The 576,716-nt window shown below is 45.7% G+C and overlaps 9 protein-coding genes and 6 long non-coding RNA genes across 48 annotated transcripts in view; 4 read left to right on the top strand and 11 right to left on the bottom strand.

The window, feature by feature from the left end:
* Positions 1–15,498, bottom strand: part of SLC6A14 (solute carrier family 6 member 14) — a 16,385-nt gene extending 887 nt beyond the window's left edge. Inside the window, exons 1-17 of the mRNA XM_064426382.1 lie at positions 15,485–15,498; positions 14,506–14,599; positions 13,923–14,322; positions 13,422–13,486; positions 13,186–13,339; positions 11,288–11,419; positions 9,729–9,890; positions 8,256–8,391; positions 7,337–7,469; positions 5,406–5,546; positions 4,221–4,449; positions 4,011–4,136; positions 3,802–3,920; positions 2,526–2,625; positions 2,016–2,125; positions 851–1,018; positions 1–251 (exon numbers count right to left, since the gene is read on the bottom strand). The exon at positions 1–251 is cut by the window's left edge and continues 887 nt beyond it. Coding sequence (XP_064282452.1) covers positions 102–251; positions 851–1,018; positions 2,016–2,125; positions 2,526–2,625; positions 3,802–3,920; positions 4,011–4,136; positions 4,221–4,449; positions 5,406–5,546; positions 7,337–7,469; positions 8,256–8,391; positions 9,729–9,890; positions 11,288–11,419; positions 13,186–13,339; positions 13,422–13,486; positions 13,923–14,322; positions 14,506–14,599; positions 15,485–15,498 — 2,433 coding nt within the window. The 3' untranslated portion in view covers positions 1–101. The remainder of the gene's footprint in view (positions 252–850; positions 1,019–2,015; positions 2,126–2,525; positions 2,626–3,801; positions 3,921–4,010; positions 4,137–4,220; positions 4,450–5,405; positions 5,547–7,336; positions 7,470–8,255; positions 8,392–9,728; positions 9,891–11,287; positions 11,420–13,185; positions 13,340–13,421; positions 13,487–13,922; positions 14,323–14,505; positions 14,600–15,484) is intronic.
* A 7,375-nt stretch (positions 15,499–22,873) lies between these two features.
* On the bottom strand, positions 22,874–28,032 carry LOC135304372 (uncharacterized). The gene is made up of 2 exons (XR_010365784.1): positions 27,688–28,032; positions 22,874–23,107 (listed from the first exon to the last, which is right to left on the bottom strand). It is a non-coding gene; the product is annotated as an uncharacterized LOC135304372 (long non-coding RNA).
* LOC135304370 (uncharacterized) lies at positions 27,211–35,783 on the top strand. Of its 7 annotated transcripts, none has more exons than XR_010365776.1 (5): positions 27,280–27,453; positions 27,537–27,670; positions 28,188–28,437; positions 28,798–29,001; positions 35,526–35,783. It is a non-coding gene; the product is annotated as an uncharacterized LOC135304370 (long non-coding RNA). The 7 variants fall into 7 exon arrangements; XR_010365777.1 differs by having other exon boundaries at positions 27,282–27,453; positions 27,578–27,670; XR_010365780.1 differs by lacking the exon at positions 28,188–28,437 and having other exon boundaries at positions 27,301–27,453; positions 27,578–27,670.
* Positions 35,784–47,063: 11,280 nt separating this feature from the next.
* Positions 47,064–51,364, bottom strand: AGTR2 (angiotensin II receptor type 2). The gene is made up of 2 exons (XM_064426687.1): positions 50,341–51,364; positions 47,064–48,737 (listed from the first exon to the last, which is right to left on the bottom strand). The coding sequence occupies exon 2, from the start codon at positions 48,662–48,664 to the stop codon at positions 47,546–47,548; it is 1,119 nt and encodes a 372-aa protein (XP_064282757.1). The 5' UTR covers positions 48,665–48,737; positions 50,341–51,364; the 3' UTR covers positions 47,064–47,545.
* Positions 51,365–51,393: 29 nt separating this feature from the next.
* On the top strand, positions 51,394–62,276 carry LOC135304366 (nyctalopin-like). Its single transcript, XM_064426686.1, has 2 exons — positions 51,394–54,301; positions 56,646–62,276. Exon 2 carries the CDS (start codon positions 58,436–58,438, stop codon positions 59,720–59,722), a length of 1,287 nt encoding a protein of 428 aa, XP_064282756.1. The 5' UTR covers positions 51,394–54,301; positions 56,646–58,435; the 3' UTR covers positions 59,723–62,276.
* A 254-nt stretch (positions 62,277–62,530) lies between these two features.
* Positions 62,531–111,896, bottom strand: PLS3 (plastin 3). Of its 6 annotated transcripts, XM_064426680.1 has the most exons (18): positions 111,774–111,807; positions 108,935–108,994; positions 82,906–82,992; positions 76,199–76,362; positions 73,749–73,878; positions 73,183–73,315; positions 71,799–71,880; positions 70,982–71,147; positions 69,764–69,906; positions 68,538–68,564; positions 68,330–68,425; positions 67,621–67,816; positions 66,905–66,983; positions 66,628–66,742; positions 66,375–66,508; positions 65,402–65,525; positions 64,707–64,831; positions 62,531–63,837 (listed from the first exon to the last, which is right to left on the bottom strand). In XM_064426680.1, the coding sequence occupies exons 3-18, from the start codon at positions 82,970–82,972 to the stop codon at positions 63,705–63,707; spliced, it is 1,914 nt and encodes a 637-aa protein (XP_064282750.1). In that variant the 5' UTR covers positions 82,973–82,992; positions 108,935–108,994; positions 111,774–111,807; the 3' UTR covers positions 62,531–63,704. The 6 variants fall into 6 exon arrangements, with proteins under 6 accessions (XP_064282750.1, XP_064282749.1, XP_064282753.1 ...); XM_064426679.1 differs by lacking the exon at positions 108,935–108,994 and having other exon boundaries at positions 111,774–111,896; XM_064426683.1 differs by lacking the exons at positions 108,935–108,994; positions 111,774–111,807 and adding an exon at positions 111,038–111,125.
* A 61,444-nt stretch (positions 111,897–173,340) lies between these two features.
* On the top strand, positions 173,341–203,166 carry STK26 (serine/threonine kinase 26). The gene is made up of 12 exons (XM_064426678.1): positions 173,341–173,601; positions 173,707–173,828; positions 187,779–188,009; positions 194,009–194,065; positions 195,690–195,798; positions 195,889–196,046; positions 198,396–198,581; positions 199,217–199,365; positions 200,021–200,114; positions 200,564–200,626; positions 200,715–200,851; positions 201,235–203,166. The coding sequence occupies exons 2-12, from the start codon at positions 173,787–173,789 to the stop codon at positions 201,257–201,259; spliced, it is 1,251 nt and encodes a 416-aa protein (XP_064282748.1). The 5' UTR covers positions 173,341–173,601; positions 173,707–173,786; the 3' UTR covers positions 201,260–203,166.
* On the top strand, positions 179,055–187,760 carry LOC135304363 (uncharacterized). The gene is made up of 3 exons (XR_010365774.1): positions 179,055–180,857; positions 182,214–184,759; positions 185,014–187,760. It is a non-coding gene; the product is annotated as an uncharacterized LOC135304363 (long non-coding RNA).
* A 2,659-nt stretch (positions 203,167–205,825) lies between the features above and the next one.
* Positions 205,826–217,748, bottom strand: FRMD7 (FERM domain containing 7). 2 transcript variants are annotated; one of them, XM_064426676.1, is made up of 12 exons: positions 217,318–217,748; positions 213,306–213,410; positions 212,936–212,978; positions 211,620–211,698; positions 210,890–210,987; positions 210,667–210,781; positions 210,295–210,442; positions 209,120–209,215; positions 208,685–208,848; positions 208,410–208,478; positions 208,239–208,314; positions 205,826–208,116 (listed from the first exon to the last, which is right to left on the bottom strand). In XM_064426676.1, exons 1-12 carry the CDS (start codon positions 217,372–217,374, stop codon positions 207,094–207,096), a joined length of 2,073 nt encoding a protein of 690 aa, XP_064282746.1. In that variant the 5' UTR covers positions 217,375–217,748; the 3' UTR covers positions 205,826–207,093. The 2 variants fall into 2 exon arrangements, with proteins under 2 accessions (XP_064282746.1, XP_064282747.1); XM_064426677.1 differs by having other exon boundaries at positions 211,620–211,653.
* A 9,156-nt stretch (positions 217,749–226,904) lies between these two features.
* On the bottom strand, positions 226,905–236,671 carry RAP2C (RAP2C, member of RAS oncogene family). The gene is made up of 3 exons (XM_064426675.1): positions 236,124–236,671; positions 234,093–234,412; positions 226,905–229,385 (listed from the first exon to the last, which is right to left on the bottom strand). Exons 1-2 carry the CDS (start codon positions 236,394–236,396, stop codon positions 234,134–234,136), a joined length of 552 nt encoding a protein of 183 aa, XP_064282745.1. The 5' UTR covers positions 236,397–236,671; the 3' UTR covers positions 226,905–229,385; positions 234,093–234,133.
* Positions 236,672–240,726: 4,055 nt separating this feature from the next.
* Positions 240,727–249,237, bottom strand: LOC135304359 (uncharacterized). 4 transcript variants are annotated; one of them, XR_010365772.1, is made up of 3 exons: positions 247,020–249,237; positions 246,449–246,577; positions 240,727–244,868 (listed from the first exon to the last, which is right to left on the bottom strand). It is a non-coding gene; the product is annotated as an uncharacterized LOC135304359 (long non-coding RNA). The 4 variants fall into 4 exon arrangements; XR_010365773.1 differs by having other exon boundaries at positions 240,727–246,577; positions 247,020–247,826; positions 249,065–249,237; XR_010365771.1 differs by having other exon boundaries at positions 240,727–246,577; positions 247,003–249,237.
* Positions 249,238–250,296: 1,059 nt separating this feature from the next.
* Positions 250,297–343,278, bottom strand: MBNL3 (muscleblind like splicing regulator 3). 13 transcript variants are annotated; one of them, XM_064426667.1, is made up of 10 exons: positions 343,181–343,278; positions 308,563–309,575; positions 282,653–282,817; positions 274,597–274,797; positions 272,927–273,163; positions 265,279–265,429; positions 263,003–263,038; positions 260,826–260,920; positions 259,341–259,414; positions 250,297–257,493 (listed from the first exon to the last, which is right to left on the bottom strand). In XM_064426667.1, exons 2-9 carry the CDS (start codon positions 308,734–308,736, stop codon positions 259,358–259,360), a joined length of 1,116 nt encoding a protein of 371 aa, XP_064282737.1. In that variant the 5' UTR covers positions 308,737–309,575; positions 343,181–343,278; the 3' UTR covers positions 250,297–257,493; positions 259,341–259,357. The 13 variants fall into 13 exon arrangements, 11 of the variants coding, with proteins under 11 accessions (XP_064282737.1, XP_064282734.1, XP_064282733.1 ...); XM_064426664.1 differs by lacking the exon at positions 343,181–343,278 and adding an exon at positions 341,666–341,805; XM_064426663.1 differs by lacking the exon at positions 343,181–343,278 and adding an exon at positions 341,649–341,778.
* Positions 343,279–349,249: 5,971 nt separating this feature from the next.
* Positions 349,250–360,052, bottom strand: LOC135304090 (uncharacterized). The gene is made up of 3 exons (XR_010365527.1): positions 359,661–360,052; positions 350,448–350,596; positions 349,250–350,010 (listed from the first exon to the last, which is right to left on the bottom strand). It is a non-coding gene; the product is annotated as an uncharacterized LOC135304090 (long non-coding RNA).
* A 1,733-nt stretch (positions 360,053–361,785) lies between these two features.
* On the bottom strand, positions 361,786–488,704 carry HS6ST2 (heparan sulfate 6-O-sulfotransferase 2). The gene is made up of 2 exons (XM_064426662.1): positions 488,055–488,704; positions 361,786–364,624 (listed from the first exon to the last, which is right to left on the bottom strand). Exons 1-2 carry the CDS (start codon positions 488,564–488,566, stop codon positions 363,922–363,924), a joined length of 1,215 nt encoding a protein of 404 aa, XP_064282732.1. The 5' UTR covers positions 488,567–488,704; the 3' UTR covers positions 361,786–363,921.
* A 3,375-nt stretch (positions 488,705–492,079) lies between these two features.
* On the bottom strand, positions 492,080–563,566 carry LOC135304355 (uncharacterized). Of its 7 annotated transcripts, XR_010365761.1 has the most exons (26): positions 563,415–563,566; positions 562,661–562,709; positions 557,795–557,922; positions 556,138–556,206; positions 553,053–553,173; positions 544,374–544,488; positions 541,998–544,117; positions 541,675–541,782; positions 538,736–538,864; positions 538,530–538,631; positions 538,186–538,335; positions 537,359–537,422; positions 536,231–536,314; positions 535,543–535,792; positions 535,120–535,379; positions 534,939–535,004; positions 533,412–533,491; positions 530,490–530,565; positions 528,203–528,284; positions 526,221–527,205; positions 522,100–524,447; positions 520,786–520,988; positions 515,134–515,259; positions 513,835–513,913; positions 512,045–512,238; positions 492,080–506,117 (listed from the first exon to the last, which is right to left on the bottom strand). It is a non-coding gene; the product is annotated as an uncharacterized LOC135304355 (long non-coding RNA). The 7 variants fall into 7 exon arrangements; XR_010365762.1 differs by lacking the exons at positions 492,080–506,117; positions 512,045–512,238; positions 513,835–513,913; ... (4 more) ...; positions 528,203–528,284; positions 530,490–530,565 and adding exons at positions 530,795–530,865; positions 531,593–531,670 and having other exon boundaries at positions 538,186–538,864; XR_010365763.1 differs by lacking the exons at positions 492,080–506,117; positions 512,045–512,238; positions 513,835–513,913; ... (13 more) ...; positions 538,530–538,631; positions 538,736–538,864 and adding an exon at positions 539,229–541,557.
* Positions 563,567–576,716: the final 13,150 nt, after the last annotated feature.

Genomic DNA, 576,716 nt, shown 5'->3' with positions numbered 1-576,716 from the left:
GGCTGTTGATTTGACTTTTTTTTTTTCGCCTTGTACCTTTCCAATATAAAAAACCAAAACCCGCGTATATGTACTAAAAAACAGTCATCCAAACAGCCATCTCAATATTGCTTGTATATGATGGCAGACACAGTGGGGATCTCATGCCCCTTGGCTGTCCTGGGATCCACGATGTGGCTGTACCGCTCTCCCCGGTGACGCTCCAGGTAGGGGCCCCAGTTTGCTGCAGGCCGGCAGCAGCTGACAATGCGCTGCAAAGCAAAACCAAGAGGCATTGAATGTCTTACTTCAGTTCAGGCTACTTTGAAAATTCAGTAAAGTTATAGCTCTAGGCATGCACTGCAACTCAACAAACGGCAAATGACCAAAGTTGTTTAGAATTGTTCCAAGTATCTTTGGGGTCGGTGGGTTCTGGACGCTGAAGTCAAAGAACAAGAAAAGCTGTGACCAACACAACTGTTTGGGAAAACTCAGCAAGAGCAGAATAGCTCACATCTGTCACTTGCTTCTGGGAGGAATGGGAGGCAAAACTCCACAAATTATATGGGGATAGAAAGCAATAGAAATTCTTCAGAGAATTTAAAGGAGCTGGAATAGCAGCAGACCTGATGAAAAATCTCTCTCGCATGGTGTGTATGCACTTCCAGAGAATTAGACTTTGTCTGCTTATCAGAACATGGTAGAGTAGATGCACCTTTGATGCACTACCAGAGACAATGCTTGGTCTAAAAATCCATTTGAAAAACATGTCAAAGTAGTAGATGTGTTGGAGAAGAAAGCACAAGTGGTCCTGATAATACCAAAGAAATTCAGATTTGAGGCTATGACAGTGGGGTTTTTTTGCCCTTACCTCAACAATGTTTCCATCAGCATTAAGTATTTTTACAATAGCAACAATGGGAATCCAGATGACGCAGAAGATGATCATGCACCAGCCAACAATGCTTCCCCAGGCTGGGTATAACACTGAGCCATAAGTGGGGTTTGGAAATGTCATCAAAGACCAGACCAAAACAGCCTAGAAAAAATGGGAAAAAAACAATAAGAGAAAAGCAGGTTTCCAGCAACATTGAATTTGCACTGCTTCCAAGTTGGTTTAATAAAAAGAAGGACTGTCTACAAGTTCTGCATGGTTCCATTGTGTTTTCTGAGGGTGAAAACAGTTGTGCAGGATTTGGTGTTCAGTCATCACCAAGCAGCAAGACTGAAGGCCAGGATTGAAAAATGGCACCAGTGCTGAGATGCACTAACTATATTTGTGGTTACATGTAACTTTATCTCTGGGTTCTCTTTAAATCTTATGTTGGATAATATACTTGTTGCTGGCTGAGCCCAGTACCCTTCTCTACTTGTTTTATGTGTTCCTGTGTTCCATTATTTACAGGAATACAGGAAAGAATCTAAGATTAGAAATTGGCAAGTATTGCTTCAGAAATTGGATAGTTGTAAGCAGCATTCTCTAAACTAGAGTCTGGACAGATTACAGGTAATGTGCTGGCCAGAGTGACTGGCCACTGTTCCTGGACTGGGGATGTTAATAAATTCGGTCATAGTAACATAATCCAACCACCTACACTAACAACTGGAAGTACAGGAGTAACAAAATCCAGACATGCAACTGGACATTAAAAGGTCTCAGTTAGACAGAAGAACAGCAGAACATATGACCCAAAAATGAGATTTCCCTCAAAAGATTTTCAAACCAATCTCAGTCTAAAATTAAGATAATCCAGCTGCCAAGGCAGAGGATCTAGCTGCCCTGTGTTAGTCCTTGGGAGGGTAGACCCAGCTCTTAGTAACTGATCCCAAGCTCCAGCCTCTCCTGGAGAGGATCAAAGGAGGAGGGAGTGTATCAGAAAGCAGAGACAGCCCACAGTCCACTTCACTGGCACAGCTATGCCCCATCTTTATACACAGAGCCTGGGCACTCAGCCCTGACTCTTCACAAAGAAACCTCTTCAATATTAAGGTACTAAGTTCTGTCACACTAACACAATCGAGTCATGTGCACGCACCATTAACAGCACAGGAGTGATGAAAAACCAGCACATTTTCCACCACAGCCAGAATGAACTGCTCTTCTTTCCAATCATCATTTCAATGTCTTCAATGAATCTTTGTCCTCCTGTTGGAAGAAAATCATGGGACTCACTGTAAAGTAGGTACCTCCCCTTGCAGGTGGGGTTACTCAAAAGTGATCAAAGAAAAGCCGTCATCAAGGACAGTTCCTCCAGTTCTGCATTAAAGTTTGGTTTTTTTTAAATTGTAATACTATTTAGATGGTTAACTTATAAATTCTTTATTGCAATAATTAGGATTTTATATCCTTGGCAGTGCTCAAGGCCAGGCTGGATGGGGCTTTGAGAAACCTGGTCTGTTGGAAGGTGTCCCTGCCCATCAAAGGGGTTTGGAACAGGATGATCTTTCAAGTCCCTTCCACCCCAAAAGCATACTGTGACTCTGTGATATACGCTGTTCCTGGGATTGCTTAGTTTCATTATGTATTTTCAAAGCAAATAATTTACCGTAAATGTGGGCAATGCCTACTATCTCCAGGACAGCTGAAATAAGGATTCCCCATCCAGCACAGAAGTGATCTATTAGGTTAACCCAGTAAATTCCTGCCTGCAGAACAAACATTAGAGGTTAAAATTTGAGTAGTAACATACAAATAAGATGCATTTGTTCAAGACAATTTAACTAATCATGACTCTGAGTTTTTAAGTTCACAGCTCTCCAGGTCAAGTACAAATTTGTGAATATTATATTCTTTAAATCCTCTATGGAAAGTTGAAAAGCACATCTAACAAAATACTATAGATGCTAAAACCAAGATCTATGTATATGCAGAGCATATATAAACAGCTGAGAGCAAGATTTAAATTTGGAGCTTACAGGAATAAAGCTGGGACTGAAGTTTTTATACTGAACTACAGCAACATCTATACAGTTATCAGTTCTGGGAGGCTTCTATCCTCCTACATGCATGACTCCATGGGGTTAACCACAGCTTTAAACACCAGTATGCAATAGCAGGATCCCAGAGCAAGAAACAATCTCTGAGCCATTCCCCACTCTTGTGTACTAAGTCCTTTGCCATCTTCCCCACCACCCTGTTTCATGACTTACATACTTTGCTTGACCATACAAATGTCTACTCGCCACAATTACCTCCTTCACATTCTCAGTCTGATTACACACATAAATCTGCATTTCTAGATGGAGTAATTGCAGTGAATCTTTATGCCCTTCAAAGCAATTCTCTCAAGAAATTTTACACAGTATACTTAAAATTCCTTTTCTGTATATCTATTTATATAAATATACACATGCAGGAGAAGTAACCATGCAATCTACAAATGCTCATGAGCTAACGGGTTTTTATTAGATGGATAGGCCATTCCTCAATTCCTGTCCTGTTTGGTAGTGAGTTCTGAACAAAAAGATCCCATCAGCATTTATTAGCAGCACCCATTGTGCTGTGGACATGTTGTATGCGCGTACTTGTGATTACACAAATACATTCCTGAACTGAGGAACAATAAATCAGGCTGATCATTCACAGGCTCTGTAAACCCTTCTATTTCAAGGCATGTCTCAGTTCAATAATCACAGAAAACCTTAGGTTCTTCAAGCTTTCCCTGGGAGTTGCTTGCTTGTGTGTTCAGACACACTGTCAAAATTCAAGGGTCTCTAAGATTTATCCTCAAAGACAGGAACAGTTGGAAAGGGTATTTTGATTTGAGTTCATCACTTGCAGCATAACTAAACTCACTACCAAAAAAACCCTCAATTTCTTACCTGAGTAACACAGATAAGCCCAAGAAAAAAGAATGCTGCACATAAACCCAGGGTTATAGGTACTCTTAATTCTTTCATCACTCCGGGATTTATATCTTGAATGGTGGTTGTAATTGTTTCTGCAAAGGAAGAAGTAGGGAGTTTGAGCAGCAAAATTAAGGAAGGTAATGGTCATTTGAAAAGCCATGAGTCACTTAAACCCCACTTACCCACGATGGCAAACTGGGAGTCAAGGCCCAAAAGCACAAGCATGAAGAAAAACAAGCAAGACCACAGAGGAGAAACTGGTAACTGGGAGAGAGCCTCTGGGTAGGCTACAAAGGCCAGTTCAAACCCTGGAAGGTAGTGGAGAGAAGGGTGTTATTGTCATACCTTGACCAATTCAAGTGCCAGTACCAACAATGTGACCATCAGCCTACCTGAGTCCACCACCTCTGAGACAGGCCTCTGAGACACAAATGCCATATGTCCCAGGATGGAGAATATTGCAAACCCAGCAAACACGCTGGTGGCACAGTTGGTCACACAAACTAGAATGGCATCTGAGTAGCAGTTGTTGTGGAACTTGTTGTATGAAGACAAAGCAACAAGCCCACCCCATCCCACGGCCAGGGAGAAAAATATCTGGGTGGCTGCATCTTTCCAAACCTACCAAAAAAAAGAACATGAGAAGTACTGTATTACTTATAGTATTTATCATAAACATTTAAGTCTGTCCTCCATTGAAGATTAAGGGGATATTTTTTTTTCATTCAGCCTGTATATCTAATTCTATTTCATATGAATTTTAGGGAGGATAGAAGAGATAGCATGCTGGTGACCTTGCAGTCTCAACCACAAATAGTATCTCTATGATGTCTAAAGGTCACATCCCAAGCATGTTGCCAAATACTTAAATCTTATTGGGCTAACCCTGAAGAAAATATGAGATTTGTTCACATAGGTGAATTGCCGAGATATGAATTTTGGCACAGATACAACAAATAAGGACAACCAGGACTGGCTGCAGGAGTGAGAACTTCCATGTACCCTCCCACTTGTGTGACCCAAACAAACCACTCCTGCCTCTGATGTAGCCCCTCAGCTAGTGCCAAGCACTCATAGAAGTACCACAAATAAATATCACACTTCATGATTGCCTTTGATAAAACTGCAATAATATTGGCCTAAGCCAGAACAAAGAAAGTTCTGGCTTTCTTTGCATGAGGTGCCCTTCCTGGTCCACCTACTTACTCAAGGTACTTTCCCAGGCAAGGCATGGCCTGAATTTAAAAATCAGGAATCCTTCAGCCTTATTATAAAGTCCCTTAAAATTATCAGCAGAAACTTTCTCAGCAGATCTTGCTAAGATTAAACTCCAGCAGGATCCCCAAGAACTGTTTAGAAGCAACAGCACAGTTCTCATCACTGGTGTGGCAGGGAGGGGGAAGGAGGTGACTGTCTTTCAATGTGAGAGTAGCTGGAATAGGGGCTTGGACTTTTTACACAACCAGCTGCTGATACAAAATACAGGGCAGGACCTGAAGCACCTGACTGGGTCAAAAAGAAGAAAGCCACATAACCAGGAAAGGATGTCACTCTTCTGGGGCTGAACTTCCTCTCACCTCTGCCTCCATCAGCTTGGTGATGTTGGACTCTCTCCCAATGTAGAACTCAATGCCATCCAAAGCACCTTCCAGGGTGACCCCTCGCACCAACAGGATGAGCAGGATGACATATGGGAAGAGTGCAGTAAAGTAGACAACCTGCAGAAAGATGGGCAGGGACATGAAGTGTGAGGGGATCCACAGACCTCCATGCAGCAAGACTGGACAGGCTTTAGGCTAAGGTCTGCTGGGACAAAAGAAAAACAGGCAACCAGAGAAATGAACACATGACAAGCACCAAACCATCTGGCTTAGCCGGTTCTGGAGCTGCATTCCAACAGAAGCAGAAGGCCCAACCACATTTCAGATAGCACTTGACCACTTTCAGAAATGGGGTTTTCTTGCATGATTTACTGCTGTAGCAAGGCCTGAACTCAACTACCCCAGACATCTCTTGCTAGGTAGTGCTTCTAGCAAGTGCAAACTGAAAGCCAGGAAAAACTAGGTGACCAGGGTGGAATGATCTCCTCATGAGCTCCCTGCTACTCCCCCCTACCACCCCTCAAAAAAAAAAAAAGCCAGAACAAAATTTTTTTTTAAAGTCACAGTTCTGGAAGCTTTCTTTACAGGAGTATGGACTTTTAGGTTCTCTCAGACACAGTTCTATACTGTTGTACTAGCACAATGGGACCAAGGCCAGCAGTACAGTTATTGTTACACAGGCTATGTTAAACAATACTCTGGTTTCTTGAGTCTTAGTTTCAGTGTTATTCAGACAGGTAATTGACCCAGGACTGCTGGCTCCACCAAGCCAGAGCATTGCACCATTGTGTGGTGAGGCTGACATTTCCGAAAACCTCCTTCATGCTTGCCTAGAATGGACAATTCTCTCTGCCTTTCATCTGTCTTCTTCCTGCCCAGCTAGATTCTTCCAAGTCTCACCTTACTCTGCGAAGACAATTGCCTTTGCGCCAGAAAAAAACTGACAATGGGAAGAACCAACTGCCAGGAACCCAAAGAACATGAGATTCAGAGGAGCCATGCAGCCAAATAACTGAGGCTGGCAAGGCACAGATACTCCAAAGCACTGAAACAAGGGCAGAAAGCTCCAGATCGAAAGCAAACCAGGAGGAGACATCACACTGAGCAGGGGAAAGGAGGCAGCAAGGAGCCAAAGAAAGGCACAGTGACAGAAGGAAAAGGGGGGGAAATGAACTGTGCACAGAAAGTGAACAAAAGAACAAAGACAACTGAGGCTGAAGATGTAAATGATGGCGATGCAACATGAAGGTGAGAAAACAGAAGGAAGCCACAAAACCAAAAAAAGGGTCTCAGGTGACGAAGGATGAAATTCAGCCTGCCTTAAGTCAGCCTAGCCCAAGAAAAACTCCAGAAAACCACGCTGAAGATTGTGGAAAAGGCAGCTCAGCAGAGACAGATTGTGAAAACAAGCATCTAAGTACCTTGGCCCTACAAATAACTTCAACTCTTGGGAACAAACAACATTTCACAATCTGGAAGGAGCCTGCACACACACACACACACCTGTTCACAGCACCTGACCTGTATGCTCCAACCATCTCAACCAGACTGGAAGTACAAAATAATCAGCGGGTGTTCCTAGGGCGTGTGCCCGTGTGTGCCATCACATGCACGCTTCCATCACACAGCCCAGGCAATGGCTAAAACTCTGCTGGAATCACTGGCATGACAGCAAGATCCCAAAGCACAGGGCAGCCTGGTGGAGTTGAGGCCCAGGTGTTAAGTAATGGCTGTGTAATCAGCACCTTACTCATACTTTATGTAACAGTTATGAAGCCGAGGAGCAGGAGGGAAGCCAAATGCTGAGCCCAGCAGAGGGGGTGTGTTAGGACTGCATTGTGCTGAACTTCTCTAGGTCCAGCTGACATTGGGAGGGCAGAATCATCTCCTTGCTCTTATTAACAGACCTTTCCAGAAGACTTGATTCCTTTAAACAGGGCAGCTCCAACAATCATCCAAGACAGGAGGAGGCAGAGAGCCAGGTACCAGACGATCCTGCCGGTCTCGTCCAGCCCACTCGAGCGCTGCAGAGTCACTTTGCTGAAAGCACACGATGCTCCCGTGAGGAAGGGATGGTAGCAGCACACACACCTCCTCTTCAGTTACTTCTCCTGTCTACCCCATAGATCCTGCCCTATAGATCCCCTGTGCCCCATAGATCCTGAAATCCTGCCTCATAGATTCCTTCTGCCCCATAGATCCCACCCTGTAGATCCCCCATGTCCCCAGGAAAAAGTGAGCTGCTGTGTGAAGCTATATTGAACTGCATTTTTCCCCTCTTTTTGAAGCCTACCAGCTCTCATCTCTCCACACATCTCCTGGAAGGCCCACCTAAGATATTCAGTGTTAATCATGAAATTCTGACAGGAAGAGAAGAGCCCAAAAGAATCCGTGTCCAGGAACCCAGAGAACATGAGGCAAATTGAGACTGCGGGGCAATAAAGAAATGGCAATTTTACAACAGGCCCAGATTCAGAATAAGGTGACTATATTTTACACAGCAGCTCCTGAGAAAAATAAAAGTATATGCTGCTGTAAAGATGCCAAGTAGCGCCTCGCCTACCAGAGAAGGGAACTTCTTTAAATTGGAGTATTTTTCAATTGGTTAAAGGTTGACTCACTTGCTTCTCTTTCTATACATAATTTCTCGTAAAAAGACCAAACTTATCAATTAAATTTTAAGTCCCCTCTCTAGTGATTTGCCTGCCCATGTCCCTTGACTAGATTTTTTTCTGAACTGCAAGATAAGACAAAAAGAAAAGGTACATCCAAAACCACAATGCATAAAAACGTATTTTTAGTAATGTCTATAAAGTATTTACTTACTTCCAGTATTGCTCACTGGGAAATTGCACTGGTTTGTAGCTTATGGTGCCATTTATACACGTGAGATTGTTGCCCGCGACAAATGAGTAGTTCGCACGAATGATTTCCCCATGCAAGGTTGCGTTGCAGTCACTTACTGAAATCAAGAAAAAGGAATCATTAACACTGGAATGACTATTGTTATTAAAAAAAAAAATCAGACTGATAGAGCAAATGTGTTTCCTAAGCAATTAGAGCTTCAGTTTGCTTGCTAACAATATTTAGAAACAAACCTGAAATGTCACTTGCAGCTGTGACTTCGCTACTTGACTGTAAATCAAAAGAATCTGGTGTGCTCACCACATTTTACTTATCCTCAAGAATACTTATAAAAATCAAAACTGAGCATAGTTAAAATTGAAGCCTAGGTTACTCTATGAAAACCTTTGTCCCAAACCAAGGTGATACATGGATCTTCTGTGTCTGATATTCATCTTAGTGTGGCAGAGGGCTTATTAGAGCACTTTAAATATTCCCTTTGGAGCAGAGTTGGACAAATGGAAACTGGGATAGGGAAATTTTTGCCAGAATATACAATAAAAACAATAAAAACCACTTTATCATCATATGTATCAGCATTTACTGGAAATTCTTGTTGAAGCCTATTTCAGGACAGCTTCTTCCATTCAGTTTTGTGTTCCCCCAAAACTTACAAATTAGATGCTGAAATCTGTTTTGCTTTGCCAATAAATGATCACCAACTTTTTGATACATAAGACCTCTTAGAAGATATTTTCAGATATATGGTTGAGATGTATTTACATTAATTCTGTAAACAATGCAATGCATCCTCATCTTGTCCTTGTTATTTTTATAATCACTGGTTACCAGGCAAGACATTTCCAGCTGCTAACTGGTAATTACCTTACCACCTTCACCTTTTGCCTTAAACTGGGCTGATACAGAAACTGGCAATAGAGACAAGTGTTTGGGCCTTACATCTGCTTTGAAACACAAGAACAATGGTGTGGAGATATGTCCTAAAGAGTTAATGAAGCGTGAAACCAGCGCCTCAGTGGTGCTCAGGATTACCATTGCCACAGGGGAGGCAAGGGGTAATGAAAAGACCTGGATAAAAACTACTGCAGTAGTTTGTCTCATGGAAGGTACTGTTTTTGCCACAAAGCCTGATGAAATGGGAATGCAGTATTTCCAGGGATTGGAAATGTATAGACTAGAAAAAAAGCTGAGGTTTAAAAAAAAAAAAAAAAAAAGGGATCCAACAAGGTGATTTGTGCCCAGTTCTCTGTAGATTTCCCAAGCACCCAGAACTGGTGGCAAAGTGGATAAGCATCACTCCTCTGTGGTCAGATGCAAAACTCCAGGAAGGACTTTTGAAGCCATGGGTAGCTGTCTTGTTCCCATACTTCCACCCAGAAAACAGTCCAATGACCAAAACCAATAATATTAAAATCTATCTGGTAAGTATGGTACCTATCCGTGTCTTGCTGCATAATTCATCTGCCCAGGAGAAGCAATCTGACCATGGCAGCACTTTTTGAAATGAGGCAAAAAAGTAGTAAATTGCATAAGCAATGATAACGTTGTAGTAGATAGACACAAATGTTGAGATGACGACCATTGTGATGCCCACTCCTAGGAAAGAGAAACACACAATATCATAACCACCCCAAACTTGGGTTACAAACACCATACCACCACCCCCAAAAAACAAATAGCCTTCACGTGAACTTTAAAAGGCTACTTGGGAAGAAGTTTACGTTGGTTTTTGTTTGGTTTTAAAATATTTTTTAACAGCAAACAAACAGTGAAATTTTAAACCCATTAAATGATGGATATGATCCAAACTGACCATTCAAACATGGTTTTGAAACAGAGTTTGAATCAGGCCCATAGAGAAATTGGACTATTTACAAAGCCTAAAGGAGAAATTCAGTATTTTCTTCTCTCCCAGTCAGAGGGAAACTTAGTAAAATAAACTGTACTAGGACTACCCAAGCCATTTTAAAGATTCCACTGTAATGAATGCTTTAAACGACAGCAAATATTGTCCGTATTACTGTTCTTCCCGTGTTAAGATGAGTTTTGTTTTCTGAGTTTGGGAAAGCCTGACAAACTGCGCCAATCATCTTAAACATGTATAAAGTTTCTGTTTTTGCAGACACATGAAAGATGTGCTGTGTTTAAAACCTTTTGCTTTACGATAAACACACTGCTTTCATGAAAGTTTCTTGTGCTGCAGAACAGAGACTGGCAAAAAGAGTAAATGTTGGGGCAACCAGTTTGTGTAGGTGACAAGCAAATTCTTGTTGCATCAGAAGGAAACTTCCTCCTTCCTACGTTAACTCCTCTGGTAGATTAAGACAAACACAACCATTGCATAGTCCCTTTAGAGAGTTTGAAATACAAACCCTCACCGAGACAAACTACCACTACAGCACACAATGATTTCTGTGATCTCAAGAGGCATCCCACTTTACAAAGCCAGAGTCCAGGCTATTTTATCACACCTGCAGATGAATCCCAAGGCAGCTGCTGGCTGATTGTGCACAATATTGCACAGAGCACCCAGACCTGTGTGCCTGTGCCCACACTGGCAGCCAAATACACAATTAATCCATCCAACACATAATTGCCTTGCAAGCTACACTGGACGTGAAGCATAAAGAAACAGTGATAAATAAAGTCAGCTTCTAAAATTTATTTTCAATCAAATCAAATCAGATTTTCAAATCAAGGGATATTTCCTTCTGCCTGGACATCTAGAGTGAGGGTGATGTGCTGCTGAGCACTGAAAGAATCACTGATAAAACCTTTCATAACCAAGAACCTTTTTGGGGAAATCTTTACTCAACATCTGTTTATTAGCTGAATAATGAGGAAGTATATACCTGGGTACATAACACTGACCCTGTAACACTGGCAATAGTTGCAACACGGATATCGGTGTCCCAGAATTAGTAACTTCATGAAGAAATCATTAATTCACAACAGTTTATTACTGGAATAAAAGGAAAGATAAGAAAACCAACCTTGAAACAATGGTAGTATTCTCCAGATGGAAACTGGCCCTAGACTGGCAAACTGCCCAAGGGAACATTCCATGAAAAATAAGGGCAAGCCAGCTAACGCCAGCATGAGGGTGTAGGGGATTAGAAAAGCACCTGAGAGAAGGAGATAAAAAATGGGGGGGAAACACAATCACACACACAGGGAAAACAATGCATCTTTTAGCATTCACCACAGTTTTATCACATTTTATGCTCCTCCTTTCTCCCCTGCTCCCCACTGTAGGGGCTTTTTTTTGAAATAGAGAGATTTGTTTCCAAGTCCTGTTTTCTAGAAGACTAAATAGTACTTGCAATGAATGTCAGAACTGCTGATTTAAAAAGAATGGCTTCTCTTATAGAAAGTAAATTAATTTTATAAAAAACTATTGAAGATGTGCTCTAACACAAGTGGGAACACTGCTTAGCTGTAGGCACCACCAGCCTTGTCCGCTTTCTATTCAATCTTCCAACTTTTAATTTAAAGTGGAACAGAACCATTCCTGTGTGTGCTCAGCTGTGTTTTGCAACTGCCCCGTTAAGCAGCTACTGGACATCAAAGCATGAAGATTATTTTCTATGGTTGGCTGAGTCCTGTCTCAAACAACATCTCAGGATGGCTCGTGTTCAAGTCCATTTAAAAGTGCATGTTAACCTGATATCAGTGAGCACCTTGTTCTGTGAAAGGGACTGGCACTTCTTTGTGTGTGCACAGAAGACAGGGAAAGCGAGAGCACGAGTTTCATAAACACAACACGGTATATCCCTGCAGGAACCTGTCCTCATCACTCTCAGTGATGAATTTAAAGCAATCAAGGACCCAGTTCTGCAAGGAACTGCAAATACCTGATGGAATTTCAGGAAGTAAATTATCCCAGAGAATTAACTGGACTACTCCTGTGTTTCAAAACAAGGATGTAACAGTTGCCTTTTTCAATCATGACAAGAGGCACAGAAAGGATGCAAGCAACAGCACAAATATGCCTTAAATCCAAAGTCTCTGCTGCAGCAGATAAGAAAAAAGATCTACTTCAAGGGCTGATGTCACAACTTATTTGTTTTCACAATTTCCTCAACAAAACTCCAGGTAATGCAAACCAGCCCAGCTCACTCCAATAAAAATTCTGTCCTGGGAATGCCTCCTTATGTTCCATGTGCATCTGAGTGGGCTGCACTGCATTTACAGCCCAGAATTTTACTTCAATGACTTGGGCAGAGCAAATAGGTTCATATAAGTAAGTTCTCTGCAGTTACTATTTACGGACTCTTGAATTACCAGTGGTAGCCTGGCAAGTAGATAAAGCTCTGGAATACAAGCCAAGGAAACCAGTGCCTCTGCTTGGCTTTGCCACTAGTTCATTGTGCAGGCAGGTAGAGGCTGTCTGTCTCACACTTCCCAAGTGTTTGATCTGGGTAATTATTGAGCTGAGATAATTATTCCAGCTTACATTGTTTGCATGGAAAAACAGAGGTGCAGTGGGGATTCAATTGTTCTCTAGAAACACACCAGGTAGGGTATGTAACAAACTTACCAGGAGGTAAGCACTGGGGAGGGAGAGCAGCTATTTAGACAAGTAAAGGATATTGGCACATGGACAAAAAGGTACATGTTGGTTGTGAGTAATTCAGAAGATGGAATTCTCAGGTAGAAATTTGCAACCCAAACTAAATATTATTTCCCTTCTCAGCTGGTACCCAAAAAGCACATAGCTGCCTCTTACTGCTCTTTCCCATGAGCAGGCTCCATCCCAGTTCCCAGGGTGACGCTCACATCCAGCTTTGACAGAACATGCCCAACCTCAGACCAACCCTTGGAGCTTGCCCTCCTCTCTCCTGGGGAGAGTAAGGCGTGCCCACCCGACCCTGCCATTCAGCACAGGTACCTCCTCCATTCTGGTAGGTGAGGTAGGGAAAGCGCCAGACGTTGCCCAGGCCCACGGCATAGCCCACCAAGGACAGCAGGTAGTCGGCCTTGTTCGACCAGTTTTCACGCTCTGAGTTCTCTTTGCTGATGCGGGCATCTCCAAAATTGAAGTCCTTTGAAGAGAAGAGGGAAGGCTTTGATACCCACCAGGCAAGAAGGGCAATCATATCATCGTTTCTCTGTCCAGAGACGAACCTTGGTATGGCTGATCACCCAGACAGGATGGGCACGGATACTTGAGCTGCCAGTCCTCCTGACCCCTGGTAGGACAGCATAGACTGTGAGAGAGGGTCCCACCAGAGAGCCCAAACGCCTCCACAGTTTTTCCTTACTCCCGCCTTACTCCCTTGTACGATCAGCTCCAGGAGGCTCCCCTATTCTGCCCCTGCACATGCCCCCACACTTGTTCAGACGTTCACATCAGAACATATCTCTATGCCCACGTTAAAAAAACACCTGTCCTAGTGCCTTGCACATATGCCGAGATGCTCATCCCACTTTACCTTCCACTACCTGTTTGGATCTCACCTGCCCAGACAACTTCATACCTGCCCACAGCTGCCGACATACCTGCAGCCTGCTTGCCCACCTGGGCACCTCCACAGCTCACCTGCTCAGCTGCACCCACACTTGCCTACATGCTCGGGCACCCTACCCGCCCGGGAGCCTCCGGCCAGCCTCCCTCCGCCGCCTCACCTTCTTCTTCCCGCAGGACAGAAAGCCGGGCAGGCTGAGCATCCCCATCGCTGCCGCCGCAGCCGCTGCGCTCTGCCCGCGCCGCCGCCGCCCGCCGCTTTATCGGCGCGGCCGCCGCCCGCCCCTCGCTGCCCCGCCGGGAACCGCGGCCCCTGGGCTGCCCCACGGCCCGGGCGGGGCCGCCTCCCGCCCCCGGGGCAGCCCCTCGCAGCCCGTGCCCGCTTCCCCGCCGCACCCCGCCCGCTGACCCTCCTCCGGCCCCGCGCCCACTTCCTCGGGAACACCCACCTGCCCAGCGCCTCGCACGGTCACCTGCCCACTTCCCCTGCTGAGCGCCGCCTGGCCTCGCTCCTCGCCTTACCCCGACCCACTTCCCCTGCCACGAACCTGCCTGGGCTCGCTGCCCCAGTCAGGGCTCCTCAGCTCTCCTTGCACCCCTGCCTGGCCGCCTCTCTCTCACCCGCCTTCACTTCTAGCGTGTCCCCCCACTCCTTCCCCTCTCCCTCCTCTTCCAGTACCTACCTATACACTTCTTCTCTTGGTCTTCTACCTCCGGGCCGCCAGTTCCCCATCACACACTGACCTTCAGCTGAGCAGCTCCCTGTGCCTCCCCTCGGCGGCACTGCCTGTGTGCATCACCTCTGCTCCCTGCCCCGGAGACCCTGCTCCACCCCTGCCTGTGCCACAAGGGGGTTAAACACCACGGAAAGTTCAGCTTCTGAGCACACCTTTCAGGTACAGGCACAGAAAGGGCAGGTCATAAAAGTTAAGTCATCTCCAGAGGAGGAATTTCAGCAGAAGGACTTAAGGATTTTTCTAAAGAACTCCCCCAGTTCAACCACCAAGGTGTCTGTGACATTTCACCCTTGATGGGAAGGGATGTCACAGTGACCTCCCCCAGGCATTCCATAACACATGAGGACACTGCTCACAGCACACTCGGTGTGCAGACATAAGGACACACAGATTGTCTGGTTGCTTAATTGCTCTCCCCTATTTATAAATGGTCTTTTCCATGGCTCTTTCAGATCCACACCTTGACAAATACCTTTTCTGTCCAAATTAGTGGGACTTTTCATTTAGCAAAGTGCTACCCAGCATGTCTCAATCTAGCCACAACTAAGAGGTACACCAGGACTGAGGACTGTGTGGGACAGCATCTGAAAGGTGGGAAAGTAAAATAAGATTGTATTTTATCATCCTGTGCAGCAGACTTTCAAGGAGAGTTAGATAATGGAAAGATGTCAGAATACTCTTATCTTTGGAACAAAAAACAAGTACAGGTGCAGTGTCCTGACAGGACACAGGCTTTGGGAGAAAATAATAAATAAAATTTAAAGAAAACACTCCTTTACAGGCTCTCTGTAGCGAGCAGTGGAGAAATTAGTATCGCCAGAGAAGATACTGGAGATATCCTCTGACAGGAGCCTGAAGCAGGGCTGTATTTCTCCTGTTAGCTCTGCAGCTGAACAGCACAGCAGCTGCACTTGCATTCACCAGGGGCTGAGTCCATCAGGTTGATCCCTGAAGGCTGGTTCCTCACAGCTGGGATAGCCACTCACCAGCCAAGGACCATGCCAGCCAGTCACCCCTGGAATGCCTCAGCTATGAATACAGAATTATCAGCCACCAAACCAGAGCCAGTTTGACTCTACCATAGATGAGATAACCCATCTCCTGACCAGCAGCCTAACTGACGTCACCTTTCTAGTTTGGAAAGCACCCCTGGATTACTATCAGTGCCATTTACTGAATCTTCTGTTAATCCAATGGGGAGAAAAAATAATTTAGAAATAAATTAATTATAATCTTAACATGCTGAGAATACAGCAAACAGTTCTGACATTTCCTAGGAGCAGAGAGATAGCTGTGTTTTCCATTTGGTTGCACCAGCGCTATTATCAGATGTTGGGTATTGCCCTTAGCTAACACAAACAGCTCTGGTGATACAGCAGATTGTGTTTGATGTGCTTATTTAAGAATACGATGAGTAAATTCTCTTCTTAACCTATACCTTCTGCGATAGCAGTGCTTGCTAATATTGGCACCTGACACACACATCCAAAACTGATTCAGCAGACAAAGCTGGGGCTTGTTTACCTCTCCCCTTCCCAACTGGTGTGAGCTAAAGACCAAAAAACCCACTTTGCAAATCACTTTAGAATGCACTAAATCCTGGCAAGCCAACACATGCTGACCAACCAACAAACAATAACAAAAAAAACCCCATGTTGGCCTTCAGGATCTGAGGAAGAGGACCTAAATCATTTGACTGTCTATCAACAGCATGTAATTACTCTCATCCAGAACTCAACTGGCAATGTTACACTCTTTAGAGGAGAGGATCAGACAGACAGGACTGCTATAAACTGACAGGTGAAGCAAGGCAGAAAACTTAGAATGTTGGCTCCTGCAGCTGCAGGAATTATCCTCTCCTCTGCAGCTGAACAGAACCAAGCCCCACAGTTCATATTTAAATTAAGGCTTTCTGCCTAAGAATGTCTTTAAATCAAGGTTAAGTGATTAAAAGTGAGATGATTTCCTTGGTGTTGAACTGATCTACAGGCAACTTAGACCAAACCTTTACCACTAACTTAAAAAAAAAAAAAATCAATCATTGGTCTGGTAGTCCATGAAAGCAAGGCAGCATTCTCTATCTGGTGAGAAATGTCTTATTTCACTGTTGTAAGCAAGGTGGAAGTGTATCTACAAGGAGGGCATGTCAAGCAGTGGCCCTTCTGCTTAGAAGACAGAATGGAGAGGTGAAGATGGTGTTGTCAAGGACAAATTGCAAAGGCAATGGATTCTGAAATGGCCATCTCTGACTCCAGAGAGGTACCTGTGGAAGCAGACAGGGTTTGTAGCAAAACACAGTGTGGGAATTACTTGCTGAAGAGGCCTCGTGCCAATACTGGCTTGCCTGGCTCTAATAGTTCATCCAACCATTTGTGCAACAAAGGTAGGAAGAAAATTTTCCTCCCAACGCTGCCAATCCCTTCAGGGTGATGAGGTTTCGCTCATGGAAAAAGGAGTTGACGCATTGTATATCCTTCCTGGATTTATTTTTTTTCTTTATCAGTTTTTGCTTTTCTCCATAACTGGGATGTTCATTGCTGCTGCTCAACAGGCCACCAGGACACACACATCTACTCAATATGGATCTCAACCCATGAATTTGTTTTCATTAATGGAAATCCTGAAAAATTTTGATTCAGAACAACATCCAAAATTTTCAGTACTGTGTGATGTTTGTTTCACTAACATAATAGTAGTTCATTCTATTATGAATTATGTAATCATATTAAAGACCTGTATTGGCAAAATCACAATGAGCTGCTTAATCCAATTTTCCTCCAACTTCAGGACTTTTGGATTAATCTCTAAAGCCATCTCAGAGGTGAAAAATGCAGCAAGGTCACTCCTACTTTCCTCTATGGACAGTCTGCTATCACAACCCAAAAGAAGCAGCTGAAACCTCGCTCGTTATCTCCTTACAGTGGAACAGTTGCAAAAGTGCTATAAATGCAAAATGCTTAAGCCTTCGAAGTCGTGCTCATAGGATGGGTGGAGACTTGAAACTATATGGAAAGCAAATTTGCCCTCAGGCCTTTTCAGCAGGTTGCAACCTGCAAATCTTTCATATTACATGCAGTAATCAAGTTAGTGATGGAGAAGTTTTACATATGCATGTAGAAAAAAACTTATAAGGCAGAAATAAATTAAAATATACCAATAAAACTGAAAGGTTCTGCAGAACTGCTTTTCTACTACACTGAGCCTAGAAGATTTTGTTGTCCCAGCAACTCAAGAGGAAGCCACAGGTATTCATCCACAAAATTATTCAAAGTGTTTTCGTGACTCTTGGCAACATTGACAGCTCTGTATCTATGGAACATTAATTTCCACTTTAGTAAATTTTATTCAAGAGTTGGAATGTGCTCCTCAATCACTTCACCCTCTGACCAAAACTCCAGGATAACATGGTCTTTCTTGTAGCACTGCCTCTCTCCAGTTCCTGAGAGCTCATCAATCTGTCAGAGATTACTGAATTTGCCATACAGGAAAAAAAAGGTTGCTCTCAAACACAGAGCTCCATATAGAATAAGGAGAAAAGCAACCAATAAAGGACTAAATGTTGACAAAGGTCGAAGATGCTCAAATCACACAACCATCTGAAAATCTCTGCTGAAACCCAGACTTGCATTAGAGTTACCAAAGCACAGTGAACAACAGCATTTGTGGCCCAGGGCTCCTAACTCCCCCAAATCTGCTTCTGCTTTTGGCACAGAGCATCTGAGTTTTCCATGAATCATTGCAGCCTTGTGCCAAACAAACATCCAAGCTTTTCCAAGGTGCATCAGGCAGGTGTCACTCTACCTGCCCCCTCCCTGACCATCCTAGAGGCAGGTTCCAAACACGTCCAACTCGTCTTTGAGCAACTGAGGCTCTGTAAACACAAAACCTCGGGTATCGCATAAGGGAGGACATAACAACAGATCCAACGAAGGAAAGGGAAGAGATAAAGTATGGGAAAATGAAAAACTGGAAGCATGCAATTATCAAAACTTAATGATCAGGGAGCACATAGGTGTCAGAATATAATGACTTTTCTATTACGAAATATTTCAGAGGTGGGGCCAGTAGAAACTAAGGAGTCATTTTTAATTGAGCAAAGTAAAGCCTAGGAGTGAGTACAGTAGTAATTTTCAAATATGCTGTACTGAGTTCATCAATCATTAACAGTTTCATTTTTAAATTCTTCCCCAGCACCAAGTGTCAATATTTCTGGAGTTCAGCACAGCCAAGAGATGCTGGTAGGTAGTTTCTCTTCCCCAGCCCCCCAGCTTTTCACAGAAGATAACATAAATGCATATTCTTGAGAAGCTTTTGACTAACAGAAAGGCTTTGAAATACAGGTATTGGCTATCACGAAGCAAAAAGAAGACCTTTCAGCTCAGTCCTTTCCTTGAGGTAATTTTACATATTGACATGCAGTCTTGCTATGTGATAGCCAAGAGAATTATCTTTGTGATTGTCCTCCTTCACAAAAGGACAAAAGCCGGGCTGTTAGTCCTGCCTGATATCTTTGGAATGGAAATACCCCCATCAACACTTTCCTCCGTGTGATACCTGTTCCTGCAGGTTAGCAATTACTCTCAGAAAGAGCCTCATCCAAGTCCCTGGGGCTTCTCACGTGAGAAAAAACAACCTCATATCAAGTAGTAATGCCATGAAGTCACCTGCTACAATAGCATGATTCTGAGTCCAAAACGAAAAAGCAAGATTTGCAGGGACACTACAATTACTTAGCTGAGCATTTTCACAATTAAAAAAAAAAAAGGCATTTAAAAGAAGTTAAATACTAGAGGTATTAATATTATTCATTCTGCTATCTGCATCTCCTACAACTCTTTTCCTAATTAGACTTAGAAATCCTTTCTAAAAGAAACTGGTCTTTTTAGCTTGTTTCTGGGAGGGTAGCAAAGGTAGGGCTCAGGTATTTAATATAGCACAACTTCTGCAGAGAGCATGTGAACTGCAGTGGTCACAATCACTAGACCCCATAATTTCTTTAACTTCACCACAGAACCTCCTCCCCTCTAAAATCAGGCGGTGCGTTTTTATTCCCCTTAGCAAGGAAGAAAGCGGACTACCCCAAAATAATCCATAACTGACTGAGAAGAAAAGCTTTAACAAGAAACACCATAAATTATTTTACCATCCACAACACTCACCCTGGCTGCCACAAACCTGGTCACTCCCCTGACATTCCTTTCCAGGCCCTCAGGCTCTCTCCCTCTGGCTCAGGCTCTCCTGAAGAGGCATCCTCAGAGCCCAGACCATCCTTTTCTCCTGCAGGATCAGGAACGGCCATATCTGACCCCAAAAGCCCAGAGAAAGGCTGTGTGGAAGGGATGTGAAGGCAACTCCCTGTTTCCCATGGCCCTGCCATTAGCAGGGCAGCAGAGGCAACACCTGCTCCAGGGTGGATCCTCTCAGCACACTCTCACCTGACCCAACGCCAGAGAGAAGCCATTCTCTAAGGAAACACTGATTTTAAACAAGCCTCTCAGAACTCCCAGCACTGAGGATTTTCTGGACTTTGCCTGACTTCTTGTGCCGAAATTTGGGCCCACAGGTTTTAAATGTGTTAGGCAGCATCTCATCCTCATATAGGATTACAGTTTTGGATCCGTGTTCCATGGAATTGCCACTTTAATTGATTGGGGGGAAGGGCTGAAGTCTCTATCAGACTTCAAGGGGTCTCAGTATGGAAAGGTAAGGGACTGAGCACTGTCCTGATGTGAGGTCTCCATGCAGCTGTACCTCTGAAAGGTGAATTGTTAAAATCATTGGTATACCCAATGGCAGCAGCCTGTTTCCACTAGGTTACAGCTGCTCTGTAGTGCTGAGGACGCCCACTCCTACAAATGTTTTACTCCAGAGGACAAAAATAAGTACACTCCACTTTCCTAAAAAGTGAAGACTAATGTATGAAGTTTCAGTTATTTTTTTGTTCTCAAAGGACCTGCACTTTCCATGGCTGGTTTTAATGTTCAAGTGAAAAAAAAGTATTATGAAGACATGGGGTTTTTTTTCCCTTAAAGCTGGGGCAATTATATAAAGGCTGGTGTCTGGTATATCAACATTTGGCACTTGTCTGGACACCTCTGGATTGTGAAGCTTTGTAAACTTTTATACAGTCATGAGTTTCTTTGCATAATCTTGATCTGGCAATCCTGTAATCTCCTACACTCCTCATTACAAATTTCTCCTTGACTGGCAAACAAGGGAGTAAAGTTTGAACAGGAGTGCAGGAAGGCAAAGTAAGGAATTGCACTGACGTCCTTCCCATGAGATGAAGCAAGGCACAAGAAGCTGTGTTTATGCACTTGGCAGGAACACCAGGACAAGGCAGAGACACCACTAAAAACAGTGGATTGGGCAGTCCCTGGAAAGGTACAAATAAACTGTGATGGACAGCAAATACTGATCCCTAGGGGACTAGCTGTGAGAAATCCTGTGCTTTATGGTGACAGTCTGCGTGTGAGGGCTCTACAATGTTCTGTTTCTTATCCCCAAAGGCTCACCTTCTCTCTGTTGCTTTGGCTTTGGTTTTTTTATGAAGAGCAAAAGCTGAAGGAGAACCAGATTTTCTGTCCATTATGGGAAGCCTCCACAGAGGAGACTGTTCCACACAGCACAGAGCACATGCAGCTGCTTTTAGGACCATGTAAAAAAATGCCCTACAGATTTATTGCTGAGTCATGGTACCCAGTAAGAAGTTAAAAACCGTGGGAAGCCCCAGAGTTTACGCAGAACGGCTACTTCAAACCCAAGAAATGTGCACAGAGATTGTCTTTGTTTGCATATCCAGATACATGCTTTGCAGCCATACCTCCCACACCAGCACACGTAAGAGTATTTGCCTTGTTTTAGCACCCTGAGGCATGCAGTTAAAACACATCATATTTTCAGCCTTCTGAGTAGAAAGGACCCGCCTTGATTAAAGAATTTAATCAAGTAATGTGATTAGATGATTTAGTCAAAGCAGATCCTGTCCTACTGACATCATGTAACATGATAATTTTCCCAGTTGCATAGTGCAGCACCTGGAAAAAGTCCCAGGAAACTTCTCTCCGTTATTCCACCCAATCCCATGCACTTCTGAGCTGATAATTCAAGGTTTAGCACTCCAGAGCTGTTGCAGAACGGACAAAATTTGAAACAGTAATTTTTGAGTGTTAATTTTCATTTTCAAAATCAATGGCTTATGTCCAAACCACAAGATTCTATGTTTATTGATCATCGCTTTGCAGAATTTCATTAAGTAAGCACATATCACTTCCTTCTACAGATGTTTCAAGGTAGCATTTCATTTAGGACATTCTGGTCCTTTGTATTCAAATTTCATGCACTTGGGACTTACCCTGAGTGTATATACCTGAAACACTAAATAAATAGATTTTTTTTTTAAACCTCAACAAGATTACAGGAGGCTGATAGTGCTGTAAAAGAAACATTTTCCCATCAAAGACTAAAAGACTACTGGTGATAGGAGTCCAATCAGAAATCCTGGTACGTTTATCTCAACTGTTTCCTAAGGATTTCCAGGGTTCACTTGACAGTGAATGCTCTTTCTCCAAGGGCATGCATTGGCTGATGAAGTGGATGTGGATGGTGGAGAGGAAACTGAAACCTAGAGAAAAGTTCCATCTGCCATGCTAGCAAACAGATTTACTGCTATGCTGCTGGCTGTTTATATAAAGATTGAGGTCAGGTCCTTCCTATTTGCCTAAATAAAGGCCAGATAACATCTCTACTAGTTTGAATATTTCAAGCACAATATTTAATGGCATGGACACTTGTTTTAGGCCTTTCGTTTGGGAAGATAATGATTGCAAACACAAGAACACAATCACCACATGGCTGTCTGAGCAAGGTCAGGAGATTCACAGGCACACTAAGGTCACAAATGATAAAACAGACTGCAAATGGCTAACTTGCTAGCTTTGCTCCAAAATAGAAAGGATATTTGCCAACTTGGCACCTGGATCTTCTTTACCAAAAGAAGATATCAAGCATTCCTATTACAGGGTCAGGAAAAGGAAGTAAATATTTCTTTAAAAAATTGTTAGTTGTCTTCCTTAGTAGGAAGGGTCACTGTGGTGTCAGAAGGCACAAAGCAGGATTTAGGAGACAGGCAGATCTAGATTGTACAATCCAATATTCTGCGGACAGTAGCCTTATTCCATTCCTCTCAAAGTGATCAAGCCTCAATTTAACCTGTCAAGGTTTTCCACCCACTACTCCAGACAGAGCATTTCCACAACCTGACACCTCTGAAGAAAAAATGTACCTTTAACAGCTGTACTTGTGCTTAATTCACTTTGTTTTCCTCCTTTGCTTTTCCCCATTTCTCCCCTCTCCTTCTGTCTTTCCTCTTGCCCTTTTCTATTGAGACCTGTCATATCTCTTCTCACTCTGGCATTTCTAAGGTAAATAAATTCCTCTAGTCACATCTCAGTGATGTGACTCAACTCTGGTTATTCTGACATCCCTTCTCTGCACAGTCTGGATTAAGTCTTCAGTCTGGATTAAGCTCCTTTGAACATGGGTGACCACAGGCAGGGACAAAGAGCAGGGAGGCCAAGGATGCAAACTTTGAAGACAACCAAAGCATCCTGTTTACATGAAAACCCAAACAGAAGAGGAACATTCTCAGCCATTTGAAAAGCTGTTGATCCCAGCAAGGTGATAAAGTAGAACCAGCAAGTCTGAAGTCTTTATCAGCTTAATACATTTATTTATTAAGGTGTTTCTTTGGTTACCGTTTGAAGGTAGTTCCCCACTGGAAACAAAACAAACAACTATATTTGCAGAGGATTAGATCATATTAGTCTGTTTTATAAAGAGAAAAGTATTTAGGAGGAAGTCACTGGAGGTGAGATGTCTTTTTTAAATGGCAAGCTCAATAGAGCTGACTTTCCAAAGAACTAACTCATCTCAAATTCAGTAAAAAAAGCTCAGGCTTTTAAAAAAAGTTAGAGGGAAAAATACTGTAACATAGTTTTTTAACTTTTATTTGCAAAATATCTTTTACATTTTGTTGTAATTGTCTTTATCTTTTTTCTTTCATCTTAACCTGAGCATTTATATGACAACAGTCTCAGAAACTGAACAACTCAGGCAGGAATATACCTCTAGTCCAGACTCCTGCCTATCAGGTGAACAGGTTTTTGCCTTTTTTATATGAAATTAAGTAAAGAGGATGGAAATCTAGGCTGAAGCAAGGTTTTGCTTTACACTGAAACTATTTTCACCTTCAGAAGACAGGAGGAATAGCTTATCCTCATCCCAGAGTGAGCAGAGGCAATCAGAGGTGGCCTGTTTTAATATTGTCACAGCAAACATTTCTGCTAAAAGTCCTGAGATCTGTTTTACTGAACCTGTAGTAGTGGAAATGAGATTCCTGAAAGAGAGAAATTGAGAAAAAACTTCCAAAAAATCAATACCAAAGCAAAAGCCTGCTGGAGATGAGGGAAAGAAAAAAATAGTGAAACAGAACAACTAAAAGCTTCTAACACCCTAAAATCATTTAAAGCTATAGAAAAAAATAAAACAGGGCTTTGACAGTCACAGAGAAGCAATTCAGCAGGAAAAGCCAGAAAAAAGTCATTAATGTTTCTGAAGCCCAGAGAGTTTGGATATATTATGGCACTTCACAGGCTCAGCAGGCAGAAAGCAGTCCATAGGTCATTTCCTCATGGCCCATGAAACAAAAATTCTTGCCTGACTAATGCCAGGAAAAGAGAAGATACTTTTCTGAGGAAAAAAAACAAACATTGTAAAGACCTGTAGTGTTTCCACCAACCCCCTCAGCTCTTCTGCTGAGATGACATTTGAGATGACATGGGCATCCAAAGATTTGAGAGCAGGCATTAGAAGAAGGAATCACAGCTGCTATTGCTCCAGAGTCACTGTTGTGTATCCCATGCTTAAACAATATGGTATATTCATCACATACTCAAATGTTGTGATGACGCTATGAAACCTTACAATAATGAAATAATGACACTGTGATGTCATCCAAACCCTTCAGTTGTCTTTCTGCAACTCTCTCTCTCCGAGCCAATTGGCTGTATCTACCTCACTGGATTGAAATGTACTTCTAAGTCTCTTTTATCTGATCACAATACCTGATTTCTCACCTTTACTGAAACCTGCTAAGCTCTAAATTTTTGGCACTTATTTTGTGTTGTGAATGTAGAAGAATTTGCAAACGAAGTAGAAAAATTGTGGGGGAGGTGGGTGTTGACTATTTCCTTTTCTCTTTGTGAAATGCCTTTGCACTATTCTTGTTTTTTTCCAGTTTGGACCAACTGATATATAACCCAGACACAATTTAACCAACATACACAAAACCTAAGCCACATGCAATCACAACAGAAATTCCAATTTCACAGCAGGATGGTGAGAAAGAGGCAAAGTTCAAGCTTGATTGTGGAAGAAGGATAGCAAGCACAACTTGTTTGTTTACTATCACTATCTCCATTCCTCACCCCTCTGCTGAGATGCTGAGCTTAGCCTGTGTACAAGCCAAGCTGAGATGAGCCTTGGAGCCTGTGCTGGCCACGTTGGTCAAAGACACTCAGATAGATGACCTCCAAGCTCTTTCTAAAAATATCTACTTCTTCCTCTTTGAGAAGCTCCATGACAATTGTTTTCTTTAGGAGGCTCACTCATGTTTACAGTTGCTGAAGAAACCAAGATGTGTTAAGAGGAGTGAAACCCACAGGGCTGGTTTTTCTGATGACAGGACCAGTCTCTTCCTCCTTGTCCTTGGCCAAGTTTTCAAACCTCAGCAATGATCTGGGACGTCCTTGGACAGGCAGTTTGGAGCACCTTGCAATGGAGCCTGATCAAAGTGCTCTCTGCCACGGCAGCACCTCAGCACTGGGAACGATGGCTCTTGGCTCTGCTGAGCAGCAAATTCAGAGCCAAGAACTGAGAATTTATTGAGAATAAAGCTGTCTGTTCAATAGCAACATTTGAGTACTGGAACAAACCCCCATGTACATCAGTTTAGCTGTGTCTATCTGACAAAGTCAGCATCTAGATAACATGCCAGTACACCCTAAAAATTATGTGGAGCAACCCACAGCAAAACACCTTTCTATAGATTTTATTCTTCGGCTCTTTTTATGACAAAACACTTGGAAACCATCAGAGGTAGAGTTTCACTCAGTGAAGAAAACTTCCTTTTTAGATTAACTTTTCACTCTTGTTTATAGAGGTAAGATAGAAGTTGGATACCAATGGACTCATAGTTTGCTTAAGGTAGTAGTCAAAGGGTGTTTACAGCTTTTGTAAAAGAATGTGATTATTTTATACTTGTATTTACTCAAAATGAGAAATTATCATCAATTTCCTTCTATTAGCATTTTATTTTTTTCCAGTGAATTCTAGTCCATGGATTCTGTTTTGAAAAACTCAAATAATTTAATGTTTCTGTGCCTACTATATTTTCTCTGGATTAGACTATTTAGACGATGAAAGAAACATCAGACTTGTTTTAATTCTTTGTTAAACTAGACCATCGTCTGTCAGGTGGATGCCTAACAGATGTAGCAGCCATTTTCTTTTTTAATTGCAGTATATTCAGATCACAGGACTTCTGTATGAGCAAAGAGAGTAATCATATACCAGGTAGAAAACTGGATTCCAAAAGGCTACATAAAATTCCTTTTATTTCCCAAATGGGACACAGTAGGTTCCCATGGAAGTTGCCAGATTAGCTTAGGATAATTATATCTATTTTCACAAAGCCTGCTAAATGAACCCTATGAAGATATGTTAATTGTTTTAAATATTGCAGTAACCTCCTACCAAGCTATGCCAAATCTTGTAGGTTGCAATGTCTTTTCCTTGTTCTTCCAAACTCTGATTCTGACTACAAGTCCTGAACAGAGGAAAACTTAAAAGCCTCCTGTTGCAAGCCCACGTTGAGCTAAAGGAATCATAGAATTATAGAATATCTCAAGTTGGAAGGGACCCATAAAGATGGAGTCCAACTCCCTGCTCTGTATCTAAAGCTATCCCAAATGACCAAGAATGTTCTCCAGACACTCCTTGAACTCTGACAGGCTTGGTGCCATGACCACATCCCACTGTGGAGCCTGTTGCAGTGACCAACCACTCTTCCAGTGAAGAACCTTCTCCTAATGCCTAATCAGAACTTCCCCTGACACAGCTTCATCCCACTTCCTCATATTTTGCTGGTCACCAGAGAGAGACCAGCAGCCCCCCTCCACTGCCCTCCCTGAACACCCTGCAGACTGTGGCGAGGTCCCTCAGCCTTCTCTTCTCTAAGCTGAACAAACCATTTGCCCTCAGACACTCTTCCAAGTCTTGCCCTTGAGACTTTTCACCACTTTGCTTGCCCTCCTTTGAACTTGCTCTATAATTTGATGTTCTTCTGACAAAGAAGCATCAAACCTGCACATGGGACTCAGGGTGGTGCTGCACCAGCACAGAGCAGAGCAGGACAATCCAATCCCCTCCCTCAAATGGCTGCTGATGCTGGGGTTGATGTACCACAGGACATGGTTGACATTTTCAGCTTGCCATCAACCCAAGCCCCCAGCACAATTCTCACGAATTTAAATACTCAGAAAGGCCTGAGGAGCACGGATGCCTGGTTAGAATTGTCCATTTCAAGATGCCACAAGGTCTATTTTGTCCTGCTCACCATTCCATGTAACAAAAGGGACTGCCAACAGGCAGGTGTGGTCCTAAATGCAGCAAGCCCTCTTTGCTCAGAGCCCCAGAAACACACACATGAGGTGAAGGCCTGCTAGGTGTAAATTTAGAAGGCTTCAAAAGCTGTCATGGAGCTGTGCAAAGAGGCAACTCCCAGATACTGTCAATTGTCTGGCTCTGTTTCTGTTTTCTGGCCGGTTTGTTTCAAAGTTGTGAGGTTTAGTTTTTCAAACTTTCCTTAAAGTTACTTGGTCTGGCATTGAGGAAGGTAATTTATTTACATAAAAGGGGCTGGAGTTTAAACACAAAGATGACTCAAGATAACCTTCCCTTCTCTGTTTTACCCAAAAGGAATTTACTGAAAGTCTTTATCAAACCCTCTCCTCCCTCAGACTTGGGAGCAGGAAGAGGCATAAATGGATTAGGGGCCTGTTCCACCTGCAGCAGTCACCGAGTACAGGCCAAACAGTGAAAAGTTCAAGAAAGTAGGTAACACTGTCACCTCACAAAGGTCTGGGGACCAGGTCAGTTGTGAAACACACTAACAGCATGGGGCTGGTCCAGCCTTTGAAACAAAAAGCTGAAAACAAGCTTTAGTCTGACACCACAAGGAGAGGAAGCACTCAGGCTCAATCAGGAGGAACGTGTTGCACTGCAAACTGGCAGGGATTTATTGCAATTCCCACTTCCAGTAAAATCACAAGTGAGGATCAGGGGGGTTGGCTCTCTCCCCATCCTTGGCACAGGAAGCACCTCTTGGCTCTTCAGTTTTGTCTGCTTAAGCCTCTCCTGTAGCTCTGGGTGTGTTGTGGTTTAACCCCAGCCAGCAGCCAAGTACCACAGGCCACTCGAGTCACTCCCTCACCAGCAGGATCAGGGGGAGAATTGGAAGGGTAAAAGGCAGGGAAATCAGGGGGTGTAAAAAAGACTGTTTAATAGGGAAAGCAAAAGCCATGCACACAAGCAAAGCAAAACAAGAAATTTATTCACTTTTTCCCACAGGCAGGCTGGAGTTCAGCCACATCCATGAGAGCAGGGCCGCAACACACAGAACCATGACCTGGGAAGACAAATGCCATCACTCCAAACATCCTTCTTTTCCTCTTTCTTTCTTTCCCCCACTTTATATACTGAGCATGATGTCATGGGGCATTTTTCTGCAATAAAGAACAGTGTCATAACAACAACTACAACTGCAGAAGGTCATTATTTCATCTGTTCAGAGACATAACCTCACCAGGGCAAGGATAAGGTAGAAAAAAATGTGGAAGTGTATACGTCCCTCACAGCTCATTTTGTGTGTATTTGGCACTCCAGTACAAACTTGCTGCTAGCTCTCTGTAGCTCAGTTGTATTCACTGCTTGCTGAACTTTTCTTCAAAAATGGGCAAAAAGTTCATGGCTAGATTTGGGTCAAAAGAGATTACAGTGGTGAGATTTAGATTCAACTTTATGTAACTGGAAGCTCATATCAGCATTCCAAGTCTGCAAGCAAGACTCAAAATTTTAATTTTGGATTCTGCTCAGAAGAATCCAGACAGAAAACCTCGCAAATAAATAAAATTTTGACAACATTATGAGCATCATTAACAGCTTGATTATTTTTCTACAGCTGTCTCTCTGCCAGCTGCCTGAAGTTAAATGTCCAGAGTCAACAGGAACATGCTGAAAGAGCTGAAAGAAACAGCAACTTTGTTTTTTCAAACAGCATCTAATTGGTATTTTCTGAAGATTGAAGATAAGGAAATATTGAATTCCCTAACTTTCCATCAGCCTAGAAAATCCTGTGCATTTATGGAAACCACACACCTACAAGGTAAGGTTCTGTTGACTTAGGCAATGTTGGACTTCACCTGTTGCTTGGGTATATCTTTGTTGCAATTTCCTTCTCTTCAGACAGGAGGAAGCTCCTGTATTGCTTAATACAAGGATTTATGTCCTACAGCTTGCACTCCCTCCAGCAGCCTCCACTTCCACTGAGCACAGCCTTAAAGACATGCAATATTCTTCCATAAGTGCCAGCAGCTGGGTTCAACAATTTTTCACTTTGTTTTGGTCTCTCCTTCATTTACTGCCCTTGCCGTGACCTGATCTGTCCCTCGGATTTACCACAATGAAAACATATTTGTTTTTGTAAATAACAACATTAACTTTACTGATGCTAGAAAGAGGATCTGTATTAAAAATAACATGCCTAAAATCATACTGAGCACAAAGGATCTTGGAAGTCACAAGGTTTGGAATAAACACACCACAGGGCTTTTTCATTTACAGGTGCCTGGATTTGGCTGCTTTGGCAGTGAGTGCCCAGCAGCTGCTGCCTGTGGGTGCTGAGGAGTTGGCACCTGTTAGAGGAAATTCAGCATTTAACACTCTGTTATCTTGCCCATGAAGCAGTCACCCCTCTCCCTTTATTTGCATAGATAAAAAATTTCCATGCATGTGTTTCTGCATTGTCCTAAACACTGCCCTGTAAACCTGAACCATATCACAGTGGCAAACAGAACATGTGAGCAAACAGAGCATGTGAGCGTGTAACAAATGCTGCTCACACCAGGCAGAGCCCGTGGCCATGGCAGGGATCCCCAGAAGGAAAGCAACCACCAGGCCATGACTAACAGAGAAGCAAGAACTGAATGTGAATCATCATCTTCCAATGTACCAAAACCAAAACAACATTAGGTGACAGATACACACACACTGAGACAGAGAAGCTGCACTTCCCTTGCCAGAGCAACGCAAAATTCACTTATTATTCTTTCATAAGCAACCAACACGTAATTCCTGGTGAAAAGTACACACAGGACCCTCTCCTACAGCAGCTCCCTCCCTGTGGCTGCCCCATCTTGCTCTTCACGTGCTACTCCTGCCCACCATAGCACCTGTGGGCTTGTACTGTGGAGAAGTGTGGGCAGCAGGAGCAGATTGACCACAGGAGCACAGGGGCTGCAGGAATCTGCAGGAACAGGAGCACAGGGGCTGTAGGAATCTGCAGGAGATCCACCACAGGAGCACAGGGGCTGTAGGAATTTGCAGGAGATCCACCACAGGAGCACAGGGGCTGTAGGAATCTGCAGGAGATCCACCACAGGAGCACAGGGGCTGTAGGGCTGCCTGGCAGAGTTGTCAGCTCCTCTGGGAGGGGCACCCATTCTTGTACCATCTTTCATCACCATTACCTTGGCATTCAGGTCAAGGTTAGCATGCACCTCAATCTTCTCTTACTAAATGTAGCAGTATCAGTGCAGGAGTGTGCCTGGGTTTTTAAAGTTCCGTTTCTGCTTCTGATATTGATTTTGTCGGTGCTGTACATGCCTAAAAGAGAGATAACATAACATGAACTCAAATGGCAATGGCAATACAAAGATAGTTTGTTTGAAGCACTGTCAAAACCTTATGAGATCACACAAACACTCTGTTGAGAGAATGTGTAAACAAAAATAAATGTCTTGTATAAACTGCTACAGCACTCTTAATCAGGAAGTTTTCATTGCTGTCAATCTTAGTTAGTCATTACCTTCATTGTTAATTATAACCCTCCCAAATTTTATTCTATATGATTCTTAAGATCAAGGCATTCTGACTGAGACAATCTTTGAGGCCAACACCACAATATAGAAACCTCTGAGACAGAAGTGTCTGTCTATAACAAAAAGTACAGGGAGCTCAGCCCAATTAGCCAGGGAAAACTCCTTGTGCACTGTGACCAACTTAATGGGTAAAGGCTCCATCTGCTCCTAGTAACTTCAATTTTAATATTTGTCATAATACAAAGTTACTGCTTCATATTATTTGTAAAACTTATTAAATGTAAGACAGGTGAAAATTTTAAAGACTTAGTAAAACTTCAGAACGATATTTCACTTTGGCTGAAGTCACAGGAATCTAAAGCAGGAAATGGGAGTAGACATTGACACTAGACAATGAACAATTTGTTCAAGCAAGGATTTAGAATTTGTGAAAATTCTTACATATTGCAAAACACTAGTGAAAACCCCTTCATCCCATGGTGCAATATCCACACTTCTGCCTAGGTCTTACATGCATAGAGATCTTTCAGTTGCTGATTACAGTGACCTCTGCCCACACTTCAGCTCTCAGACTGAAGGGTACTTTGCCACTGAGTACTTGCTCTTCACGTAAAGATGGTGTCATGATTTGTATGTTGTGAAGACATTTTGTACTCATTATTAATACAGCAGTATTTCTGTGCCTTGAACATCATCTGAAAGACCATCTGTAGAGTTTTCAGAATTAAATAATGTGCAAAAAATAAATCCATCAATGTTCCAAAGTTTACTGAGAACAGAATTTATGATTGCTTATGCACAATGCTCCATTTTGAACTTGAGAGTATTCCGCAAATACCTGTTTTCATTAGGATGGCTGTCAGGACTTCAAAACTCTTCTTGGGACTGCATATAGAGGAAACATTGTATACTTCCTCATTCTCTAAAGAGATGAAATGTTATGGAAAGGCTAGTTTACCTGAACAACAATGAGGAAACAAGGTCAAGCTCAGAAGTGGAGGCACCAGACAAATTCAGACCAGAGCTCTGAAGTGCAACCCAGGTCTTATGACTGAATTTCAATCTGCCTTAGGTAAAATGCCGTGTTCCTCCTCAGAACTGGTCAGTTAGATTAGAAATCTGGTAGGGAATCATATTTGATGAAGAATTTTGTATTAAGCCATGTACACAGTTTTAAGCAGAAAGCAGCTTAAAACTGAATGTCACTACTGATTATTTACAGTGCTGCATTGATATTAACTGGTAGGGAGAATTTGGTTTGGCTTTTGGCAAGGAAATACTTCTAAAGGTTATCACAGACTATCACAGAGAGATTGTGAAGTTTGGGGAGTGAACAAGGAGGGGATTCTGGGAAAGGAAGAAAGAAAAGACTGGAAATAACTGCCAGGTCAGAACCACTTATTCTCTTGAGAATTGTATTTCACCACTGTAGTAATAACCTGACCTGATTCAGTGGAAATTGTTTCAAGGCCAGGGAAAGGCAAACAAAAACACACATCAGAAAGCTGCAAACAGAACTGACACTGCAGGATCAGGATTTCATCACCTCTAGGAAAAGACAGCCTGATCATTTCCCACAGGGAATACCAAAACAATCTCCCTTGCCCTACAGGCACAGGACTGGATCCAAGGCGATTGCAGAGGAGAAACCAAACATCTGCCCTTCCAGTAAGGGGCACAGACAGCCCTCAGTAATGCCATGCCCACAGCAGTTTTCAAGGATGAAGTCAGAAACTACTCAGAAAATAATTGGCAGCTGCCAAACTAAATACTCAGAATGTTCTATTTGTTTCATAACTTTATGTTTGTTTCTACCATATTGCTATAAAAAGTTGTGGCACTTCTCATTAGATGCCTCTAATTCTAAGTTCCTATAAAAATTATTTGCCACAGAGCCTTAGGAATGATGGAAAAAGCCCACCAGTCTCATTCTTTCAATTGCTGTTAGATCTAGCTGGAAATTCACCCATAGAGCAATTCTCCAAAAGAACAGTAACTTGGTAGTGTTGTGTAAGGGTTTTTGGCAGCATTACATTTGTATCTGTTCTCTACAGAAATATTTTGTTTTGACTTCAAAGAATTTGATGTTAATCTTTCTTTTACTCCAATAGAATTACAATTTTGTGTTTAACACTGCTGAAAAAGTAATGAAATGCCTCGATCTAGTAAAATAAATTATCTTTATCTTGATCATTTAGAAGTAAAATGTATCAGAAAAAATTAATTGTAGTAAATAAAAAAAGGTTAGCTTTTCATAACGATTCCAAAGAAAAGAATTCTTAGAACTTCTAGTCAGAAAAAAATTCAATTTTTTATTACACTGTAAAAGCAGGTGAGATTGATGGAATTACTGGCATCATTTCACTTTCTTATGGCTCATAGCACATTCTTACAAATTTTAAATCAGAGATCATGTAGCTTGCCAGACACAACAGGGAACTGGAAACTGCAGACATCCATCCTGAGTCTGACACAGACTCACTGCTGCTCAACTCCCATCTTCTTGCTCGCCCACAGCTCTCAGGGAGCCTGTGGGAGGCTGGGAAATGCCTGGAATGCAGACACGTGGCTCAAGAGGGCAATTTCATCTTTCTTTTTCCTCCTATATGGCAACTGGGAGAACTACTAAGCTACAAATCTTACCTAAGATTATCCTTGCACAGCATTTTGTAGCGCAGAGCAACCCAAGACCTTGCACCTGTTTGATTTATCAATGGGAGTAGTAGAGGATTAAAGATTATGAGTGATTATTCAAAAAAGCTGTGTATAGAGGTGTGTTCCTCAGCCCTGACAGCTGATGCCTCTCCAGAGGCAGAGCCCAGAGCCCTTGCTGCCACATCCCCTCCAGGAGCTGAGTGCAGTGAAGGGAGAGGCAGAGGTTCATCATATGACCAAAATCTACAACCCCTCACCCTTCCTTCTTCCCTCAGCCAGCCTGCCCTGGAATTTGGGGGCAGACACCCAATCACCTTGCTCCCTGATGGCTGCTGGAGGATCACACCAGTGCTAAAAACACCAAGAACACATGCTAGGGGAATGACTGTGGAATCCACAGCCCTGGAAGACAACAAAGCTGAGCTTCAGGCAGCCTCTCAGAAGCTGATAGCAGACACAGAGAGACTGGGGAGGAGTACCAATAACACAAGAAACTACTTAATCTTTTGTTAAATTATCATACCGCAGGGTGCAATTAAGGCTTAGGACAGTGTAGGCTCTAAGGGCTATACTTGTGTGTGGGAGAGGGGTGATTTTCTCCCTCCCAAAATTCATGTGCACATTCCTCAGCTCCACTGACCTCACTGAAAGGATGGAGAAAAGTGAGGAGGACTTCACCAAAAGACAGAGGTGTTCCTGCAGTAACAGAAAGTAAGGGCAAGACTGAGACTTGCTCCTACTTCCAGGACCATATCCCCCCATATTCACCCCCTGTTAGGATTCCCCCATGGCCCTGCACTTCAGGAAAGTTAAAACCCCACAGCCTGCCTGCACCAGACCAGAGCCCACCCACACAGGCTGCGTTTGAAGTCTTGTGCCTGTGGTGCAGTTTGGCACAGCAAGTTCCCAGAGGGCCAAGGCAGAGGCACCTCCCCACTGCAGTGAGAAGAGCACAGACAACTTTCCTCCTGTGTAGGAAAATCCTTCCCTCAAAGGCTTCTCCCCTGAGACTGACCAACTGATTAACACCCCCGAGAGCTTCTTTGACTCATTCATGGATGCAGTTAGGAAGAAATGTTCCCACTCATCCGGGGCTGGTCTGGAATCTGACCAGAATGGTGCCTGATTTCCCAACACAAGCTCTCAGTGGTGCTGCCAGCTCAGCACGATGCCACAGCCTGGCTGCAGAGGGTCACCCTCTCCAGCAGGAACAGCCCCTGGCAGGTGTTTGGTTTGTAATTCCTTGCCTTGTGGTTACTCTGTGCTCCAGCTGGACCTTCCCAAGGTAGTTCTGCTCCAGAGAAGGAACAAAACTGTTGCTCAATAGGGGGAGTTTTGTGAGCGTTATGAGATAAAGCTTCCAAGAAATCGGAAGGAAATCAGGAATGTTTTGGCTGCCAGATTAAAAACAAGCACTGAGCAGCCCCTCTCCCTCCCTCCACTCAAAGGTGGATACAACATCAGCCTTTCCCCCCACCCCTCATGTGCTCCCAGCACATTCCTGTCCCATCCAAAAAACAACAGTAAAACCTCTGACCTGCTGCCTAGTGGCAGAAAGAAGAGGAAGCAATGTCATTGACTTTGTTGATGGTGTCCCAAGGCACATAACTGAGAATTAGAGAAATACCTGTTTGGAGGATTAAGACCCACAGCAAAAAGTTTAGAGGATTATATTGAAATAATGCCTGACCAGTTCTTTAGGAAGTACTACACAGATTATTCATGTCATCATTTTTGAGGGTAGTTTTCTGAGTAGTCTGTGCAGAACTCAGAGGAATAGTCACAGTTACACCAATTCAAATAGTTGCTTTTTATGACTCACAGAAGAAGTTTAGAAGGCTATTAAAAAAAAAAATAGAGCTGACCCGTAGAAAGCTATTAGATCAAAAATCTTGGACAAACACCACTATGTTTCCTACATCAGGCAGTGATCAAGAAAAAAAACAAAACACAGAAGGACAATTAGGATGAACTAAAGAAAGATCCTCTGGGGAGGTGTCTTCTTCTCCAGTACAGAGCCTGGGACAAATTTAGAAACAGGCGTAACCACTGGATGGTTGATTTTGTGTTTCCCTTGGATTTTTCTCAGTGCAGTAAAGAAATATATTCTCTAAAAAGTAAGAAAAATCTAACTGCAAATATTTTGTTTTATAAGGCCTTTCTCTACATGTTGAAAGTTGGAGAAAGAGGGTTCAAGCTGGAGGCCAGAGGTGCCTTGGCAGCCCACCACACCCTTTCTTCTCAAAGAAGATTTACGGGCTTTGCTGGTATTACCAAGCACTCCAACTGCAAGAAACTTGATTTTCTGAAGCTGAAAGGGAAGAAGAAGCTGAAAGAAATTACGAAGCTGAAGGAAAGGAAGAAACCATAACTTCCCACTTTGTAAATCAAGTGGCAAAGTCCAGCAACTGAAGGAGGTGATGTGGTTGTTTATTTAAAGGAGTGCAAGGCAGGGCTCCTGTATTATACTCTCTAACAGGTACATGTGCCATCCCAGTGCTGCTCTCATCATCTCTGTGGTGGGGTTTGAGGGAAGGAAGAGGACAAGGTTAACAAATTTGAAAGAAACTCGCTGTAAACAACCAGCTCTCAGGTGTGACCATATGCAACTTGTGGCATTGAAAGTTAAAATCACTCAGTGAAACATGGTTTTTATCAGAAGGAAAACAAAAGTTCTACAGAAGCCAAGAAAAGGCAGGAAAAAGAAAATAACCATGCCACAGGAGACAAAAGACCAGTAAAATCAGGCAGAAAATCTAACTTCAGGTCTGAGGAATGCAGTACTAAAGCTCTGTAATTGCTGTGGACCAAGTAGGAAGATGCATGAGTAGAGATGGCCAGAGATTTGCCAAACAGAAAAGGTAAGCTTAAAAAAAGAGGAGTAGAACCAACAAGGACAAAGAGGTTCAGCTCTGAAACACTGACCTGACAGCTTTGGTAGGCTGCACAAAAGCAAAAGGAAGAAAAGGGAATGTAAAGAAGATTTGGCTACTTCTGTCTTCCATCAGGAGTGATTGCAGTGTATGATACTAATGGGCAGCATCAGATTTCTCTATATTAGCTTTAAGTTGTGTTGCAAATAGCAAAAAAAAATCTGATAGTATGGTGTTAAACAGAATCTTGCAGAAGAATGTTCCCTCTTGGCTGAAACATGCCATTTTTGTCTGTGTGTGTTCCTTCTACGTGCAATTTTTATCTGTATTATTTCTTCAGTTTTGGAAAGTTAAGACATTAGTACCAGGGAATTTTGAAGCTTATCAGAAAAGCTCTAGAGCATTCCTTCAGTTCTTGTATCTTAGGGGTTTATGAACGTTCCCTCAATTGCACAAGACAGAAAACACTGGAGGATTCTGCAGGCAGAAATTAGAGCTGCTGATAAATCTACCACATGGAATTTATTTACTCAAGTAATTACTTTGCTTCAGATAGGAAAGAGAACAGCACTTGTAAAGGTACCAGAGAGAGACATGGCAAATTTGCTTCTTGTGACCATACATACAGGAAAGAGAACACCACTGCTCAGTTGCAGCCCAGAGGGTCCCCAGAGGAGGCACTGCTCATTGCAGTGTCAAACACGTTTGTAGACTCTGACTATAGTGCATTATTCCTGGACTGTGCTTTGGAAGGGGACACGAACATAAAGTCTGCTGTTCCCTTCAAAGTTGACAAACCTCCAACAAGATCTCCTAACAGATAAAGATCATCAGCAGCAAACAGTTTGTTTGCCTGAAGTATATTGACCTCCATGTAGCGAACATTTTTCTTCCCCATGATCAACCCCAGTGGTTTGTAAATGATACTGGTATCAGTGGCCCATGGGTGGAGGCAGTGCTGTGTAGACATGGAAGGATCAGCAGTGGTGCCTATGACACCTTCTGACCTAAGAGTGTGTGAGTTTGCGTGTGCAGGTCTTGTCACATGTTCAAATCACGTTCCACCACATACGTCATGGTTTTCCAGCCTGATGGAAAACACAGCTCTGTGGTTTGGCATCTCTTGCCCATGATCCCTACAGACCAGTGGACTACAAAGAATAATTATAAAAAAAACCTGCCTTATAATACGCTCTGGGTCTTGTACTTCCATAGGATTTTTTTTTTTTAGGATTCCTATATCGAAGTAATTAGAAAAAACACAACCTGGCTGAAGTAGGACTGTGCAGGAGATAAGGGCAGTCAATTATAAACACTATAAATATCCCTCTTATCTTAAAATCTTGGAATTTCAGATATTAGACATAGTGAAACCCTTAAGCTCCCACTAGCCTATGTGAACTGTCCTCTTCAAGAGCAGAACACATTTCCAAGAGCAAACCAGGGATAGACTTGATATTATGGGCCAGATAACTGGGAGTCATTAAAACCCAGCTCCAAGGGCTTCTGTCCCTAATAATTTTTTACTAACTTTATTTTTTATTTGCGGTAATCTAACTGTTTTGCTCTGGAATTTATTACCCACATAGATGCCAGACTGAGTTAGAGCTTCTACTGAAATATGTAAAAGAGCTGGAATTGCCACATGAAACTGCCGCACTTTCCAAACATAATAAATAATTCACTTAGGAATAAAATCATATCCATGTTTGTAGATTTTGTCACAATGAGTTCTCTAAATATAGCTTTTTCTCTGAAGTTACGCAACTTTAAAAAAATATTACTATTTTTGCTATTATGTTGCTATCCCCATCTAATCTGGTACACAACAATTTATGCCTGCAGCAAAATGCCTCAAACACAGAACAAAGCTGATTTCATCAATATGTAATCTTACATGTAATCTTACCTTATCTTCTGACTTACTCTTTACTTCTATGTAAATTTTTAGTTGTGAGAAGCCTTGTACAACAGAACCCCATTCTTATATAGCTGCACAACAAATTAAACTGACCTGCTGGAATTCCATATTACCAGGCATGCACTGATGCCCTGTGCAGTCCCATCATGGGACTGTCCCCTGTGCTTGCAGAAATTACTAAAGCACTGATGTGAATAGTGAATATTTGTAGGGAAGAGGTGTTTTCATTAGAGTGTTTGCATAAGGCACAAGTGCACAGAAATACTGATTTTGGGCACCTCCATTTCTGGATGTTTCAAAGAAGATACTTAGGACCTAACCTGGAAAGTACTAAACTTACAGAAGGCTCCAGTCCTCAGTGACTGATGAGTGAAACTAAGCACCAAAATATGAAAAATTTAAAATTTAAGAACTTTGTTTCAGCCATCCTTTTGGACAGCAATGTGGCTCAGAAGAGGAAATGGAAAAGTGATTTTTCTCCTCTCAAGGAAATTGTTTCATGTTGTGTAGTGACTCATGTCAGATAAAAACAGGGGATTTACATTTTACCCTGAACTCTGTACAGTAGATTCACCTTTGAAAGCAAAGAGTGTCACTGGAACTCTGATTGAACACCAGAGCATGCCATACCAGTATTTAACAGAGATGCCTGATACATGCCTTGGGGGATTATTCATGCCATCCACCTTAGTTATTCAAGAATGATAATCACAGTCTCCTAGGAGAACATTTCCTCCTGCAGTCAATGCATGCAAAGCCAGGTATCTCCAGAAGACAACAAAGACACCTTAGGTCAAAACTTCCATCAATTTAGATCCTCCTCCAAACATATCCCCATGCTCCCAAAAAAGTCAATGCAGAAAGAGGAGCAATGGCAGCAAGTAATTCAGATTTAAAACAAACTGCAGGGGTACCTTTTTCAACACTGAATAAATATAAAGCAAGCAGAGGTCCTGCAGTGCCAGTGGTATCTCTGCAGCCCGCAGGGGTTTTCTGCGGTGCCCCAGCAGCTGCTCTGGCACCAGCAGGTAATGCTCATGAACATCTGTTTCACTGCCCTGCAGCCCTTGCTCAGCTGGGACAGTCCTGTGGGGCAGTGGGTGTTCACAAATGGGTCAGGTTAATTACCATTGGGATTGTTTTCTGAAGGCTGCATGGACTTACAGGAGCTGGAAGACTCAGTTTTTATGATAAGCAGTGGATTCACCTGTAAAACAGAAACACTGACTTTTTAAAGTTTGGCTAATTGAGATCTGATTATTAATGTCTAACAATCTTGGTTTAAAAAAAAACAACTTTCTACAAAAAGTGTTATTATTGTATCAAAGTTGTTTTCATACCATCCAAGCAGATAGTCCTCTACAGCAGTCTGTAATTCAGCACTAGGTGGCCTCTTTCTTCTTTCAGACAATGTCTGATACATCTTTATATCACCTAACGACTTTAACAAAAGTAAAAAGCATTAGGCAAATCTAAAGAACTTTGTTCAGAAGGATTTTAAGACAAATATTGCAAAATGGTCATTGTTTCCTAACTAGAATGCATTCATCAATTCAATGAATACAGAATTGATTCTCTGTAACTTGGCTTGCAGCCTAAGCCTTGAGCAATGTTTCATCCATAACTTCCCAGGAGGTACACAGAGTATTTTTATTCCTGAAAAAAAGCCCAAAACCAAAACGTGCCTTCATCCAACTCATAGATGCAAGAGCATACAGAGGGGAAGAGGTGTGTAGATAAAATAATTACACTTTTCTACTCAGCTTAGGTTTTTCCAGGTGAGATCCAAAATAGCAGTCACAGCTTCACCTCCCCTGCTCTGAACAAAGCTCTTGCACTCCAGCAGCGTGTGCTCCTCCTGCCAAGTGGTCTGCAAAAGCAGAAAACTCTGATGAATCACGGAGCATTTAAGAGACTCATGGATGGGATTGGGGTTTCTAATGCAGAGACCAGCATAATTGTTTAATTGGAGCGTTTAGCTTTCTTGAAGAGGCTAACAAGGAAATGAGCATTGCCTACAGCAAGAGAGCACTCTGGCAAAATGGCCTCAGGAAAGGGGTTCTTAATTTGCCCTTCAGAATTTCCCAACCACCAAAAGCACAATCACTTCATTGCAAAATCACTGTGCTTCTGCAGGATAAGCTTTGTGCTAAACAAATGCTTGTAGCAGTATGGGCGATTAGGTGAGATCATATGAGGAAATAAAATATGTTTTGCCATGGTGTGGCTGAGCAGTGACTTCCTCCATCAGTTGAAACAGGATAATTTGTTTACAGAGCAGGTAAACGCTTCTTGCTAGGTAAAGAATGAAGACTGGAGCCTATAGAGCTAGTAAATGTGAGCCAACAAAAGGTGATTTATGACAGGCTGCTTCTCTGGGGAGTTCTGTGGGCATCCCCATGAAAAGGAAAGTAGTGACTTCTGTTGGTCACCACATGAAGGGAAGCAGAGGCTGTCTATCCCTGCTGTGCTGCTCTGCCTCTGACTTAACTCCTCTGCTCCTTTGGAGTATTTTTCTTCTCAAACAAGTAACAGGAAGGGTTTAAGACCCCAGTGAAGTTGAAGAGATTTCCTCTACGTATTGTCATTAAATGTTTGGTCTGAGACAGAAAGGAAGCAAGGCCAAAGGAAAAGCTCTGTGTGACAGCTTTAGGTGCCAGCTGCCAGCATTGCCCTACTTTATTATGAGTTCAGCTGGTCTGAACACAACACAACAAAGATTATAGGACAGGCACAGGCGGCATCGTGAACATATCAAAGACTTATGACAGTATCCACAGTAGGAGGGAGCTCTGGGATCAACCTCTCAATTCTTCTTGTGTCTCCAACCCTGTCTAACTTGGCTCACCCGGCCTCATTACCAGTGTCACAAGTCCTCAGCACTGCCACCCAAGGAGAACCTGTGAACATTCCTCAGTAATTATTCAGAGGCTTTCAACAGACCCTCACGCTGAACCCACCCTGTTCATTCCACCTGAATCTCTGACATTTTTTAAAAGGTGGATTTTTTTTTTTTTTATGGCATGCCTTACAAGAGTCTTGCTTAACCCAAGTGCTGTCTTTGCAATCAACAAGTACATCATTTCCCACCCAGCTTGGGTATGGATAAAATCTGCTCCTGCCTTCAGCATGAAGACTGCTCTGGGTACTACTGCAGCTGAATTAACTACGGGGTAGCCAACATTAACAATTTTTTGTTTTCATTACCTGTTTGTGTTCCTCATTCATCCTAAAGTTACCTGAAAATTATCAAACATCAGAATAAAAATAGCTAGAAAAGCAGCTTGTTGTGTCATAGTTCAGGTTCATGTGTGACTCAGAGCTGAAGGAGTAAACATTCCTAGCTCCTATTGGTAATTTCTTTTTCGGGTGTTCCAGTTGGTGAAAGAAAAGTCTCTTTGCATTCCTGCAGGGGAAGAAGATCAACAGAAAATCAGATGAAAGACTGTCAGATCCCAGGCTGAGTGCCAGTGAAGTCCACAGGGCTTTACCCAGTTAATACAGCATATTTAGTGTCATACTATAAAGTCTTTTTTACTTAGACTAGTCCTTGAAAACAACTCCCTTGGGTTGTATAATTTTCATAGTAAAAGCCCATATATACTGAGCTACAGCAGTCTATTAGCACAGATTTAAAAGAAAAATGAATCCTTTTACTATTAAACATGTTGATTACATTATGAAATCTGAGTTGGTCTAAAAGTACATTCTTAGGCAGACCTTTGTCAAACACTTTACTGCACACTGAATGCACATGGAGGAATCCTCTTGCAAAGAAGCACAACCACTTTGAAGAACAAATTCTGCACACTTTCAGAATTTCTCGAGCACCCAAATGCTGAGCAGCATTACTAACATGAGACAGCTAATACAGTAAACAAGGACACAGCACTTTATGATAAAAAGGGATTCACAATCACAACAGTAGAGATATGTATAGAGAGACAAATTGCAGAGTCCTTCCCTTGGAAGAAACCCGGCTGTGGTTTGTGGGGGTGTTTGCAGGGTGAGATGGAGCACATGAGTACCATAAGATCTATTTCACTACGTGTAAATCTCCTCAAAGCACTCACCAGAGCAAGTCAAAAACCACAAAGTAATGCTGCTCAGCATCTACTGAGAAAACTTACCATGCTGCCCTGCATGGTAAATAGTTGTATGTCACATAAACATCACCTCTTGGAGTGCTCCATTTTCTCCAGAGACTGGGTGCTTGCTGCATGTGTTCCACCCTGCCATGACCCATCTGCATGCCTAGCACAAGCTGTATTCATCATGTTCACTTTCCTGCCGTTGCGAAAGAGCTCATGTTTGGATGCTGTCCTGACTGCTCCTGCAGATGGTTTTTTTTTGCTGTGCTTGTTGAAGGAGGCTGTGCTTTGGGTATGGCACTGCACCCTGGCTAGTGGGGCATCCCAGAGTGCATGGGGCTGGCATGGCTGGGGCACAAAGGGACAAGTTTAAGGCACACACAAGTTACTTCAGAGTTCAGTCCTGTGCCTCCAGCACAGCAAACATCTCTACATGCATGTGCTTCCTCCACCATGAATGAGCTGCAATATGTGTGGGCAGAGAGATTCAGAGCACAACCTCAGAGGCATCACCAGGGAATGCAGAACACACAGTAAAACCCAAGTTTAAACAGTAATAATTAAATGCTGGTTCTGTCTCCTCATGGATATGTTACATGAACGTGACATCCTTTTATTCCATTGCACACAAGCTCTCCCACACATTGTTCAAGAGCAATTGTATCTCATATATCCATTACATCTCTGTCTAAATGCATTTAATGACTTTACCATTTTCTTTCCTGTTAGCAATGCTTCTTACAGTTGTTTCAAGGAAAGTGTGATTTCTAGAGACAGCCTTGTCTCTGCTCCATTTTAGCTGTCTGTCATGTAGAATCGACAGCTGTGTCAGATAAATCACATCTGCAATGTTGCAGTTTTTGATTTTCTTATTTAAATTTACAGTACTAGAAGCTAAAAGTTACACTGGGTCCTGGTTCCCATAACTGCTTGTCTTACAGGGATGAAGCAGAGCTTTGTGATTTTATGTTTGCTTACTCCAAAGAGCTACTGGTTGTCAGAAGGGGATAGGGGGCAAGTTCAGATGTCCCTCGTGGCAAGGAAATTAATGTCATGACGCTCATCCACTTCCAGATCCCTCTGCTTTGCCCCTGTGAAGTGCTTTGAGGATTAACTGAGTTCTATCCGGAGCTTACAGTGTCAAATCCAGGCTCTGCCTCAGCTGAAGAGGAAGTGGAAAGTAAACATTTGAAAGAGGCAATGAGAGAGGTTGGCTTGCTCCCTATCCTGGGACACTCTACTCTAGGATCCCACTGATTTCAATAAACAAATCTCAATTTTTACCCATTTTTTAAAAATTTTCTGTCCCATTTTGTTTCTAATGAAAGCTGGCAAACAGGAGGGAGCATCCTCTCTCAGACAGGTGCCTCACTGGATGCTCTGCCACAACCACAGCACTGGAATGACCACTGCACCCAAACCAGAGGAAATGGGATGTTGAAGACAGCAGCCTGGGCTCCTTCTGTAGACAGGTATCTGGTAAGAAAGCCATGGGAGACCCAAACCCTCCCTGGCAGAGCCATGGGCCACAGGAACAAGCCCCTCTCTGGTGCCCCCAGCTGGGTCCTGCAGCAGGCAGATGTGAGCAAAGCACATCCCAGGACCTTGTGGAATGGAGCAGCCCTTCCCAACAACAGCAGTCATTTTCCTCCATGGGAAGGAGATTTCAGATGAGATCAGCAAGGCTGCCAGCTTGGAGCAAAAGCTTCCAGACCACCTCAATCCCCATGCCTCAGGTTTCCTGCATTCCTGCCAGGACCACTCAGAATATCCAAAAGGCCTCATTTTCCTAGGGAAACATGAGCAGTTCATTGCTCCCTGGCACCTCCTCACCCTTCAGCCAGAACAAGGGGAGGTGTGAAGGGAAGCCAAGTTGTGGCAGCGAGCTACAGAGTGGCAAGATGATATTCCTGCTCAGAATCTGGCAGGAACTGCCAGAACTCTTGTGCTGAGTGGGTGCCAGCACAAGATTCAGGCCACGTTGACTCCTCAGGGAGAACATGCTGTACCAAACATTTCTTATTGTATATCTTACATAAACAAAACATTTAGCTCACCACCCAGCACTAGCTCCTAATAAAAAAGCCAGTGGCTTTCTCTGCTGAGTTGTGTAGTCAAGTCAGCTCAGGGACACGCACAGGATGCTCAAAGTGGTCTGAGCAATCAACTAGAACTAAAAAAGGAAGCCACAGAGAGGTTTTGCTGAGCAGATACATCAGAGACAGACTGACCCATGTAGGAAACCATCCCTTCCATCTCTCTTTGGGGAAAGACCATCTAACAGGTCCAAAAGTGTCCCAGGACATTTTCCCCTCTAAACCCATCAGAATTTCCATGTGGTCCATCACAAAACACCCTTTCCACAGCAGGCTCTCCTCTCCACTGCTTCTGCACCTCAACAGAGCCAAAACCCAGTGGCTGCTCATAAATTCATCTTTCTGCACTTGCAGAGTGCACAACCCAGAGTGGGTGCTGTGGGATGGCCAGGCTGACCTGAGCAGGCCCCAGGCTGCAGGACTCCTGCCTTGGAGAGGGGTTTGCATTTTTTAGGAGACCCTAAGGCAACACAGGGCTTGCAAAGGACCTTACAAATATTGTGGTCTGACTGACAGGGGTTGCAGCCCTGCACAACTATCAGAAAAAATTTCAAATAACAGCAAAAATTTCTCTTAAAAGGAAAAAAGAAACTTCTAAATTGCAAGGAAAAACCTGCTTAAATTTCCATCCTCATTCTTTTGCTGAAAACCATGAAAAAATAAACACAATATGCGGAAACTCTGAAACCCCTCCCACACACACATTTTATTTTAAAAGTCCCTCAAAAATCTCATAAGAACTTGAGTATGATGGAAGAAATTCTTAGAGCTCAACATTAATCAGTTTGCTCTAAAAATAAAGCAAAACCCTTGATACAGAACCTCCCCTGGTTCTCCCCTCTTGAGACAGAATTTTTGGGATGTTTGTTTAACCACACTGCTCAAATTCATGACCTATTAGAGGTACAAGGCAGATCTAGCAAACAAAAATGTCACACTGGGGTCACTAAGTTTGTCACTCTTGCAGAATATGACCTTCAGTGTAGACTTCTTTTGAAACTTTTGAAAATTCTTTTGAAAGAAAGAATTTTCCTCCCCTCTCCGTTCACCTCACATTTAATATTATTTTTTTGTTCCCCTCTTTGTAGGAAAGTGACACTGGGTGCAGCTGTCTCAGCCTCTGCAGGTGGTTATCAATCCCTGCCTTCCACAGCCAACCATGAGTTTGTCCCACAGCAGTGGGAGATGCTGCATTGCTGTTCTCTCCTTGGGAAAGCTTTATTCTCATTTTCTCCAGCCTCTCACAGCTGTAAATGCAACTGGATTTCAGATTCCTGTAGTATTTCCCTGTCAGCATGTCTGCACACCAGGGAAAAGGCACGATCCTTGTTAAACACTGCTGTTTTTAGCAGGTCCAACCTGACATGCAGAGAACGTGCAGCCTGTCCTCCTCTCAGGACAGGCACAGCTGTGGCACAGAGCTCAGATGGTGCAGGTCAGCTTTTGATTTGAGACTCCAAAGACACCAATTAATGTCCCACTTGTGTTCTTTACTGACCTGCATTGCAGCAAAGGTAAAAAGCTTCCACAACCTCTTATTACCCCTCTGAGCTTGCTGCCTTGAGCACCTGGTGATTTTCTAAGTGTGCTGGTCTGTTTTGCTGTAGCACAACTGTGTTGCTGTCCTCATTGCTAAGCAATTAACAGTTTGTCCTTCCAGAAATACCCAACGCCCCAGACACTATTAGCTCCTCGGAACATTTTCAACAAAAACATTCCAGGGGAGCTGCAGGAGTAGCTCTGCCACTTTCAGGGATGAGCATCTCTCCAGCCACATGCCCCACTAGAGAACATCAGAGCAGGATAGGGAGAGTGGGTTACTTATGGTCAGGCCTTGTTCTGCCAAGTTTTGCACAAACTTTTCACCTCACATCACTCTGAGACTCACACATTTCTTGTAAAATCCAGTGAAGAAACTTACTCCTACCTACCAGAGAAATGAACCTGCACAGGCTCCCATGGTTTCCAGCCAGGTGGGACTTCCAGGGAGGCTGGCTTGACCCCCAGATCAAAACTGTGAATCCAAGCTTCAAAAGTAACTCTGATATCAGAGACAATTCCCTGAAACTCATGATCTTTAGTCACTCACCCTGGGGAAACCTGCAGGCAATTGTAAATGTGCTAACAGACCCCTCTTTTAGACTGAGCCTATCAAAGGGTCCAAGAGGACCTCTTGGACCTCTACCTCTCCAGCAAAATAAAATCTCAAATAAATATCAAAAGCAACCTCAAAATAGAATCAGTATTTCCCACATACTTTTTTTTTCATTCATTCTTTTAGTTAAAATGAGTAAACTCACATCATGGTTTTGCTTCTGGGTGACAAGATAGAGTCACTCAGGATTTCTATATGCAGTACTCCAAATTCACATTCGTAATTGACATTTAGAATGAAAAAGGTCCACACAATCAACAAGTCCTTGCCATGAAGGCTTCTGGACCGTGTGTGGGGTTCAGCATGCCCATGTAGCAGTGGGACACTGCATGTTCACTTCCTGCAGCATTTTTGTCACAAGTGACCACACTGAATCAAAGAAAGGACCCTCTGGCCCATGGACATGTTACCTGCTGTAAGAAAGGTATATAAATGTGCGCTTTATGGGTTTTACTTTCCCACAAGAATACCCTCCCACTTTCAGCAGTCTGCAGAACCATGTCTCCACAGATCCTCAGGATCCCAGGCTGAAGCAAGCTGGAAGTATATTTGATGCATTTTACATACATCTCTAGCCATTTATTTAAAAAAAAATTAAAATATACAAAATAAATGTCAAAATATTTTCTTACAGGTAGGTACAGAAGTATCTGCACTGCTTTATTTACACATTCTCTAGTGAGAATCTCTTTTAGAAAATCAGTTTAGGGTACAATACTCAGCACCTATGCAATTGTAGCTATGGTGTAATGGTCCTTCTTGTGTTACATATGACAGTTGCCTGATCTCAGCCACACAAAAAGCTGACATTCAAAATGCCATCAATACAGCTATTTGTCAGAACCTTCCATCTGTGTGAAACTTGAGTTCTCGTTGTGAAAAGGAAGGAGGAATAAATCCCCATGTACGACAAAAACAGATTCTCCTTCAAACAGCTGGTGAATAAATGGGCACAAAACAAAGGGAAGAGGAGACAGTAATGTCAGCACTGCAGGGACATCCAGCTGCACTGACATCACCCCACACCGTGCCCCAGAGGCTACAGGAAGGACTCAGGTTCCCCCTCTTTGCCCACGGGGGTTTCGGCCTCTCTGAAGCAGCTGCCCCTCCTGGCAGAGGAGCTCTCCCGGTGGCTGCTGAACTGGTGGACTCTCCTCTTGAACAGGCGGTGCAGCTTCTCCTGGAACTGGTTGCCAATGAAGCAGTACAGCAGGGGGTTGATGCAGCTGTTGGCGAAGGCCATGCAGATGCCGAAGGGCAGCGCCGTGTCGATGAGCCCCAGCACCTCACAGCTGTCGATGACGCCCATGTGAGCCAGAGCATTCAAAAATGTCAAAACGTGGAATGGCAGCCAGGAAATCAGGAAGGCCACGACGACAGCAGCCACCAGCTTCAGGACTTTGTCCCTCTTCTGCCTGCTTTTCCCAAACTGCTGTGCTCTAAGCAGGTGCCTCCTGATCCAGATGTAGCAGGTGGTGATCACTGCCAAGGGGATGAAGAAGCCGAGGGTGTTTTTCAGGAAGGCTGTTGCCACAGACCACTGTGCATAGTTCTCATAAGGAAAGGCCATAATGCAAGCATTGACCTCCAAGCTTTCAACATAGTGAGTGTCTCGGAAATAAAAAGTTGGGAGGGAGGACAAACAGGCGAGGCCCCACACAACCAGTGCTACAAAATAAGCTTGTTGTAGAGTTCTCCTCTGGGAGTGAATAGGGTGGACAATGGCGTGGTACCGGTCCACGCTCATGCACGTGATGAAAAAAATACTTGCAAACATATTCAGACACAGGACAGAACTGGAGATCTTGCACATGAGAGAGCCGAAGAGCCAGTTGTATCCCTGAGCATAGTAGGTGGCCCAGAAGGGGAGGGTGGCCAGGCACAGCAGGTCTGCCATGGCCAGGTTGAAAATGTAGATATTAGCAACTGTCTTGGGGCCAGTGTGACGACAGAGCACCACAACCACCACGCTGTTGCCAACCAAGCCAAGAACAAAAACTGCAGAGAAGAGGGCTGGAATGAGTGAAAACTGATAGTCTGAAGAGGTAAGGGGGCAGGGAGGGGATGAGTGCGACACAGCCGAAGAGTTTGTCAGTGCTGTGGACAGGACTTGGAGACTTTCCCTGGTGGTGACAACCAGGGAGTAGTTGCTCTGCATGTTGGTGCTGGTGGAGAGGGAGTTTCCTCAGGAAATTCATGGGCTGGCAGCACTTTCCTATCACGTTGCTCACCTGCAGATCAGAAACCATGTGTTAGACATGCACTCTGCAGCTGTCTTAGCGCTGAGATCACACAGACACAATAAAATAAAAACCATTTGAAGCTATATCAGTAAGCTGAGTGCTGAAATACCAGGCAGCCCTGCTGAACTCCTCACCTCCATCCCACTGACAGAGCACAATTAGCCCTAGGACCGTCACAGCGCTTTTTAATTAGCCTGGCAGAGAAGAGAGCAGCTGGGGTTTATCTGTGATTACAGAGGGTGCTTTCTGTGGCCAGCAGAGCAGAAGGATTATGGACTCAGGAGCTGGAGACACTTTGGGAGCTTCTGTGACCCAAAGGCCATACTGAAGCTCCTCATGATCCTTTTCTCAGTTTTCTCATGATATTTCCAGCACTCTGAGCAGTTAATATAAAAGAACAGGCATGAAAGCAGCCATTAAAAAGGACTATTAGGAAAGCAAGCTGTGATTTTTTTTTTCTTTTTTCCCCAGTTCACAGGGCTGGACACAAAGACACTGAAGGGTCTTTGCAAAATGTCATTCACTGTCAGTGTCCTTCTGACACATATCTGTATCTCCTTCCCTCATGACAGCTTTAATCAGAACAGTAAAAGAGATAATTTCAATGTAGACACAAGCAATAAACTCAGTCCTTGCAGGCAATGGGTTTAACAGTACTATGTGCCATTTAGAGATATCAGGATTGGATTTCAATAGGGGAAAATGTAACTATTAAACAGCTAAAATAAGACAATTAATTGACACATCTGTCTCTGTTACATTTCAACAGCTCGTGTCTGCACTCTGAGCAGGACATTTTGCAAACTTTAAGACTTTCTAAGTCAATGAAAAAGATATCATACCCAAGTATTTTATTTTACATACTAAAAAGAGGCAATTCATTTTTAATTAAGTTTTTGTGGAATCAGGCATTTAAGAATTCTCAAGGAACTCTAAAAATAACAGAAATTTTCACCAAGACAACAGATTTGGGTAATGATCTCTCATTTAACAGAAGGCAACTGATCACTTCAAACATATTTTTCTGTATCAACAGTTTAATATACAGTTGCTTATCATTTGCTTAATGCAAAATATGCAATATACTACTTTGGATATACTGACAAAAATTTAATTTTAAATGTATTGCCTCAACAATGAAAGCAGGGGAATTTCTTCAAAGTGCTGGTATTTAAAGTCACAGATAGGTGATCATAAGCCCATGTTCTGTATTCAAACAGGTCCCAAATCGAATCAAAGCTTTTTCATTTGGGAACACAAATATCCAGAGAGGGTCTGGAGTCCCATTTCACCCTTATGTCCTGAGCCCTTCATTTTAACACAAAGAATCTGAAATCTCAGAATTAATCACAAAGCATTCCCTACCTCCCTGACTCCTAGCAGAGGGACCACAGCATGATCATTTGTACTGCATTACAGAGAACAAGGTTTCATTGACAAACACACTCCCTCCCTCTGGTCCTGGACAAGTGGTGCCTTAGGATCTGCTCTGAGCTGCTCCTTCCTCCCCTTACTGCAGGCACGAGGCATTCCAGCACAAATGGAATCAAATCAATGGAAATTATGTTCTAAGAGCAGACAGAAAACCTACCTCTCAAGCCTCACATTTGTCTGGATGCAGCTCCAGAATTCCGTGCTCCTTTTTTCTGTTTTCCTTCTGGTGAGTATGGCCACCAGCAATCTGCTCTCTCATATCTTCCCTTTTCCACTGGGAGACTTTAACCTACATAACTCCAGAACTGAAATATGAATGCCTGCCAGCTTCTTTTCCTTTTGGAAACAAAACAGTTTGAGAACCCCCCTTTCCAAGGCCACGTGAGCACATGCAGTAAATCAGGAGAGAGCAACAAGACAGCCAGAAAAAAAGGGGGAAAAAAAAAAGGAAATGAAGCAAGCAAGAAAAAGGAAATTCACACAAATATCCCTGCGGTTTTCTACTGCAGCTCTCAGGCCAGGAGGACACACCCACATGCAGCCCCTTTCTGCCCTCCACGTGCACACACAACTTGTGGGAGCCTCCATGAAAGGATCCATGCATCTCTGAGGGCAGCGGGATTCCCGTGCAGTCCGTGGAGTCCTAGCACTGGCTAACACATCTGAGAGTGAAATAGGCTGTTAGTCTTGGCAGAATTGACTAGAATGTGAACACAGAGAGACAGAAAGTGGAGAAACATCACTGCATTCACAACAGCACTGCCTGGGTAAGGGGGCTGATCCTATCTCCCGGTCAGAATGGGAAAGCCACTGTCCCATTCCTTGCAAAGACAGGCACACTGCTGGGGCTGAGGAAGGCAGCAGGACAAATCAGGCCAAATTAGGACAAATCAGACAGCAAGATGTGGCTGAGAGCAGGCTTGGTTCTGAGGCTGCACTGGGGTAGGGCATGACCAAAGTGAGACCATGCCAACTCCCATTCATACAACACAGGGTTTTTACATCTGCTCCTTCCTTGCATCACATGCTGTGCCTGGCCCCAGCCCCCTCTCCCTGGAAGGAGCTCCAAGGGGGATCCTGGAGGATGAGAACAGTGGCAAAGGAAGCACCCATAGGTTTAACCATTTTGCCCTGATGCCCGAGTGTGATCTCTGCAGTGCCCATCTACTGGGGGCACCTGTGCTGTGCTCCCCAGCAAGGCTCACAGACAGAAAGCAACCACTGGAGCCCCTGGCAGTGACATGTCCCTTTGCCCCTGGCTCTCAATCACTAGCCAGCACTGGACCCAAGCTCATCCCATGCTCTGAACACCAGCACAGCCTTGGGGTGATGTGCATCCACCTGTGGGGCTTGGGGGAACCCCAGTGCCTGGCCTTGCTCCAGGAGTGTGCAGCACACCAGAGCCATCACCAGCTCTGCTGGTACCAGAGTGACCCAGAGGAGAGATGGAAAACAACCTGTTAACAGCATCTTCAGGGGAACCAAGGGCTGAGCAGGCTGTGGAGAAGAGTCTCACCAGTTTCACCACAGCCCAGCTACGTTTTTGACCAGTAAAAGCTTCAGAGAGTATTGAAAAAGCTTATCAGCAAACTCATATACACCCATCCCCTGGAGGTGAGTGCTACATCCAAGGCAGAGAGAAGAGTCCTTGGCAGCTTTTGTCTTTATCTGCCTCATAATTCAAAGTCCAGTTCTTAGCATTTTCTGTGCTAAAAGGAGACTGAGTTATTTAAAGAAAGGGAATCCCACACAGCATTTCTATTTACCACAGTTCAACGATTTACTGCTTCAAGGACATGATGACAAAGCAGTCCATGGTCAGGACTGTCAGGCTGCAAGCACACAGAGGAAAGTCAAGAGTCCTGCTGCAAAGGAGCAGAGATGCACCTTCTGCCACCAATTCCCCCTGTACAGACCCTGTCTGGGGTCTGCTGGCCCACTGGTGAGTGACCTGAGATGTCAGCACTCACTCTGAACCATATTTTTTAATTTTTTTTGGTAACAAGATGTGCCAGGACACTCTCAGCCAGGAGTCTTTGCTGCTAGTTGCACACAAACCATTGGTAAAAGGTTTTGCTGCATTCCTCAGCAAACACCCCATGAAGGAAAAATGCACAAGAACGTTTATTTTTCAAAAATAACAAACACTCGTTGTTTAGACTTAAATATAAAGTTTTCCTTGCCACACAACTTTTGATACTTACAGATGCTGACTGTGTTTATTCTGTTTTGCCTACAGAATTGAGACTTCAGCAGACAAGAAATGGCCCTGCTGCAGGCAGGCAATGGGGGTTATAGCTCAGGCTGCCCTTTGACAAATCCTGCTCCTGTTCTCTCCCCTGCCAATGCTCAGTCCATCTGATTCCTTATCTGATCCCAAGTCCTCACTGCAAAGCTTCCTCTCACTAATGTAAAAATCCCTCTCTCTTCTATTTCCCCCATCACTTCTTTCTTCCTCTCACTATTTCTGAGCATCTTCTATGGCTGTGAAACAGATGCCCAAGCTGTCCATGCACAAAACAACCTCGTGCCATGTAGAGCTGAGCTGAGCTAATGCTCCCTGAGCTTGTGGGATGTGTTTTTCACACCAGGCTGGTAAATCCAGCACATGGATCTGCTGCAGCAGAGCCCAGCACACAGCTCAGCACAGGGCAGAGCTTTTTCACTGCTCATCTGGCTGCAAAGTTACAAAAGCTGAGAGTTTTCAACACAAGAACTGTTTGATTTTAAATTAGTAGAGGCTTGAGGTATCTGGGGTTTAATTTGGGGAAGGATTTTTAGTACATCTTTTATACCAACTAAAAAAATTCACAGTTCAAGAGGAGCAAGAAGTTTGCAGGTCCACATATAGCCCTTAGGTTTGTCTTTCTATCCTCAAGCCTATGCACCTGAAGAGGTCAAATGTCACCAGAAGTGTCTAAAAAAAAAAACCAAACCCAAAAAACCCCAAACCACCACCACACTCAATTCAAATATCACCTTCTGATCAACTGTACAAATAAAAAGAAAAGGATCCATGCACTCCAAGTCCTAGATCTTGGATTTTGCAGGGAAATGCTGCCGCTGTCAGGGATGGAATATTCCAAACAAGCAGCCTGACAGTGCCAGCAGGCTGTCAGAGCCACCTCTTGAGGCTAAACCTTGCCAGCCTGCCAAAGGCTCAGGGTAATGTGAGATCCAGATGCAAACTCTATTCATGGGCTTGATTTGTTCCTTTTTGAGAAAGCAAGAGGGGAAAAAACCTTCTATAAATGTGCTCCCCAGGATGCATAACCCAACACAGATCACTGTGGCTGTGTTTGGTGTTGATTTACAGCAGGATCCCCTGACTCCCTGGTCCCAAGGCTGGCAGCAGGAGTTGGGGATCCAGCACCAAATGCCAGGGCAATGATTTTCATCATGCCAGACCCTGGGATTAGCTCAGTTGGCTGGAGCATGGTGCTAATAATGCCAAGATTTGATCCCTGCATGGGCTGGAAGAGCTGGACTTGATGATCCTTGTGGGTCCCTTCCAACCCAGAATACTCTGTGATTCTGGGGTGTGCTGTGCCAAACATTCCAGCATTCCATAAACGTTTCTAAGCATTCCTCCTTCCTGCATTTGTTTATTTAAGGGTTTCTTTAGGGATTCATTGCTCAGTCGTGCAAGACTGGGGAATCTAACTCACCCTTCCCCAGCCCCAGAGCACTCCTTCAGAGAAAGCTGATTGCTTGCATCCTTCCTGGGGACAGGGAAGGGAGCAGTTGTGAGCACTGCCCTTGAAGGCTGAAGGCTGGGGCAGTGAGTCCCATTCCCATCCAGCACCCATGGCTCTTGCTGGGTCACTTCTGGTCCTAGCACTGCCTCAGGTACCTCTGAAGCATGATCAGCTCTGGCAGTGGCTGTCTGCAAACCCAGGGTTTTGGCCAAGAGGGAGAGCTGCCAGCATTCTCAAAGGCAAGACCGTGCTCAGTGTTTCACTCTCCCTGCTGGAGCCATGATTTCACGTGGAAGAACTAAGCAGGGCTGGGGAAAGTGCTGCTTTTTCACTTCACAGGAGCACAGCAGTGACCACAAGAGCCACCCAGACAGGGCCCATCAGACACTCTGAGAGAACAGACCTTCTGTGCTGGAGGAGGTCAGTTTTGGAGCAGCTCAGTGAGTGTGACAGAGGCATTTGGGAGGGAAGAGGGATGCCCTTTCCACCTTCAGCATGCAGAAAACTTATCCAAAGCATTTATTTTATGAGAGATGTTTGTGTACAGCCAACAGCACTGCCAAGATTGAGGTTATCCTCCACGACATTGTTTGTTCAAATTATTGGCTGTAAGCATTTTACAAGCTCCTAAAAGTAGTGAAGAAAACAAGCAGATAAGTGATTTTGAAAACAAGCTGCACCCGTTGCTGTTAAAGGCAGGAAATGCACACACCCTGGCACCACTGCCTGTTCTTGGGGCATGTCTGCTCTTGCTGAAGGCAGCAGGACTTGGTCAAAACTCCATCCCTGAGAGCTGCACAGCTCCCAGCCATGCCCCCAGCACAGACAGACCACCAGACTGCAGGGCCTGCCAAAAACAGGCACAGAGCCTTCATGGCCATGGCAGAGCAGCATTTCAGCAACTGAGACCACCACAGGAAGCCACAGTCAGCTTTCATAATTTATCAGGTAATTTTCTCCTCACTTCTCTCAAAGCAGTTGCTGTGATGAGCAGCAGAAGTCAAGACACTGGTGCCCAGAGCCTGTGGGAGAGTTCCCTCCTGTCTAACTTCTGCTTTATTTGAACTAATATAGTTACACATAGCCTGGCATTCAAAGGATGTGGGAGAATGCTTCACATTTCTCCTTAGGGTCTCAAGGTGGTATTTAGGGAGAGTTAGGGCTCTGTGGAAATTTTTATATAGTTAAAGAGCACCCAAAGGGTCTCTTTCCAGAGATCTTTTAAAAATAAAGATCTTCCTCCCTTTGCTATTCTGAACTATAACCACTGCAAACAGCTTCCCACTTCTTAAGTGCTTTTACTAGAAATTCCTCTTATGTTCCAAGAATAGTGAGATACACATGAAAGAGAGTTCACCTGCTAGATAAAGCTTTGGGGGTGTCAGATTATTCCTGACATTTGCACATTCCACATTATTTAATCAATCTTTTAACCAACTAAGCTATTAAGTGATTCTACTAATTCCATCTTTCCCCAACAAAAAGTTTAAAGAATGCAAACATTGTTCTTTTAACTTATTAGACTAGCAAGACCATCCCAAAGTAGATATTTTTGACTGCTGCCTCAATCTTCTAAAGAAAATTCTTCTCCTTAAAATCTACAGTATTAGGCAAGGCTCTTGACATCAGCTACAAACAATTTCTGAAGGGGATGTGCTGGGCTATAAATCCCAGATGTCAGATAAATCAGTGACTGAAAAAAAGACAAAAACACAACCATGGTCATGTGGTGGGTGGAATACATTTTAACAGAAGACCTGCAGTGGTTCAGCTTTTCCATTAAAGCTGGGTGGATGAGCCACCTCAGCCAAACCACATGATGCACTCCAGAAACCCTCCAAGCAGATGGAGGGAGACAATCAGAATCCCTGCACGTGGAGCACAAAGAGCTGAGCCTGGAAAAGAGAGCCCAAGAGCAGGATGCTAATATTTGAACAGACCATAAAGGAAAGTTTGCTAAAAAGGTAGGTGGAGAAAAAACTCATGTGTCTGTTCTTCTCAAGGAGCACATCCTTATCTTGCCTCTGCAGCACCTGGTGTGGCAGTGACTGCAGTAGAGACGCTCAGGAAGCTGGAGCATTGCTGAGCACAGGAGCACTGGGCACTGCAGCACACACAGGACATTCCTGTGGCCAGCACTCAGCCCCCAGCAAAGGTTTAGCTCTCCACAGTGCTGAGTGTTGGCACACTACTGCACTGCTTCCACCCCAAGGGCAGCTGCAGCCTGCGCTGCCATCAGTAAGTTTGGGCAGCCACAGCCAAAATCCTCTCACCCCACCTCCATGCTTTGTGTAATCCTTACAGGGAGAAACTGGAATTGCCAAACCTGTGACAAAGTGTAAAAATCTGGTCACTTTGATACTTATGGGTTTCCTTGGCCCTATAGGCTCTAAAGCAAGGAAGCATTCTGCAGCTGCATGGTCCTGTTCCTCCACAGTGTTTGAGTCCAGTAAAGCAACATCTGGCAGCAGTGAGCTCCAAGAGCTGCATGCTTTTGGTCTGAAAATTTCCAGTGTGAAATCAAGGAGAGTTACAGAGAGAACTGGGCTTTACTAAGAGCTAGAACACGGTAACACTGCTGGAATTACTACCAGAATTACAACCAGAAATAAAGCCTGTGTACAATAAAAGGGACACCAGAGCCAGAGATCAATCTTTTTCAGCCTGAGCTACAAAATTCAGCTAAAGGCAAAAGCATTCCCAAGCACACAGTGCAGCTCCCTTGTCCTGCACAGAGACCAGCAGAAACCTGTCTCCTTCACAGGGTTGCACTGACAAAGTCATGGAGGGATGGATATTCCAAGCTGAGCTGCATCAGGAGGCAAGAGAAGCCATGGAGACCCCAGCAGCAGGACACCCCTCCAAGGTGATGTCCTCAAAGGAGCAGTCCTAGCTGAGCCAGGAATACAGAAAACAAAGGTTCACCCACCAAAACCTTTGGCCTGACCCCAGACACAATCAGCTGGATGGGGTGAGCAGTGCACGTTTCCTCTGGAGCTCCCAGGACCAGCCCTGGGCACGGTGCCAGCACTGCTGCTCGTGGTGGAAACCAGATTTTGGCCCCCAGTAACACTGCACCAAAGCCTGTCTAACTAAATAAATGATGTTGTTTACAGCTGGAAGATGGTCTCCATTACACAACATGATCATTCTGGCCAAGCTTCCAGGGAGAAGCTGTTCTTCAGGGGATTGTTGCTTGAAAAAATGAAGAAAACAGAACTAGCTGAAGCCAACACAGTGATTTAACAGCACAAGAGATATAATCTGCTTCTGCTGAGAAAACAACAGAGCTGCAAACTTGTCCAGGTCACACTTACTGTTGGGCATACTGTATATTTGGGGGTTTAGCCACTGTCTGGACAGGGGAGAGAAAGAAAACCCAACCTATAAAACATGAAAAAAAGAAAAAAGCTGAGCCAGACCAAGAAATTAAGAGCAAGGAAATGCACTGGAAGGCAGAGGGCTGACAAAAGGTGCTTCAAGCACATCAGAACACATGAGAACTCCAGCAGAGAGAAGAGAAAAAGAAAAATTTAGAGTGATGAAAAGCAAGAGCAGCAATTGTGTCACTAGTGACCCATCAGCTGCAAGCCCTGGGTTTGGTCCTCCTGCAGAACGATCAGTCTGAAGATTGCTGATCCCTGGCTGTTGAGTTCATCAATCAGGCCTCCAAATGCACTTTCCCTTTGCATTGTGGATATAGAATAAAAAACAGGTCAAGGACACAGAATTTTAAGGACCAAAGTCCAGCGGCAGTTGCTCAGTGGCATCTTCAGACCTGCTGGAGACAAGCAGTGCCCTGGGAAGGACAGAGTGCCCTTGGGCTCCATGTTTCAACGACAAGGACCATTTTTCACCCCTCAGGACTTATCCCAAGAGGCACTGCCAGGACACAGCACTCCCCCATGCTTTCCCAGAGAAAAATGTCAGAGGAATGTCTCTCATGTCAGAGAACACGAGGCTTGCACAGCTCCTGGCAGATTCCAGTTTTACTGCAGGGGAGTCACAGCCATCACCAAGGGAAATCCCTGAGCTGAGGCATCTGTCAGTGTGTGCAGCCTCTGTCAGGGTCAGAGCCCTCCCCTCACACCTGGATGGCAGAGCCACCTTCCACTGCCTTTGCTGAAGCTCTAGCTGGAGAAAATCACAAAAATTCATCCCAGAATGGGTATTTTGAGGCAGCTGCCAAGCAGACTCTGTGAATGGTGGTAACCCCTGAGCAGGAGCCTCTCCCAGACAGCTGCCAGGGAAGTCTGTCACCTGCTGCTGTTTGCAGAGGGCAGGAGGTGAGAAAAACCGCTGTCAGAGCATGATGCTGGGCTGAGAAGCCTCCCTGTCTCTCAGGGCAGCACTTAATCAGCTCTGACGTGCCTAAACACTTAATCCCCACGGGGCTGCAGCAGGAAGAACCAGCTGATTTATTTTCTCTGTGCACAGTCCAACCGACCCTGCCCTGCCCGTGGTTCACCTGCCCAAAAGGTACATGCTCTTCTTCTTGCCTCCTTCTCTACTATCCATCAGAAATTAGATGCTGTGGCTGATGTGTGGCTGGTCATGTTCTTTCTCATTATATTTATATTCACTTGTGCAGCACAGGCTGGGCTGAGTCTGAATGTCTCCAATTCATGCCCAAGCATGTGCAAATGTACACCTGAAAAGACCATCCTCTGCAACAGAGCTGGACTGAAAACCCTACCTGGAGAAATTGCACCATCCACCATCTCTCTAAACCTCTCCAACAATTATTTGCGGATTCTCAACACCAACACCTTCAGAAACCTGACTTTCCTTCACAGCCTCTGGCTAGATGGGAACAATCTGACTTTCCTGACCCCAGGAACTTTCCATGCTCTCAGCAGGCTGCAAGAGCTGCACCTCAGCAGGAACTCACGCCTCACCTACCTGCATGCAAACACTTTCAGAGGACTATTGAACCTCATCAGCCTGGATTTGTCCCACTGCAATATCTTCGAAATCCACCCACTTCTATTTTCACACTTGCCTTCTTTAGAAAGGCTTGATTTAGCCTCCAATAACATGAGGTATGTGCCACAAGCCTTTAGGAACCTCTCCAGCCTCACGAGGCTGTCCCTGGAGGGCAATCACATAGAAGCCATCGGCAGAGATTCCCTGAAGGACCTGGAAACCCTGAACGATCTGAATCTCAGGAAGAATCGGATATGGATCATCCAAAACGGAGCTTTCGCAAAGCTTCTCAGACTGGGCATGTTAAATTTAGGCCACAACTTGATCACTGATTTGCCTAATCAGCTTTTTGAAGGATTGATCCAGCTCAAGACCATGCACCTTGAAGCCAACAGAATCACTGCTGTCGACTGCACCTTCAGACAGCTGCTCAACTTGAGAAACTTGTACCTGAACAACAACCAGATCTCCTCGATCTCAGACTCTGCCTTTTTATACCTAAACAAGCTGCACTTCCTCCACCTGAGCAAAAACAACCTCAGCTCCCTGCCCGTGCGCTTGTTCTCCCAAGTGGCCAGGCTGAGGTACGTGCTCCTGTCCCACAACCCCTGGAGCTGTGACTGCAGCTTGCTCTGGCTCTGGCGCTGGACAGCCACGCGCCGGGCGGTCATCGAGGGGCTGGACTGCGCCTTCCCGGGCCCTGCCAACACAACAGCACCCCAGCAGCCCCGTGCTGGCCCCCTGGGGCACTGCCCCGTGCCGCTGGAGCTGGCCAGCGAGGACAAGTGCAGGGTGCCTGGCACCAGCGTGGCCCCCAGGCCCCCCGCCCTGCCCGGCCAGCTCATCCTGCTGGCACTTGCCTGCCACACGTGGTGCAATGACAGGGGATGGGGCACCGTGGTGGCCACGTTTTAATGGTGTTCCAGTTATAAAGCGGAGGCTGCTTATTTGTTTTATTGAGATTTGTTTACGAACAATGGTTTTCGTGACGGGTGGATTTTATACGGAAATAAAGGGGTTTTATGATACCGGAATAAATTATTTCATTTATGGGCAATAATCTGAAATGCTAACATCAAAATTCAATGCAAATGCTCACGTTGGCAAGTTCAGGGCCGGGGCTTGTGCTGGTGCTGTGGGGCTGGGAAGTTTGTTCCCCTCTGCCCTCCCCACTTCCCAACTGACCACAGCCAGGTGTGACCCCCCTGGGAGGGGCTGCCTTCCTGTGCCCAGCCCATACTGGGCATACTGTGAGTACTGCTGAAATAGGAATAAACTGCATGTGCTCCAGGACGTCTGGAGTCCTTAGACAAGGCCCAGTCCATCAGCATTGCTGTGAGCACGTGGCACCCTCCCACAGCAGGCACATGGGCATCTCTGCTGTTGGAATGTTGTGTTGGAGGTGTGGGCAAAACCACCACCATGTAAAACATTTTATCACTCAGCTGCTCCTCACAGCACTGAACCCCAGCTAATGTGTTCTGCATTTACCCCTGTAAGGAGGTCACTTGTCTCAGGGATGGTCTGTACTGCTTGTGTTTCCCTGCATGCAGTCAAAGAGGTCTGTCACAGCACAATTCCAGTGCCACATCCCCAGTCTGCCTCCCTTCAGCTGCTGGGAGACACAGGTCAGCTCCTCTGTCCTCCCAAATGGAATTTTCCATTTGGGCAGGTATATTAAAAGCCCTTAGCCAGTGTTTACTGGGTGCTCACAGAAGGAAGCAAAGGAATGTGTGCCAGACACACCACATTTGTCCCTGTCCTTAGAGGAATTATCCCAAGCTGATAAGAGGTAAGAGAGAACTAAACCCTTGCTTAGGGCTGAAAACACACAAACCTGCACAATCTGATGTGGGAAACCTCCATGGAGTGCAGAGCAGGACCAACCTTTGCTGTTACACCATGGAAGGGATGAAGTGGGGCCTCACATGCTGCATCCTCGTTATATTTGTGATTAGGTTTGTGCAAAGCATTTAAAGGTCAATACAATAAATTTTTGCTTACATTGTTTGTGCTGTTTCATCATCTTCACTTTTCTAGCTTCACATACTTTGTGAAGTGGTGGAAAAATACTCCAGCTGGTTTCTTGCTTTTGCATTACTCTCTATCAAGCTGCAATAGAAAAAGGCAGAAGCAAAAAAGCAAGCAAAGTCCAGCTCAGCAATTTCTTAAGTCCCTGAAAGATTCCATTTTTTCCATTGAATAATACAAATTAGTGAAAAATTTATATGGACGAGAACCTTACCTTCTCTGAACACTTTGAGAAAATATTCCTTCCACTTTTACACCACCACCTCATTAAACAGTAACAGGAACACAACTAAATTGCTTCCTCTGCGCTATAATAAAAAATCATAGAAATATTTAACAAGTTATACACAGTATGCTCAGGGAGAACGTGTGGCCACATTTTTAATCCACAAAAAATGAAACTTGCAAGGAATACCAGAAGGCCAGAAAACAAAGACCCTGAGGAAGCAGTCTGGGCTGGCAAAGACATTTGAAGGAGGACCTTAAAATGAAGGACAAGTGCAACGTGCACCCATAAGGGCAGCAGCAAATCCAACTGTTTAAAAAAAAATTCAATATGAACAAAGGTGACACTGCTAAAAAAAACATGGAAAGAAAAAAAGCATGTAATTGAAGAAGCAAAACAAAGTACAAATACTAACAAATACTTTAATATTAAAGAGCAAGAAGAGTTGCAGAAGAAGGAAATGTGCTTAAGTTTACATCTCCTGTTGAAAATTTTAGGTGTGTTTGACAAAACAAACTATTTGAAAACCTGCTTAAGAGTGCTTACTGGAGGGAAAGCACTGGGTTTGTCCTGATTGTCCTGCACTGGACCTTCAGTGTGACAGATCTGCTTTGCCTGCACCCCAAACTTTTCTTTCTTAAATACATCCAGCACAAGGAGAAGCTTTCCCATTCTGTAATTGTCAAAGTACCCATTTCTCCCCTTTAACCTGGTACCCGAGGCAAAAGAGGCAGGACAGAACAGATGCACATGGCCACTTCCAAAGTCCAAGAATTTTGACCTTAATTACACCACACCCCCAGCCAGTGCCATAAATCACCAGAACAGAGTTTCAGTGGGATGGCTGTGACTCTACTTAGGGTATATCGCTCCATCTTGAGTGAAAACATGCAATTTCCTGTGGGAAGCTTTGCTAACATACTTTTCTTGTAAAAAAATTGTGTACCAGTGGAAAGCTTCCAGCCAGCTCTGCACAAGGCTTCACGCAGGGAATCACTGGGGGGGTTTTCTGACACCCCACACCCAGAGCAGGGAGCAATCCCAGCCAGTGCCACCACAGCCCCTGCCCTCACCCCTGCAGATGGCAGAGCTCCTGCTCATTTCCTCCCTGGTGCCCCAGCCCCTCTTCAGCTCCCTGCCAAATTCCTCCTTTTCACCTGCCCTTTTTTCATCTCCTACACACAGGAAAATTAATCCCCTTTCACTCAATTAGCCCTCATACAAATGAAGCCCCCAAGGCACAACAACACAGAAGCTGCTGCTTCAAACTTTGCTTTTAAGGGACCTTTCCCTGCTGTGCTCCCAGCAGCACCAACCCCTCACCACGCTCTGAAGGACCAGTACCCTGTATCAGATTTACATCAGGCCACTAAAGATGAAGATTGTGTGTGGCACTGCAGCCCAGAAGCACCAGCTGCAACTCAACCAGGCTGCCACGCTGGTCAGTGCAAATAAGGAGAGAAGCGTGTATTTAAATGTTTTTATTTCAACTGATGCTTTGCCACCATATTACATCACTTTGAATAGCTTGGAATAGCAATATGATCTCAAAATATAGCAAACAGCTTGCCAAAGCAAGAGAATATGAAATCCTATGGATACAGCATCTTCCTTCTTTGGCGACAATGCTTCCTTCCATTTATCTCTAAAAATAATTTTATATTCCAGCACATTTGCTGTTCACTTTATTGAACCCTGCTGTTTATACCATTTGCCTCTTCCCTGCACAAAACCTCTCCACAATGTAGTATGGTTTTGTATCTAACAGCATTTTAAATAAAAAAGTTATAGTTTTCATGCAGATTTTTGTAAAAATTATTTTCTAGGTGCACAGAACTGAACCAAGATGCATACAAAAATGCATTCACTTCCATTCTCAGGTGTAACCGTGCCATCAGCAACATGATCATATGTTACTGCAAGAGGTCCAAGGATGGTGGTATTATCATATGTAGTATAACCTTAAAAAATAAACAAACAAAGCAAAAAAAACCCCTTTTTATAAGCAGCAAGAGAAAAAACTGCCATGCTTTATTTGTAAAGTAATCAAAATAGTTAGATGTACAAAAAAGCACCATGTACAAAGAATACCAGAGGAAGTACATCTTCCTAATTACACATTTCTCATTAGCATTGCGAGCTGGCCTGCAGGTCCCAACTTGTACTGTAGATTTATTTGCAAAATTAAGGATGTGGTCAAACCTAAAATATGCTTGGACTGTATGACAGAAATTAAAGTGGACTGCAGACAGAAATTAGATTTGTTTCCATTACAACTTATACCAACCACCTTATAGCCCTCAAGGGTATAAAACCACACGTCAAGTATCTGAGAAATAATGGAGTGAAAACAGCTCCAGAGCAATATTGCAAGATGCAGGTCTGCTATGAATGCATTTCTGTGAGCTCTTGATAAGTTAAACTTTCCTTTGGGAAAAGAGCGCGTCTGCTATAACTCCTCCCCCTGAGAATTTTAATAAATTTGTCTTGCAAAGCAAAACAAAGTCCTTTGAACTTCAACAGTTCCAAGGCCAACAGCATTTCAACGTGGTCACAGCCGATCTGCTACTCATGCACCCAGGGTGGCAGGTTGGGTTTTTGCTGCATTTTGTTTTTTTTTCTTTACGTGGCTCATCCCTTTTATACTCGCTTCATTCCTCTACCCATCAAGCAGGCAAACACGGTCATGACCATCTTTGGCTTCACCTCCACAAGATCCTCTGGAAGAGCATAAACTCTGGCACCAATTCTTCTTGCCATGGACACAGCATACCTAATCACCATGGAAAAGATAAGATGGTCAGCAATGAGACTGCTACCAGTACATGGCAAGTCAAATCCTGCCCCATGCAACACAATTTCACTTATTCTTTATTAAGATTCAAGATGTGGGACAATTTATTCACACCACATCCTTTTGTTTCACAAGTTTTTCTTATTTTTTGCTGTTTTCCTTTTACACAGTAAAGTGTTTTTAATGTGCAAATTGACCTTTGAATGTCAAGTCCACTTTACTGACAGTTAAGGAATCTTAATTAATATTTGTTAGAGCTAATAGCATATATAATGAAGGATTAATCATGTAACGCTTCCTTTTCTGTTTGCTCCTTATGAATAACAAAGTGAGACTATTATCTGCCACAAATTTTGCTGTCATTCTGCCACTGCAGAACAGCCACAGAACACACATTTCAAAGGCATGTTTTAATATGCATGCTTTAAACTTGACAATCTGTGATGATTCAACAAGACACAAGACATACAAGGGTTCAATTTCAAAACTCCGAGCCACCAGCTGAACACTTCAAATGCCTGAACAAACAGGTGAGAAATAGAGTATCACTGGTAAGAACACTTCAAATGCCTGAACAAACAGGTGAGAAATAGAGTTATCACTGGTAAGAACTGCTGGAGCTGTTCTGCATTTCTCTCAGCAAGCCAGAGTTCAGCCAACTGCTCCCTCCAGCGTCACGGGCAAGGACAGCAACTCGGCTTCACCAAGTGCTGCCTGTGTAAAAAATACTGTGCTAAAAGAGACTGCAAACCACAGCAATAAACTGGTCAAAACACCTGCAGCTTCAGGCCAGCACACTGATTGTGCACCCTTTCAATGAAGCACAGCTTTTGAGAGAGCAAACTCACTTAGCGTTGTTTTGCTTGTCATCTTCTGATAGGTGGCCAGTCTTTACTAGGTCATAGTTGATACAGCCAGGCTGGATGGCATCGATTAAATCCACAACTGCCAAGCTTGTGCTGATAGTCTTGTCCTAGAGAACACAGGGACAGAGAAGTAAAGATGAGTGTCCAATCCTTAAAGCATAATTCTCACCTCAATTCAGCTGCTCTGCAACATGCAGCCAAAGAAGTTTTGAAGGAGCCTTTTCAAAGCAGCAGTGTTAGTGACTATTCCCAGGCGGACCAGACGGAAAACCAAGCTGCTGCCTCACCTTTGGTGATAGTACAATACTAATACTCCAATTTACAGCAAGTGCTCTGGAAATCCAAAGAAGTCATCATTGTGCAGGCAGCAGCTGTGCCCTGCTGAGCACAGCCCAAGGCACAATGCTCACCTCCAAATGCACAGGAGCTCCAGCCCCTTTGTTTGCCAGCATCTCACTTCCCACCTCTGCCCCAGATCCTGCCCACCTCCCCTCCTCAGCCATTATTCCCCACTATGGGCAGCCCTAAACATTCCCCTGTCTTGTTCCACTCTGTTCCCAGAAGTCTGAATCCTGTTCTGTTTAAACTCCTTTCTAAGATGCCCAGGCTGTTCCTCCAGGTGAGGAAGAAGTTTTTGGGCACTCGTCTCCTTTTGTAGGCAAGAAGGGAACCTGTACCTTGAAGTTCTGGATGGAGGTGGACTTGCCAGCTTCTTTCAGGGTCTGGTTTACCCAGCTGACTATGATGTCATCGTTGGCTTTCTGACCATCACCCAGGTCCTCGAGGACATTCAGCGTGTACCTGAGAGCCAGCAGAGAGAACAAGATTAGGCACAGAGCCAGGACAAAGCCATGCAGCCAGGATGCAACATGAGCCATGGCAGCTTGGAAAGTCTTTACATAGTCTCAGCTCTGGGTCTTTCAAAACTCTGTTAGCAAAAAGAAAGAACCATGTATCTTATCTGAAGTGTGATTTTTGTTAAAGCATTAGTTTGTCTAGCATTTCAGGTGCTTTAATAGGAGCTCAAAAAATGGCCTGGACTCAGGACACTTGTTAAACTGTTTTATCATTGAGCATTTGCTCCACAGGGGTTACACATTACCTAAAAGGTGTGGATTACCTCAGGAGCTGGCATTCAGACCTCTAATGTCAAATTAGGAACTACCACACACCTTTTTTGCAAACACATATTTGCATAATCTTACAGTTCTTCAGAACTAGGTAACAGTAAGATAAATTTCATCTGTTATTCAGTTTCTTCTTTCCCCCATTCCAATGCGAAAGAGGTCTATAAAGCAGCCCCAGAACGTTTCCCTCTCAATTTCCAATTAAAAATCAGAACATAAAAGCTGTGTAATGTTACTGCTCAGGGTTTCTGATTGTGGACCAGACTTGAGCAGGTGAGAGAGGTGATCCTTGTCACAGGATGATCACAGGTCCACCAACAGGCTGTCCAGAGGTGTCTGCTCTGGCCTCTCACATGCAGCTCTATCACAGTTTTGTCCAGGTGTGTCTCAGCCACCCCCCAAAGGACAGAGGTTTTACAATCATTCTGGGTGACCTGTTCCAGTACTGCAATGCTCTCGTGGAAGAAACTTCCCAAATTCTGTACTCCATTCTCAAGTTTCACGTGTTTGAGAGGGGTCCTACCTTCTCATCAACTGCCAGACCAAGGCCAGTGTCAGCGTTGGGTTTCCATCATTCAGATCTTGCCCTCCAATGCCAACCAGGGAGAATTTAGCTGGATGCTTTCCCAAGTCTACAGCGTAATTACAGTTTTCCAGCTACACAGGACAAGAGTTTAAACAGCAAAATCAGTCACAAACACACACAATTGACTGGAAGTCTCAAACAGGAAGTTTTAGTGTCCATGGCTTCCTTTAAAGTCTTTTGACATGTTTACCTTTTTCATATTTGCTCCAAGTTTAGGGTAGGGAGGCTTGTTAACCTTATTCCAGTCAACAGGAACTTTGATCTTCTCATATAATTGTAGTATTACCAGTGCATCTTGGAGATCACTAGAATGGAAAACACAATTAAGTCTAATGCTTCGAGATTTGAGTGCACTCTGACTTTGTCACATCATGAATAATTACTATTCTTTACAGGTGTTTGCAATTTCAACAACAACAATAAAAAGAGAAAAAAAGATCGGGATCTCCAAAGAGCCTGAAGCTTACCCATAGAGGTGATTTACGTGGGGGTTCACACCCAGGGAGTTCATCCAGTTGCGGAAGGTCCGCTCCTCACGCGTCTCTCCTACATGATGGAAAACAGGTTCATTGCAAATTCTGCAGGTTCAAAGCTGAGCAGGGATTTCCACCCTGCAAGGCAGGGAGCTTTGAGCAGCAGAGCTCACCAGGAGGTTTTAAGCAGAGAAAGAGTATTTTTTTTTTTCTACTATCATTTCTTTCAAAGGAAGAGGGTGACCCTGCTATCTAGTTTTGGATGTCATTTTGATTTCCTCAGGCCTCAGAAGAGCCTTTTGCACTTTCTGCAAGAAAAAGGAGCAGAAAAGTCTTTCACATGGGTGTTGGCTAACTGCTGTCACAGCTGTGCCAACAATTAGCATTCCCATGGACATCTCACTGCATTTCTGAGGTTTTCTTGCCCATCACAGGAAATGGCAAAACCAAATTCTCCAGCATGGCGAGTTGATGGAGTGCTGGCAGAGTGCCTACAGGCTCAGGCTCCACAACAGGTCAGAGCAGCTGAACAAGCTGCCAGGTGCCCTTCTCATCTGCCCCAAATGAGTAAACAACCACTGCAGCACTGAAGCCTCAAATCATAGGTGTTACTTTAACAGAGACAGCTCTGCAGGGCACAGCCTCCAATGACAACTGTTTACTTTAGACAGTCCCCTCCTGCTAATTTTGTGACTGATAAGGGCCATCACCTTCCAAAAGGGTCCAGTCGATGTCCTGGTTTTCAGGCTTGGTAAGTGCTGGGTACTTGTTGAACAGGTTGGCAACGAAGGCCAGGTTCAGTTTGGGGTTGCCACTGACCACATCGGCCGGTGTGACGAACTGCCGGCAGCCGAGGCGGTCGGCCTGCTGCAGCATGTACTCTGCCCTGCGCAGGTCATCCTTCTCCTGCCGGGATGCAAAGGACAACAGCTGTCATGGAACATGCTGGGCTGCACCACAAAGCAGACGGGAAGCTCCTGACCACTCTCTGGAGCAATGTCACAAGTCCCCGCTTGGCATCGGTCACCAACGAGCGAAAGGATGAGGCACACACACCAACCCCTGCTGCTGTGCCATTGTCACGCTTGTCTTGCTGTTTTTCTTAGCATGGTGCTTTCCAAGCTCACATGCTGTCAAATTTTAATGCTTTTTGAACTTAGTGGTCCAAAAGAAGTCAGTATGCTCCCAAATGGAGCAAGCCCACAGAGGATTTCTCAATCATCTCTGTTAATTGGCGGGTAGTGACCAGGCTGGCAGCAAGCACTCATTGAGCACACACCTGAGGTGTGCACATGGTCACTGACACTGTACACGCTCTAGAAATTAAGATGCCAGGTTACCCAGATGTCATGGGGCAATGATAGGGTACAGGGAGCTCATGATTCTGCAGGGTGAGGACACGACAGCCTGAATACTTACATTGAAACCTGACATGTTAATATCAATCTGAGGCTCTCCTTCTTTCTGCCCTTTGGGTGCAATTTGATTGAGGAGGTGGAAATAGGCTCTGGAATCCTGAAATTAATGAAATAGAAAATTCAGCTCTCATGTACAGCACTGAATACACCATAACAATTCATTTCAAGCCCATTTTTAACAAGTCACCATGCATAACTGGCTTATGTACCTTTACTGAATTGCCAAAATCTGTAAGCTTAAAAGAGAGCACAATGGTAGAAATCCAGGCAGCAGGAAAGGAAACAAAGGGAAAATGTTAGAAATATTTAAGATGACAATTATGTGGTATGACTGCTTGAAAGCTGCCTTTGCTACAAGCTCTGGTGTCACAGCCACCTCTGCAGTGGCTGGAGGAGGCAATGACCCCATGCTGCTCTCACTCATGGCCCCCAGATGCCCCAAGGCAACTCTAAGCTCTAAACAAGCCATTCCTACTGCCACAGCAGTGATGAAAATGACTCAGTGAAGACAAATTCTAAGCAGAAAGCTGATTATAAGATGTCTGAATGTTTTCTTCTGTGCCTGCACATTAGCTAGAACAGCTTAGAGGAGAGAGGGTCACACACCAGGAGGAGCCAAGAGCTGTAGTGATTATTTATCAACTACATGGCCTTTTAGTGCTCAGCATTAAGGAGAACCTCAGCATATCATGGCAGCCCAGGGGATGCACCAGAGAAGCCAACAGCTGTCAGCAAAACTGTAAGTAATTTTGAAGATGGAAATAAGAGCGACCATGCACACAACAGGTCATATCTATGATCCTCACACACCTCAATCATCAATTTTTTTTTTTCTATTTCAATAATCTTTCTCCTGCTTGAAACTGCTGGCCATGTGAATAAGCTCCAGAAGACTGCTGAGACCAGTGTCCAGGTGCCCCACAGTCACCATCCTCCATTTCTCACCACTGCCCCCACTCTGAAAAGCAGCTTTAGGAGTCCCCATTCCCATTCCTACTAAACCCAGTGTGAAGAAAAAGAGCTCTTGTTTCCCTTCCTCTCTCCAGCCCATGACAATTTAGATGAAATGCCATCAGTGCCAAGAGTATGTGGAAATCTCACTCTCCAATGAAGCATTTCCCCCTGTTATCTCTGAAGTATGAACTAAGGACATTTGAAAACATAAGTAATACCAGATTCATAGCTGATTAAAACACACGACAGCAGCACTGGTGGAAACAAACAGTTCAACACTGGGCTCACCCTAATGGCAAGAGAGAACAGCACTGCAGGACCTCAAATACAACACCCAGAACCCCCCTGGTAAGACCACTCAGAGTGTTAGGGTCAAGAAAGGTCCTGCCTGAGGATGAAGGGCCTCATTGCACATGCACACACATCCCTGTCCAGCTCCCAGTCTTTTCCCAGGCACTGTAAACCAGGAGAGCTTTGGTACCTTGATATCTGAGCTGAAGTTACTGATTTTGTGCCAGCCTGCGTTTTCCAGGTGGAAGTTGGCCCATCTTAGGAGCAGCTCCTCTGGGGATAGTTTCATAAGGTCCTCCAGATTTTCACCATCACGAAGTAAGGCAGCCAGTGCTACAAGAAAAAGGATTGTGAGGGGAGAGTCAAACCTGCAGGCCAGAATTCGAGCTGCAGCAAGATTTCAGTGGGGAACAATACCAACTACTGATGAGGTCAAAATATTCTGGGTATTAGCAGAGCTTTCCTGAGTTGGTTGTTACACAGAGAGGAATATAAATGATCTAGAAATATATGTGTAAGAAAGTATTTTCCCTTTTCTTGTGTAACAAAATTCCTGGACTTTATGTGCAGTCTTTTAAGCTGATGACAGGAAGCTAAATGCAAATGTATTTCTATCTCAATGAAAAATGCTTCCAAGCACTTTCATAAGCACCATTAAAAAAACCCAAAGGAGCCAAGATAAGCACCCTTTCAGCTGGCCAGTGCTTCCTCTGCCATGAATTTTCAATCTAAACCAAACAATGTCAACACTTCATGATGAGGAAGCTTAAATAAAAGACACTGAAGCCCCTCCATCCATCTGGATGCTCTGATAGCACATGCAGGAATATCAGAGCCCTTCAGATGATTTCAAAAGTTTAAATTTTGGAGGCTGTCATGCAGGACCAAGTGAGCACAGGGAGAGATCTGCAGCATCAGTCTCTCACCAGCAAGGACAAAGCGAGAGCTCAAGCTGCTCCACTGACAGTAGCAAGGAGGATTTTAGAACCAAATAACTACCACAGAGCTGAAGCCCCCTTTTTAATTTTTTTTTTTTTTTTTTTTTTTTTTTTTTTTTTTTTTTGAGAAAGCTATGCAGTCTATAATCCTAAAAGGATCCAAGCAGCTTTTGCCACACCCCAACACCATTAGCAGCCTGCAGCTGGAGCAGCCTAGGGCATCACCAAGCAGTGTGTGCCCAGGCTCAAGCCAAGGTGAATCTTGATTTACAAGCTCTCCAAGGCTGATGCACATCACCAGGATGGCACTGCCCACCTGCACAGCTACCAACAGGCTGCAGAACATTCAGCTTGGCACATGCCCTGGTGATCCTTCTTCCAGCAGAGAGGAGGGGGGCAAGAGGCAGGGCTGGGGCTGCCAGCCATGCTGTGTTCATGCTGTGGCAGTGATCAGCCAGGATTTCGTTTACCTTCATTTCTGCTGAGCTCGATGTCGGCGAACAGGCCGATCTTAATGACCTGCCAGAGCAGCCCAAGGACCAGGTGGGGCTTCCCTTCCCTCAAGTCCTCCGCGCCGATGTTGACAACATGGCAGCCGATGGCAGACGCAGAATTCAGGGCCAGGTTCAGGTTCTCCTGCAAACAGTAGAGCCCCGTCAGACACAGGGCAGGGAGATGCTGCTTTCCCTTTCATCCAGCACCAGCAGAGTGGAGGCTCCCCCTTGTCCTTGCTCCAACTCAGCAGAAACTCCAACTCAGAGGAAACACTCCCAGCTGAAGTTCTAAGGGAGCTGTGGTAGCAGCAGGCTGAATCAATAAGAACTGAGCTAGGCACCAGGGTTTAATTTCAGCCTCTGGTATTCAGTTTCAGCCTCTGAGTTAGTTGCATCTAGTGGCACCGACAGGAATAAGGCTAGAGAAGTGCTAATTTACACACACAGGGGCATCCTCACAAAAACAACCTGCTCCAGTATGAAATGATTCATAGTTAACAGCAATATCACACTGTTTAAAAAAGACAGTGCTGTACATAATCACCACAGCAATATAATTTGGGTACAACATTTACACCACTTTACCCATTTTGTCACTAATTCAGCATTTTTTAACCATGCCCACAGAACTGTCAATTATGTATGGTACAAAACTGCATTTAATAATTAAACAGAAGCTATAAAATTTGCTCCTTTCCAACATTCCACAATAATGCCTTGAGCCACCATGCCACATTCGTTAATTCTATATTAATATGAATTTCAGAAAATAAAATACAGAAATGCCTTATACCTGAATTATGAATGGTGTGAGTTTCTTCTTATTAATTGCTCTTTCATCAATTGTGTCAGGAACAGAAAGATTGATCATTTTGCTGTTAGGAGGAAAACCAGTGATATTTGAACAACACTTAGTATTTAATCCGAACAAAACTCAATCCACTGTGACAATATTCACCACAGCACATTTGTTTTAGCCTGCTTGTTTTTGTATAATTTTTTCCCATAAAAATCAAGACTGCATAAATCAGAAGTTAATATTTACATTATCAAGAATGTATTTGTAACTAATAGCTAAGCCTGAAACTCTAAACATGTTCCCAGCCACTACTGATCTCAGCTGCTGGAGCAAAAAGAGCACATGAATTATTCACAGAGTAGTCCCTGAACTAGTGAAGACTCATTGCTCTGCTGACATCCACTGCACATTCTAGTAAGACAACAAACTTCCTCCTATTGTAAAGGTTTACTACTGCTGGCAAGAAAACCTGCCCCAAAAAAGAACAAACACTTGGAGAGCTCAGTGGGGAGTATGTGAGCACAATGAATTTTTAATCAACACCAAAAATGGCAAATTTAAACTTTATAGTATGAATTACTTCCTACTCAGTTCAGTCTTTGCCTAAAGCCATGAATTACTTGAAACTTGGGAAATAAATAAACTAAAATTATGCATCACGAGCTAAAGTTAAAAAATAACAGCAGTTAAAGAGAAGAGGTAACTCACTTAAACTTACTTTGTGTATTGATACAGAGATCCTAAAATTCCAGGTTGATCCAGTTCTCCACTATATTAATTCACTTACACTAAAACAATTGAATCTTAACCCATAAAACCAACAAAAACCTCATACACACAAGGTTGCTGGTTTTTAGCAGCCCTGGATGCCTTCTGTTCTCAGCATGTAACAGAGTAAGTCACCTAACCTACTTAGTGCAGTTATTAAAAAGAACAAGAAGACTCCCAGAAACCCCATTTTTGGGTTAATGCATAATAAGGTCACTAACATTCCCATGGAGAACACTGTCTGCCTAAACATCCAAGAGAATGGGTCATTCATCACATGTGCCTCTCCTCAAGCTCCCCAGCACCAGGCTGAGTTTGCACCAGGACAACTCCTGCTCCCACAAAGCACCTTCTGCCCCCTCAGCAAACTCCGTCTCAAGCCCAAACAAAAGCACTGGATGAAAATATCAGCTGGCACCAAAGCTGAGGCATCAGACAATGGCAGTGAAAGCCTGAGAGACTGAGCCTCTTTTTATATGTGCAGCACGTTATGCACACACACCAGTCACAAAACCAGCCTAGAACAGGATGAAAATTCCCCAAGCTACATTTTTGGAAAGTTATTTTCCTGATTTTTAACTTCTTTAATTCAGGAGCCATCGTGACTTACCATAGCACAATGCCATCTCCCACAGCTTTGAACAGGTCATCTGTATTTGGGTTCATTGGAATAACGTGCCGACAGTCAGGATCATTTTCCAGGGCTTTGTTTATCCAGTTTACAAAGGCATATTTCTCTTCCTCTAAGATAACCAATCATAAATTTAATGCAGGTTTTTCATAACAAAGGTTTTCCCAAAAGAAGCAGAGTATAATAGCCCAGGGAAATAAGAGCCTCATTTCATTACCATACATTTTAGTCATACAAAGCTCAAAGAAAGAAGACTCTCACAACTATCAGAATATTCCTGTTATTTACTTGCTACTTAACAACTTTATCATACTCAAGTGTGACACAAGGACTTCATCAGCAAGCACAGTTAATGAAGCAAATAAGAACACATTTAACTTATACACTGTTAAATGTACAGCACATAAATTCTCTCCTGCTTTCACCCTGACGTGAGATCACTCAGCTCTCAGAGAACTAGAGCACAGCAGGCAGCAGGTAGAAATGGGCTGGTTTTGGCACAGGACCTCCAAAAACCCAAGAGAAGTGTGAGACCAGAGTGGTACCTGAGTAGGAGTGCTGGGTCCCCTCGCTGGAGAGCTCCGAGGTGCCCCCGATGGCACAGATTCCCTCCTTCCTGTTAATGGCTCTTCGGAACGTTTTGGCGATATCGCTGCTTTTCACCTCTTGGAAAATCTACAATTCAAAGTGCTCTGTTAGGCAAGAAAAATCCATCTTCATAAAATAAAGAGGACCACAAGGAACTATTTCTTCTCAGCTTTAAAGCAAACTTCACAGTAAAATCAGCAAATGTGAAGGGCCCAGCAAGGGTGTAGTGGTATTAAATCTGACATGGACAGTGGGCAGACTCATCCCACTTTCTCAAACACACACTGCAAGTGCCTATTGAATCAGAAGCATTAGGCATGATGTATCTTGCATTTATTTACCTTTACAAGTAGATTTCAAGAGACCACAAGAAAAAAAAACATGAAACCTTTGCAGTCTGAGCACAGGTAACACATGCAGCAGGTCCTGCAGGGCCAAACTTGACAAAGCTGTGGTGCAATTTTAACCTTTCTGTGTAAGCCAGATGCTCATGTGACTGTGACTTTAGTTCACACAAAAGAACTCAACACAACAACAATTCTCTTTAAGCATGTAACAGTCAAATCTGTAATAAAGTGTAACAATGAGTGCTCCAAGATTCCACCTTCCTCAACAGAAACTCCACCTAACTGGTGAAACACCCTCTTGTTGGGGGGCAGAAGAGATGTTTTAGCACAGAAGGCTGCACATGCCATTTGCACAGATTGGATGTTACTGTTAGTGGCACCCAGGCCCTACAGAACTGAGCAGCTATTGGTAAAAAACACATTCATTGGCTGGAAAGCCTACTGTAACTCCCTCAAAACTAAACTAAATTAGTTTCAACCAAGCTGAAAACTCAAATGGAATGTGTAGAGGTTCTCTAAACACTACCCAGAAAAAGACAATGAAACAGCACTGTAAAGCAAGAAAACTTCTCCTGCTAAAAGGAGAGGACACCAGGCTGCAGAGGTGTCACTACAGGGCCAGGCTGCAGGTTGTCACACCTTACCTTCCCCATCCCACAGGGAAGGTGGCAAGTCAAAATGATGATACAGTGCAGTTAAATCCTCTCCTGATGGCATGCAGAGGTTGATCAGGTAAAGCTGACTGAAGATCTGAGAGCCCAAAAGTTGGGGGATTTCTGGTTGGTTGGCTTTAACCACAACGATTTTGTTTTAGATCTATTTACTTTAAAATTTCCTGGGTTAACTACTATCTTCTTGAGAATATGTGCTCTAAAGCTGAGGTACCACTAAGCCACTTGGTCCCAATGTAAAGATAGTTCATGTCATTCTTTGTACCATAAACTCCAGCAAAAATGCTCAGAACAAGAGTTCAGTTTGTAAAAATCATACAGATAAGCATTGATGCTAATGTACACCTCAGCTGCCTTAAGACATTTTGTCTTTACTCAATCACTGGTACTTTCAAAAGCAACAGAAGAGATTTATTTCTTCCTTCCTAGTGCAAAGTTAAGAGTTATGGACCAGCTCAAACCAACAGTTGAAACATGCACCCAGCATGCAAGTGTTCACAAACTGCAAACTCCAACTTACTAGTTGACTCCGAACTCAAAAAGTTCAGAGGGTCTGAAAACAATTAAGGAACAGAAAGTGAAGACAAATTAAGAAATATCAAGAAAACTGATTGGCATGAAAACAGCTCCCTCAATGTACTGCACATACTTTAATTACTCCTTCAGCATTCAGTAATCAGAGCATCAAAAGGTTGAAAAACATACATAGAAGAAGTCTTGCACTTTTGTAAAAATTAATAAATGTTTAAATTCTGGCCTATTTCTACTAAAAAAGACTGATCCTCCAATTTGTCCTATCACCTTATTCCTGTTTTTCCCTTTCAAGGCAAGAGATTTGAATTTTCCTAGATTAGCACTTAACACAAATCCAAGTGTGTCTTGAAATGCCCTTTCAACTCTTTAGCAAATACTTGTAGTCCCACTAAACTGAGAAAGGAAATTATACTGATACACAGGGAAAACAAGCATTCATCTGTGTGCCTGGAAAAACTGAATAGCTTCCAGTAAATACTGTAAGCCTGGATCATTGCAAGCCTTTCTCTCCAGTTGTCACATCATGTGGAAACAGTATTTTGGCCTCCAGTGAAGCTATCACATAGTAAAACCACACAGATTCCTTTTGGCTGGTCGGTTGGCTTTCATTCAAAAACCAACCAGTATTACTCCTCTGTCCAAATCTAAAGGCTGTCAATAACAGCACAAAAGACTGATCATATACAGATACCTGTAAAAAGAACTGATTTTTACATGGCTAGAATGATCAGTTTATGAAAAGAAAATTAGGATTAGGGCAAGTGGCTGAGAAGTCAGGTTTGATCTCTTCTACTCTTCCTTAGCTTTGTCTAAAAGGGCCCCCCAGGCTCCTGGGAGTTCAGAAATATCACTTACATAGACGAACTCTTCAAAGCTAATCTTCCCATCTTTATTCTTGTCACCATCGATCATGAGCTTCTGGATGATCTCTCTCACTTTGTAGCCAGGGAGAGGCAGGCTGGCCTCCTTGAACAGCTCGTGCAACTCGTAGTCACAGATGAACCCATTGCTGTTGAGGTCTGAGGAAGAGAAGAGGCAGCAGGAGGTTTTAGAAACGTGCCTGTACCTGACAGAACTGAGCCCCAACAATCAAAACATGACCTCCCATGTCCAAGGGTTTTATGGAGACCTGGGGACCTGCTGAATCCATGCAGGGCATGGGCACACAGCAGGATGGCCACATAAAAATATCAAGGAGTACATTGTTCAAAGGACACCCGTAGGAACCAAAGGCTCACAGCAAAAACACGCAGCACATCCTCAGAGAGTGCCCCAGCACAAGTCCTCCAGCTCTAGGCAGCAGCAGCTTTGAAACAGGGCTGACCACGATGACTCTGGGCACATGTGACCAGTCTGGTGTTAAAGTTTCACAACAGAACATCTGTATTTTTATAAACAATCTCCAGAATGTCTCTTTTTATGTCTAAATACCACAGCCTTTGCATGTTAAAAATAGATAGTCATGAAACAGCACCTCTTATGTTCTGAACTAAAAGCACCAAGTCAGCTCTGCAGTTGCATTTTTATCATGTTGTCAATGATATTCTCCATTTAACACTGACAGCAAGCTGCAGATATTTTATTGCTGCCCAAGAATGCTCTGCCAGGACATTTGCTTTCACAGTCTATCACCAAGCCACAGCAGCACCATATGTTTAGTGAGATAGTGTCACTACTAGACTGAGGAAGAAAACAAGAATCCTAGTGTGACACTGGAGCTTTGCACACAACAGATCCCAGCCTCTTTGGGGACATCATCACATCTGCTGACCACACATGGCAAATCCAGCATCCCCAGACCTTCTTCAGGCAAGTGAGGTTTTCCATCACTGTGGACAGGCAGGGGCTGGGTGCCTCCTTCCCCAGGCTAACCAGGATGAGCAGAGTGCTGCTCACAGCAGAGCTGGCACACAGATTTCAGCAGAGCAGGGTCCACAAGCAGACAGAGCATTTGAAGTGGTTGTACAGCCCAGATTCACACCTCAAGACATAAGTAGGACCCTCCAGCCCCATCTTTGGGGAGGCAGGGATTCAGGGCATGTTGTGCTGCTACTGGCTCAGTAACAGGATGCTAAAATCCCAGTGCTGTAGGCAAGTGCTACAGACAGCCCAGGGAAGTTTATTTAGTGCCTGAAGAGCTGCACCAGCTCCAGAATTTGGTTTTCTTCAAGAGGGCATCTCACCACAGCCACTGGGGTCAGTATTTATGCTGGAAGGGAGATACTTTCAAGAATAAAGAAAACAATCAGAATAGCTCTAAGGTCCAGTTTTGTTGGGTTTTTTTTTGTTTTTGTTTTTTTGTTTGTTTGTTTGTTTTTGGTTTTGTTTTTTTTTTTTTACCAAATTGTGGAGGTCAATTTACTTTTAATGAGGATTCTGTGCATTTTAGGTTTTGTTTCACAGTAGTGTCCCAGCAAGCAGCATTTTGCACCACCACTCCAACTGTCCTCATTTTCCAGATCCATATGGGAATATGGGATTTTAAAATTGTTTTTATCAGTGAGCAAGAAAGTGAAACTGCTCAGTGGCAAGTATCTGAAGTAACCAGAGTAAACCTGTACTCCCTCCTACACCCCAGTCTCTGTGTCTCAGACGAAGGAAGAGCATCAGTTCCAGTGGAATAATCAATACACTAAACTACTTCATGAAAAGTCAGTGTTTACAATAGTACTGAGGAAATAAAGTGGTTTGGGGCAATGATTAATAATAATAGGCTGCTCTCTGGCCCTCAATTTTAGAATTTCATTCTGAAATAATACAAGCTTACAAAGGAAAGATTTATTAACAGTCCAGCCTGAGATGTCATAAGCAAACTATTTCCCCTCTAGATAAATCACAGCTTCTTCTATTACAGCATTTTTATTACTGAATCTAACTGTACAATATGCATCTTTTCCCCTCCTTACAGCCAGTGAGGAAAATAAGTCAAGAAGGGATTTCCTAATCTCCAGGGCCTATGACCCTAAAATAAAACTTTGCTTTCACCCTCAGCCTGCAGCCAAGTCCCTTGCTTTTGCCTGTGCCTGACTGAACCAACCAAAATCCCTCAGCATGCTGCCAAATTAAGCAGGTAAATCCAAAAACATCTGTTCACCACTTCTTCCAATCAATCCACCACCTAAGTTTTACAGCTACCCAAATGTTAAAGTAGATGCAAGCAGCAGGAAAAGGACAGAGACAAATAAGACTTCAAAATATAAATTATATCCTTGATAGGATCCAATTTTGATTCAGATTTGGTAAAGGTTTTCTCCTTGACGTGTCTAAGTTAAGCATTCAGAAGTGTTTCTGTTTCAGCCTTTCAGGTGCCCTGTCTGAGCCTACTCAGATGCAGAAGGGATAAAACCTTACATGGTATTTAATGAGGCAGAAGCCTCTTAGGTGAGACATCAGGAACTCCAATAAGGGACACATGGATAAAAGGATGCTGAAACCTATTAAGATCTTGGTTCTACATATGAAGCCCTGCAGGGCAGGTATGAGGAATTTACTCCAAGCTGGGTCAACATCTGCCCAGTTTGGTTTCATTCACTCCTGCAATCAGCATTTCCCCAGCGTTCCAGGTGTGCTTAGCTCAAAGATTTACCTTTGCTCACAATAAATAAATAAATAGCTCTGCCACACGAAGAGCCACTGAAATGCACACTCACAAGGGAGCTCACATAGGTCAGCAGCAAGGCACAAAGCAAGATTTTGCCCATCAGGAAAGGCTGAACTGGGCTCAGACAGACAGCACAAAATCAAGTATGAAGGACACACTAACTCACTCAAAACCTTTAATTCTCAGGACTCGGGACCCTGCAACCCTTAACAATATCCCAAACACCCACTTGTACGAGCTACTCTGCCATAGTATTCTGGGAAAAAAATTAATCACTGATTTACTTCACAGAGTAAAAGGGCACCTATGTGCCAGACACTTGGGAGTGGGAAATACAAGGAAATCAGGTCTGTTAGTTTAACTGTAAGACCACACACCAAGTTTTGCACTGAAGATGCTCTCATTTCAAGTTTTAGCTTCTTGGCCACAGAAGGGCAGATCTGAGTATTAAAACTGCTGGTTTTACCATAAAGTGGTGCTGGCCTGTGGTTCTGGCTTGGTAGCAGAGTCAAGTAGTGATTGACTATGAGATGGAAAATAGACCTGTTCTTAACATGTCAACCAGCCTGACATGACAAAGAGACCTGCAACCCTTATTCCAAAGGGCAGCTGCTTCCCTTCCTACTGTCTCTGTCCCCCTTCTGGCATCAAATGTACAAAGAAGCAGCATTAAAAAAAAAAAAAAAAAAAAAAAAACACACCAAAAAACTCCACCTCTGCAGTACCAGCCAGTTCCAAAACTATTTCCAGCATCACTGCAGGCCCACCATATGGTGCCTTGCTGGATGTCCTGCAACAGGCCTTGACTTCAGACAGAACTCTAACAAAACCTGAGCTGGTATTCAGCAGCTGAAGAGGCTGTCAAAATAGAAGCTGTCCCAAATGAAATCGTTCGGCGGCCTGCCCAGGATTACTAATGGAAGAAAGCAAAATTGTTTTAACAGACAAGCTACAGCCTGGATTCATTATAGTCCGCCTGATGGAAAGGAAACTACAGCGCATCTGAAGTTTCCTATTTCTACTGAAAGATGCATGCATGCCAGCGTGCTAGGGCTGGGAAAGGTCACGGCAGCAAGGCACGGCACCTCTGCCATGCACAGGTGGCGCAGCAAAGCCGCAACGAATCCCAAAAGCTGCTTCAAGCTCCAGCTCAGCTTCCTCCCGAGGACTGTACTTAAAATAGCTTAAAATAACAGGATGCAAGAGGGGAGAAAGCAAACGTTTCCTTTTAAGGAAAATGCTCAGCAGGACACGCCAGGATCACAGATCCCTGTTTGCCCTACGCAGACGTTTCGGAGCATTGTTTTACCACCTTGCAGTGCTGAACAAAGTGTTCAGCCCAGTTATGATTTTTGAGTACTTCATGTTTCCAGAAAAGATGCGTATCTCTGCTTATCTTAGAAGGAGGGAGAATGAAGACAAATAAACAAGAGCAAGTTGGTGGATGTTTTTCTGCCACGCCTCCCCTCTGAAGTGCCCGTGTTTGGCCAAGCACACACACAGGCACCTGTTCCACAGAACAAATTCAGAGATCCAATGAGATCTGGAGCAACCTGTTCTTCTCCCACTAACCTGTGGGTCACTCAAAGCCCAGACAGTTCCAACGTTCCACTAATTACTATTTTCAAACATTACAAAGCTTTTTTCCCCCCCACTGCTCTTTACCACTGGATCAGTTCCAAGATAACTGCCTGTAGGATGGTGGGAGCTGCTTGTCTTGCTATAGCTGGCTTTAGTGATGACCTTCAACAGTGGCTTTTCACCTGTGGACTGTTTTAATAAACAGCAGGATGCCTGTGGGACTCATGCCTTTTGCTGGCTGTCAGAGAACAGCACATCAGTTGCATGGGAGAGAGGAAATACCTTCAAGTGGCATGGAAGTGGTGACAGAGCACACAGTCACACACCTCACTGCCTTCCAGCATCCCCCGATGTCTCAGTCCAGTCCAGCTGCAGACAGAACAGCTGGTCAAACACACACTTTTAAAGCCCCACCAACATACCCATCCAGAGCAGCACCTTGCCCCATGCTGGAGTTAAAGCAGGTCTCCAGGAGCCCAACCAGCTGTGCACTGCAGCAGGGCACATCTTGGTGAGCAGAAATCACCCTGTGAAACATTTCTTCCTCCCTACATCTCCTTCATGACATCCTAGAAGCCAACCAGCTGAGTTTTGCTATAACCATGGTTCTCAGCTGTGCTCCAAATTTTCCAGATAGCAGGGAGATGAAAAACAGGCTTCATTTTACACAGCAGTCCTGTTTCTGTTCACATTCACTGAAGATGCTATTAGAAGTTCACAGTGAAAGGCAGTCACCCAGCCAGTGACCAGTTCTGTATCCCAGGGCAAACATGGCTCCTTTAGGCAAGAATAAAGGGGATGACAGCATTAAAGACACTCCTGACAGGTGTGTCCCACATGCTTGTGGGCTCTACCATGCCTAAAGGACACAAAACAAGGCAGTTGAAAAGAACTAGCAGATCCTAAGATCCTATCTCATTTGTGGGTATGTCCAGGATAATTAGCACATTTGTCATTAATATTAAAGTTCTGACACTGCCATTATAATTTAAAACCAAACAGGGACCCACATCCTGAGCAGGGTGAGCTGGTTTCCTACAACAAACCAGGATTTGACTTGCATTTCTCTGTGTTTCCAAACTACTCTTGATCATTTCCCCCACACTAATGACAAAAAGCCACCACATTCCAGAGAGGTTAATAATTTTAAATGTATCCAAGGACAGAACAGGCTGCCTACATCTCAGCCTTATTGAGGCACATTAGACAGAGAGAAACACTATGCTTCCCCCCAAGGAACATCTCCCTCTGTGGCAGATCACTTCTACCTGCTGCAAAAGTCTTGAGAAGAGCAAGAGAGGAGAGGGAACTCCTTAAAATGCAAACTTGCTCCAAGTTCCAACAGGGGTTAGTGCTCCATGAGAATCAGTTGCCTCTGAAATTCACATTTCTCTCTGCAGACTGGAAATTCTGAACAAATGAAAGTTCTCACAGCCACCCTGCCCTAGAGGGTGGTACCACCCAATACAGATAAGAGGCAACTATGATTTTATATATATAACCAGTGCTCAAGTGATGCCCATGTCCAGTTAGGAAAACAAAATGCTGGCTCTCTCTGCCTGTGCAACTTGATCCTGGCCAGTGCCAGTCCCGGGTGTGGTTCCCAGCTGCACACACTGACCTCAGTCCCCCAGTCTGTGCTCCAGAGCCCATCCCACCCCTCCCTGCTGGGTCTCTGACCCTTCAGTAAGCCATATCAAGAAACTAAACCAACAGAAAACCATTTTTTCCATTATGTCAGTTTTTTGCCCATTTCAGCTTCCTGAAGCAGCCTGCCAGAGGCTCCTGTGATGCCAGCACAGGGGGAAAGCTGGGAGGCAGGAGGAGCAGCCCCTGGAGAGGCTGAGCAGCCCCTGGAGCTCAGCAGAGATGGAGCCACCAGAGGGCAATGGAGGTGTGCTCAGCACAAGGCATTGATCATCACCACAAGCTGCTCCATGAGGCCAGGTAAACAAATTATCAGTTTTGCTTACAAGCCCCAAAATGCACCTGCACTGACCATGCACACAGCTCAGCCAATCTGCCAAACCAACAGCACCACTGTGCAAGCCCTGAAGTGCTGCCAAGGCCAAAGCAATGCAAAACCTGTTTGGATATTTCTTCTGCCATCAGGAAGCAACAAAGCCCACCCTGGAGCAAGAGAGCAAGGCTGTCTGCCAGCGTTCCCTGACAGCCAGACTGAGTCCCTGCCTTTGTGCTCCTTGGCCAAAGTGACAAGCCAGAAGCAACAAAGCTGCCAAGGGACTCCTTGGCACGAAGACAATCATGAGAGCAGCAGAATGCCCACATCCTGCTGGCACTGCTGCTCATCACAGGGGTGGCATAATCCAATTCAATGTGCAGCAGACAGGAGCAAGGTGCCCTCCTTGGTGTGACTCACCAACTTTAGCAAAAGCCTCCTTGAGTTCCTCCAGCTCATCTTTGGAGATTTGCATGGTGTTGGCCATCTCATGAATTTAGGGAGTACCTAAAGAGAGAAAAAGAACACTGTATGAAACCAGGCTGCATTCAACAACACACAGTTTCCAACAGGAGCATAGCAACAATCAGTACCAGTGTCACCACAGTGCCTGGAACTACGTTTATTTTTCCATAAGAAAACAGATGTGTCAAACTCAGAGATGGGAAATACACTCTTTAACAAGTCAAAAAGCCCATTAGCCTTGTCAATAATTAGCTCTGTATATTATTTTATGACTGCACATATTAAGGTACCTGCTGTCAGTGTATTCTGTAGGTCAGAACTCACCTCTCCAGAGATTTTCCACAACTTTGAACAAAGTCAGAACCCAGTGTCAAAATATTAATGGAGAGCACACAGCTACCAAACCCAAATAAAAGATTCTGAACAGTATATGAAGAGGGTCTTTTGGCACAAAGTAGTATACCTGGTACTGTTTGCAGAAAGGAAATAGTTTGTTCTTCTGCAAGAAAGCTGTTTGAATCAACACCTACTTGTTTCCCCAGAGACAGACTCCCAGAAAACTGCAAGGAACAGGCTGTTTGCAATAGCCACTGTTTCCCTGAATGGCAGAAGCACCATGAGCAAGCACACAAGAGCAGGCATGAGGAATAGAGAAACCGCGAGTTCGCAGAAACTCCACTTGGATCAAATCTGCTTGGGGTTAAGACAGGGAGAGGATGAAGCACAGAGTTCCTCCATCCATCTGCCATCATGCTCCTTTCCAAGAGCTGAGGAGGTGCCACCCAGGCAGCCTGGACAGGAGGTATCACCACAGGGATGGGAGAAAGTCAGACACCTACGCACATCCCCATCCCAGACGTTCGTGACAGGGCACCGGATGCCCTGGTGGCACTGTGACCATGAGAGAGCAGTGACTGATGCAACAAGGAACAGAAGCACAGGCACTGATAAGCACAGTCTAACACCACTGCTAGCTCTAGCTCAGGGGCTGTAATGGGGATTTAGGCAGGCTTGGTGCGACTCCAAATGAGAGTTGCATCCCAGGATTTTCCAGCTCCCACATTGTTCACTACAATCCTGAAGCTGAGAAATAAAAGGTTCCTCCTCTGCCTATGGGAACAGACACAGCTGCCTCCTCCTTTGTAAGCAAAAGGATGAGGGGTGGATTGAGGTTTACGGACTGTCAGAAGGCAGGATCCTGAACAGGCTGGCTCTGGCTCAAGGCTCAAGCAACAAGAGGCTCAGTTTAACAAATACCTGTGCTCTGATTAGCAACCTTCTTTTGTCTGAGACTCCCAGCTGCCTTCACAAGCACTCACACAAGTTTGCCTGTAGCTGTAAATATTCATTTTCTGTAACACTTCACTCAGTCTGGAAAGAATGAAGTTGTTAGAGATGAGAGCAATGGGCAGGTGTGGCAGCCTGGGAAAGCAGCTCAGACAGGTGCTCGCAGCAGAGAAAGTCAACAAGGGTTGCATCACTGCAGAAACATGAAGAAAAGCACTTCAGACCCCACCTCCCAGCATCAGCAGGCACAACAAGATGTTGAACAGTCAGTAAAAGCCACCAACAGCAAGACAACAAACTTGACTGGGCTCAAGTTGAAAAAATGGAGCAGAGGAACAATCATGACAAAGATGCACCGGACTGACAGAGATAAAAAAATAAATCTTCATAAAAGTATTTTCTTTTCCTGTTTCACAGTAAAAAGGCTAATTGACCAAGGCAATGTCACCATGCAGGTCTCTGCAAGATGCCAGAATGCTGTGTGCAGCACTGACTGTCTTGCTTGATGTTCCACCTGGGATCTGTCTCCATTCCTGGAGCAGCCCCTTCCCTGTAGCACTGCCAGGGGTGCCTCAGCCAAGCCTCAGTGCCACCAAAACCTGGCTATTTCCAGGGGATAAAGGAGTTGCTTAGCAAGAAAATCAGCTCTGAGCAGGCTTGTTGCATGATACAAGAGATGGATTTCACAACTGGCAGAAACACCTGGAGAATGCTACCAAGAACAGAGCCAGATTTGGCTATGCAGGCAGGTGGCATGGGGTGCCAGGCAGGAGAGGCTGAGCTACAGACTGAAAATTCAGCCAAAGCACCTCCACAAGTTCTGCCCTCTTCCTAATTCTCATTTGCACCAATTCATTTTCAAACCATGAGGATTTCCCTTAAAAAGGAATTTCTTAAAGAATCATTACCTAACCACTTAATTGGAATTTAATTTGCTGCTGACTATCTCTAACATCTTTAACACCAAAGGAAGCAGCAAACACCACCATAAGCTGACTTTTTAAAAATGCTGCTCTGTTTGCTTTATCAGGTAAGAATTATGCTCTAGTATGCCCCATGGTTGTATGGGTCTTGACTTTAAAAAACCCATAGACCCCCATTTGTATGGGTCTTGACTTTAAAAAAAAAAAAAATCTTCCTTCCAGTCCCCAGACTGTTCAGCTCAGTCCATAAAACAGGTTTCACTCTCACTTTTTATAGTACCACTTCTTCCTTCTGTTTCTCTGCTTGAGAGGAGGGAGGGAGAATTCAAACCAGCAGAGAAAAAGCAGACACCTGACCTTGTCAGGGCTGTCTGTGAAGGGGAAAGGTGATATAACAAAACAGTCTATGGAAAGGTTAGTGAGCCACAGAGTTACCAGCTCCCAAAGCAATTGTACAGAGCTTTTCTGCAATGAAGAGGTATTACAGCATCACTGGGACTCTGGGCTGGGGGGCAGGGGAGCTCTTCTTTTTATTGTTATGTGGGGGTTTTTATGTTTGTTTGTTTTTAATAGCTGAGTCTAGGGCATTCAGAATCGTGTTTTTCATTCAGCTGCATTTTTAAACAAGAGGCTTTGTCTTGTGGGACATAAAAGGCCCTTTTATCACACTGGCACAGGGATCACACATCAGCTGCCTCGCTGGAAGCCCTGTGGGGACACACCACGCCGCTCACGCCTGGCCATGTCACACCCACTCCTGCTGCAAGCAGGGTATGGCAGGCAGAGACATTCAAACACCCACCCGAGAACAAGAGAAAAGTTTTAGTCTGGCGGCTGACAGCCCATGGGTCAATGCACAGAAAAACAGAGAGTACAAGGAAGCAATGACTGCTCCAGATCCCTCATCCTGCCTTCATCCCTCACCCAGAGAAGAAAAGCAAGGGCAGCTCTGTCACACATGGGTGCACAGAGGCAGCTCCTGGAAGAGCGTGGCTGGCAGACAGTGCAGCCTGTTTCTGTCCTCTGAGGACTACCTGGGATACAGATCAGAGCTGCTTAAGTACAAGGTTTTGGAATATCAACTCCTCCCCTGACACAGGCTCTATAAAGTTCCCATGCAAACAAATTTTACAGGTTCTGAACACACTGCAGTCACCGAACTGGGGTTAGTTTATTTGCAGAACTGCAATAGTGGCAGGTCAAGGAAAGCTGTCCCAGCGTGTGTTTTGACAGCTGTGAGCCACCTGGGGACAGGCCACTGCAGGGGCTGTCACTGCAGGGATGCCTCTGCTGAGGCACTCAGCACTTCCAGCACAAGTGCCAGAAGCTAACCAGGATATTTGGGTGGATTAACTGCTCAGACAGCAACTTAAAAACACTGAAGCACAGAGAAAAATGTTCTCAAGACTCTTCCCCAAGAGGGGAAGCCCTGGAAGCTGCATCCTACACAGAGGATTGGTAGAAAACTGATGAAGGGGGGATATTCAGACATTTGTACTTCTTGAAAGTTGGCAGATTAATTCAAATTTGAAAGCACATGACAACCAAATATTTCCTGACAGCCACTTGAACACTTCCAACAGAAACAGAGCTGGAATTTGCTGCTGATCCAAATGGAAGAATTGACTTTCTTAGCAGCTCTGTGTTACTCTGAAAACTGAGTGTTTCATCCCTTCCAGGCCTGTCTTACTTTAATATCTCTACAATGACTGATTAATAATATCAACTTGTTTACTCAAACAGGCCAGTGCAAGACACATTAAAGAGTCAACAAAAAGGTATTAGTATCTCCTATTTCCACCCAATCTAAAAAAAAAAGTGAGCTAGACCTAGTCTGGAGCAGTGACTCACTCCGTATGCATTCCCCATTTCTGAGGAACCTCTGGTTCTGCTCTTTTTTCATGACAAAAGCTCCTGACATCAGCAGGCAAGTCAGTTAGCATTAGCTAATTAAGAACACGGAAACCTGTGACCACTAACCCAGCACATATCTTTTGGAATAAGCAGTGGGACAGCTTATTCCAGCAATGGGACAGGCACTCGGGCCCCTCACAAGGACAGCAAGTGCCAGAGCCCTCGGGCTTGGGCACTGTCACAGCTGCCTGGCCAAGCTGGAGGAAACCTGGTGATTCAGCTGACCCAGGATCCAGCCCCAGGCTTCCTGTGGCTCACCTAACCCTCCTTTTCCTCCCTGTTCTGCAGGTAGGGCTGGTCCCTGCCAAGAAAGAGCTAGATCACAGAGTGGGGTGGCTCTGTGCACTCCCCTCTTCACCCTCCCCAGCCCCTTCTGCAAGCAGCCAGCAGCACTGTGCCATCCCAAAAGGGCTCTGCAAGCTCCAGTTGCCAGGACAGCCCAGAGCAGCCACCCTCAGGACACTGAGGGAAGAGTCAGTGGCAAGAGACACAAGCTTGAGTTTTCTTTGCATCCCTTTCCAGGTGACTGGAAGCTGCAGAGACCTCCTGACACTGCAGGAACCCTCCTCCACAGGCACAGGCTGCCTTTGGAAATGTTTGCAGGCAGGAGAGGACACAGACACACCACTCCCATCTCCACCATCAGCTCTGATGGCTGCTTTTACTGGTCCAGTCCAAGCAAAACCTTTGGGGTTTTACAGACAACAGTCCCAAAACTGATGGTGACAGGAGGACATTATGGTGCACAGAGCTGGTCCGATGAGTCCTCTGAGGTAAAGAGTCTCCAATGCTTTGGAGGGAGACAGGAAAGCTGAGGGATTGATGGACTGTAAATGAAAACCTATCATAAAATCCATCCTCTCCTGCTCATAATCAGTTTGTGTGCTCGTCAAATGCTCACCACAGTGTTTTGCTCATCAGATTCCTACAAGACAGCACCCACACCCTGGATGTGGTTATTGGCAAACACCAAGCTGATGGAAACACAAACTTTTAATTGGCAATTACCTTCCAGCCAGCCACTGGTCAGAGGCACTGGCTGGAACCAGACCTTCACCACACTTGGGTGGTAGATGTCATCCAGGTAAGAGCAGTGATCAGGAGATGCTGCCCCATCCAGAGAGGCTCCACCATGGATGATGCAGATTCTGAAATCAATTTGGTGTTGCCCTTTGCACAATTGTGGTTCTTGAGCTCACAATCACTGTGGTGCTCCTATCCACTCAGGGAGCTGTTTTCCCTGCCTCAGGAAGAAACAAAGCTTTGAGCAGGCATTGCTTTGTGGCGCCAGATTTGGCTGAGTGGCTTCATCTCTCATCTGTGGATCCCCCCTTCAGTAAAGTCTTCCCAGCCCCATACACATCAGGCTCACCAGCAGTGAATCTACAGCTCTACTGTCAGGTCTGCAATGCTTTAACTATTGAACACCACTGTACTCTAACATCTGCAAAGCCATTACCCAAATCTAGCTTTATTTCTCTTAGTTCAGCTTTTCTTGGCCATGCAAAGCACCAAAAAACTCACCTCAACAGCCAAGACCAACTGCATAAATTCAACTTTCATTCTGAATTACTTTAAGCTTGCCTGGCTATTTGAATTGACCACCTTACACCAGCTCCCTCCAGCTCCTGCCTTTACACACAGTCCACCTTTTGACTGATCCATGCTGGCTGTGTGGCCCACCAGCTGCATCACAGAGAAAGGACACAGGGCTGCAGATAGAGATTCCCACTGCACAGGCACCCTTCAGGTCACTTCATCCCAATTCCATATTTAGATTACCTCCAGCTGCTGTTTCAGAAGCGCCTCTAAAACAGCAGAAATCCCATCAGCAGGTTTTGCTTTATATTCTTTCAGACTCCTGAAACTGTCATGCTGGGAGAGGCAAGCTCCCTGCTATGCTCATGTTCACCTGGGAGTGGACTGTGAAACTTTGCTCCAGTTGTTGCACAACTCACCACTGCTGCAGGGGAAAAATCTGCCAAATCCATCAGGAGCAGACACACATGTTGGAATTAGTCACTGCTCTTAGCTTGCCAGAGGTTCTCTCCGGATTTGGAGGCATGTCTCAATGGGGTATCCACCTCTGGACAAGTATGTTCCTCCAGCAAATCCAGGTGAGAAGCTCAGTTTCTCCCAACTGGACCTGCATAGAGTGATGCCAGGTATTTTTCTGAGCAGCACTTGGGTAGATGCCCAGCAGGGATCTGGGCTGCAGAGAGGCAGAGCCACTCCAACAGTATGGGAACAAATGCAGCAAATCACCATTCCTATGCCTTCTGCAGAGATTTTAACCACCACCCCAACATCCACTGACAGCCTGGACAACCTGATCCTTCCCCTTCTGCATGCTGGTCCAAGTGTTTTCTCTCCCTTCATGACAAAACCAGATGCACTAGCTTCAATCATCTTAAATCCTTAGTAAAAGCAACTGCTGAGCCATCAGTCAATTTACATGCCTTTGACAGCCCTGCACAGCCAAGGAAGCTCTCTGGGGTGTGGTCAGGCCTGGATAATCATCAGCATGATCAGAACTGAACTGCAGCCAGCACCCAGAGAAAACCCAAAATCAGCATCAAACTTGCTCACAGCATCAAACAGGAATCAGCCCCTTGATAAAAGCCCAGGAGAGCCATATCCTCCACAGCAGCATCCAAAATACTGAAAGCTGGGGATATGAACAGAAATTCACAGGGATTCAAGTACACTAATCCCTCTGTCTTCCACATAAGAGAAAACAGAGAGCAAGCAGCTGAGGATGCTTGGTCACATGATACCAAATTGCCCAGAGGCTGGAAGGAAGCACAAGGCAGAAGAACACAAATGCTTCCACTCCAATTGCCCGTGGAAAGAAAAAAATAAAGCTTCCCCAGCCCTCAATGAAATTTCCCCCAACACATCCCTGTCCTCTGAGCCAGAGCTGCATCTGATGCACACTAAGGGGTAAGATGCAATCCTGGAGCAGAGTGGATGGATGCTTGGTTACTCTCATCTACCAGAAGAAGGCTGAACAGAAACACAAAACTGCTTTGAGACTCAAATGGAAGGGAGAAGCACTAAAAGCTTTCTGCAGGCCTTACACTCTTTGAAGGCTCCTGTCATGGAAGACCAGGGCCAAGTGGATTGGATGGATGGATGGATGGATGGATGGATGGATGGATGGATGGATGGATGGTCGGTCACAGAGGAGACCAAGTGCACTCACACACCCCCATCATGCTGCAGGCTCACACCTACAGCCCACAGATCTTGCTCAAAATGTATTACACACCTCTACAGAGTACTTATAATCTACAGGGCACAGTAGAAAACAGATAAAATACTGCTCAAGGCACCGATGAATCAATCCTTAAAAGCCTCTTCAACAAATACTCCTACTAAGTGTTGCATTTTGACACACCTCCAGTTTTAGTAGAGCAGCTACTCCAGGGTTAGAGAACATTTGAAATCATAACCCACAAGATTGGTTTAACTAACTTTTGAAATAGTTTGTTCATGTCAGTGGAAACAAAAAAGCAATATTCTCATTACCTAGCTACTACAACATGGAACAGGTGATCCTTTCAAGACGTCTCAGGAAAGGAAGAGCTGAACACTCATCTACCTGGAACTTGCAAAAGCAAACAACATTCAGAGATTATTTAAACTTAAGTGCAAGAAGGTAAAAGAGAGGGGGGCTGAGGTCAGGTGTCGCTAATGGACTGAAACTCAGAAGGCTTCATTTAAATTCCTGGCTCTGGCACAGAAAAGTCATGCAAGCCTCTCAGGAAATTCTTATGTTGATAGTAATTCTTATTCTTGCATAGTTCCCTAAAAAAAGAGCAGCATTAACACTTGCTTCTGCTTATTCTGTACCTTAACCATAAATGCCCTAAAGAAAGGACCAATCTCTTACTATCCACTGCAAAAACTCATCATCCCTCATTTTATGAGGGGACTCTCAGAGCAACAGTGTAAAAGACAGTGGGGTCCCTGTCAGCATAAGCAAGAAGGAATGAGGTTCATAAGGCCAAATCAGTGCAAATATTCTTCCCCAGAAGCAATTGGGACCTGCTTGCTGAGACCTGCAGGTTACCTTTAACATGCTTTAAGCACATGTCCCTTGATTTCCCAATATTCAGCCCCAAAGGAGCCCAGTTCCTTACAAGGTGGGCTGCAGAGCTGAGCCTGCAGCCTGGCTCAGGAGCAGCTGGATAAAGCCCTGCAAAGCCCATGCAGCCCAGAACACTCTCCATCCCCCCAGCACCTCCAGCCCTGCTCTCAGGTAGTGCTTTGGCAGGTAAAGGGACTGATACCCAGTGTGCCACGAGAAAGCAAGAAGCATTACTCAGTCTGTTAAACTTCCCCTCCCGCCCAGGTGGGGGAATCAACCAGATCCCTAAATTAAATCACAGTACAGTCACTGCTTATTCAACACCAGCAAACAAGCTCCTGCAAGCCAAACACCCGGCATGACGGTGCTGATCCCTGGCAAGCTGGACAACAGGGAGTTTCGGCTATTAATTTTGGAAGGGTGGGTTCTGTGCCACCTTTTGGAAGGTACAGCTGTGGCCAAGCAGTTTGCAAACCATTCTATCAGTGGAAGGTAAACAGAGCTGTCCGGAAAGAGCACAGCCAAGGCTGAAATTCAGGCTGCCCAGATGATAAACATCCAGAGAAATGTGTCAATTAATGTTTTCTTATATAAGAAACAAAACACTAGAAACTACAAACCGTACCCTAAGTGTTGTAATTATGTTTCAAAAGCATCTTAAACCCCAGGAATTTCAGTAACAGATCTCTAACTAGAAAAAGCTACTGATAAAAGAAAAACCATTTTCCATCCTTCCCGTGTTGCCTGTGATCTTATTTAGAAAGCACTTGGAAAAAAGGGAAAGAAGTCAAATTCATTTGTTTCAGAGAAAGAAAGCAACATCAGACTGCAATAAATCAGTGTCACTACATAGCTGTCCTATGGCTTATGAAGTAGAAAAAATCTCAGTGAATTCACCACTTATTTACTGTATAATAGATGGTGTAGATCCTATCTACTCTTCACAAAATCAGAAACATTAATCTCAAAAATTAATGTGAAATGGCCAGAAGTGAAGGAAAGCTGCTAGCTTTGCCTCCCAGGAGGCTGCAGTGACAGTGAAATCACATTTAGTCTAACTGCAGGGTGTTCCCCACACTTCTCTATAATTTAACTTAATATGGGGAGGAGCGATAGGGAGCCAAAGACAGCAGTCACCAGTTCAGGATCAGGCCAGCTCTCGTTTGTGACTCTTGGACTTTGGAGAAGCATTAATAACCTCCACCAAATGCGCTCCCATTAGCATGTTTCAAGGTTAGGTAAATGCATCCAGCATCAAGGCTAGGAAAGTGCATCAGGCACTCCTGGAGACAAGCACTAACTTCTTCTTAGGTCCCTTCAAGCTGCTTTGCCTCTTCTTCCTCCTCCTTCTCCCTTCATTTCCCAGCTCAGCCAGTGCCCAATACCCCTAGGACAGATGCTGTGGTTGAAGAGATGTATGCACTGTAAACAGCACGCAACCTCACCACTACTTTGAATTTCAGGAGGGTGTGAGAGTCCTCCAGCTGTGGAAATCATTCTTTGCAGACAGATGCTTTGCAGAATAAGCAGGGTAAAATATCTTTTCTTAGCCTTTAGGCTAAGAGATAATATAGTATCAGTTTAATAAAACATAACTTAGCAAAACCTCAGAGCAATACATTCACTACAAACAAAATCAGGATGTGAAAAAGCTATAGTAGGAGTGTTTTACAGGTTTGCAAACAAATGAAGTTTTTAGAACAAAAAATTCAGCATTTCAGTTCAATACTTAAAAGTACTGGTATGCAAGTGTCTTAAGCTAGCAGTGACTACTAAAGTGTTTAGAGAGGGTTCACATTGGTTTCCAGCATCAGGTATAGCCAGAAACCACAGCAAGCAAGATAAACTCCTCTGTTAGGAAATGAAATCCTGCCAGCCTGTAATGCCTCATGCCATGCCAGGCAGCACCCAGAGCCCAACCCCTGCAGGTGAAAGACCCCAAAAAGCCCAGCAGCCACCACAGCCAGCAGCCTACAGCCACTTCCCAAAAGCACGCAGAGCTCCTCGCTCTTTCTACAAGGCAGGGGTTTGAATATTTAACACTTTAACATGCAAGTTTAAGCAGTTCTGCTTTGTAAAAGCCTGCTGCAGACCGAGATGGAGCAAACCCAGAGCTGACACGCCCTCAGCCCTCGCCTGAAACACGAAACCCTGGCTTTGCCCAGCCGGGGCAGCCCTGGCCGCTGTCTGCAGGCGTCAGGTGCGCTGATAAATCCCAAACTCACACACACCAACACCTGAAACTCGCCCTGCCCTCAGCTGCTTTCCTCCATCTACCACAAGACTTTTAGCAGGGAAAAGCAGAGCAGAACAAGTCTGTGCGGGACAGTCTCTGCACAGCCCTCCTCGGCATTCCTTACCCTGCTCTCTCCTCCCAGACAAGAAGAATCGCTCCCCGGCCCGGCCCGAGCTCTGAAGCGTCTCCCACGCCCCCAGCCCGGAGCTGGGCAGCCAGCATTCCTTCCTTCCTCCCCGCCCAGCGATGGGAGGTCGCTTCCCAGGGATGCGGTCACGCCGCGCAGAGATGCGGCCCGAGCATCCCGGCAGCGCCCGGAGGGGATGCTCCCCAAAAAACAGCTCCCGGGCTTTTGCTGCGTGGCACTTGGGATCAGGAAACAGTAAGAGACAGAGCTTTTAGGTAAGCAAACTAATTTTTTTTTATTAATAAAAAATAAAACACAAAAACAAAACTGATCAAAAACCCCCTCTGCTCTTTACTCTTTGAAACGAATGGATTTTGATTTGCTAGTTCTCAGCGTGTCCAGTCAGACAGCAAAGCACAGCTTTTATTTGGCTTTATATACTTATTTTATGGATGTCTTTGAAGCAACCAGAAGCTCACTAAGGATCCAGACCTATTTGGCCTCAGTCTGAACTGAAGGAGGATGCTGCCTGCTATTTCACCTCATAGTTCCTCAAAAACAAAAACTAAAAAAAATAATTTTAAAATGGTCTGAATAGATTAGATTAAATGAAACACAGAGTTCAAAGCTGGCCCATACTGTAATATATTGCATTACCTCAGCAATTAATCCTTGTCTGCTCTAGATGAAACAGGAACAGACATCTGCTGCTAGCCAGGAAGACACAAGCAACAGAAACATCATGTACTGTGTGCTGCTGATGCAATGAACAGGAGCAGAATCAATCACCAGAAAGGTTAAGTTGGCTTTCCAAACTATAACCATATATTTCAGAGATTTCTGTTCCTGTTAAGTCCATAATGTTTCAGCATTTCCATAGCTAAAAGGAAAATGTTTCATTTACTAATAAACACAATATTTGAATTAGTAAAAAATCTGAAGAACTCATGACTGTTCTAAAAATTATGGTGACTATAGTCACTGGGTGGGTTTTTTTTGTTCTTTCTCTTTAAAAATTACATCAGCCAGGAAAGTGAGTCACTGCCTGGTACTATTTCTTGGGTATCACCTGAAAATTTAGCTTCCAGCTGTGAAGTTTCAAAAGAGGTATAAAACACGCCCCAAAAAAACAAAACAAAACAAAAAACCTAACCCCAAACCCACAGCCTGCCAGCTTCCTCAGGACAGTAAACATCATGGAAACCAAAATAGAGGGTTTTATGCCCAGAACTGCAGCTGCAACTTAAAAAGAAAGAAGTTAGATTGGAAAAACACTTCTGCAGTCCACGGAGACCAGGCTGAGTGCACGTCAGACAGGGTTTAGGGAAGAGCAACTTCAACTCTGCTCTGACTTGCACCAGCAGCCAGCCTCAGCATCACATCAGCCTCTGGGTGCAGGGAGCCCAGCTGGCTGCTCTGACCAAAACCAGGGACTGCATCCAGCCTCTGAAGCCTAGGGGCAATCAGGCAACAAAAATGAAAAAAACTCATGAAGTTTAGTGTCTCCACTTTCCATCCTACATGTGAGTATACTGCACAGCACAAATCCATCCTGTAAGGGTTAGTGAGGCTTTGGGGCTTGACAGCTCCAGGGGAGAGCATGCCAGAGCCCAGATCCCAAACTAGGTTGTGACTTTCTATCAGTGGCAGAGCCATTGCACAAGCAACATCTGCTTGGGGGGGGAAAGAAAAGCCTCCTCTACTTGCCTGTGTCATCTGGAACAGGAAGGCAGCACCTGCAGGTGTGCAGGAGGCAGACTGGCACCTAAAAGCCACCAGCCCATGGGTCTTCAGACCTCTGCTTACCCACTCTTCTTTTTTCAGGTAAGTGTAAAGCATCCTACAGGGCTATCAGGTATAACCACTTCCTCTGACTGAGATGGAGAGGACATCCTTACCCTGCCACCAGGTCCTCAGTGGCTCCACCACAAGGAGCTCAATTCACGCACAGCGCACGTGAAACACCCATCTCCCACATTTGCAAAGGAGCAGAGATAGCCAGTTTTTCCAGAGCTTTAAGAGCACTCTGCTCTGTGAATACTCCAAATCCAGTCCTGGCGGTCCAACCTGCAATTACAGGCAAACCTAAAATAGCAGCTCAGTGGTGCCAGCACCACTCATCCCCACGTCATGTCCCGACCCGGCACGCCAGGGTGGGGCCAGCGCAGGCAGCGAACGCACAGTTCCCGGGCACTCCCAGCAGACTTCCTCAACACGCCTGGTCTCACTCCACTCCCCACACTCTTCCAAAATAGGAATTATATCAGTGTATTTTCCTCTTCTTCCCGCTTTAACAAGAGCCTTTTAGGGAAGAAGAAGGTGCCTGAGGTGCTCAGGTGACACATCTACTCCCCGGCGTGGAACATTGTGGTGTAGGTTCATGCACAAAGAGAACTTCCAGCACTGGCAGGATTCCCCCAGCACATCATTGCGCAAGGGGACACATCTTCTCCACAGCTCCAGCTGCCAAGTTTCACTGGGAGGCCACTAATACATGTTTGCCCTCCAGAAGGTACTCAGTGATGGCTGTGGGAGTGGCAGCTGCTGCCCTCCAGGTGACAGGGGAGCAGAAAGGGTGAGTTCAGGAGTCATCTTTCACCACAAACCCTCAAAAACAGACCCTGTGGCAAAGGGGGGGGAGGGAGTTCATCCAGTGTGCAGGCCTTTGGCTACAGTGGGCTGTGCAGCCCCACTGCTCTCCCCAGTGAGTCCAGAAGAGGACAACCATCTGCTTCTGGACACCAAGTTTTCCTGCCCACTCCAGGAGTAGTGTTTTCCTCACTAACATCAAGACATACCATGCTGATGTTGGAAGCTGCTCAAGATAACTGGTGATGAAATCCACAGTGACGAACAAGTCCCTGGGCATGTTACATCTGTCCCAGTGATTTTTGGGATGGGCTTTAACTGTTGGCACTTCTAGCTCCTGCCTAAAATATCTGTTTGCTGGGATGCAGCCATCCCCACTGTCAACCAGCCATGGAAATATAGAACATGCTGGTCCACTCCAGCATCCCCATGCTAGAGAAACCTCCAGGGGCAGAAGGCTGGGCCACAGCAGCCCCAGGAGATCCCAGAGCCAAAGGAGCATCAGCAGACGTTGGCAAGCCTTCAGGAGCTGCAAAGGTGGCTCAGTCTCCTGCCTCTGCTGCAAATCCAGGGTTTTGGGAACACCCCCTCTCCTTACAAAAAAAATTAACAAGAGAGAGAGAAAGAGAGAGAGAGGGAAGGGGGAGAAGTTCAAAAGAGTACCTAACTAAAACCACTTAACTTAAATAGTCTGCTTCACCAGAGAAAAAACACCACACTCTATGAGCCAGGGCTTCAGACAGCAAAGCTAAGTGGCCACCACCAGCCCATTTTGGACTGACATCAGTGACCATTTACCATGTGCAAGATGTTCCCCTCCTCCAGTTCTGTCCACAATCTCTTATAAATGTAAGGATTTTAATGAAATTATGAACAGATAGAAAGACTCTCACCTGTGCTTTTGGGTACAAATTGAGGGTTTATGCACTTTTTGCTTTCTCCCTCAGTGCTAACCAATGGCAGTGTATATCCCATCAATGTAAACAGCTATAGAAAGATGTGACAACTGAGGAGTAAGCATTTGACCTTAACTCCTCAGTTTATCAGTCTTTCTAAAGAAAAAACAGGTCCATCTTTGCTAGATTTCCCCCTTAAAAGCTTCCTGAGCTGCTCTGTCAGCGAGCCTGTCATCTGGAAGAAAGCAAGACATTAGTCAGGCTCATGCTTATTTAATAAAAACCTTGCATATGCAGGAGGGACTGAAAGTTGGTCTTTATTTAAAAAATGCCTGCAAACTTGAGTGTGATTTTGCAGTGCAAAACAGATCTGAGGACTTGCCCGATTTACCCTGTGCTCCACCAGTGCTCAGCTTAGCAATTAACCAGCTAATTATTCACAGCTTAGATCAGGGAGCCAAGCAGTTACCAAAGAAGTCCACGAGAATGCCCAGATCACCGCGCAAAGGACGTTTTATGCCTTGCTGTTTCATAAGGAAATCGGGAGGCTTCGACTGATGTCAGCTCCAGGAAATGCACCACACGGAGACGATGCCGGAAGCAAGAGGTTTATATTTAGTACTGAGTCACCCACTTTATTAAATTCAAAAGACAAAAAAAGGTGGTTGTGGAGAGGGGATAAGTGGGGAAAAAGTGCACAAGTTATTCTCTGGAAATCACGGGCCATGGGGAGTCCAGTACTGGATGGGTTGTTTTTTTTTTTTTTTTTGTAAAGGGAGAAACAAATTAAGAGATCACCTGGAAACCCTTTCTGTACATCCACTGGAAAAGCATGAGCTGCACTTCCCAGGGCAGAAGCCAGCACTGAAACCACTGCAGGAGTCTGCAGTGCCTTTGGGATTTCTCCAGCCAGTCCTGAGCAGAGCATCACCAGCTCTGAGGCACTTTCCCATCCTGTCTGCTACATCTTTGAGCCAAAGGACAAGCCACTGGAAGGAACTTGGAGCAGAGAATATTTTTAAGCCAGTTTTGCAGCTCCGCCTAACCAATCACAAAGGGCACCTTGCAGCACTCACCCCCCAAAGAAAGCACTTAGGGTGAGCACAACAGCATCCGATGAAGCCTAATGGCTGTTACTGAAGCATGGGAAGAGGAATTGCCCTGGCACACTAAACCTGCACCCAGGCAGGGCTGACATCATCCAAAGGCCATCCTGTCCCTTTCCTTCTCCTCAGCATTTCAGTCCTGGCCAAGGGGTCCAGTGGACATCAGCACAAGGAAGATGAGGCAGTGGGCAGAGGATGCTGTTATGTCAGCACAGCATCCCAGCCAGAACCAGCTCAGGCACCCCACAGACCAGGCCACTGCAGAAAGAGTGGCACTGGGTCTGTAGGAGGGTCTTGGAGACACAGACATACTTTTTCATCTTTCATCTCAGCTGCCAGCTCTGTCCATTACCCAACCCTGTCTTTGACATGACTCAGGCAATCCTCTGCTCTCTTGGAGAACATGCTCTGATAACTATCCACCCTCAAGGAAATAGTATTTTACACTAGAGCTGCACTACTGCAGGGCACAAGTGACTGTTCACAGAATATTTCTGAACAGGAAAACCATTCTGATGGATTATGATCCATTTTTAGAAACGTTCAATCTAGACACATCTACAACTGAGACATATACAGCATCCATGTGGACTGCATCCTCATGGAATGTATTAATATGGAAGAGCTGCCATTTAATAGGAATGCAGTTCTTTGAACTAAGGTCTTTTAACATACACTAAAGAAAGCTTTAAGAAGCACCAAAAAACCAATCGTAATGTAAATGGCTGCACAATGCAAATTACAAGAGTACAGATTTGTTTAGAAGAGGTTCATATTTTCATACAAGTCTGTCATAAGTCTTTTAACTTTCTATCAGTGATAAATACTCTTCAGCCTAAGCAGAAGCAACACCTTTAAAAAGTTTTCAGCTACTTGAGCCAGATTTTGCCCCTGAGAAGATTCTAAATACTAAAACATAAATACTGCTACCAAAGCCAAGCGCTGCACCTCATTTAAACTTAAAGTCAACTGAAAACAAGAGCTCTCTCTAATGCCAAACACCACCATGGACTCGGCTATAGGAGCATCCTATTGGATTACTAATAAAATAGGAGTCATCTTCAAAATAAAACTACAACAGTTAAAAAGATGTGGCTTCAAAAATAGACCTGTGGACTGTAGCAAGGCTGGCAATCATGCAGAACCAGAGGTCAGGAAGTGCTTAATACCTTCCACCTGTATGCAAGGAGAGATTACACCTCTGCAGTCACAGCCTCCTCCAGCCACCAAAGGGACACTTGGCCAAGTGCTGACCACTGTGCAGACCAGTCTGCTGCACCCACTCCTGGCCAGGGCAGGCTGGGGGACATTGCCACTGGGTGGCTCCTCAGTCCCACACAGCCCATCAACATCTGCAGGGAGCTGCCGCTGTCAGAAAGGTTTCAGGCACTGCCCAGCCTGGCAGGAGCACACACCCAGCCCAGGCAGGGACTGGTGTCTCATCTGGACACCCTGCCAGGGGCACGTGGCTCACCATATTGTGCAAGGGGCCCTGCAAGTTCATCTGTGTTGGACTAGTCCAAAATCTCATCTCAAGGGACTTGGAAGCTTTCTCTGGTATTTAGCTCATGCACTTGTTGGCTTCACTCCAATGCTCTGTTTATCTCAGACCCCAACAGAAAGTCTCCTGTAGGATGGACCTGCTGGACAAGGTAACTCCAGGGGCTCCCACAACTACTGCACTCTTTTCAAATATGCAGAAAGGTGGGGTAGAGCTGGGTTACCACTCACACACACACTCTAAGCTGTCACCCATAGCCTTCAGGTCCCTCAAGCACAATCTCCACACAGCTCATTACACTGTTAATTAGGAAGCCATCTCACATTTTCCAGACCATAAAAAACAGCTACTAATAGCAGACTGTCTCTGTGCTGTGAAGCCAGTCTTTGCTTTGACAGCAGATTTCTTGATTCTCTAGTCTGTGGTTGTTGTTCAGTTTAATGCTTTATGAATTAGTATTAAAGAAACCCTCATGCTAGAGGTTAACAAAACAAAACCAAAAACCAAATATCTACAGATCCTACATAAAGCCAAACAAGGCATGGTATTTGATAGAAGGCATGAAGCAACTTTGGAGTTCAGGCAGAAGAGGTAGATCTATAGCTGGGAGCAATGACACCACAAGGTTCAACATGGATTACACCAAAGAGGTCCAAATGCTGAGCAAGAATATCAGCTGTGAGTGTTACACGTGAAAGGGCAATGCACTAAAGAAAGTGCAATGCCTTGCTGTGTGCCAAGGTGATATCAAACCAATGCACAGAGCTTTAATTGCTGAAGTGAATCATTGACTGGTACTGGTTGTAAAGGCTCTTGCATAACAGCAGGTTTCAAGGACTGTACAGGGCAGAATCTTACTGCATTTCATGCCTTTCAAAACTCTTTCTATACAGACCTTCAGAACACAGGGTTGCAAAGGGACCAACTAAATCAACCCTATATTACCCAGGAAAAGTATTTATACTACTTAGAGAAAGGGAAGGAAGGGGAGGGAGGAATAAAATTGTTGCCATTAGTGACGGATCTAACTAATGTAGGCTGGGCACTGCCATCACCATCTGTCCAGCACAGCTGCAGTAACTTTTGGGACCTTCTTTGCTGGGCAGAAGCAATGTCAATTTTTCAAGTTTTCAGCAAGAAGTCTGACTATGCTGCCTTTGCTTGAGCATTTGGTTTATATAATGCAGTGGCAAGAGCCCAGCTGGAAATCAGATCAACGAGAACATTACAAAGGGGTGGGCAAAAGAAGGGCAGGAGCAGGATTGCACAGGAACCTCCCATCCATGTCCCCAAGGAAAGCTTAGTCCCAGCCTCAGCCAAACAGTGCAGAAAGGAACAGGCTAAAGTTTAGCTCAGACATTAAGGTTGCTTATTCAAAGTATTTTCAGTCCTCAGAAGGCCTGGTTTCCCCTCTCTCCATATGGAAAGGTGATTTCTATCTAAGTGAGGATTCAAAAACTTGCTTGTTATTACCAGGAGCACCGAGAAATATGAATGCTTTTGTAAATATATGTCCATTTGTTCTCTACTGACCTTCAGAATGTTGCTATCTCAGAAACAGTTCTTAAAAGCAAGGGCCAACTTTCTTCCTAAATGCCTGCCCAATACCAACCACAACAAGGTAACTTTATATACACCCACAACACCCTATGTATTCCCTAAAATAAAGTCCTCACAATCCATTCTTGGAGGCAAAACATTTTGTGCAAAATTCAGGAAAAAACAGCTTAATTGCAATATTGTTTTGGAACTCACTTCCTTTATTTCTATAACCAGCTGGAAACAAGCACCTTGGTCTGTTCTGGGTCAAGGAAATGTTTAACTACAGGATTTATAGCACAATATATATGTGTATATATCACCACAGCACTGCAGCTGCTCAACAGTTATAGCAGAAGGCAAACACTGGTTCAGCCCAAGGAAAACAGGGATGGGCTGGAATATCAGCCTGCTCACTAACATCTCACTGCAGAGCTCCAAGGCAGAAGAGCATCCAAGCCAGACCCTGGGATAAGACTCAGCATCCTGGAATCTCAAAACCACAGCCCTGTTCCAAACCCAAACAACACTCCACAAAGCCTTCCTGGCTGATTAGCAGGACGGAGCACAAGACTGCGATGGCAGCACAAACAAGGAGCCAGAATTTATGATCTTTCAGACCCAGCTGGAGCAATGCTTCACAAAATATGAATGCCAATTACAGGGATGGGTAGCTTGAATTCAAGTTTCCACTTGGTTAGTGCTGCACTGGACAGACTGAGAACTTTGGTGCTTGCCCAGCAGTTTCATCTGCACCAAGATCTTCCATGAAAACAGGGACAGAGACTGTGAAAACCCATGGGACCTCCTCCAGTTCCTGACCTTCCCAGCAGGGCAGAGCCAAAGGTGACAAGTTCAGTCCTACTCTTTGTGAAAGTAGAGCAAGACACTCTGCTACCTTGTAGTGCAGAAGAGAGTGGAAGAGGCAGATCAGCAACTCCCCTTCCCTGTAATTTTGAGCAGAATCCATGGAGCAGAGGTCCTGGTAAATGGGCTTCTGCTACCAGGGCTGGGACAGTACCACATGCACCATCACTGAGGCAAATCTGGATCCATACAAACATCAAAAAACCCCAAATCTGATCAAAAAATGGACTTCGAGGGAATGAGCACATAGAACAAAAATATTTTTGTTCTATGATTTCAGGTAACACAACAGGCAAGGAAGAACATTTAAATGACACACAGGTGACTGTGCAAACTTGTTTCAGGAACAACTCACTGCAAATCACCTTCCATCTAATCCAGACAGGATACAAACTTCTTTTATCCAAGGTCTTCAATCTGAATTTCAAACATCTTCTGTGTTCAGCTCTGGAGAACCCCTAATTTAATCACTAATATATTGGCAAAAAATAAGCCACACAGATATAATGCAGAATCACATGCCTTCCTATTTGCTTTCTAGTATAGAAATACTTCTCATATGTCAACCTTCAGCGGGAAAAAAGCAAGATAAAACAAAGAAGATTTTTTCTATAGCTTCCTTTCCCACCACCTCAGAGAAAATTTCAGTAGCAATCCAAGAGGATGTCCCCAGAACTTTGCAATCAATTATTTCTGTTCTACCCTAGCAAGACAGTCTCCCCATCATTTGGGCACAAGGCAGGAGAAGCAGTTCTAGCACACAAAACTCCAGCAGAAGCACAAAACTAGCAGGACACAGGCCAGGGGCAGGATTACCCACAACATCTGAGCCACAGCCCCATTCTGCAGCTGGTATGGCAAACACTGATAGAAGCCAGCAGCATTTCTGATGTTACTCAGCCTGTCTCATCTACCAGATTATCAGATCTTCTTTATGCTTTTCCCCAAGTTGGTGTTTTGCAGGTTTTTTGTTGTCTTCACCTGACCTTGCAGTGGGCAGCAACTCACTTTGCCTTGTGTAAGTTCCTGTATTTATACAATTTTTTAAAACAGCCTAACTAGCATATTTTCAATAAAAATTTGGTTTCCTCCAGGGAAAAAAAAATTTTTGTAAAGACCTAACAGGAGTCAGTTTTTCCACTTTAAGAATTTGAGATATAAATAAATAGCCCCTTGACTCTCAAAGTAAAAAGCATTCAACTGAGCTAGACAAAGGTTGAAAGCTCATCCCTAGGCTTTGGGAGAAATAAAATCCTTCTAGTGTCCTTCTACAGACAGTTTCATGACTGTTTACAAAGATTTTATGAGACAATACAATATTTCACATTTTGAAGTTTTTTTTTTACAGCCTACTCTAGAATGGAATTACCAGAAACAGAACAGGCCAAGTCAGAGTCTACAAAAACTGAAGAGAAGGCAGCATTTTCTCTGATTACAGAGAGACCTTTGATCACCAAGGTCACGTAAACCAGGCGCACAGAGCATGCCAGTCATTAACAGCCATGGAACGGGCACTGGGCAGAGTCTCCCTGCCCTCCTCCCATCACACTCCCCTGCTCATTTATTCCCAGCCCTGCCCTAAACAACCATAAAGGCTGTGTCTGAGCTGGAGGAATTGCCAGGCAGCACTGCCTGCTTCCAGATCCTGGGTCAGCTGCATCCTGCCTTTCCTCATGGAGCCTGCCAGCAGCATTCCCTACCACCCTGGAAAAGGACTCACTGCCCCACCAAGCATGGCAAGGACAGTGGAACACAAAAGAAACAGCACAAGAAGTCAACCCTTGAGGTTCACGAGGCAGAGGACAGATGCCCAGGGCAAGGAGACACTCAGATCTTCCCTCTGCTCTCCCATGGCCAGCCACTCAGACTTGCCTAAGCTTGGATTTGAGACCTGGCTTTGCCAAGAGGCAGTGGGGGAATGAGATCACCACACCAGATACTGGTCAGCCTCTTTCCCTCAATGTTTTTTCTGTTTTATACAAAGAGGGAGGACTGTGCTGTTCAGGTCTGGACAGACAGGAGTGAGCTGGAGGCTGTGGGGGAGTCTCCTGGCCACTGGACATCCCTGCAGCACCCGGGCTGAGACATTCCTAAAGTGGCAGCCTAATGCAGAGGCTGTGGACTAGAGTTTTCAATTGTTTCAGGTCCTTCAAGAAGCACAGCTAAACTTTGATCAACATCTATAACTACAGGGCTGACAGACATCTGGCTCTACACCTTTCCAACACTGGTCACCTTAGTACTTCTGCATTAATTAGCAGCAAACAGATTTTCTGAGGTATTTTATAGCTGAAGGGCTTCCTGTGGCTGCCAATACCCCAGAAACCAAGACATAGATGTCTTGTGTACAGTTTTCAGCCTGATGAAAAGAAAGACTATTTTTAATCCAAGCCTACATAGGGTGGGGCTCCAACCAGGCCAAAAAGCCACTATAATCCACAAGACCAATGCCTGGCAATCTTTGCTTGCAGGCTGATGTGTGTTCTATTTTGGGGATGGGAGGAATTTAGAATAAAAAGATATATAAATTAAAAACAAAGGAGGCTATGAAAAGTGAATAGAGGGAAGGGCCAGACTTATCCTGTGTATTTTGGTCTAAAGAACAGAGCTCTAAAAGAACACAAATCAGAATTACTCTATTTTCCATTTCCCACAGCAGTTTATAATTTATAACACGGGCTGAGGAGAGTACAGCCCCAATATATTTTTTTACAGGAGGAAAAGCCAATCCATGGCTCCTTCCACAGCAGTGAGACCCTTGGGAGCACGAGGCAGGAAAACAGCCACCAGCTGTAGCCATACCACCAGGATCCCATACAGGGTTTCCTATCTCAGACACCAGTACAACAGCTGTTGGGACACCTCACTGTTTTGTGCAGTTGGGACTGCAAAAAAGGCAAAGCAGAGGACTGGAATCTGGCAAGTTTTGCTTATTTAACAATTCTCTTGGCAGAATGCAGGAAGGGCAGGATGAAGAGATGTACACAGGGCTAAGTGGAGGACCAGCAATGATGAACCTCAAGCACTGCTATCACTTTGGCCACACACTTCTTTAGGAAAAAAGCCAACATCTAAGAAACATGGTGAAGTTTAACCCAAACATTACAAGCATAGCAGCAAAACTGGATGTTGAACACCTCAACACATGATTATCAACAACTTCACTTCATCCTTCCTTGTTCTACACATAAGTAACCTCATCAGCTATGTCCTCTCTCATGGACAGCACTAAGGGCACTATGTGATGAGGAAACAGTGAATGAGACAGTTAAATCTATTGTCAACTTTCAAAAGAAAAAACAAAAAAGCTTACTTAAAACATTAGTAATTAGGCCTCCCGCAGAGACACTACACTTCATCTTCTCTTGAAGATCACAGTAAAAGTCTCTCTTCCAGCTATTCAGTGGGGACTCCCAGCAGCATCTGTGAGCTGTCACTCTTTTTACAGGAACAAAAAACCTACTGAAGCGGCAGGAAAAACAGCTGTAAGCATTTCAGAGAAGGAAATGAGACAAGGAGACTGGTTAGAAGCATATGGCCCATATGGATTGACATGAGCAATCTGCAGCAGTCCTAACCAGAGCTTCCTATTTCAGACAGTTATCCTGCTCCCCACATCCTCAGACACATGTCAAATCAATCATGATTTTATTTCTTCCATACTAACTCCCAAATGTTACTAGTGCACAGGCCACCACAGCCCATGGGGCCAGCCTGGATGGTGCAGGAGTCAATTTGCCCCCAGGGATGTGCACATTGCCCAGCAGCACAGGGTGCTGGAGAGTGCTGCCAGCACAGAGGACACAAGGAAGGGGACCCAAAGCAAGCAGCCCACTGGCCAAGGCCGCTGCATTTCATGGGCAGTGGTCACCCTCATGGCCCAGCTGCTGAAAGGTAGAGACAAACTAACAGGAATCAGCTGGCAAAACAAACAAAAGGGAAAGAATGACTGTGGATAGCTCCATCTCTGCTGACAGCAGCTCTCCTGAGGGCATGGAAGCCCCCTTTTCATCATCATGCCACTCACAAACCCAGTGCAAAACTAGCTTTAAATAGCCCAGGCATGAACCCACAAACCCAGACAGGAAACCCTAGCTGTTAGAGGAGCACACATGATATAATTCTTCCAAGCAGGCCAGACAGGACTTGCTTATCATCCTTGGCATTTTTAATGCATTACCAAAAAAAGCCAACAGATTTTAGATTCCCAGGAGACCAGTGGATGCCACAGTAACTGAGTGGACTGGCTGGCCACCACGCCTCAGCACCCTGCCCAAGGAAGTCCACACCCCTGATGGGAACAGCTCTGCTGGGAGAAGGCAGAGCAGCCAAGCAAACAGCCCTGATGACAGGGCAGCTGCTGGTCAGCACTGATGTCAGTCGTGGTCAGCACTGATGTCAGATGTGCCCACCTCAAGGAAAAGCTCTATCATCTCCAAATCAAACAGTGTGGCACTAGCAGGGCACAGATATGCATGTCTTCTCCTCCCACCCCACTCTCCAGGCTTATTAGGTGGGGACTTCTGTTTTCAGCTCCATCAATTTACCACATTTTCCTGTTTAGCTGGTACAGGTTGCTCCTTACATGGCTGGCAAGGAACACACCAAACACCTGAAATGCCAAACAAAGTGCCTGCTGCCCCAACTGGGCTCTGCAGCCACAAACACATCAGTCCCATATTTTGGCTATAAACAAATCATCTCTTCAATGAACAGTTGAAAGAGTGGGCCTCCATCACCCTCCCCTGGCAGCATGTCCCCAGTGTCACAGCACACCCAGCCCAGGGGTGCCAGGGGAGATGGGCTGGGCTGTGAGATGAGGAAGGAGGATTTCTGACAGCCAGGATCCCCTGTCCCCATGCTGATGGCACAGCGTGGCAATGCCACCCAGGTGAAGCAGAGGAAATCTACACCCTCAGCCCTCCATTTGGGAGGTATTTGCACAAACCAGAAGACTCTTCATGGAGCATTCTGCAGTGCTCCAAGTGGATCTCACAACACATGGAAAGGTGCTATCCAAGTCTCCCCTTCAGAGAAACTTGACCTAGAAGCAGGAAGGATATCCAAGGCAGGAAACTCTAGCAAGGACAGGACAGGCTTGACCCATCACCTACAACTTCAGCATTGAAGAGCACAAAGTAGGCAGCTGGTAAGGCTGAAGCTGAACCAATGCTCCTTCACCCACCTCATACTCCCTGCACACTGGAGATACCCATTTTTAATTCAATAAACCCAAGAGAGACAGTACACCCACAAGCACACCCAAACCCCTGTGTAGAGAGCAGGGGACACAACAGTAGCTCATTCCTGACCAGCAGTCAGTCACACAGCTGATTACAGCAGCCCAGTCACTGCCAGCTGAGCTGCTGCTGCCCAGGGGACCTCCAGGATGCCCCCTGAGCATCATTTCTGCCAGCCACAGCACCCAGGGCCCAGATGCTGGACCATCACACAGCTGCCTTCAGCTTTCACACCTCCCACCTACTCACCCACCAGCAGCAAGAGCAGCAGGTACCTCTGGGCTAGAAAAGAGTGCAAATGGTGCAAGCAGGGGCAGCTGAATCTGCACAGGAGCCCGAGCAACTCTCTGGGATGGTCACAGGGTAAACAGTCCTCTCATGCCCTCTCTCCCCTACCAGCAGTGCTGCGGGCAGAGCTCTGCCAAGACATTACCCACCACAAACACAACCACTGCTGCTTGTGCAATAATCCAATTCCCAAAGTGCCAACAGGAATGTGCGTGCAAAGATGTCAACAGATGCCTATCGAGGGGCTTGGGTGCCAGGGATAGGTGATGTGACATTTGTTACAGTAACCCAACAAATTAATTCAAGGTTTAATTCAACCTTGCATCACCCTCGTTACAAGAGCTGGTCTCGGTTTTGCAACATGTTGGAAAAAAAAGATTCAGGAATGTTTTGCTTTGCATATGCATTAAGGCTATTTGGTAAACTTTTAAAATTCAATATTCACCTTTCACACATCTGCTGTAGGGGTTTCTGGATTCATGTTTGGCTTTTTTGATATAATTAGCAACTAAAATTACGACATGAGCTCAATGTCCAAAAAGATACACAGATCACTAAATGCACAGTAGTATTTAGTCCAGAAAGTGCTGAGCATGCAAAGACCACTAGTTGGTTGATAAATATTAACATAAAATGTTGTGGCTATTCCCACTTTGACAAGAAACTTCAAAGAAAGTTAAAAATTAATATCTGTTATTGCACCAGGCAGGTTGATAGCTTGTCAGTCACATGTTTAAACAGCTGGCCTGAAGAGATGAAAATCTGGTTTTTTTATGCTCAACTACTGCTCTAATATAGGTGGAGGCAAAGCAATACTCAAATTCTGAACAAAACATCAACTTAAACCATGTTTCCTTTGCTCCTTAGTGCTACTTGGCGGTACACAGATAAAAAACAAGCAACAGCGGCATAAATTTCACCTGTCCAAGCCTCTGCAAACTGCACAGCAACACTGTAGCCGCTGGCATTTCCTTCCTTTCCCACTCTCCCAGGGATCAGAAGCACCCCCACATCCCTGCACAGGGTTGAACTGCCTCCCAGCCCGGCAGGTCAGGAGCTGCCCCTGTGAACACCATCAGGAGAGCCGGGACTGTGCTTTGCAGGGCGCTGATGGGTCTGGACAAAACCTGTGCTGGAATAATCCAAGCAGGCTTGATGCTGCTTTTCCATCACCTCCTCTGCCACGGGCAATTCACAGGCAAGAAAATCAAGCTAACAGGCCTGTATCTAAAAAGGGACAAGCGTCCTCAGAGAATTCCAATCCACATCTCTCAGTTTTATGAAGCAAAGAAATGCAAAACATTGTAACTTAAAAAAAAACAAACAAACCCGAACCACAAACAAGAAATACCTCGTACTGATATAAAGCAGAACTTACTTGGTCTTTGGCTCTGCTGAAAACACGGCTCCTTTGTGTTTCACCACCTTTTATTTAATGCTGTGTAAAATAAGATTACCAAGAACATTATCTGTGTGTTGGGAGGAGTCACCAAATAAATTAGCACTACTTAAAATATCACCACCAAGACAACCTCAGGTGCTGGTGAGCTACTGATCACATCATCTGCTTAGATAAGGAAGCACATTACAGTATCTATGATGGGCACACCCTCCCTAAATGCACCGCCAATCATGTAAAAGAAAAGTATTTATCCTCTCCCAAGGCACTCCATATGTTGCCAAAAATGCAACTGCCACACTGAAGCTCCAAGTGGAGCACTTGCAGTTTTACCACACAAAAAGTGCAGATGAAGTGGTTCACAAGGCACACAGACCACTTAGCACAGCTACTGAATTAACTGTCCCAGCATCCCTTCAATCAATCAGTGAGCAGCGCTCCCCCCTGCTTCCCTAAAGTCAGAGCTGTTGTATTTCCGATTCCCCAAAGCCACTGGAGTCACTGCACTAGAAAGCCAAGTAAACACAGGAAAGAGTTACTAGAAGATCCCGCATGAGTGGATTCAGCACAAACTCATTTAACAAGACTGCAATTCTTTCACTCACCACCTTAATCTCACAACAATCGGAACCCGGAGCAGAGGAGTCAGCAAGGGAGCCCCAGGGGAAGGGCTTCCTCTGCATTTATCCAAATACCTAATGAAGTCATCAGTCCCCAGAGCCCCTCCACTGTGATGCTCATCCAGCCAAAACTGGTAAATAGGTTTCTGGAGTTTGGGTCAGGGAGATGTTTGCGTATTTTACAGGAGGGGAAACTTCATCAGATTAACTTTGATAAGAGAACAAAGACCCTGATTAAACACCATTCTTTATATCTAGCACTGAATAACTGAGTTTAATAATCACATTATGATCTCTTAGCACAGACAAAGAATGAGTAATTCATCTTTCAAAAGCAAAAAATTCCTTCAAAGGAGCTTGGTTACAACCAAGCAACATCCTCAAATTGTTAAACCGTTGGCAAGATTAACAGGCTATGATAACAACAGCGTTTAGAAAAGGTTTCATTTAACAAACTTTTATTAGTTTCTTTTTTTAAAGAGTTATTTAAATGCAAACAAACAGATCTGGAATTTTAAGTCTCTGTGTGTGCACACACTCAAAGTAAGGCCATCAAACACCCCCAGGGCAGAATCAGCTGCAGAATATTGCACCCAGGGGACTTGCCTTGTGTCCACTAATCCCCCTGAATCACTGCTCTCCACTCACAAACTACCAGCAGCTCCTCTTTGCACATGATTTCTTTTCAAAACAGATTGAATTTCTATACATCATTATGCACAGCACTAGCACATGCTGATCTCGGTAACTATTCCCTCTTTATACCCAGGTTCCAGCTGTTGTCTTTAAAGTTACTCTGACCAAGTCCCCCAGCATTAAGGAGTTTTGCTTCTCAGGTTACCAGGCTCACGGGAGAAGTCACAAGTGCTACTGGCTGAACAATGGCTCCAAGTTGTCATGCAAAAGCAATTTACTTGAGATATCTATTATCTTTTATAAGTCGCTTCTACAGATTGACCAAAACCAGGAAGCCCAGCTCTCACATTCCACTGGAATTGTGTAACAGCAATAACAACCTCAAAGGCTGATTCAATGGCATTTTGCTCAGATCTATACCAGCAGCTCTCCTAAGAGATCAGTGAGTCCAAGTGATGCCCTGCTTGAAGGTACGGATGCTCTTACAGAGCAGGCACACGCAGCCTGTCCCAAGGAAGCTTTAACTGGAGGTCGGCTCCCATGCACATGTTTCACCACTATTTCTACTCAGAAAAACTTACAACTGGAGCACAGTCATGCCTGCAGAGCTGTTACCTCTGTGAGCACTGGGACTTGTGGTTATCCATTACAATATTTCCAGACAGCATCAGGGTGACCCAGCAAAGGAAAGTTTGAAGCTTTAAATCCTGAAAAATTCCCTGCTCTTCTTCCCTTCCCAGGCTCCCAACAAGAAGCCATTGTTAGGAAGAGTAGGGTGACACTTCCTCTCCCAGTCCAAATTAGAGATGTATAAAAATAAACCCACACAGCTGTCCCACGACTTCACTTTATTTCACCCCGCTTCAATTAGATGAGAAGTCGTTCCCATTTCCTCACACTCTCCGCTTTGGGAATACCACCCTGCACAAAAGATAAAAGCGAAATACAAACCGAGCCCCTTTCCAGCGCCGCTCTGCGGGAACCCGCAGCGGGAAGCGGCACCTCCCCTCCCCTCGGCCGGGCTCTGCTCCCACCGACCCGCACAAAGCCCCGAGCCTGCCGCACCGGGGGCTCCATCCCGGCTCCCACCGACCCGCACAAAGCCCCGAGCCCGCCGCACCGGGGGCTCCATCCCGGCTCCCACCGAGCCCGCCGCCCCCGGGGCTCCATCCCGGCGCAGCACAGCGGGCAGCGCATCCCCGGCCCGGGCCCGCCCCGGCTCAGCCCGGGGGTGAAGTTTTCCAGGGGGATGAATCAGACAAGTGCCTTTTCATCGCCGCGGGGCGCGGCGGCGGCAGCGCGCCCGGCGGACGCGTCCCGCCGGCACCGCCGCCCCGGGACCCCGCGGGGACACGCCTGGCCGGCAGCGGAGCCGAGCGGCAGCCAGGGCAGGCTAGGGCCGGGCCGGGCCCGGTGGAGCCGCCGGGGCCGGTCGGTGTTCCCCCGCTGCCGCCGCCGCCGCCGGGATGCTCCGCGCGGGATGGAGCCCGTCCGGCGGCGGGGCGAGCGCCGCAACTTCGCCCGAGTTGGAGGCGCGCCGGAGGAACCCCGGGAGCACTCACCGTCCGTGCCGCTCCGAGCCGTCCCGCCGCGCCGGCCCCGCCCGCTGCCCGCGCTCGGCGCGCCCCGGCCCCGCCGCCCCGGCCCCATTGGGCCGCCCGCCCGCACATCACGGTGCCCCGCGCTGCGAGTGGGCGGCCGCGGAGTCACTCAGGGCAGGGCAGAGCCCGGGCTGCCGCCGGGGCACGCCCCGTCCTCGTCCCCGCCGCCGCCGTCGGGCTGCTCCGCCGTGGCTTCGCGCCGCGCTGCTCCCTGCCTTCATCCCTGCATCCATCCTCGTGCCCCGAGTGTATCCCCGACCCCGAGCACGCCTCGCTCTGCCCGGCAAGGCTCCCCGATTCTTCTCCTGTGTGCGACTCTCCTCCAAGCAGGCGTTCTTTCTTCTGTACAGGCATCCCCTCCTGCCGCGCTGTCCCTCCTCCCCCGCAGGACTGTGTCCTGTCTCCCACGCACAGGCAGCCCCGGCTGCCTCAGCCCTGCCACGCAGACAGAGCAGCTCTGGGCTTCTCTCGCAAACCCCCCGTGTCCCCCCAGGAACAACCCTGCGGGCTGGTGCTGGGGATGTGCAGGGAAGGCTGAGGCTGGTGGGCAAACCGGGCAGGGAGCTTGCCCCCGAGCAGAGCCAGGAGTGCAGGTGCCTGGCCCTTGCACCCTGTTATTCTGTGCTCCTGGACAGGGACCGTTGCCATGGCCTTTCCCCACGCAGCTTCCAGCTGTCCAATTTGGGATAGGTGACCTCATAACTGTCCTAATTTCTACATTTGCTACGCAGATATTCGCACAGAAAATTGCTAGAAGGGTTCAGGAAATCAAGGGCCTTAGGGACGCTTTTGCGTAAAAGTGGTGGAGAGCAGAAGTTAATGCAAACAGGCCTTGAACAGAGAAAGAAAAAGCAAAAACCTGCTGTTTTTGAAGAGGGAGGTGAACAGAGGGAAGGAGATGGGGCCAGACCTGCACTTCAGACCTGGGCAGAAAAAGGGGAAGTTGTTTCCCCAAACTGGAAACTTCACACTCTTGGCTGATGCTGGCACATCCACCAGCAGGAGAAAATATGGGTTCAGATATTAATGACTTCTGTTTTAGGAGAAAAGCATATACGCATTCAGGCACAAAAAATCCTTTCCAGGCTGGAAAGATGAGACATTCCCATGCCTGGACATGAGAACAGCACAAAGCAATAAATTCATATAACAACCAGAAGCACTAATGGAAGCTGCTAGCTCTTGTATAATGTAAAAGCACATCTCATATTTTGCTGTTTAACTATTTCCACCAGTATCAGAAAAATTAAGCTTGCCAAAAGGTGACAGTTACCTAACAGACTATTAATAGATAAGGCACACACCAGCATTAGATCATTCTTCCTCTTCTCTTTCAAACTTAAATAAATGTAGGACATATTTAACTAGAACTACCCAGTGAAATTGATTGCAATGAGTACTTAGTTCCCTGTGTTGGCAATGTTACAGGTGCACATTTCTGGATATGAATTGCATAGTCCTATGTTATGAATTTTTATATGAATTATTTACAGAAAGGCTGTCAGTCTGATCATTATAACATAAGGCAAAACACATTTTGTTGTCAAAACTGCCAGGAAAATTCATTTTGCAGTGTTTTTTCCAAAGCTACACGGTCTCATAAAGTTGTCCCACATGATGGAAGTGACATGGCTCACAGTGGGAGTTTCCTCATCACATGAGCAGGAGCAGCTTCCTGAGAAAAATCAGACTCTCTTCCCATCATTCTTTTATTCTTTTCATACAGTTGGGTTTCTCATTGGATATCAGACACTCTTACATATTCATCAGTTTGTTAGGCTGGGTCTTGGAGATAGGAGTGGTAATTTTAGACTGATTTAAAAGATTAGTTCAATTTTACGCTCTGTGGTGGTAGTCCTGTGTTTAGATTAGACCAATGCCTCACACTGCATTACAAACACAACAGAGCTGGGAATATTTCTGATTCTGGATTTTAGCAAAAAAAATTATACACTGGTTTTCTTCTTGTCCCCTTCTGCTAGCATGCCAACAAAAAACAACAGGAGACATGAAATCATCTTTGTGAATCTTGACTATTCAGAAAATGCAGATTACACATTTCCGTGCCCTGCTTTTGTCCAAACCAGTAGTGTGAAACAGGCAACTCTTTGTTCTCTAAATGAGGGAGTAAAGTATTAAACATATTGAACATTTACCAGTTGCCTCTTTATTAGGATTTCCCCATGTCTTCTTGCACAAAGAAAGTTGAGCTATAGTAGCATCCATTCACTCAGATACCACTGCTTAGTACCCTGATATAGTCATCAAGCTTGGTTTAATATTTTCATTATGTACTCAATGTAATTTTCATATTCTGAGTAAGATGTCAAAATGTGGAGTTTCATTTACACATAATTAGTGAACACCTTTTTTGCAAAAGCACACAACTGCACAATCTTGGGTGATTATTTGTGATTAAAAACACTCTAACACAGATATTGGTTTCCCTTTCTCAGGGCTTTGTGAAAGAGTGGACTGACTTTTTTAAGATCACCTGACAGCAGGCAGCTGGATTCTTATTTCACTGCATCCACAGGTGATGTAACTGGTGAGAGGTGAAATTTTGCCAAAGGTCACAGGGGAAAATCAGTCCCCTTAAGAAATGTCCCATGGAGATTTTAAACAGAGACTGAAGCACAGGGTGGATCTGGAATATTGGTGTTGGCCAATTCCTGAAATTGTATTTGGGGCATTTTTAAAGGGCTTTAATTTTTTTTTTAATTTAACATAAAAATTTAAGGTTCAGACAATTACAAAGAGCACTGTTTGCACAGAGGGACTTTCCACACAGTGCCATGAGAACAGAGGACTTAGGGCCAGGCAGGAGACAGGTATTTCCAACCTGACTTACAATAGGACTAGTGTTATTTAGTATGACTTTTAAATGAAGCTATAGTGCAATATTCTTGAAGAAAATATGCAGACAGAGGATTCTGACTTTACCAACTACTAGCACATAGGAACTTAGGAGGAAGGAAATAGGCCATACTTTTTGAAGACTTATTTAAACAATGCTTCATTAATTCTCTTCTTCAGCAGAGTACAGTGAATTTAACAAGTGTTAGAAAACGTCCTGGCTACAGAGCCACAATGGAAGGAGACTGCCTGTTGGATTTTTTTAAATTTGTAAGATACAGATTTCTATAAATGCAATTTATAACAATCAGCAGGCAGATGGAGGGTTAGCCCTGTGTCCAGTATGACTTTGTTACTGATTGCAGTGGAAGCTGGATGGGCCCCACTGCCAGGTTAATGTTAGTGTGACTCTGTGCCTAGAGAACAGAAATGAATTTTTACTATCTCTGTTGAAATGTAAGCTTCTTATCTGGCAGCTTAGCAATGCTTCTCCTGCACTACTTTTCCATTGTATAAAAGTTAATTCGTTGCTCTTGGGTGGGTTATTGAACAATGCTGATATCCCATGGTAAGATAGTTGCCCTAAGATAAAGATCATCACAAACTGTAAGGGAGGGTGGTGGCAATCAGGAGGGAGGAAAGGAAGCCTGGCAGGGCAAGTAAAAACTTTTGTCTGTGATGCACAGTATGCCAGGGAGAGAGAGAAACTGCAAAACACACTGTAGGAGTTCATGTGGGTTCAGAAGAGGCCTTTAAGGAGTTGGTGTGAAATTCTTCCATTAGAATTAGGGCATCTGTTCTCAACTAGACTTTTGTTTTGTTTTCTACAAACACTTACCCACAACATTAACAGAATATAAGAACTAGGACATTAATGTCAAAAACACTTGTCATCAAGCAAAGAGAACAACTGAGTGGTACTGTGAATAGATTAATAATCTGGAACTATTTTTTTTCCATTGCAAGAAAGCAGATGGAAATCTGCATAATATTTTGAACTACAGAAAATTGAATTTACCTCCCGCTAGAAACATTTACTCGAATAATTCTGGGCACTTCTCTACTTAAAAACAACTTTTGTGAGATAAGTATCAGTAAGTTTATCCATTAAGTTTGTCCAGCACAGGGACCCCCTATTCAAAATCTGCAGAAGTCTCTGAGACTCCTCACATAGGTGCAGATTATCCACCAAAGTTAACAGCCTGCCAGGCTGTGGGCAGGCTGCCTTCCCTCTCTCTGTCCTGGCTGCCAGATAATATATCACCCCATGGATTCTAGACTGTGTTGTGAAACCACCAGTGCCTTGTATTTAATCTGCTCTTGCTTTGGCAAAGGAGCTGCCCAGAGTCTCATGTTGTCTCTACCCGGCAGTGCATGTTTTATTTGTTTAAAACCGTATTCTTCCTTGTCAAGGAGAGTTTTTCAGGGATTGCCCATGAAGCATTACAAGAGCTCTTCAGTTCCAACTCATCAGTGGCAAGCCAGTTACACATGTGATGCCTTTGTATAGCCCTCAATTGCAGTTTTTTATGGGCTGAGCTAGTAGAGGACTCACTGACCTTCAAAGCACATGGGAGAATGTGTGATTGAAGATTTTATTTGCAGTTCATATCAACAGGGTGAATGCCTCTCCTTCACCATTGTAGACCAAAAACCAAAAAAGCATGACAATGAAAAAGTGGTTTTGTCTCTTCTCTTTACTTGATTTATCAACCCATCAAGATCAGATCCCGAGGAGTTACTGAATCCACACTTCCTTTCTTGTAGCTAAGGTACAAGCAACTGCTTACAAAGAAAATCATGTTTCCAGAGAACATGAGATGCAGAAGGTCAGATGCAGGTAGCTTAGGGCAGAAGAACCAAGCAGAGTTAGCAGCAAACTGTGGAAAATGCAGTCTCTGCCATGTAACTGACAGCTGGTCATTTTTTATCTTGGGTGACACTCTAGTGTGCAGTAACCTGGTTATTACCAGGGCCTGATGTTCTGCATGCAGCTTCTTATTATTAAATCCTGGCAATGTGCTCAGAGCTGGAGAACTTTATCCTGGAAGGATGTTTTTAGGAGGAGCTTGAAGGGAGAAAAGCCTGGTGGTTTGGCAAGATAGGCCAGTACTGGGGGTCAATACTCCATGCAGTTGGTTTTGCATTGGGGCAAGACTGGGGGCAGGAAGCACAACAGCTGCTTATGCAGGCAATTCTGGGTTAATGCTGATGATCTTAAAAGTCTTCTACAACCTAAATTATTCTGTGATTCCAACTAATTTGGGCTTTTTAGTCCTTCTAGTCTGTAACATATCTGTGAATATTTTGTTCTCATTTTCTCTGGACTTTCTCCTTGATTTTTCTTACTTTTTGTGGCTCGAACTTTTGCCTCCTCCTTCCTTTTAGTCATGCTAGCACTAAGTTCCTTCAGTTCCTACAAAACTCAGTTATCCCACAGCTTCCAAAATCTATCGTGAAGCAGGGCTGTCTACATTCCTGCAAGCCCAGGGCCTGGGAGATGGTGTGGATGTGTGCCAGTGCTAATAAATAGGGAACTATTAGTGACTGTGTAAGGCAGGAAAATTGCAGAACAAGATAAGGCTCACAGAATTCTCTTAGGCTGATTTTGGATAAGGATATTTACCCAGGGAAAAAAAGAAAGTTTTCCTTAAAAGCAATGCTCTCTCTGCAGCCGTGTGTGTGTTTGTGCAGGAGCTGTGCCCTGGGTGACAGGAGCAGGGCCCTGTGTGAGGTGTGGCTGTGACACCCTCGCTCCCTCCCACCCTGCCCAGCACAGAAGTTCCTTTGCACTCTTTGCCCAGGCTGTGGCTGTTCCCAGCTCTGAGGCCAGGCTGCACCACACCTGCCAAACCAAACACCCCATGTAGCTCCACTTGGGCCCAGGACACATGAAACCCAATGCAGTGGCTGGGACAGACTCAGTGGAGCAGCTTCTTTAACAGGTCCAGCAACTGCAAGGCTTTGTTTGCTTCTGCTGTGCTCTGCAGAGCAGAGATCAGGCCAGGTGCCCTGATCTGAGCAGATCCAGGGAAGCTGCTTTGCCCTGAGTTGCATCTCCAGGTAGCTGAGTGCTGGGGCAGGGCTGATCCTGCTGATCAAAACCAGAAGGCTCTGGTGGGTACCAGGCTCCTCAGGATATGTGGGTGCATGGATTGGTGCTGGTGCATTATCCCACATTTATATATCTGTGCTTTGCATTCCCTAAACTTCATTGCCAAAAACACAGCAGGAAAGAGAGAACTGCTGGAAAGTAATGTGACTTTTGTGGTAATTGTGGTGGGATGGGGCAGAAAGCAAAGGAACTCCTTGTGTAGAAAAGAAGAACATAAGGAATTACAGAGACAGGGCAAACAAAAATCAGCCTAGGGTGGGTCAGGTTCATGTCTACTGCTATAGGATATGGCCAGTTACCCTCTCCAAGGCACTTCCAGCCTTATCTCTTGCTATTGCCACTCCTGTTTGTTGCAGGAAAACAAATTTTAGTGCTGGTCACACTGGGATTTCTTTCCTTTCCCATCCATCTGTGCAGGATCCCGAGCAGCAGAGAGGGTGCAGCCACAGTGCATGGAGCAGCTGCAAGCTGGGTGTACAATGGAGTGTTAACCTCATTTCCAGCCCCATAAGTGGTGCTCAGCTCCATCCCCCTGGCACAGGAGCATGGATCAGTCCTCCAGGCAGTGTGTGGAGTGTTACATCCAGCTGGCAGCAACGCTTTTGCCTTCCTGACCCCACCACTGTACTCCCTGTGCTTAGCTCTTGCTGTTCTAGTTTTTGCTGATCTAGACGTGTTAAAATTAATTTTTCTCTTGGTGCCTGACTCTAGGCAAGGTTATTAGATAGCTGGGTCACTGCAGTCTGTGACTGTCAGCTGCTGAAATCATTTGCATTGGGCTGTGGGCTGGTAACCCACTAAATACCCACCTCTGATGACTAACCAGCATCAAAACTCCTGCAAGCTTCCTTTTAAAAACAAGGAGTATTTTATTCAAAGAGAACAAGAAAATGCAATTCCATGTTGTAAAATGATTGGCCTTCATGCGTCAAGAGCCCAGCTCAATTTCCCTCTGCTCTGCATTCTGGAATCATTACCACATTTATTTCCAGTAGTGCAGAAAGCCTTTTCCATATGCCTCCACTTCAGCCAGTAGTCTGTAGCTAGTGTTTAATGTCTGCTAGGCAGGAGGAGATGAGGACAAACCAACAGCTCTACTGTGGTGAGGACTGTAGAAAACATACAACTTTTCTCCAAAAGCAGTCCCCACCTCTGAAAGCAAGCCCAGTCCTGCAGGGAGTGCTTCAGCCCCTCTGAGGAGTGTGCAGCCTTGGGACAGTCTGTAAAAGGAGCTCACAGAAACCTTCTGTGTCCCAAAAATCCTCTTTGGCCAGAGCAGCATTGTACCTCACCCTGGCTGAGGTGAGAGGGCTCAGCAATGAAGAAGATGCATAAAGTTTAAAATTCACTTGGACATAATTTTTTCTGAAGTCATAACAAAACGTGTTTTGCATGGATATTTGCTTTCACAGCATTGAAGAACATTTGTGCCAAGTGAGATGGGTGAGCACAAACTTCATCTTCTGCATTCATGTAATTTGCATCACAGAACTTTTAACTGGACACTGTCCTGGCATTTCACATTCCAGCCCAACAACAGTCCGCAGGTTTTGACCAACGTGCTCTATAAAAAAAGTAACTTACTGGAAAAGGACAGTAAACAGCTTATAAAAAGTGTTTCTCAGCATCAGCTGCAGGCAGGAATTCCTCCCAGGAGCCCCTCTTGCTCCCTTTGTTAGAGCTGATAGGGGTGTGCTGTATCAAAGGGAATTCAGAGCTGCGACATGGCTTAAAAACAGAAGAAAATAATACTCTTGTGGGGGGAAAAAAGGCTCTCTAGTGGGCTGGGCGCAGGCAGAATTAGAAAACAGGCTGTGTTGTCCTCAAGCAAGGGCATTCCCTGTCCTCCTGCTTCTGCAGCAGGTACTGACAGTCTTTTCACGAGTGGCAGATGAGAGCAGTGAGAGGCCCTTGACTCCCTTGTGGAGGATACCTGAAATGACCAGGCCCTGGCCATACTGACCCGTAGAGAAAGGACAAACTGGTTCTTAGAAGGGCACTGTGCCCCTGCTCTCAGCCACACCCAGCCAAGGACATTCCCCAAACCCTCTGCCCCAGGCATTTTATCACCTCAGTGTTTAAGGGGACCTCTTTTGGGTCCCTGCCTCAGCAGCCACCCCAGCAGAAGAGCCCAAAGCTCTATTTCTTTAGAAATGCAGCTTTTTGACAAGGGCTATGTTGTCCAAGACTTCACCATGGGCCACTCTTGCAGGAGAGGTGCAGCCCAGCTCCAACCTCAGCACCTCCTGTGCTCCACAGGGAGACAAATCAGGGTTAAGAGCTGCCAGCACCGAGTGCCCAGAGAGAGCAGGGCACTCCTTGATGGACACAGCAACATGTATCTGTCCCACAGAGATCTCATCTCATTTTCAGCTTGGCAGTGGGAAGAGTTTTGATTTCTTCCTGCTTTTTGTTGTTGTTTTAGCATTATCTGTCCTCACTTTTCATATTTTTGATGTTCCATCCAGACCAACATCAACTGCTGTGACAGCTATGAATAAAAATCTTTCTTCTAGAACTAGGACAAGCAACATTTGGCTTTAGTTTTGATTTTATCCCAAACGCTTTTACAATTGACTTAGTTTTTGTGTTCACACATGTATCTCATAAGAAATTTGAGAATGAAGCACTGCCAAAGGCATTTACACACAAAAACATTTTTCAGCCACTAAATATCCCCTCCTGATCTGTGAAAAGAGTTTTTTCCAATCATTATATGCTTATGGTCCATCAAATTGGTACTGGAAGAAAATCTGGGGTAACTTTCTCTGTCACATAGCTGCTAAGTGGCTCATATTTGTTTTATCTTTTGAAACACACCATTTCTGGTGCATCAGTACTGTCTGATGGTTTTGTCAGGTCTGCTAGCCACAAAGGCAGCTTGAAAAACCTGACCTTGTTTACAAGTGATTGTAAAGATCTGTGTTACCTGTGGATTTAATTCCTGTATTAATGCAACTACTCAAGGATTATCTTGAAAGATTTGTTCACAAAGAGGTGGAAATCACACATTGTGAGAGGTCCTGATGGACTGCAGTTCATCAAAAACTGCCTGAGACCTTCAGGAAGAGGCTGCTCCAGGTGAATGACAGAAAGTGTGGAGTCAGGTCAAACTCAGCAAATCACCCCAAATCCTGGGGAATACAAATTCTAACCACAGATTCAAGTGCAATATTTCAAAGCACCATCACTTGTTTTTGAATGTGATGTTAAATACTTAAAGAAGGCCGCAGGTGTTGAAAATCTTCAAGTTGATACAAAATGAGTTATTTATTTTCACTCCAGCTACAATTTATCCTTCTCCTGTTTTGTTTTGCCAGCCAAACCGTGATTTTCCCATCCTGTAACTGGGAAAAAGAATCTAACTTCCCCACTGGGGACCAGCCTCACCGACCTGGGAGCTGGAAGATGTGCTGTGTAGCACACAGTAAATAAAACCTTTGCCCTGCAGTTCAAACAAGCCTGTAATGGTTTTACATCCCCAGCTGAGAGGAAGGTTTTTCCACATCCATGCAGCTTTCTGGTGCATTCACGGTTCCTCAGGTTTAAATGTCAGCTTGAGACCCTGGCATCTTCTTCTCATCATGTTAGTAATCTCCAAGTCAGCAAAACAGAATTATTAATTCTTCCCTTATCAAGTCGCCCCCAGCTTCTTAGTCCTTACAACCTCTGGGTTGGATATTCTTCTTGGCACAGCCCAATATTTTTTGTTAAGACTTGCAATATTTTGCATGATTTTTAAAAATTTGAACTCTTCTTGAGCAGTGCCACCTCCTTGAATCCACCACTGTGTGTCTGCCTGCCACCTTTCACTCTTTATTCAGAGTATTTAGATAATTTGGGATAGTGATGATCATGTCCCCTGGCCATGGGCCATCTAGCAGAGTGGGTGCTGATCCACACTGAGGATTCTCAGAACCATGATTATGGAGCAGTGGTGGCATCACTGAAGGGCACAGGAGGGTCGTGGCAACATAAATCCCTGTTTTCTGCCCCTGGGTGACACCTATGCTGTGATCTGCGTGGCCTTTAATGACTTTAATGACAGCTTTTCCTTCTGGCCATGGATTTGCCAGCACCTCTGTCCCAAGCTGCCCTTTGAGATTTGCCCTTGGCATCACCTGCAGCTCTGCTTTGTCGTGTGGCCACTGCCCCCACCCCAGGACAGACCACTCAGTTCCCAAGTGAGCCCTCCTCCAGAGTGGGAACTGCTGCCAAACCCTGGAGAGAAAAACTTTGATCTTGATCAGCATGAAAATAAAGACTTCTTGGAGGCCACCCTTTCCCAGCTGCTCTGGCCATGGAGCTGCAGCCATGGCTGGCAGATCTGGGAATGCCAAGGGAATGCTGGCACGTGGTAGGGGATTAGGATGACACAGCTGCTGGGACAACAGCTGGGTGGGCTGGCCCTGGGCACAGGCAGCTGCCTGTACAGCCAGAGTGGCTTACAGAATCACCTGCTGCATGGGGGGCTGCTCCTCTCAGCCTTCTTGCACACCCACATGTATGCAAAACTGATTTTTCATTTATTATTAAAAGCATAATTTACTCATGCAAGAGTGTAGTGCTTCCTCACTTGCTGTATGAAAATCATGATTCAGCTGGGGACAGTCCATAATACTGTTTGCCTTCTCTCCCCTTTTCCTCACACAGTGGGAAGAAAACAGGCAGTGGGAGAAGTCCCACGTGGTCAGACCACAGCCTGTTTTAGCAGGATGGCTGAGACCAGAGGCTGCAGCTGTCTGTAAAGGACCACAAACACAGATCAACCCAGCTGTCAGCAGATCCTCCCCAGGATCTCCTTTACTGCTTCTTGGCCTTGACCATGAAGTAGTTGATCTGAGCTGCTCCCTGCTTCCTCCATAGCCTGCTGTGAGTGCACAAGCTGCTGGGCAAACACTCTCTGTTTACTTTTTATTGCCCGTGCTATCTCTGTCCTAGCAGCACAATTATCTGCTGAATGTGTAATACACCAGCTCTCCTGAAAAACTGCCCATGTTTATGGTTTTGTCAACAAGGACTCTTCCATGGCATTTGTGTACCCTAAGGAGGCATTGCCAGGAGGATCAGGGGTGGCAGGAGGATCAGGGGTGGCAGCACTCCCTGATGAGGGATTAAGAGAAAGAATTAGACAAGCCACCAATGTAGGGGTTGAAACTTCCACACATCAGCTGGGCTGCATCTCTGTGCTGCCACTTTTGGCTGTCCCTGATGATCTGGAGAGAGGCTTTAAGTGTGTGATAACCACCTGTCCTGGAGTGAAAAGTGTCAGGAATCCATCAAAGGGCAGGAAGTGAGCCACAAAGCAAGGAACCTTATTGTAACACGATGTATTTCCAAAATGCTTTGCTGAGCTCAGAATCCTCTGAACCCTGATGTCTTTCCAAGCTGAGGATGCTTTCAGGAGTGAGAGTTGATCTGCAATATGACAAGGGACACCCATGCAGCCACTGGTGCAGCAAGACGGCCTCCCACTCGCTGGGGATGAGCTGGAGCTGCTCCCATGCTCATCCTCCATGTGGGAGGATGGGGATGGGGTCTCCTCCTCTGCTGCCCACCCAGTCAGGCTGACAGAATAGGTTCTCTGATCTAGCAGATTTGTAGGTGATGATAAGGGAGGACTGTGACCCCATCTGCCATGCAAGTACTTACAAGAAAGGTATAAAGGGTAATGCAGGTCCTTGGCCTTGGCTCTGCCCAAGGTGCAAGAAGACCTGCTAAGGTCAAATTGGCTCTTTTACAAGGAAAAAAATCCATGAAGGGAAAGTATAAGTGTGCTCCCTTTCTCCTTAAAGAAACCTCAGTGCTGGCATTCAGGGAGACCATGGGTTTCCACAGCTCCATCAGCCTGCTCTGCCACAGCCCAGCTTGCCACAGGGCTCAGCGTGGCTGTCTCCACCATCACACTGCTGAGCATGCCTTTTCTCAGCTGGCAGGGCAGAAAATGTGCTGGAAAGCAGAGATAAAGGTCTGTAATTCAAAGAGCTCAAGGCAAATGAGAACACCGGGGGGGGGAAAAAACAAGAATCTAACTAAAGGTGCACCTACTGTACCCTCGAGCAGGCACAGAGGAGGGAGCATTTGTCAGCTCAGAGGTCAAAACAAACCAGAAAGAGAACATGTCTGGGTTAGCAAGACAGGGAGGAGAAAAATATTTAATCTTGAGCAATCAGAAGCATTTCATTCAACCTGAACATTCCTGTGTTTCCTAACTCTATATTTAACTCCCCTTATACTTAAGGTTACTTGTAATGGAAAAAATGCATTTAAAAATCTTTCATTGGAAATTCAAATAGTTACAGAGGTCCTCAGGTGAAACAAAGGGAAAACCAGAACATGTTGAATCAAACATGTTTTTCAGCAGTAGTTGTTGTCGAATCTTGAGTACTTTTTGTTCTCCCCAAATACCTTTTTGTACTCATTTTGTGAAGGGGAGATGCCAGAACTACTCATGGGCAGCAGCTCTGAGACTATCTAGGTGGGAAAAAAAAAATCATTATAGATTTTAAGAGGAAGGAGGCAGCTCAAGCCTGTACCTGTGCCTGAGTGTGCACACAATGAAACAAGTTCCTGACTGCCCTGAACTGATGGCATATTTATTATCAACATATAATCACCCACCTGCAAATAGCAGCGGGTGCCAGAGTTCATCAACCTTTGCATCTGGCAAGGGCTCATCCCCAATAAACCCCTCTGGCTTAGCTTTTGGACTATCCAGAGCTGGAGGCAGGGATGAGAAAGCAGAGCCTCTTTGCCATGGAGCAAGAGAGGCTCAGCAGCTCAGAGGCTCTTGGTACCAGGAGGAGCCAAGGATGTGCCAAGCAAGGGAGCCTGGGGTTTTGGGTTTCTATGTTTTTTAGGGTAGAATGGTGCCAGACACACCTGGAGCCTAATCTCCCTCTGAGTGTTTAGGTGGGATTTGCCCTTTAGCACTTGCAAAGAGAGGGGCAGCTCAGCCCCAGGGAGGTGGTGAGGGACAAAGGGTGTGACAGTGGCACCTTTCCTTCCCCTCTCCCTGCTAGGACATCCCCCAGCCTGCAGACTTTTGTTTTTTCATATCCATCTTTGGGAGCACTTGGAACTCATTGTATTGTACTTTGCCCCCGTTCTGAAAAAAAGATATTTTTTTCAACAGCTAAAACATGAAGCAAACAACTGAATTAAGAGGGATCTTTGGTTATGAAGAGTTTTGGAGAGCAGTTTTAGATTCATGAGTTGATTATGTAGAATATGGATGAGAAGGGCAAGCATGAGTGTGTACAGAGCTCCAGCACAGCAGATCCTGGCACAAACAGGCTTTTTCTCCTTCCCTTCCCAGGGGCATCACCCCTGGTAGTCATTCACCCTAAGGATCATGGTGCCTGGTGGGGAAAGGCGTCCCACCCTGCACTGGCAGCTTTCAGAGATAGCATCTACCCTGCAGCAAAGCTTCAGATGTGTTAGAAAAGCAGTGTCAGCATTAGGAAAAATGTGTCCCTCAGCTACTCTCAATTTGGACTTTACCTTGGACTGTATCCACTGCAGGGCAAAGGAAGTTAAAACTTAAAAACAACTTTGTAATGGCATTTGTATCAGAGGCGTTTTGATCCTGATAAGATTTTAAGTTACCTTATGCTAAATGCCAGAAGTTCTTTGAACCATTATCCTTCAGTTTCAACAACACCATTCCATGGGAGGGCAAACTCCTGCACATGGCAGTGAGGTGACAGAGAGCAGAAATCACCTCTGTCCCTCCTCCCTGTCTGACACAGCAATCCTGGAGCACAGCCCACGGGCCAGCTCCCATGCCCTGGGGAGCTCCCACACCCCTGTACTGCTGCTGGACAGCTGGCCCTCAGCATCCAGTACCTGCACAAACCTGTGACACAGCCCTAGAACAGCCACCCAGCTCCCCCCAGTGCAGCCTGAGAAGCTTTTCTGCCGTGTCCCTCCTTCACTCTTTAGAAGGCACCCTGTGATCACCATGGCTTCTCTTGTAACCAAAGCATCTGATCCCCAAGCAACATGCATCTGCAGACAAATAAGGGTGCACCCTGTGCTGTTTAAGGTGGATCTTCCTGGTAATGCAGGTTGGGTTTTGGACTAGAAATACAGGGGAGCATCACTCTCCATAGCACCAGAACAGAGGAGCTGTTTGCAGTTTTTGCTGTGTCACATCCTGATGCTGCCAGACAGTAGGTGTAGATTCCATGTTCAATTGTAGCCTGATGCCATTTTGTTCTTTGGACGTGGGCCACAGTACCAGGAACCTGCCCAGAGCCTACTCAGAGCATCACCAGCAGCCAGCATCAGTCTTACAGCACAACAGGGACCCCCCTGGGCTGGGGGTGAGAGATGGTGAGTGCTGCCTTCTCCTCTCTAACCCTGCAAAGGTCTCCCACAGCACGACAGAGAAAACTGGAGGTCCAGCAGCACTGCTTGGCCTAATACTCTGCAGAAAGGCCACACAACTTTTGTGCTACCAATGCTGAAGGTCTCACAGCAGTCATGAGGCTCTCTCCCTTTTGCTTTCTTTTCTTTACTTTGTACTTATTGTTTCCATTTAAATAATAACCTCCTCATTACTCAGCATAGCCAGAAAAATCAAACTCATGTACCTGAGAAGGAAAGGCCTGATTCATATGTAGGATTTTGGATGTCAATCACAGTAAATCAGTGGCATTCTTTAAAAATGAGCTGCAGAACAAGGACTGAGCAGCAGCCTGTTTCAGCTGTGATTCCTTTTTTATGATTCAGCTTATACAAATGTCCAAACAAACAAGTTTGCTGCCAGGAATATTCCGGTGAGAGGCAAAACATTGAAAGAAGTGAGTGAACTCTTGCTCTGAATGGAGAAATCTCTTCCCGACAATTTGATCATCGAAGGTGCCCTGGCTTGCCAAGACTCTCTGTGCCCGAGGCAGGTACCCACACCTTGTGCTTGGCACAGTCACACCAGGAATATGCAGTGTTTTCTTGGCACATCTCAAGGAAATGCATATTTTTCCACTGTGCTGTCTCTTTGAATCCCTACATAGAGAAGTATCATTAAATGCCGTTCCAATATTCTCTTTGGTTTTGCTGATCCTGGTATCTGGATTCAGATGATCTTCTAACCAGGACTTTGCCACTATAACAAGGGTTTCTTCCTTATCAGAGACTTCCACAGTCTCTTTTATTTCTTGGTGGATTCTATCTTTCTAAAAACAAACAGCTGATGTCCCCACCTACAGTGTCCAATGCATCAGCAGATCTGTTGATTTCAGTAGGTCAGTGAATATCTCATGTTGCTCTTGCTTATGTGGACAAAACCCTTCAGCGTGTGCCCCAGTGCCAGTGTGGTTTCAGTGTGGCAGCACAATGTGGCCTCTTGACACAGAGTGAAGCCACCACAGTGGTGTCTGTAAGAATTTAGTACTGTTGTCTGGGCTAGCAGCTTGCAAAATATTTGAGATGCTGAAATATATCCCAAAGACAAAGAAGACAACTGCTCTGGACAGGCTGACAAATGAGCCTGTTAGCCCCTGTCCCTTAGCAGATCTTGTGCCATCTATTAACTCCTGTCAGAAATGGCTCAGGGCTGATCCCCTGGGTTTAATGTTCTAATTTTTAGGGATTATGCATATGGGGCATGCAGGAGTCCAGGGCCTGGAGCACACACAGTCAGTCTCTGCAGACTCTGCAGCCATCTACAGCCACTGCACAGGAATGGGGGTCCATGGGGGGTGAAAAAAGAGCAGAGAGTGAACCCTCCTCCAGATTCAGAGTCATAGATTGTCTTCTTTTTCTCCCACTTAATTCATTGAGCTCTTCTGAGCTTGGGCTGTTTGTACATTTTCATTAACACAGGGTTAAGTCTATTCTTTCTCATTTTCTTCAGACAGTGCACACTATTCCGAAATAGCCCAGCATCCCTTTTCAATAGTTTATGAGCTGTCAATCCATGCTCATTGTGTCCTGTGTTTAGAAATCATCTAGAGCAGCAGGATGTATGTACCAGGCCCAAGAAGTCTGTTTTATTTCACACACGTCACTATTTAGAGCAGCTGTGCTGGTGAGATTTCCTCACATTACTGCTATTGTGAGAAGAGCAAAAGACACTAAAATACTCTATTTTAGAAGGCGGCTAAATGACAATGTTTGAAGTCTTGATTGCAGAGCAAAGCGTCTCTAATTCAGAATTATGGAACTTTCCCTGGAGCCAAGTGGATGTTTCAGGAAGTCATTCAAAGGAGCAGTTTTTGCAAAGGGAGGAGGCTCACAGGAGGATCTCTTCCTCTCAAACACATCTTGAGTTTTTCTGAAAAGAGACCAGTGTGTTATAAGAGTTGTCTGCTGACTATTTTTGTACTACTTCATAAGATATGGACACCAGGGAAGGGGTTTGCAGGAGCCCACACATGGTCCCACCCAGCAGGGAAACCCTGCGACCTTTCCTGCTGACAAATGGCACAAGCAGATAACTCACAGAAATAACGACTGTGGAAGAAGCTGGGGAAGGGGCAGGGGCAGATAAACGTGCAGAGACACTGGACACCACCATCCTTTCTCCAACAGAAGAGAAGTTTTCATTTATATGTCAGCATTGCTGACTTCAAAAGAGAAAAATGTACAATGAAAATATTATAATAGCCATCATATTCTGATGCAGAAATAATTATTCACTGCTTATGGATTTGCTGTTGAGCCAAGAAGCTCCAAGCAGCCCTGGCTGTGGAGTTCAGCTGTGCTGCTGACTGTCCTAAAGGACAGCTTCTGCTCTGGCTACAGCTCCCCAGCCATGAGTCACAGTCATGCTGCTGTGAAGGGCAAAGGAATTGTCTCTTTCAAAGTTCTTGAAACTAAAAAAAAAAAAAAAAAAAAAAAAAATAATAATAATTCTTCTTGTTTTCTGCTGGACAAATGAGGGATAAGCTGAGAATCAGACTGCTCCTGTATCCTGCCTGCTCCAGGCAGCAGGCTGTAGATGACCTGCTAAATTGGGAGCAGAGGGATGCAGGTATATATGGAAGGGAATCAGAACAGCCTCAGGAATGCTGTCACTATATGAGCTGTGTGTCACTTTGTGAGCCCAAAAGCAGCTCTGACTGCTGCATTTGGGCACCTAAATGCAGGAGGAACAGGACATTTCCATGCAGGTATCTCCAGACATCTCCCGAGGTTGTTCCCTGGCGTGTGGCTGTGGTGATGTTGTGTGCAGCCCGGAGCAGAAAGCAGCTGAGGAAGGATGCTCCCTGGGGCATTGCCTTTCACATCCCTGGGGCATGCCTTTCTGCAGCAGCCATTGTAAATAATAACCTCCAGGCAGGCAAGAACTTTTCAAGTTAGGCAGAGTTTGCCTGGAAATGCCCGCATGGTGTGATAGAAGAATGTGACAACAGCCAGACCAAGGATGCAGGCTCAGGGTCCAACTGTGGAGCCATGCTTAGGGATGGAGACATCACAGCCCTCCTGAGGGCTTGCTCTGGAAAACCTTTCATACCCTAAAAGCAAATAGGATTCGCATTTTCAGGCCTCTGTGAAAGCATGGCAGGAGATGAGCTTTCCTTCCTTACCAAATATATAAATTTAGGAGACCAAACTCTGTCCAGTCTGGGGTGGGAGCACAAGCCAAGCTGCTCATGGGGCGATGCCCTGTGTCATTCATGATGTGCTATGATTACAGGTTACTAAATTGAGCTCAGCTGACCAAACTAGGCTGGACTAACAGTTCCCCAGATGCCTTTCCTTGCCCATTCCCTGCACAGCCTTTCCCTCCACACTGCCAGAGGTGTTCCAGGTGGAGAGCAGGAGGCAGGCAGCCCCAGCAGTGCAGGCAGCCCTCACAGGCTGAGCCACCCTGCTGGATGCCATCTCATGTTTCCTCCCCACTTCTTTCTCCTCTTGTATTCTTGCAAAATCTGCAAATCAGTGTTCCCCCAGCAGAGCTGGTTTCCTCTCTGGACCCTCTTTGGGCAGGAGTAGATGGGTGCGTGTGAGACAGCAATACAGGCTGAAGTTATGGAAAGGCAGAGCTCAAACCCAGGAGGGGCAAAGGAAAATTTCTTTTGTTGTTTTTGGATTAGCTCACCCAGAGTTTCTCTTTGTTTTTCTGCCAGGGCTGCTCTTAAATGTCTGACTGTACACTTTTCAATGCTTATTGAAAGATCATTGCTACCCACAGCTCAACATTTTTTCCGTGCAGCTCACAAGCCCTCCGGTGCCATGCAGCTCCCCCAAAGAGCTCTGCCCCTCTGCAGCCTGGGGCAGTTCCCGGGGATGGGGGAACGAGGGCATCTCTGCAAAATTCATCCTGTTCAGATTTGATCAGCTACAAAGCTGTGAAGCTCAAAGGGAAAAAAATCAGGTGCTAATGGCCCTGAGCTCAGTGATAACTTTATCAGGACTGGGCGTGAGGGAGCTGCTTCCAGCTGGGAAATTGCCGTGGGGTCAATTGAAGGAAATAGCAGAGGTGGTGTCTTGGAACAGGGTGTCCTTGTAGGCAGAGCTGGCACAGAGTGGCTGTGACAGGCTTACCCTGTCCCGGGCTTACCCTGTCCCAGGTTTACCCTGTCCCAGGCGTACCCTGTCCCAGCCACCCTCACCCAGCAGCTCCACAGCCTCATCCCTCACGGAGCTCTGCCTGCTCCCCACGGACACGGCGGGGGAAGCTCTGATGAGGGGGTGCTGCCCTGGGTCTCTGGTTCCTGGGGAGAAGAGCCTCTGCACAGCAGCCTCACCCTCAGGCTTAGCTTGGGGAAGTGGCTCAGGCCAGCAGCTTCTCCTGAAATGTGAGTTTGGGACAAGTTTTCATGCTCTCAGAAGTGTTTCCTTCCTTGGGTTCTCTTGAAGGCAAAGAGACATAACTTGCAGGCCTGGAGGGAATATGTGGCTGTCCTATCACAGCTTTCTTCCACAACCCTAAATGCTGAATGCTCTCTTCTTTGCTGTCATCCTCAGAGGTCCTTTAATTTTAATGGCTACAGAGAAAGCAGAGACCAAGCAGGGAGCATGCTGGGCACGTAAATCCTGACTGAGAACAAGTGCACACTGTAATAAGGTTTGAAATCTTACTCTGGCAGATCACCTTGACCCCCATCTGTCTGCAAGGAGCACCAGCAGTGCAGAAAGGCAGCTGGGGAAATGGGATGCCAAGGGTGGAGGGAGCTGAGCAGCCCGGTCCTCTGGGCTGGGTACCATGTCCTGTACAGCAGGGTTGATGTCCCTTTCCTTGCCTCTGACTGCAATTCCGTTTCAAAGGTGGTTTTTATTTCTGATTCTCACAGGAGCAGCCTGTATCCAGTCATCAAGTGAACTTGCCTCCTTTTGTTGCTCTTAAGTGCTTTCAATCTGTGTGCCTTGCTAGGAAAAACACTGTCTCCCGTAAGAGAGAAATACATACGGTAAATTCAGAAGCATTTTAGGTGTCCCAGCAGTGCACTAAGACATTTAAGATGCATTTGAGGAAAGCTGCCCTTTGCTGAACTGTTTCATCATGCTCTGTTTAATGCAATTGCCGTCTCCTTGCCTTGAATAATGTATGTAATAGCCGGGGTTAGTTGTGGTCTCTGGTGTGTGAATAACAAACAGCAGCCATGGTCCAAGCCTGGCTCTGGTGAGGAGGAACAGTGCTTCCACTCTCATCTCCTCGGAAGAGGAAGTCAGCAAACACTGGCAGCTCTCATAAAATAAAGAATTCATGCACCCTGGTGTGCACACAGTGAATATTGGGCAGATATATTGCATCCTCAGCAGTCAATGTTAGCACCCAACTGAGGTTGCATGTGCTGCTGTGCACCAGGAGCTGCAGCCCTGGGGAGTGGGGCACTGAGAACACAGCAAAGGATTGCTGCCCTGGGGGAGGCTCCTACCACTGCCAGGTATCAGGATGAGAACTGCAGGAGATGAGGTCCTTTCCCAAGCGATATTTTGTTCTGGTGGCCCCAGGAGCAAGGATCATCTGGGAAAAGTGATCCCTATGGTTAGGTGAACCATGTGTAGGTAAAATTGAACTGTGGTGGTAGGCTACAGAATGAGACTGGAGTATGAGGGACAGAGTATTAAAGCAAGGACACAGGGCTGCAGCAGAGCAGCCAAGAGAAGAGAAAGGTACTAATAAACATTATTTTCCACTATGTTGGCAAAGCAAGCACTGAAAACAGTCTGTGAAAACTGGAGGAATTTAAAATGTTTTAATAACAACCTCTCATCTTATCAGGGGGATTTCCCCAGTGCGTCTCAAACACTTTACCAATGAGTTTAATACCCCTTATGCTCAAAAAACAGATAAGACTGAGGCTCACCTGGGCAAAACCATCCAGTTATTAGCCACAGAGAGTCCCACACCAAGTTCTGCCCTCACACACTCCCCAGTGCAGAGCTGTGTGTAGCAAAATCTTCCTTCTCAACACACAAGACCTAAAGTGTAATGGAAATGGCAACATTCCTCAGTTACATATTCCTAACGCTCCCACAGTCAAAAAAAAGTTTTCCCCAAAGTGACAGAGGAAAACTCTTTTCTTCACGGACCAGGCATGCTGTCCTGCAGATGCTCAGCCAGTTTTGCTAATATTTCATTTCCAAATGGAAGCAACATCTTGACCAGCACTGGGTCAAAAACCTGCAGCATCCCTGATGGCCAGTTCAGCTGGTGGGCAGCGTGCTGCATCCAGCTGATCATGTCACACAAAGCAGTAAGAAACCTGTTGTGATAATTCCATCCTCTTAATCACCAGCTGCTTCTAAATTTCTCTGTGGCAGGTTTGAAATTAGCTACTGTTTGCACAGTCCTGCTGCTTGACAGCTGCAGAGAGGACAGGTCTCACCAGTTGCTACTGGGCACGGCTGTCGTGTTCACTGGTCACCCTGAGCCCCCTGGCCTGGGGGAGGAATGCTGCTCAGCCCCTCACGTGGCAGGAGCCAGCCCCACTGGAGCCTTTGGGCAGCATCAGTGGAAATGTGCAAACAGAAATGATGTGTTTGTGCACACTCCAGAAGCCCAAGGAACCGTCTGACACAGTGCCCTCTCTTTTATTTCTGGAGTTTCTTGCTGGAGTGCAAAGCTCTTAGGCTTTCAAAGGGTCTGAACTTCCCTGAGTACTAATGCAAGGGAGAGAGGGAAGGCAGCAAAGTGCCCTACTTCTTGCTTTCATTTTCATCCTGGCTTGACAACACACTGCTGCCGCTAGCACATCTCCTTTGCTGCTCTCTTTTACTACCAAATGCATTTTGACTGCTGAATGATTCATGCAAATAACAGGCCACAGAAAGGCAGCTTTTCTCTTCCTGTGTTATCCTCAATTGAACAGGTACATTTTTATGGATGTGCTTGCTGCCTGTAGCTGCTCAGTGGAAAGGCTGTGAGTGCTGGAGGTGCAGAGTTGTTTGTGAGCTGCTGTGTGGCTGGACTGACCTGTCTCTGGGTAAGAGAAGGGAGCAGACAGGCATGGAGCAGTCTGACCCCATTTACACTGGAGCTGTGGAGTAACCATGGTCCCTTCTGTCTCACAAGTGCCCTGATTTGTCAGAGCAGCAGCCACTGTGAATATTATCGTAGGCAAAGCCCTGCACCCACCAATGTTTGCACAAATGGGACAAGAAAAGGTGACACAGAGTTGAACATATCAGCTCAAGTGAACATTTTGCAGCACTAGGTCAGGTCAATTGCTCATCCACCATCAATTTATGCTGCAGGAGAGATTCAGTCAAATGAAAATCCCAGATTCATTGTACAATATTCACAGTCATTCTGTGAAGGCAGAACTAACACCTTCCATGAGTTTGAACAGTCCTTACAAAATAATCTAGATTTTCTCCAAGTGTCACATTTTTCTAGCAGTTTACCCATCTAGTGTAGCATTTTTTATTTTTAAGATGAGTTTCAGTGCTGGATAGGCAAAATTTAACCATGTCATTGGGTCTGAAGGCTCTTGGTATTATAGAAGTACAAGCAATTCTGTGTTTGTCTATTGTAAAATAAAAGAACTTTGCTGGAAGCAGTGAAGCAGTACCAGTTTACACCAGGGAAACATTTCCAGTATATATCACAACATCATCCAGCTTCTTTTATGTTTCTTTTATGGACATGTCATAAGTCTTACTTGCTGGAATATGGTCTACTGTAAAGAGCATTTCCCATCAAGGAGGTTGTTGTGCTCCAGGAGATAAAGAAAATGCAGCTTGTGGTGGCTTCTAGATCCACCTGTATCACTGGAAACAACCAGGAACCATCAAGGGTTCTTCTGTGACCTGTGTCATGATGTTGAATTTAAAAAAAAAAAGGTGCATTACAAGAAGTGCTATTTGAAATACAAAACTTTCTGTCTTGGTTTAGCTTACTGTCATGAATGTGTTCCAGTTCTTCCTATTCTTACCAGATTTTTGGAATCACACAGTTTTTAACGTTGCAGACATCTTTGTACACTTTTGTCTTCACTTAGAAAAAAATTTAAGGCAGAGAGAGAAGGAGGTACAAGGTTCTAGTGCCTACACTTCAGACTTTACAACCTTCCTAATTCTGCCCTGCTGCTGGAAATTCAGCCAGACATTAAGGGGTTTTTTTTTTTTTTTCCCACAAATCCAGCTTGTGTTCAAAAATTAATTAAATTTCTGCAAGTGGGGGGAAAAATCATTGTTGTGCAGCAAGATGGATGTGAGCTTTGAATTTACAGTCTCTCACAGCTCTGCCCATCACTGCACACTCACAGTTTCCTTCCCCTACAAAGACTTTCTCTGAAGAAAAATCTCCTCATTTACTCTATGAACAGGTTTGACAAGGGTTGAAATTAGACTGCTGAATTCCTGAAGTTTCATCTCTGTAATCTCAACAGTGCAAAGGAAGAAATGCAATCATACAAAGGAAGAAATGTTATCATACTAAAACAAAAATGAAGTATCCTCAAAAATGGAGATTACTGTGAAAAGACTATAGGAAAGGAACCATACTACCATACTACTACTTACTACACTGCAAGTAATTTTCATGCATTTTTGATTAAAAGTAAAATGAAATGAGATTTAAAAGTAATGGAAGATCTGTATTAACTAATCCTGCAGATGCCAGTGCAGTCATCTTCTCAGTAATAAGATGGAAAGCTTTAAAATATGTTGTCAAGTAGCTAAGTTGTTTGTTCTGTTTTGTTTTGTTTTTTAATTGTCTAAGTGGAGCCCTATTTCTGAAAAGTTATCAACCTCTTGTCTAGTTTCACTCTTCCTCAAAAATATGGGCTGTTGGAAACACCCAGAACTGCCTGTAGTTTACCCTCTACATCTGCCTGTCCTAGGCAGCAATGCAAAAAAGTAGTACAAGGAGACTAACAAGCTACTCCATCGGCATTTCTAACTCCTGAAATTTGGGAATGCAATAACAGAGAGCATCGAGTCACCAGCCCCATGCAGCTTGGGGCAATTGCTCCCTGCTCATGGCCTTCAGGTGGGCTGAGACTGGAGCTGAGCTCCCCCCTTCCTGGCCCTCCATCACACGCATGGCTGAGAACAGATTATTAGTAAAGCAGGAAGATGACAGAGGAGCTGACAAATTATGCTCAAGGCAGGTGCCTGGGTAATTTTCACTGTTCCAAATTTATTTCTTGGATAATGTGACCTAAATAAATAAAGAAGAAGAAGAAGTAGTAGAAAACCAACCAAAACCCACTCACATTGTTGACTGCTGGTGAGTTGCTCTGGTTTGAGGGCACTGGTACTTCCCAGCCACCCTTGCAAGATGTGGTGGCCACTGTCTAGACTAATGCAAACTCAGACCTTGTGCTGGCACAGCTTGAAACCTCACTGTCAGCCTCAGGTCCTGCTTTAAAATGCTCTTCCCCTTTTTCAGTGGAAACTCCTTAGAAAACAAAATGGTTCCCTGCTAGGCATAGAACTGACAGGCAGCTTTTCTCACACAAATAATTTATGGTAACCTGAACCTGAGATCCATGCAGGACTGGTACTTCTGCATATGAAGCAGAAGTTGGCTCTACTGGCCAAGGGAGTGGAAGAGGGAAAAACAGGCAAACAAAACTCAGCACCTTCCATTCTGATGGAAGTATATTCCAGAATGCTCAATGATGTGAAGAAGCTCAAGAGAGAGCCACAAATATTGTTTGCAATATGTAGAAACATTCCTTCAGCATGAGGGCATGGGGCTGAGCACTCTGTTTATCCAGGAGGAGAAAGGAGGGTGGCTCCACCACAGCCTGCCCACAGGAGGATGCATTCTTAACAACATCACTTTTAAAATTGACCCAAAATGGTAACATTGAAATTAAGGTGCAAATAGCTAGTAATGAAGCTAAGTAATCATTAAGATAGAAAGAAGGTAAATTTTTCCATCAGAGTAACAGCAACAGGAAGAGTGGCTGTTCACCTTCTACAAAATATGCTGCAGTACAATCAGCAGTGACAGGCTGAATGCAGGAGATCCTCAATGAGAATGTAAAGCCCACGTGTCTGTGTTCCAACAGATGTCATCCCATATCTTCTATTTGTGCTTGCAATATAGCCACGTGTAGAATTCCCAGATGTGAGTGATGCCATCTATTTGGCTTTAAATAGCATCAAGTCTTGAATAATTTATTACTATTAACATTAATGAGACTTCTGTTCATATGCCTCAAAGAGCAAGGAAGATCTCCTGTGCTTGTCTGAATTCTGCAGCACTGGTGACAGATTTTTCTCTAAAGAACTTCTTAGGAGCCAGGTCATCACGGGGAGGTTGGTAGTGATAGTCTACTAGAGAGAATTTATTCCAGAAATCTTTCCAAGCTGGTTGTCAGCTGAATTTTTCTTCATATTCAGAGTTCCTAGGGCCTGGTGACCAAAACCTCTGCGATAGTGACACAGCAATTCTGTGATTAAATTATACAAGCAGGAGAAAAAGTTCATGTCTCCTTGCAAAATGATGCAACACTTCTGTCAGTGTTGCCCTGTGCTCTTGCCATGCAGTCCTGAGCTGCTTCTCCACCCCACATTTTCTGAAAAATCTCTTTATTAAAACACATTAGTTTGTGGTGACATTCTTTGCAGGACCTTCTCTGTCTTGGCAAAGAAAGAGCACATGCCAGGAATTGGTGACTATCTCAGATTTTGCTAATGTGATTCTTCATTATTGAATCCACCTTCTTAAACCTGGGTTTTCTGAAGCAGCACGTGGGATGGATGATGGTGGCCCAAAGAACAAGACAGCACTCTGCTGTCTGGCTGGCTTTGGAGCCAGTTCAGGCCTCACAGTGGCATTTGTGGGCCCAGGAGAAGGCAGCCAGGGCATGGGTCCCTCTTTAGCCCAGCACCCAGAGAAGCTTGTGGAGCATCAGGGCTGGGATGTGGCACAGGGAGCTGTGGGTGGGATTCCTTGTGGGAATTCCTCATCCCCACACAGGGATATCCACAGCAATGCTGCCAGGCCAGTGCAGGCAGGCTCAGCCCTGATCCCCCTCTAGCTGAAGGTGCTCTGGATGTGGCTCAAGGTGCATTCAGCTGTGTCTCACAGCCATGGCCATCCCTGAGAGCCACCACCCTGAGCTTCAGGCTCAGCAACACTCTCCTGTCCCTGCTCTTCCCCCACAGCACAGCTTTTCCTCCCAGACTTGCCACTGCTGATGTGGCAGTTCAGGCTCCAAACTCCAAGTGCCAGTCCAAAGGCACTGGCTTCTCTGCCAACGAGCTTCTTTCCACTGATCCCTCAGATACCTTTCCAGAGCACAGAGGGGCCAGTCCTGAAAAAATACAGAAGTATTTTAGCATTTTCAGTCTTGGAACACAGAGAGCATATTAGTGTTATGCATTACACAGACTTAAATTAACCAAGTTATAGCAGTTAACACAGAACCAGTAGGACACAGTGTCTCCACCATGAAAAAGACTGTTCAGATATAAAAATTTTTGAGTAGTTTTAAAATAGAAAAAAAAAAGTTCTTAGTTTGCAGTTTGTCACCACATGAAAAGGCTTTTTTCTGCTCTTTTTAAAAAGGAAAAAATAAAAAAGAGTCTGAGATGCAAATAACATTTCCTGATATGGAAAGCAGAAAACACTCCTAACACATTTTCCAAGGTCAGCTCAGAAAAGGAAGCTGCTTCCAGACTCTAGCTACAAAAATTAGCAAGCCAAAAGTTAGAATTCTCTTCTATAGTTAGTCTGTTCATAAAAAAAGACTGAGCACCTTGGTCCTCTCCTCACCCCAGAAACATCCTGCCTTACATCATTGGGTATTGGGTACTCCCAGAACTTGAGTAAATATCCAAATACAGACTCAGGAGCCTACATTTGAATTTGCTATGTAAAAAAAACCTCCAAAGTCTCTCATTTCAAGCAGCACGACAGCAGAATAGTAATCTATAGTTTCTATGTCTTCACCAAGTCTAAACCTATTCTCTCTCTTGTTTGATGTGCAAAGTGCTTCCCCACAAAATGAAATGACCTCCCCAGTCCGAATCTCACTTTTTTTAGAGCAGTGGGGAAGGAGTCTGCCCTGGGAGGTGGTGAGCTCAGAGCAGGGCTTGCTGACCTCGCCACAGGCTCCTGAGCAAACAAACCAAAGTGCTGATGGTGGCAGTGCAGCCAGGGAAGGGCTCAGGAGCAAGCTGAGTGTGTTCAAATCAGCAGCCAAGCAAAGCACCACCATGAGTTTTAACTTGCATTTGCTGAGGGCTGCACACAGTTACTCACTGTAACTCCACAGATCTGCAGAATCTCAAGAAGCTTCCAGATGTGTCCAAGTATTTTCATCTGGATAAATAAAGGGCATATGCCCATAAACATTTCAGCTCCCCTAACAGGAGCTCACCTCAGTCAGGATGGGTCAAACCCACTGGTTATTTTCCCTTGGTGCTTAGAGCAGCTCTAGGGGCAGGCTCCAAAGATCAGCTGCTCTTCCATCATCCTTGTCAGCAGAGATGCACCCAGCAGCTGCTCTAGAGGAAGAAGGGACAGGTATCTGTCTGTGGCTGGGCCAGGCAAAAGCATCAATCTTTTTCCAGGCAAAAGCTCTGGGAGTCTCTGTGGATCTTCCGCTCAGAGCAAGGAAGAGACACTCAGAGGAAGCACAACATACCAGGCAAGGATGTACTAAAAATAACAAAAAAAAAAAATACAAAAGTGTGACTTCTTGGTGTCTTTTTGTTCTGTGATCATCCTGAAATAGCATGTGTGATTCAGAAGCAAGCCTAAAGCCACAGCCACTGCCACCTCCCTCCAACCTGCTGACAGCAGCCACAAGACCCCAGTGCCCAGAGGCTGCTGTTCATCTGCCCTGGCTCCAAGTTTAAACAATCCTGGGCTGTACTTGCTGTAATGAGTATGATCAAGACGAAGCACATGGGACATAAATAATCCAAATGCAAGTTGCACTCACAGCCTAATCCAGTTACAGCTCTAATTTGCACATTTCCTCTTTGAAAGCAGTTCTTTCATCTTCTATATAGAGCTGAACCTCTCCCAGATGCCATTTGCAAGCCAGGAGAGGTGCTTTGCATCAGAGCCAGGGCAACACCGAGACCTGCAGGACATTTGTGACCCACCCACCGTGCTCTCCAGTGTGGGATTCACATTCTCTGAACCTGAGAGAGGCAGTGAGAGAAGCAAAGAAGAGAATTATCAAAACAATTCTTATCTCATTTGCTGCTCCTGTGCTGTGCCAAAGCAGAATGCAATATGGAGAATGCAATGTTGTTTACCCAAAGTGGTGGGGTTTTGTTTCCTTGGTCTGTCAGGGCCAAGTGCAAGTCCAGACTGTCAGTCAGGAGACAGTCATGAGATTTTGTTGAGTTCTTGTTCAGTTTCAGTTTAGATGTAATGTAATTTAGGGTAATGTAGTATAGAATAATATAGTATAATAAAGTAATTAATTAGCCTTCTGATATCATGGAGTCAGGTGCATCATTCTTCCCTTTGACGAGGGGTTGCCTGCATTTACAACACTCCATGTGAGGTGCAGGACAGAGTCCTTCAGCCAGCTCTTTCCATCAGCAGTTCCTCAGCCTCCCCAGCTTGCAGGGAGCTCTGGGTCCAGATGGGAGGAGAACCCCAGAGCTCAACAGCAGCCCTTGGCTGAGCTCCCCACTGTCCCTCATTGCAGGAGTGATGGCACAAAGAGGAGGGGCTGCAAAGAGCTGGCTGTTACTGAGGCAGTACCTGTGGCTCTCAGTTCTAGAACCTGCTCCTCATTTGCATCCCCAGACACTTCATTATAAAGCAGAACAGGCTAGCATTGACTTTCTTTTTCTAGTTCTTCCCTCAGTTCCCTGCTCCTTTCCAGGTTACGTGTTGTGCTCCTGTATTTATCCATGCTAGCCCTGCTGTGGGGCTGGGATAGCCCAGGCACTTGCTCCTCAGATTTTGCCTTTGCTTGAAGATCTTTGGCTGCACTTGTCAAACAACAAAAAGTATCCCAGAGGCTGTTAAGAGACCTTGTAAGTGAGGGGTGTAGTCAATGACAGAGGGAGAGCACAACACACAGCCAGTTTTTATGAAAATTGTTATTGTTTGCCATTCCAGCATTTCCTGCAGTTTTGAGATGTTATGGCTCAGAGGTTTCATTAACAACTCTTTGATGAGACTATTCTCTTAGAAATCTCATATGTGTAAAAATAAAAAAATCATGAGGAATGTCTGCTGGAAGCCTGGCTTGGCCTTGGAAACATCTAAACCTGGTTCCAGAGCAGAGCTGTGTTTGTATAATCTCAACCAGATAAACTCCTCTGGGAGCCCTGGGGCCAGCTGAGCTCTGTCCTTGCAGGTGCTGCCCATGCAGCAGGGTTTACCTGCTCAGAGCAGCTGTGGCTGCCCATCCCTGGAAGTGTCCAAGGCCAGGCTGGACAGAATTGGAGCAACCTGGGATAGTGGAGGGTGTCCCCACCCATGGAAGGGGCACTGCAACTAGAGGAGCTTTAAGGTCTCCTCCAACATAAACCATTTTATGATTCTATCTTTCCTGGTGGCAGAATTGGAAAATACTGTTACACACAGAAAAGACATTTTTACCAGCTAAGGAAAAGCTTGTATTTTCCTGTGCAGATAAGTGGAAGAATTTAATATTCTCAAGTGGAAAAAAAAAAAGCAAAACAAACATCCAGAAGTGACAGTTTTGTTCAAGAATAGTAAGCCGGGCTTGGTCAGAAAGTTCAGCAACAAAATTTGAATCTCAAACTCCTATACTAAGGTGACGTTTAGCAAGACTATTTTTTGAATAGTCACTTTGTCTTCCTTTATGAAAACAAATGCCAGCCAAGTCTGAGGAAAAAGATTTTGTAAGAAAAGTAACAGGAAAATTCAGTCACGGCCTCACAACAAAACACCATTTTTTTGTTTGTTCAATAGAAGCCAATAATGTTTTGGATCAATAATTGGATTTTGTCCAATCATTCACTGTTTAGCCAAGAAAGGGATAAATCCACTAAGGAATTATTATTTATCTGGAAATTGGTGGTGTATATTATAAACCAGCTTCAACTGTCCCTGATCCAGCATAACATGCAGCATCTGTGATGTTTTATTTATTATCCTGAATTCCTTAAACTCATTCAGTTCCAGAAATTGGCTTCCAAGGCCTGACCCAGTGTCCCTTTCTCCAGCAGGTGAATGCTGCTGGATGGCAGATGCAGGTCTTGGAGGGGTCAGTAGGCTTAGGGCATTAATGGTGGTAGGTCTCTTGCTATGAGACACTTTGATTTCCCTGAGGAAAATATTCTGAGCAACTCAGTTCTGATCATTAAAGTCCCTCAAAATATTATTTCAGATAATTCTCGAGGATGCTGGCATAAATCTCTGATTAGAAGTAATTGCCACAGGAAATTTACCCTTTCCTGTTTGCCTTCTGCAGCACATGGCAGCTACAATTTATTCTGTAGTTTGCAGCGGCAGAAAAATGAGAAGTGGCTCTAAACACATACATTTCATAGAGGCACACATGGCACAGCCAAAATCTTCAAGATGCTGACACAGATGGAGCTGCTTCCCTAGAGGAGCTGCTGGTCTAGAATTTAAGGTCTTTATTTGGTCCTGCCCAGAAGCCCCTGTCTCATCCCAAGTGATCGGATGCCTGGGTTTAATGGGAAGCCATCCTTAATGAGCTTGAGCCACGGACTTCAGCAGGAACACAGCGTCTGGAGCACTGCACTGAGCCTGCTTTATTCTGTGCTGATCACAAGGCAGAGCAGAAAGCCCAAATTGCTCTGCCCCCTGAAACCTCAAACACGATGATCCACGTGTTGGGAAAGCAAAGCTTTGCCTGGTGCCTTCACACACGGATAACAGCAGAGTCAGAAAGGTTACAGTTTCTCTCCCACAGGGATTTGGCTTTCCAGTCTTCCTGTTTAGAGGAAGACTTGCTGGCTTTGAACAAAGTTTCCACCCTAAGGATGCAGTTAATACAGTGCATCTCCACTCAGGCAGAGTTTCCTTGCTGTTCATGCCACGTTAGGTTCTTTCAAGGCTCTCTGCTCTGGCTGCAGCCCGTGGGCTCTGAGGGTGACTCCAGCTCCACCTGAACATCACCCTCCTGTGGCAAGGGACCCAGCCCTGCCTAGCTCTTCCCATGCCATCAGCTGTAGCTCCATGGATCCCAAATGCCTTTGGCAAGCCAGGAGAAATGCTTTGTGTGCAGGGAGCTGCAGCTTGGGCATTATTTTCTGCCCTGGATGCCACAGGGGCAAGGAAACACCTCGGGGCAGGGCTGGCTGCTGCCCAACTGCCTGCCATGGATTAGATGAAACAAATAAACCCAAGCCACTGCTCTAACAAGGTATCTGAAGGCAAACAGGGCTGCCAAGCAATTAGTGTCTGAACAATGCCTAATTAGTCCCTTGGGTGCCTCACATTACAGAGCAAGGCAGCAGATGTCTGTCTGGTGTCACACGGGGAGTGTGGGGCTCTGATGTGACTGGGGCTGGTGCCAGGCAGCAGGAGCAGGGATGCTGGGGGTCGTTCCCAGGACACACCTGGGCAGAGACCTTTTCTTGCTCTCACAGCTCTGCTGGCAGCTCTGGTGGGGAGGCAGCCTGTGCTGGCAGGGCAGTACTGAGAGCTGCGGGGTTTATTCTGAATTAGCTGCAGTAGAGCAGATATAGATATAGATATAAAGGCAGTTTTGTGTAGCCTGTTAGAGATACATTGTAGAACTTAAGACTTTGATACACGGTAAATTATACTATGTGAGTAATGTAAAACGTGTTGGTTTGGGGGGTAGCCACGAGAAATGAAGTTTCTAATTGACAACGTAAGAAATTTCTTGGCTAAAGTCAGGCATTCAAAGCTGACCAAATGTTAGCGTGAAATTTTAGATCCAAAAATAGACAGAATTTGAATGGGGACCGAAATCCTGCTCAGTAAGTGTTTGTAAATCCCAGCAAACCACACTTCTGTGTTGAAAGGAAAACACAGGCATGCATTGGTTGGCTTTGGTAGAGAAAAAACAAATTTGCTTTCCCAAATCTGCTGACATGTTTATCAGGATATTGTGAATGAATGCATTGCATTTGCCAATACAGCACACAGTGGCAGCTGAAGATAGAAAATTATTTTAAAAGTAATTACAAATTATTTGGCTGCACACAAGGGGCTTTATTTGCCCTGCCTGGACAGTGAATTGCATTTCGGAGCAAGATGAGATTGAGCAGCAAAGCTGACTGCTGACTGTGGCTCTGGGGAAAGAGGGGTAGGGGAAATCTGGGGGGAAACAGGACACCCAAGCACTGCAGCACCCAGTGAACCCCTCCTGCTGTCTCCAGTGGACCTCTGCAGAAGCTAGAAGGTCTCTGCCCTTAATGGGTATTTCTGTTTTAAAAGCCTGAACAAATATTTTCAACCCATTTGCTTTAATGCTTCTGTGGAGTTTTCACTCTGCACTGCCTGGTTAGAACAGGGAACATGCAACAAAAAGGACAGGAGCTAATGATGAAAAATACCCTTTGCTTTCAGCTTTTTGTGTTTTCTGGAAAATAACAGATTTTCTTGGCAAATATCAAGAGGATATTTGTGACTGAGCTGGCTCTAATGAACATGAGCTGTGCTGTGCCTCTAAGGCCTGTTGCACTTTCAGATGATTTCACCACTTTACAATCCAGCTCTTATGATAACATTTAACACACACTTGTTGAACCATTCAGTGCTAAGACAGCACAAAGCCCAGCAAAGGGCAGCACTGGACACAATCAGTTTCGAGGTGGAGTCCACGTTGCAGAAAAAACTCAAGTGAACAACACAAAGGCTGAGGTGTTGCAACTTTTTAGGGCAGGGAGTAGAATTCATTGGCAGTGCTAATGTGATTTAAGCAAATTGAGCAAAATAACACATGGAACTGTCTTTTTCTTTTAGTGCTCTTGTATTGTGTGGGTTTTACTTTGTCAGTTGTTTTAAAAAGCAACCAGCAATTTCTGGGAATGCTGAGTTTTAAAAAAATGGAGGGGGAGGGGGAAAGGGAACAGAAAAAACTTATCAGACATTTCTATAGCTTAGTAAAGATGATTAATCTGACTCAGCAAGACTGAACCAAAGAGCTTTCATTGACCAGTTGATGTTCAGACACATCTTTCTTTCAATATGGTTTAAAATGACAGGAAAATTAGATCTATTCCTGAAACCCTGACACATGCAAAGTCCTTGTCAGTACATCTGGGTTTATGGCCAGATCTATTTCAATGTCTTAAAAAAAAATACAAGTGCTAGTAGGCAACCAGAGAGTCATCACAGCTTTTGCAGGGCTTAAAGGAATGCAGAGCAAGAACCAGTCTGAAATTAAAGTCTCTGGCCCAAAAAATGTTCTGCAGGTGCTCTTTTACCTGCTCACCTGTGTAATGGCATAGTCCTTGGCAGACCTGCTGCTGGCAGGATGAGGGATGGACTCCCCTCAGGTGCCACTCCACCTGCCATGAGAGACAGGAGCTGAATGTGCTCCTCATCCATCAGCATCAGGTACAAGTGACCCTGAGGAGCAGCAGGACGGGGACAGGTGGCTGTGGTGCAGTAAATGTGATGTGTAACTCACTTTCTACCTTAAGTGCCCCCCAATCTTTCCCCTGCTGCAGGGGAGCCCCTCACTGCAGGGTGGCAGTGCAGCAGCTCAGCCCAAGTGCTGAGCAGTGCAGGTTTGGGGCTGGATTGTGGAAAAGGCAAGGCTCACGTGCCTGTGGGCAGAAACATCAGTCATGTTTGGGCTTCTCAAGGTTCTCACCCAAGTTTGGGCAGGATGAAATTTGTTGCTGCTGCAAAGTGATGCAGCAGCTCTGAGCAGGGCCTCTCTCAGCCCATCTGACCCTGACAAACAGGTCACATTAACTCTATAATTTGTTGACCAGTCTTTGAAAACCTTTTAAAGATTTTCTTTGTGTCTGGAGTTACAGCTTACAGTTCCCAGTAGCTGCTGGGAAGGAGAGGACAGATGGATGCAGACAATAGTAGCTCTTGGAAGAGAGACCTGTTATAATGGCACCTGCAGAGACTGATAGGATGTGGAAAGGACCCCATAAATTGTTGAATGATTCTGGGGCTTGATTTAATGTATACAAAAGAATCCACAAAAAGACTAAATATCCTCTATCTTGCCAGAACACTTCTTTGCAATAAATAACCCCTATAGAAATGTTTATTCCCTTTATTCCCAGCAGTGAGAGCTTCTTGATGGAACACATCATTTTCATTAAAACATTTCTGGTTCTCCTTAAGAACAAGGGGAAGGTTCATCTTAATAGCTGAAAATGGAATGAAATTCAGAATTCCCATTCCTGGTTCAAGCTGTCTTCTGGAAGGATTTTATTCATAGGTGATGGCTGCTATCCAGAGAACCAAATGAGGGCATTGAAGGAAAAGCAGTGTTTGTTGGTAGTTTATTGTGAGCTATCAAGTGGTGTAGTCTGGAATGAAATAAGCCCACAGCCCTTCCACCACCTGCCTCTGATGGAAACCTCTTTGGGAATCATGAATAACTTGAACAGTTTTTAGCAGCTCCAGGCTCTTTCTTGGCTCCACCTCCCTCCAGATTTCTGTGGTTGGAAATTGCCAGTGTGTGTGGCTGAGCAGAGCAGGACACCCACAGCTGAGATAACAGAAGATCTGCCCTGGCCCCCAGGTAGCCAAAATCCTCAGTAGCCCAGATGAGCAGGAAATTATCCAGCTACAAATCAGCAACCAGGCAAATACACCAGACTCCTGGTGAGATGTGCAAGGGTTTTCTGCACATGGATCCGGGATGGAGCTGGGCTCTGGTGGCTCCAGCACAGCAAACCCCTCTGTGGCAGCAGCCCCTCTGGTGGAACGTGGTCCTGGCAAGCCCAGCTGGGCAGAAGCCAAGGGCCAGTGGGCTGTGAGCTGGATTCTGCCTTGCCAGGACACTGCAAGCACTGCTGCAGCAGGGACTGGCCCTGCCCGGGAACTGGGAGCTGCTGCACAGGAGATAAAGAGGGGAAGGTGCTCACGGCAGACACAGGGAGGGATCAGGAGCAAAGGAGCAGGTGGGGAGCTCGCCAAAGGAGGTGAGCTGTGGCCAGCAGCTGTGGTCTGTGTGCACACCACAGCCTGTGCAGAGCTCACTTCTAGCACAGACCATAGCAGGACAGCTCAGAAACAGGGAAAACTCTGTCTTGGCTCTTCCTGGGCTCTGTGCAGCTGCCTGGTGAAATCCTGCCCTATTCCACCAATATATCAGTCAGACCTCAATTCATGACATTTTGAGTACTTTTTTCTGGCTGGCCCTAGAAAGGGAGCAGCTCAGCAAGGAATCAGCTTATAATTACAAATTAATATAAAAATGCACTTTTCTAAATACCATACCTAGCCTATTTTCAAGCAAAGACAACCATACATAGGAATATGTGACTGGGGGCTCTAATTAGAAGACAGAATCTTGCATTAAAGCTAGGTGCTGGGTGGAAATTGCTGCATTTTCATTCTGTTTGTGGCTGCATTCTGTTATCACCCTGTTTTCAACCTTCTGCAAAAAGTGTCTATTTTAATGAAGACTGCTGGGGCTGGTCTAAATACCAGAGCATCTTGTATGCAGTACACAGGGGTCCCTTTTCCCTTCAGAAGTGCTGTAGTGTTCATCTGCATCACAGATCCATGACCAGGCACACAAACAGGATGGATCAAAGTGCTTCTAAATGCAATGTTAGATCCTCTGTAAAATCCAGGGCATCTAAAGAAGCAGCCAGGTGTAGCTGTACCTGGGCCTGTTGGTTTCTGGATTGTTGTAGAAACACAACCCAGAACGCTCCTTTTTTCCTCCACTGGGGTTGCCTAGCAGGCCTGCAGCAAGCAGGGTCATCCAAGCACCTGGGCAGGGCTGGGGATCCCCTGCCTGAGGAGACCCTGGGAACAAGGGTGTCTTTGGTGTTTGCTGAGCCTCAGATGCACCCTTCAGCATTTCATGGCCATGGAAGGGTGCCGAGTGCCTCACCAACTTCCTTTCTGCTGCCAGGGCTTCCTAGCCTGGGAGGAGGTGATCAGGGAGCACAGATACAAAACACAGGCAAGCTTTGTGCCTTGAGCAAAAAAAAAAAAATCCCCTCTGCAGATCCAACAGGGTTTTGTCTCTTTTTCCCTTCCTCTTGCAGTCTCTCCACCTTCCCCAGCCCTTGTCAGCTGTTTGATGCCAATATCCAAGCAGGGCACATTCCCAATGATCCTTCCCCTTTTCATCACTATCAGCAAAATAAACAAATGTATGCTTTTTTCCTGTGGTGTAGAGCTGGTGAACTCTGTTTTCTTCTCTAAGAACTGAGATCCCTGAGGAATCTGCCTCCCTTGCGTCTTTCTTGTGTTGAGGTGGAATTAGTCACATTTTTTGCAAATGACAGCAGTTTCTCAGAAAAAAAAAAAAAAAAAGAGCAAGTTCTGGACAATTTATAGGCTTATGCAAAAAAGTAGTAAATCAGTCTCTAGCTGTTTGGACTGTGCTCTCTTTTCATTGCACACAGGCAACTTCCATCACCACTAATATGCAAATAAATATATTTGGCCTCAATCTTTCCCACAGGGAGAAAACCCTCAGCAATGCCACGTATCCTACAGCCAAGGCTGGTCACATGTCAGACCATATTTTCTTCCCTATCCTCAGTCCATGCAGGCTTGCAGGCTAAGAAACCCACAGGATCCCACATATCCATAGACCAGACCTCTAAAGATGCCTCAGCTCAGCTCCCCCTCAGGTGAGGTTTTTCACAAGTTATTTTTCATATCACAGAAGTGTTGTAACTACACAACTGTAGTGAAGGAAACTGAGCCTCAGCTGGTGAGAGCTGTTTAGTCTGTTGTTAATATACAGCAGGCAGCCCACAGACACTGAAAATGCAGCTTAGATCCCTGTCCTTACCCAGGCATTTTCTGCATACCAAAATCCACTGTGGTCGACAAAGAAACCTTGGATTGGTCGACACTGAAATCCTTTAAGCAAATGCACAGATGAATCATTGTGCCAGGTCTAGGGAAGGGGAAAATCTGTATTTAGGATGCACGCTCTCTGCAGACCCAGAGGACTTGTGAAATCCATGAGCTCCTGCAGATTCCCCCTTGGCAAGGCTGACTTTGGGAGGTGCAGAAGGGGCTGGTGTTAAATGTTGTGCCTTGACTGGTGGCACTATGTGGTTGTGCTCCCAGCAGAGCTGTGCTCCGTGGTGTGATCCTGAAGGGAGTAGGGAGTTGCATGAAGGTCTGAAAAATCCAAGTTAGGGCTGTTAATCTACAGCAGCAGCCTGACTCATGTCTCATGGGTAAGGCAACTTATTCAGCTACGGTGCCTTTGAGAATGGGATGTCAGGATTGGGAATTTTCCATTTGTGGTTTTGAATAAGGACTTTTAATAGGGCTTGGAGAACTGTCATGAACGAGGCTACTGCAAATGCTCAGCAAAATGCAGGCTGAGAAGGGAATTCTGACAGCAGACACTCCTGGAGGACACAGGGCAGTGGGGAGGGAAATCCATTTCAGCAGAGGAGAAGGCTGCCTGAGGGACAGGCAGAGAAGGCCACAAACTCCTTTGGGCTGGAAAACTGAACCTAAAAAGAGTCCTCAGAGCAGTGGATGCTGGGTGCCCCAGGTCCTGTGGGCTGCCAAACACCTTGGCTCTGTTAGCCCCTCATTTCTACAATGGGAGGATGAAATGTGTGCAGTTCCTGCACTGCCAGAAACACAGTAGCAGTAACACATGAACCTCCACGAGGTTTATGGACACTCCTGGCAAGAATGGCAGAAGGTCTGTTCCTGGAGCAGCTGAGGCAGACCTTACCAACTGCAAATAACTCACAGACAACACAAAGCAGCCTCACTCTCCCCTTCCCTCCCTCTCTCCTCAGCACCTGGCTTTGCTTTGGAGTCCATCATGGGTTCCCCTTGAGATTTCTGCCATTCACCACATTCCATCTTCAATCCTGCACCTCCTCAGTCCATGGCAAGATTAAGGGACACCCTCAGCCTCCAGGATGGGTAGCTGGAGAGTGACAGTGCCATTTGGTCATTTGATGGCATAAGGTGGGGAGCCTGTACCCTGACACCTTCCTCCTGGAGCCCAGCAAGAGGAGGGTTAATAATTTCAGCCTGGTGTCTTCTCCAGTCATGACCTATGGCAAGGGCAATCTCACATTGTTCAGACCTATGTGCCTCTGCAGCAAGCTGAGGATATTTCTGCAGTGCAACAAAGTGCTGCAGAAACAGGGATGTAGGGACAAAAGTCTCCAAATGCTGGCAGTGGCACTGAGATTCTTGGGTTTTTGGCATCTGACACCCAAGCTTTTAAGTTACTCTTAGGTCATGGTCTTTATGGTGTAGCCACAGCATTGCAAATTGACTTTTTAATACAGGAAATCTGAGATTTTTCACCTCCTGACCTGCCTTCAGGAGCTGGGGTTTTAAGTGCTCCATTAAACACCTTGGGACTTCCAGTGTAATCACAAGAGCTGGCACTAGACCCAACATAGCTAGGAGGGAGCTGCTTTAGAACATGGCTTAGTACTAAATCCTAAACTTCAGATCCTGAAGATTCTCCAGATCTGGTGTGTCTGTTCCTCTTGCCTCCACGTGTTAGCACCTCATGTTATGCTGCCTATAAAAGTGTCCAGAGCTGATCCAGATAAGCAGTGGGAATAATGCATCACCAAAGAAAACTGCAAAGGGAAAAAATAACTGTCTTGCACATGGAAGATCAAAGCCCATCAGCTGAGCTCTGGAAGATCCATTTTCCAGGGTACAAAGCTTCTGAATCTAGTACAGGGCACCGGTTCTTGACAAAGATAATGCAGTTTTGGAGTGGGGCTGGCCCTGAAAATGGGCCATCCTGCCCAGGGCAACACCTGAGCTGGAGGGACTGGGATTACCTGGTGCTGTCTGGGGAGTGCTGTTGGTCTGGTCTATGGAAAATGGTGGAAAATCCTTTGGGCTTGCAGCCCTTTCCTACACCCCCTTCTCACCCAGCACTATGCTGAGGTAGGCCTCTGGTTTGTTCAGAAATTGTATGAGATGCCTGGAAATTAGATAAAGTACCATTTGACCTGCCACAGCCTGTTTCCCTTCTCCTGGCTGCTTGGCTGTCTGGAGCCCAGTTTAGGCCACCTCTCATGTTTCAGTCTGGGGGTTTTCTCGTCTATCCTCAGCCTCTTGTGGCTCTTTTCTACTGGGTTGCTACCTGCAAAAGGCTCTCCTTGTAGCTCAGCCTATCCCAGCTCCAGAGGGAAGGAACTGCAGTGCCTGAGATGCTGTTTGGGTCTCAGCTTTCTGTTTAACACATGCCTGTGGTTTGTGGCTGTCTGAATGCTTCCAAGGTCCCCTAAAAATGAACAACTCCTGCTGCTGCCAGCAGGCTCCACTGACTCTTCCCCCTGCATCTTCAACACCACGAGTTCCTGCCCTGCCTGACTCTGCTTTGCAGCCAACCTGACAAACACCAGCACCAGGAACTCCCTTCAGTGTGGGACAGAATGCCAGCCCCTGGGAGGGATCCTTTGGGCCCAGCTTTGGTTCCAGGATGGAGCTGACTGATGGGTCTGCTCCAAACCATACCTGTTCTTCTTGAAGCCCCTCCTGCCACCCTGCTCCTCCAAGGGTGCAATTTTGGGACCCTGCCCTGTGCTATTCTGGCAATGCAAGTGCCCCAGAATTTTGGGGCGTAACCTGATGCACTTCTTCTACTGGTTATATGACATTAAAATCCTCCAGAATCGACAGAGAAATTTGGAGGGAGCACTGGCATTCTTTCCCATCTGTGAAGCTCATTAAAGGCGGCTTTTAGCATCCAACCCTGAAAAGCAAAGAAAATACCAAATGTCATCTTAGCTGGGGGAGCAGACCCTTGGGCACATCCTCTCACAGCCAGCCCTCCTAGGAGTCCTCTCTCCCACCAATACGTGGGCTGCAAGACTGGCTGCTGCAGAAAATGTTCCCTGGAAACTTGTTGCATGAAACCAATAGAACTGTGCCTTTCCATTTCCTACTCCAGGCAGCTATTCTGGGTTAAAAAGCAACTGGAATGTTAGGAATTGTTAGGAGAGGAACAGAAAACAAAGCAGAGCCTCCCTATAAATCTGTCTCCAATATCGTGTCTGCTCCAGCCCTGCTGTCTCAGGCAGAGCCCCAGAGGTGAGGAGAGGGCTGGATCAGCTTCCAGGCAGTGGACAAGGAGGTAAGAGAGGCTCTTCCACAGCAGAGGCCAGCAAAGGACAACACAGCACTGCAAATTGCCAGGGGCTTAAAGGAAAGAACATTCCCCAGTAATACTGCATTTTGGAGGCACAGAGAGTTCAGAAAGCAGCCACGCAGCTGGTGGGTGACAGGGGGTTCCCTGGGAGGCTGATGGCTGTGTCAGCAGCGATTTGTGTTGGCTGAGCAGAGCCTCCCTGACAGGGACAGACTGACAGGGGCACCATTCCTGGTCAGGGCTGCCTTTTGCATCAGTCCCTCCCATTGCCCTGGTGGAAGACCCAGGACAGGGAGCTGAGCTCAGCCTCCTGCTGCAGAGGAGATGCCCTCCCCAGGTGCAGGAGAGCTGTGCTGCAGGGCTTGGTGACCCACCAGACACTGCTCTGGCAAGCAGGCAAGAGACAGGGGCAGGCCCAGGGTGCTGGCTGAAGGGAACAAGACAGGGAAAAAGCAACTTAAGGGGACAGAAGCAGGAATAAAAAACAAAGGGCCATTAAACACAGTGAGACCGTATCTGGCCAAAAAGAAATAGTTTGCCAAATTCAGTGTTTGTCAAGACAGCAACATTTGCACAGCTGCACTTCTGCAGTGAAGGGACATGGTTTGCAAAGAAAATAAGTGCTGGCCCCACAGAGCCTGTGAGCTGCATTGCATTTCTGTGCATTTTCCCAGGCAGCACTTCCAGTTGCAGGGAGTGAAGCAGCCCAAGGTGCTGTTTGGGAGCTGCTTCCTGCAGGCATGCCCTGCTGCCCTCTTCAGTATAGGTAGTGGGTAAGGATATGTCAAGCTAAACATGAATAAATAAACAAACAAACAAATAAATAAAAATTATGGTCCAGTCTTTGCTTGCCAAGTGCTAGAATGTGGGCACTTAGAGTTGTTCTAGGTTGCTGTTGGGCTGGCTTACAGATATTTGAGTCATTTGTGTGTCTGTATCAAAAGGCTTCTCCCATTTCACAGTAAATTCACAACAATGTGAGCTCAGATTGACAGGTTTCCTGATTGGAGTGTTCCTGCCTTTGTAAAGAATCACATTGGTGGAAGGCTTTTCTCTTCTATATTATTTCAAATCAAATAATGGATTTGTCAGTCTTACACAGAATAAGAATGTTAGCAAGACATTGGAAAAATAAATCATTTAGTATTATGAGAAAATAATTTCCTTTTCTGGAAAAAATTAATGTGATTCTTGCATCACTATGTATATAAATATTCTTATATTAAGTTAACCTTGTAATCAATTTGCAACACTGTAATCATAAATCAAGTTTTGAAGAATGCTAAAACAGCGGTTTATTTTTGTAGCACGTAACTTTTTAATGAGGGTTTGGAAAACAACAATAAAATTGGAGATAATTCAGGAATACTGTTCAGAAAACTGCCACATTTGTTGGAGTGAGCCCTTTAAATCACCAGGTATCAGCTCAAGAGATGGAGGGATAAGGAATCAGCTGATCCCAAATGCCATACAGAAATCTGCTGGATTTTATGATCTCTGATCACCTCAGAGAACCATCTACATAAAAATTGTACAGACACCATCCTTTATATTCCTGTACACAGGATTTGTATGCACAGGTGAGTACAGGCACATATACATATGGAATAGCATTTTCCTGGTTGCTTTTATGATCTTCAGATTTGGCACAGTTTTACTGAATTGGCTCCTGTGGGGTTTTACAAAAAAAATCTTTACAAGATGTGTTCCTGAAAGATTTTAAACTATCTCCTTAAAAACAAATTCCATGTCACCTCACTATTACCATTTAGAGGAGGCATGTTAAAACTCACCACTATTTGTCCTTCACCCAGAGCATTTTCCAAGGTTCAGTGAAATCAAAAAAGTGACTGTTGGTGACTTGCCAGGGGGCTGTGGTTCAGAGACACACTTTTCAGTAGCAAGTGGATACCCCACACCAGAGACACTGATTCTCAGTGCTGTGACAGCCATGTGGCAAATTGTTCTTGCTCTTCAGTGTAAAATGACTTTTCTTTTTCATTCATGGCTTTCCCTTTTTCAAGGTCAAATGTTTAGGTGTTGTCTCTGCTCAGTAACACATTAAAAATAAAAGTTTGAAACATTTTCCTTTGAAAATAACTTTTTGAATTATGTTTAAGGCTCGAGAGATGGGAAGAGATGTATGTGTTTGACATTAAAGTAATTCTTAGGGCTTTGCTCCAAGTGTTGCTGATATTAGACTGGCTTGGTATAGAAGGTGGAAATCCTGTGGGGAGATGGGCCTCTGTGAGAGGTGGTTATTATTTTCTGCACTGATGAAAATCTATTCAATTAGCAGGTCATGTGTGCTCTGCAAGCTATAAAAAACCCCATCAAAGTGGTGAACATGATGGCACACTCAGTGGCTCTGTCCTGGAGGCATAAATAAGAGAGCCCTAAACTGATCACGCGTGTGCATGGAGTGTGGTTATTCCTGAAAATAAAGACTGGCATGACTCAGGTAGTGAGTGTGGCTGGGTATTAAGGGAGTAATAAGCAGCTGCTGGGAGGCATAATTCTACAGTAGCTGCCACTTAATAAACCAAGGGGTTGACCATGGGAGCACACCTCAGTTAGTGGGTAGGAAGTGATGTTCTGTCCCACAGAAACAAACAGGCTGGAGCCTGCAGCACCTTGTGCAAGGAGCTGCAGGAGGACAGGCACTGCTGGGGCTCCTCTGATGAGCTTCCTGCTTCAGGGCTTGGACCAGGAAAGAGTCCTCACAGGACAGAGGCAATGAGCAAAAAGAAACCTGAGCAAAGCTACAATATCAGGTTTTTTCATTCCTGGAACTGACACCTTCATCCCCAGGGATCGAGGCACACACACTGACTGCTAACAGCAGGGTAAACTAAGCCAAGTGCTGGGACTGCAGCAGGATTGCTTGGTGGAAACACCCCAGCTGCACACAAAAAAGTCCATGGAAGGGACCAGGTGTTAATAGATTTAGTGAGGGGAGGAGAGGAGAGGAGAGGAGAGGAGAGGAGAGGAGAGGAGAGGAGAGGAGAGGAGAGGAGAGGAGAGGAGAGGAGAGGAGAGGAGAGGAGAGGAGAGGAGAGGAGAGGAGAGGAGAGGAGAGGAGAGGAGAGGAGAGGAGAGGAGAGGAGAGGAGAGGAGAGGAGAGGAGAGGAGAGGAGAGGAGAGGAGAGGAGAGGAGAGGAGAGGAGAGGAGAGGAGAGGAGAGGAGAGGAGAACCCAAATGGCCCTTGCAGAGTTCTGCTGCAGAACTGCAGAAGTTACAAAAGCAGAACAGTTGGGAATGAGAATATAGGGAATGCAGAGCACACAGCACAGGGCTGAGCCCTCTTTGAAGCAATCACAAGCGGCACTGAAAACATCTGAGAGCAGAGAGGGAATCACTGCAGGGTCAGGAATCTCCTGCTGGACAAAGCCAAAGGAAATACAAAATAAATGATCTGGCTTTTCAGGATGCAGCAGTCAGCAGAGAGAAGGACAGTTCTGTGCTGTCACTTGCTTTGCTCCTGTTTGTGTCCCTGTGTGGCACCAGTGGTGAGTTCTGAGATCCCACTGCTCTCAGTGCAAAAGCAGCAGCAGACAGCAGGAGGGACAGTGACAGTCATCTCCAGCCCCCAAGAGATTCAGAGCTGCCAGCACCCCTGGCCCAAGGAGATGGTAAAATCTTTGGTAACTCTGGGGTTTTTTGGTTTTCAGCAATTCCCTGGGCAGCTCCTGGGGTTCCCCTTTTGGTGTGTGCCATCTGGGAGTGGCTACAGCCACGAGCTTCTGCAGCATGACAAAAATAGCCCTGGGTAGGTTAGGAAAGCACCTGGACAGAAAACAACATCATGCTCACAGTAAGTAACTCAGATATTACAGAAGTCATTTTATTTTAGAAGGCACAGGAAAATGTGGCCTTTGTATTTTTGTTGAAGTTTTCTTCTGTCACTTTGGGAAAAACTTTTGAAGGATTTATTTTTGTAAATGCAAGAATTACAGACAAGTGATCTGCAGAGGGAGTGTGTCTCAGTGAGGGCCTGCAGGAGCAGGTGCTGCAGCTCAGGAGCTGTGACAAAGGCAGGCTGCCAGTGCTGGGCACAGCCTTGGTCCCTGTCTCATCGTGCTCTATGTGCTCTCCCAGCTCAAAAGGAAGCCCCTTGCAATCACATCTTTCTCTGCCCTGAACAGAGCAGGGACAGAATGACCTCCAGAGGCCCCCTCTGACCACATTTTTTTCTAAGACTTTCTTCCATGGGTTTCTAATTTTGTATTTAATGAGCAGACTTCAGAACAAATACAAGCTGTTGTTTTATTTGAGCAGAAAAATGAGTTTGTCTGAAACCCTTTGCTGGCAAAACAACCTGCTGGAATGAACCTGGTAACACACAGGGTTTTGCAATTAGTTTTGTAGGGCTCCCATCCTACCAAATCACCTCATTTATTTATATTCTACTCTGGCTGGGCTGGGGATTAACCACAGGCTGGGGATTAAGCACAGAATTGCTCCTGGGGTGGGTTTCAGCTGTCACCTGCCCAGACACAGAGATGTCTCCAGGTCTGCTGGAGTGTGAAAGAGCACGTTGTGTTTGCAGTGTGCCTTTGTTCATCCATTGCCTTCTCATCCTTGGTGGTTTCCCTCCTCTATGAGCATCCATCCAGTGTGAAATGTTAAAAAAATAAAATAAAATAAAAACTTAAAGAATTAGCTCTTGGAAACAATTATTCATTTTACAGTATTTCATCTGGTGTGTCCCAGTAACTCTTTCCTTGCATGTTTTCAAGAAATTTGGGTTTCCTGCTGGCACAGTGATCTCTATGGGGTCACTTTACATTGCCCTGCTCATGTTCTGTATAAATTTCAAGGTTTATTTCTATCACCTGCCCAGATTTTAATTTACTTACTTGCCATTAAATCTGGCCTGTCCTGCAAATACTTTCCTAGCAATATATACACTGTTCAAGTCATTCACCTCTCCCAGCTACTTTTGGAAGCAAAGATACAAGCAGGGAAAGGCTGGTAAAACTGAAGGTTTGTCACCACCAGCAGGTTGCAGAAAAAATGTCTCAGCACTGACCCCTCTCAGAGTTTCTTTGGAGAACCACTGCAGCACCTGCTTTCCAGTGCTCAAGCCAACCTGGAAACCACGTCCTGACTGATGGGAAGCAACACCAAAAACAAATAATCCATTATTTTTAAACAGTTTCCTCATTTATTACATCAAATAAATGAAGACTAGTAATTCACCATCTGGCAGAATATGGAGATTATTTATTTTTATGCTTAATTCTCTAAATTACTGCAATTTTTCTATTTGCTGGGGAAGAACATGAAATTCACTTCAATTAATATAATAATAAATACAAAATTAATAAAGAAACAAAACATCTTAAATTAAATTAAACAAAGGAAAACTGTTATCAAAACTCCTATAGAGTATAAAATTAAAGAAAGAAGAAATCCCATCTTTCTGGGATGTTTCACAAAAGGAAGTTGTACCATGACAAATCTCATTGTTTCTTCAGTACTTACTGTATCAAGTTTCAGAAACTCAATTCAAGAAGTTAAATCATGATGAAAGACTGATTCAGAGATTAAAACTGTAGCCTGGGAATCAGGAGTTCCTGGTTTAGATCCCATATCAATTAAAAATTTATTGTGTTACTGTTGGGAAATGACTTGCCAGCAATCAGCTTCTTTTCTCAAAATTATTCTTCCTTAAAAAACTCTGAACTGGTCCATACAGCTAAAAATGTATTGCGAGTAACAGCAGCCTCACCAACTTCTTGGATACGGGCACTAGAGGGTGACAAAGCTGCACCAAACGCAGACTACAGCAATCTCTGGCACGTATTTATGTAGTCCAGACTGACTCAACAACCACATGGATAAAGACCATTCCTAATGTTTTTTTATTCTAATTTGATAAAATTGTCTTCAAAGGTTAGTGTATCTACTGCAAGTTCTTTGTCCATGTTACCAAAGTTAAGATGGGATTCCCATCTTGAAGCATCTTTCTAGCACATGGCTTCAATGTCAAATTCCTTTTTTAATGTGTGTATATATTGCTTATGTTTTAAACAGGCATATCACAGGCACTGGACCGAAACCCTCTCTGGACTGTCCTTAACCTGTGTCATCAGGCATGCATTCTAGGTTGGACAGCTCTGTAAAAGAAGCCAAAATTACTAAAACTGCAATCCTCAAAAACATTCACTTCCTGTAAACAGTAGCAGTGATCCCACCTTGAAATGCCATGACTCTGAAGTGAGCAAAGAGAATTTCTCACTAAATAGTAAAGACATTAGAAAAGACTCACAGACATTCAGAACATCTCACAGCACTTGTAAATTAAAAGAAAATGTTGATTTATGGCTCAGAAATTAGGTAACGTGGAAAGAATTTCCAGGGCATACACAGCTACTGTGGAAATGGGATAATGATGCTTTGCACTGACCACAGAAATCATGAATGTTGTAAAAAAAAAAAATAAATATCCTGGTCCAAGTGCCAGGTCAGTGAATAATTGTACACAGTGATTAGTGTTTACCGGTTATTTTTGAAACTCTACAATATGTTACACTTGAAATTTCAGCAGGGGCACCTTCCATAGACCAGAGTGCTCAAAGCCACATCCATTCTCTGCGATCCTGTGCCCGTGCCCGGGAGCGGAGCGGCCTCTGCTGCCCCGCGGGGCCGAACGAGGAAACGGACAAAGGGATGTCAGCAAAATCAATCCAAAACCGCCAAAGGTTTATGTCCGAAAAGGAGACAGAAGGGTCCTGCAGCTTTATTCGGATAAAGGGAAAGAGCCCACTGGGGTACACGCCTGCGAACTTTTCTCTCCAGGTTCCGGAGGGCGCATCCTCCTCTTATCCTGAACCAACGGGGCCGCTCCTGCCCCGCTCCTTTCCCCACTGGCCGAAGCACCAGGAAGGCACAGCTTTTCCGAACCGCCTACCCCGTACTCCCCCTTAAACCTGCTCAGAAACCCGAGCTCGTCCGGACCCGTGTCTGTCTCAGGAGCCAGGCTGTCTGTGCTCTGCGATAAACCTGCTGCCCAGAATCGGTAGAGACATTAAGAGCCATTTCAAAGCTGTTAACATCCATACCTTTACCCATCGGATAAAGCCATTAGCACACATCCTCCCTCTCGGGGACAAAAGGACAATGGGACAGCAGCAGCGACTCTACCGACCCGCTACCTCTTGTGCTCATCCTCCTCCTCTCCGATCCCGGTCTCTCTCGCCCTCCTGTGCCCCGCATTGTCCCCTCTCCTCCCGGAGCCGCTTTCCCCGCTCAGGGCGGCCCCCGCGGTCCCTTCCCCGCCCGGTTCTCCCCGTTCGGGCTGTGGCTCGGCCCGACCCGGCCGCTGCCGCTTCTCCTCCGCGGGTCCCCGGGCCGAGCTCCGCCGCTCGGTGCCCGCTCCCGATGGGGAAGCCCGGCCCGGACCCCGGGAAGGGGAAGGTACGGCTGGGGACTTGACCAAGTCAGCCGAAAGCGGCCGGAATGTCCGGAAGTTGCTCTGGAGCGGAGGGGAAGCGCTCGGCCCGTCCTCTGCACCTCCATCAAACCAGCCCTGCACAAGGGGAAATGTCACATTGCAGTGGCAAGGTGATTGAAGACCTGAGTGCGACCGGACAGGCCTGGGGGTGACACTGTCATCAGCCCTGAGACGAGACAGCGAGGCCAGCGTGGGGGAGCAGGGCTGGTGTCATCCGCGGGGACCTTGGTCGTGTCCTGTGCACCCTCGGGACGCTCCTATGGACGTGGGGTTGTTCGGGTTTTGAGGGGTTTTGGAAGAAGAGTGTATCTTGGGGACTTGTTTGATTTTCTGGCGTTTTTCTAAGGGGTGGGAGTGTTGATTTGGGTTTTGCTTTTGTTGAACTGATGTTTCGAAAGCTGCAGAGCCCCCGGGCAGGGGGAGCCCCGGAGAGCGGCGCTGGCTGGAGCCGACACTGGGTGGCAGGAGCCTCCTGCAAACGGCTTCTGTCAGGGCCGTGCATCCCTTCCCTGCCCATCGCCTCCAGCACAGGCTGTGCTCTGCACCCCTGGGCTCATCCAGGACCCCCTCGTGCCCGCCTGGCCACCCCTGCACAGTGTGCCCGGACCCCAAGTGCACACTTAGCCCCCCAGCCCATTCTCCCGGGCACGCTGCGGCCCCACCGTGCAGGACTGCTGGGGGATGCAGGCGTGCTCCGAGGAGTGCACGAACATTCCCGGGTCGCTCGCACCGATGCTCAGGCCCGGCTTAGCGGGTGAGCAGAGGGAGCACATCCCTCCCGCTGTGTGAATAAACCGGGGGATGTCTGCTCATGGGGGATTAACAGCTCCAAGAACTCTCAGAGCACCTTCCGTGTGAGAGCGTCCCTGAAGTGCAGCCTCCCACCAACCTCCTGCTGTTGTGTGAGAGTCCTCCTGCTCTTCCTCCTGCTCTTCCTACTTCACTGTGGATGCACAATCCGTGACCCAAACACGGAGGAGCACCCGGAGGGACCAGAAGGGGCTTTGGTCGGGGTGTAAAATGTAGCCCAGGGGTGGGAAGGGAGCAGTTTGGGCTCTAGTGATGTGAACCCACCAGGAGATGCCTGCACATCCACATCCTGAAATTCAATTTTTTTTTTTAAAGCAAATTCAGTGGGTGAGAGCTGCCCGTGGCTGTATTGCCCAATAGTTACCCAGTGTCAGCAGCAAATCTCATGTTCCCTTTTGCAGAGAGGGCACTTGCAGTCACCTTTGACCCCTACTCCCTGGGAACAGCCACTCGCTGATACTTCCACAAAATCTGATTTTTTTGCTTTAACTGACTCTGTGTTCTCTAGGAAGGAGGAGCAAGCAGCCTGTGACCTGTGACCAGCCACTCTGGGATGTTTGACCATGCAGCACACTCTGCTTTAGGGCTCCCAGCAGCACAAGATGGGTGCTGTGGTCATGCAGCAGGTGGCTGATACACATCTCTAGGGTCAGCAGGTTACCTCTGCCTTCCCATGGCATTGTGGACATCCAGTGCTGGTGCCTGGAGGACCATTTGTCAGCACAATACAAACGTGCTTTATGCTCTTGCCCAGATCAAGAGGAACAAATAAATGTTCAACGGGACAAATAAATAGGGAAGGACTCAGGGCTGCTCTGCCAGGATAGCCTGAAGTAGTAAAGCACATGAGAAGAGTCCCTCAGGGCAGAGGGCAGAGTGGAGTGCCCAGGCCCTGCTTGAAAGCCTCAGATGACCAGAGAAGGGTGACATTCTATTAGTAAACCACTAATGACCACCTCTTTGGCATTTCCTGAAAACTGCCAGAGGTTGGCTGGTTCCTGGAGGAGCACTGTGATGTCAGCAGCCAGAAATCCCGTGGAACCGGCCAGACCAGCAAATGCATGAAAGTCAGCTAATCTGCTGTTTTATCACTCCTCCTCCGCCCCCAAATCCCCATCCACTTCAGGCATCAGAGGGAAGCTAATTGACTTGAGCTTCCTTTTTGTGCTCAAACACCTTGGCCGCCTTGGTTATTTTCTCTCATTTTTGTTTCATACAAACAGATCAGCTTCCAAGGTGGTGCTGGCACAGGTGTTATGTGATACATATCTACCAAATAACTGGGGAGAAGCCTTGCCTCACCAGGTGCTCTCTGCCTCTGAGGGATCTGGCCACAGTTTTGCTGCCTCTCCCCAGACACTGGGTGAGAGTCACTGCTGGGAAAGGACATCAGTTATTGCTCACCTTCCCTCTTTTCCTTTATCCCCCAGAGCAGAGGAAAGTGGAGACTTTTGGGCAGCAAGGGCCAATATGGAGTGGCCTTCCAGGGAATGGGACCTCAGCAGGGACATGGCACCATTCCTCAGAGTGGCTTTTGTAGTGAAAAGGGCAGGTGTTCATGGAGATATGGGGGCTGACCCAGAGGCTGAGGCTCCCATCTTCACCTTAGCTGACCCAGTAAGTTTGACTCTGATCCTCGCCCTCCTCCACCCTGCAGATTGCTGGATGGGCATGCTGCCAGGCTGCATTTTCCCTTACCACGTTGGAGACACAGTATAAACTTGGAGGCAGGTGGGAGGTGCTGAGCTCTTGCTTTGGCAGCAACTGGGACAACCCACCTCCTCATCCCTGCCATTTACTGGTGTGAGAAAATAGGAGCAGGTTGAATGGAGCTCCTCACAAGGGCCCCCACTCTTAAACACCCAGGGAGTTTCAGGGATCCATGCAGGGCAGGAAGCTGTAGCCCTCCCCAGTGGCATGTGCCAGGGGCATGCACTGAGCCAAGGACAGCTGGGTGTCACCTCCGTCCCTGGCAGGGAGATGTGTGTCCAGGTCTGCACCAGACAGCCATGGAGGCAGCTCTCAAAAACCAGTCCAGAGCAAAGGGTCACCTATGTTGGACCCCAGAGAAACCACATGGGGTCCTTCTGTGCTGTGAGCTGCTCTTCAGGCCCCTCCTGTGGAAAAATTCCAGGCTGGGGCAGTAACTGGGACAAAACCAAAAGGCTGAGGAAGCTGTGCTGTAGGACACAATAGAGTGTTTATCACATAAAGAAGGGTCTGCAGACCATGCACATGAATATTTGTAAGTGTATGTGAGAGCATCATTGTTTCATTTTGATGTAGAACCACAGCAATGATATCCAGCTGGAATAAATTGCTCCAAAATCCAGGTACTTGCATGCCACAGGAGTACCAGCATGGGCAGGTGGAGAGAGGCAAGTTGCTAAACCTGAGAGCAAAAGCATGTGGTTTAAATGAGATCTATTTATACAGGCACCTCTGGAGCACAGCAAAGCACCTACAGAAACCCCTGGGGAAATCCAGGGGCAGCACTGCAGGTGAGGTTCTGCACAAACCCTGCTGCAAAGTGCCAGCACAGAATGGTCAGGGCTGTGCAGAGCCATGCTGGGAACAGGGAGGTGGGTGGGAAGCAGGATGCACTGCCAGGGCCTTACCTGCTCACAGAAACGTGCTGTGCCAGATGGGGAGGCACCAGGAGAGGCTTCAACCTATAATTAACCAAGAGGTGAGTGCAGCCATACCAACAAGGCTGCAGGAGCTCTGTGTGACCTGGATGTGAGGAGGTCCTGGTGACACTGCCTGTGCCAGGAACAGAAGGGGTGGGAGGGATACGGGCACAGGGGCCACTGGGATGTGGCATGAGGGAGTCCAGAGCTCTGGCCAGTGCAAACCCTGCAGTTCCTGCAGGACAATGTCATGGTGGGCATCTCTGCCAGGGACCATCCACTGCTGCTGGTGTGTCCCTGCTCCCTCCACAGCCATACATCAGAGCAAAGCAGGTTCCCACTGCCTTTGCCCATCACATCAGGGAGAAGTGGAAGGAAAGCACTGCAGCTCAAAGCACAGCCATGGTGGTTGTCCATCCCTGTGGCAGTATGACTTGGCAGCAGCAGGAAGTTCAAAATCTGCTCAATGGGTTGGGACAAGCCAGCCAGCAGCCAGCAATACATCCCTCTGAGCAGCCATAAATCACCAAACTGCATCGCTGGAAGACATGCCAGAGAAGATATGTAGGATAATAAACTGGTCAGGTGAGACCTACCTAATCCATAGAGGCATGAGGCCAAGTATCTGGTGGCTGGGCCTGTTTCCCAGGGCTTGGTGCTGCCTGTGAGCAGCTCATGGGCTCTGGGAATCAGCTGAAGCACAAACCTCTGCAGACTGGCACCACCTTGGGCCAGCTGGGTGTGTTACTTGGCCTTCTGACCTTACATGTGCAGATTTGTGACCCATCTTGCCTCAGGAGCTGGCAGAGGAGGAAGGGCACTGTGCAGGGTTTTCTCTCCTTGGTGGCTGGATGTGGGGCAGAGGGGACACTTGAGGCTGCTGGCTCACCCTGCCAGGCAGCACCCACTTGTCAGAAGCACAGGGGCAGGCAGCATGGGCACACAGCAGTGGCACAGCTGAGACACCACATGCTCCTTGTTCCACTCACAGGACCCTCTGCCCTAGGCTAGCACCTCCTGGCACTGCAACATTTTTCCTCTTATTTAGCCTGTTTGTGCAAAATCACTTCACTTTTTTGTTTGCTTTTGCTACACGTGCCTATATGGCCTAGCCAAACAGTTCATCCTTTTGGCTTGTGCAAGCCCTTCCAGGAGCCTGGCTTATTCCTCTTATCTGTGAGTTGATGTTTAACCAAGCCAAGCATTATTTTGTTACAATCTTTCTGCATTGCCACTGTTGCCCTTGAGCCTTCCTTCTCCGCCTGGTGTTTTTGAAAAGTCCGTCAGCATCCTCCTGAACTTTCCCTGCCATGAGCACGGGCATTTTATGGTGATGCTGTGCTTCATGTCCATCCTGTCTGACTTGCACAAACTTCCAGATCACCTCTGGTCCTTTGTCCATGTTGCAGTATGGTTTGAAAGTGAAAAGTTCTGTTAGAGAACGCTCCTGTGCATTCTCTACTTTCTACATACGATCCATAAGTTGTCACTGAAGCTGTAGAAACACAAAGTATTGCTTTTCTTTTTGTGCAAAGAGGAGAGGATGGGTGCAGGAGTGAGGAAATGGAAAGGAAGAGATGCCTTGTGCTGCACAGGAGCAATCAGACCAGCATAGTGCAAAACTACAGCGTGTCAAATTTGCTCTCTCTGAATTGCAAAAAGAACAGCTCTTTTTGCAAGAATACACAGCTTTACTGCGGTTTTTTTCCTCCCTGGGGTTACAAAATCTGCTCCCAGGCCTCCAGGCAACAGTCTCTGCTGCAAAGGCAAAGCCTTGCTCTGGTGGGGATGCTCTCACAGCAGGAGAGCTTTCAGAGTGCTGTAACCTTCCGAAGGAAGGGTGAGCCCACCTTTTCACAGCTTGGTTATGCATTTTATCCTGCCTCCTACAAATATAACTTTAGTCCATAAAATCGGTGTGTGAAATAAGGTTAGTCACAGGACTTCCTGGCAGCAGCTCATAAACAAGCTTTCCTCACTTCCCTCTTATGAAAGGTCATCTCTCCCCTGCTGCACTGACTTCTTTGTTTCTCTCTTATCCCATTTATCCCCGGACTCCCATTAGTATCTCAGTCAGCCCAGTAAACGTTTTGCCCCGTGGCAGCCTCGTCAAGCACAGCAGGAGGATCAGGCTCTGGAGCACACTCTTGGCACATCTCCTGGGGATGGATCCTTTTGCACTTTCTGGTAGGTTATTTCGCTATCGTTCCTCATTCACACATTGAGCAAGGGGAACCAATGGCCCAAGCATTCAGCAGCTCGTTAGCAGTGACAGGTAACAGGGTCTGTGAAGCTTCCTCTTCCCTTCATCCCCTTCTCACTCACATCCTCCCCCTACTTTTACCTTTGTAGTGGCAGTTTCCTGGGCTGAGTCTGCTGTTCAACGTCTGGTAGCAGAGGGTGGTATTTAACTAGGTCTCACGATTATTTATGTTTCTATGAAAAACACCCCCACTTTCCTGGGTGCAAAGGTGGCCAAGCACTAGCACACATGAAGGAGTCACCACCTATTGAGTGTTTTATAGATGCAGCCTTCTAGCACACAGGTCACACTGTCACCATCATGGCATTTACAGTCTCACCAGTAGCCTTGCTGGCCTGGATCCACATGTTTACATCTGACTTCCTCATCAGCACAAGGGATAAGTGTACGCAGCAGTTGGACCAGATAGAGGAGAGTTCCAAAAGCAGCCAGGGGAGATGTGTACTCATGAGTCATCAGCTCTTTGGTTGCTGGTTGCTCTTAGCTGGCAGAAAAGTGACTCTGTTGTGGAAATTTCCCTTCTTTGCTGCTGCCTCTGTCATTGAGCACACTGCACTTAGATCCACATATTCACCATGCTGGTGCCTTGATCTCACCCATTCACCCAGAGAAACCCTGCCCTTGCCTGGAGTTTTATTTTACCTACCAGGCTCTGCCTGTACCAGTCTGACTGCAGGTCTGGGACTAAGAACTGTCACCTTATTGTCACCCCATTTGCCCCCTGGCTAGTCGCAGCTGTGATGGCACCTGGGTTGGTTTGCAGCATTGCTTGAGGGTTCATTTCCTGGAAACAAGAATTGTGAAGCCAGGAAAATATTCAGATCACCCTATTTACATATTCAAACAGAGATGAAAACCTAGCAGGATTTTCTGCTAGCCCCGTGTTTCCTTTTCCTCTGCCATCCTTTTACACTGTCTTGCTGTAAAACTGACAAAGCTCTCAAGCCCTCATCTCAGCCTCAGACTGCCCCCCTTCTCCTTACTGTCCTTGCTGAAATCTTGAGCTTCTCCTGATTTTTTTTCACCCAAAAGCCATCATCTGTGACATCTAGCAGTTCACACAAAGCTGCGTGCTTGCTGTGAGTGAGTGACAGCCCAACTGGGACACAGATGTTGAGTCTCATTTCCCACAATCCGGTGGCTTTTGGACATTTTTCCAAGATATTTGTTCCATTCTCTCCTTGTGTTCAAGCTCCCTTTTAACAACCAACTCAACTGAGTATGTTTTTTATGCAAACAGCAATTTCCTTTTGAAGCTCTCATTGAAGGCCATGTTTGTCACTTAGTGTTCTGAGGGGAATTTGGGTAAATTGGACTAGAGACAAAAATACCTCTGTTCCCTCTCCAAGGATCGTATCAGAGTCCTGCATTTCATTGTGCATTTCTGCTCTGAGAAGCTCAGTAAAGTGGTATTATTGGACTGTCTCTTCACATTGACTCCTGGCTCAACCACACACAATTCTCTCATTAAAAAGACCTCTTGCCATCATTAGTAAGTTCCAACTGGAGGTTCAGGTGAGTCTCCATGACCCCAGCTGTGGTCTCCCCCCTGCTAAGACCATCACTAAAAGCAAAGGAAATACATGACAAATGCAGCACTTTGATGCACTGGCTGTGACTGTCACTGCCTTGTTTGGACTCAGCTCAATGTTGTGTCACGTTGCTGTCTCTGCAGGGACATGGGAACGGAAGGCAAAAAGGAGAGGATTGCATTTAATGTCCCAGTTTGTCCATGCAGAACTTGTGGGTAGAGGGAAAGGCAATGGGTCTCTGCCTATTCTGACCACTCCTCAAGGAACTGAATACAAACTGAGAACCATCAAACACATTTGTCCCTGAATGGTTTCCAGGGAAAAATGCTTTTCCAGAGCCATATTCCACTGCTTTCTTCCTCTGCCTGCCCTGGGGCAACTGGGGAGAAACTGTGGGCTGGGGTGATGAGCACAGCCTCAGCCACATGGAAGGGACCATGGTGCCATCGTTTCTTCCTAGCTGCCAGCATCACTGCAGGGGCAGTGGATTTCTGAGCTGTGTTCCTCCAAGGGAACCATGAAGTTATTTCTAGCTTTGACCAAAGTTTTCTCCTCTGAGTGTCCCCGTCTGTGCTCCCCACTGTGCTGTGACCGCTCCATCAGCCTGTTTTCAGCAGGTACTGATGGCTGTGATGTGCCAGGAGCCCTTGGAGGGCTGCCCGTGCATTTTGTGAGCCCTGTTGCCACGGTACTGAACGCAGAGCAGATGTTTATTTCAATAGAGATGGCTTTGATTCCTTTTCAACTTTTCGCTGGAGCTGCCATGGTGTGTGAATACTGCTTCCCAGGAGCCAAGCGTGCTGTCAGGGCCCAACAGGCAGGCCTTGGGGCTGCAGCCAGTGAGGAGGGAACAAGGCTGAGAGGCAAGGGGCAGAGCAGCACAAAGCAAGCTGACAGCCCTGGCCTCTCAGGAAGGAGGGCTGAAACTCCAGGGACAGGGACTGAAGACGTGTGTGTGTCTGCATTCATGTGCTTGTGTGTGTATTCGTGGTATGTGTGCTTCTGTGGCTCTGTTTTGGTGCTGGCAGCCTGGCAAGGCTGGGAAAGAGCACTCACAGCCAGTGCTCCCTAGCACTTCATTCTCCTTTTTTCCCTCTCCCAGTTGCCTCCATCAGATCATCACTGCCTTGCTGCACACGTGGACCAGCTTAGCTGGAGGCTGAGGTGAAGAGAACATCTTCTTGAGAACAACAGAAACTGGGCACCAAAAAATATTGAAGATGTGGTAGGAAAGGTAAGGAGGTCCCTTCCTTTTGTACAGTAATTCCATGTGAGAATTATCAAGACAAGATAATTACTTTTTTCTGATTTTTTTCCTTCTCCTTTACCCTTTCCTTTCCTTCCCCTTTACCCTTTCCTTTCCTTCCTTTTTTGAGTTGGTATATTTAAAAAAAAATACCTCTTTTTTTCCTCTTTCCTCTCTCTTCTTTAACCCATCTTGTTTGTCTTTCTCTCCACCCTTTTCTTTGTGCAGGCAGAGCAACATGCCCTTACAAATACCCTGCCCAGAGTTCTGCCCAGGGCTATAAGCCTCTTTGGAAGGGGTGCTTTGCTAGTGTAGGAATTCCACCAGAACCAGCTTCTTGCTGTTCCCTTATATAGAAATGTTTTTAATTCTATAAATACTGTATGCATTTTACTAAAAAAAAATTTGGCAAAAAAATGTTGGACTGGCTATGTAAAGATACTGTGCTGTTGGGGCTGGAGTTTTGTTTGCCCACTGGCAGGGCCTCTCACTTCCTTCACCCTTTCCACTGTTGTGAGCAAACTATTTTTGGTATTCCAACAGCGCAAGCTTTGCTGAAATTCTGGTTTCCTGCTTTAGAGCAGGGAAGAGTTATTTAAAATTACAAAATATATTTGCAAACAGGGGGAAGAATATATGAGAACAATAAGTTGAGAAAAATGTTCTGTGATATTAAACTACTGAATTGGATACAGTTACCTATAAATACATATATGTGTGTCTCCATGTGTGTATTTAGAGATGTGTGGATTATTTTAGAGATGGAAGTGTAAATAGAGTATATTTGTAATAAAGAGGTCAGAAACAAAACAGTAGCTCCATCTCACTTATCTTGCAATCTTGGAAGCACAGAAGATCATCTTCTTTAAACCAAATATTGTATTGAAAAAAAAAGTTAACTGGCTTAAGGATCTTTTGTGTTGAAGGTGGAAATGGTGCCCTTGAACTTGTGAACAGTCCATTCAATTTATCATAATCCTTAGGAACATAGTGACTCACCATTCACCAGACTGGTACAATACACGTGCATTATCAGCTTAGTACCCTCATAAAGACAACTCACTGTTTGTTTTTTTTTCCTGTTATGGAAAATTAAAGACTATGTCAGTGCAAAATTCCTGTGCTACAGACTCATCTAGTACCATGGGCACCGTGTCTACTGGTCCTGTTAACAAGTAGCTCTGCCTACCATTGCAGGGCAGTTCCTCCCATCTCAGCTGAGTACTTTGGCAAAACTTTAACCCTCCAGGCTGAGACTTCTGCATGGAACAGGCCAATCATGCAAGGACAAAGCCCATCCACCACAGCTCATCTCTGACTGGAGCCAGTGGCAGGGGCTGGGGAAGTGGGTGAGAATGGAGTGAGTAGGGACAGTGTTTGCACTTGCCTGATAGGATTTGCAGCTCCTAATTCCTCAATCAGAGGTGCCAGTTTTATAAACAGTATTTCCCAGTGTTAGGGCTTTTTTTTCCTTCCATGAAACTGTCCAGTCACTTTGGCCTGCAGCAAATAGTTCACCAGCTTATATAACTATACCCTGTGTGAAGAGGTGCCTTCTTTTATTTGTTTGGAACTTGGCATCTGCTTGTTTGATTTAATGATCTTCAGTCTTTACATTGAAGGGGATGGTGAACCAGAATCCTTTACCCACCTCTTCCATCCTAGGCATTTACCTCAGCATGATTATTTTCCTTAAAAGTACAGGAAGTGTCAATTAAAAAATAGTTCAGGCATTTCTAAGAGGAAGATTGCAAGAAGATGTATCATTTTGCCCTGCTAAGAAATATCATTTTGTCCCCTTTTCTTCTGAGGGAGGATGTGGAGCATCATCCTTGTGTCAAGCATGTGCCATTGTTGTCTCCTGCAGAAAATGCACGGTTTTGCTATATTACATTAAAATCTCAAGTTTTTAACATTTAGTTTGCACTGGCAGACTTTGGCAGCTGAATTATCTAAATAATCCATTTGTGCTGGAGGAGTTCCACATACCTGGTGTCCTACAGAACAGCTGAGCTGCCTCTTCTGGGGGAACCAAGAGCTACAGAGGCTACAAGGAAGGTGGGATACTGAGAATACCAGAGAATGAGGGGAGACAAGATGTGTCCTGGGCATGGGAATGAAGGTGGTGAGCAGAAGTGAATGTGCTATGATCTGGGTTCTAGTCCAGCTGCAAGGCTCTATAATTTTAAATTATTTATTGGATACAGAGATGTCAAAGTTGTAATATGGGATTGACAAGGATTACATTTGTCTCCCATGAGTTAGTGAGTATCGGCAGCTTCTAGTGCTGGAAATTCTGAAGGTCCTAAATAAGTTGCCTTGAAGACAAAGTGATTTCCCTAATGCCCATGAATCAGAGACTGATTTATGTCAAAGAATTGAAAAATTATGTTCTTACAAAAACATTTTAATTCTTCCTTTGACATCCCTGATGTTCCCATTAATAAAACAAATATGTGGTTCTTTTTTCCCCCAATTCCAGTCAACTTTTAACTTCCACAACATCTTTGGCAAGGTGTTTCAGACTTAAAACATGAAAGGCCTTTGAAGCTACTGGTTTGACATGCTGAATTCCACTTTTATGGGACAAGCCTTTAGCTGTGCTGCTTGTTTTGAGAGAAAGGTGCTAGGCAGGAGAATTGTGGGTGCCTCCAAATGCATTGCATGGGATTGTCACCACAAGCCCAGGTCAGTGCAACACCAGCCAGCTGAACTTTGCAAAGGCACTGAAGGGTTTGCAACACCCAGATCCATCCTGGTACATAGAAACTGGGCATCATATTTTTAGAGAGATGTGTGAGTTTGCATCAGCTCTGCTAGAACCAGATCAGACACCTGTTCCCTCCCTCCCCCCAGCACACCACTGTAAGAAGTTCTTGGAGTCTGTAAAATACAGTATTTTTCTGCTTAGCACTCTAACAAATTTAATTTTATTCATTTATGTTTGAAAGTTTAAGAAACATTTCTACCACTTTCTGTGGTAGGTCTAAAGCAACTAACGTGGTGCAGGCACTCTCCAAAAGCTCTGTGGTTTTGATAGCTCCCTGCAGTCTTCTGATGTAAAAATAATTATATTTTCACACCAGCAACACAAAAATAGTAGTTAAAAAACATGAAACAGTTGAAGGTCTGACTTGGGTCACATCGCTACTGTGAGGCCCTGGGAGCTGTCCTCAGTGAATTACAGACACATTTTAAGTCTTGGAAAACAGCAGCACCAGGTATTTAAAGGGCAGGCTGGGAGGGAGCAGGGAAGGTCTTTCATAGAGCAATATCAGCAACTGACCACCTGTCTTTCTTAATGCATAAACTAGAATTTGCTAATTACAGAGGGGAATACAATATTACAGCCCTTTTCTTAGATGTTATGGTGCCAGTCTACCTCACTTCACAGCCTGGCTCAGTGATTCAGTCATTGCATGAGCAGCTGATTACCTAAGATTCCCTGACAGGTTTTCCTCCCTGGCTTTGCTCACCGTGTCATTCCCGGGCTTTCTGACCTGCCTGTTCACAGGATGTATTTCTGTGTGTTTTTGTCACTGCAGTTCCTTTGGTCAACCTGCCATGCATGGGAGACAGCTACATAATTGCTGGGGAGAATACTTTATCACATGCTTCACAGCTGTCCTGCAAGAGCAGAAGTAGAACTCTCTTAAATATATCTGCTACAGTCCCTTTCATGTTATATTAAGCTGCATGCAAGTCAGAAATGCATAAAAGGGCAAAAGTCTCAGTATATGGCCCCAAAATAGAAAGAATGGATTGGAATTAGTATTCTCTGGTATAAAATAAACAGAGAGAAAATATGTATAACATCAAGACAAGGCTGAGATAAACAGTTAGCAGGAATCTGGAGAGAAAAGGTAATATATGGACAGAAAGAGAAAAGCAAAGCCTCAGAACCAGAAGAGGAGCAGCAGGTCTGCAATGCAGCAGCAGCATGAAATAAAAATCATCCTATTTCATTTGTCAGGATTTTTTCAGGGCTTGTGTTCTAAAGATTATTAAAAGGTAGCAAGAGAAGTGATTTAAGTATATTTGAGCAGAATGAATCATGCAGGATTCAGAAGTACCATGTGTGGATAGTGGATATTCATTCATTTATTTGCTGAACCACTGTACATAATTAAGAAAGATTTCTGTCAGTAGAAATCCCCATTTCTTTCCAAAGGTTTATTGATGGAAAACATTTTTGAATTTAAGTATATGGTATCAACTTTCAGAAAATACTTACCTTAAACATTCCATGCATTAAAATGAACTCCAGGTAGGCTCACAAGTATCTTAGATGTATAACTATCACACAGAAGCCTTTTTAAGACATGCTATTTTTTTAAAAAAAGGTGCAGAAGAAAGTAAATATTTTAGTAACAGTAAAGGATTAACAAACTAGCAAGTTGGAAAAAAAATATTCCACCATGATCCACAAGCCCATGTTTAACAAACATTACTGTTTGTTTTTTGGTTCAAACCACAGTGAGTTAAAGGATGGAAAGACTGCCTAACTTTGAAATTCTTGTCTTCAGCTTGTTTTACCTTAAACAGAGGTGTTTTGTGTTCCTTGCCCAGTGCAACATTCCTCTGAGTCCTAAGGGAGGGAGACTGCCTGCTGTCACATCCTTTCTGAAGGGACCCACCCTCTCAGCAGGATAGCTCTGGTATAGCCAGCAATCCAACACCTCCAGCTTACCTTACTTTTTCTTGGCTTTTAGACCTAGAAACCTATGAATTTGAGGGAAGCCCTCACATGCCTGTGAGGATATTTGTGATGGATCCATGTGATTTCTATACCCTGGCTCAGAGGGCTGCTGGGGAAAACCAGTGCCATAAAAGATGTCAGTTTGATCTCTGCTTTAGTAACTGGCAAAACTTACATGTATAGGAACATGAATCACACGCACTAATGTATGACTCATGCATGAATGGGAAAAAAGTCACTTCAAAAACACTGTTATTTTCCCCTCTCCAGGCCCTGGTAGAATGTTGGGGCAGCCCACCTCACCAGGAAAGCAGGTGGTGGTGAAGGACAGGGGTGTGTGTTGGGACAGCCCTGCAGCAGCCAATGCAGGGTGGGCAGAGCTGGCCAAGGAGGGGAGAACCCCCCTGGTGAGCCAAGAAAGAGACAACCACCCTGAACTGGGAGCTGAACCTCCAAAGACCAACTGGACCTGCCCTCACCACCTCCGCCACAGCTGTCAGGAGCACCCCTGAGACAAGAAGACATCGCCACTTTTGTCGCAAAAGCAAGTAAACCCCATCAAATATTCCCTCGGTTATTTGTACCCTGTTGCTACCCTGTGTCTCCAGGGTGCAGGAGCCAGAGGTACGGGGGTGATGGGGTGTTGGGGACAGTGGGGCCAAGGAGCAGCGCAGGAGGGACCCCATGGCAGCACCCGAGGGGTCAGCACTGCCGCTGGCGAGGCTGCACCTCGGGTGCCGTGTCCAGTTCTGGGCCCCTCAGCTCAGGAAGGACATGGAGGTGCTGGAACGAGTCCAGAGAAGGGCAACAGAACTGAAGCACCCGGAGCACTGAGGGGAGCCCTCGAGGGAGCTGGGGGTGTTTGCCCGGAGAAAAGGACGCTTAGGGAGGACCTGGCTGCTCTGTACAGCTCCCCACAGGAGGCTGCAGCCAGGCGGGGTCGGGCTCTTCTCCCGGGGAACCAAACAGGACAAGGGGATGAGATCTTAGCTGTGCCAGGGAGGTTTAGATTGGGCATTAGAAAGAATTTCTTCACAAAAGGGTGATTAGACATTGGAACAGGCAGCCCGGGGAGGTGATGGAGTCACCATCCCTGGAGGTGTTTAAGACTGAACGTGGCACTGGGTGCCATGGCCTGGCTGACAAAGTGGTGCTGGGCCATCGGTTGGACTCGATGACCTGAGATCTTTTCCAACCTGAGTGTTGGTGACTCTGTGACAGCGCGGTCAGCGCAGTCCCCAGCCCGGGGCGCGCTGACGCTGAGGGGTCCCCGCGGCCCCTCCTCCGCCGTGCCCCGGCCCCGGCCCGCCCGGGGAGGCGGGCGCCGTGACGCCAGGGCCGTGCGGCGGCTCCGCCCCGCGAGGCCGGAGCCGAGACGGAAGCAGCCGCCGCACAGCAGCCGCCGCCTGCAGCCGGAGCCCGACATGGCGCTCTGAGCCAGCCCCGGCCGCGCCGAGAGCCGCCACCCCGGGGGGCCCCGAGCAGCCGCCCCCGCGCCGGGACCGGGGAGCGGGGCATGGGCAGGGCCGCTGCGGGGAGCCCGGCGGGCAGGGGACAGCGGCGCTAGCGACCCCCGCCCGCCCTTCGCGCAGCGCAGCCCCGCGGCCGCGAGGTGAGGAGCCGGCGGCGGGCGGGGGCCGGCGGGCAGGGCGGGGAGGGAAGGAGGGAGCGCGGCCCGCGCTGAAGCCGCCGCCTCCCCGCCGCTTTGTCCTTCCAGGCCCCGCCGCCGCCGCCCAGGAGAAAGAGGCCGAGATCGGGGAGCAGCGGGCGGCGCCCGCCCGGCCGCCGCAGCCCGCCATGGCCCACTCGCCCGTGGCGGTGCAAGTGCCCGGCATGCAGGTGAGCTCCGCACCGGGCCCAAAATGGAGGCGCCGGCCCCGGCTCCGGAAGCGGCGCTTGCGGCCCGCACCGGGCGGAGCCGCCGCCGGGGCGCGGGGGGCCGCGGGTGGGCGAAGCGGAGCGGGGCCGCGGGGAGGCCGCGCTGGGGCCGGGGGGAGCCCGGGCCGGCCGCCTCGCCGGGGGAGCGAGGGAGGGAGGCAGGCGCTGCCCCGAGGTAACGGCAGGCTTCGGGGGCCGCGTGCCTGCAGCCCGGCGGAGGAGAAGGGATTCCCCTCCCTCCCTGCCTCCCTTTGTTCAGGGGTGGCCGCGCCGCATCCAGGGGCACGTAAGAGCCTCTAAAACTGATTAAAGGCGAAGTGGAGTTAATCGCAGGGTGTGTGGGTGCGCTGTAAATGACATAGCAGGCGCGCTGGCAGGCGGACCTGCTGCAGGACTTCCCCACCAGCCTGGCGCTGGGCCTGTAGTGCAGCTTCCCGGAGGACCTCGGGATTCATGGAAAGGTGGTACCACCAGGTCTGGTGGGGACAGAGCACCGGGGAGCGCAGTCTGTCAGAAACCTGCCCCTCTCCTCGCCTGGGAGTGAGGCCTAGTGTCGTTTTTGTGTGTTTGTCTTTACCTGCTTAGAAAACAAACAAGTTGTTATGTTACTGACTTTCATAGGAAAGGTGGAATAGCTCTGACTCTTCATTCTTACTCCACTGGACAATCTGATACAAATTTAGCCAGAGATCTTTATCGGTGTAAAGGAGTTGCGAATCCAGCTCATTTCAGTGCTGATTTTTGTTTGTCAGACACTGGCAGACTAGTCAGTGTTTTGAGCATTCTCTTAACTTCTGGGATAGTCATACCTGTATAACATCGGAGGTTTTTTCCCTTCAAATAATACAGAAACATTTATGATACATCTTTGTGTATGTGAGAGATACAGTAGAGTTCAGGAAGCTTCAGAACAAAAAGTTAATATATCTCTCGGTCAGGTAATTTTATGACTTCTAGAAAGTGTGGAATTGATGTATAAACAGTAGTTACATATTTATGCCAGTTACAGTGCTATGGTTTAGTTTACCTTTCTCTTTTCTAATAATTTTTAGGCTTTCTGAAATCTGTTAAATTATAGTCATTCACTGACTTTCTGTTTCTATAAGAGGACACAAGGCACATCTTCTCAGCCTACTTGTTCCATTGTGTCAGAATAACTGTTGCATTAGAACATCCTGAAGAAATTTTGTGATAAAAGATTTAAAGGCTTTAGTCTGAGCTTCTTTAATTACAGCCTCTGGGCTTTCTAGTGTGTTTGTATTTGGGAAACTTCTGTTTCAACATTCTAGTTTGTCAATTTCCTATGTTTATATCTGCTTAGTGTATTGCTGTCCTATTTTCTGTAACTGCCAACAGAAAAGAACCTTGAAATTATTTAAGGTTCTGGTTTTTTCATTGTTATACCAATAAACTTTATCCTAATAACATCCCTATTACCACTAATATTGTTATTAGTGTAACCCACAGCCCTTAACATATATCGGTATGTTAAAAACATTTTCAGACTATGAGATAAATCCAGATGCATAGAATTAAAGTTTTTTCCTTGGTGATTTTTTTTTTATGAAGATGATTGCACAAGTCCTGAAACCCTCAGAATATAAAAAAATACAATTTGGTGCAATGTTAATCTGCTCATCCTTCTTCTATAAGAGTCATAATACAGAGTATATTAATTTAAAAAATAAACTGAAACCAACACAACAACTGCATGGCAGCCTGAGGTAGAAGAGCTGTTTCCTTTGGGGTTTTTTAACCTCTCTGGACTATTCAGGCAGGATCATCTAAGTGATGGTAAAAGTGTGCCTGCTTCTGCTCAGTGTTAAAGTAAATGTGTGGTGATTGATTGAAGAAGAAATAAACAGGTTCCTCTGTGATGCAAGATGTAATAGTTATGTTAAGACTATCACTGTGGGAAAGTGTAATGTCAAACCTCTTGTTTTGTAATCTGTGGAGGAAAGATTTTATTGAATATAACAGTTGGAAACTGAATGTCACAAGCTTGAAGTTTTCAGCTTTATTGTCACCTTATGCTTTTCCTTACGTTTGATTATACGAAAAGTATCAAGAAAAATCCAGAAATAAACATGTTATGTAATTCACATACTCCAAAAACAAGGCTTAAGACAGTTTATCACCAAAGTATATCAGGAGCTTTTTTGACTCTTTTAAGATTTTTTACCTTATGAAGAGTCAGGTCCCCTTTAAAGAAAACCTCAAACATGGAAAATTACAGAAAATCACACAGAGTTATTTTGGTGGACTTGAGTCTGACTTTAGTCCCCTGGCAGCAATGGCAGACCCAGAGGTGGTATTATCTGTCGCCCTTATGAGTAGTTACAGAGCCATTTGTTTGTGTAGTGGTTACATTCTGTTTAACCTGTCTTGTGTCCCTAACAAAACCAAATTTTATACCTAACAATTCTTGCCTCTGCAACAACTTCCTAAACACATTCAGTTTCCTTGCTCCTTTGGAAAGGCTCCACTTGATGCAGTTGTGCAGTGTTGGCTTAGCCAGCTCTCTAACTTCTGAGCCCATTTAGTAAGGTCCAAGTACTCAGTGTGTGTATAACATGGGTGGTCTGAAGCTGAATATGATACCCCAAATTATGGCATTTTACACAGAATCCAAGATGAGATGGGAAATGGAAAGGATGGTGAGCACAGTTAAGGTGTCCTGGTTACGGGAATCACAGTTTGCAGTGAGCTTGATTGTCAGGTTTGAGGTTTTATTCAGTAGTGTCACAGTAACTTTGTTCCTTGGGATAAAAATATTCAAACTAGTTCTCAGTCTGGAATGCTTTGAGCTCTCACAGTGAGAAACTTGTTCACCAGCACTGGCTTCAAGGAATCCAGCTGAACTCCTACAGAACATTTCTGGATCCAGCTTGCAGGAGACACGTTGCCTGTGTCTTTGCCAGCCCAGGTGCTGAGAACAGCTGGAGTGAAGGAGGTGTTGGATCCCTTATTATTAGTCCTGAGTGTTCTTGTATTGCCTGGCAGAGTGCACAGTTCAGAGTTTGTTTGTTTCAAGTGATCGGAACATTTCAGGGATGTCATTTGAGATTGATGTGTTTCTGATGAACTTATGTTCTTAGCATCTCACACAATGCTCCAGAACCCTTTACAAATAAAAGAGGTTGGAAACTGTTCACTTGCAAGTGAGTAACAATTAAGCTTTCTAAGGTGGACAGGGAGGGTACTTTTCAATATGTCCGCATTTAAATTTTCTAAGGTAGTCTGTAAATTTGCTGGAGCATCACTCAAGTACTAAACGAATTTTTTAGCTGGTGGTGTTTTAATGTATAAACTTACCCTTTTCATATTTTAATTTGTCATGCAAAACTTTAAGTCTCAAATATTAATTTATTAACTGATTGAAATGTCGATTATTCTCATTTATATTTTTTGTTAGCATGTGTGTCTTTGGAATGTGGTTTGGGGCTTTATGTCCCGTTATCTCTGCTATCCTACTCACCTAAACACTTTCTGTTTCCTTTCTCATGGCTTTGTTGATATCTCCTGATGCTGTATGACACTTGTTTTGAGCACAGCCAGAAAGGTTGTTTAGAGCTGCTCTCCATCTGTTTTTGCTGGCATTCAGGCTATCTTGCAATAAAGAACCTAACTTCCTCTAAAAGTGTAGCAGCCAGGAGCATGTGACCTGTCAGGCAGTGTACTCTGATTCACAATTGAAGGATTGCTTGATTAAATGAAAACTTGGATGTCAAGGTGAGCTTTGCTCTCTGTGCTGCTGGTTAACAGAGTGGCCCTAGGGCAGCCTGAGCCTGGCAGCTGGAGAGTCCCTCCCTGCAGGCTGCTCAGGGGCAGATCACTTAATGCCTGGCTGGGTGAGTAGAGAAAGATGAGAGGTAGTGTTTAATTTTGTAAATGGTCTTTTTCGTAGCCCTAGAAAAAAACCCACATTTTCTATTAACTTAGTGCACATCTAGAAATGTGTGGTACCTAAAGCTAGGCTGGGAGTGTGTCAGATTTCTAGTAAACCTTATGCACTGAAGTTAAAATAATATGGCTTCTATTAAGAGTAGCCAGTCTGTTGTTATAAAATACTTAAATGTTTAGAAAGTGCATGTTAGAGAAACTTAAATCTTTGAAGAAAGATTAAGTCAAGGTTCTTTTAATTTATTCCTCTCCTAGGAACTGAGCTGTATCCAGATATTTCTACAGCAAATTTGAAAAGGCTTTAAACTTTTACTATTTAGAAACATGTCTTACTTAAGGGAAACTGGAAAGTCTAGCAGTTGTTGGACACCAGGAGACTTCCACAGTGCCTAGAAAACTGATGTCTTATGATTTAGTTGATGTGGACTGTGGTGTTTTTTCCAGTTTCAGGTCCTTGATTGGTGCTTTGAGGTCCTGCTGTGGTGCAGGTAGACTGCAGGAAGACAATATTTTAAGCCTTATGGAGAACAAGACTTTTTTCTGTTTGAAGCACAAAATATTTGTGGAATTCAACACTGCAGTTGTTTCTTTCCTGGTTGTGCAGGGCCAGCTCTATTGTATCTAATAGTAGATTCCCAAATCAGATCAGGCTGTATTAGCTGAGCTTGGTTCTTCCTTCTTAGGCCTCGTGGTAAGTCACTCTGGTGGCAAGAAAATTATGGCTCAGTCATCCTTGTAATGTCTTACTAGTGTCACAGGAGGAGAGTAGACAGAGCTCTGAAAAATATTCAGTACCTGGGAGCTGTGCAGGTATAATCACCTGGAATTTAGCAGATGCTTTTGTCAGAGTTAAAAGAAAAAGTCCAGTCCTGTAGTAGTATTTTCTGTGCGTATTTTACAGTTTTATAGACACATTGAGTGCTTTGACTTGGAATTCAGAGGCAAACCAGCTGAAACTGCAGAGAGCACATAGACCAGCTCACCTCAATCTCTGTGCTGTTCTGTACCATCATACACTGTCAGTTTTGGGCAGAGAATAACATTCCCCCAAAGGTAAAAACATTACATCTGAAAATAGAATTCTAACTTTTAAAAGGATATAATTGTTATTTTATTTTGATTTTAAGATTGAATATATTTGCAGTGGCTGTTGTTGAACTCCAGTGTCTCAGCTTTACAAGTCCTTATGAAAGTTTTGTCTTGCTTTTTTCCTTTTTCTCCAAAAGGAGAATGTATAGCAAGCAGTAGTTCAGTAATATATTGCAATTTTTTATTCAGGTACATATTTTGAGGGGAGAAATGTTTCTTTTTATACAGAAACTCCGTGGTACACCAGGAGGCATATATATGACTGAGTGTGCTTCTGCAGCAGCATTTGTCCTATGATAACTGTGAAATGTTTGGTGAAGATAGACAAGAGTAGTAGCCCCAGCTTTCAGTCATCTATAAAAGTGAAAGGCTGAGTTTTAAAACCAGTAGTAAAAGGACCACTTGTGTTCTCTTTGGGGACTGTCTTCAGATTTAGAAGTTGTGACATTTGGTAAATTATATGATACTGTTGTTTTGCCTTTCATTTATTCTTAGGGACTGAATTTAATAATTGACAGAAGCATTCAGAAATGTGTTTTGGGAAGATGAGGTTGGAGATGAATGGTAGAAAGTTGGTTTTGAAGTGCTTCTGTGATAAATATTTTTCGTCATGCTGTAGGTGTCTGCTTGTATGGTGTCTTCAAAGCAGTAGTTGGTGAGGTATCTATTGCGTCAGGAGTCACTGTTCCAAATCCTGCTATTTCTTTTTTACAATAATTGGAAAGAAAATTCCTTCCTAATACTGCCTCACCAGCATTTATTTAAATATCTGTCATTTGTTCTTGAAATTTAAACTTCTTGCAGTTCTGCTGGAACATGTCTGTTCTGCTGATTAGGTGAGGATCACTGAGCACACTCCTTGGCTCTGAAGGAGAGTTTAAATCTCCTGGGAAAGGTGCCCACCTGGTGACATTCACTGAAATCTCCTCTGCCACAGGATTGCTAACCAAATAGACTCGGCAAAAGTAACTGAATCAGAGAAATTAATACAGGTACTGACAAGGTAGCAGTAGCTTGCTGGTCTCATTCTTTATCATATTTTGTGCACATGTTTTTGCAGAGATGGGATATATTGATTAGGTCCATAGCTCAGGAGAGAGCACGGCTCCAACTTAGTTCCTTCTTCATAGGGAAAACTTTGAAGCATTGCACAAAACTGCAGTTTTTGGAAGTGTGTATCCAAGTTATGTTGCTGAAATCTGGATGGTCTTGATTGAGGCAGCTTATCTGAAGAAGCTTTCTGACAAGGTCTATCATGATTCTGCATATATTCTCTGTGCATCAGTGAAGGAAAAAAATGAATGAGAAATGTGCAGAAATCTGCAGGTTTCACACTTGAGCCTTAGAAGGGAGAATGAGAGCCCAGAGTGGCTTCACTGTTTACATGAACCAGAATTCAAGAACCATGTGTTCAGTCCTGGAGAATGGAGGTTTTTTTCCTGTTTCCTCCTGCTCCCCAATCTTTTGCAGGCTTTCCTCTCAACTGGATACTGTTATATTTTCTGAATATCTGAATAATGTTGACTGGGGGAGGATCAGAGGGTGTCTATGCTTTGCTAGATGTTGAGCTGTGTTTCAGTGGAGCCTTCTGTCTTGAGAGCTGAATGCAGAATAATAAGAACAGTGTACAACTTGAAGCGACCATGAGTGTTGTAACATGCCTAAATGTAAAACACTGAGTAAAAAGATTGGATTTGTATTGATGTAGATCAGTTAAAACCATAGAGAACACAAGCAAAATGTTCTTGCTGTTGATCTCTCACCTAGGAAGGTGTCATCTGGCAGCTGGTCATAACATGAACATTTTCACATTCCTGCACAGCTTTATTCTAGCCTAGTTGGCAAGAAGAATCTGATTCTTTTTTTTTTTTTTTTTTCTTCCAGGGTGTTTCTTTTCCTCCCCTCCCCCTTCCCCTTGCCTTTTATGTAATGAGATGCTTTGCCATGCTATGAATGAGCTGCAAAGTAATTGAAAAAGGAGTTTCCTGAAACGGGCAGGTTGGTTCTGGCAGCAGAGGTTTCTTTCTTTACAGCTCATTTTGGAGTGGTATTTCTGGTTTTTCCTTGTGTGCTTTTTGTAGCTTCAGGTCCAGTATCATTGATATGATCAAGGGCAAGTGTTCAAGAAGAAAGTACAGCTTTCAAGCTTTGGTCCTCTAGCCTTAGTGGAGAGGACAGAAGCAGTAGGATTCTAGCAGATTGGTGTTTGCCTTCCTTTCTCCAAATGGTCCCTCCCCAAATTAGAGGAGCAGTGATACCCTCTAAGTATGGGGTCCCACTTAGGGTGCACTGCAGGCAGTCTCTGTGCCTGGAGCCTTATCTGTGGTAACTAAACTTGTGGCCTGCTCTTTAACCCACCCACACTGTGGTTTGGAGCCATCCTTTTTCAGCTAGTGTGTTTGTGGCTCACTTTAATTTTGTTTGGCCTGAAAATAAGTAATGACTTCTTCAGTGGAGAGATTTAGCAAAAGAACTAATGTGTGTCATACTTGAGGTCTTTTTGCTACTTTTTAGTATATGGATTGGCAAGTAAAAAACCTGTATTTTGTTGCTATTTGTGTTCTAGCTGGCTTGTAGTATAATTCTAATCTTATTTACAGGAGGAAGGTCTGTGTATCAAGTCCTAATTTACACAGGAAATGCTAAAATGTCTTCTAGAGTGAGAAGGCCTGTCAAGTTTATGTAACAGTTGCCACTTAGCTGTATTTAAATATTAGGAAAATGGTTGAAATGCTGTGGTGACATAGGTTATTGCTGGCAGTTCTGACACGTTTACTCCTTTAAATGGGTGTGGCAAAAATAATAAAAAATTGTTTGTGTACTGATAAGCAGGCTGGTGCTGAAAGGAGAGGCACACTGCTAAAAGTAGGCTGCAGCCCATAAATGGTTATTTTTCCATATTGCTGTTAGATGTGGCCTTTGAAACCTCTCTGCAGAGTACATTTTTCAAAGCAGTTCTTTAAATGTAGAAGTTACAAGTGTTCTTAATTTTCTCCTTGAGCAAGGAGAAATTGCAGTAGTCCTTTATGTTTTGGCTTCTGATTCAGGTTAGTTTGTTGAGGTGGGTTAGTTACTCATTCAGCAGTCACTTTTCCTGCACTGTTCAACAGAGAAAATGAAACTTGTGAAAGATCAGTTTGTTGAACTCTTACTAAATGCAGAACAGAGTTAGTTGATACACTGGAACACCAGAACCTGTTGATATCTTGAACTGATTTCTCTCTCCATTTCAGGATGTCCATGCTTCTAGCTAAAAAACATTCAGCCACTCACATCTTTTTGAAATCATAGTAAAGACTCAATCATGTAATTTGTGTGTTCCCCCCACCTTAATTTCTCTGATTTTTTTAATAGGTTCTGCTCCTCAGAGATGTGAACAGACTGGAGATTATGTAGCTGTATGCAGTGGTTTGAGGACATTTTAAAAATACACTAGATAGTTAAAAGGTATTGATACATAGAATAGCAGCCAAGTGGGACTCCATTTGAACTGTAGGATGTGTAGGATATCAGTTCTGGAAAAACTCACTGTCTTGGGAAATTTCTCTTTGTTTCCTTTCCTCCTTGCAGAGTGCTCTGTATAAATAATTGGTGTACATTTTTAAAATTGCGTTGTGTGAAAGAGCTAATCTTTGCAGCATATGGTATTAGTCTTTTTCTGTGCTTATTTATGCTTTTTCTTAAGCTGCTTTATGTTGTGTGAAAAAAAAGCTAAGAATAGAGGAAGTGAGTTCAGTGGTTTCCATTTCCAGCATAACGTACAGTTGACAGCTCTCATCTGCCACAGGTCAGAGGTGGTTTGGGTATTAAGGTAGTTCTTTCCTTAAAAATCTGACAATAGGTGGATTTGAATGCTGATTTTAGAGTTGTGATAGTCATGGAAATTCTCAAGCAGCTCACTTTATGGCTGACTTGGTTAAAACAAAACCACATGCATTTTTGCTTGCTGTTCTTGCTTTTATATGAAGTTCCCTAGGTTGTCACTAAAAATGGCAATGAGTCTTGGCCCTGTCAGATAAGAGAGATGTTTCATAAAGGGTGTAACAGAGGTCAGGTCCTATTTAAGGACAGCAAAACCCAGATCTAGTTTTTATTACCCACTGAGTAGAAAAACTTGTAGATAATGTAAAAATCTGATAAAATCAAATTGTTTTGTTGTTAAAGTAATATTCTATGCATATGTATCATAGAGTTCCAGTAAATATAATCAAATCCTGATATCTTGGTCTTGAACAGGACTGCAGGGCAACATCAGAGTATATTTACATGCCAAAATAGCTGAAAAAAGTGTTTATATGTTCAAGATGAAGAAAAAGAGATGTCTACAGGTTCTACCCTTGTCCTGAATGTCAGCAGGTTCATTTTTTCTTATTTTTTTAAGTAATAATGGATCTGCACCTGTGCCTTCATTAACTTCAAACTATTTAAAATTTTATGTATACACACACACATACATGCCTATGGCACAGTTTCTGTGAGTAACTTCCTTATGCAAGTAAAATATGAAAATATATGTAATTTATGTGAATAAATATTGTTGCATGTTTTAATATGCATGGTGTATAATTAGTGTGTGTCTATATATAGATATATATATATATATAAATATCTGAAACTACATGCAGTTAGTGTATGGCAAGAGATAAAGAAGACTTATCTGTTGATTAACACATTACTCTTAAGTAGTACTGTAGCCTATCAGGTTTGTCAATCTTACTCCCTCTTAATTTTATTTTTGGGGGGTCTGAACAGAATAAAAATTTAAAAGGTACTTTATTATCTGAGAATAGGTAAATGCCTGCAAATGGAATTGCTTGAAATGACAGTCTTTTAAACACAGGTAATTCTGATGGCTTCCAAAGATACAAGGATCTGTTAGCTGCCATAGTAGTGTCTGCTTGAAAAACATGAGTAAACACTCTATGGGCTTCTCTTACAAACTTTTTATAAAATCCTTTGAACTAATTATTATATCTTTATTTAAGGCATATTTGGGTAATGTCGGTGTAAGTGTACGTGAGGTACTCTGTAGCAGTGCTACAATTCTAATTTCTGTTCCAGATAAAGCCTGGGAGATGCTTGAATGTCCTCCTAGTGTAACAGCATTTCTTGGTCAGGTTTTAGAAATACTGTTAAGACAAGAGGATGTATGTTCTCACACTGACAGACTGCTTAGGAGAAATCTCACAGGACTGTGATCTGGACACAGCCTGTTTCTTCTAATTTGGTCTGTGTCATTAGATTTCTGTATCATCTTGGAACTTACATATTCAGTATGTTTTAACTTTGTTTTAAAGGAAAAATTCAGAATTTGAAGAACAGGTACATGACAGAGGTGAAAAGGTGAGTCAGCAAGTCAGTCTTTTAGCAGAGCACAGCCAGAGCATTGCTTCAGAAACATGTGTTTATTGGAATCAAAGGCAAGAGGTTATATAAGCCAGATTGGCAGAATGCTTGACACAACTGGCAAAAATTATGTTAAAAAAATGCTGGCAAAAATGATGCTATAGTGTTTTTTATTTGGGGCTTCTGAGCAGGTGGCCAGGCTGGATAACCTCCCAAGGTCCTTCTGGAGCCAGATTGTGTGACTTTGTGTGCACATACAGATGTGTATAAACACATACAGGGATGGCACAAGGTTGAATAAGAGAGGAGAGATTTCCTGAAGGCCCCAGGCTCTGTGGCTGTGCTGGGCTGCTGGAATGGTGCACTTGGAAACAGTGCAGAGGGTGTAGAGAGGGCTTGTGTTGTCATGCTCCTGCTGCTCTTAGTCACACTGGCAGGATGGAGCTGGCATGTGGATGTGCCTGTGCTTGTCGTACTTGTTGCTGCTTTTGTCTGGAACTGGGCTTAGGGAGGGAAAGAGCAAGACATTCTCTGCCTGATTTGTCCACTTATAGGTATTCTCTTTGGAGAGGTGATGATAGAGTCCATGTACTGTCTATTGTGCTGTTGCCATCTGCTGCCCAACAGACATGGCTTCCCATGGAAACCAATATTTATTTTAAAAAAAGAATACTGGTTATTTGTGCAGGCATCTTTCAAAGCTTTTTTCCATTTCAGTGAAAAAATCTGTGAAACAACATGAGTAACAATGGGTGTTTTTGCTCAGGAGTGTTAATAGTGTTAAAAATCTTAATTTCTACCATATTAGAAGTTTAGCTGGCAGCTGTGTTGCAGAAATTTACTGGTATGTATTGAGGATGTGTACACACATATACACTTCTCTTTGTATAATATAACATATATTATATATAATAAATATATCTCCATCCTTTCTATACATTTGTTTACAGAGCAGTCTTTTAAAGTTTTGGTTTTTTTTCCTTAGTTACAGAAAAACATTCCTGTAGAACAGTAAGCTTAAAGACAAGGAAATTTAGAAAGGTAAAAGCAAATCTGTTTCCAAATGCAGTCTTTGTTCTCAGGCCATCTTTTAAGTTATGTAGTGTTACAAGTTTGAAGTCTTTCCAAAGGACATTATCTCAATATTAGCTGTAGTTGGTCAGAAATATTTGTCCTTATCCTGGAGTGTCCTACAGTCCCTTGTCAACCGCGGTGAGTAACAGAAGCTGTAAAGCTGACTTTGCTTGCTGTGAGAGGATTTTCTGAGAATAGAAAGATGTGACTGTCTCCTCAAGTAGTCCTGCACAGTTTGTTCTCCTCTGATGCCCCTCTGTTCCACCTCCTCCTCCCAGGGATACGTACATGGAGTTCTGCAGCACTGGGAAGTTCAGCCATGACTGATCTCCCTGTACTCCAGCACTCACACGTAATGGCATCAGGAGAGCTTGGAAGAAAAAATAGCCTTTAAAGTTCTGATTCACCTGAAGTAGCTTGGGGGTGGGAATTTGTAGGCCTGGTTTGTTCTGTTTATGATAGTTAAGTAGGTGTATAGGATGGAGTGATGTGCTTTTCTGCTGAGGAGCCCAGAGGAGTTTTCTGCTTAAGGTTTCTCCCCCAGCAAAATCCAAGTGTTGCCCTGTGAGGTGATCAGACATTTATGAAGGGCTGTATTAGCTGAGCATGTCTGTTATTAAATTGTTTTTCTTTTATCTGACCAGAAGTGCTTGACAGGTTTCAATAATTCCTGAAATCCCAGATTCCAATTATGTCTAAATTGAAGCTAAGTTTTGTGAAGATCAGTATTTAAGCATCAATAAAAAGTTTTGCCAGTCATCTCTCTTGTTTCTTGGAAGTGTTTGTCTTTGTTTATTGTAAATTGAGAACTATCAGTTAATTATTCCTTATTGTAACTAATGCAGTTGAGAAATTATTCCAGGCTAGAGACAGTTTGGCATCTCACAGGCATCTGCCAGGGAAAGGCTGGGTGGCAGTCACTGTTGCTTTTGCCACACCTGTCCCTACAATAATTTTTTGGAGTATACCTGAAATAAACCTGAAAAATCATATGGTTGACTCTTAGTTAAATCTGTTTCCTGATTCATTTCACCATATTGTGGAATAAATTCTGGTTCTGTTCAAAGGGAAGAAGCAGCAGTAAGGGCCCAGAGGTAAGAAAATTGGACAGTCCATTTTAGACTAGCTTAAAGTACTAATGCATTTTTTTTCCCCCAGTAAAGACTTTCTCAGGAGTTTGCAAGAACACCAATGGTAAAGTTATTTTCTGGAGTTTCATGGTTATACTTGAGTATTTGGTTGTGTAGGGTTATCCGTGCTTTAGGTTAAATGCCTGCTTTTGCCAAACCTGCCACTTCTTTTGCTGGTTCTGACTTTTGGAATGTGAGAGAGATGCAGAGCAAAGCACTTCTTCCATATTTTCCAAATTTCTTACTGAATTAGAGGGCCTTTTTCAGGCAGGGATGTTTCTTTATTCAACACTGATTTGTGCAGTCAGTTGCCCAGTTCTGGTAGCAGTAAGGTGTTCAATTCTGTTGCTCTGCAAAGCATGAGCTGTTCTGTTCTTTTGGTGTGTCTGTCTGACCTCTTGAAAAGTTTCTCTGTAAACTTTTGTACTCTGATCTCAAGTTCTGTGTTGTTAGACTGTGGAGTGTGTCATCCATGTCCTTCAAAAGCCAGTGCTCTGATGTTGGGATATGCAAGGTTCTCTCAGCAGCTACATGGCATGCTTTATCTTGAAAGGAAAATGAGAATTTGCTTCCTTTTTGTTGCCCTCCCGACCACTTGTCTACTAAGAAGTCTACTTGACTACTAAGAAATTTAAAATATTTTTATAATAACCAGTCTGGTGATTTTAAGAGTAGTTATTCAGCAGAGATTCCAAACCAGCAGTGTCCTCAGCAGTGCTCTGCTCCCCTCTCTAAGGCACATGTGGTGATTCCAGCCAGTTCCAAGCAGTGCCACAGGTCCAGCACTCCATGACAGCTTCTCATTCCTTGCTGAACACCTCTCAGTCCCTTTGGCTCATCTTTCTGTCAGCCCTTTTAACTGCCCCAAGGACACCTGGTCTCACCTGATCTCAGACTCTGGCAGTCATGCCAGCCTCTCCTGGGCACCCCTCACTGTGTTTCGTGCCAGGGAGCTGTGCCTGCTCTTGGCCAGGTGGGAAGCCCAGCCTTTTCTGCCTGGGTGATGGTGGTGGTGGTCCTGTGCCAGTCATTGCATTCCCCAGTCTTCTGAATTCCTGCACAGCCAGCATTAATGTCAGGAACAGGATTATTCTTTAAAGGGTGGTCGTGTGAGGAAGTGAAATGAGGTTTGTACCTGGCTCCCTCCCTGCTAAGGCTCACTTACCTTTGACAGAATTGCATAATGTATGTTCTGTAACTAATAGCTGAATGAGAAATTAGTGTGTAGGAAATAAATTTACCTGATGCAACCCTTGTGGTGGTGGTAAGTCTGGATGGTGTGCTTCTTGGGGAGTAATGAGGGCTAATGACTTGGAAGTAAATTAGGCAACTCATGTGTCTTTTTTCCCTTTTTTTTTTCTTTTTCTAGAACCACAGAGCAGACCCAGAAGAACTCTTCACAAAATTGGAACGCATTGGGAAAGGCTCCTTTGGGGAAGTCTTCAAAGGAATTGATAATCGGACACAGCAAGTGGTTGCCATAAAAATCATAGACCTTGAGGAAGCAGAAGATGAAATAGAAGATATACAGCAAGAGATAACTGTTTTAAGTCAGTGTGATAGTCCTTATGTAACAAAATACTATGGATCATATTTAAAGGTAATGTATAGTATTGCACAAAGATTTGCTGGAATGCTGCTAGGAAAATAATCTAAAATTAAAGAAGATTTATCATGCCAAATTGGCACTTTTAGTAGGTTTTTATTTTTCTTTGAACATAGTTTTTCACTTCATTTTTCTCTTTTTGCTGCTTGCTCTTTGGGCCTGGGGTTTGCATAAAATGGCTAAAGAATCAACAGCGTTGATAAAGGATTCTTTTTGCCATTGCTTTTGGGCCTTGGTTTTCTCTCCTCCCTCCACAATCCCTAGCACAATTTTGTGGCCCTTCTGAGCAAGAGAAATACACCTTCATAGTTCCAGAAGCAAAAGCTGTTCCTGGTGTGGAAAGAAAGCCTGCATCATGTAAAATGTGTTGGCAGTTATGCAGCTTAGTAGGCCTGAGACAAAGTAACACTGACATCAGCAGAGTTATGTAACCACTGTGTGAAGTGTTATCTAAGGCATAATTTAACAAACAAACAAAAAAGAAAACCTACAGAAAACCAAAATGTTGATGAACTTTTCACCTGAAATACTGAGTAAATGTTTTGCGCTGCTGACATATTTTAGGTGACTTTTAAAAAATCCCTGAAAATATTTAATGTAAGCTGAAGTTTCAGTGATAGTTCAAAGTATATTAAGTATCTGGGAGGAGTTATTTGCTTGTGTTTGAGTTTTTTGTTGGTTTCGGTTTGTTTGCTTCAGTTTGGAAGGTTTTATTGGTTGGTTCTGGTTTTTGGTGCTTGGTCTCCCTGTCAGCAATTCTGCTTTCTTAAGGTGTAGTGGGGTTTTGTACATTTTAGAGACAGATTTCTGATGAGTGTTCTCTGTCTCACACTTGTGCTGTATGTTTCAGTGATACATGAAAGTATTTGTAGAATTTTAGTAATATTCTTTGTAGATTTTGCTTTTTTCCATTTAAATTGCAAAAGTATTCAATTTTTATATTTTAATGCTAAATGGGCAAGTTATTTTTCCAATATTTCCAGTATGTTCAGTATACTCCACATACTAATTTCTCACTTTGTCTAATGTAAGACACGTGTAATGGCTTTGCTGTTTACTGTGAGTTCTTCACCCCTGACTAAACATACAAATTGCCATTGATAACCCATTTTTGCTTCTCTTTATTGGGCTCAATCAGTGGGATTTTTGTTTTGTTTGTGAACAAGTAATAAGTATCTGAGAAGTAGGATTTTTCTACCATCACAGCATATTAGAACAAGCAGGTTCATCTCAAGATAATTTTGAGTTCAGCTAGTAAAGTTCCCCTGGAGCAGTGCACAAATGGTGCTGCAGATCCAGACATGATCAGTCTTTTACAGTCCTTTATTTTCTGTGATGAGCTAAGTCCTGAATTCTGTTCTCCTGCATGTCCATCAATTCAGGTTTTTGCTGTAAAAGCCCAATTGTTTGCCCTGAAGTACAAACAGGTCAAAATAAGTCTTGGAAAGTGTTTTTACATGTCAGTGTTTTTGCTTGGAAAAGTGTTTTGTGAAATCTCAGAACTGAACAGTGATTTCAGCAGCTATGAATGGAGGAATTAAACTTTGATTGGGTGGGGATTTATTTTGTTTGTTCTTTGTTTTCTCAGAGGTGGGGGGTGGAAAAAGCTTTATAAGATATGGATTGGATAGGGAAAGAAAATAGTCTTATCATTATTTACAGCAATATAGGTGTGGAAAGTAAAGTCTAGGTATCCTATCAATGCTATACAGCTTTTAAATTGTGCTTAGTTTTTTTTTTATTTTAAAAAAATTATTGGCAAATGTAGGAGCATGTTAATGCAGCAGTACTCTCCTCACCACTATGTGAGTTCTTTCCATTTCTGTTCTAAATGGATACTTTCTGAAAGATTAATGCTGATCTCTTGTTTACTTTTCACACTTGGAAAGTTTTTGGGGAAGGAAGATTTCTGTGTATGAAGTTTGGGGAGGTGTTTGTGGAATTTTGGTTACTTTCTCATTCATTTAAGAAATTCCTCTTTAAAAAAAAAGGGTAAAAAAATTGTTCACAGGAGTGTTTTCCATCCCAGAGTAGCATAATAGGCAATTCTGCTGCTTGCTATTCCCCAAGTAAATGAATAAAAATGTCCACAAATAAATGAATACCTTTAATTCTGTAATGAAAAATAAATAAAGCAGCTTTTAAAGTAGTATCTTCCGACTAAATTGTTCTTAGACTAGAGTAATCCCTGGTTGCTAGTTCAAGATCTTTCAGCTTGAGACTCCTCAGGGGAGAGAGGGTATTGGCTTTGTTCAGTGTGCAAAGAATCTTTTATTCTGCCTTTTCATTTTAGTAATAGCAGGTATTTTGATAGTTGTGTCTCTACTTTTTGTTGGTTTGCTTGTTTTACTTAATCTAGCTGTGAACTTTTTATTAGCTGTTTCTTTGAGAGTGGCTGTCAACTAATTGTTAAGCTGTGTAGTAATTCATTCAGGATTTAATTTTTCTATACACTGTAAGTATGTCTTTGAAACAATGAGATGGGTACAGTTGTGTACCAAATGACTGTATAATTAAAAGTTAAAGAATACTGAGGTTAAATTCTGAAAAATAACACATCTTATTTCTTACAAAGCCAAGTCCTAGGCTGCAGAGATCAGACTCAGTTTGCCATGGATATAATGAGTGTGAAATTCACATTCATAATGGTCCCAAATGTTTATTCCTGGATACTTCAATTTATATATAAAGGTCACTGAAAAATTCCTAGAAATGTTTTTTTAAGATGATGGTTAAAAGAGCATAAGGTAAATAAAAAGTATTTCAAATTTGAAGATACTTTTTTTTTCTTTCGCATCTTTATGTACAGGCAAACAAAACAGTTGAACCAGTATGCTGTGTTTCAGATCATGCTTTATGAACTAGAATAGTTTACTAAAGTGTATTAATCATACATGTAGCTGTCTCTGAGGCTGTAGAAATACCATTAGAAGTGTTTGTAGTTTTACACTGTAAAGAGTCTTAGTATTTTCCTGACTAAATACCAGGGCAAACCCTCAGTGCAAATGCATTCAGGTTGCCTACAGCACTTACTGATATTTCTCTAGTTCAGAGATCTGTCTTTAAATTTTATAGTTTCTGCTTTGAAGAAATCCCTGCTGAGACCATGTGTTGGCTTAAAGTTTATCATGTAAGCCACAGTTCATCCAGTTGAACTGTAATGGAACATCTTCTGTTGTAGCTTACTCTTTTTTAATCAGTTTTAACTAAGGTTAGAGTAAGCAGATTGCTCTTGTCATAATTTTGTAGTTTTTGGGTTTTCCCTCTGGCAAAGTACTTGATAACTAAAAGTTGTTACAACTAAAACATGGAAGAAGAGATGTAATTGTGAGGGGGTTCTAATTGCAAACATTTCAGATGAGAGATTTTTTTTGGTACCATTTATAAGGTCTGTTCTACACGTTCTGTATCTTGACAGTTTCTTTGCACTTCAGGGTGCAGAGGCAGCCTGTGGCTGATGGAGATGGAGTGGCCCAGTCCCAGGGAGCCTGGGGCTTGCCAGCTGCATGCAGCCTCTCCCACGTGCCCCTGCTGCTGAAAGGGAGAAAGGAAGAGTGTCTTTATTTCAATTACTTGACTTACTGACTTGAGACATTCTTCAGCCTACCTGTTCATTAGCTACAGCTTGTATATCCAACCTGTAAATGTGATTTTAAACGTATGGACAGTCCTTGAATAGTTTTCCTAGCACTGCAATGTTACTTGTCTGTTGTCAGGTATTTTAGTCTTGACAAACCTTGTCATTGGTACAAGATGGCAAGGTCTGTTTCCTTGAGGTTCTTTTGATGAAGTTGATGCTAGTTACTGTGACACAAAAAGGTACAAAAGCCCCCTGTCATGGTAATGTGGGATATCTTGAGGTTCAAGTGGGAGTTTGCCATTGAATTAACCTTAAAGCTTAGATATTAGTGATTTTTTTCCTTGGGTGTCTGGCAAGATCAGTAGTGTTTTCTAAACATACTGGTAGGTGATATGCAAGCATATATACAGTCAGAGAATTCACCTTAGTAAACACATTTGTGTACAGTAATAAAATGTTTTACCTTTATATCATGACTTCACTAATGTGGGTAGAATCATATGAGCTTCAGCAGTATTGCAACTTTTGAGGCTGTAAGATAATTTAAGTCCTGATGGAGGTATTTATATTTGTAGCTATTTCATATTTGTAGAAGGTCTGTATCTAAATTTGTCTCCTTTTGCACTTGGATTGCAGTTAACTTCTCAATAAATAAACCATTGGGTGTGGAGGGTCCCCTCGATAAGTTAGGTTAGATAGCTGAAATTAGTGTTTTCTTCCAGGTTAATGGCTTGTCAAAATGCATTCCTCCCCTACCAGTTCAGGCAAGAAAAAGATTAAAAGTATTAAGAGTCACCGTAGTTCTGGCATGTTGTGGTTACACAGATTTGGAAAGTGCACTTGATGAAGTGCTTCAGCTGGACCTTCCAAGAGTCCCATAGAGATAAATCTCTTGATGACTGGAATTTCATGACTGTTTTCCTTATTTGTGCCGTTTAGACCAAGGTTTTCAGTATCCAGCCTTGTAACTGTTACAGCCACCTGAGCTTGCTCTTTTCTTTTGCAATTGAAACAAACCTGAAGTTATTCTCAGCTTTTCAGATTTGAATATGGAGAAATCCTACAGTGACATCCAAGGACTTCCATCAGAATTGTGCAGCACTTTGTGCAGCAAAGCTTTGAGACAATCTAAAGATACTGGTTGTTCTGCCCTGTCTATTTATACTTGGCTGACAGAAAATAGCCAGGAAAAAGGTTGTTCATGCCTGGCTAGAAAATACCCACACCCGATTACAGTGGATAGTAGCAATTTCTTTGAGACATTGTTTGAGAAACAGTACTTACTCATTTTCACCCTGTTCTGTTTTCAAGTAATAGTCAAATTCTCCAAACATGTCTGGTAACCACAATGTTTGCCTTGAACAGGAGTTCCTTGCAGGTCTTCTGAGCTGACAAAGTCGGGCTTTATAAAAACTGCTAAAATTAGCCAGCCCTTCCCTGCTGAGATCATAATATTGGAATAGAGTCTCATAAATGGTGTGCTTTTTAAATTTAGTATAAATCTAATAGAGCACACTTTGTTGGGATGATTGGATGTGGTGCTTTCAGAAACTGCACCTTTATTTGCTTGCTGAGTTTTCTTTAGATTTCCATCCCTGGGCAGGCCATAGGGTGGGAAAGTATACAATGGAGAATGCAAGAGCTTTAAAGAGTACTCCTGCCCTAAGCTTGTGCTCTGTAATGAGAAACTAGCACTGGTAAATATTTGCTGGAAACTTACACAGTGTGTGTGGTACTTCACCAGCTGTGGTTCAGTTGAGTATTTTTAATAACTGGGTTTTATTTTAAATAAATATATTTATTCACAGAATTTTCTCAACTAGTGCCACATAGATTCATATTTGAGTTTTGTCTTTTGAGGGCACTCTGGCATGAAGTAGTCTGTAGATTTGCTAAGTGTTTCCAGTTTTGTTTCTATGATCCAGCCACCTTTTGCAGTGACAAGCCAAGGACAAAGTCAGTAGCTAGAAATCAGTGTTAGAATAATTTGTCAGTTTTAGAGGTTGAGACATCTCCACAGATGATGTGCAGAAACTCACATATTCTCAAGGTCCATTTTAAACAATTATTTGAATTTAATTAAAACTTAAACCACTGCCTAATCATTTTTCCCTCTGAGTTCTGTTCCTTTAAGTGCAATAATTTTAGATACTATTTAGCAGAAATTGGTTAGTAGTGATGGTGTTTTTTCATTGGTTTTTTTAAATACAGAAATCAAACTTATTAATTAATATATTAGACTTCTCATGAGCTGTGTGATCATTCTACAAGAAGTAATTGCATACTAGTAGGTGATTAATGACTCTCTGTTTGTCTTTTCCGGAGAGTGTGCTGGTAGTCTATTGAAATATATGTATGCACACATTTTTTTATGGCAGCCTTGGACTTTGACAACTCATGCCTTCCTTTACAGGGCACAAAACTATGGATAATAATGGAATACTTGGGTGGAGGGTCAGCTTTGGATCTTGTAAGTATATGATTTTTTTTGCATTATAAGCATCTATGAACTTTATTTCATTGTGGTTTTATATCATTTTATAAAAATAAGTACCTGGAGGCAGCTGATATTATATCATTGCTATGTGGTAATGGTCTAAAAAGTGTGAATTTGAATGGTAGTCCTGTCACACTGAATTTGTGTTAATTTTTCTATTTTGCTCTTTGTCTGTAAGCATTAGGAAGCATCCATTTGTTTTCAGTTCTCAGGGTTTTTTTAGTTTGAGAAGTCATTTTTTTGCTGTATGTTTGATGGAGGTTTGGGGTCCTCTGTCCATTGCTTCCTACCTCCTCCAAGAAGAATTCATTGCACTCCAGTAAAAAACATTTCCTTTAGATTTGGGTCTCGGGAATGAATGAGGAGTGTGTCCACAGACAGTTAATTTTAACTGGTTAAAAGATGTTGGGTTTTCCATGTTCAGGTATTTTCAGTTAAGCATGAAAGTGCCTTTTACTTCAGATAGAGTGGCATTCATGGAGGGTGTAGCCTGGAGAGTGCACAAGCACAGTCCACTGAGTGTGAATGTGGTTTCCCCATGGTTTCAGTGCAGCTCTGCCTCAGCTGCAATGCTACAGACCCACCCTTTCCTGTAAGATTATATAGCTCAGTCTTTGTGTGATTCTGAAGGGAAAATACCATGTCTTCACTGTTACATAATGGTAATAATTATGTTTTCACTAACAGGGGTCCTGTCTGTGAGAGCTTGACTTCACAAATCTATTTAAACTTCATCAAGTTACATCACATCAACTCATCAAAAGCATAGTAATTAGGTGTAGCTTGTGGTAGTTTGTAGCTGTAGAACTTGGCCCTTTTGAGGAAGGGGCTGTGAGATACTCTAGCACTTTTGAGTGTAACTGATTGTATTCCGTGGAGTGTCAGAAACAGGGAAATAGCTATTACTAGTGCCAATTTAAATCAGTGAGCCTGTAGAGGAATAAAATTTTAGAAGAATAAAATTTCAGTTTTGCCTTGTTTGCCTTACCATAATTTCATGGTTTCAGTGTTTTGGTGCTGTGTTGTTGGTACTTTTTTGATTGCTCACTTTAATTTCTTTTGTTTTATTTGCATAGCTTTCTAATGTGCAAAGTTTACACTTAATCCATTAGCAGCTTTATAGTAGCATGTTATGTTCTTGATACAAAAGCAAACATGGAATCAAAAATACTGGGACAAGTAGGAACTGCATCATTAAATTTAAACCCCTTAGTCAACATAGTCTATTTTGAAATCATTTGGTTTTCTTAATTTACTTAATCTAAATTGCAGAATTCAGTCTGCTAGTTTGCTGCTTGTAGGGAAATACAACTTTGTGGAAAGTTACTTGTTGCTTTTCTTGTGCTTTGCATACTGAGGGCAGCACAGACAGTGTATGTTTTAGGAGTAAGAGCATTTTCAGTGTATTGGCAGTAGAGGAGATGTGAAGGTGATCATTCAAGTGGCACCTATTTCAATTAGAATACTGACATATTGCATTAATTTTGTTAGTTCTCTAATTTTGAAAAATGTTTCCGGTTTAAGATTTAATTAAATCAAAGCAAGGCAAAAATTACATACAAAACTAAAATTATTTTAATGTGTCTCTTTTCTGAAGCTGCGTGCTGGCCCATTTGATGAGTTCCAGATTGCTACTATGCTTAAGGAAATCTTGAAAGGTCTTGACTACCTACACTCAGAGAAGAAAATTCACAGGGATATAAAAGGTGTGCAACATTTCAAATGTTACTTTGTTAAAACTTTTAAAACCATAAAACAATATTCTAATTAGTTATTATGTTATTTCCCCTTGGCAGCTGCCAATGTCTTGTTATCAGAACAAGGTGATGTTAAGCTTGCTGATTTTGGAGTTGCTGGGCAGCTAACAGACACACAAATTAAGAGAAACACCTTTGTTGGAACCCCATTTTGGATGGCCCCTGAAGTTATTCAGCAGTCAGCATATGATTCAAAAGTAAGTATGAGAGTAGAATTTTTTTTTCTTTGGTTTTGTATCTGGTTATCCAACAGCATTTGTTTTAATTTTTTTCTTTTAGCTCTGTCAGTATGGGGAGAAAAAAGTAAAATGGTGATGTCATGTCTTTTTCAGAGCAACTCCCTGAATGTGGGGTGGTTGGTTGATTTGGTTTCAATTCAGTGTTTTACATTTAATTCAAACAGTAATAAAGTACTCACAAAGTAAAATGCCACCAGAACATGGCAGTTCATTTAAAGCCAAGACGGTGCCCAAAGTGTTAATTTCTTCTCACATTTCTCAGATGGTATTTCTGAGGGTCCATGTAATGCTGAAATTTTTAGCACAGGTCTTGAGAAGGTAAAAAGTAACTTGGTGGCTGTGGCTTAGTAGCATTGTGGTACCTTGTGCCTTTCTGTGTCATGAGAGCTCTTGATGGATCCCTAATTGCAAAGGAGAGTTTCCCTATGTGAACTAGCAGCAGAAAAGCAGAGCTCTTTTATGTTTTTCTGAGAGCTGAGAACTGGTGCTAGCAATGACAATAAGGAGGGAACAGTCCCCTCTTCTGTGTGTGAAACCATAAGATGTCCTAGAGTGTGTGGTTGGTGAAACAGCAGCATGTTTCAGTCTGGCACTGGACTTTCCACACTCTGTAGACAAAACCTTAAAATAGCATCAAGAGAATAAAAACCTTGGTATGTGTAAAGTAATACTTTCTTGTTGCTTTTTCTCAAATAGTAGACATGAAACTATAGTTACATGATGTGCATATAAAAAAAAACAACTGGTGGATACCTGGAGTGTCCTGAAAGCATTCACACTCAGGGAGACTTTCCCAGGATCAGTCAGACTTGAAGGAATTTGTGTACTTGTCACAAGGGTTCTTGCTGATAAAAAAGTTGGAATTCTCCTGTTCAGGGTTTCAGTGACCCCACTGTAATGTGTTCTCTAGGGCATTTTGGAAAAGCTCTCTACCCCGCTTTAAAATTGTGGGTTGGCCAGTCAGATTGGGAATAATTCTTCTTCTGCTTGCCCTGTGTGTAGATCACCTTTACCACCCCTTCATTTACATTTCCCCAGCAACCTAATCTTTTGCCTTCCATTTCTCCTCAGTGTGTTGCAAGTATAATGCCTTCCCCCTTTTTTTCCATGCCAGTAGGCTGGTGGGTGAGCACAGAAGATACAAGCTTTTGGTAGGAGAGATGAAGGATTTGGATAGGATACCCTTCAATTTCTAGACTAGTACTGATGACTGTTTTGGTATCTGAACTGAATTTTAATCTGTCTTCTTCTCTCTCTACTCCAAAAGGCCAGAAAGTCATGCATTTTAGTAGGGCCAGAGATTTGTAAGCCCCATCTTTTCTTTAAAATAATTTTGCTCCAATACACAGTTGTTGGTTATGATATTTCAGTAATAAACAGTGAGTTAGTTTAATTCTTTGCTATAAAGTACAGCTATTTTGGGTCTTGTGAACAAAAAGGAATATTGGAGAGATGCAAATCGTAATCCTTGTTTACTCTATGGGCAGTTTTGGTTTATGATTCTGTGCCAAGTGTAGTTGACTATTGCCAAACACTTTTTTAATGAGAAATACCTTTATTGGTCTAAGTAGTTATTGTAGCTCATCTGAAAAGATGCAAGTAATAATATATTTCACTTGGGAAAATAAATCAAAATCAGGAAACAGTTTTAGAATACTTGTATTTTATAGATTATATCAAAATATCATACTATGTTTTGATACAAAGGCAGAATTTGTTTATAATGATGCTTTTAGCTAAAATAAATAGTACTTCATTATTCTGCTGTGACTTACACTGTGATCTTGGTGTTTCAAGTCTAACTAATTGTCAATAATTCTCCAGCTAAATTCATCAAGCAGTCTGTTAGGAAAGAAATTAAGTGATCCCCTGCTGGATTTGATTCAGCTTTCTGCCTTGTTCATTTAGAGTGAACTGTCAAACAGGGTTGGATACCTAAACAAACTCTGAATTAGACATAGGAAATTTGTGGTAATTTGTCATTAACATATGGAAAAGAACAAAAGAAGATCAGTATCTCTGAAGCTTTTCCAAAAGTGTGTAAATATAGGTGTCCACTTAACTTGCTGTCAGTGTTAGAACACCAACTGCAACAAAAATGATGATCTATGATGTTAAGACTGATTAAGTCAACTAGGTCTTGTGAGTCAGGTGTTCCTGAAGTGTTAGAAGGGAATGTTTGCACTATCTACTTAGGCCAACATTAATTTTATTCTTTAGATGCATTATATGTGAAGATGTCAGTTATTGAATACTCAGTCATGACAGCCCATAATTTTGTACTAACAGTCCCTTTTCCCCTCTCAGGCTGACATTTGGTCACTGGGCATCACTGCAATTGAACTGGCCAAGGGGGAGCCTCCCAACTCGGATATGCATCCAATGAGAGTTCTGTTCCTCATTCCGAAAAACAATCCTCCCACTTTATTAGGAGACTTCAGTAAACCTTTTAAAGAATTCATCGATGCATGTCTGAATAAGGACCCAACATTTGTGAGTAGATAAATCTGTGTGCATGTGTCTGTAGATGTTTCAGTTTTGTTTTCTGCTCTGCTGTGCTTGTGAAGTATTTTGCTGGCATTGTGCATCTTCAGTGATTGAAATCATTTTAGGGACTATACTTTGCACTGTGAATTTTAGCATTGCTTTTTATATCTCTGTCTCTATCCTAGTTTTTGTTTAAAATACTCAAAAGGAGGAGGGAGAATGCTGAAAGAAAATGCAGTGGCAGGGGCAGATTTCTAAAATGCACTCTAAACTAGGATAATGTCAGAAGAGAAGCTTTAACAGAGGAGAGAATTATCTGAAATCCTTTTCTTCAGCACAGCTTTTGCTGTCTGAATTCAGCTTACAAGGAAATGTTGCACTGGAGAGTTTTCATTAGTCATTTTCCTGGGTGTGACCTTCTAACGTAGAAGGATAAGCTGTATAGTCTATGGGTGACTTGATCATATTTTTAGCATGCTCATAAATGTGGATTACTGGCTTTTGTGACTTCCTGTTTCACTAATTTCCTGATATTATACAAGTTAGCTCTGGAAGTCTGTTGTCTTACTAAGTCTTCCCTATTAGCATTTAAAATCATTAAATGTTAGCATAACATTAAATATTTAATGTGTTTCTTACAGCGTCCCACTGCAAAAGAACTTCTGAAGCACAAATTCATTATGAAAAATGCCAAGAAGACTTCCTATCTGACAGAACTGATTGATAGGTTTAAGAGATGGAAAGCAGAGGGACACAGTAGTGATGAAAGTGATTCTGATGGTTCAGATTCGTAAGTTTATTTTACAGTCTTTTTTGGGTGTGTTTTTTTGTTTCAATAATGTTCTTAAATGTTGTTTGCTGCACCTTTTCTGTGTAATAACACCATTTCTGTACGTATGTCTCTGGTCCTTTTTTTAAATTGTCTTCTTCCAAGAAAACCCCCTGTATGGCCCTAAAGAGTAACACATAAGTCAATCCAAGTGCTTGTTGCCTCTTTAAATGTTCTTTCTTTAAACTCAATTTCAGTTCTGTTTAAGTGCTATCTGTTTGCTAGTCTGAGACTAGTGGTTGCACTGAAACCACTGAGTCACAGTTAGAGATATTGCAGAGCAAAGTTGAGGTGCATGAAGAAGTTTGCATAGTGCCTGTGGCATAACATGCTTTCTGTAAGTGTCTTGTTTTTCTGGCTATCAGATAACTCTTAAATGGGATGCCATGGGAGAAGGTAAGCCTTGTAGGTAGATACCATCTTCTGTTTGCTTTTGATCACATTTCAATTTATTCAGCCTCCTTTCAAATTCAGTTAATGTTTCAATATGTTTTTCTTCTTATTTTAAGGAATACAGAACTAATCCTGATAGACTTGTTATGTATTTGGGTTACCTGTGCTTTCTTGGTGTTCTGTTGTGGCTAGTATTATGTACATCATGTCCTTTTTATTTCAGGGAGTCCAGCAACAAAGAGAATAATTCTCACCCTGAGTGGAGCTTCACTACAGTTCGGAAGAAGCCGGATGCAAAGAAGCTCCAGAACGGGACGGTACGTACAGACAGAGCAGGAAGACAGTGATAAAACTTAGCAACTTCACTTTTCATAAGAACTGACTGGTTTTTTGCAGTTCAAGAGATGTTAGTGATATTTCCTATGTCATGTCAGCCTCAAATGCAAAATATGCTGCAGATGTACTGTGGTATCTGTTCATAGACATGGGAATTTTAAAGTCTCTTACTAGTGAGGAAAAACTGAACTGTTTTTCTGATGCTGAATGACATTGTTTGAGATGTGTCATCAGGCATCTATTTCACCATCCCATAACACTTGTTGATGTACTGTGTCTTTGTGGGTTTTATAATGTATTTTAATCACTTTGTTGAATTTAACTCAACTTCCAAAATCACATGTACTGTGTTAAGAGGCAGTGTATATGTTGTATATATGTTGATGTATGTTGTAATATGCTGGTGTAATCCATATTTGTTAACTTCTAGGATCAGGATCTTGTTAAAACCCTGAGTTGTTTAACTATGATAATCACCCCTGTGTTTGCTGAGGTAAGTGTTGACTTAAAAATCTTCTTTGAAAGTATTAGCCAAGTCTCTGAACTTTTTTGAGTTTTAACTTTTTTTGTTTGCTCCTCAGCTCAAGCAGCAGGACACAAATAATGCTAACAGAAAGAAAGCAATTGAGGAACTTGAGAAAAGCATCAATGTGGCAGAAGCAACATGTCCAGGGATCACAGATAAGATGGTGAAGAAACTTATGGAGAAATTTCAGAAGTAAGTAGTTTAGTGGTAAGAGAGAGATCTGCTATGTTCAGTGCTTTAGCTGTGTAATTACTGGTAACACTTCTGTTTGAGACTAAAACGAATACTAACAATTACTGTATCTGTCCTTGAAGTGCTGCAGCTTTACTGTAGTTGCCATATCTTGCTTCTTTAATTTAGCCTGCAGGTTGATCTTAAGCATATTTACAGGCAATAGGGGAGACAGAGAATCTTTTTCTTATCTCTTTTAGGAATGTTTTCTGGTGGGTTTTGTACTATAAACCAGTGAGATGAAGGCATGTACTACTTTAGTGATGCAGAAATATTTATGTGCTGTTTGCCTAGATGAAACAATATCATTAACAAACTTTTTAACTTGCATTTTTTATCTGTAGATTTTCTGTTAATGACTCATCCTAAGAAACTTCACACAATTGACTGCTGTTTCGTATGGACCCAGTGAAACCCACCAAAACTACTTCAAGCTTGGCAGTGCTTAGCTCATGAGCTCCTTGTGCCTTTTGGATCTTTGCAACATATTGATGGTGATTGAGGATTTGAAAGAACCTACTCAACTATTTTGTGGCAGTGCACATGGTTTTATATTTTCAGGAAATTATTTTGTAAAGAACAACTTTTAATATTGTAGTTTCACCTGTTTAATCTGATAAATGTTGAGGTGCAGTTTTGCTTTTAGAAATAACCATTACTTTAGTTAATAGAATGTGCAAGTACAGTATGTTTTGATGCTATTTTGTTCCTGTACATGGAGTTGTACAGGTCTTTTATATTCATGAGTTAAACTTTTGTAAATCACTAACAAGCTTCAGAGAAAAATAGCTTTTTCACAAGCATATTCAAGACATGTAATGTAGTGGCAAGGGTATTGCTGTAGCACCTGCTTCAACCAGCATATAGTTATCGTGCCCTGAAAAACAAACCTGCAACAGTATCTATTTTAATTCTAAATTGGTACAGTATTTTAGGCAGCTCTATGATTAAATATATTTGAGAGCAATATGGCAATAGTTTGCAGGTGATATGTAGCAACAGGTCTATCCTGATGTACAGTCTGTGTATTACCTTTTAGAACAGGTTTTGAAGTAGTAACTCAATCTTATATCATCATGGTAGGAAAATTTAGAGCAATACAGTTGAGGGGGTGGGGCTTTCGGCAATAATGGACAGAACCTGAAGTCCAATTTAACTTAATTTAATTTTTTTTCCTCTGAGTCTACATGCCTGGGTGGAAGGGAGCCAGAGAAGCCGAGCGTCGCATGTTACGTACCTCACACGCAGGTATCGGTGTAACACCAGCGTTCTGTGTGGTGGTGTTGTTTCTCCTGTAAGATATTTATACTCATTTTTGTTCTGAAGTACATTCAATACAGTACATCGACATAATTTGTTTATAATTTTCTGAAAGTGTATTTTAAATATGTATTTACCAGTTAATATGCAAATAACTGAGTTATAGATATTCTTTCACAAAAAGGTAGTACTGTGCAGTACAGAGTGATTTTTTTTCATAAAAAGTAGGTAAGACTATAAAGTTGCTTTCAGTTATATATTTATGGTACTGCTAGATGGGTAATCTCTTCTGTTGTTTTGTTTTGATTTGGTTTTTTCCCTTTTTCAACCCAGTATGTATATTATGCTAAAGTTTTGAACTGGGATTGTTTTTCAGTACTTAGCTGTGGAACTGTTGGTGTAAATTTATTTTTGATAAAGGCTGGGTGTGTTTATTTTATGGTTCAGACCTGCACATTTTGTTTTTGCACAAAAGTCATTTTAAAGAATCTGAAATATATCTGCCAAATATTGAAAAAGTAATGGTGTGCAAGTAAATACTGCATTTTTCGTCAAATGTTGCCATTACATCGTTTTTATATAAAGGACACTTGTGAGAGATGGTGGTTAGATATGCCAAGGACAATTATTTTCAATGGTGCCTACACTGTAAAAAAAATTACTTTTAACTCCTTGTTTTAATTTTAAAAAAAATGTTTCTGTTTAAAACTTTCATCTGCTATATAACTGAAATTCAATTAGAATTTATATCTGAGAAAAAAGTCTGGAAATAGTTTTTGAAAACAATAATGTTATGGATTAAATAAATATTTTTATAAATGTAAAAGCAGCAAAAGTTGTAAATACAGTTGATCTGAAGCTTTACAAAATAACTGCATCACAGAAACAAATTGTAGTGCTCCTCTAGCTTCTGTAGTTGTTAGTCTTGTAAATCTGTTTATAGATGAAGCTTATTTCAATGTTTTGGGGGGTTTAAAATGGTTTAAAAATAAATATTTAAGTTCTGTAAACTTTCATGAGCTTGTTCTGTTGTGCATCATTTTCTCCTGAATTCCAGCAGCTGTGCAGAGGTGTGGACGTGTCAGGCACAGACTCGTGGTGTGAGAAAGGCGCTCCCTGCGTGGGTGCTTTGCAAAGCTCTGGTGCCCCACGCTGGCCTTGGGGACACCTCCCAGCTGCTGTGCCCCAGGGAATGCACGGAGCAGTCCTGGGGTTCAGTTTGCTTCCTTTCCTAGAGAGGAGGCTCTGGGATGTGTGAGCTCAGACCTGGCTGGCAGTGCAGTGGTGTCACGGCTCTGTCACAGCTCTGCCTGCCTTTGGGGCAGTGAAGGGACACCAAGTACCTGGTGTCCCCTTGACTTTCACCTCAGCAACCTCAACACAAACCTCATTTTAAGGAGCTCCGTATACATTTTTCAGAATTAAAAATATGTTTTTACTTCCATGTCACTTCCCTTAAGGTGTTCTTTTCCTGTGGCAGTCTGAGGGAAGTGCTGATGGGAATTCCTCCTGAGTTTTGTAACTGGTGGATCTACCCTGTTGACACAGGATCTTTAATCTGTGCAGCTTTACGGACAGTTCTGGGTAGGTGGGGTTAGTAAATGACATGGGGAATTGGAACCTGACATATTTGAGATAAAACTGTCATAAGCTGCTGAACTATGGTGCCTCTTCTTTTCCTGTGGAATGGGTGGGATGTATACCTACCTCGTGGGACAGCATGGGAAAAACTCCCCCATGTGTACAAAACAGACTCATTCTCTTGTACTGCAGTCCATTCAAGAAGGTTCTTTTATTTATTTTTATTGTGCTGCATATGCCTGAAGTCTCTGCATAGTAAGACTATAATTAGCTCCTAAGAAGGGACATTTGTATTGCTGATTCCAGAAATGAGCTGTCTTTTTCCCATGTTTTAGTTATTGATGAACTGTAACTTAATCAGCAGTATTCTGTTGCTGGCAGACAGCTAACGGAAAGATAGATCCAAATATTCATGCAGGTACCATCTTCTTGCTCTTTTGGTTTGCCAGGCTTCCTGCTGCAGGTTGAGAATTGTCGCTGAAGTAATCTTATCAAAGTAGTCTGAATTGCAGAATAGAGAAATGTATTTGTTCTTGGGTAGATGAGTCCTTGATCAATGTAACCACTCTTTAAGCCCTTGGTCTCTGACCCCTCTGTTATTTCTGTGCAGTGTAGTGCCATCACACCTGCTCTTGCCTTGCAGTTTCGACAGCTGACTAGGAGAGTGTGTAGGCTTTAATGTGTTTGCACAAAGTCTAGTGATTGTTAAAAGTCTGATTTTTATCACGCTGTTTTATGACTTTAACACTGGAATAAAATTATTTTCCTCTTGGCAAAGTTTTAGTGGTGTGTATGTCGGCTTATTTCACAGCTTTATCTATTTTGTCTAAACCTTTATCTGTTTTATATAAACCAGATACTTCTATCTGAATGCTCTGAGTAGCTTAATGTTTTCCCACTGTGATGCTGCAGTGCCTTCCCCCCTTCAATAATCCCTTGTGTAAGGACTATAACAGTTTACATTTTCCACGTTCTGCTGTTTGTCTTTTACCACCAGCAAACCAAATCTTTCCACGTCCTCTCTCCATCCTTGTTTTCTTCCCTAGGGAAACAAAATCACTTCAACAGTTGTCCTTATCTCGGGGGTGATTAGGGCTGAGCAGGGAGCCAGGGGAAGGACTTAGGCAAGGGTTGTTTCAATTGTTCCTTGACAAGTAAGCCACTGCTTACTGGGATTGTTCCTTAATTTTAGCCAGTCCCACTAAAGTGGTTTATGCAATGAATTTAGCTCAGAGATGTTGATTTGTGTCACTTGCTGACGAGCTGCTTTGTTCCTCTGCTATTGTTGACCATGTGTAGGATGTGCTGAGGCACAGTGCCCACACTGTGCCCCAGTGCTCCTTAGTCCATGGAAAAATCCAAAAATAGTTCCCAAGTCCTTGTTTCTCCCTCTCAACGCTGTTTTCCCAGCATAGTCTTCAAGACTATGGCAGTTCCTGAAGATTTGGGCAGGGTGTTTGTACAGTGATTTCTCATGGTGGGACATGCTCAGGGTGTGTCTCCACATGCTTGAGGAGGTAACAGCGACTGTGGAACTGTCCCAGAGCTGTGTGTGCAGCCTGTGCTTGAAACACTGCTGCTTTTTAAAAAAAAACTACCAAACTGTGCCCACAGACTGCCATTCTTAAATGCACTGAGTAGTGATTCTTGCTCTTTTCAAGGTGCAGAGCTTTGGGAATAGGGAAGAAACAACCCTCCAGCCAGAAAGATTATCCTTTTTTTCGGTAGAACACGTGCCAGAGCAGTATGAGGGATCACTGCAGCTCCCAGCTTCAGCACAGGGTAACTAGGAGCAGAAGCAAACCTTACAATGTACTCACTTGTTGGGCTAATGCATTTCTTTGGGCAACTAACCAAGAATGTGGCTGTTTTCAGCAGTGTTCAGGGATCTCCACAAGTGTCCCCAGCTGCTGGGACAGCAAGGGCACAGAGGAGGCCAGGCAGCAGAGCAGGAGAGGGAAACCAGCTCCTGGGAGCACTGAGGGAAGCTCCTGACTGGGAGGCGCAGGGCGAGGTGTGATGGGGGGTGCCTGCAGGACTGGGGGTGCAGATTTCACAGGGCAGAACAAGGAACTCAAAACTCCAGTATGAACAACTGTGTTTTATTGTCCACCTTCTAAAACAAAGGACAGCAACATGCAGAGTGAGCAGGGCCCATAAGCCCAGTTTTTTCTACATTTTAATCTATTTTTTTTTTGGTCCCAGCTTCCATGTTTCTGAAATCCTTCTAGCAGGCTGCAGTGGTTTCTCTGCTGTGGATTTTTCTGGGCTGTCTCCCTGCTTACAGTCATGTCCTACAAAGACTTACAGGGTTGTTCTTAAAGAAAATTATCAATATCCCCCCCCTAAAACTTTATGGCGATGTCATCATTCTCAAGATATCCAAGTAGATTTAATGTAGGTTTAGGGTAATAGTAAGTTTTTTAATAAAAATACTTCCAAGAAGCTGCTTGTTCCTTTCCTACCTGCTCCTGGTATCTCTTTTCCCATGCTGCTTAACTGAGGACAGATTTGGGGAAGCAAAGGACCCCAAAGAACCTCCTTACACATCTCTCTCAGACTTAAGCAGAGCACTGAAGTGCTGGGGCTGTCTTGGTGCTGCCAGGAGGTGATGGCTGATGTGCCTAAGCAAAGCATAGTTAGAGAGTATGAACCCACTTCCCAGTGCTCACCATGGGGGGCTTCTAAAAGCTTGACAAGCACTACTGAGATATTTCTGGAGAAGGATAATCCTCTAAACTGGCCAGGGAGAAGACAGCCACACAGAGAGCCTTGTGTTTGAGTGCCAGGCTCTCCCTGCAGCACCAGAGGGAGGTGAGACAAGTGGAGGAGATGGGCTCGCTGCTGGGGTTTTGTCCTGTCCACATGGCATCAGCTCAAGGAGCAGTCCCCCATGAAGATCTTGCTCCTTTCCAAAAGGGCCTGAAACACCCTTCCCTCCAGTGTGCCTCCCTGCAGCTGGGAAAAGCAGCAGCTGAAACTATTCTCTGAGAAGTCTCTTTCTTTTCTCCCTCCCCCTCAATGAAGACTCCAGCAGCTGAGCTCCAAGCATCAGCTTGGGCAGGACACAGGGGCTTAGCAGGGCTTTAGGAGATCCCTGGCCTCTGGCTGAAGTAAGACCCCCCCTCAAAGCGTGGTGGCAGAGGCAAACCAGCTTCCCAGTGTGGTGCAGGGGTTGAATCCTTCTGAACACAGCCCTGATGTCCATGAACACATCCTCTATAGCTAAGAGCACTCACACAACACGATCCCATCAATGTTTCATAAGCTGTAAGCAGACCTGCAAACGAAGAGTGTGTCACCATTCTCTGACCCTGGGTCAGCGCCGGCCACCTCTGCTCCCTCTGGCCGGTGTCAGGCACCTAGGTGAAATACTTGGAGGCCCCTCTGGAAACCCTCTCTTCAGCAGCGCTGGTGGCAAAGGACACCTCCTCATCCTCCTCGTCCAGCTGGAGGCTGCCCGAGGAGAGCCGCACGCGGGCCATGGGCGAGCGCAGCACGCGGCCGTACAGCGAGCAGTAGTCGGCGGCCAGCAGCTCCGGGTCGGAGTCGCTGGACTCGGTGCTGCTGCCCAGGTAGCGCTTGCTGGAGCGCCGCGGCCCCGGAGCCAGCCCTTGCTGGGCTGGGACGTGCCAAAAAACACCCCCTTTCCGGCTGCTGAGAGCAGGGCACGGCCCCAGGGGCCTGAACTCGGAGCCGTAGGGGAAGCGGATGGTTTTCATGTCCGACTGGCTCCAGGACCGCTTGGGAGGCTGCTCCTGAAGGCCGTAATGGAAGGAGCGAGCCAGTGACCTGCTCTCCCCCGCCATGCTCGTGCCCATGGCCTCACCGTGGAGCTGCCCAGCCTGGGTCCCGCTCGGGCTCTGCCGGGGCGGTTTTGCTGCCACGGGGCTGCTTGTGCCAGCTGCTCCTGCTGTGTCCTCGCCAGGGGCCAGTGCAGGGCATGGGGGCTGCAGCGCCCTGTCCACATAGAAGAGCACAGGGGGGGCCGGGGCCAGCACGGGCAGGGGACAGGGCACATCCGTGTACACCAGCTGCCGGGCGCTCACTTCCCGCATGTTGCCCACAGAGGTGCTTTTACTGTTCCCAGCGAACTGGTGGTGGGGCCGAAAGGACGTCAAGGGATTCCTGGCTCCGAAGAGGTCCATGGGCTCCCACGCCCTCTCCATCTCCAGCTGGGCGTAGAGCAGGGGGAAGGCAGACGAGCTTTTGGAGTGGGGCAGGAAGGTGGGGGATGCCTCTGGCTTGGAGCGCTCCAGCTCAGCGGCAAACGTCACCTCCATGGTGGAGCTGCGGCGCCGGCTGTCCAGGGTGGGCTCGGAGCCGTGCACGCCGTTGGCGTGGTAGGAGCCCCGGCTGCCGTAGGCCAGGCGCAGCTCCTCCACCTGGGCAGGGCACAGAGCGGGTGGGCAGGGAGCCCAGAGCTGAGGGGCTGGCTTGGCCTGCAGCTGGGGCAGCAATGCCAAGAGCCCGGCACAGAGCTGTCGCTGGTGCCAAGGGGACTCACCTGCTTTGACACATCCGTCAGGAGGTCCGGGGAGGAGCGGCACTGCCTCTCGTCGTAGCGGGACGTGTAGTGTTTCCTGCAGGACAGGAGCAAGGGTAGGTGTACGGCCAGGAGGGTCCTTCCCCTGTCCCCAGTCCCCTCAGGCACTGCCCCCCTCCGTGCCCCCGGTACCTCTCGAAGGGCAGGCTCTTCATCTTAGCCTTCCTCCCATGCTCCAGCAGCTGCCGCTGAGTCCTGCCACTGCAGCATGGAGGGAGAAATGTGAGCAGCACCATCAGCCCCAGCCCCGTGTGCCTGTGTGAGGGGATGCAGCTGGGGTCTCTCCAGGAGAAGTTGCTGTTATCACCCACTCAGATTCACACAGGGTTGGCATAAAAGGGAGGCTGGGAGCCATCCCCAGGCCCTTCCCAGCCCCAGAAGGTTGGGTTTTTCCCCAGGGAATTTACCTGTAGCGGAAGCTGGAGCCTTTGCTGCACAGAAGGGCTTTGGGCTTTGACTTGGGCTCCTCAGAGAGTCTGAAGAAGGCGTGGTACTCCACACACGTCTTCCAGAAGGCCTTGCAGGTGTCCCGGCTGGCCATGGTGAACTCCAGCGTGTCCTTGCACAGCTCCTGTGTGCCAGAGGCAGGACAGCCGGGGTCAGGAGCACAGCACAAGCTCTGCCATCTGCCCTCCTGATCCCCCAAGGGTCATATAGGCTGTCAGTGGCTCCAGGCAGTGCTCTGTCACCTCGCTGGGGACACAGGAGTAGCCCTCAAGAAGGAGCACTATCATGAGCAGCAGGAATGGATTTTTCTCAAAACTGGGGATTTTGTGTGGCTGTCCTTCCATCCCCAGCTGTCTGCTCCCCAGCCCAGCAGCCGCCTGTGGCGTGGTACTTACAGAGATGTTTGCATGGAGCTTGATGAGAAAATGCTTCCTCTTGAAACTCAGTTTGCGAATTTTGGACCAGTTGAAGGTGTTGATCTTTGTATTGCCCTGCAAGGACAAACACAGCAATTACAGCTGGATGGGGCAACCTGTAAATACAGAAATGCACTGGGCCAAGGCCTGAGCTCACAGGACTCTGCATCAGACTCCAAAGCAGCTATTGGAGCTGCTGGGGTTTGGTGTTTGACTGCATCAGCTGGTTCTACAAGTAGAAATTAATGTTCAGGGCTTAACTCTGCCTGCTGAAGCTCTTTGCAGAAGTCCAAGATCCCCAGACAAACCTCAGAGATGTTAAGGCAGGGAATCCTATCTGTGCCAGCTCAAATATCACTGGAGTTAAGGCAGAATCAGTGCTCCAAAGAAACAAAAATTCTCCCCTCCTTTGCTGGGAAGTGTAGCAGTGCTCAGCTCACTCCCACCCCTTTAAGCCTGGTTTAAGCAGGCTGCAAGCACACGTTAATTACTCTGTTATCACTTTGCACAAGGTTAGGTGCAGCCACATGGCAGAACCAGGAAAAATCGTGTGACTCCACTCTGTGGCACCAGGACCCTCTCAGCTCTCTGCGAGAGCCCAGATTTTAATGGGCTCACAGATGCTCTAATCATGCGTGAGGGGTGTTTATGGCTCTGAATAAATAACCAGGTCTGGCAGCACTAATTACCAACAGCAGACCCACAGCTAGGTTTTATGTTTGGGTTTGTCGGTTTGTTTTTTTTGCTGTGACAAGATGTTCCCAGGTTGAAATCAGCTGGTGTGGGAGCGGAGCGCTGCCTCATGCTGGCTGGGAGGAAGTCTGTGTTTACTGAGCAGCCCGGCTGTGATTACAGCGCTGTGTAATTGCACACACACACACACACACACACACAGGGGGCTATTTTCGCTGGAAGATTACACGGTGAGCACATGTGACAGAGCCGTGGAACCTGTGCTGCTCACACGGCCACCACGCTCGGGGGACAAGGGCCAGCAGAGCTGGGACACGTTCAGTGGCACACAGGGATGGTGGGGCTGAGTCCCACAGCATCCCCTTCACCCCCATGGCCTGTGGAACACGTGCCCTTTTGTAGGATTTGGGAGAGTTTGGGGTGCTCAAAGGGGAGAAGGAGAGGCCACCCCCCAGGCTCACCCTCAGCACCAGCACCCCCATGTGTGTCACGGCCAGGTTGATCTGTGTCCCCTCGCCGTCGCTGGCGGGGTGCAGGCGGATCCCGTACATCTCCAGCTTCCTGGCCACGTCCAGCAGCTGAACATCTGACTCCGCGGGTGTCTTCCCTCTGGGGACACAAAACAAACGCACAGGGGGTAACAGGAGTGAGAAGGGAGACGCAGAAATGGGCTGGAAAAAGCAGTTTTGTAGGTGCACATGCTGGCATCACACCCACCCCACTGCCAGCCCTGCCTGGTGATGAGAACATCGTGTCCATCACGATGGAGGTTGTCCCTCATGAGCAGAGGTCCATCAGGGGTTTGGGTGGCCCTGGTGAGCAGCAGCCCTTACCTGTGTCTCCGGTGGTAGTGCATGATCTTGTTGTCCAGGTACTCCTGGTTGGGCAGGTACCTGTGCGTGGCCAGGTGCTGCTGGTCTGTCTCCTCGTGGAAGTCACCCAGCTCGGCTTTAGGGACACGGGGAGAGCATGGGTTAGGCTGAGAGGGGTTGGGCAGAGGGGAGCCCTGGCTCTCAGCCAAAGCCCATGCCCAGGGAAGGCGCTGCTGGCCCTTACACTGCAGCAGGTGGGAGACCAGCAGCGCCGCGCTCTTGTCGCTGCAGGGCAGCCGCCCCTGAGCCAGGTCCTTCTTGATCTGGAGGGTGAAGAGGTACCTGTGGAGGGGGACAGGAGCATGCCCTGGGGGGGACTGGGTGCTGGGCTGAGCCGTGAGAGCCGTGCCTGTTCCCACATCTCATGGGATGCACACCTGCAGGGTCACAGGATGAGCGTGAAGGCTGCAGCTGGGCACCAGCACGTCCCTGCCATTGAAATGCTCATTAGTAGATTTCAAAATTAACATTCTTTTCTGTTTATGAGGGCATTTGCCTCTCTTGGGGCTGACGTTCTGCAGAAGCACCATCTCAGTTTTATTCTTAGTCCCTGTTTGCAATGCTTTCTCTAAAATTGTAGAAGCTAACAATGTCATTTTTAAAAATGCAGCTAAAGTTGTTCTCTCAGAACACTGCTTGAGGCAGGAGCTAGACTGAGCAGTCAGATTCTGTGCCCAACTGCTAAAGTGTTTGGCAGTAAACAAATTGCAGCCTCATAAGACAGCTGATCCTTCAAGTGGATTGTGTTTAAAAACAGAGGATCAAGAAAAGATATTCTCTGGTTTTGTTCTGTAAAGTGTAATACTTAGGATAACCACTGCACAAAGACAGGCTGGGGTGGATGAAGGTAAAGAATTAACACACTGTAAAAACCATAACTGTGTGGTAAGAAAGCAATAAAACAAGCACTGTACCTGGTCAGTTCTTCTCTCAGGTGGCCGGGGTCCACTGGGAAAAATTTCACCATAAATTTGAAAAGAACCTCCTTAGGATCTTAAAACACAACATCTTCATAAGTTTTCTTTTACATGTCTATTGAGAACATTTACAACTCTCTTCACACATGCTGCCTCCTTACGGAGTAAATTAGCTGGACCCTTACAAATCAGGGACTACAGCCTGCCCCCCAAAACCAGCCCGCCCAGGCCCCCAGTATTACCAATGGATGCAAATAGAGATTTGGATATCTAAAGAACACTAAAGAGAAAAATGCCCCAGCAATTCTTTAAATTGCAAAAATCCCTTTTGGAGGGGGTTTCCAGGAAATGGTGCCAGGGAGCATGGCCAGAACCTTGGTGTGATTGCCATCACTGGGGCTGTGTGTTAAACTCAGCCCTTCAAGCACTTGGGATGCAACAACTCCATAGCAAGCTGCTTGGGCAAAGGGTTTTTTTGTGGGGTGAGTGAGAACAAGCAGCCAAGCCCAAGGCAAAATGTGTGGAGGGAGGGAGGCAATTATGTAAGCACTGACTGTCACAGAACACCCTGGGATGGCTCAGAGGGACAGGCCAGAAGGCACAGGGTAAAGGAAATAGGTGCCTGCAACAATTCCAATTGTGGTGCACCCAGAAAGGGAAGGCTCCTTATCAGGCTTTCCCCTTTCAGGGAAATTCATGCAAACCCTGCTCTGCAGCCTCCCCGTGGCAAAGGCTGGGGTCATGGCCCCAAGCTCTCAGTCACCTCCCAGCCATCGTGTACTTGGGGAAAATACTGTGGGGATGGAAGGGGGCTGCTGAAAGCAGCACTGAGTTAACTCTGGTCATGGCCAGGGAGAGGAGGCTGGGCCTGAACTCAGGCCAGGCTCTGCAGCATCTCCGTGGGGCTGGGGAGGAGCTGCAGGGCAGAGGGGGGACCCTGCCCCACGCAGGTGCCTGGGCCATGAGCTGGAAGGGGGAAAGGAGGGCACGCAGGAGCAGGGCCTGTCACACTGCCAGCACGGCCACACAGGCACTCAGCCACCCCTGCTCCTCTGCCAAGCTGTCAGATTATTAACAGCTCCAGCCTAAAATGGGGCAGTACCAGATTGCAAAGGCAGTGGCGTTTCTGCAGGATTTTGTATAGACTGAAGTGTCCTTGCAAACAATCCTGCCCAGCCTCAGCCTCTAAAATGAGCCTGGTTAAGTGCTGGAAGCCAGAGATCCTGTCCCCCAAAAACAACACTGCATGAATGTGTCTGTGCTAGACTGTCACTGTTAATGATTAATAAGAATTCTATTCTTGAAATACTTACTTTTCACTTGCTTTGTTATGGGTTTTAGTGGTTCCAACCAGACCTGAAATAAGGCAAAGAAGGGCTGGGTAAATAAATAACACGAGAGATGGGGAATAAAGGCGGCAGCAGCATGGTGGAATGCAACATGAAAATGCTGGCCAGCTTGGCTGCAGTGACAAGTGTCCTGCTGGGCAGTGCCACACGGATGGCTGTGGATAGACCATGAGCTGTAGATATCACTGGGGCTTGTGGCTCCCCTCCTAACTCCCATTTTCAGGGCTTTCCTGCCATCATGGAAAAGCTTCCTGTTGAATTTTCCATTTGGAATTTCAGGGAGGTGCTACCCATCCCCAGCCATGCAGGCACTGGCAGCTCCAGCTGCACTCACCTGGTTCCCAGCCTGGCTGAGAAACTCCAGCCCAAAGTACTCCTTCTCCACGAGGTTGAGGTGGCTGCAGGTGAGGTTGAAGAGCCCTTTCCCACAGGATTTTTGCTAGCAAACAAACACAGCACAGAAGCAGCAGGTTAGGCAATGCTGACAGCAGCTGTGATGGGATTTCAGAGAGTTGGGGAGAAGTCTCAGCTCCCTTCCTGCACCCCTTTCCTGACCATGCAGCAGCAGAATCTTAATCAACAAATGCTGTTGGCTCCAGCATGAACAACAGGACAACTGCATGCTGTGCTCCCTGCTTTTGGAAATCAGATTCCTTCCCATCACTTCTCTCCTTTAATAAGGAACATAAACCAGAAAGGAGAGCAAGAGAAAATAAACCATGTTTTGACTCGCTGCTCACAGCTATCACTGTGTGGGCAGTTTTGTCCCTGGCAAACCAGTGAGTGATCCCCAGGATCACTGCCTGAACCAGGGACAGCCATGGCAAACGTGCTTAATTAAGAGCCAACGGAGCAGCCCTCAAACCTGTGCAGTGAGTCTGTGTGTCCCAGCAGCTGGGGATGAGCTGCTATTATGGTTCATGGTAATTAACTGCAACAGGACCAGGGATCCTGTGCCGTGGGCTCTGAGTCATCCCTGGGCTTTAGCAATAGGAATTAAGGGGTGCTACATGCTGATAAGGGAGGCCAGGCTGTGGTTATTCCCAGTAAACAGAAACACTTGGAGGGTGTTTTCTTGACTTGTTGCCATGCTGTGTGACCTGGCTGGAGAACAAACTAGGAGGCCCCCAACTCTGGAAAATGCTCCAGAAAGCACCAGAAATTAAAATGGCAGTGACCCACCCCAACAAAACCCTGATGAACCATGAGCCTGCCTTCATCAGCTTGTGAAAAGCAGACCAAAAAGAAGTTATTGCAAAAGCAGGCTGGAGCAGGGAGGCCAGGTTAGACAGCTGCTAAATTATCACATGCTGGGTGATGGAGGGGAAGACAGGCTGCAGCTCCCTGTGGCAGTGGCTGTCCCCAGCAGGGATGGGAGGGACCTGGCTGCTGGTGGTGATGCACACTAATAACCACCTTTCAGGGCTTCTCCTGGGATGAAATTGCTGGCTCTGTGCTGAAAGGCTGCAGAAAAGTGATAGCATAATAACAGCATTGGCTCTGCAGCACTCCCAGTTCCCCTCAAAATTACTGGATCACAAGGGTAATTAAAAAAATTATAAATGTTTTTTTCCAAGCTAGAATTTTCTAGCATGAAAGGCCTTGGCCTTTGTCAGGCAGCCAGGAAAGACAATTTCTTACTGGGTTATTACCTACCATATGTGTGCTGGGAGTGACCCACTCTGCTCCAAGGCCAGCACTGCCCAGGGCAGGCACCACGGGAAAGGAGCAGCCCCAAACCCAGGAAAACCTGCTCACTGGGAGCCACAGCCCTGCTGCTGCAGGGGTGCTTTAGAAGCAGAGCCTTTCTCTTGCAGAGTGTTGCTTGCAGGTGTCCTGTCCTGGATTTTGGGGTGCTGAGGCCAGTGCTTCCTCAAGCACTGGGGTGCAGCCATGCTCAGCAGCGTCAGCCCTGTGGGGTGTGTGCTGGGGGAGCACAGTGCAAGGCAGAAACATGGCATGTGGGGCTGTTTGCCCCATGCCCCAGCCCAGGTGCCTCTGGGAGTGCTGCAGGGCCAGGTGAGCACCCCCAGGCAGAAACCCCAGAGCAGAAGGTGAAAAGGAGAGGCTGCACTTGCTCAGTGAGAGCATCTGGGACTGTGAGCAGGGTCAGAAAGCCAGAGGCACTTCCAGGGGCAGACAGCAACACGTGCAACACACGGGACACACACACACCCATGTCCCCAGAGGGACTCTGGCAGCACTGCAGCCCAAAGGCCAAGCCCATTTCTGCAGCATTGCCACAGGACAGGCTGCCACACCCAGGTCCATGGGTTAGGGGTGAGCATCAGCTCATGGGATTTGCTGTGATTTTTTCCCACCACCTTGGGGGATGCCTGCCCATCAGCACAGAGTGTCATGCACCAAAAGCCACCAGCCTCCCTGTGCCCCTGCTCCTCTGCCAGCAGGCCCACACACCTCCTGGCAAGGAATCCCCAGCTTTACAAGGGACACATGACACAGCAGACTCTGTCCTCCACCCAGCCTCAGCAGCTACTTTTTCTGGGTTTGTTTGGTTTTCCTGCAGCATCCATGGGGTGTTCAGCAGGGAGGGCACAGTGGGGACATTCAGAGATGTGCCAAGCCCCTCTCTGCCCTGCCCTGAGGGCTCAGACCTGATACCCCAGGAACCACCTCCAGCGCTCAGCTGAAGGAATTCCTGGGAACTCAGTGGTCCCAAGGATGCAGATGGAGGCAGAAACCTTCCTGGGTCAGCATCCAGCACCAGGAGAGGACTTGTTCTCATGCAAAGCAGCCTGGAAAGGAGACCTTGCTGCACATGCCAGCAGCTGTGACACCACGTGAGGCAGGTAGAGAGTTTACACTGAGTGTGAGGAGCAGGGGCAGTCAGGCCCTCTGCGTTTTCTCTCTTTTGTCCTTTCCCTCCCATTACACTGAAGTACTTCTCATTCAAAAGAGCTTTCCAAAGTCAGGAGGGGTTTGGGAAGAGTTGCTTAAAATATCTGCTCAAAACTTAGCCCAAAGCACTCCTTTTATACCGGGGAAGTCACTAATTCAGCGACTCATTTATCGTACCCACACAGCAGCAGCAGCAAATGCACGAAATGCCTAAAAGGGGTTTCCAATACCATTCCATGCTAAAAAAGGAAATGACCAGGAGTTCCTCTAATGGAAGCTATTTGCTGCAATAACATGTCGTGCAGAGCTATAGTGCTGCCTTTTGAGCAAATAAGAAAACAGAGGTGGAAAAAAATGCAGCAACATTGTAGCAGAAGAATCTTTTGAATTGGGTCTCACTATGACCTGATCTAATCAATGGGGGCAGGAGGGGAAGGCATTTTAAAATGACTTGTCTCATTTTTGAGCTGACTCCTGGACTAGGATAGATTAATTAAACTAAATCAAACAACTTCCATACTGTGTCAAGGCATGGAATTGCTTTATAATCCTCTTTTGTGCAAAATACTGTCACAAAGAAATGGAGTTGTGCATCTGAGAGAGCAGTTCTCAAGCTGTGCTATAAACCACAGAAGAGGACAGTATAAGAAAAGCAACAGAACTTGAAAAAAACCAAAACATTTTATATTAAACACTCTGCTCCCACAGGAGATGCAGGTAAGTACTAGAACAAATCTACTTGAATTAGCTAATTCAATTAGCTACTGTGATTATGAAACCCTAACCAACAGTAAATGTGCAATCACACTTGTAAAGAGATGTTTCTAACACACAGACATACCTGCTTTCAGTTATCTGTACACATATGCATAAATCTAACACCATAGATATATAATACTTAACAGTTTAAACCTAGTTCAGAGCTAGCATTTGTTAAATGTGAATTATTAATCACAATGTGTTGTGGACATTGCCATGCAGAAAATAAGAGTTTTTTCCTCAGCTATTCACAAAACCACACAGTTTTCTTTTTCAGCTGAATGCCCAGGAGAAGAAGTGTGCAGATGTTTCTCAACAGGGATAACTTGGACAAATATGCTATTTTTATTCTGTTCCCAGGCTTTACTTCTTTGCTGAATGTTTACACTGGCAGCCAGACAAACAAGAGAACTCGACACCTGTCCAGACCATCACTTCATATTAACTGATTTACTAAAGATCACATCAGGTAAGTAAAAGCCATTCCTCCTTCTTCATAAATAATGCCAATAACAGGGGAGCAGATGAGTATGTTGATACCAAAAAACACCTACCAATTAGTTCTAGAAAGCTTCATTTTAAATTTGAGATTGGTTTCCTTGTTTGTTTAGCTGGCTTTTTTTAAAGCTGAAAACAAGAAGCTATCAGACACCATGCAATCCTTCAGAGCAGCAATGACTTAATAATTAACACCAAAAAAAATCAGTAAGAATATGATACCCACTTACATCAACTACAAAGATCTTCTGGGAGTCATCCAGGAACTGGACTTTCAGGTGCAGCATCCTCGGGCACGCAGCTGGGTGTGCAGCAGGCACAGCAGTGCTAGCAGTGTGAGCCAGGAGCTGGGAAGGCAGCCCTGACTCCTCTTGCACACATAATTCCCTCTCAGCTGGATGGAGAAGGCTGCACTCACAGATGTGGAGCAGAGGCTGCAGCAAACGAGCTGACTGCCTAAAAACTGTTTAAAAAACCCCAACAAACCAACACGTCCCTTGGTTTAAATGTCACCACTGCAATAAAAGATGTTTTCTGCCTGTGAATTATGGGTGTGTTAATAGGGGGGAGATTGGCAGTAATGGGGCTGAGATAAATGCTCACTCTCACAGCTGGTGGTGAGCAATGTGGGGGCAGAGCAAGCCCAGGCTTGGTACCACGGGTCAGGGGCAAGAGCTGAGCATCTCTGCTGCCAGAGTCACCCAGCAGTGAGTGCCACCCTTGTTCTGCTCTGCTCAGGGTGCACTGGCAGAGCAGCTGGCTGGCAGCTGTGCTGGCTCCATGGGGGGGGCAGATCATGTCCTGGCCACTGAGGGATGAGTGGATGGGCTGATGTACTTCACCAGAGACTGGAAAATGTTTCCAGCTGGACTCGAAACCGGTTGTGAGTCCTGCCTGGAGAGGCAAACCTGCCCCTAACTCCCAGCTCACACCCTGGTAGAGTAGCTTAGTGAAGTCTCCTTTGAGACAACCTGGTTCCCAGTTCAAATCTGAAAAGCCCATGTCCCCCCTCATCAGCTCATCCTGGGAGTGCCAGGGCCAGCCCCCCACGCTCAGAGCCCCAGCTCAGCCCAGGCTGCTCTGTGCAGCCTTGCTCAGTGTGCTGCCTGCCTGGGGACACTTGTGCTGCCTCTCTGCCCCTGTGCTGCAGGACATGAGGAGCTCTCTGACCCCTCTGGCTCCTCTCACCCATCAGAGGCTGCTCACTGAGCTTTTGGGTGAAAGCAGCCTTTGGGCAGGAGCCCCCACTTTCAGAAATAAATGCACTGATCAGTGCCAAAGGCAGGCACTGGATTGGCTTAGGGGATCATTATTGCTGCTGGAAAAAGTCACAATCACACATGATCCTGTGGGACCCAGAGTGATAGAAGCATGGCTCAGCAAATAAGAAAAAAAAAAAAAAAACATGTTTAGATTTGCAGAGATTTTCCTTGGTGCTCCCTTGCCTGTTTTTACTGAAACTTCCACTGTAAGTCGCTCCATGCCATTTGCCATGGCCTCTCTTACACTTCCCAAATATTCCTGAGGATGTCAAGACAGAGGCCATCAGGGCAACATATTACCTTGTCATTTCTGGTACAGAGAGAAAGACCATAGAGCTTTTTATCCACAGAAAAACATGTAAATTTTCTGCTAACCCAGACAAAAAGGAGTCTGAAAATCAAAGCCAACCTGCTTTTCCCCATGAAGCTGCTCCACAAATCAGCTGAGTCCATTGTGCTCCAGGAGGGGATGGCTGTGCCCCCTGTGCCAGCCGCACGTCAAGGACCAAATTTGCAGCTCTGCACGTGGCCCTGGGGTCTGAGCTCTTTGTGTCCCAGGAGAAGGGCAGCACCACGTACAAACCACCCGGGGGGGCTGAGTGCACTTCCCTCTGCAGCTTAAAGTGTTTGTGCTGTCAAACACTGACAGGCACCAAGGAAGGAGCAGCCCTCCTGTGAGTGGCTCTCAGGTCACAGGCACAGCTCCACACTGGGAGCACAGCAGGGATGCTGGGCTGGCAGGAGGGATGCATGGGGGTGCAGGAGAGGAGCCCCCAAAGCCCAGAAGAAGCCAAGTCTCCCTGCTACAGGCTCTCCTGGCATGCCAGGGCACTGACCCTGCACTCCACAGATGCTGCTGGAAGCTGGGCACAAGCCAGACGGGCTGTGGGCAGAAGAAAAGGGTTTATTTCACTACCTTGCTATGAAGGAATAAGGCTGGTTTGGGTCAGACAGGACCTCTGGCCACCCTATAAAGCAATCCATGGACACAACACGGAGCCAGCAGCAGCAAATGGGATCAAACTACATTAACAAGAACTTTTTGGGATAGGATGCTAAAGGACAGCAAGAAGAGACGTGGGACAAGCAAGGTTTGCTTGGGGCATGCAGATTGTTGCTGTCTGAGCAGATGAGAAACCTGTTTTACACCCACCTATCTCCTTCTTCTGGAGGTGACTTGGGGGCCAGCCAGAGCAGCACAGAAGGGGAGCACCAGGAGTAACTCTGGCTCATTTGAGCCAAAGCCAAAGTCCAGCTGGTATGTATGTCCTCCTCATCTACAGGGGCAGGGGAAAGTGTGAAAATGGTGCAGGAAAGCACAGAACCCCTGAAGGGCAAGCACAGCCATAGTGGCAGGTGGGGAGGGGACCCCAGGCAGCAGCACCTGAGCACAGAGGGGCCTGAGCAGCAGCATGGTGGAGTGAGTTCTGCTTCAGGGCTGCTTGTTCACCCAGCTCAGCCCTTGATTTTAAACACTCTGGACCTTGCTACCACCATCCTCCGTTGTACCAGCTCTCCCAGGAAGGACTTTCTTCCACCCAGAGTGCATCTGACCCCATATTAGTCTGGATGCATTGGCTCAGAGTCCTCTTCAGCCTCTCAAAAACCCTGCAGCTTGCTGGGATGGACTGAGCAGAGCAAGAAACAAGAATTTTCCTTCCTCCCAATCCCTGTTGCCGCTTTTTCCAAGGAGAAATGTTTGGGTGCTTCTCCTTTGTTCCCTGTCGGTGCTGGGGCGAGGGCAGAGAGCTGAGCAGTGCAGCTACACCCTGCAGAGCCTCCTGGAAGGGTGAGCCACTGTCCCTGGGCAGTGAGCCAGCCAGTGCAGAGCTGCTGTCCTGGTCTGGGGCTGGGGATGGGCAAGGAAATGCCCCAAACCTCCCCACTGCCTCCTGAGAGAGGAGCAGGCTGTGAGAGAACAAACTGTGAGAGAAAAGGGACACAACAATGCTACCCCTGCATCACTGTGCATTGCTGGCCCTCAGACTCTGTCATGTTTATCTTCAAATTTGGTTTAGAGGAAAGGAAATTGAGATGTATAGATAAAGTCATTAGAGATCTGCCAGGGGATTTTGAACACCACAGTCCAAGAGGCAAGAGCCCACACCCAGCTCGTTGCTGAGCAGACAGAAATGCACACTTGAAATGCCAGACAGGGCTCACCCAGGTGGACTTTGGTCAGCTGTGACCTTTCATACACTCACATTTCACCTCCCCTTCCTCAGCTGGAGCTGCAAGGAGAACATCCACGTTCCCTCCTCACCCAGCCATAACTCCCCCAGCTGCAGGGCCAGGGAGCAATGCAGCTCCTGGCTGCATTACTGAGAGCAGCTCTGGCACAGCCAAAATCCTTCTGAACAACTCCAGGCCCACAACAGGCTATCCCAGCTGGTTAATGCATCCAAGGCATGGCACCAGCACTGTAAACAGGGACATTTCCTTCCAGAGTAGGATACCTACCACATTCCTGCTGCCCTTCCAGGAGGAATGGCTTCACTCTCAGCTGGGGTCCCAGCTTATACACAGTTGCTTTACACTTTTTATAAAATATACCCCTTTAAAAGTATTAAAAAAATTTTTAAAAGCCTGAAAAAATTGAGTTTGTTTAGCTTAAAAAGAGAAGAAAGGAACAACAATCACCTGACTGATGCAGAGCCATTCCAGAACGGATCAGCTGTGTTCCCAAGCTAAAGAGAAAATGAAGAGTTTGCTAGAAATTGCAGGGAAGATCTGAGTTAGCTCCTAGGAAAGACCCTTAAATTGTGAGGCAGAAAAAACACTGGAGCAGGCTGGAAAAACCGAGCTGATTTAGACACACCTGTAGGGGACAGTCCAGGTACATGGTCCTTCCTTCAAACCTTTAACAGTGATCATTGTTTTGCATTTTCTCCACATTATATCTTGGACATATCTCAATAGTTAGACCTGAATTGCCATGCCCTGCCCTTCTAAAAGCTTCTGCCTCAAAACTGTTCTATTTATTGAATATAATAAACAATGATACATTTACATTTTCATCAAATTTTGCTTACCAACCATCAGCTAAATAATCTGACATCAGAGTGTTGAAACTCATTATTCATAAGCAATCACTGTGAAAATGGAAATAATTGCATTTTTTATTTTGTGTTTAGGTGGGGTTCATCCATCACCTTCAAACTGCAGGATAAGACATCCCTGAGCAGCATTTTGATACCAGAAGGTGACATTACACAGCAGCATTTTGCCCCAGTCCCACCCAAGGCAAAATCAGTGCATAGTGTCATGCTCAAGGAATCATAGAATTAAGGCAAATTTTATTCTCGTGATTATATTTTTATTTCAGCTTCAGCAGCTAAGTGGCTCTTTCTGCCTACCTGCAATAACAGAGTAGGAAATCCCAAATAACCTCGATTACACACTAAAAACTCCAAGCACAGCTGCAATTCCAGACACCTGAGACAAATTAACCTTAGGTGCAATACATTCTTTGGAGTCCCGAAGCCCTGAAACCCGAATTTATTTCCATTTCTGTTCTGTTTTCAGCCTGTGTTTGGCTGCCAGAGCGGAGCACCGCCCTGCTCTGAGCGGGACCATCCCAGGACAAGCCACTCGCTGCTTCCACGCTCCCTCTCGTGGTGCTGTGGTGCCCCACAAGAAGCACAGAGGGACTCGGTGTGCAGGGATGAGCAGGTCCCTCCAGCAGTCACACTTTCCAGCGTGCACCCATGGGCATTGCTGACCTTTCCTCCTTTTGCAGATTTTACATGTTATGTAAAAACTGCTACCAGGAGTGCAGAAGGCAGCTTGCTGTAAGCAAATACAAATGACAGCACAGGCTGTACAAGGAACTTAATACTGCCCTGACTCTGGTGATACCCAGAGCACTTTATCTCATTTTTGATATGCCAGTTGCCCTGTGTTGTTGGCACAGCTATATAAAAAGCACTCTGTGATGTTTAATTCAAACAGGTCACTTCAAAGACATGAGAAAGCAATTTATGCAGCAAGAGAAAGCCTCTTAAATGTATTGAATCAAAGGAGCACTGATGCCTCCAAGGAGCTGGGCATTGCACAGCATTCAGTGATTTCCAGCTGGGCAAGGAACCTCACCACACCTGTGCAGCACTGGGCTGTACCTTTATTTTTTGCTGTCCTTTATTTTTTCATGTTGTGTCTGGGACACTTGCTGAGCATCAGGAAGAATCCTAGAGCCAGTGGCTTTGTCTGAGGAAGCTGCCAAACGGAGTCTGCAATGCCAGGTGAGTGCTAGTGGGAAGGACAGAGTTCTGAGGAACTCTACTGCTTATTTTCAGGACAGATGTGGTTTCCCTCTTGGCTCAAAACAAACGACTTTGGTTGAGTAAGCCTTGATTACACCTAGACAAAGAAAGCACATGTTCTCCAGGTTCCTCCAGACCTATTCCACCTCATGGATCTTCATTCTGACTTTTATTAACACTTCCCTCCCTGGTAGCCCCTCTACCCCCACTCTTTTTTTCCCTTTTATTCTTTCCCAAAAGACCCTTATCACACTGCAGCCCTACCAGGGCACTCCAGATTCCAGGAATACAGCTCACAGCAGAGGGAAGGGCGTGTCAAAGCCACTCTTCACAGCAGGCAGAGGAGGAGAACAGAGCAGTATCCACCTGAAGCTGGGAGCTTGGTACTTCTGTAGTGATCAAAGGTGATCCCCACTTCATGGCTTCTCTTCCAGGGCCTTCTGGCAGGTGGTGGCAGCTACAAGACAGACATATTTCCAGAACCAGGAAACATTCCTACATTGTGACTGTCCCAGGGTCCCAGGGGTACCTTCACAAAACCTTTCCAGATTATTAAAGTGGGCCCCAAGAGGGAGCCATTCAGATGATCCTGTGCCAACAACTACTTCAGAGACAGCTGAAAGGAAAGGAATGCAGCTGGACACCCAGGCACTTCTAACCACAGCCTGATAATGGGCAGGCCCTGCAGCTAAAATCTTTCTTCTAACCTATTAAAACATCTGCATTACTGAGATTAGACCCAGAGCACTTGGCAAGGCTGTGCTAATTCCTGGAACAACAAATGGAAAATAATGACAAGATCAGTAATGTGACTGTGGTCCCTGCAAAGGACTTCAGAGACCCCACATGACAGCCCAACACACAGAGGCAGGAGCTACACTCACCTCACACACTCCTTCCTCCAGCAGGTTATCCAATATCATCTTAGAAAACCCCTCACCACCCCACAGAGCTGCAAACTGCTCCAGCACTTACGTGTGCTCTGTGAGCAGCTTTCTCTCTTTTCCATCACTGATCAGCTTTCTGAAAATTCAGTTCAATTCTTCTTGTTTTCCCACAGAAGCCAGGCTGTTAGAGATCACAAAATCATTATTAATTTGAAGAAAAGGGATCTAAGATCTGTCCCAGCAGTAGGATGGATCCCAAGCTGATGACTGCTCATCTTACCTTGCCAGTTCCCAAAAAGACAAGCAGCCCTTCAGGAATGTCACAGACAGCAAGTGTATTTTCTCTTTTCTGGGCTGACCAAATAATTCAAAGATAATGTCAAAGTAGATCTTCTAAGTCAGCCTAATGGCAGGAAGAAATAAATTATTTCTGGAAATACCAGAAATTTCCCAGAAAGCTGATTGTTTGCTTTACTGAGTTACAGTTACACACTAATTAAACCTTTTCGTAGAAGCATGAGTCTTAAGACTGAACAAGTTACATTGTTGTCTCACAAATGTATGAAATACTAATCCTTTTTGTGAGTCTGAGAATTTTTCAACTTTGTTATTTAAGTTCTAGTCCACTTATTTTACATGCAAGAAGTCCAATTTCAAAATTATTCTGCAATGCTGGTGCATCTGACTCCAAGCAAGTCCAAGCACCTCCACCTCTCTAACACACCCTTGCCCATATGCCCACAGGAGGGAAGTGCCACAATTATCATTTTTCTTCCCAGGCAAGAACAATTGAGGTCACTCAGTAACTGGCAGTGTTGCTGAGTCTCAAATCCCATGCAAGCCTAATCACTGGAAATATGCTTAGGAGGAAGTAAGGCACTGCTAAGAGAGCTGTCACAGCACACTCAGGCTGAACCAGCAGAACACCAAGGAGCACAGACATGCCACAAACCAAACGAGCAGCAAAGCCTCCCCTGTGAGTGAATTTTACAGGTCCCTAAAACATGAGAGACTCTCCCATCAATTATTGCAGTTATTGCTCCAGAGCCTTTGGAGGGACTTGAAGAAAATGATTTTGAAGGAGAGCACCAGTGGCAAGTGAGCTGATTCCATACTAAATACATTGTTCCACAGAGAGCAAGTTTCATCCCCTACGATCCTGCAATCACTGCCAGCCCAGCTCTGCCCTCAGCAGCACCAGCACACTGCTGCCAGCGGGACCTGCACAGCTCAGAGCCTCCTTCTCTGCTCCTCGCAGCTGCATTACCAGGCACAGATAAAAGTGGCTCTGTAAAACACCCCAAACCCACATTTTTCCCTTTCAGAGTGCAGAACATTGGGCCACGTCACCCCCTGACAGAGCACACCCGGAGCTGCTCACGCTTCCTGCAGCGAGCTGTGACTCACCCAGCCCTGCACTGCCCGGCTGCTGCCCTTCCAGCACAGATAACTCACAGGGGCAACACGCACTGCTCTGCAAGCCGTATCTCATTTTAATTAAGACGAGACACTTCCACCTAGTTTCACACTGTAATTACAGCCCAGCCTCCCCGGGCAGATGCCAGCACGCAGCTGCACACGAGGTGTGGCCGGCGGTTCACCCTCCACCCTGGCAGGGTCCCTGTGCTGCCTGTGGGGTTTGTGTGGCTGTGGGGTGTGCCCTGGGCAGTGGCACAGTTACGTGTCACCCGTGCTGGCTGGGGGAGCAGGGTGGGACAGGCCTCTCGCTGGTGCTGCAGCTGGCTCCTGCTCCCTGATGGCTCTGGGGGGACATCCCTGGTGCTGCAGCTGGCTCCTGCTCCCTGATGGCTCTGGGGGGACATCCCTGGTGCTGCAGCTGGCTCCTGCTCCCTGATGGCTCTGGGGGGACATCCCTGTCCTCTGGCTGCACAGGGAAAGCTGCAGGACACTGCAGGCACTTGCAGGGCAAGACCTGGTGGAGCAAAGCAAAAGCTGCCATAACACACTACATAAACAGCCCCAAAGTCAGGCAGAGCAACATGACAGTGCCACACCTATTTAACAAAGGATGCTACACAAGCCTGTGCAGCAGCAACCGAGTTCACTCTCAGCACCAAAGACTTTTGAAAGATAATAGCTTAAATAACAATATTATTCCTTCCTTAAAATCCCCAAACCAGCCTCTGTTACACTGTCACCTGGAAACAAACTAGTGCTGTAAGTCACAGGGGCTTAACTCACATCACTCCCCAGCCTACAAGTGGAAATAGGAAGCAGCTTCCTCAGTTACACTGAGTGCCATAAGGAATTGGGAGTATTGTTGCTGCATTCTGACTCCTTTTAAACCACATGAGAAGTCAGACTCACACAGCAATGAACCCAGTAGTAACACCTCAAAGAAGACAGATCCTGAAGTGTCAGCTCCCACCCTCAGCAACACTAATGAGGGCAGGCTTCACCACCATCTCTCAGCTAGGTTAGGGAAGCAGATATTTCACCCAAAATCACTTAGAAGCACACCCTGCTCTTCTCTCTCATTTTCCTCTCGAGATGGAAACTACTTCTCTATTGCAGCAAAGGAAGTGTGAGCAGGAAGAAGAAACATCACAGAAACCTACCTACAAGATAAGGCTAATGCTGCTTCAGCTGGAGGAGGGGTGGTGAGCAGGCTACGTGGTTTTGCCTGCTGACACACTGCTGAGGACTGAAGGTACCAAGGTATCAACTCTTTCTCAACTTGAAATCACATTTTCCATTAAGGCACAGCTTTAGTTACAAACACAGTACTAAAGGTCAGTGCCAAGACTGCATGTCCTGAGGAAGATGCACTTTTTGTTACAGGGCCCAGATGACAATCATTGACTTGGCAAATTCAGGGCTTTTACTGAGCATTTAAGATAATTGCTATCAAATAGCTTTGGGCATTTTGGTTTTCTGGAAAAATCTTGTGGCAGAGTGCCAGGAGCACTCACTCTGCCAGGGTGGTACAAAGATGTCAGCTCTGGCTGGAGGGCAGCTACAGACACTGCAAGGTGATGCCAGGACTCGTGGCCATCTTCACACACATGAAGCCTGCATGGAAACAAGAATGTTACACAAGACAAACAGAGATTTCTTTTGAACAAAGCTCCACCACACTGGCCTGTGAGGGGGCTGCTCTGAACTGCCCCCAGCTCAGGGAGTGCCTGCCTGGCACAGGAAGAGGATGCACAGCCCTTGCTCCCCTTCTCTCTGCTCTGAGCTCCAACATTGAGCTCTACACCCAGCTGGGGCACACCTGTACACCCTGCTCCCCACACCAGGACTCCCTCAAGACAATTCAGATGTGGTTACTGCATTTAGAATAAAACCAGAACCTCAAAAACAACCCACAAAACAAAAAGCAGCAGCAGCTTGTCAGTGCAGCCCACTCCAGAAGAAACTGAACACAGACTACTCACCCCGGTTTGGTAATACAGGTATCTATTTTATTAAAAAAGTTACAAACAGGTGGACTGTAGGGTTGTCTTACAAAATGACAAGAATGAATTCTACTGGAAAAAACTTTTTACAAAGCATTATAGGTAATTGTTCCATTTTTGCACTTGTTATTCCAGATTTCACCTATCACTGATAAAGATACAGTACATTAGATACAAGATGTTAGGTTACATTTTTATTTGTAGAGCCCTACTGCAGTGATTTGAACAACTCCTAAACAGATGCCATAGTAAAGACAATACATATTGCATTTATTATTAGCCTCTTACTCTAATAAGCAACTTCACATGCAAACTATTGAGGAAGCCTAAATAAACTTTTGGTCCCTTTTTCCCCCCAAAGTGTGCTGAAGAAACCATCTTTCATTTTCCCAGTCCTGTCACTCTAAGCTAGTTCAAGTTTAAGGTTTTTTTTCATTTGTTTGTTTTTTTTGTGTTTTTTTTTTCTTTTTTTTTTTTTTTTGCTGAGGTCAATGAAAATGAACACTGCTTTGAAAACTACCCATAGGAATGAACCACTGATCAATATCAACCAACTTTTTCCTTCTTAGACAAAGGAAAACTAGGATCTTTATGAATTACTTTCATATCCTATTACTTCCTTACAACCTACAAAAAAGATCAACAACCATCACTTAAAAAAAATCTAGTTTGAATACAAGGTTTGGTTTAATTCTGATATTAAAGTGCAAACCTAAGTATTAGCCTCAGCCTGTTTATAAAGTTTGTACAAACAGGAAAAAAAAATTTCAAGTAACCCCACAGAAAAAGAATCAGGTGTTTTAATAACCAGGCAGAAATCCTGTCCTCTTCTTTTCAGGATTCAAATTCAACACTGAATGTAGACACAGAATCTTTATTTCTGCTAATATTGTAAAGTCAGCCTGCATTATTACCAATAAAACACATTAATATTGAGATACTGTACCGGTGATCTTTTATTGTTTTAAATGCCATCATCCACAATACAATTTGTGAGTTTTCAACTGCTTAACCTCATATATCCATCACTGCTTTTACTGGAGCTTTTCTCATAGATATTTAGCTATTACAGGGAAAGAATGTACATTTCTAGAAGCATGTTCAAATGACTAAAGCTGGGCTCCTAAAAACCTAGAACTTTGGTGCAGTAGGTGAGCTGCAGTTATTAAATTTCTGCAAAAAAAATTACACATTTTAAACCACTGCTAGAAAAAGCTCTCATGTATGCAACACGTTAATAGAGGTGAACAAAAAGATTTTGTCTGTTCTTTGTACATTTTCATTCTGCTCTTTATACCTGTGTTATTGTTAAAATTTTCAAGTATTCAGAGAAAATGTTGATCAGGTAAACAATAAGGAAGGCAATGGCTGTTTAAAGCACGCTTGCAGTTAGTATCACTGAAACCTGGTGCTTTTCCCCTTGTTACACCAACTTGTCTCTAATATTAAACTTGTTTATTGGGGAAAAAAAACCAAACCAAAAAGCAATTTGTGACAGTGCAAGAAAAATTTGAACAAATATTGCTTTAAAATATTATTCAGAAAGACAAATATTAGAAACTATAAAATGTAAAGTGATCATATTTGCATTAGATTTACATATGCAGAGGTCTACTAGATGTCTCTTACTGTGCCAGGCAAAGCTGAGCTGACAGAGGAGGCATAGAGCCCGTTTTGAAGGATACATTATCCCTTTTCAAAGGCATAGAGAAGCAATTTGTAAACAAACAAGTTTAGAAACTCAGTAGAAGGAAAAGTGTGCTGCTGTTTTTCAATGCTACAATGGTCATGTTCAATTAAGAAACCCGAGATTGAGAGCAACATCAGCTGGAGACTTTCCATGCCATTCCAAGTAATCCCTACTGTCAAATCAGACCAGTTACAAACACATTGTCACAGCTGCATTTGCCACGAAAAGGGATATTACATCCATACAACACAGTGCCTTCAGTATCTTTCCATGACACTGTCACACGTAAACAAAAAGTCTCAAAGAATGACCAACTACATTGTAGGAGAAAACCTTGCAAATAGAAATAAGCACTGATGCGAGGTAATATACAGAAGTAACCATTTGTTTAAGGCTCAACTTATTCTCCATTAAAACTCTCTTCTTTTAAAAGGCATTGAGTAGGTAATACTGAGTTTAAGTATTTAATAAATACAAATTCAGAATTGATTAAAGAAATCAATTAAAATATTAAAAATGAACTCTTGCATATTAGCCATTATATGAACTTAGAAAGCTATAAAAGGACTGATAGATAAAGAACAGATTTTAAAACTTATGGTAAACATGCTAAGCATTCTGATTAAGGTGTGTGGATCCTGGAGGCCACCAACCTTATGCACTTAGATGTATGGCAATGTGCTGTAATAGAGACAGGTTTACCAAGGCTCAGCTCTGCAACCTGGGCTGAAAGTTCTCCAAAGCAGCATCTGTGCAAGTTTCCTCTGAGTTTTATCTGCAATTAAAAAAATAAAACAAAAACCTCATGAAAGCCAAATTCAAGACATATCCACAGTGAGCACGGCTCCTCCCCTGCCTGGAAGGGCCAGTTTTCCATCCTGAGCTCCAAAGCACTGTTTTCCACAGCAGCATCCCCAAATGCTCCACTAGCTCTGGTAATATAAGAGGCAAGCAGGTAACAACCTATTGCTGTTCACTTTCTAACAGCTGCTGTGGGATAGGAAATTGCATCTAAAGATCTGAAAAAGCCAGGAAGTTTAAATTCTCTTGTACAGATGCACCAAGGCAGGAGCCAGTGTATGTGTAATACCCAGTAACATACAGTAATGGCTTTTAGCACAAGTGCTGGGAACAGGCAGGTGAGCCAGCTAACTCAGTTTTGACACCTGTGTTCTCAGCAATCACACCCTCTAAATGACTCTAAAAAAGCCCCTCAGCATTCAGACAGCCTCAGCAGGGACAGAGCTGTACCCCACCATCCTCAGTCAAGCACACCAACTATTACCAATGTGACCAAACCATCTTTGTATTTCAGATAACTGGCTTGTAGCTCCCAGAATTTATCTGCAGAGATATCCTAAGTCTTAGATGCTCAAAGTCTGTAGAAACCTGTCATAGTTATGTGCAAGTACTTCACTCTAGCTTGATCCATGACTTCCCAGGGATTCTGAGGAACCTTCTCAATTCCTGAATTTCTCCAAATGAGTCAGGACATTATGTTTCCTACTGCACTGTTTCTTTTCAGCTGTTGATTTGCTCTCAGTCTATCACCACAGAGTGCAAGGACATGGCCAGGGCTCCCCTTCTTGCCTAACAAGTGGTCAACACTCAGGAGCAGCACTCCTGCCCTCAAGAGCCAACAGCCAGGTTTTTCTTGCTGGGTTCTATGTTTTCCAACCAACACCAATTCTCTCCCAGTCTGGTGAGATCACTCCCACCCCACACACTGCTGCTGGTGCATAAGTTGTAGACAGAGAGAGTCCCTGTACTGTCAAAAGCAGCAAACCAACATTTAGCTTCTAATGGGGATGGATTAGACCTGCTTAACAGATGTTTGATCTTTGCTCAGAGCACAGAAGAGGCAAACCATTTCCAGTGTAGCTCCTCATCCTACCAGAGTTAGAGCCACCCTAAAAACTTCATCTAAACCCAGCATTCAATAACGTGGCCAGCAAAGAATTGCTGGGAATAGTAAGAACAGAAAAATGAAGTAATGATGTTTTCCTCCACATGCCTTTCATCATCCTTGCATTTGCAGCTTAGGGACCTCCCAGTCCAGATTTGTCATCTTTGCATTTGTGTTTAGTTACTAAAATGAACACTACAGGACACCTCATCAGGCTTCATTTGCCTGTGATACTTTACACCACTCTCTGGTCTCTTCTGTGAGCAGGCAGGAGAGAAGGGGAAGTTACACAATACAGTGTAATAAAGGTGTCTGTGTTGCACAGCCACACAGACCAGAATAGAGTACACTTTCAGTTTTTATTCCTAGAGAGGAATACTCCTCCTTCAGACTTGCTAATACCAGTTACTCATGAACACAGGGGACAGAAACCACTAATCAGAATCAGTCTTCCATCCCAACCTTTAAGGTGTTACCAATCCTATTATCAGAAAGACTTTAGTGCACAAGCACTGCACCAGGTACCATACTTTAAAGAAGATTCTAAATACAAGAGTGTCACACTGAAAACTCAAGAGAAATACTGGAGCAAGGAACACAAAGCAGGTCCTGGAACTCTCCCATCTCTGAATACAAGAGCAAAACGACAGAAGACCACTGCAGAAACACAAAAGAGGAGGTGGGAAACAGGATGTGAGAACAACACACATTTTTAGAAGGAACCAAGGGTTATCCTGACTGTGCAGTTATGTTCCATCCTCCATCTCAGCCAAGGCAGCTGACTGGAACAACAGTTTAGCAAATGCTTCTCAAAAATGTCAGGAAAGAACCTACACATCATAGCTGACAGACAGGCTGAAGTATCAGCACCAAAAAGAGGTTAAGTGGTACCTGAGAGTTAAAACTGACACTGGAACAGCCTCAGGCAGAGCTAGGCCCAGAAAAAAAAAATCCACCTCCACCCCTCCTGGGTTTCTGCACCAGAACTGCAGGAACACAAACTGCTGTATGCACTGCTCTGTGAGCTGACACACCCAGGACTCCTCCTGGACACAGGGTACAGAACCCAGAGATGATGATCCCAGGACACAGCTGTAGTTCAAGCCACAGATTTTCAGACAGGTGGTTCTACTTCCCCAATTTCAATTTACCTAGGAGGTCTGACAAGCAGCAATTGTTTCCTGGATCACAGATAAGCAGGATCACAAAGCTGATTAGAGCTATCACAAGACACCATCAGCACCTCTCCTACCAGAGCACATCAGACAGAAATTATCAAGCAGCAAAGGCTTCTGATAAAGTTAATGAGATCCTCCATCTATTCAATCAAAGAATAAGGATAGACTGGGAGCCAGGAAGAGGAAAGTACCCCAAAAGTGTTAATACAGAACACAAAGCCTGTGAAAAGCCAGAATGAGTAATAAAAGTTCCAGACGTGGTGAGAACTGGACTGAATAGGAAATGGATGAGGAAGGAAAAGCTTGTTTGGCACAAGTGATGAGACTACACCAGGCAGAGACAGCATTCCCCAGAAGCAAGGAAGCAGTTTGCTGCTAAAGGCTTGGGGTGATTGTCTAAGCCAGGCAGGAGGAAGGAGAGGAAATCTCTATCACAAAAGCTCAGATCCCCTGTCTCAAGACCTCACAAAGACATAAGAATACAGATGTTCTGGAGCAAGAACACACTTAGGAAGCCACCAAATCTAGGTAAAAGTTATCATTCAAAGGAATAACATGTGGCTGTGCCTCTTCCTCAATTTCACCTTTGAGATTAGATGTGCTACTTAGTGCTAAATCCAGAAGCAGACAGGTTACAAAGCCTCCCTTAGAAGCAATCAATTTCAGAACTCTAGATTTCAAGGATGAAATGCCTGATTTTGCCAGAGTTTAAGACAGTAAGCTGCACAAGATGAACCATTAGTAACCCAGGGGATTGCCATATCCTTTGGCATGACACTTCTAGTCCATGTTATCTTGTTTGTGAAGCTGCCTTAGAAATAGCTGCAACAATTCAGGATATTACCCCTGCAGCACTCAATTAAAAAAAAAAAGGAAGAAATTAATCTAAGAAATTACTGTCTAGAACTCCATAGACTCTGCAGGTGTGATTAATGTACAATGAAAAACTTTATTTGTATTTTCCTCTGCTCCAAAACAACAAGCTCCCTCACCTTTCAACAAGCAAATCTCAAACTTACACAGTGACAGCAGCCCTGACTAATTTCACAGAACTGGAGATAAAAACATAATGTATTATCTGTAGCATGACAGTGCTAGGGCCAGGAGCACCTAAAACTTGATATTTACAAAGCACTTGATAACAATCTCAAAGAGAAGCTTTGAGACTTCACTCTGACCTTGCACTGAAGATTAAAGAGGATACATGGTCCAAAGCTTCCAGCAATAACCTATTTTCCCTGTTGTCACTCAGACACAAAAAGCTCCTTTGAGTTAAGCAAGTTACTGACATGGCAGTGGGAGTCTGAGCCCCAAGCAGTGCAGCTGTCAGGAGGGGCAGTTCCTTCCCCTGAGTTTCCACATCCTCCCTGATTCCTGCACTTGCTCTCGGAGATCACGAGTTGTTTGTGAAGGCCCAACAGACAACTGGAGGTCTGAGGGACCAGCTGGCTGCACACAGAGCACACCAACGGGGCTCTGCAGCCATGGATCCCAGCCAGAGGTGCAACAAGACCTGCAACAGCCACAGGGGAACCAGCAGAGGTGGGGGCTCAGAACCACCTCATGGGAATGCACATCAGGGAGGAACAGGCCCGTGCACAGTCAGGAGGAAAAAGATGATGAAAAGACCACACATGTGAGAGGCCAAAGGCAGCTGTCCTGGAGGGAAAAAAATTAAACTTAAAGCAACACCTGACAGAGGGGAAGCCTTACAGAGAGTCCTCTGAACACTGGACTCCCATCACACCTCTTGTGAGTCACTGGGAAAGGAGAGTTGTGCACTGGGAAGCCATTTTACAGTGTGTTCTCTGCCCTGGAGACTGGAGATGAAGAGCACTTTGTGCACACCCTTGACTATCACATGTGGGCTTCGAGCCACTTCTCACCACTCAGGGTGGTTCCCTTGCAAGAGAAACTTGTTCCACTGATAAGGCAGAAGGGTACTGTCAATTTCTGTGCTACAGAACTTTATTTCTCTTAAACAAGCTCAAAGTCTTCTCAGTAAAACTACTGGGAAACTTGGTCACAATAATCCCACTGAAGTCCAAGGTAACTCCCATTACTGGAAAATAATTCAGATACCAGCTACAAGAATAAACCCACTGCAACATCACAAAGCACTTATGCAGAATAACACAGCATCAAATACAGCACTGACAGTCAAAATAGGTGCAGATTAGATCATTCACTTTGTGTCATTGTAAAATTACTGCAAGCAAATGCAGCATTCCCTGACTAACCCTACTGAGGTAATACAAAAGTCCATTTGACTCAACCATGTGCACAAGCTCCCATCTCTCCTGGAGGAAGGCTGCCTCATGTCAGACTCCCTGTCCCTTTATCTCTTACTGAAACACCATGTTTAGGCTCCTCAGTTAGTTATGACTGTTCCACCAACCTGCTCTGTATGGCCATGGTTGAGGTTTTTCTCGATATCTCTCACTGGACGATGCAAGTTGTACAACACTGATCTTGTTTTTCAGGCAGGGAGGCATAGTTCATTTGCCTGACGATCTCAGCAAACAGTTCATCCACCATTGTTTTGCTCTTGGCTGACGTCTCCATGAAGGGGCAGCCCCACTCCTGAGCCAGGGCTCTGCCTTCTGCAGACAAGACTTCCCTCTCCGACTCCAGATCCACCTTATTCCCCACCAGGATCAGAGGGACTTTCTCGTATCTCTTCACCCGGACAATCTGGTCCCTCATGGGCTTGATGTCCTGGTCAAACAATCCACGGTTAGTACAGGCAGGGAATCACATGGAGCTGCTACACAACCACTGCAGAAACACATTTTAGGAGCCCTCACGTGCAGCTGAACGTTAAAAATACATCAGAAGACTTTTTAAACTCCTAGGCACGCAGATCTAGAATTCAGAGAAAATTCACTACCTACCACTAAGTTACTTCTCCTTTTATATAAAAGGATACACATTTCATAGAATTTATGTGCCTTTACAAACAGAAAGTGACTGCTGTGCTCTCAGACAGTCGGTTCAGCCACAGGAGGGCCGGCATTGCTGCTCTGAAGGCTGGTCTCAGCTTTCTGAAGAAGCTGTCTCAAGTCTAAGGACCTGTAACCCTAGCAGGGGCATGCCATTACACAGCCATTTAGGAAGTTTGTGCTTAGTTTACAGCTTGAGAAAGCCATCAATTTAAATAAAGCCTTCTCGGTCCTGGAATGCTTAGAATAATTCATTGTGAACACATTTAATCACATGTAAGTAACCAAATTAGATGCTGTAAAGAGATTTTATTACCTAGAGATGCATTTATTCAAGTCTGAGCGACACGGGGCGTTTAGACTTGAAAGTCTGAGTCAGCCTCCTCTGCCCCCTGAGTGTTTTAAGTTGCTATCAGTACTACAAATTCTTGCATAGTTCTGAGACAAAGCAATCGCAGCGTTTGAAGTCACCCCTGTGTAAAGAACTGCAGAGAGGTTTACACCTACAGCCTTCAGAGCAAACACTACAGACAGACGGGAATAATTAAATATTAACAAGGTGGATCGCTGCACATCCATTCCTCAAATAATGAGGGCTCGCCGGAACCCAAAAATCAGTGAAAATGAGAGCAGCAGCATCCCAATGCCACTGCTGTTGTTTTCCAAAGATAAGCACGTCTTCAGCTCGCCCGGGGTTGTTTCGAGGCCTCGGCTGAGATAAAGCTCAGCCTTCAGCAGGAGCAAACAGTGGGGGTGTGCGAGGTCTGGCCAAGCAGCTGGAACACACCCAGCTCGGCAGCCCAAGCCAAGGCAGGAGCTGCAAATCCCTGCGCTGCACCGGGTGCTGCTGAACCCACTTACTGCCCAAAAACAAAGCCCGGTTCCTACAGGCAGCCTAGACCAGTTACTAGCTGAGGCATTTCATTTTTTTGGAGGGTTTTAATAGTAGAAATCAAATCCAGAGCCACAAATGATCGTGTGTAGCTAGTTGTGCTCTCCAGTACTCCACCTACGCTGTGAGAGCATCGAGCTCGTGCTGGACAGGAATATATTTTGGGGGCAGGGAGCGGAAAATAGCAGCTCACTTAACAACTCACAACTGCAGAACAATGAGACTCTCTTCAAGAGCAACTGCAGAAACATGCCTTTTAGGAAGGAGAGGGGGCTGGAAGGGGAAGTCTCGGCTTTAATATCGAGTGATTTCTTCACAAAAGGGGATTGCCAGGAGATTTCGGCTGGGGAAGTGGGAGCTAGTCATTGTTCTCCAGCACTGCGTGGGATTTAACAATGGTGGCACCCTGATAAGTACCTGCAAACCAAGCAGTTTTCCAGCAGGAAGCAGGGCTGGCAAACGCGCTCCCAAGCTGGCCATTTACACTTCTGGCCCTTCGGAGACATAAAGCGCCTCCACGCACACGTGGCTACCCCTCAAACTTCCCCGGGCCAGGGCCGGCTCCATCCGAGGACGGGACCCCGGGCCAGGTTACCTGGAAGGACTGCTGGTTGACCAGGCTGTAGACGAGGATGAATCCCTGCCCGTTCTTGATGTAGAGGTCGCGCATGGAGGCGAACTGCTCGGTGCCCGCCGTGTCCAGGATCTCCAGCACCGAGGGCGACGAGTCCACCTCGATCTCCTTGCGGTAGAAGTCCTCGATGGTGGGGTCGTACTTCTCGATGAAGGTCCCGGTGACGAACTGCACCGTCAGGGCGGACTTCCCCACCCCCCCGCTGCCCAGCACCACCACCTTGTACTCCCGCATCGGGCCCCGCTCGCCGCTCCCGCCGGGCCCGGGCCTAGCGCAGGCGGCACCGCGGCCCTCGCATAGCCCCGGCCCGCCTCCCGTGAAGGGCGAGGCCCCGCTGCTCCCGCGGCGTCCTGGGGGGAAGCGAGACCCCGGTGAGCGCCCGGCGCGGCCCGGCCCCGCTGCGCTGCCTCACCGCCGCGCTCCCGCCATCGCCGCCGCCGCGGGACCCGCCCGCCAGGGCCGCCCCACCCGGAAGGCTTTTGCTGAGGCACCGCAGGCGGCGCCGCCCCGTCGGCGGCCGCTCGCTTCCGGCGTGCTGCGTCACGGCCCGCCCGGGCCGCGCCCCGGGGGGCGGGTTTGAGTGTGGCACCGAGGCACCCGCGCTGTGACGGGGGACGGGTTTGAGTGTGGCACCGAGGCACGCGCGCTGTGGCGGGGGACGGGTTTGAGCGTGGCACCGAGGCACTGTCGCTGCCCGGCCCCCCAACATGGCGGCCCTGGCATGGCGGCCGCGGCCCCTCAGAGGGCGGCTCTGCGAGGGGCGCGTTGTCCCTCCGCGAGCCCCTGCTCCGCACTCGATCACTTCAACAAGCTCCATAGCAAACTCCTCTTAGCTCCCTGCGGGGGAGGAGACCCGGGCCGTGACACCGGCACCGCGGTTCTTCGTCCCACGAAGCCCGCTGGGCTGGCGACAAAGAGGGACACCAGGTTATCAGAGGGACGGAGCACCTCTAATGGAAGAAAGGCTGGGAAAATTGTGATTGTTCAGCCTGGAGATCAGAAAGCTTCGGGGTGACCTAACTGCCCCTTCCAGTGCCTGAAGGGAATTTACAGGAAAGAAGGAGAGGCACTGTTTACAAAAAACATGTAGTGACAGGAAAGGGGGAATGAATGGGTTCAGACCGAGACTGTAGGTTTAGATTGGGTATTAGGAATAAAATGTTTGCTGTCAGGGTGGTGATGCCCTAGCACAGGCTGGGCAGAGGCGCTGCCCCGATCCCTGGAGCGTCCATGGCAGGGCTGGAACCAGATCGCCTTTAAAAAGTCCTTCCCAAGGCAAACCACCCCGTCATTCTGCCGAAGTTGATGCCTCTACCTGGAGGTGCTTTAGCACTGCCACAGCTGCCCGAGCCTCCCTGCCCGGCTGCCCCGCGCTTTCCCTGTTCGTGAACATCCCCAGGAGCGGCCGGAGTTACCCGGCTGGGCTGGGCCGGGCTGAGCTGGGCCGGGCTGGGCTGGGCTGGGCCGGGCTGAGCTGGGCTGGGCTGGGCTGGGCTGGGCCGGGCTGAGCTGGGCTGGGCTGAGCTGGGCTGGGCTCAGCTGGGTTCAGGGCGCTGGGTTAGGCTGGGCTGAGCTGGGCTGAGCTGGGCCGGGCTGAGCTGGGCTGGGCTCAGCTGGGTTCAGGGCGCTGGGTTAGGCTGGGCCAGATTGGATTCGGGGCGCTGGGCTGGGCTGGGCTCAGGGCGCTGGGTTAGGCTGGGCTGGGCTGAGCTGAGCTGGGCTGGGCTGGGCTGGGCTGGGCTCAGGTCCCTGATCTGGGCTGGGCTGGGCTGGGCTCAGGTCCCTGATCTGGGCTGGGCTGGGCTGGGCTCAGGTCCCTGATCTGGGCTGGGCTGGGCTGGGCTGGGCTGGGCTCAGGTCCCTGATCTGGGCTGGGCTGGGCTGGGCTGGGCTGGGCTGGGCTGGGCTGGGCTGAGCTGAGCTGGACTGGGCTGGGCTGGGCTCAGGGCCCTGGGCTGGGCTGTGCTCGGCAGTCCCGCGGCAGTGCTGACAGCAGGTGTCAGCACGGCTCCAGAGCCATCCCCGCCGCTTCCCCGCCGCTGAAACTCCCCCTTGTTAAGAGGAAGCAACTGAAAAGATTCGACGTCTGTTTCCTCTCTAAAATAAAATCCCCCGGTCGCTTCAGACCCAACTCGACGATTCCCACCCCTAGGAGAAGCCGCCCTCCGATATAAACACATTTGTTTCTGCCGTTCCCTGCGGACTGCAGAATTTCAGCAGGCACGTGCGAGGTGTTGCATTTGTCCCTTTCCCCTTTGCATCACCTGTTTGATTGCAAGTCCAGGGCAGTCACGGCTGCCGTGCTGTGTCCATTCCAGGATTCCAGCAGCCATAGAGAGGTGCCTGGCCAAGGCTAAAACCATCCAAAGGTACTGAGGAGGTGACTCTGCTCGTGGCTGTTTTCACAAACAGCTTTATTTTATTAACTTTCTTTCCATAAAGAGAAACATGTCCATTATGGGAAAAGGTCAATGAGGATTTTTATCCTCCAGAACAAATCTTACTTAAGTTACACCAAATTTGATTCATTCTTCTTTATTACATGTAAGTAAAAAGCCCTCTCCTTCCTCCACTGTTGCCTCCAGAATTGTGTTGTCAAGCGAATTGCTGGCAGGAGGCAGACGTGCCTGGATGGAAGATTTTCATGTGGCTGGTGAATCAGCTCGAAAATGTAAAAAGGTGAGCATTAAAACAGGCTGCCTCCTACTTTAACCCCATTAGAAATCACGAGTTGTTGCAAAGTACCTTAATGCACTCAGGGTGCTCGGGATAAAGGAGAGCCGCGGTTGCTCCCAGAGGAGCTTCCCATCTAATTTTAACCATGACACAATCGGCGACAGTGACAAATGGGGGAGGGAGAAAAGGGGCAAGGGAGGATGAGGGTGGCAATAATAAGATTACACGGTCACTTAGGTTCATTATGTGCACGTCTTTGTGGCACTGCTGCTCCATTGTGTTTGTGATGGGTGGAGGAATGACTGCGGGAGAGGAAGGGGCAAAGAGCACAGTGGGAGAAAAGCCAAATGTATTTTTGTGCAATTGACTTTAACCAGCAATGCCTCGCTCTTGGGCTGAGGGGAGGTCCAAGCAGGTGGACACAGGATTGGGAAAATGGATTTTTTTCCCCTCCTCCGGTATTGATTTGGATTGCCAAGATTTATTTCCCAGCTCACAGGACTTTATACCTGGCCATAGATACCTACAGCTGAAAAAAAGGGCCAATCTCAAAGTGCACCAGGTTGTTTGTTATCCTCAAGACGAGTCATTCCCTTCATTAAACAGTTTGCACAGCTCTTTCACCACCTTGTGCCCTACCACATATCCCACAAGCCACAAAAATAGCTGGTGATGTAAAAGGTTTTGAAAGTCTGGATGGGAAGAGCTGCTTCTGCCATAAATGGCCAAGCCCTGAGCCAGCCACGCCGGGCACCTCCTGCCAGTTCCACCTCTGCCACTCCCTCGCTATCACCATCCCCTCCCCGAGGTGTGGCACACCCCGGGTCAAAGGCCTGATTTAATCTCTGCTGCCGCTTTCTCCACAGCCCCTGCCAAGGGGAAAGGAGCAGGGCTCAGCCCTCGCTGGTGCCCCAGGAGGGTTTGCCCTTTCTCAGCAAAACAACCTTCCCAAATGAGCATCCGGGCAGGATTCGATTGCTGCCAGAGCAGCTCTGTGCTGTTGATGGACTCAGCTGCTCTGTGCTGTGCCTGCAGCCAGCAACAATAAAGCAGGCTCTTATTAAATTAACCTGCTAAGACACAGATCCTGCAGGGATGTTCAGGGAACAGACAGATGGCACAAGCAAGGGCCAGGAATAATTGCAATCCCCATCTCACCAGCGTGAGAGATGAATCCTGCCCGGTGCTGTGCCCAGCAGGGAGGTGGGACTGGGAGCAGAACCTGAGAGGTGACAAAGGAGCCTCTCCAAGCCATGGATGGAGTGAGGAGTCTGGAACATGTCCTGTGGATGCCAGGGTGGGACTGCACCACCCCCCAGCAGCCAAAGCCTCCCCACTGCAGCCACAGTGTGGGTGCTGTGTGGCTGCCACCACCTCTTGTGGGCTGTCCCCATCGATCTGCTGTGACTCCCTGTGTCTGCTGGAGCTGCAAACCAGGCTCTCCTCTGCCAGGAAGGCTGCAGCAGGCTGCTGAGCCCGGGCAGCAGGGACAGCCCAGATTTCACCTCAGTTGCCATCTAGCTGGGGACGTCATTTGCGTAAATACATGCAAAACCAGCTTAAGACCCAGTGGCCTTTCTTCTTTGCCTCTTCCAGAGGTTTTGCTAATCCACTTATTGTGCCTTATGGTGTTCAGTGTGGAAGCTGCAGGGCAGGACCAGCTCCTCAGGGCTCGAATGGCTGCTGGAGCACCGGGGCTGCTCTCACACCCAGCTCATTCAAGGAGGTTGTGTTACACCAGTCACATAACTGCAATGACAGCTTTTGATCTCAGCCCTGTCAGGTTCCAGTGAAATGTGTCTTAGGGCTTGGATCTGTCCACCTGGCCTAGACTCCTAATCCTGGGGCTGTTTCAGAACCTGCAGAGATGCTTTTCTTTTTTGCCAGCTTTTCTTGCCAATATAGAGATGAGTCAGAGACAAATCCTGAGGACTTTCTCAGAAATTTCTGATTTTCTGCCATCCCTCAGCTTTTAGCCATTACTTTAGTTGCAACAAAAGGCATAATGGTGCTTCAAAAGAGGTAAAGGACATTTTCCAAAGCAATTACCAATTCTGAAGAAGTAGGGCTGCACTGAAATATAATTGATACAGCAAGGAGACTATTGGGATTTCTGGGAGCAGCATCTCTCTTTGGCTCTCAGACAAGGCACCAGATCACCAGCATTTAGAGGAGCTTGGCCCAGGAGCTGAAGAGCACCACAGGGGAAGGTGCTGTTGCTACACCCAGGCACACTCACTGCCTGCAGCCCTCACCTCCCCAGCAGCCCTCTCTCCTGGTATCCCTCTGATGCTGGATCAGCATCCCTGGGGCTCGGGCTGGGGATGAGTCACTGCTCCGTGTGAGCAAGCCAGAAATGTGCTTTCACGGGTCATTCCTCTTCCTATTTTCTCCAGACATTTTCTCCAGACATTGAGCTGTCTCCTCGTTGCCCTTCACAGTCCAGGCTGCTGTAATCCTTTCTGCAGTGCCTGGGAGGTGCCTCCAGCTGCTCTCTCCGGGTCTGCTGGGCTCACCCCGAGCTGCAGCTCCGTGGCTCTGCGTGGCCTGTCCTGCACACACCCGACATGATGCCAGCACAGCAGCCTCTCCTGCTGGGTACCACCTTCCACAGATTTCTGCAAAGCTGAGGGGAGGCTGTCCTCAGATTTACCTTTGTTAAATCACCAACACATGGGACAGCTTCTTCATAGAAATACAAATACATATTTTAAAGTTTCTAGCCAACAGTAGAGTAGAACTGAAAATACAGCTCCTTAAGGCTAAAAAAGACAACTGTGAACACATAAACCAAACCTGTTGCTTTAAATTCCAAATGAAAATAAAGGAGGGGGGAAGGTAAATACTCTGTCAAGATATATTTTTAAGATTTGTAAGCATAAAGCAATTTTAAACTGATGTGTTACAGAAAGCATTCCCATTTGCTTTTAGAATTCCACATGTTTTCCTTTTTTTATCATATTCCTGCAGCATTTGCAATTCAAATGCTATAGAAATGTGTAACCTTGCTCATGAAATTTGCTGGCCAAATGAAGCAGACAACAATTAATTAGAGTGAAACCCCCTGCTTTACTTCCTTTGGTGAGAACAAGAGAGAGAAAATGTAAAATTCAACCCAAATGGGGTATTGAGAAAATACTTTAATATGATGTTGATCTTAATAAGCAAAACCATTTCTTTCCTCCCTCCTTTTTAGTAAATTGCTTTTCACTTGACAATTTCCTCACAGAGAAGTGACAAGTATTATTCCGAGTCGTTAATTCCTCCATGCAGGCTCTGCCTCTGAGCTCATTAAAGCGTGCTGAGTCCCTGGGCGGGCACTGCCAGGTTGTGCAGTGACCTGAGACCAGAACAGCCCTGCCTTGTGCTGTCCCCAGCCCTGGGACAGGCAGTGTCACTGAGACTGCCGAGCCCCTCGTCCTCGTGGCTCCTTAGTGCCCTGGGGGGGTGACACGGGGACATTTCTGTTGGAATACTGGTGGCCCTTTCCTGGAGCATCACTCCTGGCCAGCATGGGATGCACAATATTTGAGTTTTGGCAGCACTCATGGAGTGTGGGAGATTCTTCCCAGTGGCCAGTGCCACTGTCACCAAATGCTGCAGGGTGGCACATCCTACTAGATTTAGAGTCATGGAATATCAAATCAGAATATCACAGACCATGTTCCTGGCATGGCTCTGTTCCCCATGCTGAGGACACCCACTTTCCCATCCACCTCTATTCCCCAGCCACAGCTGAGGATGTGCAAACACATCAGCAGAGTCCCTGTGCCTGGCACGTGTCCCCAAATGGCCACCCTGCACATCTTGGATGAGATGCCTCCAGAGATCAGCCTGAGGGAAAGGCTTTCCACAGCAGTGCAGTGGCAGAGCCATGGGCAGTGGGAGCCAGGCAGAGCTTCCCCCAGGCTGCCTTTGCCAGCAGCCAAAAAACCATCTGCAGAGCAGGAACACGGCGAGCTCATGGTGAGACACTTGATCAGCTCCCCTGTCAAGGGAGGGCAATGGGACAAAGCTCTGTGTCCTCCACACCAGAGCTGTCAGCTTTCCTGGAAAGAACACCTGGCTGCTTGGAGACAATCCAGACTCCAGCAAGGGTCTTCATAACACCTGGAGAGCTGCAGCCTGGGTGACATGTGGCATCCATCATCATCATCCAAGGGAGCCAAACCAGCAGACCTCAGAGGCTGCTCCAGGAGCCTGGGAACCAAGGGGTTAAAGTGCTTGGCCAGGGAAAGTCCTGGGAGGAGAAAAATGCCGAAATTGCTTAATTAGAGTATTCAAATTAGATGGGGTTGCAAAGCAGTTAATTTCTCAACTTGAAAAAACCAAAATTAATATTTGCCAGCCAGGATCAGAAGCAGTGGGAGCCATTGACAGCTTTGCTGGGGCTCCTCGTGCTGGGGAGGACTCCAGAGGTCTCTGCCATAATTACCTGCAGTCTTCAGTATTTTGTTCTGCAGTTTATGAACTTGCTTGAGCATTTTGTGGATAAAAGCTGGTGATCCAAACCCCAGCTGTATTTCTGCCTGAAGAAGCAAAGGGCTGCTGCCTGGCATTGCAGCGTGACACTTTGCTGTTTCAAAGAGTTTCCTAATTTGCACAGTCTGGAGAGGATCAAACCATTGGCTGGTGGAAGCAAACTGTGGCTCTGCCAGGCTGGTGCTCCCTCCCAGCCTCCAGGAGCAGGCAACCACCTCCAACCCTGCACAGATGGACCAACAAAGAGCCCTGCATGGGCTGAGCCACCACGCACACCGAGGGCTCGCTGCCTCATTGACCCACAGCCATGGACTGTCACTGTCAGCAGTCCCCGAGCAAGTCCAGCCATGCCAGTGCCAGGGAGAGGATTCTCTTCCCTCTGCCTTGTGCCACAGCTCCAGTGTGGGAATGTGGACTTGGGATGCTGTGGGGACAGTGCCAGGGCTCATCCCTTGGTTAGTCCTTGCAGCTTTCCTTACTCTGGTCCATCTGCCTCACTCCTCAGGCTTTTCTCATCTGCTTTTTTGCTGTTCTAATATTTTCTCTAATACTTAATCCCATGCCAAATTCTTTCCGATCTTCTTAAAATTCTGAAATTCTCTAATTTTTTTTTCCTTATCTTGTCTGCATAATTGAGAACCATCTCTGTGTTCAGTCTTCGTACCTTGTGCTGCCACTACGTTCCAATCACTTAAACATGAGATCTTTGTATATTATTCCTGTGGAGACAAATTTTTGCATGTTCCCTAGAAAGAAAGTTGTCCTCCATTAGCAAGTGCTTTATGGTGAATGAGAGAGGATGCCACAGCAGGAGCAGAGGCAGCAGTGGAGTCCCACCCTGCACTGTGCCTCAGAGTGATACTGATGTCTGAGACAAGCTGGGATTTCTTTCCCAGCAATATCTTTGCTCTTCAGTGGCTGTGAGTGAAAGGCTTTGACACCCCCATCAGCACAGCACCAGGTGAGGGCTGGCACACGTTCCCTGCCACCCTCCCTCTGGTAACGCAGCTGCCACTGCCCCTGGTGCCACCCACCAAGTCTCAGCACAATGGGAAGGAAAAAAGCCACTTCCCCCTGCACAGACACATTGCACCAAGAGCAGAGAAAATTGATCTCTGGCTGCTGAGCCTCTCTAGCACTTTGTGTTGCTGAAAGGAATAATCAAGCCTGGCCCTGGAGAAGGCAAAGACAGAAAGGAAATGAAAGCTTTCCCTGTCTGATGATTTCTCTCTGGGGTTGGGACACTCTCTAGGGACCCCAGTAGTGGTTTTGGGAGAGGCTTTTGCTCTGGGGCCTGATTCAGCAGCAGATCCACAACAATCCCACAAAATTTTGCTTTTCCTGCTCACTCAGCAGGTCCGAGGGAAAGGGGAAGAGGCTGCCAGGGCTCAGGCTGAGCCCCCAACAAGGGGGCTGCCACATGCACTTACACTGGGCTTGCCCAGGGATGTCGCTTGAGCCACAGCCCATCTTCTCTCCTGTCCTTCATGAGTAGCCATGGTCTGATGCAGAAGCCTGGCTTTCTCCAGGTTGTGGCCCTCACAATGACTGCAGGGGTTGGAGTTTGGGGACAAGGATCAAAATGCTGAAGTGCCACTCAGGAGGCTGAGCAGGGAGGGAAGGCTCCTCACTTGCCCTCAAACCAAAGGTTGAGCTTTGCCCACCACAAGAGTGTGGGACATTTGCCACAGCCCATCACCAGAGGCTCAAAAAATCTATATCTAATACTGTTGGCTGAACAATTACCAGATTAAAAGAAAAATCCACACAGAAAGGGGAGTCCAGAGGCTCCTCCTGGCTCCCAGCAGCACACCCTGAGCTGGCCCAGCCCCAGCTTCAGCTACTTGCAGTCCAGGGGACACACATTTCTGCAGGCAGCCCCCTCAGCCTCATCCTTGCCAAGCTGTCCAAGATCCAGGGGTAGAGCTGTGGCAGGTCAGACTGCTGTGAGCAGGGCTGTGGGGGGATACATCCCCACCCTGCTCCAGGGAAGCTGCCTGTCACCTCAGCCCCAGGTAAGCGCTGCCTGAGGCACACCCCATCATTTGGTGCCCTGTGGGAGATGCAGGCTGGTGAGGCTGCAGGAGGGAGAGGCAGAGGAGCAGGAGGAGGCAGATCTGTCCCACTCCTGCCCTGCAGCCCGGCCCAGGACCGGCCAGGCTGGCTGCTGGCAGTGGGTGTTGGTGACTCACGATCCCGGTGACACATTCACTGCCAGCAGGAGGGGCCTCCCGCCAGCACAGCAGCGCTGCAGCCTCGCAGGAGGGCGGCTGGGCTTTGCCAGCAGCTGGGTGGGGAGGTCACCAGCTGCAGCCCTGAGGTACCCCCAGGCTGGGTGGGCAATGGGGGCACACCGGGACCCTCTGTCCCAATGTTCAGTGTGGCAGCACAGGGACAGGGATGGGACCTGGCCAGGGCCAAGCACAGCAGGCCTTGGAGCCAGCCCAGCTCCCTCACCTCCCACAGCACCCTCCCTGCCTGCCCAGAGAGCTGGCTCCCGGCAGCGGGCACGGTGACAAATGCCTTTAAAACATTCTTTATTAAGTGAGAAAGCTCACTGTGCTCCCTATGCCAAGCCCTAATACAGTGCAGACCTAAATACAGCACTAATGCAAAAGCTTAAAGGATTTCCCATAATTGAGCAAAGCTGGCAGAGGGGTGAGAGCCTGGTGGGGGGAACTGCAGCCCACCTCCCTCCTCAGCGTGGGCTACCCTCAGTCTATCCCCACTAGTCCAAGTGTGGCCACAGCCCCCACCCTTGGACTGCTCAGTGTAGAAAATTAAAATCTTCCAAGGCCTCATCCTCCCCAGCTCAGAGCCCCAAGTTGCCCTCGTTACCCTCACCCAAATCCCCTTGATTTATGCAATAGCACAAGTGGCATCATGATGTGTGACCTGTGCGTCACCCGTCCTCCTGCTGCCAGCACTGCTGGGGCCCTGCCTGTCCCAAACCTCGCTGAGGGTCACAGCAGGGCCAGGGCAGCAGGACTGGGCACATCCAGCTTCCCAAGCACAAGGGATGCTCCAGAGAGAGGAGCTGCTGAGCACCTGCTGCCTCTGCACACTCCAACACCACGGGCTGTGGGTGGCCACCAGCACCTTGCACCCCAGAGGATACATGGTCTTACCTTTGTGTTTCCTCTGCCTTGGCACAGCCACACGACTGAGAACAGTGATGGGAATATCCTGTGTCTCCTCACCAGCCCAGCAGAGTGTGACCCCACAGGGCAAGTGGCTGATGGCTTTGATTCAGGCTTCTGTGGGGGAAAGGAAAATACAGTGTTCTTCAACAAGAGTTTTCCAGAAGCTTTACAAAGCACAAGCACCTTTGCTTTGGTGCAGCCACATGCAGCCCAAAACACCCCAGCGCCCCTTGACGTGATCACCAGGAGCTGTTCACCAGTGGGAGCCCTGCCAGACATTCAGGTGCCACTGTGCTGCAGGTGTGGGGGCAAAACTGGGGGCTGACAGGGCTGTGGGGCACATGGGGCCATGGCCACAGAGGCCTCAGGGCCATGGGGAGCACAGGACATGCAGGGACTGCAGCAGAAGCACTGCCAGGGGGATGGGCTGAGGGCTGTGAAGCGTTAAAGCAGAAACCGCATCGATTACAGGCACAGACTCAGAGCCTGCCGAGGCTGGGAGGCAGCAGCTCCCTTGGGAAGGCTCTGATAACATTTACCAGCAAAGCAGAAATACCTCTGTGGAGCCCAGCTGTGGCTGTGAAGAGAGAAATGGTGCAGCAGCACCGTGCCAGGGCCTCCTGCCTGGGAGGACCCTCCTCAGGCAGGCAGTGAGGTGTCACAGTGCCATCCCCTCGGGGCTGGATTTACCCCTTCAGTGAGGTGTCACAGTGCCATCCCCTTGGGGCTGGATTTACCCCTTCAGTGAGGTGTCACAGTGCCATCCCCTCAGGGCTGGATTTACCCCTTCAGTGAGGTGTCACAGTGCCATCCCCTCAGGGCTGGATTTACCCCTTCAGTGAGGTGTCACAGTGCCATCCCCTCGGGGCTGGATTTACCCCTTCAGTGAGGTGTCACAGTGCCATCCCCTCGGGGCTGGATTTACCCCTTCAGTGAGGTGTCACAGTGCCATCCCCTCGGGGCTGGATTTACCCCTTCAGTCCAGGGGAAGGGCACTTGGAACAGTGGTGCTAAAGACTGGCAGAGCCACCCTGGAAAAGGCAAAAGGAGGAGGGAAGGGCAAAGCAAACATCGTCTGACTGAGCCAGGCCTTGCTGGGACCCATCAGAGCTGGGTGGCTGCTCCTCCAAGCCTGTTCCCATGGCCTTCAGGCTGTGGTTTTTTGTGTCTCCCTGTCCACAGACAGCTCCCAGCCCACTCACAGGGATCCTTTGGCATCTGCTGCCATCTCAGAGATGCACTCAAGGCACGTCTCACCTGGGCTGGAGGAGGCACCTGAGTCCATTGTCTGCAGTGACAGCTCAGAGCACAAGTGAGAGGGTGCAGGCTGCTCCTCACACTGCCCTGCACTCTGACACGACCCCTGCTAGGGAGAGTTAAGGGCTGCTTGTGTTGGAGAGCATACTTTAGACCCACAACTCAGGGGGGACTAGCCAAACTTTTCTCCATTCTCTTATTTCTCATTATAAATAGATCAAATTGATCTATTTATCCAACACTAAGACCAGATTGAATAAAAACTGGCTTTGGACCATCTGAATATGGAGCAAGTCTTGAAAAACAGAATTTTCCCCATGTTTCCCACTGAAGCTTCAACAGCCAAAGAACTAAAAGAGATTTTTGTATGAAACTTGACTTTCCTGCACAAACAAGCCCAATGAAAAAGTAGATGGACCAGGTGCTGTAAGACTTCAAAATGACACATACTGCAAATAGAGCATCATGAATAATTTTGGTCAGATCCTTTAATCCAACTCCACCTATAAAGCAGTTTGCAGCAGCTCATCCAGTAACTTCTACAAATGGGCCCCAGGTAAAATCCCACATCCCTGGTCCAAGGATGCTGTTTGGTCTTGAAATACAATTTAGAGTCTCTTGTTGATGGACTACCCTCAATTTTCAGTGCTAGTGTGGGACTCCCACCCCCAACCTCCTCCATGGGGGAGGCCTCTGAGCAGAGCTGGTGTCTCCAGGCAGCCAAGGCCCAGCCCAGCCCAAATCTCCACAAAATGCATCACTTGAAAGCCCCTGTCTCCATCCTGCACGGAAAGAAAGCCAGACCAAAGCTAGCAAAAAAAAAAAAAAAAAAGAGTAACCATTCAGCAAGGATCCCATGCTTCCACATCAACTGCCTAGAAAAGTTTCAGTTCCACTTTTTTTTGATCTTAGAAACAATTCAGACATTTAACTGTGCCATCAGATGAGGCAGGAGTCATTTATAGAAGAAAGCTCTAAGTGGCCTTGACACACAAATAGAGTCAATTAACCTGCAAAGAGAAGTCAGGGGAACAGACTGATGAAAAAGCAGCAGTTACATAATTTGTCCTGGGCTGGGTCTGTCTGTTCTCAAAGTCAGCAGCTTGTCCTACTGAGCAGTGCCTGCCCAGCCTCCCCCTGGCCACCACTCCTGCCCAGAGCAGCTCTACTGCACCCACATCCCCTGAAACACATTCTCAAACTCCCAATCCTAATCCCTCTCCCAAGTGCCAAGAGTCAGATTCATAAACTCCTTTGGGTAAACAGTGAAGGATCCCTCCCCTGCTGAGAGGGGACTCCCTCGTGCTGGCACCAGACTCCTCTGGATGCACCATCCAGGCTCACCCGTCACGCTGTGTCCTGTCACAGCCGTGTCCTGTCACAGCCACCTGGGTGCTGAGGCTGCACTGCCACTTGACACTTGCACATCACAGGGGGTTACTCACACCCTCAGGGCAGTTACTCCCATCACAGGGGGTTACTCACACCCTCGGGGCAGTTACTCACATCACAGGGGCAGTTACTCACATCCTTGGGGCAGTTACATCCTCCGGGCTCCCGGCGTTGTCCTCTGTCCCCCCCGGCGTTGTCCTCTGTCCCCCGTGAGCTGAGTGATGCTGTGGCCTGGCACAGCCTCGTGTCCTGGCTCGGTGCCTCCAGATAAACCCTTGACAGAGCTGGTGGTGACAGCCAGGCAGGGTAAGGGCAAAAGCCCCTCTGATGCAGAGATATTGGTGAAAAGGTGGTGACCAAGCTGGCCTCACTGCTGAGCAGTTTTCTTACGTCTAAATCTACACAACGTTACAGAAAGCACAAACAAAGCTCACCAAGAAGCAATTTTCTCTTGCAGCAGCCCAGACCCAGCTCAGCCTCCAGGCCATGGTGAGAGGCAGCCCCAGTTTGTGCTGGCTGGAGGTGTGAGCCTGGCCGGGCAGCCCGGGACGAGCTGGGCACTTGGAAGAGAGCTGGGGAATGCAGGCTGCTGCCAAAGGGGAGCTCACTGTTGTGTTATTGCACTGGGACATTGAAAATGGTATCTGACACGAATGCTGAAAGAGAAAAATTAATACACACACTGTTCTACAAGAGCTGCAGGCCTTCGGATGGGAGTTGATCCATTCTCCGTGGTATCTTCAAATGCACAGCTCTGATCTCCTCTCTAATCACATCACAGACAGGGTCAGAAAGGAAACATGGAAAAACACAAGCCAAGCAGACCACATCACGTGTCTCCAAAGGTCTAAGGCACGAGAGAAACCAAAAGGCAGCATCTGGAAAGTTTTACTTTTTATTTTTCTAAAATACAAATGTCTGTCTTGTGTTAGTAACTTTAATATGATAGGCCAAATGCATCCAGTAAAAAGGAGGCACTGGCTACAGAATTCAAAATACTGAAGGTATTTTCTGGAAAGAAATTTATTCTGTTGATCTACACTTCAGATATAACATTGATTCAAATTCATTAGTTATTATTTTTACATCAGAATCTTTGAAGTTTGGGACTAATAAACTGGAACTTGAAAAGTTTTTAAAGTAAACTCCTATTAATGTGTAGATATGGATCCATAAAAAACATAACCAAGAATTTTATACACTTTATTAAAAGATCAAAAAATAAACAATAACAATATAGAAGTAACATACTAAAATGAGTAGCATTATGCACATTTCTAAAGCACGTACAAGCACTACAGCAATATAATGTGGCAAAAAGAAACATAAATTCAAAGCGTACACCCTGTTGGTAGCAGTTGAGGGAATGAACTATCCTGTTATGGAACTGAAATACTGCATTAACCTACGCCTGTCTGGATCCAATGATATTTTAATTTCTTACAATTCCACAGGGCTAAGTGTAATCATTTGTATATATTTTCTAAACTATTCCATTAAATTGATATCTAATGTTTTCCTTACATTGTTTTACCAGAAATGCCTATGAAAAGAAGAATGTGCTTCAAAGATCTACTTTACACAGTACAGTATAAATGTTTTTATATATTTAAATTAAAAATTGACAATTTAGGAGAACATTCTCTCTTTGATTTTAGTGATTGCCTAAAATACAATTCTCTATTTATAAAAAAAAATAGTGATCTTTTGTCAGGTGATGTCATAAAGGGTGAGGAGTCGGTTCATTTTCATGATCTAAGAAAAAAACTAAAACAAAGCTAATTGGAAAGAAAAAAAAATTCCCATAATCCAATCTAAGAATGGTCTTATCATCCCCTCATCTGCTAGGATACAAAAGCCATGGCAACAAAATCATTTGGCTTCCACCACTATCAAATAGCATCTGTGTACAGTAATAAAGAACTGGAACCTTGTAATTCGGTGTCAGGTAATTCTCTCTGTTGTGTGTTTGGAAAAATAACTTCATTTTATTTAACAGTTGTGTTATTTTGCATGTTTAAATATCTCCTTTGAGAGGCATATAGAGTTATTTTTGATGATAGAGGATGTCAGTAAAGATCACTAGCAAAGATTTTAGCAGTGTTGTCGTGATCGTGCTCATACCCCGACAAAGTTTGACCAGCTATGATTCATTTCACATAGTGCAAAATATTTTTCTCTTACAATCCTAGAAATGAGAAAGAACTTGATTATAGAAACTGATGATGGCAAAGGGAAGCCACAATCGTGTGGTGGCTTTAACTAGCTGATTATTTTGTATTAAAATCTAGGTTATTACATAACACCACGGAGAGAAGCAACATCTGATTTTTCCTCATTTTAAAGACCCTGGGGCTGTTCCAATTCAGCACACCACCACTTGCACAGCCCCGTGGAGCAGAGTGGGCTGGCTGGGCACACACTGGCATTGCCAGGGGTTGGGAATGCTGGCCAAGGAACAGCTCTTGGGCTTGGCAGCAACAGCTCAGCCCCCAACCCTGGGGCATCCAGCAAAGGGTGACAGTCACATCGGATGCCACCTCCCACCAGTTCTGCTCTGGGGGACTTGCCTCACTGCTCGAGTCAGGACCAGACTCATGGCAAAACCAGTTACTTTTCTGAAGCAAAACTGGGGCTGGGTTTTGTTAAAAAAAAAAGAACTTTAAAAAAATCTAACAAAAACTGAAACTTGTTCCAATCAAAAATAAATGGGTCAACACAGGCACTTCAGCTGCTCCAAAATCCCCCAGCACTGCAGAGTCCCAGCAGTACCAACACGAACAGGAACAAGAGGCTGCTCACCGAGGGGCCACAGCTTTGCTCTCTGCTCTCCTTTGGTGGCAGCTCAAAGGGGTTTGTTAGTCCCAGCCTGGAGCACCCAGCTGGCCACACTGCCACCAGCCTCCACCTCCCTGTCCCAGCAGCACCACCATGTGCCTCTCAAACCACACCTGCTGTCACACAGCAGAAAGAACTGGTCCCAGACATCCCAACCCATCCCTGCCCATCTATGGTTCACCAGCTCCTTCCATTTTGTTACCTTGCTCCAAAAGGTTAAAAAAAAAAAAATCAAGAAGTTGTGATATTTCAAATTCACTCTGGGATTTAAAACACTCGCCACAATGACAGTCACCTCCCACAGATAAACACTTCAAGACAGAAATAGGATTAGGTGCTAGGAAAAATGTGTGTGTGCTGCCATGGACCTACCAGTCCTAATAGGATTCACCGAGAACACAACCTATCAGAAACATGACCTGGGGTGTGTTTGAAAATGTAGGCTGATTAAAAAAAAGTAATTTGAATCTTTGCTAGTGACCTTACTAATTAATTCCACACCGTTTCCCATTCTCTGTGCTGCAGGTTGGAGCTGACCTGTTATCAGTCTGCTGTATAATAAGCTATGGCAAACTACAAAGCTTTTACAACAGCAAAGCAACATCATGCTTTCAGATAAGTTTTATAGCAAAAAACTCCTCCTTTTCAAAGCCTTAGTAATACCTATCTCTTTTACAAACTTTTCCTGTATTATTACAGACTTTTTATATTCAAAATAAGTTCCAAGGATTTCTTTCGTGGACTATGTACATAAGTGCAAAAAAGGTGTGTCTCACACATTCGTACACTAACTGAATCAGTTTAACTGCAGCATATTTGTATCTTCAACACTGTTACGGGGTCATTCCACAATATTTTTTTTCTTATGTACAGTTTTTGCTAATATAAATTAGTATTAAAATAGTTATATGCTTAATTATTTAGCCCTGATCGTAACGTAATCGTGTGAGTGTTCAATTTCTGGAGAAAAGAAAATTGCAGGCAAAGCTACAGTACTGAAACTGATTAATTCTGAATTCCCACCGTGTGAATGGATGTGAAATGAAAGCAAGACCGGTCACTACGCTGCAAATACAGGCTGCTGTGTTTCCGAAGTGAAAATACTGTGGAATAACCCTTGCCACACAACAATTTCTACAAGCTATAAAACCTGACTCTAAATCCATGTGTTGTAAACTTCTTGACTGAAAAAGTGACCTTAAAGACACAAATTCAGCGTTCACATGGGACTTTGGGATTTTAAAAATATTCAATCATATCTTTATCTGACAGTATCGAACTGTACCTTTAACAAGCTCATACTGTTACACATCACTTTTAATTTACATGTGAAAATTTCACAAATAATGTATACAAAGGTAGCCATGTTGTAGTTTTGTTGCCATAGCAACAACAACTTAATATAATTAGTTAACAATGAATCTATCATTGTAGGAGTTACATACAAAGTTAATTTTGTTCTTAAACTGTAAACTATACAAACTAGTTATGGACTGTATTCTATACCTTACCATGCTTCAGTGTTGGTTTAGAATATAACTAAATGGGCTGAATACATGTATTAAAAATTTTAAACTTTCTCTAACTCTCCTTCAAAATTAAATTCATTAGTTACTAAAGATATCAAAAAAAGCAATAATGAAAACCTTAAAAACTAATGGTAGAGAAATGAAAATATATGACATGAATTAATGCGTTGTAGCCTAGTAACAATGAGTTGTAGCTCTATTTACATTTGGATTAGGCTATCAACTATTTTTTTTTTAAAGTTATTACAGTCTTTAACATACAGTATATACTCTAAGGCCTTCAACAGGCACATGGTAAAATCAGGTCAATATCAAACTAAATCCATTCAACAGGAATGGGAAATTAGATTTTCCTCATAAATTTCACCTTTTTCAATTTTCATGTCTGTGAAATGTACAAGGGATAAACAAAACGAGGACTCCAGTTTCTCAATCCTTGTGTGCCCGGCGTGTCCCAGCGCTACTCCCACCGCGCCGGCCGGGCCAGCGACGCCGCGGGCACACGCTCCCGCTCCGGCCAGCGCCCGGCTCCGGTGCCAGCCCCGCGGGGTCCCCGCTGCGGGGGACAGCGGGAGGAGCAGCGGGACCCCGGCCCAGCCCCTGGGGAGAGCCCGAGCGGGGCAGCGGCGGCCGCGGGAGAAGCGCGTCGGGAACCCGCGCGGGGAGGTAACGGCTTCTGGAACGTTGCGATGCAAAAATACACAGTCAAAAATCATCGGCTAAAAATTTCCAACTAAAAAACACGGCTGATTGTGAAATCATGTTCCAAATTACTAAAAACACTGTATTTAACAAAAATAATCTTAATAGTTTTATGAATCCATTTTATTTTAAATCCCTCTTTTATTGTCTGCTTATGTTACAGTTTAGTAGTAGTACTTTTTATTGAAACTACTAACAACCTTTTTCGTGAAAATGATCAATCTCAGCTTTCATTTTCCCTCTGCATGACCCGTTTTATCCAAGTTTCAGCATTTCTTGCATATTGTTTGCATAAGGCTGAGAGAAATGGACAAAGAGAAATAACTTTGGATAAATAAAAAATATAGGTTCATGGAAAGTGGGAAGCTTATAAAAATGTCACTAAAATTATATTGATTTAAACAAACTTACATACATCTCTTGTCAAATAAAGGATGATATTCATGCTTTTATGACATTTGTTTAGAGTCACTAACTAGCTCGGTGACTTTGTAATAGTCTATTTAGGAAATTTATAGTCTGGCGACTGGTTTTTTTTTCTTTTCTTTCTTGAACAAAGAAAATTAGAGCAAGTCATTGCACAACTAGTTTAAATAGTGCTACCTCAAAATGGCATTTTTGCCGAGATTGTTTTGAATTTGGTGAAGTTTAGTGCTTCAAGCTTTTCTTTCCTTAAACTCATTTACAAATTAACTCTAAATTTGCCAGCAATATAAAAACTGTTGTGGCACCTAATATAACTACCCTGAACATCCCTCATTGGACCTCTTTAATAAAAAATAATCCTTAAACGCCTTTTTTTTTTCAGTGCTTTAAATGTGACATGAAAACAGCTGTATTCTAGGTTTACATTCTATGCACATCTATGCCAGATGTTTTAAGTCGATAAATAAAATAGGAGGTTACATCAAAGTTTCAAGATATACAAAAATCCATTTAGCACTGAAAAAATTTCAACCTCCTTGAACTCATAAAGCCATACAAGCTTGAATGCATCCTTTCTGGCTTAAGAAGATCAGCTCTGTTCTTTGTTGAGGCACTGGCACAGGTTGTGCAAAACCCATTTTTGATACACAAATAATTTCAAACAGGAAGTACTCAAATCCACTTTTTCCACTAACAATGTTATGGTTTTGGGAAACAGAAACACAGTGGTGAAAAGAACAGGTATGTGGTCGCCAATACAAATGAGAGTCACTGATTTCACCCCGCTGCTTGTGAGCACACATGGCTGGGGAGCATCCACAGACACAAGCGACTGTCAAAACTCAGGGTCCACAAAGGAGGTCTTGGGGGATGGTTTTTTTCCCCTTTCTTTCAGGGTTTGGTTCAAAGTCTGCTGAATTGAACAAAAAGATTCCTCAAGGCCTTCTTGAGCTGGGCTCCTCAAAGGTTCTTGCTATGAGTGAGTCTCCAGGGGCAGATGGTCAGAGCCTGCCCTGAGGCGCACAGGCTGCGCCCTGGGTGTGCCACCATCACTCCTGGCCCATGGAGATACACATCTAGCAAACTGTCTGTGCTCGTACTGCAGAAAGGGCAAGGAATATCTAACCAAGGCCAAGGAACTGGGAAAAGAGATGAAAATCTGGTTGTCTGAATTTGGCACTCTACAGGACCGCTCTGAGCTTGGGGTGGTTGCCCCTCCAGACACTGTGAGCTGGCCTCTTGCTTGATTCTCTTTCTCCTTGTATGGAATTTGTGGATTTACAGCAGCAAATCCACCTCTTCCATAATGCCAGTGATACTGTAGAGCTATGATAGGGATGAATTTGGCAGTATCCTCAACCAAAATGCATTTCTGCAGCCAGATTGTTCAGCAACGCAGCATAACGACAGGCAGGGCTGTCCAGGGTGCACGGGCTGAAATGGTTTTATTCGTGCGTATGAAAAGGAGGTATTGAGAACTAGCCCTTGTTGTGCAACAAACATTGCTCTTGATCAAGTAGAAGGTGCCAAATAAATCCACTGACCAACAGGAATTCCTTTAAGACAAATGTTTATCTTCAGCAGAAAGCTTATGCTGAGCTTTTTGCTGCTTTGTCACTGCTGTGTTTGCTTTAAAGGGCCAGAGACCATGGGGATGGGGGAAATAATCACCCACTTATGGAAAATAGTGATTAAATAAATGGGGCATGCTGACAAAATTTCAACAAGAGACACATATAAGATTTCAGGCCAAAATGTTTCAGCATGCTTGGTGAAGACAAGCCCCAGGGCTCGGTGCTGCCCAGCCTGGGCTGAGCCACGGCCCCGGGCCCTCCCCAGCCAACGGCTGGCACCTGCTCCTCTCCAATGCAATGAGCTTTGCCCAACTGAAGCTGTCTCACTCCACCACCATTTTTTTGTTGTTTGTTTCGACTGCACCATGAGAACAGCGAGAGAGATTGTGCGCCGTTTGCAGCTGAGAATGCACTTCAATGGACAACAGAGCTGCAGAAATCCCTTGATGCTTACCCCTGTCTGAGCAAATTGTTCCTGTCCCCTTACTGAGCCTGGGCTTTTGTGGCTTTTTTTTTTCCAAAAGTTTCCAGAATCAGCTCATTGTATTGAAAGAAGAACCCTGAACTGGACTAAAATGATAGCTGTCCTTTCACATCACTTGTACTAAAAATTTGGAGACTATCTGAAGGCAAGTTTTAAATGATAAAAGGAGCATTTAACATAAGCAACTTTAGCTGACATTAACAGCAAAATCCAGCAAAGGGCAGAACATTCTGTGTCGTGTTTTTCAAGCACATAATTCCTGTTTCCCACAATAACATTTTTAGTAAAAAACAAACAAAACCCCATAAAACCTACAGTATATGAAAACTTAAGACATAACAATAATGAAAAAATGGTATTGAGTATACTTGATAATGATGTACACTTTAAAACAAATCAATAGACTATGATGTAAACAAAACAGTAAGATAACACTTTAAAAACAAGACAAACATTTATCCATCGATAGTATACAGTAAACCAACAGTCCGCTGTGCAGATGCACTTATCATGATGGTAGTCATAAAATGATTAAGTGTGTTAAAGTAATGTGTTATAAAAGTCTATTATAATTTCCTACTTGTATATCTCATATAACAGAGCGCTGTTTGTTAATTGTTTCTATAGTGCTTTTTTTTTTTCTTTTTTTTTTTGACATTCCCATTGATCAGTTTTTGGTTAACATGTAGGCTGCAACAGGCTTACTGTAGAGGTGGTAGAGAATGATAGAGGGAAGAGGGGAATATATACAGAAAGGCCATGCGCAGCTTCCCACCAAGAAGTCCTGGTGCTCCATAATTTTACTGTTCAGAAATTCAACATGGTCTGCTGCAGGGGAAAGAAAAAAACAACAAAGAAATAGTGAGAAGTTAATACATCTATATTTTAAAAGTCATTCTAATACATTTACATCATCAATGTGTTGCCCAAGAAGTTGTCATTAGTGTGTTGCAGACAGACATTTTATTCCATTAATTTTCTGATGTAGGGAGAAATTGCCAATAACAAACTTGGCATCCTCTTAAATCTGCACTTATGACTGTCTCTTCCACACAATGACAGGGCAAATAGTGAAAGAGGGAGGTGAACAAATAATAGTCTTGATTTTTGGATGGGATGCCAAGTAGAGGGTGGCTAAGGAGAGGGCCAAATGAATCCCTGATCTGTGTTAGCTCTTGTTTCCTTTAGACAGTCACATTAAATCTGATCCTAAGGATTTAGGCCACTGAGCCCAGAGATAAAACACTGACACAGAAACCCTGTGCTCAGGGGACCCTTTTCTGGGAGCAAATTGCCTCTTTGTGATGTACTCATGAAAATCCTCCACTGAAGGACCCAACAACTTATCTCCTGCAGAGCTAGACCCATCAGCCTGGCTACCAGGACTGCTTCAGCCATGGAGGAAAAGAAAAACATCTGTCAGAGCAGTGAGGGTTTCAGTTCCTGAAGTCCCACTGAGGGAAAGTCTCCTGAAAAAATGCTGAAAACAATCTTAAAGACTTCAAGATGAAGCTCTTCCAATCAAATGATCCCCTTATTGGGTGGAACAGGCTGGTTTACACATGTTATGGAAATGGGTTAACATGTCATGCCTGTCATTTGAACAGCAGTGCAGTCTAAGCTGAACATTTTCACTAATGTGGACAAGCCTGGTGTCAACCCTCATGAACAGGGTCCACAGCCACAGTTAGCAGGTCATGTATACATGTGGTATTTAATTAAGGTCAGCAGAGATAAGGGCCACCTCTGAGAAAGTAGCTTCTGTTGATTGCTAATAGATATCATTACTGAATTGCTTGCCAAATTAATTTCCAGTATTTAAGGACTTGCCTGTAATATGTGACCTAAGGAACAAATGGGTTTGCATATCTGCATATACTAAATGGCTGCTTTGAGAAAGACTTCTTGTTGAATAGGCTGAACCGAACACAGTCAAGAACTAAAACTACCCAGAGATTTTAGCTCATGAACATCAGCTAAAATTCACAAAGAAAAGCAATGGAAAAATGACACTGCTGCTATGGCTGTGAAATAGTACTCTGTAACTCCAAGGACAAATTCCTCCATCACTCCCCTCAGAGAAATCTATCATCTTAGGGAAGCAGGTGGGGTGAAGACTATGTTGCTTATGACATTCATTCTGGTCTCCAACCCACCATGAGCCAGGCCCTCTCTGCAGCTGACCAGCAGAGCTCTGCCCAGACCAAGCCAGCCTTGCAGATGCACAGCAGCTGCTGCTGACCCAATCCTGCTTACCCCAGGAAAGAAAATATGCCACCAACAGCAAAAGAGAAGTTACACCTTTTCAGCTGACTCATTATCAGAACAGTCTTTGCCATCAACACTGCAAATCCCTGAGGCATCTGCAGGCAGCTGGGAGCTGTGCAGAGCAAGAACAACCTGCAAACAGAGCCATGGGACTGGGGGATGCACAGGGAGGCTGCAACCACCACAACACAGGTACTTGAGATACAGAAAACTCATCATAAACCACAGGGCTGGTCCGTGTCTGTGCTGCAGCAGCTGAATTCCTGTTGAATTCCTTTGGAAGAGCATGAGGCCAGTGGGGTCCCATGGGCTCAGTCCCTCTGCCTGAGCCAGCCCCGTGTTTAGGGGATGCATTGCCCATGTACAAAACAATTCGCCATAAAGAGAAATACCAAAAAGGAACTTACTGTTCTATCGGGAACTTCTACATCTGTGAAACAAACATGCTGCTACTCAGTTCATCTACTGATAACTGGGATATCTACAGCAAAAAAAACAAAGAATACAACACATTAAAACATTGCCTTGAGATTGAGCTGCTCATTCTGTCTTCAGCATCAGGTTAATATGTACATCAGTGTCTTATAAAACAGGATCCACTCCCAAGTCTTTATTTTGCTACACATTAAGTACAATGCAGCTGCACCACTACTGATGCCTTGTGGAGTACCTGGTGATTGTACTGGGATTTTGACTCCATAGACTACAAGTAAAACAGAAATGCCCTGGAACTATCTGTCTCAAACAGGACTCACACAGCCACAGAGCAACGCTGCACAGGAATTTCTGCTTTCCCCTCATGACCAATACAAGTCTGAGTAAGACCTGCTCTACCTGAAAATAACAACAAAGCACAGAAAAAGACTGCCAATTCCTACTGCCAGCAGTAAACACTGCCTAGGACTTATGCAGGCAAAACTCCTACTGAAATCCTCATGACCTCACACCAGCAAAAGCCTAGAGGATGTCCCCAAAGATATTACTGGCATTCAATGGATAACAGCTTCCTACAGAGCAAAGTGACACCCCAATTTCTTTGCAATAGCTCTAAATCTGAGAGCATGACAAATAAAAATGCTAAAATTAGTCCTGGGGGGAAAATTCTTTAAAAAGTGTTTGAAACATCTCTGGTCTAACTGGGAGAAGTTGTGTCACACCAAATTATCAGGACGCATCACTAGGACAGGTTGTGCATATACAGTTCAGGACTGGTGCAGAAGCAGCCATCACACTCAGTATCTTCAGAGGGAAGTTTTGGAGAGAATTATGGCTCGGCAGACATGCATGGAATCCTGTACACTTATGGCAGTGCTACAACGGCACGTACTGCACACCCACAGTCCTCTCTGTAGGGATGGGTGACATGCTATTGGCATAAAAAAACTTTACACTTCACAATCTCACCCCCGATTTTTGGGTTTTGGGGAATTTTTGGGTAATTTTAGAGCCCAATTTTGTGGTGGGGGGAGGCCACTTTGAATTTCCACTTCCACTTTCCAGTCCAGAGAGAACAAGCCAAAATACCACAGGGAAGGATGCTCAGGGTGGTATTTCTGCTTGAGACTGAAAGCAGAAGTGCTGCAGGTCTTGCGTGACTCTACCCTCGGGAGATTCACCGCCCGTTTTTTGAGGACCCGGGGGGAGGTGTGTTTTTGGAGAAGAGCCTGTGCCCCTGCCATCGCCCATCCCTACGCTCTGGCCGGGCGTGAGCCCATCCCTTTTGGATCCCCAGCCTCACACACACACACACACACACACACACACACGCTGCCTCTGCGCGCCCCAGCCTGCGCCGAGCCGGGCGGGACGGCGCTCGACCCCGCACGGGATCCAGCCCTCGCCCGGTCCTCGAGATCTGAACACGTGAAAGAAAGCCATTGAAAGGGCCAAACCTGATTGGCGGTAGCTGTTGCAGCGAAGGGGACGCTGGTGGCAGGAGTTGTTGCTGCAGACACAGTGGTGGGCGTAGCACCGTGCATCATGGGCACTTTCGGAAGGGAACCATGGAAGCGACATACAGGAGGGTGGAGCGTATATATATTTTGTTTGTTTGGTTGGTTTTATGTAACCATGGCAACATGTGGTGGATTTGGGGGCGTGGCAGGAATCACAGCAACAAGCCATGTGACATCGTCATGAAGGACACATCGGGGCGCAGCATGCAATCACAGTGCAAAGCAAGACAGCGTTGGGAAAAAAAATAAACAAGAGAGAAGGGGAAAAGCCAATTACAATTATAATTAAGGAAAAAACCAAAACATTCTCAACACTTAGTACATTTATAAGCAGAACAATGATGTATTAGACTCCGAGGGCCAAATTTCCAAAGGGGGGAGAGGATGGGTGTGCTAGCAAAAGCCCACGTCAGCTCGCACCCGTGGGGAGTTAGACACAGCCAGTGCACGTTCCTTTGGGTGGGGACATTTTGGCAAGCGCACCCTCCCGCCCCCTGGGAAAGCTTGTCCCCTTCCCTCCCCACCCCATCCCCGCCAGCAACCAGAGGTACATGATGCACTTTGCAGCGGCTGCCGCAGCCCTTTCACCAGGTTTTCTCGCCTCTCTCTAGCAGGGACAATGTTTTGGCACGGGACAGAGCTGGAGGCACGGCAAACGAGCGGCTGGCACACTGAGCTCTCTCCGTACAAATTCAGCATGCTCCCTTCTCCACCCTCATTCTATAGGATTTGGCAAAACTCCCCTCTTTGCAGGGTGGGGGGATGGAGAGGGGAAGGGACAGAGAGGGGGAAAATACACAAATGCATCTGAACAGCTACAATTTGCAGGAAGAGCATCCAAAAGGACAACATGGCAGCAGGGAGCTTGGCAGCCTCCTGAAGCTGCACGTCCCACAGAGCACAGTGCTGGAAGGGATGCTCTGGTGCACACATGGGCATCCCCCAAACTCGGAGGGTTTGTGGGGTCGAGAAGCCTACAGGAAGGCCCAGCCATCCCCACAAACACGTGGTGGGGAAGCAGACTTGCCTTCCCCTCCACCCCAGCAGCCACAGGCAGCCCCAGCAGGGAAGGAGCGTGTGCCTGTGGGTGGGCACGCTCCGGCCAGGAGATGTTGGAACGTGTGGGTTGGGGTTTCCAACAGGCAGAGGTGTATTTGAGGGACTCAGCTCCCCGTCATGCAAGCAATGTGTCCTCCCTGTTCTACAGGCAGGTTCAAGAGCAGAGTGTTTAGCCATCCATGCCAGAGCTTCCAGACCTGCTCTTGGAAAGCCCTGCACCCCCACCCAGGGCTCCTGCCTCTCTCCCTCTGGCTAAAGCAGGCACACACCTGGATGCTGGTAGTCTTGCATAACCTTGGCTAGAGGATGAAAGCTCAGCTTTCACCCGCCCTGCTGTGCCCAGCAGCTGTAGACAAGAGGGGAAGGTCCTCAAAGGCCTGCAGAGGTTTCATCAAGACCCAGATGCTGAGCCTGAACAGAGTGGATCCCTGCAGCAGTAATGAGCACATACTCACTGCCTCCCTGCACCCCACGTGCACCTGCAGTGGTATTCCCTATGATCTCCTGTACCTGCACACTTAACACTGCCCTACAAAGATGACTCTCCAGCCAGTCCATGGTTCAAACCCTGCTTCTCTCACTGTACAAGCAGCACCCTGCTCTGGCAGAGGGGCTGACCCCAGATGGGTTCCTCCTTAGCACCTTGTTAAACCAGTCTCTTAAAATATCCTCAGAAGGACAACTAGAAATCCAAACTTAAGTCCGCCTGTTGCTTGATACAAAATAAAACAAAAATAAGCCAACAGGATCCTCCCACTTCTATTTCCTTGTGTCAGATGACTTAAATGGGTTGTAAAGACATATAAGTGACAGATTCTTGTCTCTGAAGCGGAACTAAATAGGGGTGGGAACACATCACCTTGGATTCTCTTATTGTAAGTCACATGAAACACTGCACTGCACAAAAATTAAAAGGGATACAACCATTTAAGCCTCAAAGAAGACAGCAGATAGACAGTCACACCACTCAGCCACCCAGGTTCTCACTGATGCATACTAACTTGCAGACTCTTTCAGATTAGGAAAAGTTGAGAAGTTTGTGTAGAAAAACCTACCAACGCTTGCAGTGGGTGTCATGCACAGAACTGACCCTGCACACCATGCATTGAAGCGTGGAAAGATGAACAAAAGGGATATTTCATTAGTGAAGCTTCAGTGTTAGATATCACTTTAACTAAAAAGCAGGTATTCTCTTTGCAGCATTCAGTATTTAAGCACATGCAACCAGATTCTGCATATTGGTACATCAATAGTTTAAATTCAGTTTTAAGAGATCATAGCAAACCAAATTAATTCTTTAATTCTTGGGTAGTAGAGAATAAACTCCCCCCACCTTGGTATTAAATTATATGATTGATCCCAGAAATCAGGGTTGTTTGGGATATACTGGGTATTGGGTATGGTAATTTCTTTCTGACCGTGTCAACAGAAAACAAATTGCCCTTAGAAGAATGTCCCACTCATGTTAAAATTGACTTTCCAAAAGCAATTTACTCCCGCAACCAGGGACAGTGATTCAAAGTCTCTGGTTTAAGCTGAAAGAGGCATTTATTTTTCTGGACTCAAAAAAAATTGCAGTGGTGATGCCATTTTCAAGAGACAGCCTGACTCTCCCCTGCCATGGCAACCCATGATGCTGATCTCTCAACAACTGAACAGGAGATACTAAGAAAAGCAACAGCTCCCTGCCCCTCCCCACAGTGAGAGCTGCGACGTGCCACCTCTCTGCTTTGCCTTCCTGAGCACTGCCAAGGCCGAGCCCAGAGCTGGAGCCTGATTTGTAACATAAATTCATCACAGATCTGTCCTCTGACTGGAATTTGCTGCTCTGCCCAGCATTAATGCCTTCAGCCAGAGCAGGTGCCAGTAAGCAGCCCTGCTATGCATCAGCCCTGTGTGTAATTTCATTGCTGTGAGCCCCGTTCCCAGCACAGCCAGGGCTGGGCACAGCTCATTCCTGCTGCTCCATCACAAGTGCCTGTCCTTATGTCAACTTTGGCAACTGCGACCTTGAGAAGAGCACTGTGTAGCCAGCTGGGGACTTGGCACTCCCCAAGGTGTCCGTGTTTCCTGAAGAAGTATTTCACTTGGCACCTGGCAGAGCTGTGGGAAGGTCAGCTCAGCCCAGCCTTTCCAACGTTTGCAGAGCACAAGGTAAAAGGCTGCTGCTCCATCTCTGCGCATGACATTCTGCTTCCCTGGAAGAACATCTTGGTAGCTGCTGAGCTCTGAGTGTTTCCAAGGGCTCTCATAACAGAAAGGCCACATGAGCACAGGGTTTAGGTCCCTGCTCCCTGGACCCACCCTCCAGATGGCTCTCAGGACCAGATTGTCCCTAAAGCTTTCCCCTGACTCCAAAGAACAACAGTGCCAAGGTGCAAGTCCACTGTGTGTTCACCTCCAGGGGTCAGCCCAGAGAAACACTCTGTGTATTTTTGTAACTATCATCTGACAAGTAAATACAGCACTAAACATTAAAAACACGAGGCATTAATTTTCCTATGATACTCTGAATGATAATAATGATACTAAAATATGAGCTATCTGGAATATTCCTAATTCAGCCACTTACAATACTTTCCACTCCAAGCAGGTTTTGTTTTCTATTTGGCTGCAGTTAATTGGCCAATCAGAAGACAGTCACATCTGCCACATTAATATTTCCAGTTCTATAAGAATTACTGAACTGCATCTTTCAATTTAACTCTGAGACCTTAAAGGTACAATAAAAGCTGGGAGTTAAATTGCTTTTAAAAAGCTTAGGATATTGTACTAGTCAAAAGACAAGGAAGAGGGAAATATATGCCTTTAAAGAGGATTATATAATTTGTATTTACTAAAGACTAACCATTCCCTCTATAAACATCACAGCTGCTGCAATATGTAGGTCAGTGAGATACAAGCTCAGGGAGGTGCTTACAGCCCCAAGAGAGCAGGCACAGAGGTCTATACACATTTTAACATGAGTCCAAAAGATCACTATGCAAGAGTCAAAGAATTAATTTGGGATTAACTAGTTGAACCATCAGGAGGAAAAACAGAAAGTATGAATTCAAGAAACATGCAGACATTTTTCTTAGTTTGACTGCTTAAAAAAAACCCCAAACCACACAAAAAGGGCTAAGAAGGATCTTTACATGTGAAAAGCTCTAAATTGTAGTAGGTGAAGGGAAAAACCTCAAACAACAGATGTTAATTTTTCACCCATTTTTAACATGTAACTATACACCAATATTCTTTTGCTAAAGACTCTTACAAAACTGCTTATTAGCTGAATACCGAGGTCATAAAATAAACAACCATGATGAAGGGAAAGCAAGGAGACACTTACCTGTAGGGATGAATGTAGGCTGTTGCAACTGCATGTTGGCTAGAGCCTGTTGGTAGTGGAAAACGCTTGGGTTAAAGACTGTGGTGGCACCATTGTTTTTTTCAAGTGCTGGCCTCTTTGGTAAAGGTTGAAGTGCACCAGGCGGCAGGGCCTGTGGATAAGGGAGTCATTAAAGACAAGTGGAGTAAATAAAGGGGCCCAGATGTAGGTCAAGCATGCAATAAATAATAGAGGGTCTTGGCTGCAAATCACCTGCAACTCTATCAACTTAACGAGACAGGAAAGAGAAGAGCAGCTAAGTCACAGTACGAGTAGTAGGTGAAACAACAGCTTCACTAGGTAAGCAGTTAGTAAATGCACCAGGAGGAGGGGCAGAGTCCAGAAAGAGGAGGGATGCTAAAGAGCTTTCAGCAGGACTGACTTGGGCACAGAGGGAGAAAAAAGCACTGGGAAAAGGAAGGGAAGAAGTGATCACCTAGACAGGATGCTACAAAGAGCAGTTGCAGGCAACAAGCATTAAAAAACCCCAAAACAAACAGGAAAAATATAGTAGATGACTGTTTAAAACCCAAGAAGAGTAGCATAAGCAACAAATGCCATGGAAAAAAAACCTGATGCTTGCCTCTGGTTTGACACCTGCCTACATGTATGTGTGTATGTGTGGAAGTGTGCACACTGTGCAGCCAACCCATGTGTCCAGATGGTAAAGCTGTAGCTGTTGCCAGTTACACACATAACATTAGATTCACAGTAAAATGCATTTCCACTTGTTAGTAGAGAGGCTGAGCAACATGGTCAAGACCAGGCCTGATTCTCCACTGCTCACACCAGAGGCACAGGCTACCACCAGCAGATTTGGACCAGATCCCACTTTATAGAAGGTGGCCTCCATCAGTCAAATACTGCTCACTCATTATTAACAGTGGAAAAAGCCATTGACAAATCCCTTCTTTTCATTCTATCACACCACCGGGCTTCTTCCAGCCCGTCAAACCTGTTTCATGATCAGACTTGGTAAAAAGCATTAGCCCAACTCAGGAACTTTTCTCAGTGAGTTACTCATCATTCATCCAAGCATGTCTCAACAGCAAAGTAGTATGTCAGGTTCTTAAGAGACAGGAATGTTTCTAATGATTTACAGCTTTTCATTGTACCCAAGTAAGAAACCACATTTTTTTCCTCCACATTGTGATAGAAAAGGGTCCTTTTTAATTATGCCCCGCAGTCCTTTTGCACGTAACACTCCCATTGACGTCAATGAGATTTACGCACGTGGAAGTCATGCAGAATCAGGTCATTTCTGACTAGTTGTTAGTCTGTATCATGTAGCAAAGCAATGGCTGAAAAAATGGTTATCACTCCTACTTTTATTTTAATAGGTCACAAATGAATGGTAGGTAATGGAGAAGGTTTGGCTGATGAAGGGTTAAAGCTACCAACACACAATACTCGGAAGGAAGGACACAGGTAAAGAGATTTTAAAGCGTTATGAAGATCAACACACAAGAGAATGTAAGTGGAAGCTTGCAACAGTTTGTCGCCATCTAGAAACAGGTTTCACTTTAATTTGCTATAGGAGACTGCTCATCTGAGAAATGTTAAGCAACATACTTCCAAGCAAAATATTACTCTATCCTATCTCTACTCACATGGTTGCTTTTGGGTGGTTTTAATATTAAAAAAGAAAATTAGAATAAATCGTATTTGCAAAACTGCCCTCAGACATGCACACATCCTTTGCCTATGCTAGTGGGCATCCATTCTCAGCACTAGGATTTAATTCTCCCAGATTTCTTCTGGCTGCTACCAAAAGACAGCAGTCAAAGATGGGACAATATTCTCAGACACAGACACCAAAGTCTTTTACTTAAGATCCATATTTTAGGATGATGTATGAGTTTTCATTTCTAAGTAAGCTTTCATTGGTTTCTGTGTTAAATCTGCCTGTTATCTACAACTTGACTATTTAATGATGGCTACATGAATGCTCCTCCAGGCACCGGACGGATCTGCAGCTTACACAGTCTGGAGTAGTTTCATATACATCACAGAGGTTTTACAGCTTCAGAACAACTGAAGAACTTGCCACTTAAATTCATGTTCCTTATGGTACCCAATTGCTAAATAACCCCTTTCAGACACTTCCAATATCTGCCTCAGAAGAAGAATGTACTAATTATAGCAAAGCAATTGTGCCAGGCACATAATGGACTTTTGACTCCCTGCTTCTTGGCCAAAGGCTGTCACCACCCCAAACCCCACACTGGCAGTGCCAAAAGCAGAAGAGCTGAAGGCTTTGAGACCTTGCTGTCATGTCCCAGCACATCCCAGGACAATTCCCAAGCCCAGCACTGCAGTCAGAGGGAGATACAGACAGCACCAGGCCCCAGGGATGTCAAGACACAGCAGACTATCCCATCACCTCTCCAGCATCACCCTTCCCTCCCAACCTGCTAGAGCCCCTTGGGAGCAAGGGAAAGAAAGGAACTATGGCAGCCTCACTGTTGCTCCCTCAACAGCAGCCCAGTGGAGAAACACAAAGAAATGCAATATTTCCAGAGTGTTCTAAAGAAACAAGCACTCTGCAGCAGCTCCTGTGCCACCTGATGTCCAGCTCTCCCACGTGGGCTCTGTGGGCAGGGGAGCTGGAACCCATCTTGATCTGCTTCTGGTTTGACCCAGCCCTGTGGGTCACCCCTCCACCCCAGCAGCTGCAGGAGTGCTCACACAGGATACATGAAGATGTATTGGCTCCTCCTGTTGCCAATTGATCTTTATTTTTTTTTTTAATTTTTGATACCAAGGTGTAGGAGGGCCCAAGGAGACAGAACAATCTGCTTCAGCCCTTTTCCAGCCTGTGTGCTGAGGTAAGAGCCTCAGGAATACACTCACTGAAAGGTCCATCTATAATGCCTTGAAGAGGCATCCAAAATGGCACATGATGAAGCTGGGCCCATACAGCTCCTGCAGGGGAAGCTGGCAGGGACACAGGATGAAACAAATGTGTCTCATTTGACACGGGCTACAATTTTTGTATCACTCAGGACCTGCAGGAATTGTAGCAGCTTGTGGGGATACAACATTTATTTCTTGCACAATGTCTCAGTTCTGAAGAATCCCACAAGCAGAATATACAAAAGGCAACAGAAACTCCTCACCACCAAATTCTGTAGTCAGTGTCTCACTCCAGCAGAGGAACTAGACTAAATCCTCCTAGTAAAGAATTTACTTTACCCCATCCAGCTGCTTGTGCTTTCCCTCTGGACAAGCTCTGACCACCACAAATACAGCAGCAGCTCTTGGACAGTAACTTTTCCTCACTAAATTTTTTCCCGTGTGTTTGTATGCACACATGGGTACGCAAGCTTTGCAAAGAGATCTGGCCATCTGCACCAGTGAAAGGGTTAATTCAGTTCAGTATCCATGTGATAGTCCTGCACTGATCCAAATGAACAATTTCCACAAATTAAATGCCAGGCAGCCTCCCATTTTTAGGCTGGGAAAGCCACATTCCTGCTCGAATGAGCATCTAAACAAAGAGGCTTGTGCCACTTCTCTGCGTGGCATGGAAAGCAATTCTTCAGCAAGACTGACAGATAAAAACACACTTCATGCTAAAGTCAGAATTTCCCACGTGCTGGTTAACAAACTTCTCGTTATTTTTTGCAAGACAAGAACTGGATTAAATCTTTGCAACAAACAATTTAATTGCACCTCAAAGTTGTCCTCGGATCTCTATCTCCTGGGACCAAATCACACTTTCAGCCTTCTGCACCCAGCACGGAGGGGCTGGGTCTGCTGCCAGGCATGACAAACAGGATTATCTGAGAGAGGGCAGAGGTAGCACCCATCCCCTGGCAAGCAGCAGAAGCACAGTGAGCAGTTTCCTCATACATGATCACACATGCTCTCATCACTCATGAAGGGTTCAGAGGAGGTGACATATTCCAACGAGAGGCTGCAAACCTTTCCATGTGTCAGACTCATACAAGCAGCCCCTCTTGGAGGGTTTGTTCAGTGGGGGAGTAGTTATGGGCTCTCCCACTCTCTGCCAGACCGTGTCTCCTCAGAGATGTGGCTCTTGGAGAGGGCAGCTGTGCAGGTCCTGCCTGTGCTGGCATTGGGGCCGTGTCTGTGTCAGCCGTGAGCAGAGCAAGTGAGAAGCTGTGATGCCATTCAGAGCATCCTTCCACCACTGCTGCCAGAAGCTGGGCCCTAGCAAGGCTTCCTACTGCTGCTGCCTAAAACTCTGATAAGGAAGCCTCTTGACTACTTAAACCCACAAATAAGTCTTTGGAGAGGAAAGGCAGCAGATCAGCTTCTCCTCCCTAGCTCTGGGAATGAGAAGCAACATCAGCTTGATGGTTTCACAGCTCCTATGTGTCCATTCTCCCTCTCCCTGCTATAGCTGGGCAACAGGAGCTCTTTCTTTTAAAATGCGTTGTATTCCTTATTCTTTGGGAAAACAGGAAGGAGCCAGGACTGACAGCACTGTAAGGATGGCTTTTGCCTCACTATGAGCATCATAAAGCCAAGTAAAACATATTATTTGAGAGTCATAAAACAACCAAAGCATATATGAAGACAGCTTTTAGGCAGAAGCTCAGGGAGGAGATTCCATGCTTGAGACTGAAGCAAAAGGAACCCAGAGTGAGGTCCCTTTGCTGACACTATCCCACTGGGGAATGGGGGATGAACCACAGACAGAGCCAGCTCAAGGGACAGCCATGTCCCCAGCTTAACCAACGCATGAGCCAAGTCCCACACTGCACCCGCTTCAGTTCCCAGCACAGATCCCCAAGGATGCTGTTTAGCCCTCTTCCCCCTAAATCTCAGTTGTGTTCATTACACAGAATGCTCTTGTGCAGGGAGGTTACCAGCACAGCACTGCCCGGCAAGGCTGCGAGGTTGGGAATACAAAGAAAAGTCACTGAATCTGTCCCACAACCACCCAGCCCTCTGGCATTTAGAGCACACTGCAGACCTAATGAGCTAAATTCTTAAATTCTCCCTCAAACATTGCATCTTGTGACTCCAAAGCTGCCAGTGTTTGGAAAAACACTTCAAAAGCCAGAGCTGCCTCCCCCCGAGATTATTCACATCGAGGCTTCAGGAGGCAAAGCTCAGACGTTAATGGATGGTATGTGGGGCACAGGACTGGCATGTCTGAATGCACACTGAACATTTCTGGCTGGGATGGGCAGTCTCCCCAGGCACTAACACCACAGACCAAGAGCAGAAGGCTTTCATGCAGATTAAGATGGTTACGTGCAAAGCGAGAAGGTGAAAGGTCCAAGTACCAGGTCAAAGGTTGCCTCGAGCGGTCGCTTCAGTGATCTGACAGCTGGCTGAGTCTTAATTAGCAGGCAGCGAGCACATGATGGCAATGGGCCGGGGAGGGGGATCAAGCACAGTAACAAAAACAGCAAGCAGAGGTGTGTCAAGAGAGAGCAGCAATTTGGGAAGGCGAAGAGAAAAAAAAATTAAAAAGTGAACGCGTTATACAATATATTAAAAAGACGAGGCATGCACAACATGGGGTGGCTGGGTAATTACCTGGCCTAGTGGCAAGTCAGTTATTTTGCCTCGGTAAGTTTTAAAAGTAAAGAAATGTCATCACAGGACACGTGCTTTGGAGCTTTGTCACATCAGCTGGCACAGCAGGGCAGGAGCGCTCAGGGGTCAGCACCTGCACAGGGACTGGCACTGGGCTCCAGCCCTCATGCTGCAGCTACACACCATGCAGAGGCCAGCAGAGCACTCACAGAGGGGGAAGGACCACTGCAAAAGGAGGGAGCTTCAAGCACATGCTTAAGTGCTGTGCTGAACTGGGGACAGAGCTTTACCCAGCTCATCCAGTGCTGCACTGACTTCAGCCAAGCAGGAGTGAGTGAAGCTGCTACTTGTGCACATCAAGTAACTGCAGGATTGGGTCCCTCAGAAATGCTGAATTTGGATTTGAAGTCATTCTAAATCTGTTTTAGAACACAGACCCATAGCCTGGCATCTGTTTTTCCCTCCAAGAAAATGGAGCACCTTTCTTGCCTTTAATAAAGTCTTACACCTCAACAGGTACAGTAAATGCATCAAACCTTGAAAAGTCAATGAATAATGTAGGCTGTTTTGGTAGCAGGGGTGATGCAACAAGCCATTAATAAATATTTTAAAGGTTCTCGTTAACAGCATACAAATAGGGTTAATTACATTTTTAAGAGAAGCCAGCTGGATTAATAAAACATGCATTGGCTTTGGTTAAGTAGCAGTGTCCTACATAATTAGTGAAAAAGTAAAGATTCAATTGTGAAGAACACAAGAGTTTCATTTTAGAAGGTTCTTTTTCAACAGACTTGGACTCTTTATTTCAACAACAATAAAAACAGTAAGAAAACTAATAAATAAACTCTCCAGGACAAATAAATACTGCAGTGTAAATTAATTGTTCAAATTACATTCCAGGTAATATTGATGCTACAAGGAGGGCACTTGTTTAATTTCTAGAACTGCATTAAATTTCATTATGAATTAAATGCAACCTCCTTTACTATCTTAAAAAAAAAAGAAAAAGGTATTTAGAAAAATTTAGAAAAATTTTAGTGGCCTTAATTCTAAATCAAAGAGGAAGCAAGAACCTTTTTAATATTAATTAGAAAAATTTTAAGAAATCATAGACATGGAAGGGACCTCTAGAGATCAGCTAGACCAACACCCTGCTCAAAGCAGGGTCAACTACAGCAGCTTGCTTGAGACTCCATTCAGGTTCAGATACAGGTTCTCAGTATCTCCTAGGATGGAGAATCCTGTTGTAGTGTTAGATCTTTCTTTGGTAAATATGTTTTTCCTTATGTTTAAATGGAATGTCCTGAATTTCAGTTTGTGCCCATTGCTTCTTATCTTTTCATTGGGCACCACAGGGAAGAGTTTCCCTTCACCTTCTTTACCTCCCACATAAGGAATTTATTCACATGGATAAGATCCCCTGGGCCTCTTCTTCCCTCCCCAGCTCTCTCATCTCTGGAATTAACAGGTCCCATTAAACCAAACTCAAGAGAATGGCAAACATTTATACAAGCTAGTGGTCACCTGGTGAGACTTCCTTGACGCATGTTCAGAACTGCAGATATAAGCAGTCACAATTCAACTTAAAATGCAAGTGGGACCATCTCTACCAGGTCCAAAGCATCAAACAGATCAGGAAGTCACCCTTGTTTTGTGTCTTGTAATTTCACTAAGTCTTGGCAAAGGTATTGGACACAAGTTTTCTAAGCTCAGGCAACTAATATCATCTGCTTTTTGCAGAGAGTAGGCCAGGTTCTCCCTGAAAAGGATATACTGTGTATTGAGGAAGCTAAACTGACCCCTATGACTCAGCCAGGGAAGGTATTGGGTGCTGCTGCACTTGCATTCATGTCACATCACAATGTCATGTCAGCAAATCACAGGGCTGGGCACCATGTGAGATGTACTGTGCCACTGAGGGCTTCATGCTGTGTGAGCACAGAGACAGGATGAAGAGATGGGATGAATTTTGCACATGCTCTCAGCTCTCTAGTCAGCCATTTACAAAGCTCTCTACTTTTCCACAAATGACACACATGGCACGTGGAATCTCTTAGCAATGGAAATGCAGCTTGAGAAGAGCTCTACTTACCATTGCAGCTGCAGCTGTCTGGTTCACCTGGTGTTGAGCTGCCTTGATTTTGGCTTGCAGGTGTGCAGGGGGATGAAAGTACTTGCATTTCTCCCTAGAGCATCGACCTTTGATGTAATCCATGCAAACTGTAACAGTATTTTCATTTGTGTCTATCATTGCAATATCTATAGGGTGAGCATAGCGGCAATCATTCTCACCACGTGTGCAATTTCCACGCTGAAACTCTCGACAAACCTTAAAAGAAAGTCACATTGTTGAGCAGAACATGAAGTTACTTTTCATTCAGTATTTTCAACACAGAGTATCAGTTCAGTTTGTCACATTAAACCACGTGTATATTCTAAATCCATGCTCATCTGGGGTAGCACATATATCAACACACACAGGGGCAACTGGTGCTACTCACAACTGCTTCAGGGGGTGAAAAAACCACAACGTTAATAAGGCCAATTACCAAATGCAAGTGAAATACAGAATTTGTGCAGAATGGACAGTGACCCCCAGAAAATCAATGTCATTTTGACAGAATTTTTGCAGCTCAGGACTCCTCCCCTGCCTCTAAAGCTTAAATGTTAATAACTCTGCCATTTGTGTCTCACCTGGATTATGTATTTGTTATGGAGCAGACTCTTAGGCAAGACATTTAATTTTAAATGTTACATGCTACTGCCATTTGCAACAGGTCCTTTTTCTTAAACATGAGGTGCCTCTTTCACATAAATAGTCTCTCTGCCCTTCACAATAAAGCCCCGACCCTGCCATTAAGTGACAGCACATTTGATTACACAGCAATGTGTTTGAAGGTGCTGCCAAAATTTCTAGTCGTACTAGCATCTCACAGATCCTCATAAGTTATGACCAATGAAGCATCAGAGGCAGAGGAAAAGGTTTCACAAAAAATCTGCAAGGTTTCTTGTCTGAGGAACTGAGAGAAGTTGTTGAATAATATAGCAAGTGGCATAGCTCACGTAGCAATGTGCAATCAGACTGAGTGTGGGGAAAGGTGAGACGTCAGCAAGGCAAGATAAATACATAACACAAAACAATGTGTTTTGAAATTACACCCTTCTCTGCTATCTTCCTGTGTTATAATTTACACCTGCAGGGGCCTCTGAATTCAGGTCCTCAGCCCTTATCTCCTGCAGAGTCTCTGCTTAGGGTCTGAAAGACATTTACAACTCCTCCAGCATTAAGTCTCAGCATGTCCAGCCAACTGGGGAGGGAGAGACGTCTTTCCAACACCACACACTCTCCAATCCCATCAGTGTAATGCTTAAAGCTTTCTGTAAAAGCTCAATAAACCCACCTCTAGAAAAGGGAAACATCCATTATCTCCAGAACACCTCCCACCCAACAAAGTTTAAGAGCAGACCATCTACTTGGTTTTTTGGTGTTTTTTTAAGCATGGCAGATCACATACAAAAAACCAATACTAACCCCACTCTAATACCCACTGATATCAGAGGAGTGAGTTTTCCCAAATTTCCAAGGATTTGGGAAAAGGCCCCACAAAAGCATCTGCTCTGGCAGAGAGCAGCAGCCCTATGCTAGGAAAGCTGCAAGTTCAACTCTGTACTGTGCTGCATCAGGTCATTTTAGCAGAGAGCAACAGCTGGGACATGTCCAGCTCCTCCCTGTCAGCAGTACTGTATCAGATGTCCAAATACCTCCAGTTTATCCGTACGCATCAGTTTCTGCCCAGCAGAGCCTCCCGGCACTGTAACAGTAGGATTTCCAGAAACCAGGACAGGAGTATTTGGTAAAAGCTCTGCAGGAACTAAGCCCATCCCAGGAGAAACATGACTCAGGTAGGGACTGAAAGCCATTGTGGGGCTTGTTGCAAGCGATGGAGTCACAGGAAATGTTGTCTGTGTACAGAAAGAGGAAAAACAAAGTATTAGTTAAAAAGCTCTGTCCTGGATTTCCCATCAAAGCCTTGCATCACACTTCAATCCTTTTAGACAATTTGATTAGCCACATCAAAATGCTGTGCTCTCCAATCTATTCATTTATTGCCATTTATTTGCGATCCATTCGCTTCTCCTGACTCACAGATTTGTGACTCATGCTGAATACAAGGCATCTTTATTTGTCAGATCAAAGCATATTGATGATCTTTATAGTTTAATGACACAATTAAGGATTTCATGCCAGCAATTAGGGCAGGCCCAAATTAAACAGAGTTCTCATTCCCAAATACACGTCTCAGCTTTTTCATGCCTACACCGCAATGCTGTAGAGAGACTCCAAGGTAAACTGCAGCTTCAGGACCTGGGAGCAGGCAGCCCCATTCTGCATCCACCATCAGCCTGCCCTGAGCTCCATGTTAGCATGGCCAGGTTAGACCAGAGGCACCATTCAGTCAGATGAGGTATCTCTGCTTCAGTACACTCAGCTGGTCAGGCATCCTGCACATCTGGGGTTGGTTTCAGAGTGCCAACAGAGTCCAGGCAAAAGCCATTTTGCAGAAGGATCTAAGCCTGTGCTCCATGTGAACTGGCAGCAGGAAGACACCAAACTCATTCGTGTCACAACATGCCAGATCTCATGGCTTTGGCAAGGGCAAGTGAGTCTTGGGCTTGGAATAGCAACGACAGAGTGAAGCAGATGAGAAGGCTCAGGTGGACTAGTGCAAGCTCCAAGACCCCACCTGTGCTACAGGGAGCCATGTTCTCTTTGGAACAGAACAGGCCTTAAAGATCTCGACCACTTCAGGTCCTCTGAATGCAGCAGAGCTTCAGTGCTGGGGGCCAGAAGCACTTCCCTGACCTGAGCTGATCCAGCAGTGCTCATCTGGAAAAGGAGCTGCTGTGCTGGCAGGCAGGTGAGCACAAGGCTCCTAAGCAGATGCTCAGTTTAAAGTCTGGGACTAGCCCCTGTAGCCAGGGAGTTTGTGAGGTTTTAAAGCACCAGATCCAAAGTATTCTTGGAAATAAAACCAATTCCAGCTTGATGAAAATCTCCACCTGCCCCCACTGAAGATGACAGCATGCATGGCAGCACTCCTGCTCCTGTAAGCAGGGCCTCAAGCACCCCCCAGGGAATGCAGCCTGAAAATTGCAACCATTTTTATTTTCCCTCCTGTCACCTGCTCCACTGTGAACTCCGGGTTCTGGTTAAAGCTGCTCATATTGGCAGGTGTCTATGACACCATCCTTGGAAGCTACAGCCTCTATTTAGCAATAAATACAAGTGTGCTTACACAATTGCCTGGGGCAGTTTTTTGGCCACACACATCATTCCCTTCTTTCTTTTGTTTTGGTCCTGTGAACTTCTAAAAGAAACCACATATGGACAGTGCGTTTCTCAACAGTATCTTCATCCTGGTACTTTCAAACTTTGCTTGTTGCATTGTGGAAGAAGTTACCCACAGAAACACCAGCCAGCTGTCCTAACCCAGCTTTAGCTCAACAATGCCCCTTTCTAAGGTCAGGATAGCAAACAGCCCCCAGCCAATGGGAAAAGGAATAATTGACAGAATCTATCCCATTTTCTCCTTCTCAGTGAGGAGACACAGCTTCCTGCATCAGTGGTACTGGATGCTTTAAGTGTAGCAGAACCAAATAATTCTTTTTCTGGAAGAGATTTCCAATTTTCCTTCTTGTGAGCCTTAGGTAAGCATTACTTCAGCTGTTGGGAGACTTCAGCTACTAAAGCCAGAGATCCCCCAATCCATAGCCATTTATTAAATAATTGTCTTCTCTCTTTCAATTCTCTGATGGCTCCCAGACATTTTACACCTTTTGCTGCTAAAAAGGCTCTTTAGGATTTTCAAAGCTGTGACTCCCTGAACACTTTAGTGAGAAAGCAGCATCCATCAGATTGTTTTCTTTTGTGCAAGTACCAGTAATTACAGTGGTATCTGCTGAACTTCCATCACCATTTGCACCATAAATACTATTTTAAAGAGCTTCTCCTGCCTGGCTAGTCTGCACAGGTTATAGTGGGGCCTGACATGTTGTCAGCATTTGTTTCACGTACCCATAGTAACCCAAACCTTGCAGTACATGTGGCTTGCACAAATGTGTGGGCAAACCTACCCTATGTTTTTCAGCACCTAATACAGCAGAAGTATCCTGACTGAGCAGGTGTGGCACAAACATTGCTCCAAAATGCCAGGAGATCCTTTAAAGCAAGCTTCTCCTGCTTGGCTGGGCTCAAACACAGCCAGCAGCCAGTCCAAGGACCTCGCTGGTTTCTGAGACAAAATGAAGATGTTCCTCCCACTGCTGACTGAAGGATTTGTGCAGACTGGGAATTCTGGGGGCTTGCAACACCTCACACTGAGTGAATTCACCTGAAACATTCACTAAGAGATGATATACCAGCCTCTTCACCAAAGCTACTACAAAGGCAGAAGCAGGACCTGGCTCCCCAAAACACAATCCCCAGCTCCCTCAAAAGCATTCCCTCTTCTCACTGGGAGCAATCAGCAAGAGCTAATGGATCCAAACCCAAGCTGAAGTGAGTGGAGGGAAGATGTGCATGAGGAACACCTGAGCAGCACAATCCACTTGCAATCCTGGAGACCTGCAGAGGGGTGCTCGTAGGAGCAGGAGGAGTTTTTATTGCTGCTGCCGTTTGTTCACCCTTTTCCATGCCTTGACATCTGCTGCTGCATTCCCAAGGTTTCCCAAGGCTCCTTCTGCCTGCCTGCCTGCACTGTGTGCCTGTTTCCCTGATGGGAAGTGCCAGTTGTGCTGCACACCCTGCCCGCAGGCTGGGGCTGCCGCTCGCAGCCAAGCGGGTGCACAGCCAGGGAACAAGCAGACCTCACTCAACATATTAAACCTACAAGAGCTGGGGTTTTAAGTCTGGAGTGTGTGAAGCACTCTGAGAACTGTGCCTTTGTGAGCTGGCACCAGGGAGCTCTGTATTTATTGTGGCTGATGAGGGGAAAAGATGGGCTGTGCTCACTGCCAGACCCGGCTGCCTGTCTTGGATTGGGAAATCCAGTCTGGCTCATGCATCAGTACCAGTAATAGGGATGCTGCCAGCCAATTCTTTCCTCTACGTCTGTGCAGGTCCCCCATGTCCTCAGGGAATGTGAGTAAATTTCCTCCTTGCAGCCAGAACCCAAATGTAATTTTTACTCCAAACAGCACTGCCCTCCCTCAACGTGCCTCCTGTCCACCTCCTGTGACAGCTTTTGGCTGGGATACAGTTAATTTTCTCCACAGTAGCTGGTATAGGGCTGTGGTTTTGATTTGTACTGGAAACAAATAGATAACTCAGGGATGCTTTTGCTGTTTCTGAGCAGTGCTCACACAGGGCCAAGGGCTTTTCTGCCTCTCACCCCACCCAGCCAGCGAGCTGCCCATGGGGGCAGCACAAGGAGTTGGAGGGGACAAAGGACAGCTGACCCCAACTGACCCAAGGGATATCCCAGACCAAATGGCATCATGTTCCTGATATAAAGCCGTGGGAGGAAGAGGAAGGGAGGGACAGGAGGCCTGACAGGGCAATGTTATGGCTGTACACTAAAAACCCATACTCTCAACTTAATTGCTGGTGTGCTCTGGGGCAAAAACAGAGGGATTGAAAGTATCAGCACTCACTCCTGCTGCCCCCCATAAAACTCTTGTTAATTCAGGAAATACAGAGACAAATTTCCTTGCAAATTAACTTTTATAAATCATAGCATAGAGACACTACCAGTAACTCCTGTGCAGAGGCAAACAGGTTACAGTGCAGCAGCAAAGGGCTCAGGGTGGTAGCAGCTCACAAGACTGGTTTACTGAGTATTAAAATACCTGTAGAAATTGTAATAATTTTAAAAAGCTGAAATGGCTGTTGTGAGAACACATCTCAGGGGGAGGGTTGCCAAGGACTTGGACAGCTCTGAGCTCCTCACAGACCTCAAGCATGGAAGCTGTTGGGTAGAAGGTGTGAGCAGAGAGAAGGAACCGTCCCAGGGAAGGGCATTTGTCACCACTGGTGACAACAGAACCTGGAACAGCTGATTTTGTTATCAATCTAGGAGTTGCATTCGATTTGGCTAGCAGAAATTGTGCTAAAGCTAGAAAAGAAACACAGAGTGGGTGTGAAGAGGAAGGCAGGAGAGCGGTTGGTGTTTTGTCAAACACAAGCACTGTCTCAGCCAGGAAGTGTTGATTCTGAGTTACCTCAGACCCTAAAAAAGGGAAAGCCTGAAAATGAGAGGCCCACTGTAAATACAGAGGTGTTGATAGCCTGAAGGAGGGGAGACAGGTCACTGCTAAGCAGCTATATATGGAAAGCACACAAAAAACAATGGCAGCTTACAGTCTTGTGTTAGAAACTGAAGATAAAGATCTCATACTGACAAGACTGAAAACCTCGATATTAAAAACATACTTGATGCTGTCAGAAAACCCAAAAATCTGCCTTTCCCCCAGCGTAACTTCATGGGGCTGGCTGGTTCCAAAACCACCCTTCAACATGAAGGCTGAGCATGCTGGAGTGAATCCAATGGGCCAAAGCATCCAGCTACCTACCACCACAGATGCTCATTTCCCCAACCAGACTGTAAAGACACACTCCTAGCTCAAAGGATCTCTCATTTGTGGGCTGCTGTAGTGTAAAAAACAAGTGTTAACACCCCACAGCAGTGTCTCTTGGCAGATACCAGCTCCTGGGTGGGCCAGGATATCTGCATTTATTCATTCCTAGAGTGCCTTTGACTAGAGGCTGAGATATAAATCAGGTTTCTGCTGCACAGAAAAAACACCTGTGCAAAGCACCTGTTGAAATCAGCTCCAGCACTTGCTCCAAGCATCACCGGCCCAGCAAGTTGCTCACCCTCTGCTTTAAGCCCTCCATCAGCACCGAGGAGTGGCAGCAGAATCCTGCTGCCCCAGGAGGGGACAAAGGGCTGGGTTAAAGTCTGGGCTGTCTTCAGGGGCATGGGTGACTCAGAACTATCAAGACAGTCCTGTCTACAAAGACCTTGGCATGAAGAAAAGACAAAGAGCTTGAAAACAAAGAGAGGAAACAGCTTCCCCAGGCAGCAGCAGAGGCAGCTGCAGGGCAGAGTGGTGGCAGGTGTGTCACCACTGCCATGCTCTGGCAGCAGCTTGTGCAGGCACTAGAGGGGAAGCACTGGGCAAACCAGTGCCCTGCTCCACCACAGCATTGGACCCTGGGCTGAGGCACCTCCATGGTCAGCTCCAAAAGTCTGCCCCACACTGCTGCAAAGGGATAAAGCAGGATGGAGAGGGTGGTGCTGCCAAGGTGCAGCACTTTTGGGAGGTCTTGCACTGGCACACACAGGATGCAAAGTGACCATATCTGAGAAACCAGACATAACATTGACCAAAGCAGCTCCTCCTATCAATCAGAGCCCAGCTCACAGACAAATGCCATTTCAGGAAGCCTGGTGAAAAGCTGCTCTGTCATGTGCTGGTTTGGTTTGGATTTGGTGGGGGTTTTTTGGTGGTGGCTTGGTTTTTTTTTAAACTCAGTAGCTTTTCTGGTGAAACTGCACTTTAAAATGTCTCAGCATTCAGCTACTGTTTGGAGCCATTAAGTATGCTGTTTCAAATCTCATCTCTGGCAAGCATCCCAATTAAGCAGGCATCCCGTTGATCAGCTTTCTGATCACATGGGATTTGTTCTGCTGCTGCATCAGATACAATACTTTCTGCTTTGACGAATTTCATGTGTACCCAGAAGGAGGCCCCACCCTTCTCATTTAGAGAGAAAAAAATTCTCAAAGCCAGCTCCACTGACAGCATCTTCGGGAAATCAAAGGCAGTTGAAAGAGCAATCTCTTGTTTGTCCTGAAATTGGTGTGGAGCAAGTTGGGCAGCAGGAATCAGACCAAGAGCTTGTTTAGTCTGAGTAAAGTGTGGGAAAGCACGAAGGGAGCAGTCACTCCAGAACAAATTTTTATTTTTCTTCTTTGCCCATGTGCCTCGTGGCACAATTTAGAAACCAGGGGCCTTTCTCATCAGATAAGGTTACTTTTGAAATGAGAGCACTAACTAGACAAACCAACATATTCAGTCTCAGAGGCAATTTAAAAGGCAGGAGTAAAATTTAGGAGCATACTGGACCTGCAAGATTGCAAAGTGGGAAGATGGGAACTTTCCAAAAAGGAAATCCCAAAGATGCTTTGAATAGCCAGCCAAAGAACATCCACCGTGAATTCCCCACAGAGGACAACTCCAAATAGGAAGGGTTTGCTTTTGGTACAGGGCTTGGAAACCAATGTCACTATTTTGTGGGAATTCAGGATTCCTTCTGATGTGGACATACTTTCAAACTTCACAAAAAATAGGTACAAGACTACAGCAGATCAGAGCCTAAGGTACAGCACAACTGAAGACCCTTTCTGTGGCCAATGTGCTCTTGTCTCAACTTTCTGTCTTCAAAATGGGAAGAATAAACAGCATTTTCTTAGCTTATAGGGCAGGATAAAGCTACTAGCAGACACACAAGATGATCAGAGTGATGGCAAACATGGAAAAGCCCCCAAAACACAGGAGTAATAAGCCAGACTGAGGAAATGGCCCAGCCTGGTGGCAGAGCACCATCATGAAGGGACACTGCCCAGCTTTCCCTGCTGAAACAGGGAAACCTCCATCACAAGCTCGTACACCAAACATCACAACAGCCTCCAATGAGGAGGAATCCTTCACTGTTCTCTGGTGAGAATAAATCAGAAACACTGAGCTTTTCATCTGGGGTGACAGATGCTGTGTCCCACATGGGCAGAGAGGCCAGACACCGTAGGTAGGACACCAGGAGGCCAAGTTCAGGCTGGTTCACAGACTTGACACCTTCAGGCTAGAAGAGCTTGTCCGAAGATCTGGCCAGTCCTCCCATGTGGCACAGCACAAGGAGCCTCACCCAGCTACAGCACACTGCCCCAGCAAAGATACTCAGTCCCAACTTTAAACTGAGAGCTCCTAATTAACTCTCAGTGCAGCTTATTCACATCAGCATTGAAGAGCTGCTTCAAGACCTCTGACAGTTCTTAAAATATACATTGTGACAGACTAAAACTCAGCTGACAAGTGTCATCCCCTCCCAGATACACCAACCAGCAGACACAAGCCATCCTCTCCCTGGCCTAACAGGGTTCTCCAGCCTGAAACCTGTTTTAACTGACAAGCAAGAGCAGGGACAGACAGGTGTTTGCAGAGCAAGTAGTTCAGAGAAGCCTTCACTATCTCCCACAGGCTTCCCTTCCTGCCTGAAAAAAGCAAATCCTTCCTGCTCTAACTCTAAATCAGCATTTCTGTGAGAAACAAGTGACAGGGCTGTGACATTAGTACAACTCTGCTGAGACAACTGCAGTGAAATGGTCTCACTTCCAGACATTAAAAAGGATTAAAACCTAGGTAGGATTAATCTTCCCCAGTTTTAACCCAACAGTACCACACAGCTAGTCCAAGAGAGTCAGCACCATCTCAGTGCAAAACAACTATCCAAAACAGGATCCACTGGAATTGAGCCACTCAGAACTTCTGGGATGTACATCAATCAGCTGGTCAAATAAGTACCTGGTGGTAAGACCCTTCCACTTGAAGCCCTGAATCTCACAGCTCCTCAGTTATCAGAGGAAAAGAGAGCCACAGCTTTCAAGGAGATGCACAGGCAGCATCAGACACCCCTCTGGAAGATCCTGCCCAGTTCTGTGCAGCACAGACAATGGCCTGAGCTCAGGCACAGGGCTGGGGCCTCTGTGAACAAGCAGGGAGGGACAGGGAGCAGAGTGAGCCCAGGGCTGTAACTCACAATTGGCTGTAGCTGCGCGCCCGGGAGCATGAACTGCATCTGCTGAGCAAACATGGCTGCGGCCGTCTTCTGCTGGATCAGGTTGTTGCGTCCATTTATTTCAAGTTGTGTTTTTAAATGTGGGGGAGGGTGGAGATATTTGCAGTTCTCTCGGGTACACCGGCCCTAAAAAACATAATGGAACAGCATTTCAGTGAATGTAACACCCAGGGCAGCCAGAGAAATTTAATTAAGGATTGTTTGGGTTACTGGAACAACACAATCATCGAGGCGGAGGCGGCTTGGTAGCTACTGTGCCTCTTTTGTGATTTTTCTATAGTAGGTGAAGAGAAGAGCAACATGACTTCTCCTGCAGTAACACTAACTGAATACTATCAAGCTAAACCAAAAAGTCAGGCTTCCTGATGTTAAAATGATTGTTGTAAGAAAAAAACCCAAACAATCTAACACAAACACCAATACTTTCAGAAACTAGTGGCAACAGTTCCAGAAACAACAACAAAAATTCCCTGTTCCTTTGCGTGGGTTGCTTTTCCCTTCCTTCCCAACACCAGACCACTTAATTGGCCCTGACAACCAGACAGAAGAAACAAAACTGTCTCTACCACTTCCCTAGCTGCACTGGATAAAACTTTAAGAGGACAGCTCTGTAAGGCAGCACCTCTGATCCACAACATGTGTGTACCCCAAAATGCTGAGAACTGGCCGTCACAGGAGGAAGAACTGAAATTATTTTCCCCCTTCATGGTTTCATTTGCCAAAAGTGATGTGTGTTGCATTACTGACTCCTTCCCCCCTGCAATACACATAAGCACTAGCCATGCCAGTGGCTCCTAAAAGGCAAGAGATCACTGATGTTATCCCCGCAAATCAACTGAGATCATTACTCAAAAAACATGTATAAACTGTGCCTTACTTTAATAGCGTTTGCAAGTAGACATAAGAAGACAGATATCACTAAATAAGGACGTTAGTAACAAATGTTGTCATTAAGATGAAACAGTTCTTTAAAAATGAGGTTTTCTCTCTCCCCCCTTTCTTTTTGAATTTCTTCCTCAAGAAACAAGAAGCATACAGAAAACATGAAATACTTAATATAACTTTATGCAAAAATTGTGACTTTTTTGAGGAACAAATTCTTTTGAGCTATTCAAAGCCTATTAAAACAAGCCAGACCTGGAGGCCACAGAGCTGTTCCATGACAGATAATTAATAACTGTTCCTGCAGCCAGCAAAGGCACAGGACCATCCATTACCCAGCCTATCCCAGGCACAGCCATCAAGGGCTGGACACAGAGTTCTCAGTCTCAGTGTAATTAAATTTGCTTTCCAAAAGGGGCACATCAGATGACCCCGTGTACCTGTCCCTGTTACAGCAGAGCTGTAACCCCATAACCAGGTCCACAAGGATAGAGCAGTTACACACCACTCACCCAAGGAACCTCCTGGGACCAGCCCCTGATGCACCCAGGATACTCCCCTGGGGATTCTTTAAGGCTTTTGCAAGCATACAGGTGAAATCACGGGACAGTCCAAGTACCACTGCAAAAAGCCAACACCATGACCCACTGCAGGGGCTGGTATTGAATCCCCAGCCAGGCTCCCCAGCATGCCAGGTCGCTGTAGAGCAGCCTGAGATTTCCAAGCTTTACTCTGCCTCACTTCCCACTGGGGATAACAGCTTCAGTGGGGAGAGGGCTGCAGAGCTTGACTGCAGCTTAAAAGGAGCTGTTTGACATGTGTCATGGGAACAGGCTCCTCTCTTATCTGCTCCAAGGAGATCAGAGTTAAACAAAAGGCAAATAATTAAATGCAAGAAGTGATGGGCTAAAGCCAGTGGGACAGGAAAAAAAAACTACTTCCAAACTTTAGCAGCCTGGCTTGGTGGAATGAAGCTCTCAGCCCTGCTCCTAAAAGAGCCCAGTAGCTCCCAACAACCCAACTCAAAAACAAAGAGGCTTTTTAATGCTATTGTTTTGGCTTCTCAGCAATCCAACAGCCCCAGATCCCCAGCAGTGAGTTAATTGCTCACAGGCCCTGAGGACAGGAATCTTCACCACCAGACACTTTCTCACATCTGTGTGAAGTGAGGGTAAAATGGCAGCACTGCAGCTGGCCGGTGTTCAGACACCCAGCGCCACTACAAAGGAAATAACTGCATTAATCTGCAAGGAGAACCCTGGGCAGTTATTAATTAATGCAGGTGACCTTTGGGTCATCCCTTCTCATGCTGCACAGGACCAGGCCCCTCTACAGCCTTTCCCATCACCTGGGACCCAGCAGGAGCCCAGGGTTCAGCCTCGGAGCACATCTGCAGTGTCCCACCTCTGCAGCTCCTCAGGGCTGCTGCTGACCAGGAGCAGAGCCCACGGAACCACGGGCTGCCCATGGCCAGGCAGCTGCTCCAGTCTCCATGGACACAGCGGCCTCAGAAATTCCTCCTGACTGGAACTTGGCACAAGTGCTTTGGGTTGGGGAAACACTTATTTCTACCAAATTTGGAATAAATCTGTGTAGATGCTTCTACACTGCAGGAATGGAGAAGATGAAAAAAAGAACCACTATTTTTTGTAAACAATACTTACACAGTTGACTTCAACTTGAGAAGGACTTTGCTATTTCAACTGAAATTGTGAATATCATTGATACCAGCAACCCCAGCTTGGTGTGAAGCTTTGTTCTATTTTTTTCCTCAAAGCAGTTTGTTTAATTCCAACAGGGGGTTCTACAAACAGAACATTTTTACTACCAATAAAAAAACCACCATACAGCACGAGGTGTTGGTCTTGCAGACAGTCTGTAAGCTGAAACCAGTGCCCACACAGTGCTACTGGTTTCAAGGACATGTATTTGTAAGAAACAGAGCTGTGCAGATGCTGCTGCAGAGCAAAGGCTGTGAAATGCTGTCAGCCAGGCCTTTGAGAGCTCAGGAAGACTAAATGAATCACTGATACACTCAAATGCAAACCCATGCCTTTGGTCTAACTCTTCCTCACCAATATTTTGATGCTGAGCACCTCCAACCACTGTGTTTCACTGGGGTGTACTGGAAGCCACAGCTGAGTTGAGCTCCCCTCTACAGCACCACAGTAAGTTCTTCATCTCTCAGACAATGAATTTTAGGAATTGGTGATGTGACAGAGTGACACAAAACGTTCCCAGTTTAGACATCTTGCTGTGTAACAACTTTCAAGATGCTTGCTCTGTAGTGATGGGCACCACTAATACCCTCTGAACTCCAACAGTGGTAGGGGTGAGCCCTTCTTCTACCCTTCCATCACAACGCCCAGCTCTTGGTATGTCCCAGAAACACACACAATCTTCAAGACCAATTTCAGCTCTACAAAAGCTGCCAGAAGGACAGGGAGCTGCCATTTTTAACTCCTCAGTGCCAGCTGCAACACAGCAGGGAAAGCAACAGGGAACTGGTAGCAAATCTGCTGTGTGGATACTGGGCTGGGGATAAATAAGGACAACTCCATTTTATACCTGAGTGGCCTAGGAATACAGCATGGGAAAATACAACAGGAGTTAGGCCCCCAGTTTTAGATGAGCATATTTATGCTACAAGGCACAGCTTTCCTGCAGGGACTAGCTGTGGCTCCAGCAGATCAAAAGCTCAGCACAGGGCACAGGACAGTTCCAGGGCTGTGCACAGAAGACCAACTCAGGCATTCTCCAAGCTGAGCGTTGCACCAAAAAAGCAGCATTACAGCACCTGGAGTGGCCACTGCACATGCTGGTAGAGGGCTGGTGCTCAAAAACTGATCTGTGCTGGTAAGCAGCACACTGAGCCTGCTGGCACCAGTGCAGCCATCCTCCTGTAACTGGAAATTTGAAATTTGTTGCTGTCAATTTAGCCTGAGTACTGACTCCAGGACAGGCACATTCCCCCCCTGTCCCGGGTGGCACACAAGCCTGCAGCCAGGGAATCACCACCCAGTAACAGACTGCTGCTGGCCTTGGCAACATGCTAAATATAGCTGTATTTTCTGGCTCCTCACAAAATGGAAGGAGTCTGAAGGACCATGTTCATCTGCTTCTTTGCCAACTACAACCAGGAGGGAAAAGCATATGGACTGCACTTTCCAAGGCTTGAAAAATGGATATTAAAAATAAATCATTAAAAGATTTTATGAGTATCTTCTCCCCATTTCTTCCCACATACTCCCCCACCCTTACAGTAGGCTGCTGGCATGTGATTGACTCTGTGTTGCCAACTTAAGTCATGCTGTGATGGCGTATACTGTAAATGGCTGGCATCTGACACCAGCTAACGTGACAGCAGCTTGCACTGCAACAAAGCCAGCTGTTTGGAGTGCAGCACTGAAGGCTGCACACTGAAATCCAGTAGAAAAACCTGCATTATACCTGGTAGTGTGGAGTTTGCACCTTGTCATCTGCATCCTAGCTCAGCAGGATGCAAATAAGAGCATTCTGGGTACTGCACCAGGCTGGATGAACCTTCCCAAAGCATGTTGAGCAAATTGTCTCTTCCTGGCTGCTGAAGTGAGTTCAACTGTGCTGCAGAAACAAGGCTCCCAGCACAAACCCCAATGCTTGCTCACATGTCACATGTGCACCAGTAATGCAGTTTGTTACGGTCTCTTTAATCCCGGACACCAGTGAGGGGTTCCAGACACACATTTCTGGTTTTAATGACTGCACACTATGCCCCATCAATCATGAGCAGTTCTCATGTGAAAATCTTCAAGCTAATGCGGCTTTTCACACACTGGAGGCTGCAGTAGGTTGGTGCCCTGACTGTGAAGTCTTTTCCACAGATACTGACGACATGTGCAATGACTGACAGCAAAAAGAATGAAAAGAGACCAGGCAGGAAAGGATTTCCATGTTTTGCACAAAACCAGGCACCAAAACACAGCTTGTCTACATAACTTTTCTCCGCATGAAGCAGCAGATTTCCACCTCCCCAAGAGGAACTCAGTGGGGAGGCACATTCAGAGATGTGCTGGCCCTGCTTACTCAGTGCCTGTCGCTCCAGTGCTGAAGCATGAAACGCTCTCTGCTTTCCATCCCACTCACCACATGCACACAAAGGCTCTCTCCTGGCCATGGATCCTTGCTCCTGCCACAGCCTTGCATGGCTTTCTCACACAATACAGCCTCAACCACCATGGTGTCTGCCCCACATTTCCAGGGCAGGCTGCAAATTCATGCCACAGAGCATGAATTGTCCTGCAACAGTGGGAGGCAAAAAGTGGGAAGCTCAGGGTTGCATCCCCGTGTCCATGCAGCACAACTAAGAACATGTACTGAGCAGCACGTGCTGCTGCAGGTCTGCCCTACTGCCACCTGCTCTGTAAGGAAGGAGAGGTCCTGGGAGGCAGAGTTGGTACCTGGTGCCCAAGCTCTAAGTCCTCCCCCATCCTGTAAGGACGTGCAGCTTTGAAGTTACACTTCCAGGACAGCAAATCACCAGTGCACCACCTCTACTCAAGTGCTCTGTGCTCACTGCAGTTTGTCCCTAAGCAATCTTCTCCAGGGCTGAGCAAGTGGAACTCTGGCTGGATTGAGTGGCTGCCACCTCCAGTGCCCTGCATGGCTCGTCCAGCCACCTCCAATGCTCCACCACGCTCCTCTTTCCACACAGGTAGAGAGCTGCGTTGGAGGAAGGGAGATAGCTGTCCATCTCACTGCTGGATCAAACACCTTCCACTGGCAAACATCAAATAGCATGGAAATAGCATGTTTTCAACTGGGAAACAAAGGAGGCTGGAGCTGACAAGTCAGTCTGATCATTAGCGAGTGTTACGTCTCAGAGAGGTGTTCACGCAGCCCAGCTGTCACTCGCTGCAGTTCAAAGCCAGCCCTGAACACACCTTTATCTGCAAGTCCTTTCTACAGGCTAATGAAATTTCAGAAATAATGCTGCCAACGGAGTCAGTGAGAACTGCAACCTCACAACCTCCCTTGAACATTGACCCTGGCCCAATACACCAGGTAACTTCTGCTGAGGTCCAATGCTTTCCACCTAGCAGTACTGGAGCAGCTCACTTTCACAGAGAAGCTTTAAAGTGAAATTATGTAGAAAACACTCCTTGAATATGTTCTAATGGAAGGCTGTTAGACCCCCCCCTACAAGCATCCTAAAAAGCAGGTCTAGAAGGATGTAGTGAAGTGATACATCTCCCCATTGCCCACACAGGTCACCCATTTTCTTTGTTCCCATTACTTGTGCATTTCCCAGACACAGGACTCCAACACATCAGTCTCCTCACAGCTGATTTTCAGCTGCAGTTTTGGTCCACTTGCAACAGAAAACTAAAACTTCTGGTTTAGGTCAGAATAGGAATTATTCCCTTCCTCCTTGAGGCCTTAAAGGCTGTTGTCCCATCTACCCCCTTCCTTACTCTCAGCTCCAGACTATGCAAACCATCCTCTTCCAACTCTCCCTGCACAGTCTCCAAGCTTTTCCTTAGGCTACTCCCCCAGTCCCTGCTGCTGTGAGTACCTGCACAGGGCACTGTGCTCCACCTAACCCCTGAGCAGTGCTTTGCAGGTACACAGATTTTTTTCCACATGTCCTGCAAATGACACTGCTGCTTTTACATCTCTGCATGGCATTTTCTTTCCTGCTAACAACGTATCATTCTTTGATTCACTCTCAACAAGCCTTTTCCAGAACTACTCCAGACCCAGCTATGCTGCTCCCTGTATGAGGCAGCTGATTCACTCCAACACTGTATTTCATACTGCTTTATTGAACTCACCTTTTTATGGATTACTTTTCCAACCTGTCAAGACTATCTGCAACTCCACATCTGGTTCTCTAAAGAGTGTCTGTAGTTCCTCCCAGCTCAAAGCACCCTACCAATTTAACAAGCATACTCTCTCTATTCCATCATTCAAGCCATCAGAACAAACAAAACTGAACAGTCCTGCCAAGCACATCCTTCCAGACTGCCACTGAACTCAGTTTTCCAAGCTGTTGTGGAGAGTCACATAAAAATTTATCCTATGCTTTGTTCCCTGTCTTGTTTGGAAGTGGATTTGTGCTGCATCAAAGGCTCCCAAACGTAATGTCAGCACTTCATTCTCCCTCTCTGAAATAACTCATCACAAAGGCTTTCCAGTTCTACTGTTTTTTCTGCTCCCTTTGGGACAGATGTTGGGATTCTGGAGAGTCTGTGCTCTGCACCCCTTCTACACCAGCAGCCCTGCTTATACAGAATTGGGTACAAAGAAGCTGGTGGTCTAAAGTTACTTGTAACAGCAATAAAAAATACAGCACAGCTGGCTACTGACATTTCTCAAATGCAGGTGTAACACCCATTTACAGAGAGCCCAGAGACTGCTGTTATGGTGAGGATCCTGCTGTGAACAGATCATAGCTGGAAAGAAAAAGCAAAATGTATCTTCGAGTTAGCATTACCAGATGGCAATCAGCCTCGAAGGCAAGGGAAGCAACACAGACTTCCTGCCATACAGAAGTTTCAATTTCAATGTGTGTGAATAAAAATGCTAGAGTTAAGGTTAATCTGGTAGTTTCCAGCTATGGATGATACAGACACTGTGAAATGCATGTTCTAGCCAGGAAAGAGTACAGTTCATGAATACAGAATTTGCTGGAAATAGAATTCAAACAGCCCATAAAAAGCACAAACCACAGTTTTATAATATCTCTAGGGTGAGTTGTGCCTGACTTTGAAATTCCCACCTCTGAGAATAAACAGCCACCTCCCCGAGCCTGCGCAGACAGATGAGACAAAAACTGCTAAAAACACCCCAGGTGTTATTTTTGCCCAGCTGAGCTCCCCTGCAGTCACTAGAGAATCGTCTGCAGATTTTGTGCTGTTCTGAACGATGCTCTGAGCTGCAGCAGCAGCATGTCAGCTCTGACCCAGGGCTGCTGAGGTGAACAGGGACATGTCTTTTGTCAGGGTACAGAGGACAAGAGTCAGAGCTGCCTTTCCACACAGCTTCAGTGGAAAAACTAGAACAGCTATCACAAGCTCCCAGGGCCACCAATGTTCCCAGCACTCTCAAGGCAGCCCCAGCTTGTCACTAAAACAGCAACTGAATTTCATGGCTTCAATGAATGTTAGGTCAAGCCCTTTCTGAGCAAGCCTAGACTTGATCTTGACTGAAATGAATGAACCTTGATGTTTTTGCATGATTCCAAATGAAAGCAGGTGACATTTGGCAGCTACAACAAGAGTTTTGGGTCCTCCTGAACTGAGAGCTCAAAGCAAAGCTCAGTGGCACATGCAAGTGCAATGCAGCTCAAAAACCCTCAGAGCACCAAGCAGACACTGTGTTCATCCCACTGAAGGGAGGGTGGTACACTTTGCACAGACCCAGTCTACCCAGTTTTCCTCTCCCTACAGCTGTGGGGCAGAGCCTTAGGAAGCCAATCGATGTTTGAGCTAAAAAAACCTAAAACATTATATCCCTCTGCAACTTCAAAAGAACAGTTCAGTGAAACACAACCACTTCAGTCCAGGTAGGGTCTAGGCTCTATGTCCAGGGAGTTGGAAAATGCACAAGGAATTAAAAGCAAACACAACAATCCCTGGCTCTAAGACACTGATGCTGCTCTTCAGCCTCCCCCTGTGACTGTTCTGCTGGGACATTTTTGCCTTGCAGGGAAGATGGAAAGAAGGATACACAAGGTATCCAGCATTATTTCTACAAAAGGTATTCAAGTCCAGAAATAAAGCTGCCAACAGCCAGCTGAGGAGATGCTGAACAAACACTGCTAAAGACCCATAACACTTCCATCTCTTTGTCACTCCAGCCTTTGTCTGTGAAAGCCAGCCTCTACCACAGACACAAACCAAGCTGTAGGGGCTGTGCTGTGTGCCACTGGCTCAGGGAGATGTGCTGTGCTTGAAGGCTCTCTCCCATCACAGGACTGGAAACTGCCCCTTGCCACCAACACACAACCAATCCCTGTGGCACATGGCCAAGCTGACAGTGCTTCAGTCATCTACTTATTGCAGAGTTGGACAGGTCACCACCAAAGGCTTGTAAGGGACAGCAGCACCTTGCCCACGCAGGGGGACACACTTCCCATCACATGGCACAAACAGTTTAGCAGCTGAACAATTTCACCAGCATATTAAAAATGTACCCTGAGCACATCACAGTGCTTCCCTCACACCAGGGTATGAGAGTGATCAGGTGCAAATGCTGGGAACAAACATATGCACGGCGTGGCCAAGCCCTACTGCACATGCCAATCCTTTCAAATTGTCTGCATAAAAGTGCAAAACACTTGGACAGGGGGGTTTGCAAGATCAGATGTGCTCTGCAGGAACTGAAACATGCTTATCTAGGACTCGCTTTAAAATCTGCAGCCTCAAAATGCTTGTCAAGCTTGTTTTTGTTATATAGCTCAAACCAGAGCAGGAGACAAAAACAAAGCAGAAAGCAGCATTTCTATGTCCTCATCTCCCTTTTTGGTAGCACCTTAACTGGTGACAGCCACTCACAGCCATTGCCAATCACTTCAAACCACTGACCTCGGCAAGCAAATCCAGCTCCAGAAAGAAACGATGGCTTGTTACCACAGAGCTCAAGCACTATCACCCTGACATTTAAAAATATATTTTAATTAGGAACAGGGGGGACATGCAACTACTGCATTCCAGTAGATTCTAAGCAGCCACAGGCACTAGCCTAAATTCCCAAATCCTTATTCACCTGGCAATTAGGGAAGCTGAGAGCTGCTGTGAGTGAAGTTTTGCACATTGCTGAATACAGCAATGTTCCACTGAGTTTCCCCAGGACAGCACAAAGAGGTCATGGCTGTCCTCCTGCTCTCACGCAGGATTTTCATTCCAAGCTGTTTGTTATACTTGAAGGTTCTTAAAAATTCAGAGCAGTTATTTTGTTGGGGAAAAGCCCTGTAGCTCCTTCATTATATTTTTACATCTTGACAACTCTTTCCAGCTCTGTTCCCCTGCCAAGCTCTCTTCTTTGAGGCCAATGGCACGCTCTGTTATGCTCAATGAAAAAAGTGTATTGATTTTAATGTTTTTGGTTTGTGGAACATTTAGTTTGCTGCAAGCAATGGACAGTGTTTACCAAGCCCAAGAAATATATATTAAAAGAATATGGCACTGTCAAAGTATGTTTTTTGAGCTGTAGAGCCACAGAGCAGAAAAACATGTTTATCTGAGAGATTACTACTTCCAACAACAGCAATCTCATGCCACAAAAGACAGGAATAAAGACTTCATCAAGCTCTTTTCCTTTGTATCCACCAATACATTTTGATTATGCTATGTTTGTGAACCATATCAGTCTGTTACCACCACATATTTGAAATTAGGTTTAAACAGAGTAGAATTACCATCATTTAGAGTTCTGAACTGAACATTTTTAATGTCTTCCAAGTATTATTTCACTACTCTCCTAGGTTCAGCAATGTTAAAAGCACAATAAAATAGGCTTCTTTAACACAGTATCAAGAACATGCTCTCTCCAAGACAAGTAAGACTTTACAGACCTGCCTGGCCACAGACCTGCTGGAGGAAATGATCAATAACAATTACAAAAGAAGGCATTTAGTGTCCAGTAAAGAGAGCACGTTTAGGAGCATGTTTAGCTCTGGGATCACTGCACGTACAGAGCAGGATGTGGAGGAGGTGACATCTACCAAAGTTAATATTCCTGTGGGTTTCAATGTGGGACTATTTCTAAGTTTAAAAAAAATCAATTCTACCTGGAAGATAGAAACACTGGCAAGTCATTGATTTTTCTTCTATAATAAATTACAAAAAAAAGCCCACGCCAGCTCTCTGGAACAATACTGCACAAGTGCTGTATTAAAAAAAAAAAAACACCACAAAAACCCAATGAAAAACAAACAAAATTAAACTTCACTTATGTCTTCTACCTTCCATCCTCAACTGTGTCCCTCCTGATTGCTATTACACCAGGCCAGCAGTTGAAAACAGTGAGTGCAGTTTCTCTTGTCCCTTAAACCATCTTTTCATTGTAAATCCCATAATCCAATTCTATAACTTTCACCAGCTGAATCTGTCAAGGTCATATGGAAAGTTGATGCTTCTGACCTTCCTCTACCTACAGTGTCTGTTGAATATTACAGTTGCAGCAGGCAAACCACACGTAGACAGAACCAAGCAAAGTACATCAAAGCCCAGGAGAATAAATGTTAAAGTACTGTGCTCATGAATACCAATAAAGGACATGTGACCACCTTTGGCAGCCTCATGGCTCAAGTTTACACAAGGGAAAAGGCAAATAGTTATCAATCTCTGCTCTTCCCTAAGTGTCTGACCCAAACCCTCCCTCCTGTCCTGCAGAGGGCAAAGTCATGCTCAGAAAACCTCATTCTCACTGTGTTTCAGAAAGCAAAATAAAATTGCAAATAAAAAGATATGGAGGTAGCTAGGTTTGGTTGGATTTTTCTAAGAGCTTGGCAGAATACAACCATTCCCTGAGCAGGGAAGGATGTGGCTGGGCTCTGCCACTCTGTCTTTCCACACTTCAGGTGGAAAAACCAAGGTATGTCAGAACACGACATGACAGTCCCTCTGTGCAACAGCTGAAGCCAACAAAGGAGGTGACTGCAGGGCAACAGCAGATGCAGCAGTACAGGAGGGTGATGGCCTCACTGCCACCACAGGATTTGCTCCCTGACATTTGTCAGAGCCAGGGGTCTGATGTTCCAAGGCACAGGACACCTTTCTGCTCTTGGCTAGGATTTGCCCCACAGCACAGAGCAAAGCCAGCTTGCCCTGCTCCTCACCCTGATGTCCCACTGGTGTCCCCAGCTGCTTTCTCAGGCTAGGGTTCAGTTCACCAAAGACCAAGCTTTGTCCTCATGCTCCTGTTTCGACTACACATGCCAGGCATATTTGTGCACAGCAACACTCTTCCCCTCTGCTCTGGCTTTGCAGAGAAGCTACCAAGCCACAGAAAAGGGCTGACTGTGTGCCACCAACTCCACACATCTCCAAGCAAGGACCCCAAAGCTTTCTGGTCCATGCCAGGCCTCAGATTTCATGCCCACAGTATAATGAACTTGCTGTTAGTCAAAGGATTAAAGGTGCAGATACAAAAAGTACCTTTAAGAGAGGTCCTGCAGCCTGCTAGGCACAGCAGGCAAGGACCACACATCTCACACGGACCTTGGCTTCCAAACAGGACATTCAGGCCAAGTGACACTGAATCACAACCCTCCATCTAGGAGGCAGCAAGGCTTGAAGAGAAAGGAAGAAAGAGAAAAAAGGAAAAAAACAAGCAAAAATAAAAAGAAAGCCTGCCTTGCCCTAGGCAAATATTCCACCTCAGCTTTGCAGACTGATCTATTTAGTGAGTTGTTTATTACAGCCAGTAACATATGCACATTTAAGTCACAGAGGGGATTTTTCTTTTAAAAAACACCTCAGCAGTGCTCTTTAAAAAGCACCTGGCACTAGAAAGCAGATATGTGACCAATATTTGCTACCATCTCTAGTGAAAGGGAGGTTAAGGCACTGTAAGTGTTTGTTAGGAGCTGAGCCCATGGAGAAGCATAGCACGCTGTGGTGGCAACAGGACAGACCTTTTTCCATGGAGGCAAACATGATGGGCTCACAACGCCAAAGATAATGCACTGACATCTCTGTGGGCAAAAGGAGAGTTTGGCAATGACAATCCTGGGATAAAACTGCAATTAATGAGACATATTTAGGTGCAGTTCCCGTGCACTAGTCACAAGTGCCACACCGGCAGCCAGCTTTAATGAACACGATGCCCAATTCTGTGCCAACATCTGAAAACCTGCTAACATACAATGGATTCATTACAACAACCTTGGCCAGGGCAAAACTTCTACCTGTTCTAATTACAACACTGCTCAGAGATCCTGGTTCCCACAGCCTGTAATGCAGTCTCGTGAGGTCTGTGCAGATTCACGCTCCCAACCTTTCTCAGCCAAAGCAGATCCATGTTACAAACTAACAAAGTCCTCCCAGGAACAGCAAGCCAGCAAAGATGCTGCAAACCAGCATGCTGCTCGAGGGGGCTTGCTGCTCACCCTGCATTCAATGCTGACATAGATAGACAAAACCCGGGGTCTGTGGGTCTCTACACTGACATACAGTCCAAAGACCCCAAAATCTAGCAAGAGTGGTCTGCTTTCTCCATGTGATGCCAGGAATGGGTATTAACTGATAATGCGTTTTGCAGAAACCAAGATTTCAGTGGCAGAGAGGTTAATGCCATGTAGCCACTGGGATCTGTTCCCTTCTGTGTAACAAGAGCTCTAGGACAGGACACTGAAAAGGTTGTATGCCTAGTTAGGGGGATGTATCCATTTACTCCTGCGGGATGCAACTTTTGGTCTGACCTAAATTCTCCTCTGCACAGCACTGGTGTGAGTGCCAGAAGAGCTAAGAAAGGAATGTGTCCTGCGTGTGCATACATGTGTGTCTGTCCATCCATCTGTCCCAGCTGACCAACAAGAATGGAACTGATCAGGGCTTTCCTTTCATTTGCTTGTTGCTTTGGAGTTCATGTTTTTAATAACTGCCAGATTCACTTACTTAGGTTGGAGAGCACAAGAGAAAAGCTGGGGGAGGCAGAAGCAACTAAAGCGTATCCATGTGGATGTGCTTGCTTATTCAGACTTGAGGCACAAAAGCAAACCGATCAAATTACCATGGGGTTTTTCTGTCTTTCCTGTATTGCTGCCCTGCTTTCCAAACTCCTGCCCTGAGCTGCTTATCCTTGTCCTGTTCACCAACTGCAGTACAGACTGCCTGAGATGCCCAACCTTTCGTAGATGAGGAAGTATGCAAGGCTTTCCTTTTGAAGGCTGTTTTCTATTAGAAAGCAATCTTAAACAACATGACTTCCTTAGGCAGCAGACACCTGATCTCATGTATTTTGCTTTTGCTACTGACAAGAGATATCTTCAGATGCAGCACAATCCCTTCCTAAAAGGGCAGCAAGAAAAAGACCTTTCACTGCCCTTACTGGGCACAGTCAGGATGAGTCAGCTGCAATGCAAATGTTCATTTGTTTTTAGGTGGGATGGGCCCATATAGATGGGGTTGGGAGGGATTGGAGGGATTTTTTCTGCAAGGAAGAGTGACCTTTCTTGAGGACATCTGCAGTGTCTCCGCCACGTGAGAGGAGTAGCTGCAAAGAAGCTCCAGGGTCATTAGCAAGTCTGGAATGCAGCAGGACCAGTGCCTATGTAAGCGAACACTCCAACACTGCTGAAAAAATGCTCAAACTGGTTTAAACCAAGACACACGGACTTCTGATAGGGCCCCGGCAGAAATCCCTGAACAAACTTCTCTTCGAGTGCCTCTGATACAGGCCACAAACTAACTGCTAACATTTTTCCCCCTGACTGGACTAAGGGCTAAAAGGATGCTTAAAATCATTCTCCAAGAATTAGCACAATCAAAACAGGGAAAAAAAACCAGTTTTGTGTAGTGTTTTTGTCCTACCTAATGTGAGCTCTATTCCAAGTAAAGACTTCTAAAGATTTTATATTACTGTGGACTCTTCAAAAACCCATGCAGAGAAACACAAAACAACAATGAAAATCCTCTTAATTCAATCTGTGCTTTATCGCACAAGGCCGCAGCAGGGGATTTCTGGCTGTGGGAATACAAATACTCATCAATGCTACAGCTCAGGGTCCTGCTCCAATTACTACCCAAACACAAAATGAGACAGTCCCAGCCTGAAGAGTTTTCAGTCTAAATACACCAGACTTGGTGGAAAAACCCCAGGCAGGCAGGGGAAGCCTCAGCAACACCCAGACTGCATTCCAGCTGCTCTGTCCTGGGCTGCTGCAGCCGTGGTGCCTTTGATGCCTCCCAAGCTCCTTCCTGCCAGCAGCCTGCCTGGGTCCCACCTCTGCACCACTAGCTAAAAGTGATCCTGCCCATCTGTCTCCCAGTCCCCCAAGGGATTTCCCCCTCCCCTCTCCCAACTCTCCCGAGGATGGTGCAGAGCAGTTTGAGTGGGCTGTGCAGGAAATCCGCGCCTGCAGTGACACGCCAACAGATGCTGACAGAGCTGGCAGTGATGGGTGGCCGGGGTCCCTGCCACATCCCCGAGCTCCCCAGCCCTATGGCAAAGTGGCCTGGGGAGCTGCACTACCCCCCCACTCCTTCCCTTGAGGTTGTCCCTCACAGCTTAGAGATTTTAGACATCCCTGTCTTGTTTTTATCAGCCCTGATGGCTTTTCAGCTTCGAGCACCAGTCACTCAGCCTGCCTGCCTTGCTCCAGCTCCCACCCTGCAGCATATCACTGAGGTTTTACAGGCAACAGGATTGACACAGCAGGGAGTCAAAGTCTGCAGGGAGGTAACCATGATTACATCTTCATCTGCAAGGGCACCAGATGCACTGAGAAATAAAAATGACTGCTGAAGCAACAGGAGAGGAGAGCAAGAGACTTCTCAGGCTGCCTTGTACAGTCCCTGCAGACACTACAACAGGGACAAAGAGGACAGGGGAGCTGCACTAGGGCTTGGGGACAAATAGGCCCAGAAGGAAGGAGGAAACTGAGCAGAAAGAAGAAGCAGGGCATTAAAATAAGGCTGCAAGTCTTACACCATCGGAGCAAGATTTGGGAGGGTTTCTGCATAAGCAGGAGCACCTTTTAACATCTTCCTCTACAGTGTTTGGGAAGGAGCAACATTCCCTCCAAAGACAACTGTCTTGAAAGTCTGCTGGTTTATGAAAGAAGATTCCCTCCCAAGGAGGAAAGAGCTCTCCTTCATACAGCTGACCTAAAACACCATTATCTCTGCCATGCCTGGATGATCTCCCAAGCCCTCCTTAAAGGCTCATTTATAGGTCTGGCTTTCAACTCCCCACGACCCTGAGCACTAAAGTGCTATGGCATGGGCTGAAATATCCAACTCCATGAGGCTCTAGCTTTCTCCTGGCAAACTCATCCTGGGTTTGCTATCTGCAGCATCACGTGGAAGGGACTCTGGGAGCAGAGCCCAAGCACTGCACGCAGCCCAACACTGCACAAACCAACCATTTGGGATAAAGAGCACATAATGGCTGCAAGTCTTACCCATGCTCTGATCCTTTAGGAATGGACAGCAAGAGGAAGAAACACAGACCAGTGGGATCAGCCAATACCGTTGGGATTACACACTGAGGTTTTGTATTCAAACTCTGCTCAGCTGAAGCAGGGCTCTTTAAGGACCTAATCTCCGTGTGACTGTTCCCAGCACCAGCCGTGCCCCTGTGGATAACAGGGACTTAGGGAAGCAGCAGCAGCGACGATGGTCACGGTCTCAGGCACATGGGCTGCAACTCCACTGTACTGGTGCTGCCCTGGCCACCTTTGAACCCCCAGATACTCCACATTTTCCTAAATGCCCCTCTGTTTAAGAGGTGTCTCCTCCCACTATGCACTCAGAGTTCATAAGGCAAAGAAGAAGTGATGAGACAGAGTTAAAGCCCCATGTTTCAGGCTATTGGCTTAAATCCCCATCAGAACCTGGTGTGGGTACTGCTGGGCAGAGATGTGGACATCACTCATGCAACTCAACGGGATTACAACACTCTTATCTGTAGTGGTTGGTTTGGGTTTTTTCTGACACCAGTGTAGGAGAGCAGCTGAAAGTCAGTGCTGTGTTAATGCAGAGTATGGTCAGAGGCAAGATAAAACACAGAGACCACTCAGCAGTCACCTGAGCAATGCATTGTGATACCATACCCATTCTGGAGCACAAGCTAAACTGCTCCTGGTTCCCATTCCCAGAATTAAGCAGAATTTGTCTCGCTTTTTAATGGTGCTCTGTGTACCTACCTCAGCAAGGGGTGGGGGCCAGCAGCACCCCTGCAGCAGTTATGCTGGACTGGGTGGTGGGTCTTTCTCTCTGTTGTGCAGCCATACTAATACTAAAGCTACAAGCTACTAAAGTAGCTTGTTTTAAACATTCACATTCCACTGCTGCAAGAGGAAAACTTCCTCCCAGAGCACAGGCTGCCACCTTCCAAACAAGGTCAGACACTGACCTCCTCCCCCACCGCCAATGACCTTATTAGCACTGATCATGGTTCTAATAATATCCCGCATTGTAAGCAGGCCATCTGCCGTAACATTTCACTACAAACTTGGGGAATTGCTTGATCTGAGTATGCTCATGTCCCAGCAAGCCAATTGTGCCCTCTCAGGAATATGCTTCTTCCTCACAGCTTTAAGCTAAATGTTGCAGAAAGGCACCTCCAGGTCTCAGCTTTCCAGCTTGGAGCCGGAGCACGCAGAGAACAGCCCCGAGCCATTCCCACGGGCTGGCTTCAGACAGAGGAGGTAAAAACACAGAGTTAGTGCTTAATAATCCCTGACTCCAGCATCAGGCTCCTCTGACAGTGGAGACATCAAATAACCATGTCACTGCAATCCTAAACCAAGGCCAAACACTAAGCAGACGGTCAGAGAGCCAGATGCAAACCCAGGGCTCCTGAGAGATCAGCATTGCTTTTGTGCCATGTACTTTCTGCTGTGTGGACAGCAGAAAGATTTTACTATCCTACCACATTAGCTATGGTTAAGCTGAATATTTTCACTGCCATTACAGAACAGGGAGCTTTCCTAACAGGCAGGCAAGCTTACAGAACTAAGCATGTTTGATAGCTATTCCTTTGGAAGGAGCCAGGGTTTGAAATGCTTACTCAGTTAGGACACCTGTCTAAAGTACCCAGAGTCTTGCTATTACAGCAGCTCAGCTACACTCAGCCTTCAAAGACATTTTTTTTTGTACTGCTCCTGTGAGGTCAAAAAGTGCAATTAGGCACAGAGACTGACATTACAACACTTTGAAGCAGTTTGCATCATCACAAGGCTCTGAAAGGTGGTTTTCCAAATCCTTGGTCTTTCCTCTAATCAAAAGACTGTCATCAGGCATGGCACGAGGACTATAAGGGGTGAGGAAGGGGGTCAGTGCCTAGGTCCCTGCTGTTTTATGAACAGCAATAAAACAGTATTAATAAGCCAGAAGTAAAACTGTGCCTGTATGGGGCAACATTCACCCAAGGTCTTCAAAGCATTTATTTTAATACCAGCAAAACAATATTTATAGGGACAGAATTTCAAAGAGCTCAGCTCCTCACTTGGAAATCTAACCACTTATTGAAATGCTCTGTGGGAGATGTCAGGCGATGGGCTCTCCAAAAAGCCTGGCACATCTTGTTTATATTTGTTTTAAAGCTTCTAAACAGCTCAATTACATAAAAGCATGTTACTGCACCCTCCTTCAGAAGGGTGAACCAAGTGGCAGAAAGCTATTGTCAGCTAAGGGATTACATCAAACTGATGCTATGCCACTGAGGAAATCCACCAACTCCACATGCTTGTTCAGTCACTCCCCTTGAAGCCATCTTTCACCACCTTCCCCCCAGCTCATTTTGCTGGCCTAATGCAATCAGGAGCATGAGAAGTCCCTAGGTAGCTTCACCAACACTGCAGCATCACAGCCAAGCATCCTCTTTGCTCCAGACTGTCCAGGCACAGAGGCTTGTGGGTTTGGTGCTTCTGTTTCAATCCCAGTGTTAGCTACTGCTACACATCAGGGCTGGAAGAAGTAATGCTTGAACTTCTTCCTAGAAGAATTTGGCAGTGCCACAGTTTGCAACATGGCACCATTTGAGGTGCCAGAGCTCACTGTACACACACACACACCCTTTTTGTGCTCCCTTGGCCAACTTCTGACTCACAGCAGGCAGAGCCAGCCCTTGCTATCTGGGCCCAGCACCTCATCTCCCTCCTCTCTGTGCAGAGGAAAACCCTGGGGCTCACAGAGCATCCCCCTGCAGTTGTGCTGGGTCACAGGCATGGAGTTTGTGCTTGCAGATCCCAGCAGGCTTGGCAAGACTGCAAACTCAAGGTGTGCATGCACCCAAAAAACTCCCAAAAGCCAAAGGTGGCAGAGCAAACGACCATGGGCAGCTCTCCTCCTTTAGAGACTGGCTGAGAAGACTACTTCCCATGCTCAAAACTTGATGCAACAGCTCACTCCAGCACAAGGAGCTCTTTGCTGCCTGCAGGAACTCTACAGCACTTAAAATCAGACTTAAGTATTTTGCAGAATCAGAACTCTGGTCTGGAGGGCTGTGCCCTTCAAATAGGAAAGCAAGCCTCAGGAGCAGGAGGTGGCATGCCAGGGCCAGTGGAACATTGCAATATGCCCATAAAAGGTTTCAAAATGTATCTGCTTAAGCACACACAGAAGCTCAGAAGGTTTTAGAGTCAACATCCCAAAAGAATTCCTCTCCTGCTTTTTTAGGCAAGTGTGAGCAGCAGTCAGCACTTTACCATCATCTTCCCAACCAGAAACCCAAGGTTACTCTTGGCTAATATTAATAATGCAAATGCTGCTGGCTTTACCCTTTGAGGATGGTGGTTTGCTCATGCCACAGGGAGAAGAACGAGGGAATATGAGCTGCAGGCAGGAGCAGAGGCCCTGCATTGCCAGGGCTGGCTGGGGAGGACAGGACAGGCGAGGCTGGCAGCAAAACCCCACTGCTGAATTTGCTTGGCCCACCTCCCTGAAGAGGCTAGCCTCCAAATTGTGGTCTCAGGACCAGTTTGTGGGCACAGCTCTGCTTTCCAACACATACAAGGGGAAAAGCACACCAGTGTGAGGCCCAAGGAAAAGCTGTAATCAAGTAATCAGCTGCAAGAACAGGACAAGAAGATGGATGGCGTTCCTGTCCTTGCCCCTTGCACTGGGAGAGCTTCCCAAATTACCAGCCTGTGCCTACACCTCTGCCAGCCTCTTGAACCTGTCCCAGAGACACCACACATGAGACTGGCACTCACAGGCAACAGCAAAGGCATTTGCTCCTCTGTGGGCAAGCCCTCAGGAGAAATGTGGGGTCAGGAGGTCTGGGGCACAGATGGTGCTCTCCATCTACTGCACAGCAAACACCCAATCACCAAATATCCACCCTCTGCAGAATATGAGCAATGAGCTGAGATGAGAGCATCCCTCCAGGGTAGCACCAGAACTAGACTATGCACCAGAAAACCTACAGATATCTCACCTTTCTTGCCATGTTGCCACAGACAACACCAAGTTTCCCGAAGCACATGTCCCTGTAAATGTAAAGGCCAAGGTAGTGTTCCCTGCTGTGGCTGCTCAGCTACAGAAAGACCCAGTAGAGGTAAGGACAAGGCCAACCTCTTCACTCTCCATAACACACCTCAAAGATCACCTCCTTGCTTTAGAGCACAGTCAAGAATTCCTGTCAAGGACTCTGCCTCAAACCTTTGCAAATGGCTGGCAATGAGTAAGACCTTCCTGCATCTCCTTGTCTATTGCTGTCCTTGCAGCACAGTCACCAGGTAACACAGCCTGCTCCAGTTACACAAGTTCATCACCCAGCAGCTCTGCAGAGAGCAGGACCAAGAGAACTCCAGCTGCTGGATTTTGTATTCAGTGCCTAAGGCACTCTGTCCTCCTCCTAACCCTGCCACAGTGGCAGCAACCACTGCTGCAACAGAGAAGAGAGGGGACAGCTCAGAGCAGCAAAAGCATGACTGCAAAACCCACCAGTGCTCATCTGCCACAGCTCAGCTGTCAAAAAGTCAGAGATAAACGAAATGAGACTACTGGGCCATCAGAGGAACCATTGGATAACAATAAACAAGTCATACATGCTGTGCACACACATCTGTCCCACAGAAAGATCAGCTAGGCAGATGAAAGAAAGAAGGTGTATCCTTTCCCTGGAAAGCTGAACACACCTAGGGAGGTCACACATCACCTTCAAGTAACCCGCCTTAACCCCACCGAGAGAATCTGCAGTCCAGACAATGGGGCAGGCCTGGGAGATGCTCAGCACAGGCAGAGCCAGGTGAGCTTCTCCATCAGTGCTCTGCATCCCACAGATGTGCCAAAAACTTCTGAAGACACCAGAGAGAGTGCAGACAGCAAGTATGTCAGTTAAGCTGTGAAAACATGGAGCTTGTTATAACCCACAGACGAGAAGGGATCAGGCCTAAACGAATCTTCCCCCACGAGCCCTCCTTTTCTCCTTGAAATACCAATTCACTTCAGAGAGAAATACAAAGAGAAATATAGAAATTAACAGAAAAAGACAGAGAAATAGAATATTAACAGTTTTTATACATAAAATTGAGTCTAAATATATTTCTCCCCATTTTAAGTTAGTTGATTTAAACAGTAGTTTTAAAAAGCACTTACGACATGCCGTAAGACACACAAGCATCCAGAGTGGACAGAAATCTGCTCTTGCCACACATGTAAGTGTCTTAATGACCAAGGAAAAGGGGACGTTTGTCACACAGGTGACTTGGCTCAACACTGTTCTTGTGGAATATTTACATCTCCATTACACTGTGCTGAGACATGGAGTTTGGAATGTCTCCGAAAATATCACTAAGGCTTTGTTTGCTTTCTTTTCCTCTCTAAAAGTGTAACCATATGCTAAGTTTAGTGGGTGTTTTTAGTTGTTTCTTAATTTGGAGTTTATTTAAATTTTTTAAAAAATAGATTTGATTTCCAACCAGTAAGTCAGAAATAATTCTAGTCAAGTCAGCATAAACCAGGTACAAATTAGCATGAAAACTGTGAGGAACAGCCTCAGGTACACCAGTTTCAAGATCATATAGAACATCCATTGCCCAAGCAGTGTGAACTTTTTAGATTGCTGTGGGATTTTGAATATTATTACCAGAGAATAACACTTCTTTTAGAAAATATTCAGACAAAACTACTTTTAACTTCTTTTTATGCCTGTTCACAGAAAACTTTTCACCTTCCTTTTGTAGAGTATTGCTTTGAAACATGCAATAGTTTAACAGTGTTTTTTGCATTAGACCGCCCAAAGCCAAAATTCATATTATTGAAATTTTTCACCCCACTATTTTCTGTCTCAAAATGCTCCCTGAAGCTTTAATTCACATTAACATTCAAAAAGAAAATTCAAAAACCCCTAAACAGCAAAAAGCCCCAACCCACACCTCACAAAGCTGCATTTGTAAATTTTTTTAAACCACAAGTCCTCAGTGCAGATACCCAAACTGTGAGCAGCACAAATCAACACCTCTGTGAACACCCGATGTGCATTACCTACACATTTTTATATAATATGTCACCATCTCCTAACGCCCCATCTCTCAGCTCTCTGCTCCATTAGTGACCAAAGATGATGCTTTTTTTCCTTCCTGACAGCATCAGAAACTGAAAACACAACCAATGGCTTGCTGGACAGGAACTAAGAGTGGGACAAGCTCATATCCTGCCCTCCTGATCCAGGCTGAATAGGCAAGTTAATGACTTGATGAGCAGCCCACCAAAATGCCAAAACAAACCTTTGCAGGACTTGCCATGAGCCAGCAAACCATGTCCCAGTCCTCACAAAAAGCACCGCCTCTGCATGGGACAGTGCACACTGAGCCTGGGAGAGCAGCAGTGAATGAACCCAGAGGCCACCCCAGTTTACAAGGATGACATGACATTCCTCTCCTTTGCTCAGAACATCTCTGAGGTGCCACAGGACCTGCCTAGGAGGTACCAGAAAGCACTGGCCACTGAGCAGCAGCCCTCGTGGTCACTTCTGGAAGCAGGGTGGCCCAGCACAGCCAGCTTTTGGGCCTCTGGATTGCCCTGCAATCAAGCAGTGCAGACTCTCCTGCCATTCACACAAATTAATTCAGAGAACACTGCTTCCAGAATAACAAGGAGGGATGCATGAGTAGAGTGAGAGCTCTCTTGGCATCTGATTCAAACAGCAGATTCTTGCAAGGAACTATTTTTAAGTTTTGTATCAATCTGCTTGAGAAAGGTTCCTTCTGCTGCCTACAAATGTGCAAACTCCCCCTTCGAAGAAACACAGCTCAGGACAGCAAGATCCAGCCTTGCACTTTCAACTAAATCAAGACCAGATATTTCATGACCAAATCATTGCACAACACACAACGTTCCTGCAGAGTGTGTTCTGGTCATCCCCACCTGAGCATCAGTGAGGGCCCCCACTAATTCAATGAGTCCAGTGTGTTCTTCACAAGATTACAGGTAGCACACAGTTAGTTACCCGTGAAACAACCCACACTGAGGCAGTCTGACTGCTTCTGGAAGCATCACTGCTTTTTCCACTGCAACAGGCACGGAACTGCTACAGGAGATTAAGGAAAAAGGGAAAAAAGGACAATTCAGTAAGTGTATGGATGCTGCGCATGACCTGACCAGTGAGGTGAAACCATTGTTTGCTGGGTTATCAGAAGTTCCTGTATGAAGGCATTGTTCAAGCTTAAGAGGTCTGTGAGAGAAAAAAAAAACAAGCAACAGCAGCACACAATGAATGCAGATAAGCAATGTCTGAACAAAGCCCTGGGCGGCTGCAAGACAACGGGAAAACTTATTAGCCACAAGCATCCTATATCCTGCCTCCCATAAAGCAACACAGATGTTCTGCTAATGCAGGGGTGAAAAGACAAGAGAGCACTAAGCAGCTATTGAGCCCTCCACAGGAGAGAGGGTCGGTGTTCCACAGCTGATGGGCACAAAAAGCCCCTTAAAGGGTCTGAGAATGTACCACCTCTCTGGTGACAGGTAAGGGTGGCCATCCTTATAGCCATGAGCCCCTCGAGATCACTGCAAGCAGTGCTTTGCAAGCCCAGCTCTGGCCCAGGAGTGGAATGATCATTGTCTGAGGGTTTAGCTCCCAGGGGGGTTATCTCCAGTGGGAAATGCACGGTGTTAGACATGCACACACTCAGGCTGCAGCACTGGGGAGCACAGCCCTCCACAGCACAGGGAAATAGGGCTCTGTCCACTGAGAGCTGCTGGATCCACGGGGCTGAAGGAAGTGCTCCAGCACCCACTGTCCTGTCTGCAAACGGGGGTGCAGAAACAGCCCCATCACCTTTGGCCAAACTGCTCTGCACATTTGGACCTCTCCTTGAGTACTTCCCAAAGACAGAGCTGTCAGCCCTCCAGGAGGCTTTCCTAAGTCCAAAAAACCTGTTCTCTGGGAAATTCAGGCCACTTAACCAGCACATACTGGGCATCTGCTACTGTGTCATGAGGAAACTGCAACCAGAACATTATTTAACAGCCAGTTACACAGGAAACACTCTGAGCTGTAGAAGATCACACCCTACTCCTTCCCCTGGGTTGTTTTTTTTTGGTGTTGCTGTTTTCTTAACATGGTGTTCCCCATCCCATCCCCACTGCTGAAGTGGGAGAAGTATTTGCTCATACCAGAGGGTGGGATTTTGGGATTTGAACCCCAGCTGCTCATGGCCTTGGTCCTGTACATCATCCCAGCCCCAGCTGTGCAGAGGGGCTGGCACAGCTGGGCGTGCTGCAGGAGCTGCACTGCCAACAGCACACGTGGGGAAGTGTCACACACGGGGTGACAGAACAGCTCAGAGCCCAGCCAAGCTGGGTGGCTGCACTGGGACACCTCCCCAGGATGCTGCAAACACCAGCAAGGGGCACAAAACTATCCTCCATACTGTGACAGCCCTCCTTTCCATTCACAAATATACATAATAAAATATTAGCACATTAATCTCTTCATTAAAAGTATCTGCATTGCCACTGCATACAATTCAAAAGTTTCAATGGCATAAAGAACAAGATTTTTTTCCCCCTTGAATAATAAAAAAATGTTTGTCTCTCACTGTCAGCAAACCAGCAATGTAAATGAACATTTGAAAGTCACTGTATAACTAAAGAATAATTTCATATAATCAGATTAAAAAGAGAACACCGAATGCAAACAGAAAACTTGAGCTTCTTGGAAAAAGAGTACAGAAATGAAAACATGAAGAAGCCACTAACAGGAACAAAATGGGTAAACCAGTGTTAGTCCAGATCCAGTCCTGGTCTGAACCTCTGCATATATAACTCTACCAGTTCTGTTACTCATTATGCTCATAAAAATAAACACAAATCTTTTCAAGCAACAGTTGAAGTTCAAGAGAAAACTTTTAAGATTATAAAATTTTCCAGACTCTTTCTAGAAATTTTAACAGGTTGATTACTTTGGTCAAAACATTAAACACAATGTCAAGAATTCTCATCTGCTATCAGTTATACATATGGTCTCAGAGTAAAAAAATACTTTTGAGGAGTCATACATTTGAGAAAAAAGAGAAAAAAAAAGTGGATTTTCCTTTCCCAAGAATCACGGTGAATAAGGCCAGAAAGAGATGCCCACATCCCCCTCCTGCAGCCCCTCCACTCCTCACCCTGACTCACAGTCCAGGTCTTTGGTATTTTTGAAAGTCATCCCTGAAACTCCAGCAGGGACAAGCAACCAAGAGCTATTTACTGCCTCCAAATTCGACTCTGCAAGGTTAAGCACCAAGCTCAAGGCTCAGCCATAGCTCCAACAGGCCTAGAGAGCCACTGAGTTCGTGGGTCCCAAGCAGAAAGCACTTTCCCAATGACCATTTCTGGAAATGTTGTCCTCCAAATATTTCGGCTGGTCCTCATCTACAGGACAACCTTAAAGTGCATTTGCAATTCTGTCTACAGGAAATACATACAATGCTGATTCATTATCTTAAAATGCTGCTTTCATTTTTGCTCATTAAAAACACATTTCAGATCCCTGCACCAAATGCACAGCTGACGTGATCTGGACACTCAAAACTGGATTTCAGTTCTCTCTGCTCGTCTTATTTCATTTGCTGCCCACAACGAGGGCTCCCTGTTTCAGAGACAGCTCTATCAGACCTGAGCTACCACTGAAAAACACCCTGGATAAAATCCTCTCTCCCTGCAATGCCTGGCACTCCAGGCAATGGCACCCGAAGTCAGACTCAGCCTAGATTTCAGCAGCAGCATCCTCCCTGCAGCCACAGAGCAGCAAACAGCTGTTCTGCACACCCCACGCCCCTGCCTCAGCCACTGGGAAGGGAAAAGAAAACAAGGCAGCTTAGGCAATGCACGCGTTACAGTCCTCACCTTTAGGGAGTCAAAGCAGGCAATAACTCGACCATTTTCCACATGGCAACTCCGTGACGGATGGGCGAACTTGCACTCTGCATCAGAGCGAGAACAAGTCCCTCTCTGAAACTCTCGACACACTTCTAACGTCAGCCATTTTGTATCACGGACCAGGGAAACGTTTACAGCCATATTAAAAAACAAAAATTAAAATGCAAGCAATCGCACCCTTCCTCAGGGTAATATTTACTGCTGATCTTCTTTTTTCTTCTCTTTTTTTTTTTAAAAAAAGGGTAAAAAAGTGAATTCAAGTTAAACGTGAAGAAATAACTAACTTGTTGCTTTGGTAGAACTCCTATTCATCAGCACTTAGGTTTTCATTTAAGTCAAATCGTGTTTCTTTAAACAAGAATTAAACATAAAGCCAATCATAAAATAGAAATCTTATCAGAACAACTGAAAATCAAATTAGAGGCCAGCTCCTAAAAGTGCAATTGTAGAAGTTAAAATACAAGTGTTATATTTTGTGCCACTGCCAAAGTTACTTGCAAATAACTGGCAGACTTTCAAAAGAATTCTGTGCTCTCCAGTTAATGGTTTCAATTATTCTTGCAAAAAGCATATGCTGCTGGCAGCACTTCAGTTTGTGGAATGGTCTCGGTCCTTGGGGAGAAAACTTCGGGTTTGTTTTTTTTTTTTCCTTCTATTTCTTGCTTCTAAAAATTATGGTTCACGAGCATCAAAACAGGCAAAAGGATGTCTGATTTTTTTTTTCCTCTTTCTTTTCTTTTAAATATTTGCTACATAGTCGGGAGAAGGAAAAAAAATAAAATGGCTGAGCAAACTGCGTGTAAATGGGGAGCAAAAAAAAAAAAAAAAAAAAAAAAGGGCAAGGCTGGAGGAGCCGCCGGTCAGGGCACGAACTGCAAGCAACGCCGAATTAAACAGAGAAGGGGGCGAGGGGCAGAGAGAGGCAGCCCTAGACAGAAATCCAAGCAGCGGTGGCTTCAGGAAAGGCACTTTTCAGCAACCTGCAGGAAAAAGAGAAATAGAATCAGCCAGGAGCCTGCGGCCCCGCTCGGGCGGGCGGGCGGGCGCGGGGCGGCGCCGGCGGCCATTGCGGGCACGGGGGCACTGCCCGCGCCGCGCTGCGCATGGCAGGCGGCGCCGGCCAATGGCGCTTGCCGTTACAGCGGCACCCGCGGGCAGCCGACCAATAGCAGAGCCCGGTTCATAGCGCCGCAGCCGCGGGACCCTCCGGGACAGCCCCAGCTCCGGGCTGCGCCTCACGAGCCCTCCCGGACTGCCGGGACAGTCTGCTCTTCCGTGTTTATTTCAAATTCACATTAACTAACCCACCCCCTTTTCTGTAGGATTCTTTCGGGCAGGAAAAGCAGCCGGTGGCTCATCCCTGCACCGCTCGCACCTCCGAGTGTTCCATCACAGGCAGGAGATGGCCCATGGACACGAACGGCTGCTCTGCATTCAGAGCCTGCGAAACCAAGAGCAAACCCGACAGGGAAACCTAAGCCACACACACACACACACGGAAAAAATTAACTCATTGCTCACAGCTGTAGTTTTCCACCAGACCAAAGGCAACTCGAATTACTCTGACTCCAGCAACTCGTGTTATACAACAAACAACTTTCAATGCATTCCAGTTGAAGGCTTCCTTGGCATCCGCTAAAATGTTAAGCTGTCTCTAGAGTCTCCCATTCTAATATTAGCTGTACCATTGCCGCCTGATAGGATTGGGCTGTTTCCAAGTTCCCAAAATCCAGCCCTTTATCTTCCTAAAAGTACGACCGTCCACTTGTGCAAACATTTGACAGGGATGTTGCTTGTGTGACTGCTATTAAGATTTCAAGCTTTCGTAGGAGAAGAGCCTTCAAGTACAAAAAAAGGAAGCTTAAATTCCTCTTTCATTATTGGTGTGTTATTGCAATTACACTGATCAGTAACTGAAACCTACTGGAGCTGGAAACAATGGAAACAATGCTACCAAGGAAGAAGTGTGGGAAGAGGCTGTCATCAGCAGCAGGGGGTGGGGCACTGAGGCTGTTTGATTCACAGATCGAATTATTTCAATTTAGAAAAAACAACACTCGTTAAACCTACACTGCAAGTACTTTCTAGGCTTAATTAGACACAAGTTGATAACAAAATCTGCCTAGAGATCCCTGCAATCCAGCTTGAGGCATCAGCACAAAGCTTGGTCTGACCCATGCTTCTGGAAAGACCTTTGCATTTTTGCACATCAGGTGGGGAACAGACTGCAAACGTCATATTTGCTAAGCGTGTTTTAAACTGCAAAGAGAAGGAAAACAGGCACACCTAACCATGCTCGTGTCTTGTGCGTTTTGTAAAGAAGAGCTGCTCTAAATCAATTCCAATTTTGCAAACAGGGCAAATTTATACAGGAATCCCATTCACTAATATGTGGGCTCCCAGTTCAAATGAGCTCAGAAAGCAAAAGAAAGGAAAAGATGGGCAGAAACCTTCTGCAGGGAGCTAAGGACTAGCTGGGTGCAGCTCTTAAGAACGAGCTAGAACAGGTCAGATATGGGTGGGGATTAGAAAGAATGCACTCTCAGAAGTTCTTCTGAGCAGACTGAAATACAACCATCTTGTGGATTAAGTGCCTATTCCACAGCTTCAGACTCCCAAGGGAAGTGAGGGTCTCTCAGTGCTGGGGATAGAATATGATGGGTCTGACTTAACACACAGTTGCACCAAACACCAAGATGTCCAAACAGTGTAGTAACATCCGCCCTTCCCAGCCCCTGAACCTGAGGAAATCCCAATGTAACAAACCAAATGTTGATCTTGCTCTCAAGCCATGCAGCTCAGGATCACACACTCCCACAGGTACGTGGCTGCACTAAACTGCTCAGTCCTCAAAATGAAGGGCATCATATTAATGAAAGTTAAATCAAATGAATTCTACAAAACATTAAACTACAAACATCAAAACATTCAGACATATGTAACACAGTGGATATTTTTCTTTGCAACTCATGTGGGAGGAAACAAACCCACTGATGGAAATTGCCCCTGCCCCACACCCTGCAGAAGGGCACACTCATCTGTGCAACATTCAAGAGACAAGAAATTTTCTGTGCTGTGGAAACAACCCACCTCCCTGCAGAAGGATTGACTCATCTCAGACCCTGGCACTAGAGCTCCTGTACTGGAGGGAGCCAAATTAATGAATATATTTTTCATACCACGATTCTGCAGCCTGCAAGGCACCTGGCAGACACTGCAGCAGCACACACTGCCCCATCACTTGTTTGCTGGGCACTCAGGAGAGCAGTTAAGCACATGCTTAACTCTGAGCATGGACAGTCTTTCTGGAAAGAAAATCTGAAGCATGTACTTAAATGCTTTGCTGAATCAGGGCCTAAATAAATGAATCTGCTTCACAGGTTTGTCAGGACTGGGAGGCCAGCAAGCACAGGCAGCAGTCATCGTGTTCCGGCTTACATGATCACAGCCCAGAGGAGCACGAGTTAGGCTTTTCTGCAAGTCAACAAATACAGTTCTGTCACTGGATTGCTGCAAATCCCTCTCCACGTGGTCACGGGGAAGGCTGGAAAGGCATGCATGCAGGGCTGACATCACAGCGAGCTGCACACTGCTGCAGCGAGGCTCCCACGCACAGCCCAAGGACAGCACACCTCAGACAGGAGCCACCACAGCAACAAGAGCTTCAGCTCTCCAGGCTTCAACTCCTGGCAGCAAACAACTGTTCTCACCAGAATGCACCCTTACAATTCCCTTGTATTACCCTTTTTGGGGGGAGGGTGTGGGGTGGCTGGCATTTTATTCCCTTTGTTCTCCTGTATATTTCAAACAAGAGAAATTAAAAAAAAAAAAAAGCATCTATGCCAAAACCAACATACAACCTACAAGGATTAAAAAGTAGCTCCAGAAATCAGGGGCTTCGTTAGCGTGCAGGAAATACAACAAAGGGTAGGTGCTGCCTTTTGAACCCTTCCCAGCAAGCCAGATCCGTCTGGCAGGGCTCAGCTCCTCCACCACCAGATGAACCAATCTCATTTCAACGGCATCCGCATCAAAGCTGAAGAAAGCAGCAGAGCAGAGAGAAAAGCCTGTGGCCTTTATCCCTGTAAAGAAACTACAACATCCCTGAAGCCTCTGCTCCGGGCCACTCGCTGGGCCAGGCTCTGATTGCCTGAGCTGCAGGAGGATGGCGCTTGCTCCTGATGTCTGCCCCCACCTTACAGCTACCGAAGAGCAGGGGAGCAAGGGCAGTCTGAGGAGCAAAGGTCACACCAGGGCTCGCCTCTGGCAGGACTAAGATGCCCTGACCGCTTGAGGTAACATGAGGACGAGCGTATTTCACTTGACGCTTGAATTCCTCCTGCTTGCCATGAAACTGATCCCCTTCCACTGACAGCCCCCATGGATGTCAACTTGTGAGGACACTTCCTGACAGCCGAGTTCAGAAATGGTAATTTATGTGACAGGACGGATTTGAGCAGCTCCCAAGTGTAAATGATGCTATTTAAAAGAGATTTTTTTATTCTTTTTTCTCCTTTTTTTTTTTAAGAAAAAATGACTCAGTAGAAGTGCCAAGGTGGGTTCCTCATTTACTGTTTTTCAAGGATTTCTGGGTCACAACTACTCAGTTGGGAAACAGAAGTGCTGTTGCCCTAACTCACAGTCCAGTGAGTAAGAACAGCAGCTATTCCTTTTGCCTGAAGAGGAATAGGGATACTGCAGGGACACTGGAGTTTTCCCAAGGTGAAGTTCCAGCCGTGCCCCTTTTTTTATCATATGTGATGCTGTCCATGCTCCTCTTCCACTCAAACCAGGTGACCATGGAACTGAGGACTGGCTCTCCTGAGTCCAAGCTCAGCCCTACACTGCCAGGCTGCAGTGTGCTTTACCTGGTTTTGCAAGTTATGGTGAATGAAAGCTCAGACCCATCATGGATGGATGCCCTCAAGGCACAGCAATAGAGAAATTGTGCTTGCAAAATCAAGACTTCCAATTTTATAACAATTCCACTAAAACTAAATATTACTATTAATGTTCACTGAGTGTCTAGATACTGTCAGAGCCCAAAAAAGACTTTAGTCTATGGGTTTTCCTCAAAGCACTAAATTCAGCTGCCAGTACAAATGCCACACTCACTCATCAGTCCTTGCACCTTTGAGATGATTCTGTAACTTGAGCTTTTTATTGCACCTTAATGAGTATGGAAGAGCTTGGTGTGCCTACCACCACACCCTTGATAAGCCAGAATAGGGAACTCCTCACCCAAACAGCAGTGAGATGTTTCCATTATCAAACAATCTTCCAAATAAACACAGTGTTCCTGGAAACACTGCAAGGCAAAGAGAAATGGGAGCAATGAAAATAGCACACTGAAGTGTTTTGTTCTGAAAGAGAAAGAAAACTCTGTGGAGAATACCACCACCCATCCAACAGCCTTCCTTTCTCTTCCACTTTCACAGCGAGTAGTAAAAAACACATGAAACTATATCCTTGCATATCAAAGGAACCAAAAAGTTATAGTCAAAGGCAAGGTTTTGCTGAAAAGCATTCTACTGTTAACATTTATTGGCAGTGATGCATGAGTTAAGATAATGCACATTTCCAAGTCAGTGAGGAGGTGAAACAAAGACATTTAAAAAAATCTTCACCTAGGATCTACCAAACCAGGAACACAGTGACATTAGTTGAGTTGACTGACATCAGAGAAGTTAATTTTGGGCCTCAGAAAAGCCCATGACAAGTTAGGTACTGTCACCATTGGATCACAAACCTTGACTTGGGACTGATGCAGAAGTGCTGCTTCACGATGGTGAAAGAAACCACAAAAATATCCCTCATAAATCCAGGCGTGGATCCTCCACTGCTGAAGCAACGATGACAATGCTCCTACCCTACCTCACATAAAGCACAGCAGTGCTCAGATTCCCACAGCCACCACTCCTTTGCCAGTGCAACAGTGACAGTTTGCACACAGCAGGGCTGCCCGGACACGGGCTGGGGCTCTGCACTGGGACCAGAGCCATCCCAGCAATGGCAGCTTCTCCAGGGCTCCTCAGCACTCAATGGGCTGCAGTGCCAAGACCAAAGAAGGTCAATTTATTTTCTGTCACCTGCAAGAGGTATTTTTGCTTTCAAATTAGAAAATAATCTTCTATTTTTTGCTCTGGCTCTCATACTTTAAAACAAACACTTCAGGGACACAGCAGACAGTTTGAATATTTCCTTTGTGAACATTCTGTACCTGGACACCTTTTCCCTCAGGGAACAGTTAACTTAATTTAAGGTAGACCTTTACAGCTAAAAGAAAATAAACCTCCTTTTGTTCTTCTACCAGTTACTCAGAAAAAGAGCAAGTTTCCTCTACAATGGGCATGCATGAAAAGTTTCTGTTCAAGGTCTAATCACAGATGTTGGGGGCTGTGAATCTCCAGGGGTCACAATGTGTGCCAAAAAGTCAACTCAGCTCCAAGCACCGTCTGTTCAGAACAGGATGGCAGAACCCAGACAGAAATAATAAACCCACACAAGCAAAACAACCCCCCCAGTGCTGCTGCAATGGAAGCCTCATTCAGGACATAAACCCACTACAGAAGTGACAGGGTGGATGTTTGGGCATGCAGATACCACACAAACCTGTGCTGAAGGAACCACTACCATTGTCCTTCTTTCCTCACACTCTCTCATTCTGCTGGCATTGGAGAGTGGCCATCACTGGTTGTGACCTCTCTGGACAGAGCAGCACAAGGAACCTTGTGTCCCTCCGTGGGGAAGGCTGTACATAGTGCACCCCATCTCTTCAGAGGCTCACCAGCCTTGCTGAACTCCTGGGTTTATGGCACCCTGGGAGATGGCTCTGGGCTCTGCAGGGCCACTGTCCTTGGGAAAATGGATCATGCATCACTGGCCTCTGGGTGCTTCCCACTGCTCTAGGCTGCCCTGACACAACCTCAGCACTCTCTTATATGCAGAGGTGGGCAACTGAAAAAAAAAAAAAAAACAAAAAAAGAAAAAGGAAAATATGCAAAATAAAGTAGCATGAGGGAAGGAAGCCCTTCACTGCAGAGAAAAAGAATGTACAAATGCAGGGAACTTTATCCTCCCTTGTGTACATGCAATTCTCCACACTTACACCCTGAAGCAAACAATCACAGGAAAAATTAATGCTGAGTTTAAGGAAGTATGGAAAAAATCCCTTTGTTTTTGAAATCTACCATTCTTCAATGTGCACTATGGTGCTCCTATTCCCTCAGCCATCTCAAATCTTCAGTCTGTTTTCCTTCTTCCTGAACCTTCAGCTGTTCTTGTCCACCAAAGTTCAGGGAACTCCTCTCCCTTCACTCCTACAGGATTAGTTCCAAAATGCTTCCACAGGCAAACGGCTGGGAGTTATTTCTCACTATCTACTGGGGATTTCTAAGCCAAAAATGAACTACAAAAACATTGCAGTTTAAGGAGCTTTTTTGTTTATTTGTTTGTCTTTGAACAAAGTCACAGAAGCTGCTGTGCTGGACCCACACACGTGCCTTGGCAGAACAAATACCTTTCCATAGGGTGTTCCAGGGCAGCATGCATTGCAGTGCTTCAAAGGGAACTTCCCCTCTTTCACTAAAAAGATTTGTTAGAATAACCACACGTGCACATTTCTGTTCTTTTGGGCTTTTGATTTTCTGCCATCAGCTTATTTGGAACCAGTTAGAGGTCAAGACCCCTTTCCTACTCCAGCTCTCTACTAGGACTGACAGTGACCCACTGCCATCCCACCCCCGTGGGATCTGGGGGATGCTCTGCTGATCAGGCAGCCAAGTGGGAGTTTTGCTTCACTAAGGCCATCACCAGTAAGAGACACGTGGAAAAGGATGCTCCCTTATATTAGGACCTGCTTGGCAAATCCCTTCTGGCCTCCTACACGAGGCAACTTCCCAGTGCTGAGGGCCAGGGACCGCCTTACAGCGGGGTGGCTGACCTGAAAGGAGCATTTCCTCTGCAGTGCAGAAGCAGCTACTGCACTTGCTGTGAAACAGTGCTAAAATCCTCTCCAGAGCCAGCACCGCTTGGGAGGGGTTAGGACCACAATTACACCAGCTGCAAACACAAAAGAAAAGGGAAAAAAATTGTTGGCAGGGATCTCTGGAGGTCAGCTAATCCAAACCCCGTCTCAAAGCACAGCCAGCTTCAGAGGTGGATGCTTCCATATCCAAGCACAAAGAGAGCTGTCTCACACAAAGAGAGCTCAATTGAGTCAAACAAATTTACAGAGGAGACAGGAAAGGCCAAGGCTCATTAAGGCTTGTTCCCCACCACGTAATCGTAAGAAATAGGATCAAGCAGATGTATCCCACAATTTATCTGATTATCCTACTCAGTGTTCAAGAAACCCCCAAGGTCCCTGCCAATCAGGTAAGTGCCTGCGTGTGTTTGGGACAGCTGAGGGGAGGGAATGCTTTTACCCAACTGCCCTTCCCAGGATTCTGCTGACAGGAACGACCTACAGGTATCTCCTAAGCTCCAAGCGTGATCCTAGCCCTCAAGACAGGCAATATACTCTGTCAGGCAGGAGAAAAGCAGAAACAGGAGCCCAGCTCAGCCATTTACTGTGCTGCAGAGGCAGCCTGGGACTTTCAGGAGGTATCAGATGTGTTCTGTACACAGAGGAGACCAACCCAGGTCTGGTGCTACTTAGGTACCTCTCCCCAGGCACACATACTTGTGCCTGGAAAATTCCCACTCCAGACTTCTCCATCACAGAGCCTTCTGCTCAGAGACAGGTTTTTCTCCAACAAAAAAGCACTTTCCCTGCAGATCCCATATGATATCTTCTATAAGCACATACATGCTCCTACACAAACACTGCAGCTGAAGGCACTTCATGTTAACTGCCCTACCTGGTGACCACAGGCCTGCAGAAAGAAGAGACAGCATTTGCACTGTGGTTTGAATTCCTTCTCAGCTGGAAGAATTCAGAGAAAACAAAAAAAGTTTTTCTTTTAACATTCTTTGTCCTGAGCGCTTGGATAAGCCATAAGTAACTTGGCAGCAAACCAGTTTGGTACAAACACAGCACACCAGAACACAATGCAGTCATCACAAAGCCACTGCTCTGGGCCAGACAGTAATTTTCCCCTTTGCACAGGGCAGGCCTCCAAAGTCTTTGTGCTCCTACATTCAAGTCCATCTGAGTTACACGATGTGTTAAAAATGAGGACTCACACACAATAGGGAAAACACCTATCATTTATGGGCTACATGGAAGGGAATACATGAGCACAAAGGTACTCAAAAAATATTTGTCAAACAATTCAGGACTTGAGAAAAGTAAAGCCTTGACTTATTTCTGAACTCAGATCTCTAACAGCATCCTCAGGCTGCAAATCAAATACGCAATGACAGGAGAATGAAAGGCTGGTAACAAAAGCATCCAATGTATTTACAATATTTCCTTTCAGAATTAAAATAAAGAAGTTGGAACATGTAGGAAAGCAGGAAAACCAAACACAGTGGCAACTGAGAGCATATTTTCCACTTCCATATACCAGTGAACATCCAGACCAGCCTAGTCCCAAACCCCAAAGGCATTGTCATTGCACAGGTAGTCATCATTCTGACAGGAAATATGCTCTGCTGGGACCCTGGAAAGAGGGGCTCAAACACTGCTGCAGCCACAGGTGCCACAAGTGACAAGTCACTTAATCCCTCTGCAAATGGGGGTTGTTACTTCCCCAGCTCTCAGTGATGTCTGGCAGATAAAACACAGGAACTGCAATCAGGCATTAAGAAACTGCTGCGGTAAAGGCTGCACAAGCACCAGATGAACAGATCTGTTTCAGACCCCACAGCCATTACAGAATGAAGCAGGATAGAGGAGAGAGAGCAGAAAGCAAGCACACGCACAGAGATCTGCCCCATTAATCCAGCAGGCTGCAACAGGATGAAAGGCACGTCCAACAATTCCAATCCTGCTTGTGCAGCAGTAAACACCCTCCCAGTGTGCAAGGGAGGCACTGCTGTCATACTTACAGGGCAGCAGCTCAACCAAAAGGCACCTAAAGGTGTAAGGGCCATTCTGGCAGTGTACTTTGGCACCAAGCACCACCCACTCTACTCTCTGTCCAGTGCCCCTGTGGGAAACAAGGTTTAGGGGTGCATGCAGAGAGAAGCCAGCACAGCTAAGCCCTAAGAAAGGCAAGAGGAAGTCAGAATCACTCTTGAGGCACTTCCCAAACCTTTCAGAGTTAGTGTGTTGGCCTCTCCTGCCTTCCATGCACCCCAAAATCTGTTATTCATTACTCTTCATCTCACTGCCAGGTGGATGAATCAACTTTTCAGGGACTGAATATCCTCTGTTTTCCCTGACATGCCTGAGTCATTGACACCAACTGAAATCCTCAGATCTTCAATTCTCTCATTACCCTCCTGCATCTGTAACACCACAACCTGTAACTCCTCTCCCCCTGGAAGTCTTAGTGACCTGAATTATTTTCAATTTCCCCCTTAATGCCTGTGGGCATGCTTTTCTTCAGAAGGCATCTGAATCACCATGAAACCTCTGAATCAAAACCAGGAGCCCAAGAAGGTGGGCAGATGTACAGATGAAGAGTGTCTTCCATTTGCCCCACTCTTCCTACCACCAGTCTGCAGCTCCCAACCACGTGCAAACATCCTTGCATGGCCAGGTGTCTGTCCAAGCTGAATTTTAAAGAGGTTGGGAAAAAAATCCCAAGTAGGGATATATTGCATTGAACCTTGAGCACACACACTGAACCACTATCCATTAACGCACTTCTGTCCCCCCACCCAAGAGAAGGAGCTTGGGTGATGGCAGAGGGAAGAGGGGATAGATGGCAAGTGAAGTCTTTGTTTTAATTGGCTGCTGTTAAGAACATTAGAAGGATGTTTGAAGGAGAATGATTACGGGCAGAGTGCAGAGGAGGTAATCAGAGGTGTCCAACAAACTGAATTTATGATGTGGCTTAGCAATCCATCACCTGGCTATCATTCCTATGTACGTGCACATACATAAGCCTCAAAATATATTTAGCTCAGGGTGGAAAAAAGAGGCTTTTCTTGCAACCCCAGCTAACAGTACTTTGCTCCTTATAATATTACAGAAGCAATCTTTTTCCAGCAAGGGGGGGAAATCAGATATAAAGGATAAATTGTTTTAAATTCTTCTTAGTGTGAAGACAACTTTGTTTACTAAACGCATACGAGGGAACATATGTGTACAGCACAAACTCAGCAGTGGAAATTTGGCTCCCTGCAATTCCCTGTTATATAGATGCATTTTTTCCAGAGGAAGTCCAATGGTCTTGTTTGTTTTCACCACTAATAGAGGAGTTCAATGAAATTTTCTATTGGGAAAGTCTAATGAGGTCAGAATAAGAGAACAGAGTAAGTAGGAAGGAATGTCATTGCATTTTATTTTTAGAAGGAGGATAAAGGTGGGGCCTCACAAGAGGCAGGGGATGGGCCTGTTTTGGCACAGAGGGCCAGGCTGGAACACTTGGTCCTGTGAGCCTGAGGGGGTTTAGAGATTTTTTTATTTTTTGCAACAACTAATCCCTTGCCAAAATCAGTGAATGAGTGGAGGGGTCCAGCTGGGAGAAGAGCAGAGTGCTGCCTGGGGGTGCACAGACAGCGGGGTGGCAGCAGCCCTGGGAAATGACTGAGGGGCAGTTCTCAGCCACACTCCCCTCCCCAACCTGATTCCCTTTCTCTCCTGGGAAGATGAGCCCCTTCAGCAGCTCCACTGACCTGTGGATCTCTCTACTGCAATTTAAAGGGAATCCAAGTTACAACAGGGTAAACATGGAAGGAATCAAGTGCAAGAAAAGCTCAATGCAGAAGTGCAGAGGGGCACATGGCTCTGCAAAGAGAGCAGTCATGACTATGACAGGAAACAGGACTGACTGTTGTTAAGGTTGGATGTCAAAACCCAGAGAGGCAGCCTAGGGAGACAAGATGGGCCAGAGTCAGGCTGTGAAAATGCAAAGGAAGGAACAAAGCTAAATTAAAGAACACAGGCAGAGCGGAAAGGGGCTTGACTGGGATAAACAGGTAAGGAGGAAAAAGGGTGCATTCAAGAGCAAGCAGGCTGTGGTCTGTTTCCTGGCATCAGCTAATCTGATTGGCACAGAGATACAAGAAACAGAGGCTTAAATAGCTCATGGGAGCAGACCTTCAGCTGGAGAGAGCCATCATCACTCAGCAATTAACTCCCTCATAGGCTCTGCCCTCAAACCCGAAGTGCAGAGCTGACCCTGTGAGCACTGCCAATGCAGAATGAAGGAGCAGAAGAGGAAGTGTCTTTCCAAGGGTTAACAGACAGCAGAGAACAAGCTGTTCCATGCATTCAGGTCACAAAAAACAGAACTGGGACTCGCCACATGCACCATGCAGACGCTTCTCTGCCAGGATCACCACAGCTCAAGTGCAGGAGCAGCCAACTCTGCCTGCAAGGAATGAGACTGCAAGGAGTTTTACCTTAAAAACGTGCAAGGACAGCATTAACCCAGGGGAGTATTATTTAGGGAACACTGAGGCATCTGAGAAGACCAGAGACTAGAATCTCTGTTCTGCTTTCTGATATTCTGTCTAGGAAAGGAGTAAAGGAAAACTCTTTAGGGGGAATGTGTGCAGGACCAGGCATAATGCACTCTTTCACTTTTCCTTTGCTATCAAGTGCTGCAGGCATAGGTGGAAACAACCAGAAGACTGGAATCAGAAGCCCAAGAATGGTTCAGGGAGGGCAAGAAAATGCTCCTTGACAGGGGGTCATAAGAGGCTGGACTTCTCCTCCAGCATGCAAGCCCTCAAACATCCTGTTTCAGTGGTGTGCTGTTTGTGGGTCCTTCCTCTGCTCCTGTCCAGGCAGGCATGGGGAGAGAAGGCAGGAGCAGCAGGAGTGTGGAGGAATGACCCTCCTTCCAGCTGGGCTACAGCTGGTGAAAACGATCCAGCAGCCCCCAGAGATGCCCAGGACTAACAGCACAGCAGACATGCACAATCTCCCACCCTGGTGCTCCAGCCTCCCACTCCTTCTGAGGGCTCCTTGAGCATGCCACTGCTTCCCTTTTGGCAAGGGCCTCCAGAGCTCCACTATGACTCATGTGAAGGGGAAGACCTCCTGTAAGTCCCTAGCCACATGCATGCCCTTGTGATGTCCCTGCCTTTCCCCTGGCTGGCTTTATGATATGCCACAGACTGAGCATCAGTCACTTCCCAGAGACACAGGCTTTTTGGGGCTTCTAGTATCAGCAATGAAATTAAAATCTATGTACAGCACTTTACAAAGCTTATTTTCCTGTTAGATAAAGGGAAGTGGCAGAGTGCAACAGAGTAATTGAAATGACACAATTTCCAACCCTTTCTGGGAGCTTGACACAACAAGTTTCATTTCCAACCCCAGACTTGGGAGAAAGCTTACAATTAAAAAAATTAACAGTGACCTTGAATACAATGGCTACAGTTTAACTAACCCGCATTCAGTCTTTGTTAATCAAGAAGCCCTTCTGTAAACTACAGCACAAAGGCACTTTTCCAAAGATCAGGTTACCTCAGCCCAGCCACACCATGGTGGAAATTTTAGAGACCTTTATTTAAAAGCTCAAAAGAATTCTCCACTGCTGAAACCGCCCTATTCACTCTCCACCCTCTGCTCTGCAAGGAGCAAGGTGAGCAGGAGCCTGGCTCAACCCATGGCTAAGGCAGGGCTTGCAGTTAAGCAATAACAACCACAAAGCATTTCCAAGGCACTGATGACCAGCTGGGTGGGGTTACAGCACATCCATGGACAGCATCTCAACGTCTGCAACTGCACAGCAGAGGCTGCACCAGGATTATAAAACAAAATGAGAAGATATTCTTAAAACATGCCTCTTTCAAGGCTCTGGAGAGCCTTACAGCTACATCTTCACAAATAATCACATCACAGGTACAGGACAAGGTTAGCAAGTAAGTGCCTAGAGCTAATGAGCCAGTTTATCCATTTTATCTAGCAGAGGAGTGGTTTTTCCCCTCCATTCCATAGTAATGTTACCTTGACAGGTGCAGTGCCCACAGTAAATACTACGTCTGTCCCATATTCTGAATTATCCCTTTAGGGATGAAAGCAAAGATACATATTCAGGGAATGGATGTTTCCTGCAGCCTCCTGCACAGCTCGCAGCATCAGAAAATTAAGATGACTGGAAGAGCAAAGCCTGATGAGGCTCCTAAAGCAGAACTTATTTGGTATCATTGCTCACAGGCCAGTTAAACTAGGGAGTTTGCTACTATGGACTCTTTTCTGCTTACTTTTTTGTGGATTATAGAGCAAAAATATAAATTTCAAAGAAATGCCCTGGAATTGCCATGTGCCCTCGAACACTGAGCCTAACTTGGCCCTTCTCCTTAAATTGTTATCCTTAACAAAATATCAACTGCATGCCTTTGCTCTTGACTAGCTGGAATACCACTGAAATGTGGTGGCAGTTGGTAATTAGTATTTTTAACTCTTGGGAGGTGTTTTTTATGGCAGTACTTCCTGCTGGGGTTGGTTTCAACATGCTGTCCTCACTCCTCTGGAAGGCTCACCAAGACCACATCAGATGTCAACATCTGTGCATGTGGATGGACCAAGGTCTTAGAAGTGTTATCAGACTACAAGACAGCTATGAGGTCCAAGTGGTCTTGTTTCCATCCAGGCACATGTTCAGCATTCTAGATTTGTGCAGTTTTCCCATCATTCTCCTCTCTTGGCAGTTTTAATTGCTAGATCAGCACATCCCCCAAGCTCCACAATATTTCTGCCCAGCCTGAGCTCTGCCTGCAGACAGGAGGGCTCTTTTTGTCTGGATCTCTGTTCTTTCAACATAATCTAAATATCACTCCCTTAACACCTGATTTAGTATTTCAACCCCTCTAATTACACACAGTGAGATTTTATCGGAAATCTGATTATTGTTTGAAAGTCTGAGCATTTCATCCCAGCCTCAGAATTGATCTATTGACTGCCTTTAAATCTCACATTTTAATTTAACATTTAACACTTTATACCCGCATTAATTACATTTCCCGTGATCGATATCAACAAACACCATCTCTGGCCCTCTCCTGATAGAGAGACCTTGGAGACCCTGCTCTGCCAAACACTCAAGACAGCTTTCCTCTTAAACATGGATGCTTACGGAGCTGATCTATCCAGTGGAAGAGGAAGAAAAAGGGAAAAGTCATGAGAAACAGCAGTAGTGAGTAGCAAGGTTTAGTAAGCAACACCACCAGAGGAGAAGTGCAGGTACAGACCTGGCCATGGTGGTGGCATGGGGACTTGCCTGGCCCCAGGATGTGGGGAGCAGAGACTCCAGCCAGCTCAGCATCCATCTGTCCCACTCCCACCTTGGCTGGAGGGCTCTGAAACAGAGACCCACCAAGTATAGGCTCTATTTTAACTCCTGCTCCCTCCAGACAGTGGGTGAGCTGGGCTTGGCCTGTCCAAGAGCTGCATGCAAGCCCTGGGCCACAGGAAATGCCTGACTGGCTCTGTATCTCCTGGCATTTAACCAGCCTGCAGGTCTAGCCCCTGTGTGCCTCCACACAGCACAACAGCAAGAGCAAAGTGCCCCTCTGATCTCCAACTCTAGCAGATCTCTTATCAGCAGACACCCATCATGCTGCCTTTCTATCCAGCCAGTCTCAAAGGTGGCTGCTCTAAGGCACTGGATCCAACTTTGCCAGGAGGACAGTACCAAATATCTTTCTCCAGGCCAAGGGAAGCAGAACTGGCTGTGCTTGAGGAGGGTCAGGTCCTCCTTGTACCTCGTCTGCAAGGCTTTTGTGTTTGTGTTGCGACTGGAGATGGAAGATGACATTGTCCCCAGTACTGCAGAAAACAGGAATATTTGTCCCTGAATAATTTCTCTAGCATATTAAGTACAAGTCATTCTTATGCAAAGACTGCCCTGTACAGCTGCCAAGGTCAGTGAGACCTTGCTTTATTTGCTGCATAAGGGCTGGCTGCGCAAGTTTTACCTTGTACATATTTTTCCATGCGTTGTCTTAGATTTCCCTGCTGCTAGTGTCTATGCATCTTGCTGTCTGTTCAGTAGGTCATGCTACCTTCTCTGGCTGTTAATAATAACTACCCAATACCCAGTGCTCCAGAACAGTCAAAATTCCAGCAAACCAACTCTTACAGTATGTTTAATTCAAAAGACAGCAAGAACAACATTGAATAACAATTTTCAAGGAAAACATGCTCCACAGCTTTTGCTAACAACATCAATATGTTTCTATTTTCAGGGGGTCGTGACCTGCTATCCACTCACACAGACATCACTGTTCACATTCTGGTATCTCCATACAGATGATTTTTTGTGCAAGGATTGCATTCAACCACATGGCACTGCCTGCACACACAGGCTCTGGATTACAATATCAGTGAGTGCAGTCTTCTGGAAGCAGCCAAATACTGAAGAGCCTGCATTTAAATAGATTACGGGATCTGAAAATAATTCCCTATGTTTTTTAAACTGCAGACACATTTTTACAGACTACAGCCAATAGCTATACCTAAACTAAGGATTGCCCCTCTCCCCAGTTTACTAATCCTGTAACACTGCAGGTGCAACAGTCAAATTTAGATATTCACACAAGGAAGAAAAATAGTATCCTGAAACTGTACAATATCATGATAATGCAAAACTCCAAGTTCCTAACATTTAACCCAAGCAACTCCTTTGCAGAAGAACAGAATTAAGTGATCTACCTGATGTCAGTGGCCAGTTAAGAAAACTTGTCAACAGCCTGCCCTGTCAGGAAGCAGCCTGCCTCACCCCAGCCTCTGAACCCAAATCAGTGGGGAGACAACAAACAAAAATTTCTCAAACATCCCCTGATTGCCAGGAACAGTGCAGCAGAGTCCCCCAACAACCTTGTTGGTTTATTTCCCAACACCTGACCCACCACAGCAGCATTTGCTGCTGAGCTCCATCTTATCAGTGTGAGGAGATCTGGTCTGGTGAGAACAGCAAGCCAGGACCCCAGACAATGGATCATACATCCTTCTTCCAGCTCAGAAATCCAGCTGCTTTAACTGTCTCACTTTGCCCCCCATTCACAATTTACAGCTAATAACACTAATGCCCTATCACCCTGAGGGCTACAAGCTCCTGGGGTAGAATCCCTCTTCCCCTTTACCCTGCAGCAGTCTCTGACCTTGATAAAGCTCCACAGCCACTACCAGTAACACAAACCATCATTCAAACTTAAACACATCCTGGTGCCAGCAGTCTCTCAACTGGAGACAGGCAGCACTACAATGGGGCTGCACAGAGGGGTTAAGAAGCACTGCTGAAAAGGGATGCAAACAAGGACTCCAGGCTCTGAGCAAGCACACTCTGCCATACAAAAGGTGAGCATCACTTGTGAGCAAGAGCTGTCTGGCTGAGTATACTGCCTTTGTTAACAGAGAAGGCTGCATGATGGAGTGGGCTAATTAACTGCATTTTATTTGGGGAAACCCAGGCTTAAATCCTGGCTCTTGTCACAACTGAAAATGAATTTAGGGACCAGAATAAAGGCCAAGATAATTTATTTTCTTGAAAATCATCAAATAGTTGCCTGTCCCCTGACAGGGAGGCCCAGAATTCTATGCCAGGCCACTACTGCTTATGCAGTTGTTTCTCCAAATATACAAGTTATTAACTGACTTATGTGAGTGGTGATCACAGCTATCCATGCTGCTTAGCTGCACTGAGCACCCCAGTGGTGATGAACCTACCATTCCACATGGCCTGTGCTTCATGATGCAGTGCCACATGGGTTGCAGGTCCTACAGACATGGACATCATGCCTGGCAGGATTTAAAACTCAATTTTCATATGGAGTCATTTATCCCTTAACTTTGAAGAGCTAAAGCACAGCTCTGGTGTAACTCTAGTTACTTCACTGGAAAACCACTAGGACTGGTTGTGGTCCAAGGGAGCTGAGGGTAATTTCCCCACTTCCTCCTGGCTGAAGGCTGCCCAGCAGAGCCAGGAGGGAAGCAAGTACTTTCCCCATAAAGTAATTCTCTATTTTTATCATGCTAAGAAAGTTTTTCATTTGGAAACTAAAACTCCTGCTTCAGAAAGAAGCTAAGCCCCCTCTTCCTTTCTGATTTATACCACAGAGGTGTTCATCTAATCAAATCAGCCATTTTTTCTGAAAGGCTGAAAGGAATCATTGTGGAAAAAAATCAGAACAGCAGACCAGCTCCTGAAGGTCTCCAGGCACAAAGTACAGATAAATCACATTCCTGACCCTGGAGGTGGCATGTTCCTTCACACTACTGTTTGCAGTGCCACCTCACCCATCCCAAAGGACAGAGATCCCTGGTATCAGAGCACTTCTGAGAGCAACACACTAAATGTGTAAGCAGCAGCTAATGATCATGAAGCACAATTTTGGGCACAATATGCTGTTCTACCAAACATGGGGTTAGTGCTTCTGAAGTGCCATCACCCTCCTCTATCCTTCTGTGTCAAAAAAAAGACAGCCTTCAACATCCTCAGCTACCTGCACAACTGAATTTGGGCAGGAAGACACAATGGAGGTCAAAAGGAGCACAGAAACATTTTCTGAAGCAGCTTCCAGCACATAATGCTCCAGCATACAGCACAGCTCAGCAATACAGCACCTTTCATCTGCACCAAGCAGGAGACCCAGACACTTAACCCTCCAACACAACAAAGTGAGTGGTGGGTGTTGTCATCACAGCAGGGTTTTACACCAAGCCAAAGGTTTGTGTGGGAGGCTTCCCTTGAACAGCAGAAGAGGAAAGCTGAAGTCAAACTTCTATCCAAAAAGTCAGACTCAGTCAGAAGACTCCCATGAACTGCAGCAGCAGCCACAGTGTCCTGGGGCCCACAGAGAATTCAGGGACCAGGAGGTCCCTGCTCCCAGGCACAGTGAGATTCCCACAGCCAACTCAAATTCTGCAAACAAGGGCCACGCATCTCCCTCCACTGTTATCTTTAAATCCTCTTTACTCTGCAGAGCTATTCTCCACCCTCCTTCCCTTTTAATCAGCCCTGACCTACAGATGTCAGCCTCATTTCGGCTAAGTCAACACAACTGCCACATCTAGGATGCTGTTACAGGAAAAAAACCTTACACTCCTGGCTGGATTCCAGAGTCTACTTCTTGGTCTAGACCTGACCTCGTTCCTTTTCTGCAAGCTTAATCCCACACCTTAAGGGCACAGTGAACACACAGCGACTCCACCGTGGGCCTGTCTGTGCTGTCTCCCCTTCAGCCTGCAGAGACTCTTTTGATCACCCTGCACAAATACCAACCATTATTGACAGGAGGCTCCCTCAGAACTGATTGTTCTTGAAAACAACACATGTGCAAAAGCTAGAAAGCAAACAAAACACACAGTACTTTCTGAAAGTGAATCCTTACCCTAAAGCTCACCCAACAGGACATGAACCTTAAATCAACGGTCCCCAAAGTTTCCTCAGAAGCAGCTCTGGCCTCACACTGAAACCATAGCCAAGTTTGGTATATCCAGCTTCACCTAAAGGTTAGAACAGGGATGAAGCCAACCTTAAAATTCACTTATTTTCAATGTCTCTGTCATGGGCAGGTATACCTTCCACTAAAACAGGTTTCTCAAAGCCCTCTCCAGCCTGGCCTTGAGCACTTATTCATCCTTTGTCAGAAACATAAGTCAGGACACCAAGTGAACACAAAGGACTTCAACAGATACCACAGCACCTTACCAGGCACAGCTCAGTGACCTGCTGCAATGGTACAGTCAAAGAGCAAGCTGGCTCCTTACTTTGCCACACATGGCCTGGTCCCTGCTGTCCCCACCCCACGTGGCCAATGTGCAGGAGGCACAGGCTAGAGATGGATGGACAACAGCTTGTCCTGTCTTGCCCAAATACCCCATACAAACAGGGTATCAGCACTGAGTGGGATCTAGCTCCTGCACTCTACCTTGTGACCCAGAACCCTCACATATCAGTAGCAGCAGTGGGAATATCAAACCACAAATAAGGTATTAGTAGCTAATTTGTTATCTGCTTATTCCAAGAAGGCAGCTAGCTGTGGATTCAACCTTCAGGCAACAATGCAGGTTTTTGTTAGCTCTCAAAAACATTTGCACAGTGCTTTGTTAAGTGTTTGTGGGCGATGTTCAAAACCCCAATTATCTGTATCTGACACAATGCTGAACCAAAACTCTCCTAATTCACAGGAGCTGTAAAAGCAAAACTCCGTCAAGGCTAGGAAGAGCCTTTGGATCAAACTGTCTGAACTCTGAAACAGTCCTTGACTATGTGCTGCAAGAAATCCTCCATACAAACACACCTTTCATATTGTGGGAGGAGGAGGGGAGGGAGAGAAGAGATTAAAACCAAAAGCCAGATCCTCAGGTAACAGAAAAATCAGAGGTTCTCCCTCAGTTTACAGTACCACAGATTTGAGCCAAAGGTGCTTTTAAAGTCCTTTTATGAAATATTTTAATTTTTCTACCTGCTACGTGTGCAAGCTAGGCAATGCTTTTCAGACAAATTATTTATTCAGCTTTACAGTGACTAACCTGAATTTCCAGACTGCTTCAAAAGAAAAGCTTCAGCATTTCTTTACAAAAGGCAAAGAACATTAGATTTCCTCCCTCCTTGTTTTTTCTTTTTTCCTCCATCCCTCAGCTGAAAAATCTCTACCTCTCATCTAATAAATAAACAAACAAAGTATCTTTCCATAAAAATGTGATCTTCCCTTCACCTCCATGCCAAAAATCTGCTGACAATTTTTTCTTTTTTCTTTTATTTTTCTTTGCTGATGCCACTTAAAATGGAATAAATTCCTTTCCTATTTTTTTAATTGATTTTTCAGTTTAGCTATATACATGAAAAAAAACCCAGCAAGTCTTACATCACTGGCTGCAGCCTTACAACCTGGAATAAAGTGAACACCACGCTGAAAAGCATGGGATTACCACGGGCTTGGCATTAGTGGGATACCCTCGGAGAAACAGCCACAGCCAAAAGGAAATTACAGGGTCAGTGAAAGTGGCCACGCTGTTGCATGAACTGCCTCAATGTCACTTCCCAGTAAGTAGCATCACAGCACTTATGTACAATTAAGGCTTTAATCCAAGCCATCAGATGAATGGGCAGTTCCAAAAGGCATGGACTCATCAGGACACATTTCCTGGCACCCAAGGTAGGTGTCCTGAGGACAGGGAGCTCAGGTAGCACACACCTCTCTTCACTAAGCCTTCACTACGTGCCTGCCACAGGGAAAGCAATGCCACAAAAAGCAGATCTGGTTTAAGGCAAGGTTTAAGGTTCTTTAACTGTATTTCATCAGCAGTAAGCTCCAGTTCTGCAATTCTACATTTCCTTGGGTGGAGATGCCCTCTACTCAACCCAGCCTAAGACCTTCACTTACACGGGGCTGTGATTAGGGGATTCAGGTCATAAGCAAGCAGATCTCACATTTTAATTCTCTCTCTCTCGTTTTGGTTGCCTGGATCTCCAGGATGAGCAACATCACATTCCTACAGAGAGCTGAGCTCGCGTGCAGCAGCTCTCTCCCTCAGAGGAGGGAAATGCACGAGGCTGATCATGATAACCTCCCACCCGAAGATGCCTGCTGTGCCACAGCACTCCTTCCCCACTGAAAGCTCCAAACAACAATCCTAAAGCCAGTCTTGCCTCCTCACCTCCACAATCCAGCTAACAATACTGCATCAAATTCATCGATACCTTTGCATTAGTACCTCCTCTCTGGTAAACCATCCAGAAAGTTGTGCATCCAAAACTACAGCAGCCTGCATGCCCTCAAACACTTTCAGTTCCCCCCTAAAATCACCCTGCTGAGAACCTTTTTGGCAACACACAGGTTCAAGACCATCCTAAAAACAACCACAAAAGGATACCAGATTGCAGCCCTTGTTTCACTCTCCTGTAAGCATCTTGCAGGATTAACCCCTTGCTAAATGATCTGGGGCTATGGTAATATGCTCCCAGATTTGCTATTTATTTGTGACAGCTTTCACTACCTGCAGATGCTGCCCAAAAACACAGGAGAAAAATGTGTGCCCTTGGGAGCTCAAAGTATAAAGGCAGAGGTCATGAGAAACACTCTGTTCTTATTAATGCAGCTCTACAGAGAGCTGGGGGAAAAAAAGAAGCCACGTCTGTATGCTTCTCAGAAGCAGATTATGGTTAATAATACAGAGATTACTGACATTAAATGAATTTAAATTCATTCTTCTATCATTCAGAATATTTAGGTTTTTTACCTTCCTCCCAGAATCACTCCCATTTGTAGTCAGACTCACTTTCTGCTATCACAAAGTTATTATATTTGGACAATAATCACCACAGTGGACTTCTCCTCCTTGACAGTTTTGTTGTATTAGGAGTCGTATAAAAAAAAGTATTTGTAGCATTACTTTAACCTAAAAAAAATAACAAATAGGAAGATAGGATGCTACAATTGTTGTATAAATCTCTGAAGACATTTCTGCAATCCTAATGGGTTCTTTGCCTATCAACAGGCAAGGGGAAAGTCTCACTTGGGCTGCAGCAGTGTCACTCCTGCAGACAGAACAAGTGGTGTCCAGCCCTGGGCTCTGCCAGGAAGAGGGAGCTGGCATTCACCAGCGTGGAACATGCCACAACACCAGCACGTGTCACAGGCACATGGCACCAACAAAAAAGTGTCTGTTGCTGCTGACCAAAACTTGACTTTAAATTCAAGTTGTCTTCACTAATGTTCAGATTCAAGGTGAAGACCCTGCTCTGCACCACCCCACTAGGAATTTAATGGTTTTACAGCCAGCACCAGCAATCTGAAGATGAAGCACAGTAAGAGCAGCAAAGCCAAACACAGATTTATTTTCATGGAAAAAAACTTATTTTGAAATTTAAGTTTCAGTTCAACTCTAAAATCCCTCTCCCCCGTCATCATGACACTGACAGAGAAGTACCTGAGGATGCTCAAGAGAAAGCCATCAGGCAAGCAAGTCACCAGTCATATGTTTGCTGCTGAACATCACGAATTACTGTGCTAAAAAAGTGTCTCACAAGTGTTTGAATCTACATTTCACTAAGAGAAAGGAAACTTCACGTCAAAAACCTGCAAATCACTGCCAGTCAGTCCCAAATCTGGCATGCTTGGCTGGACTGTGGCATTCCCCACTCACTCTCCTGGTCCCTACATTGGGAAGTCAAGCCAACACATCCCCACACCTACAAAACCAGAATCAGTGGGCAGTGATCTGAAATGTTGTGTGTGGTGAACTGCTGCTGCATGGGATCAGTCCAACTCAACTGTCCAGTCCTTTTGTTTCAAAGAGGGAATTACTGCTGCTAAAAGGCACCTGCCTTAGCTCATGGCCTTATACAATGGATGTCTAAGCATTTTTTAATTAAATCAGTACATAATTATTAGAGTGTTTCACTGAACAGAAAAAACCCAGCACCTTGCAAAAGGCCACTACAGACTGACTCAGCCTCACCCATGCAGACACTCCCCTGCAGCACTGGGCAGCCTCCAGCTCTGCCTTCACCACCTTTTCCAGCTGACCCAAGCACAGGCTGCATTGGCCCAGGAATCATTCCTGCCCTCTCCCTCAGTCATGACAAGCATTCGTGGCAAAGCAGAGGAAAGAGAACACACCTTTCAGTGCCAAAAAAAACATATGAAGTGCATGAAGGAGCAGGCTTAGCTCCTTGTGGCACCCATGAAGCCAAGAGCACTGGGCATAGCCTGGGAGCTCAAGCAGCCAATGGATCTGCCTTGGCAATCTCCCATTGTCAAGAGGTTTCCACCTCTTGTCCCAAATACACACATTCCCTAGAAGATGTTCCAAGATCTAGGGGAAAACTTTATCATGTAAGCTGACATGCAAAATGGTGTCACCACCCAGCCAGGGGCATCTACAACAGTTTCTGCACCTGGGCTGAATTTAGAAATCCAAGTATCTCCAGAAAAATAAGTGGATGGCACAGTATAGAAAATAAATAAATCTGTTATTAAACACATGAGAAGCTTCCCTGTACCTTATTAATAGATCTCAAGGTCTTGTCAGAAGGATAACTTTCCACCTAGCACAGAATGAATTTGGCATTTGGCAGCAGCATCCTCATTCCAACCTTGGTACCTGGGCATCAGCTACTGAATGAGTCATACTACAACAGTCACCAGAGTTGGAAAGTCCCCAACCCAGCAGGTCTTTCCCTTCAGCAAGGTTCACAAAACCTCATGCAGAATCTGTCCTACATGCCATATTCATCTCCACAGCCCCAGAAGAAATGTGGATCACAGCTACCCAACCCACTGCTCTGCAGACCCTGAAAATCATGATGAAGGTGGTCAATCCCAAGACAGAGCCACCCAAAAGAGGTGCCCTGGGCAGACTGGTCTGAGGGAGTGTGCAGTGCAGGCTCGGGGAGGAGTGGGGATAACCTGCCTGCACTTGTGAGCAAGGGGGAGAGGCTGGTTGCACCCAGAGGCAGCAGGGGAGGTGCCACCTCTCTGAGGAGACGCAGGAGGGAAGGGGCTCACTGCTCATCCTGCAGGAGAGCAGCCCACTCTGGTTTCCTTATTTACATGACCTGAAGTGCAGCTTCCTCAAGCACCTTGTGAAAGGTGCTTCATTAGCCAGACCACGCCTGGGCACTTGGGACACTGCCAACATTAGCTCGTTACCAAGGCTCTGCTTAACGAAGGGCACTGAGGTTGTCACACAAAGTGCTTCACTGAGTAATTAGTCAAACCAAATTCATCAGTGATGGACTTGGAACAAGCAGAGTACGCGGAATGGAGGTGTATGTTTGTGGATCCAGGAGTCAAGAGCAAACACAACAGTGCCAAAACCTGGCCAGTCTGTCTAAGGGCACGGAGGCTGCACAAAACACCTCTGCACTCTGACTTCCTCAGTCAGATACAACTCCCACATCTGGAGGCTTAAGAGAAAGGAGGATAAACCACCTGTAACCTTGTGGATGGCTCTGTGTAACTGTTTCTTTTTTGTACTTCAAAAATAACTTCACTGAAATGTATCTGAATGCAATACAAGCCCCCTGGGCCAGCACTGCTTATTACTATTTATATAAAAATGTTCAGACTATATTTGAAAGGAGCCCACTGATACCTGGTATAGCCATAAAAAGATTTATCCATCCTGATTTGCTGGCTCCAGAGTAGGAGATCTACAACGAAACAACTTAGGAAGAGTGACCAGCATTGATTAAGAGTTTTGACCAGATTTTGGGGAGAGAAACCCAAACACTTTTGCTGCCCAACGAGGGAAGAGCCCAAAGAGCCTGATTCTTTCTCCTCCATCAGTTTTGCACGCTATGGCCTGTGGTAACATTTTGCAGGCTGTGGACTAACCCAGTGCCCTGGAGAAGAGCTCCCAGCAGCAGCCCAGCAGTCAGCCACGGCTCAGAGCTTGTCCTTCACGGGCAGGATTTCCCATCAATGACACGGGGATGTTTTACAGCTCACCATTCCAGCCTTTAGGACCACTTTAACAACTGGTCCATCAACCCACGTAGGCTCCTCCCAGCATCACAGACCTGCATTGCACAACCACACCTCACCACCACACAGCCCCAGAACCTTCCAACAAAACATTCCCAACGCTTCACGAGCACTAATGAATTAAGTCCAAGCACATCCCAATTAACTCCAGGAGCAGAGAAGCAGGCTGAGGTGTCCCCATCTCCCTGCGAGCCTGCAGAGGAGCCAGGCATGGCAGAGAGATCTGCCAGCTCCCTCCCTCTGCTCAGCTACAGACCTGTGAGATATTTCAAAGGCTCTTTCCAAAACAGAGGGAAAAGGAGAAAAAAGAAGCAGCTTTCTGTTTTCCTTGAAAAGCAGGTCGCGCAACAAAGAAAGCACTAATAAAGGTTTCACCATCCAAATTAAAAGTCAAAGGCAGCAATGAAGTGTCTCTGAAACATAAGAAACACGCTGTGCACGGTGTAAAATTTATTGCTGCCTAGCAGAACGAAGCCAAACATCTTAATATGGAAAAACACCGCTTCTTTTGACCCAAACAGATTGGGAGCAGGAAGTAAAAACAAATCACCCAGCTGCGGCCTCCCCACGCTGAGAGCAGCAGCAGCCAGGGTTTCCTGCCCACCCTCGCCCTGCCCGTGGCTGCCAAGGTCTGCACACTGTTTGCTCAGGGGCCAATCCCACCTAAAGCAGACAGTTTGTTACTAAAGCTGTTGCAGGCAAGATCAGGCCTTTATTGAAAAGGATTCACTGGGAAGAGCCAGGAAAACGGAACTGCAGGAATCACCCCAAATGTTGCATCTATTTGCAAACTGCACAGGGACAGGCTCCCCTGCAAGGAGATTCCCCTTCTTTCAGTGGCTCTCTTCATTTTTACCAGCCAAATTCCTGACTCAGGACAGGCATATTTCAAGAGTTAATTTTGGTTTTACTACATCATCACCAAGAAACCCTGAGAAATTAAGTCAAGCCTCAATTGGCTCAAAACATAATTGCATTTCTCTTAAATAATAGCTTTGCATTATTTCTTTTTTTTTTTTTTTTTGAGCTCGTACATATTATGTTCTAATTATATTTTAAAGCTTTCCTTTGCAGCTACAGGAATAACCCAGAAAGACATACAGATGAGCTAATTTTCAAATCATCACTTGACGAAGGACATGAAGCTTTAAAAAAAGTGACAGATAGACCAGAGGACTTGGAAAAAAAAGAAGAAACAGACAAAACTGTAAGTCCATTATGTCTTTTGTTAAAGCCAGTAACTCAGTGCCAAAGAGAACGGCTTTAAGACCTCACCAGAGCAAACGCTGAATATCACATATGTAATGCAGCAGAAAATGCCATTTACACAAATGCTACACACTGAACAGTAGCTCAGAACCTGATATTCTGACTAAAATTCAGCTTTCAGCAAATCTCATAAGTATAATTTTTATCAGCTCAAGCAGATTTTTCCTACAAGATTTTAAAAGATTACATGCCAGGTGTAGAATACTTCATATAGCAGAATTAGATTTTTGCCTTGCGTGATTTTTGAAAAAAAAAAAAAAGTTTATAATATGTAATAGCAACCAGCAAATTACAGCCATTAGTACGACACTGCCTTCACAGCAGATTTATGACAGCATTACCAAAAGCAGAATTTCATCCAACAACACTTCTGGGTAACACAGACATCTGCAGAACCAAGGGGGAAAAATGCACATAAGCATGCACAACCACGCATTTTGTGCATCACCATCCAAGACTTTTACAAGGATGGGTGCTTTGTGCCACTGTTCTGCAAGACAGTACCCTGAGCACGCACAAGGGTGTAGAACACTCTCCTGCACACAGCAACCTCCAGTCCTACCTCACATTCTTTCAAATCCCTCACCTTCATGCTCATAAATAGAGCTTTGGCAGAGGAGCTGCACTGCAAGGAAGGAAACTCACCCCATACTCCTGTTACAGGGCTACATGAAATCCTCCCTCTGCCCCAGCAAGCTCCCAGCAAAAACATCCAAGTTTATCATGCCGAGGAAAGAACAGTAAGTAGGAGTCCGAAAAGGCAGTCAGAAGTACCGCCAAAAAATCAGAGCTCTTTCTCAAAAAAAGCCCTCCCTTAGGAAGCCTGCCAATCAAACCTGATCACGAGGCTGTTTTCCGAGGGTGAATAGAGTTCTTATTGACACAGCTTATGTCTGCAGCATGCAGCCCTCCACAAGGCTTTCAAGAGCAGATCGGATTACACAGACACATTCTCTCTGATTTTATGCATTCAGAAGCCCTCAGACATAAAATACCCGGCTCAGAAGGCCACTGCTTTTTCAGCTTGCTATCGGCCTACGTGCTTTTACAAAAAAAAAAATAAAAAATAGCCCAGGCAAACAGATCCTGGCACCTTTACTTGGGCTCCCAAAGCCCTCACCCTCACTCAGCAGGGCCTTATAATTTGCAGGCCAAGCCACAGATTTGCTCCATGTGAATAATACAAGACGACTCATTCCCATGGTGAGTACTTAGCATCAAAATGAGAGAAGGGAAAAAACAAATATCTGCTGACACCATTTAAAATGGGAGACGATAACATCGCTCTGGGTAGACAATCCTTCCTGGAAGATGGCATGGAAAAAGGGGAGGATACACACCTTTTAAAAGAACAGCATGCACTGCACAGCTTAGCAGGGAAGAGGTGAGCAACTGCAAAAGCATCAGAAGCACAAATTCAGGTAAATCATCTATCCAGGGGCAGCAATTTGCACGCATGGAAATCTGGAGAAAACAAACTAAAAGGATCTATTTACACAATTTCTATACTTAGGGGGCACAGTAAGGAATTCCATTTCAGCAGCAGACACTGATAGTAAGCCTGGGAAACCCGTGGTTTTGCATTAGAGGTGAATAGAGAATTACAAAATGTTTTATTCTAAATGCTCCAACTTAAAGACTGAATTTTAGCAGAAGAGACAAGTCTGTGTTTAAATCATATGACAAATCAGAACCTGAGTATTGCCCTAGAGATGGATGCATGCACTCCCTAGAGGTCTGGACTACACCAACTAAAAAGAAGCTCCCAGCCCCCCACCTCCAAAAACCAGTAAAAAGCAAACCAGTACATTACACATGGGAAAGTGGATCCCTATCACCTAAAAACGAACTCCTGCATCAACTCAGCCACACTGAATTGAAACTTCTTACTGAAATATTACATATTGCAAACACAGCAAATCAAGCAAGCTTGAGCTTCAGAGCTTTTAAGGGATTTTAAGAGCAAACACACACTGTTCAATAAAGACATCCTGTCTCTTCCCTGCTTCCAGGCTGCAGTCGCTCCCCAACCAAGATTTTCTAGCATTTTGCAGATGATTTTTTCTCACATTTTCCTGATGGCTGCTAGGAGGCTGGAGCTGGGCAATGGAAATGCAAGATGCCATGTCTGTCTGACGTAGCAGTTCTTTGGCTGGATGTCTGCACTGCTATCAAAGCCCACCAAGAGAGTCATCACTCCTATGACTACCTTTGAATATTGAGATCTTAGCAAACAGTGTTTTCCAGTGCTCAGCCTCCCTCTCAATCCTCAAGTTTCTAGTACTCAGTTCCCACATGTGACTTCTAGTATGTTCATGGTGCAAAAAGCCTGCTCCTATGAGTGCTCCATACTCTTTCCCAACACATCTGAGTCATGCAATGGTTCACTCCACTGACAAAGCCAAGTTGTAACCACCAGCACAGAAGGGGTGTCCTACTGTGGGCATCAGTCACCAAATCCCAACTGTAGATTCATCATCTTCACATGTGCCTGCACTAGCCACAAAGAATTTTCATTTGCTTTCAGGCTCCTGACTGAGCTGCAGGTGCTGGTGACTAGGCCAGCCATGGTTTGACTTGTGCCTTTAGGAAGATCCATTTGCCAGACATTAGCAATGCAGTTATGCCATGGCCCAGCCTCCCCCTGTCCTGCCCAAGCCCCCCAAGTCCTTGTGCCAACACAACCATTTCTGTGGCCACATGGAGAAGCTGAGTGATGGCTAAAATGAGCGTCCTTTTTTTCCTTGTTATTCTGCAAGATTATTCTTAAATTACAAGAATGGAAGAGACTGGAGGAAAAGGCCAGAAACAGGACCACTTCCACAACAGCACCAGTTCAAAACTGATTTGCAAGCTATGCTGCAAAAAGCAAGAAAGACAGCCTCTCTCTCTGCAGTCACAAGTTTTTGAGTTGAACTTCAAGATTCCCTTAAACATGCAGAACAGCCCCTCAAAACTTCACGTGTGATGGCATCATAAGTGCAAAATTCTAAGCTCCACATATTCCTCTTGCCAAGATGGGACAAGCCCAGGAGAAAATTTCTAGGTCTGTAAAATCCTAAGAATAACATGCAAGGCTTATGCCAGCCATTCTCCAACAGAGAATAAGAGGGCAGAGCAGGCCCCCATTGATGTGGAACTGGGCACAAAAAGCACTAGAAAATCCTCTGCGTGGATTCAACATCACAGAGGGATAACTGCCCAGCACCCCTACTGTCAGTAACCTTCCTGCAGCACATGGTCCAGCACTGGAGGGAGGAATGACAGGTCTAGATCCACTCCTTCTTTCCCCATGTGGGTCCCTCACTCCCTCACAGCAGTGGAAAGGATGTGGCACCCTGAATTCTGCTGACCTGGCCAGATGCTGCAGGAGTGCAGGACAATTTATGGCACTGTTGGAGGAGCTAATTTCCTTGCTGACCACCAGGACTGCTTTGGGCCCCTGCCAACACATCCCAAAAGGCTCATAAGGCAGCACCAGATCTGCAGTGGCCACACAGCTGTAAACAGGCTGAACCAGGTGCACACATAAAATTCAGCTGCTCCTAGGAAGCAACTGAGCCCAAAGTAGACTGTTCCTTCTCCTGCTATCAACACATCCCATAATACCTAGAAGCTTCAGCACAATCCATTGTCTTTGAAAAAGAAACACTCAAAACACTGAAATAGTTCTCAAAACTTTTCTGGGCCATCTCTACTTTAAAATGACTTCATTTAAATATGTGCCATGTCTATATATACACACACACAGACACCAAGGGAAATCAGCACCCGTGAGCAGAGCTGGTGCCCACACACTGTACCTCTGCACAGCCCCCCAGCTCTGCCTGAGCAGCTCCACACCAGACAACCCTACAGCAACCCAGAGCTGCTTGAAGCTGCCCCAGGAACATCCTGCCCCACTGGCAGGAGCACTGAAAAGACCACAGCCTGCAGGCTCTCCACCAGACCAGGCTCTCCACCAGACTTGCTAACACTCATCTTTCTTGGAGATGTTGTTCTTTGGTATGGAGAGTAATGGGGGTAGGGAAGTTTGAAGACCAAATTACAGAGTCCCTTAAGTCCTTCACTTCTGCACCAAGCTGAACCCCCAAATCCCCCCTTCAGGATTTTCTTCCCTCCCAGGACCGAGATGCATGATTTGATGTTCTTTAGTAAATTAAGCTCCAAGGAGCAGGACTGTGCCGTGTAAGACCTTTCTCCAACCTAGAGCAGCACCATTGCAGCCTCCACATACTACCTTAACAGCAAAACACCCACAAGGAGGACCCACGGGGGGAAAACATCTCTGCAACCCCAAGGAAGCCGCTCTGTGGAAACTTTAACTGCATTACTTCTGCTTCTGTATAATCCCAGAATAACTAGCTTAATTCAGACTGATCCAACGCAGACACCCGATAGTTTCAACATGGTATAGACTATAACCTCGCTCTAATTACAGGATCATGTTACATGTCCAACAACTGCTGCAATTTAGTCCTGCCTGATACACCCCAGCTGAAAACTGCTCATCCCACCTCTTACTCTCTTACTTTTTGGCAACCTTTGAATGGAGGCAGGGATACCTCGCAACACCTCAGCAACTGACACACTCGTACCCCAAGCCCCATAAAGATTAAGTCATTATTTCCTCGCGGTAACAAAGGCAATGACTTCCACCAGCGCAGAATAAACTAGTTTTAGGCAAACAGCACAGACACGACACTACTGTTCATACACTTCTCTATGCAAACGCAATACAGGATTATAGCTAAGAGCCACAACACCGCGAATTCGCACATCACCCCCCGAGCCCGCTGCCGATCGCACACGGAGCCTGTCTGAGCAAGAGGGGAGTTTTCAGAGGCAAAAGCAGCAGGACCGGGCAGGTCGGACTTTCACTACCTCAAAGGCAGGGGATATTCCTTACAGCAGCGCACGTCTTGCCTTTGAGCTCAACGCTGCACCCGCGGCTCCCGCTGCCATGAAACGGGAAGGTTTTCCCCCCGCAGCCTGAGCCGAATGCTAACAGGTCTCTGCCTCGCTCAGCTCCGCCACCGCCTCATGCTCGGCCGGGGAACGCTCCGCTGCCCGGGCGGACGGGCTGTCCGGCCATGGCTCGGCGATGATTCAGCAAGGGGGTGGCTCCCGGGGAGAAGGCACACCTCCTGCGAGCTGTCACACCGCGGGGCCGGGGCAAAATGGGAGAGAGAACTTGCTCTGTCTATCATGGCTGCACTTTTCAAAATGCGTAACCTGGCCTGGCAGGGGCGAGGGGGGCGAAGGGGAGAGGCGGGGAGGGTGCGTGTTTCCATCAGCAGGCACATGGGAATAACTGAAGGAAACATATCGAGGCTTTTACCGATGGCACAAGTAAATTAAAGAAAAAAAAGGGAAAAAAAAAAAAAGCCAGACACTTCGGGAGCCAGCATCAACTTCGCCAGGCTGTGTTCTTTGTTTCTAGGCAGACTCCAGTGCGGTGGCAAGAATGAACAAATGCGCATGTCTTCATAAGAGTCAAAAAAAAAAAAAAAAAAAAAAAAAAAAAAAAAAAAAAAAAAGGAAAGAAAAAAATCCCCCCTCCCCTCCGGCCCCTCTCTCGCCGCTGCGGCGGCCGGAGCCCTCCGGAGAGTTTGGGCTGCTTTTCCAGAACTAAAACTCCGCTTCCCGCTAGCCCGAGCGGGGTTTTGCCACGCTACCAGGAGTCCGGGGGTACGGCAGCGCCCGCAACACTTTCGGCTGCAAAAATTAGTTCTGGTGTGGGTTTTGTGATTTCTTTTTTTTTTTTCCCTACTAAAGAACGGAACGCCGCCCCCGCCACGCTCGCACCGCGCCAGCCGCCCTCCGCAGCCGCCCGCCGGAGCGGAGCGCGGCCCGGGCCCGCCGCCGCCGCCAGACAAAGGAGCGGTGCGGAGCCGCGCCAGCACCCGCGGCCAGCCCGCCCGCGCTCCGGGACAGCCGCCCGCGGGAGCGGGAGCGGGAGCGGGACCGGGACCGGCCCCGCCGCGCCCCCTCCCCGCAGCGCGCCCCCCGTCCCCGGGCGCCCGCGGCTCGGAGGGGCAGCGAGCGCCCCGCGGCCGCCCCGGCCTTACCTCGCAGCGGCGGCGGCGCTCGCAGGCAGCGGCGGCCGCTCCGTGCCACGCGCGGCGGCGCGGGGCGAGCCACGGGGGCCGGTTTAGCGCGGGGGCCGCCTGCGCGCCGCCATTTTAACGCCTCCCGCCCGCCCTCCGCCCCCCTCACCCCCCTCTCCCCGCGGCCACGCGCGGCGTGGAAATGCCGCTCCGCGTCCCCCCTCGCCCTACCCCGTCCCCGCCGTTACATTGACGCAGCGGCTCCTGGTCGCCGGGCCCGCCGCGGCGGAGCTGTAGCAGCAGGGCAGCAGCAGCAGCAGCCGCCGCCGTCGTGGCCCCTCCGCCGCCGCCTCCCGCCGCCGGGCGCACATGGTACGCTCCGGGGCCGCGCCGCGCCGCGCCCCGCCGGCCGCGCGCGCCGCCCGGCTGCTGCCATGGCAACCGCCCCGCGCCCCCCGCGGGAGCGCCCCGGGGCCGCCGTGCCCGGCACCGCACCGCACCGCACCGCACCGCACCGCGCCTCTGCCCGGCCCCCCGGGCACCGCCACCTGCGGAGCACCGCACCGCCGCTGCCCCGAGACACCGCCGTGCCTCCCCGCCGTGCCCCCGCCGCCCTCGACTGGCGGCACGGCTCCCTGGCGTGTCCACGCCGCCCCCAAGGCCACCATCGCGCCTGTATCCCTGAAGCCACCATCACACCTTCCTGCTGGGGTCCCGCTGTCCCCAGGACCGCCGTGACATCCTCCCGCTGAGGGGCTGCATCCCTGCTGTCCCCACATCACCGTCACGTATTCCTGCTGTGGCCCCTCTGCCCCCGAAGCCCCATCGTGCATTCCCACTGTATCCACACTGTTCCCAAAGTCACTACCACATGTCCCTACTATGTCTCTGCTGTCTCACACACACCTGTGCCATCACACCTTCTTGCTGTGTCCCCGCTGTCCCCAAAGACACCATCACATCCACCTGCTAAGGGGCTGTAGTCCCGCTGTCCACAAAGCCACCATGATACCTTCCCACTCTGTACGCTCAGTCCCCAAAGCCACTGTCACAGCCCCCTGATGAGGGGTTGAATCCCAACTGTCCCCAAACCACTGTCACATATCCCTGCCATGTCCTCTCTACCCCCAAAGCCACCATCACGCGTTCTTGTGTGTCCTCACTGTCCCCAAAGACACCAACACGTCCACCTGCTGGGGGGCTGCACCCCCACTGTTCACAAAGCCACCACCTCATCCCCCCCACTGTGTCCCCGCTGTCCCAAAGTCACCATCACACACCCCCACTGTGTCCCCGCTGTCCCAAAGTCACCATCACACACCCCCACTGTGTCCCCTCTGTTGCCAAAGCCACCATTACACCATTACACCTTCCTGCCCTGCCTTCTCTGTCCCCAACGCCACCATCACATGCCCCCACTGTGCCCAGTCACCATCACACCTCCCCACTCTGTACCCTCTGTCCCTAAAGCCACCCTTACATGTCCCCACCGTATCCCTGCTGTCCCCAAGGCCGCTATTACACCTTCCCACTCTGTTCCTGCTGCCCCCAAAGCCACCAGCACCTCCCCATCCTTATGTCCAAAGCCATCATTGCACCCCCACCCTGAGGGGCCACATCCCCGCTGTCCCCAAGCCATCACCACATCCCCCGAACACATCCCATCTGTCCCCAAAGCCGCCACCTCAGCCTCCCGCCGCCAAAGCTGCTGTCACTGCGTCCCCCCGAGGGGCCGCGTCCCTGCCGAGCTTGGCCACCCTCACCTGGGCAGTGGCACAGCTCGTCCCCGCTGCAGTGCTCATTTTCACTCCTGTTTTGCAACAGAAGATTGCGCACGCCAGGACAGTCGCGAGGGAGAGGAGGCGCAATGTGAAGCAGATGAGCGAGTAAATCATGAAGCCGCCGTACATGTTCTGCATGCTGCAAACGAGGAGCTAATTTCCTGGCAGCCGGCTTCAGGATGCTTCGAGCCAGTCTCTGCCCTTAAAAACCTCTCAAGCTGTGGCTGCAAGCAGCCCTGCTCCTTTCTGACTTTAGCATCTAATTCCCACAAATATAGATAATTGAATTATGCATTTTGTTAGGGCAAGCGGAAAACAACCGGCAACCACTGAGGAAAACAAAGTTAGTCACCTTTTTTTTTCCTTAATTCAGCATTTTTTGGGGTTTGGTGACATTTTGTCAAGCATGAACTCAACCAGAGGCAGGGAGAAGCAGCTGAGGGTTGTTTATTGCACACAGAGTAGCCCTCCCTGACAGCAGCACTAATGGAAATAACACTAATAAAACTGTCATGCTCGTGGTCTGGGCAGCAAAACCTGAGCTTTGGTTTCTGTGCCCTGTTCTGACAGCCTCTTCCCCAGTGAGCAGCAGCAGACCACTTCGCCTCCCTTCCTAGTTACCACCACTGATTCATAGTTGAGATCAATTAGTTAATGTTTGCAAAGTCAGTTGAAGATGACAAAGCGTTACACGCTGCTAATAAAACCATAATGATCCCACTGTTAAACATTAAACACACAATGAGGTGTAAAAAAAATACATTTATGGAAAATTCCTTTTCCTGTAAGGACAAAGGATTAGCTCCTAAAAAAAGAAGGATGAGCACAAATTTGCACCACAGGATTGTGTCTCATGGATTTGGCTCCTGCTTGGGTGTTTGCTGCTGATTTTTTGTGTGTCCATGGGCACACCACTTGGGCCAGCAGTCACTGACCCATCTGAGCAGGACAACTTAATCCAGAGCTAGCCAAAAACCACCAGAAGGTTTTGGAAAGGGATGGTGCTTTCCATTTTGTGCCTCTGCTTCCCAGTCTGCTAAACAGGATGAGGATTGCAGCTGTGTAGCCTGATTTTTGCAGGCAACATAATGCAGCAGTTAGCAAACCCTCGCAACATGGTCATTAGAAGCCTGGGGAGCTGTGCTGCCTGTGAGACACGTCACACCAGAGTGCAAGGAATGAAAAAGTGGGTGTGTGGGACTTTCTAGGAGATTTTTCTTGGCAATGAGTCTTGCTGTAAATGCAGAACTGGTAGCTGTGCCACTGGTAGGGCCCCAGGTCGCCGCATGCAGAGCAGCGCATGTCTGATGCTCTGACCTACGGGCAAGAAGGAGGAGAGGAACCAGGAAAACCACGCTTGTCTGTAGCTTTGGGCCTGCACGGGGCCACTTCATGGTGATGAGGCACTGGTGTTTCTGGCAGGGCAGAAGCCATGGGTGGGGATTTGCACAGCAGGAACTCCAGGCAGTTTAGGATTCGGCACAGCGATTTCAGAGAGGAGATCTCCTCTCCAAAAAGGGCAGCCCTTTGACAAGGCATCCCTCATTTCCTCCGTCAAACTGCCCTTTGCAAGGAGCACGCCTGAGCTGCAGCAGCCTACTGCATCTTCCTCTGAAATCTGATGCTGCCCTGCTTTGATGGCGATCAGTTGATGACTGCAGAAAAGCTGAATCATGAAAGAGAGGTTATAAACAAGGTTATTTTTAACGAAGGAAATGAATCCCACACCATTCAGAAGTCAGGGCAAGGGACTGTCAGCTAGGGCTTGCAGGTCTCACTTCTGCCCCGACGTTCTTTGTGTCCTGGAGCAAATTAAAATCTCTCCAGTCTTTAATTTACCTCCTTGTAGCATGGACAAAGCAGCAGACTCCAGTTGTGCTTTCTTTGTACAGCAAAGCTCCCGGTGTGACAATAAAGCGATGCTGGGAGCTGTGTGATGCCAAGGGCTGGCTTGCACTGCCACCCGGCACCTTGCAGAGCTATTTTCAGCCATGCAAAACGATCACACGCACTATTTCAACAATATTCATAGACATTTCAAATGCAGAGAGAGACTAACCAGTCTGATTCCCCTCTCCCGTATTTCACAGTCTTACATTTCAATTCCCACATGAAGCCCAGTAACTTCTGCTTCATTTTGCTCACTGCAAACTCAAAATAGACAAGTTTTGCAACCCAGAGACTCATGCTGTGTCCTTCAGGCACTGGGGTGCTGCTGGTGTGCTGTAGGTAACCAGCCCAGGGGGAAGGAAGATGGGTCTGGCTCACCTACAGCTAACTGGGAAATTTCCTGAGTATGCCACTTTCTCACATTTAAATTCTTCCAAGAAAAGCATATTTAGTTTTTCCTACAAAAGATTACTCCACTCAGAGAAGCAGGAGACTGAAGCTGGGGATGGCCAGGCATCCGTGTACTTCCCAAGAAATATGAACAACTCCACATACAGATCCTTGCAAACCTGTCTTCTCTGCTTCATGCCAGAGGTAACAAGTGCTTTGGGTGTGTCTTCCCAACATTACAGAGATAACTACCAAGGTTAACGAACTCTAGATTTTTTTTGAAAATGTTTTGTAAATATTCATATTTAAATATATACACATGTGTATTTACAGAAACTTTAGGAGATTGCAAACTTCCCTGCCATACTTACTCAAAATGCTGTTAAAGAGGACTTTTGCTCCTGGAGCAGCTTACCTTGATCACTCCAGTTTTCTTTAAGTAGGGATTTCCACACAGCAAATATCAGATAGAACCCAAAGCAGAAATGGGTTGTATCCCAAGTGTGTTCTGCTCCCCCTGGCCCATCTTCACTTACCTGCTGTGGAAGCAGACACCAAACCTGCCCTGGCTTGGGGCACAGAGCAGAGCCTTGGCACAGGTGCCCAGGAACCTCCAGCCCGGCTGTGAGAAGTGGAACAGGACCAACCTTGCAATCCAGTTCCCTCTTGCTGGTGCCTGCAAGGACACGTGGCTGCGTGCCAGCAGAGGGAATAACCATTGCCCCGTGCTCGTTATGGGGCAGGGATGCTGCAAGGCTGTGCTAATTAGTGCTTGAGACGCCTCTGTGATCTGTAGATGAAAGGTGATTTACAGCTGCTAATTATTGCTCTCCTTCATGTGAAGTCTATTATTTCCTGGTGTCCCTCACTTTGACTCATGCCACATCCCCTGTTTGGCACAGGGCAGGCTCCTCTCTAGAGGTGGTGCTTTGCATCTCCAGCTGCTTGCACGCTGTGCAAGTGTGAGATCTGCTCTCAGCATCCATTCGAGGCAGCCTGGCTGTGTCCACGCCTGGGAAACTTGGGCTGGGATTTGCACTAAGATGCAAAATTTGAGCAGGGGGTTTAGCTGGTGGATTCAGAGGGGCTGCATTCGATGCTGGCTACTCAGCTGGGTTCCACACTCAACTCTGTGAGAAGTCAGAGACCAGCTGGGTGAAGCAGAGAGGAGAAACAGGAATATCCTGAGCTTCTCTGCCCCAGGGGAAGGGGAAGAAGCCAGAGAGGACCAGACTGGGGCCTCTTAGTCTATGGCTTCTCATCTGTGTCCCAAACCTCCTGGGCAGGAATTACAAAGCAGGAGATGTTCGTGTCTCTGGCAGGTGTCTTGAGGGAAGGGATATTAACGTGGTTTTGTGAACAACCCATGGGTAGCAGAAGGAACAGGTATATTCAATGTTCTTCCCACGTTATGCCCCATGGCACATACAGGTTGCAAAAGCAAGTGACATTTTGCTCTTATTGCAAAATAAAACAGCACAAAGTGACACGCGGTATAAGGTAGTTGTAACAACAGAAGAAGAAATATCCCTGATACTCTACACCAAAACAATTCTAGCACAGAGTGGGATTTCCTTCCCCCTCACTCACTGTGCAGCTCTCCAGCTGGGAAGTAAATGGCCACTCACACAAGCTGGCACAAGGCAGTCAGAGATTTTTACAACTGAAAGAGATCTACCTCCTGCCTAGCCCACAGCAGTTTCCACCTTCTTCCCTGAAGTCCACCAGATTTTAAACCTGCAAATTATGAGACTCCCAGGCAGCCTCACGAACCAGAGAACAAAGAGGACTGGATGGGGCTTCCAGTCCCAGAGCAGCCCTCTCTCCATCACCCTGTTCCCTTGGCTCCACCAAGCCCTCCTGGCAGCTGTTTGCCTACACAGTGAATTGGGCTGGGGCTGCTGCTTCTCTCCCCATGGACACAACAGTCACACTCTAATTCCAGCTTTGGCTTGCTCTCAACAAACCCATTTAGGTCCTGTGCCACCTCCCTGGGAGCCAGCGATGGCAGGAGCCCCGCTGATGTACACACAGGCTGCCCAGGGGTGTGTGACAGGAAGGAATCCGAGTGCTGACTGCAGAGCTGCAATGGTGGCAATGCACGTGTGTACAGAAGGAGGCTGTTTCAGAGGTGATTGTGTCAGGGGGGCTGATGAAGGCTGCAGTGGTTCTCTGGGCCCTCACTCCCACCTGCAGATCCCTTTGTGGGGGCCGTGAGACCCGTGCTCCCTGCAGCCTATGCTGGAGGAGCTTGGTGCTTCAGGCTGATGTTGTGACACCTTCCCCTGCTCCACATTCCTGCAGGACTGTGAATCCTCTGAGGTACTAAGAAAGCCACAAGCCAACTCCTTTTCTTGCTACTAGACAAACAACGGAGTGAGCCAAACTCTGCTATGGGGAGTGTGGTTACTCATTGGAGGTCCCACCTATCCTGCAAAGGGAAAACACAGAAAGGTCCCCACCATAAAATCTGCCTTCTGCTGTGTTGTGTTTTTTTGCTGCAACATTTTCTTCAGAAGGTTTTGTCCTGAATGCCTCAGTGTGTCAGGGCAGAGGGGCCTTGGCTTTCCACATCACTCACCCTCATGGCAGTGAAACCCAGCATTTGGTGGGACATTGTATTCCTGCACTTCTGTATGGATTCTACTAACTATGGGAAATGCTGAAAACAAGTCTTCAAAACCTAACCCCACTCAAGCAGAAGCTGATTTTAATGGACACTGCTGAGTCTTAACCTTAAATAGGTTACCAAGGAGTGAGCAGAGACACAGGCCATGAGCACCTCTTAGAAATTGACATTTTACATAAGAGGTTGACAAACCAGGATCCTTTTGACACCTTCAATAAGATAAATCATGGTAGAGTATTAGAATTCTTTTATTTTTAGCAGCTGAATATTCTCAAATAACAGTTTTTAATAACCATGAATGATGACATCAAAGTGCCACACCCCTAACTGAAATAATCACTCACTTCTTCTGGCAGGTAGGGAGGGATTTCTCAGCTTTCCTCCTCCTTTTAAACAACCTCTGCAGCAAAGAAACATTAAAAGGTGGAAAAAACACACAATCTTGCGTGGTGACATTGACAGATGTGATGGTGCGGGCTGTACATGACGTTGTGATTTTTTATTAATAACTCTGCACTGCAGAGCTCAGTTAGGAAAAGAAGGAGTGCCTGAGTGCGTGGGGAGGACAGCTTTGTTCTTTGGACTCGCAAGAGAAAGAACGTAACGTCAAAGGTAGAAACACAGGAGGGGAACAAGGCTCACAAAGGAGGCAGTGGGCTGTGGGTGGCTGTGAGCATCAGGTGCAGGCAGCAAAGGAGAGCCCAGCCACCAGGTATCCAGGCTTTCAGTCACTTGACTTGGATCAGCAGCAAGAGGGCAGGAAAAGATGCTCTCAGTTTGTGGGGCAGATAAGAGAGGTCCAGTTGGTTTAAACAAAGGGGTTTGGGAGCTTTTCTTGGCTGACTGTTATGGTGGATTACCCCCAGGAAAGCGCTTGGTGCCTTCCTCCTGCAAGGCAGGGTTCTTGTCCCCCCTGGCCCACACAAATCACCCATGCAGGGGTGAGCAGAGCCAGGCAAGATGGGGAAGGAGGAATTCCTCCTCCAAAGGCAGCAAATGGCTGCAGCCACCCCATTTTCCCCTGTCACAGGCAGCCACGGGGAGCTGCTCTGCGGGGAGGACACGGCGGCTGCAGGAGCAGCCGGGCTCAGCCCCCACAGGGCCCGAGTGCCAGCGTGTGATGAACAACACACTGTCCCCAGTCACGTCCTGCACCGCCCAGGGGAAGGAAACCGAGCTTCAAAGGGAGGGAGGCAGGAGGGGCCCGAGTTTCCGGGGGCGGCTGCTCCCCAGTGTTTGTCATCATCCGAAAGAAGAGTGAAAGTTTTCGCTCTTGGGATAATTATTAAAGACATTTGGGTCTTGCTTTCACATGCCCTCTTCTTTTTTGTTTTTTTAATTAACTGTAAACCCCATCCTGACTGCTAAACAGGGATCTGTGGAGCTGAAGCTTGTATAAATGTGGTGATTTATGTTCCTTTGGAAGCGAACTGGCATTTCTGAGGAACCCCACCCAAGCCTAGCAAATACCATGGGAGTGCTCTGACTCACTGGCTGCTGGCACCCGCTCCTCTCCCTCGATGGCTGGAGCCTGCAGCCAGTTTGGGCACATGTGAGACAGGACAGTCCCGGCGAGTGAACCCGGGTCCCCAGAGACACCTTACGCCGAGGAAGTGCCTGCCAAAACCTCCGGCTCCCAGGAGAGGCTGGGAAGGGAAGAGCAGCAGCGCTGCAAGGCTGAGTCAGGCTGTAATCAGCGGCGCGATGCGCTGGAGGAAGCGGCGTGCTGGCACAGCCCCTGCCTCCAGCGAGGCCAGCAACCTGCTGCCAATTAACCAGCGCTCAAACCACCCGAAGGCAGAGGAGAGCCCTGCCGAGTGGCCTGCCTGGCAAGCCCTGGCAGAAGCCCCTTTGCTTTGCTGCACCGTGAGAGCAGCCGGGAGGGTAGATGAGCTTGAGGAAGCTGTAAAAAAAAAAATAAAATCCAGTGCTGCCTGCAGAAAGATCAGCCGAGGCAGCAATACCCGCTGAGCACCTGACCGGAGCAGCCTGACTTACAGAAATCAGTTCAGCCATTTGCAGGTGCGATCTTGGTGAAATAAATAAATAAAAAAGGCATCACCGCATTGTTAAAATGGCCCCCGCCTACTCAGTGCTCTGCTCCCTCACATTAATGCAATTGTGTTTGATGAATTGAGGGAGAAAAGTCCCTTTTGACTGCAGTGCTCCCCACAGGCTGCAGAGCCACCCTCACAGGCTGGCTCATGGGGCACCTCCCAGCTCTTGCATACATCCCATATCCAAGAAAGTCCCCTGGGACCACCTGTTCACTGCCCCTCCCACCCTAAGGAGACCCTTTTCCCACGAACCCAGAGAGAGCAACACTGATCACGGGTGTACCTGGGTGGTGTTTGCCTGGAAGAGCATGTGCTGGGCTCCTGCAGTTCCCAAAAGCCATAAAGTGAACCAGCTGGGCCGGTCTTCCCCTGTTGGATTTTTGTTTGTTTGTTTGTTTGTGGTTTTTTTGCTAGCTATCCATCCAATATCAGCTGTAATAAAAAAGGCAAATCAGAAAACAATGCCGTCTGTTTGTGTGTTGTAAACTGGGAGAACAGCTGCTACTCCTGGGCTAAATGGAAAGCCTTTCCTTGAGAGCCATAAAAAGCAGGGTTTCTCCTTTCAGTTGCTGCATTATATGACAAAGAATGGCTTCTGCCACCCTTGCTGTCTTTTTTTCCTAAATAAAACCAGGTACAATGGTCGGGAACAACACACAGGACACAGCTCTGCCCCTCAGTGCTCAGCTGTGCCTTTGGAGAGCCTGAGAGGCGTCTGAAAAGCAGAAAAATTGTTTCCCAACAATGTCCAGCATGCAGGGGAACCCAGACATGATTTGTCCCTGGTGTGTCCCTCTGAATCATCTCCAAATGCAACCAGCACCATCCCCCTGGAGACTCTCCCTGCAGACCACAGCACTGAGAGACACTGTGCCTGCTGTGCATTGCAGCTCACTTCGGAATAATATCTCCATCTTGGGTGGGAACAAACTTCCGTGGGTCACTGGGGGACTCGGGATATGATGATCTATGGAAGTACCACCTTTTCCCAAATGGGTTCTCATTTCTTCCTCCAGGGTCACTGCTCCAAGCAGAAGTGTGTGACAGGTTTCATCACAAAGTAAAAGCTGCTCTAAATCTGCTCTTGGGCTGCCCGGGCAGCCCAGCCTGCACACTCCCCACCGTCCCCAAACACACAGAGCCTTTGTTTAGGTATTACTCAGCTAATATTTCTTTGCATGACTTACAAAAGGTGCACTAATCACTGTGGGAGAGCAGGAGAGGCCAGGAGGGATTGCCACTCCTTGCACCAGCACAGCTGCAAGCCCTGACCCTCCAGTGTGGCAGTGTGTGTGTCCCACCCAGCGAGCTGTGCATCCTCCTCTGTGCCAGGGTCCGGCTGCAACCCTGGAAAGCCTTCCCAGTGAGTTTCCTCGTGGCTGTTACTCTCTGCCAGCCTGTTGCTGGATTTATTTACCTCAATGAGGTCTTTTGGGGACTTGCAGCATCAGGCCTGGAGCCCCTTTGAAACTTTATACAGATGGGAGTACGAAAAGAGCACAGGAGCAAGAGGATATAAATAAATGGGAGATGTCTGCTCTTGGCTGAGAATAACCCTGTTTGATGGGAGAAAACTTTTGTCCTATTTTCTGTTTTATCAGTGGAACAGCGCTTGACAGGACCACTGCTCAGCTTTTCTTTTCTTGTCATTCATGGGGAGACATTTCTGCCTTAACAGAGATGATGTTTCCTTGCAGACAGAAGAGCAGCCTGCACCCGAGCTGCAGCAGAGACAGCTCATCAGAGCTCCAACAAAGCTGCTGTTGTGCTGTAAGGCAGCAGAGCAAACAGCCTGCTCCTGTTTTCATCTGGGCTTCACACATGCAGCGCTGTGGCCACCACTAACAACAGCATGGGCTAAATCCTCACATCCCTGCTCTGATTCCAGCCCTGTTCCACTCACAGCCCCACTCTTTCCCATAAAGCTGCCAGGGCAAATAGCCAGTGTGAAAATGCAGGACTTGCAGGGGCTGCATGGCTCGTCCTGGCCTCGCACAGTGCATTAACCTGCTCAGGGATCCATCAGCACACAGGGATTGCACCACCAGCTCCCAAAGGAGGCAAAAATGAGTATCTGCTATCCTGAATCATGCCTTATAAACAAGCATCATTTGGCTGAGGAAAATGGGGGCTCCGGAGGCAGCCAGAATCTTGGATTTGCTGCTGAGCTGGGAGCTCTCTTTCCCTGTTTCCCAAGGCAAAGAGAGCCCAGGCAGAAGGAAACCAGAGGAGCTCCCTCTCCCCCAGCCCCAAGGACTCCCCGCTCTGGGAATCAGTATGGGGAGCACAGGGGACTTTAAGAAGAGATTAGGCAAATTTGTGGGTGATGGGCACACAAAAACCTGGGAAGCAGGAGAAACATGGAATTTCAGATGAAAGAGAGTTGCAAAAAAAAATTTCCTGCCTCCTGAAACATTTTAACTGACTCCTGGATACCTTCAACAATGGCTGTCCTCCTGAGGGTGGGATACTGTGTAAGAGCATCTCCTGGGTGTACACACAATGTTTCAGTGGGAAAGAGGAATACGGGGCAACATCCAAAAGGACCAACATCACCTAGCCTGGGACATTCTCAAAAGGCAACATTTAGATATATTGAAATAAATGCCTTTTCCATCTAAAATTTTGACCAACACCAGCATATTCAAGCAATTCACTTTAATCTCAACAAACTGCTCCTGCAGTGTTTTGTGTTGTTTTTTTTTTTGTTTTTTTTTTTTTTTTTTTTTTTGTTTTTTTTCCTTTAGGGTTTTTTGGGGGATTTTTTTTTTTAAGGGTTTGCTCCTTAAAGACCCATTTTCCCAGGGGAGAGGTCAGGAGCAGGCAGGGCCCGGGGCTTTGGGGAGAACGGCAGGAGCCTGGCAGCAGGCTGGGGATTGGTTTTTCCATGGCTCCCTCTAGTGTGTACAATCCAAAATGGGATTGAACACAGACAACGAATTTCGTGCACTCAATGCAACCTGAAACAGATTTAATACAACAGGCACTTAAAATATATTTCCAGAGAAGATGTTTGCTCTAGTTGAAATTCTGCCACTCCTGAACAGAAAAACAGCTACTGGGGTTGCAGGAGCAGCTGGCTGAATTTTGTATGCTCACAATCTGATTTCCTGTGTTTCTGAACCAAAAATTAAAAGGTCAGAAAGACTCTTCTGTAATAGCAGCTCTGGCCTATTTTTCACCTATTGCTTTTTCATTTATTCATATCTTCCTCAGGGACTGATCTAGCTATTAGAATAATAGGGTTATTTTCTGAGACTAATCTAAAAAAATAAATTAAAAAGTCTAAACCTTTCATTAGATCTCAAAGAGACAGAATTTCTCGGTCAAGGAGAGCTGAGACACTCAGGAATAAATGTCCAGCAAATAACATTTATTAATTATGCATATTCATACTCACAGCCATGGACAAAGGCAGCCTCCACCAGCAGCCTTGCAGGAGGCTGCCTGCAAACTAATGTGTAAAGTAAACAGCTCCTTTATTGGTCTAAGTAGTCACGTAGTAAAGGAGCTCACATTTCCCAGTAGCTGTGGAGCAAAATAAGAGAAAAGCTATTAAAGTCCAGATAAAGATTGCATTCTATTGCCTAAATTAAAGCCTAAATCAGCATGGATGTAAATATTACAGTTCCCACTTTCTTCCACTTCTGAATACCAAGCAGAACATGGCCAGCACACAGAAATCCTTTCAATAAATGCCTCTTTTTCCCCTGGACCTCAGATGGGGCCAGGGAGGGGAGAACTTTGCCCTGAGGGCAGAGATCCTGGCACTGGATGAGGGCCAAGGTCAGGCTGGGTTGTGATGTGCAGCCATCTCTGCTGCTGGGCAGGTGGGAACATGGAACACTGCTCCCCATGATCAGCAGCAAAGTCTTCCTCACACAACAGCCTAAGGCAAGGAGCATCCTTGGTGTCAGGGCCAGAGGAATGGGCTCTTCTCCGAGGACTCACAGGAAAGTCAACCTTGAGATGTGCTCCATGAGTTCCCTCCAAACCTGACTGCATCTTCTCTGCTCCCCTGCATGCTGAGCCCTCCCTTGGGAGCCAGGTTGACCATCAGACAAAGCAAGAGAAATGAGCCACACCCCAACACTTAGGTCAAGCAAATCCAAGGTGCATCCTGCTTAATTATTATCTGCCCTGAGAATTAATCAGAACAATTTCTCAGCTGCAGTGCTGCAATTGCAGGGATGCACCCAACCCACACACGAGTTCTGTGAGGAAGATGAGCAGTGCCAGGGTCAGATGAAGACCACTGGCCTCTGTCATGACCAATATATAAATGACCAATATACAAAATGGTCAAAGCAGGGCAGTTCTGTTTTGCAGCTGACTGGTGGAAGGCAGCTCTGCCACGCTGTCACCCTCAGGGCAGCCTCCCTCCCACCCCCAAAGGCAAAGTGCTGCACTCTCCATGCCCAGGTTTCCCTTGCAGGGAAGCTCTAAGGCTGCACAGAACGGCCCTGCACAGCATCCTGCAGGGAACTTCTGTCCCCTGCAGCTCTGGCACCATCCCCACAGGCACAGGGACAGCAGCACTGCCCCAGAGGCTGCTGCCAGCTGAGATATTTCTTTAAGGGGACAGAATGAACTGACCCATGAATATTCAGAACCCACATAGCAGCAGGACCTTTTCTAAGAGCATGGCACAAGAATTAAGGGTGGCTGAGATGACTAAATTGTCTCCACTTGGCCTCTGCTCTTGGTGGGCTCCCTCCACAATTCAGCTGGTTGCACTTGCACAGAGTGCAACTTTATGTGGCAAAAGTCTCTCACAGAGCAGCAGCCAGCCTTCATCTGGAGACAGCAGCAACTGGAAGATCCCCTGCTCCCCTCAGTGGCTTGTCCCAGCAGTTAATCACTCTCGCTCAGAAATTTGTGCATGAACCAGGAACATAAAATTAATGATTTCTTTCATCTCCTGCCTTGGCAGCCTGCTTGGGCTGCTTGTTCTACTGACAACAATGATTCAGTAATCTGAAAAACATTATATTTCATTTACAGTATTAACAGCTGTGCAGATACAGAGATTGTATTTATCCTCATGGAAAGGCTGTCCTGGAGTGTGCAGAAGAATGACTTACCTTTACACCTTAATTTCTAACGTTGCCTCTGCAGCCTTTGGTTTGGCCTTCACTTTTGTGCAGAAGTGACAGAAAAGCAGCCAGGTCAAAGGGGTGAGGATTTAGGGCATGGGTGGCCAGATTCAACAAACAAGAAGGAGGCAGGAGTATGTGGACCCCACTCTCCCTTTATCACAGCCTGTGCCTTACAAACCTCCAGACCAGGCACTGTTGTCTTACCCACCACCCAGGTGTCTTGGGAGGAGAAGCTCTGCTGACAGAGTGTGTTCTGTGAGTTCCATCCTGCTCAGGAGCTGAGCACCACTGGGAAAAAGTGGAGAGTCTGACGTTTCAGTTCTGATCATCTTCTCCCCATCTGAAATCTGACCTGCCACTCCCAGAGAATAAATGCAGCCAAACCAGATAATGCCACCCCCCTGCCCTTCCACGGGAAAGGGAGAGATCAGCTCTGACAAATGCAGAAGGCACAAAAAGTGCACTGCCTTAAAGAGCCATCAGAGTAATTTTAAAATCAATGTGATGTTTGACAAAGAGCCAGCACGACTCCTTCCAGACTGGCAGTGACATCCTGAAAGGCCCTGGAAGGGACTTGGAATTCTGCAGGCAGCACTTTGCACACACTGACGCCAATGCAGCATTTCTCAGCAAGGCCATAAACAGAGAATTAAAAAACAAAAAATGAAAAAAGGAAAAGGCAGCATTGCAATAGTGTGACCAGCTGGTGAGGGGAAGTGGCACTGTGAGTGAGTCAGCAGCAGCACAGGGACCCTGCAGAGCCACCCACACAGCACGGGCACGGACAGCCAGGCAGCCACGGTGAGGAACGTGCTCTGAAGGGCAGGAAGGGAGGCAGGACATCCTTCATTGTCATCTGTGCTCTCTCCACCATGGAACTGCAGGACACGATGGAAGGGATGTTTGGGAAAGCTGTTGCTGCCCACCTCTGGCTGGCGTGGTGCTGGCAGTGCCTCCCTGGCACATCAAACCTGGCAGCTTTATTTTGGCAGAGCCTGGTGCTCGGGGGCTGCCTGGGCAGGACCCAGCTGGGCTGGGGGATCTGTGAGCAATCCCAGAGGGGATGCAGCTGAAACACAGCAGTGGTACCCACGGTATGGCAGGGCAGAGGGCACAGGACTCACCATGGACACGCTCTGTCCTTCCCTGTGCCCCACTCACCCACCCTGAGCAGCCCCAGACGTGAGGTCCCAAACGTGGCTTGCTGAGGAGGGGATTAGCCCACTCACAGCTCACAAATCTTAAGTGATTTCCAGAATGTTGGTCACATTCCAGGCTCCTTGGCTAGGGTAAGAGCTCTCCACCATTCCTCCTGGAATAGCTGCCCATGTGTCACCTCCTGGCTCAGCTGCCTGCCAGCAGTGGTGGTACCTGGCACCACCTGGGCCACCTCCAGGTGAGAGTCCTCCATGTGCAAACTCAGGCAATGGAACACAGGACCTGTGAGAATCAGTTCTGTGATTCCCTCCTCATTATTCCCATATGTTTGTACTGTAAGAATATATGTTTCTGTATTTTAAAAATTTGGTATATCACTACTTTTTATTCTCGATTCATTACTCCCAGGAAGCACCCTTAACTTTTATATATGTATATAAAAGTATAGATATACTTTTACACACATATATATAAAATATATATTTATATAACATATATATTTACATAAATATATAATTATATCTATATATAAAAATAAGCAATACACCCAGACCTGCTCATTGCACTCATCTGTCCACCCCATCAATTAGCCCCTCTGATATGAGGGGCTAACCATGTGATTTTCTATTGAATCAAAATAAACACATGTCCATAAGAAAACCTCCAAGGATTGCAGCAAATGGGGCAAAGGCAGCAGCAGTAAATGCACTTCCCAGCAGCAGCAGAGGTTATCCTTGGGAACTGAGGAAAGGGGAATTCCTGGCCTTCAGTCCAGCAGCAGGAGTTACTCCAGGTGTGGCAGTTCTTCAGAGAACACAAATCCTGGTAATCCTGGTAAATCTGTGGCTGGTGTCTGCAAACAGCCTCGGGGCACTCTGGGCACCAGGCAGTGGCACTGGGGTCCATCTGGACGTGGTGGTTCTACCCCGGACACACAGCCAGGGTGTTCCCAGGGGGGATGTGCACCACAGCACCTTCCCTGCAGGGAGAATTTTGGCTTTTTGTGTATTTACAGCCCCACAAAACTGCGAAGCTGCTCCCGGGAGCCGAAGTTCCTGGCCCAGGCTGTGAGCAAACATCAGCTGCAGCCAGGAGGGGTTTTGCCCAGCTGATGTTTGGGATCAGAGCTGCTGCTGAGGGCCCCTGCCCAGCTGTGGTTTCTCACCCAGCCACAAAATCCCTTTCTGCACCCTTCTCTGTCCCCAAATCCCTGCCCTGGGGCTGGCTCGGGGCCGGCTCTCAGCCACATGCAGAGCACACCTGCACAACCAGGGATGCTCCAGGAGGGCTGGGCCCCCTGTCCCGTGTCTCCCGTCCCCAGCAGCCTCTCCCCAGTCTCTCACCGACCTCTGGGCAGTCACAGCCTGCAGGGACAGGGACAAGGACTGAGCCAGGCCCCTGCCCTGTCACCCTTTAGCAGGGGATTGACTTCAGAGGCTGCTGCTGCTGCTGACGGTGCTGCAGCCATTCAGACAGCTTTATTCATTAGTAATTAGGCAGGAGTTGTCTGGCATCTAGATTAATCCCACTTTTAATTATTTTGAAACTGTGTGAGATTTCCCAGGCATTAAAGATTATGTAGGCGCTTGCTGATTCCACAGCAATTATTCTAATGTAATGATGTCTATTAATACGCTTCCCAGCTTGCCATGCCCAGAGGGGAAATTCCCAGTCTGCCCCAGTGGAGCACACATCTCCCACGAGGCATGACCCCCCAATTCACCAGCTTATGTGGCACAAAAGAACATTTTCCACGTGCTTCACCTAATATTAATAACATTACAGAGCTGTTGCTGTATCAAGAACCAAGCAATGATAGCAAAGGGGAGAGGGGTCCCTTACAGCCACAGCCCACCCAAAAACCAGCATCTTATATTTGGAGGATGTGTTGAAAGGAAAAGGTCACAATATTTCTCTCCCAAGCCAGGCTAAACCATTTAATCTGAAATCAAATGTTTAATTCAGCTTGTGCATCAATTGAACTCATTACAGATTGCCTTTATAATCTAAAGACAGCATTTAAAAGAAGGATGTAGTTTCAAAGAGGGACAATGAAGTGTGTGCTGAGAACCTCAAACCATAGAGCTATTCCAAAATCTCTCCTTTGGTCTAAACATCCCCCGAACTCATCAATTTCCTACTGTAATGATCATAATTCCCAAATTTCATGTATCAGAAAACTTGCTATTCACTGGCAAAACAAGTATTGTGCCATTGGCCACCAGCTGATACTGTAGAGCTGAGAGAGTTATCAGAATGAGGGCTCAAGTGACTGCTGTGCCAGGACCCATTTGCATCCCTCTGCCCATGAATGCCCATCAGAAAATACATATATTTGACATTAATCTCTCTAGCTTATATAGAGGTTTATGTTCCCAACTGCTTGTGCACATGCTATCAAGTGAAAACCTTATTTGTAGTCATATGAGGGAACAGATTAAAATAGCTGAGGATACCAAAAGGCAGTGGTTGTACTGTCCTGAAAATGAACACTCAGCTCTCACTATAACTATTTTGATTGTTTTGCATATATATTGTTTCAGCATTTCATTGCTCCCCAAACAAAAAGCAATATAACCTCTCCTGCCTGGCCTAATGTATCCTCACAGAGCTAAACTGCATGACAGAGCTGCTGGGTAGAGACCACGGGTAATTTGGCTGATAGATCCTCTGGAAGCTCAGAGCTAAATTCGATTTCAGGCCCAAACTCGTCAGCCCGTCTCTAGAGATGGCAGAGCAGTGATATTAGCATGATGGCAACGCCGTTCACTCTGAACTCAAGAAATGGATTAAATGAAATTACACTCTTCCCTGATGAGGCTGGTGGAGCAGGGAGATTGCTTTAGGAAACCCAGAATTGAATTTCATAGGTAAGAGTTCAGATGCTGGGCTATTTGCTCAGGAAGGTCTGTGCAGGCTGCTCCTCCGAGGAGCCACAGCTGCCAGGAGGGCAGGAAGGACACGGTGCCAGCTGCCCACAGAGCCTGGAGCCCACCCTCATTCGGGTCACTGCTTGGTTTGGCAGTGCTCCATCCACTCTGGAGGCAGGAGATCCCACATCCCCATCCCAGCATCCCCATTCCCACTTGGGAAGGACTCTCCACTTCTCCCTTCCCAGGCACTGCCCCGAGCAGGGTGCAGCAATAACCAAACCACCCCCAGCTCCACCCAAATGCTCTGCAGACAGGGACATTTCTAGCATGTGAAATATTTAAATTTATCCCCTGCTTGGAAAATACCTCTCCTGCAGAAGGCATCTCTGCAAGTATGACCTCTCCACCCAGAACTGCTCTCTGTTCCTCCCTGGAGTACTGGGCCAGCCTGGCAGCTCAGGGCTGCAGCTCAAGGTTTGCATTAGTTTGACAGGTTTCCTCAATTACCTGATATTTCTGGCTCAAATTTAAGAGAGGAGATGTATCAGGTTTCCTTCTCATCTCCTCACTGATGTCATGAGCAGAAACAGCTGAAACAGCAATTGGACTGGTATCTGTCAGGTGTTACCCATGGCTCTGATACTTGGATAATGTGTGAATTTTAAAAACAACACAAAAAAGCCCATTAGTTCATTTTCACTCAAAAATTATGTCACTGAAAGCAAATGTACTATAGCACACTAAAATGGACCATTTGCCATATCGAGAAGATGCAAAGGTCATTGACAAAAATCAGCTGAGCAGCTCATTCCCAGCAACCTTTACATACCAGGTACTCTTTAGTCCCAAACTCTAAGACCCAAATACAGCCCTTTGCAAGGTCACACAGGTGTCACAGTTATAAACTTCCCAATTTTTTGGAGGGCAAAAGGAGCCAAGACTTTCTCTTTAACATTAATTTTGGCACTACACATCACCATGTCCTCAACAGCCCTGGGCTCCACACTGACTGGCCCGGGTGGGTGCTGGCAGTGCTGACATCCCTTTCTATCCCTGGAAACTTAAGAGGCATCTTGGTGCTCCAAGGAGTTCTGTTAATGTGTCTCCAGCCTTTTCAAAACGCACCAGAGGTTTGAGAGGTACTTGACTCACTGCTGCAGCTCCTCAGCTTCTGAAGTTTGTCCATCCAAACACATCCCCCACTCCTCCATCCTTCCCCTCCTGCAGTAAGAGTTTTCTCAGCTGTCAAATTACTCCCCTCAAAAAGCAACCCCAATTAGTTTTACGCCAGACTTCACTGCTGGGTGCTTTTTTAGCTGCAGGGAGGCATCTCACATGACCTCCATCGCATTAGCTGCTCCTGCAGCACTCTCAGTGCACTAACAGACCTGTCTGTACAGCCAGTCAAATGCAGATCTGCTGCACACCCTCCACCCCTGCTCCCCAGGGCTCAAAAAGCCTCACAGAGGTAAGAGGTAGGATGCCCCTGCAGGTACCCACAGAAGGGCAGCTCTGTCCTCACTGGTGAATTCCAACAGATCAAGGCAAAGTCTCCCGTGGAAACCTTCATGTCACCTGTCCTGCTGCAAGCCTGGCAAACTTGTGGACCTTTTATAGACACCAAGAAAAAAAAGCCTCCATCCAAACTGTCAAAAAGTATCTTTGTGGTATCTCTGGCCAAGAAGATGCTCAGAGGGCTGGAGAACCCCTGCTCTGGACACAGGCTGAGAGAGCTGGGGGTATCCAGAGCCTGGAGAAGGCTCTGGGGAGATCTTAGAACCCCTTCCAGTGCCTAAAGGGGCTCCAAGAGAGGTGAAGAGGGAGTCCTTGACAAGGGCATGGAGGGACAGGACAAGGAGGAATGGCTTTAAACTGAAAGAGAGAAGATATACCTAAAATATCAGGAAGAAATTCCTCTCTGTGGGGGTGGTGAGGCCCTGGCACAGGTTGCTCTGAGATGCTGTGGATGCCTAGAGGTGTCCAAGGCCAGGCTGGACAGGGCTCAGAGCAACCTGGGACAGTGGAAGGTGTCCCTGTCAATTTTTTTGTGTCCCCAGAAGGGATACAGTGGGATGCACTGGAAGTCAGTGGCTAGGCAGCATCCTCCAGAGTTAACATAGAGGGTGGGTATCTCATAAAGGACAAAAAATAAATCATATATATATGCACACACACATATATGTACACAAAGGGAAAGAATTCCTTAATGCTTCAGACCACTAACAATCATATTTAAAATCACCAGAAACCACAGCTTGTTTTAGTGAGGGCTGCTCAGAAGTCAAAACCTCTGCAGTAACTACTGAACCAGACAAAAGCCCAAAGTGGTTTTGCCCTTGAAAGCTGTAGTTTAAATACAACTCAGAAAAGCTATAACTTCAAATTCACATACTTGCTGTCAACTGCTATTCCACTCATGCTGGAATTACCATCCATTCTCAACTGTGCAGCTCTCAACACTCTGTCAGAAAAAGAAATAATCACATGAAAATCAGAAGCCTGTAGTTAAATTTTATTTATCAGTTCTATTGTTAAATGACACAATCAAAGTCAGTGGATTGGCCTGCAAATCTACACAATAAGACAGCGTCTACGGTGGAAATCAGTAGAATTTGATATGGTTATGACAAAATGGTATCCTTATATTCGTACATCCCCTATATACAATAAACAGTATACACAAAGAAAATGCAACTAGTCTCTGTAAACCATGCACACCACAGCATAAAAACAAGATGCACCTCCTGCAACAGGCCTCCAGCTCGCCCCACAGTTAAGTCCTGTTTACAGCAGTGCCTTTCAGTTTCAAGAGTGAATTATTTTCCCCCGTGAAAACCAAAATATAACTGAGACATCATATTGGCAACTGCAGTTCTCATTTAAAAAAAAAATTGCTGTACATGAAGTTATTCTCTTCTCAAAGCTGCTAATGCAGGGTATTGGTTTGCTGCTGCTTTGCTCTCCCCTTGCCCTTGGCAGGGTTGCTGCCCTTAGGCAGCCACACAACATCAGATGTGAAACCACCTCCAGGTAACTTAGGCGTGGAGCCGTAAGATGTTTTTAAAGCCTTCTGCCTCATTTTCTGCCCCCCTGCCTTCATGGTGTATAGAGTATTACAGGTGAAAGGCAACAGTGCAAGTGAGCCTTGTAAGCATCGTGTCCCTGGGGCCACAGAGGGCCCTCAGTGCCGAGCCCGGGAGCACTGCGGGACAAACGTGCTGAGCTCGCTCAAAGTCTGGCCCAAGCCTTGCAGAGGTTTGTATTTTTTTTTTTTTGCATAGAGATTTGTAGGAGCCCCTGGCAGCCCGTTTGCTGTCCCGTGGGCCGGGGAGGCCGGAGGGATCCCGGGGATCCCGGGGATCCAGCCCCGCACCCCGCGGAGCCCGCTCGGGAGCAGGCTGTGCACCCCCTGCACCACACCTCCTTCCCCTCCTGAAACTATGGCTATGGAAAATCTGGCTTCCGTCGTCCCCAGTCCTCATCCGTCATCGCTATGAAGGGCTCAAGAGCATAGGAAAAAAAAAAAAAAAAGCCCTGTTCTTATCTGGTGTAGCAAAGATTTACTGGAAGTAAATCCTAATTCAAGTGTAAATCTACTTCCATTGAGCAATTCTCTTTATAATATTGCTGGGATTAGAGAGTTTTATGACTTTTTAAAGACACTACACAAATATCAGCAACATAATTTCATCTAGTTTATACCACCAATTATTAAGGAATGATAAATTCGGCATTATGTATTCTAATGGGTAAGAAAGACTTAAAATGAGACACTGTCACAGGATTATAACTTGGAGAAGGCTTTATGAAACAAACATGAGAATGTGCTGTAACTTTTCCAGAATGGTTAAAATCAGACTGCCCTGAAAAATTCTGGAAACAGTGTCTTATAACGTTGGCATTGAGTTCAGAAAGGTATGTATGTATTTTTTTTCTTTTTTTTTAATATGAGATAGATCAAGCTTAAAACTCTAAACAGCAGTAGGTAGAAAAAGTTTAAAATTTTAAATATTTATATAACTAGAGAAATTACTTCTATTCATTTTAAAAGCCAATATTATACATAAAACTAGTCGATAATTTTTCTAGACCTTTACTGTTCCCTTCATCGTCCACTCATTAACTTGGTAAATATCATAAGCAGTTGGTGCCCTTGAAAACACATTATTAAATTAAAATTAAGATAAAATCAAAGGAAAAGGATTTGTTCATATACTGTATTGTGAGAGTATGCTAAATGCTCGTTATTAGGAAATGAGTTTGCTTCCCAGATAGATTTCAGCCGAGCATCATAAACATTTTCCAGCATCCCATTTTGAACTCATGACTAATTTAAGGATTTTTTTTTTTCTTTCACTTCTTTTAAATAAATGTCCAAGCAAACATTTCCGATGAGCCGAGATGGCTCCTGTATTCCATAAATAATCCAACAAACCCAAAAAGGACAATTCAATTACACGCTAAGATTAAGTGTTCCACGTACAGTACAACATTTACTGCAAAGGCAACTGCAAAGGCAACATTTCGACCTCTTTTTGCTTCAGACCCTTGAGAAGCATCACTCGCCATCTCCGGCTTGCAGGCTGGGTTGGGCTCTGCTTCTTTTCTGCCTGGCAGGTGCCCCCCACTACCGCCGCCAGCGCTCCACGTTCCCTGTGTAGTCAGTGCTGGAGCTGTTCTCCCCCTGCTCCCTCAGGTGCGCCTGCTTGGCCCGCAGGATCTTGCGCTGCTCCTGGCGTTTCCGCCGCGCCTCCTGGTGCTCCTTCTGCCGCATGTACTGGTACCGCTGCAAGAACAGGTCTTTTGCATAATCGTACAATTCCACGTCTAAAAAATTGAGGGCCTCGATGCGCTGCTGAGTCTGCTTGTCTATCTCCACACTGGAGGCCCTCGTGCTGTTGTACTGCGTGAAGGGCGAGATGAAGTTCATGTTGAAAGTCTTCTCAAAGAGATACTGAGTCTTGCGCTGGAACTCGGTCAGGCCGAAGAAGGCCATGCGCTTCAGGTTCTCCTTGGCACTGTCCAGCAGAACCTTATTCCTCTGCTCCTCGGGCATGACCGACAGGTTGTAGCATCCCACCAGGCTGAGGTCGGAGAGCATGCGGACCTGGCGGTTGTTGGCCAGGTTGTAGGGGCAGTCCATGAACTCCTGCAGGGAGCAGCCCGACCAGTCGTCCCCCGTGTAGCAGCTGGGCAGCTCCTCGGTGGTGGGGGACCGGCCGTCGCAGACGTGCAGCGACGCCTTCCACGTGGCTCCGCGCTGCACGTGGCGCCATTCGCTCAGGTACCGGGACACGGGGTCACGCAGGATGGTGATGTAGTAGAAATTCCTGCCAGGGGGAGAGGAAAACAGAGCGTTTAGTCCCCTGCGTCTCCAGCACCGAGTGCATTAACGCTCAAAATCAATACAAACAGGCAGATGCACTTAGGAGGCTTTCAGCAGCCCTGCTGCAGAGGCTCCTCGGTGAGCTCACCTCCACGGGGTGAAGGACGGCTGAACAAATCCCCGGGGAGTGTGAAGGGCTGCATGTACCTGCACACACACAGAGCTGTCTCTGTTTAACTGCTGGTGTCTCTACAGAGGCCAAGGGAAGCCAAGACTCCCACTGGGCTGTCCATGTGGCAACAGGCTCCCGCTGGTGCTCCAGCTGATGGTCGTGCCAGACCTTGGGAGAATACTTGAAGTATCTCCCAGGATGTCAGCCACGACCCAAGCAGGACACAGGTAGCTCTGGCTCTTTTAATTTCCTTGTACAACAGAGCTGCACTGACAGGTTTGCACAGACAGCAAAGAGCTGCCTGTGCTACGTTCCTGAGGAGCAGCTGTGGGTCTCAGCTGCACGAGCCCCAGAGCAGCATTACACCTCTGAGCATTTCCTACAGGACCTTTTCTTTTGCAGGCCAGATCAATGGGATGTGCCCAGAAACCCCAAACCACTTCCACCCTAACAAGGACCTTGGCAAAGCCCATGTAAATCTTGTTTTATTCTCATGCCTTCATCTGATACAGGACTGAAATGATGAGAGAGGAGAGCTAAGTGACTAACAAGAAATTTAAAGGATGATTACACCATTTTGTAAGAGAAAACATTTTCAAGGGAGGTGCTGGCTTTGGTTTGAAGCAATAGGATAGTAGCACACATGGGGGTCACGCTGCCACAGGGAACCCATCAGGCCACCTGCTGGAAAAGCTGCAAGTTCAACCACAGAACTTGCCCAGAGTTCACTCTGGGTTGCACATTAATATCCACCATCAAACACCATGCTGTCCACCATCAAAGCCTGAAGAGGGACACAACTCTTTGAACCTCCACTGACATGACCACGGCCTCACCTGGGTGATGCTGGAGGAACACAATCAGGATATCAGCCATCTGCTTAAGCAAATGGAATTAAAGTAGCTCAAATTAAAGTAGCAACAAATTGTCCTGCCAGGGAAGGCCACTTCTCCAGGAGGAGGACACCAAGGAGTGTGTGCCCAGGAGCCCTGAGCCCCTGGGGTGTGATTGCCATGTCCTTGGTGCTGTGTAAGGAGGAGAAGGACATTCATTTGCTTTCTCAAGTGACATTGTGACTGGTCACCTTGAAGTCAAACTTTTGTTCCCTGTTGTTTCCTTTGGCAGAAAAGCCACTAGATGTCAATGTTTTACAGAAAATTGTCTTTGAACGGACTAAAAAGTGAATCACAAGCACAAAAAGGATCCAACTGCACAGGGAAAGAAAACCTGGAGAATCACCATTCCTCTTCCTATTTAGAGCATCCACACTCATGAATAATTAAGTAAGTAGAAAGTACAATAAACGTGCAAAGCCAAATAAAGCAAATGAGCCCAGAACAGTGTTAGTGGCTGGAAACAACAGCACTCAACACTTGGAGCTGGACACCACAACCAGCAGCACCCCCATCCTCCTGCTCACCTGGGGTGGTGCTGCTGTCACCCCCTGCTCAGAGGGATTTGGCCACAGATTCCCACAGGCAAAGGCAGCAAAAGCCCCTGCCACAGTCCCAAGGAAGGTCCTTTTCCACAGAAATGCCATTCAATGAGTTCACTGTGAGAGCTGGAGAGGGAGTAAGAGTAAAGCTCACTTTCCTGAGTGAGTGGCAGCTGCTAATCCCACACTGTCCCTTGCAGAGATGGGAAGAGTTTTGCTCTTATCTCAACAGGTCTCTGGTAGCACTGGAAAACCCAGCCTGGCAAAGAGGAAGGGCTTTCCATGAGCACCACCCCACCCAGCTGCTCCAATGGGCAGGAGCTGTCCCTGATTATGCTTGTGCCTCAGGCTCCTTTGATGCAGCAGCAACACAGCCTCGTCAGGATCCCCAGCACGGGGAAATGGAGCCTCTCTGGGACAAACCCAAACCCCTTCTTTACCTTCTGCCACGACTCCTGAGCTTTGGATCTAGTTTATGGGACACTGCACTAAAATAATGACCCAACCATACAGCACTAACCTCCACATTAACTATAGCAAGTAACAGACAGCAACAAACCTCTGATGCCCGTGGGGGCAAAAGCAAAGCCCTGCTTACCCCAGAGCCCAGTGAGCAGTTCAGCTCAGGGGAGAAGGGTGCAGGCACAGGGGTGCTGCCAGCTGAAGGAGAAGGCCGAGCAGACTGTGTGCTCTAAGGTCATCACAGAAATCGATGGGGACTTAATGCAAGAAGGGAAACAAATCCTGAGCCAAGATCGATACAGTGAGCGTTTTATTATAGTGCAAACTCTTCAGCCACTCTCCCTTTGTGCTCCCTGGTCACAGGTGGTGACAAAGCGTCTCCCTTGGCTGCTGTTGTAAAAACAAAAGAATGAATAAAACCTCGTGTGTTGGGGAAGAGGCTGTGCTGTAAGAGAGCACTGTCAGCCTGGGCTGCCTCACCTGGGAGGTGTCTCCATCTGTGCCTGCCAGGGAAATGCTGCAGTCGAGGAGACTGGGGGGGATGAGGCTGAGTAAGGATGCTCACTGGACTCTGCAGTGAGCATGGAGGTGTCTGGGCTTCCCCAGCACCCAGAGCTCAGGATGCCAGGCAGGGACACTCACAGGATGGCCCAGGCAGGGCCTATATCTCCGTGGCCCAAGCACAGCTCACAGAAACAGGCTCACAGCTGTTACTTACACCTTGTTATTTCCCAGATGAATCCTGCTTTCAAAAAATGAGAAGAGATGTCTTAGAGAGAGATCTCAGAAATTGTATGCATTTCTCTCCTGCCTATTAAAATTCTACCAGAAGAGGCACTACTGCCCCTTTTGGGAACATCAGTTTTGCCCCAAGCCTCTCCTCTGAGTTAGCAGCTCCAGGAAAGCAGCTGTGATGCTCTGTGTTCATCTGAACTGAGCTTCAGGAAGTCACAAAAGCTTTAATGCATCCTCAGCTCAGAGCCGTGCCAGAGATGAATTCGGCCATCAGCACTTTGAGCATCATTCTGCTGCAACTGAGGAAGACTTAAAGCTTTGCAATTATTTTTAGCTCTGTAGGTAACAGCTTGTTCTTTCTGCTCTCTTACCAAGGGGGTGTTGAGCTCCTGCCCGTTCCTTGAAGCGTGTGCTTCAGAGCCCAAAACAGCTGCCAGGGAAGGGATATGCAGGTACCCACACCACAGTGCTCAGGGGGCTCATTGTGTGCAGAACTAAAGTGGTGAGGAGGGGTGTCTCTAATTATGCATTAAAATGGGTCAGAATCTCCCAAAGTCAGAACACATCTCATCCCAGCCCCACTGCCCCACTGATTAATTGCCTGTTGAGGTCAAGGGAGGCTGGAGGTCAGATGCTGGCAGCTGCCATGGCTTCAGCCTGGAAACCTGAGCCTGGCTTGATGGAACTATGAGGTAAGGACTGGAGAGGGGAGCTGAAAGCTGAACATCCACTCACCATTACATCCATTAGTGGATTAGTAGGTGAGGGACTGAGTGACCTTTTCCCATTTCTGCTGAGAAATGAGGCTGTAGCAAGAAGGGCTTTGTAGGTTACTGAGGGTGAGAAACCTACAGCCTCTGCACAGGGAGCACTGCAGCCCCAGAAACATCCCCATCTCCCCCACAGGCTGTTCCCAGGGGCAAACTAACACAGGAAAACACAGCTTCAGCACAGGGCTGAGGAAGCAGGGCTATGATTTCCAGGGAAAGTACTGGGGCAGTCCCGTTCACCATGCAAAAGTAAGGCTATGCTTTAAGCTGGCTCAAACACACCCATTTGTATCTAGGTCAAGCTCAGCCAGATGGCAAGCCTGGCTAGGATGTTTGGAGTCACAGACAGGGCTTGTGCAGTGAATGGGAGGCAATTTTGTACAAGTGTCTCCATCTCTTTGAGTGGAGATGGGAGAGACAAGGAAATTTGTTAAGTTTCCAAATCTGTGTGGTTTTTTTTTCCCCCAGTTCATGGACTTTGTGATGCATTAATGGGCCAGTGTGATAGCAAGTTCTGCTCCATCTGGAGATGGATATTTTGAAAGAAAAGTTCACTCTGAAGGTGCAGAGGCAAAGGGATAGACCAGATTTGTGCCACATCCAGCAGAAATGCAAATAAAACAAACTAAAACCCTGCAGCAGAGATTCTGCATATGATGCAAAGGATTAAGGATGGAGCTACTGAAAAAAGAAAAATAATCATAGGGTTGGCACTTCAGCACGAGAAACAATGCACAATCACCAGAGCCAGCAAGCAGCACAAGGACAGCCATGTCCTTCCCCCCTCCACACAAACTCATGCTGCTGAATAAAAATCTAGAGAGCTCACTTATAACAGAGTAGCCACATACTCTTTCTTTTACTGAGCAATTTGGGTTTTTTTGAGATGGCAACTTGTCTCAGCTCATCTGACCACAGGAAGATGCTCCTACGCTGTGGCCTCGCGCACAGATCTGAGATCCCACCTCCTTCTCCACTGCTCCCAGCAGCTGTGGGGAAAGGGTGAAACTGTGTCACAGGCAGTATCCTGCACTTCTCCCTCATCCCACACCACTTGGAAAACGTCCCTGCTCAGGATTATTTGACAGCAAAGTCACAGACAATGACGGAAGGTCGGGAAGGCGAATGGTGCGAGTCTCACATTCCTTGCTGTGCTCTCAGGAACCCTGCCCGTGGGCTCCAAAGCTGCTGATGGATTTTAATCTCTGGCAGAGGGTCTCCAGCCGATCAATCACGGCCACCACATCTCTCTGAGAAGTCAAACTCAATTACGCCACGCCGGGCGCCGAGTGCTTCGCTCCCAGAAGTTGAGGTTAATTCCCATCAAGAGTGGCCCACTGAGAATTTGATTTGCTAATACCGCAAATTGTTCCTCCCAGAGAAATACCGCTGCTGCCTAATTTGTTGGAGTCAGGCATCTGTTTGGAGATCACTCAGGGAGAAGCAAAGTGTTCATTTAATACTGTGACTCATCCTGATTCTTAACAAACTCTGTCACCTAGAGACACAATCAGAGGGACAGGGGTGAGCATCCTGGTGAGAGCCTCTCCTGCCTCAACCATCCCTGCTTGGAACCTCCCCCCAAAACGAGAACACCTCTCGCCTGCCAAGAGCTGCTCCTGCAGCATAACTCACAGAGATGAGGCCAAAATATCTGGCAAGTTTACTGAGGCAGCGCTGGGAATGAAATGTTTGCATCCACTCTAGATTGGTCCCAGGTGCTTCCCAGCAGTGCTGTGGATGGCAGTGGCAGCAGTGGGGATGCACTCATGGCCCATGGGCTTCCCACAGGGCTGCTCTGCCCCAAGCCTCAGAGACAGGGCAACAAACACATCTGGGAGAGCAGAGGAGCAAGGGGGGCTGTCCAGTTCCCCTGAGCTGCAGGGAGATGTCACTCCCACTATTCCATGGCTGCCTCCACGCCCTGGAGCTGGATCTGCAGCCTGGCTGCCCATGCCAGGGCTCCCCTGCCACTGTCACAGCTCCTACAAGGAGGTGACCATGGAGCAGGGGTATTGGAACAGGACTGCTCCCCTTCTCACCTCTCCCCAAAGACCTCAGTGCACCTCAGGCCCAGCTGGACCCTGGGCTGGCTGCTTCTTCCTATGAGACCTCTCTTTATTCAAATGAAACCAAACTTCCAGGTCCGCCTCATCCAAAATCCAAATTACAGTAAAATCCAAATGAACAAATCCCTTCTACATTAAATAAGTGATGGATAAAGATTATGGGGAGGGAGAGAAGGAGGAACAAACACCCCTTTCCTCTGCAGCAGCCTGCAAGACTACCCAGACTATATTCCTTTACTCTGGGTCTCAGGGTGGCAGAAGCAAATAATGCATTAGCTCTGAAAAAGGGCCTGGAAGGAATGGAGATAAGTATTTCAGGACTGTGAATTAAAGCTGTTAGCAAATGCAAATTTACATTTCCTCTAAGTAATCATTATGTTTTCACTTCTATCAGCACCCAATGAATCACAGAGATGTTTTGTCTAGAAACACTAATGGTGGGGGTAGGAAGCCAGCAGCCTACCCACAGCAACGGCAGCAGGAGAGAAGTGCCAGAGAAACCCATAAAAAGGAGCTGGATTTTTCAAGAACAGCAATTACATCAGCCCATCATTGCCCGTGAAATTACCAAATATGAAAGATCTGCGGAAAAAAAGCATTTCAGGCACAGAGGAAGGCAGCGATTTAGCAGGTCAAGGTACACATTCATATATGTGCAGGCATGGCATATGCAAACAAAGATAATGAAAATAAGGCTTTAAATAAGTAAAAAATATGCAGCCTCACACACACACATGCTCCCAGCTACCCTCACGCACAAAATAATTGTCCACAGTGCTGCCTGCGGAGGGGAGAGCGGCCCTGCAGATCTGCCAGAGTGGTATTAATTTCATAATTGCCTGTATTATTAAGCTCTCTGCAGGACATCCCTGCTCACAAGCAATTCAGCAAGAATAGTGACCTTTTAAATTACTTTTTTTTCCAGTAGTGCATAAAAAGAGAAGGAAGTTTCTGTTTTTAGCAAACAGAAGAGTGACTCAGCTGCTGGTGCCATTCCCCAGTACTCTGCCTCCACCCTGGAGTCTGGCATGGGGAAGGGTGGCAATGCTGGGCAGAGGGGCCCAGACCCATCCCAGCCACCTGACCTGCTGGATGAAGGACTGAACTGCCCTCTGGAAACACCCAGCTTCCATCACAGCCTATCTAGAGCAGTAAAGCTTCCCATCCCATCAGCCTGCTTATATGACAGAGGCATCAGGATGGGGAGCAGCAGTGGTGCAGAGCCCCCAGGCTGGACATGGGAGGTAAAACACAAGGAAAGGAGAGAGAAGGTGACAGGAGGATCGGTGTGTGCCCACCTCCACATGCTGGATGACAAGCTGCAGCACAGGTGACACTGGATTTGTGAGGTCTGGGCAGCATGCAAGGCCTTGGCTTTGGAAAGTGCCTTTCTTGCCTAGGGCGATTATCCCTTAATAAACAGAGGCAGAGCTGAATTCTGCTCTTAATACACACTAAGAAAACTCAAGGTCTGTGTGATGTCTTTTGAAACACTGAGCTCTGGCACCCACAGAGTGCCAGGAGCACCTTCCTACTCCCGGTGTGAGGAGCTGTCCCTGTCCCCTGGAGCTGCTGGAGGAACATCACACACATCTTCCAGCATGGCCCCGATCACAGAGCTCTTATGGATTCATTAAAAAGCATGGCAGATATCCCAAAGCCAAAAGGAGGCCACTGCAACAGAGCTGGTGAATAACCACAGGATGCTGCTATAAATCAGATCTTTACAACAGTATTTACCCCATCTAAATGCTGCTGCAGGAATTAGTTTCAACGTGTAACTGATATTTCTGCGGTGGCAAAGATCGAGGTTTGCAAAGCCTACACTCCATAAGCAGCGGTTTACAGAGATGGAATAGTGGCAGTTTTTCATTTTCCAGAGTCCACTCACCCTTCCAAGAATCTTAATGCCTCATTGATTCATAATACAGTACATAAAGATTTCATTTTTTCTTGCACACAGTGATATATTATGGAGGCAATCTATTTTGCCACTGAAAAGTTTGCTTAGTAGAGAAATTTGGAGTTTTGACATTCAGGAAATTACAGTCATCTGTAAAGTGCGATTGATATGCCAAGGCTAACATTTTCATTGCACTTATGGAGCCAGAATAACTATGCTAAAATATTTATTACATTCTAAAAAAAAATCCAACTTCTTGTTTATAAAAAGCATATATTTAGCAATAAAAAAGCTTTATTCTTATATCCATATACATTTTAGCTATGTCTTAAATGCACAAAGCCACATTCTCTCTGATCAGATGAAAATACTTATAATAATCAAATAAAACCAGTATTTTAAACAGGCTCGGTGTGTGCAAGCAGAGGGTATGACCTGACACGTGGCTGCACGGAGCTGCACAACAGCAGAGAAATGAGGTAGGGGCTGTCACAACAAACCTGCCCAATGTCCCCTGGGGCTGTGGACACCTGTCCTGCCAGCCACCAGCCACCCACAGGAAGCAGGAGATCACTGAACCCTGTGTGCTTCATGTGCAAGTTCTGGGCTAATACGATCCAGGAGGAAGTGGGTGTGGAGGGCTCCAGTCTCAAGCTTGGCATGCACACTTGTCTTCTTTATGAACACATCAATGTGTATTTAGAAGTTGTGATTTATCCTGTATCCTGAGCACTCACTGCAAATCCATAATCGCTGCCTGAACACCCCTCCCAACTCCTCTGTACATGAGTAGCTGCTATTGAACACCCCTGCCTCAGCGCTGGAGAAACCTTGGAGCTCTCAAGAAAAAGATCACACGATCAGCCCCAAGAGCTCTGCATCTCCCACAATGGGAAATTAACCCCAGAAAGGTATTTATAAAATCATTTGTTACTATATCAGAGCTCAATCAATTCTCTTCAATAATACATAAAAGGAGGAGGTTTGGCTCACAAGAAAGAACATAATTCCTTCACAAGCCATTTGCAGATAATCTTCCGTACGCCAGTTAATACATCCCATGATAGATTATACAAAAGGGCTTTTAAAAACTAAATAGAAGATATATAGCATATAAAAAAGGCACATTAGTGCAACTTATATTTTGCTTATCATGACTATTGAGCATACAGAAATCCAGGGAAAATCCTTCCCAGTCTTTCTAAAATTTTGTCAAAAGCAAGCATCTATTGAAAACATCTTTGCAATGTAATTAATGAACTGATACTAATGTAATTCTCAGCCTGCTGCCAAAAGAGGGGTAGAGGAATGGACAGTGTATTTACAGCTGCAACTTCTACAGTTTTAATTTCAGCTCTCATTGATTCCATTGAGCACTATGAGACTGTATAATGAAGAAATCTGTATCAATTGAAAATACCAAGTGTGCTCCTGCCCCACTAGGGCACTACTGTAATATCACGTAATGGAAGGGGATTCTCATTTAATTGAATTGGAAATGAAACACATATTAGCTAAGAAAACTTAATCAGTGCAATAATATTAAAATGGGCCACTCAGACAAACTATACTGATTAAGTCACTTGCAAACATTTCCGTAATCATCACTGAGACTTGTGGCGTTAATGATTTAAACTCACTTTTCTACTCCAGGGAACAAAACTGCAATTTCATAGCAGACAATTAGAATATTTTAAGCCCTCCCTCACACACTACAATACAGTCTCCTGGCAGAAGCACAGGACCTCATCCTGCAAGGATGCATCTTGAGCTGTGACGTACAAGGTCTGCATGGATGCTGGGATGAGGTCCTGTGCTTCTGGGATGTTTGACGTGATGCTGGGATGTTTGGTTGAAGATGGGAGACAGCCCTGAAAGCACCTGGCTGGTTGGGAAGTGTTTCTGAGGTACTGGCTGTGGTTTCTCTGCAGACTTCATCTTTAATCCTGACTTGTTACTGATGGCACACTCCGATGCACCGTAACACTCTGAGCTCCAAATGGCTCCCAGCAGACCAGGAGTTTAAAACTTGTATTCACACACAGTTGACATAACTGGATTTAAAATTTTCATGGAACAGCAGAGTGCATTTCTAGTAAAACTCCATGGATGCATTGGTTGTGTCAAAGCTCAGCTGGGAGGGGTTTTACATCAGCTAAGCAGGCAAGACTAAGTAAACATTACAAGATGTGCAGAACATCTTGTTTTCCACATCTCCTAGTTCCACCCCAAACATTTAGAAAAAGTATATCTTACTCAGTCTAAATCAATGAGAACAATGCCCTTAGAAAGCCATGTTAACAGAAAATGACACTTCAGCCTCTCACACAACAACCCTGAACAAACCCAGGGATGTGTCCATTGTGTTGTGCTCAGGACTATCCACGCAGTCCAAGCTCGTGGTGTGCCTGGAAACTGGAGACTGAGCTGGCAAAATCTCACCTGATGCTTTCCTGGCAGTCAGTGACAGCACATTCAGCACTGACATCAGCTCGGACACATTGCATTTTTCTGGATTTCAGATGCTCCCTGTATTTTTAATTAATTTGTAGCATTAAGACATTAAAAATCCTACTTGCAGACAGTAAAAAGGCAAATTCAATTCTTCCATCTTTTCAGTGCCATGAAGCAAACTCCAGCCAAAGTGGCAGATGAACTGAGGCCACCACAGAGAGGCAACAACCTGGGCTGGGCAGGAGAGCAGTCCAGCTCCCCTCTGTGCCAGCTGAAGAACTGGCACTGCTATGCAAAAGGCACCCAGTTCCACTCCCCATGAACAGCGCTATTTGCTTCATCCTTTACTCTGCTTCTCTCAGTGTGTGGGTATCACAAGCTTGGGCCAAGATCTGACCTTTGAGCAGCTTCTCACTGCAGTTCCTGAGCCCTGAGCTCCCAGCCCTCCCTCACCACCCACAGCCAAACAAGCAGGCAGCACACTGAACCCTCAGCTGGAGGGAAGTCCTGCTTAGGCTAGCTGAGAAACCCTTAAAACCAAGCTGATTTCAGCTGAAGCCAAAGATAACCTACCCCTGCCAGAAGGGACATGATAAACCCGGTATGATAAACCTAAAGCAAAATAAACCACATGACATGTGGGGTTATTCACTAAGGTCACAGCTCCTTCCAAAAGGATCTGCCATTGCTCCCACTCCCCCAACCTTGTCCTCAAAATATGAAACAAAAAAAGGAAACAAGGAAACAAACAAACAAAAAAGACAAGAAGCAAAACTCTTCTATGAACAGCAAGAGATCGTTCAAAATCGTTTAGTTCCTATCTGTGAGTATCTCTCGAAAGATTTTCAGAAGACACAGTTCTACTCCTCCATGGATTATTCTGGCTAAAAATGTGTGTGACATTTTAATTATCAAGTACAAATGTTACTGCAAGTAAGCAATGAAACAGATGGTGTCCTGAATTTTACAGTACAGCCACATTTTCCAGCTCAAATTTACAGTTCACCAATCATCAGCTTTAAATTCTGTCTCTACTGCATCTCCCCTACCCATCTGAAACATCACAACTCTCCAATGCTGAGAGCACAGCTTTGGGAAAGTTGGGAAATTTTGGGAAATTCAACCCAAGCTCCAAGCAAATGTTTCCAATGAGGAAACAAAGTGGAGCACAACTCTGTACATTAGAAAAGCATGGCAGGTAGGAAGTGGGAGAGCACTGAGGAACTGCCCTACTCAAGTGAGCAAAGAGGTGATCCTGATACCTCCTTCTCCAAGAAGGACCTGATTTGTTTATCTCATCCTCTTCCTCAGTGAACTCCACTCATATCAGTTATCAGTCCTGAGATTTGCCTCTCTACCCACCTGGAGTACTCAGCAGCCCCCTCAGAGGGTGCCCCCAAGGGGAAGGGACAGGATGGAATGAGTGTCCCCTCGGGATCCACCAGTGCCAAGTCCCACCTCACCAGGGACAACAGAATAGTAAAGCCAGAAGCTTTTCCATTAACTGTTGGTCTACCGTCCTTCCAAAAAAACCCTCAATGCTAAAGATCAGAGTTGTAGTTTCACGTGTTTATTTCCCCCCTCTTACAAAACATGAAACAGAATTCAAGACACAAGAGCCACACATGTGGATGGGGACAAGGAGGACCTGGGAATACTCATCTCCTGGATTGACAGCACCATGGCAAATGTGGTCCTTGCTCTGAGGAGCTTTATTATCCATTTCAGACAGCACACTAGGAGAGAGTGTGAGTCCAGTGACTCCTGGGGAACAGAAGTAGCAGCATCCCCAGATTCAAGCAGCAAACAGAGTGAGTTTTCAGCTGTCCCTCTTAACTGTGTGTGGCCAGGCTGAGGAGCACACGATGCCCTCATTGAACAGGCTCTTGATTTAACAGGCTGTGACCAAACTGAATCCTGGAAAGCTTTCCTGATACTCCACTCCATTCATCTCCACTAAAAGGGAGCTGCTGCCGGGGCTTATGGCATCAGGGCTGCAATTATGACAAGGAAACGTTTTCTGGGAAGGTGTCCCAGAAAGCAATACACTGAACATTTCCTCTCACCACTGGCAGTGCTGAGCAATAACTCCTCTCACTGTTAGCATCACTTCGAGCCAGGTCTCCAAGGAAGGGCACCCCTCCTGTCATGCCCCTGTGCTGGCACAGGGCTGGGACCACCAGCTCTGCTCTCACCATTCAGCTTCTGCAGAACCCCAGGGACACAGAAGTACTCCTGCAAGGATCAGACAAAGGGAGATGCTGCACAGGCCAAGGCATGTATCTTTTGGATGCCAGACTTTTCCCATTTTGCTTTGAAATGGACTGGAGCTTTGGGGGTGGAGGGGACAAAGGCAGCTTTGCAGACAGGCAGTGATGCTCAGTCACAAAAGCATTTGCAACAAGAGCTCTGCCTCTTGCATGCAGGTTTGCTCACTGTCACTTAATCCAGCACCACGCTGGCATCCAGGGTGAAGGTGGCAAGATCTGTGGTGTTCCTCTAAGCCCACCTGGGAACCTCTTCCCAAAGGGAACCAAACAGGGCACTTGCAGATCGGGAGGGACCCGAGCACTGAGCTTGTCTTGGAGCACAGCTGCTTTAACAAAACTTTCCAATGAACTCCTGATCCCCCAGGGAAACATGCCTGGGTATTCTGTCCCCAGGGAGAGAAGCCAAAGCAGTGTCCAGTGCCCCCAGGGGCAGCAGATTGATGCTCCTGCATTTGAACTCAGCAAACAGGAGCTCCAGAGCATGGTGAAGTGCATGGCAGCAGCTCAGGCTCTCTCTCAGTCACACTGGCAGCTGGATTGCTGCGATAAATAAACCTGAAAATCGACTGTCTGAGCAGCAACAGCTTCTTCCTATGTCTTCATCTTTGGAGGGGTTAATCTAGAATAATCTAATTTATTCCCAAATTGCAGGCAGCAGTGTCTTTCCCCATTTAGCAGATTAAGAAACTGTGCTCTACGAAATTTATCTGAACAATTCATTCCCACAAAATTACACTGGGTTTTGAACTGAGATTAATATACTCCATTGTATCTGCAGGCTAAGCAATCCACTGAGGCGCCAGATTAAAGCACAGCTAAACACCACCTGAGTGGGCTTTTCTGGCAAAGCATCTGTGCAGGGATGGGACAAGAGCAGCAGGTGCAAAGGGGATCCCAGCAGTGACAATCTGAGCCAGGGCTCAGGCACAACATCAGCATCTTCAGCTGCATCTCCCCCATCCTGTCATTAAAATAGCAGCACCCCCATAACTCATTTCAACATACTGCGACTAGGCTCCTCTTCACATTATTTTAAACAAAATGACACTTTCTCTAGACACTTAAATGCATCCTGGTCTCATCACATCAACAGAGGAAGCATATTTTTTCTGTTTATGTGAAAGGTGATATTGGATGCATCATACATTGAAATCGTTTGCTGGCTTCCTCTCTTGATGTAAGAAAGGGGAAAGAAAGTCAGAGAAGATAGATTTTAAAGATGTATGCATATGCATGATCATTTTCTAACCTAGAACATTATTAAATTCTTTCATATATTCATGTGAGAACTGCAAAAGATTATGAAAGTAGAGATGCTATCACTCATACTTTCCCAGAGCAAGGATTAGGGAGCTTTTCTTCTTAATAAAAGTGATATATTTAAATACTATCTGTTTGGCCAAACCCTAGTTAGCACTGGCCAACAGAGGTAGAGCTCACATCCCTGCTTTGCAGAATAAACCTGTCTGCAGGTCTAGCCTAAACACAGAACATGACTGAGGAAGAGACATCACACGGTTGTCAGAGCTTTGACCTTTTTACGGCTATTAAATTTCCACTTAAATGGCTATTAAATAACCACTTAAATTTCTGCAGTTTCACAGGTCTAGCACCCTCTACCAAAAATACACCCCACATGGCCCATCCAGCTCCTTCCCAGCCCTTGGAGAGCTGAGCCCTGACAAACCCTGCCTGAGCCATTTCACCCAAAGGCGTTGCAGAAATCTTCTGGTTTGCAAGTGATGCTAAATTCATCTAAACAGCTTTATTTATGAGTGGTGTTACATCCCACTTCTTGGGGAGACAGATCTGCCACTAGAATTGCCTTTTCCTGCCTGCAGAAACTGTAACTCTGCATCAACATTACACAATTATTTTAAAACCACTATTTAGATAGCTCTATGGTAATGGATATGTACACCAACTCCAGTGCCACAGAATTTGCATAACAGAATTTTTTATCATGCTTCTTAAAGATTAATAATTTAAAGCAAGTTGTAACTGTGCTAAGATTTAGTCTTATGTTTTCATCACTACTTTATATTCTCATAAATATCCAACATTTCCAAGTACATAGGAATCTGAGAAGGTATTCAAGAGAAAAAACTGCAACCAATATATCTTCCATTTATGGAATTGAATATAAGATCATATTCAAAGTGCTGCATTTACTGACTGATTTTGAATACATAAAAGATATAGCCATTGCAAATTCACCTTTCATTGCAAAGCTTTGTTCTTGTAGTGACATAACTTATTGCCAGATTAGAGCCCCAAGTACAGCTGGGTCATTTTTTGTGTTCTCCATTCCCACAAACACGACTGGGAGAGACAGGTCGTGCTCTCTATCAAAGTTGTGCTTACCACACAGCAATATTGCAACACGTCCCATTAGAGTTATGTCTGCTGAGACTGTGAGCACAGACTTGGCTGCAGGCACCTCCTAATGGAATTACATAATTGGAGGCATGTCATCTAAATCTGAACAAATTGGATTCCCTTGTCATGCACTATTGAATCAGAACGGGAAGAACACTCCATGCTGTTATCTATGGTAAACCAACGGTGGCAAATCCAGCGTCACTAATATTTTGATAATGTGATGTTTATTAAAAATTGGGGAGGAAAAAAAAAAGTTTCATGTAAGGCATGTCAAAATCATGTTGCATTGAAAAATGAGCTCATCCGAGCTTGGTTTCAGACTGGGAATTACGTTAATGGCTTATGACGGTTGGGATGTTAAGAAGATGTAACTGAAGAACCACACGAGGCTGGTTGCCTGCAGCAGCCAGGGAAGTGCAGACAAGGATTTGAGACAAGCCCCAGCACCAGCTCTGCATCTGGCAGGAGTGACAGCCACCAAGGTGTTTGCTCTGCCACAGCCCCTCCCTGCCCAGTCTGTGGCGGATCGCAGCATTAACATTCTCATCCCGCAACTGAATTCTCCAGCCCTTGCAATTCACAGGCATGCCCTGCTTTTCGTTTACAAGTATATCAACTTTAATTTGGAATTACTGGAGGAATCATAACGAGGGAGCAATAATTTTGAACACACTGAACTGCGCATTCAGGGCAAATTTTCACTGAGCACTCAGCTCGACCTCCAGCTCTGCACGTATGAAAGAACAGAGGCATTAATTACATTACCAGAATCACTAATCAGCTCATTGCATCTTTACATTTCATCAGCTAAATGCTGGTGCAAAATGAGAGGCTTTTTTCCCCCTGTAATTCAGCTCTTCAAGCCTCACTAGGATACTTCCATGAGCACATGGTATGAATTCATTAACAAAAACAGCAAGAAAAAAGAAACTAAGAAATTAATTGTGAAGCCTTACAGAATTCATGGTTCTCATAGTTAATTAACTGTGGGGCAGCTTGGGCTCCTGTTTCCACACCAAGCCATTAGGGCACCTCATGGATGAGCTGGTCCCCAGGCAGAAGTGATGAGTTGGAAGGGCAGAGCACCCACCCACTGTCTGGTCCAGGTGATGGGCCCAGGGTCTGTGAGGACAAGAGGGGCTGTTTGCAGTATGACTCTCCTGGGGCTGGCACACTGCAGAAATTCAGGTTTCAGCGTGCCAGCTGCACGTTGGCTGCACACTAACAGTGCTGCTCTGCCCCAGCAGCACTGCAGCCCTGCAGGACTGGGCCAAATGCTGATTTATATTCGGCACGAGGGAGAAACGCTGTCAAATCACCAAATTACCTCAAGTTGTAAGAGCACACAGCGGGGGGAAAGTGTTAACTACCTAGTGAGCCTCTGCCTGTAGATCAGCATGGAAAGGAGTCAGGTGAACATTTACTGAGCTCTGGGGTCAGAGCATGCCCCCAGTTGCAGCACAGGATCACACCACAGCCCAGCAGGGTCACACCACAGCCCAGCAGGGTCACACCACAGCCCTGTAGGATCACACCACAGCCCAGCAGGATCACACCACAGGCAGCCCCACTATGCAGATGCACGGTCCCACCTCGGCAGCCCCTTGCAAAGAGACCCCCAAAAAAGCTGTACCTCTAAAATGTGCATAACTCCCTGGTCTAAAGGGCCATTAATCTATATGGACAAAAGAACTGCTTGAAGAACAAGTGCTTAATCCAACACTAATCCATCTTTTGTTAATCTGCAGCTTCAGCCTTTTCTGCCACCACATTGTGACCTGTCTCCTCACATGCCCATCTCCACAGAGCTCTCTTCCTTGATGGCAGTGCCTTGCTCTCCTTGGCCAAAATGATCCTCTGAAGCGATTGTCACATATGCAAAAGACCTGAGAGCCTAAATTACATGATACACCCTCACATCTTCACAGCAAGCGCCAGCCTGTCTTAAAGCCTCAGCACATCTGGTTACACAAATGACCTCAACCATGCTGCTGAGGCTGAGTCGTTGCAGGGCTCGGTGACACTGTGCTGTGTCCTCAAGTGACACGACTGACACCACAAGACCACAAGGACTTGACTCAGTCGTGCTGCAGGGAGGCTGCTGTTGTGGCAACAAACCTGGAACTGAACTGTGGACCTTCAGGATGGGCAACAGCAGATCTGCTCTTGGCATTAGAGCAGGGAACTGGGGCTGACTCAGGTTTTCAATCCGATATGGCTTAGAAGGAGCCATGACAAACATCCCCAGGGCAGTGGTGTGGAGTCAGGAGGACTCACCACCTTCTGCAACACCAGCTGCAGAGCTGAGCCAGCAGAGCCCTCCAGCCACATGGGCTCACCACAGCAAGACAAAACCCCCAGAGCACCACAGGAAGAGAGGGGAGGTGGGAAGGGCACACCGGGATGCTGAGCAACAGAAATGTCCTAAACACATAGGCAAGAACAACATCCACTGAGCTGGGAGACAGCAACACAGCAGATGTGAGGTTGTACATATAAACAACATCATTAAAATCATTATTTTAACTTCCAAATTGTAGGATGCTCCTGCTAGCAGTAATGGACAAAGCCACCTTTGCTACCTGGCAAGCATTTCCACAACTCTCCAGGGCACCTCCAATATTCAGAAAGAAACCTTTACTCATCCACAGAGAGGTTATGAACCACATCCTTGCATTCAGCCTCCGTTGCTTTAGAAGTATCAGCTTGCAATTAATACAACTAATTAATATCACTAATTAATGAATTGAAGCAAGGGCAGGGAGCTAGGAGAACATTGTTTTTGATAGCTATGAAATGGACTAACAAGAGCCAGCTGGATAATTACTCCTCTCTTCAGGAGTTTTAAACTAGTTTGATTTTCATCAAAAAAGCTCCTGTGAATATTTAAAGCAAAAATTGTAAGAATAGAGTAAGAAAACTGCTGTCCAGTTTTGCCAGTGTGACTCATCTTTCCCCCACAGAGATGCAGTCAGGTTTTAATGGACATGAGGGAGTCCAGATGGGAAAGGGATGGCATGTGCTCCAATTAGCAATCACACCTCTTTAAAACCAACTGACCATGAGACATAAACCCCCGAGGAGAAGATCCTGTCAGTGCTCATGGGGATGGTTTGCCTGGAAAGGACTCTGCTGGAGTAGGGGTTTAAGCACAGGCATGATGCTGAGCTGGGAAGGAAACACTGAAAAACATCCCCGGGGTCTCCACAGGACTTCATTTTCCTCCTTCGTGGCCAGGACAACCTTGGTGTCTCCCTTGGATGCTAATTTGGGGCTGCTGGTCACCCAGCCTACAGCCATGCCATGGCTGGAAGAACACCCAAAACCCACACCCGAGACAGGGCTGGGGTGTATCTGTGTGGAGGGGTGGGTTACACAGTAGTAACAGCTGGCTGGAATAATAAATTAGCACCTAATTAACAGGAGTGTTGGCTGCAAAACACTGAGTTAATGGAATACGGGAAAAAAAAAAAGAAGGCAAAGAGCTGGTGCTGTGAAATAGGGAGATTGCTTCAGAAGCTGCTTTGTCAAGGACGTCTTCGAAGTGGAGGGTTTAAAAGCTGAGGGAAGAAAAGTGTTTTTTGTGGGGGAAAACTTGCCCAGTCCTTACCCAAGGTCAGGATTGTTTTCCAAGCAGGCATTAGTGGCCAGCACTCGCCAGACTCTCCCTGTCAGGTACAAAAAGGGGCTGTAATGTCTTTAAGTTGCATGCCAGAGGACAAGGTAAGCATTTGGGATGCAGATAATACAGTCAGGACAAATATTTATTGGGTCAGTAGTCGCTGGTGAGAAAGAGGAGCTATAAAGTGGAGATAACAGGGAATAATGCTGCCACAACGGGAAACTGCACTAATGACTTAACAGCTCTTTGCACCTCTCCACAAAAACCTCCTAAGGGAAAACTCCTATTCAGCGCAGAGGAAGCAGCGGTATAAATCTGCTTCCCGCTGCATCTGACCCCCTTTGCTCTCGCAGCTGCTGCCAGACCAGCTCCTGCCTTATTTTACTGCGCTTCTACCCTGGTTTTGCTCCCCTTCCCCACACAAACCAACATAAATCCTCTCCCCAGCTCCATGGCAGGTCGCAGCAGCCCCGGTGGAGCAGAGAACCCTCCCACTGCTCCTCTCTGAGCTCGGGGACAGTCCCAGAGGGGACAGCAGAGCTGGCACAGCAGCAAACCCCAAACTCCACACTCCCCAAATCCCACCCAGCACTTCAGGGGCCTGTGCACGCGAGGCAAATGCAGAACAAGCCTCTGCTCTAGGTAGGAGACACTAAGGACACAGTTTAAATAAAAGTGCCGTTTAACTGAGTTTAATTAATATTCCGAACTACACGTAAGCCTTTAACACACAGCAGGATCACGGTGAAAGATTTATGAGATTGGTTCACCTTTTGCAAAGTGCTGCCTTGGGTCATCAGCACAAACTTATCATCAGCCCATTCCACACCAGTGGGGAGCTGGAGCGAGAGGGGAAGGGGAACATCTGCACGAATATGATGTGACCTACTTTTACAGTAATTTGAATGCATATCTGGGGAAAAACCCCACCCTCTAAAATTTTAAGGGAGAATTATAAATCAAAGCACGACAGTAAACAAGTCGTTTGTGAAGTCGTACTGTCTACTCAGTACAAACAAGAGATTCATCAAATAATAAAATACTACTTTAGAAGAAAACAAGCACAATTATTTTATAATTATGGCTGCTCTAGTCTTCTGAGGGCAGGAAACCTTCCTACCTCCATAGAATCATAATCAAGACTCATCAAAGTCCTGTAAAAGCAAATCAATACCTGCTCTTGGCAGGACGAGTTAATTAATACCAGAGTGCTCTCCTGCCTGGCTGTCAGGCTGATGGTGCTCAGCACAGCTCTGCCAAATGCTCTATGAAAAACCATCCAGCACCACTTGGCTGCTGGTGAGAAAGGATGCCATCCCTGAGAGTCTGGGTGTAGGGGCACTGGGGCTGTGCCCTGCTTTGTAAAGGACACAGACATCAGGCTGTTCCAATCTCTAAAACGCAATCGACTCCTCACTTAGGATCCTTATTTCCATCAAGCAGGAGACTCAGGCAGCACCACATGGCTAATTTTATAAAGGGAACTCAAAGCCATGTCCTTGTCACCACTACTGCACTTGTGGAGTTGGTCCCTGGTTATGTGTGGTGATCTGAGGTGCTGTGCCACCCCCACATCAGACATGCCAGGGGGAGCTGCCTGTTATCAGGGAACTCTTCACACCACCAGCAGTGGTGGCTTAACACCCTGCCACAGACTTCAGAGGTGCCACTTCAAATGTTGGCTACCAGAGTGCAAGCTTTCATCTTTCCATGGCAGATTCACTGGAGCTCCGTGCCTTTTACTGCATGACTTCCTTCGCTTTTTTTGCTAATTATGAGACCTTTAAAATGGAAGGTTTGTCTGCCCTCTGTGATTAGCAAAGATCTCACAGCCTCCCTAAAAGTGCAGAGAAAATTACAGCCAAGAACATGATAGCAGTTAGAAGCCCAGAGCAGGAAGCAGTGAAACACACTCAGCAGATTGCTTTGAAGCAAAAGCTCAGTAAAACATTATTAAACTTATTTTTAGTCTAATTTTCTAAAGAAATCAGCCTCTTACAAGCACACTCTCTACCTCCCTCCTCTCTCACCATACTCTCCATAATTTTTAAATTGGTTCCTTTATCTGGAGACTCCTCCATCAAATTGGGGTGGAAGATAAATAAGCATTGAGAAAGGATACAGGGGAAAACACCCAGCTGGCTATGGAGAGCAGGAGCTGCTGGGAGCTGCAGTTGGCCTGACAGCAGCAGTGTCTCCTGTCACCTGTGCCTGGGATGAGATGGACATGCACGGTGATGTTTAGCACGGAAGGCTGGCAGATGCAGCAGGGGCAGAAGACAGAGGTAGTGCTTGATGGCTTTGCTGAGGAGCAGCATTCACCACGTCCCAAGAGCCAGTGACGTTTTACAGACCTCCTGCCAAGAGCAGCTGATATGTCATCTCAAATCAGGCATAAAAATGGGACAAAGATGCAAAATGTCACAAGAGTAGGAAAAGCCAGTTCTGCTGAGTGCCACTGCTGATGTACTTTTATTGTTGTTTAATGGCTTTCTTGGATCAAACAAGGGAGAAAATACAGTGTGCAGGGAGAACTGGCTGTTCCCCGTCACAAGGAAAAGGCATCAACCACAGAGAAGGGCTCAGCAACAAAAATACATGGGTCAGAAGAGTACACACACAGGAAAAATGGGTGAGGAAACTGGCTGCAAGGTAACAGGAGTGCAGGAGTACAGCTGCCAGCCAGCAGAGTGCCTGCTGGAGCCAGGACCAGATTGTGGGTGCCAGCATTTGGCTGGGAGAAACAGCTTTTCTCTGCCCAGTTAGCTCAGACTCCACCTGGGTCAGTGTTTTACTAAGAGGATGAGGAGAGATTGCAGGTTATTAACTTGCAGAGGGCTAACTGATGTTAAAATCCACTGCTGGAGCTCAGGTAAGAGCTGGGTAAATACCCCCCCTGCCCAACACTGCTGGTCCATTAGCCAGTGCTGCCATCACTGGAGAGCAGCAGGGACAGAGATCCACAGGGATGCTGCTGTTTATAACCCAGCTCTCATTCCAGTGCAGTTTCTGAGCAGCCTGAAACGGTGCCAGAAAGTGGATGGTCAGGAAAAGGCTCCACCATCTACACCTCACCACCCCTCTCTTTCCATGCACCCATTCCTCCAGGAAGCAGACAAGGACAGGCACATTGCATACTCACACTGGTTTCAGCTCATTTTATCCCCTTCCCTCCCATTCCTTAGGTTTTGTTCTGCTCTGGGATTTAAATAAAGAATAAGTACGACCTCTCCAAACCTTTTGGGACCAGCAAGGGCAGCCAGTCCCCAAGAACACCCAGCACACTCACACACATCCACAGGCTTTCCACTCTTCAGAGCAGGTTCACAGCACTGCCAGCCTGCTCCCTGCTGCCTTTGGCTGAGGAAGAATGCAGTGGACATCACTGCACCATTCAGCATCTGTTAGGGACTTTGCTTCAAACACTTCTCTGGCAGATGTGGCCGAGAGGCTCACATTATCCATGAGAGAGACACTGAAGGAGCATGGCAAAGAGCCTGGGTGCAATTTGTCTGCAAACAGCTGAGCATCCCACTGCAGAGCTGGCTGACCCAAGACAGTTTGCTATTTCTGTGCACTGTTTTCTGTTCCAAATGAACCTCTACATGCTTTTCTGCATCCAGACAGGGAGTCTGGATACACACCCCACTTCCCTGTGGTGAGCAAAGGGGGCCTCCCCACGAGTACCTGCACCAGGCAGCTTGTGAGGGATAAACTATTCTGTAGGCTCAGAGTTTATTTTAAAGATGGTCTGTGCATTTGTGGCTCTGTGGTGCCCCAGGAGCCAAAAGCAGGAGAAAAGCTGCCCCTGCACAGCCCCAGCCTGCTAAAGAGAAATCTCCAGCCTCTTCTAGGTCACTGCATACAAAGATGCCCATTTGTTTTCAAAACTAAATTTGCATGGATCTATACAGTAAAGGCAGCATTTTTTGCTATCTGGGCATCTTCCTTACCTCTGTAAGTTGGAAGATGTGTCTGTCTCCTCCAAGACAAGCCCTTGGGAGGAGCAGGAAAGGAGCACTGCTCCCCTCAGTACCAGTGCAAGCTCCTTCCAAGCTTGCCAGTCAAGCCCTTCCAACCAGACAATCACATCTCAGGTACAAGCTTGGTGATCTGTGCCAAGACCCCACAACAGACCAGTGCCCCACAAAACTGCACTCACACTAGAAGAAATTATGTGATTTTTTTTAAGATGCAAGTTCTTGGACTTGGCAAGCCAAGCTGCCTTGATGTACACAAAGACCAGACTTTGTATTCTTGCTATTTCAGGCAAAAATACTTCCCAACAATTTAAACATCTCTCCAAGCACATTACCTCCCCTTGCATCCAGTACTCCCCTCATACTGCTGAAGGAGGTTGTGAGAATGGGAAACACCACAGACATTCCTTTTTTGCAAGTCTCATCTTTCTTGTGGATTTGGGAATTATTGCAAACAACATAGGATGAGTTCAATAGTAGGTGAGTGAAAAATTGGATCTGACAGCCCTAATTGAGCCTGAAGTCCCATTTACTGAAAATGATCTGGCATAATTAAAAATTCACAACTGGAGACCAGTTGTGAACACTATACATTCTAGGTTCTCTGAATTACTCTGGGAAACATATGCTCTCCAGGCTTTGGTCTTGCAGCCAAAACAGCTCGAGCCACATTGATGGATTCATTTGAGAGGAGCAGCTCTGGATTTCAGGGAGGGAGGGATGGTAAGAGGGTGGCTGTGCTGAACTCACACCAAGCACAGGTTTACAAATATTCCTTCTGCAGCAATATGTTGCCATCCTCACACCATGGGGAATGTTACTTCACTACCATGTTAAGGCAGTAACAGGACAGCTCCTGCTTTTCTATCCTATTTCAAGTTTCTCATGTTGTCTCAGTATAAAGCAAAGGGACAAACTCCTGTGAGCACTAACAGGAGCAGCTCTGCAAGCTCAAGGGCTCTCGGAACCTCAGCCTTGTGTGCTGCTGACACACAACATCCTCAGTGCCCCAGCACAGACCCACGTGCAATTTTCCAATTGCTTTCTCCTTATTAACGTAATTGGGATTTAATTCCAGCACATCATTTGCAAGCCTCACTTAGCCTGAGACAACTTAGGGGAATGTGACTGAAAACATCTTAATTTCTGCTTTTAACAAACCACCAAGATATGGCAAATAAACAGAATATTTGAACAAACACAGGACAGCCTTCACTAGGGCAGGGTGTGGGACCTGGGACACGAATCCAGTTGCAGTATGTTAGGGAAATAAAAGCCTCAATAAACAAAGCACGTTCTGTTCTGCACACATACGTACCAATCACAGCTAAATAACAGGCTTTAGATAATTTATAACAAGACATAACTTTTTAAGTGTTTTTAGGAACAGCTCTCAACCAGGAGATTTGACTGAGCTGAACACTGAAGGTACTAATCAAATGCTCTAGTGCTGGATCTCACTTGATAGGCAGGATACATGTGCAAAAGAAAAGATTAATTACCTAACATTAGCATTTTTGAGAGCAAACATATCCACAACTGTAACTGCATTATATTTTTATCTAGACTAGTGTAAGAATCACCCCATCCTATACCAAAGGCTGCAATGGATAGAATATGCCATTCAGTTTTCTTCTCTAGCAGGGTTTTGTTGTGGGGTGGACTTTTTTCTCCTTCTCCGTGTCAGCTGCTGAGAACCAGCACGACAACCAAAACTTTCCAATAAATCACAAGGCAGTGACTCACTGAAACCCTTCACTTCAGAGGAACAGCAAGGTGTCATCCTGCCAGCAGCGCCGCAGCCGTCGCTAGCGACGCCGCTCTTCCCAGGCACGTCACCTGTGCTGCAATCCAAAAATAGGCCATCCCAAAATAGGCTGAACAGGCAGGACAGGGATCTGAGTGGCACATGCAGGCTGTTCCAACAGGTAATGCAAAACCTACTGCATGCCCAGGATGGATGGAGAAAAAACCCGAACACGTTTAAATCCTGGTTAATCCTGCAGAGCATCTGGACCTCTCCGGGCTCCGCTGTGATGCTGATTTGAGCATCGAGGTGTGAGACAAGCATTTATGCACCAACGTGCTCATCTGCTGCCAGAGGAGAGCCCACAGCAGTCACACCTTGTCACCTTCCTGTGCTGGAAAGTGGAATGATGCAGGAGCCAGAGCTGGGCACCTCTCCACATGCTGCTGCAGCAGATACGGGGCCACTGAAGGGAATTCCACTGTGGTGGGGGACAGCAGAGCATTGCCAGAGTCCAACACTCTACTCGGGGCTATGAAACATCAGGATTCAGCTTTATTCCTCATTAAACCAGGGACAGCTACAAGTGGATTCTGCTTCTCTGACAGCACCGTGGGATCAAATGTGTTTTAGTGAGGGAACCTCAAACTCCCCAAAACTCTGTTCCCTGTGCACCAGATTACAAAGGATAAAAGCAGGTGTAAGCCCTCCTGTCAAACTAATGCCCTGTTAAATTTCTTTTGTGGCTTTTTGTCATCACCATCTAAGGTCTCCCTAAGACAAACTGCAGAGAGGCAAACTGAAGAGAAAGGAACAGGGCTCAGATCAGATACTTCAAGGGCTTGTGAAAGGATTTAGGAAAAGGCAGCAATCTGAACATTGAATTTTCATGAATTTCACCCATTTTCTGGGCTATGTACAGGCTCTGAAACAACAGATGAACCAAAAGCACCTCTGCCTGCCAAGTTTGCAAAAGCCTAACTTAGTCCATGCTCAAAATGCCTAGGTCCACCAAAGCACAATAGAGTCCAGAAGACTCAAAAAATAGTAATCTGGAAGAAAAAACTGTACCCAGCACAAACTACTCTCCCTCTGCTGCTTTCAACCACAGAATTTCATTACTTTTGCTGCTGCCTTGCTGATTTTCTGGCATAACACTCAGAACACTGGAACAGACTATTTTGCATAGCATCTGCCATCATCGAGGGACTCTGCAGTCTGCAAACTTGCAGGCAATTTATTGTCCATATTCCTCCCCTGGACAGCCTCTCCTTAAGCTTTATGCAGAAAGCATTTGCAGCAAGACTGCTTTGATGCTCTCTGTACAAACTATGACCTCTAACCCCGTCCCCAAAAGTGATACTTGGGATGCTCTTATTTTTGTACTGGTTTGGTTAAAAAAGAGCTGCAAAACAACAACAAAAAGACCTCCTTGTGCCTAGGTTGCTGCTGCCCTTAGCCAAGATTTCCTTCTGTCCTTTAAAGTGTCATCTGATGTTGATGGCAAAATATTCTCCTGAGATCACACACAGCCTGTCCTCATAAATTGTTGGCAAGGATCCTTCTAAGCTTGCCTGAGAAGCATCTTGCCTCAAACAAATCCATATTTATAGGCTCCAGATATGTTTTTCAGCTTGTGTTTATTTATTACAAACAAGGCTAATAAAACAAGAAAATTCAGTTCTATGTGCATGCTGGATTCAATGAAGAGAGCAAAATTTGCATAGCTTTGAAGCATAATCTTCCAAAGCAATAGCTAATCTGCTAGTGATTATCTTTCTATTTGTTTATCACTGCCTGTATTGATGGGGAGATGAAACAGGACAGCACTGCATCAATAGAGGGGCATCCACGACAGAGTTCAATAAATGTGAAGCTCAGGCAGGTATCCAGGTGTTTGTTTTTAGTAAGGCTAAAAGTTATTCTATCTTACAAATACCTGGCCTTTCCCAAGCTGCTGGATCCCAGAGTGTTCCACAGCCTTGGGAGAGTCTCCGGGGTGTGGATTCAGCTGCCAAGTGATCAACTTTCTATCTATTAAACATCTAAAACGAGCTGAGATCTGGCCAGCCGCCACTTCACAAGCCCACAGAATAACAAGCTCATTGTGAGTCCTTTTAGCATGGATTAATTGGTGCGCAGAGCCGGCAGTGTGAAGAGGGCAAGAAAACACCCGCCCAGCTCCCCCTCGGAAAAGGCAGAAGGCTCATCAAATTTCATGTGCTCCGGATACTGGGTGAGTAAAGACTTCCGTGCTACACGAGCAGGCACAAGCTGTCACCGAGCCCGGCCTCAGCTGTGCAGCACCCTGCTTGTCTGCTGCTATTTTAGCATTTCCTGCCATTCCAGCGGTTGTTTGGGAAGGGAAATAAATTAAAAAAGCATCTGGAAACATTGCAGCTATCATCACGGTGATTAAATGAAGGGAAAGCAGCCCAAAGTGTATCTGTGAAGAAAGGAAACCAGAAATGTGAAGTTCTGTTAAGTTCTGGCTAAGCTCTGTGGCTCTGTGTTCTCCAACTCCCTCGCACGTTCAAAAAGAGCATTAATAGTGTCTTAACATACTGCAGGAGCACAGGAAAGAGGTTTATTTACATAAGATTAGGATGCTGTCACTGAGAGTTTTTAAAAAAATATTTTTGTGGGGCTCTGGCTGTCATTAATCTGTTAAGAATATCCCTGGTGCCAAGTCAAACACATGAATTACTGGGTTTTCTGCAAATCACCATTATCCACCTCCTTTACCCCACATCCTCCAAGATGCACTTGCTGTCTTTCAGCCTGGATTTTGGCCATGTGATACCTCAGCTCAGGAGACTGCATCTGTTCTGCCAGGCAGATCTGCACTGCACAGCTCTGGGCAGAGGGTTGGGTCACACTTTTTTGGGTGCTCAAAAGCCCCCAGTGTGTTTCTACGAGCAGTGCGTGACCCCAGGGAGCACCAGAGAGGAGAAAGAACTGTGACGAGAAACAGGAGGAACATTTTGACATCCCAAGATGCATTTTTCCTGACAGTTCACTGGGCAAAGGACAGCCAAAGGATTGTGTTGTCTAATGAATCAATAATTTTTGGAGAGAATTTCATTAGCTCTGACACCTCTTGCCGATAGAGGGGTAACTGGAAGTCATTCAAGTCATTGGACCCCGTGATAGTATCTGCATACTGATGGAGTGCTAATTGTATTTGGGACATCAAAAGGTCATAAATCAAACTGGCTTCTCCCTGGGAATACTATAACTCAATTCATACATGAAGGATTTTAAAATTTAAACTCATGATCAAATGGGGAACTACACTTATTAACATTTCTTCCACTGTGTTCCAACCCCTCAGTCAAGTGGCTGAATTGTCCAAACAGGCTTAAAACTACAGTTAATCAATACTGAACGTGTTATTAAGCAGCATGTGGCCAGAAAACTGCCTGCTGGTTTGTGTCAGCCCATTCTTCTTCCAGAGACCAAATGATAGAAGCAGTCCCTTTATTCCCACTAGATGCCTGCAAAAAATCAGGACCAAACCTCAGCTGATTTTACACCTCTGCCTGCCTTAACATTTCTCTTCTGGTTGCAACTCAAAGCCTGGCTATAGTCATGAGGCTGAAAGAGCAGATGTGTGATGCTGGCAGCAGGGGGCTGCTGGTGGCCAGCTTCCTACCCAGAAGGTGTCACAGGTACTGAAAGCATTGCTCCAGAACCAGTGCCCCAGCAATTATTACCACAATAAAAAACTTTTACTTTGTCCAGATGACAATTAAAAGTAGCAGATGCAAAGGAAAACCAAGGGGGAACACTCGAGTGCTAAACAGATTGCAATATGCAGACTTGTGTACTGCTCTGCAGTATGAAATCATGGGACAAATTAGCTACATCATGAAAGAATTGGGCAAGTTAGTGCCAAAGAACATGGATCTGGCAGGAATGTATATCCACAGTGGAGCCAGCCTTAGCTATAAATGCAAAAACTGTACTGACACTCCTGAGGGCTCCAGCGAGCAGTGCAGGAATAATGCCATACCCTTATTTTGCAGTCAGATTTTGACTTAGCTCTCTGCTCAATGATCAGGGCCACTAAGAGGAGTGAGCTTCAAGCAAAGCACAGCACAGAATGATGCCCATGGGCAGGTGTACCACTAACCAGGACACTGACAGATTGCCCAGGGAAGAGGAGGAATTTCTGCTTTTTGCAGTTTTTAAGACACTTCTTATCAACACTGAGGATGGCAAAGGCACAGGAGAGCCTGCCTTGCACAGGAGGAAGCTTGGATCTCTAGTGAGGCAGATACAGCTTTAAAATAAAGCAAAACCTAAGAGCAAGGCAGCTTTTGGAGTTTGCAAATTTCCTTGCTCCCGTGCTTTGGGAAGTCCCTCCTGCAGAAAACCACATCCAGATAATTGGCTTTCGCACAGCACCGGCTCTGCAGCTGCCTCCCTCGCTCCCCCAGGGCTGTTTGCACCGTCAGCAGGCAGCTCCTGCCCAGCTCCGTTGGTAACAGGGATCAGAGCAGGATTCACAACCCACTGCACGCTCGGCTGCCCCAGCCGGGCTGAATCAGCTGTCACACACTGTCTGGATCACAGATGAGCACCTTCCCTTGTCTCTTACAGCAATCTCTTCTTCACTGTGCTGAGCAGCAAATGTGGCTCTAAATACAGCCCCATAAAGGCCCCCGGATCCTTGTTTCAGCTCACAAATCCAAAGGAAAATTCCCACACTCTAATGACAGCTCGTGCTATCCACGCTCAGGCGGGTGGCTAAGGGTGGTGAATTATCTCTCCTGGGGTCACACAAAGCAGGGCTTTGCAAGCACAGCCAGCATCATGTCACAGCTAGCCTGGCCAAGAACACAGCACCAGAGCAGACAACCAGGTAGGGAAGGAGCTTTCAGAAGTTTCTGCCCTGGGCCAGAGTTTGGGATGCTCCCCTCCTTCCCCAGCACATCCCTGTTCAGCAGGGCAGTCTCCCAGGCTTATTGCTTGAAGGAAAGGAGAAAGGAATTAGCCTTTAGACAACCCCATTCCTCCCTCCCCTCTTTTCTGCAATGGTAGCCTCACTCCAACAGGCTTTAAATTCCACATAATTTTCAGACATCTGAAAGACGGAGGAGATGAATTCCCTCCTACTGACCTGAGACTGACTCAGAAGTAATCATGTTTAACAGAAGTGAACTTGCAGGCTGAGACCATGACACCTTTGAGAGGAGCAGGCACAAGAGGGACAGCCTGTGTTTCATCAGCTCAGCCTTGTTCTACAAGCAGGGAGAGCACACGGAGGAGCAACATGGAGAGAAGGGAAGCTGTGTCAGAAAGGTGAATGCCCAGAGCTGCTGACCCCAGCGAGTCCCTGAGCTCTTTATCTGCACACTCAGGGTATGGTGCAGCATTTTCCAGCAGTAAAATGCATGGAAAGCCAACACTCCTGTGTCCATCCAGAGAGGCACCCAGATGTCCATTAGGGACCTCAGCCCGTGGTGCAGGGTGCATGGGAACACACCAGATATGCCACACCAACAAGGTGTTTTTGCTTCCCCAAGAAACATATTCACACCCAAAGGTAGATAGATTCTGATCTGTGTATCTTGTAGAGATTATAACGAAGGCTCTGAAAAACATTTTCTCTCAGCTGCTTTATTCCAAAATTTGTGTGATTTTTCTTCCCTCTCTTTGTATTTTTAATTAAACTGAACTCACACAATCTAAATGACAACATAACTTCTTGATGTTGATCTATGCAACAACAGACCCACTCAAAAGAACATTGTTTGGGTATTCCCAGACTCTCCCTCCATGTTTCTAATAGCCAGGGTAGACACTGGAGCATGAAATTATTATATTAATGGGTTCTAAATGTGCAGGTGTTTAACTGGAAAACTATGATCAGAGCGAGGGTGGAGAAGCTGAAGGTGCATTTATTTAAATGGCTCATTTCCAACTTCTCCCCCTGCTTCGGGACCTGCATCCTGCTGAAGGACTCCTCCATACACCTCTCATAGGCTGTGTGTAGCCAAAAATCAGAACTGGCTTGCACGACCACCTCTTCCTGCCAGATTATATAGGAAACACAGCACAAGGACCATTACTGTCAGTGTGGGCACTCTGATGCTGAGCCTTGCATTTACTACCTGAAACACAGCCCAGTGTTATTCCACTGCCTTATTCTTTCTGCTCGCCCCCAAGTCCCATAAGATCAAAGCATCATCCAACATCGATGAGCTACAAGACTCAGGCTCACACAATGCCTTTGGCATCTGTAGACTGATAAGGTTAAAGAATAAATGGTTGGGTTTTTTGGGCAATCCGCAGAGAGCTCTGCCGAGATGAGACACTGGCTTATGAGGCTCATTATGATCATACTGCAGCAGTGACCTTCAGCATGCAGCAAAGGAAAGCAGGATTTAGTGTTCATGTCAACAGCATAATGAAACAACTCAGGGGAAGGCCAGGCTCAGCCACAACTTTTATCCCACTAAAGAACTTGCAAATCCGCAGCAGTGAGAGGGAGTTTGCAGCAAAAATAAAAGGAAGCCTTCAGCTTTTTCATCCCAGGTTCTCGTGCTACAGAAGAAGTCATAAATAAGGCAACAAAACATTTTGCTGGATAAAAAGCCATTAGAGAAAGCAGTTCTCTGCCTTTCATCTGGAGCTCTCCTGGCAGTGGCCACCTGGGTGAGATCAGCTCCCCAGGGACCGGTGGCTCAGGCTGGTCAGGCACACCAGAAACCTGCCCTGGCCAGGCAGTGTAACACACTGAGGTGAGCTGTCTGAGCAGGGCTGGAGTCACAGAACCAGCAAACAGGAGGAGTGCACCAGCATCACCAGCTCCCAGAAAACCCCTTCACTCCCTGGTTTCTTTTAGAGGTGGATTGAGCTACAGTACCCTGTGCAACCTCTCACCCTCTCCTGAAAGCAATGTGATCAAACTGTTGCACACAGCTGCAGTCAGCAAGACTTCCCTCTGCAACATTCATAGATCCTGCATCCAAGCACTCTGAGCCATGCACATCTAAAAATGCAGCAGGCCTTTTAGTTCTCTCTCATTAAACCAAACACATCCACAATCTCTGGGAACACGCTGACAGGCCAACTACAGCCACAGATGAGGGACAGACCACAGCTTCAGATGTGCTCCACAGCTTAGCAGCCCTCTGCTCTTGAGCCCTGATGACTTTTCATCCTGCCAGTGAGTGAGCACTGTGTGACAAAACAAAAGGTATTGGAGAGTCCTTCCCAGCCCTGCTGCACCACATGTGTGCAGCTGGTTCTGCTGTAGTGGCTTAAGTGTCAGAGGATAATTTATGTTCCATATGATTTAGCCAGCTTGCAATTATAGATTTGATTGACTTACTGGAAATCCCGGAAGACCACCTGCCTCAGAAGGGGAGTCACCCCCTAAGACTTCAAATTAGTAGCCAAATTAATCAATCCTTACATAGTGATTTCACTAATTTGATGAATTACCATCAACACTGCATTGCTGATTTACCCTGGCTTTGATACTTATTTGATAAGCATAGTGCTTGTTGCTGCTTTAACACTGTTGACAGCATTGGGGGATATGTCTTTCTCAGAAGTGTGTTAAAACACTTTGCCAAGACAGTGGTGCACATCTGTATTGATAAACTGCACATGAGCTAAGAAGGAGGCATTGGACTCATCTCTCCTTATGCCCACTGCCCCTGCCTTGGGCTATACCTTGTCTGTTCTGCAGCCCAGAGCAGCCCAGGACCTGAGTTTTGGGTGATGGGAATGATCACCCTTCACCTCCAGCCCTGCTGGATGGGGCAGGATCAGGACAGCCTAGGAACCATCTGCAGAGGAAGGAGGATATTTTCTCCAGTTACTTACTCAAGTAGGTCTGCTAATGACCAGACCATTCAGGGTTGAGCAACAGAACAAGAAGAGACAGAAGATAACAGCTTTTATTCTTTTGTCAGTTTATGAATTAAAATAAGATGCAAAAATTGTATGATTATGTACAATGGATGGGATGACCAGCTATGACCAGGTTTGAGTATAACTCCGAGCAATATTTCCTTTCCCAGTCAAAGCTGAATGCAAGAAAAGAATGTTTCAAGTAGTGTATTAGTTTTCCTATATATCCTCTACTTCTAGGTCACTTTAGTCAATTAACACCAAGTTCTAAGAAGTGACTTTCTGGAATGCCTCTTTCAACCCAAGGCAAGTGGTGAATCAAAAATCAAACCCAGCCAATTAGCTGCAAAGGTAAGACAAGGGGACCTGGGTTAGCAAGAGGTACCAAACAATCAGACCAAAGCTCCCTTCAGGGACACCACCAGCACACATGAACGGAACAAGAAAATGAAACATTGATTATTTAAACCCGAGGTGCTGTTGGCAATGCAAATCACAATTACAATCAGGAATTTAACAACCCCTTTCGATTAAAGACCAGTGCACTGGGATGGATGATTAATGCTTGTTTACTTGCGGGGTGGCTGCATTGGGGGAAATCAAACTGCAGCCCCTTCCCTTTGCTGCAACTCTGCCTGCTGGGGGAGCAGGACCTGTAACACATCAAGGTCAAGTCCCTGCACCAGGTTCAGCATCAGGAGGGATCTTTAAACATCTGCCAGAGTAGTAGCAGCAAAGCTGGAACAGAACAATGACCTAAGCAGTGCTTTTCCATTATACAGATGATGTAGTCCAAATCTTAAGTAGGTTTGAACACTTGCCTTGGCTGCTTCTCCTTTTGCATAATGAGAATCTGCTACTGAAATGAAAAATAGTTTATTGCAGAAAAGCTCCCAGCAACCCAAAACTGCTCTGTTTGAGCAACTGGTGACAACTGTGCAGCCAAACAGGCTTCCCAGAAGACAGAGAGATGTACAAAAAAGCAGCCTGAAAGGCAAACCATTATCATATTACCCGTGGTCCTTTATAACTGATTCCTAGAAAAAGACACATAGGTCTTTTAACACACTTATCTCTACATAAAAGTAGTCTTAAAACCTACCAGCAGCTTTCATAAACCTGCAACGATGGCACATTTGTGAGGATGCTCATGTGCTCACAGGCTTGGATTTGCTATTTCTGCCTGGTGAACTTTTCTGGGAAGAGAGAAAAAGGCATCCATGCCAGGAGAGGCTTAGGAGAAACAGCTTCTAAAACTAGGAAAGCTGATGGACAGGCTCCAGTCTTTCTTTACATGAAAATTTTGTTGCATCTCCCATGTTTAAGATGTTCAAGGAGCCTGAACCCTCAACTGGTTTGAGCTCAGGTCTCTGGGGACTGGTGATGCACCAGGCTCGAAGGGATCACAGTGCATGGTCCTGTGCCTCACAGTTAATTCTCACATCCACAGAATCACACAGGCATGGTTCAGCTCCTTACAAAGAAACCCTGGTTTGATTCCTCTGTCCTCAAGCACCACCAAACAGGTCCTCATCTTCAGAGAAGGCTCTAAGTGCTGCTGTAGCAGACATGAAAATCCAGTTAACATTCCCTTTCAGTTTGATTAACGTGCCTTAATGCAATCCAATTAACAGAGTATTATGGTTTCTAACATCACAGCTTTTATATCCTTTTCTAACCAGGAAAAATCTATGACATATGATACAGCCATTAGAAAGAAGCAGATAGCTCTCACTCAAAAGGCTCCCTCTATCACCTGATCCAAAGCCAGATAGGGTCAGCAGAAAGACATTTGCTGACTCCAGCAGGTCACAGATCAGGCACTAGAGAGTGAAATCTATAAATGCCCTTTCACTGGGGAAGTCACATTACTGAGGTCCATGAATTATGTTGGGAAAAAAAAATCCCAGCTAAGAGCTGCAGTATTTACAGCACTGTCTCAGCTGTAAAAACCTTTCCTGGGATCAGAGGCTGGGCAGTGGAGACTGCAAAGGACTTAGTGAGAATTACGATCAGATGGATTAGCTAAGCACCATCAGGCCAGAACTGTACAGAAACATTAGACAAGGTGTATTTGAAAGCCAGCACAAAGTCTTTCCAGGATTAAGTCCTTCCACTGTTATTCCTTTCAAAATAAGTAAAAGCAAGGTAAGATTAATTCCTTGTCAAGCCCATGAAGAACAGACTCCAGCACAGAAATAAACACAAATTGAATTTACTTTGGTGGCTTCAGATAGGTCACATCAAGCCAGAACTAATGCAGTATTGACCTGCTCTTACTCTAGGACTACATAACAAAGCAGCCAACAGCATTGCAGGCACTGCAAATTCATTTCCTTTAAAAATGTCTGGGCAGCAAAGTTAGTCTGGGATACAGGCTGCATTCAATAGGCACCTCCAGCAGCAGGAAGCAGGATGAATACCAAAAATTGGACACTCAGGTGCCATCTGAGACAGACAAGTGCCTGCACTGCTCACCACAGTCCTGACCACTGAATGGCCACACTATCACTGTCACCATCCCCAGGCCTGACTGGGCAGCCACAGCCCAGGGGAAGGCAGCATCTGCAGGCACTCAGTGGACATTCTGAAGCCACACAAAGCTGCCAAATTTTAACCAACACAGGCACCAAAAGAACCTCCCATCTTTTGCAGAGCCAGGTTTTGCAGTGCTGTGCTTGACCTCTGCTGCGCATTTCCTGCAGATGCTGCTGGGATTTCATCCATCTCTGCAGCCCCCAATGGAAATCAGCTGCCATCACAAGAGCTGTGCTGGGAATCCTTCCCCTCTTAGGCCTCAGGAATCACAGAACCACAGACTGAACTAGGTTGGAAAAGACCTTTGAGATCATCAACTCCAACCTATGACCTAACACCTCCTCATCAGCTAAACCCTAGCACCAAGTGCCATGTCCAGTCTTTTTTTAAGCATGTCCAGGGATGGTAACTCCACCACCTCCCTGGGCAGACGATTCCATTGCCCAATCACTTTTTCAGTGAAGAAATTCACCTAAACTTCCCCGGTGCAGCTTAAGACTGTGTCCTCTTGTCCTGTCACTGGTTGTCTGTAGAAGAGAGTGACCCCACCTGACTACAACCACCTTTCAGGGAGCTGTAGAGAGTGATAAGGTCACCTCAGAGTCTCCTTTTCTCCAAGCTGAACACGCCCAGCTCCCTCAGTCATTCCTCACAGGGTTGGTGTTCCAATCCCCTCACCAGCCTCGTTGCCCTCCTCTGGACCTGCTCAAGCATCTCAACATCCTTCCTAAACTGGACACAACATTCAAGGTGTGGCTTCACGACTGCCAAGGGGAAAAATCTGGGGGTTCAGATCTGATGTTTTATTCATGGATCTTCACGCAAGGCAAGGAACATGAAGACAAAGTACAAAAGCAAAGCATTAAGCAGTACCAAGCTGATGGCTTAAGGAAGTTTTGAACAATCACCCTGCCCTTGTACTGGATGACCTTACATAGATCACACAAAAACATCTCAGAATAAAATATTTATCATATTCTCCAGTAAAGCAAGCATGCAGCTTTTAATGGGAATGGCACACAAACTTCAGATGGAGCTCAGTGGACACACACTTTCTCTGCCCTTCCATCAAACCAGGGCACTGGCCACTCCTCTCTGTAACTGAACTATTATCAGCCATGTAAGAGAAAGGAAACCAGTGTGAAAAGCACAGTGCACCAACAAACACAGCTACACAAGATCCAGAACATGTCCATGTCATTGTGTACTTCAGAGTGATGCTTATAAATTAATTTCTGCCAGCTATAATTCCATCAAGCAGTCCCTGAAACTTTGGGTCGTTCCCACTCATTAATGAAATCTTGGGAAGCATCAAAGAGTTGCTCCCACAACTTACTCACAACCATGGCTGCTTTCAATGGGAATTGCACGATACATCAAAGGGCAAAATAAATCACACCAATCACACCTGCTTCTGCAAATAAAGGGCAAGTAAGACCAAAGGTGCATGTTCCTAAGAAGTTTCCATCAGAACGCTTTTGAAGGAAAACTGGGCTGTTGACAAAACTATTTATCACAAACCGTTCCTTTTCCTCAGGGAGCTTCCACAGATTGCAAGGTAAACATTTGAGACAAAACAATCAGAAAACTTTCAGCCACAAAGGGAAGCTGTGCTGCCACATCTCAACAGGCAGTCCTACAGCTGCCTTTTCTCTGCATTTTCTTCTTTCTGGACAAATTGGTTTGGTCTGCACCTCTTACCAGGCTGCAGTAGCAAGAGGGGTTGTGCAGCACACACTGGGAGAGCTCTTCTGGCCCTGTACACCCCTGGGACACAACAAGCAAATGGTGAGAAGGATGTGAAATAAGGATGCAAAACCTCTCTACAATTCCTGTTTCATATCTTCTCATTGATAAATGCTACATTTCCAGCAGGAAACACACACAATTTTCTCACCTGCCTTAGCTATTGCTATTCCAGGATCCCAGAGTTGCTAATTTCTTCCCTTTCTTGAGTCAAAATCTCCCAGCTGGAAACAGGGAACACTCCCATAAGCAACTTCTCTCTTGTTCTTATTCAATCTGCAACCCCCTCCCGACAGAGATCTGTTTGAGGACCCAACACTGCACAAGAAAATAGCTCCATAAAAGGAGAAAAAATTAAAAAGGAGCAAAGAAGCCCTTAAGATGTCTTCCCTTTTCTCTCTAATGATTTATGCCCAACTCTTCTCCTCACATGAGCATTTATTACTCGTATTACTTGTGTTACCTGATGGCTGAGGAAAGGTGGAAGAGGATAGATGAAGGAAAGGGACACTGGAAAACATCACCATAAGTATCTCCAAGATCTCTCCTCCTTTTCATAAGCGCCTTTGACTTCTAAGTTCCCAATGAACAGAGAAACACAGATTACACCCCAAAATACCTGTTTCAAACCCATGCAGTCAGAGCAAGACCCTGTTTCAGAGGAAATGGTGGTAAAAATGCTCCAGAAGAGCATCATCCCAGCCTGATGAATTGAGTTGTGGCTCATCTGCATTGCAAATAGGCACTGCCCTGCACAGCTCAGCTCCAGGAAGGGCTGAGGGCCCCACTCACACAGCTTTACCCTTCATGCCTCTAAGCAAGCATTATTTATAGCCTCACACTCAACCTGTAATAAACGGGGATCAGATTAAAAACCCGTTAATAGTTCATATTTATTAGCAGTGCATGGAAGATACTCATAAAAATAAGTAAATTACGTTGGTGCAAGCCTGCACATTCACTTCTTTAAATGAGATTTTGGGTTCATTGCATATTAAATCATTCTGCTCTTGGATTACACAATATTCTCATTGCAAGAAAGTTCTCTAAAGACACTGTTTCGCCCTTTTAGCCACCATGCAGTAGGACCACCATTTAAGAGCAGTCTCACCCTCATACTGAGGGCCCCATGATTTCAGTGGTCTCTGCTTCATGGCTCTCATAGCAGCAGTGTTTCCTTGTCATGACACTGTAAATGTTTGCTACCACTAAGGACACATGTTCCACAAGTAAGTTACTTTTCTCCAGCATTATCTTACATTTCAGGATTGCCACTAAAAGCTTAAAAGGACCTTCTCATCCAATCACTTTTCTAAGCTGCTAATTTTTTTTCCTAACTCCTCACTGCACAGACTCAACCACAGGCTCTGCAGACCTTCTTCTGATGTGGGCACAAACTTGCTGCCACCAGGGAGAGATGTGCTCCTTCCTAAACACCAAGGAGAAAGTGGCCATGCAGCCCGACAGCACAAGGCTGGGCAAAAAAAGGAACGTGGTGAGACATGCTGCCCTATTTCAGGATCAGAAAAAACAGAACTTGTGTTTTTGTCAGGATCCAACAGCTTCCTGAGGAAGAGCCATGTGGTTCTCAAAACTACCAAATGAAGTCTACTGCAGCTCAGAATTCAGCAGACACTCAAAAATTGGATAATTCCTAGGTTAGGTTCTTTGCCAGCTTATCCTTTGCTCCATCTTACTAATGCAGCTCTACATCAAACTCGGGCCGTGTGACACAAATCAGAACTCACCCAAGACTTACACTTAAATGGCCTCAAAAGAAAATGCTGCTCACTGAGGTGGATTTCCCAGCTCCCACGATTTCCAGTGTACATGAGTGCAAATAAAACCATAATTTTGCATGGGGTCAGTCTGGTCCTTCACATGGGCACAACCAACTTTGCATCCCATTTCCCAAAACCACATCCAGATATGCAAAACTTCTTTTCCAAAGGTATATTTAATCATCTGGAGTGCAGGAGCAGATGAACAGGTAGAGCCAGAAAGCAAAGCAGGTCTCATCTTCTGGCACTCCCTAGGCAGGGATGCTCTGGCAACAAGCAGGTACCCAAGGTATCAGTGGTACCTTGGCTGAGCCCTCACTTCTTATGAGAATGGCAGATACAAGGATCCATTGTTGAGAGTCTGAAACACAGCCATGACTACATACATTTACATACATTTCACTGCTTAGACAGAACCTTGGGAAAAGACAAGACTCTCACAGGCACTGCTCTGCAAACACAAATATAATCTGGTTACAACCAACTGCAGAGCCTATGATACCGCTGGCTATGGGGGAAAAAAAGAGAGAGGTACTCTGAGAATTAATGTTCTTCCAGTCTATAGAGAAACAAATGAGTTTCTGGTGCTGAACAATTAGTACTCCTGTTAATTATGCGTGTGGGTTAGAAATAACACCAAGCATTTGGGACTGCTTCCATTTCGATTGTTTTCTTTCTGCACTGGATAACAAAAATATATTCAGACAGCTAAATAAATCCTTCATAACACTGATGGGACTTCTTGTTCACAGCAAGCAGTTATGCAAATTGCTAATTATGAGGCAGAGATAATCATAATCTAGCACATTTATGCAACCACATGTACAACAGGGATAGCTAAAGCAATAGTTGCCTTATTGTCCTCACTGCATTTTTAAAAGTCATGCCAATGGCTAGCTCACTGCTTGGCAGCACAGCTTGGCACAGTGGGTGTTACAGCCCAGGAGCAGCCACGTGCCCCTGGGATGCCACAAAGCAGAAGGTTTAATATGCTGGAAAATAACACAGTCACAGGAATAAAAACTCCAGGTACCTCCCAGAAAAATAAATGGGAGAGCGAGTATCAAAGCATCCCCATTGGTTTTGAACTGTCTCTTGAGAACTTGCTGCACCCTAAGCTCAGGTGGGTACTCAGCCACTTTTCAGTGGTGTCTGGGTTCTCAGGACACCACTGGGTCAATTACCCCCCACTCAAAACCTGTCTGAAATCCAGACCTGGTGTGTTTGGGACAGAAGCACACGAGATGGTAGGGATCCTCAGAGTGCCCATTTTGCAGCATGAACTCTCAGGCCTGAAAGGAAAAAGGCTCAGAGCTACCTAAAAAAGTGATCCTTCTGCCACTAGTGAAGTAGGCACATGAAATGAAAGCTTCAGTGCTTATCCTAAACTGCACTTCATGAAAAGTATCAGCTTCAGGGATGTCCTTTCACTTCACACTTGGGGAAACTGATTTAAAACACCTAACATAAAACAAAAAACAAAAACATGAGAAAGAAGAAAGACTGCACACAAACACAAACCTGCCCAGCCTAGAGCAGTTCCTCCTCGTTTACTCTCAGCCAGCACACACTAGCCTTGCTATTTCTGCCCAGTTTCCCAAACCAGTTATTCCAGCTCAATAAAACCAGTAATGCATTATAATTTTCATTTAAGGCTCCAAATTTCAAAATTTACACCACTTACTGCAAAAAAAAAAAAAAAAAAAAAATAGAGGTAAGAGCACAAAGTACTGCAATGCTGGGGAAAGTGCATGGTGACATCCAAAAAAAATCCTGCAAGGGAACAGCCTGGAAGGTGGCCTGTTTCTGCCCTAATTAGCTATTGTTTTGGCAAACCCAAGGGAAATGCAGTGAAAACAACCCTGTGACTCCACATACCCAAAACAGAGAGAAGCTCTGGATGGGCTCTGAAGTGGAAATGATGGATGTGGCTCACTCGCACTGTAATTAAACCTCCTTCCACAAAATAAGAACAGTGATCTGTGTCCTGCCGCAGAAACCTGCTGCATCATGGAAATGGAAAAGACCAGACAGACCTGAGAGGAATTGCCAATGATTTTGTTATGTCTGTTGGTAAGATATTAAACTAAAAAAAAGAAACAGTTTGCTGAGACCTGATTGTCTGCTGGGTAACAAGAGCAGGGCATCAGGAAAGGAGTCACAGCTGCAGAGTCCCCCTGAGCTGGCACTGAGAACGCAGCCACCACACCTGGGTGCTGCTGCTGCTCACTGCTCTGCCTGCAAGGAGCTGCAGGTGAGCAGGTGGAAGAGGAAATTTCTGCAGGGCTAGACCCCATTCATGCCATGCCAGCCAGCCTGCCCCTTGCCTGGTGGTGCTCATGCAGACCCAGCACACCAACAGCAGCAGCTTTCCAGGAGTGAAGGCTGTGCAGGAGAGCAACTCAAAACCAGCAACCAGAGACAGACCAGGATCAAACCTTTAAAACCTGAAAAAAACCCCAAGAATCCTTCAGCTACAAAAACACATCCATGCTTGGTTATTTGTATTTGGCTTCAGCTTGTAACATTTAGGTTCTTGTTTTCGTTCCTATGAGCAGGAGGATTAGAAATTTATTTTGCTCCTGGAAGAATAATGCAAGTTAAATCTTAGTTCTTAGAGAGGACCCATCAAAAAAAAAAAAAACCAAAACAATTTCAAGAGGTTATATTTGGTAGGTTCCTAAATGTATTATGCTGTGTTTGACATTCACAGGGCCCACCAAACTCAGTTTTACCCTGGCTGGTACTTTGCAGCACTAATACCTAATCACGGGGGACAGAATGGGACATACCACAGACTGCTCCATTTCAACTGCTGACTATTTCCTCTCCAAAATATAAAGTGAAAGCCAAGTTAGACAAAAGATGCAAATCTGCATGGACTGTGTGATAACAATGAGCTTACCTGCAAGTAGGAATTGCCAGCAGCGTTAAGATGAAAACCAGAAGATACCAAATATCCAATCGTTTCGAGTGTTTCCAATCATTGCAGGTGAAAGGCATTAGGAGGGAAACAAAGAGACACTGATTAGCATAACAATACAGTGTTTGCAACACATTTTTAACACTCTTAATTGCATTCATAAAACCAGTAAGAAGCAGGAGCTGTCATGCCAGTTTTCCTTTATAGGATTTGCTTATATTTGAGATTGGATTTACACCATTTTTCACAATACTGGGCTCCAATTTACAGCCCTCACTCAGGTAAAGCTCACACAACAACTACAGAATTGCAGACTAGACAAGGGAAGCTTTGCAAAGCTTGGCCTGAAGGTACAGGTCCTCTAGCCAAGAAAATACAAAAAAAACCCCCAAAAAGGTCCAGAAAGGAGACAGCTGTAATTTATACCCTGTGGCAAAGCAGAATTCAAAGTCTGCTCTGCTTTCACCAAGATTTCTATCTGCAGCTGCATGGTGCATTTCAAATTCCTTCTTTTTCCTTGTGGAAATCAAAACAAAGCCATAAGAACTTCATTCCAGCACCAGTCTGTTGCCCATATAACTTTATGTGATCAAGCCTCACATAACTGTAATAAAAGAACTCTGTAAAACATAGTTTTATAATACTTGAGCATACATTTAAACAGCTGAGGACTTCCTCCAACCTGATGGAGCACATTGCTTTTCCATCTATTCCTGGAGACTGCAAATTTCAGGTGGCTTTCACTGTTCCTTCGTGGCTCACACACCTGCCCAGCAGCTCAATGGAAACTCTCAGGGCAGTTACTTAAAACTGACCTGGCTCTTGGAAAATAAGCAATTCTCATTTCAGCAGGAAGAGGAATCTACCTTTGCAGTGCATCCTTACAAAAAGACACGCTGGGGGTTGCTACATAGAAATTCAGCCTGGAATTTGTACTTCTTTTTCTTGTAGTGTTTATTTGTTGGTTTGGCTTTTTTCCCCCTCCTGCTTTAAAAGTTATGGAAAATATGTGAACTGGTATCTCAAAGACAAAATAAGAAACACGGGATAAACAGATAGAAATACTGTAAGGAACTATCCCTCTACATCTGATTACATACTGGACAACCTGAGCTCCTGTAATCATATGAAATCACAATCTGAACTGCTGTTAAACACATAAATAGTTTCTACTCCCTGATTACTAGGAAAAGCTTGAAAACATGATTCCCACAGGCCTGGAATAAGCAAATAAAGAAAAACCAAGTTTGGCTGTGATCCTGCAAAGCACTTAAGCACAAGCTTAGCTTTGCAAAATCAATGGGACACTGTGAGCTTCTAGAGAACTTCAAGCTCATGAGAGATTTGTGGGATCAAATCAGGAAAAAAAAATCTGAAGGTCTTAAGTCTCAACCTAATGGTATTTCAGATTCTCTAATGCCTGAAGTTTTAATTTAAATGCTGAGGACTAAGCTTAATATGTTTGCATAAAATTATTTACTCTGCAGTCTTTAAAAAGGTGAAAGGTCTTAGAAGACCTTCAGTGGAGGATCTGACAAAGCATCTACCAACCACCACTCCAGTTTCTCTAGGTGGGATGGCAGCAGACCCAAAAATGTATAAGACAAAACCCCCACTTACATCTATCATAATTACAGCACTTTATCCAGTGACTTCAACATAAATATTGCTTCCATGCCTATGTCACTTAAAGTCTGAACAGTTTAAAATAGAAAAAACCCTTCAAAATTGTCATTTCACTTCACTCCAAGCTGTTACAGCCTTGAAAAGTAAAATAACAAACTGTCTAAATTTTGAAACATTTGAGAAGAAAAAATTTAAGATGTATAAGGATTTTGCTCAAATGTTTGCCAGGCACTGCGTGGCCCAATGAGTCTTCAATCAACATGTTTGCTCATATCAGCTAAAGAGCTCAAAATGAGCTTAACAATATTTTTTTTTTTTAAATTCAAATAATTCAGCCCTCAAAACAGACATTTTTCTGATGGGAATTCACTGGTTTAGCATCTCCCCAAGGGTCACTGCATGCAGTTACTAACAACGGGAAAATCAAAAAATCAATGCCAGACTCAGCAGCAACTTCTTCTTTTACTACTGCTGTTTTTAATGAGTCTGAACTAGAAAGTCAGGGGGAGGTACCCGATGACAGTGGACAGCCCTGATGGTCCCTGCAACCAAAGGAGGAGGGAAAGGCAAAGTTCCTCTCCCACCCAAAGCACCCATTGCAGCATCATGGCTCTTCGCCCAAAGAGCCCAATGAGAAATGTCAGCAGATCACATCAAAGCTGATACAGTACAGAAAAAACTGTAAAAGAGTGACTGCACAGAATTCAAGGAGAGGAAAAAAAAAAACATGAACAAAAAAGATATTGTATTGTAAAGTGAGCTGAAGTGCTTTCCAACCAGTATTGAAGTAGACTAAACCTCTGCTAGCCCCTTGTTTTAAACCTGACTATTTGCAATCAAAAGCAGGATAAAGACTACACTTGAAAGCCATTAGCAAACTACATTTTGAATTATTCCTTTATAGTAGCTGTTAAACCATAAACACACATTTTGCTAATGCTCATTTCTCATGTTTTTCCCCAAATGTTGTTTTTACTGCTGGATTGCAATGATAAACACCAGCAACTCCGATATATCTTCCACTTTCTTTGAGAATGAAGGCACATTCCCCCAGCAATGTATTCACCAAGGTACCAATCACATTTTTTAAAGTAAGTGGATTTGATGATGAGAACTGCTAAACAAATCTTCAGCAAATGGTGTTTATTGCCTATGCGAGCGTTAACCGTGCCACGCCAGCTGATATACTGGTCCTTAAAGCACTCAGCTCCCTGTATTTATAGGAACAGCTCTCCTGATCCAGAGCACGAATTAGCTGAGCAAAGCCTGGCCATTTCCATCCCTCACACACCCTCCAGTGCCACCGTGATTTGCATTGCAGACTCCACGCTCATCCGTGCGCATCTTCCCTGTAAAATACATTTCTGCCTGAAGCTCCGTGAAGATTAAAGAGTCTTACATTCTGCAGTTGGTTTTCCTAAAGTGCTTCCTGCCTACCTTAGTAAGGGACATTTCTAAGCAGGAGTGTTTAAATAATTTCTTCCTGATGACAGGTTATGTGATGAGTCACTTGTCCAAGTGCAGGGATATCCACGTCCATGTAAATACAACACGTCCATGTGCAGATTTTTGCCCCAAAAGCAGAAAACACCTTGCAATTCCTGCAGGCCACCTGAATTGACTGTGAAGCTGGCTCTGCTACAAGGAAAGGATTGAAAAAATGGCCAGAGAACCCTTCCAACTTCCCACATCCTCTGACTCCAGGCAGACACCGATGCATCCACGGGCAGCCCCCGCCAGCATGCAGAACCCACATCCTAGAAACGCAGAAACGCAGATGTGCAATTCTCTGCCCAAGCACCGTGAACAGCACCAGCCAAAGGCAGCTGCAGGGTGCTTCAATACTGCTAGCAGTGCAATATTCCCAGTTTACAGGCAGGTTCCTCTGACACAGACCAGTTATTCTGCCATCTCTGCAGCCTCTGTAGAATGTCACGTCTCCCTAGAATGAACCATGGGCTGAACCAGGTCTGGATGCACATGTGGTCACTCAGTTTGGACAGGACAGAGCCCACACTCACATTCCTCTGTAAAATCAGTTTCTCCAGAAACATAAACTTTGTATGACACAAGGCCAGGAAAAAATGTCACAAGAAAATTTGAATATTAAGAATTATTAAAAGTTAGTCACCAAATACCTTAGTCTAAGTAATTTTTAATAGCCTGAACACTTTCCATTTTGTCTATTCTTCTCAGTCAAGAGTTTGCGTTTGCAGAGATCTTGAGAAATTGGAGAAACCGTGCACACGGTAAAACAGAGCAAGTCAAGGACAAAGCTACAAACCTTAACGTCCATTTGGAGTTTGCAAGATTCTTAAGAGATATTTTTTTCCAGTCAAACTGATTAATGCTGTTTTAATGTGCAATATTTTGTGTTTAATAACCCCGGCCTTGCTTCTGAAAGGAGGAAAAGGTTTTACAGTTCAGCATTTTACAGTCAGTTTTGCAAAGGGCTACCACTAGATTGCATCCATAATTTTTTATGCTGCCACCTCCGACAGCAGATGGCAAACTGCCAAGGTGGAGTCCAACTTCCTGCCTGGAATGGCAATGTTTTGGGGCAGAGGGGGACAAAATGTGGCTGCAAAAAGAAGAAATGCAAAACCCCAAGCAAAGCAACATAACTCGGCCAAGGCTGCTAAAATTAGTTATGCAAGTATATATTTATTTTAGAAATCTCCATCCCCCAGGAACTCCTCAAATGACAAAAAAAAATGGAAAACCATTCTACTCCTCCCTCAGTCAAGGCCCATCCCAGCCTGAGATTATATGCACTAATAAAAGCAGGATGGGAAGAACATCTGGCAAAAAGCATTCAGGGTCAGTGTTCTGCATCACTGCACTGAAGGAGCTGAAGGTGAAGAGGGGAGAGCTGCCCCAGGAGAGCCACTGCCCACCTGCCACTGGAGCTCACGACAGAGAGGACAAAATCCCCTGCCAGGGGGCAGGCTATTCCTGCTATACACTTCCAAACCACTTCTTGCAGAAGGTTACATCCAGACCCAAAGCCAGTCCCCAAACACAACCAAGAAACCTGTGCTGAAGTTGATTTGCTTTAGTTAAAACTTCTCTTTGCATCTCCACAGAAGAGAAAGACAGAGTTTTATTACAATGAACTCCTACCACAGGAAGGGCTTCACTTTTAATTATACCATTTTAAGGTTATATATTGTTTTCTGGCCCTTAGATGTAATTAAATATAGATGTTCTCAGAACTTAATGTCAGTTTAAATTCCAGGCCAGAGCAAGTAATTTGTTTGCATGTTCAGTGAACAAACCATTTCTCCCACATTTCAAAGACCTGTGCTCATGCATCATGTATAAAGGTTGCCTTTCTCCAAGCTAAAAGGTCAAACAGACCTGAAATTAAACTTGGCCCTCTAAGGAGGAAGCGAGGTCCCTAAAAACCAGAAGTCAAAATTTTGATCTTCCTGCCTTGAAAACCTAATAGTTCCAGATTTTCTAGTCTATCTAGTGCCTGACTCACCAGTGTGATCTCAAATGCTTCCACGCTGGCTTGTGTCAACAAGAGCTGCACACTGCTAAGGGTGCACAGCTATTGGGGTGATTGTGCAAGGGTTTGGGATTATTCTTCCTGGGGTCATCTATCTTGACGTTGACGGTGAGCCACAGTCCAAGACAGACCATCACATTAGATATAAAAATGCCCATAAAATAAACACTGGCATCTCCCAACCTTTGCACCACCAATGTTTGCTCAATTACAGCAGATTAAAACTGGTAGCTGGAGACCTGTGAGAAATGATCTGATGAGGGCAACTCACAGCAGGAACCCTGGGGTCTCCTCAGCCCAGAGTTCCCAGCTGAGCTCTGTGTGGGACAGATGGCAGCAGGATGGCACACAAACACTGACCTCCCACATGTGCAGTCACTCCCCTGCTAAGCCAGCACTACAGCCCTCCAAATAACTAGGCTTAACTTGCTAAAACCCTCCTTTTTTGAAAATTTTCTCCTCTGAAGGCCTTGCCCACTATTTGTTTATTTATAAAATTAATTCATAAAGTTAATTTACTTAATTGCTCCTCATAGGCTTGTCTGAGTTGCTATGAGTCCTGCACACAAGCAGCCATCACCAAAGAGCTGTGCATGTCAAGACAGTTTGCCTCAAAATTTCAGAGGAAAATTTCCTGCTCTGTTGGGAGCATCCCTTTTCCAGCATGGGGTCAAATCATGTACAGAGGCAGTCCCACATGGAGCAGGCCGTGTTCTTCCTGTTCCCATGCCAAAAGGCCTAAGAAAGCTTCTCCCACGAGCAACAATGAGTTACTAATCCCAGGTTTCGCTTATCCACTGTGAATGCATCCTTTTCTAAAAAGCATTGTTCGATCCCCTAAAAAAGCACTGGAAAGACACCAAAATCATTGTGTTGCAGTAATTGCTAGCGATTTTACTCAGCTTACAAGTACAGAGCTTTTATTTCAATACCACTTCAAAAGTCAGCTGGCACAGGAAGATTGGCCCACTTCTTGATTTACTTTGCATCACTCTTGGTAAAAAAATGTTTTACAAGTCAAGTGCTCCACTGAGACTGAGTGGTAACTTGTTTGTTCTCAGATGCTTCCTCCAGTGGGATTACACTGCTCTCACTAGAATTGGCAGGGAGGGCACTGGGGGTGAAATCACACCTTCACAACCCTGAGACTTCCACAGGACTGTTATTTAAAGTTGCAAAACTTTATTCACCTAGGGAGGTAGAGGAGCTGTGCAAGCAGACAGATTTATTTCCAACCACTGTCCCCCGGGATGAGCCTCCCCTCTGACACCAACTCTGCACAAACCATGTCTGAAAACAATTCAGAAAGTCAGAAGCCCCCTTGCACATGACCCCGTGCAAGGCTGCAATGCTCCTGTTGTTACCTGCAGCTTCCCACCCACAGCAGCACCTTGGCGAGGGAGCTGTTCTAGCCCTTTACAAAACACACCGTTCATGACTCCTGGTGCCCACTGCTCATCCTTCCTTGCCATTGTTTTGTTTCCACCTCTGACAGCACCTGCAGCATCAGGGGCTCTGCAAACACCACCCGTCCCAGGACCCACCACATAAAACTGAGTTTTATCTATTTCAAAGCACAAGGAGGAGACCCTGCAGAAAAATCAGGAGCACCCTGGCAGTTCCGAAGCTGCATCAATATTTCTTCTCTCCTCTGTTTTGCTGCACTTTTGTTCTGAGAGTTAAAGCACAGACATGCAGGGAAATCAGGCCCAGGTTATTCAGCTTCTGGCCTCTGTCTCTTGCTATGGATCCTGCACTAGATGAAAGAACATTTTAATAGAAGTGATTTTCTCTGCAGAAAGGTATTTAACCACAGTCCCTTGGCCACCTTTGTGGCAATTTGAAAAGCTCAAGAGGTCTGCATCCCACTCCAGCACTCACTTTTGGGTATCTTTTTTAAGGAACTGGTCCCCATGGCACCCTGATGTGCAAGGTGGGACAATGCAGTGGCCAGTGGGACAAAGTGCCTCCACACTGCCCAGTGAGCCCAGGCTGCCACCAGCTCCCACACCACCTACTTTGCATCCTCTTTGTCATGGGACACAGACCATGGGGGAAACACTCATGCTGGGGGACAAGAGGGGACTTTTCACCCTGTGCGAAAACAAACAGGGATTTGGTAAAATTATTTTCTTCTTCTCACTGATGGTTTTCTGAGCTAAAATAAATTAATTTTAAAAAAAGTCAAATCTTCTAATAGGTTTCCTCAACCTATTTACTTTCATTTTTTAAAAAGTATTTCCTGATCAGCAGCACAATAAATTATTTGCCATGACATTAAATATGCATTATTTACTTAATACATGGTAATTTATGTTGACAATGGCAATAATTCTCTGTGCTGAGGGTGCTGGATGCTGACTAGTCACCAAGGGAGATGCCACTACCTAGGCTGAACAAAATACTTCACAGTCATTTCAGACATCGGTAGTTTGATACCAGCTTTGAGGAGACAGAAAACAGCAGAAATGTCTGAAACATCCTGCTAAAATTTCTCTCCACTGAGGTATTTCAGCACCTATTTCATTGTTGGAGGATTTAGCACTACTTGATCACTGGGGTTAAAAGGGAGAGGATGGAGGAAGGTTAAGTGACAGTGGTACAGGAAACTCCATATTTTGCTATCAATAGTTAATCTACTGTGTCACATTTCTTAGAGAACTAAATGAAATGCAGCAAGTGCTGTGTAAAATTGGAGCTAGGGAGCAGAATGATTTTGTAGAGCAAATAACTGTCTCATAGTGGCTGTTTTATGCCCTATTGAACAACCAGCAGTTTATGAAAACAAAGTTTCATAAATACCAGTGGAGATTTCCATCCCGGAAAGCACTCTGTGGATTTAGAGGGGCTCAAATGAGAGTGGGAAGAGCAACCTGAGGGCTGAGGAGTGAGTCCCTGGCCAGTGCCGTGGGTCTGGTGAGGAGAGAGCAGCAAGAAGCACAGGGCAGGGAGGCTCCTTCTGGAGCAGCATCACTGCTTTGCTCCATGCTGTCACAGCTGGACAGGCTCAGCAGCTGGAGTGGCCTGGGAGCAAAAGGTAAACCAGTGGTCAGGGTTTTGAGCATCAGAGCTCATAAAAGATTACACATTAGGAAGAAATTAGAGATTCTTCCTTCTGAGGGTGAGGCACTGACACAGGTTGCCCAGAGAAGCTGTGGCTGCCCCATCCCTGGAAGTGTTCCAGGCCAGGTTGGACAGGACTCTGAACAACCTGGGATAGTGGAAGGTGTCCCTGCCCATGGCATGGGGGTTTAAATGGTCTTTAAGGTCCTTTCCAACCCAAACCATTGCATGATTCTGTTTTAAACCTTGCTGCTGCTGGTCGGGGTCCCAGCACCTCTGACTGAGAAGGGACAGAGCACAGCACTCAGCACATGGATGCAATTGCAATGAGGGGAAAAGGGCTGCTTTGAGGGCTCCCCTGGTCAATTCCTAGGAACAGGATGGAGGAAAACTTCTGGGAATACCCCTGAAGACTGTGAAAAGTAAGATCTTAAATTCTTTTTTTTTCCAAAAGACTGCAGAGAAAACAAAAAACACCCATGTAAATCACACAGAGGCTCACTGAGGCTTCTAGCCATATACCAAAGCTCATCCTGGAAGAGAAAACACACTGAACCTCGTAGAGCATTAAAATCCAAATGGAAAAAGCCTGGTCATTAAATCACCTGGTGTTGTGGACACATGGCTGTTTGCATTATTGAGTCATTTTCACACAAAAGTCCCAAGCCTTCACCCAGAGCTCTGAATGCTCTGTATCACCCACAGCACGTGACCTCGGGCCTCAGCATTTGCTGAGAGGACTTGGCAGACACAAAAATGTATTCCTTTCATCCCAACTAAAAACCTGTTACCTCCATGACTCAGCCTCACTTACGGCATAGGAGTAAGTCTGACTTTACTTATAAAACCAGGATTTTTGCCAGATGCTATTGCAATTAGAAACACTATTTTTAACACCTCAAGTGCAGCTAATTTTTTTTAAAGTTAAATCATGGTGAACCTAAATTAACTTCTACTAAATGAGTCAGGAACAAACACTTAATACTGCAATCAAATATTTTCCTCTGTTGCCCTCTTGCCGTCCTCACCTCCAAAACCAACCAACAGCATCAGCACAACATGCAGACACACACCAGCTTGGTTTATGGGATGCTCCAAGACACACAAAACAACTTTCTGTGTGGATTTCCCAAGGACAAGCAAAATTTAAGAAAAACAAAGAAACCATTATTGTGGACCGCGTTGGTAACACTTCAAAAATCCGGACTGAAGAATTATTGACCGCCTCTGAAAGCCATTTCACTGTGAGAAAAACACAGCCTGAGCGTCACTGGGTCTGAGGAGAAGTGCTAACTCCCAAAGTATCAAGGCCCTGAAAGCAAAGCAATAAAATGTATGTTTTATGAAGTTTCCCTGCAAGAAGGCTCCATCAGTTACAGCCCCCAGGGGAAGCGGCAGGCGGCCAGCACCAAGGGCTGTGTTTTTGCCATAATGTGCTAATGCTGGCTGTATTTTACACCTCTCTGGACAGCACCACAGCACCCCAGCTCTCTGCTCTGCAGGACATAAGGCTGAGATTGAGCATACCATCATTTTCAAGCCTCCCTTCATCTCTCTGTTCAAGCTACAGCACAAAACCCACCCTGCACCCCTCCTGCAGCTCTGCTGGGCTCTGCCTTGCCTGCTGGATTCAGCAGCAAGCATGGATGGTGTGAGAGAGGGCGAGTCAAGGAGAAGGTTGCTGTCGACAGCTAACTTTCCTGGCCTGACCCTCTGATAGCTTTTTTTATGTTTAAATGATGTGATAAAAATCAGCAATGAATTATGCAGTATCACTTGATAAGTCCAACCCCAACAGTTCTTGAAGAATCCCATTTTAAAGTTAAATTGCAGTTTGATCCTTTATCTCAAAGCTTTAATAAACTAAGTGAGCCATGTGCTGTAGTCTCCACTGAATTGTTCTTCAGCAGGCTGGGGTGCTCTCTCCCTCCCCATCTGCAAGGAAGCTCAGGAGCTCTCCCTGACCTGCACAAGAGCAGCTCCTGCAAAACAAAGGTCTTGCCCTCCTCCCCTGTGCTACAAGCAGTTGAATTTGCCAGCCAAGTTTTTCCAGCCTTGCACCCACCAGCTCTCCGTAGGAAACACCCATTACTGATGCTGTCATACCACACCCCTACAAGCCATCACTTTGGGAAGTACAACCATTTTTCCTTGTCCTTTGCTTGGTTTCACCCACTCTTTGAAGACATCTCTGCAGTGTCTGTAAGCCAGCAAGTCTTGCACCCCATCTTTATCTCAGTTTTGCAGAGTTTAACCTAGAGAGATCCCTGCTCTTACCTGCTCCCTGCTCCCAACACTGCTCTCCCAGGCTGGCAGGGTGATGATTCCTCACTGATTCCAGGACAACTGGCCACTCTCTCCTTTGTGGGATCATCAGCAAGAAAAATGGCTGTAGCCATTAATGGGACAAGTATTTTGATGGATGAACTATCACAGCACTGCTTGCTGTAACATTTCATACTGCAGCCAGTTCCTCTCTTGCCAAATGATGGAAGACCAAATCTGCAAAAGTAAGGGTTTCTACTTGTCCATCTGTTTTCCCCACTCTGGGCAGCAATTTTAAAGATTCCAGCCATGAGTACTTTAGTGGAGAGGCTGAACAGGTGCCTTGCTGGAATGTTAACCACAGTGCAGGTTTCCAGACTTCTGGGGCTTCTCTTTGAGCATTTTTGGAGATGGGGTGCAGAGGGTGAAGTGTAAGACCCCCAGGATCCCAGCATTGAGCAAAGCAGTACTGGAGATGCAAGCTCAAGTTTCATCTTGTGAAAGCAGAGCAGAGCACCACTGCAGGATCATTTTCCATTCAAGAGGCTGGAAAAAAGTACACTGAGAGCACAAATCCAAATGTCCAGAATAGGAACACCTGCCTTGGCTCTACTGCAGAGCTACAGCATTAATGGAGCCACCACTGAGGGAAGGCAACAACACACACCTCTAACAAAAGCCTTCATAAAGCACTAAAAGGCTGTGCTAGCCTGTGCCACTCCAGGCCTTGACTTCCTGTGCCTCGTCTGTGACGTTACCAAAATGGACAATGTAATTAATTAAATTAAAATGCATTAAGCAATCCAGCAGGAAGGCAGAGCTGCCTATTTCAGTTCTCCTGAAGTACCAATTATTACAGCAGGGGGAAAGAAAACAGCCATCATCATAGCCCTGGTGCCATTAAAAATAAAATCCAGGGGGGAAATAAGCATAAGGAATAGCAAAGCGCAATGTGCAATTGTGGCCCAGTAAAAACTGGGAACAAGAACAGGCACTGCAGAGAAAACCAGGCAGAAACAGGAGTGAAACAGGCAAGCTGCTTGGTTCCTGTATGGCTTCAGGGCAGTCCTGAATGAGCAGTGGCCAGTGGCTCATTACACCCAGCCACAGACTGGGCTGGACAGCCAAGTCATGAGCCCCCAAAAAGGAGGCAATGCTCTCCATTATTTGAAGCCAAATTACTTTGGTATAGCAGCCAGGAACAGAACCTGTCCTGGGTAAGGGATGAGTTTCCTTGTTAAGAAAACTCATCTCTACACCACCAGCATTTTTACAGATCAGAATACCCCTAGAAATGCCAGAGGATGAGATTGCCAGCATCCCAGCTGGAACACTCAAGCACCACCACCACCAAGCCTGTTTGGCTTGGTGTCAGATGTGAAAATAAACCACATCCTTGTCAACTGATGCTGCACGTAGAAGGAAATTCACTATCCTTGCAGGAAACAGCCTTCAAGTTGCAGCCAAAGCTTTGAACAAGCGATTTGTTCCTGTATCTATGGCAGCAGCCTTTGGTGCCTCCACAGGCACTGGGACAGACCAGTGGCCCTGCATGCCTGGCCACACAGAGCCAGCCTGGAGCCAGCTGAAACCCAGCAGAAGTCTGGAGGATTGTCTGCCAAGCAGGAAGTCTCTTCCTGAGTAATTCTTTTGGGTGCAATTCTTTTGAGCTGTCAGCAAACAAACTGAACAAAATAAACACTAAGATATGCCCCTGGATGTTTGGTTGGAAGCTGGCCCCTGGCTTTGTCCACAGCGTGGGGGTCCCTTCCTTGCCCAAACCTGTCTGCCCCAAAGCACAGGACCAAGTGATGCCACCTCAATCCCACTGGCTGATGCATTGTTTGAGCCAATTGTCAGAGAGAGGCTGCAGCATCCACATGCACGTAAGGCCTTATTCTGCAATGATGCTGAGATACAGCATCATCCTGAATCCTGATGTGCAAGGAATAAGCACTGGGGGCCAGCAAAAGAGATTTCCCACAGAGAGCATCCTCCAGTGGGTCTCTCTGCAATAACACCACGCTACGCTTTCATGCCAAACCTCCTCAGTTTCAGCAAGGCCACGGTAAGGCAGAAGGCTGCCTGGATTTTATTAAATCCAGACCTTCCCTGCCATGTCCAGAGATCCTGACACACAGCATCTGCTATTAGAACATTTATCTTCTGGCACAAGGTGTGTCATACATACACTCTCAAGAGCCACAGGCAAGAGATGCAGACATGACGTTGGAATAGCTTGCTGATATTTTACTTTAACAAATAAAACCAGAGAAATTATTGCAGGCATGGGATGCCCAGCAGATAACTGAAAGAACTGATTTGGATCGACAGCTACAGGCTCCTGCAGCTGCAGGAGAGAGGTTAAGACAGAAAAACGTTCCCACAAAATACCAGTTTATCATAGGCACCTCCACCAGTCCTCCTCCATCCTTCCACAAGAATAACAATAAATGGTTTCTCCATTATTTTGCTATTTCATGCTGCACACAGCAAGCACCACCACCAAGATCAGAAAGTTCCTGCAAGAGATGGCAAGCCTGATTCCTCTGCTTTGTCCTGCAGACTTCTGAGAGAACCTGCAGAGCCATTATCAGGGCTGGCTCCCATCAACAAGCCTTTCATCTGCTAAAGCCTCATATTGACACTTGCTTATTTATAGCAACTGCACTGCACCATTCATTCAAACACATCAGCATTTGTGAATAAAAGATAAAGTGGACTTTGAAGCAATGGCCTCAAAACATACCAGCCAGAAACAGGAGACAAAGCTCTTTAAAGGTGAAGCTGCAATTGGTTGCTGTCCCTCAGTTCCCTGTACCTGCAGAGGATGCATATCCATTCCCCAAACTTCCTTCTTTCCAGCCAATCTGAACAGCACCCAAAGGTTGCAAGGTCACCACTATTTCTTGGCTTCACCCAACTGACCTTTAAATAACCTGCTCTTAATTATTTCCTTTGATTTAGTACACTCTAGGTATAAAATGCCTGCTACAGAGCTTTGCCATCAATGTTGACTGTTGGCTGTCAACATTTCCATCATCATAATTCTATTTAATCATCACCTCTCATTGAGACTTACCAGCAGAAAAACAAACAGAACTGTTCACAACTTGACTGCAAAGAACAAGCCAGCTGAAGGGAGAGAAGGGCTCTAATCCCCTCCAGCTGCGGCAAACAAAACTGAGTTACAAAGGTAATCATAAAATATTGAAAAAATCCAGGGATAACATGAAATATTTAGCGACCACGGCGTGAAGTGAGTGTACTTTTCACTTCATACCATGAACTAGTGAAGCCAATTTTTAATTAACCAAAATCAACGATAAAACTCCAAGCCTGGATCTCCGAGTGGCAGAAGGGCGAGATCAATGCCAAAGAAACTTGGATGCAGATAGGAGCATCCAAGAGCGTGGCATTTCCACACTTTGTGCAAACATGAGAGCTCCCTCAGGACTGAAACAGCCTAATTCAGGGCCCACCTCATGCTAGCCTGAAGCAGATGAAGAGGGTTTATTTGGATTTAAGTGAGTAAAGGAGAAGAAAATCAAGCCTCTAGGATTCAGCACTGATATTCATGTGGCTTCATGACACAACTCACAATATTGTATATTCTTACAGTTTCAGCTTTTGGCATCTGGCTTTGAAGCTATAAAACATTTGGGTCTTTGTCACTCTGGAAATGAAAAATAGAAAAAACAACCAAAAATTCAATATGATTCAAGTGCATTCAATGAACTCAAGATACAAAAGAAGTTGCTGCTCCCTCATTCCTGTGATTTTAATGTTACAGTAAAACATATTTCACAGGGAGGAGCTGCTGTGTGTGAGCTCAGGTCATGGCTGCTGCTGTGTGAAACATCATATACACATTATTAGTCATGCAAATCATGATTCAATTTGAGCTTAAATCCTCATAGAACTCAAATCTCTTTGAGACTAGTCCAGGAGCTCAAATAAGAGGCTGAATTTCAACTTGGTTGAGCCCGTTAACAGCTGATCAGCAGGCACCTCCAACATGCTCCTGCAATCCCAACTCTGGGTAGAGTTTAACTCACAGGAGTCCAGTGGGAGCACCTCCCACATCTCTGGATGTCTCCACTCCAACATCCAGATGTGCAAGAATGGGTATTTATGACCTAGTATTATCAGGTCATTATCTATTTTAGAGATACTTATCTGGATAATTTCTAAATCACAACAAAGGGAAGTGCATTCTGCAGCAAAGGAAGTTGAGCACTAATTTTTTTTTAACCTTTGCTTTGTTACTTTGCTTCTGCAAAAAGAAAGAAGTACAAGCAGGCAAAAAAGCAGTGGCACCATGTGTGAACCATAGGAGCTATTATTCTCTAGGCACACAGACCACAGCTTTACACACTGTCTGGCTGCACCACCAAACCTGGGTGAGTGCCACTGATGGGATATAGAAGGAATATTTGATTAGGATAAATCTTCACACATGAATCTGCATAATGGCAATGTTTATAACCATGGCTTTTCATCAGTCTGGTTTACTCCACACCACAAGCTCAGTGTTGTCAGCTGCCTGCCTTAATTATGTCAAGAGCCTGTGTGGGCCAGAGAATAATTTTTTTCTCCTATCTCTCCCAACCCCTTTGAGACCATTATATTCTTTTCTGCCACTGGCACCTAGGTGCTCTTCTTGGTAGGAGGATGCCCAATCCCTTTTCAGAAAACAGCAAAATCCTGCATTTAGTTGGCCAGTAAAAAGGAGGAAAGCTTTCTTTTTCTTCTTTCCTACAGCACCACAATATGTGATAAAATGTTATGCTTTTAAAAGCAGAAAGATTTCACTGGAAGCAGCATGTTACCTAAAGCATTGTTTTCAGCAAAGAGACAGCAGGAGAATACTCCTTCAACATGGGAAGAGCTCTCTACAGGAATAGGGAAGGTTTGAGATAACCTGCTTTTCTCTTCACTGAGATGAGCAGCACTCTGGCAGTCAGAATGAGGGGCAGCAATATGATGCAGCAGTTCTGGTGGTGTTACCAGACACAGAAAAATACACATCTCCCCATTAAACATCTTCTGAACCCTCTCTCCCACAAGTGAATTGACAGCCTGCAGAAAAAAACTCTAGTTTGCTCAACACTAAGTGCACAATTTTGTGCTAATGCACAATTCTGGGTCTGCAGGAGTACCACACTCCTGTGGCCAAGCACAGCAGGGAACCATTGCTGAAATCAATATTGCTTATCAATGAAGGGGAAAATACATCCAAGTCTTTGAAGACTTCTAAGCTCATTGTAATGAAGCTTCCTGCTCTAATCTAGCCTGTGCACACAACAAAATCAGCCAGAGTTCTGTTTGCAATTCCTGCATTTTAAATAATTCACAAAGAAATCAAGACAGCTTATCACAGCGCACAGGGAATTGCAGTGGATGCAGTCTTGCTGCAGTGCTCTTCCCTCCAATGCCTGTTGCTCCTGGTTCTGCAGGACAGCCCTACCCTTTGGTGCCATAAATGTTTTAGGAACAGCCCAGGGCAAAGGACCACGTAGACCCTCTGCTCCAGATGACCTCTGGAGACTTCTCCCACCACCGGGGGAAACACCAAGATTTTATACAGTAGACTCCTCTATCAAAAGAGCAGGGCTGGGGAAAAAAGGTGAAACCTTCAATAGACAAAAGAGAAGCAAAGGCAGACCTTGCCAAGTCAGGGTTCTGCCTCCCTGTGGGAGCATGAAGCCTGCTCAGAGCACAAAGCACAAAGTTCAGAGCAGTGGGATCTGCACAGGACCTCTGTGCTGAGCAGGATGCAGCCACCCCTGACACTGCTCCCTGCCCCAGGTGCCTGGGCTGGCACAGCACAGTCCTGATCACTGCCCTGCTCCATGCTCAGCCCAGGGCAGACAGGGGTGTCCATGGAAAAGCCCTGGAATAACAGAAAGCACAGGACATTGGTGGAATGGGACACGTGTGGGTACACGTGCAGGGATGGGAGGGAAGGCCAGGGAAGCCCCCCAGGGAGACACAGCCTGACACCACAGTGAGAATGCATCTTCAGTGCAATGTTTTCCCCTGTTCTCTTACGCTTCAGCATTTCCACTCAACCATGGCCAGCCAAGCTGTTGTTACTGGCCACAGCATTGCTGCCCCAGGGCTGAATTAGTGCTTCTTCTGCAGCCAGCTCTGCTCTTGCCTGAAGGGCTGCCAGGGAGGGAGTGCAAGAAGGCTCCTTCCAGCAGCCACCCTCGCGGCATGGACGTGCAATTCTTGTATAACTCACTTTGAAGCTCCCTGCCTCCGGGCATGAAAGCAACCAACAGAGAGTTGATCTTGCTCTGTAAACTCCCAGTCAACAGACAGCATTTCTCAGCACTGGTGTCTTTCCTGATGTTCTTGTCAACAGCTTTGTCCCTCTCAAATCACTTTTTTTTTTGGAGGAGATGAGATAGCAACCCTTTACCTGGGTTGGATATCCGTGGTCCAGCATCCCTGCCCATCGAGGGAGGGGCTGCTGGAAGTGTCAGGCTGCCTGGTACACACCCCTACTCGCAGCTTCATCTCTTACATCTCTATGTTTTGCTTTCCCATGACAAGCACTTACTGCCAGCAGCTATTTTTCTTCTTCCAGTTTTAGTTTAAAACCAGGAAAAAGTCGGCTTGCTTTCTTGATAAAAATCAGGAAGCCTTAGAAGCAACTTTGTCTAAAGAAACTGTTTTTAAATGATGAAGAACTGTGGGAAACTGTTCTTACCAGAGTTCACCTGGCTTGGAACCAATTCTCTGATTCTTTTTCCTCCAGAAACCTCCCCAAGTGAGTATGTTCATCAGCCAAGTGCTAGAAGCCCCATCAAAAGTACCTCTGCAGGGACTTGCCCACACAGACCCTCTTCCCTGGGCCCCCAGGGCTCCATGTCCTGAGCCCACCTGAAGAGTGGAGAGCAGCCCTGAGGCTGCTCAGCACTGGGCTACAGCCCAGAACCCCTGAGGTACCAGGAACAACTCATTTCTCCCCAAACTGCTTGTGTAGCTGCCTCCAGCTTACAGAGAGCACCATGTTCCTAATGTTCTTCTTGCATTTCTGGAACCTGGAGGACGAAGAGCAAAAGATGCCACGAGGGGACTCCTGGAGCAGACCTGAGCAGGGGAGTGGGACAGGCCAGTATTTCCTGCAGGAAGCAGAGCCTCTCCCTGCCAGGCTTTGGATGGAAGGAAAGCAAATACCCAGAGAGAGCTGCTAACACTCTACAGCCAATTTCCTTAAATCTAGTGCATTTTCCCTTCCCCTGACAGAGCCACGCTTTTTAAGGACTGCCAGCCCCAGCTTTTTAATCTGATGCTCACATTTAAGTGTTCTGCTAATTAAGCATTCCATTGCAAAGCTGCTGTTGAATGCCTCCCTGTCCCCTCACCAGAGCAGGGCAGCACTGTGGAGCAATACACTGTGGAGCAGCCTGACAGTCCTGATAGCTTTGGGAATAAGATGGCACTGGTCCCAGAGAGCACCAAACCCCCACAGCTTGAGGATTGTGTTACACTTCAACCTGTCATCCATCAAAACCCAGAAACCAATCTCACCCAGTGGAAGAAAAATCAATAGCTTTCTCTTTCAGCACCAGGGGATGTATTTTGTCTCCTATCCCAGGGTCTTAATCAAGGGACATGATCCCAGATAACTTATCAGTGATGGTTTTGTAGCAGCTAAGGACATCTGGCACATCACAGTGGGTTTTAACCATGGGCCACTTCTCTGGTTCAAAACTCATTCCTGTTATGAGAGTTTCATCCAAAGCATTAGATAGAATACTACAGGTCAAGCCGTGCAGGTCCCTGCTAGAAGGAGAACACCACATACTTCAGGAGCTGAGTGGAGACAGCATCAGTGATAACTTGGGTTCTGAGTGGATGGCAGCCCAGCAACACCCCTGTGCCAGCAGCTCACCTTGCCTTGCACTATTTCTGAGATGAGGTGCAGGAGCACTGCAGTACCCAGGAGCAGCAGGAGGCTGGAAATGCTGAGTACTCCTTGGCAGAAAGAAAATACTCGTAATCCTATCACTGAACACCCTGATGGGGCTAACTGCCATGTTGGACATCACCACATTAAACAACTACAGTTAATGCTGTGCTGAAGAGCAGTGCAACACTGCCTTCACCTCCAGTGCCCTGCATGACCACCCCTGCATGGGCTCAGCTGCAGGGTCTGAGCAGGTCCCAGTAACTCTGGACACTCCTGCTCACCAAACCCATGGAGGGGTCATTTCCCCTGGCAGCCCACGAGCAGAGCCAGCACACAGCATCACTGACCTGCTTTCCTTCTTTTGGCATGTCGTTTGCAGAACACAGCTGCAAAGTGGGCAGAGATGTGTTGCTGAGTAGCATTTTATTTTCAAAACCTTCTGTATTTTGCTTCCTTCTTCTGGAGCAGAAGGGGAATACTCTTTGGAATAGAAAGGTGTTTTAGCACTTTGGTAGCTTCTAAGCTCCTTGAGGAAGTGCAGTGACAAGGGACAGACAAGGACATGACTGCTTTTGGTCCTGACATTGCTCACAGAGCTGGATCATGTTCCCACACCAGTGGTGCCCAAGGCAGCTCACAGGCAGCCCCATAACTCTGCTGGGATCAAGCAGCACAACTGAGCCTCCCATCGACCAGGAGACACCAGGGAGAGCTGGACTGTTTTTAGAGCCTTGGGCTTGGCAAGGAATTGAATTTCATTTATTTACAAAAACTGCATTTTTGCACCAAGCCTGGGTTAAAAGCATAAATAAAACATTTTATGTCACACTGGATTTTCACAGAAGGAATCAATAGAGTTTTGATTTAGTAATAATGAGAAGAGAGCCCTGTTTACTACCTGTCAGAAGGGCAACAAAAAGCTCCAAAGAGTCTCCCTCCCTCTTGGCACTTTTAAGCTGCCACTTTGCACTGGCAATGCAGGGAGCAGCCTGTGGTATCCCACATGGCTGGGAAGATATTCCAAACCAGGCAAAAGCAGACACAGCTTACTCTTACATTTTTCCCCTTTTAACTTTTCCCCATGGCCTTGCTGGCTTGAGGTCTCTGGCCCTTTTCCATCAGGGTTTCCAAGTGCTCACATTGAGGGGTTTGCATTAAAAGCAGCACCTACACCTGAAATATCTTAGCTCCACACACAGGACCTGCAGCCAGGGATGGTAGGGAACAACTCAATCACTCCTCTGCAGCAAGGTGCCCAAATCCTACAGATTGGGCGTGTTGCACTCTCCCCTGCAGATCACTACCACCCTCCATAGCATTTCCAAAGCCCCACATCCAAGACTGAAGATGATGCTGCCAACTAAAAAGGGGCCTGGAGCACAGCACAGAGTTGCTAACCTCTGGGGTTTTTTTTCCCCTAAAATCCATCCTGAGTTGAACAATGCCAAATCCAATGAAGAAATAAGGCAGCAGCTCTCCAGGGATGGATTATGGGGATGACAAGGTGCCACTGAGCCCTCTCCCACTGAAGACCCATCCACGCTTGTGCTGCTACGGCTGGATGGAAGCAGGAACGTGGGAAAAGCCAAAGCATTCCTCTGCTGGAGGTTGTTTTGCTGCTAATTAGGCTGGAAGCACAGCATTGCCTCTCTGCGGCCCTGGCAGACGTCACTCAGTGTGACCTGGGCACAGGGGAGCAATGGGCAAGGCAGGCACCACCTCATTAGCACAGACACACTCCCAGCCCCACTACATCCTCCTCCCAGGTGTCAGCCACCAGTTCCCACCGGATCCTTTTCACTGGGACTGGAAAACACGGAAGCATGAACTTGTTTGCTAACTCGCTCATCCCTATGTTTCCAGGTGAGGAAGATGAAAGGTTACAAGCTAGAACAGCACCAAACCCTTGCTTGGGATTGTCCCCCTCACACCTGAGAGAACAAAAGCCCCAGTCCTCTCCACAACATTCAGAGTGATTTTCAAATCAAGTCTGCTCACGTAGTCATCATCAGATACATGGGACTTCCAGTTAATTATTTTCTAATGTTATTAATTACCTGTCTTGCAAGCATTTTACATCAGACGCGCAATGTTTAATTTCGTACATAAGAACCCAGAGCACTCAGCTACCAGTATTAATGGGGAGGATTGTTTTTTATGCCAGTCTCATTTTCACAGCACAGTCCTAGTACTTACATAGGAAAGCTCTGCTACATCCCATCATCTGGCACTCGGTTATCACCAAGAAGCACAAGAACCACATGCTGTTGTTTAATTAAGTCTCTGTAGCACAAGGGGGGTTGCTGTGGTTTTTGTTAAAAGAAAGATCCCCTGGGTACTCAGCACTGCTCCTGTGGTGCCCTGAGCCCCTCCACAGAGCACAGCCCTGGGGTCTCTCCAGGCAGCTTTTGTATTTTCCTCAGATGTTTGCTCTCACTGCCTGCCCCTGAATGGGCTTGCTTCGCAGTTTATTTTGGGAGGCTGAATATTGCACTTGGAGCACGTTTCACAGAATGCTTATACCCCACTTTGTCACAGAGTTGCATGCTGCTTCCTTCATCTATCACTCACTCTGAGCCTGAGTGGAAGCAGGGAAGAAAGGGTGGGTGTGGGAAAACCATGGTTTAGCACTGCCTGTAAAATAAAACGAGGCATCTCTCCACGGGTCCATTTGCACAGAGAAAATGCCCAGCCTCATTTGCACATACTGATAATGACCACAGCCATTAACACTCCAAGCCACAGGCTCTGAGCTCAGTGCTAGGAAGGAGGAGACTGTGTGCCTCACAGACAGCAGTCCCAGGGACCAAAGGAGCTGTCACCAATCCCAGCTGCTGAGCTGGTACCGCTGAGGGTGGACCAGCCCCTGCCACACTGCACCCGTGTTCCCCAAAGCAAAAGCACCCAGGGGTTCCCCTGTGCTCCAGGCTGACTTCAGGCCAGCTGGGGGTTCTCTTTGCTAACTTGCTTGGAAAACCCCCATGATACTTCAAGCCAAGGGCTCTCAGCTGCTTAAAACAGCTCTACAACTGGGTGAAGTAGGAGACAGTATTGGCACAATTCTGATGATGAGGTGCTGTACAAACTCTGTTTCTATGGCAACACCACATTACAAAGCTATTTGGATATTCATGATGGTTTTCTAATTCTTACAAACCTACTTAGTCCATAATTCCCATTTATTTCAAGATCCTATGTGCAATCTGTGTGACTCTCTCCAAACTGCACAGCAGACCCTTGCTTTGAAATACTCTGCTCACCTGCCCCACCAGGGACACTCCAGGTGTGCAGGGGCCAGCATGACTGCAGAGGGAAGTGAAAGATCCTGCTCTATATCTGGACTAAGAGAGCCAAGAAAACAGTGGCCTTCCGTGATGCTCTGAAACTCCTGTCATGGCACGTGGAACAATTTAAGCCTTAAAATAGACTGAGAACAAAAGTATAATATCATTAACAAAAAAAAAGAAAAAGACTGAACAAAACCCAAGAAAAACTCAGACAGCAGAAAGGTTCACAAGCATAAATCAAGAGAACAGAAGAAAAATTATCACCAAATCAACACCACTGCATTTAGACAATTACCAAAGGACAGAGCACAGCCATCTGCTAGAACATGGGTGTCATGAAGCAACAGGGCAAGCACCACACTGCTTATGCAAGGAAAGTCTTTGTTTCAGGAAAATTTATGCACCATCATCAAAGTACTGCCCCTTGCACCACGCCACCCCAAAGGCACAATCTCCTGAACACTGGGTTCCTCGCGAACCTCAGACAGCCATGAAGAGGAAGAAGTCCTTCCCCATCACAACCAGGAAAGGAGAAGGGGCTCCACACACTAAATTCATCAAAAGTTCAACTAAATTCAACCAAATTCAGCTAAAGCTGGAGCCCCCACTCAATCAATCCAGAGATCCCCTTTTCCTACCACCTTCCCCCTTTCAAAGAGAGCAGACTGAAAGAGCAGACTCAGGGTACATTCACAGACATCCAGCTCAGTCTGCAGCAATGAGGTCAGCTAAGAGCAGCTACAGCCCTGAAATTACAACATACTTTTATTAAACAGTAAAAAAATCCCCCAAAACCACCAACAACTTTACTTCTCCTCCCAGCATGCCCAGCATGTAAGGTTATAGCAGAACTCAATGCTGCAGGCAGAGGGGAGACAAGGATGTCCACAGGTCTGAGAGAGGCATCTGCCACCCCTGGGCATCACCAGGATCCCTGGGCTTGCCATAAAATCCAATATTCTTTGGAACAAAGACTGTGGTTTCAGACCTTGCAAGTAACTTATCTTCCTGGGTCTAGGTTGTGGTCTGTCTGCACATTGCTCTGAACCACCGTGGATCTGATCCCATTTAGCAATTCTCTGCTTGCTGCTGGGCAGGCATGGGGACAGTCCCATTAACACCTTGAAAACAGAAAGCAACTGAAAGCTCCAAACATTAAATTATACACCAAAGAAAACCCACAATGCTATGCTGCAAACACCACAGACAGCAATCAAGACCACTTTCTGGTTATTTAGGGTGTACAAGGCTCCATCCCCAGCACTCAGTGTTTGCAGTAGGACCCGTGGCCGTATCAGCAGCACCATCTGTGACTCCATCTGAACTTGTAAGCTAAGCCACACTGGACACAGTGCTTTCAGCTAGAGCAGCAATTCCCTGCTTCCCTGGTGTGCAACGCCAATGACAACAAATTGTGGCTGCCTATTACATCCCAGAAATGGCCCCACTGCAGCAGCAGAGCTTACTTAAAGTTAAATCTAATGTAACATGCACTTAAATATGCACGTGCAAAAAAATCCATGCAGCACTTTAGGCACAAGTATTACTGAATCTAGACGTCCACTGCCAATTTAAGGTATTAGTTTAAGAACAGCTATAAAAATCACCTCTGCAAACAAAATGGCCATCTCTAATAATCTTGCCAAAGTAAAAAATTTATGGTGCGCTATAATTACATTTCCAAACTTAGAGGAATAACCACGTGAAACAAGGGCTCATAAGATGCTACAAAAATGTGTCACCACAGGAACATATCTCTGCTAGAGCAGGGAGTGATGGAAAGCTGTTTGCTTATTCTTAGCCTCTAGAGGTCACAGCCTCACAGTTAAATCCCTGAAGTCAGACAAGCAGTCGCTATTTTTGCTCCAATACATGATTTATAAGACATTGCAATCTCTTAAACAGCCCAATTTAAGGTCTCAATTTTGTGGAGATCAAAAGAAACTTTGCTTGGCCTTTTTAGCTCCATATAATCCACTGGGCTGAGCAGGAAGGGCGTCGCAGCAATGCCTCAGCTCCTGCAAGTTGCACGGGTCCCATTTGCAACCCATGGTGCTGAGATGACAGGAGTGAGTAGAACTGCCGAAGCATGAAATTGGTTTAAAATGATGAAGAGAAGATCTGTTTTTCTTTGAGATCAAGCCACATCTGAGAACACTAACAGCAGTCTATTCTCCCCTGAAATCTGATCTGTACCATTGTTTTTTATCCTCTTATTTTCTTGTTTGGAAATCAAAAGCTACCTGTACTCTTACCCATGAGTTTTTCACTTGACCAAATGTCATCAGGCAGTTTGCAGCAAGTTCTTGAAATGGAGAGGACAAAATGCCTCCTTGAAAATTCCTCTGGACTGTGAGATACAAAGCACCATGATCTATCCTGTGCCATTCTGGAGATGCTCCCCAAGCCACTATAAGTCAGGGCAACTCAGCAGTGAGCAGAGCAATATTTCTGGCAGTGATGGACACCAATCACCCAAGCGTGGCAACGGGCTGGAGCCATTTTAACATTCCATGAAATGGTTAAAGGCAGTGTGTCCTCCTGAGGAGAGAGAAGGAAGCTGAAGATGGTCAGATGATGATGGATGCTGGGCTCCCCTGGTGCCAGATGCCTTACCCACACATTTGAGTGCCAGACCCATGGTGCCACCCCTTCTAGACTTTGCATTATCAGAATATACAACATAAATGCACGCTCCTAGACTTAATAGGACTTTCTTTCAGAGGCAAACAAGCTTTCTCTTTTCATACTGTTCCTTGCTTATAAATAGTTCAAACTCATTAATAACTTAAAAGCAGGTGATGCTTGGTGTGGTTCAATTACAGCTGCAGCATTTAATGTACTACCACTCTCCAGCATCCCTCCATCATGTACTAGCTTGTAACCAGATAACAGGTTTCCCCAGAGGGAGCAAAACTCTGACTTCCAAGCAAGAAAACGGTTTTTTGTCTAAATCAGAAATTTTAACATGAAAGACTGCTGCAGGTTCTTTCTGGACACAGAAAAGCTGTGTCAGAAAAGCAGAAGCCAAGCCCAGGCTAAAGCTGAATGTACAAAAGGAGGTTCCTATTTTGCAAATATCACCAGTTAGACAGTGAATTTATTCTTCCTCCCTTCTGCCTCAGTGACTGCCTGCCCACATTGAAACACATTGATAGAGAAGCCAGACTTCAAATAAAACATGAAATGAACTATCTGAGCACTTTTGCAAATTTCTCTGAGGTTTTCAACAAATGTTAGAAGCTCAGGTCATAATACAGTACTTGTGTAAGCTTCATCAAGGCACCTTCATTTAAACCTACCTTCCCTGAAATCCTTTTCCTGTCATCATTCCTACAGTAAGCAAAGTTCATTGAGGCCAGACAGTCCTAAAGAACCCACACAACTCCAATGTCTTGAAACAGCAGCCAAGAAAACATTCTGAAGGAATAAAAATCAATCTGCTCCTGCTCCCTTCAAACATTACATTTTATTGTTTGGCTGTTAAAAACCTCAACACCACACCAAACACATCTGCCAGGCACTTCAGCTTCACTTCAAGATTCACTGCTGGGAATGAGTTCACTCCTTACTCCTGTATAAAATGTTGTGTTTGTCCCTATCCTCCTGGGGAGCACAGCCTCCCCTCCACCCCAGGCTCTCTAAGGCAGCACCCACTGCCAGGCACCTTTCACAAACCCTGACTCTACCAGCAACAATTTTCTTACCTCAGAAAACTGGACTTGGAACAAGAAGAAGAGATATTACTTGCAATTATCAGATAACCGTGCTCTTGTCACAATGTGAACACAGGTCCAGACCAAAACAAACCGACAGCATAATCCAGCCTGTGTCACTCCACAGAGTCAATGGCTTCTGTTGGGAAATCTGTTAATACAGTGGCCAGATTCTGAATCCTTTAATCAGCTGAATCTGCAGATTGCCATTTGTGCTTTGTCAGTCTCTATGCAGACATACCTGCATTTCAAACTGCCTCAATGAAAGGTATATAAATTTAGGTAAAGCAAAGCTGACAGGTTTGTCTTTAGTTGCAACAGACCAGACTTCCAAAATTTAGCTCAGCATTTCTAAATGTGGACAGGGGTGCATTTCCTACTGGAATCAGCTGCAGTTCAACACAGGAGTTGATTAGGTGCTCACTGTGACTGCTCCAGAAGTCAATGTTCATATTCCCATCTCGAAGATGGAACCCTGCTCCTCCTGGGTCACAGGGCCTGGGGTCAGGTCTGCTGCTCATTTTTATTACTGCAAGGATGTAGGAAGGGTCTGAGAGGAATACATATCACCATCACTTCCAAATTTCTCTTTTTTCCCAGTTCCTAAGCAACTTCTCAACTTCCAACAAATATAAACTAGAAAATATCCTTTCTGCATCTGTTAGCTAGGCTGAGAGGGTAATTAAAACAACTGGATCTCCAGCACAAAAGGAAAAGACCATTGCCTGCTCTATAACCATGGAGCTGCTAAGCAGTGCTGGTCCCTCTATCCACCCCAAAGGAATCCCACTTGTAATAGAGCCTTTAACAACTCTCCTTTGCATATGATGGCCCAGCCAGTTCTCCCCCATCTTGCAGTCCACCCATCTCCCTAGTTTGGCTACAAGGATGCTGCAGAAGATTACAGTCCAGCTGGCACTGAGGTGATCCAAATCCCCACCAGTTCAGACTGCAGCGAGGAGTCTTCCAGCTATTAGAGCAAGCTTCACCCACCTCCTCCCTTCCAAGCTCTGCCCACTGCTTGCATCCCCCTGCTGACCCAACTTCTGATCCTGACCCATAAGCTCTCAGCAAATATTTATAAAGCTACAAATGCCAACATAACCCATAGCAAAAACTGAAAATAACACATACCTACATCTGCACAAGACAGTCAGATTTATGTGGTTTGAGCTGGCCTAGAAATACCCATTTTCCCTCAAATAACTGTTTAGTTAAAAAGTAGTACCTCACCTCAGTACCATAAAAATGGTACAGCAAACCTGCATGCTTAGTCTGTTTGCTTAAATCAGTTTAAAAGACTGCATTCAGCCCAAGCCCATCTAACAGAGCTGAGCTGAAGAGTTGTTTCTCTGGAGGTTGGTGGTGTTATTTTTAGGAAAACATACACTAAAATCTCTATTAATAGTCACATACAAAAATTACTAATAGCTATGAGGTCTTTTTTTTTCTTCTTTAATATGTGCCTTGATACAAATAACCTTCAAAAACCGGAACCATCTGCCTGCTATCAGTTTGAGCCCAACGGCTGTTATTTTGTTATTTTTGAACACTCAGGTGAATCAGTGTTCATACATGCACTCGAGAAGGTGAAATCTGGAAGAATCGCATCAGGACAGAGTTTTGGGAATGCTCTAAGTGCAGATTCATCAGATTGTGCCTCAAAACCAAACCATCAGTCTGCTAAAAATGACTCAGTTGTATGCCACTGTTCATTTGGAAAGATGATGCTATTGTAAGGAAAAGACGCTAATTAGGATTCCTGTGCTACTTTCAGCCTGAGTTTCTCTTCAAAATCTGCCTCTAGCAAACGCTGAATCCATTGCTTTTGTTTAACTAAAACAGGCTTATCATTTCTTTCTCCTTTCCTATATTTTACAGCTCAGATTTGAGTAAGAATTTCAGTACAGAAGCGAAAGAACTCTTGCCAAGAATACATTCCTGTAACATTGCAATTTGATGGTTTGTTTTATTATTTTTTCCCCACATAAATGTTTATTTGCAAATGATTAACCACCCCATATATACACACAATGCAAGTTAGTGTTTTTCACCTATTCTTTGTCTGCAAGGGCTTAGATACCATAAGCCAACCTGCATATTTAATGCATTTTAAAACAGTCATATTTGTTGCGTTATTGCTGTGGAGTTTTGGACGGCATCCAAGGGTACTAAGTTTAGCTACAAAACGGGCTCTTTTAAAATAATTTCCCTGTTAAGAAGCTGACTGCAGAGCCTCTGGCCGCTGTTTGCCATGGCAAAGCAATAAGCTTGGTGCTGCCAGCACTAGGGAATGGCAGCAATCCACAGGCACATGTGGCATTTCTCCCCATGGGTGACATCCTGAATGGTGCATCTGAGGGAAGAAGCCCCCCTGTCCTGTCCATTCCCCACCTGTGCTGTCTGATGAAACACCCAGCATTGATCACACCAATGCTGCCTGCATGGCTCTGGCACAGTGATTTACTGCTGGGCAACCTAAGGAACCCAAATGCACCTGCAGCTGGCAAGCAATTTCAGTCACTTAACAACAGTAAAGAGCAGGAAAAGCTCCCTGCCCTGTGAACACTCCCATGCCCATTCCTGCCTTCCTCCAGGCTTGCTGGAAGGTGTGTGCACAGAGCACAGTGTGGCAGGATGTCACACTGGCACAGGGGACAGCGGGATGGCAGAGACCCTCCTCCTCCTCCTCTGGGCTGTCACTTGAGGTGAACAGCACACAAGCCCGCCAGGGCCGGGATGCTGGAGGCCATCCCCCTGGAGCATCCCTGGGGCTCAGTGCACAGGTCAGTGAAGGCACACCTGACAGCTCAAGCAGAGACTCATGTCTGAAAAGCCATAAGCCAGTCCTAGCCAAAGGAAAAGTGAGAACAGACCTGACACCTTTTCTTGGTAGATCTCTTTGACAGACCTCCACACACTGCTCAGAGCTGCTGCTGAATGCCCAGAGCATACAGATATCCCAGGTTCTTCCCTAAGATTTAACTGGATTCAGAGGAACCAATGATCTGTAAAATAGTATGCAGTTGCATCAAGAGAAGTATGAAGTTTTCTATAATGAATTACTCAGTATTATTATTTCTTTTATGATTTCTGATTTAAATTAGGGTGCAAAAACACCCTACTCCTACCCTTTCTCAGATGTGACTGGCAGAAACAGAAGAGATTTCAGGATTTTTCAAAGGCTCATGCTTAGGGTCTCCTGAAAACAAATCCTTAGTAGTTTAGCCCCAGTCCCAGCAAATATGTAACACCACTCCAGGTGAGATGATCTCCAGGCCACAGAATACTATATTCAATTCTTTCTCCTCAGGAAAAACCCACACTATAGTTACTTTCTTGTGCTCTGTGTAGAAGCAGCTTCTTCCACTTAATCTCAGCTTTTATGAATACATTTATAACTACATTTAACTTTCACACAGATCATCCTCTACTAGGAAAACCGAACACTGTACTAATCCCAATTAGATTTGGGAGAAAGAATAGTCTATCTATCTCTTTATAATTATTATGAGAATGTATTCAATTTGCTACTTTCATCTAACAGCAATTACAACTGTTTACCAGTTCTAAAGCACATCCTTTAGGAAGCCATGAGTCATATTTCATGCTAATCACTGTTTATTTGGTATTCTCTTCCAAAAATAAAGGGATCAGCTCACAAACCCTTAAACAGATATGATAAGAGAAAAAAAAATCTAATGAAGCGGTGCATAAGAAAGAGATAAAAAAGCTAAGATCTTCCACATGCTAAACAGTTTTACAAAGCACCCATTGTAAAATTCATCCCCAGGACAAATGCTGACTGCAAGTAAGACTGTTTAAGGCACTGCTTTGAAGCTACTTGGAAAAAATTAACAGGCTGCTGGTTCTACAAAAAATATCTTCCTTCAAGGAGATTTAAGCTAAGTTTTAGAAGAAGAAAGATTCCAGCAAAGAGGCGAGATAGCCATGAACAGACCACTAATGAATGCACTGTGTCTCCTGGGCTGTAAAACAAGTCTGTCTGCTCCTGTTTGGTACAGTCTGGAGGTGATGACTGTGCCCCCACAGCAGAGGAATGCCCTCCTGCTTCTGGCATGCTGAGGCATAGCAGGTTGCTGTGAGCACTCTGCATCCAGGATTTCTCCTGCTTTCCTTGCAGCCCCTCCATCAGCAGGCTCTTGACAATGTCCTTAATGCCATAAACACACACAGAACTCTCCTCTGTTGTTGAAATCTACAGATGTGAAAATATCACAGAACTTGAGCAAAGATTGATGTAGTATGATTGGTGATTAGTACGGACTGAATGAGCACCTACAGGCTGTACATCTCAAGGAACAACACAGTTATGTGGCAGATCCGTGTGCTCTGCCAGGGATGTGACCTGAGACTGACCCCAGCCGTGCCACGGCTGCCTTCAGGCATGCAATGCTGACCAGTCCCCCAGCACCTCTGTGTGGTGGCTGTGCTGGGGCAGAAGGTCAGAGCCCAGCCAGGGAGGATTAATTTGATCTTATCTGGAGTTGGAAAAGACACAGCTGGGTATAGATGGTGCCCTGTTGGAGGGTCAGTGGAGCTGGTCTGCCAATGGCAACTTTCCTCTGGGGTTGGAACACAACCTAAGATAACTCTCCCAAGGCTGAAAGACCTCACCTGATTGGGTGAGTGACTGCACATTCTAGCTATGGTTTTTAAAAACATGAGAATTCTTAAGTGAATCACATAATGAGTACTGACATCACAAATCTGTACTTACACGTTGACAGGGCTTAAATTGGTCTAATTTGCTTATCTGGTTTAACTGGTTTATAAAATATATCTAATTTGAAGATATCATTTGTCTCAATTTCATAAGCAGCTGCAACAGGTTGTCATGTCTAACCACCCATCATGTACACACACAAATCAGGAAACCAATAGCTGATGGATCAGCAGTGCCTGGCAGCCCTGATCAGCTCCATGTGGCACTGTGGCCTGCTGTGCTTGTGCAAAATCAAGCTCCAATGATTTGTATTGGCTAGCTAAAACTAATGGGAAGCAAATTCCATCTTAATCCAATTATTTGTACTAAATTAAAATCCCTCACTAATCCTTCATCAACGCCTGGTGATGTTACAGAGGAGAGAAGCTGGGAGTTTCTGTAACTGATGGGAAGCTGCACAAGCACAGGACCTGCTGCATACCAGGCATGAAAGGGTGTGAACCAGCAAGAGATCCCTGGGCTGGACACAGGTCCACACCATGGAGCAACCAGGCCTTCCTCTGCAGGCTGCACAACTGGTCATGCCACAGAAAAACAAAGAAAGGGGAAACTACAGAATTAGTAAGGCTGAAAAAGACATCTTAGCTCATTGAGTCCAACCATGCACCCAGCACTGCCAACTCCACCACTGAACCACTCTACCCTTTAGGCTTCCATATGCAGGTGTGAGGTCAGTGTGGCACATGCAGGGCACAACTGCCTTAAATAAATAATTGTGGCTGCATCATAAAATAATGAGAAACCTCAGCACACTGCAATGATAAACAAAATCTCGGTTCTTGTCCTAATGCAAGCAGCTCCAGCTGGAACTGTATGTCCAAACTGGGGTCTGAAACCCCATCCTGAGGTCTGAGCACGCTGCTCATCCCCATCCCTACTTAGGCCATCTGTCTCCAGCTCCTCCCAGCTGCCTGTGCATCCAGCTGGGCAATGTGGCAGGGCAGTGTAAGCATTGCCACAAACCCTGCCCGCAGTGCACTTGCTGTTGGGACACACAGACGTCAGCACTGCCATCTCAACAGGCTGCACAAGACAGCCATTCACACCAGCCAACCCCCAGCAGCCACCACCCACGTCTTTTCCACAGCACCAAAATAAACTCATTCATTAGAACATTCAACAGCATTTTCCCTGCAGAGGAGGAAGATGCATGAAGGCTTCTTCTGAAAGCAGCATCATTCAGTGCTCAAGTTGCTATTTATTTGTTAGATGATGAGCAAGAAAAGGCGACATCGACGTACAACAGCTCTCTTGAGCAGTGGTGTGAGTTCATTCTGAATGTGGACGACAGCAGAGCGAAGCCAAGAGGTGCTTTCAAACCACAGCGAGGCAGAAAACCCTACTTGCAGTGACTCCAGGACACAGCATATTTCCAAAAAGACTCCCTGGGTGGGTCACACAGGCACTTCCCTCATCCACCCACACTGATCAATGACCCAAAGCCAGCAAGACAACACAGACCACGGGAACAACTCCAGGAGCCCACAGGCCAACAGCATTTCTGCTGGAATAAGGCAAATTAAAATCAAGCTTTTTAAAATGGCACCTTTCTAAAAGGACAGAAAAGATAAAAAGAAGGAAAAAATATTTCAGCCTGTACTAAAAATAATGTGGATTATATTTACTATGCCTATCCAAAAAAAGTGCTCTTCTGCTTTAGGAGATGTTGGCAAGGACATAGCCTTTTAGCTGTGAGTTAGAGCAAAGGGTGGATTTAGTGTCAAAGGACCATCTCCTGTGGAAAGAAGTAATTACAGCAGAAACCCATCTCATGGGGATTTTTATCCAAGAAAAGGTTTTAAAATATAAACCAAAGGTGCTCCTGTTAAGTACAAGCCCTAGAAAATACCTGGAGATTTTGCTCTGATCACCACAGGCTGTGTTCAGAATCAAGAAATAGTCTCACAGTTAAAAAGAACCTGTTGGAGGTTAGGATTTTCCTTTTTCTCTCAGGGAATTTTCTCCTATCTGCTGCCTAAGAGATAATAACTACCAGTACCGAAGAGAGACAACAGAAGTGGCCAAGGTGGGGTGAAGGGGTGCAGCTGGCTGCAGCCCCTTAGCTGAGGGGTTTTCTTTTGGGAAGGGCAGAGAAACTTTGACATTTTGGCTGGGGCTGAGGGGCTGGGCCTGGCTCAGAGCTCTCTCTCGGGATCGGAGTGGAGCGGTCAAGTTGCTGCCACCACTGTTTCCTCCTACCGTGAGGCCTTTGCTCCCAAGAACTGGGACCTTATTAACATCCTACCTCAGTGGGATGTTAAGGAAAGTACCCTCAGTGGAAAGCATCCTCACCATCTACTCAGGGGCCTCATGGAAAAAACCGGGGACCCGACCCCCTCCTCTTTCCTGGCATCTCCCATCTGTGTGTGGCAGGTGCTTGCAGAAATCCAGCTGCCGCTACCAAGCCCTGCTGCTTTCTTGGGCATTTTTGGTACACTTTAACCCAACACCCCACGTCCCCCACAGCTCCTGCTGGGGCTGTGGAGTTCCCTGTACGTTGGGTTTGGGTGTGCCAGGCCGTGCCGCCATTGCCGCATGGCCTCAGAGCCCGCGCCACAGCGCCCCCTGCAGGCGCGGGGGAACCAGCGCACCGCCCCGCCCGGCCGGGAGCCAGCAGCGCCCCTGCTGGCCATGCCCGGAACTGCAGCCAGGGGAAACGGCTTTAGGAGCGGGAAAATACTCCTGGGTTTTCTGCTCTTTGTTTGTTGTTACCATTGTTGTTTGCCTGCTTATACATATACATACGAGTAAAGGACTGTTCCTTTTCTCTTATGTTTGCCTCAAAGCCCCTAAATTTCAAAGTTATAGTAATTCAGAGGGAAGGAGATCCTATTTTCCATTTCAAGAGAGGTTCCCGCCTTCCTTGGCAGACACCTATCTTTCAAACAAAGACACAAACCAAGAGCCAAAATCAAGCAGCAGTGACTCATTAAATGGTTACTAATCAAAGTGGAGGAAGAAAGATTCCTTATCTTCTACACATCAGTAAAAAGACGTTTTGCAAGGTCATATGGTAAAACCTTAATATTAAAATGAGACCTCAAAAACACACAAAGGAGAACCATTACAAGAAATCTGTGCACACATTCCTCTCTCAAAACATGATTTTCACTGACTCACAGACATGAGAAGTCAAGGCCTTGGCTCAAATAGATAATCTCTCCCCTCCATACATCTCAGGACAGAAATCAAATATTTGGGACATTCATAATTTAAGCTACTTAAACCTCAAAATTAAATTAAGTTTTCTTAATAAGCTACACATCATGCACTTCTTCTAAAGGGCTTCTTTTTTGAAAGATTTAATAAACCTTAAATAAATAAATAAAACATTGTACATCAAGAAGTCATAAAGTTCAAATATGATAACCTTGAATTTAGTTTCCTGCACATGGTAATGAAGCTCCAGAGTATTGGAAATTCCTGCTGCTGCAGAGAAAAATAAATTGGGCAGACACAGTGAGTGCTATCCCTTAGTACAAATGAACATAAACAAGATGCAAGAATGCAAAGCCAGCATGTGCGGCCAGCTATAATTTTCTGTGATTAGAGACTAAAATGAAATGTAAAACAACATCCCAGAGTGTCAAATTAGTGAAAAAAGTCATGGACAACATAAAAAGAGGATTTTTGAAAGTCTTACAACCTCTTATAAAAATGATGAAAATGAAAACCAGACTCATCTTGGTATATTCAAATGGGTTTTCTCCCAAGCTTCCTCTTGCACCCACTGCTGGATTTTTTTAAAAGGAGGCTTGGTGGGGTTTGTGAGGAGCAGGCAGGGTTCCAAGCATCCCCCTGCTCTCCCTGGGACAAGTTGCTGTGGTGGCACAGAACCCACAGCCCTGCAGAGCCCTTGGCTGGGGCTGCCTCCCACACTTGCCCTCAGCAGCATCAAAAATGAGGGGGCAATAAAGCAATATACTGCCAAACAGAAAAGGATGTCCGGGAAAATAATTTGGGGCTAGAGAGTGTTCCTTCATCCAAACCCAGATATCCTAGCAGATGTTCCTGCAGTGCTCTGGCTGAGGTCACCTGGAACACCACCACACTCACACGAGGTGACACAGCACCTGGCCTGCACATACAACTGAGTGTTTTCCATTGAGAGCCAGCCACATCCAAGGCCAGAAGCACCTGATGAGCTCAGAAGAGGAGGCAGGCTTACCCATGGGAAATGCCCAGTCCAAAAAGAACAGTGGAAACACAAGGGTCAGTGTAACCTCCTCAAACTGGCAGACAGAGCATACGGGCAGGTGGACCCATGCAAATCCTCATTCCATTGTTCCCTCAGCAACCACAAACGTGCCCAGCAAGGTGGGATGCTGGTACCCTAACAATGCCCAGCAGGGCACAAAGGGCTATGGGGGCAAAGTGCCTCCCCAGGGAAACAGAAGATTTATCACTGTGTGCCATCTCACTATGCCATCATCAAAAATCCCCGGGCACCTGTCACCTCACTGGGTGAGAAGGCTGATGGTAAAGAAGGCTACAAGGGTTGGAACAAAAAATCTTATTCTGCCGTGGGGTGCTGTAGGAAGGCTGGGACACCAGCCTGGAAACGTATCTTTGTACTGAGCTCTCTCCCAGGCAGCTGCATGGCTTACTCCCTGCCTCTAAGAAATAAGCAGGCTCTGTCCTGAAAATAAGCAGGATTTGTCTTCCCCAGGAGGCTGTGAACAACTGCTTGGTCTAATGAACATTTCGACATCCTTAATTTCTAGCCAAAATGTGTTTCTGGGCAGCTCATCCCCACAGTAATACACTGCCCATAAGCATTCAGCTTCAGGTCTGAAGCCTTGCTAGCAGATGAAGATGCATCTGCTTCCCTGCAGATAAACAGCTCTGCTGAGGAGGGCTCCAGACAACACATTAATCCTTCTAAAGTCAGTTGCAATTTAAGGTCATTAAACAAATTTGAAATTAACAAACTCCATGCAGAAAGCTGGTGTTGTGGGCTCCTATGGACTGTCACATCTATCAGCACATCTGTGCATCAGGCTGCTTCCCAACATGGTTCTTCATTATCCCAAGATCTGGAGAAAGCAGTCATTGAGCTCTGGAGTCAGAGCCAAGGGGAGGCAATATGGAAAGATGTGTTCTCTCTCCTTCCTCCCTTCCATCCCATGCACCCCCTCTGTAGGACAAGTTCTAGGGTATCAAAGCAGCAGGACCTTACAGCACTGATTCCTGACATTTCAGACACTTTCCAAGTATCTGCCTGTAAGATCCTGGTGAAGAGTCTAAGTGGAAACTGCAAGTACACAGATGAAAACTCATTTAGCCCAATAAAACCAAACAAAGCAATGGAGGCCACTTGCTCCATTTCACAGAGGAGGAGGCAGCATTAGCTAAAAGCTGCTCCTGGGCAGCAGATGGCTGAGCTGGTGGGTACCAAGGCAGAGGAGGTTCAGATGGGCACGTGTTGCCTCAAGATCTCAGATGGAAGAAGCAGCACAAAACACAAGAGTTCATCAACAAAGGTAGTCAGGAGGCAGAACAATGCAACACCAGGAGCCAGATCCAGTTTTCCACAGAAAAATTTCTCACCCTAAAGGACTTGAATACTCTTGCCACATTCTGAAAAGAGGTTCCACATCCAGCACCTGTCCTGTATTCATGGCCATCCCAACAACAGCTTGTCCTCCCATGCCCAATTCCTTAGGACCTCCAAGAGGCTTTTGCATGTGCTCACCTATAATCAGTCCCCGTAACTCCATTTCTAGCCCATAGTTCTTCATGCACCAAGGACAGAGTGCATGTTTCACTGCATGTGAAAGTGCTCCTTGTTTACATTGGATGAACTGGTATCAGAGTGGAGACTTCAGACTATGTAGAGCTGAAAAAAACCAGATGCATCTTTATTCACCCCTTTCATCTTTGCTTCAGGAGCCCAAGGGTCTTGACAGATAACTTTTGTTAGTTTATCACCTTGAGAGGGCAAGAGTATGCAGTACAGAAATGTGTTCAGATCACATAGGGAGAAGAGCCTCTCCTTAAAATCAGAAGTAACCTCCAGCAGAAAATCAGAGAAGATAAGGCTGAATGGCAAGTCAGGTGGCCTCACAGGATCAAACTGTCAGTCTGTAACTCATGGGCAATGCTTAGCCTCTCCCACCCAAGAGCACCTCTCAATTGCTAACACTTGCAGCTCTAGCTGACAGTCTCCTTGTTTCTTAACCTTTCATCTGGGAGCAGTATCAGTCATTACAGATTTTTCTTTTAAGACATTCAGCTGCAGTACACCTGAAGGTGAAACAAAGTGGGAGGTTATGAATGCCTGGCTCTGTCATCAACCCTGTTCAAGCTACAGCAAGTCTCTAAACTTATTTTACTGCTGCCACAAGACTTTGATATGAGCTTTTCCAGGACAGAACTACTGGAACTGCGGCCAAAAAGCACTGTGCGAGAGCCCTGCACAACATGCTTGAAACAAGTACTCAGTAAATTCTTTTTGGGATGGATAGCCTGGGGACAGACCAAGCTTTAAAGACACCCTACCACAACTACAAATCATCAAGGAAATACCACAAATACCTGTCTTGTTATCCCTGGGTTTGTCCAGGAGGCTGCACATCACTGAAGGCACAGTTCGCCTCTCTCAAGGAAGAATAGAAGGAAGAGCATGGCTGATTTCAGCAGCAAAACTGTAAAGCTTCTTTAAAACATAATGACTGTAATACCTGTGTAGGCCAAAAATCTCTCTAGCCCAGAATCCTAAGGTGATTTTGTTCAGTCTTTGAGCTGATATAAATTTGGAGTACCCACAGTGAAGAGGAGTCATGAGGATCCACCTCCCACAGGCTGTTTGAAGTTGATGCCTGCCGGCCCTTGCACAGTGAGACAGCAGCCAGTGATCCCCGGTCTGGTTCCTCCAAACCACACGTGGTTTTGCAGGTTTTGATCATATTCTCACTCCCCACCATCAGTTTCCCAGGCAGCGTGAGCTCTCCTTTGTGTGCAACTCTGAAGCTCAGCCCTGCTGCTGGCGGTACAGCTGTCACAGCTGCTCCCCACGGGGTGTCACCTGTGCACAGAGACTACTGTGGTTCTGGGAGGGATGGGACATTCAGAAGTCAAAAGAAGTCTTCTTAACTGAGAGAGGCTTGAAGTGACAATGGTAAGATGCAGAAAAAGAATAATTAACCTGTGAGCAAATCTATTCATCTTTTTTACTTCAGTTGCATAATTGAAGCCCAAAGACATGGCTGTATGAGATGCTCAGCAGCACCCTGTGGGAGGGGGAAACCAGCAGAGTTGTAACCTGTCCTTCAGGCTGTTTACTACATAAAAAACAAGTTTTGCTCCCCTCAGACACAAAACTCACAGACTGCTTCCCACACATGCTGCAGCATAAAGTCTGAGTCCTTACAAAAGCAAGGATGGTGGCACAGACAAGAATTCTCCCGTGCTGCAGCCTGGATTGGGCAGAAGCACCAGCAGGTCTTGCTTCCCACAGGTTTGCTGAGGTCTCAGCTTGACCTACAGTCAGCCTGCAGAGGGAACCACCACGAAACTCACCCAGGGAAAAAGGCAACAGGCCTCAAAGGTTTTACAAGAAATAATGCCAGAAACATTGCTCCAGTCCAGTGCTTTCCATGGAAAACAGAAGACTATTTATTGCTTAGATAGAAGATAATGAGTAAATACAGAGTGGTGAGGACAAAGGTTTCCACTAATGACTTGGTCTTTATAATTTCCATTTCCCACCTATGCAGGAACACTGTCCCAGAGCCTTCTTCTGGGAAGCATCACATGATGGTGCTTGCACAGCACCTGGCAGGGTGAAAAATCAGACCCCAGCCAAGCTCCTGGCACATTACTTTTTAGAAATAAAAACTTTATTTGAAACTATAATTTAGAATTAATTTAGAATGTTGTTTAAAATATAAAAATCTCGAAAGACTTTCTCCAGATAGTATTTTGCTTATAGATTCCTCCCCCCCCCCCCCAGAAATCTGGATGTCTTCTTAGTGGTTATTCTTTCCTTTTTCTTTAGAATAGAAAGTATTCCTCAGCCCCCAGGAAATCTGTCTACACAGAAGGGCAAAAAGAAAGGAAAATGCTTCATGGGCAAAAAAAGCAGAGCTCTACAGAAACACTTTATATTCTCTCAATAAAGAATAATTTAAGTATTAACAAGTTGCAAATGTTGGGGAACTAATTTCATATACTTTTCTTTCCTCCAAATTAGGCTGTTATTCTTTAAAATAGAAAAAATAGCATTTTGCATTGTAAATTACTTCCACTTCTGATCAATGCAGCCTCAACAAGCCACACTAAAATTCACACACACAACAATCTACACTTTGCCATGAGCCTGAGCATACACCCTCCTCCTTTCCAGCCCTTCTTTCTAGCAATTCTGTGAGACTTTTAAAATGACATTTTGAGCAGAAAAATCCAGCAGCTTACTCCTGTCAGAAGGGCAGTGTGGGAAATGATGTGTGTGCACCAACTTTCCAAATTAATTGGGGTCCGATGGCACACGGAGCAGCGCGGTGTGCGAGGAGAGCGGGTGTGGGACCAATTAGCATCTCCCTGCTCCCCAGGCATGGAGAGATGAGACTCTGCTTCCCTGCCATCCACATGGCACCCTGAACCCAAGGCTTCCTTAATGAAACACACCACCAGGCAGGGGCAAGGATTTGGGGGGGGTCTGACAGGAAAAGGAGAAAGGAACCCAAAATATGGTGGTATTTCAGATTTACTTTCACTGCAACCTATACAAAATGTATCCCTAGTGGCTGTAGTTACCGTTATACATGAAGGAACTCTACATCAAAGAGTTACACTCATGGAAAATAGTTGTAAGGTCAGGTATAATCCCATCCTGAGCTACCTAGAAGAGAACAGGCAGCAGTGTCCTCTTCTGCAGTGAATATCTTGGGATCTACTCTCCTCTTACAGGCCAAGGTGCACCAGGCAGACCAGAACTGGAGACTGACAGCATTTAAACAGAGGAAATACTTTCATGCTGGTACATCCCACCTCTTGAGTTAAACAGGTGTAGAACGTTTTTCTGTGAAAACCTTGTAACATTGAGCAAAATGTCTACTTTACAAAACAATACCCTAAACCCATTCTATTAGCACAGCACAGCAGGTACTCCATACACATCATCCTGGAATAATTTTCATTCATAAAGTATCTCCCTCAACCTTTAAGATGCTCCCTTGCCATAGACACTTTCAGTGACAGCACTGTACATTGCAGGTGAAAAATCAGAGTTGACATCTACGTTTTTAAGTTTAACAGAAAATGCAATTTACAACTTCCATACTTCCAGATGAAAGAAATCTAGTTATCTTTTATGAAAGCAATTATTTAAGCTATCAGAAATAAAACAAAGCAGCAACATATTTGACAAGCTACATGCCCCAAAACAGATGAAAAAAAGCAGGTAATACCTTCTTTCCACTAGCCTACACTAAACAGGAGCAAGAAGAAAGGGAGGGAGAAATGCCCCCGCCTTTTCAGGCATAAATTAAATTGACACATTCAATATCATCTGCATTAGGAGTACACTTTAACTGACAAACAACTCAAGCTATAAGAGAGCCCTTCCCACTTCCCGGGTGTTCAGGAAGGCGCGTTAATACGGGACCCAAGCAAACGCCGCGATGTTCCACACCCAGTAGCTTAGCAACTGCTTTTATTTCTCACGGCTTTTCTGAGAAAGAGGGGCAAGAGGGGGCTGGAGGAGCATGGAGGAAGCAAATGTCATGTTTGGTTTCTTTCTGAGTAGCTGATGAGAGGGAATAAGGACACGCGGTCGTTACGGACGGGAAGGATGCGGTGCTCGTGGAGGGACTCGGCAGCCGGCGAGCGGCAATCCCAGCTCAGCAGCTTTGCTGCTTCCTCATCCTCGAAGGCACGGAGAAATCTCACCACGTCTAGAGCACAGCCAAAGTAGAGCAAATGCATTATTTATTACCAGAAGCTTGAGAGAAAAAAAAAAGAAGAAGAAAAGATGCTCAGAGACTCCTTCCTCCCTGTAGCTCTCCAGTTCTTTGGCCACATCAAAATTCTTCCTGCTTAATCTCTGCTGCCTGCTTGAGTGGGGAAGAAAAGCCTGACTAACAAAAGCCAGAGTGTGCCTGGGCCCAGCAAGGCTCTGCCTCCAGCACAGCAGCCCACAACCACCCCGTCTCACTTCCAAAGATATACATATTATTACCAGAATACTTCACCTGAACAGCCTTAATAAAATACGAGGGGATATTAACTAAGCTGTAAAAATCTATAAAAATTCTGCTTTACAAGAGATATTTACCTATGAATCAGCAGTTGGGTTAATTCATTATTCAGTAGGCTTGTTATTTACAGTGTATTACAGCTTTGTAAATTATTTATATGTGCTTGTCTCTGTCTGTGCATGGTTTTCCCTTAAGAGACAAGAAATGTTTATTATCTCCCACACAGGGAGGTTGTTTCAGTCAGAGGTAGGATATTAAAGCATCTGAGGCTTCACTCAGGCTTTCTCCTAACCTGCATTCTGTTGTGCTGTTGTGTATGGGATGCAAACACACTGAGCACAGGGATCCCAGGCAAATCCACCCCAGCATGTGAGAGGTTTTAACTCAAACCCAGCCTTTTTGCACCATGTAAGGATCCATTCAGACAGCTACCCCAGGGCCACAGCCAGCTGCAGCTCCATGAGGAAATAGACTTCCAATTTCATTTTGTGTCAAGGTGCAAATACCCACCATCAAACCAGGCTCCTTTTCTAAAAAGGACAATTCTTATCTGCTAATGGTAGGTTAGGTTTTAAAATCTGTCACCTAATTGGCAAGCATGTGAATTTTATTTAGCAGATGCCAAGAAAACCATTGGAGGGACCCTATCTCCATCCTTCCAGATAGAGAGCTGGACTACAGCTATGGAAAAGATGAGCTATGAGGAAAAATTCTTTATTCAGAGGGTGGTGAGGCACTGGAACAGGTTGCCAAGAGAAATTATGGCTGCCCCATCCCTCAAAGTGCTCATGGCCGGGCTGGGTGGGGCAATGAGCAAGCCAGCCAGTGGAAGGTGTCCCTGCTCAGGGCAGGTTGTTGGAATGAGATGATCTTTAAGATCCTTTCCAACCCAAATCATTCTACGGCTCCAAAAAAAGTCACCAAACACAAGAGCTCTGCAGCACTGCTGCCCAGGGCCAGCTGCTCTGGGCACCCAGCATGAACCTGGGAACATTAAAAGCTCTCTTAGACCCAAAAAATATTATTCGGAGCTCAGTGGATTCCTTCATGCATCCCAAAATCAGTCAGCTACTCAGCTCCCACAGATCCCAGCTGCAGAGGAGACTTGCCAGTCCTCACATAGGTCAAACAAACAGGGCTTGGCACCCCTGTCCCTTGAAAAGTACCCCAGTGACTGCTGTGATCCCACCATTCCTTTCCTTTGTAAATAATGAGAAAATAATGATTAAACATGGGTTTTTAAGGCATCTAGCAAATTTAAGACTTTCCATCAATTAAAAAATATGAAGCCCACATTCCTGTATTAATGAAATTCCAACCCCCGTGCAAATGCAGCTTGGTGCTCATCCAAGATAAGCAGTTCATAGTAAACATGAGCCATGGCGTTTCCATTCCCAACATAAAAATACGTGCAGATGGACGTGTGCTAAACCACATACCAGCTCTGAGTGTGCTTGCCTGTTCAGCAAGTGTAACAACAAATTTAGAGCAGGAATGCTAACAACTGTAAACAGCACGTTTTAGTATTTTATCCATTGATAAATGAGAAATTACTTTAAAAATACCAATTTAACCTGGAAGACGGAAAAATATTGACTCCAAAATTTCTCTTGCTGTCTTGAGTAGTGATGAGAGACCTCAAAAGTGGAGTGAATGAAGGAAAAAAGGGGTGGATGAGCTTCAGTGCAAATAAAGGTACCAGAAAGGTACCTTTGAGGTAGAAAACACCCAGGGAGGAGCAGCCAAAAGGGCAGAGCAGAGATGCAAAGGGCCAGACTGATACAATCACCCCTTGGGGCTTCTCTAATGTTGGAGGCAATCAAAGATCAAATTTGCTCAAATTGCAGGCAGACAAGGACCTGACAGCTCTGGAGAGGCAGAGGAGCCCTTTTTCCATGCAGACCTGGGGCAGGCTGTGACCAGCTTGCACTGAGCTGGCAGCTTTGCAAGGTCTCACACCACCCCTGCCTGCAAAGCGCAGACACAAAGTGTGTTTAACTTGATTAAATATTAACAACGCTCCTATGTAAAGCCAGCATTAAATCACTAATCGCATTAGCAATTTTTTAAATACTATTGGCAATGTCTGGCCCAATTTATGTCAAGCCACCTCAACAAAGAAGTGCAGTCTTTTCATTACCATTAAAATTACAAAATTTCTAACCTCAAACAAATCTGTCACACAGCTTTTGTTTCTTATTCCTGATCTACTGATTGTGAAAACTTAATGAAACTGCTTATAGATAACTTTCTCCCTTTTGAATTAAGTGAATGGATTTCCTTCCCATATCAGAAACCACAGCAGCCCTGAAAGGGCCCATTTTTCACTCTCACAGTCAGAGTTCCTATCTTTAGGTCTTAAAGAACATTGGTTTGTTGTCTTGCAAGATTTTCCTTAGTAAATACTCAAAATACAGTTTATTTATTCTTACACATTTTGATGATGCTATGGTTTCTCCATTCATAACTAACTTTCCAAGATAATGAAGATTTTTATTGACAGAAACTTGCTTTTCCCTCAGCTGCCTGAAAAGAAAATTTATTAGAAATACTTCCAGTGGCTAAAAACCTGCACTTACACCTGGGCAACAGATTTTCCAGTGGGTCTCCTACATGAAAGTAATGTCACTACAAGACCAAGACCAGAATCTGAAGCAACAGTCTGTACTGAAAATCTGCGGAACCAGTTTTTTTTTTAACAAGAAAGTATTCTCAAACCATATCACAAATACATTTTGTAATACTCTTTCACTATCAGCTGAAGACTTCAAATACTTCTATTCATTATTTGTTACCAGAAATGAGATTTCGAAGAGAAAACGTTTTAAAAATAGGTTTGGTGACAAAGTTTTACAGAAACCATGCCACCAAATCAGATTAAAGGCGCCTTCAGTGTGCAGGGGCTCAGCAGATCCACCCTGTAAGAAGGAACTACACTAGTCCCAGACTTTTCAAACAACTTTATTCTTTCACACTTGAAAAACTAACTGGATTTAGACAAAGTGGGGAGCTTAGTAGTCTTCTCTTACGAAGAAACAGTGAGATCTACTAATCTTCAGATTTTCATAAGCATGGTACAGACAGACCATCAGACCAATTTTTTCGTATTGTAAATTTGCTCATTAGAAGCACAGTCCTAATGCAAAGGACAATATTTCTTGTGTGTAGCTGATACGCTTTAGATAATTATATTTCAGTACAGCTATGCAAATGCTATTTTTGTGCATAGTAATTGAATTCTAGTTTATTTTCAAAGAGAGTTTGTGACAAAATCACAGGCAAAACAACAGTAATTAGTATATCAAGAATGCTACAAATCCTAACACATACATATAAATCCATACAACTTATTAAATATGTATGCATGGACACTAGATTTTTTTCATGGATAAGAGAGAGAGAACACCAAATCCAATTTAACACAGCCTCTCTTCTTCAGTATGTTTTATGGCTACCAGCCCATAAGAATCACTTAAACATAAATGCAAACCCAATATTCAAGTAAATTATTTAAATGAAGGTTGTTGCCTTCATTTGTTGTGACTAAACCCAGTGGTTTAAATCCATCAAGCCCAAGTCAGAAGTCTTACACAAGCCTGCCCATCACTAGACTATTAGTGCTGTGCTTTGCTTGCCTTGCCATTTTTAAGCAAAAGGGCTGAAATCCTGTCTCTGGAGGAATCCAGGAGATTTAAACCATCCTTTTATATGCCCATTGCTCAAGGATTGTCTGGGAAGCTGCCAGCCCAGCCTCAAGCCATGCACAACTCCCAGCCAGCCCCTGGCAGCAAAGCCTCAGCCCTGCCATTGGGGAGGGTAATTCCGTGGCAAGGAGATGGGTCAGCTAAAGTCACAGCTGGCCACAGCCAGGACAAAACCACAAGCAAGGAGATGAGGGCAAGGAGAAGGTGCCCACAGCTCCCCATGGATGTGCTTTCAAGGATTCCTGCAGATGCAGAACTGTGTGCAGCCCTCATGGCTAAGGTAGAAGCACCACAGGCACCCCAAATAACTGCATACTTGCTCAACAATCCATAAACTCAAAAGCACAGAACCAGGCATGACAGCAAAGAACCTTTCCTGCAACTGCTTTGCTGCTTGTTAACAACACTCTTAAACTAAAGATGGAACCAAAATTGTGCTTTTCTCTCTGCCTTCCCTCCTCACACCTACCCCGCCAACACGTAACACATCCCTCAAGGCAGCTCCCTGCCCAGGAGCTGTTTCAGCATTTAAACTCTGGATGGGCTCTAACAGGAATCGTTCAGCTGTCCTCAGAGAAAAGCTGGTTTCCCAGCTGTGTGTATCGACCGGGTATCTGCAGTGCAGAAGACTCCGTAAGCAAACAGAGAATGATGCCAGCTCTTCCCCCTGCAATCTGGTCCCTATTAATTTAGAATTATTTGAAAACTCCAATGAAATATTGAATTAAAATGTAATTGCAGGGGTTGGGAAAGGTTGTGGCACTAAAGCTCTTATGAAGCTGCTTCATCTACATGACATTTTGGCAGCATTTACTGCCAGCTATGCAATTTAAGCGTGGAAGCTTAATAGCCAAAGGGAGAAAGATCCCAAATCTGCACATTTTGGAGCGTCACCCCACATTGTAAGATAACCCTCCAGAGGCAGGATATCTCAATATACCAATCCTAAGCCTCCCCTGCAGTGAAAGAGAGTTCATTCAAAGGAAGAGACATTCCAGCAACAGCAAAAAAAGAAGTGTAAAACCAGCTCTTGGTTGGTTTCCACGTGCCATCTAAGACTCAAAACATGCAATGTTCTTGCTTCAGCCCTGTGGGCACATTTTGGCGAGCATTTCCCTCAGTGTATGGTGTGCCATAGTTGCACTCTCAATTCCAGCTCAGTTATTTTTACTCTGCATTGACTCCCTAGCCTGGTTCACTATATTGCCATGATGAGGAAAGCAGCAGAGCAGAGGCAGCTTCAGCTGATGAAGAGAAATGCTCTTTAAGCCATGGTCTGAAAGAGCGTGGGCAGACAGTGAGTTAGATCCATGTTCTGCTGCTCCTGTTTCATATTCATTATCATCCAGCAGCAGCCACCAACGCACTCGCCCGCTCTTCTGGAGCTCAGCCACGCATGGCCACCCTGCTGCCTCCCCAGCACATGAGGCACGTGGCCTCCCTCCTTGCTGGGCTGTGGCTAAACCCCCTCTGAGCCCACGAGGGAGCAGGGCTGCAGGAATGACCCCACACCACCTTCTTACCACCCTCCTCCTGCAGCTCAAGGGAGCCATGCCTGTCTGGTCAGAGCGCGGCATTCAAGGTGAGTACTCTGCTTCATCTCAGTCACATCCTGCACATGCTGCAGCAGAAGTTAGCAACAGGACAGCAAATATACCAGGTATTACGTAGAGCCCCACTTTGGGACGGCAGAGCATCTCTGACCTCCCCAGTATCCATCTGGCTGTTTCCTACCAGCACAGACAACAGCTCACGCAGGAGCCCGAGAGCTCTCACACGCCCACCATCAGCTGCATGTATAAATAGAGACTTGTCTGCTCCACAGACACTGTGTCCTGCAGCCCAAAGTAACTCAATATCCTCCCACCACGCCACCAGCCTCTCCCTCAGACGTCCATATAAAGATGCCTTCGCAGGCATCTTCAAAAAAAATATCCCACAACTCCAGCAGAGCAGAAGCAAGTTGTAAGTCAGCAGATCCCACACAAGCCTCACGTTTCAACCAGGATGCTCTGCCCACAGCTCCCTCCTGGCATCTACCCTGCTAAACTGGGATATGTGGAACCAGTTAGACTCCTGTGGCACTTCGCCACATCCCGAAATAAATCCTTGTCACCAACCAGCATCTCACTGGAAAGTAGTGGGGTGCCACTGGGACACACAGTCCCATCAAGGCAAGAGGTTGAGGAAGCACTGCTGCAGGTTTGTGCTGACCCCAAACACATCCCTGTGTGCCCATCAAGAGCTGTCCCAAAGATGGCACTGAGTGCCACTGACTTGGCCTCCCTTGTTGCAGGGACAAGTCCCCCATGTGCTGTTACTCCATCACACTCAAAAAGGGTTAAGCCAGAACTTGTTATCTATGCATGTTTGCCAGAAACACAGTGGCTGTTGTTTTATTCAGCCACAAGGAATGCAAAGACATTTGCCACAGACATGGCAAACATACCACCTCTCCAGCTAAAAGTACTAAATCCTGTCTCCCTTCAGGAAAAAGCAGATCCAGAATACAAATTACCCCAAGTCTACTAAGGCTCTAAACAAGAGCTCTCCTCTTACCCCCTAGCTCTCACCAGCCCCAGAAGGATGTAGGAGGCTTCACAGCGATGGCTCTTTATTTATAGACACAGATTAGCATACAGGACTCCACTGTACAATATGTCCCCATGAGACAGAGTCCGAGGCGACACCAGCCACAGACAGTTATTGATTACGAGTCAAAATGAAGAACGGTCTGTTTTGAACCAAACAATTTTATTACAGTCTTTGCTACCAAGACACAGTGGCTCTGAAGACTGGCTTCAGCAAGCAAATCTCCAGGCAATCTGTCAAAGGCAATGCCAGCATATTATTCTACAGGGTTATGTGAGTGACCTTAAAGCAACTATATGGACCTCTGATATTTGTGCAGGTCAAAGACTGTCTTCATACATTCTGAAGACATATAGTAGATATACAGCCTTGTGTCAAAAGAGGAACTTTTTTTTTTTTTCCTAACTAAAGTCTTTTAGCTCATTTAGTCACCAAGAACATGGAAAGTTGAGAAGTACCAAGACATCCTGAAACTCACTTAAATGTTCATGCTTTCTATCCCCATAAAGAAGCTACCCAAAGAAGCTACCCGGCTTCACAGCAAATACCTTACAGTTCCCAATATCCTCTCAATCTCCAAAGTCAGTTATTTCACTTGGCTGGACACTAATTCCAGTTTGATTAGATGAGTATCAGCTTCCAGAGTTAAACTGAATCCGTAACATGACATGGAAACTAAACCTAGTGAAACAACTCCCATATATTACCACTTTTAAAGACATGCTCCTGCTCAGCATTAGCATGACAGCAGCTCAGCTTCAGTTCCTTCATTCTTAAGTTGAGGGCATTTATTTAATGTCTATCTCAGCTGCTTGGGTCAGGGTGTATCCACCCATACTAACAGATTTCTGCACAGCACAAAGCAGTGGTTTTCTCCTAACCTGGGCAGCAGCTACACCAGGTAGGCAACAAAGCCATAAGCCTGCTCCCAAAGAGCTCTTCCCACCTGTCAACAGATGATACAACACCGTGATGAATATCAAACAACCAACTCGCACACCAATGTGCAGCTAAGCAGATGCTTCCTGCCTTTCTAATAAAACACCTAACAAAAACAGTTTATCTCTTCTGGATCTGATGGCAAACAACAGTGAGTACTCCAAATATGCAGCTTTCTACATAAAACACCCACTCTGTTTTTCATAATGCTTCAGTAGAAAAATAATCACTTTCAGCAGAAGAACAACCATGCTAATTGAAAGTCTTGCAGTTCAGGCCTAATCCCAAGCACTGACCCATGCAGGTGAGGGAACATGAGCATGCAAAGGCTGGGATCTGTCCCATAGCTGAGATCATAGCAAGTGCATCCTCACTCGTGGGTTAAGTAACATCCCAGTGGCATTCCCCACAGCAGAGAGGCAGGAGAGCACCCTTCATTCTCCCAAGGAACTGACAGAGAAGGTACAAGCACAACTTATTCCCAAAAGAGAAACTCGTGCAACTAACCTATCCTGCAAAAGCACTCACATATCTGCCTCTTTCTGGCTACAACTACCAGGCATTTGGTATTTTGAGAAAAGCAGGACTGCAATTAGAGCTCCGAGCCTGGAAAGGCTGTTGGATGAACTCTGCAGAAAGGACCTACTGGGATGCATGGGTTTCTCACTTAACCAGCACATAAAATAATGATCCATCAGCCGTAAGAAATACACTGCTGTTTTGTTTCTGCCATTCCCAACTGGTACATTCTCCTGCTTCAGCTACCCGCCATATTCAGAAAAGCAGATGGCATCATTCAAACAAAATTAAAATAGATAAGAGCATGCTAACTTTTTATGCCTTATGACGATCATTTTTATGATTTTGATTTGAAAGTGCGAAAACTATACCAGATCCAAGGTAGTACAAAGTGCGTCAAGGGAAAAGGATTAACAAACATCCTTCCACTCCCACAGCAAATGCAGATCCCACAAAGGTTTTGCAAACCTATGGTTTTAATATTAATGTGACTGAGGATGGCCACAGTTCAGGAAAAGTGAATTGAGGGCACATGCGTTTATGTATGATTATGTGCACACAGCAGGGAGTGTGCACATAGGTATGCAACACACACATACACTGGGCTGCATCACAAAATCCTGGGGTCAAGCTGCCTTGCAAAAGTCACAGACACTTAGGGGTGAGGGAGTATTAAAGGCACATTTGAAAAAAAATATTTAGTTGGAACTGTTTTACCAACACAGCAGCCAGCACTGTGGGAAGTGAATAGATGGACAAACTGTGGCACTTTACCCCTTCAATATCCTGAAAAACAGAAGAGAGGCAAGGATGGGTAGGGGAGGAAAGCCTCAAGAGAGAAACCTCTCCGGTTCAGACAAGCTCATCCTTTTCCAAACTCGCCTCATCTGTAACACCAGTGGCACCAGAGGTGGGTTTGTTTCCATGGCTGTGTGCACCTGGTGCTCACACTGCAGACACCCACCCCACGCCAGGAGCCACAACAAGGGATGCTCATGGCCCTGCAATCCTGCTCCACACCTCATCCAATGGGCACCTGCAGCCTGTGGAAATGCTCTGTGTGTGTTTGTTTTTCCAGTAAAAAGGGAGTGGAGAAAGGAAAAGAGTCAAAGTCATTGCAAAGGCACATCTGAGAATACAGCTTTGTGCAGAGATGTTGTGATATGTGGAACGCAGCCGAACTCATTTTTGAAAGCATTTTTGTTCCTCCTAAAGGCTCTGCTGCCATCCTGGCAAAGTGTACCCTTGTCAGTCAGTGGCTAACCTTGTCAAGGGGAAGAAAAGGCTGGGATGTGACAGGTTTGACAACCTGTCGGATGCCTGGTGCTCTGCTCTCCTCCTGATCTGATCACTATCAAACATTAAACCATTGTTCCTCCACACAGGAGTGCAACTTGATGCTTGCAAGCCTCAGCCAAGAAAGATAGCAAGGCTGGTGAGCTGCCAAGATCCTTGCTTTGTCCCTTCTTTGCATGTTCTAGACTTCACTTTTATGATCCGATTGTTGAATGTGTCACACTGGGAGCAGTCCCACAGGAGTCCCAGAACAGGGACACTGAAATTGCCATTGGTTTTCAGGAAACTGAGAAGTAGAGGTGGATGATGGACCTGTAATGTATGAAAGGAGAGACCTGGGTGACAACTGCCTGGATATCAGTCTGCACAACCTTAGTTTGCAAACCAAATCCAAAACTTGGAGAAACCCCCAACAGACCAAAATCTCCCCCATACCCTCAGAAAAGCAAAACAGCCCTGCTCCCATGCAACATGTGCTGAAAGCCCTGGCACAGTGCACATCACTCAGCCTTCAGACACCCACTGAATGAGATCATCTAAACATCAGAACTCTCTTTCTCTGTGTTCAGGAGGGGATAAAATATTTTAATTCATCTCTTCCCTCCACACACAAAACCTCTGCTCTTCCGGAGCAGCTTTCAGGATTCAGGAGTAAAAGCAGCAGCACTGACTGTAAAACCCTGCTCTTTATGCTCTTTAATTCCACTGACACTGCAAGAGTCAAAGGCTGAATAGTCAGGAGTAAAAAGCATCCTGCAATCAGGAGCTTAGCTACAGCAAGCGAAGTTGGAGCTCTAGTGTATATCTGAAGAGGCCATTTAGCCAACAGATGCCAAGGACAGACAACAAGCAGCACTTAAATTGTTCTTTCATAGAGTTCACATTTAACTTATGGCAAGATGGTCTGTTATCTTCCCAGTGGGCTTAAGTCAGAACTTGCATCTGGTTAATTTGTTTCATGGAGACCTCAGCAACAAAAGCAAGATGCCTGCTGCAAAGCCCAGCTGCTTCAACATAGCATGGCCATCTAACAGGTAAGTTGATTTCAGCAAAAGGCAACCTGGGGTTTCCTCAAGTCTCAGGAGGCTTGTTAACTCTTCACAACCTTCTCTAGTAAAATTCAAAGCAGCCTGGGGAGCAGCATCCCCAGCAAAAGAGTCCTCAAGTTGTACCATGCTAGGAGGAGGTACAACTGGACTTCCACAGCACTTTGAAGCGTGGTCTTGCCCAACTCATCCTAACAGATCCGAAGTGGGGCAGCAGGTCCAGCACTGCTCAGTTCCACTGCTGCCCCAAGACACTGAGCCACGGGCACACGGCTGCAGCATCCCTGGGGCTGGAAGGAATGGGCTGCTCCTGCTCCCAGCTGCTGGCAGCTAAGGAGATGGAAACGTGCTGGGCTTGCAAGCACAGAGACCTGCTGGGTGGGGACAGTGGTGCTGCTGTGTGACAGGAGCGGACAGCAAGGCTGGCTCTGTAGGGAGCTGTCCTCCTTTAGATAAGACCAAACACACTAACTCAAAGGACCAGACAAGCTTTATGGAACACACAAACCCATTTCATGTCTTTGTAGCTTCTTTGCCGGAAGAATTGTGGATTTTTTTCCCACCTAACAGAACTAACTGTTGTCTGAATAGTTCAGATTCTGCAGCTCAGGACATTGCCAGCACAAAGGATGGGTGAAGCTGCCCCTTCCTGCTCCACTCTGCAGCCTCCTCACCTCTGCTCCCCTCTGCAAACAGGTGCAGAGATCCCACACCATACATTCACCCAACCACAACATTTCACTGCTCTGAACAGAGCCAAAACTGAGCTTGTGCAGAGTTTAAAACACAGCTAAGAATTTGGGGAAGAAATGCAACAGCGAGAATATTTTTGTTTTTCATAAATGAAGCTCCACGTCTCACATCACTTACGGATTTCCAGGGCTGCTCCCTTGCTGCAGACAGCTCACTGCTCACTTAGCTTTAAGGATCCTCCCTCTCTCTTTATGCACCAAATTTGTTTCTTTTTTTAAACAAATAAAATCTAAAGCTTTTTAAGACTGATTTCCCTTTTCAAGGCAGTGAGGAAATAGATTCCTTTTAGCATGCTTCATGCTTGAAAAGGTTACAGTGGCCTTTCAAAATACCACATGCTGTGCATTCTGTACAGCATTAATGACTTGGAGGATGCTCTGATACTTTCTAGTACATCTTAACCTTTTAAAATTGGGGCTTCATTGTCTTACCTTAATAAGCAGTTTGTTCACCTTATGTCACTTATGTCTCACAAAGGCCACCCCGGCTGAAAATATACATTAGATGTAAAACCACTTGTCTTGCGTGCATAGTTTAGCACATGTGGCAGCAAAGAAACAGCATAAAATAGATTATGTTTATTCTCTCCTCCCATTATTTCTCTCCACTCTGACTAAAGCTACTCAATAATCCCAGAGGAACAGTTCCCTGGCTCTTCACAGCACTTCTTTTAAACACAGGGCAAGAGGGCACCAAGAAAGGTGTAAGATTTTATTCACTGCACAGAAGTTGATGGGCCAGTGCAAGCACAACAGCTCTCTGGGAAAAGGGAGGGCAGGAATCAATAAGACATCAACAGTAATTAAAGCTGTCTGACCATTTTTTACATTAATCAAGTTTCCATGCTCTTGTGAATGCGCAGTGCAAAATCTATAGTCATAAAAGTGTCATTGGAAACACCCTATCTGCACTGACAGGTGGGAGAGAAAATCTTAAAAAAATTATTAAATATTTAATTTTAAGTGATACACACAATAGCACTTTCTTATGCAAAGAAAACCTGGAAAGCAAAGAGAGCACCCTGACACCCTCCCTGCCTGCTGCAAGCCCTGTCAGCCTAGACAACGCTGCCTTTGTCCAATCCACCAACCCTACCATTAACAACCTGAGGAGAAAAAAATCATTAAAACACACACCTAGGAGCTAAGATACAGCCACAACAAGAAGTCAATCACTCTTGCTGGAGAACAAGTTACAAGATGCCACGGAAAGCAATGATGTCTTCATTAGTTTTTACAGTAAACATCCCCTTGGAAAGCAGCCTTTATGATCCACCAAGGGCAATAAAGATGTCTTTACAAATTGATGAGACAAATACTTTAGAGGCATAGTTTCCTCCAGAGCTAGTGGGAAACAGAAGATAATAGCATTCTCTAAAATCATATATAGAGGGGAAAAAAACTTATTCATCCTAATCATGGCAAGTTCACACATATAACACAATTAGGGTCAAGCACAGAAAAGGGCTTCAATATCAACAAAGAGTGAGGAGAGTTTCTGCCCAGGGAGGGTGCACTGAGGTGCCTGGAGAGGAAAGGTCTGGTTGGCCCAGTGTAAGCTGGATACCCACGGATCCAGCTGTACTCTCAAGTCTCACCTGTAACTCTGAGGACCATTCTGTGCCACGGCTTTTCACCATTAATTTGGGGACGTTCCTGAGTGATAAAACAAAGGAGAAGGAGAACAGAAAGATAACAAGTATCTGATACACAAGACAGCAGGTCTGAAATTCTCCTTGCACTAATAAGATATGATGCTGACCAACCTCATTATACAGAAAAGCCATTTTTGTGCAAGGACTGAGTTACCAGAAGCTAAAGAAATTAAATTTCCAGGTCTCAACCAGCAGTCTTAAAATTTAATTTTATCCAAGGCCTCTGCTAGCATGAAAATGTGGAATGCCTCAAGTAGAATAGCTCTGTTCTTCAAAGCAGTTGTGCTTTTCAGAACAGCACTGGAAGCAACTGGAAGCTAGCAGCACAGGTACTCCTGGGGGAGGGGACAGACAAGCAAAACAGAAATATGGTTCTTTCCTTGCTGTTTTTTGCTCCAACTACACTAATTATGGATATTTCAAAATCACATTTTGGGCCACCTGGAGCACCTGGGGCTAAGCCCCAGGGACAGGGAGGTCTGGCAGCAGTGATGCCCAGCACAAAACCTGGCCACCCCCAGAGCTGGCTGCAGGACCAGAGGGTTTGCCAGACAGGGAACCTTAGGAAAAGGACTGGCTGAAGAATTTGTCACTGTTTCTGTTACAGCTTTGCTGCCAAATTAAATACACTGCACCCCAAAAAATTATATTTGCCATCAAATCAACTCTGAGTACAGACATCACACACAGCTCTCCCTTGCAAGGATCCAGGACTTGTATGCTCTCCACACCTTTCTTACCACACTCCACATGCACTGGGTAAGCCAATCCAGTTTTGCAAGATGTATTGTTTAATTAATAATTTTGATGTTGGCAATTAAGGTGTGTTTGAAAGAAGATAATGAATATTTTTTCACATGAAAGCACCACCTTTTTAGTCTAGCAAACCTCTGTGCAAACTATAATTGATAGTTTGGTTTAACGTGGAATATTCCCGCTGCAATTATGGGGTTTTATTGCTCTATGCTACTGCACTTCACACAAAAAATATTTTCATTATCATAAATTCCTTTGCTAGCAGATTGCTTAGGACGGGAATGGAAAAAAGCATCAGTTTCTCCAGAGCTGGAAATCTTGGCTTCTCTCTTGTAGCACAGCAGTGAAGGAGCTCTCACACGAGATGGTTGTGCCTGTCCTGACTCTATGCTGAAGGCAAAGCAAGATTTCAGCTCCAGGGTATTCCCTGGATGGGAAATGTTAACCCAAACAGGTTTTTCAGTTCACTGCTAGATATGTTTCTGCCTTAGCTCCAGGAATGAGCCTGCAAGGAAGCAAAGCAGCACCAGCTCCCTGTGTACCCCAGCACACCTTCTGGGGCTACCACTGTCCTTGGCTGGCTCACAGGTCTCTGAAGGCATCTCCAATTCCCTTTGCATGAGTAGAGAGATTCTGTTCAGGGCCGGAGATTTATCCCCCTTCTCTTGGAAAAACACCATTTCTCTCACCAAAATGACACAGCACTTCACTGCCTGCCTCTCCCAGAGCTCCAACATGGTGCCAAAGTGAATTCCCATTTATCTGTGGTTCCTACCTGTAAAACAGGAACCTTTGCAGGACACCAGCTCTCCATCCAGAAACCCATCTAGGGACCCTGACCCCAACCCCCAGACCCAATTTCCAAGGGATGGTCCTATAACAACAGGTCATGTGCTCCCACAGAGTCAGTGGATAGGGACACCGTGATCTCCCACCACCAACATGACAGGCATTTGATAACTCATCTTCTGGAGCACTAATGACTTTCTACCACGTCCCCTGCCAGGATCAAACCACTGCTAAATGGAAAAAGCCTTGCCCAGGTCCAATAAAAGTTATCCATCTCCTCTCAGGAGAGATGACATTTACTTAAGTTGATACAAGAAAAGTCACAGTCTCAGGGCTCAGATGTGGCACACAACATTAATTTTCCACAGCACCTTGGTGCTGCCACCAAGCCCCACTCTTGAGCTGAAGCTCTTCCTCCCCTGCTTGGAAAGGGGGTTTACCAATCAAGAGTTGCAGAATACACGCTAATCCAGAAAGCAAACATGAACCAGCATGACACAGACACAAAGTTATTTTAATACCAGACAGGGCTCCCTGGGGAAGCAGAGCTCCAGCCACACTTGGCCACCCTGCCAGCACCTGGACTAGCAGGAAGGCTGCTACAACCACACAGCTTCTGCAGGACCATCCCAAACCAGAGTAAGGAAGCAAAGCACCCACTCAGGCAGATACTGTCAGAGCCCTGTGTTCTTGCCCAGCCTCAGCGTATGAACGTGCTTGAACATGAGGTGCACAAAGCTGCTCAAAAATTCTGCTAGACTTGCTCTAAAATAAGTCTCAGAGGAAATGGCAAACTTCACTTCATAAGCACTTAAATAAATTTAATGCTATCTATAGTTGCAGTTCTAACTATAGCTACAGCTCAGCAACCCTGCAGAGTTGCATTTTAAGACATTCCTTAACTAGAAACAATTTGCATCAAGCTGTGTAAGGTGCTGCTTCTTACCAAGAACAGAGAGGTAATTTGCGCTTTTCCCCTTCTCGTGCTGTTTAATTTCCTAGGAGGCTCAAAGGCTCACCTGGCCATTAATATCACAATACCACTGAGTTTGCAGAACTGCTGTAGACTGTGATCATTAGAACAGCTGTGCCCCAAGTACAAGTTTCCACAGTTCTGTCCCAAAACTCTGCTCTGCACACCTATAAAAGGACCATGACAATTTTACAGTACTTGTGAGAGTGCATAAACCTATTGTGCATATGGCACAGCAGCCCACACCACTTCTGGGATCTGAACCTTTGAAACCTGCACTTATAGGAGAACACGGTGTGTTGAAAGGCAACGGGTCCATGTGTCCACTGCATCCCCTGTGAACAGTGACTTTCTTTCCATGTTACACTTGCAGCAGCAGCCCAGCTACAATTTTTCCACAGTGAATTGGGCCCTAATTACTGAACAGTTTGTGAACAACTGCCCTTAAAATGTTAACAGCTGAAATGATGATAACAATAATTCCATTTGCAGTTATAATGGCCCCTCATTAGAGCCGCTTAATTAAATATTTTCCAAAACTATCCCAGAAAAAGAGCCTGCTCTCTCAACTGTAAAAGCAGAATCCAAAGCAGCCGCAAGGAAATGGTGGCTTTTCCAGCTGAAGTATTTCCTACAGCCAAAGAGAAGGAGTGCCCTCACCCACGTTCCTCACACGGCAAACGTTGCCATCATTAATCCGTTCATTCAACAGGAAAGATGCTGCAGGTCTCACTGAGCATATTCCCCTGTGAGCACTGTGCCATAAATTAGGAACACTTAAACCATTTACACTTCTTTAGCCTTTATGCTATCTCTCCACCCTTTTTGCCAACTGCCTTTGGTAGGATGACGCAATTATTTAGCATTCTCCCATAAGTCAAAAGTAATAAATGTGCTTCCTTCAACCCAAACACAGCAGGATAAAGGCAGAGTTTCTTTTAAATAAGTGTTTATGGCATAAGCAGTACTATGGCAGATGCTCTTCCACCACCCTAGCTCCCCACCTTTGCAGAGCCACACCTAATCCTCTTAGCCACACACCAACCAATGAAGTCTTCAGGCTACCTTCCACCCCATGCAAATGAGACTAAACAGATATAATGTAACACACCACCATTTGTTAACTAATCGAGATTTAATGGCAATCCATGATTGGTTACTTCACACAACCAGCTTTTTACAAGCAGAGAGATGGCCTGGAAAATCAAACACACAGTTGCTTGAACTCAACCCCAAATGAGTTACAAGTACTTCTGGCACACAAGGTAGGTGTCCTTTTTTCATCAGTGCAGTTGACAGAATCACAGTGTCTTCATAAGGCAATAATGTTCCTTGTTTTCTCAGGCATCTCCGCCTTCCTTCAGGTCTTTGCAAAGCTGTTGGTAAAATCCAGTTTTACCAATGAATGCTTTCCGAAGTGCTACAGACAGCAGCAGGGCTAAAGCATCCATTGAAACCTTGGATAGTCAATTGGAAGCAATATGCAAAATGTACCATAATCCCTGAAGGGGATGACACCTTTGCAGTCTGACTCAAAACAAATTTCCACCTTGATTACACATCACAAAAAGATCCATCCTGCTCTATTAATCTAAGGGGAAAAAAGCCAAACAGACTAGCTTGGACAGGTCTGAATTGATTTTATTACTTCCCCAAATACAACTTCAAAATATTTCGGGCCTTTCTACCACCTACATCAGAACATGAAAGAATCGACAGCAATTTTTCCAAAGCCATAGCTGTATTATCCTAAATTCAAACTTCAAATTAAAGCTATTTTAATACCCAAAAACCATCAAAGCCCCAACATAAACTGCCCTTAAAGGATGCCCATCTGGTTGGGAATTAAAGTGGGAGGACATTCAGCTGCAGCCAAGAGGTAAGAACCAGTACCTTCAGTGTGATTTTATTCTGGCAAGATCTGTGTCAAAAGCCTTCACTGAAACCAGTAAACACTTCCTGAGGTACAAGAAAGATACAGAGTCAGGAGCCAGAAAATAAAAGCAATGATGCTAAGAAAAAGGAAGACTGGAGAGGAGAGAAAGCTGTTGGGGCTGGAATGGGGAAGGACTTCGCAGGTAGCCCAGCTCCAGGAACAGAGCCCACACCGAGCACACTCAAGAGCCACTGCACAACACACGGGAAGAGGTTCCAGGAGCCTGTGTGATACAGCCAGCTGTTAACAGCTCCCCCTGAATTTGGGGCACAAACACACGCAGGAGCACTCACCAGATCCGAGTGTCGCTGCCTTTCCTGCAGACTCTGTCAGGCAAACATCTGTCAGAATGTCTCACTTGTTTAATCACATAACATGTTTCCTCTTCGTTTTTGGCACCTTATACTGACATAGTCTATGGCAAGATGTCTCTGTATCATGCTCCATCAGTGTAAGGCAAAAGAAAAGCTGTTTATAAATAAAGGAGGCACAGTTTGAGCCTGATATTAGGTTTTCTTTTGCTTGCTAGCAGCCAAACATACATTACAGCAGAATAATGGCAAATAAAGCATGAGCATATGCACGGTGCAGGAAAAGCACCCCTGAGCAGTTCTGTACCACGCTTTAATTTCCTCAAACATTATCTCTCTAACGAACTGCGAGCGTGATGAATGATCCTGTTCCTCTGCCGGGCCACGTTCAGACTGTTTCAACTGCTGTCTGTTGGTTACTGCTTCTGGACACCTGAATGTAATTTATTTTTCAAAGCAGCACTCATTCAATATTGAATAGTCAATATTCAATAACACAAAGGGGGGGGAAAAAAACCAAAATAAGAAAAAAGTCCCTCCCCCACCAAAAAAAACCCAAACCAACAAAAAAAAAACCAAAAACCAAAAAACAAAACAAAAAAAAAACAAACAAAAAAAAAAAAAACCCACCAAAAAAACCCCTAACCCAAAAGCAGAAGAAGGGAGAAATGCATCTCTCCCAAATTACTACTGCAATTCAACAATATTTCTGTGACAGATTATCTTGCCAAATACCAACTGTATGAATGTTAAAAGTTAACAAGAAAGCAGTTAACAATTCCCCTTATTTCTGCAACTCCTATCCTATGCAGAATCTGAGATAGTAAATCACTGGATCTCTGTCTCAACAGCATTGCTAAAGGATAAAGCAGAAACAGTCAACATCAAATGGTTTCACTAACACACTGTCAAGTTTTTTAGAGGCCATCTCCTTTTTAAAATAAGCATAATTTAATCAGAAGTTGAAAGCAGGACATAGGAAGGAAGTAGTAGTTACAGCCAGGGAGGCTGATTTGGTTTTCCAAGGAGCATCTCTCTGCTAGACTCCCTCTCCTGCCCACCCCAGCTGCAGTCACCACCACCACAAATCAGCTCCAAATAGCTGCGAGGCAAATTGATCACAGTATCTTAGCCATTTATTAAAGTCCTACTAAAATCCAGCAAACCAGTGAGAGGGAACAAGCAGAAAACCATCAGTGGGTCAAACCACCTGCACTGTTAAACACTTGATTTTCCCCTAGCTTTTTGTACAAGCACTCTGCATCCTAAGTGGCAAAGCATTAGGATTTTTGTTCCTCCTTGCAACACAACACATTAGTTCTCCACATCTGTCACCTGAAATAGAAATCTCTGGGGAGCAGCTCTGTACCCAGAGTGATGACTCCATGTGCCTGTGACTCCCAGCTCCCCTCTGCTCACCTTCCTGCTCTCCACTTGCTTGCTGCCCTGGCCCTCCACAGACTTTTCCCTCCCAGACTTGGATGCACTTGTCTCTCCAGCTGTTTTCCCATCATCCCTTCACCTCTACACTCATCAAACATGCTTTTAACAAACCACTTGAGATCCTCACAGCCAGCCTGAATCTAAGGACTGCTGATTCTTTCTGAATAAGATTTAAAGAACAGCTTTTCCCTACCCAGCCACACATAGCAGCTTCCACCCAGGGACAGCTCACTGCACAACTCAATTACAGCACATTTCTTGACCTCTGCAATGGAATCTTGTCCTGCTCATATCAAATCTTAGAGAGCTGAGAAGAAAGGTCCTTCTCCTAGCCAGCAATTTCAACTGCATCTCCACTGATACAGTCCTCCATTCCTGCTTTTCTACTCAACCAGCTGTTTGGCTTCAGATAAAGGAAAACCTTCCCACCTTTCCTGAGTGTTATCTCCCAATACTGCTGGGAAAAGCTGAATTCCACCTCCAAGCCACCCACACCATGCACAAGCCAAGCAAAACAACCAGCCTCTGAGCTTTCTTCCACAGCAAGATCTTTTCCATACAGTTAAAGACTTGGAAAGTAGCTCTGCTTCTTCTACAAGAACACTTTCAATAAAAAAGTATTTTCAGGAGCCTCCAGCTCCTTTAGGTCTCTGCTGGTGCTGCCAACAGACCCGGTGGTCCTGGGCTCTCCTGTATCCACTGACATAATTTTGAGGGTGAGAACATAATACACCTTGCAGCACCTTCCAAAAGAATGGGAAGACCAGCTGGATCCTAAGACTTCACTGCTTTTTAGCAGTAAAAAACCAAGCAAATATCACATGAAAAAAAAGTCTGCACTGCAGAGGGACCCCAATAGCCAAGCCAGTTTTGAAGATGAGCACTACTTCTTACACATCCCACTGCTTTTTGGACCATTATACATTTTCTACTATACAGTGTTTCTGGAGACAAGAGGAGGATGGATGGTCATGGCACACCTGCACTGCCCAAGAACAGCTCAAACCACTCAAAATTTGCTATTTCATTAGGGCTCCAGCAAAACTAATTTTAAGTAATTCATAGCAATAGAGTCTTTTTCATCCAGGGATCCTAGAGGAATTTCCAGACCTAAAATGCTGCATTACTTGCATCTGTTGCTAGACACAAACTCATTCATCTAAGTCAACGATACAAGGGTTGTGTAAGCACTCCTTCTGTGCACGTACATCCTCCCCACAGCCAGCCTATTTCTTCCTCTCTCTTACAAGTCCATCTGCTGCATGCACACACTGGCATAGAAATTTTGAAGTCCCCATCCCAGCAGCTTTTGCTTAGGATGTGGCTGCTCAGCCACATCCAACAGCAGTGGCTGAACAGAACCAGTTGCACACGGTGAACAGCAGTGTCTGAATCAGTCCACAGGTCTGTTTAATTACAGCAGGAAGGCTCATTTATTATTCCCTTTTCAAAAGCAGTTTTTCCACTTTTGTGGGTTTTTTACCTTAAAAAGTTAGTATAACTGGGTTAACATCCATGAAGAATAGGCAGTTAGTTCTATGGATGAGATTAACTAACAAGCTTGGGCAGGTTTTATGTTTGACTATCAGCTGATCTGGGCACATTAAGTCATTTATGTGGTCTCTGCTGCAGACACTCTTTACCTCACTGTGTAGGACTCCTCAGAACTACTTCTCTATTTTATTTTTTTTTAAGTAATACTTGAAGTAACCCTTAATTATTTGTGGTCTGGCAGAAGGTGTAATACTAACCTACTAATGAGAGAAATACAGCACACACAATAATTATCTGCCACTATGTGCACTGAAATGAAAGTGAGCACGTTAACTTAAGCCTGAAAGACTATTTAACTCTAAATTTGAAAATAGAATTTGATGGTGCATGATTAAACCTCAAATTCTGCAATCAGGCAGGCGTTATTGGAGCAAGAACATGTTAACTTTATAACAGCGGGAAGTTTCATGAAATCTTCCTTTAAAAAAAAAATCAAGCTAAAAATAAGTACTCACTCTAAAACACCGTTTTGCTCTCCTTCTACAAATCTTTATGATTTACTTTTGAGTCAATAACTCACTAAAATTAACAAGATGAAATTATGTTTTGACAAGTTCCAGTGCTGATGAACAGATTTTTATATCACGAATCCAGCTTCACCTCATTTTTCCACCACAGCTGACAGTCGAGACGTGAATCATTCATTCCTTCTGGCCTTTGTGTATTTTATCAAATGCTACAGGGAACAACTAACTTCAATTCCCTCAAGCCATTTCATAAAATGCCAAACTTAATGTTCTTTCATACTTTGATAAAGCTAAGTTCTATAGGAAAGAAAACATGGCCAAGCTCAACCATTTTGACCAGATGCTGCCATCAAACCAACCTGACCAACACAGATCTACTATACCTAATCCTGCCACTCAGTATATATATAAAATACAGCACTGGATAAGCTTTCCACCATTATTTGGCAGCATACAAGGTTATCTTCTGCATGTGGCTTTGCAGAATGGGTGGGTGGGTATGATGGATAAACTTCATTTAGGATAAATATTTGTCCCTAGAGCCAAGAGCTGAAGTAATTACAATACACCCAAGAGGACAGGCACAGGTAGCACATGCCCAAAACTTAGTGGAATTCATACAGAGGAGTTTTGGAAAGCTTTTGAAAAATGCTGAACAATCAGGACAGCAGCCAGAGCACTCCCAGAAGGATGCAGACCTGAGACTGCAAGGGGAGAAAGAGCAAGGACCATTTCTAAGCTGAACAGCAATTAGAAAGGATGAGCAAGGAAACTGTTCCCTCTGGTCAGTTCCCTCCTGAGTTGGTCTCCAGCTTCATGAACAACCTCCTCCCCCTGGCTGGACAGCTCAGAGCATTTCAGATTTTGGGCAAATCTGACTTCTGTCCAAAGTCATTCCCTTTGGACAGAAGTCAGATGCCTGCAAGCTTCTTGTTTCTCCCAGAAAACTGGAGCTGTTGGGATTCTGGCAGGCTCCTGCCACACAACAAAATTCCAGGGGAAAAAAAACCCACACCAAATTTTCACCATAGCCACTGAGAGAGGCAAATCTTAAGTAACTCTACCAAAGTCAATGGGCCTGCAGCAGAGAACATGATCCCTGTGATAACTCACCAAATCCATAAAGTCTCCATTTTCTTACACACACTGGATGTTTTCCATTTAAAGCATTTAAATGCAGCACCTGAGGTGCCCTGCTGAAGTCAGCAATGACAGCAGGTTCCACCAGCTCCTGTACCCCACAAGGACATCATCCAAGGTCAGGCAGTGTGGGGGGACTTGAAGGATGCCTCCTCCTCCCCAAAACTGAGAATCTCCTCCTTTTGTGCCTTTACCAGGAACACCACCAATTGGAGCCTCCCGAGAGTGTAAGAGGCTGCTCTATTTGCAGCTGCAAACATTTTATTTATTCTGAAAACTCAACCAACACAGCTGTGAGATCTGAAATATGACTCGGTGGAGTTTGCGTCTTACTGCAGGCAATCACATTTATTATAATAAATAACTATAAATAAATAATGAGGTTGCTTAACAGGGACACTGGTAACCTGTCTAGACAATTGCAGTGGTGACGTACTCTGCACTGGAATGTCCTCCACGTTAGCAATAAGTCTTGATTAAAAGATTTATTTTTTTTTAAGCAAGGCAATGATTGCTTATTTAAAAATACTAAAGCCTGCTTCTCAGCTCTGCCAACACGCACTCAGCAAGCTTAGCTAGTAACACCTCGCTCTCTAGCAAGCCTTCACGGAAGCAGACCCTTAGAAAAATCAGGGAAACATTCCAGCATGCAGAATTTCTTGCCACATAACCCAATTTTTCCTATTTGAAGCAGCAAATACTGCTTCATCAATAGGCTGGTGTACCCATGGCTCAACAGCATCCTGAGACCATCACCCCAGTCATGGTGGTGCTCCATGGGAGAACTGCTCCTCCCTTCCCTGGCATTTCACTGCCTGCTTAATGGAGAAAAGCAGTGGCCAAACTAATAGCTGGGACATATGACCTTCACTAATTAGCAGACCTAGTGGAAAATGCCAGCTCTGCACTGTCACTGCCTTGCCTTCAAGGACCCTCTGCCTGCGTCAGCAGCACAGAGACACTGGGGCCATTAACGGCTGCTCTGGGAGAAGGACAGATGATGTGAGGGTGGCTTCAGCAACCTGGTACAGAGAGAGAAGCTCTGAGACAAAGGAGTGACCTCCTGTGAATCTGTTTGTGGTGAATGTCTTCCCTCTCCATAGTGACGGGCCCTAGGAGGAACCAACCAAGAACAAAGCTAAGGTCAGCTGGAAGGGATGCAGAGCGAGCAGATGGCCGCCTGCCACCTCACCAATCAGCAAAATCATTCACTTCAACTGCCTCATGAAATATTTCCTCACTTCTTTCTTTCTTGCCGTCTTCCTTCATCCATGCAACTGCATCCATTTAGGTTACAAGACCCATTTAGCACATAGTGGGGAACAGCTGGGAAAGCAACCAGAACGAAAAAAATCAGACCACGACCTCCTTCAATGACTCCCAAATCCTAGAGGCAACTGCAAGGAGCAACACTACAGGAGTAACACAAAAAACATTCTTACTCTATAGAAATATCCCTTGCCCACAAACAGGTCTTCAGTTAAAAACCATTTCAAATTTTATTAATACTGGACACCACTATTCGAGAAAAGATCATCCTTTTTCCCTAAGCCATTCTTCTGCCCATGGAGGAAAATCCCAGTGTTATGAACTTTGTAGAAAAAAATTCTGCAAGCAGCAGCTCTACTAATGCTCAAAGGGTGGCCACAGGAAGCTTGACCAAGGATTTGAAAGACATCTGGCTATGCAGGATAGATGCATGTTCACACGGGCAGGGTTTCATCAGTCAGGTCCTAGAGCTGGCTCAAAATCTTGTGCATCACAAAAATGAAACCCACTATCACAGCTGCCTGTCGGGACTTACATATTTATGTCCACGGTTCACATTAGGGAATAAATATGGTATAGTTTTGCAACTAAAAAAAAAGTTCTGTTATTGTTATCAGTTCTAAATCATTAAGGCACATCCAGATCTGGGTTAAGTATGTTTTGAATACCTGTAATAAATAAAACAAGTAGATTCCACACAGACTACATTTTTTCAGGGAACATGACCTTACCTAGTTCCTCCAGGACCACAGGCAGCCTTGCAATTTAAATCCTATTTCTCCCTCTAATTTCCCATCTCTTTTTTTTAAAGCTCAATTCCTTCAGTATCCATTGCACGTTAGATTTATAATGCTAATCAAACTTCTCCAGGTAGAGATAGAGTTTATAAATTAATCCTGGGTAAAATAAATACATCAGCCAATCTTGGTACAAACATTCCTGCCTCTGATTAATCTGAATTCCAGGACGTGTGGCATGCATTTCAAAAGGATGAAGAAGCAGGAAAGATGCTCTCCCAGCACTCAGCACAGCGTATTTGCATCAATGTGACCTCAAAGCCACAATGCCTGGGCAGGTGGCAGGATGAGACTCGCAGTTATTATGCAAAAGTACAACTTGCTGTGCTGTTCCTTCATGCCTCCTTACCCAGGCAGGGAGCTCCAGGTGCACGGTGCTTGCTGCTGCCAGGCCTGGAGGGTTTGGCTCTGAACCCCAGGTACAGGATGGGATGCCCTGAGCCCACAGCCCCACACCAAGGGGCACAAACTGAGCCTTCCAAGGCTTCCTGGCTGCTCTAAGATATTTATAAATAAGTGCCCACAACTCCAGTTGTGCTTTCCTGTTTTATGCTAACTACAGGCACCTATAGAAGCGATCAATAATAGTCTGTGCCATACCCAAAGTACCCTAAAATGTTAAGTGCAGGAACCCTCACAGACAAGACATTACAGCATTTATAGAGGCTGCACTGCTCTAACAAAAGCTATTTATACACTAACTCAGCAGAGCTGAAGTGTTCATCTGCTAGCAAAATTGTCTGGGTGGTTTAAAGAGGATCCAGGGCCAGAAGTCTGAGCAGCTCTGTTGTCCCATATCAGGTGTAGCCCTACACTGAGCCAGCTCCCAGAGCAACCAGCAGAAAGAAAATGCATGAAAGCTGCAACTGAGCATTCATACATGAGGAGTGTAAGGGCATCAGGGGTATCTCAATCCACTGGGAAGAAATCATCTCAATTATACTGTTTTACTGCAGTGCTAAGGCAAGGCTGCCCAGCTTGCCATGCAAAGCCCATGAGCACAAAGAGGACACAGAGCTGTCCTTCAGTCAAGGTGCACTCAGCTTGACTCACCCACCTAAGAGCCAGAGAAGCAAAGGCTCCTCTGGCCACATCCCTACCAGCCATGTCAGCCCATACCTTCCATGACACTGGCACCACTGGCACCTTGGCTGTGCCATTGCACAAAGTCTTGGTTGGTTGCTATCAATTTATTTATAAATTTATCATTCTTTGCAGAGTGTTAAGTGTGTATTATATATCTGAGAGGCTTCACTTTAGCAGACACCACTTGTTGGTGTAATATAGGTACAGTCTGAAGAGAAGTACCAAGTACCTTCCTCATTAAATGAAAACACAGTGGTCCCAATCACTGCCTTCAATTCCACAGTGAAATTCCCTCTTTCACCATGGACACAATGCAATTGCCAATTAAAAAGTGAAAGCAGAACTCAGTGCAATACTAAAGCAATTAAACAGGAAAAAAGTCACGAGAGCAGGATGAACACAGTCTACTGGGGAAGAAAAAATGAAATTAGTCCTCTAAAAGCAACCGTAAAAAACCTGTATGTACTGGATTTGATTTTAAGAAAATGTTAGCAATAATACATATGCTCAGTTGAGTTGCCCAGAAGAATTAAAGAGAAAACAGAGTTTATAAAATACACTCAGAAAGCAATACTATTGTTCTGGTTTATGTACTGTCCCTGCCATACGCTGATGTACTTCCAAATGCTTCAGAGATCACAAAGTGCTCTCCCATCCCCAAAACGAAGCCCAGCAAATTGCTAATGACAACAGTTAAAGCAAGATGTGGAAACCCAGTCTAAAAATGAACAATGTCAGAAACAGCACTCTGGTTTAACAGGCCTAACCAGGCAGCCAAGGGCAGCTCACAGGCTGGTCCTCCCAGCAGACCCCTCTAAAGAGCCAGGGCAAATCAGGAATTACTAATTACGAGTATCCAAGGAGGATGCAGTGACATTTCTTTGTAAGGCTGGAGCATTTTGTGGCTATTAAACTGGCTTTTAACCTCTCATCCCATCACACAACTCCTCTGAGTTTTGTGGTCCCAGCATAAACCCTGTGGAAAAGAGCTGACACTGCAAATTCCCAGCTCTTATCATTAAAGCTTGCCGGATCCTGATCTTCAACCAATTTAAGACAGAGATGATGCAGGGCATGAATTATCTCCTTTCCTGACAGGCAGCCTCTCCAGGGAAGGGGGCTCTTCATGCAATCAATGGGATGAGCACCATTGTCTTTAACAGGGTGAGCTGGGCCATGAAAGCACCCCCCCTGCCAAGCCCAGGGCACACACGACGGGGAGCCTGCAGATTTTGGCTCCACAGCAGCCAGACCAGGCAGCTCTGGAGATCAAATCAAGATCAGACCTGGCAGCACCCCAGGGCACAGTATCTGCTTTGACATTTTCAATGCCCTGTGGATGCCTCCAGGAGCAAGCTGAAGGTGAGCTGCCAGAGGCATAACAGCCAGTACAAACTCCTTCCCCAGGTAGTTCAAACTCACAGTAACCTTGCTGTTAACTCCCAGAAAACTTAATTTCAAGACAGAACTGAAGTCCTCTAATGTTACCTCTTCTAAAAGCTTACCTTGTGCTCCAGAACAAAAATAAAGTTCTAAACCCAAGGGAATGAAAGGGTTACATGATCTGTGTGTTAGGCAGGTCTTAAAGTGTTCCAATGTCTGGGGAACTGGTAAGAAGGGGGATCTGACCTGAAATATCTAAAAATTCCTATGTGTTTAGGAAGCTTTACCAGTAAACTCAGCTATCGATCAGAGTACTGACCCTTTCAAGCTTGCACAAACCTAGAATTTTAATATCTCCTCCAGGTATCAAGAAGAAATTCCAAACTAAGGCCAAGTCTTAACAATACCAAATAATGTTCTTTTAAAATTTGCTATTATATCATGCTACTAAACTGCTGACAGTGAAGCACTTTCAGGTATCCTGTGAGCATCTCTAGCATTAACCACTGTGGAAACAAATATTCTTGGACAACAAAGCAACCAAAGAGCTTCAGGATGCCCAACTGCACACACTCATCCCTTAACATAAATATTGTTCTGAGACTCTAACATGCACAAACTCTTGAGATTTTCTTGCTCAACCTCTAAATCTCAGGTTAATTCCATTTTGTCCACCTCCACTCTTGGCTTAAAACCCAAGACAGAGTGGTGTAACAACCTTCAGATGAGCTCACTTTCAGCTCCTAAACTGAGAGCAATGAAACACTCAGTCCTGCAGGTCATCGGCCTCCCCTCAGCAAACAGCACCCAGCAAGATGCAGGACATTCAATTCAGAACAGTAATTCCCACCTCAGGAAGTCAGAGGAGGTGCAGCTCAAGGCACTGCACAGCTCCCATCTGTGGGATGCAGGAACATGCAGCCAACTGCAACGAGCAGGGAGTTATCTCAGGGAAAAGGTGGTGTTTCAAAAGCAAAACAGGCAACAGCTTCCACTCTCAGGCTTCGCTTAAAGCAGATGCTATTTGATTTTTAAACCCACACCTATATACAGTTACAGTGAGTGAAAATGTCTGTGATCCTTGTGTTACTCACGAGTTGCTCTAATTATTAACTACAGCTCCATGGCCTATGGTGCCCTCTCCAAAGCACCTGCAGGAACATCTCCACTACCATTAACAGAAATACCAGTCCTGACCTCAAGGGGACCTGTCTGGGAGCAGCCAGAACCCTGCAATGCTGCAGGAAAGAGAAAGGTTTGCAGCACATGGGACTGTCCTGCTCCAGCTCCATCAGTCACTGCCTCCACCTGCCCCTCCTGTCCATGGAAACAAGCACACCAACCCACTGCCACTACAACCCTCTGGACTTCAGTGAAGCAGAAAGAAAAAGGCTAAAACTCTATAGAGAAAAGCTGCCTGCTGGTTTGCTTCTTACACCGAATTGTTCCTCCAGCATCAGCCTGTCCCCTCCAAATTGCTTTTATATCTTGCTGTACAAAATGTCTTTTTCTTCTCAGGGAGGCTGGAACATCTCATAGGAATGATGACCGGATTTCACAATATGTGGTTTTGAAGGTTGGTGTTAAATTTGACACTGTAGCTCCAAAGTAATTGTGACTAACCACTAAATCAGCATGTGTAATGGATTCCTCTGAACATTTATAGCTAGCAGTTCCATTATGCTCTAATCTGGAAAATGTCTAAATGACTCTCCACAAAAATTAGATGGGAACATAAATGTCTTGATAAAAACAAGATTCCAGAGATACTCCACTTAACCACAGTGACTTCTAAAACATAATGTCTAGTGCAATAGCATCCACTGGAGCGCAGTCATTTGCTATTTGATTTTTAAACCCATGCTTTGAGACATCAATCTAAAGGGCATCAAGTCTATGCGAAAGGTGAAACAATTAAGAACAAACCTCTAGGACAGTGCTGGGATCTGCAAGGAGAGTGAGTGGCAGCCAAGGAAATGAGGAGCACCAAGCGGCTGCCTGGGAGCTGTGGAGGGAAGCTGCCTCTCCCTGCTGCCAGAGGGTAAGCTCAAAGTCATCCTGTGCTCCTGGATGCTCATCCCTGCACATCATTTAAATGAAAACCCCTCAGCCCACAGGAGAACAACACATTTAAAGAACTGTCTGTCCTGGTTCAGATTCAACCTCTTCCTAAAGCTGTGATTTCCAAACTCAGAAGGTCTGGGGATAACACAGCTCCTAAGAGAGAAACACCACCTTAGAGATCTTGTCTGCCCTCTCTTATGCAGAAAATGATGCCAGAAAAAGGCCTTTATGCAATCAAGCCACAATAAAAATAATACAATTAGCTAAGCATACAAGAAGCAAAAGAGGGAAGCATTACTGATTCATTCCATTTTCCTGGAAAAGCTTGAGCTGTGCTCAAGCAGAGGACAAGTTGAAATTTTCCATTAGTAAAAAAAAAAAAAATAGGAAAAAGCTTGTTTAAAGAGAGAAGGGGAAAACACACCTAGGTTAGTGTTCAAGTACAGCACAAATTTTACCACAAAATCTCTGCTAGGCAGAAACCCTGCTCCCAGCCGAAGGAGCAGTGGAGCTTGCAAAAATGCTGCTCATTTAACACAAAAACTGTGTAGAAAATAAAAGGCCATAAGAGAATCTCAATCTTCAAGCAAGGAGGGAACAGACAATTTTTTTACAGTCCTCTCAGAAAATTTTCCTCCAGCTTCCCAGCCTGGGGGGCACCTGGGAGGGGGAACAGGCAGTGAGGAAGAGGAGGCTGGGATGGGACTGCTGCAGGTGACCCCAAAGAGCTCACAGCACTCGCAGCCTGGAGTGATCTCATCTTACTCTGGGCCAGCAGCACAGGCGTCAGTCTAAACCAGGGACTTTAAAACACTTCACCACTACACTTTCCTGAGCTGTACTGTGCACTCCTACACCACAACCAAGGATCAAAGCCAAGTGATTGCAGCACATCCCAGCCCAGCTCCCTGCATTAAAGTGAAGGGGTTTGCTTTTGTCCTTAACAGAAAGGGATGTTTCATCTCAGCTGCTCAAGCAAAGATGAAAAACCTCTTGTAAAATAAAAGAATGTCGTCCACATGAGCTAAAAAGTCTGTCTTCTGCTCCTCACTTCTCCAGACATCCAAGACTGGCTCCCAGCAGCTATCACACTGCAGATTTTAGGATCACTTACACAAGCACAGATCGTGCCCTTGTACACAAGGACACAATGTACTCCTCAGCTTCCATAAATCCTACAGTAACCTAAATCCAAAAGAAAGCACATCTCCCAAGTCCTGTAATAGAGCCCAACACAAACTTCCACAAATACAAAAAAAAGGAATGACTTCTGGCAGCCCAGAACTGCAATTCCTGCCTTTACATTGCATCCCAGATGCCTGCTTCCTCTTTTCACAGGAAATTACATCAGTCCTCTGCTATAATCAAAATTATTAGCCATGCCTTTGAAGATACAGTCCTACATAGGCAAGCCAGTTGGAAATGCTCATGTGTCCAGTGACTTCTGTCTGCCAAGTGTTTGGTGGGAGGAGATGAGGTTCCCACCCCAAAGATGTTCTCAATAAGGGTCTTGGGAAGCCAAATACATGAAAGTCACAGGAAAGCACGTTGGTAACATGTGCTGCCAAGAAAAAGCAACTCACTTGACAGACTGTGTTACCTTCTCTTGATGATCAGATTTCAGTTTGAGTGCCCATCACCACAGAAGACAGACCTCAGGTTTAACCAACCTAACCTCCATTCTAAACAACTAAAGGTACTGGGAACTCCAGCATGCTCTGAGACATACAAATATCCTTTAAAAGAGTTTTAATCACAAGAGAAAAGAGACCAGAATATCACTTATCTTGATGGACCATTTTATAAGACATTAAATATTTTTACTGTAAGGGAAAAAATAAAGTATGATACTGCACTTTATACCCATAACTCTTCTATGATTACAGAGGTTTATTGCAGGAAGCAATTCACCTTCCTGACATCAGATGATACATGAGGAAAAGCAGAAGCAAAAATGTTCCGCTAATTTCAGAAAAATAACATAACATGATGGGAAAAGCAAAACCAACTCTTCAGAGAATAAACAAGAGAGCCTTAGATTCCTTAAAAAAGCCTATAATTGCAATTTCCAAAGTACAGTTAATTTGTAACATTTAATACACAAGTTGTCATCAGCCTTAAACCTCAATTTCCAGACTCAGCTGTACCTGGGAGAGCAGCAGGATGGGCTGTGAGCACACAACCAAATCCTCCAGCACAACTGCTGAGCCTCCGCAGCCAAGCCAGAGAATCTGCTTATATATTTTACAAATAACCAGATCCCTCCAATAATCCAGGCTCTGAGAAATTTTTATCTCACCATGAGCTCAGTTATTCTTAAGTCCTTTCTGTGTTTTTTTTCTCTAGGCTGCCTGATACACTGACCAATTTTATAAAAAGGATTGACTGGCGGGAGGTCTGGATTCAGGTCAAACAGAGTTGGCCTTTTTAGTGTGCTCTTTCAGATGCTGATGGAAAAGAGATCTAAAGCTCCCATTTTCACCTATACCCTCAAACAAACCAGGATGCCTGCCCAGGAAAGGCATCTCTTCCCACAGCTTTCTCCTGCAGAGGCCTGGCTGTCACACCGAGTCTGAAGCAGCTGCTGATTTTGGTTCTCCAGGACCCCAACCCAAGGCTGATATACCAGCCAGGATGGACAACATCACATGGATCCATCACCCTATCCAAGCTGCTCCCCAGATTTTTGGGTCCTGTAGCAGGGAATCTCAACTCTCCCTTGTCTCAGCAAGTCTGCACCCTCTGCTTGTCTTGGTGCACACACAGCTGCAGCACTGACCACCCCAAGGTGTAAGACAGCAGGAATTGTAGCAGGGGAAAGCTGACATCCCAAACAAGAGAGAAGACACACAGAACCCCAAGACTGCAGAGCACAAAACTTTGCCACTCCAGGGCAGCATCAATGCACTGACACCATTACTGATCCCTATTCTGCAAAGCCCTCAGCAATAAATTTAAACACTTTGAGCCCATGCTTAAAGCAATATATTTAAGTACTTTTGGTAACACAACAGAGTTCAGGCTTGACAAGACATAGTTTGTGTGCCTCTTAAAACCTAGTGATGCACAACCTCCTTCTGATCCCATCTCCAGAAATATCAGCACCATTACGTGCTTACACTTAAATGTCCCAATAAATAAATTTTAAAACATTTATGGCAGATTTTTCCAAAAGCTGTATTGTATTAAGCCCCAGGCCACATGCAATTAGCACTTTCATCCTTGCAAGGAACAAAACAGCTCAGTAATTCAAAAGACAGGGCAGTGCTAACACATTTCCTGTACAGTATCTTCTGCTGACTGTATTTCTAGCAAAACTGCAATTTCTTCTTGCACATGGTAGCATGTTAACTATGCCACAAAATACTGGGTGTAAAGCAGCTTGCAGAACTCTTTTCCTAGCCACTGCCCTCTTGTTCAGCTGTTCTGCATCATTGCTAGCAAACTGTGAGCTCCAATCTCCAGCAGGTATTATCAGCAACACCCCATAAATCTAACTCAGTAAGGAAGTTGTCTCTATCCATAAAATTCTGAGAGTGCTTGTATTCCAACCCAGAACACTGCTGACATCCACAATGCAACTATCAGCATGGAAAGTGAGCCAGTAGAAGGCTGGCTCATCTCAGGAAAAGAAGCTGCAGGTGCAACTACTCTTTTCATTTGTCTTCTGCCTCTTCTCTGGAAATGGGATGAAAAAAGGCTTTCATAACTCTGCTTTGCAAAATCCATCAGTTGCGTTTATGGGCTCACCTGGGGTCTATCTGAAGCAGGACTGACTTAAATGGCAATACAAGATAGTCTTGCAAATTAACAGAGTTTAAGAGATACAAGGAACTGACTTCTGAAGGAAGTCTCATGTCAAGAAACTGAAGCTTCTCCTAGGTCTCTGCTACCACTAGATCTACTTCTGATGGTCTAGTCCCCTCCACTGTGAGTAGCAGCAGCTTTGACAACCATGAGACAAAGCAGCAGCTTCAAGCACAGCAGTTTCATTCCTACTGACTTTGGTCAGGACATCTGGTGTCAGACACCCAAAGTCTCCTGTCTGGAGGGCAGGTCCTGGCTTTTCTCACTACACCCTTCAGTCAGAGCACCAGGGTCACAAACACACCTTTAGAGCATGATTAGATCATACTTTTAGGATCTTCCTAAGTTGTTCCTTTCAAAGAGCAAAGTTGTACACTGCTCCATCCATGAAAAGGGGTGAAACCAAGATGATGCAAGAGGTCTGGCCTGGAAGCACTGAGTGGTGTGACCCCACTCCAGCAGCCACATGGATAGGGAGCTTCCCCCTTACCTTCCTGGGAAGGGAAGGAACACCACAGCCCTCCCAGGACACCAGCACATACACAGCAGGCTGCAGTCACCAGTCACTACAGCACTCTGGTTTTCTATTTAAACACTACAGCTTCCCCAAATTCAAACTGAACACAAATATTTCCAGTACCTCTACCTAGGACTAGTCACATATAGGCAGCAAAACTACTACATGCAGCCAGGCTAGGAAATCCAACATCCTTTATGCTATGTACAGATGGAAAGATATCCTTGTGCAAAGATCTGAATCACACAGACGAGGCAGTGGCTGAGAGGAGATGACAGACTTGGTGATGAAGACAGGACTCATGCCAGGTGTAATGTCCTGGCTTCTCAAATCCCACTCTCATGTTTATGTACCACTTTTCTTTCATGCAGACCAGAATTAAGCAGCAACATGCCACATGAAAGCCAAACAACTGACCCTTATAGTCAGCTGCATTTGAAACCAAAAATTCTACCGCACATTTTATTGACCTATAGTTACTGGAAATCACCAAAGTAAAAAAACCCCCAAACCTACTGAAGTTTTGGCTAAAGATGTGCACTTAGCAAAAGAGAAAATGGGGTGACCATGCCAAGACAGGCTTGTTCTCTTACCAGAGACTGACTTGCAGCACACAAGAATTGAAGGAGTTAAAGACTAATTTATGCCATTTATGTTTTTGCAAGTCACTCAGCTACCATCCAGCAGGCGCATCCTGTTGTGTCTGACATTTCCTTGAGCACTTTTGTCTTCTCCATTCTCTGTGCTACCACTGCTCTGATTAGATCCAACACCCCCCACAGAAAAAGAAACAGCTCTGTGAAAGGCAGAAGCCACACAGCCATCTTCCTCCCCTTCTACAGCTGGTGGAATTAGTTCCAGGAGGAACAAAAACTGGCACTCTTCTGAAAATGCTGCAGGCTCAGACACCTCCTCCCACCTCCAGCCCCCTTTGAGTCCTCCATGGGGAGGAGAACTCCCACAGCATCTTCCCCAACAAGATGAGTTAACTGCTGGCAAAAAACATGATAAAGTTAGTATCTGGCAGGTTTTGCTTAAACAGGACACAAGTTTATTCCAAATAACTTTCTCTGAACCCACAGTAAAAAAAAAAAAAAACTTGCTACCTCAGAATGGCTTGGGATTGCTCCAGGGACTAACTTTCCCACAGGCAAAAGGAAATGCTCTCCCCTCAGTTACCCTGAAAAAGAAACTCTCAAAAGCAGCTTCTCTGGCTCTGACCAAGGAAACATTGTTTTGCTTAACAGGGGGGTTAAAATAGTTGCTTTTCTCTGAACCCAAGGAAGGCTGGAGGAAATAATCAGTGGCAGAGAGTGTTTCAGTCACTCGGTTTGGGCATCTGCCGAAGGATCTTACAGTTCAAACAGAGCACTGAATGAGCAGGCTGCCATTGCTGGGAGCCTTGCAATGTTTTAACTTAGCCCCCTCCAAAAAATAAAAGGATTTATGGCAGAGTTGATCTTCCAGCTACTCGGACCTCTAAGAGCATCAAAACTGCACAATCCTTTTGATTACGGGAAATTAGGAGCATTTGCTACAAGGATCTCATGAAAGGCATACTCTTCTTCATGCCTTTATGGAGATGTGCAAAATCATTTATGCTGCAAGATTATCTCCCTCGTAGCTGCATATATTTAGTTATATTACATCAAAAGTTTGGCTCCTTCAGAGTTGGATAAGCAGCTGAGAAGCAAGAAGTAACATGATTTGAGTCTCACCCTTAATGGATCTTATGATTTATAGGCCTCTAAAGACTAATGATTTTTTTCAAGACTAAAAAAGAGGAGATTTCACTCAAAGCTGTATATAATAGCTTAAATGGATTCTGTCTTTAAAAGCTGAGAAAGAAGGCTAAAGTTGGGGAAGAAAAAAAGCTGGTCCTAATTGCCACTTATTCAAAAACATTATCTTGTTACATGCATATATTCACTATCCACCCAGAGATATGGGAGTGGATGGAAAAGACAACAGCACATTAAGTGTTTAGACTTTCTATTTCCACAAAACCCACCCCACTCGATGTTAAACACAGGTCCCACCCAATGAAAACACATTAAAGGAAATCTACATTGGCTGTTTACATCAGCAGTATGAACTTAAATGCAAAAGAATAGATTGCTTTGGCTTCTTAGTCTCACATTAGCAAATGCAATTATCTTTCATTAATTTTACAGAGTGTTCACAGTAGAAATTAAATAATTTCTTCATGTCTAAGAAAAACTTTACCGTGTTAATTATTCATAAATACCAAAGTCTCCTACTTATTACTCATCACAAATGTGATTCGTTTCAATAACGCCTGAATAATTCGGTGCTACCCTATTAGTCCCAGAACACAATGTACAATTGCCAGCATCAGCAAGTCAATCACAAACAAGAATCCACGCTTGCCAGCTGCCAAGGGAGAAGAGGAGGAGGAAGAAGAAGGCAGGAATGGCATTTTCCCCCCAGCCCAGTCACTGTGCTGCCTCCATCATCCCACAGAAAAGCAGAGTCCCACATCTCCTCTCCTGGTTGGCTTTGCTTCCACCCAAGATGCTGCAGACTCAGGCACTACTCAGGCTGGAATTCCATCCCCAAACTGGGAGCAGGGAACCAGGCTCCCCAGGGACCAAGGCAGCAGCTGGGGATGCTCCACAGCTTTGCTTCCCTGTGTATTTACATCTGGGCAGGCAGCTATCCAGCAATGGGAATTAACTGATCGAGAAGGGAAAGGGAGATTAATCCTCACAAGTATGTAAGGAGCCTACAAGGATAATTCCAAAAATGGCTGAGGGCTGCTCACACACAGTAATCCCTGCAGAGTGAAACAAAGCCCAGGCACCATTGCTGCAGCAAAGTGGTTAAATAAGGAATTAGCCAGAGTTTGGTGCCCTGGCCGCTTGGCTGCTCGGCAGGTTGAGCTTATGGGAGGGGAAGAGATGACTGAAAAGTTACTGCAGGAATAAAATAAGCTGAATATGCTGGAGTTACTGAAGAAATAATACGAAGTCTTGTAACTTAAAAAAGATAAACTTGTCCACATCACCAAAATCTTAAGAGTTGCACCAAATCATAAACACTTTTTTTTCCATAGAAATGTCAAGAAAACCTTTGACACAAGGTTCATGGGTTGACATGGGTTCCATCCAGCCCAGTTGTCTGCCCTTGGCATGGCTCCCTGGACCCTGCTGCACTTCCCAAAGCCTGTGTCTTCTCAGAAAGACACATTCCAGCATCCCATTTTCAGTCACATATCAATTATTTTTGCTTTCTAGCAAGTTACGTGAGCTAATTTGGGCCGATGCCATACAGAAATGCTGCCTTTATTATTACAGTTGTGGAGAAAGTAAATTAATGCAAAGGATTGCACACAGAGGCCTAATCCATTTGAGGTAAATCAATGCATTGCACATTTAAATTGCTCTGCTTTCCTTCAGAAAAGTACATTGAAGTGATTCATTAGGCACTGAACTGTTCACAGAAACAGACCAATTCTCTTAGGCATGCCAGTGCATCTCTGCTAGTTAAATTTAAAAAGCAATCAAATCTACTAATAAGTCCTTTTTGCCGACATTTACATCAGTAGAGAACATGATTCCTGACAATTCAGATTAAATAAATGAAGCACAAATTAATCTCAGTTAATATGTCTCAGAACCAACGCTTGACTTGTTAAACTTAAAAATCTGTCTTTTAATAAAAATAACTTATTGGTAACGCCTGACTTCCAAGCGCCTTTGATAACCTTTATTAAAGGTTATAAAGTTATCAAGCGAGATCACAAGGCACAATCTGTGCCTATTTTAATACCGTCAAAGCATTTATTTATAATTTAATTAGAATATTTATAAATTCCAAAAGAAAAATTAACAGAAAGGTACCCTTTTAATAAAAACTAATCAATTCTTAGTACAGCAACACCATGACACTGTTCAAATTCCCACTCTCTTCTTTAGGGAGGACCAACTCAGATAATATATGGAATAAACAATTCAAGGTATAACACCTGTGCTCATATCATACTCTACTGCAATCACTGAGGGTTATTTCTGCAACAATTAATACCTTTTCTCTACCTACAAGAAATTCTCCAAATTTAAAGTAAAAGGCAGTAGGAAACATATACTTTCAAATAACTGAAAGTCAATTTGCTCTTTATTAAAGACTTAGAGAACTGAAGACCTAATATGAAAAATTATTTTTAATCCCTTTAAGAAGTCCAACACTTTATCTGCAAAACCAGCAATATCAATTTAGGGAACTTTGCAAGTCCTATAGCTCAAACCTAAAAAACCCATGAACTTAAGTTTATAACCAAGCCTTTCAAGGTTAGTCCTTGTAATGGGTTTAGGTAAAGGAAACACTTGTACTTATGAAAAAGGGGTTTTGAGGGGAAGGGCAAGGCACTTTTTCACTCTGTAGCCTGGTCCACTGCTCCTACTGCTTTGGTCCCAACAGGTGCCATGCAGGAAAATCCAGCTGCTGGAGGTGCATGTTTGTGGGTGGCAAGATAGCACTCACTGCAAATCCCACCCTGCAAGCACCAGGCTGAAACAAGCAGGGTCATTAGGAGATCTTGCTGATCAATGAAGCAGCTCATAGCCACTCAGACCTGGCAGCATCTCTGCAAAAGCTCTGGTTTTTCATTGTGGGTTTTTTCTTTTTTTTTTGTTTTTGGTTTTTTGTTTGGTGGTTTTGGTAGGTTGTTGTTTTGGGGTTTTTCTGCTTTGTAATTGTTGCTCAGTTTTTCCTGGGGAGTTTCAGTGATGTCTATTTCAAGGGCAGCAGCACCCTCCTGCTGCTCTGGCCAGAGCCCAAGTCACAGCAGGTCACCCCTGCTGCTCGCTCCAGCCTCCAGCCCAGCTGTGCTGGTCCCCTCTCCCCCCAAGCTTCACCCCAGCACTGGGGGACTCTACCTTGGAAATGGTGTCTGCTCCACCAGCTCCAGAAGTTTTAAACTGTCCACCTCCTGCTGCAGCCTGCATTATCCACCCACAGTCTTGGGGGGCCATGGGACCCTAAAGCATCTCTTCTGCCTACAAGGCAGATTTATGGGGCTTAACTATTCCCCAACTTCCACCACTACAGGTGAAACACAGAGTTCATCCACTTGCACAGCCATGTAACACCTCTGCAGCAGGGAGAGGCACACTCAACAGCTGCTAAGTACCAAACCCTACAAATTAATTTTCTCTCCCTGGCAGTGCTACAGATGGATGGTTTTCCCCCTCCACACCAAAGCAGCTCACTGGGAAACTGTTACCAATACGTTTGTAGTTACCTACACACAGCACCATGACAAAAACTCACTGTGGGAAAACTAGAAACTAAACTAACCCCATCTCAATTATACCCAGTATTGCAGAGCTCAGAGTAGATGACTCCACATTTTCAAGAGCAAGTGGATTAAGCTGTTCAGCCAAGAGACACACACTGTGTTTCCAGTTGGCTAGGAAATATTTCAACCTTTTTTTTTTTTTTCAGATTTTTGTAAGGAAAAACCCTTCAACTTGGAAGGGTTGCAGTAACACACAGGGACAAGATAAGAACATCCATGCATTGCCAGCAGCTTCTGCCCCACATCACAACAGCCTGGTGCCAACATCAGGCCTCCCAAAAGCCAGCAGGCACCAACCTGGTCCAACAGGCTTGCACCAACAGCACACAAAGTTTCTTCTGATCTCAGACTTTCTGGCTCCAGAGGCAGTTCTACAAGCTCATTCTCCTTTCAACAGGGAACATCTCCTTCCTTTAACGCTACCCAGGAGGAACATCACATACAGCCCGACCTTCAACCACAAGCCCATCTCTCACCCATCGAGGGGACAAAGCCATGATACCATTTGAGAATGCTGGTACCTGTACTTGCTGCTAATTCTCATTACAGTTTCCTGTCTAACCCCAAGGCCTTTTGTTTCTTGCAACGGTGCCACTGGATTTACTGCTATAGACAACTTCAGTAGACACTTCCCATAATAATTAGCCAGAGCTGAGAGAAATCTCAGTTCTGTGATGCACAGTTACTTTGGATGCTGGCTCTGTTCAGTGTGCCAAAAGCTTTGAGGCTTCCACAATCAATCAAGTGACCCAAGTCAGTCACTCATGACTAGGAAAAAGCACATTTCTCCTTTCTCACCACTGGTGCCAAGAAGCTGAGACAATCCTCTCCTTTCTGCCACCACCATCAGCCCATTCCTCGTACCTCCCAAGTGGCAGATCCAGAGCACTGAAAGCATCAATTTTGCCTATACCTTCCCCCTTCCCTCTTCTGTGATTTCTGGTGCTGCAGTGGTGAGCAGGGCTAATGGAACAGGAGACAAACAGGAACAGGAGCATATAGAACATACACTCCAATGGGATCCAGGGAGAGCAACCCAAAAACCCCTCCCCACACACACAGAGAACCATGTTCCTCCAGGGGAAGAAGGACCCAAAGGACATCTATTTACCTGCTTGCTACATATTAAGGAGCACAAGCCACCATTACAAAGAAAATGAAGTTTTGGGAATCTATATGCTCACAGACAGGAAAGCATCATGATGTTAAATCCACCTCAGGATTGTGTTAAAGCACAATTGCCATCCTGAATATTTCTACTGCTCCAGTGAAGGAATCTGTGCTCCAAACCTGCAATTCCCAGAGAAAACAGAGGCAGACTACTAACAGAATTAAGAGCAGATACTGCAGGATGACTGCTGCAGGCAGCGAGGCTCTTCATGTGTACACCCTCCAGGCTGATGCCATCACACCCTATCACAGAGATGCTCTGCACCTGGTGCTGAGCATTGCATGGTCCAGGACAGAGTTTCTTCCAGACTAACAAAGACTCAACTTTTAAAAAAACCAAAAGGTTTTACCCTAGACCAGCCCAGGTAACCAGCAATCTGACAAAAGGACTCACCACGCCTGAAAAGACAAACATCTGTGCAAAGTAATCACACATAGGTGCAAGCTAAAAGGTTTGATGGAACATTTGGGTATTTCCAGACAGCCTCAAGACAGTAACTATAGACTGCTTGATGCAGCTGCCAAGGAGTTCAAATCACTCTTACAACAGGTCTCACTTTTCAATCACCTCAACTATAAATGCCTTTTCTGAAAATTCCTACCCTTATCAAGCCAAGGTTCGCTTGAGAAAATTCTTCTCTGCTCCTGATTGAATCCTTCTCCCTGCCCTCACAACACTCCCCAAATGGGCCTTGCACTCCTCCAAGTTGTTTCCCCTTCTCTCAGGATTTGCACATTGAGGCTGTGACTTCCCTTCCCAGCAGCACATATGACCCAGGATGGTCAGGCCTCCCCCTAAAACCTCAGTTCAGAAATAGCCAGGCTGACCCTACTTGGAGCCAGCACAGCTTCCCAGCTTAGACACCCCCATCCCACACCTACTGCTGCTCTGAAAGCAGCTTTTATCTGCCCAGAAAGGACTTAGACTTCCTGTCTGCTACTGGCAGTAGGTAGAGCTGCTAATTAACCAGTTGTCAGCTGAACCGCTGCTAAATCGAGAGCACAAACTAAAATTAAAGATGAGGTATTAAAATGGGCAGAAAGACTTGAAAGGACTATTGTTCATTTAAGAACTTCTCTTCCTGTATTTTTTAAACATTTAGAAATTGCAGTCCAAATAATTGCTTGTCAAGACATTTTTTTTGGAGAATAACTGTAGCTATTCAGCAAGCTGTGTAATTAGGTTATTAAAAGTATAATATCATTTGGAAGGCTTTGAGAGAGTAGACCTCTACCTAACACAAAATCATCAGGGCTTCATTTTCCTCCCTCTCTCCTGGCTTCAATCCCAAGTCACAAGTCCTAGCGACCTCTCAGAAGTCAGCTGTGACAGCAGACATTGTTTATAGGATGAGGAACCATCGCTCTGAGCAGGCACATGCACTGCTTCCATTCCAACTCAGGAAAGCATGTCTGGTATCCAACAAAGGAAAAAAAAAATACAAAGCCAAAAGCTGCAGACAAAATCCCAGCTCTCCGAGTCTGATGTCCCCTTCCCCCTCAGGTGGTGGGTTCAGGACAGGGAGCCTCCCATTTTTCTGGAGGGCACTGTTAAGACCAAGCATAGACAGACTGGTCTCTAGGAAAAGAAGGAAATCCCTGACCCACTGCAGGCCAGGCCCATCTCTGGAGAAAGAGGAACACTGGAAGCAGTACAGCAAAACAGAGCACATGTTATGTGATTTACATTTTTGCTGACAAATAACATGCTTATAGGACAGGTAAAATCAACTACGTAGCTGCAAGGCTCAGCAGCCTGAAACCAGGAAGCTAATAGACCCAGAAGGCAAGGAATTGGTCCTGATGTTAGCAAATGGGATGTCACAAAAATTAGACAATTAAAATTTAAAGCAGTAGGGAGACAAAAGAGCAGGAATCACAACAGCCAAGTCTGATGAAGAGCTGCTCCTTGGGTACAGGACCATAACGATGCTAAGCATTTTTCTACTAGATGGCAGTGTAGTGTCACACTATATAAAAGGAAATCTAGAAAGAAATTGCTTTGTATTACAAGTGAATCTGTGCTTAGACTTGACTTCAGATAGCATAATATACAACAGTAGCCTCTTTGTAAAGGGACCTGCCATTAGCCTCACAGTGCAATAGGAGTGATACTCTAGTTTCTATTTTCCCACAAAAGAAGGGGAAAAGACACTGAAACCCTGAGCAGTTCTGCTACACGGTACAGCCACAGACAAGCTCCTGAGTCTGTTAAAATCGAAGGTGGGCTCTGATCAACGAGCTCTGGGAGAGGAGGAAGCAGGTCCTCACTGCTCAGGAGGAAAAATCCCTGGGCTTCTGAAAGGCAGGGGCAACTTTTAGGCAACCCCCTTGCTATGGTCGGGGGAGGCTGGCAATTTCAAAGGAAGATCCCGGGATAAAGACAGAGCACTGCCACTAAAATTCAAAACGCAAGCACAAAATGATCAAGGTTAGGGCTGAAGAACAATGCAACTATTTGCAGGTAACTCAGCCGTAACAGTAACCTCTACTTTGCGTGGCCGCCATCCTGAAGCCAAACTTCAGGTACCAAGAAGAAGCAGCGGCTCACCAAGCCTCCCAAAGGCAACATTAATCCCTGGCGCACACTGGAGCTCTGCACAGCCAAAGATGGAAAAGCTCCGGGGGAAGCTCGCAGGCAGCCGAAGCAGTTTCTCTGCTGCGAGAGCCGCCCGGGGGTCCCCGCGCTGTGGGGCTGCCAGGCCTGCTCCTGTGTCCCCGGCCTCCCCACCCCACCGGCGGCCACAGCCGCGACAGCCGGCGGGACATCACTCCACCACCTCCCTGCCGGCGGAGCGGGGCACGTTTTGCCCTTTAGCCCGCTCTGCAGAGCTCGGGGCACGCCGAGCCGAGCCGGGATGCTCGCCTCGCACCGCGCTCCCCTCCCTCCTCCCGCCGCCGCCGCAGCACCCGGGCACGGCTGGGAGCCCCCCGGGCACGGCCTCACCTGGAGGGCCGCAGCCGCACCTCCTTCTTGCTGTCCACCACGGAGGGCACGCAGTTGGTGAGCTCGGTCCAGTCGGCGTGCAGCCCGCAGCTCCAGCCGGTGGAGAAGCGGGAGAAGAGCCAGGTCTCCCGCTTGCCGGGCCGGTGGCAGGTGCACTTCTTCTGCCCGGCGCGGCACTCGCAGGGCTGCTCCAGCTGGATGTTGCGGACCAGGTGCCGCCCGAAGGTGGTGCCGCCCGTCTTCTGGATGTGCAGGAACACGATCAGGTCGTCCCCCTTGATGTTGAAGTCCACCCGCCGCAGCAAGTCGTCGGCGGAGAAATTGAAACGGGGAACGAAACGCGCCGGCGTCTCGTCCTCCGCCCGGTACGGGTCGGCGGCGGCGGCGGGGCTGAGAGCGCGGAGCCGCAGCAGCTGGCACTCGGTGCCCGGGCAGACGTACTGCAGCACGATCACGGCGAAGAGGAAGAGCATCACCAGCGCCAGCAGCACCTTGTGGGACCGGTCCTCCATCGTCGCCGGGAGCGCCGCGCATCGCCGCCGCCGCCCCGCTCAGAGCCTCCGCAGCCGCCGTCGCCTCCGCCGCGGCGGGACCCGCGCCGCCGCCATCGCCCGCCGCTGCCCACGGCCCTTCCCGGCAGCCCCCGCGCCCGGCCCCGCCGCTCCTCCGCCCGCCCCGCCCCGGCCCCGCCCCCGCCGGGACCGCCCCGCGCGGCGGCACCGGCACCGGCACCGGGACAGCACCGGGACAGCACCGGGACAGCACCGGCACCGCCCCCTCCCCATCCCCGGCACCGCCCCGCGCGGCCGCTCCGGCACCGGCACCGGGACAGCACCGGCACCGGGACAGCACCGGCACCGCCCCCTCCCCATCCCCGGGACCGCTCCGGCACCGGCACCGGGACAGCACCGGCACCGCCCCGTCCCGCGCGGCCGCTTCGCAGCGGCCCCGAGAATGGGACGGGGAATGGGACCGGCACCGGGACTGGGAGTTCACCGGCGACGGCACCAGGACTGGGACCATACCGGCGCTCTGTGCACGGACCGGGAGCGGCGCTCCCGGCGGCGGCAGCCGTGGCGCACCGAGCGTGCTCAGAGCTTGGCCGGCTCGGGATGCTCCGTGCCGCCGTGCCGGTGCCGGAGCGGGCCCGAGGAGCAGGGCGTGCGTGGCCCGTGCCCGCGGTGCTGTTTGTCCCGCGGGGTCACCGTCCGGCACACACACGCGCTCCCGTCCCTGGGCACCGAGCTGTCCGCTTTGTCTCCGCACCGCACGCCGACACCCAGCTTTTTGGGTTTGTTTGGGGTTTTTTGGGTGGAGAGGTAGTGCACAGACTGTTTGTCTGGACGCCCCACGTGGTTTCTGCTGTTTAACCTGGGCTATCTCTGTCAGCATATTTCAAAACCTCTCTGCGCAAGGAGAGTGTTCTGTAAATAAAACAATAACAACAAGGAGTCTGTGGATTTTTCCCTGATTACAGTCCTGTGTATATTTGTATGCAAATGTTGTTGAGCCCTCCAGCTGCTGGTGGCTGTTCAGTGAGGCCCGTGGGTGGGAGCACATGGGTGCTCGCCCCGTGTCCACCCCGTGCCATTCCACAGGGACACATCCCCACGTGCCAAGACCTGGCAGGGCCATGGAGCACGACACAGCCAGTGAGCCCGAGGCTTTCCTTTCCCTCTTGGTGCAGCTGATGTTGAGGCAATTAATGCCTGTGACAACTGCAGCCCGGCAAGAAAAAAGCAATAATAAAAATAAGAGGTTTCTGGCTAAAGGAGGTTTTCACCCCATGCCCTGTCAGTGTCCTGTCCTTCATGGAAAAGCAGTCGGGGCAGGACCATGGGTTTGGGCATCCCCAGTTTGACTGATGTGCTCCAATACTTAACTGATGTTACACAGGAACCCCCAATCCCAGGTAGGGCTGGAAATGTCTGAGCATCTCCTTCCCTTCCCCATCACAGCACCTCAGCTTTTGCTTTCCTGTCCCTTGTGATGCCTCTGTTTCTCTGCCTGGCCAATCAGCCTAGAGCTGAATTTTCTATTATGCACAGCAGGCAGCAAAGAAAATAGTTTGTAAACACTCTCCCCAGACCTTTATTCATCATAAAACCTAAAATAAAAAAATGAAAAAAAACTTGCCTCCTTTTTCCCCTCCTCTCAAGCAATTCTCTCTAAATAATTTCAGCAGGTACATGTGGTGTTTGGAGGTGATTTCTTTATGGTTTTCATCCTTGAGCAACCTCTCCTGTCTTCCGTATTTTTTCCAGTTGTCCGCAATGTTTTGAAAACATTTACACTCACAATAATAGGCAATTTTATCACAAAGATTCTAGGCATGAGAACTACTGAGTTCATTTGCTTCCATTTGGCTCTCTAAAATGAATGGATTGCGCCATTTAATGAAAACTCTGTGTTCTGAAATTCAAGCCTTAAAATTATAAAGATGTTTCTGTGCTTTATAACCATCACTCTCTCACAGTCATTCATGTTAAAAATGTTTGCCTCCAGTTTTATTTGTTTTACATTATGAAATAACAAAGATGCGTGGTGAGTTAAAAGCAATCCTGAATGCTAATACCTGGGAATTAAATGGAGAGAATAACAATGGCCTAATGTCTACACTAAATTAATATATACTATAAAAGATATGATGCATACTGGGTTGGTGTTCCCAGCAGAGCCATTATTTTGGAATGGGCTAAACAAACAATGATCATCCTTTCAGTAATGAGTGATGGTCTCCAGTCTGCTGCCTTCTCACTCACAGTATGTAAATGATGCTCTCGAGCTTTGATCCAGGGACCCAAAACATTTGCTTAGGCACTAAAGAAATGAAAATTGCTCTGAACTAGATAAAAGTAGGACAGAGCAGAGCTGTTAAGGTTTCACAGCACGGGCAAGATTCGATGGCTGGCAGGGCAGATGGTTTAAGCTAAGAGGTCAAGCAAAAGCACTGAGCACCTAGTAACAGCAGTGAAAAAAAAAAATCTCCACCTCCTTCTCCACACACAGCATCCCCAGACACCCCAAACACGTGATCCCTGTTCCCACTCCCCACACATGACCCTTTCTGCTGGCACATGTCTCAGTGCATGGTCATGCCCAGATGAGCACATGGGTATGGCCACTGCTCCTTTCTCTCCCACCTACAAGTGTCCTCTGCCACTGGCTGGTCCCTTCTGCACCCACCCTGTCAGCAGCTGCCTCCCTGCAGTACAGCAGGGCCAAGCTGAGCTGCTAAAGAATCTCATTTTGGCCTGACCCTCTCTTATTACCCACAGGAACATTCAGAAAATCAGGGGTTTGTATGCAAAGGCACGGGGTGTTTGCCCAGAGACAGATCAATAAAACACCTTGTGCCTCAAGCCCTAGATTGATCTCTGCTGCTTTAGGAAACTCTTGTTAGCTCACCAGTTGGGGCTGATCATCACATCCCTGTGTACTCCCTGAAAACCTCTGTTTCCACAGCTTCTGAATTTCACCTCTGCATTTGGCTGGCAAATGGTGACTGCTTGGCTCCAACAAAAAGAAAACACACATCAGCTTTGAGATCAGCAGGCTCTCAGTGTGTAAAACAGAGCTTTACCAGGCATTGAGACCTCCAGCTTATTGAAAGGAGCAAGGTCTCATATCAGCTCAGCCTGAGTAGGTCCCAGTGTCGCTGTTGGACAGGTAAGGGCAGGGGTGCAGCCAGCTTGAACCCCCAGGGCAGACGGGCAGGGCTGGGCTGTGGCAGCCCTGGCCAGGGCTGGGGTAACCCCAGCTGCTGAGGCACCCACAGCTGCTGGGAGGATGAAGTCTTTTTCAGATGAGAGGGGAAATCTGATTTGCACAATAGAACAATTAGAATAACTTGATTAAAAGAAATGCAAACGAGCCATTAGGTTTGCTTTATCTCCTTGTAATGCGTTTTATCTTACAGTGCCTGTGAAGGAAGGGGGAGAAGATAGTTGAAATAAATACAGAAAAGCATCCTATGTCATGAAAATAACATGTTTATTAAAATAACAAACACAATCATCACCAGCCCAAGTGCTGCAGTTTTCCTTTATGGAATTGTCTATCTTGTCTGGAATAGCTGATGGCTAAACAGAGTTGTGGCCAGGGCATTCAAAACCATTTTTCCCATCATTTATCCCCAGAGTGATGAAGTGGATGCTCCAGCCTACACTCCCCAGCTGCCCCAAAAGAACCTCTCCTCCACCATTTCCATAAGATGTGCAAACCAGCAACTTTGATAATTTTACTTCTCCTTTGAGGCTGGGTAAAACCAGACTGTGGAGTCAAAAGGTATCACCAGGAGACAGACAGTGTGGAGGACACCACTCTGCTCCCTGAGGAAACACGTCTTAAAATGAGTGGAAAAGCACAGAGCAGTGAGATGGTCATTGCATGGGAGAAGAAGCAAAGCCAAGAGCAAGGAAATATCTGGGAAAGAAGCAAAGAAATGCTGTGGTGGGAGAGAGGTGGAAGCCCTGCTGGCACCTCTTAGAGTAAGGCCCTTTATCTGGTATAGGGTATGCAAATGAGTGAAGGCATGGAGCAGTGGGGTGATAAGTAAACTAATTAGAAAATGAGGCTTGATTATTCATGGACTTGACATATCAGAGAGCAGCTAATCAAAGGAATAATACAAGTTTGCATATTCTTTGTGATGTGGGCATCAAAGTCTTTCTTCTTGTCACGGTGGCATCACTGCTGCTCATTCCTAAAACCAAATACACTCGATGCAAGTGTCACATCTTGCCATAATAGGAGATAGGTCTTGGAAAGGCTGAGGTGCTCAAAAGAGCTCTGATTTTTCCAGCTATTGAACTGATCTTGCATTTATCTCTACTTATAGATCTTGCCTCCCTGAATACAAACATTGCCCAAAGCTCTTTGGGTGTGTGGTAAACTGGGCAGCCTTTAAAAGCTTGAGCCAAAGATCCCAATACTCAAGGGACCCAACTTGCAAGATAATTGCAAAATAATCCCTTACAGTTTCATTTCGCTGTGGGCTGATGCTAAATAAACTTTGTCTAAATGCCACATAGCATTTAGATGGACTTGGCAGGAGGTTTTGCTGGGTGCAGGAAGCTTTCAGGAGTGCCTCCTTCCCAACACATGGCATCAGAAACCTTCTGTCCAGGCTGTTCACTGCAGCAAATCTTGGAGCCAGACAAAAGGCAGGCTAGCTTTCAAGTCACAAGGCATCAGCAGAATTTCTATTTCACACATAGATCTCGGTCCTGTGAAAGGTTTTAAAGGAGGACCTGATGTGGGACTGACACCTGGCCATGTACCAAGTGTCTGGGCAACAGTTGGAGGGTGAATGAATGATACTGCCCCATCACCACTGATTCTTTCCCAGCATGAAACTGGCTGAGAAACTGCTGAAACATCAAATTCCCTTTTGATGAGGACAGCCTGGGACAACTCCAGGGAACAGGGTCCATGGGGATGAAAGGGCTCTTTCAAGTATGCCTCTGAATCAGTGGGAAAAGTGAGACGTTGGGATTGCTCCTGCCACTGTTTGCTTGTCTGGATAATTACAGTGATGGGTATATTAATACCATCTGGCATCAGATCCAAAGAGCAACCAGGCATTGACAGAGATTACTGGTGAGGTGTGTGAAGAACCCTTTTGGAGGTGCTTATGAGCAGATTAGGAGGAATTAGAAAGAGTGTGAGCCAACAAAGCCCAGGGCTGCAGACCATATGGTCCAAGGGACATTTTGTGCCCACTTTGAAGATATATAATGCAAAACTGGTGTATCTGACCTAGTTCAGGACAAAACCTGCAGCATTTGCCTGATTAAGGTGGGTAAGAGAGTAAGATAATGTACAGTGGTCCCCAACAGTGGTTTTACACTGAAGAAAAAGGCAAATATTTGTTAAATCTTCCTAAAACCTAGAGGGAACACATGGCCCTGAAAGAACAGTGAGAAAAGACATAATATTACCTCACACTATCTCAATAGGTAGTCCTGTGTGGAGTGAAAGCAGTGGGATTTGGTCCAAAGGCATTCAAGACATCTGAAAGGTGAAATTTGCCTTTCAGTGTGAAATTATTCCAGTTTAATAACACTGGTTTAGAAATAGATTTGGTTAAATTGGTACCACCTTTTTTTTCTGGACACTCTTCAATCCTAGAGTAGTTAGCATCAATTTAAGTTAATTTGGTGTCATTCTGTGTGCAGACTGCATCTTGGATGCTGTATAAATATTTGCTTGTCGAAATTGATGCTGAATTTGGGTAACACAGTGTTGTGGAATTAACCTGTGTGACAGAGGATCAGATGCAGGGACAAAAAACAAATCTCAGGAGGAGGTCTTAAATTTCAGATGACTTAATGCAATTACCTAATTTTTAAAATGAACAGGAGAATAAATGAAGGTGAAGCAAAAATAATCTCAAGCATTACCAAATAATAATAATAAAAGAAGCTTTGAGGACAGCTTCTTCCAGCAGCAGGGCTGATGAATCTTCAGGGAGTGATCCCACAGTCCAGTGAAACAAAGAAATGCTCATTTCGCAGTGAGGTTTTGCAACTGCAGATTTACCAGGAATAGCAAATAAATAATTCACAGTATCTCAAGATGCGGAGACAAATTTTCTTTCTTTTACTTCAAATCTAGGTCTGCCAAGCTGTTAAAGGCCTACAGCAAGCATCCCCCTGTAAAACAGAAAATGAGGGACAAAGCAGGAGTTTCACATTCCAGTTATGTGTAAAAAAACTCCTGAAAAAGAAAAAGCTCCCTTTCCTCTGTGCCCCACCCCCCACACACACTGCTGCCATGAGTCCACAGGGAAACAGAATATTTGTGTTCTATTTCACTGAAACTTCTGGAAAAGAAAACAAAAACACAATTAAACATTTAAAATTTCATCGCAACAGAATTCAGTAGAAAATCCCCAGCTGGATTGGATGTAAATTACAGATACTGAGTGCAGCAATTTCTCGTGGTTTCCCAAAAACGCTCAGGGTTCATAGCATTACAACACTTTGCAATAACTCAGAGAAAACTGGGGCAGTGTGAATTTATATCTTCTGATCCTAAATTCTACCCCTTGGCCTGGGCACCCTGGGCTAGCCCTGTGCTCCATCACTCCAACCCCAGGCTGCCCCTGGAATCCCTCCTGGTGGAGATGCTGCCAGTCCTGCGTGTGCCTGAGCTGCCACTTCACTGGATCAAAACAGTAGCAGCTATTTTCATCTGCTGCTGGAATACATCTGAAGAAATTCCTTGCAATCCCTCCTTCTGTTCCCAGCTGACACGTGGCAGGGAGTGCAGGTGCAGGTCCTGTCTGGCCACAGCCTTCACTCCTCGCCTTGGGCAGGAGATGGGCTGCTCATCCTGCTCTCAGCCTCCTGCTCAGAGCTTTGGGAATGCTGAACCCATGGGAAGGATGGCTGGGGAGCAGCAGCAGGCTCACCACAGCCCCCTCACCCATCTGATGCCAGTGTGGGTTTTTCATACCCCAGGCTGAGGGGCTGCACAAACACTTGCTATGTGTGCTACAGCATCTAGCCCCACGCTGCTCAAATCAGAGAAGCCAGCAGATGCCCTTCCTCTGTGTCTTGAACCTTTGCTGACTCATTGATATAACCAGAAATTAAGGGGGCAGAGGAGAGGGGGGTCAGTGCTTTGTTTCCTGCCCTCTCACAGGGACAGGGGCCCCTACTGTGTGTGTCACAGATGTGCACTAGGTATCTCTGCAAGAATTACCTGTCCATAGAGATGATGAGATAATATTATTATAATGTATTTTCCTGCTCATCTTTCCCTGTTAAAGATATATAACACATAATGCTGGCCTTGCACACTAAGGGGTGGAGGACAGCACCTCTCAGTATCAAAATTTGGGAGATTCCCTACAAGAATCCTACTGCACAGAGCTTTTATAGACCTAAGTCCCAAGTGATGTAAGTTTTCCAAGAGCTCCCTCTAACTCTGAGTTTTTGAGAGACTTTGGATAATTAATCTGGCTGTGACACTATGCAGAACACTGTAACAACCAGAAGAAAAATAACTTGTAAAAAATATTATTTTCTTTCACGCAAAGAATCAAACTTTAAATGATTCCATCTGTCACTTTCATCTGCACCCTGTTTCATTGGCTGGATTTTACTCATTAAGATAAATTTCAAGCCAGCTGATCATTTTTACCTTCAGGGCTTTGATGAAATGCAGTGCTTGGGACTTCCTCCCCTCCTCCATTTTTGACAGCCTTGACAGAGGAATAAGTGTTTCTCTCTTATGCTGCTTTGCAATTGTATGGAATGGCTTTGACCTTCCAAAAGGGAAACACACTACAGTCAAATTCCTCCTGCTTTCCCCATGGGACTAGGAGCTGGCCAAACCCTTCCAATAAAAGTTTCCCAGTCAACCTTGCATCATAAAACCTTCTTTTCTTTATTACTCCATCTCCTCAAAACTTCCTTAGCAAACCTCTAGCCCTTTCAAAAGGTGGGCTGGAGAGCTTTTATGCTATGCAAATGGTTCAAATATCTTTGTTTCTTCCCTGAAAAGAGATAAAAGCAATTTTTTTGATTCCTTGCCTCATAACCCAACACAACTGTCCACTGTGCACTCTGTGTGTTACAGCTCCCTGTGCCTTCAGCCCCAATGGCTTATTTCACTGTAAGTGTTAATTATACATTGGAATGGTTTCATGAGGGATGTGCTAAATCATCTGCCACTTAAAGTCTTTAAATCAGGGCTGGGTGTTTTCAGTGGGGTCCTGCTCTGTGCCTGGGGCACACAGAGGCTCCCAGTGCATTTACAGAAGGGTCTATAATCCCATGGTCATGGTCAGCCGTGGTATTGAGGAATTAGGGGATGGGTGGGATGGCCTTTGTCATGCAGGATGTAAGATTAGTTGGACTTAATGGTCTGTTTTGGCCTTTAAATCTATGAATAGGGAAAAGGAAAGAGGAAAAAGAAAACAAAAAAGAACAAAAGTCCCTATTGTAGCCAGCATGTTTCTGCCTTCTGAAAGCAGAGCCAGAGGAACTGCAGGCAGCTGGGGCTAGAAATGAGTGCTGGGCACTCCTTTGCACTGCCCCTGCTCCCAGAGCTACCCAAGCTCTCCTGAGCTCCCCAAACAGGTCCTGGCAAGCAAAGCCAGGAGCCCAAGCCCACTGGGAATTGCTGACGACTTTCAGAAAACAACAGACGTGAGCACACACACAATGCTCAAATGATTTTCAATTTCTTTCCCCCCTTGAGGTCATTTTAGGTGTTCCAGAACTAGAAATCTAATGCTTTTTCTATTTCTAAATTAAGCTAATTAAAATTTTAATCTGGTGGACATTATCTTATTGCATAATTAGAAGAGCTTATATTGCAGTGGTTTGGTTAGTACCAATCCTTTTTACTTTAAATTGTGTTTCATTAATTGAACAGGGCTTAGATAGGTGCTAATAAGGACCTAAGCCAACTATCTGTTCTTAACAAAATACTCAATTCTCCCTTTCAGCTGTACCTGCTCTGAGCCTGCAAGCTTTATGCTATAATAGTTTTCCTTAGTGAAGGGTGGATTATTACACCCATGATCCACATGGGAATTTCAGGAGCTATAGGCACCCTCACAGACACCACTGTGGGCTGACTTCACAGAGAAAACACAAAGGATCATTGCTGGAAAATGGCAAATCCAAACCCTACCCACTGACTTGCTGATATCATCTGCTTAACCATGGGTTATGGCACAATCAATTACTCCCAGCTCACTATTAAGTCCCAAAGAATCTTTCTATAGACTAGGCTGGTATTACTCTGCCATACATTTGAAAGAGACTACTGTTAATTAATTTAGCTCATCTGCATACCTAAAATTCAGCTAAGCCCTCTATTGTGTTACCTGCTATCATTTCAGACATGTAGGACTTCCAAACTGCTTTAGAAATAGAAAGGGATTAAACTCATCTATAGAGATATAAAACAATTTAAGAACTTGCTTTTCAACACTTCCCACAGGGCCCTGTGCAGAGTAGGAGCTGGGATCTGGCAGAACCTTTCCTGCTGGTTATCCATCCCACCAGGAGTCAGCTTCCCTCCAGGACTTTCGACCCGGTGCTTTCCAAAGGCACTGAATTTCCTGAAAGTGTAAATAACACGTTAAACCACAATTTATCTACTCCTGGGGCTAAGGCACCCGAACTGGTGAGCGTAAATCACTCAGAATATTTATGATGTACTGACACATTTCCAGTCTGAAATAGGAGTGTGACACACATAAATCCTCATAAATGCTTCTCCAGAGCCATCCCCATCCCATTCACCCCAGACACGGTCACCAAATCTGCACGGGAGCCTCCACAGTGCCTGAGGCTGACGTGGATGGGCCCAGGGCTCTGCTTCTACCACAACAAATGAGTAAATAATTACATTAATAATGAGCCAGACCTTCCAGCTGGCCAAGTCACAGGAGCCAGGGCACTTTTGCTAAACAATTTCAGATTAAAATAAAAGCAAGCAACCTTCTGTCAAAACTAAACAGCTCCATGCAGCAGAAATCCCTTGGATAAAAGCTGCTATTTCTCCATAAGGAAAGCAGGAAATAATTCAGTATAAAAATTCTTTTTTTTTTTTTTTTTTCTTTTACAAAACACACGCAAAAACCCTCAGAAGGAGATTTGAAAACACTGATTATTCCTCAGTAGCAGCTTCTTCTGAAAAGATGGAACGTTTTAGTAAGAGATTGCATACGAGGTTTAAAAAAAGAAAAAAAAAGGGCAATTTCATTAGGCTCCATTGTCAGCTCGCCTTCATGAGCTGCTTTGGGATTAAGGGGTTAGCTAGCAGGGAATCCTGTGGATCTGTGGAGCTCTCAGCATGGCAGTGAGCCCTAGGGCACAGCCTGCCCGGGGCAAACCTGGGGCTGCAGCGCTGGGTTAGGGAGCTGCTGCCAGCTGGGCAAATCCCAGGGAGCTGCTCTCTCAAAGCTGAGCTCAAACATTCCCTGCTCTTTCAGGTCCCGCTTGGAAATCTGCACAAAGTTGCTCCACAGCTGCGAAACAGACAGCGCTGAAGCAGAATCCATTTCCTAAGCAATAACTCATTTGCAGAGCAGCCAGTGACTCTGCCCAAGGTGAGTCCCAGCAGCCCTCTCTGCATTTAATTTGCACGCTGGTTTTGCTCAGGATGCAGTCCCTGCATCGCCACCTCTCCAACGCTGGCGGTTTCCAGGCTGGCAGCCAAAGGGATGCTTAGGCAGACATTCCTGCAGACAGAGAGCTAAAGCTGGTTTGCTTTGCATTGCTCCAAGAGGGGCAGGATGGAGAACAATGGTTTGCATCCAGGCAAAATATCTGAGCTTATCACTCAGGCAGAGTTTGCTTGCAATGAGCATTCCACCATGCTCAAGGCTGGTCTCTGCTGACCAGACCTTCTACCTCCCTGTCCCCTCTGCCTCTAGAGTTATGTCTCTCACTTAGGTGATGTCAAAACTCAAGGTGTTTTTGCTGTGGAGACAAGGGTTCACACCCCATTGTGTCACCTTCTTGAATTCCCTCTCAGGGATCGTGAAGAGTGGGACCACAGCAATGTTGATGGGAAGAGCCTCTCATCCAGCCTCCTCCTCAAAACAGGGCTATCACCAGCACTAAATAAGCTTACCATGGCTTTGTCCAGCCAGAGCATGAAAACCTTCCAGGCTGTGGATGCCACAATCCCACTGGATGACCATGCATCTATCTCACAGAGAAGTTTTTCTGACCTCCAATTTGAGTCTCCCAAGCTGCTCTTGCCCCTTGTAACATCATTTGCCTTTACCAAGAAGAGTTTGGCTCCATCATTTCTGCAGGTAGCTGTAGGTTGCCATGAGCTCACTCCTTCACCAACCCAAGCTAACCCAAGGCACATCAGCCAGAACCTTGAAGGGCTCCCAAGCCCCAGAAATCTCCCTCCTCTGCAGTTTCTTCAGTCAAACTGCGATCAGCCAGTTCTGGTAGCAGAAGTCCAGGTCTTGGTCTGTACTTCACAAAATACATCCCAGTCCCTTCGACCCAGCCAAGCAAAGCCTGCCCAGGACACCACTGAGGGGGGCACAAAGTTCTCCCACATGTTCTCCAGCAGCAGTGCTGAGGCACCCATGCTAAGCAGGCAGAAAAGAGAAACCATTCAGTTATTATTTGTCCTGCTCACTGAGTTGTCTGAAAACTGTGGCTTGGGCAGGCATTAAAGCAGCTACAGCCTCAGTTGCTCAATAGGTGCCCACTATTTGGTGGCCTCCAGCTACGTCCTACAGCCTTCTCAGTCTCCAGCCTGACTAAAGCCCACCCTTTCCACTTAACTTCCCAGTTTACATGGCAAAACAGCTTCCCAAAATATCCCTGTGGCACACCAAACAATCTTGCTGTCAGGACTCAGATTTCAGTGTGATTGGTAATGAGTGCACCAGGCATCAGAACTAGGTTATTAAAATATCTTTCATGATGAACAATGTAAAATAAATGTGGATAAATTGTATTATTCTGGGTCATTTAATTTTAAGTGCAGCAGCCTCTGTATTTTTTTGCCACTTAAACGATATGCAGCATGAAACAGCACAAATAAATACAGATGTAGAGAACATTAGATACACTTTGTAAGAGCAAATTATGCACATTCACATTTCATTCTACTTAGATCAAAATTAGATGGTTTTCCTCCATTATCTCAGTGGATACACTAAAAGTCAGTGATTTATGAAAGAAACCGGTGTGAATGCCATTATAATTGATTAACCTAAGAGACTGGTGACCTACTTATAGATATACAAATATGATTATAATTGTGCAGTAAGTAATTGAATGTTCTGCAGGACTTCTTTATAATGTGACTGTAATGCATAAAAACAAGAGGTAGAAAAAAGGCTTCAATGCTGTGTGTGGTCTGAGATCCTAGAGAGAGGTGCTGAGTGCTTCCTGCTCTCTCCTGTCAAGGGAAATTGGTGTTGGGACCCTGCAGAATCAACCCCCTCCTGAACAACAGCATTTCTCTGAAATAGCCCGTCCTGTGGACAAAAGGCTCCACTGTGCTTTGTGGCTAGGATGACTTTGGACACCCTGAGCAGATCTCATTGTCTGGGAGATGCTGCGCTCAGACCCCTCCTGAGTCATCTGTACTGCAGCCCCTTCTCAAAGACTTCAAGAAGACTTCTCAAAGACTTCTTGCCCAAGAAAGGGGGACAGACCAGAGGTCATGAAGAAATGAAATTAAGTTATGGGTTCCTGTTTCTAAACCACCCCTTTGCAGTAGGACTCAGCACTGCCTAGTGTGTCTGGGGGTCTGCAAACCTCAGGTCTCTGCCAGCTGGGACCAAGTCCAGCACTGCTGCCACGTCTGCTAATGGGTACGAGCACCCACCTGCCTGTGCTGCAGTCACAGGACACAGCAAAGAGCATCTCCTTGCCTCCAGGGTTTTGCACTCCACATACAGAACTGGAGGCAACAGATGAAGAGAGTCCCCAGGTGCTGGTAGCTGATGGGTTGAAGCCTGAAGACCCTACCTCGACCATGCACAGGGGTGTAATCTGTGATCCCAGGCAGTGCTCCTTGCTAATTAAGTTTCCCACCATCTTGGCAGTGTGTATCCTGCTGGACAATGTGCCAGCATCACCCAGCCCACAGCTGCCTGGAGGCCCTCATGGCATTATTATGTGTCACAGATTTTGCTGTATCTTTTGCTGCCAGTCACTTCTTCTGACTTAATTTGCCTGAACTCCTCTGCATGGACACGGGCAGCAGAGCTAACCTTTGACAATGACACACACCAGCTCTCTGCAGAATAAAATTCTAGATTCCCAATTTGAATGACTAAATATACCAAAGCCCAGTTATGAATTATTTAAAATCTATACAAATTTTGATGCTGCATACTGAGCTAGAGACTTGAATGCACCTCTGCAATTATAAGTCCCTCTGCCTACAGCTCCATCATGGAAAAGCATCCATTTAAAGCCCCTGGGATAAATGATCTGTTACAATTCCCTGGACTGGAAACCCTGGAGATGATGTGGGAGCCAAGAGTTGCTAGGATGGGATTGAGTTAATTAGCACTGTGTCTGAGGAGAGCCGTAACAGCATAATGAAACAAATAGAATAAAAGCAGTTTAAAGTGACTCCAGTGGATTGATGGGTGCACTGCTGACTGTGGAACAGAAAGATTGTACCCATGCTTGCATGGCTCTGCATTTGTCATGCATTGCTCACACTGAGGGAGAGGGATGAAGAAGAGGGTGGGTCACTGCAGCTCTGCAAGAACTCTCTGGCATGATGTGTTGTTAGGGGCAGAAAGGTGGAAACCACTGCCAGCAGCTCCTTGCTGTCACAGCACACCTGGCTCAGTGTCAGCCCTGCTTGTGAAGAACCAAAGCCACCACCCCCTGAATCCTCATGGAGGATGGGGTCAGGTCCAGCACACGCAGCCTGTCAGAAGCCACAGTCAGGGATGCACTGCAGCAGCAGAAATGCCTGGCTTCCCAAGGATAACCTTGTACACAGCTCCTGCATCAGCTGTAGGTGTCCCACTGCTGTTGGGGGGTCCTGGCAGGGCTTGCAGGACTCCCCTCTTTGCATCCTGCCATGGGCTTTGTCAAGCATGTGCTGGCAATGGCTTTGCTATGCCCTGCAGCACATGTCCATTCAGCTGCAGAGCCCCATGCATTTAGAGCCCATCCCAGAGAAAAGTTTGTATCCCACCTCCCAAGGAGTTGCCTCTGAGCTCAGCATTCAAGTGACGGGATATAGATGGCCATGTTTGATTTCTTCATCCATCCTTTCCAGTGCTGAGAGCTGCCAGGGGATGACTGACAGGTTCTGCTTTTTCACTGTGTTTTGCATTCTTTTCAATATTCAGTTGTCTGGAAGAGGAATATGTTGGCCCCAGCAATGCTGCATTTGAGAGAGATGCTGGCTTCTTCAGCATAAATTGTTCAGGGTATTTTTACAGTCGGCATAAAAATACTGACACTGCTGGTATGGATAGCTCTGTTACCATGCCTGGGGCCAATAAAGAAAGTGTAAGGAAAAAAAAGGAAGCCACAAGTTAAACCCCTGCTTTACAGTAATCACACTCTTCCTTTTAATTTTTAAACTTCTCAAATTCCAGCTTCCATTAAAATGAATTGGTAAAAGATAAACAGAACTGCCAAGCTGCACTGTTTTGAAGCAGAGAGATGACTCCCAGCTTGTCCAACTATTCTGACTGCCAAATATAATATACCTAAAATGATAAAGCATAACAATGCAAAAGATCACACACTATCTCCATCTCTCCCACAGGGAACTGGAGCTGTGCCCAGCAGTGGTATCTAGTCCTAAGCATTGCCTATCTACCAAAAACTAGAGAGAACTGCTGGGGACAGGTAGCAGCTATTAGCTGAGCCACTGAAAGGATAGCTGCAGCTTTGCTTCAACAAGAGGAGCATAAATAAACCCAATCTGGCTTTCTCCTTGGTCAAAGTCCTCACTGCTGCTGCAGAGGCATTTATGTTGAGGCTTTGCCCAGCCCATTATTGCCAAAGAGCCTGACCCACACAATCCACACGGGAATTTCATTGCTCCAGCACCACGACGTGTCTCTTTCTGCAGAGCTGTTCCTCATTCCTACCAGCAGCAGCTGGGCCAAATCCTCACTTTCTGCTTGCCCCCCTCATCTTTCAGCTGCACTCCACAAATCCAAGCTAATGAGAGCAGTGGGGACAACAAATCCCTATGGGCAGTGCCTGTGCCACTCTCACCCCTCCACATCCATCAGCTGCTCTTCCTTCCTCAGAATTGCTTGGAGTAAAGACAGACCTGCAGTGGAATAATCCCAATTTCAAACCCATTGCAGAAATTACAAATGACTTGCTTCCAGCTGGATGCAAGGCTTACTAATTTCTCAGCAGCACTCAGGTGGCAAGTTTGCCACATGAATAATTGTGTGTCCAGAAAAGTGTTCCACTGGTAGGGTTATTAGCAGGAAAACAGGAATTCAGTTGGAAAGCATTAATAAACCTTAAAGACAACAGCTGTTATGGTGATTGATCCACTATCCAAGTGTACACAACTCATACAGGATGAAGGAGCAGAGGTTATTGCACAGGGAGGATATACTGAGAAGTGGGAAAAGAGGCAGGGTTGCTATAGAAGCCAGGGATAAAAATTGGTACTACCAGGTTCAAAAACATTTAAAACCCCACACATCTTTTCAAACCTGACTCAAAATTAAATTTTAGTAGTTTGCAGCATTTGTTATTTACTTTCTTTTAATACACAAGGGCAATGGAAGCAGAAGAGTTTTGTGTGTGACACAGAGAAATTTCTGTTTATTCCCCAGGATCAGCAGATGCTGCAGTGTGAAGATGCCCCAAGGAACCCATCCAAATGTGCCCAGTGTACCCATCCCTCCTCCTGAGGGGTGTGATGAAATCACCAAGCTCATTCGAGGGCTGAGAGGATTAAGGAGAGAACTGAATTGCTCATTGGAATGCCAGGAATTTCTGGCCCACTGTGTCTGATCTGGTGCAGGGCTCTCCTGCTCACAAATAGCTGCACTTTGGGAACATGACTCCTTTCTGCTTGTGTGCATCAGGAGTTTGTCCTTTGGCACTCACTGAAATCAGTTTTTGCTCTGTCTGGATAAGGATGTTGGTAAGAAAAGGAGAAAGTGAACCTAAGGTGGTATGTTTGGCATGTAGGAACATGCTGTACTCTTCTGCATCTCCCTTTGCCTTTCTGGAAACATCCTTTTCTGCAGGGATGTCCCATCCACCCCAGCAGTATTGCCTTTGCAAGAGCTGAAAGGACAACTCATGGTCACAGCAGAGACAGAGCAGTGGGAATTCAGGTCCCTCCAAGCAGGACCATCACTAGGGCTGGGGACAGGCTGTGATCCACTCCAAAATGTTCACATCACGGCAGTACAGGTTGTGCCAACTGCACTATAGGATGTTGAGCTCACTGCAGTATGCTTCCTTCCAAAAGGAAACAAAACCAAACCCTCTCCAGTTTATTATTTCAGCTAATTATATAAAGCAACAGTATTTCATCCAAACCATTTTAGGAAAATAAGTGGAGAATGTTTGCAAAACCAAAGCAACCATTTTTCTCCTGCCAGGGTGGCAGATGCAAACATAAAGAGTAACATGTCCATACATCTCCAATCTCAACTTCTTATGAAACAAAATAAAAGCAATCTGGTTGTGAACTGATCCAAAGCAAATACAGTATTTCAGAACACGCCACATTTAGTTGGTGGGGCTGATTTATATGATGCAATTTAACGACCAGTGTGCAAATATGGAGGGGAAGACTATTTCCCCTTCACACTTTCTTACCTCACAGACACTGTTTTTGTTCTGCATGTAAGTGGGGAACCCTTGGCCTATGCAGCAGCTGCCTTTGAAGGATGAGCACTGACAGGTTTCTATGGCACTTCCAAAAAGGGTTGTTTTATAGGCCAGAGGTTCCCTTCTCCATACAGAATGTTTTGCCATTTATTGTGTGATCTGTGAGATATCATACAGTGGTCTTCAAAATAAATACTGCCCAACTTCACTTAGCAGGCACTACCTCTATTCCCAATTTACAGCTGGAGAGAGAAGCAGGGAGAAGGCAGCAGGAGGCTCCCTAGGGAAGTGGTGGAGTCATCAGCCCCATCCAAAAATGAGATGTGGCACTTCACAGTAGGGTTTAGTGGGAAAGGTGGCATTTGCTCGAAGGCTGGACTTGATGAACTTGGAGGTCTTTTCCTACCTTAATGGTTCCATGGTTCTGTGACCTTCCTAGGGCATCTCCATGTCAGTGCTGGCAGTGCTGCAGCCAGCAGCCACCTCTGGGCCTGGATGGCAGGCTGGGATTGCCCCATGCTGTACAATCTCCTTTGTCACACACCATCTGAGAGGCAAACAGCTCATTGTGTTTGACATTTCCACAACTCTTTTCCTGAGGAAGTGCTGCTCCAGCCATCATCTCTGTTCTGGTTTTAGATTTCATGGTCAGTTTCCAAGATTTAGTGGCTTTTCAGCAGACAGAGGAGCACCTCGGTTGTGTGGCACTGCAGTCCTACTTAGAGATAATTGCTGAAGTAAATCAGAAACAAGGAGAGACCTAGCAAAAAAATGGAAATCACATGTTTTAAAAGTGAAATTAAAAATAAAGTAAAAAGGAGGAGAAACAAATACCACCAGGATAATTGTAATTTTCATGAAGGACATCACTAAAGGATTTTCAAAACAGGTCCAGCCCCAGTTTTCAGTTTGCATCCATCCTTGGTACATCATTTTGCAATGAACCTAGGCATCCATTTGTTAGGGACCTGCAGGCTTTCTGAATGGAATCCTCCAGCCATCCCTCATGGGCTGCAGTCAGGAAGGATGCCAAGTGCTCTGGAAGGTTGCTGCTGCTGCCTTGAACAGAAATGCTCCTGAGTCCTTCCCCAGCTCAACCCCATCCCACTCCCTGTTCTCTGGAAGAACCAAAGCTTGGAGTCTACACATGGCCAAATCTGTGTTTCACATCCAGATACCTTCATAATTTTGGGCTTCATCAGCCCTGTAGCATCACAGGCTGGTGTGAGACCCCACCAGGGTGGGATTGCTCCGAGTTATGCTTCCCAGGAGAGAGGGAGGTCAACAACAACAGTAAATACATGAATTTAGAACTGTCTTTGCTGTTTCCCTCTTGTTGCCAGCAGCTGCATTTGGGTATTTTGCACACTGGTGGTGTGAGGGCTGCTCTCAAAAAGGGCTGAATCCCAGGACTTGGAGAGCCCTGATACCTGGATTTCATGAGCAAGGCACAGCAGCCACTTATGGCAACATCAATAAACAGATTTGCTAATTAATACCAATTCAATTACACTCATTTAGGACTCAGATGGCTAACCAAAGCTCTCCTTCCCTCACAACTGCAAAACTTCAAGCGAGGCTGGCCATTTCCCTCAGCTTCAGGAGGAATCTGGCAGCTCGTGGGGCAATGAGCTGTGATGTGAACTGCTGGAGTGCCCAGCCCTGCTGGTGGCTGCAGGACCCCCAAGACATCCCAGGACTTTTCTGCAGTAAAATATGCCTGATATGGAGGTCAGGTAAAATGGGCTGGGCTGCATTCAGGAGCTTTTTCCAGTTAGCACTGAAGACAGCCTCCAGTCTGAAAGTTCAGATATTCAAAATCTGAGGGTTGTTTAAGGTTGAGCATGGTTGAGCTGGGTTAGACCTCCATTATTTTCTAAACACTTGTTTTTATGTCATCTTTATTTATTATAGTTAATACTCCCTTAATGGAGACTTTCCCCAGACTTCTGGGATCTGCCATACTCCTTTTTCTTGTGATGAGAAGCATTACCACACCAGAACACAGCCATGACTTGATGACTCAAATTTGTGAAGTCACTTTGTTTTTTATGGAAATCTGATTATCAGTGCAAAAAGAGACCCCTTCAATTTCATAGCAAAGTGGCCTGTTCTGCTTCAGACAAAACTCTGGATGTTTCCATAATTACACACTGACCTGTGCTGAACAAGCCAGCTCAAAGGCTATTTTATCTCAGCATGACCAGACTTTATCAGATTTATTCTATCTGAAGAAAGTTACATCACAAATAAATTACTTCAGTGGTAGATTGCAGTATGAGAAAAGCAAATTATTTGGCAGCCATTCCTCTTTTCTTCTCATCCTGAGTCACCTGGTTTATAGGGCTATTAACAAACTCACCCTGGCTAAAAATGTGGCCTTAGAATAGAAGAGACAACCTCACCACTTTTCCACTTCATGAAGTTTTATTCCGAGTCCCTTTTTCCTCTTGCCCTCTGGAGACTTCACATCTCTGCGACACTTTCTGGTTCTCTGCTGCCAGTCTGGGAGGGTGGCCAGGAGATGAAGCGAGGGGACATTTTTGGTGCCTTCCCTGAAGGACAATGGCCCCTTGCTGTAACTACAGTTCTGCAAGGGGTTTTGTGCATCCCTGGCACCTCACAACCTTCCTTCCACCCATCCTTACCCAAATGCCTCCCAGGTGGGCTGGGACTGGCTCTGCCTGCAGGTAGGAAGGTCAGAGCTGCCCTGCTGGGTGGGTCAGCCCAGGCACTGCCTCTCCATGCAAGGCTGCTCCTTTTATTGCCATGGTCCCTTCTTGCTGCAAGCATGATTAATGCCAGAGCTCTTCAACCATTTTCCTATAGGAGAATTAAAGTTTTAATGATTAACCTTTATAAATTACAAGAGCAATACTCTAAATAATAAATAGTTTCTGGCCAGGTCTGAGCTATTATGCTCCAGCATGATATGCTGAGCCCCCATCTGCATTTATTTTCCATACTGTATTCAACTCCTCTTATGTCATTGAGATAAGCAGTCAGGAGATATGTGTTTTCCAAAATGATGTCCTCATTCATCATTTCTTCCTCGCTGCTCAGCCTGATTACATTTAATTCAAGAAGAAAGAAGCCTTGCCTGGGCCCACTGAGCATATAAGGTTAAAAAAGCAATACAAATGAAGCAACAGCTTCCTGGAGAAATGGCTACAGAACACAAAATAACAGCATCCCTTATCAGCACTGGTGCTGTGTATTTTCCTCCTCATTTTCAGAGAAAACTCACTGCACAAATGACCCATTCATCAAGATCAGCAGGTACAACTCTGCTTTAAACACATATGCACAAAAGCTACCACCCTCCCCATTAATAGGGAACAAGCTTTGAGCATTAATTTCATCTGGTATTTGTGCAAAGCTTAATTACAAGTAGAGATAGGAGAGCAAAAGCTTGCTGCAGCCTGAACCATTTCCAGTGGCACTTGGCTTAGGGAGAAATATCTTTTGTTTCTACAACTTCTCCTCTGTCGCAGTATTTGGCTGCTCCAGGATGCAGCAGGGAGAAATAATGCCAAAATGTGTCTGTGCACAATGTGAGCAGCAGCTTCCTAAGCCTGATGGAAGATTCATTGTGACTTTGCACACTCACCCTCTCTGTGGCAGCCTGGGGTGCAGGGTCTGGGTGCTTGGAGCCTCCTCAGTGAGCAGAGGGGGACTGGCAGAGTGAGAGGCAGCCCTGCTGAAATGCTTGCTCATCTTCTGCAGGGATGCAGCCACTGTGAGCTGCTCTTCCCCAGCCTGTGCCAGCCCTGAGCCAGGAGCCAGCTCTGCCCTGGGTCCCAGTCCTGCACTCTCCAGGTGCCAGCATGGCTGCTGCTCGTTCCCACATTGCTCAGTGGCCAAGGTGATGCTGTTGGGAAGAGCTGTGTGGTGCAGACAGGGGCTTGGCTCAGCGTGGGAGTCTCACATGATGGGAATGGGCACTGCAGGTCCTGGCTCTGGAGGGGCAGTAACAACCCCCCAGACCCACTCCCCCAGACAAGCTGGGTTGGCTGCTCCATAGCCAGACTGGCACTCTTGTGTTTGTAGAAGGAATTTCCCACTAGGAAAGGTGGTTTGCATATTCACTCTAATCAGACTTCAAAGAAATGCCAAAGGAGCCAGGGAAATGAAACACGTACTGAGCCAGCCAAACAGGCAAATAAACACAGGGGAAAAAAAAGCCAGAGCCTCTGACCAAATGAACCCAGACCAGCTCTGGATTTAAAATGAAAATTGAAAAGGACTTAAAGAGATGGGTTGCTTCCAAGCATGTCCAGAGGGCAGCAGATCCACAGCTCCAAGCTCTGCCCCACAGCACCAGTGCAGGTGTGCAGCACCTCCAGGGCAGCACAGCTGCTCATCCCACCCTCCAAGGAGCAAAGGGCTGTGCATGCACGGGGGTCCCAGCCACCACTGACTCTCCAGGGCTTAACGTGTTGGTTTGTTCCCAGAGAAGTTGATGTTTGCTGTAGAAAAATCTTAAATAAATAGCTAGCTGGGATGTCCTGGGTTTCCCAAAGCTCCCCTCCCAACACTGTGACACAGCCAACACTTGGTGCCAGCTGCATCACTGAGTTTTGTGATGTTTTTTCTCAGAGTGCCCCATGAATGCTTTTGAAAGACATCCTCAAAGGAACAGTGGCATGGAATTCCCACTGAGGCAGCTCTGAAGGATAATTCCTCCATTTTTTCTCTCTCCCTCAGTATGGCTCAAGCTCTGGCCAAGCTGTTCATAGGCTTAGGGTTTCACTCAGCAGCCAAGGCCCCCACTGGAAATAGTTACAAAGGCAGGCCAGGGCCTGTCTCTCCCTTGGCCTGGGCCAAGCAAGCCCATGTTTACCCTGCCCTGGCAGAGGAACCCTGGGCACAAGGACGGGGCAGTGCAGCTGCTGGCACTGCTGCCCTGTGTGACAGCCTGGGAAAGCAAGGGATGGAAGTTCTATTATCCCTCTGAAGCTACAAAAACAGGCAAAATGTAATTATAATCACCCAAACTGGAGTTCTGCCAGGACATCAGGGCTAATGGTCTTGTTCTTGCAAGAAGTGCCATGGGATTTTTCTAATGATCACAAGTGGTCAGGACCTCAGTTTCACATCTCATTTGGAAGATAATGAAGAACTCTCCCATTTATTTATGGTCCAAAGGGAGGTAAGGACAAATTGACTGTGTCAAAGGGCAGGAGGACTTAGAGATGCAGATTCTTTTGCTCAAGATATCACTGGGAGCTCTGACAGCCAGGAGGGATAGCAGAGGGAAAACAAGAAGCAAGGAAGAAGTGTGTGTGATTTCATATGACTCCTGTTAGTGTTTCAACTTTTTCTGAATCTGCTGTGACTCCAGTGACATTGCTGAAAGGAAGGTGAATCTTTTTTCATGTGAGTTATTCCCGCTGTAAAATATATTTGGAGGGAATGAGTTTATAAAGCTATCTTTGAGATAATTGGCAAGGATACTCCACTCTCCCATGAAGGTTATGAGTGGGTTACAAGAGGGTCCTCACTTTAAACTCAGAGCAATGAGAAATTAATAGATCCTGCAGTGTCAGTCCCAAGGCAGAGGATCGTGATAAACTGGAAACAGGCAGAGAGACTCTTTTTAAGTTATGAAGCGAGAGAAGAGAGACGTATCAAACTCCTGGGAGTTACACGAATTCAGGCTGATACATCTGCCAAGCACGAGCGTGGTGATTGCCAATAAAAGGTCAGTGCAATTGGAGAGGACAAATATTGCCTTATCCTCTGAGAAGGAGAAGCATGACATCCCCAGAGACCCTGCCTGTTGCTTCCCTGGAACAGGGAGCTCTGCCCGGGGAAGTTGCACCAAAATCAGCATACACAAGTGCTGCCTTTAAAGTGAAAGCTGCTGTGACACTGAGAATGATTTCCCTCTTTCCAGCTCTGATTATTTCCATACCTAAAACCTTTGTAGAGCCCCTCTTTTTCTGCTCTGAGCACAAGAAAAAGCGACCATAACCGAGAAAGCTGGAGAAAAGGGTTTGGACAAGAGGAAGAATTAGAAAAGGCTGTTCTGGAAGGTCATTATGTGGGTATTGGCTGTTGTATAGATGGAGCTGCTGGAGTGGAGAAAGAACTGGCTGTGATATTGATGAGAATGAGTGGTTAAATGAGAGCAGTTTGGGTTGCAAAATATAGACTGCCACTGAGATCAGCACTGGAATCAGTTTAATTAATTTATATGATCAATAACCTGGAAGGGTGAAGGCACAGACCAGCAATGCAATTTGCTCTTGGTACAAAACAATCACAAAGGAGCCATCAAAAGGTGGGATGATGCTCTCAGCTTGGACTGGGACAAGGTGCATACAAAGAACACATGAAATGCTGGCAGGGCAGCAACCAGAGTCAGGATCTGTCTCAGTGATCTCACACGGCAAAACAGAGACAATTAATGAGCAAAGCTCAGCCCTCAAACACAGCACTTGGGTGCAGGGTGCATGAAAGGCACATTGCAAGGCTGTGCTATGTCAGAAAAAGGGGGGAAAGATGGGCTGGTGTCAGCAGGGAAATGGGCAAATCCTGCAGCTATGCAGACTTTGATTTTTTCATACAGGGAAGAGTACAAATGACACATCAAAGGTAAAAAGAACTCACATTTAGACAAGTTTGCATGGAGAGGTGAAGATGAGCTGCCCCAGGATCTGGCACAGCAGCTGGGAGACTGACCTGTGAGGACAGGGATTCCCAAAAGATGTGATGGACAGAGCACGGTGCTGGTGGAGGAGAAGGAGGGAGAACTGAGCTTCATGCTCCTCCTTTGTGCCCAAGAACATCCAATTTCAGCCTTGAGGTGAGCAGCACACAGTGTGAGGTTAAAGCATCAGCATCAGGGCTGCCTCTGGCTACACCACAGCAGAGCCCTGCAGAGATGGGAGTTGCTGGTTAGGCAGATTCCTCAAAAGAAGTTGGATAAAACAAGTTTGGTTTTTTTGGTGTTTTTTTTTTTTTCCTTGGTTCCTCACCCCCTGGAGGGGAAAGCCCATCTTTCCCTGACCCTGCAAGAGCCACATGCACTTCTCTCCTGCCTGCAGCCCTGCATGAGCCCTGCAGGGCTGAAACCCACCCCAGAGCCACCTGAGCTCTGCAGGGATGCTGCAGAGACCCTCTCACCACTGGGCTGGCAGAGGGGACCACGTCTCAGCCGTGGGCATGGTGACACTCATGAGGGTCCTGTCTCTGGAGCAAAGGAAAGGGAGAGAGCATACAGGAGTGTAAGCACAGAAATGCCAGTCCCTGGGGAGAGAGGCTGAGAATTCCCCTGTGTTTGCTGATCTGCAAACCTTGTCAGAGGCTTTCGATTCTCTCGGAGCAGAGGAAGAAAGAGACAGATGCTGAGATAATTACTACCCTGGCAGAGAACTTATTCTTGTATCCAGAAGGAGAATTACAGCCTCACAGCTGTCTTCAGGATAGAGTGAAAGCGTTTTCTCCATGGTACATTGCAATGGCAATTAATTTTCTTGATAAGCTTAAACTAACCTTTATTTTAAAAAGGAAGATAACTTGTTGTGTGAAGCATCTTCTAATCTGGCATTTACCAAGGGCAATGGGATAGTAATTTGAAAAGCAATTAAAGACACCTTTTTTTTAAGCTTTCCAGTGCCTTTTTCAGGTGCTGCAGAGCCCATGGCCCCTCTTGCTCAGGATGACTCAGTGCTTCTCCTTCTACAGCATATTTCCAAATGTGCAAAGCCCAGACTTTGGCACCAAACTTTGGTGTGCAGACTCTCTAAAATAAGCAACAATTTATCCTCTAGGTTTGATCAGAATGTTGGACCATTTTCTTGCCTAGTAGGCATGTGAAACCAGGAAAGTTCTCCTAAAATATTAGTTGGAAGGCATTTTTAAAGTGTTCCAGTCTTTCAACAGATGGTGATAAAATGTTAAATTCTGAGAGCTGTCCCCCTGATCCAAGTGCTCTCTTCCAGTTTTTATAGAAGACCTTTTCCCTGGATTAACATTGCTAAAGTGCTTTGAAGAGAAAGAATGCCACATAAATGCTCAGCAGTGTTCTGTTATAGTAAATAATCCCTTTATCTGAATGGAAACAATATCTGGATAACTTTAAATAATGCATTCTATATTTTTAATCAACATAATCCTTATAGTAATACACATGTAATTATTGCCAAGAACATGAGAATAGCTCATTCTGAACTAAAATGGAGGAGGCAGCAACAGGCTGAGAGGTACAGTTCATGGAAAAACTGTCAGCTTGGTCTTGGTGGTGCTTTGCTTATGAAGAGTTTAGTCAGGATTCAGCAAACAAATGTGACTAGCCCTAAAATCAAAGCAAGCATTCCCACAAGAGCACTGAGGTGGAGATATTTGGGTCCAACACTATGCACGTAACAACACATCTGCATCTAGGAGTGGGGAGGAGGAAGGGCTCAGACAAGTTACCCCAGGAGCAACTGCTAGGCCTGAAAGCATTGTTTATTTAAAAGTTTTCTTACCATCGTGTCTTTGACGTGTAGCACACAGAGCAACATAATAAAATACCTCCAATCCCTCCTAATTGTTTTGTGGGATGACCTGTCAAAGCATAATTAGATCATTCCATGCATTGTTGTTATGGGGAAGCTTTGTGATCCTTGAATGTCAAGCTGCCACGGAGATAACCTAACCTTTGAAACAGCAGTGTGTTAAAACCAGGAGTTATTTATTATTGGCAAAGCTCTTTACACGACGTTAGTGCAGAAGCACTGTAAGGGAAAGGCAGACCAAAAACTAAAAGCTTAATAACGACCATATGCAGTAATAATTACAAACGTGCAGCAAAATGGGATCTGACAATGTGGGCTCTGTACCAGTCAGCTGTACTGCAGAGAGCTTCAGAAGCCCTTGTGGTGCATCCTACTGCACCCTGACCCATCTCTTTCAATATTGGATCCTTTGTACTGCTCCAGCATGATACCTTGGTGCTTCAGATCTCCAAAAACTATACTGCTGGATTTTAGATGAACATGGAAAGTCTGGATAAGGCTGCTTACCAGAGGGAACTAGGTTACAATATTGCTTTAGGCAGAGAGACCCATGGGAAAAGAAGTTATTTTATATAAATAACTCCTCCAAAAGTGTAAGGTGGGCCTGGGATGAATTGATAAGTGAAAACAAATTGCATGCAAAAAGAGATTTTAACAGCTAAAAATACCTAGGAGTCAAATCAGCCAGCGAAGGGGCCATGGTGGGGGAGACTGATGCACACTTAAGGAAGCACACACCAAAGACAGATCCCAGCCACACCATCCCACTTCCCAGACAATCTGCCTGTGTCCCTGTGCCTACACCACACAGCTGCCTTCCTCCAACACATCCACTCCCTCCTTAACCTTCAGTTTATAAATGAAATGAGACAGCCCTGAAAAGCTCCACGGGGCAGTTTCTCAGCGCTCTGATCACCCTCGAGCCTCTCCTGGAACATTTTGCAGGTTTTCTCTGTCCTCTGTGAAGCGTGGACGCCCGAGATGAGCACAGCACCCAGCAGCTGTGCACCAGTGCCAAACCTGGAGGTAATGCAACCTCCCCACTCCCACTGCCTGCTATACTTAGCCACAGATCCAGGGAATCTTACTGGTCTTTCAGCTGCAGCCACAAGTGGGAACTCATATGCATTTCGTTTTCCACAACCCCTTTCCTGGTTTTCTCTTTCCTGAGACAGCCTCCTCCTCCTTTCCAGAGACAGTCTCCAGACCTACATTCCTTGTTTTTAAGTGCTTGACATTGTATTTGCATGTCTTCAAATGCATATTTACCTGTTTGTCCTTGGCTTAGTGAGCTCCCAGGTTGTCTGTTGGTGATCCTCTATTTGTTTACCTCATTACCAATCTTCAAATCACTTGGGAACCTTATCAGTCCTTTCAGAATATTTTTTCTCCATACTGTAGATAAAAACATTGCAAAAAAAAGCTTAGGAACAGGAGCTGATCTTTAGAAATAAGAAATTAGAGAAACAACTTTTCTTTTTTATGTTGGCTGGTCACTCTTTAAACCATTTAATGTGTTCCCTAATGACTAAATATCATTCCTGATTGATACTTAGAATTTGCAAAATCATAAATGCTTACAGAACTCAACGTATACTAGGTCAATACTATTGCTTTTATTGATCCCAGGAATAATCTAATGAGAAAACAAAATCACGTTAATGTTCTCACAGCCCTGCATTGACTGATACAAATTATCTCACCTTCCTTCAGCACTTTATTCACCAGAATCTGCCTCTCATTGCTCTCTGACTGCAAATGTCAGCTCCAGTCCATGTCACTCACCTCCCCTGGACACTGGACAGATGAAGGTTTTCTCCAGGCTCTTCAAATCGTCCCTGATTTTAAGATTAATCATTTCTGTCCAGCCGAATGAATCAGGACATTTTGGAGAAAATTGCAAAATACAATTTTTACAAAATTGCAATTTTAGAACCCTCCATCAGAGCGAGATGTAATTTCCACACATCCCAGCTCCTCCAGTATAATCTTACCCTGTGGAAACCAGGAGTGCCACATTGAAGATATCTGTGTGAAAATATCTCTCCTGAGTTTGGATCAGCACAATAACATCACAACAGCCTCTGGTGGTCCTTCTTACACTGCAGAATTAAGCAGCCAGTCATGCAATGGTCTCATGAAAGTTGCCCTGGCAGAGACCCTGCACCATCTCACTGCCTGCCTGTTTCTCACAGAACAGCCTTTGACCATTTCCTAGAAAAGAAGTCCCTCAAGATTTAATCAGTGATGGTTATTTGACAGGAAATCAGTTCAACATTAATAGGATGAGTATCAGACATAGGATTGTTATTACAATTGTCAAAATGGTTTTGCTAATTGACAGAGAATATAGGACAAAGTTTTATCTTCCCTTCTACCATGTCATCCCAAAGAAGTTAACAAAATAAAAAATGAAAGAGCACAGGTTTTTATCAGAGCTTCCCAAACTTTCTTTTTTTTATGAAGGTAAGCCATCATGATGAGTTTGGCTGGGCTAGTTAATTTTCTTCATAGTAGCTGGTATGGGGCTGTGCTTTGGATTTGTCCTGGTGGCAGGGTTGATAATACAGGCATGCCTTAGTTATTGCTGAACTGTGGGAATGTACAAGAAATTGGAAGAAGATGCAGCCAGGACTGTTGACCCAAGGGATATTCCATACCCTGAGATGTCAAACTCAGCAATAAAACTGGGGCAAGGTCACCAGAAGGGTTGCCAACCAATTGGTGAGCAATTGTTTTCATTTGTGTTACTTGTCCTTCTTGGTGTTTATTTCTCTCTCTCTTTGTTATTTTCCTTTTCGCTACAATTTTTGTTACTATTATCATCACCATTATTATTATTATTATATTTAAATTATTTAGCTGTTCTCATGTCAACCCCTTCCAATTCTCTCCCCACCATCCTGCTGGAGGGCTGAGTGAGCAGCTGTGTGGTGCTTAGCAATTTTTAATAGGAACAGTCATTACCAGCCAGTTCAAAGGCTGTGCTGAGTCCCTGACACTTACAGCTACAAGAGATGCCAAGTAACTTCTTGGCCAAGCACAATAAGTCTGGTTTAATGCAAGACTCATTGGAGGGACCCATCCTCTCCCTGGGATTTCCAGAGCAGACCAAACTATCAAGAGGTGGCAGAAAAGCCCAGGCATTTCTCACCCTTACCCACCTATTGAAAAGGGTTTCCAGACAGCTCACAGCAAGTCATGCTGTGTTCTCACATCCCTCGTATGTTGCATTCCTTCTAAACTTCAGTTTGCACAGGGTCAGCGGCTTTGTTTGCCTCTTGTGACACTTGGGTGTACGTGACCTAGGAGATGATCAGCAGCTGGTGTTTCTCTTGCCCTTTGCACATGAAGCAACAAGGCTACGACTTTGTGCCATGATTTTCATCCAGGAGGTTATTGATATTTATAGCAGTGATATAGCAGATCATTTGGACATGGAAAAGGGACAGGAAATCAATTAGCATCAATAGATGTCTCCAGACTGTTAACTTGCTCATACAAATACCAACGACCTACCTCTCCACACCCTGTGGTGCTCAGGAGGGGAACAGACCCTGACCGTCCTCCAAAGGGGTTCAGAAATCAGGAGGAAACACAGATGGGAACTTCTGGAAGAAAACAGCAATTTCTTTGCACACACTGAGGAGTGTGACGGCCTCACTAAGCACTGAGCAGAACTAACAAAGCACCAGCAGAATAACAACAGCACAAAACCACTAAAACAGAGCCATAAAAGCGGCATTATCGATTCACGTGGCAAGCACAGCTTTCCTCCCTCCCTTCTGCTCGGTCAGGGCTGCACACAGCAGGCAAGGCACAGCACCACACCTGGCTCTTGCAGCCCCACTGCAACCAAACTCGCTGCAGCCACTGTCCTGTGCTGAACCTCAGGCCCAGAAAAGGCAAAATTTCCTGGAACCCAGAATCATGAGCTAAAAGTCTTGTATGACAAAGGGGAAGGCTGTGAAGGTGTTGGATCTCTGCTACACAGGCACTGGGAGATGCTAAAGATCCCTGGATGCCATCATATTGCACACTGTGGGTATGACAGACACGTGGTCACCTTTGCTGCCGTGGCATGGCAGTGCTTTACCCCCAGACACTCCAAGAGGATTTTTGATTGAAAATATTCCAATCTGTGGGAGTAGGGGGGCGAGATATACTGCCTGGAGATAAATCTAGTCTTTCTAGAAGCTGTAAATCCCTGCAGCTAAGCTCGGGGAGCTGCAAAAATCAAACCACCGAGGAGCTGAGTGATATAATATGAAACCAGCTCCTTCTGAGTATCACTTGAGAGTGAGAACACTCTCACTGGAGCTCGGCATAGATGGAGGACCCTGGTCCATATGAGAGGGAGAAGGACAGCAGAGCAAGCCAACAACACCCCCATGCTGAGACACCATAGATGTCACTGGGCAGTGCCAGCACCCCAAGCTGGAAGGAGTATGGACAGTCTGAGTATGGTCAAGGGCTCTCTCCTCTATGGGGGCACCCAGCAGCTGGGACAATTTGGGTCTCACTTCCAGCCAGGGGTTTGCACCTTAGAAAGTCGCTCCCTGCTTCTCCAAGGCTCTTTCTTTTGCGAGCAAAACTCCTCCTCTTAGGTGAGGCACCTCACAGCCCCCGTGGGAAAGCCCATGCTTACACATCCTCACGAAATCCCTCTCCACTTGGGAGCCAAGACAGAGCTCAGCAGGAGCCTTGGCAAGAGCCAGGCGTGTGCTGCTGCGCTCCGCGCTGCCGGGCTTCCCCGGAGGAGAGATGAATCCATCCCACGGGCTGAGTCACGCTGGAGACACGGCATGTCTGCTGATTCCTGCCTTGCCTCTTGCTCTCCAAAGCCCTTGAGAGATCCCAGTCACACTCAGCCTCCTAGGTGTAGGCAGTGGCACGGAGCCACACTGCTTGGTCTGAAGCAAAAAGAGGGCTGAGTCCTGGCTGGAGTACAGCTGGTGGGTGTGCAGGGGCACCGTGCTGCTCTGCACACACCAAGCTGCTCAGGGAGGGAGGGGGTGTTCCTTTTTCCTGAGCTTTTTAAGGCCACAGTGGTCCTGGCATCACCACCGAGTGCTGGGGCTTGCACCCATCCCACTCCTGCTCCCCTCCCTGCAGGCACTGCATCCACACACTTCAGACAGGCTGCTCTCCAAAGCCCTCTGAAAATGTGCTGCAGCCACCTGTCCTCAAACTAGTAGGCTTTGAAAAAAAATAATAAAAAAATTTAAAAAATTTAAAAATTAAGGAAAGATCTTCTTGCAAACATCTGAAGGATACTGTGTTGCCCAGGACCAAAACCCTTACCATGGTTTCCTTCCTCCACCAAGCCCCTTCAGGGCTGTACAACCCCCTCCAAACTGAGCATCTCATCACCCCGAGCATGTGGTGATTCACCAGCCCGAGCACACGCAAGGCAATTCTGCATATGTCTGCTGTTCCTGTCAATCTGTCTCCTTGTGTGCTGACAGAGAGAGGGAGAGAGAGCAGAGATCTCTGACAGTGGGCAGATTAATAATACATTTAATTTCTCCATGCATCATGAGGAAGAGGAAGAGCCATAATTCAAGAGCCTCCCTGAGAGCTTTGAGAATTCCTCACAATAGGAGACAAGAGCAGGAAAGGTGCTTTTGTGCTTCAACTCCTTAAAGCTAGTGGCAATCTGTATTTTAATGTAACATTTAAAAGGCACAGAACGAACTGTGTGTACTATAAATATAAAGTGAAAATATTAAACCAGTTGATACAACCAGGACATCATTTTTCATAAGCTCTCAGGATCAGGAGATAGCAGCAAAATGTGGGTCTCTGTGACATTGATGGCTCCTCAATATCTCTAAGGATGAGTGTTTTGAACATCCATAAGGAATCCAAATCAGAGCACTACTCCATGGGGAAACACCATGGCAGTGAGAGCAAGGCTGCTCTGTGACACCACAGAAGGTCTGGTTGCCCTGCACTGTCCTTTACATGCAGATGCATCTGCTTGGAAAATGAAACATGAGCTTTGTTTAAGGAGAAGTGATAGGTCTACACAGCCAAGGTGGAAACCTGGCAATGCCAGCAGTGATTGGCATTATTTCAAAGCTTGCAGGAGCATGGCAGCCCCTGCCTGCCTGTGCAGTGCCCTCTCCTGCCTTTCCCACCAGCCAGGTGCTCCCTGAGGCCTCCAGCTTTCCCTTCCAAGATGGGTTTCTGCCCCATCTCCTCTTTACCTTCTAAAGTTTCCACAGTGCCTGGATAAAAACATGAGGCAGCAAGAGTGCACAATGCATTTGTTGTCTGCTTTAACACCGGCATTTCCATTTTGGAAGAGGAAATTGTCATTTAAAAACCCAAAGCTATTTCTTACAGTGCTTTTATACATATACCTCGCTTATACATTCACCTACTTTCAAACAAAGGGAAAAAGAAGATGAGATTTTCTGATACTGGAGTTACTTTACATATCTGACAGGTAGGTACAAAACAGGGAGATAATGAAGGCATGTTGGTGTGTATTCATCAGAAACACACATGGAAAGGCACAGGCTGAGACAGGTAATTTATGTCTCTTTCTTCACAGTTGCCTTTTTTTTTAACATCAGGAAGAGAAAAATGTAGAGAAATCAGAATAAAAATTAGCATTAGATGTCTGCATTTCAGAGTACAGATCTGAGCAGGTCTCCCCAAGGGTGCCAGCCCTGCAAGGTCCTGGTTTCCTCAGGGCTGTGCAAACCTGAGCAAAACCAGCAAACTAGAACAAAACCCCAAAATAAAATATGCAGACAGGGATAAGTTGGGAAAAGCTGAGCTCCTGGCTTGGCTCAGAGGCCCTCAAGCTAACTTGACTGAGAAACTGTCTTTTCAAACACAGTTTGGCTGAGAGGCTGAGCAGAGCAGTATGAAGAGCACCCTTGTCTTTCCTAAAGGCCAGCTACTCACCTGAGACCACAGACACTGTCCATATAAGTACTAAAATAATTCTTCTTTTCAAAAGTCATTTTTTCATGAAAATGACAGCACAGGACAATGCTCCTCCCAATCAGCAGCCAAGCCAAGCCAGGTGCCTCCCAAAGACAAGCCTGCAGCAGGTGTCCTTGTGAGACAGCCCGAGTCCTTACGGTGTCACACAGAAACCAGATGCCCTAATGACAGTGAAAAACAATTTAAAAGAAACTGAATTTAGGTAAGAGTATAACCCCCAGTTTCCAATCTGCCTTCATTATCAAGAACTCTTATGATCCTGACAGCATTATGCAGTTTCATATACGCTTATGTTAGACACTGTTAGGTCATTGTTTGAGTCACTAGAGCTGCTGTTCCATCAGCATTTCAATTATAAAACTCCTTTGCAGAGATTAGTAACACAGCTCATGCTTTAAGCCAAGAAGCAATTTTTTCCCCCTTAAAATTTCATTAAAGTCTGCTGATATAGCAAAAAGCACAGTAACTTTCTTGTAGTTTCAGATACTACTTCTACACTCTCTCACTGTAAAGAAATTTTGCTCCAGGCAATTAGTTCTTTGCTGGGACTGGTCCTCCCTGCCCTCTAACATTCCATAGTTAACACAGCCCAGACACCACTGCAGTGAGTCTCTGCAGCAGCAATTCTTGCACTGTAGCAATGCTATAGCCTCTACAGCAGACCTGCATGCCTGTGTTATTCTCAACACTGACCATGTCTCATGCTGGATATAGCCCAGTAAAACATCACATTAAGCCTTAATTCTGCAAATGTATGCATGTTTATAGACCTGAGGCACACTGGGGAGCTGCATGGGTCCAACCTGCCAGCCCAGAGCACATTGGAGCATTGCATTCCCTGGCTGCTTTCCATCAAAGGAATGGTGACAGACTGTGAGCAAAACACATTGCCACACCACTTCAGCCCATTATTCCAACCAGGCAGCACTGTGATTTACTACCCACACTGTGCTCAAAGCAAGGGAAAGAAAACACCATTTGTGAGAAAGATCACTCTAGCAAGTTGTGAAAGCTGTGTCAGGGAATCACCTCCCAGGCTGCCCCCATGATCCCTTCTTCCCAAAGCCTCCTCCAACACAGGCCAGGCTTCTGGGGGGCCACCTCCACCCTGGTCCAGAAACAGGCAGCAGCAGGAACTGGGTTAGAGCCTAATCTCATCCAACATGTGTGGGTAGCTCTTTACAGAACCCCCAAACTCAGGGAGATGCCACAAGCATTATTTCCAAACTCTACTGCTTTGCACTAAAGGGCTGCTGTTCCTTAAAGAAATACCTGTGCCTCTTCCAAACCAAATTTGTCACGTGGATTTGTAATATTGTTCCAATTTTCATGTTTTCCTTCACACCTGTGTCTTCTCTCCCTCCAAGTCCTTTCCTGGGCTTCAGTAAGCCAAGCAGCAGGATTGCAGAAACAATCATATTTATCTGAAAAGAAATTGAATCATAATGTTACAGGATTTCTGTCTGTAAGCATCCAGTTCTCAGTTTCAGCATATTTTGTCTAGCTTTGCCTTAATGGTCAATAGAAATGTTCCCTAAGACCTTGACAGGATAAAAGAAAACTTGTTAACATAATAAGAACATCTCAGGGATTGAATTTCAAAGTCACCAAGGGCTTTCTGCTCCTTCCAAGCTGCCTCAGAGCCTTAGCCCCGAGTGCTGATGGCAAAGATTGAATCTCATTCTCCCAACAGGGTCCTGGAGGACTTTGTTCCAGGGCACATACATTAGAAATTCTCATTATTAGGTGAAAAGATGACTACATATGCACAAAAATACACCTGCTCCTGTTATTAGAAAAACTCTACAAAGCATGGCATGCAAGGAGGTTGCAGATGGGTCGGAGCCAGTCTGTTCTTCCAGGTAACAAGGGATAGCACAAGAGGAAATGGCCTCAGGTTACACCAAGGGAGGTATAGATTGGATGTTAGGAAAAGTTCTTCACTGAAAGAGCAGTCAGGCATTGGAGGAGGCTGCCCACTGTCCCTGGAAGTGTCAAAAATCCTGCAGATGTACTGCTTAGGGACTTGGTTTAGTGGTGGGCCTGACAGCGTTAGGTTAAATATTGGGCTCAATGACGTTACGGGTTTTTTCCAACATTAATGATTCTGTGATTCTAAGATGCTAATTCCAGGATAGGGAATTTAAGCTTACCTTTTGCTAGCTGTTTCACACAGACTCCTAGAAAAGAGCCATACACCTCCAGAGGGTGGCCTGAAAAATCCCATCACCACAGCCCTCCCTCCTGATGTCCACGTGAGCTCCTAAGCAACACGAGCGCAGGCAAAGGATGCTGAGCACCAAGACCACAAAATTCCCTTTTTGCTTAATGACAAGCCTAAAGCAGAGAGCCAGCAGCTCCATCAGGGTTTGCCACAGCGCAGCTCAGTGTCCTGGAAGGCTGACATGGGACACAGCCAGCTCAGCAGTGTCACTCACAGTCCGACCAGCTCCACAGCCTGTGCGCAGCAATCCAGCCCAGCTTTAGAAAAGACAAAACCACGCCATTAAATCACAACCTGAGCGTGCTTTAAAAAGTACAGTAGCTGGTTTTTTGGTTAATTAAACTATTAAATTATGCTGGAAAATAAACATTTGGAAGTTTTGAGCAAGACAAAGCCATGAATGCTAAGAACTCCCCAACTTAGCGTGATTGATTGCACAAACAAACCATATGTATTGGAGAAGTGTTACAGAAAAACATCGCTTTCATCAAATCTTAAGTGAACAGTTGTAGAGTGGGGAGGGGGAAATTAATTAATTACAACCTGAAACATTTTACTGATTGAATCCATGACCCCAGCACTTGTAAGGTCATCAAATGATAGATTAGTGCTGCACGGAGTATCACAAATGGCATTTGCGCTGGGAAGCTCATTATATGAGATGTCAGGTCATGTAAATCATAGGAAACAAATACAAACATCCATCAGAAAAATGCAGATAGTCATTACAGGCAGCAGAGAGGAGTTGAATTATTATGCAAAATTTATTTTGACTATTAAAATACAAAGAGGTGACACAAAATTGTCCTTTAAGCAAACATAAACTACAAGTACTCTGACAGGAGGTTTTGTTTATAAATGTTTCATGTCTTCAGTATTCCATGTCTGTAAACATTACTTTAAAAACAAAGAAATGGGAGAAAACCAGAAAAAATATGAAATCAGCGATCCAGTGTTTGGGTCTTCAGAGCTTTTTTTAATTCAAGAGAGAGCTATTCTCTCCACATCTGAATAATCAATGCAAGATAGGGAGAAATAGACTGTAATTATTGCATGTGAGTCATTTGTTACAGATTCTGTCTGCTCCAAGAAAGCAGAAGCATGCACTGCTTCTTGACAAGTAATTTTTAAATTTTTTTTTAAGGGAGATGCACTAAACAATTTGGCAGAAATATGTGGGTGCTCAAGAAGAGAAAACCGAGCAGCAGGAGATACTAAACCAGGGGGGCACTCTCCAAATGGCCCAACAGGAGCCCAGCCACCTGTTCCCAACACCATCCATGACTCCAAGACATGGACTGGCTTCTGCTGGAGTTCATTTCCTTACTCATTAAAGTGAACCCTTGGATGTTCTCCCTATTTCTTGCTAATTTTCTTGGTGAAGCCCAATTCATACCTGGTAACAGAAGAGATTATTTTTGGTTTGGATTAGGAAAGTAAGCACTCTTAAGTCCAGATACAGCAGCTAAGCACTCAAGCCATAACTAACATGGATAATTTCGAAGCACTGTAAATTACACCCAAAGTATAGTTTCCCCATTTTGAATGCACATAAAAATCTCTTTTTCATTTTGAAAAGCTTGGTGACTCAGTATTCAAAGGACACTATTTTACAAAAATATCATGGAGAACACCAGGGTGTTGGAGGGGACTTTTGGGAGCTTTCAATCTGAATTTCTTGGTTGATTCTATAAAAGATAAAATCAGGGCTGGCAGGTTCTGTTGGGTCATGTTTTCAGTGCTGAAAGCCCTCAAAGGTACATCTGAGTCCCCTAGACTGGTTTGGAAAATCTCAGCACATCTTCCTGAGTGAAGCAGGCTCCTTCCAACAGCCTCAGGATTATGTCTAATGAGTCACATCTCCTCTTAGTCTTGTTCCATTTCTCACTATTGTAAATCACTCTAATCTCATTTTATGAGCACTGCATAAGAAGGCAGGCACTGAAAATTACAAATAATAGGTCAAACTGTGATTTGTGAACAGCGAATGCAATATCCCTTCCATTACCTGGAAGTTGTTTGTATGATGGAAAGGAAGAACTGGACCTCACAATGAAACAGAATAAAGCAGATATATTGGATCTTTTACCATCTTAAAAAATGTTTACAGAGTTACTAATGTAAGACTGATTGATACCATCTGCACAGTTCCTGTGCTGCTGCTGTGTGGTGGGATGAATTAGTATGCTCTGAACTTTCCTTGGGTAACAAGCCATGAGTGCCCGAGCACTGCCAATCTCAGTACATTCAGTGCTGCCAGTATAAATTGCTCAGTCCCTTTGCCACCAGACAAATGGAGTGCAATTCCAGTAAAATAAATACAATTCCAGCACTGAAAGAAATTGCATCTGCTGGTGATGCCTTTTCTACTGATGTACAAAGGAGGTCGTGACAAGGAGCTAAACACAGTTGTTAAAGATGCAGTGAGCAGTTCTTCAATTCACCCAGAGACAGAAAAGAAAAATAATGCTGTGGGATCCAGTTCCTCCTGGCCTCATTTTTGAAAATCATTGGCTACAGCTTTTGCAGGGAATCTTGCTAGCACCTGGGAAAGCCCTTGGCCTGGTGGGCAACAAGCCCAACAAGCCTGAGGCAGCACCTGCAGGTATGGTCCTGCAGAAATGCTGAGAAAATCAGAATGGTACAACAGAAATGGGAAAGTTTGAGGTGGGGGATATTTAAAATCAGCTGTTGTGCCATTTTGTATCAGGAAAGGCTGCTGTCCTTGTTAGAGCTGGTGACCTTGAAACACCATGGACCCTGCTAAGTGTGGCTGACTGGGCAAAACATTTCCAACCTCCAAAGAAGGGCAGGTTCCTGGAGGTCTGGTTACATGCTGGATGTTTTAATTGCCAGACCTACAGCTGAATCCCCCCATGCAGGACCACGGCAGGGAGTGCTTGTGCCTCAGGGTAGTGTTTAGGATTAAGTCTCCAAGAGAGCAGATAGTGTGATCTTTCCTCTGGGAAGCATAGCAAAGCCTTTCCTGGGGAGCCAGCACAGCCCCAGCTCCCCCTGTACCCCCAGCATCCCCCAGCACCCCCCAGCACCCCGTGGCTCAGCTCTGGCACAGACATCCCTGCACACCTGCCATGCTCACCTCGGGGCTGTGGAGTGTCTTCACGCTACGTCATGGTGTGCCTTAATATATAATCCTAAAAGAGCTCACCTGGTGACATCTTTATCTTGAAAGCAGCAGCAGCAGCCGGTGTGTGTGCTATTTTCAGCCTTGCAGGCTTGTTTTGAGCATCTCTCCTGCTGTTTCTTGAGTTGAAGCCCCAGACGAGTTCATCCCAAAGGGAAAACGGCGCAGTCCCAGGTGAGCACACGGGAATGTGCTCAGAGCAGGGAAGGAGCCCACTGGTCTGTCCTGACTCACTCCCAAACACCAGCTGGGAGACAGGACCCCCAGCAGCTTGCCCTGGTCCCTGTCTTTGGACAGGCAGGGGTTGTACTGGTTTATGGTGGGGAAAATGCCAGGCTTGGAACCGGAGGCACTGTGCCCCCACCCTCTCCTCTTGCCTCAGACAGGCACTAGTGATAAACTATCATTGTATCATTTTAAATAGGGGAGGTTTATTAGAATCCCCCGTAAATCAGGCCTGAAATTACCACTGTGGATTTGCAATAAGCCTGAGCCCTGCTGAACAGCTCATACAGCTTCTGCTTGAAATTCCTATTTTAAAACCACTTTTGCAACTCCCCCATGAAGGCAGCTCGATTTGTAGCTGTGCACCAGGACGCAGCAGGGCCCGCCAAGCTGGGAGAGGCTCTTTCCCTTTAATGACAGCCATCTGCAGGTTCCTATAACTTAGCAATGTTCCCAGCCATGATTTATGGAGGGTGCTTAGCTTTACGGTACAATCTTTACTATTTTACAGGGTTCCTTTTTTCCTCAGTTAAATGTTGTTTTCTGAATAATTCCAAGCTGCCAGTAGGTTTACAGAGGAGAAAACTGGAATGAATCTCTCCTTGCTTTTATTTACTCCTATTTGAGTACTGTGTTTCTGCATCCATTTTGGAGATTTACAATGGTATTAAGGTTGCTTCCCTCATCCTCATTTTATGGATTTCTGCTGCAATCATTTTGAAAACCAGAAAGCTGACAGGAAAATTAGGAAATTAGATATCATGTTCCTGTTCCTTCCAGTGCCCTGATGAAGAAGGGGAGAAGAAAAATCAACTGAAGGCATAATAAATAACAGCATATATCCCAGCATCCCCTCACTGATGCTGGCACCTCCTCTGGGCATCCCACTGCATCCCATCCCAGCAGCACTGCCCTGACCCCATGAACACTGGGCTGTACCTGCAGCTGTTGAGGCAGCAGTCATCCAAGTGCCAAGTTCACAGGCTAATTGCTCATCTAATTTTAATTGCTAGTGGTGGCCCACGGAGCACCAGCTCCCTGTGCTGAAGTTATCTCAGTCTATTGTTCAAGTTTATTGAAAATAATTGCCCCAGAAAGAGAAAAATATTGGTGGTGACCATCAGCTCTGAGGACACTGGGGTGGTGGTCATGTATTTCAGGTCATATATTTATCTTATATGACCTGAAACACATCTCCATCAGCACCAACACCTGAGGGCAGAGGGGTCTCATGAGCTTATGGAGGACAGCAGACAGAGGCCCTCCTGCAGCTCCCTGCACACAGGAGTTGCACTAGTTTGCTCCAGCATCACCAGCTGTCCAGAAAAACAACCTCTAAATCAACCTTTCAAATCATTCATATGAGTGCATGGGCAAAACTTGGGCCTTTCCAATCAAAATGAGCATGCAGAGCCCTTCAAAAAGGAGTGGCTTATCTAGTTACGAGCAAAAGCTGTTATCTCACAGTGGAGCTTGTACCACCAGCAGCCAGAGACAATCCATGGTGTGGGCAAAATTCACCCAGGGAAGGTTTCTGCTGTGTGTGCTAGCTGTTACAGATGAAACAAAAATTTTGGAAATTATTCCAGGTCACAAAGTGACCTATTTCTGCTGATTTCTTCCCACCTTGGGTTACACAGATGGGTAGTCTACACAGTTTTTCCTACTCCTGCACTAGTGACATGCTGACTAGGAAAAGGGCTTTCCTTGCTCATTTTACCCCAGATATGGGATTTTCCACCTCTCTAAAATCTGGCCCATCATTTTGTGCAATACATTACCCTTGATTCAGGCTGAGAACAGATATTTTGATTGAAACAGGGAGAGCATCCATTCTGTCTTTCCTCTTCTTTATGGAAACATCTGTGAAATGAAGCAACCAAACACTGCAAAATGTTGAAATTGCACAGGGAGGGAAATTCTGAAATTGCATACTGCAAAAATGCCATTTCCATTTAGCCCAGTGAGTTAGAAATATATTTAAATATAAAATATCATTTTGGTTTCATGGGCTCAACCTTTGTAGATCAGATATTATTATTTCATGTTAATATATGATATGGTATGATATACAAATAAACTCAATCCCAACTCTTTACTGTATGTGTTCCTTATTTTTGTATATTTTTATCCCACAAAATTAGTGTTTTAAACTCATTTAAATGATAATATGAATTATTCTCATTGAGTGACTTGCACTTTGATTTGACACCTGATGTTCTGATGGGCAACAGGGGATTTTTCAATGCTGTAACTACACTGGATATAAAATATAAAGATGGAAATGTAGGGGGAAATGCAATATAAATAGAACAACGATGGAGTAAAGAAAAATCAAATGGGCTGCTGGCTGCAGTGCAGGGGCCCAGCTGTCCCAGAGAGGCAGCCAGCTGGGCAGCAGGCAAGGAGGCCAGGCAGATGTCTGGCTTCTGCTGTTGGCTTTGATGGCACTGATGTGTTCCCACAGAGCATCTTGATACCATGGAATCAGCGTTTTCCAACAGAAAGTAGCTCGGGAAACTGTTCTGATGGAAAACTCTTGATGTGCTTCACTGGCTGCTGATTGTAGAATAATTCCATAGATTAATTCCACAGATTAATACCAGAAGGGACCCTACCTGAGTCATACAACTCAGAGCATCCTCCAAATGCTCCTTGAGCTCTGACAGGCCTGGTGCTCTGGGAGCCCATTCCAGGGTCTGGCTGCCCTCCTAGTGAAGAAGCCTTTCCTTTCCTGAACTTCCCCTGACACAGCTTCACCACATTTCCTCCTGACCTATAACTGCAGCTCTCTCTCCACTGAGGAAGCTGCAGACTGTGGTGAGGTTCCCCCAGCCTGCTCTTCTCCAAGCTGAGCAAACCAAGTGACCTCAGATGCTCCTCAAAGCCTTTCAGCATCTTGGATTCCTTCCTCTGGACACACTCTGAGCTGAGTGCTGCACTTCCAAATAAATAAATAAATAAATAAACAAGCCCTCTCCTCCCCAGACAGGCCTTTGTCTTTCTCCCTCTTGCACTACAAGCAATGTTCACCTCTATCCACCTTCACATCACTCAGGATGGCCAGGCCTTTCCCCTGTCCCCTTCAGTCATGCCCTTTCCAAGCAAGAGCCCAGACCACATGGAGCTTTTTGGGTCACAGAGGCTGGTTCCTATGTCCAAAAGTTTTTGCCTTCCCTTTTCCTCCTCTTGTACTCCTGCAGCCTTTCTGCAGTGGGTCACCAGACCTGCAGGCAGGATCAGAGGTGTGGGGGTGCAGGGATCCAGCCTTGGCTCCTCGTCCTTGGAGCCTTCTCCATGCTCTCCATGGCCATGAGGATGGTGCCAGCCTCTGGAGAGGAGCAGCTGCAAAGGCTCCAGCACATTTTCCTGCTTAAGGGCAAGTGCTAATTCAAAGCCCATCATTCTGGGTATGTGGGCAGGCCAGCTTTAGCAAGGGCACTAATTTGCACTTATCAGTACTGAATTTCACCTGCCAGTTCATATCACCCTGATACTTATTTCTGTAAGCTCCTTCTGCAAACCTCTGCTTCAGGTCCGGCTGCTCTGGACAAATGTGTGTCAGCTGCAAACTTCACCATCTCACTACTTGTCTCTTTGTTCCAGGTCATTTTGGAATATGCTGACAGTGTCCAGCACAGGCACCTGCAGGATTGCTATTCTAATTTCCACACACTGTTAAAATTGATATAGGACATTTTTCCTAGACCTTGTTTCCTACATGTAATCAGTCCATAGAAGATTAATCTTGTGAAAATCTAGTCCCATTAAGCCCTTTCAGTGATTCTCTCCTGTGCTTTAGCCCTGCTGGCTGCTTTCTGGAGCATTTGCCTGCTTTTGGAAGCATTAAATAGACAATCTCTGCTTGTAGGTAGCATAGTAAAGGTCACTTGTCTTGATTTATTTTAAACTTTTTAATTTAATCCCTTCCCATTTCATCTAAATCTGTTTCCTCATTCTCCTCTAGCTTCTTCATTTAAAATGAAATGTAGCTGTGATAGGATGGTTTTTCCATAGGGATCCTGAATTTGATAACAGACAGTACTAGAGCAGCTCATCAGTACTTACATCTCAAATAAGGTCCTCAGGAATAAAGCAAGAGCTGATCCTCCTCACCTGGGCTCTCTAATTGGTGTCTGCCCCCCTAAAAAAAAAAATAAAGATACTTATTATACTTCCAAACCTGTCTGTGAGTGGTCACCCCATGTGACATGACCAACCATGGTGAAAACTGAAGTCTCCTTTTCAGGATGGGACATTTCCTTCACACAAATTCTGAAATTCTGTAGGATTTAAAAGATCCTGATGAAAGCCCTGGCAGGAGGGAGCTGGGAAGGAGATCTCACACTTGCCTTGGCAAAGCCAAGCCCCACGACACGGGGCAGGTGGGCAGGACTGTCCCAGGTGAGTGTTCACCATCCTGGCAGGGCTTCTCTCTATTGACCTGTTTGGAATGAGAATTGATTTTAATAAAATCACATTTTAAATCCTGTTGGATCACTGAGTGGCTGCATTATTTTCTTCTCTGGCTGCTTGCAAGCTCCTCAGCAAAGCTGGCTCCTACTCCCCTGAGTGTTTGGCTGTGTCCAGAGTTCCTGTTAGAAACCTGGGAGAGATGGGAAGGGGCTATGGCACTGGGAAACAGGCAGTGAAATACTATACAAATCCTTTCTAGTAAATCAGATTTAATACTTTTATGCTATTACAAGCTCCATTGAAAATAGTGCAAAAACTCTTAGTAAATCTGTCCCCTAGGTGCCTTATATCTGTATTTATTCTGTCTTTTGAAATTCGTCCATTTACCCAGTTCAGTTTTTGCTTCTGGGTGTTAGTTTTTATCCAACATGATTTAATTTTATACTGGGGATTGGGTTTAAAGCTTGCACCATGATATCTAAATAAGTTCATTAAATGCTCTAAGTTTCTCTGGTTACAAGTATAAATTCATCAGCATGGAAATAATGACATCTTAAACCTATTAAATTTAAAATATCTTTATGCTCAACCCCAGAGCTCAGATATGCCAGCCAATGATAATCAAATGCCACCCGACCACTCAAAAATTCCAGAGAAGAGAAAATGAGCTGGTTTGAGGATGCCTGCGAGGCAAATCAGGCTGTCAAATTCCTATCATTCTGGGGAGGAATTTACATAGCTCATATTAAACTCACCAGAGCGACTGGAAACCTGGAGTAATTAAATGCTGCTGGGGGAGGCAGGATGCTGGATGTGCCTTAGCCAGGAGCCCCCTGCAAAAGGAGGAGGTTCAGGAAGGGTCTCCAAGGAACTGGGGTGCCCTTGGGAATGGGGAAGTTCTGGGAGCAGTGAAGGAAAGAGGAGTTTTGGGTGGTCAGGGTGGTGAGTGGGTGGATGGATGGATGTCCAAAAAGGCAGAAATCTCTCTGGCCTTAGGAAAAAACCTTGGCTTCCCAGCCAGCACCCAGATTCCTCCCCCTCCGTGGGCTGACAGGGCTTTACATCCTCCTGTCCTGCTGCCTCATAGCCCAGCCCTCTGCACACACATTGCTCCCTGATCTCAGAAAGAAAACTGCTTTATTTCCATAAAGAGAACTGGGAGCCACTCCCAGCCCACTGGTTTGCTCCTGTCTCCATGGCAGATGGCCCTGGCTCCAGCCACCCGTGGCACAGGTGAGCCTGGGAGGCTGGAGACAGAACACCATCACTGATTTGCTCAGGCATTCCTGGGTAGCAATAAATGAGGGCAGAAGCAGCTGCCCCTGTCCAAATTGCTGGTCCCCAGCCCCAGAGTGCCCCTGCACTGCAGGGTGCTTAAAAGGTGATGGCTTTTGTTTCACAGAGTTTGGCAGCAGATAGACTCTGTCACTGCTGCAAGTGTGAGGGACCTTAATCCTCCTCTTATTGACATGACATATTGTAATGGCTTCTTTGGTTACCTATCAAGTCACTGTGTACTTAGAAAGCTTTAATCTGTAGATTATTTACTCAATAGACTGTAAAGGCTTCACATAATAGCACATAACAGCTTCCAGCAGTTACAGCCTATTGTGTCATGGGGAGTTTGTGTTGATTTCCCCACCTAAATCTAACCCAAGCCATCTAAGCAGCAATAAGAATAGAAACCCCTTTCCCCCACAAACCAGAGAAATGGATTGCCTCCATCACCTCCCCTTGGATCTCCCTCCCTCTTTTCACCTTCTCTGTCCTATCTGTGAATTTTCACAACACCTATAGGAATTCTACAAACCTTGAGATCTTTGTCCCACTACCCAAAGCAGCTAAAACTGGGCAGGAATCTCACAGACACTGGAGGCCGAGTGTACAACACCCACATCCCACTTGTGTTCAACAAACATACTAAACTTTCTTGCCCACCTTCCTTATCTGGTATTGCACCACAATACGTCTTAATAAAAAAGGAAAACAATATATTCAAGATTATACATGTCAGGTTTGACACAGGCATTGCATGTCTAGAAGATGTATAAATGTTGGTTGCAGCAGACAGAGCCTAAAAGGCTCTAATTTAACTGTTCTAGCAATGACAGTAATGCCAGATCATCAGAATATTGGCCATTCTCTGAGAAAAGATAATCATGTGGATGGGATTTCTTAAAGGCATTTTTAATTTTCATTGTCTTTAAGATGTTCATCATTTAAAGGACATTCCCTACCAGGTGAAAACAATATTAATTTTGAGCCTAACTCCTCCAAATTGATTTGATTTAATTTAAAACATAGCTAATTAATTAAAACCACTCAACAATGCCCCTTTAATGTTTAACCAAAGAGCACACCATACTCCAGCTGAGCTGCTAAATGTTTATATCTTATTAGCAGGCTTCCCAAAGCTTAGAGAAAAGGATTTCCATGCAAGTTCTCACTCCCATCTTTTAATTACACCTAAACAATTCAGCTCATTATAATTCTACTACAAACATTGCTCTCAAGAGCATCCTGCAACATGCATTTAGCAGGTACCACCAGTACTTACTCCACACCCATACTTACAGGTATTTCCCCATTTTTAAGCGGCAATTCCTCAGCAGAAGATCTCAGAAAGTCACCCTCCATTTCTGGCACAGCGAGCACTTTGGAATTAATTGCCAGCATGAAATAAATACAGCGTGAAGACGTGCATTAAAACCAAGTTAAGATGAAGCAATGTGGAGACTTGTCCCTGGTAATCAATAAGCTCAGGGAACTTGGAAGTTTCTGGGGCTGTGGGCGGCATGGGGAAAGGGTGTGAACGGCTCTCCCTGTGGGGTGTTTCACCATCTGCTCCCCAAATTTCCCCCACAGAAGCTGTCCCTGCTGGCTGAGAGCTGCCTGCGTGCTGGTGCCCCCGCAGAGCTTGCCTCTTCCAGCCACCCCCTGCCTTGGGCATCTGTGCCCATCCAGCACCCTGCCCTGCCACCATCCCACAGCTCCTGCATCTCCCATTCAGGGGGTCAAGGTGGGGAGCAGAGCCCCCAGAGCCACAATTCTGCATTTTTCTGGCCACAGGGGTGAGGAGAGGCCAGCTCTGCTCTGCTGTACCAGGGCGTGGCTGGACTTCCAGCGTTTCCCGTGGTGTTTTTCCACCGTAACAGATTCCTCCCAGCTTGCAGATGGTTACTCATGCAAAGCAGAAATAACACCGAATTCAGTCTTTGAGAGTCATCAGATTGGACCTCACTTCTTAGCTCAGCCTGGGGACTGGGATGGTAATTTTCCTGAGATTAAGGAGTCCTTTTTGAAAATGTAAACAACATCTTGCCATGTGCTGGCCTTTTTCTGTTTGCAGGGTTTGATTTCACGCCTGAAAAACAAGCCTATTGCATCATCCTGGTGGAGGGATTCTGCAAGAAAGTGTTGGCTGAGTGAGGAAAATCACGGATGCCAGCTCAGAAGTCCTAATTGCCCCAAGTCAATTACCAGCTAAAATAGTCTGGCCCAGTCACTAGCAACCATCATACCCATAGCACTTTGGCATGGCAGCACAGAGGGAAGGCTTCATGTCAGACACCATTCTCCACCCTCTCCCTTTCCCTGTTGCTTTTCTGAACAATTCCATTAGGATTTATGCTGTTGATGTGGGATTATTTCCGATACTTCCATTTCTTGTTCAAATGTATAGAAATTAATTTTCTGGTCATAATTTCAGTACCTCTGGGACATTAGCAGGCTAGAAGTAAAAATAGAACATCATTACAGTGTCAGGTAATGCGGATGAGTGTGACTAATAACCTGAGTGTCATTGATTTAATAATCTAATAACGTCTCTGCACACTCAGCGCTCAGACTCACTGAGTGAAGATAAAGATTTAAGCCTGGCTGAAGCTGCAGATAAGAATCAGCACCTCGGCTTTAGGGATCAGAACCAGTGATAAGCAACACACGGCTGGTATCCAAAAAATTAAAGCAGGGGAAGGAGCTGGCTGGTATCTGCAGCTCAGGCTGCACAGGAGGCTGGTTTTCCATTCCCTGGGGTGACAGCAGCAGGAGGTCACAGCTGCCCACAGGAAACACTCATCAAGCTCAAAGAGAGATGCTCACCATCTAGCAAAGGTCTGGCAGCTCTCAAATAGCTGCTGGCCTGCCAACAGCTTGGTCTATGGTTGTCTAAAATGCAAAGGAAAAGCCCATTAAAGTCAGCTACAACACCAGCCAGGAAAAGTCTGGTCCACAGCCTGGAAACAGGAGGTGAAGGGAGTGGGCTTTTGGTTGGGACACAAACCTTCTGACTTGGCGTAATCTGGGTTATTCATTCAGAGAAAAGCTGCCACAACAGCTACAGAAAGCTGCAGGAAGGATCTCTTTCCCTAGAGAGCATCCCTTTAGCCAGGCCCATCCTCATCCTCCTCTGATCAGCAGTGCTGGGTCTGGCCCCCGTGCTGCTGATGGATGGTGGTCAAGGTGCTGCTTCACCCTGGCAGCCCTGGATGAGCTGGGAGATGGATCTCACCCACAGAGTATGAAACCACACAGAAATGCCTGCTAATGAGACATGACACCAGGTTTATTATAATTTGGTTGGAACAGGGACAATTGATCTTCTCAAACTGCCTGTGAAAATCCCATTCCCCAGCAAGGCACCTCTAGGCTTGGCCAGTTTGAGCTCCATATGCTTTATTATTAATGCAGAAAAATTTTCCTGTACCTGGAACTGTGCTGGCACAACAGAGGACAAGTGCACTTTAGGCAAAATCTTGGACTGCAGGAGCTTCAAGCTTCTTACAGTGAGGAAGGTTCTGCAAATAGTTCAGCTTCTTTTTTTTTTTTTTCAGATCATGCTCTGAAGGCCTCATCAGTCTTCCCCAACACCACTTCATCTCAAGTATATTTACTTGTTTCCAGTTAACTTCACCCAGATAACAGGAAAATTCCCTGGGGAGTTGCTATAGAAACACCTGATGGAGACAAGGAGAGATTGGGGCAGCAGAGCCAAAAGATACCGTGAAGATTAAGGGAGATTTTAACTCCCACTCTGTAAATATAATTTCCCTGGAAAAGTTGCAAAAACAGGAGTTAAAATGGAAAATTTCCTGCATGGTTAGTGATGGGGTTCACTGCTGATCACCCCCCCAAGGGAGATTCACCTCCATGAAGTAGTGGAAAAACTTTCCAGGGATCTTCTCTGAAGGTTTCCAGCCTCAGTGGGACTCTGTTTACTCTCAAAGGGACATGGGAATCCCATCTGCAAAAAGGTGGCTAAATTGTCCCCATATCTTTTCCAGTGCCTGGTGACATTGATAACCCTTTAAGCAAAGCAGTGTCCTTCTGCATAATGATCTGAGAAGGATTAAATCCAAGAAAGAAATATAACAAGGAGTCAAGGAGCTACCTACCATTAGCAGCTATTTGAGTGTCAGGCAGTTTTGTTTCAGGCGATTTACCAGTGCTTTTGTCCAAGCCATTCACTCCACAAAACACTATTATGAAAATAGATGTCATTAGAAGCATTTTTAATACATAGAAGAGTCTTTCTTTTTGCAATTCAACTGTGTATTCGATTCAATTTTTCTCTTACATTCTCTTACACTTCCAAGAGTTCAGAAAGCCCCAGCAATAAGAAACAGGTGTTCTGGTTTTCTGCATAAACCAGATTTTTGGAACTGTTAATGTCCTTTCTTTTATTTGATGCTCACACACATAAATACCGAGGGTCATTAGAAATGAATTATCTCTGACTGTAAAATAGAATGGGGATTCATCAACTATATTGATTTTTCTCATCTATATGTATATGTGTAGCTCCTTTGGCAATTAGTCATTAACTAAACCACTGTTTCATTCCTGTGAACCAAATTTTAGTTGCATTTTCCTTCATTGTATCTGTAAGCTTTTCTTTGCAGATTTTTTTTCATGTGGATTATCAGCCTGGATTTGCAGGGGTATTTATCTTACAGCCAGCAGGGTGGTTAATTAACACAACTCCATAAGCCAAAGGTAGAGCTGCTGGGGGAGCCTAAAGAAAACAAGATCTTCATCAGCAATGGATGTGTGCCTGCCCAGGAGCTCACGGACAGCCAAAAACACATGCAAAATTATAAAACTCCTAAGACAAGAAAAAACTAGTTGATGCACACCAAACACCTAAAAGAAATTTGGAAGAAAAAAACCCCCAGAAACGAAAAACCTCCGTAATTTTATATAAAACACACAGACTACAGCCAAATATCCACCTTTCATGCTAATTATCATCCAGGAGATTGGCTGGGCTGACTGGAATCTGCTGGGGGTTTGTGAACACGTTTATCTTAATTGCATTCATGTGGTTGTGGGGTTGTTTGATTTGATCTTAACATATCTGGCACCTGATTTTTATGTGCATTTCTGACAGGTTTGAAGGATGTGCAGAGCAGGGAATGGATTGTGTCTGTGTCCAGAGTTGTGGAAAATGTTCTTAAGGCCAAGATAAAATCAGGTGTTAAATCTCATAAAGAAACAGACAAATTCTGTATCTAAGGACTTACCATGCAAACCTGTAGTCAAAGGAGATTATATTAATTTCTGTGTTTTTTAACCAACATGGAGATGCTGCTTAAAAGGAAGAATAATATGATTAAAAAGAATGTAAAACCCCATAAGAAACATAACTTTTAGTTTTCATTTTTACAATACTGAGACTTCTAGGACTACTTAGGATACAATCATTTTAAAGCATATTGCTTTCCACTGTAACTACACACAGAAAAAAGAATGCTCATAAAAACCAGCATTTTCCTGAACAACAAAAACATAATTGATCACCAACCAGCTCCACCACGTGAGCAAACCCTCAGCTGAATCACTCAGCTGCTCCAGGTTCATTACTCTGTATGTTAATGCCCTATGCAATAAACACAACAAATGAAATATGGAATTACTCTAACCACAAATCATTACTAATTGATATAGCAGGATTCAAGGAAAGCTATCACTTGGAGCAGCTTCCTGCAAAGTTATCCCTGGATATGCTTTCAGGTCTGCATCCTCCCTGCCACAGAGGAGCAGGAGCTCAGGGAGGTCTCTCAGGCTGCTGTTCCTATTTACCACATCTCATCCATCCTGAATTCCATCATTCCATGCTATTCCCAGTCAATTCAATTTCTGTGAACTTAATTGAATTTTTTTTCTTGATTCTATTTCCCCATAGCTTATTTTTTCCTTAAATTCCAGGCTGATCCACAATGATTGCTTAAAACAGGATGGAGCCAAACTCCTCATTCTACATTGACTGAACACCACATATTATTGTGGAAAACATAGCTTATGCTTGAGTTATTCTAATTAACACTTTTACAGGTTAGCTTGCTCTTACCTTAGTATCCTTACCACAAGCAAGAGAGCCTGAGGATTCAATAAGCTCTTTCCAGTTTTTGTTCAGTTCAGATTGGGCCCATCTCTCTGTGCAGTTGCTGCCACACAAATAATTTGATCATTTTGAGGATGGGATGGTTGCACCAGTGACCTGTGAGAGCATCACATTTGCAAACCCCTGTGTCTTCTATGCAGTACAAAGTCCCCCAAAATTCTCTTACATATTTTGAAATGGTACTTTGTGCCTCCCATCAGAGTTGTTCTTTAATTTCCAACTGGATTTAAGTTAATATGTTTTGTTAATCAAACATTTAATTCTGAAGAAGGAATCAGCTCTTTGCAAACCTGCAGCATGGCCTGTGTGAAACTCTCCTGGCTGTGCTCAGGACAGAGGAGCAGAACTTTTTACCATCCCAGACATATTCAGAGGACATTGAAGACAAAACCCTAGAGAAGCATATGTGAAAAGACAAAAAATTTCTTCCACATATTAGGTATAAAAATTCAGCTTACATAGTGCAGTGTTCCAGGCACCAATGAAGCTGACTTACCAGCAGTCTTAATCTTGGGGTGAAATGTCTTAATGTTAAGAATATAAAAAGAGAAATTATCCGTGCACCTGTGTGGGCAGGATATTGGAGCCTGGCTCGACAGGGCAGTACATAATTCTCCCATTCTCACTGAAAGGTAAAAAACCTCACATTACAGCTCATCCAGGAATTGCTGACAGAATTTCATCTCTCTTTCCTGCTCTACTTATTCTTCAGGTAGGAAAAAAAAAAAGGGTGGAAGAGTTGAGTGGAGACCTTTTCCAGTGATGTACAAGAGCTGGGTGATTACTCCAGCACAGAGGGTAGTGGATCTGCAGGGGCACACTCCTGCCAGCATAGCCCAGGGAAAGCACACAGGACCCCAGGACCCCTGGTCTAACCTCTCTGGACTACCCAGGTAAAACTCAAACCACAGGGGCTCATGGTTTTCTCTCTCTCCTTTTAAAATGATATTTCCTTATGGTAATATTTTAATTGCTTTTTTTTATTTTTTCTGTCTCTGTACCCTGCTTGATGTGCTCCTCACATGAACACTGACTGCCATCCCCTCTGGATTTTAGATTTAAAAGGCACAAACAGAGACTGCTAGCTCAGCACTGTTATTTCAACATAACATTTTCCTTAGGGAAACATCAGCACACAAGGTAAAAAAACAACCCTTAGAAATGTGTTGCCTTTGATTAAGCTTTTTCCTTGTCAGACCCTAGGAAGAGCTCTGCAGCTGCACACCAGCATTCCCAGTCCAGGGTGTTCCAGTGCCTCCAAGCTCAGCACAAGATTGTTCCCCCATGCCCACAACAGGGATATCCCAAGAGCTGAGAAATCTTGTGGAAACTGCTGTTACATCTTAATTTGCCAAAGCAGCTGGTGCTCTGCCATGGGATAACTGCTTGCCCTGGGGGTCTGCCAGGCCAGGGGCTCCAGCTGCACCCAGGCCCCCAGAGCCATCGTGCTCACTGATGAAGTTGTCCCCATCATGGCTCTCACTTGGTGAAGTGACAACTCTCACATACATCTCTCTTCTCCCTGCCAGGAGCACTTATTGCTGGTTTTGGAAACACAGAGAGTGAAAACCCATCCTTAATGCAGTTCCCCAGAAGAGCAGAGACCCTCCCACCTCCCAAATTAGAATAATGTCAAATAAAAACGTGTTTGAGATTTGCATGCACCTGGATTTATGGATGGCCGTTAACCCTGAATGCAGGTATAGGACATCACATTTGACTGATTTCAGCTCTACTCTGATTAAGTGTTCAGGAGAGTCACCAGAATCCCAAGACCTTTATCCTCATAAACCTTCTGGATTTAATAGTGACAACGTCTAGTGGGTGAATTAAGCAAGTCAATTTTATAGCAAAGGCAAGTCAAAGCTGCTATAATTAATTCAAATTAACACTCACGAGCTCCTGAAGCCTATCATTGTAGGGTGTTGCTTCAGGGACAGCTGCAGAAACATCCAAATACAAGTCATCATCAGGATCTTCAACACTGAACATTCCCCAGGAAACCAAAAGTAACCTGCACAAAAGCAGGCTGGATTACAGAAACCCAGATGTTCTCTTCCTGCAGAATTTTATTATTAGCACAGTCAACAAAGCAAAACAGTTTCCTGTAAATATGACTCTTTAACATTACTTTTATCTGTTCAGTATTAAGCCTGAATTACTGGAGTGTATCCCATGGCACAAATGGTCTATGACAGGGCCTCTACCTGTGATACCTCTGAAACTCTGAATAGCCCAATGCCATTCAGGAAATAAGAAAGGAATGTGGTTTGCAGCTGCAACCTTCACTATTTTTTCTATTCCTCTAGGAAAGCACAGAGTCCAGCATGGATATTTAACACGGGAGAAAATAACAAAGCAGCAGCTCTAAATCAAAAAAAAACCTTATCCTTAGACAACAAAATTATTATTTAGATGCAGAAAACTACAATTTTGACATTACAGTGAAACATGGCCCGACTGTTTCTGGAAATACTGGTGGAAACAGAGGCCAGGGAGTCATTTTGGAAAATCAGGTTGTGGAAGGTGCTCATAGACTGTTGCTGGAGTACAATCAAGTTTTCTGAGCTGCTAGACAGTCAATTGTACAGGAAGAAAGAACAGCCAGAGAAATGCTTCTAGGTGCAGGAAAGGATTTTGCTGGATAAATACTGTGCACTCCACCCTGATGCACTCATGGACTGAGCTGAGGGAGACCTCATCCACACACCAGCATGGATGCTTGACTTGCTGCTGCAAGAACATTGCTTTGAGTTTGATGAGAATTGTACCTCTAATACCACAAAAATGGCCACATTTGCCACTATCCAAAAAGAGATTTGGCTTCATTTGGTGACGATGTCCTGCCAGAAGCCCAGAGGGGCAGTAGACAGAAGTGAAATTGGATGGTGAGTGTCCAGAGAAACCAATGACTGGTTAGAACCAGGGAACTTTGCCACACAGAGCTGTTACCAGCCTTTACTCCCCTGGAAGAAACTGGCTATTTGAGCAGCAATTCACAGGAGAAAAACATGCTGGTGTGTTAAGGCTGCACAGCCAGCTTTGCTCTGCTCCAGCCTGCATCAGCCACTGGTTCTCTCCACATCCCCATCCCTGGGGCAGCAACCCGTGGATCAGCAAAAGCAGGATGATGCTCCCAGTCGGGTAAAGCCTCTGTGCTGACACTCCAGCCAGCCGTGGAGGTGGCAGATTTTCCTTGGCCTGCGTGAACCGAGGCTGCTTGGGAGATGCTTTGCATGAGATGAACTCCAGTGGCACAAAACCTCCCACTGGCACAGCAGGACTGGGCAAGCAGACACGTGTGACAGGGCAGGGGAGCTGAGCAGAAAGAAACATGTTTTCTACAGGCTCTCTTCAGATTTAAATGGCACTTCTGTAAGCGATGCTAAACGACACCACCCTCCCTCCACCCCTCACTCCCAGTTGCCTACTTACATTAGCATTTGCCAGCTGTCAAGCTCTTGCTCACTTCCAGTGAAAACTCCTCGATTTTCTCCTCTTTCAGTGATTATGTTGAACTGCTGGGATCAGATCCTGGTGACACTGGAATTGTCAAATAATCCTCAGCTGCTTTTTATATCTTTCTACCCTCTTCTCCTTATTAATGTGAGCCAATACAGAGCCCAGCACAGACACAATGCTCTCCAGCAGCACACAGGAATGACTGCCAGCCTCCTCAGAATTGTCTCCTAACACAGAGCTGAGGTTCTTTATAGCAGAAACAGCTCTCAGACACACTGAGAGCTCACATCACTTACCCAAGAGATCCCACAGACGTCACATCTTCAAGAGTTGTCTAAAGCCATTTCCTTCTGCTTTATCAGAATGGTCAGGCTGGCTCTGAGCACCAGTGCCTCTAGCCCAGCACTCTGTCCCTAAGACCAAACAGTTGTGTATGTCTGCAGAGAAGCTCAGGAGCAGGACAAACTCACAGCAGTTGCCTGGGGTGCTCTGATGGGCCCCAGTAATCTGGGCTTAGAGACTTTCTGCAGTCTCCTGGTGTGTAACAGCCCTTGCTGCATCTCTCTGCCATTAATTCATCTAATTGTTTCTTGCACCATTTGAGCACCATTTGGCCACCTCAGCCTCCCAGAGTAATGATGCCACAGTGGAACAACATGATGGGAAAAGGAACAGCTCACTGGTTTGTGCTGGTGAGGTCCCCAGCTGCAGCAGTTCACTCTTTCCTGCATAACCCCCTTGCACTCAGCCAAAGCACCCTTGCCTTGCTGCTCTTCAAGCTCCAAAGGAAGCCCAGCCTTGTGGCCTCTCCTCTATCTACCAGAACAACTTCAGGGAAGAAAGATCTGTTGGATGGAAGAATGAGACCAGAACCCCAACTTGACTCATATCAATGGCTAAAAATTAGACATGGTTCATGTTCTGCTTTCTCCTGGACTCCACAGCTGCTGCATGTGAACAAAACATCTGGCTTACCTGAACATCTCTGAAGTACTTTGGACTTTTGGGTTGAAAAATGTTAGCAAAAAAAAGCAGGAATGTAGATGTGAGATGTATGTAGGCTTGTAGACATCCCTCCATTCCACTCTCAGGTTCTTTAAAATCATTATCTCCTAAAGCCCAATTTAGAAACCGCAGGAGAGACTTGATGTTTTTATGGAAATTCTCAAATTTACAGAAGTGCTGAGCTGAACTGGGATTTGAAGGGAAGGCTTCTTTGCTATCTCTCCTGCCATTTAAACACCAAGCAGGGATACACTGGCAGAGGTGGCCAGAAATAGATTCAAAACTTCAAAAGTGTCAAAATTGAATTTTGAAGAATAGGGGATTGAGAGAGAGTCAGACAGTGTAGCCTGGGTCTCAGAAATCTGAGCACTCACTTTTGCTTCAGAAAATCAAGTTTAGATAACAAACATGGCTGGTGAATGCCTTAACCTTTGCTGGAGCTCAAATTCCCTGCCAAAAGTTGTGGGCCAGATAAACTAATATTTTCTGATGAGAAATTGTTTTGCAGAAAGTTTCTGGCTATCCTCCATATCACACAGCATCCAGAGGTGTGATCACAGCCTCTGCCAGATAAAACATTCCTGCTCTGTGACACTCAGCCCAGGCCAAGCTGCAAAAGTTAATTTACTGTAAGTTACTGATAGTGTCACTGATGGTTTATCATTCCCAGGTTGGTATGTCTTTACAGTGATTTAAACTGGTAACAGCTTGGACCTCATTTTTAATTACACTTTGAGTCTGGCTGCCTGGTTATTGTACAGGCAAAACTATTGGTGTGCAAATCAGGTCATAAACCACCACTCAGCCAGGTCATTTAGGGGAACATCTAAAATGACATGTGTGTTACTGTCACGAGCATCACCCCTAATAATTGTGTACTCCCTTAAAGAGATTTTTTAGCAAGTTGTGTTTAAAAACCAGACTGGAGTTCAGGTATGTCCTGACAAGGTATTTAACAGAGCTGTGCTGGCTCTAATGTCCCTCTTTTGCATCCTTTCAGGAACAGAAATAGATTAATCACCATCACAACATTAGATAATGTGGAGATTGCAGAGAATACATGAAATAAATTGGGAATGGCAGAGTAAATACCTGAACTGGCAATACTGGGCCTGTCACACCATTGCTGGGAGAGCCCACAAAGCACCTTGTTAGCTGTGAGAGCTGGAATTGGAGCTGCAGCCTCACCTCCACATAGCCCAGCTCAGGCAAAATTAAGAAATAAATTAGAATTCAGCCATGCCTTGATGGGTGATCTTGCATCCCTGCTGCCACTCAGCCTGCAGTATTTCACCTGCCATTTAAATGTGTTTTCTCTGTAAAAGCCTCAAATGCTGCAGCATCAACGTGTCAGAGTACCTTCTTGAACAGAATGTCCTCCCAGCCAAAAAGCTCTTGACCTGACCTTGGTCTTGATGCAAGAACAGTGAAAAAAAAAAAAAAGAGAAATGTTACTAAAAATAAAATGTGTAAAAAGAATTACTTAATTTAAGCAAGAAACTGAACAAATAGGCAACCTATTAATGTGTTTCTAATCTAGAGGTCAGGAGGGGAGTGACATTTCATCTGGGCTGTGGTACAAGGTGAACCAGAGGGAAGCACAACCTTGGCATTCAGCAGACTGCAGACCCAGAGCACAATCTATCTCCTGCACTGTCAGCTCTAACCTGCTGGGACAGGAGCAGGCTCTCAAGTCCACCCAGGAGCACCATTCTCTGAATTTCTGTGCAGGATGATGCCCCACGGCTGCAGGAGGCACAGACCCTCTGGACAAAGCATTGCCTGCAAAAAAAGACCAGGTAAAACAACCAAGCATTACGTGTGCACTCTGACAACAAGAGGGTGGGAAGCGACCAGCAGAATTTCCAAGTAAATCACGGCAAGACAATTTGTCAAGATAATTAGCACAGAGGCAGAGGGGAGCGGTGGATGTGGTACATCTTGGCTCAGGAAGGCTTGTGACACCGTCCCATTTCACTTTCACATAAGCAAAATGAGGAAGTGGAAGCTAAGTGAAAATTTACCACAAAACTACACTCTCAAAATTATCATCTGCAGCTCAGTGTCAAGCACAGCCCTGTCCTGTAGCCCATGGTTTGCTGTCAAAACTGCAAATGCATGGCTGGAAGGGGCACCTCACTCAGGGTAACAGCTCAAGATGACCTCCCCAGATAGAAAAACTCACCCAACATCCCCATGGTGAAGGTCAATAAAAATCTGTGGAACATCACAGCCCAACAAGTAGGTTGAGGTTCCTTAGAGTCACCCCTTTCTCCCTGGAAGAGGAAGCAGCCCCTTTCCTTGTGAAACCTTCTGCTGAGCCTGCCTTGAGAGATTCTGCCTGCAATTAAAACTGAGAGAGCTTTTCCAGTGACAGCTGAGTTTCATCTGTGCCTCATTTCTGGATGGATGGTGCTGGGCCTCACTCCTGGCCATGTCCTGCTGGCTCCTGAGGGACCTGGGTGCTTACCCTCATCCCTAAACTTGGGCCACAAACCTTTTGCAAGTGAGACCAAGTCTAAAACCCAAAGTACTTTCCCAAATTTTAACCCTACTCTTCAGTTCTTTCATTTTTGGTGAGTGTATGTTTTTATCTTTTAGCATGATATTTCCCTTAAAACACCATAAACAACATTTCAATTGATAAATAATTTAAAGAAAAGCAAATAGGTGCTTTATGAGAGTACCCAGCTGCTCAGCCATCCAGCAGGGCTGTAGACTGGGGATGGTGGATTGCCCATTAAAGAGGCCCACATTCCACACAGCCACAATCAAAACTCCCAGGAGGATCAAGCATTGTGCCCACGTGTAATATGTCAGATATTTGCCAGCAGGGGAAGCCCTGTAAGAAGCGAATGAGTTTTACTCTGTTCAGTGACATTGCTAATGGCTCATGCAGGATTATGGGTAGCAAACCTTTGCAATGAGAGGTTGAGTTGTACACTACATTATACATCTGAATTTCATGGTATATTAGTGACAGTGATTGGTAATACAATGTGATGGGGAATTGCTAACATCGGAGAGAAGCTAATATGATGCACTGCAATCTCTCAGAGAGTCCCACACTTTTTCTAGTGGCACCCATAATCTGCTCATTATGGTTTGGCAAGGAGCAATCCCCCTCGTGGAGCGAGCGGCCCTGACAGCTGCTCATAAATTTGAGTGGAAGAGACAGAATCCAAAATGCTCATGTTTCCATGGATCGTTACCCAGTTGTATCTCCCCTAAGAAGCAGGTGATTTTTTAACATCCTGCCACAGTTTGTTTCTGCTGATATTTTCTCTCTCCAGCTAGATCTGATGCCAGCTTGTGTCTTAGAGCATTTCTTCCCCATCTTGTTCTTTGAGAAGGGCTGATGCAGTCTACATGCACGTTAACTAAACACCAGTTAATGGAGCATAACTAAGAAGAATTAATATATTTACAAAAAAAAATTTCTAGACCATTAAAATTAGAGTCAAATGTATCACATAAGGCATTAAAATTATAAATGCAGCCACAGATTTATGTTTACAGACTCTGGCAAATCCCATGGCCACATGTTCCCCTCAGTCACTCCTGTTCCAAACAGCACAAACAAATGTTTAAACTATTTATGTGATAGTAACCTGGAATATTCTGTGGCTGTTTGACAAGGCCTGTAAATATCCATCTGACCTTCTCCAGTTGTAGAAGGTTTGGTTTTCCCTACGGGAAGAGCCCATGAAGACAGAAGAGTCCCTAGAAGACCCAACCCCATACACCCATTAAGCAGAAGCACCAAGACCATCACCTTTCCAAGAAACTTGAAATGGGAGTGATTCCTAGGATGAGGAAGTTCATTGAAAACCACAGCCAAGCAGGAACTGGATGGTAATGATGGCGAGTAAATGGAAGAAAGTATCTCCAGCCAAGCAGGAACTGGATGGTAATGATGACGAGTAAATGGAAGAAAGTATCTCCCTCCAGCATTAAATTCAAGCCCTGACCTTTTCCAATGTAATGACTAACTCAACCTTTACATAATAATGTGGGTGATATTTGGAGAGTATAACATATGTGTCATTTTAATTAATTGAACAGAAATAGATTCACAGAAGAAAAATGAATTAACCAATCAGCAGTCTCCTTTCTATCTATTTGATGTCAGAATAATTAGTTTATTCTCGTAATCTCTTGACCCCTCTAGAAATCATAACCTTGCTGACCTCCTTGAGTGTGGGAGCTCATTTGAATAGCACCATAATTGTGTTCTGGCTGCATTATCATCTAGTTTCAATTTTATTAAGGTAATCTTACCCCTTATATTATCTCTCTCTGAAAGGCTGACCCAAACCCTGGGAAACAGTGCAGGACTCAGCTCAGTAAAACCAGTGTACTTTGGACATCAGAATCCTTCCTCCTAGAAGGTGGGCTGGTTTTGTTAGCTGGAGGATCAGCAATAATTTTACCACTTTTTTCTGTGGACAGCAGTGCCCCAACATACTTCCTGATGTTGTCAGTTCCAGACTGTTACCAACTAGCAAATGCTTAAACAAAATCACAGTTTGTTCCAGAATGATAAAATGACCCTACAAAGTGAATTACACTGTGAAAAATAAATGTAAAACACAGTGTAGATGCACAAATGATTATTTCATTATCTGGCCAATGTAAGAACGACAGATACAAATTGTTCCAATCATAGAGTGATGAAAGAGTAATGAACAATGGGTTCTTGAATGAGCACAGGAACAAAATAATGAATTGCAGTTTAAATGAAATCAGGAGTCAATGGACTGGATCACAGACTGTCCTTCAGACATAGGAATTCTGCATTAGTTAAACAGTGTCATTTGGAAAAATGTCCTTTAAGAGAAGGAATCTAAATGGCTCAGAGAGAGAGAAACATGATGAGCCTGGACATTGGCTGGTTTTTAGCAAACTGGACAGGAGCATCCCCATTCCTGACACTTTGATAATTGATCTACCACAAATTAGCAGCTTCCACTCTGCAAAGTTATCAAACCATTGTTACTTTTCCCTGTTTTAACCTTGCTGTTCCTCTACTACTGAGTTACTTTGATGCAACATCTGATGAGATTTCCACACAGATTCTGGGCACAGAATGAAGACCAAGACACAAAAGCTTCTGGGAAAGGAAGTGTCAGTTATGTAGAAATAGAACATATGGCAAAAGCTCTACTGACTTTTTTGTTGGAAAACTCTGCAATAGATGGATTTATATTTTTTGTTTTGTTTCATACCAATAAAGCAAGGATTTCTAATGTTATTGCCAAAGAAACCTGTCACATTTCATGTATCATAGCTATCCATCACACTGCACAGCTTTTTGTTAGCTCTGTACTGAAGCTGTGTTTCAGCCCAGAGTGCAGGACATCTGACCATTTTATCTCTCTGTACAGAATTTCTTTACACTCTCTAAGACACCTTGGGAATGAGCAGAAACTAGCTGGTGTCACAGGCAGGGCTCAAAGAGCCTCATAAAGCAGCTCCCCCTCCTGCTGCTCTGCCACTGCTGCCAGGGCAGCACTGCCCTCCTGCCCCTCACACAATCCCAGGCACAAAAGAGACACAGCACTTGGAGCCTTGTACACCTCAGCAAAGGACGGGGTGCTCTGGGATGAGCAGCCCCAAGGGAAAGGTCATCTTTCATCCCTTGGTGCTCAATAGCCTTGAGACATTTGAAAACTACAATGCCCCAAATCCAGCAAGCAGGAGCGCTTTCAAAAGCCACAGAGGGGCAGCAACAAAGGGAAAAGCCTGGTTTTGCTTGCTTTGTGGACAGAAATAAATATTTATTGGAGAAAAAAGCTACAGGAGAGAGGTGGCATCTCTGCTGTGTAAGTGACTGAAAGGCCACCTGCTTCTGCCCTAATTCAATGACATCTCCTGCACAGGTCTCTGCCCTGCAAGGGCAGGGTAAATGTCACGTGCCTGCCTCGTACACGAGAGCCAACATCCATCAAACTGTGTGTGGGCAGCCTGTCCAGGCACAGTCAGACCACAACTGGATGTTATCACTTACAGCCCCTTGCTCCCCCTCTAATCAGACTTATATTCCAACAGATCCTGATGCTGAGCACACCAGACCCTCAGCAAACATCCCCACAGCTCCACCAGGGTGCCCAGGAGTGCTGAGATAGGCCAAGAGAGCCAGCTCATCTCAGCACAGGCACCTTCAGAGCCATAAGGCACATTTAACATGTAGAGAGCAGGGTAAACACCTTCCTTCCTTGGGATTTTTCCTGGATATTCAAAACTGTGCCTTGTTGACTCAGAGAGACAGAACTCTTCTCATCTGACAGCTGAATTTTACAAAACATGATGAGGTTTGCAAACTCCTGATATTTTGGCTGCCTCTGCAAGCCTGACACTCAGAGAAAACTGTGTTGCAGTTTCATACAGTGGGAAGGAGCACTGAGGATGGGCTCTCTCCTCTTCCACTGTGTTGTGTCTGAAGAATGCTTTAAGGCACAGCTATCTCCCCCTGCCCCCATGCCAGGGACTTTTCCTCTTACAGCTCTGTCCCTGACAAAAGCTCCAAAACAAAAAGACCCCATTCCACTGGAGTTTGATAAACAACTCCCATTTGGCAGAAAACCACACCACCAGGCCTAAAATTGAGCCAATCCAATGCTAAGGTATGTTAAGGTATCACAGGATTGCTTTTAGATGATTTTGGGTCTCAGACCATCTATAGTATAACACGACATGATCTTTCATGGCCTCCTCCAACCAACCTGATGTCAGAAGTTCATTCAGCCAAGATGGCACTCCAAACACCTGGTTCTAAAGAGACACCCATCCATCAGCTTGGATCTGAAACCAAACTGAAAATATTCCTGGAGCAAGCAGGAGAGAGCCTTACTCCTGTCCAAAGCTCAATTGCTGCCTGCAAAAATCCACAGCACCCTGCCCAGGTGTTCAGAGCTGTCCCCTGCCCATGGCAGGGAGGTTGGGAGCAGGTGATCTTTAAGGCCCTTTCCAGCCCAAACCCATTCTATGATTCTAGAATTCTATGACCTCTGCCTGGGATTAAGCATCATTCCTGCTGGGGCACTTGGGGATGCTTCAAGTGACACCTGCATATCCCAGCCCAGAGCCAGGAGCAGAAGAAACCTGATAAAACTGTGTGTCCCACAGCCAGACACACCCTCTGTTCCACCACTCCCCTTGAGTGGCCAAATTCTTCTCTGTGTGGCGCTTGCCAGCTCGAGAAGCATCTCAACAGGCAGGAGCTGCTTGCCAAAGGTCCGGCTGCACCTCCTCACCCACCTCATCATTTCAGATTTTGGAAATGACCACAAATGCCTCCTTGCCTTGCTAACAGTGAGTGCTGTAGCAGGGAGCTGCCAGGAGCAGCAAGGTGCCAATGCAGGTTATAAAACTGTACAGAAGAGAGAGGGTGAGCACCAGGAGCCAACCTCCTCCCTAGAACAATCCAGTGCAGGAGAACAGCTGGAAAAGAGCTCACTATGCATGATCCAGGAGAAAATCCCCTGGGGCACAGGGTGGAGAGCACAGCATGGCTGCTGCCAGGCAGAGCAGGGAGCAGGGGAGGCTGGCCAGGGGAGGTTTGCAGGCTGAGCCACACAGCTGTGCCTGGGCACTGCAGGGCTCTCGGGGTGCAGGTTTGCTGGGCTGTCTTTGCTCAGCGTGCATCACTGCACCAGTAATGGATGCTCCTATTAAAACCCAGCCAGAACATTTGTCTCTGTGGCTGGCAGAGGATCCACACCTCAGTGACACGCTGCACTTCTCTGTTTGCTCTGAACGCTCCCCATGCTCAGTTCGGGGTTTTCAGACTCCAAGGCAGATGCATTGGATTGATTTCTAATGTAAAGTCTCATAATCACCTGCACTTTGGAATGGTCTCTACATAAACACAAGGCACAGACTTTGTTGTGTTACACCAGAGCTCCTGTGTATTTTTTGTGGTTGCAGAGCACGGTGCAAAACTCATGCAGGCTCGATATTTGAGCTTCAATTACTCAATTGTGCAGCAAAGGACAAGCACATGGTCAGAAAGTGAGCACAGCTTCACTAAAGCCATCCCTGTTTACATGGCAAGGACTTGGTTTTCAGTGTTTTACTGTCTCACTCAAACTTGGCCTGTTACCAAAAAAAAAAAAAAAATTGCATGAGATTCCAAAATTTCACTAGAAAAAAGAAAATCAAACATGCACTGCTCCATGAGGGGTCCAGTATGGCCCTCATCCTCTAAAGGATGTTAATGCAGAACTTAGAAAGGATCACAGTGGTCTTTCCGTGCCTGGCATTTCCTGACTCCTACACCTTTGTTTTTCCCTTCTCATCATTACATTAACACTTTTGTGTTATGGAATATTTATGAGGCACACCACATGCTTAATGGGTTTCCTCATTTATTTGCAGCTAGCCTGCATTAATACAAGACTCACGATATTCAATCTGAAATCCATCAAGGATTCCCAGGCTTAATATTGCCACCACTTTTAATGAGAAAGGAAATCTGTAAATCCAACTTGCAAAAGCAAAAATAAAGCCATGTGGGAGCAGCATAAGCAGTGCATCTGCATCCTCCACTTTAAAAGCCTCCAGTAGCAAACCTCTGTTAATTGAACTGGTTCTAAAGCCATGAATTACAAAGTAATACCCTACACTAAATCTTACCCATAGCTCCCCAAAATGACACACACCATAGTGCATTCCTGTCCCTACTGCCCATCCTGCAGCACGGGATACATGAGCAAGGTGAGAGGCCAGGTGGGTTAGAGCTGGCCTTGGGACCCAGCTGTACCCAAACCACTCTGTTTATGCACTCTTGAGGGAGGAGGAGACCAGCTGGAGATCAGGCATCCATTATAGCATTTGTGTTTAGATGTCTCTTGCTGGACAGCAGCTGCCTGGCCTTGTGCTGTTGCACCATTATATACAGGGGAATATTCACTATTCTTCAACCTTCTCACATCTCTGGGCACCAAACTCTGAGCACGTGTGTGGCAAAAGGAGCTGTGGTAGCACAGACCTTCCTCAGCAAGGGAATGCTCTGCCTGATGTGATGGATCAGCTCTTGCTGCCAGCTGATGTGATCTGAGAGTTCTCTGATGTTTGTCTTTATAGAAGTCATTCTTCCCTATCAACATTGCCCCATTATTGTCTCCTGCACAAAAATTAACCCTGAGTATTAACAGAGGAGACAAACCTTACTATCAATGAGACCACTGCAACCCCAAATAAATCAATCCAACTGCATGAACCAGCAGCCCAACATTTGGTGCCATTTAGCCAGGAGACATGAACTGAAAATAAATATTACAGTACAAAACTAAACTGATACTTCAATTAAAAAAAAAAAAAAGGTCAGTAGGTTGTTCTTTCCTGGAAGCTTTCAAGGCCAGACTTTCTTGGACACGCATCAATGCAGAACTAGTATGGTCAGAACACCTCAAAATTTTCAGTTGGAGAATCTGAGCCTGTGTATTTACCCTCTGTTCATGGCAAGTGCCCCCAAGCTTGTGCCTGGAAAAGGGCCACAGCAGCAGCCCCTGTGTGCACCCACGTCCCCAGCTGCTTACAGAAAAGTCTCAGCACTGGTAACAGCAAATTTGAGCTCCTCATATTCCTTCTCTTGTCAGGCTCTGTTTCAGAGAGGGACCTCAGGATATGCCTAACTTCCAGCTACAGCTCCCTGCCTTTGAAGATAATGGGGCAATCACACATCTAAACTTAGACATCTCTTCCTCTCTTGGGAAAAACAGTCCTTAATACCTCTGAGTTTAAAGATGATCTGGCAATATTTCTGTTCACCATCACACAAAAGGCAGAAGTTGCAGATTTAAGAGTGGAAAGCAATTTTCCCTTCTGTGCTTAGAAGCAGAGAATAGTGCCATAGGCTTTCCAACAGCCAATCAATTTGGTACTTCACTGACAAGGTTAAAACAGCCAAAAATTTATTGTGTCACCCTTGGAATAGAGGTTTTTTTCTTTTCACTCATATGTAACTAATTTCTACTGTTGGTTAAGGAGAAAGCATTTGATAATCTGATTTTGCAACCAGTGACAGAGTCACCAGGAGGGAAACAGAGGAAATTCAAACATGGGCTAAACTGTTACTTGCCAAGCATTTGATTTCCAAGGAAATGAACACATTCAGCAAATAAAGGGGAACCTGACGGTGCAGGAGAAGAGCCTGAGGACAGCACACTGCTTCTGGGGTGTGCTCATGAGAGAAATGGAGACAAAGGAGATGGCACAGGCTGGAGAAAATATACCCTGAGACAGCTCCAGTCTCCTCTCTAAATCCTGGGTGCACAACTGGTCAGAAGTGAGGTGCCATCCACTCAAAAGCACATCCCAAACAACTCTAGCTCAGTGCTTACCTGGGTGCCTTCAGGTTGTTTGGGCAGAGCCACCACTGCCTGTTCAGTGAGGAGGAGCAGGACACAGCATCTGACTGAATCCAGGCAGGAGGCTGAGCTGAACTGCAGAGGAAACCTGAGTCTGGATCAGCACATGCAAAGAAGTGAAAATAAATAAATAGATTAGTCTGGTCTACAGTGTTTCTGCTCAAAAAGAGGAAAAGCTGCTGCAAACTTAGACTGCAGGTGAGGGGGAAAGCCCTGAGGGAAGCAGAGGGGCTCAGGATCACCACCTGGAATGGGCCCTGGTGCTCTGTAAAGAAAACACGCCAGGTTTTGAGAGAAGCAGCTCCAGAGGGAGGCATTTTGGCAGGACAGGACGGGCTGTCCAGCAGCACTGCGAGGAGTCCCCTGCCAGCAGCACGCTGCCCTCACCCCGAGCTTGGCTCTGACCATGCTGCAGCATCTGCACAGCACAGATAATGCTCCACAGAGCCCTGCCAGCACTTTGAGCCCGGGCTTGTGGCCCTACAAACCACCTCACACCCAGGGACCTCCACGGAGCCAGCCCAGGGTGGCAGCAGGGACCTCCCAGTGCACCTGGACGTGCTGCAGCCCATCCCAGTGCCCTGCCAGGGCTGTCCCGCTGCAGCTCCCAGGCAGGCTGGAAGCAGCGCAAGTTTGTGCTGGAAACATTCAGCTTCTGGAGAAAACAGCATTCCAAATCTCTCCCAGACAGCTTCCTTATCCCCCCCGGGGAAGCCTGGCTCACACGCCTGGGCACATCTTGCACATTCAGCCAAGCTTTTGTCTTGCACTTCTTAATTTTTTCCCCCTTTCCCCTCCAAAGGTGGCACTGGAAATGGGGGGGGGGCTCAAAGGGGAAAGCATGGTCACTTGGTGTGACCTTTGTAAAAAAGACAGCAGCCTGGGTAGAATCTGAAAACCCTGTCCCCTTTAGGGCTGCTGGTAGTAATTAGGTCACACTGGGGCAAAGCCCTGCCAGGATGTCACCCCATGTGTAACTTACCCCAGGGAAACAAGGTGCAGGGGTGGTGAGAAGGGGAGGAAGGGGTGACAGAGGCCACTGGAGGGGTACTGACCCCACAAAGAGTGTTTCAGATCCACCAGCAAGCACAGAGCAGAGTTCCCTCCTGCTAAAAGTGTATCCTGTGCACCAGCACCTGCAGGTGGTAGGACATCCAAGGGAGTGAGCTCTGCCCTGTGCAGGGAATAAGAGAGGAAAAACAAGCCCCAGAAAGGCTCTAGGCTAGCACAGGTCAAAATGAGGCAGGGCTGGTGCTACCACCTCCCCAGGGAACTTCCAACACAAAGATGCTCTGGGAAGGGGAGAAAGCACATCAGGTGAGGAAAACTGAGGAAATCCTGTGTAAGGGGAGACCCTGGCCCACCCTACAGCTATTTGGGTTCATTGCTGTGGCTCACCATGGGACAGCATTGCTGTATCCCAGAGCTCATCCATCCACACTGCTGCCAGCTGCAGTGCAGCATCTCCAGGGCCCTCACTTTGGGGGAGTCTGGGAGCTGCCTCCCTGACTCCAAGATTGATGTTGCACGACTTAAGCACAAATTAAGTGTGGAGCAGAAAAACCATATGCAGAACGAGCACTTGCAGCCCTGGCTCTGGGCTGGCCTTGGTTGAAATTCAGCAGATCGACAGCATCAGATTTTGTTGGTGTCTGAGACAGAAGCCCCCTGGCATTTTTAGATGACTTTGTGATAGTTATCTTCCCTTTCTACTATTTGCTTTACGCTTGGAGAAAAAAAAGTTCTCAGGAGTCCTTTGAACATTAAAATTTATGCCATGCATGCTACTTTCTTCAAATATTGTAAAATATTCGAAATGTAAGAACCTTGGCACAGTGCCCAGGATCCTGTCTTTTCGGATAAAAGTTTCAGATAACTGACACTTCCAATTACTGTTTCTCCCTGAAGAGGTCATCTCTGCTTTGGCTCCAGAGCAGAGCAGTGGAGGTACCAGAGGTCCTGAATTTCACAAAAGGTTAAAAAAATCTGCACGGGTGCTAATTAAAGCCAACGCACTCCGTGTCTGACCTAGTTCTGCCTTGCTTTCAGGAGGCTTTACCTGAGCATCTTTCAAACCACTTAAAAATTAAAATGGTTAATAATGCATCAGAGCCAAACGTTGCCCAGGGGCTGGCTGCGTGGGAAGCTCAGTTTGGCCTGTGGATGGCATCGTTCGTGCAAACTGGGGGTAGGGAGCTCTACCAGCCTGATTCCCTGCTTTCACCCCCTCCCTGCACACCTTTACGCCACTTATTGATGCCCCAACCCTTTTCTGGGTGATTTCTGTAAGTGTTCAGTATCACGCTGGCCAAATCAGGAGGTGGAAGTGGGCTGAGCTGTTTGTCTGCTCCCAGTGCATCCCTCTGCACAGTCAGGGTCTCCTGCACACTCAGCTTCCCGTGTGCATTCCTACATTATCTGTATCGCTCTCTCCTCCCAAGGTTTAATTTCCTAGGATAAACAGCAGGGCACTGCCGAGCTGAGGAACGCCAGCTTAGAAATTTTCCTTTCTGCTTCTGCCCCTCGCATTGACATTTATTCGGGAAAGTTTCATTTCACCATGTTTTTTACTCGGCTGCCACTTAGTGGCAACGCCAAGTCATAGCTCGGGCAAGCCCACAGCCTGCAAATCCATCCGGAATTCCAGCGACTCTTCCCAGGGATGTGGGAATCACTTGCTCAGCCATTCACTTTCCACAGGTTATGAGTAATGTTCCAAAATCCCATCCCACTGGAAAACGCATTAAAAATATCACAGCCATGACAAAGGTAGCATCCACCTGGCAGTGCTTTTCATTGATAAGAGAAGGTTGGTGGTGTCCAGCAGGACCTGCAGGGGACTTCCAGGGGCCAGGATGGAGATGCTCAAAAGGCCTGGTGAGCAGCCCCTGGTGAGGCAGTACTGCAGCTCTGCCTTCTGTGGGGAAATAAATGGGAGTTTCCTGCTGGAAAACTGAACTTGTGCAAACCAAAGCGAGCTCTTTCACCAACCCCAGCGCTGTGCTCGTGGGGATTCCCAGCAAGAGGTGAGGACATGCCCAAGCTCCTTCGTGCCTACCGTGTTGTGGCTGCTCCTCTGAAGCAAAGCAGCTGCATTTTGAAGTTTCTGCTGAAATGTCAACATTTCCTATGGAAACAGTGAGAATAAATCACGGCATTGTGACTTTACAGGGGGCAATAACAGCAACAGGCAATTATCACCCCAGGGCAGAATCTTAAAAAGCCAAGTGAGACTTTCAAAAGAGGAAACTGGCATGTTTTCTGTAGAGGCTCTGTGCTCAAAGCCTGGCATCCCTAAGACACACCAACTTTCATTTCCATAAGTTTCATTTCTCTCTCCATAATTGCACTGGAGATATCAAAAAGAACGGGTTTTTTTTGTATTCTCCATGGAAGTGAAAGAGAAGGAGCTGAAATTACAGCGTATTGGAGCCTTCACATTGCAAATGCTTGAAGTTTCTCTTTTTTTCTCTTCTTTTATAACCTGCATTGATTACTGTCAAGACAAATTTCTTGCTGTGAAATAGAGGTAAGTCCTTGTAAGCAGACCCTGAACTCAAAGTGACAGTCACGTTTTCTAATTAAAAAAAAAAAAAAGAAAAAAAAAGCCAAGTTAAAATAAAAAGGTAATATTCAAACCTCACCTAAGCCCTCAATATCACCTCTCACTCTAATCACAATTGCTGCAGAGGTATATATTGCAAAGTCACCTGAAGGACTTTCCTGCACCTGGAAGCCTCTCTAGTGCAGTAACCCAGCACACACACAGTCCTGGCAGCAGGACAGGGTGGCACTGGCTCCTGCCTTTCCCTCTCACATCAATCAAAGGACACCTCAGCTCCATTTCCTTGCAGTACCTGAACTCCTCTGGATCCCTTGTCACACCAGGACCAGGTTGCAGCTCTGCTTTGCCCTGCATAGCTTAAAATGTCATCCTGGGGAGAGGAGGAGAAGCCCCCCTGCCCAAGCACAGAGGTGTTCTGGACCTTCAGGTCTTGCTCTCTGCATGATGAGGGGCTCCTCGTGCCCACAGGACCACAGCAGCACCCCATAGCAAAGTCAGAAATAAGTTGGAAGAAGATAATTTTTGTGCCATGGATTTCTTTGTTATGCATTTTAATGATACTTCAGATTAGTTCAGGTGTTGACAGCAGTTGGCATCCCATCTGAGCAGCTCTATCTGCCCTAGCATTACCAGGAAATGTTTTCTTTTCTTACCTCTGCACTTTAAGCCATGCTATGGGAATCCAGCTTTTCAGAGCCTGAGCTTGTCTAGGCATTTAGATCCCTTTTCATCCACTTTATCAATTGTCTCCTTGTGAAAACGTTTTGCCAAAGTTGTGGATGACTAAAGGCTCGGGAGTAGGTGCCAAGAGAAGCCAGGAGTGCGCTGCCATGGGATCATCCAGGGCAAATACAACGGGACCCTGAGCAGGCTGCTGCCACTTCTGAGGGGAAATGGCAATGAGGGGAGATCCTCACTGTCAACCACGGGAGCAGCTCCCTCTGTCCCTCCCCAGCAGGCAGCATTTTGCCCAGTGCACCTTGAATAGCCCCATTTCTGGTGGTCAGCTCCCAGCCATCCCCCCCAGGCTGCCTGCAGCCCAGGGAGCTGCAGCAAAAGTTGGCTCTGGAGCCAACTCTGCCTTGTGATATAGCACTGATCAACATCTAGCAGGGCAATCTGCTGATAAACAATGCACAAAAAAACCTACCTCTTCACAGCTTCCATGACTTTGCTGGACTAATCTCCAACTTATTTTACCCTCTTTGAACCACGAGAAAGAATCAGATGGGGTGTCTTGCCTGGTGCAGCTGGACACAGCTTCACAGCCAGCTATTCCTAAGAGGAAGCAGGGAAAATAACAGTCTTTCTAACAATTACATAGAGCTTACTTGGCCTAGGATGAGCCCTCTGAGAGGCAGCTGCAGGAACAGGCAATATTTAGCTTGCTCCTTAGCAAGGAAGAGAGTAATAACATGGAATCAAGAAATACAAATAGAGTAAAACCAAATCACCAGAACATTATCTGATGGGGCTCACTACATTTAAGACAGAAGTGGCTATTGGGAAGGGGGTGCTCTTGATCTAAAGATATTTTGCCTTTTTTGGGGAAGATATTTCAAAACACCCCCTGGCCCTGGGGATTTTTCCTTTCCTGGGCACTGAGGGGCAGAATCACTGGGACACCCTGGGAATGCCCTTGCAATGCCTGTTTCATGCTCCCAATGCACGTTCAAAGTTCAAGGCACTTTGTAGGTGGGAGAGATTCCCCTGGCCATCACCCCAGAGCAGCAGGCTCGGCAGGACAGCACTTTTCCCTTTGAGATAATATATTAGGGAAAATGGGATAACTGCATTTTTGTCAAAAGAGCGGCGTTAAAATTCTGCCATGCTAGCCTTGCCTTGCCCAGGGCAAGGAATTTTTTTGACAGGTGTATAAAATATCATTAGCTTCTCCACTGTCATCAATCATCAAAGTGAAGGCTGGGCGAGTAACCTCTGCAGACAGTCCTGGGGACTGCATTAGCCCCTGGTTTCTAAAGAAGCAGAGAGGGGCCAAGACAGGAGGCTCCCTTTATATCTAAATGCATGGCAGGCAGGCAGCTAAAACCTCTCCCCAACTTTGACGTCTTCCCCTAAGTGTTAGAAGCTGACAACAGCATAGAAATGGAGATTTCACGTTGTCACTCCAGCCTTGCCCAGCTATTTGTGGCCAGGTAGCCCAAGCTGGGCTAGATATTGTATCGAGGCATTGCTGAGAGCACAGCATAAGTTAAGGAGAGAGAATGACAAATCTGAGGCTTTTGTCTAAAGGTCACACACTTGAAGCTTCTTTCGCATTTGTGTGAGTTAATTTACTTCTTAAAAAAAAAGAAAAAAATCTTCACAACAAAGAAAAATGAACAGAAATCTGTCCCTGAGACTGCCATGGCCGTGAACTTCCAAAGCTATTGTGATTTCAATAGAAGAATAGGAGACACTGCCATCGAAAATGCCATTGATATTGTAACAGATCATTGCCTAAATGGACCATAACAGCCCCCATTTCAATGGTTACTGAGAAACGCATTAACCCCTTCCCGTCTGAGCGCCTGCACAATCTCTGCGTGACACATCAAAGGAGACACACCAGATAGTTTGAATTTCACACCCTTTTTCTGCCCCTGTCAGCTCCTCTGAGCTTCCCTGTCCCTTTCCTTTTCCACACCGTATCAGAGCGAGCCGCGAGGGCAAATCCTTTTAAGCACAGGCAGAAAACCTGGGGTTAGTGCTTTGTCTCATCCCCCCAGCCCCACTCCTCAAACCACCCAGGAGAAGGCAAAGCCTTCCCCAGAGGGGCTCAGGGGCAGTTAAGTGCCAACAATTTACAAAAAAAAAAAAATTATATATTTATATCTCTATATACATAGAGATATTTACATCTGTGTATCTATATATAGATAGGTAATTTTAAATTTTATTTCCCAGTGGAATTAATTCCCAGTGGACTAAGCCCCAAAACCTTCCAAATCTGAGGGGGCTTTCACGGAAAAATTAAAACCAAAACCAAACACTAACCAAACAACCCCCCACCACCACCAAAAAACTCCAAACCAACAAACCAACAACAACAAAAAAAACCCAATAGTACTTTTTTTTAAACTTCAATTCTTCTCTTCCAGACCCAGGGAAGCCATTGCAGTAGATGCTCATTAAGCTCCTGTTTGAGATTATTCCTCTACCTTGTTCTCAGGCTCTTTGCCATGTCCTACCACTGGAACCTGCTGAAATATTAAGCTAAACGTCTTCCAAAACACATCATGCCTCACTGGCAGCTTGACTTACAGATTCTGGGGAGAGAAAGAATAAAAGTGGGTTTCTTTTGAATAAAAGACTATTTCCAAAATGTTCCACATTAATTAAATTCAATCATTTAATTATTTTCTAATTTAATCTGGGGCCACATTTGCCATTGCTTAGCACAGGTGTTATGCCAGGCTAACCAGTGCTGGCTTGCAGAGCATCCTCCTGCCTTTCCTGTGCCACCCTGCTCTGGCTTTGGGACATTCTCTCATTACTTCTCAGGCACGTACATACAGGTGTTACATACATATGTATGGATAAATACAAATATAAAATGCAAAACTCTCTAAATTTCTTCTTATTCTGTCACTCATCTTGAGTTTCTCCAGGCTGATTTTTTTCTACCAAGCACTACCCTGTTATACTCCAGTTGTTTATTGTTTCATTGACTTTAAAAGTTCTTTACTACAGTCCTGCATTCTCTTCTACAGAGGAACACAGTTCAGAGACACGAGTGCTCCAGATTTCCATGGGGCATGGATATCTGGCCCCAAGCCAAGATCTGCTTCCCTGCTGGAAGCCCACAGCCCTGGCTCCAAGCTCTGCTCAGCAATTTGCCACCCAAAAGCACCATGGGGCCACTGCTCAAACAGAGGGACCTTTCCTGGAGCTTCCAGCTGCCACCAGACAGCCCTGAACTGGTAATTGCAAAAGGCAACTACATTTTTTTATAAGTTCTTTGGGCAGTGGAGGTCCTGGGGAGGACACTGACCGAGGATTCATTATCCTAATGAAAAGACCGAGGGTTCTTTAACCCTGCACATCTCCCTCAGGGTCTCCTGGGGAGCTCCTCAGCTCCTTCTGGCAGCCCAGGGTGTGGAGCCTCTGGCAAGACCCTGAGCACATTCCCCAAAGGGTCTGCAGTGGGATCACAGCTCTTTGCAGCCACAGGCAGCTGGAATGGTGACTTCTCAGGGAGGTGAGGATGCTCTCAGTGCCTGATAAGACAAATGCAGTGCAGGGAAAGGAAGGGAGCTCTTGGTGCCTGGCATGGCTGAGTGCAGCCCCCATGCTGCAGCCACTTCATAAGCTCTGAGCAAGGTCAACAAGACACCAACTAGGACATTATTTTCTTCTTGCTTCTGGGGAGAGGTGGCTCTATGTTCATTTCAATGCCATTATTCATGAGCTTTAATTACTCTTACTTTTTCATAAGATTCAAAGGCAAAAAGCCATCTTGCAAACAAAAAGGCAACAGATTCAGAGAGTTGCCACAAAATGACTTCTATAACCCCCCATCCTGTTTCATGGAGGCCTTGGGAGAACCCAGCACAATGAGAAGTAAAGCTGCACTTTGCAGGGCTTCAGTGGCAATTTCCTCCCCATATGTTTCTCAAGACACTCTGTTAATTTAGTTTGTCTATAATGAATTCTGTCATTATTCCAAACATCCATTCTCATGACCTAGTCTTATAGCATATCACCACCAAGTATCTTTTTTTGGCTATACAATCTCCCTGGGGAACTGAAAATTGTCTCCGTCTGCAGCACAACTATGCTGGGGAGCAGCCTGGAAAACAGATCCGAGATTATTCCTTTCTGTGTCAGTCATTTAAGCCTCTTTGTGTTAAAGTTGACATTTGTCTCGATGCTGTCTCAATAGGCCCTGCTGGCTGGGTTTCATTCAGTGCTCTGAGCCGGGGGGAGAACTTGCCTCTTGTTTTACTTTCAGGCCATTATTGTGCCAAAGCGTGAAGGGAGGGAGCTGAATAACCACAAACAGGTGAGGCAGGGAGAGGCTTTCTGTCTCTGCTCTCAGCTTGCAAGAGCTGAGCTCTTTGGATGCCTTTCAAAGCCAGGAGAAGCCAAAAGCAATAATCCCCACCATGGGAGCAGGCAGGAAGGAAGGGTATCTGGTGTTGGCCAGAGATGTCCCAGCGCAGGGGAAGCGCATTCCCACGCGGTGACATCGCCGTGAGCCAGAGCAGCCTCTTTGGGGCCAGAAACGCAGAGTTTGAACAACCTCCAAGCTCCACACCCGCCCTGCTGCAGCAGAGAGGGGCAGCAAGGAAGGCTTTTAAAGTCTGTGCATGTGAAACAGCTGCTAAGAGTAAGGGGTCTCTTCCTTAGCCACTGCTGCCTCTGCCTGCCCCTGCCAGCACTCTGTAGGTGCCAGATGTAGGGATTTTGGCAAACCACAGCCATTTTATCTCCCTTCTACCCCCTACCCCTTGCTTTCATTATGTCAGCCTTGCAAAAAGAGCTGTTCTTTCTGCCTGAACCTTCACATGCCTGCAGGGCTGGCAGGAGGTGGGTGCCAATGGGAAGCCCAGGGAGGATCCTCCATGCAGGGATCAGATGTGGAGCTTTTGCCACTCCTGATCCTCCTTTCAACATGCAGTGCTTCCATATTCATGTTTTCAGCACCAAGCCAGGGAGTGGCATTTTCCTGAAGTATTCCAAAAGTGCCCTCTCCAAACCATAACCAGAGACTCTCAGAAATCCCAAGAAACAGGCAAAGCACACACATGTTCTTGGGGGCAAACAGAATCAACTGCTATTCTCTATTCTCCCTGCTATTCCATCACCTTGGACTCCCAGTGACAGCTCCAGGAGGAAGGTTTGGCTCATTCAGTCCCCCTGCCCATGAAGGCTCCCCAAGACATGGCAAAGCATGCAGAAAAGCACTCCCCCTTTGGAGAAGAGCAGCCAGGCACCTGCAGGAGCACTCCAGCAATATCTGCATCCCTGCCCCAGACTCCCCCTGGCTCCATCCCAGCCCACGTGCACTCACTTCAGGCTCCACATCCTGGGGAAATGTAAGATGTTACGCCAGCAAGGCCCTGTAAAGAGAGAAAGGGAACAAGGGTGCCTTGTTTGGTAGCACCAGGCTTTAGCTCCTGCAATTGTGTGAGTTAATCAGAGGCATTACATGCGTGTCCTTGTGCGACTTCAGATGTCTCACCCCAAAAGCTCCAGTAACAAGGGATTAGGGGAGAGGCTGGGGAAGTCAAAAACTCTTCACTGGAAATTTGTTTCAAGATGTTTACAGCCTGCCTCTGAAAAGAGGTTGCATTGTCTGTGCTGTACCTCATGAGCCCAAGACTGTGGGTGCTCAGGACATGCTGCTGCCCTGCTCTCACCAAACAGCTCTGCAAAGATGAAAGCAGCTGGCAGAAATGTGGCACTCCAGCTGAACCCATGCCAGATTGAGGACAAAGCATCTGTACACGTCATGCTCCCTCGTGAAAAAAGTCCTGCTTTCATTCAGACACTTGCACAGGCATGCAGGATCCCTCTGCAGCAGCAACACCACTCAGAACACCCTGTGTGATGGAAGCAAGCCCATTCCTCTTGAAATATCCGGGGGCCATGCTCCTGATGAGGGCATTGGAGGGTCTGTCACTGTCTAGGCTCAAAGGCATACACTGGCCCATGCTCCCCAAAATCCAAGTATTGCATGAAGCAGAATGATTATTCAGGATTTCAGTGAAAAGTTAAAGAACTTTCTCAAAAAAGGAGAGAAAACATCCACAGAAGCCACTCACATCATGGTGATTCAACTTCCCTGTAGGAACTGTATGGGCAGATAACCCAAGCAGCCCAGCACGATTGCTGTTGAGTTAGAAACAACACAGCCTCACCAGAAGGCTGGTTTGCACAGCACTCCTGCTTTGCTTTGGATTCTCTCTTTTTATACTGCTCCAATACAGGCAGACGAGATTGGTCAATTAGTCAATACATTTCACCTGACTGACTAATTAACTAAACGCCTTTCTTATAAACAATCTTTGAGAAAAACAGAGAGTAAGAAAAATAACACCTGCAGGTTGTTTATGATAACAAGCTATCATTGTTTATCCCTAAAGTCTCACAAGCTGATTCTGGGAACACTTATCTCGTTTTCTTGCTCTCTGACCAGGCTGTCACATCCACACAGCACCTGTGCTGGCCCAGAGTCTTCACCCAGCACTGCTCACAGTTGCAGATCCCAAGCCCTTGAGCATCCTCACTCGGCTCTTTCTCAGCAGCTCTTGCCTTGTCTGTTCACAGGTCTCTGGGACAGAGCACTCCTGACACCCTGAGCCCTGGCACTCTCTGCTCTGTGCATCCATCCCCTCAGAGGGCACAGCAGAATGCCAGCACCTCCAGCCAGGACCACCTTGTCACAAAAGCCTGTGCTAGAAACAGCAATTCCTCTTCTCAGGACCCAGTTTGGAGCAGTGCAGGAAAGGAAAGGTTTCCCAGCCAACATTGGCTGGCAGAGCTGGTTTGTAATCAGGCAGGACAGATGGGAACACACGATGCCTTGAACCCAATCAAGAAAACATCCCAGGAATGCCTGTTAATGTCAGCCTTTGGAGGGGTAGAGTGGTCATTCAAATCAGAGCAGGATGATTGATTCCAACCTAAGAGAAAAGCACAAATCAAAATTATTCCTATCCAGGGGAAAAAATCAGTTTGATCTGAGGTAAGGCTTAACATCAAATGAACTCAAATTTTTTTGGCTTCCAAGATAAAATAATATAAAGGAGATCGGAATGCATAGGCACTAGGAAATATCATTTAGGTATTTTGCAAAACTAACAGAAGGTTACACTCAAAATGCTGTGGGCTTTGCTTTCCTCCTAGGAAGTATCCTTTGCTTCCCAGCTTTCCCAGTCAACCTCATTTATCCCTCAGTGTGTCACTGTGGCAGTAAATAAGCATCATCTCTTTGGGAGAGCTTGGGCAGCAGCTCCAGTTTGGGCTCAGACCCTCCTCTTCTTAAAATTTCCCTCCAATACAGAATTATAATCTCATGTGTCACTATGAATTTTGGTTTATAAAACAGGCATGCAACACATCTAGAAGAAAAATTGCACCTGTCAAATGCCCTGCCCCATGAAATAAACCTGTGCAATTTCACTTTTCACCTAGTAAATACCCAAGCACTCTCCAGAGCAGTCTATTCCAGTATTCAAATCTGTTTCCATTAATATTAGAAGCTAGGAGGGTTTGGGAGAAAAGGAAGGAATTGATTAAAAGCAGATGGTATTCATTATCTTGCTAATCACAATCCTACAAGGATTTTTACAAAGAAAAAAAAAAGAGAAAGAAAAAGCAACATCAAGAAAAGGTCATGCTAGTACTTTTCAAATAAAACTTTAGAAAAATAACACTTCCAAGGATTTACTCCCCTCTCATGAGAAAATCAGCTTGTTTCATATCACAGCTCAGCCTCGCTGGGAAAATGTCTTTGTGATACAGTCATCATTCTCACATTTTGTGCTGGGACTGCAAACTTTTGCTGAATGTCTGAGAAAAAAAAACCTGTTGAAAGGACCATTACCACGTGCACCATCCCACAGCCTCCGGTGGCACTGCTGCACTTCCCAGCCTGCTCGTTCTTTTCCCCAAAGGGAAGTCACAAATAAGCAAAGAAAGCAAACAAAACAAAACAGAACTAAAACGAATAGGCAGTTTATTAGCCAGAACCAGCGCAGTGGGAAAACCCAGGGATGGATTCTGTTTGAGCTGACTGGCTGGAGTTCACTCAGAACGCTTTTCTTAGGAGAATTTTTGCTCTTGGTATCTGATCTTGCTCCAAAAAAGTCAGTGAAGATGTAGTTATTAACAATCCACAGCACTGCAAGAGCGTGAGATGCCTACATCAAAAGCTTTGGCTCTTTTTCACTTTATAAAGTCACAAAATTCGAATGGGTCACACTCAGCCCTGCTTTGGGACAGCAGAGCAGGATGCCAGTCAGCAGGAGGAGGTGGGATTTCCAATATCCAAAATCCCAGTGGTATTTCCATGCAGGAGCATGACTGTTAGCATGTTCACCACCACACTCTCCTCTGGCTTTTCAAAATCCACCAATCTGTCACAAAAGCTACTCAGAAAGTGTCTTAAACCTGGGTTTCCAGGGCAGGGGACACTACAAGTATAGTGGCATCTTGGGGCAGGTTCAGCAAAGACAGGAAAAATCCAGTCATGATATGCTCAGCCTGCTGGAATGAGAGGCACTAGGAAACCACCAGCAGTTGTCACTGACAATAGACTTTATTCTTTTCCTATAATACTCTTTTTAAAATAGGAAGTGGTTTTACAGCACACAGCCAAAATATTCCACAAGTACACATGGTGCTGCATAAGCCAAAAGAGCTATGCACTGGTGAGATTTTGTGGTCTTCAGGCTGAGATTCCTAAGCAGCTATTTATATGATAATTTATTTTTTAAACCACAATGACTCAAGGCCGCCCTGAATGGCAGGAGATTCATTGTTAGCAGTCTTTCTGTGCCATCTCACAAGGTACTAAATAGCTCAGAGACAACTGAATCCCAAATATGTCTGAACACCACCCTGCTCCCCATCTGGGAATGTGCAGCACATCCATGATGATAGACTTGACCTAAGGTTTTCCTCCAGCTATCTCCAGCTTCTCCTGCTGTCATTTATTTACCCTCAAGTCAGTTCCTTTGGAAGGTGGGGGCCTTGCCTGCAACACATCCCATTTTCAAGACAAGGTGAAAATGTGTGAAATGAAAAGAGAGAAAGATAGATGTGAGTCTGTTTGCAGGCACTCATACAAGAAAAACAAGGAGACCTGTGAACAGTTAAACTTAGGAAACCCAGTTTTCTGCAGCTTTCCCCTGGGGGTTTTCTGAAGACAACTGTAAACTCATGCCACAACCCTCTCCACCAAGGATCCAGCTTGAGCCCTTCTCCACCATTCTGCTGCTTATTTTTATAAAATTTAGAAAAGCTTGATCTCTTTGGGATAACAACCCACATGTCAAACAGGGCTGGAATCAGGCAATTGGGCCAAAAGTGTTCCCTTTTTTATCTAAGCACTGTTTTCTTATGAAAACAAATGAAAACACCAAGTCCCTTCCTTAGACACATGAGGAAGCATCACACTGTGCCTTCATGGAGTTGTGGCTGATCTCTGGATCCTGTGTGCCTGCAGAGCTGTACCTACATTGGCAGAGTGTAGAATCTGTCCTTGCTGCAGTGATGAGCAGCAGGAGCTGGGCACCATGCAGGTGTTTGGCCCTCATTGGGAAGTGGGGCTTTGGGAGGCAGGAGACACTCACACCTTTCCAGACCTGTGACTCACTGCTCACATCAAGGCCCAGTTGTATTTAATGTTAATAAAATGCAGCATTGTATTTAATGCCCATTTTTTCACGTCTAAGCTCTGAGCACCCCCACTGGAAATAAACCCAGAGCACAGCATGAGAATCACTGAGAAGAAAATTCACAACAACAGCCTCTGCTCAAGGAGCTTGGCAATACTCAGCTGTCTTTTCCAACATCCCTGTGTTCCAAAAATCTGTTCCCCAGCTCAGAGGGTTGAACTCAACTGTGCCTGCACTGGGGCAATGCAGGTGAGAGCTCAGCATTCCCCCAAGCTTCACTTTGCCCATTTTCCTGCCTGCAAGCCCAACCCTGTGGTATTTGTGAGAGGCAAGCTGGAATGCGTGCATTTCTGGTTAGCAGTTCCTAAATAAAAATATCTCAGATAAAGGAGAGAAGCGCTGCACTACCACTGACACTCCAAAAGATAAACAGCAGCCTGGAGTCCTCGGGGGCTCTGAGTTTTCTGGTTAAATAAATGGCCCCACCCCAGGAGCCGAGAAGAAAGCGGTGACCGCCCGGCGCTGAGCTCAGCCTGACACCCCGCCAAGAGAGACCTCCACACCCAGGAGAGGCAAAACCCTCCAGGAAACATGAGTCTCCTTCGCTCCAATTTCTGTTTGGATAATTTGATTTTGTTCCCGTTTAGCTTCCCTGCCTTGCCAGCAGCACTGCAGGGTCAATCTTCTGTTTGCCCAAAGCCATTGGCCAAAAGCTCCTCCTTGTCTCTCACTCCTTCCTCCATATCTGTGGGTTTATTTAAAGAAGGGGGGAAACTTACAGCACAAGATAGCTTTCATAGTCAGCACCACACACAGCTATTTTGGAAAAGAACAAGGAAATACCCTGCTCCTCACACTGTTGCCACCAGACCCCACTTTTACCTCACCCCAGCTGAACACCATGAACTGTCAGAGTCACACAATGTGTCATAATCCTTTGTGGATTATGATTTGTGGAGCCAAAAAAGGACCTGGGTATGGCAAAACATCACAGCTATGGTCCCAGTCTGTCTGGGCTTTCAGGCCAGGGACCAGTGCCCAAGCTCAGCAAGCTCCTTGATGGTCCCAGCTGCAAATCTTCCAATGCATTAGTCTTTCTCCCACACCCAATACTTTTGGCTGGATTTGGACTACAACATTTTGGGTTAGAACTAAATATGGCAAAATTTCAGCCCCAAGGGCCAGCTTCTCAAAACTAAGCCCACATGACAGGTGGGAGAAGGGGCATCTCTTCATCACCCACAGCAAGGACATCCAAATCCAAAGGGGGTTTCCTTGGCTGGAAAGACACCACCAGCCAAAATAAGTACTCAAGATATTCCTTGCAATACCTTTAAAATTTTTCTTCTGTCTTTTTTAAACATGGTGATTTTGGGGCATGGGGAAGGTTTCTGGTCAAGGTCCTTGGGAATGCACCCTCATTGCTCCTGCACATGTGGCACAATAACAACGTTTTCTGCACCCAGGAGAGCATCTCTGAGCCTGGCGTGCACAGAGCACAGGAGCAGCCATGGGAACTTCCAGCAGCTCCCTGGGCCTTGGGAGAGCTGCTTCACAGGAAAGGCTCCAGCTGAGCACACAAGATTTTCCTCAAGACAAAATGCCTTTCTTCTTTTTTTTCCCCCCCTCCTTGCTGAGCTGATGGGAAACTGCAAAACTTGAAATATCCCCTGTGGAAAACTCTGCAAGAACTCAAAATGAGTGAAACAGCTGCATTCTTTAAAAGCCACTGGAGTGGAATTTGATTGAAGGTAAGGTCTACACCATAGTGTTTTCTAATGCCTTTAAGAATTCGGTGGCAGAGATCTAATTTTCTGTTAAGTTCTACAAGGAGGTTATGAGCACAATCCATTGAGATAAAAGTGTTCAGTACCATATACTTAAGTTTTTGTTTGTTTTTTTTTTTTTTCTTCCTAGATAATCAAACCTTCACCTAGATTCTAAACTGCAGAGGTTTAGCTGTAATTCTGAGATAGAGCTCACATACTGAAAGACAGATCATGTCTTGAGCATATTCTGAAACATACTTTTAGGTATTAAGTCTGTTATGAAAGCACTAACATCAATCCCCAAATTCAGATGGGGCTGGCTCTCTACAACAGAGTTAATCACACTGATACAGGTGAAAAAACCACAAAAAAGGAATACCTTCTGCAGGCATATGGCATCAGGAACCTCTGACTGCCAGTTTGCAAGCTGGACTTGCAGGTTTGCTCATCACTGGGATAATTTAAGCATTATTACTTGATTTCTGGAGATTGCTTTTAGAAATTAATAGTTTGTAATCAGACCTCTTTTCTCTTTAATTTTACTGCCAGAAGGGCACAGATCTGCTCTAGCTCTCCTGTTCAGTGACCCTGCCTACAACGGTGGGAGCAATGGAAGGACATTGTTTAGGAGCAAATGGACACCACCCCTCAATACAAAATCATAACCATAGCAAAGCAGTGACAGGTTTTTTTATCTTCTGAGAATGATGCAGTTTTATGCCCTTTCAGAACAGCAGAAATGTAATGGATCACTAAAAATCAGTACAAATAAGCCTGTGCTACTAGAACAGTGGTTCTGACTGGGAAAGACCTTACTGGGAATTGCCTGAGTTAAACAGGAAGCTCAGGGTCAGACCTTTGGGAAGGGTCTCTAACCTGCTTTTCCAAATGAAGTCACGTGTGGTCCTGCCAGCCCCAAGGCAAGTCTTGTCCAGAGGTTTTCTCAAGGCACTGATGATGAATAACGTGCAATGAGAGTCCAGCCTGGCAGGGTGAGGGCAGCTGGACACTCAGGCAATCTCAGTTGTAAATATGAGTATCTCACTGCTATTTACCCAGCAGATAACACCACTGGGAGTGTCTGTAGTAATCAGAATGTGGAGACTGGCATTCCCAGTCATGCATGTGCATAACCAGCTTCTGTAGTAAAGTTGAAGAATGACACGCTCTCCTACCCTCCTTCTCCCATCACTAAGTGTAGTTTCTAGGACTGTGTCCATACACATTCCTCCTAGTTCATCCCCTAAAGAAGGACATTACAGATGCTGCTGGTTTATTTTCATTGTCTTGAAGACACAGGCTGCACTGCTGGAGGCCTGGGATTTGCACAGGGAACATAACTGCTTGGAGATCACATAAATCTAAGGAGATTTCTTTCCTATGTGAGCAGTAAAAACACATATTTCCTGTCCACCTCACAGTCGCTGGTACAGATGTTCTCTCAATATGTCCCATCTCACAGGTCTGCAGGAATACCAAAAAGTGAGTTGCATTTCAGGTTAGTTAAAAAGGCTGACAACAGTAAATTTATACACGTTATGTTGGCAGAATTTTTGGCTCCTAAAACAATGTTTGCCTAAAAGAGAAACAAATCTTAAATTCAGCTCAGTTTCATAATATGAACCACCAAGTTTTTGCTCAGCATCCCAAGCACGAGGTCTGGCACACGAGGGTGGCTCATGTTGACAAGAGAATGGCCATAATCCATCAGAAATGTCAGCACATGGCACTGGTGGGGCCCTTGGTGCAGGGCAGTAAATCAGGGAGTTAATGGGAGTGCAGAGCCCTGCAGCAGCACTTCCAGCTCACAGCTATCTGAGTTCTCTCAGTTTTATGTCTGTACCTCTGAGGGGGTAAAAGATAGAGACTTGCCAAAGCTCCGACAAAATATCTCATACAAAAGAAGGCATGAAACCAAGAATTGCTGACTGACAGTCCTGTGATGGCCCAAACAACACACTTGGGCCAAGTCCTCCTTCCGGGAGGCTCAAGTGAGCACAAATGCTTCATTTTCTAAGAGCAGCTCTGCTCCAAGCCTTGCATCTCCCAGGCAGGAAAGGCAGCCAGGTCCCTCTCCATGGAAACTTGAATGCCCAAAGTGGTGTGAGCAGCTCTGCCCACAAACAAGCTCTCAGTTACATGCAGAGAGAAGTATTCTGAAAGGGAAGTGTTGCATCATGGAGTCTCCCGCATCACTAGATTTTAGCAGGTTCCAGTAGGAACCAGGGGGAGATTTACCCTGAGCATTTTTCATGAGCATTTCTGCAGTGCCAGCACTGATGACGTAGCTGAGCAGCATGGAAAGTCACACGGATACTTTGAGATGCTAACACAACACAAATAATATTCTTGCTGATCATTAGATCTGTTGGCAGCCACACAACAGTGCCCTGAAGGACACCCCAGGCAACCGACGGGAACTCTAAATGAAAATTTCTAAATGAAAAACAAGCTGTCAACCCGCCTGAGGACACAAGATGGAGATGGCAGACGTTTCTAGGGGAGCGTGTTCCTCACTGGCTGCCATCTGGGAAAGCAGGAACTCTGTTTTACTTGAATGCTACTCAGGATTCAGCTTTCAAGAGAAACTGCAAGGCGGGATAGCAAACAATGACACATTTGTCCCAGTGAAGCCTTGGGGCTGACACTGGCAGGGCAGGAGGTGCTCACAGTCTTGGAGCACAAGAGGGGCACCAAGCAACCCTGGCTGCTTGTTCCCACACTGTTCAGCATTCCAGAGCTGCACAGTGGTGGAGATGCCCTGGAGAACCTGCCCTGGGGTGGGTTTCCTGCTTTCAGGGCTATGACTCTGCTGCAGATCCAACACAGGCACTCTTTCTTGATTTTATTGACTTGGTTTGCTCTCTGCAAATGGATGTAGGGCTTTAAAAAAACCAGCAACATACCTTTGGCCTTTAGAAAGCAGCTCAGAGTTCAAGGAGCAAGCGACAGTTTAGGAAGGCTCTCTGGATTACAATTCCTCCATTTTTGGCATGCTTTCATGTTTTTCAGGCATTCAGTGCCAGCTGCTGTAGACAAGGAACCAGGTCACAGCCCCTCAGGTGCACCCTCTTCCCAGAGCTTTCTGTTCAGCTTCAGTGTTACTGATGCCAGCCCAGCATGCACAGCCAGGGCAGAAACTGGGACAGGGAGGACAGGGGCAAGGCTCTCACTGGAGACAACAAAAGGGAATAAACAGCCTGAATGGGGAATCAAGAGGTGCTGCTGAGCTCCTGATGCCTCTGCTATTGAGGTTTCTCCTTCAGATCCCACTGACCTGGCCTTTCTCATATTCATCCACCTCATTTGTAGTTGTTGGCAGCAGCAAAGGCCATTTTTTGCTCTGTGCTCAGCCTAAATCAGGGCTCTAGGCTGGACCTGGGTGCCCAGGACGAGCCCAGCGTGGGCTCCAGCCTCGCCTGCTGTGGCAGCAGCTCCCGAGCTGCCCTCCAGCAGCTCCGTCCTGCTCTCCCTGCTGCAGGGAGCTTCAGGAGGAAAAAATCAGAGGATCCCCAGAGCACTGCTGGTCCTGCCGGGGGAGCCCAGAGCCCCTGTAGCCAAGTTGGCAATGCCATCTAGTGCATGCAGGCAGAAACAGCACAGAGCCACAGCTGGGCAGCTGTGCACGGCGCCAGATGTGCAGCCCAGATGTGCCCTCGGCACCAGGGTACCCCGGCCCTGCACCCTGCCTGCTCCTGGAATTTCCCTCCCAGAAAGAGCTCGGCCTTGTCCAGATATCCCACTTGCCTGGAGAGGGAGGGGAAATCCTCCCCTTTCCCCAAAGGCTTTCAGCTGAATTTTTCCAGCTACACGAGCCTGTGGTCATTACTGCCAATACAGCTTCACATTTTGGCTCTCTGGCGTCACTCAAATGTAAAACATCTCCCACACAAACATTTTTTTTGAGCAAGGCAAATACTCTCTCAGTAACTAGAACCATTTCTCTTAAACATGAACAAAGGGTGAGGTTTCTTCAGACAAAGGAGCTGAAGGTTTCCTTTTAATGAGAGCATTCTCTGACGCAGACCAAAATCTGTGGCATTCTGGTTTTTTTTGGTTTTTTTTCCCCTGAGTGCCTACTTTAAAAAAAAATTATATCAGGGCTGATCATAACCTTCTTCTTGGGCAACTTTTCTGTAATTTCACCAGTGATTTAAAACTTTTTTTTTCTAAGGGGGAGTAATTTGGCTTTAAAAAATATTTTTAACCAAAAAACGATACGTCTTTCACTAAAAATGTGTGACCTCTACAAGGAAAATATTTCAACAGCTATTGAAAACAGATATTTTGTTAAGAAAATGATGAGTTATGGACTTTGTGTTTTGTTGAAAATGGGTCCATTTCTAGCTCTGTGAGATGCAGCACATTCTCCAACTGTTATTTTAAGTTGTTCTTCAATCCAATTTAAAGGAAAGAAATTTTTTCTCAAAGCTTTCTGCATTTTCCATACCTTTAACAAAACACTCAAGAAGACTCTGTTCCTCATTACAAACCCTTTGCCTTCTAAGTGCTTTATGCATTTAATAGGCATAAAAAGTCAGAGGAGAGGGTGGGGGAAATGGGTCTACCTGGGCTTAATTTAGAAATAGAATTTAATATATAGACCAGGTCCAACCCACTCACTGCTGCTGGGTGTAAGAGCCAAGACTGGCTCCCACAGCGACGTGGAGGTAAAGCAGAGGGGTACTTCAGTGGCTCCAGGGGTTAAATCCACCCTGGCCATGCAGGGACATGAAGCCTCAGTGCAGCTGGAGCTGGGGCTGGATGGAGCAGGATCCATCCCACTGCTGCTGGAGTCAGCAGGAGCCACTCTGCAGGCTTGGAGCTAACTCACAGCTTAAACAGGAACTGGAAGGATAAAAGCTTGTGGGATCAGGCCTTAAACCAACAGCTCCCGACTCAGTACAGCCTCGGAGAATATCTAAAATAACCAGTATTGCTACAGGCCCACATGTTAAATAAATGGAAATCAATAATCTTAATAGGCATTAATTCATGCTAATAGAATCACTGCTCCAAAAGCAGAGTTAATAAGCCCAGTTAGACCACTACCACTGGCTACATATTAAAAGGATCCAAAATATTTAAATATTGACCACATTCCTTTGAAATTAGAAGTATTTCCTTCGGATTACACATTGATCTTGGCTGAGCCATGCTTGACATCTGGAGCAGTTAAAATAGCAACCTGAACAGCCACAGTCTGCCACTAATTTTCAAAAGTAGAAAACCCCCAGTTTTAACTTTTGTGCTCTCATTAAAGCCACTCTGCTGTCTCAGTGCAGGGCCCAGAAGAGGAGAGCCATGAGTACACTGAGCAGGGAATAGCTGAGGCTCTGCCACTGCTGCAGGTACCAGCACAGCCCTGCTTGCCACAGGTTGAGCCCCAGGGCTCCTTACACAGGTCTGGAAATCCCTGTCTTCCTAGAGGAAAGGGACTTTGCACAGAGCCTGGATTCTCACTCTCACGGTGGAAACATCATTTCACTGCCCACTTTCACAGGAGTAGTCAGGGTTCATCACAGCCAGGACCAATCCTGCTGCGATGCTCAGCTCCAAGCCATGGTCCTGTCTGCTCCTGGGCATGTGCAGCCCCAGTACAACCTTCATCACTGGTGGGCTGGAGGGGTTTTGGGTGTTGGTGGGCTTTTTTCTCCCTTTAATGCTTTTGAAAATCATGGGTGGAACCCATTGCTTCCTCCATTTATTGAGATAGGATAAATATACAGGTTTGGTCATGGTTTATACTCATGTTTTCCATGCACCTCACAAGTGTATGGGTAAGACAACTCCTCACAGCTGGGATTCCTGCTTCTTTAATGCTTCATGTGTGAGCAGCAAGGGCAGGACACTGAGGAAGGGAGCAAACCACCCTATGCAGTGCAATGGGGCCAAAATCATAATGGGGGAAATTTCTCCCTTCCAGAGGCTTCAAATTAATTTCTGATTCCTGTGAACGCTTGGAGGATGCAGTGCAAAACCCACATACAAACCTGGCTCCTCCAGCTGGCTGCCACCTGCATCTATCTCCCATCCAGGCTCCAAAAAACCTGCTCTGCTCCCACCCTGCAGCAGGATTAAAACACTACAAAAGCCCTACGGGATGAGCATGGCTCCTTTGGGAGGGTGACCAGCAAGCACCTCTGCAATGCTGGATTATAAAGGTGGTAAAAAAGCTGAAACCCCCACTTTTGATAGAGAAAACCTCTTTATCTGCCTTTTGATAGAGAAAACCAGGACAGGAATGTGGGCCTAAAGATGCTACTGCCAGTCCCTGTCAGGAAAGGAGCAGCTAATACAACACCTGGAGATGCATGCAATGCACTTTAAATAACAAGAGAGTGAAAGAAAGGACAGGAAACAGGAAACAAGGACATGGCAGTGAAACAGCTCAGGTGCTGCCCAAGGCACTCTTCTCCTGTCTCCCTCTCATTTCTAACCATCATCTCTCAGTCCAGCCCCACAACCCTGGGAGCTCCTGGATGAGCCCCACACCATGCCTGCACCAACATGATGGAGCACATAGAATGGAATTTTTACCATTTTTAATCACCAGTCTGCAGTTAAACATTCCCTCAGGGGATGGAGGGCAGCTCTGCCCTCTCACCATCCACTGGGGGATTCATCCCCATCCCTCTGGCCAGCACAAGGCTTTCAGAGCTTCTCCTGCCTGTTACTATCTGTGCAAAGAACAGCCCCCATCCTCTCCACGGTGCCCCCTCCCAGGGACAAAGGACAAGCTGAGCTATCTCTCTATGTACATTATCCTTTCCCCTAGGAAGCCAAATGTCAGAATTACTTAGCACGGAGCACACCTAATTTATCTGGCTAATTATTTTCAGACAGCTAGGCTCCAGAAGCCCCCTGTCAAAGACAACAGCTTCTTTGTAACCCTGACTCTCTTGGCCCCTGGCTTGCTGAGCCCTCACCCACACAAACACTGACCCCCAACTCTTCCTGCTCAAAACTGAAAATCCCACCACTGTTTTGTAGCACAAATTCTTGTTCAGTACTCAAGTGGTTTTGAATGCACAACCATCCAAAGAATTTGACAATAAAGACTGATCATGTTTGTGGGTTTTCTGCCCCAAATTTGGATTGTTTCTTTCTATGACAAAAACAAAGGAAGAAGGTTGTGACACACCAGCCAAAGTCTCCACTTGCCCCAAAACACGAAAGACCCTGGAGCCACCCAGAAGTCATCACCTTGTCTCTTTCTGAGAGGCATTTTACCTGAAGCACCCTCCTGGAACACAGCATGGCCTATGTTAGTACACAGGAAATTCAGAGCAAACAACAAAGTCACTCAGGGCTGTTCAAGTGAGAGCCACTCACTCTCCTACTCCACCATCCATGGATAAGGGTGCCCAGCTCCTCACCTGCAAGTAAGGCAGGGTGGCTGCTCCCCAAAATCAGAGGGGTGGTGTGAAGACACACTCATTGAGAGCAGGAAATTATATATTTAGGATTGCACATACCAGTTCCAGTACAAACACACTCTGTTATGAAGACGCAAATGAAGGCAGCCATAAAAAAAAAAAGAAAAAAAAAAAAGAATTGTTTATTCTGCTGCAGGAATCCAGTGGATATGTGACCTTGCTTCCATTACAGAGTCCCTGGAAATGCAGATGCACCTCCTGTAAACGTCAGAGAAATGCCTCTTGTGGACTTAATTGTCCTCAGATCTGCGTCTTGCACAAGACAGCGAGCGGTGTGTGGCAGTGGCATGGGGGAAATGGCTGAACATGTACAACAATTAGCTTTAAAAATGTACCATTCCGGCTATTGTTTCAGTTGCCTGTCCCTGGGGATCCTCAGCATTACTGTGTTATTGGTGATGCTAAATGGGGTTTTCAACAAAGCTGGTCTGAAGGCTTGTGAATGCCAAAACAGCATTTCAACCCATTAAACTTCACAGACGAAACAATTTCTTCTAAAAATAATCATCAGTTCT

The sequence above is a fragment of the Passer domesticus genome, chromosome 7 (assembly GCF_036417665.1).
Source record: "Passer domesticus isolate bPasDom1 chromosome 7, bPasDom1.hap1, whole genome shotgun sequence".
In the NCBI taxonomy this organism is placed as follows: domain Eukaryota; kingdom Metazoa; phylum Chordata; class Aves; order Passeriformes; family Passeridae; genus Passer; species Passer domesticus.
Note: the sequence above shows the minus strand (reverse complement) of the source record. Positions and strands in the feature narration are given on the sequence as shown.

Bases quoted from the DNA above. Each gene is read 5' to 3' on its own strand.
- AGTR2 (XM_064426687.1), bottom strand. From the start codon at position 48,664: ATGCAGAGCAACTACTCCCTGGTTGTCACCACCAGGGAAAGTCTCCAA.
- LOC135304366 (XM_064426686.1), top strand. From the start codon at position 58,436: ATGTTCTTTCTCATTATATTTATATTCACTTGTGCAGCACAGGCTGGG.
- PLS3 (XM_064426679.1), bottom strand. From the start codon at position 82,972: ATGGCCAACACCATGCAAATCTCCAAAGATGAGCTGGAGGAACTCAAG. The intron at 76,363-82,905 runs GTGAGTCACACC...TCTCTTCCTCAG, and splicing joins GGAGGCTTTTGCTAAAGTTG to ACCTCAACAGCAATGGGTTC. The intron at 67,817-68,329 runs GTAAGTATTCAG...GCATCCCGGCAG, and splicing joins TTAACATGTCAGGTTTCAAT to GAGAAGGATGACCTGCGCAG.
- STK26 (XM_064426678.1), top strand. From the start codon at position 173,787: ATGGCCCACTCGCCCGTGGCGGTGCAAGTGCCCGGCATGCAG. The intron at 195,799-195,888 runs GTGTGCAACATT...TCCCCTTGGCAG, and splicing joins AATTCACAGGGATATAAAAG to CTGCCAATGTCTTGTTATCA. The intron at 198,582-199,216 runs GTGAGTAGATAA...TGTTTCTTACAG, and splicing joins TGAATAAGGACCCAACATTT to CGTCCCACTGCAAAAGAACT.
- FRMD7 (XM_064426676.1), bottom strand. From the start codon at position 217,374: ATGCTGCACCTGAAAGTCCAGTTCCTGGATGACTCCCAGAAGATCTTT. The intron at 210,782-210,889 runs GTAAGGGCCAGC...GTGTCCCTAAAG, and splicing joins GGTCTCCCACCTGCTGCAGT to CCGAGCTGGGTGACTTCCAC. The intron at 208,117-208,238 runs GTGAGTCCCCTT...TGCCCTGCCCAG, and splicing joins TGACGGATGTGTCAAAGCAG to GTGGAGGAGCTGCGCCTGGC.
- RAP2C (XM_064426675.1), bottom strand. From the start codon at position 236,396: ATGCGGGAGTACAAGGTGGTGGTGCTGGGCAGCGGGGGGGTGGGGAAG. The intron at 234,413-236,123 runs GTAACCTGGCCC...TTGTTTGACCAG, and splicing joins TCAACCAGCAGTCCTTCCAG to GACATCAAGCCCATGAGGGA.
- MBNL3 (XM_064426667.1), bottom strand. From the start codon at position 308,736: ATGGCTGTAAACGTTTCCCTGGTCCGTGATACAAAATGGCTGACGTTA. The intron at 282,818-308,562 runs GTGAGGACTGTA...TATGTTTTTTAG, and splicing joins CCTGCTTTGACTCCCTAAAG to GGCCGGTGTACCCGAGAGAA. The intron at 259,415-260,825 runs GTTTGGCCCTTT...TTTTTGCTGTAG, and splicing joins CAACAGCTACCGCCAATCAG to ATATCCCAGTTATCAGTAGA.
- HS6ST2 (XM_064426662.1), bottom strand. From the start codon at position 488,566: ATGGAGGACCGGTCCCACAAGGTGCTGCTGGCGCTGGTGATGCTCTTC. The intron at 364,625-488,054 runs GTGAGGCCGTGC...TCCCCCTGGCAG, and splicing joins GTGCGGCTGCGGCCCTCCAG to GAATTTCTACTACATCACCA.